This window comes from Phyllostomus hastatus, unplaced genomic scaffold (assembly GCF_019186645.2).
Source record: "Phyllostomus hastatus isolate PE091 unplaced genomic scaffold, TTU_PhHast_1.1 phas_contig_1, whole genome shotgun sequence".
Lineage (NCBI taxonomy): Eukaryota > Metazoa > Chordata > Mammalia > Chiroptera > Phyllostomidae > Phyllostomus > Phyllostomus hastatus.
This window is the reverse complement of record NW_025333498.1, coordinates 20,797,337-21,304,360: the sequence shown is the minus strand read 5'-3', so window position 1 is coordinate 21,304,360 and position 507,024 is coordinate 20,797,337. Positions and strand designations below refer to the sequence as shown.

Here is a 507,024-nt window from a genome sequence, read left to right as displayed (position 1 = left end):
TGGGCCAGGTCCCCATTTGGGGGTATGTGAGAGGCAACTGATCACTGTATGTTTCATACATTGATGTTTTTCTACCTCTTTTTCTCCCTCCCTTCCCATCACTGTAAAACTAAATAAAGTCTTTTAAAAAATCACACTAAAGAATTTAGTGGTTAATCAAAGTGTTTCTTCTAGGAGAATCAACAGAGTGTGGGAAGGTATGATGGTGCTGCTCACTGGTGGGGCAGGACTGCAGAAGTTCAAGTTGATATTTATAGTCTGTGAAGGTGGTTCCTAGTCAAAGAGGCTGTGATTAGCAAAGACAACAATCTGAATGGGAAGATAAGTACAGTTACCTACCTCCACCCTCTGCCACCTGGTGGGGCTAAACTGCTTTCACAGGAATCAGCACAGAAGTAATTGGGCTCTCTACATCCAGCATCTCACTTCTGACTTGGATCCCTGGTTCTCTCTGAGTTGCCCTTTTGTTTATTTCCAATCTGCATGTTGGCTCTGGTGTGTCCCACACAATTCTACTGAAAACTCTATTGCCAACAAACCATCCTCTGATTAGTCCAAAGTTTTTTGAAGTATATTCCTGTCTTTCACACAAGCACTCCTCAATGCTTTCAACTGTATTCTCTAGCCCACAGTAATATGACTCAGTCCTAACATACTTCTATTAGCAAAGTGACTTCCATCTCTTCTTTCTTGCCTTGTAATTAAAAGGCAACACATTTCCTTCCAGATTTCATTTATTGCATTTATTTCCTTCTCTGTGACATATATATCATTCTCTTTGCTAATAAAGAAAAATAAAAACATTTTAATTTAAAGGTCTGCAATCAGAAAAGAATCTGTTGTATCACATAATTTTTCATGCCCAGATGTTTATTCATCTGTTTTCCTCAAAAACCCAATAAAATAGTCAAAGAGCCACAGTCTATTTTAAATTAAAATGCATGGCTTTAAGGGCTATTTGACATACAGTAATTATTTGCCTAGTCTTCTAGCCAAGCATAAAAATTGCTAATGTCTCTGCCCTTGAAGGAAATGAACTGTGCAAAAAATTTCAAGCAAACACAATCCAACTGTTCACACAAAAGGGAAGTTGCATAAGAAATTCATTGTATCCCTACACAAATTTCCCCTTGACTTGTTCCAGATCAGCATGCACTCTACCTCTTCAGCTCCAATTAAAATCACAAACAAATGAGCTTTTCAGCAGACCAGGGCCCATGTGCCCTTTCCACAGATGGTCAGCATCACATGCTGCAGTAATGGCTGGACACGCCACAAGGGTGGCATATAAAAATGGTGGGACTCAGAGCACTTCAGCTCCAACTGCTCTATGTTTAGAACTGCCTCTCTTTTAAGATGGATTTCCTTCATAGGAATGGAGTGCTCATTATTCAGCATTTGCAGAAGGACTACCGAGCTTACTACAATTTTCTAAGTTTTATGTCCAATGTTGGAGACCCTCGGAATATCTTTTCTATTTATTTTCCTCTTTGGTTTCAACTTAATCAGACAGTTGGAACCAAGATGATATGGGTAGCAGTCGTTGGGGATTGGTTCAATCTTATTTTTAAATGGTAAGACTTCTGTTTTGTTTCGTTTTTCCTAAAGCTTATTCTTAAATTTGTAGGTTTGGCTTAATGGTCGCACTTTAGATATGTGTAGTTTTACTTGGAAAATCTTTCAAATATACCAGTTAACTTGAAACACAGATTCATAAATAGAACTTACAAAAACCATAGAAATGTATACTTACGTACAAGTGTACATTTATATACAAATGTATACTAATTTATAAATAAATTCCCAAGCCCTGTAACACTTATACTGTGATTAGCCAAGAAGTTAGTTAAATGAGCCGCACCATACTGAACAGATTGATGATGCCAGGGGCCACTTTGACATTCCCAGTCTAAGCACCCAAAGCACCCACAGGACTCCGTCTGTCAGGAAAATACATCCCTGTTTTTATTGAAAACTAGGATGCTGAAACCCAAATGACTATGTCATCCTCTATAATGAGAGATAGACCAGAACCCAAGTTCTTTCAGTTTCTTAATTATGAGTTTTCCCCCTCATCCCTCCAAATCACTTTTGCAAGAAAAAACAGCTTGTCTCCAAGTAAGTAGTAGTTGTGTATTTAAATATATCTGCATATTTATATTTCTTCAAATACAGGATATTATTTGGTGACCGGCCTTACTGGTGGGTCCAAGAAACTCAGATCTATCCAAATCACTCAAGTCCATGCCTTGAACAGTTTCCCACGACATGCGAAACAGGCCCAGGTAAGCAATTGCAGCAACCTCCAATTACTAAAGATATTCCAACAGAGAGTCACTGTGTATGATTATTATTTAATAAGTGTATGATACCCTATAGGGTTTTAAAGAAAATGTCATGAGTGAGGATGCTGAAAGTTCATAAGCATGAAAATTGCTAATCAGAAAGGAGTTTTATGAGCAATCAGATTTCACTGTGTTATTTGTAAAAGGATAAGTTAAAATACTCCTTACATAATTTTATATTTGGCATTTATTTTTTGGAAGAATGAAATGGTTTGATAATAAAACAAACAAGAAAGTTAGCTAAGACGAATTGCCAAATAACTATTTTAAAATCCTAGAAATGCTGATTTATCTACTGCTGAGCAACTTTCACAGTTATTATAGGTCTTCTGAAAAATCTCATGAATGAGCAAAAAATGGACATTTTTTAGTAAGAAAGGTAAGGACTTCTCAGTATTACTTTTGCCAGTAAAGATATCTCTGATCTTAGAGTGATTTCTCTAAAACTTATTTTTTTCCCTTGTAGATATAGTGTGTAAGTAGACTTCTTGGGCCACTTCCTTTTTTGTTATAAGTAAGACTCTACATGAGTATAAAACCTTTACCATGGAAGTTGACATTAAGACTATAAAAAGGTTTATATATATATATAAAGGAAATACATGACATTGGTTTAATTTACAAGACTGTGTTATATTATAACTCACCATAGTTTGTTACATAGCAGAAAATTTGTATTTGACATTCATTGAAACTAACCCTGAATATAATGTATGTGTAAGTTCTGGTGTATTACCATAATTAATTCTTTATATATCTGGCTTCTACAGTAGACTGTGTTCCATCAGGTTGGGGATGGTATGTATTCTATCTTTGTGAAATCAATGTAATATGGATGGATGGATGGATGGATGGATGGATGGATGGATGGATGGACAGATGTATGGTGAATGAAAGGATAACTTTTTAAACAATTGCAATGCTACTTTGTTTTATCTCAGCACTTTCCAGCGTGTGTTCTATCAAAGTAAACTGATTTAAAAAAATCAAGCTTCATGGGAAAGACAGCTAGGAGTAGAAAGATTACCTCTCTGCAGGCTTCTTCTGCCAATATCGATGCCCCCTTTGCAGATTCTCTTCCATTACCTAACAAAAACTTCCATGAAGCACCCATCTCAAGATAGGCGTAGTGGTAGCAGTCAGTTGGTAAATCACATGCAGGCGTGATATCCTTTAGACGTTTGACCTTACAGCCCAAGGAAAATAAACTGGTTTAAGATCCAATATGAATACTTTATTTTTATCATCAATTCAAAACAATTACATGTTAACAATGAGCAGAGATATGGCAGAGTTGGGCACAATACCTTGAGTTCTTAATTAGCCTTGAACATTTTAATTTCTGGAATCTGATAAACTTGAAAAATCTGGAAAAAAATTCTGAAGTAGTGTTTTCAGGCTCCGTTTGGCTCAATTTTCTTTATGTCTACCTATGTCTAAACATTACATACAGCTTGTGCCCTGTTTTATTTTTCTGAGTTGTTTGTAATTTTCATGGCTAATATGCTATTATACTGTCCATTTCTGATGTTGGTGCTCTGTTAACTACCTTCCAAATGGATCGACAATTTTGCTTTTGCAGGAAGTCCATCTGGTCATGCAATGGGCTCATCGTGCGTCTGGTATGTCATGGTGACGGCTGCCCTGAGCCACAGTGTCAGTCACATAGATAAGTCATCTGCCACTCTGCACAGGTCAGCTTTGCTCCAGTGTCTGTAGCAATGGAATACAACAGTTTTGAACATATAAGGTGTTTTAAAAAATTCACTTTAGTATACTTTTAGTTGTTAAAATATGCTCATTCTGTTCTATCACAACCAAAATAGCAAATGAATAGAAAATTAATATTTCGCTTTAAGATAATGTCCTAATTAACTCACAGCTATTGCCTCATTATAGGATTGGAAATGTTTAATTGGTTAATGATTTGCTAAATATGCCTTTGGGTTTCCATAATATAATAACCACTTTAGTATCTCATAAATAAGTCATCTAAAATTATATAAGGAAATAATTTTGCATGCACATTCTCTTGCTTTCAGATTAACTAGAAACTTTGAAAATCATCATTCCCCTTGAACGAATCCTTTAATTCAGTACAAGTTTTCTTCTCTTTTTGACTAGCCAGTGTTTTTGACATCAGTAACATATATTCCAGCTTTAAGGATGTTGCACACATTTTAATCAAAAGCATTCTACAGGCAAACTTAAATTTGAAAGTTAATACATTTCATGTTAGTAGATTTTTAGTATTTAGAAAGGCCTAGAATTTTAATGTAAGATTACTCAAAATTTTTGTAGGAATTAAGCTGTTTCCTTCTCTTCTTTCCTGGAATAATTTATCATTAAAACAGTTCTGAACACCAACCAGTTTAATCATAAATTATCAGGATACCTAGGATAAGATATGTCTGTTAATTGGTTTTTAAAAATATGACAACATATACCATTATATAAAAGTTCTTTTAAATAAAAAATTTCCAAGGTTCATCATATAATCCACATTTTAGAATAGTATTGGGTAATATAAGAAAGAAATGACCAGAAGAATCTGGGCATATTTAAAGTTTATTCTAATGAGGCTGTGACTCTATGCTATGCCTTAATGTATTCATCATCCAAAACAACAACAGTGGAAAGTTGTAATTTTTAAAAATTAGCATTTTCTATCCATAGACTATTTCTCAATGTAGGAATCTAGATAAGCCTCACCTTGTAGTTTATTTCTTCTTCCAATATCCAAATGTGGGAAAATATGTTTCTTCTAAAAAATTGTCCTCTTTTTCAATGCTTATAAATGCAAAATTCCTTCATCTATCATAATTTGTTTAGTGCCTACTCCTTACCTTAATAATACCAAATCCTTATTTTTTCTTCCATATGGTTAACCCCTGCTTACTTCTTCTTTGGAAGTCTCATTTCTCTCTGTTCCTTAGTTTTTCAATAAGCAAAGTTTTGTCTGATTATCAGGAACCTCCTCAAATTCTTAAAGTTCAATATTGCTTATTCTCTTTTTAATTAAAATGATGAGCATTGTTTGGATTTTAATATTTTTATAAGTTTTTGTATCTTGTTTCTAATCCAAAGTATATAACCTATAGGCCAATTCCCTTTTTCCTTATTTTCTCTATCTCAACAACCAATTCTTTAAACCCAATGAAAACTTTACGCCCTTGATAAAATGCTGACGTACTAGTCATCTGAGTGACAGCTGCTTCTCCAGTGAGCTTTCTTCAGCAATAGAAAGGTTGAGAGTAAGAAGAGGAAGCACATGTAACAAAGAGTAAAAATATGTATAATTCATTCTTGATCATTCTGATATTAGTAATTCACCAAACTTGAATTCCCCCTACTCCATTAAAATAATTATTAGGATGTCAAATTTGCTTCCCTTTATAGTATTTATTAAGATATCAGGATATAGCCCTGGCTGGCGTAGCTCAGTGGATTGAGCGCAGGCTGCGAACCAAAGTGTCGCAGGTTCGATTCCCAGTTAAGGTACATGCCTGGGTTGCAGACCATGACCCCCAACAACCACACATTGATGTTTCTCTCTCTCTCTCTTTCTCCCTCCCTTCCCTCTCTAAAAATAAATAAATAAAGTCTTTTAAAAAAAGATATCAGGATATAGCACTTATAAACGCATTCCTAAATGGAGAAACCTCGGTTAAAACTATTCAAATCTTATGGAGCACGTGGGAACAACATTTTGGGAAAAGAAAAAAGAAAAAGACCCTAGAATCATGATGTTATGTGAGACGATTCCTCTAACAAAGGTCATCTGCTGTCACCACCACCCCACCAATTTTATGAGTGATATAATTTCTTTGCTTTTTACACGCATATCTATTCTTCCATCGTAGACTGACCTGGTCATTTCTTTGGAGTCTTTTTTGGTTGATTCAAATCAGTGTCTGCATCTCCAGAGTATTCATAGCAACACATTTTCCTCATCAAGTTATTCTCGGAGTGATTGGTGGTAAATATGATCACTTACCTTAGGTCGTGTCATTTGAAAGCTGTAGAGTCATTTGTTTTATGTCCTCAGATTCTTCCTGGTAATCAGTTCTCCATCCTAGATAATTCTGTTAAGCCACTGATATTTAATGCTACCCTGGGAGCTTAAATGGTTCAGCACCTCTGAAATCCTCCCTGTGCACAATGGCACAGTCTCACTTCACCCTATAAACATTGACCTCTCAGTGAGATGGGCTTCTCTGAAGTGTGGCTAGAGCTAAGTCCAACTCCCAAACCACCTTTCAGACAACCTGCTTGTGTCTTGATTTGGGGGACTTAATGGCCTTCCAACCCACACAACACGCCACTCTCTGAAACACCTGAAGTGATTATTACATGACTGGGAACTTCACTTAACAGCTTCTTTGTATTCCTGAAGCAACATTCACCATGATTGAGTTTCTGCCATTCAGCCCCAAATGCTTTTCAAAGGCTAAGTTAATTGCTGTGGCAACTGAAATATTAATTGCAAGCACCTAGATCAGCACTCGGCCTATAAAGTAGGTTGACTCAGTGCCATGGGTTCCTGAAAGATCACCCTGTCCTAATGTGGATGGTGGAAAGACCACTGGGCGTGTGTGTGTTTAGTTACTGTTTTAAGAAAGATTTGGAAGATAGATGTAGCCTAGGTGTCTAAAGCCCTTTATCATTGAGAACTATGGCTAAATTCTTTAGTGCAGGGAGGAGTGATTCCCTGGGGCTCAAGGGTACATAGTCACCTTCAGTTTCTCTTTCTAATCTCCAGGCATGCTCGTGGCAGAGGCCTTTGAACACACTCCAGGCATCCATACAGCCAGCCTGAGCACATACTTGAAGACCAACCTCTTCCTCTTCCTGTTCGCACTTGGTTTTTACCTGCTTCTCAGACTGCTTGACATTGACCTGCTCTGGTCTGTGCCCATAGCCAAGAAGTGGTGTGCCAACCCCGACTGGATCCACATTGACACCACACCTTTTGCTGGACTTGTGAGAAACCTCGGGGTCCTCTTTGGACTGGGCTTTGCAATCAACTCAGAGATGTTCCTCAGGAGCTGCCGAGGGGAAAATGGCTACAAGCTGAGCTTCCGGCTGCTCTGTGTCATGGCCTCGTTGACCACACTACAGCTCTACCATTTCATCAAGATCCCCACTCATGAAGAGCATTTATTTTATATGCTGTCTTTTTGTAAAAGTGCATCCATCCCACTGACTGTGGTTGCTCTGATTCCCTACTGTATTCATATGCTAATGAAACCAAGTGAAAAGAAGATTAATTAGAATTATGCAGAATTAGTGCTTTGTGGTGTCAGGAGGACCCTCCAGTTCCATCACCCCCCAAGAGAGCCACAGAGCAGGGAGAGACTGGGGCATTCCCCTCGGAGGGCGCACAATGGCAGCCACAGGCCCCATCCCACCCTTACATGTGTTTAGTTTAGCTCTCACAGTGGTCTCTCTCTCTCTGTCTCAAGTTACCTGTCAACATTTAAAAACAAAAATCTGAATTTCTATATTTTCTTAAAAAATCTGATGATATGGCAATTAGAGGGCCTGCATTCCCACCTGGAGACAATCAACTGTCCCCGAATGTCCCCGACAGGACGCAGGCACCACCCATTTATCACAGTCTCCAGCATCCCAACAGGGTCCTCAGTCTCTGATGCTTTTATCGTCTTCAGATGCTTCTGACTCTTGTGGACATTTTAGTGGCAGCCAAATCTAACTGCCTCCCTTTTCAGATAAGGAAATGGAGGCTCATTCAGATAAAAGAAATGGCTGTTATCACACCACCGCCAGAACAGGGACTAGAACCAAGTCTTCTGACATGTATTTCCATTAAACTATGTTTTGTTTCTTCATTTTCAAGAGCTAATTTGTAAGATTTTATGTAGAGTCTATGACAATTACTATATAAATCAGCTATTTTTGCAACATTGACATAAAAATGTCACACGCTGTTGGAGGTACACCTTGCATGCAGGGCCTCGAGGGGCCAGGTGATGGCTCTAGATATGGACATAGCCAGGGGAAAGGAAACAGGCCAGGCTACTGTGGACTTGAACCTCTGCACAACTCCTGGCCTCTGTTTTATAGTAGTAATTTCTAATATTTCTATAAACGCTGCTGAAGATACTCTGCTTAGAACATTATTTAGCCCCAAAAGGCTTATCTCTTTACTAAGACATCCTTGTACTTTTTCTTTAGGAGCCAATTTTTCGAAACTGAAGAAATCAAGTGCATGACTTTCCTCAAAGTCATGCTCCAACCTGTGAAACTATTAAATGCTTACATCTCTTAGCTGGGTTAACTTCTGTGTGTACTGAACTGTGATTAAAATCTATAGCTTACTTTAGAAAATTAGTATTGATGGAATATTAATATTATACTAAGAATTTCTTAGTAAGTTTTTTTCCTCATTTGTCCTAGTAATTCTGGACTTTAAGTTGATAACTCTGTTATTTCAATTAAGTATATTTTAATTAAGTACATATCGTAGTGACCTGTGATTTACCATAATGCTTCATGTAATTCTTTTCAAGGACATTAATACATAGTTTATTTTAGATGATGATATTAAATAACTCATATGTTATGAAAACATAACAGTTCAAGTGAGTGCTATTTGACAAGGCATTAGTTGAAGATAACAAAAACTCCAAAACTCAAAGTAATTATTGGTCCATTTCTAGGTATATTTACAGAATATATTCTGTTGCTTTTACAAAACACACTTAATAGATTTCTCTTTAAATGGTAACTGAACTTGATTTTAGTGATTGGCTGATTACTAAGCAAAAAGCTGAGGTATGAAGAAATATTATATTTTTTAATTTATTTTTTCAATTACACTTTACATTCACTATTACTTTGTATTAGTTTCAGAAGTACAGCATACTGGTTAGACAATCATATACTTTACAAAGTCCTCACCTGGCACCATACATAGTTATTACAATATTATTGACTATAACTCCTATGTTGTACTAAAGAAACATTATCTTAAAAATGAAATTTGTCTCATGTTGGTGAGACATTTAGGGTGAAAGAGAGAAGAATGATTCTTAATGTGTGACTCTTGTTCATTGGTTCAAGCCTTCCAGTTGGGGTGACCTGAGGTCTTCACTTCAATCCTTTCACACTTCATGATGCATTTGCCTTATCACTCACTCTTCCGCATTTGTCAGAAATCTCATTCCTGTCCAAGAGCTCTTCCTCAAAGTTTCAGTTGGCATTAATAATGGTAACAGTGAAAAGTCTTCCATTCCACCCTGGCTTGCATAGCTCAGTCGATTGAGCGTGGGTTGCAAACCAAAGTATCGCAGGTTCAGTTCCCAGCCAGGGCACATGCCTGGGTTGCAGGCCGTGGCCCCCAGCAACCGCACATTGATGTTTCTCTCTCTCTCTTTCTTCCTCCCTTCCCTCTCTAAAAATAAATAAATAAATCTTTAAAAAAAAAAAAGAAAAGTCTTCCATCCCAATACAGTCTCAGCCTGCTCCTACCAAGGCCTGAGGAAGCTGGGGCATCAATAGCCAAGGAGTTCCGCTGTACTGAGTGACCCCATCATAAATCCCCTCTCAGTTGTGTTCAGGCCCCCACAGTGGGCACTGTTGGATGATACGTGATCCTCAGAAGGGGAACACTATAAGGTGTGGGTTCATTTTCTATAATTAATCCCCAACAATGCTACTCCTATCTGCCATCAAGCCCTGGAGTCCCACGTAATGAGGTCTCCCTTTTTACTCTAGTTGGTCTCCTGAAGGAATCCATGTGGTGGCAAAGGGCTTCTGCAGTTGAAACTGCTTAGGCAGCAAGGGGAACAGCTCCTCACAGCCTTGGAGAAAATGTCTACTTTTAATAACGATGGGAAAGACTCTTCAGCTTCCAATTTATTTGCCAAAAGTAAGTGGAATTTAGCTCATTTGACTTGCTGTTACTACATACGTACCAGTATATTCAAAATGTCTACATTTTGCACAAGAAAAATATTAACATTATGAGCTTTCAGGATTAAAAAAATCTAGACAAGTGACTTGAGAAACTGTCCAATCAAACATATATTTAAAAAGAAATGTAAAAGAATTTATTATTGCTGAAACTAGCTATCACGAAGAGTGACAAATCTCTTTCCTTTGACAACCTAGTGATTGGACATCTGTTTTAGAAAGTTAAATTGATGCCTTCTTTGGATCAATTTCAGTATATCAGATGGGTGATTAAAAATTATTATGAGATATTGCCCTGACTGGTGTGGCTCAGTGGGTCGAGCATTGTCTCACAAACTGGAAGGTCACTGGTTCAATTCCCAGTCCCAGCACATGCCTGGGTTGTGGGCCACGTACCCATTTGGGGGTGTGTGAGAGGCAACCAGTTGATGTTTCCCTCTCACATTGATGTTTCTCTCCCTCACTTCCACTCTCTCTAAAAATAAATAAATAAATCTTTTAAAAAATTATTGTAAAATGCCCTTGAAGCTCAAAGTTATATCTCTAAATGTTTTATTCTTATTCAAAATCTGCAAATAAATCCAAGATCAAATCGATAGATACACATAAAAACCTTGGTATAAGAGAAGGTAAACAAAACAAAACATGGTTTTAAGATGTGATTTGTTTCTTGAGTATATTAAAACTACATATTCCCGCACTTTTTAATAGGACTTTTTTTTACACTGATGGCAGCATTCTATATCCGGGCCATTCAAAACGGTAGTCAATTGCCACATGTGGCTATTGGGCTCCTGAAAGACAGCAAATGCAACTGAGGAATCGCCTTTTAAAATTTTACACAGGTGATTCGTCAAGCTGTACACTTGAAACCTGCATGGTTTTATTAGCCAATGTCACCCCAATAAATTCAATAAAAAATAAAATCTTATTTACTTTTAATTAATTTAAATTTAAGTAGCCATGTGTATTTAGTGGCTGCTAAGATGGATAGTGATGGCACAGATTAAGTCACACAGTGCTTTCTTTTCTCTGAGGGGAAAAAAAAAACATGTTTTAAAAAATATTGTCACCTAGACCACATTCATGTGAGACAACATGGATCAGTATTATCTGCTTTATTTTTATATGAAGAAATTGATTTGTTGGCAGAACGTGGATAAAATATCTTACCTCAGCCCAGGGATCTTTAGATTAGTACACAGATGTTATTTTCCAGATGAAACAATAGTGATGATGGGTAAATTCTGTTGTGATCATTACACATTCACAAGAAACATTTAACTTGTGTGGTATCTGACACTCAACATTTCTGGGGCTGAAGGATTAAAGTGACTATAAAAAGTTAGCAGTGAACGCAGCTGTGTGTTTTAGGGAGACCCTCTATAGATCGCGGATCTCTCTGTGCAGCTCCCTTCTCTCTTCCTCTGTCCTGTGGGCTCCAGCAGCCTTGGTCTCCTAGGATCTTAGCTCTGTTGCCTCCAATCAGGAAGTCTGGGTACCCTTCCTTGCACCACATCCTGGAAGCTCTCACAGGGCCACAAAACTGGGTGAAGTGTGACCCAACATTTATGATCACATTCTAGATGGCTGGATGACCTTCTAACAAAGCTGTTCTGCTCGGGTGGGTCTACCACACCTGTATCTTAGATGGGCACCAGTACTTCTGTGGTTACTGAGAAACTGTTCGAAAAAGAGTTACTAGTGTCCAGCTTCACTAGAGGATTTTGCCCTCATTGACCAACTGTCCTAGTCACTCTGGAAATTCCCAGCAGCTTTCTGGAGAATACCTGGACCTCAGTGTGGCCAAGAAACTAACAAGATATCTCTAATTTTTGCCCTGTCCCCTTACATTTAATGCTTTCTAATGGTGATCTCACACTAAAGGTCATGTAGTGCTACTTGTTAATTTTTTTAAAGATTGTATTTTGGTTTTTGTTTTAAAAATATTAACAGCAAGAAAGATCTATCAGAAGTAACAACTCCAGAAACTTCTGCCAAATGACAGCAAGTTGTGGGAACGTTCTAAGAATTAGAAGTGCTTTATTTTAGCTCTGCAAAGGACAAACACAGTTTTTGCCAAATTCGAGGCTGGTTTGATGTGGTGTACTAATTACTGCCTTTGCTCTTTTGTGACGGAGATCACAGTAATGACTTAGAAGAAATCACATCTCATTTCTGTTGGCAGCACAGAAGCACTTGTTCCCAAGGAGGAAGAAAATTCAAAGATTGAGGTTATAAAGGTTCGCCTAAAGCCAATTAATTATTTTGTTTTGAATTTTAAACTTTCTTATAATCTTTTCTTTCTTTCCTGACATTTTGCCATGTCATTTCTCAAAAGAGTCTGTCTTTTGGTTCAAAAAAACTGTGATAGTTCCCCAAAGAGCAGTATCTTCTGAAGGAGCAGCTAGGACCAGGGAAGATAATGAGGGGAGGGTGGCAGCTGAAGTCCTGCTTAGTCGGCTTCGTGGCACAGTTTGGGGGCTGCCTAGGGGAGAATTTGCTCTGGCAGCACCTTACCCATTTCCAGTGCTGGCCCAAGGGAGAGCAGAAACCGCTTCCCTGGGATGATCTGCATACTCTGTAGGAGGAGCAGGCCATGGGCATGTCTGGGAAAGAAATCCAGAACTAATTAAGAGCTTCTTCCTTACCCTTGCATATCAATTGGGCCAACCACACTTTAAGTTCTGCTCAAAGAATTCACTTTTTCCTGGACTCAGCCTGTGTTTTATGAATAGTATTGGCCAGATTGTTCTCCTTCCTCACATCCTGTCATTAATGGCAGGAGTTTTCTAAAGGTGGACATTGCATTCACCCATTACTGTCTTTCAAGACCCTTGCCCTCAAACTTCACAATTTTGCATTAAAAGCATCCAAACCTCGAGAACTCTTTTTCTGTAGAATCATTTCAAATTCTGCCTTTTAACAATTTTTTGAATGAAGGAAATTCCCTGCTAGAGTCCCTAGGGATATAGAGTCCCTGCTGTCTTTTTATAGGAAGATTGCATTGACTTAACAAAGGAAAAGTAAATGTCTCTGCCTGAGTTTGTGAAATTTTATCGTGCATCTTATTCTTTCAGCATTGGGATGTTGATGCCCTGCTCAAGCTGACCAATCAAGAGGTGGTGCCACTGGTCCCTGCATGGATTCCAAAGAGCATCAGAACACAAGGGGGCAGGTGCAAGCAAATTCAAAGACAGATAGATGTACAGAAGACTTCACGAAGTTTGGAAGCAAGCTTTCTGGACTGCAGTCATCAGACCTGGGTTCTAGTCTCTCTCTGCATCTAAGCACTGGGGTGCTGGGAGGCCATTTAACACTGGTGAGTTCAGTTGACCAATTTCTCAAGTCAGGGGCTTAGAATGGAAGATTTATTCTAGCTCTGACATTCTACAAATCTAAGGATCTCATTCAATGAAATTGGAAGAAAAGCCAGAGCATATTAAAATTTACTTACATGCAATAGGCTATAACTTCTAAAGAATACATTTTGTAATTTGCTTTGTAATAAACAATTTTAGATTTTTATAATACATTTCAGTCTTCAAAACATTCTATTCCTATATGAGTCTGAATTTTATAGCTATAGAAAGGCATGCATGGAGACATCTTACAAAAGAGATCTCGTAATTAAATTACCAGCTCCCCTTTCTTAACATTCAAAAGAGGAAAGTCTTCTTGCTGGGAGAGATACTAAGGTGCTATATGTAATAACTTGCTGAGTGAGAAAAAGAGAAGGAAAAGTTTGCTCTATGGGAGGAGAAAGTGACTAGAAATTTAAAATATAATTTTTGTAAGTTTGTTATGGACTAATTATGGATCTCTCAAAGACATAAAATTTATTTTTTAATTCTTCATGGATGTTGTGTGCTTCTTTGAATGCAGCATAATGGTAACATCATATTATATGTTGCCAAGATTTTTGAAGATGACTATGCTAAATGAAAATTAGAGATCCAGTTCCAAATAGCATTTAAGATCTTCTCAGGCTCAGAAAGAGTCCCTTTTGCCCATGTTTTTCTTTTCTCTCTAATCCCCCTACCCACCCACTGGACAAACACTTATTAAAATCATTTAAGTTTTAGATATGCAAGGGATGACTTCAATCTAGGCCTTTCTTTCCTTTGGGGAGATCCCCAAAGGTTCCAGGCATATTTGCTACTGCTGTGGCTATACACCAGGCTGTCTCTGGCCTATGGGCTTGGAAGAGTTGAACTGAGGCTATCCTCAGTACAAGTTAGCTGGTAACATTATTCCCCATTGCTTTTAACCTGCCCTATTTCAAATTCATTCTCTTCTTGAATCACTTTCCTTTAAACTCTGGCTATAACCTGCCAATGGAGTTGGGATCATCCCTTGTCTAACATTAACTTTATCAAATGACAGGATGAGAAAGCATAATTACAAAACACCAAGCCCTTAAGTTAAAGCCTCCCTCACTTAAAGCATAACAAAGCAGGATATGTGACATGTTTCTGGGAAACCACTAGAATGAGTTTTGAGGACTTCTATCCAGTTAAATTTTCTTTTATAGCAGTGACATTTGAAAAAATTAATATTCCTTCCTTTAATCAATATTTTTGGGAAACCTCTAGATGTAAAGTCATATTTTAAAGTCATTTAAGAACACATCAATACTTCAACATTATATTATTTTCTTTATACTTATGTTTCAGTATTTTTCTTAATAAAAATCTAACTGTATCCATTAAGATTGTGTTAATCTAAAATTAACAACAATGGCTATAAAAAAATGACTTTGGGGCTTAAACAAGTGAGAGGTGTCTTTTTCTGGAGGTAGGCAGCCCAGACTGGAGCAGCTTCTCAAGAATGCCTAGGAAATCAAGCTCAGTTTGTCTTCCTGCTCTGCCATTCATGGGCATACCCAAATGGCCACAGGATGGCTGCTATGCATTCAGAAAAGAAAAAAGACAGATAACTACCTTTCTTTGATCCAGGCTTTATTGCAGAAGGGACAGCCTCCATAGATACTTGTGCTTATATTTCATAGACCAAAACAGTGTCACATGGCCTCCCCTAGCTGCAAAGGAGTCTGGGAAGGGAGCTACTTTACTTTCTAGCCTCTGTAATAGAGGCAAGGGAAAGGGGGGTAGAATTAAGTGTCAAATGAGCTAATCTATAATGCCTGCCATAGTGACTTATATATTAATATATACATAACAATGAATGCAACTTACAGCTGTATTCCTTCCTTGCAGCCTACTAGAATGGTTTCACAGTAACCTACAAAGAATATAAAGGCAAAATGCTTACTAAATTATAAAATACTTCGTAAATGTTATCTTGAGGTATATTTAAATAATTAAATTTTCAACTTTGAAGGAATTTTATGAAAACATTGCTTATCTCCAACTTTGATTCTCTACTTAATATATCAAAAATATATATTCTCAACCAACATGATAGCATTGTTTTCTCTCTTTTCAGTAACCATTCTTAATACTTGTAGGCACTGATCTGGGTCACCTTGGGTGAACATTTCCCTTTTTATCTCCAGCTATTTTGTTCTCACATTTATCTATTTGTATCTCAGAGTAGAAGCTGTACCTGAATTACAAACAGGAGGGAATTGCCAATTCACCAGCTGGCTATGTATTCTTCTTCCTTAATCTACTGCACATTTTGTCCAAGTGCTGATTTATCTCATTGAGTGGTTGTATCCAGACAGCTATATGCCAATCATGTGTACCCTAATTACTCATTATGAGCCTTAGGATACCATACAACTCACTAATGAGCACATTATAATGTTGGCCAGTGCCAATTAGATAATAATCATGTGCACTGCTTTATTTACAGTCCACTCATTTAGATTAATTGGGCATTTAATTGAACACAGTGTGAAAGAAATCAGAATTGGGTTTCTAAGTTAAGTTACTTTCTTCTCCCATCTCTTATGGGTAGGTGAGATTATTCACTTGATCTGAAAGTTTAAAGCAAATGCAAATAGACATAATTATTTTATAATGGCACAGACACATACATAAATTTATCTAAAATGTGTTTGAAAAGAGCAATAAAATTTGCCAATTTTTAATCTCCACTAACATCCTTCTGTGACCTGCTCACAGAGAGAGTCTGAATGCATGAGATATTAATAAATCCAACCCTTCATTGGAAATGTGAGATGTGATCTTAAACCAACCTGATGAGAATGTTCTGATATTTTGTTAGGATAGGAAACTTACATTTAATTCATGAATAAACATGTGACAAACCATACTTAATTATGATCCTATGTATTTTTCTCTTTCAGAACATGGTATAAACATATTTCAGGATCTGTATTTTTTTAGTGAATGCTTAATTGCCAAAAATTGCATATATAGTGTCTTTTCATTGAAATAATTTCCTAAAAGCACATGTTGAATAGACATACAGTAACGATACTAAAAAAAAAAGTTTCTAGATGAAACACTGTAGAGTCTAACTCTTACTTTTTTCTCAAATAGTAACATTTTCTCAAATAGTAACATTTATGGACATCTGCCTCCATGTAATTTTGACAAGCATCAAATAACTGAGGGTCTCTTCCTAAAATAAGTTGGAAGGTCTGCTGTTCCAACTATTCATAAGAATTCTTTATAGGAAAAACATCATAAACAATTCTAATAAATTAACTGGAACTAAACTTATTTTGGAAAGAAGACCTCAGGGGAATATGATAATATGGCGGTTTTTAAAGTTACATTGTGTTATACAAAAGCTAAGCAATCCTAGTTTTCTGCCTTTGCCAACTCAACTCAAACAGGTGAATCAAATAAAATGATATAAAGACTTTTAATCCCTATAAGAAGAGTTAATACTCTATTTGTAATTTCTGAAATCATTATGTTTAATTCTAACCACCTCTCTCTTTAATCCAAATGGGCACCATAATCTTTGTCTAAACAAGTTTTCCAAAGTTTCTTAGTACAGTATAAGGACATGCTTCAAAGGAGAAGCTAGAATCATGTTTTTATAAGACTCAAATCATAAAGGAACAAGTGAGACTCAGAGCCTAGATTCTCTAACTCTGTCTGTCTGATAGAGTAGCTTCTAGTCACATATTTCAACTGGGAATTTGACATGTGGCTAGTCTGAACTAAGATATGCAGTAAGTGTAAATACACTTTGGTGTTTGAATATTTAATATAAGATAAGATTAATAATTTCTATACTAATTACATGTGATAGAATATTTTGAATATACTGAAATAAAATATATTATTAAACTGATAAGAACAGATACTACACATGATTTTAGCCAAAAGGTCAAGAAGTAATTAAATAAAATATATTATTAACATGAATGTCATCTTTTTGTTTTCCTTTCTTTAATGTAAGTAGAAAATTTTAAATTACATATGTAGCTCTCATTAGTGGCTCATACTGTCTTTTGATTGGAAGGCACTGCTCTATCCTAACAGACAAGATGAACATTTGCCACTTTTATCATCTTAGGACTGAAAAATTATAGACTCAAAAATGGAAAAAAAAAAAAAAGCTCATTTGCCCTTGAGGAGCTCAAAGTCTCATTACTCCAAGACCTCTCACTAATTCCCATGTGGTGATGGGGACTGGATCTTGTACAGGGAAAGCATTGGGTGATGCCTGAGAAGCTGCAAGACATTGGCTTTTCACACACCCTTGTTTCTTTCATTTTCTATATACAGACACTTAAAACTAAATTATTGCTGAAGGTCATTAGAAATTAGGCTGGATCCCAATGTATGGCAATGTGTGTAAAAGTAAAATAATCATCATTTCTTCTGAAAGGAAAAAAATAACCCATGGCACTGTAATTGGTGCATCATCTGTGCATGAAGTTCTTGAGTCAAGTCAACTGATGGGGGCTCCTGTGGTGACTAGCTTGTAGTAGGCTCCTTTCTGGGCCATCAGTTCTTTATGGGTCCCCTTTTCAATCACTGTCCCCTGTGACATGACAACAATGATATTTGAGTTCTGGATGGTGGACAAACGGTGGGCAATGACAATGCAGGTCCGGCCTTCTCTGGCTTTGTCCAGGGCAACCTGCACCGTCTGTAAAGAAAAGATGCAAAGATGATGCAAAGACACCTACTTGTTCCCTGGCCCACCCTGCAAAAGTTCTGTTTAATACCACCTGAGTAACATTGCTTTTGTCAGGGGTTCAACCCAAAGACTTGACATGAAAGAAATAAGTATTTGCTGAGTACAATGCATCAATGGTTTGAATTGCAGTCCATAGGCTGAGAAATTTCAGTGAAGCAAGAGAGAATTGAACTATGAGGTCATTATGTAATTTCAAAAGACCTGATGGGCTAGTTTGCTAAAATGAAACCAAAGAAACAAGGCTAAGATAGGAATCATTGATCATTCCTGATTTTGTTTTTCATTGAGGACATTTTACATGTCTCCAAAATGGAATCCTGGTTCTTAAGGAGTTAATAAATAGTAAATTCCATAACTGTGTTTTGCTCATTTGCATTTTCTGCCATGCAAACTTCACATCATATACTGCCTCTTACTTTGTGTTGTATGCTGCCCACCTGCTCTGCCACATAACTTTAGAGCTACAAAAACTGAAATTCCCAACACATAACCTGGATTATTTTACTTCACTTAAGCTAATTATTTTCTTTAAGAAAATATTACCAGGCCTAGAAAATCATTTAAAAAATTATGTTAAGGTTAAAATATTATTTATTTGAAGCAATCCTATTTTAAATTACTTTCTCTAGGTACTGTCCTTGGCTCCACAAAGTATTGGCAATTTCTACTGTTAATGAATCAGAAAATTATAAATAGTGCCATTTTAGAAGAGCAAATATTACAGGAAAAGATTAATCTATAGTGATCTAAGACTTCAGAAAATCAATACGTACCTTCTCACTTTCTGTGTCTAAGGCAGAAGTAGCTTCATCAAGCAGGAGAATTTTAGGATCCCGCACGATGGCCCGAGCAATAGCAATGCGTTGTTTCTCTCCACGAGAGAGTTGAGACCCCTGGGATCCAACATTAGTTTCATATTTCTGGAAAAAGGAGTAAGTTTGAAAACTAGTAGCAGCCATTGCTCTTATGCTGTATGGAGCCCACGTTAATGACCCATGTGGAAATTTAAACAATCTGTTGTTTTTTTTCAAATCGGGACTAGTGAATGACTTCTATGTAGGATGTCAAATCTATTTAGAAATCTAAGACAAACGTGGAGTTAGTGACCTTTTTGTGGGGGATACAAGAAGAATTTTATCCCCTCCTCTGCATTTCTTTTAGCTTTGTATTTTTTATCTCTTTCTCCCTGTGTGTAAGATTCCTCCCTGATTCAAGATTCCCTGATTTCCAAACTCCTCTGTGGAAGATCTTTCTATAGGGACAGAATAATCCAAGCAGTGGAAGGGCCTTGTGAGAGATCTGCTGGTTCAGTCCCTGGCTGATGCGGCATCATTCTACAGCAGAAGGCTAGGTGTGAATCTCCCTTCTGCTTCTTACTAGCTCTGTGATCCTGAAAAATTTATTTAAATTTCTTTGAGGTACAAACTAGTCTGAAAAATGCAGATATTAATAATTAGTTCACATATTTATTGTGAGTTTTAGATGAAATTATGAAGGAAAATTTCTTGCTAGAGACTGGGCATGACTATACAAAAATAATTAACATTCATGAAATATTTACTATGCATAAGGTATTGTGCTAACTATTCTAGGCAGATTATCATTTAATAGTGGCAAAAATCATTTTCTCCCTATTTCACAGATTACAAAACTTAGGCACACACAGGAAAGAAAAATGTGTCACGGACAAACAAATAAAAAAGCAGCGACAGTGAAATCTAAACCCAGGTGTGTCTGGCTTCTGAGCCCTTGTCCTTGAACTTTACCTGCCTTCCACAACAAGGTCTGCCTCCGCCTCCCCTGCCCCCTGACAGATACGCAACCCAGCCAAGTGAGACTCATAATGACTGACTTTGTCCTTCCTGAAGCACTGAGAAGTGCTCAGTGAAAGGTACTATAGGTAAGTCTGTATCAGAAAGAGGCAATAAATTAACTCCAAGCCAGTGTCTCTCAAAAAATGAGTAGGTGCTCAACAAAGATTTGTGGAATAAATGAGTCTTCCAGTGGACACACAAGCTTTGCTTTTCATTTAGGATACAGCAAATAGTAATTTCCACATTAAGCTACCCGAGTTAGAATGAGGCAAGAGCCCAAGATTTAGAAGGCTTTGTGAAAAGAACAAAGAAAAAATCTCAGCACAAACACCACAAAATTTATAAACATAACCACTTACAAAGAAAACCAATTCCACAGTGGCATTTAAGAGAAAGAAGTAGAAAAAGTTAAATGTAGTATTTGGCTCTTAAAATTGTTTCCATGTTGTAATTTTCTCTGTGATCAATCATCAAGAGATACTCTTGGTAGATAGAAAAATGTAGAGTTGATATTGTGCTAAGTTTGAACTTGGCTCTGGAAAAGTGTGATACACTAAGACAGATGCAACTTACCCCACCAGCTGCAGTTTATGCTGCCAAGTAATGAAATTATGATGATGGCAATAATAACAGCAGTAGCTTCCATTGTGTGACTATTATGTATATGCTTTCATTTTAATGTTATTTTTTGCACTTTGCAGAATACTGAGTCTCAGGAAAGATAGGTAATTGTCCCAGAGTTACACAGCTAATAAGTGGCAGAGCTTAGATTCAAACTGATGCCTGCTTTTAGTCTTAGGACTTTTTTTTTTTTTTTTGCTGTGCTAAGCTGATGCTTAATGTGCTACTGCTTTATGTACGCCAAGCTCTACAGCATCCTTTGCACATGATAATATACTACTTTCCAAAACTAAAGAGTATGTTGATGAAGAACATTTATTTTGCTTAAAGACTGAGATGAATCTCAGGCACACTGGGAAATAAATTGTGTTGCCTTTGACCTTCTCCTACAGCCTAAATCATAATAGTCTATAGTTGTTCTACCTCTGCCCATCAGCATCTCCCCCAAGGAATAACTCCACCTTGGTACTTGCCTCCGGGAGAGACATGACAAAGTCATGCAGCTGAGCCTGCTTTGCAGCTTCTATGACTTTTTCCATGGGAATTTCTTTGGTGTTGTCTCCATACTTGATATTGTCCATTATGCTGCAGGCAAACAGCACCGGTTCCTGGGAAACAATTCCAATGTTCGAGCGGAGGAACTGGACGTTGACCTTTTTGCTGTCATGCCCATCTATCATCTGCCAACAGAGGTGACAACCAGGCAATTACATTTTAGAATTTCCATGTGAGGAAAGTTCCTATTCCAGAGTTAGTGTTATGTTGGACATTTGCTTTGCCTAAGAGGCAACAATCCCAGGACTCTTGGAAATAAATTATGTTGCCTTTGATCCCTGCAAGTGGTCTGTCAGAATGCTCTAAAGTTATATCCGACTATGGTTTTATGTATTTGTTTTGAAAACTGTCACTCCATAGATGGTACAAATGAGGAAGGTACTCAGGACACTGTTTAGATTAAAAAAAAAAAACTCCCCTTATATTTTGGTGCAAGACATTCTCTACAAGTTTGCAGAACTCTCAACTTTGAGACTCCATGAGCTTTAAAATTGGACAACATAAGAATCAAACCTGTTTCAATGATCTTACTGGCACTAGCCTCTGTATAATTGAGATAGTAGGCTCTAGAAAGAAAGGAGTACATTTATTCACTTATTCAATCAACAAACATATATGGAATTCCCTGTCACAAAGGCACTATCCTAGGCAGTCTTTTGTCTGCTCAAAGAAGAAAACATAATCTCTTTTTTCTAGGAACTTACCCTCTAGTTGGGCAGTTAAGTTTAGGAACTCAAATACCTGCCATTTGAGCTGGTTCACTTAAAAGTCTAGTTAAGATACAGTGTGTCTAACATACTACTATAAAGTACTTGGACCTATGATTTCAGAAAAAGACTACATTAAATGGTGTGAACATATTATATTATAGATAATGTTTCAGCAGTGGAAAAAGCAAACACTGTCAGAAAAAAACACAAGGCATTCCTCAACAATCAGCCTTCTCTCATTTTCCATAGTACTTATATTAATTGTGCAAAGCACAATTTAATACTCAATTAAATATTAGAGCTGTTTGCTAATTGTTGTGCATGTGTTAGTATTGTAAGCTCCTAGAAGACAAAGACATGCTTCATGCTCCTTAGAATCGTCCAAAGGGACTAATGCAGTACTGCACACCATAGGCATCCAGTTAAGTGTGGAAAGGTTAAATACCTGCATTTGGTAGCTTCCTTAAAAGCATAGAGTATGTTTCAAAATTGCACAAAATGTGGTATTTCACCTACTTAAAAACATTTGTGGAAATGTTTTACAATGATAACAAAATGTAATGTATCTACAAAGTTGTATTGATTTCTTCATGGACATTGCTTTCTACCTGTGACCAGAGCGCTCACTGAGCACATTTAGAGAAATATGCTTAATGTACATATTTTTCTCAGTGTTTCTCTTCATAATGTTATATTTTCTTATTACAAGGAGAATTAAGTTATTCAGGGAAAATTTTTAAATGCATTTTTCAAAATATTGAATGAAACAGTCAAGAGTGGAGCAGAATAAAGAATTTTGAGACCCACACCTCTAAATCATATTTTAGAAAATGACTGTGGATACACTCCAACAAATGAGAGTGAAAAGCAAGAAAGAAGAAGTTATGGGGACTATGGAAATAATGAATCTAATCTTCGAAAACACTGCAGGAAACCCAGAGGGTGACAATTACTCAGAAGGCAGAGGCTGTAATTAGCCCAGGCAATGCAGAAATGAGGGAAAGAAGCAGGTCCTTCAAAACAGGTAGCAGGATAGAAACACTGGAAGACACAAAGATTTTATAAAGGAAGGGAATGCAAGAAGAAAGAAAGCCTTTCTGAAAAACAAAAAAAAAATGTCATGTTGATGTACCTCACTACTTGACTATGGGATGAACATTATTTATTTACAAAATCATAACACAAGTTGCTAATTAATCTTCAACTTTTAGAATCAGCCTAGAGTGAAAGCATGAAGGATAATAAATGTTTTAAACAGAGTGTAAGCATTTTGTATTCTTGATCATATAAAAGTGTAATATTAGGTCTTAACAGGTAAAAGGAGGAAGGGGTGAAAATAAAGGTAGAATTGCTAATATTTTCATCTCAGGAAGAGTTCCAGAGATGTTATCTATATATAGGTGGTGAAAAAGAAACAGAAATGTATTAGTTAAATTTACAAATAGAGGGACTTTGATACATTTATATTGGGAGGAGGTGGGGGAAAGGAGGAAGAGCAGTGAGGGTAAGCTAAATTTCCATCTCTTGAAAATAAATCAGTGGAATCTAAATCTGTTAAATTATGAAATGGCAGCATAAGCACATTGTTTAGAGACACGGAGGTAATTGCTGGGAGATCTAAACACATCAGCAGTTAAAAGGGGTTGCCTTTGAGCAGAGTAGTGGGGAAATGGGAGAAAGGGTGGAGTAAAAACTTGCTTTTTCATTACCAATCTTTCTTATTTTACTCTGTACTCCTCTGCATATATTATTTGGAATGAAAAGGGAAAAAAGGAGAAAAAATAGAAATAAATGCTGTAAAAATAGCAACAAAGTAATGCACACATTTTCAAATATTCTCATCAAAGCTTTATGGAGCATGACTACCTTTTGAGATTTAAGATTCTTGAACCAAGATTCTTTTTGATTTTTTTCATACTAAATCCCCCTTTTTACTCATTTATCACTGTGTCCCTCCCTTATCATCCCTCACTTTTTCCGTTCCCAGTCATTAGTCTCCTGATTAGTCTGCACTTTCTGCTCCATTTACGGATAAGTGAATGCTTCTGTTAAATACATTCATCTCCAGCTTTGCAGTGTGCCCAGTTTTCTTTGTCTAACTGATCAGCAGGCCATCTGGAACTGGGAAGAATATATTAGAAATAGTAAGGTAGAATCAGGTCAACCAGCAAATGATTGGTACTAGAAATTATCCACAGGGGTGAGTGTCCAAGGCAAGTAACCGCTTTAGAGTGAGTTTGGCAAGGCACAATTTTGAAGACCACATTCAGGCACAGGAGATATTCAGCAGAAAGCAAGGTTCTCAAGCATGTGCATTGCTTACCACCTTCCCTTGGTCAGGATCATAGAAACGTTCCAACAGCTGAATGCTGGTGCTTTTGCCACATCCACTGCTTCCAACAAATGCCAGTGTTTGCCCTGGACTAACCGACACTGAGAGACCATTCAGAACTTGTACATTAGGTCGAGAAGGATATGTAAATTTACAGTCAACAAAGTCAACCTGCCCCTGGAAATTGTCCTGTGGGTGGAAAGATTAAAATTATATATACTCCTGTAGGAATCTAGAATATTGAAAATGGACATAAATCTGAGTTTTAAATCCCTTCTTTGGATACCTTTGACACCACGCTGCCAAAGTGCAAAGTATAAAGACAGTGACTTAATGAAATTCTATTCCCCATTCTAGCAGGTATAGAATAAAGGGAGCCTTGAATAGAGAAATTAAATATATTTGAGCTCTTATACCCATTCTAACCTAAGGTGATTTCCTTGTCATCCATTTCTTGACATTCTGGGAGAAGGACAAGTGGAAGAGAATAACTAGAACATATTACATCACAGAAGCCAAGAATTGTCCAAACTCCTATAGATCTGTTCCTCCAAAGAGTTAAAATAATAGCAGTATACTTGAAATGACAGAAAGTTACATAACTCCTTTGCACCTGTACTGCAAAGGTGAATACCTTCAGCTGTACTATCTGAATTATGAATTCTAGAAATGGACATTTAATAGACCATAGAAAGACTTTACTTTTATTGAACTGAAGAAGAAACAAGTCACTTGAGCAATTTAAAAAGATTTCTGAATTTAGGTTAGCTTTACTAGGGTTTAGATTTGTTTTACTCACCTGAACATGTTTGGATATTAAAAAATAGGCAGGGAAAATTAAAAATACCTGTGGAGATTATCAGTTAGAAGAAATGGTATTTTGTTAAGATCAAACTAATTTTCTGGTAGTTCATATGAATGAGCTAAAACTTGAACCCAGATAAACATGAATTACATCAATATTATTGGACAAGAAGAACTGGTTTTTCTACATTCCATACCAGAACATCAGTAGAAAACATGGTGGCTGGGTAGCTTCATTATTCTGCAACTAGGTGTGTTTTATAGTATAATTTTTATGACTACTAAATTAATATAAATTTAATTTATACTATATGAATATAAATATCCATATGAATACTACTGCTTTATAAGTTTTGATGCTAATTTACTTCCTTTTTTTACATCTGTAAATCTGTCTGTCCACTATAAGTATATATGAATAAACACTGTAGAACTTAGAAGCTAAGTGGTGATGTATGATCAGCCACAATGGCCATTCTACACACACACATACAGCACACCCCACCCCACTGACCCCATACCCCTACCTTAGTACTTACCCATTTTTCACCCGCAGCACTGTATACACTGATAGGAGGTCGTCGGTCCAGCAGCTGAAAAAACCGTGCAGCTGATATTTTAGCTTTGGCATAACTTGGAGTATAAGAGTAGGCTCTTCCAAGAGCTGTTGCACTCAGTACAACTGAAGAGATCACCCTGCAATTGGACAGACACCCATGTAGAGAGAGGGCTGTGGTGTGGTGGCCTAAGGAGGCAGGAGTTTGGGGGTTTAGCTCTTGTTCTGCTAGCAAAGACCTGAGCAGCCATGGGCAGGTCACTTGAGGCTTGTCTGGGAAGGTAGAGTTGGAGACATTAGCAGTTTTCAAATTGTGTCTTATGAAAAAAGGGCAAGAGGAGGATTAAACAAGGGAGGCTCGGTCCTCTAAACCCTGCTTCCACTGCAAGTCTCTTTCTAAGAAATTTGTTTAAAAAAAGACTTCTTAAAAAAAAAAGAGGGGCATGAAAAAATCACTACACTGGGTTGACTTTTTTACAATACTAACATTTTTTGAATCTATCATAAGTGTGTAAAAGATAATGATTGGTGATAAAAGTATCAACCTGTAATGCATGCTTGTAATGCATGTAATGCATGCTTCAGACAGCATAAGAAAGATGTAATTGCCTGTATTTTTCTATGTGGCCTAGCCTCTAACTATACTCAATATGTGTTTAATTAACAAACAAATGAGTAAATGAATAAATGAAAGATAAACTCGGTGAGACACAGCTCTGCTGCTATACACACTATGATGCAAGGGGCGCCCAGCAGAGTGGCCCACCTGCACTGCCAAGCACAGAGGACCCGCCCCAGTAGCGGTAAGCAGGCAGTGTCCTTGTGAGTTTTATTGCTCAGTTTATAAACAGGAATTGTTTTAGGCCAGACTTGCAAACCCAAACATCTCCAGGAGCCCAGTCCAAAGCTTAAAGCAATGACAAAGAATGAATAAAGTGGGGAAATGGTGGAAGGTGATCTTTCAGTTTTTAAAGAGAAGCCAGAAATGAGGAGCTTTCTATAATCTCCAAATTTTTACAGGTTGTCAAATAATTCTTCAGAAATCTTACACAAACTAAAAAGCAACAGTTTGTGATCTCAGACTTAATAGCTCTAAATGTGTAGACAGTTAGAAGAGACTTTCCTGGTTGGGGTCAGTGTAATGGAGCAGGAGAAAAAAATTCTTTTGTATTGCAGCTCAAAGGCAAGAAGACAGAACTCATGACTTGAGAAGGAACCCAAAAGGACAGATTTCTGTTGGGAGCACTTTTCCTAATGCCTTCCAAGGCTTCCTTGGGCCATTTCCCCTTATCTCTCTAAGCTCCCTCTAATGCCCCCTACCACCACACCACACCCATGTATATGCATGTCCCTGGGTGCCCTGACACCCTTAGGCTCTCTCTCACCTCTGGAAATGTGAAAAACTGGACTCAAAGATAAGCTTATTAGAAGAGCAGGCTCCAGCTATAAGAAAGGAACATAATTTCCCTGAGCTGCCCTTTTCTGTCTCCAGCTAGAAGGAGTGAGCTGGAAACGTGCCCTTTTTGTAAGAAGTAGTATTCAAATAAAGTAGTTCTCTGAACCATTCTGTTTGAGGTCTCTAGATTTTCTTAGCATTAGCCAGTATGATAGATTATGAAAAGGGTTAATTCATCCTATTATTCAATATGTACCCCTTTGCAATATGACTTTTTACTCCTCTGTGATATTATGATTTATAGTAAGTGACAAGTAAGTAAGGGAACCACCCTGAGAATCCACAGAATCTTGAGAAACAATAAATCCCAGCTTTTTAAGACACCAAGTTTGCAATGGTTTGTTAAGCATCAAAAGCTAACTTAGAGAGCCAAGCTATTCCTCCCAGGTGGTGTGATCTTCTATGACTTCAGCCTATAGTCCTTACCTGAACACATGGCTGAAATGGAGCCCTTCATTGTAGATTAAGTAGCCTCCATATCTGTAGGAAGCAGAATTAGCAACAAAAACAATACACTGGGAAAAACCAAAGCAGAATCCATAAACATTTGCTTTTCGAATGGCCGTCTTAAATGGCTTCACCAGCTCTCTCTCAAATGCTTCAATAAAGTGCCTCTCCTTTCCAATGCCAGCAATAGTGCGGATATTACTGAGGGCTTCACTTGTGATCTGAAGAATGAAAAAGAGTCTTAGGAATAAAAGAATTTAAATAACTACTTTTGTGGTATTTCAGCTGCTACATGGATTAGATCTAGTGCAAATGGCAGAATGTGGTACAAATCAAAGACAAAGATATTATCTGGGAACACAAAGAAGTTGATGGAGATCAACTGAGTGGGACTGTGAGACATTCTGTGAGTTAAGCTCAAGTTCTACTTAAAACTGCCATGGCTTTGTTGCCTCCACTGATTGTGGAGCGGTGGTGGTAGCGGAGGAGGGGGCAGATATATATACATGGTTAGTTATCCTTGAAAGCTTTTCAGCTTGTCCATTAATTCCTTTACAATGTCTAACATGGTATCTTAAATGTCTTCTTGGACAAAAGTTTATGTAATAATACAAATTTAAAATATTAGCTTCTATTTTCTTAAAAAATTAATGACCAAATATTATTTAAATAAACTAAAATTAATTATAAAGTTTATCTTTTAGTCTATACTACAGCTTTGTTTCAATCTATGCTCCAGGGTAAATAATCACTGTTTCTAAGTTAAGGTCCTGTCCTAAATAAAACACAAAGATGGGCTGCTTCCAACCACTGGTGTGTGAAATCCTTTTGGCTTCTGCCTGCTTGGGCAGTATTCACATTCTCTCTCTTAAAAGAGATAATACCTAGATTAGAGTAAAGTGGCTAAAAGAACGAGGGTGTGTCTATGTGTGTGTGCACGTGCATTATTTCTCACACCTAAAGAATGTCCATGCTGCCATTCCCTCATTTACCCCCGACAACCCAATGTTACTTAGACCACACTTTTTAAAGTGCATAACTAAAACTTCAGTGAATTTGAATCTAAGCTATACTTCATGGTTCTTTTTAGGAACGACATTTGCCACAAGTCCACCACACACTCAAGTGTGAAAATGAAAAGTGTGTGTGATTAAAATGATAATTCTGCTCCGTGTGGGCAGCATGACCTGGGGAAACCATTAAGCTGACAAAAACTGAACAGATAGAAAACTGAACTATTGGCTCTTCAAATGAAAATACACTAAATTGAAGTGTGGAAAAAATAACGATTTGAGAGGAAATTGAACATGTAGCCAAATTGAACATGCCCCACTATCTGCCCAAACTTACTCAAATTCTGTCACAGAACTTTATTGTCACAGCCTTTGGGCGGAGGCACATATGAAAAGGGCTAGTGGGAGGTTGCTAAGCACAAAAGTTAGTGAGCTCACAGTTTCCCAAGTCTCTTTGTGCTGCATACTTATTCTTAACTGTTGGCGTGACAGCCACTGAGCCGTAGTCAGTCTAGAAAGGGTCTATAAGATTACCTGCCCCGCAATCTCCAGAGCCTGCTTGTCTTGAGAGGCAAATCCTGTCAACATTCTGGTCTGTACAGCTCCCGACAAAGCCAAGAAAGGGAGGAAACACAATATGACCAGGCTTAGCTTCCAGCTAAAGAAGAAGGCGATAATCATGGCAACCGTGATGTTAGTGAAGGAATTGACCATCATCCCAATTTGAGAGCCGGTAGCCTGGAAATCAAAAGCAGTCAAGTAACCTCAGATATACAGTCTCTTTTACCATAACCCATTATGTGAAACGGCTATTTTATACTAAGAAAATAGGTTTTTTAAAGTTATTATGATAGGACTGACTGCCAGTCAAGATGTCAGTGCAGGTAGACATGGCTCACCTCTTTGCAAAACCACATCAAAATTATAACTAAAATACAGAACCATTACTCAGAACCATCAGAAATTGAGCTGAATGGAATTCCGTCTGACAACTATGGAATTAAAGAAACCACATCCATCCTGACTGGGTGAGAGGGGTGCAGACACAGAACGGGCTGGTCCCTTACCCACATGTGGAGGGGTCTCTCAGGAGCAAGGAGTCCCAGACCCACACCAAGCCCCCCCAACCCAGGCTTCCAGTGCCAGAAGGCAAGTCCCCACAACTTCTGGCTGCAAGAACCAATGGGTATTGTGTCAGTGGAAGAAACTTCTGGAGTCCCAAAGCAGTTCCTCTTAAAGAACCCACACATGCACTCACCTACTCAGACTCCTCCATCTGAGCTCCACCACCAGGGCAGCAGCTTGAAAGGCACCAGTGGCATAAAGGAAGGAACTGAAGTGTCTAGCATCAAAGTGAACCTTTGTCCTTTTGCTAAACCCTACCCCCACATTGTGGGCAAGCTGGTGCCATATCTGATACTCCATCAACCTGGCTGTGTGACCTGCCTTGGAGATCCCCAGAGGCTCTGCCCCACACAATTTACAGGCCCACCCTAGCTTCTTTTCCATATGAATGGCTTGTCCTGGCTCCTAAATCCTATCAACCAAGCAATAGCTGGCTTCAGTGAGCCCTGGTGGCAGCCAGATTAGAGTCACAGCTTGGCTTTGCCTGGGAATCTCCAAGCCCAGCACAACTAGCAACCACCTCAGATTGCTTTAAAGCTCAGGAAGGGTGGTCCTAGGAAAAACACAGGTGTGGGTGGACTTTGGCCTCCACCACCCAGGAAACCCCAGGGCCAGTGCACCTAGTGGACAGCTACAGACCACATCTAAGCACCACCATCCTGCCCCTTGCACAGCTGATCCTCTACAGAGGACAGAGGTTGGTACTAAGTGGTCACAGACAATACTTACAGCTGACTGGCCTGGGTACATCCCTTCCATTAATCTGCCAATAGCAGACAAGGCTCAAATACAAGAGGAGGGTATACTCAGCCCACATGAAGAGCAACCTGGAGTTGTCAGTTTGGGTGACAGGGGAGACTGTGCCACTGGACCCTACAGGACACCTACAACATTAGGCTACACTACCAAGTCACAGAGTCAAAGCAGCTCTACCTAATACATAGAAACAAACACAAGTAGGCTACCAAAACAAAGAGACAAAGAAACATGGCCCAAATGGAAGAACAGATCAAAACTCCAGAAAAAGAGTTAAATGAAATGGAGATAAGCAATCTATCAGATGTAGAATTCCAAACACTGTTTATTAGGATGCTCAAGGAACTTAGAACCTCAACAGTATAAAAAAAGATCCAGTCAGAAACAACAGCTATACTAATTGAAATGAAGAATAACTTACAGGGAAACAACAGTAAACTGCAAGAAGCCGAGAATCAGATTGATGATTTGGAACATAAGGAAGCAAAAAACAACCAATCAGAACAACAAGAAGAAAAAAGAATCCAAAAAAATGAGGATAGTATAAGCAGCCTATGGGAAAACTTCAAGAGGTCCAATGTTTGCATCATAGGGGTGCCATAAGGAGAAGAGAAAGAGCAAGACATTGGAAATCTATTTGAAAAAATAATGAAAGAAAACTTCCCTGAGTTGGTGAAGAAAACAGACATGGAAAGCCAGGAAGCACAGAGAGTCCCAAACAAGATGGACTCAAAGAGGCCTACCCCAAGACACATCATAATTAAAATGCCAAACATTGAATATAAAGAGAAAATCTTCATAGCAGCAAGAGAAAAGAAGTTAGTTAATTACCGGGGAGTTCCCATAACACTATCAGCAGATTTCTCAAAAGAAAACTTTGGAGGCTAGAGGGGTTGACAAGAAGTATTCAAAGTCATGAAAAGCAGAGACCTACAGCCAAGATTGCTCTATTCAGCAAAGCTATCATTTAGAATCAAAGGGCAGATAAAGAGCTTCCCAGACAAGAAAAAACTAAAGGGGTTCAACAGCAGCAAACCATTATTATTTGAAATGTTGAAGGGACTTATTCAAGAAAAAGAAGATTAAAATTATGAACAATAAAATGGCAAAAAATACCTTCCTATCAACAATTGAAGCTAAAAAACAAACTAAGAAAACAAGAAAAACAGAGACTGAATCATGAATACAGAGAACATTTTGATGGTTGCCAATGGGAATGGGGTGTGGGGGAATGGGTGAAGAGGTGAGGGGATTAAGAAGTACAAATAGGTAATTACAGAGTAGTCATGGGGATGTAAAGTATAGGAAATGGAGTAGCCAAAGAACTTATACACATGAGCCATGGATATGAACAAGGATGTGGGGATTGCTTAAGGGAGTGGGGGGTGCTGGGTGGAGGGGAGGCAAAGGGGGAAAATTAGGACAACTGTAATAGCATAATCAATAAAATAGAATTTAAAAATTACTATGTTAAAATATATATAGCATAATGTTTATTATTTCAGCCATTCATAACTATGCGATTCGTACTATTCAATGACACTATGTACATTTACAATGTAGTGTAACCATCACCACCATCCACACCCATAAACTTTTCATCATTCCCCACAAGAACCCAGTGCCCATTAAACAATAACCTCCATTCCACCCCCTCCCAAGGCCCTGATCACCTCTATTCTATTTTCTGTCTATGAATTTGCCTTTCCTAGGTACCACATGTGAGTGAAATGATACAATATGTTTCTGTGTCTAGTTTATATTACTAAGCATAAAGCTTTTAAAGTCTATTTGTGTTATAGCATGTATCAGAATTTTCTTTTTTTAAATTGAAGCACAGTTAACATACAATATCATATTAGTTTCAGTGTACAACATCATGATTTAACATTTAAATATCTTAAGAAATAATCACCATGATAAGTCTCGTAACCATCTGTCATCGTACAAATTTATTACAATATTATTGACTCTATTCCCAATGATGCACATCACATCACTGTGACTTATTTACTTGATAACTGGAAGTTTGTACCTCTCTTAATTTCCCTCACCCACTTCACCCATCCCCCCCACCTCCTCTCCCTCTGGCAATCATCAGTTTGTTTTCTCTATCTGTGAGTCTGTTTATGTTTGTTTGGTCTTTTAGATTTCACATACAAGATAAATCATATGGTATGTGTTTTTCTCTAACTTATTTCACTTAGCATAATACTATCTAAGTCCATCCATGTTGTTACAAAAAGTAGTTCATTCTTCATTTATAAATATTACATCTTCTTTATCTAGTCATCTGTTGATGGAACTTAAGTTACATCTACATCTTGGCTATCGTAAATAATGCCACAATGAAGGAGTGTATATGTCTTTTCAAATTAGTGTTTTCCTTTACTTCAGATAAATACCCAGAAGTGGATTTTGGATCATTCCTTTTAAAGGCTGAATAATATTCCATTATATGTATAGACCATAATTCATCTATTGATAAATACCTGGGTGTTTCTACCTTTTGGTCATAATAAATAATTCTGCTATGAACATTGGTGTCAAAGATTTTTTGTGTGTCCCTGATTTCAGTTTTTTGGATATATACCTAAGAGTGGAATTACTGGGTCATATGGTAGTTCCATATTTAAAAAGGTAGGTTATTTTAAATAATGGGCTCTCCTAATGCATTTGAAGGCTGGATTAATAAAAGTCCATTTTATTCACAGCTTCTTGGAAGCTCATCTATTAACTGACCTCATTTCATGGGTGTCAGAGCTTGAGTAGTGAGTGTGAGATTAATTCAGCCCTAAGCATGGGTTGCATGGCTGTCAGGCATCATGCGTTTGGCTTGCTTGAAAATACCCAAGCATTAGGCTTATGATGATATTACTTATTTTTCAGTGAAGATTGATGCTTGTGCCATAATTACAGTTTTAAAATTCACTCAGGCCTGTTATAAGACACTTTGATTCTCACTGAAGTTAGCCTGCTCACTGGCACAAAGTTACATACTGACTTAATATATAGCTGTTTAGTCAACACAGATAGACAAAATGGACTCAGTCTCAACATAGATGGAGATGGGACCACTGTGGTAATTAGTATTTATGCTAATCAAAAGTATTTGATAGTTCCAAGTCTTCATTTCACTTGCACCCATGCAAACATGACCAAAGGTTGGTGCCTCTGGTATAGAAAAGGCATGGGTGCACACAACTACAAGACTGCTAATCAAAATTGAAGAGACTTTAGCATTATTTAAGACAAAGAATGTAAAACAACCAAAAGTAAGGTATTAGGTAACTACAGGTGCTAAGGCAGTATTTATAACCTGCATCTTTCTACTGTGCTGAACACTCAAATAGAATAGGAACTCTGTGGTCCACAGAATTCCCATGTGTTGGTACTAACTCCCTTGAAGACAAGAGTAAAATCTAAGTTAAGAATTTCTTATTTTTGTACCTATGCTCATACCATCATTATTCACAATAGCCACAAGGTAGAAGCAATTCAAGTGCCCACCTATGGGGGAATGGTCAAACAAAATGCGGTCTAGACATGTAATGATGTGTTATTCACCCTTAAAAAAGAAATGAAATTCTGACATATTTCACAATATGGACAAAACTTGAAGATATTGAGGGAAACAGGCCAGTCATCACAAATTTTGCATGATTCAGCTTATATGAGGTTCCTAGAATTTACAGAGACAGGACTGAATGGAGGTTATCAGGGGAGAGCGGAGGGAGCAATGGCCAGTTATTATTTAATGGATGCACAGTTTCTGTGTGGGCTGATGAAAACTTTCTGGATATGGATAGTGGTGAGAGTTGCATAACAGTGTGAATATGCTTAATGCCATGAAATTGTACACTTAAACTTATTAAAATGGTAAATTTGGTTATGTATATTTTATCAAAATTTTATGTTATGTATATTTTACCACAATTTTATGAACAAGAATTTCTGGTTGGAAAGGAGTCTTTGAAAAATAGCTGTGCAGTTTTCCTTGGAATATTATTTTGTTTCCTTTTATACTTTATTCAATTGATATACAGTGTGTTAGCCTGTATTACTATAAATATACATGTACATATATAGTGTGTTAGGCTGCATACATATACATATGTATGTGTTTTCACAAAAAAGGATCACATTCTGCATATTACTTTGTACTTTGATTTTTTCTCACTTAGTGTAACATAACCATCCTTCCAGATCCTTATATATGGCACTTTGAAAACTAGCTGCTTAATATTCTTTAGTATGGCTGTATCAGAATTTGTTCAACTATTTCCTATGGGTAGATATTCAGGTAGTTTCCATGGGATTTATTAATTTTTTTTCAGTACAAAAAATATGCTTGAATGCATACTGTCACACAATAAGAGAGAATTTTCTCTACATAAATTTGGTAAAGGGTTTACCTACCTGATTACTCTCTTAAACAGGTTGAAAGAATTTATACTGTGACCAATATTGCATAAATGTCAGTTTCTCCCTGTCTTCACAAATATAGGAAGTTATCATTCATGGTAGTTTTACTGAGTTGATAGGTGCAAAATGGTATCTCATTGTTTTATTAGTGGAGTTCTATTAGTGAAGTTGAACAGATCTTCATTTATTAATTTCCCTCTTACATTTCCATTTTTGGGGGGGAGGAATTGCCTGTCCATATATCTATTTTTAACATTTTTATTAATTCATTTTTGATCTTCTCTCAATTTTAGAGGTACTACACATATTAGTTATTAAACATATTAATCCTTGTTATAGATATTTTCCTAGTTTATAATTATATAGTTTAAATAAAAGACAGAAATTTGTATGTAGCCCAACAAGTCTACTTTATGGTTTTCTACAATATTTAGCTTAAGACAATCTCCTATACTCCCTCTATTATTATCTTATTCAACAATGTTTGAAAGTTCTAATAATAAAGAAAAACAAAAAAATCATTGGTTCAAATATTAAAACAGAAGAAATAAAATTATCACTTTTGCATATAATTTGATTATATGCCTAGAAAATCCAAAAGATTATATTAAGAAATTAAAATTAATAACAGAATTTGAAAAAATGGGTGACTATAAGATAAATATACAAAAATAGTAGTTTTAGTTTCAACCTACAACATTCATTTAAAAATAGAATTGAGAAAAATATCTATTCAAATAGTGAAAAAATAAATAAGAAAAAGGAACAAGATGGAGGGGTATATTAATATAGCTATAAACCTTGCTAAAAACCGAAGGGTCCTGTTTGTTATGTCTCTCTTGAGAATTTTCAGTATCTCCACAAAGCAATCTGTGAGTGTGAGTGTGAGTGTGAGTGTGTGTGTGTGTGTGTTCAATCAAAATCAAAATGAAGTTTTTTAAGAAGTCAAGATGATTTTAAAGTTCATTTAGAATAATCAATGTCCAGGAATAGATAGAGGAAAATTTTGAAGGAGAAAATCACTGTGCCTTACCAGATAATAAGAACTTATAATAAAAGTTTTAATTACTATAACTTTATTATAAATGAAATTGATCAAGGAAAGAGAATAGAGAACCCCATATAGTAGTTCTACATGTATATGGGAAGTTGATATTCACAAAGGGCAGGAAAATTTTGAATCAATAGAAAATGAAATCTATATGAAATATATGTTTTTAAATTTCTATTAATCTTGAAGGAAAAAAGACAAATTTCTACTTTATACCAATATTAATATAAATTTGACCTACATTAGTAACCTCATTTAAAAAATATTAGAAAACTCTTAGAAACCTTTTTTAAAGGATAAGTAAAATTTTTGTGAGATGATTAGATGCTACTCTCCAAATTCTAGTAAGAGTGAATAACTTTTAAAAGCCCCTTGCAGACTGAAGGACAGAAAAATAGAAAAGATTATGGTTTATTTATTTAACCTAAGCTCAAGAGTAAGGTGAGCTGGACACTAGAATACTCAGATGATGAGAGTGAATTGGTATAGACTTTTCTTTAAGCAGTAAGATAATGCATATTAAACCCTTCAAAATGATTATACTTTCAGTATAATCCAATGATTACACTTTGAGAGCGAAAAAATAGTGAAGGATGTGTCGAGCTAGGTAAAGAGGCTTTCCCCCACACTCTTGGCTTCCACCCTCTGGGGAGCTCTAGCAAGTCTCGTGGAATCTGAGATCTGAGCCTCGGAGCCTAAGAATGTTCAGAGACAGGTGTCTCAGGAAAGTCCTCCTTTATTGCTAGACTCTGAGGAAACCCAAAACCCTGACATATTTTCACTTATACCATAACACCAATTCTGGGCACTGCCTAGCTGACCCTGTGCTTTTTAGCTACTGTTTCTCAGCATTGGGAATACGAGAATAGGTGGCTCTGGGGAATGCAAATCCTGTGAGGTCCCATTTCATAGGAAATACATAGGTGATTTTCCGACAGCTCAAAAGAAAGTCTACTAGAGTTACTCCAGCCCTAGTACACACCCTCATCTCCCCCACCCCACCCACAGCTTACCCCTTGAACTTGGGAAGCATCTGTAGCAAGCCTTGTTGTCAGTGCTCCAGGGCTATTTCTGAGGTCATCAAACCAGCCAATGTTTTGCCCTAAGATTGCTCTGAAACCAAATTTACGTAGCCTTTTTGTGAGGAGTTCTCCAGATTTAGCAAAAGCATATCCCTAGATCACAAAAGAGTCTTTAGTGATATGGTAATACTGAAAAGATGGAAATAAATTGCTAAAGATGGAAATAATAGCTAAATTGCTTATTTAGAAATAAAATTCCTTACCTGGAGAAATTGAGTGCAAAGGGATACACAGCCCATTGCCACAAAAAGCAGGCACACACCGTAGATCTCCGACCTTTGCTCTTCTTTATCAGGAAGTGAAAAAGTCTTTGCAAGCAGTAAGCAAGGAAGTAAATTTATTGTTACAAATAATAGCAAAAGAAATCAAAGTTCTTTTAGAAATTTCTCTTAAACAAAGTTAAAAATGATTTCACTTTAAACATACTAGTAATTAAGGCAAAGTTAACTTGGAATGTGTGTACTTTAATTCCCCATAGGGAGGGAACCCTAGATAATGAAAACCAGTGGCTATGATTTGCAGAATTTTCATCTTGTTTCTTTCCCTGATATAGGCAATTATGCTGGCTTTTCTTCAATACAGATGGAAAATGTGATGAAATGCCTCAAATCCTTTATGTAATAATGTAAATAAAAGGAAGGAAGGAAGGAAGGAAGGGAGGGAGGGAGGGAGGGAGGAAGGGAGGGAGGGAGGGAGGGAGGGATGCGGGGAGATACTTGAGAATCCAAGAATGTTATATGGGACAAAACTCAAATATTATAACCTTGGTCTTTCTTCCATAATAGATGCAGTAAAGGGTGATGTTCCTTTACATGGGAACATGTTCCCAGTCAGGTATATTGCCTGTCATTAGTTCATTAGTTTTATAGAATACACACACACACACACACACACACGCATCATTATAAATCAACTAGCTATCAAGGCATTAACTGGAATTGGCAATTGGCTTAGGAAAGAAAAAAGTTTCCATACATCTGAAACTGAGGTTGTTGCCTCTAAATCACCAGAAGCTGAAAACATTCCCTTCAAAAACTGTGAAAATTGTGAGTGGTTTGTCTTAGCCTGTAATAAGTAGTAAACTATACTTATAAGTACCTATTTTCTAAATTTACAGACATGCTCAAGTAGTGGACTGGGGACCGAGCTGCTGCAATAAGAAAATGGAGAGAATAGCTGACTACTCTATTGCCCCACAATGACAGGGGTTTTAGGTATAACAAAATCTTTCTAATTCAAGCCCTGGCTGGCATAGCTCAGTGGATTGAGCGCGGGTTGGGAACCAAAGTGTCACAGCTTCGATTCCCAGTCAGGGTACATGCCTGGGTTGCAGGCCATGGCCCCCAGCAACCACACATGGATGTTTCTCTCTCTCTCTCTCCCCTCCTTTCCCTCTCTAAAAATAAATAAGTAAAATCTTTAAAAAAAAACTTTCTAATTCAGACTGAATGAGGAAACTGAGAGTTCAGAAAAAAGAAGCATACATTGTAGAGCTATACAACAAGTCCTTATTTATTGCTTAAAGGAAACAATTCATTCAATAAATATTTATTGAGTGTCTGCTATATGCCAAATAAATCTTCTGAAAACAATGTATAACAAATTCTAAAGTGGAGGGGAGGTTCCAGGTTAATGAGATTTACTGTTTCTAGGACAAAACATTTCTAGAGCCTTCCTGGTCCTTAATACAGGTAAAGTGGGCTCTAAAGTCACCACAGTCATTCTTCCCCTGATAAAGCAGCTCACATTTCCACTTTACAGGAGTTAAACTTCAGGAATTTAAAGATATATTTCAGTTTGCTTTTTGAAAGCACTCTAAAAATCCCCTGCAAACCCAAACAGTGAAGGCACAGCTTCCGTTCCTCCGTAAGTCCACCTGTTACAGTTGCAGATTAGAGAACTGTAGATTCGCCAGTTTAAGTCTTATTTTATAGCTGGAAAACTAAAGCCCAAAACATCAGGTCTTTTGTGCACATTTATGTAGCTGGTGGTCATTATTGGTAAGGAAATGCCTGTTGTTCAGATTTCAGTGCAACTTCTGAGCATGCTCTTCGACTCTTGGTATTACTCATCTTCTCAGTGTTAAAAAAGAATATTTAACTAATGTTAAATGCTAAACTTATTATGTGGATTTAATGTTAGATCCACATAACTGTTCAATGCAAGATTGGGCATCTATCATCTATCTATCCATAATGTTTTTTTGCAAAATTCTGCCCCGTGTGTTCTTTCTACTTTCTTTGCACCTGCAACCCAAAGGGCTAGCCTTCAGTGGGTTCCTCTGTTCTTAGACAAGTTGTAGTGTGAGCATACATCAGGGCCATTCTTGTAATAGTAAGTTTGTTTAAGGAGAAAAACTGTTGCTATTTACCAGATATCAAAAGTGTTAATTAACCTAATTTAACTTAAGTGAGGTTTCCTTAAATTGGGCTTCTTAAAACAGCTCGGTGAGACTGATTTTCCTGTCCCTGATTACAGATGAGGAAACTAAGGCACATCCAGGAGAAGCCACTTGCCCAAATGAATACAAAGAATAGAGAGCAAAGGCCAACTACATACAAAGCCAGGGCTGGTGGATTCCACAGTTCAGGCTTTTTCCCATCCAATTGCTGTGCTTGGAACACTGGGAGCATTTTCCAGGTGAGAGAGACCCAGGGAATGTGTATCAGATAAATTATGCCTTCTATATACTGAGGCTTCACTACACTAGCAGTCAGGTTCCTAATAATGTCCAGTCATTTGCTGAGTCCATGTTCTGAACTGTGGTCTCAACACACCAAAGCGAATATTGTGCCTCTTAGAGATGTCAGAGTGAAAATAGCACAATTAAAAACAGACTATTATCTGACTCATGATTATACCTCATGGGATAAAAACATCATGAACCTACTGACAAATATGTGATAATTATTCCAAGAGCAATCAGAAACAATCTTCTTTACCAGAGATGAAAAACAGTAGTTTGTTAGGATCATTCCCTTAGCAAACATAGTCCATGAGTAGACTGGATTTCACCAACTAGACCCTGCTGCCCTGGTCCTGCAGTCCTTAAGTGAAAAGCTCAGTTGTTCAGGCTGTTTGTTAGGATTTCTGGTTGTGACCAGAAGAATCACAGAGAATACTCTCACCACCAGTAGCCGGTGGGTGCTCTGTGGGGGCAGGGGTTATAGCTGAATCATCAAATTGTTTCTGTCTTGGTCATTTCATAGACCACTAGAGCTGGAGGTTATCTTAGAAATTATCTTTGTTGCTTCTTCACTTTATAGTTCAAGAAACAGAGGCCCAGAGAAGTGGCATGATGTGAACCCAGGGCATATGACAGATGACGTTCAATTATCACGGCAGTGAAGGGCACTGGTTAGATTTTAATAGAAACTGAATTCTGCACCAAAAGCAAAATAAAAATCATCATAACAAAATAAATACGGTACTTGGTAAGCAACCTACAGAGCCAGTTTCAGAAGAAAGGTCTCCTGACAGGGAAACCAGGACTCTCTCCACAGCAGCTCATATAAAAGGTGAAGTTGGGCAAGCATATTCCTTACTCTGCTTTTATGAAACAGAGAGAGATGATCAGCAAAGATGCTGATCTCCTGGGTTTACTTAAAAGCAAATCTCTGGTACAGTCTTGGGTCTTTACCAATGCAACCCCATCCCCTATGCCTTCTGCATCTACATCACTGCCAAGTGCGATGCATTTCCAGGGCTTTTCACTACTAGAATATCAGATTTATGAGAGCAGGGAGGGGCCGGGATTTTCTCCTTCATCTTTCTATTCCCAACACCAGCAACAGGGTCTGGTAAACAATAAGTAATCAATAAATGTTTGTTAAGTGGTGAATAGATGAATGAATTTTTTTTTGTTTAATGCCTGTCTTCTTCATAGACTTGAAACTCCATTAAAGGAAGACACCATGACTGACACTGCATTTCTAAGTTCCTAGCACCGTGTCTAGGGGAGATAACAAATATCTGTTGATTGAACACAAAGATATTTCTATTATTTTAGGATATTGTACTCACTAGACATTAAGTAATATAAATTAATTATTTAAAAGGTTTTCAGCATAAAGGTTTTACATAACCAGAAATTTCATTTACCAGAAGTTGAATGTCCCTGTGTTTCCAATTTCTTCTCTGAAATGAACATTATTTCCTCACTTACCACAAGGGGGCAGTGTGGAAATTGAAGCCAGAGACCCTGGCTACCCAGCTGACTTGATTTTGTTGACTAACCAGGACTTTCTGTACAGCTCATTGCCTGTGGGAACATTTATTTCTGGTCAGGAGTTCTGAGAGAGGGAGAGGGAAGGGGAGAGGGAAGGGGAGAAGGAGAGGGAAGGGGAGAGGGAAGGGGAGAAGGAGAGGGAAGGGGAGAGGGAAGGGGAGAGGGAAGGGGAGAGGGAAGGGGAGAGGGGAGAGAGAGAGAAGAGAGAGGGGGTGGGAAATGAAAACTTGGGACTCTTAACTAAGCTCTGACAGCGTGGTGTTCTGGCAAATCCTTTAGACTTCCAAAAAGCTGGGTTCTAGTCCTGGCCCCATCACCTAATGCCTGTGTTACCTTGAACAAGTGAATAAAGTTCTCTGCATTCTAGGTTGATCTTCCTGTTGACCTCACAAGATGTATATGTGTGTGTAAATTTCAACTCAAAACACTTGATAGCATTTTGATAAATAATTTTGCAATGATAAGGTTGCACTAGAACTTTACTCTATAGTTGCACTGCCTGAATTTGAGTCTTAGATTCCCTACTTGCTATCCTAAGTTCTCTATGCCTTGGTTTGCTTCTTTGTAAAATGGGAAAAATACGAATACCTACTGCAGATGGTTATTAGGAGAATTTAATGAACTGTTGTATATAAAGTGCTTAGACAGTGTCTAATTAATGTTTGTAGTTATTTTTTTACTATAGCAATGAAGTCATATGGAGAATATCAAAACTTCTAGGAAGTGAAAAACAAATAAATTTAATCTTTTCTCATGCCTTATTTTACTTCTCTCTCCTTTTCCCATTTTCTCTCAAGGATGCAATCAGCAGGAAAGCAGAGACTTACACAAAATGCACGAAAACCTGCTATTGTAAGTAAAACTTTGTACCTCAGCAATTCAGCAAGATCAAAATAGCCCTAAAACCCTTTTGTATTATTCAGCAAACCTGTTTGCATTCTGATTTGGTTCACATGTAGGTAAATTGGCCCTTTCTACACTAAATTTGCAGCCATGGTGCAGTTTTTACAGACACGATGGCCTATGAGTGTCCTGCCAGCCCCAATGACAGTGCTTAGCTTCGCCTTCTTACCTTCGGTGTGATGGGGCACTGGGGCATTTTTAATGTTTTAGAGATGAGAAAAAAAAACCCTAAATATGTTAAACAGCCAATCTATCAAAAATGACAATATCCACTGAGAGAAGAACAAAAGGTGAGAGAATAAAGCGAGTCCAGCTGTTTGCTTACCCCAAGAATCTGGCTGAACAAAAAGGCGTAAAGGGGTGTGACTGCCCCATTGGCAGCCGCACCCACAGACCCTACCAGCATGTAGGGCCATTCTGGAGCATTGAGTTTCAGAATCCTCCTCACTGGGGCAGGTTCAATTTCTTCTTCCACGGGAAGGTCCTTGAGGGGAGACAGGGTTAGATTGATCATCCAAGTGTACATACAGACAATTTCTCATATACCCTGTTTTTTATGCAGGAGGTCTGTTGGCATTCACAGATGTAGGAGTCGTGGTGTCATTGGTTACGAGTGACCTGAAAGACCTGTAAGAGGTAGTGAGTTGTTATTTTGTGAGGAATGACTTTGGATTTCTTGCGACCACACTGTCACGGGCAGAGGGGAGCCCAGGAAGGGGACTCACCTGAAAGTGGGCTTCCAGCTCTCACTTCACAGCAGCATATGTGTTGACTCTCAGTGAACAATAGATATGTTGGACTTGTAAGAAAAATAAACCCCTGATTTAAAATAATAACTGTGTTACAGTAGTATTTACAAATTTCAGGACATGTGTAATTTTCAAGGTATGCCAAAGTTCCTAAGGCAAGACAGAGTATCTGAAATGAGGCAAATAATTTTTAAAATTCGTGAAATGGTGTCAACAGTTATCATTTACATGTTTTCTGTAAGGTTTTTGTTCATTAGTACCCAAGAGTAAATTGTAATCTATTTAGATTTCTCAACTTCACATTTTCTTCACAAGGAGTGAAAATAATTTCAATATTTCCCTGTTCTGATCTCTTTATTTGCCATTAAAGTGTCAGAGCCAGCAAATTTTTATCTTCTTGAAGGCAAATATTATATTCAAAACCTCATTTTTACCATCATTTTTCCTTGCTATAGATATTACTCAGTGCTTTGTCTTTGGCCCATTTATTCAATAATTTTTAAATTTATTACATACTTTATTTGAGAAAGGATTTTATGTGGCTTATATCGATATGTAATAATTTTTATATTTCTCTATTCAAATATACTAAAATATCTATAGGAAATTGACTATAAAACTATTCATGTTCTCTTTCATTAACATGTAGTAATTTACCCTTTTGGTAGCTGAATGTCTGGAACATACAACAGCAAGGAATTTCAAATGCTTTTCTTTTGCTTATAAATCAAAGCTCATATAACCAATTCAGTTTAAATAAAAGCCTGTATCATGTCTGTGTCATTAGAGTTGCAAGCCAAGTAGGATGAAGAAGGCAGCTTAGCTAGAGATGGATGTGTTCCTGACTTCATTTTAAGCTCTCTCTTGGCCTGCCCTCAACATTTGCACTTGTCATTACTACTCACTCATGCAGCAAATCCTTCTGTTCAATGATTTTACTTCTGACAGCTTAGTAAATCTAGGAATCAATGCCAGAGAGGAAGAAAGGAGTCTAGGAAAGCTGAGTGGAATATGCGTAGAAAGAATGGAATTCTTGGTGGAGCCCCACACAGCCAACAATGGAATATATCACCAAGCACTTTAGCTCTTAAGGTCTCAGTTACCTGATCCTCAAAATGAGAGAGTTGGACAAAGGCAACAATTCTCTATGGGTTTCTCATGTTTCTGCACATATTGTGAACAGAAGCATTGACTGCTTTTGTTCATACTAATTTTTCAAGGCTATTTGTATAGCAAATAGCCTTGAAAGATAGATGGTGTCTCCATTCCAAGAAAAGGTCAGATGTGCTTAACACCTGTTTTAAGAGGCTCCTCAAAGCTGGGATTCCTCTCCCATAAAGTACCTCCCTTCATTTATTGGTATCACCCAGCCCTTTTTGCATCAATTTATGAAAAGTGTAAATGCTATACTCTGGCTACTAGCATTGCTTTAACAAAAGCTTTTGTCTCTGACTTGGGACTGGCCTGTTTTCTGCCAGCATCCATGAAATTGTGTCAGGCTAACTTGGTAACTTGCAATAGAGGAAAATACTAGACCCTCTACAGTTCTCAATAGTGACTGGTGTCCAGATTTGGATGCATGATAGAGTCACTTGGATCTATGATTAAATATACAGATTCTTGTGTCCTGTCACCAGAAATTCTAATTTAGTAAGCTTAAGTATGAATCTGTGATTTAAAAAATACTTCTCAGGCCCTGGCCAGGTGGTTCAGCTGGTTAGAGCATCTCCCCATGCACCAGAAATTTATGGGTTTGATTCCTGGTGAGGGCACATACCTAGGTTGTAGGTTTGACCCCCTGTCAGGGTGCATATAGGAGGCAATAGATCGATGTTTCTTTCTCACATCAGTGTTGATCTCTCTCTCTTTCACTCAAATCAATAAACATTCTCTTGTATAAGGATTAAAAAAAATACTCCTCAGGTAATTTGGTGACATAGCCCGTTTTGTGAGACCCTCAGCGGTACTGTCTACAAGCTCTAAGATCCATGCCAGCACTAAATATCTGGGATTCCATGATTATACATTTTGAAAGTGTCAGCCAGACATTAAACTCCAACATTTCCTGGCACCACCTTCACACTGGGTGGTCCACACATTGGCCTGACATGACAGAAATTTCTCTGGCTTTTTGATACCTGAAGGTATCTCTAACCCTAAACAACAATATCTGAGACATTTAAAAGCAACATGAAATAACTTTGCCTAGTGGCTCTCATTCCAAATAAACTAACAGGAAGCAAAATTTAATTAATTTGGATAGTTTTTTTTTCTCCAAATTCACTAAACATTTGACTTTAAAGGAAACTGTTCCCTAACCCTCCAAAAGATGTGGTTATAAAGACTAAATGATGCAAAACCAAGAACTCTGTCCCCGAATAATTGACTTTTCATTGACTTTCATTTGATAGAGCTAAAAGCATAGAAGAATAAAAGAAAAAAAAGTACAATTAAGGTCATTACGTACAGAAAGGTTTTTCTCTGATGTTGTAAAGCTAATGACAAATTTACTCATCCAAAAAAAAAAAAGCTAAAGATGAACTAAGATGAAGAATGGAAAGATGAATAAATTAACGGCAAACCAGTAACTCAGAGAGAAAGGTCAAGTTATAAAAATGTACGTGTTTCCTCACTTCAGAGTTTCTGCTCTGCTGCAGCAATGTTGAGCTGCACAGGGCTCATCTGTTTGTCACAGGTAAAGAAGTATCCTGCCAGCAGCCCCAGTGCATAGAGAAGGACAGTGGCCCTTATTTATCCTTGCTTCTTTAACACAATACCTGGCACATAAGAGATGTACAATTGATGTCTATTAGATGAAAGAGTGAAGGAAGCTTTTATGCCCATGGTACATATATGCAGCAAAACATTTATTAAAAAAAATACTGATCATTTACTTACTATGTTGATGGTTAAATGCTAGACACTGGGTTTTTCCCAGTTTCCTTCCATCTGTTTATATAGGTTAGGTGAAAATTTAACTTCCTGCTTAACTTTTATGTCCTTCTCTCTATACTTCGTTACAGTGATTTCTGCGTGCCAATTTATAGGGCCTCCTGCCTTGATAATGCCTTTAAGGTTTGATGATAATAAATGGTAACTACGACAAGCAGATATTCTTCAAATGAATAAATACTGATAGTCAATTTTATGGGTCCTGTCTGAGTCATACCTTTTAACCAAATGCCTGAACCATATCCTATAAGCTAACTATGATGCAGTGATGGGTTTCTAATACTTAAAACTTTAAGGGAACAGGATTTCACAACCCTGAAATATGTCTCTTTGGCATGAGGATTATTTTAGCCTGATTATTTTTAAGAAACAAAAGATTCAGGAACACTTTCTACCTCCTCCTTAACTGCTTAAAAGAATTTAAATGACACTGCAATGAACATAGGGATGCATATATTCTTTTGATTTAGTGTTTTGGGTTTCTTCAGATAAATTCCCAGAAGTGGAATCGCTGGGTCATAAGGCAGTGCCATTTTTAATTTTTTATTTTTAAGTATATTTTACTGATTATGCTATTAAAGCTGCCCCATTATTTTTCTCCCCTTTATTCCCATCCACCCTACATCCCCCTCCCACCCACATTCCCCCACCTTTGTTCATATCCATGGGTTGTACATATAAGTTCTTTGGTTTCTACATTTCCTGTACTATTCTTAACCTCCCATTGTCTATCTTCTACCTACCATATATGCTTCTTATTCTCTGTACCTTTTCCTTCATTCTCTCTGCTCCCTGCTGATAACTCTCCATGTGATCTTCATTTCTGTGATTCTGTTCCTGTTCCAGTTGTTTGCTTAGTTTCTTTTTCTTTTTGTTTTAGGTTTAATTGTTTATAGTGTAAGTTTGTTGTCATTTTACTGTTCATATGTTAGATAGTCTTTTTCTTAGATAAGTCCCTTTAACATTTCATATAATAAGGGCTTGGTGGTGATGAACTCCTTTAACTTAACCTTTTCTGGGAAGCAGTTTATCTGCCCTTCCATTCTAAATGAAAGCTTTGATGGATAGAGCAATCTTGGATGCAGGTCCTTGCCTTTCATGACTTGGAATACTTCTTTCCAGCCCCTTTTTGCCTGTAAGGTCTCTTTTGAGAAATCAGCTGAGAGTCTGATGGGAACTCCTTTGTAGGTAACTGTATCCTTTCCTCTTGCTGCTTGTAGGATTCTCTCCTTCATTTTAATCTTGGGTAATGTAATTATGATGTGCCTTGGTGTGTTCCTGCTTGGATCCAACTTGTTTGGGACTTTCTGAGTTTCCTGGACTTCCTGGAAGTCTATTTCCTTTGCCAGAATGAGGAAGTTTTCCTTCATTATTTGTTCAAATAACTCTTGCACTTGTTGCTCTTCCTCTTCTCCTTCTGGTACCCCTATGATTTGGATGTTGGAATGTTTAAAGATGTCCTGGAGGTTTCTAAGCCTCTTATCAGTTTTTTGAATTCTTGTTTCTTCATTCTGTTCTGGTTGAATGTTTATTTCTTCCTTCAGGTCCAAATCACTGATCTGAGTCCCAGTTTCCTTCCTGTCACTGTTGGTTCCCTATATATTTTTCTTTATTTCACTTTGCATAGCCTTCACTTTTTCCTCTATTTTGCAACCATACTCAGCCATTTCGGTGAGCATGCTGATTACCAGTGTTTTGAACTCTGCATCTGATAGGTTGGCTATCTCTCCATTGCTTAGTTCTATTTTTGGAGCTTTGATCTGTTCTTTCAGTTGGGACATATTTTTTTTTGTCTCAGTGCACCTGTTCTGTATTATGGGGCAAAGATTTAGGTATTGGCCAGGGCAGGGCAACCCACATGGTTGTGTTGTGAAGCTGTGTGGGGTGCGGAGGGGTCTAAGAGGGAACAATGCCACTTGCTTGCCTCTTGGCAGGCTTTCAGTCACTTCCCTCACCACCTACAAGCAAATTGGGCCCTTCTGGTGCTGATTCCTGGGTGGGTGGGTTTATATACCTTCTAGGACCCTGTGGGTCTCTCTGATGCATTCTTTCATGAGGCTGGGAGTTTCTCCTGCTGCCACAACCCTCACAGGTTTTTTCAGTCAGAGATTTTGAGTCTTTATTTCCCATAGGTCTGTCTCTCTCCCCAGTTGCTCCTCCCAGTTCATCTGCATGCAAATGTGAGATCACCTAATTGGCCAGCCACTGCCTTGCCATAAGTCCTCTCTGCCCTGGCTATCTGTCTCCACCCCTCCTACCTGTCTGGATGAATGTTTCTTCTTTAACTCCTTGGTTGTCAGACTTCCATATGGTTCAATTTTCTAGCAGTTCTGGTTATTTTTTGTTTTTAAATTTTTTGTTTTCTTCTTTTAGTTAGGGGAGGAGGTAAAGTGTATCTATCTATGCTTACACCTTGGCCAGAAGTTCCCATTTTTAACTCTTTTTTAAAAATATATTTTATTAATTATGCTATTACAGTTGTCCCATTTCCCTCTTCACTCCCCTCCACTCTGTACACCCTCTCCCACCCACATTCCCCCCTTTAATTCATGTCCATGTGTCATAAGTTCTTTAGCTTCTACATTTCTCATATTATTTTTACCTTCCCCCTATCTATTTTCAACCTACAATCTATGCTACTTATTCTCTGTACCTTTTCTCCCTCTCTCCTCCTCACACTCCCCTGTTGCTAACCCTCCATGTGATCTCCATTTCTGTGGTTCTGTTCCTGTTCTAGTTGTTTGCTTAGTTTGTTTTTGTTTTTGTTTTAGGTGTGGTTGTTAATAATTGTGAGTATGCTGTCCTTTCACTATACGTGTTTTTTATCTTCTTTTCTTAGATAAGTCCCTTTAACATTTCATATAATAAGGACTTGGGTGATGATGAACTCTTTTAACTTGATCTTATCTGAGAAGCACTTTATCTGCCCTTCCATTCTAAATGAAAGCTTTGCTGGACAGAGCAATCTGGAATATAGGTCCTTGTCTTTCATGACTTGGAATACTTCTTTTCAGCCCCTTCTTGCCTGTAAGGTCTCTTTTGAGAAATCAGCTGAGAGTCTGATGGGAACTCCTTTGTAGGTTACTGTCCCCTTATTTCTTGCTGCTTCTAGGATTCTCTCCTTCATTTTTACCTTGGCTAATGTAATTATGATGTGCCTTGGTGTGTTCCTGCTTGGATCCAACTTCTTTGGGGCTCTCTGAGCTTCCTGGACTTCCTGGAAGTCTGTTTCCTTTGCCAGAATGGGGAAGTTCTCCTTTATTATTTGTTCAAATAAGTTTTCCACTTGTTGCTCTTCCTCTTCTCCTTCTGGTACCCCTATAATTCGGATGTTGGAACATTTAAAGATGTCCTGGAGGTTCCTAAGCTTCTCCTCGTTTTTTTGAATTCTTATTTCTCCATTCCTTCCTGTTTGGTTGTTTCTTTCTTCCTTCTGGTCCACTCTATTGTTTTGAGTCCCAGTTTCCTTCCCATCACTGTTGGTTCCCTGTGCATTTTCCTTCATTTCTTTAATCATAACCTGCATTTGTTCATCTAATTTGTGCCCAAAATCAACCAATTCTGTGAGCTTCCTGATCACCAGCGTTTTGAACTGTCCATCTGATAGGTTAGCTATCTCTCGGTCGCTTAAAAAGATGAGTTCTGGGGCACTGATTTGTTCTTCTGTTTGAGCCATCTCTCTTTTTTTTTTTGGTCTGGTTGCTCCTGTTACATTGAGAAGTGGAGCCTTAGGTGTTCACCAGGGCTGGGCACCCCAGTCGCTAGATTGTGACGTTGTATGTGGGGGCAGGGTCGAGAGGGAACAATGGCGGTTGCTCCATTCTCTGTGGGACCTAAGTCCCTTCTCTGGGTTCCTGGGTTGCACGCTCTGCCCTGCTCCACATTCGCCACCTCACTGGGTCTGCCAGCTGCCACTTGCGTACTCAGGGTCCACCTGCTGTGGTCTTGTGTGCCCCAGATGCCTTATGCGCCCAACTCTCTCTCCTCTCCTCACCATGACCCGCTCCTGTCTGCTGTCTCTGCCCCTCCTACCGGTCTGGATGAATGGGTCTATTTCAACTTCTTGGCTGTCTGACTTCCATTCAGATAAGTTTTCTATCAGTTCTGGATGTTATTCTGCCTCTAAATTGTTGTTGTTCCAATCTTGGTTGTGCGTGGAGGTATGGTGCCTCCACCTATGCCTCCATCTTGGTGGAAGTCCCCATTTTTAACTCTTTGAGGTAACTCCATACTGCTTTTCACAATGGCTGCACAAGTCTGCATTCCCACCAACAATGCAACAAGGTTCCCCTTTCTCCGAATTCTCCCCAGCACTGGTTTGTTGACTTATTGATGGTAGCCATTCTGAGAGGTATGAAATGATATCTCATTGTGGCTTTAATTTTGCACTTCTCTGATGATTAGCAGCCCAAGTGTCCATCAGTAGATGAGTGAATAAAACAACTATGGGACATTTACCCAATGGAATACTACTCAGCCATAACAAAGAAGAAGCTTTCACCCTTTGTGATAGCATGGATGGACCCAGAGAACATCGTGCTTAGTGAAATTAGGCCAGTCAGGGAAACACAAATACCATGTGATTTCACTCATATGTGGAATCTAATGAACAAACTAAACTAAAAAGCAAAATAGAGACAGATTCATAGATAGAGCACAGGCTGACAGCTCTGGGCAGGGGGGAATTGTGGGGGTAGGATTGAGCAAAATGTAAAAATAACTCACAGGCATGGACAACAGTGTGGTGATTACAGGGGGGAGAGGGTAGGTGGAGTTGGAAGAGCATATGAGGGAATAAATAGTAATGGAAACAATACAATAAAAATAAACTACTGAAATTTTTTAAATAAAAGAATTTAGATAGAGGGCCTTTTCCAGGAAGTGAGCTATCACCAGAAATCACTGCAGAGAATATGAGCTAGGTGTGGTAGACTGAGGGCAATTTAGCAAAACCTGCTTATTCAAAAGTCTCCCTGTGCCCCTGTATCTGTGCACTGTCTGGCAAAATTTGCTTTTCCTATCTTCCTGTGAATTGTTCTCCTGCTGTTTGAAGTCTCAGATGTCTGTCTACTTTCCTAGCTCTGGAAGACATATAAGCCTCAATTGTCTATTTGTCTTTGGATTTCATATTCTTATGGAGACCCCATATGTCAATTTAACTCTTCAACAAAGCCCATATAATAAAGAGTGGTAGGGCTAAATTTTTCCTCCCAACAATGTTGACTTGATTTCATATATACAGGGATGGGCTGAGATACATTTATAGTTGTGAGTATTTGAAACACAGAGTTTATTATTGTATTATTATTTATTATTATATTATTTCTTATTATTGTAACCTACCTTTGCCCACCTCTGTATTCTACCTTGTGTTCTAGTTTTCCTGAAGGAGATGCCTAGATATCAGAAACTAAAAACCCTAGCCCGCCGATTTCCCCTAATCCTAAACCGAATTTTATGAACATTATCACAAAGATCCGACCCCACTGCTGGGAGCCAATAGTACAGCTTGGAGGGTGAAGAGAAGTGGGCTGTAGTCTCTGCTCTGTGCCCAGCTAATCATAAAACTTATCCAACCATCTCTTGTAACTTTTCAGAGTCAAAACTCTAAGAGACCACAAGGTGGAGTAACTTCTTTACGTAATTAAACCTTTTGCACTGGAACATAAGATAGAACATTTTCCCATTAACAGAAGGTAAGGTTAGAGCTTCTAAAAAGGAAGAATTTCGCCAGTGTTTGAGCTTGCAGATTTAGTTAACTATGAAAATAATGTAAAATTTACTTGAGATTAGAATAACTCAAATATTTAAAATAGTTTAAAATTTACTGGGGTTAGAAATTCTATGACTTAAAATTTATTAACCCTACTTCTACTGCATCCTTCATAAACATACTTGGTATTTTTAAATCTAAAAGACTTTCATATAATTATCATACAAGCAAGTAGTATTAATAGGAGCATAAGATCTTTTCCTTTTGAAACTTTAGCAAAATCACATTGGCTTTCCTGTCATTTTCTGCCTCCTTCTTTTTTCTCCCTTAACTAGACATAGAATATAAAGTGGCTCTTTTAAAAATCACACTGATTAACATTTAATTGAGTTTAATTGTTCCATTCTAATTTACTATGCTAACAAGTAGACTATTATATGGAACATTTTTACATCTCTAAAATGAAGCTCTGTTTTTGATTTGTTTCCTTTTATTGAAATGACTCCCTTCAGAGTTTTCCCTGCATCATAAGGACACCACAGCAATCTGAACTCCAGGGAATCTGATTGTTCTCTGCAACTGTGCTGGGCCATCCTACCAGTTTCAACAGCAGCAACAACAAAAGCAGATTTTTTCTTCTTCCTAATGCTCTTGCTTTTATTGTCAAATGTTTGCCCAGAAGGAAAAAAAAAACATAAAAATGCACAAATTGAATATGACTGGTGCTGCTATGTTTGAAATTTCAGCGTTGTGTTTGGTTCTTTCTTCCTTGAAGCTCTATTAAACACCTCACATAATGTTCCTCATAGTTATTAGTCGAAGCATCATGAACATCAATGAAATACCAATTTCTACTATAGAACTTAAAGAAGACTCAAGTCCTTACTGGTAAAATGCAGTAAGCAATCATGCTTCTTAAATGTTTTCTCTCACTGTGATTTGCCCTGCTGCTCCCGAGAAAAAGCGTTCACCTATGAAATTTACTTAAAACAAGTCTATTAGGTAGTGGGACCTTTATTTACTCACTATTAATGCACTGAAACCAAAAGAGAACCTTAAAAATCCTTCTTCTTTAAAGACAATTTGAAATTATATTATGTGTAATAAATGTGCTTGTAATTAAAATATTCTCTTACTTATTTCCTTTAATAAATATTGCATTTTAGCCTTTATTTTATTGTAGAAATTCAATTTTTTACACTAGTTTTAAAATCTCCCAATGTCCTACAAGGTGCAGGGCACTCGGTGAGGTGCCCAAATTGATACAAACACAAATAATATATAGTCCCTAACTTTAAGAAGTTTATAATTTGACACTGGCTGGCGTGGCTCAGTGAATTGAGTGCCAGTCTTTGAACAAAAGGGTCACTGGTTGATTCCCAATCTAGGGCACATGCCAGGGTTGTGGGCCAGGTCCCCAGGAGGGGATGCACAAGAGGCAACCACACACTGATGTTTCTCTCTCTCTCTTTCTCCCTTTCTTCCCCTCTCTCTAAAAATAAATAAATAAAATCTTTTAAAAATATATAGACAAAGTGTATTTTTTAAAAAATGAAACTTATCATTTAGTAAGGAGATAAGATAACATGACCTCAAATAAAGTTCAATAATAAAATTGCCATGAAAAGAGTCAAGTGGAGAGTAATGGGGGATCAAAAGTGAGAGCATCAGGGTTGAAGAACAAAGTGTGATGATTAAGAAAGGCTTTAGGGAGGAGGATGGTCACTTTGTGTGAAAGTCAGTGCCCTCAACAACTTTGGATACGTGCGTCCTGATGAAGAAGGTTCTATATTGCTATGTGTGTTGATTCTTCTCCTATTTCTTTCATGTTTGTGTTGTTTTGAATTATGTTAAAATTAATAGTATAGATTAATTACCTCAGATGGTAACTAGACTTATTGCAGGGTGTCATTTTGTAAGATATGTAAATACCAAATCACTATGATGTACATCTGAAAGTAATAGCATGTTGTATGTCAATTATTTGTCAATTAAAAAATTGTGGTTACTTGTTAAGGCTAGCCTTATCAAATATCCTTGTTGATCAAACACTTCTGCCAAGGTTATTACAATTTAAGAAATGGATTTAAAAATCTGGGGGAAAAGTTTCAGATAATCTTAAAAACTCTTAAAGGGTATCTATATAATCAAATAATCTGCTAAGTACTTGTAATTTGCCTATGTTTATTAAAATGCTGTAGTTAAGGACTATTAATTAACCCTTAATAATCCAGTTTTAGTTACCGCATATTCTTAAAAGTACTTAATTAATCTTTGTTTCTTTAAAAAGATTTTGTAAAATTTAGAGTTTCCATCAGGTCCTAATGTGTTCTTCCATTTAGTTTGACTTCATGAAATATTACTAGATATAGGCCTTGAAAACTCACATTCTAGGTTTTAAGGGTATACAATAGTCCCCAGGAGAGATCACTCCCTCATGAGTGGTTGGTTACTGACCTTTCTGTCTTCTTCATAAGGAGATTTATGATCTACAACAGCTAATGGAGGCTGGTGTGCCAAGTAAGAAAGCTGAGATTTGGAGCGTTGCCGGATGGAAGCTCTGTAAATAAAAAGATGAAAAAGTGTAGATTGTGGGCAGGTTGGAACAGGACTCAACTGGTATCGAAGTTTACAACACATGTCAAATACAGAAATGTTTGCCAGGTCACACTGTAACCAGATAAGGGAGCTTTGTGGTTAGACCTGACAGAGCTATTCTTAGGGTAGAATTAACTGGTGGGGTTGCTCTCAGCCCCAAGCTGGACCTTGATCCAGAGGCTAGAAAGAGAAGGGGGTACAGTTGTCCTACTAGTTTACCAGAAAAATGTGTAAGACTCAAACCTGTTCTAAACCCACTTGGCTCTGCTAATCACTTTAATGGCAATGGTCTGTTGCCTTTACTTCCCTTCTGGTTGTGAGTTACAGTTTTGGCCTCCCTCTCCCCACCCTGCCCTCACCGTGTGCTTACTTTAAAGTAATGCCACCTGGATACAAATGAGCTACTGGGAGGAAAAAACCCCTGGTGAGATTTTCTCCATGCTATATCTCACCTCTAAGGATGCATTTTATCAACAAATATCTTAAGAAATCTAATTTAGCTTGATGTGTTCATTCATTCAGTCAGCAGATGTTTATTAGGCAACTACAGCATGCGAACCAGTCCTGGGTGTCGTGGGATCTGGTCAATCACAGGCTTCTCCCTCAAGGAGCTTAAGTCTTACAGAAGAGCAACACATGTACCCAGTCCTGATCTAAGGAAGAATGTGCTAAGTGCTATAAAGCAGGTCTGAATAAAGAGTATGGAAATTTAAAGGAAAAAGAAATGTATGGCAGGTATTTCCATGAAAAGCTTCTTGGAAGAGGTAACTAATGAAGGATTTGGGTTTTTGTAGGCTAAAAGGAAAAGCACTTCTGAATGAGAGAATAATGTAAATGGAAGCATGAAGAGAGGAGAGAACAGGTATATTCATTACATATACTTAGTACAGGACAGATACAGGCAATAATTGGTTCAAGTTGTTTTGTTTTGTTTTCCTGAAATTTCTGGGAAGGAGACTCCTACTCTCCTCTAGGTTAAACGTGAAAATATGTAGCATTGGGAGCTGCTGGTAATTATGTCAAAACTCTTAAGAAGCTTCCTGACAAATAAAGCCAACAGTGAAAAAAAATAGTAGAACTGAGAAGTGGAGAAAGATTTGGACATATCTTTGATGCCTCAGCCTTGCCAGTAGCCAAGGCATCCTTCAAGGACTGCTTAGTTATGTCAACTGATTCTCTCCCTTTAAAGGTTAAACCAGGTTGGGTTAGGTTTTCATTCATTTGCAGAGTTTTCAATGATAAGGCAATGCTGAAGACTTGAGAGGAGGGAAGCTTCCTTATCAAAGCATTTAACTGGAACTAATATGATGTAAAGAGAGAGAAATTAGAGATGAAGAGACCTACATCAACTGCTTTGTGCAATCTAGATAGAGCCATTCACAAGTCTCTATCTCTATCACAAGTCTTTATCATTTCTATCCAGGTGAAATTGGGCTAAAACAAATATCAAGGTGGTGCCTATTATATATGCCATCTAGCCTTTTTGAGAAGGCAGTAATGCATCAACCTAATTACTTTAAGTTGTTACCACGTTCTGTTAATGATACCACCATTCTCTTAGTCACCCAGGTTCAACAACCCAGGTGCATTTATCTCAAGTCCTCCCTCTTCCTCAATCTTGCATATTCAAACTCTTGCCAAACCTCATTAAGAACAAGCATGACACCTCTCCTCATCCCTACTGCCTGCTACCGAACTGGCTTCTTCTGGGACACCACATTTCCCTCCCACTTGATCTTCAGCCATAGTCATTTCTTTGAGTTAGGTAACTAAGGTGGAGCTGTCTTCTCCAGAAGGTGTAAGGAGCAGACAGGTGTCACCTGGAGAAGGATGAGTGCATGATAAGGCTGAGACTTAAGGTCGTGGGGCTAAAATAAAACTGAAAGCATTAGAACCCATAGGAGGAGTATGTGGAAAGAGGAAGGTGTAAAAATTCAGTTGACTACCTCCCAGTTCTGAGCATAGGAAGATCTCTGTCCCTGTCCCCTCAGACTTCTACTCTTTAATCTTACATGACCTAAGCCTCTCTTCCTATCCCCCATATCATTCCACATGTCTGTCATAGTGGCCCCAATGAGACAGTTCCTCAGGCACTCTATCTGTCATCCAGTTCCCCTTCCAATCTACCATAAACACCAGAGTTAGAATTCTCTCTCACCTCTTCCCAGAAACCTACACCTGCCACTCCCTTTCTCAGAAGCTGCATCACCACTTCCTACTGCAAATAAAAACAGCGAATTTGGGGAATAGACGCTTGTTCTCTCTCAACATTATTATTTTGGAAATTAATTGCTATTATCCATTAAATTGTTCTTGAACCTAAAATATATGACTAAAGAGAGACTTAGCTTTCAGAAAGACTGCAGGCAAGGAAATAAGACACAAATTAACACTCCACTTAGTCATTTTTTAGCAAAATAAAATCTGTCAGCATACACAATGAGGTATTTTTAACCATCCTTCTCTCTTGAACTTACAAATTTTTCTCTGCAGAAGGTTAATAGCCATTTTCTATGTATAGACTATATGTCTGGATTTCTCATCCTAGTCACCAAAATGTATAATTTGTGAGAACAAATGGTCAAATAGGAAAAGAAACATTTGTATGTACTAAAATGTTTATTAGGTCTTAATAATAAACTGTAAGTAAACTACTTAGAACAGGTAGATTTGGTTCATTTGGAAAGTTAAGAAAATATCCCTTTTCTTGTTGACATGAGATACAACTCTTTTTTGCAACCTTTCACCCAATGATCAAAGGCGATGCCTAGTCATTTTCTGTGTTTAAGAAGTTAGTTTATCTTCAGGTCATGATTCTAATGATCCTTATAATTTAATTGTTTCTTCTAATCAGAAAAGCATGATTAGTCTACAGCCAAACTGCACATGAATGCCTGACCTTGCCTGGTTTCAGAAAAGCATGAATAGACATAATGCCAGATATCTATAAAAACTAACAAATAATTTTGGCAATTTTATAGCTTTTACTTCCTAGAGTACCTTGAAATTATCATTTCATTATTTTCCAAATTCAATAAAAATAGCATTTTATGAAATTTTTCTGTATAGTTTTGTTCTCAAAAGGAAAAATACAAAACTCTAAGCATAAACTTAGTGGACTCTCCTTTGAATATTAAAAATAAATAAACTTGTATTTGAACTACTTGAAGTTGTTACCTGAATGTTTTGTTTTAAGCTCTTTAACCGTTTTTTTGCAATAAATGATTAGTTCTCTATCTTGAATGAACAAGTCCAGTGACAGCTTTTGCTCAGAGCAGTGTTTGAATTAAATGATCTAGCAATGCTAAGAAAATGGTAGAGGAATATGCTGTCAGCTCATTGCCTACTACAGTATTCTAACTTAAGAAAAAAATCTTCAATGATATTTTCATGAATATAGACATATTCCTGAGCAGAATTCTTCTTAATTCAAAGTCTTTTAATATTAAAGTACCCATTTTTAATATTAAAAGTTTTATTAAAACTTTTAAATCAGGATGAAAAACTAAAATTTATAGTCTTGCTAATAATCATACCCCAAAAATGTTTTGAGAGTGAACACCCATATAGTCATCCATAGAAAAATAGTTAAACTTTTGAAAAAAGAAACAGCTGGTGTTTAGGAAAATTCTCTCTAAACATTAGAAAATACATTTCTTATTTAATCTAATTAAAACATAATATGGTTTTGGATGGGTTACTCTGGAAGAAGAAATATTTGAATTCAGTTGCAATTCAGTAGGTTAAAGAGTAGAGCTAAAGAATGAAATTGACCTCCATGTAAGATGGTAATTCATTTCACAGTTAGCTTTAGGGGAAAAAACGAAACACAGATTTTTTTAAAATACTCTTTCTAAAGCCAATAAACAACATTTTAACTACAGAGCATATCTACCATGACCCCACCCTCAGTAAGATGAGAAGATAAAGAAAAAAATCCGCATGAATCAGAAACAGGAATGTCAGTTCAGCCAACTAGGCTTCTTTTGAACTGTTGCTACTGCCCAAGCCCTGGGGCTATGCTCAGGGCTCTCCTGGGAGCACCTGAGACACTGCCTGAGGATCATTGCTGCAGAAGGCTCCTAAGAATATTTGAAAACCTAACATCAGCCCCATGGTTTGAACTTACCTTAAACTATCCCTGTAGCTCCCTCCACTAAAGCTCTGTCTGCTCTCAAGTAAAGCACCTTCGGTGTTATCTTTTCCTGTTAACACAGCATAAGGGATACCTTAGTGCATGCCATAAGCAGAACCATATCAAAATAAAATTATTTACTCTGCCTGCCTCATGTACCATTACTACGTCTGATGCTAAAACATTCTGTTAACTTTATTGCAATAATTAGCACTTGTCCAGCACCTCCTAACAAAAAATATTTCAAAATACTCAGCAACACTGAATCTTTTGAACTGTATATATATTAAATAGCTAATATGTTATTACCACAGAAATAGATATAGCATGAATCATAAAAAAAAACATAAAGAAAGCCCACTAGAAGTAGGGAAAAAAATAATAGACTCACTAATTTTTTAAAAAAAATCATTCAGAATAAATCACACATGTTAAATGCATACAGTTATATACAGTTAGACTATAGAGTTATACCCAGTGGAGTTCAAAAATTGATATGTGATATGGTATAGAAAGTATGGAGTGGTTGACTGATACAGGTTGGGATAAACTACCAAATCTAAAAATTTAGGTTGAAAAATTCAGAAGGTGTACTAGTACCTGAAGTATCTACTTACATTAGTAAAAATAAGCACAAAATATTTTAGTCATTGATTAATTCACTCAACCAACAAGAATAACACTCCTATTGTATGCAGGGCACTATAGGAAACCTCTCTTATTTGCAAAGTTTGGGGGAAAGGGAGGAAGATGGAGTTGAATATTTTTTCCACAGAAGACCTGGGTTCTAGCTCTATTTCATGAAGTAACTGAACCTCCTGACTCCTGTTCTTTTATCATTTATATAATGCATCCAAGAGCTTTTGGGAGAACAAATAAGACAGTTTATGTTGAAGTGCATGGAAACACATAAAGCATTATATATGTTAACTATTTAACATAATGTATAAGCATAATGAAAAAGTCACTTGCCCTTTATGCCCTCTTCATTAAGGGTTTGATCTCCTTGACTTTGCAAGGTCACCAGAGTGAAGTAAACTCCTTTCCTGTCCAACAGTTCTTCATGTGTGCCTCTTTCCACTGCTGTGCCATGTTCAAAACCTATAATGACATCTGCAGCTCGTACTGTGGATAGGCGATGAGCGACTGAAATGATTGTACGCCCTTGCTGCATCTGTAACAATGGACAGTGTGCCGTTAAATGAGACTGTAAGATAGAGCTGACATTAATGTTTGGATCATTTCAGAATCTGCAAGTAAGTCAGAACCTTGGTCCCTGGGAAAATCCTTAAATAGGCCTTAGAAATGGCCAGTACACTTTCTCACATTGCTGTTCCATTGCTGCTATTAATCAACAGCTAAAAACAAAAAAAGGGAATGTAAAAGTCACATGTTTTAAGTTATTAAAACATGTTTTAAATTTAATTTTAAGTCACATATTTTAAGTTATTAAAACATGTTTTAAATTTAATTTTAAAGATTTTAAATTTGATATGTGTGACTTTTGGAAGCAAATCCTGTGTCTTCTGTTCAACTGTGAGGAACACTGTAGTCAGCCAATGTTTCCCAAACAGTCAGACTGCATACACTGACTCATGTCGCCTCTCTCTCTCCAGCTCTCCCTCTCTCCTCTCTCAAACAGCAGCCTCTCTAAAGCAGCACAAACATTTCCACATGCAAAATAAACTCAGACTTTCAACAAACCTTACTCAATGCCTCTTGCACCATGGCTTCACTCTCATTGTCCAGTGCTGAAGTAGCCATGTCAAAAAGCAGGATCTTGGGATTTCGGACAAGGGCTCTGGCAATGGCTATTCTTTGTTTCTGGCCACCACTCATCTGGCCTCCTCCTTCTCCAACGAGAGTGTCAAATTTCTGGGAAGAAAGTGATACCAGTAACAACAAGGAAGAATTTGATAATTCCTGACAGTAACCCATCAGGAGGTCCTTTCTAGCTTCCTCCTCAAGCATGAATCCACATAGGTCCAGCTTTTACTAAGATGCCCTTTCCTGAAACAGGTTGTCTCATCAATATTTGTGTGTAAGATAAATAAATTGATTTATTCTTTTATTTCAAGATTCACTGGCTGTATAAATATTTCTGTTTAGCTCAACCTCAAATAAGATGTTTCCACCAAACTAAAAGTTGATTAGAGTCTTGAAAATCCATTAGAGGATTAAAGCACATATCAAATCTTGTTTCTTTTCTCTAGCTAGACAACAGAGAAAACACAATGCTAAAGCTGTTTTTATATTGTGAATAAAAGACCAAACTATCTTTATAATCATTACCATTGACAGCAAATAGTTACTGAATATCTTGCACATGTAGCATTATATTGGAACAACAAAGCATTGATGTCAGACTCTTCTCTTGCATATTAATAGTCAACACGAGATGAACACCCACCATATACAAAGAAAGCAGAGAACTGAGCTCTTTACACATTTTCTTATTTAGTCTTCACAGATGCCCCATGAGATAAGTACTGCTATTCTCCTCAGTCGATGGATAATGAAATGCTGGGGTATAAGCGGGTAAAGTAACTTCCCCAAGTTTACAAAGCTTGCAAGTAGAGAAGCTAGCATTTGTATGAAGGCATTCTGATGCTAAAGCTTTATACACTTTAACCACTACACTATGTTAAACTCACAGCTGTAATCCTATCCATACAGGACATTTAGAAAGTTCACTAGAAAGTGTTTTAGAGGGGGCAAAACAGGGGTGGGAATGGGGGACATCTGTAATAGTTTCAACAACAACAAAAAAATAAAAATAAAATAGTGCTGGCTTAGAAAAAAGAAAAAGGGAGGGAGGGAGGAAGAAAGGAAGGAAGGAAGGAAAAAAAGAAAGTGTTCTGGAGCACAGACTCTGGAACCAGATCCCTGGTTGTGAACCTGATCTCTCCTGCCTTGAGCAAGTTACTGGACCTCTCAGAGCCTCAGTTCTCCATTTGTGTTCAGGAGAATAATAGTAGCTGCCTGGAAGGATGGTTATGAGGGCTAAATAGATGCAAACTGCTCAGAACAATGCCTGGTTTGTAGTAAGCACTATATATGTTTTAACTAATAATAACCCTTCTTTGATTTAGCTAACCCTTAGGAGGAAAATCCATGTAATAATATGGGATTGGTTATGTTGGCATTGTTGCTTAAAATGAAGATAAAGGAGGAATTTTTGAATATATTAGTACAGTACTGAGGACACCTATTAGCTGTCTAAGCACAGGAAAATTAAATGACAATGGGAGATATCAAAAGAAGATTGTGCAAGTTATTGCCACATAAATTTATCATCTGCTTAGAAAAATGCTTAATGGAAAGAATAAGGAAATTGTATCTATGTCAAAGTGAACTTTTAAAAAAAAGTCTCCCAATTTGGAGACTTTTAATAGATTAATAACAGTTTCAGCCCTGGCTGGCGTAGCTCAGTGGATTGAGCGCTGGCTGGGAACCAAAGTGTCCCAGGTTCGATTCCCAGCTAGGGTACATTCCTGGGTTGCAGGCCATAACCCCCAGCAACCGCACATTGATGTTTCTCTCTCTCTCTCTCTCTCTCTCTCTCCCTCTCCCTCCCTCTCTCTCTCTCTCCCCCTTCCTTCCCTCCCCCAAAAATAAATAAATAAAATCTTTAAAAAAATAGATTAATAACAGTTTCAAATAAAGCAGAAAACTCATGGTACATTTCCCGGCATGAAGCTGAAATATGTCATTAATAACTTAGGATTCAAATGAAAACAAAGACATATCGTAGAAGTGTTTTTCCCTGTCACGCGTTTCCCCCGGAACGGACGCAAGGGTTACCTGCGGCAGAGCCATGATGAAGTTGTAGGCATTAGCTTCCTTGGCAGCCCGGACTATGTCTTCCATTGTGGCGTCTTCTCTGCCATAGCGGATGTTCTCGGCGATGGTGGTGGAGAAGAGCACGGGCTCCTGCTCCACAATTCCAATCTGAGCTCTGAGCCACTGAATGTTAAGGGAGCGGATGTCATGGCCATCCAAAGTCACCTAGAGAGCATGAGCACATCACCTGTCTTGGATTCCCTTAGGGAACTGAATCATAATGCTATGTTGTACTTAACCCGTGGGGAGAAAAGAGAGAGACCAACAAGACTGTAACAGAGGCAGATCCTCTCAGAGTGTGGTTGCTTATATAAGAATGATTGACAGTATATAACTGAAATCAAATAGAGCTGTAGGTTCATTGTAGAAACACAAATGATGTGAAAGATCACTTAATAAGATTAGCAAAAGGTTTTAGTTTCTCAGTAAAGGATAGAATCAGCTACTCAATGTACTTTTAATACTTTTACTATGTTTTGACTTGTGACCTAAAATGGACTTCAAAAGATGCAATGAAAATAAGCAATAATCACTATCATTGTATATCCTTATGACCCCTATCTTGTATATATGTTTTACAGTAACTCTTAACTTTCTGGCCAGATTCACCAATTACCACTTTGGTGTCCAATAGCAATTGAAGCTATCAAGTGGAATGAGAAAATTAAACTTATATTATTAGCAAAAATATAAAAATCTTACATCAAGAAGCCATGATTTTTGCATATTGAGAGTGTAGTTATGCAGGTATGTGCAAAAAATATCCAATCAGAAAATGAAATGTCTGTGATGAAGGAAAATTCTGGTTCCTTTGCCATGTTAGTGTAGCAGGACACACACTATAGAGAATGCATTACATTGAAGTCTTTAATATGTACTCCAATGACTCCACTCCAAAGCACTAAGCAGATGTTGACAGGAGTAACTTAGAGAGTGAAAAGCCTTTGGCAACCAGCAAACCTGGGATTAAATCAGGGGCAAGTCTCAATCTCCTCTGACTTTTTCCACATTTGTAAAATGATGTTTACCTTTTGCAATCATTGTGAAAATAAGTAATCATTTTATTAGGTACTTGAATTATAATATATGATAAATGGAAATTATTAATATTTATGTCTTAGTTTCATTCTATGTTTATAATCAAACATGCAGAAAAAAAAAGTAAGTAGCTTCTGATATATAATATTTTTTAAACCTAACTTCTCAAAGCAGTAATCAATAAGGTAAAGTTAAAGGAGTTCATCATCACCAAGCTCTTATTATATGAAATGTTAAAGGGACTTATCTAAGAAATAGAAGATCGGAAACTATGAACAGTAAAATGACAACAAACTCATAACTATCAACAACTGAACCTGAAAAACAAAAAACGAAGACTAAGCAAACAACTAAAACAGGAACAGAATCACAGATATGGAGATCACATGGAGGGTTATCAATGGGGAGGGGGAAAGGGTAAGATGGGGGGAAGGTACAGGGAATAAGAAGCATAACTGGTAGGTACAAAATAGGTGGGGGGGGGGCAGATTTAGAATAGTATAGTAAATGGAGAAGCCAAAGAGCTTATATGTACCACCCATGGACATGAACTAAGGTGGCAGGGGAGGATGCTGGAGAAGCCGGGTGCAGGGTGGAGTGGGGACAGAGGGGGAAAAATTGGGGACAATTGTAATAGCATAATTAATAAAATATACTAAAAAAATGAGCTGTTCCATTAGTTCTAGCCATGTAAACTTTCCTATACTTAGCATTTGAAAAACTTCAGGAGAACAATAATAATTCTGTTATAATACAAAGAAATAAATGAAAACCTTGGCTCACTGAAGAGGCAGCAGTACTGCTTTGAATGCACCTGCACAGTCAGTCCCATCACTGGGCGAGTGGACTGGTTCTTCAGTGAACACGGTCATGCCGGGAATTAGTGCAGCGAGTGAAAACATTGAGTCAACTATGTGTGTGTCAGGATGGCCTCGGTGTGTGCTAGGCTTTTGTGTTTGAGTACGTTATCACCGTGTGCACACTCCCACCCCCTGTACCGAGAACTTTCTGGAAGACACACACCATGCCTTCACTGGGGTCGTAGAATCGCTGAATGAGCTGCAGGGCAGTGCTCTTCCCAGACCCACTGGGTCCTACCATAGCTGTCACCTCCCCAGACTTGATGACCATGCTGAGGTTATTTAAAATCTGAGAGAAAAGAAAAGAACAATGTTCAGATTGTTGGCAATAAGGCTACAAGTTAGGATGCTTTGTGAGGACATTGTGTTTGTTTACTTATGAGCTGTAAGCAATGCCCACGGGTATCCATGAATAAGCAGAAAATTTCTAAACAGTGCCTAGGATGAGGTTTTAGCATTTAGCATGCTACTGATGATTTGACTGATAGCTGTGCCCATCAAATAAATTGATATCTAATAACCCTCGAAGTTAAAGTAAATCAACCAGGCCTAACTTTTAAATGTTCCAGGATTTAATTTGAAACTTTTTGGACATACCAGGATATGCCAAGAAAACTGTCCCAATTAGTTAAGGGAAGAAAGCCATCAGGTTAGAAATATAATACTAATTTACTGACTGCATATTAATAATAAGCCAGTGTGCAAGGTTAAGCTGTCATACACTTGCATTGTGTGTGAACATATTATTTGAGTGGCTGTGATATGTTTGCTGGGTGCAAAGCTCTAGGTAGCAAAGTTCAAGGTAGAGAATGAATGCTGCAAAGTCTAGAAAGGGAAGCACGAAAAGTAAATCAAAACCGTCTGTTGGATATTTTCACCAGTTCAGTGGTAATTTTTGTACTTATTTTGTAGAGCTGCTTTGGGGTCCTCTGTGTGACTAGAGGGTCAGGCTAACAAATTTTCACTTACTGGACTGTAATCTCCACCTCCCGCCCCGCCCCTCCCCCTCCCGCCCCGCGCCCGGCAGGCAGGCATTGAGTATGCTGCTGCTGCTTCTTTTTTGTGTTTAACCACTGTAGTCTCAGGACATTGTGGCGCCCGGCAAGGCTAAATGCATACACGGGTATGAATGAAGAATATTTATAGATCTAAGTAAGAAGATATGTATTAAAACAAACTTTTGGTATCGGGACTAGAAGGTAAAGCAGAAATGAAATAACTGTGTTTCCATTTAACTAGTATTTGTTGAATAGCTATTCTAAGCTGGTTCTGAACAAATATTATAAAAGAACTTTTTAGCCATCCCTTCAAAGATCTTTACTGAGTGAATACTACTTTGTGATTTGTATTTCCCAAAGTACTTTCACATGTTATGACAGTGAATGTTTATATATATATATGTAATATATAACATTAATCAAATATATTTCATAATGTAATAACATATATGTACTTATGCTTTACACATACAATATGGATGTATGTATGCATGTGTGTTATAGGTATGTGGTATCAAAATTAAGTTGCATGAAATTTAGTTCTGCAGGGATAACAGAAATATTAAGAAAGGGTGGCTAGAGATACTCTGTTCAAAATGAGGAATAAGTCTTATTTCAAAGCCAATTCATTCAGGGAAAGTAGATCTCAATTTTCCTATAGAGTAAATTGCCTTTAAAGATGTTTGCTCAGTAGGTACAGGAAAACTGAATTTTCTTCACCATGAGTGACATATGAACACATCACAAGATCACCTTCGCATGGAGGACTGATCTAGTAGCCCTGTGAAATCACAGATAAGAAGGAAATAACTGCGGAGGCAGCGGCTCTCCTCCGCCACCTCATCCCTTGCCCACCTCGAGTATGCCGCTTCTGCTGTCACTACGGAGCAGTTGGGCACAGCTGCACTCCTTCATTGCTCTGATTGCCTTGCAGTTTTCGGAGCCTGTGGTTGCCATGACAGGACCCGGCACACTCAGCTCTGCAGTTCATAAAGTGCACTTCGCTGGAATGTGCTTCCAGACTGTCCCCACCAGAGGAACTTGCACAACGTTGCGTCACAAAGGAATGTGGTTTGGTGCCTGGGAAGTGACACATCACCCAAGGGCACTTCCAGAGAAATGTGCTCCTTTCCCGTGTTGCTGGAAACTGAGTCATGCTTCAGAAAAACTAGCAATGTGTGGCTCTGGAAATGAATCATCAAGGAAGAAAATGCTGCTGTTCCTGGAGAAAAGATTGGCACTTACCTTCACCTCCAGCCTGGAAGGATAGCGGAAGGTCACATTACGGAATTCAATTTCACCTTTGATTCGATCCAACTTGTAACCATCTTCTGACATGCAGTCAATAACAGGTTTCTGGAATGGAATATAAAAGGGAGACAGCAACAACATGCATTAGATACATTTACTGTCCATCTCAATTGAATTTACTCATAAAGGAGAATAATAGCCAGGTAAAACATTGCAGAGACACACTAAAGATAAGTTGCTTCCACATTAAGTAATTATTAATACTAGTAATAATACTCACTACTACTTATTGAAATATTAATGGGATATTATACCACTATATATTAATAGTGTTATGTTATATTGCACATATATTAATACATATATGCAATATGTATTATAGGTAAATGTATGTTATGTATAACATAAATAACTATAGATAATATAAAATATTATCACTTAATTTAAAATTATATATAATATCACATTAGTTAATTTAATTATTGATACATTACTATGATATTATATACTGATATATAATTAATATATTAGTATACAATATATTAAGATTATCAGGTATTATTATATTATTAAGATACTATAGCAGACAATGTACAAGGTGTTTTAGTATAATTTTTTCATGTAAGTAATTATCAGTATAACCTAACAAGACAGATGATATGGCCATTTTTTTCACTTCAGGAAGTGGAGGACAGGTTAAGTATCTTGCGTAAGGCCACATAACTAGTCAACCAAACTGGGGTCTAACATTTGAGTATCTGTTATAAATGATGATGAAAACCAACTGAATGTGCTCAGCTGGTGTCCTCAGACACTACAAACTTTCAATAGATGTGCTGAATGTCACCTCTGCTGTTGTTAGTGGTGAGCCTAACCTAGAACTTCACCAGGTAACAGTGAAGGTCCTCTCCTGCCGCCAGACACTCCCGGGTCAGCTTCTTTTCTCTTCCACACCAGTGAGAGAAATTCATGCTCACACCTCTCTTTCAAGCTATAGTATAGCCAACTTTCTCCTTGGGTCTTTAGTAAAAATAATAAAATAATTTTTAAATGCCTTAATTTTTTTTGAAATAATTTCAGGGGCCTTTTAGACTCATCATCTTAGTTGAGCATATAACAACCCAAGAATGAGATGGAATCTGGGCTGTTCAACAGGGCTGCGTGATTTTTCAACAATCTCTGCATATCTCAAATACATAAAACCCCCAAGTATAAAAGATACAGTGATGGGAAATTTTCTCAGACAGGTTACATGCCTCATACACAGTGATGACTTGGGAAACCCACAAAGTGCCTCTGGATTTACAGGGCCTCTCTTAGCCGGGGGCATTTTTTTTCAGAGAAAAAAAAATACATTGCCACCATCTTCCCTTTCTGTTCTTGAATTTTGACTTTCTAGCTTGATTCAAGAGATTAACCAGAAAAATCCTAGCCATACTACCAGGGTCCTCTTCAAGCTTGTATAGACTTTCTGTCACATTTAGAAGATAATCCAGTCTCATGAACTTGGCCTTCAAGTCCTGCATGATCTAGTCCCTTGCCATCCGTCCAGCCTCTGTCCTTTGCTTACTCTGCTCCATTACACTGACCTTGTTATAGTCCCTTGCTTTCACCAAGCCCTTTTCCAACTGGAAGCCTTTGTTCCATCAATAACCTTCCCACTCTTACGTCCCATGAACCACCCCCACCCCACCCCCAGTCTCCCTTTGCATGGCCAACTTGACTCCTTTGGTGCTCAGCTCAAATACTTCCTCCTCAGAGATGATGTAATCATCACCACTCAATTTAAAGACTCCTTCCCACCCCTAATTGTTATCACACTGGCCTATTTTATTTCTTTCAGTGTCCTGTTCAATGTTATCTTACCTTTGAATGTGCTTACTCCTTTATTGCCTGTTTCCTAATTACAATATGACAGCAGGATTTTTATTGATTCTGTTTCACTCTTGCATGCCCAGTTCACAATAGGATCTGACTCATGACATTTATTAAGCACAGCTGGATTAAGGGCATTGCGATAGTTCCTCGTAGCTTTTCACACTGAGGGTAAATTCCTCGAGAGTTCATTTCTCTTCCCACACCAACCTGTGAGTGGCCTTTACTTTCGGCTTTCACATACCTGGTCTATTGTCTCAAAAATGCTGGTAGCTGCTGCACGACCAGTTGCAAAGGCTTCCAAACAAGAAGATGCATTGCCAAGATTTAAAGCTCCCACTATGACACTGAGAAAAATCTGATGAGAAGAGATAAACATAGTTTTCATGTGTTTTGGAGCTATCCATGTGAACTCAGAGATTTAAATCAACACAAAGTGGGTTAGAATAGTGATATGATAATTTACTATATAAGTAGCCTTATAATGGTTTCTCTGGTTAAAGGTTCCTTGAAACAACAAAGACACTATGATTAACTTGATTGCCCTAGAGATTGGTATGTGTAATATAGATCTGCTACAACTGCTATTACTACAGTGCTGCTACTAGTATACTAGTTATTAGGATAACTACTGCTACTACTACTAGTACTATACTACTACTACCAAAAATAATAACAATAATAAAGTATGTTTCTGAATGCTTCACCTGTACCACTTCATTTAGTCCTTATAAAAGATGTGTATGGAAACAGATGTGTGTGGAGGTTACAACATATATTAGGTGGTAGAGCAATATCTAAACCCAGACTCATGACTGACATTCTGTTTACCTCCCAGGCTCATCTGCTGGAGATTGCATGCAGGTGGAGTGGAGAGGTTGCTGTGCAGAGCTGGGGAAGCTGTCCTTGACTCACCAGCCCAGCCATCTCACTAGGTTAGGTAGAGGCTACCTGATGATGGCTAGATGTTCCTACCAAGCAGCACTCTGTTTTTATCAGTGCTGTGTATAAAGGAAGAGGCAATGAGGCAACTCCTCACATTGGCCTCTAGGAAGAGCACAGGACTCCTTCTCTCTACCTTTTCAACCACAGATGCTTGCTAGTCTCATGACTCACATGGAGGTTGTTTCAATGGCCACCATCTATCGGGGACTATAGTTATCTGCTGAGCTAAAAGTTGCCTTCTGCATAAATACTGTCTTTTTCAGGTAATCAATTCATCCTAGTCTGTAGTGGTTTCCATGAACTGGATTCTTCCCAGAGTCCCTCTCCACCCTCTCTCTTCCTTATGGCTGGATCATGGGACTTCTCTTAGCCTTGCAGCCATCTCCCTCCCTCTTCAGTAACCTCTCCACTCCACAGGTCAGGATTATGTAGGCCAGCCTCCTTTTGACTTCTCCCTGAATTCCCCATTCAACACATGGGACCAGACATTATCTCATCTGTCCTTCTCATTTCTTTTCCTTGTCTATGGCAGGTTGCTCCTTCCATGGACAGATTACATTATCTTTCAAGACCCAGTTTCATTATCTGTAACCCAGGGATAATGAGAGTATGTATCTCATGGAATTGTTATGAGCATTAAATGAGATAATGCATGTAAAGGTGATTAATCCAGTTCAGCCATGTAAATAATAGTGATGATGGTGATGATGAAATAAGCAAGATTCCATACTTAGGAAGTGAAAAGATGAACAGACAGAATAGTAATTGTGGTGTAATTTGGGTTTAAAACCACTTCATTTAACATCTTTCTACCTGAGCAAAGGAAGCCTTCCATAACACATATGGAAGGCTTCCATAATGATCAAGGGTCAGTAAACATTTGCTGTGAACAGCCAGAGAATAAACATTTAAGGTTTTTCAGGCCAAATGGGCTCTGAAGCATTTACTCAACTGTCCTATCTAGTACAAAAGCAGCCATAGACAATATTAAACAAATGGCTGTGGCTGTGTTCCAATAAAACTTTATTTATAAAGATAGACACCAGACTGGCTTTAGCTTACTGGCCATAGTTTGCTGACCCTTGGTCTAGATTCTAGACTGACTCACAAGGGTCCTAAACTGAGGTTTGGGGTCAAATCCTTGCTCAGCCAGGCTTTGCAAGCATTATCTCAAGCAAAGGTCCCTCTCAGGGTTCTTAGGAGAAAAGTGAGAGATGGGACTGGGGCAAGTACCTAGTACCTGACAATAGTGACCACACATCCCAACAGACCATCATTTCTCACTTCAAATACCACTCATTAGCCTTGTGGACACTAGTGTGAGAAAAGGGAAGACAGCTGGCAAACAGTCTCCCCATGGGGGTGCTGTGCTGGAGTAAAGGGGATCTGTGGCCTTTTGGAAGACAGGTCCAGAGGCAGGAAAACAGTGGTTAGTGGGTCAGGCCCTGGAGTCACAGAGACCTGAGTTCTCCATACTACTTGGCACATATTTCTCATCTTCATTGCTTCATTTCATTTTTAAGTGGTGGTATAATGACATCAATTACACAATGAAGTTGTATTACATATGGTAATTTTATTAAATACCTCATTCAGTGCTTCACACCTTGTATACATTGAATAATGTTCCTCTCTATTACTGCTATTATTTTTTATTATTGAGCCCTGAAAATTAAGAGGGGGATGAAAAAGCAGCCTTCTGGATCATTCAGTTCCCTTTCATCTTTTTTTCTGATAAATCACAGAGCATAATTTTTGTCTGGGTACAAGTGAATCTAATTATAGTCATTTATGTGAACTACTTAGTATTTATGCCCAATTACCATGCAGCCAATAATGATTTTGTGCATCACAAAATGCATCAGATTAATCTAATTGTTAATTAGGTGAGTGGTTGAAACACTCAGTTCATGCATACTCAGTCTTCAGAGTTTGCTGTTCAGAAGTGCAGCCAAAGAGGTGCATGCATGCATGAGTGAAAGAGAGAGAGGAAAGGAGAAAGAGGAAGAAGAGGGGTGAGGGGAGAAAGAATGATCAATGATTATACTGCTAAAGGATGTCTCTCATCTTCCCAAAGAAAAATTTCTTGAAGTATAAGAGGAGGCTTGCAGAAAGAGGTTAGGAGTAAAATGTGAGTTAATAATTGATGACTAATATAGGGAATATAGTCAATAACATTGTAATGACTACATATGGTGCAGGTGGGCACTGGAAATATTGAAAGGAGCACTGTGTAAAGTTTATGATTGACCAATGTGCTGTATACCTGTACACCAATACAAAATAATGTTGAATGTACATCATAATTGAAAAATAAAATTTTTAAAAATGGAAAAAAATGATGACTAAAAGATTAAAGGCATGCAGAATCCCATGTCTGCAAACAGTAAGTACTCAAGAAATATCAATTGAGAGAATAAATTATTTATAGAAGTTATAGCATAGCCCACAATCCAATTGACAGGAAACTTGAAGGTGAGAACTGTTCCTTAAACAAGGAGGTAATTAGACTGAGGTGGCTTTAATGCCTTAGTAGCCTATATAAACAAACCAAAACCTAAGCCTGAAATTCCTCAAGGTTAAGAAATCAAAACCTAAGGACAACCAATCAGAAACAACTAATTAGGCTTCTTCAAATATGGAAACTATTTAAGTTACAACCAAATAATTTCCTCACTTTGCTTCAGCCTCTTCTCTATAAGTCTTTCCCCTCACTTCTATCAGTGAAGCCTTTCCAATGTCTTGTTTTGGCATTGCTGATTGATATTTTTAGGTAGCAGCTAGGAATGAGTGGCCAGAGGGGAAATAAAGGCAGGGCCCTCACCATTACAATCTAACAAAGAACTTAATACAGGAGGCTGGAAGCAAAGGAAGACACATCTCAGCCATGGACCCAGCAGTCCTGAGCCTGATCTGATGATTACCAGGCATCCTGAACAACACTAGCACAACTATGATAGTGCAGAAAGGTGTAAGTCTGTGTGTATCATCTCCACTAGCTGGGAAAAAGAAAAGCTTGAGACTGTGTATTCATCCCAAAGCCTGGAAAGGGAAGGGGCAGGGGTCCACAGTGCCCAAGAAAAGCCCATAAAACAACTTTGGTTGATTGCCTGCCTCCTGTTACATATACAAAGTGAACAAATAGAGTCTGGAGCAAGATAAGGATTCAGACTAATGGACCCCCACACATACATACATCTGGGTAGTCACGTCTTCTCAGGGGAAATCTGGTACCACCCTTACCTGTGAATCAAAATGTAACTTCCTCACCCCTATCCCACCAATTATGTAAGTCCTCAGAACAAGGGACTCATTCTCTTGGCTTTCTTGCCACACGAGGGGGGTTGTGAGGCCCTGGCCACCTGACCTCTGGCCATCTCTTTTTTTGTCCACCCAGGTGCTGGCCACCCAGCCTTTAGCCACTTTGCTCTTGCCACCCTTGCTTTTGCTCTCCCATTAGAAGTTAGCACTTGTACACTTTGCTTGCATGCTAATAGGCTTGCTGATCTGTACTTCTTTACTGTTTTGGCAAGAAGAACCAAGGTTCTCTCACAACAGTATTATTTTTGCTCAAATAAACTCCTAAAAGTTTTAATATGCCTCCATTTTACTTTTAACAGAACCGCAAAAGTGGATTCTTGCTAAAGAGAGTTTTTTAGGATTTTTTAAATTCAGTGTTTCCAAGTGGAATTGTATGTTATTTAATTGCCAATTTGCCAATTTATTTTTTTCTCAATTATTATTTGTGCACACATATGTCCTCTTCTTGCAGGCATGGAATGAAAGGAAGGATGTCTTTTCTCAGTGTATGTACTTCTGCTGAATGAGCAGGTATAAGCAGCTGTCACTAAAATCAACTACTGGTATCTCTAGTTTGGTAAATGCTGGAAGTTCTGAAGATTCATTAGACCAATAAAGAAAAGAGACTTTATACTCAGATTTCAGACCTGCAATATTTTCACTGGCTTTTCAAATGTGTAAAGCTATATCGAGGTTGGGAATGTGGTTAAATTATGATAATGATAACACTTTCCATCTATACAATCCCTTTAAAGTTTATAAAACAGCTTAACATGCATTATCATACTTAATTTTTTAAACAAAGTTCAAGTGATGCCAGCTGTTCATCTTCCAAAGAATAGCTGAATTTCAAAACTCATTCTTAGCGTATTATGCTCTAATGAAATAAAGTCCATGGAATACAATGAATTATGTTTTGACCTCTGATAATCTTTTCTATTTGCAAACAAAATTTCCATTAAACTTTCTCTAGAAATGTATTTCTATTAAAGCAGTAAATCTCAAATCTCAGGCTTTTAGTCAGCAAATTTCTGATATACAAGATTTTGGGTGTCTGTGTTTTTTTAAATTGTTTAATTGGTGCCCATTCTACCAAGAACCTGGAACACAAATATTTTATAGAAGAATTAATATGCTTAAATTAACAGACTTAATTAAATGACTAATAGGCCAAATGAAACATACATTTTACATTTTCCCTTGCTGACCTTGTGTAGAGCTCACTGCGTGAGGGTGGGAAGGCGTGGGAACAAATGGAAATACATGTGAATGCTCAATATTATTCAAGTGCTCTGAAGGAAAAGTTCAGCAAGCTGTACAAGAGAATAAAAGAGTGGATGAGAGGAGAGGGAATTTCAGGGGAAAAGGGTAAAGGGTTTGTAGGAACAATTATAAAGGACACATGGACAATACCTGTGGGGGGGGGGGCGGAAACGGGAGGAGGTGGGGAGGGCTGGGGGGTTGGACTGGGGTGGGGGGAAAAGGCAGAAAACTGTACCTAAACAATTAAAAAATAAATAAAAATGTAAAATAAAAAAGAATAAATCCGAAAAAAGAAGAGTGGATGAGCATGGAAGCCTGGCTGGGATAGTGCCATTCAGCTGAGAATCCCAACAACAACAACAGTTCAGCTGCAATAAGAGGGGCACTGAGCTGAGGAGGAAACGCCCTGAGAGAGGGAGCAGGAGGAATGGCCTTCCCTGACCTGCTACACCTGGGTATCCTGCTAGGCACTGTAAAGGTTCCCTGTCCTCTCCTTTACAACACACGTTAGCATTTGCCACTATGTGATTTATGTGATCGTTTATATATTGCTTATTTTCCTTGTTAAGCTATAAATTCCACCAGGGCAAAGATCACATTTCTTTCGCTCACTATTGAACCCCCTGCACTTTGTGTGGGATTGGCATATAGTAGGCGTTCACTAATCCTTGAAAGAGCAACTGAAAGGACACAGAAACTTGAAGTATTTATGGTATTAGTTGTAGTATGGCTACAGCACAAGTGACCAATAAAATATGTTTGTATGATCTGTTCAGTTGAGGATTTTATTGGCTTGACATTTTAGTAACTCATTATGTTTCCACAAATATGTCCATTAGCGCATATCTTGTGCTATTATTAGGCTCAACTATATGAGCGGTTAATTTTTAACTGAGAGATCACTGACTTGCAATTTTCTTGGCACATTATCTTTTGGACTCAGTCAGAAAAATCATTGTTTTACAGCTATAAAACCTTCATTTAATTGGAAATCATGAAGTCACTGGCTCATCAGTTCAAATGCTCAGCATCCCTTTACTATAAAAATGCATATGTACTGCTTGTTTCTGCAGAGGGGCTCCATCAAATCATTGACACTTTCTTCCCTTAGACACTAAAGGAATAAATGAAATGCCTTAACTGAGGGCTTTTTGTTGGGGACCGCCCTGCCTGGTCTCAGGAAGCTGTAACCCCCCATGACTTAGGCTGAGTAAAAGACTTCCGGACCAGGAGCCACTTAGGAGACAAAACTTATTTCCCTGGCATGAACGCTGCCTGTTCTAATGCCTGGCTTCCTTTTTGCATGGTCGGCAGTCAATGACGGGTAACAATTCTCTAAGAAACAGGATGAATCTAAGACAGACTCAATCACGTGGAAAAGTCCTAAGGGAAGGGGCTGTGGATATGAAGGGCTGATGGCATCAACCCCTACCCCCTTGGCTTTGTCCTTGTGAGAAATCCAAGTCTCCTGCCCTTCTCAAGCCTGCAGAAATTGCAGGGGCGGTGCAGCCCAGACCAGAAACAGTGGGCCCCCAGGGTAATCAGGCCTGTGGCATAGAATATGCAAGATCCTGTGAGATCTGTTTGCTGGAGGATGTTATTAATTTGGAATTTAAAGGCACAGGCAGGAAACCTTTGGAACCTGTAGTCTTTTCATATGTCAAAGACCCCAAACTTTGCCCAGAATCACTGCAGGAGTTCTGTCTGCACCTTTGTAAGTCACCTACATCTTTTGATCTTTTCTGCTAGACTGTGAATCCACAAACTAAGTCTGTTTTCTCAATAAAAATCTGCTTGGGTATGGAGACGGGCACTCTACCCACTAGAGAGAGGGTAGCCATTCTGTCCCTATTCCCCCAAAGGACCTGGTTGTCTCTGCGTATGTTTTTCTTGTGTTTCGATGAGCCATCCACAGTGTTCCATGCTCACTGCAGGCAGGTGAGCATGCATCAGCTTTTCTGAGATGCCAACAGGAAATGCCATATGAGGGTCATCAAAACCGAAGTACCTGGACAAGGGTTCCTGCTGTATATTCTCCATCATCCAGGACAAGTTTGGAGCCATACCAGAAGGCCAGTGCATAACACAGGAAGATGAGACACCACATGAATCCAGTAAAGAATCCCATCACTATCCCTTTTCTAATTCCCCAACGCTGAGCAAACACAAGATTTTTCTCATACCTGTGAAGAGAAACATGTGAGTCTATTTCATCAGCAGAAGTAGCAGCTCAAGTTAGAGTGTTTCAAACAGACCACAATGCAGTGGCTTTCTTCAATGATTACAAAGCACCAAACACAGAGCTGCTGTAAGAAAAGAAAACAGCAACTTCTGTGTAGTTTGTTTAAACCTGGCAATGAAATGCGTTGAAGGCATATGCCTAGCAGAGCCTCATGGTTGATTACTTCCTGGATGAGTACAGTGGAGTAAGCTTTGCCCTTAAGAGAAAGGAATTTTTCATCACAAATGTTTGGATATGAGAAATCCAATACTATTTGTGCTTAAATTGTTTTATTAAATCACATGGCATACTTCCTATCAGAAAATGATGCAACTGTTTCCCTCCCAGGTTTGAAACTACTGTTTGCACCACATGCACTCACCCATCTGCCCTGTGACCAAGAATGTTCGGTTGTGACATGACGGGTCAGATTCACACCATGGGACATGGCTAACTGTGTGGAAATTCAGTCCAAGCACTAAGCTTTTGTAATTCTATCATCTGGCCATCAATAATGGGCATTGTCTTAAAGCTCAGGCATTCTGTAGCTTCCTTCCTACATCTAAGAAAATCAATTAATGGAGAACTTTAAACATTTCATGGGACAAAACTGAAGGTCTAGCCTATTTTTGTTACATTTTTAAAACATTTACACTGCTTATTTTATTAGCAGTAGAAGATAATACCTTTCTCCTGGCTGGTGTGGCTCAGTGGATTGAGTGCCCACCTGTGAACCAAAGGGTTGCTGGTTCAATTCCCAGTCAGGGCACATGCCTGGGTTGTGGGCTGGGTCCCCAGTTGGGAGCGTGCAAGAGGCAACCATACATCGATGTTTCTTTCCCTCTCTCCCCTCTATTTCCCCTCTGTCTAAAATAAATAAATAAAATCTTTTTTAAAAAGACAAGATAATACATTTCATAATGGAGGAAATATGCTACTGAAATTTTTATGAGAAATAAGATAACTTCATTCCACAAACTGAAAGAAGCAAATGACCCATGGACACAGACAAGAGTGTGGGGATGGCCAGAGGGAAGGTGGAGTGGGGGCTGGGAGGCGGGAAGCAAAAGAGATAATTGGGACATCTACAATAGTGTCAACAATAAAAATAAAGACAAAAAGAAGCAAATAAAAAGAGAGGATAATTAAAGATTATAAATCCTGTTTTCTATTTTGTGAAGTTGCTAGCAATTAAGAATGACACCATCATACTAAATCTATAACAGATGAAATAAGAGTTTAATTAAGTTGCCAGTTATTTTATAAAATCAGCACCTGGCACATGTAAGCACTCAATAAATACTAGATAAATGGAAGAATAAGTAAAAACAACTGTTTGGCAACTATGTTGTTTTGGTCACTTAGGTTTTTATTTTCATTAAGAATTAATCTCCTAGAATGATGGTCTATAATATACCAATGCTAAATTATGTTTGATTCAATTGCAATTTGAGACCTTACAAGGAGTGTGTAGTAGAGCAGCTGACTAAAACACATTGTGTTCAATAAAAATGTGTGAAATTGCACTTTAGATCATGAAAACTTTTCCTTAGCGGCAGCAGACGGGGTGGCAGACTGGCATGTGGTACAGTGTGTGTACACGCACCCCACCAGAGCTTGAAATAAGTATCAAACCTAAGATGGCTTCCTAAAAATTACCAACTCTTACCTCTTCAAAACGCATACCTAACTTAGGGTCCCTTATGGTGCTTTGATCCATCTCATTACTCTGCCAAGCTACCTCTTGAACAAAAACTCCCTTTTGAACAAAGGCTCCCTTGGGGTAGCATAGACCAGGGTGAAACTGCCACTTCATACAAAAAAATAGGGAAGTTCCAGGATAAAGGAAATTCAGAAAAGTGGCAGACATTTAAAAAAATTTTTCTTTTGTTGTATTTTTTCCATTACCATTTATCCCTCTTATGCCCTCTTTCACCTCCACCACGCCTCCGGCAGACATTTCAATTAACCAACCTTTCAACCTCTCTTTTCTCACCACCAAAAGCAGCCACTGTTCGAATGGATGAAATGACTTCGTCCGCCACTGACCCTGCTTTGGCATAGGCCTTCAACTCATGGTCAGTAAACTTGGACACGCTCTAAAATCCAAAAGAAGAAAACAAAATGTGAAGACCAGGTAATTGGGTCAGTCTGTCACTCAGTGATTCATTTAGGTGAGCAAACAGGTGGCATGGGTTAATACAAGACTAGATTCTCACTGTAACAGCATTCACCGAGGAAGACTTTGGTCCATGACCCATGCTAAGCCTCATCCACAGGTGTCTGGTTATTGGCCTATCCAAATGGCTGTATTAAAAGCCAGCCTCAAAAACCTTCATACAGAATTAAGCCTCCAGTAGGGCATTCTGTGAGTGTTTCAGTCATTAGAGTAATGAAGTTTTCAAGCCAAATCATGTCACATGTCATTGCCACTGGGCCAAGGACCATTGCACAGTTCACAGACAAACAACAGAGGCAAAGGCCAGAGGGCAGCGCAGGAATCCTGCTGGTCAGAATATGGAATGACAAGGGAGGTAGTGAGCATGCAAAGGTGTGATGAGGCAGAGGTAATTCCGTAGGAGAAAGCTTTAGGTAAATATCACACTATATTCGCTCAGCTGTAGGGGTTCAACCACCTTTGCTCTTTACAAAAGGAAATAAAAAGACATTGCCCTTAATATTAAATAAGTTACTTTCTCTACAATAGGACTTAGACTGAGTCCCAGTTAGAATTAACCACCAAAGAAATTTCTGGCACAGATGAAGAGACAAGAAGGGGAAAAATGCAAACATTGTGAAAAATCAACTCATTCAGAAATCTAAAAAATATACCGTACCCACACTAAGAGGGTTTATCTTCCAAGTTTTTCCAAACCTTCAGCAGCAAAACACTTAGCAAAGAAAATCTTAAGCATAATTCTGATATAAAATAATTAAAAGTATTTTATTATATTTATTTCACAAGTCCACATTTTATAAAACTTTAATGAGCTGAAAAGGCAACAATAAGAAAAGTAAAAAGTGGGGCTATTTTCATCAACATTAAAATGTGAGTGTTATGGATGACATGCAGTTTTCACCAGCCCCTGTCTAATTTATTTCACCAGTGTGTACAGGCAGCATGGTAACAAGATAATTAAGTAGCTAGGATGTTATCAGTTTTGTTGTAATGGCACATTAAATTATCTCAGGATATTTCAATTAAATGGATACTGGAGCTTCAAAAATGTAGATTGGGAAATATCTAACAAATGCTCATCTTTCTTATTGTAAGCATAAAAGTCAAAGCAAACAGAACCCATAACCTCTAATACCTCCTACGTTGCCCCTCCGCCTCTTCTTTTTTGTTTGTTTCGCTTTTTAACTGAGCCCAGTGAAATTGCTTGTATCATTTTACACAAACATGCACAGACTTGAATTAAAAAACAAACCAGTGCAGAGTTACCACATTGCCGATCAGTGACGCACTTACAGGAAGTTGACATGTAGGCACTGAGACCAGAGAAACTGTGCTCTAAGCCTGAACCATGGAAACCAGGCCACGTGTTGGTCTCCTATATGTTAAAGTATGACTATGATTCATTAAGGTGTGAATATTAATTTATTATGGGTTTAAAGAAAGAGATTAAATGTATTTGGTAGGAAAAAATGCTGAATCAAATGTTCACAGAATCCCTGAAGACCCTCCACAGAAACTGGAGCTTTTTAAGAGTGCATCTGGAAAGCATTGAGCAGAGAAGCATTTTACAAAGCCTGCATGATATGGTGGATTGGAAAAAACAAAAACTAATTTTTTTAGTAATTAATTCTGTGTCTGCTGCTGGGCTAAATGCATAATGTGGATTATGTTTTAAATCATCACAATGACTTTGGGAGGTATTATCCTTATTTTTAAGATAAGGAAACTGAAGTTTGGATAAGTTAAACATATCTTTCATAAGCCAGATGAAAGATCCTGGTGGTGACCTAGTTCAGTGGAGTAAGTTTTTGCTGTTGTCACTCTGTATTACCTGGGAAACATTTGGATAAAGCACCAGTGGATTGTAGAGAATATTGGGTTGGCCAAAAAGTTCATTTGGGTTTTTTTGTAACCTGGCTCTATAAGTAGCACATAGGTGTCTTTAACTTCATCCAAAACAATTTTGTTAGATTATATTGTGACAGCTGTCATATCAGTGTGCATTTAAGAAACTTACCAAAATTGGTGAATTTTTGTATAGCCATTTCAATATTGAAGATGGAAGAAAATATGCAACATTTTAGGCATATTATACTTTATTATTTCAAGAAAGTAAAACACAACCTAAATGCAGCAAAAGATTTGTACAGTATATGAAGAAGGTGCTGTGACTGGTGAACATCAAAATTGGTTTGCAAAGTTTCATGCTGGAGATTTCTCACTGGAAGGTGCTCCACAGTCCAGTAGACGAACTGAAGTTGGCAGCAATCAAATCAAGACATTAACTGAGAACAATCAACATTACACCAGGTGGGAGATAGCTGGCATGTTCAAAATATCCAAATCAATCAAGTTATTGGTAAAAATGAAAAATGTGTCTTTTATTTTATGGGAAAAAATACGGACTTTCTGGCCAACCCAATACTTTGCTAGAAAAATACCATCATGGAGATTGGTACTTGTTGTTCAATAATGTGAGCTTTCACTTGAATTCTACCCTCATTTATAGCAAATTATTAGTGTCCCTGGTCCCAGGACATGCTATCTAATTGTGGCTGCTCTAAAAGTAAGCTTTAATAATGTCTCAATCTTTGGGAGTGTGTTTTAACTGGAATAACCCAAAATTTCTATTCCTACATTGTTTCTTGGCCTGCATACTCAGGGAGCGGAGACTGTGGAGGGGAAACTGCTCAGAATGAAGCAGGTAATCTCTCTGAAACTGATCAGATGGAATAGACAGCACAGTCATGACTGCAGAAATCTCTTAGGTGCTTGTCACTGACATGGGTATATTTATTGGGCCTTTTTGAGGGGGAGCATCTGAGCTTGGAAGACCAGAGAAGCAATGGGCATTTTGGGGAGTGGGTGGAAATTTGTATCTGTCTCCCTGGAATTTGTATTCTGTTCGGTCACTCACTAGCTGTGCAGTCCCAGACAAGTCTCTTTACCTCTCTCAGTCTCCACTCCTTATATTTAAAGTGGCATTAATATTTCATAAGATTGTCATAAACAATCCCTTATACCTTTATATCTGCTAAGTCCTTTTAGTCTCAAGGTTCTCACATACCATAACTCCCCAGAAAGAAGTAATATCTTCCTCCTGCATTTACATAGTTGTATAACTAATCTATATACATGTATGTATATGTATATAATTACTGGATTATAGATAATGTGTAAAAGTTCCTCATAGTTCCTGGCACAATAGTAAATGCTCAATAAATGTATTATAAATAATATTATTGTTATTAGTACATCAATGTTTCTGTTATTTAAATATTAGTAATCCCTAATCTATGAAATGTTATTTGATACTGAGAATTAATCAATCAAAATAATGATAAAGATGTTGACCGATGATACACAGGAGAAGGGACTCCAGCTTACATTTTTGGCTATGTCTCACAGCCAGCGCCTTCCCATGGAGAGAAATGAGAAGACATTCTTACCAGACCGATGATGCCTGCTCCAATCCCAATGAGAGGGCTGACAGAGATGATAACCAAGGTCAGCTTCCAGCCCTGGAAAAATCCCAGCAGGAACCCACAGATGCTCGTGGTCATGCGCTGAATGAAAATGGCCATTTGGTCAGCAATGGCATCATTGATTTTATTAATATCACTAGAAACAAGAGAGGCTTTGATCACTCAAATGGATTTGGTCAAGTCAAATGTCCTACTGAGAAATCACAGTCCTCCTCTTCTTCGTACCCCATTGCCCTTGGGAAACATAACAGACTCTCACATCTTGGAAAATTTGCTGCAGCTTAGGAGGTCATCCAGCCTCTCCCCTCACAGCCAAGTAAATTGGTCCTTAACCCAGTTTTCCCAGCTGGTGTCCATGAAACATTGGCGAAGGCTTTTGGAAACCATCTTATTTGTCTCTTTTTTATAGCTAATACCCTTGGTCTGCCCTGGAAAGCCCTTTTTCCCTCCTTTATATCTGCTAAATCCTTTTAGTCTCAAGGTTCTCACATACCATAGCTCCCCAGAAAGAAGTAATATCTTCCTCCCTGCATTTACATAGTTGTATAACTAATCTGTATACATGTATGTGTATGTATATAATTACTGTATTCTGCTTATAGAAAGTATAGAATAGTGGTTAAGCGGAGAGACCCTAGAGCCAGACACTAAATTTAAACACAAGCTCTTCTTGGTCAAATTACTTAAGCTTTCTGTGCCTCAGTTTCCTCATCTATAAAATGGGGATAATGACACCCTACCTCAGTGTGTAGTAATGAGGGTTAGATAACATATGCACAATAAATCATGTACAGCAGTGCCTAGGATGTAGTAAGCAATCACTATGTGTTTGCTCTAATTATTCCCTAGCACCTTTTGTCCTCCCAGTAGGCTGTGAACTTCTTGAGATTAGGAGTTCTGTGGCTATCCTTATGCCTTGCATGGAATGAGTGCTCCAGAATGTTAGTTGATTATAGTTACATCAAATTGATGTTCCTGGGAACTTCCCCGTAATCCCCTGTCTAGATGGAGCAAACAAGGTTTAGGACTTGATAGCCAAAAAGGACCTAAGACATTACATTGAGATTAACCTATTGTATTCTAGCAAGGTTATACATCTGTCCAAAGTCACAGTGAGAGACAGAGTGAGGCTGGAATCCAACATGCAACCTACATTTATCTTCACCACACTACACACTATCTTTCACGGGATTTCAAAGCTTAATTCCTCTGAACTGGTTCTAATTACTCAGGGCTCATTCAGAATTACTGAGAGGGTTATTAATGACCCAAACTAGTATTCAGGTGTAAACTGGATTTACAACCAGTTTTTCAGTTTGAATCTTTTTCAAACTACTGTGGATTTTTTTGGTTTTTTGTTTCTGTGTGTTTCTATAAATTGCCTCAACAGTCAAAGCAAGAAAATTTTTTCATTGTATTTGTCTTTATAGATGCCTGAATTGTGAAATCTTTCAATTTCTCCTTTGAGGCCAATGACCCTACTTCTCTTAACTCTCCTGTAATACTTCATTTTAGTAGTTATTCAAGGAGCTATGCTATGTTGTAGCATCCTGGCCTTCAAGCTATAATGACCATATTTGATAACACATTATCTATGAGAAAGCCATGCTACTTACAAAAGTCCAACTTAGAGACAAAATGTATCAAAAATAACTGAGAAGGTTTTCAATTGTTATCTAATTTAGAAATAAAAGTGTTATTATAAAAAAGTCATACATATATTAAAATGTCCCATCAGCTACTTACTCAGAAAATCTTGTATTCAGCTCTCCCACTGAATTGCAGTCGAACCATCCTATTTCCATTCTCATTATTTTCCTAAAGTAAAATTTTCTCATTTTCTGTATCTGCCGAGCTGAAGCAATTACCCAAAAGCATATCTGGAAATGGAATAAGGAATATTTAGCATTGCAATGTTAAAAATATTCATTCATTCCTTCTCTTTTCCTAAGAAAATACTTCCAATATAACAGGTGAGAAAAGAAGGAAAGTATTTCACAAAATGCCTCATTTGGGGAAATCTAAGTGTGAACACTGGCATCTGCTCCTAAAAGTGGAGGTGAGCAGAGCAATTGCGAACAGGGAAGCCAGGAGCTCTGGGTTTGAATCCAGCTCTGCCACTTTTAGATGTAAACTTATTGAGTTTATTTTTTGACTCACAGTGCCAAAAATAATTATTGCTTTTAACTCATTAGTCTTGCATGCCACTTCTGAGTAAACTTTTCCCCTGAGAGGCCTGCCAACAGCATTTATACATAGTTTTCAGGCGTAGGACAATGATTTTCAGAGAAAGCAAGACAACGTTATGACATAACAGGGAATCTGCTAAGTTTCCCCCAACCAAGCAAAATGAGCCTGTCATTAAAACAGCCGGTGCCACAGTAGAAAAACTGATGCATTTCTCTCTTCAACTAACACTAACTTCCTGGAGTTTTTGAGTGAATGGGGGTTGGAGACATTTATTACTTCTTTTACAGGAGGCAGCAAAAGATGAAATACCTTTTTCCTTAATAAGGATTAAGTAACTCCAGGCCCTTCCATGCCTTAAATCTAGAATGTGGTCTACATTCAGTTCACAGAATTTGAGTTGGAATGCTGTTTTGGTGAGACTTTAGCAATGAAGGAGAAAAAGGAAGTCAAGTTTGCTTTCCTCCAAATCTCAGGCCCTGCTTTCTCCAGACCATTCCCTCTCCATCCACAAACACCTCCACACTGTCTGTTTCTAAGTGTAGAAGAGGGGTGAAGTAGGGAGGGCAGAGAAGGACAGGACACTGAAACCAAAGGCCTGTTCTCCATCTCTCTGGACAGCTGCTGTATCCTCCTCTCCAGCTGAGGAAAGAATCCTTCAGTTGTCCCCGGGAAATAAAACTGTAGTCCTTAAGGCTTCTGAATAACTTAAGAGTTGAAGAGTACACTGTATATTTCATTGTAATGTCTTTGAACCCAGATGTTGATCAAGAAGTAAAATAGAGGTGCTACTCACTTGAATATATCCTGTGATAAGTACCGCGACAGCAGTTCCAGCATAGTAACCGGAAAATTTGATCATTTCACTTTCAATGTCCAGCAACCTTCAAAAAAGAGAGAAAATGTTAAGGCTCACAAGTAGAATCAAGCTACCAAAGATTAAATTTGTGGGTGCAGAGGAATTTAAAATATGTGTATTTATGTTTCTATTCAATATGACTAAAGCATTTTATCTATGTAGAATTAAAATGAATCCAACAAAATCCCTGAATAGATCTCATGGTACCAATCACAGCCAAGATGCCTACCCCCTTCAGTTTTAGAGGCAGAGATGCTAGGGGTATGAAGTAATGAATATGCAGTTGTTGGGAGCCCGGGGACCCTAGATGGCAGCCCAGTGCTCTGTCCACTGAGGCCCCTTTCACTCAGGCTCCTTGTGCAGTGATGGAGCAATCATAGCTCCAGAACAATTTTCAAAGGCCAGGCAGGTATCTAAAAAGACCCTGGCAGAGAGGTGTGTGCTGTAAATCAGGAGGCTTACTCTTCCTGCTTTAGGAATCAAAGCAAGCTTTTCAAGTCCACCATCTCAGAGTGACACTGTGAGGAAAGTGTGTGTCATCTCGCCACAGAGGCAGAAAAACACTTCACTAGCATAGTCCTGCTGACTACAGCCCAGGAAGCTTCACTCTCCAGGGCAGTTTCCAAGGCAGAAGCCAAAGAACTTGTGGGAAACAGCAAGAAGGCTCTGCAGCATTTTCCAGCACAACTGTCATGCTGCGGCACAGGGTTTGGGATTGACAAGGGAAGAAGCAGGGACAGGAGGACACAATTATTCTGTGATCTCTTTCAGGAAATAAGGGATTTTAGAATTAGAAAATTAACATATTGGTTGATGACAATCCTGATTTTCAGGGACAAGCTAAATGATATGGAGTCCATTTCTTTCGAAAATTAGAAAACAGCATCTTCATCATTGATGCTCTCACACAATATGCTTTCTGCATTCTCTCGGGACTTCCTTTTGTGACCAAACTTGAATGTTCTCCCCCTCTACTGAACTCAAACCAAGTATCGAAGTAGAATTCATTTTATTCACAACAAACTATTATCCATGATGGATTTTATGCTACCTTGCACTATTATTCAATGTCTTAATTAAATACATTTTTATATATGAGTTTTAGCTGCTTGCTCATACCACCTGAAGCCTAGTACAGTATCTTCCACATTGTAGGTACACAATAAATGTCTCTTGACTTTGCTCTGACTTTCAAAATACTAATGAGGAAGGGAATAATTGTCTTGGTCAACCTCTGATAATCTCCAAACCAGCTAATATGTTTGTGTTCACCACATTCCCAGTTTTTCATGATGATTTAAGTGAACCCAAAAATGAACAAGGTCTAGAAAAACATAAACTTATATACAAGTATCCACAGCCAGAGGCTAACTATCTCTGTATGGAGCTATCATGTAATATTATGAGTAAAGCCTTCTAATGTATAAAGGAGTCCATACTTTAGTTTTCTGTTTGTGAAATGAAATTTGGCTATCCCAAAACAGAAACCTATGTGCATTTGTCAAAAAGTTTTACTTAGACTTCCCATAGTGCATTCATTCTATAGACACTCCAAGCAGAGGTGATAAAGTGCCTGCCATGAAAAACACAGCTGCCAGTTATAAACAAACCGATGTTTGTTTATAAACATAGGTTATAAACAAACCTATGGATTTAGAGAACTGAGCACTGAGCCAGCCCCAGGAATTACTGAGGCCAAGTTCAGGAGAATTATGTCACTGCCAAGTGGTGTGAATAAGGACATGTGTAGTTCATGATTCTTTTCACTCCTGAGACACCCCAGAGATAAACGGTTAACTCATTTCTATTTTATACTTGGGAAGAAAAAGTTATCTGTTTTAGAGACTACTTGAGAATATTTCTGGAACTACAGGACAAACATATCAGAAGAACTAACAAGAAGGAAAAGAGCGGGTTGGCTTAGTTCCTTTGACTGCACATCCAACTCTTCATGATCTGTGTGGTGGGAAGATCTTGTGATGTTGAAATTCTGGAAAGGATTATATAATTGTGCAGGTGATTTGGACCCCAGAAGGGGCACATTTTTTTTAACAGCAAAATTAACTTACATCTACTTGAATAAATTAAGTTTCCTCTGACTCATTTGTTGAAGAGAGAAGAGGGGAGGGAGACGTCAATTAGAAGGAAAGAGATATTTTACAAATTATTAATATGTGAGGATTCTTACCTTGCTTTTCCTAACAAAATAAGTGCATCATAAGATTGAATCACTCAATTTACACCTCAAGGTTTCAGATTTACTAAAGCCATAGGCTTTTCATTTAAAATACCTAGGAGGTCATTACAACAAGTTGCTTTGCTTGCTAAGGAGTTTTTGTTTTGGTGGTTCCATGGTCTGTAGACATAACTCTGACACGTTAGAATGAACATCAGTGTCAACTCTACACTGAGCATCACGAGCTGGCAGAAATGTGTTCATGTCCTAGTTTCAGGATCCTGGAGGCTCTATATTGCTTAATGTGAGGGACATTGACCTATGGGTAAATGGCCTGTCCCTGGCTAAAGTTGCTAGAACATCCATACAGTAGGGTATCATATTTCTAGAATAGCTAGATGTTAATTTCAGAGAATCCACAACAATTTTTTTTACCTGGGAAGCTATTTTTGTTTATTTTTAATCAAATGTTTTATTTTGAGATAAGGATAGATTCACAAGCAATTATAGCTAATACAGAGAGATTAACCCTTTTCCCAGTTTTTTCCCCGTTGGTAACATCTTGGGAAACTATAAGACAATGTTACAGTCAGGATGTTGAGATTGGTTAATCAAAATCAAAACATTCTCATTAGCACAAGGATTTCTCGTGTTGCCCTTTTATTTCCACACATGCTTTCACCTGGCCCCACTCCTCCCTCACCCACCGGCTACCATTCATCTGTTCTCACTGTAGTTTAGTCATTTGAAAAATGTTGAATGGAATTACACAGAATGTAACCTTTTGGGATTGGCTCTTTTTTCAGTCAGCATAATGCTTTCAAGTCTCATAAATATCTCATTTCTTTTTATTGTTAAGTAGTATTCCATGGCATAGATGTATCAATTTATACATCTATAGGTGAGTTAATTAACTCATCCATTGAAAGATGTCTGGGGTGTTTCCATTCTCTGTCTATTAGAAATAAAGATTTTTATAAAGCTTCTATTTTTTTTTACATTTAAGTTCATTTCTCTGGAATAAATCCCCAAGAGTAGAATTGCTGGGTCATATAAAGTTGCAAGTTTAGCTCCTAAAAAATTGCCAAACTATTTTTCAGAGTGGCCACACATTTTACACCCCCACCAAGGTATGAGTGATCCAGTTCCTCCATGTCCTCACCAGCAGTTGGTGTTACCACTATTTTTTCAGTCATTCTGATAGATGTACGAGGTCAGTCCAGAAAAAGTACAACCATCATTAATATAACGAGAACAGTTTGTGCAACATAAGTGTAACCTGGAAGCCAAGAAGAGTGGACAGGAATGCACATGTGTGAATAATAACAACTTCACTGTACTAGTCATTTAGGAGGAGGCAGACGCCATTGAGTGAGCATGTGTGCTGTGTGGCTGTGGCATTCAAAATGAGCGAGTAGAGCAACAAATCTGCATCAAATTTTGCATTAAGCTTGAACATTCCTCTGCAGAAACTATTTGGATGAAGGCTGCAGCTATGGGAAACTGGTGATTGGCAGTTTCATCACAACATGCCCACTCATGCACAGCTTTTTGGCGAAACATCAAATCACCCAGGTGACTCAGCTCCACTACAGCCCTGATTTGGTATCCTGTGACTTCTGGCTTTTCCCAAAACTAAAATCACCTTTGAAAGGGAAGAGATTTCAAACTAGCAATGAGATTCAGGAAAACAAAACAGAGAAGTTGATGGCAACTGGGAGACCTGTGTTAGGTCCCAAAGTACCTACTTTGAAGGGGACTAAGGTATCATTGTCCTATGTACAATGTTTGTTCTATCTTGTATCATCTTCAGTAAGTCTCCATTTTCACAGTGCATGGCTGGATACTTTATGGACAGATCTTGTATACTAATATCTCATTTTTCTTTGAATTTGCATTTCCTAACCCCCTACTAATGTTGCTGAACATCTTTTTCATGTTCTTATTTGCCATCTTTATAGCCTTAGTGAAATGTCTGTTCATGTTTTTTCCCATATTCTGGATTTATTTTAACAATTGTTTTGAGAATTGTTTAGCCTTCTAGATCCTAATTCTTTGTTAGATATATAATTTACAAATATGTTCTCCCAGTCTGTAGTTTGTCTTTTTATCCTCTAAACAAGGTCTTTTGCAGACCAAGGCTTTTAATTTTGATGATGTCCAAAGTATCAATTTTTCTTTTTTAAACATTTTATTTAAATTGTTGTTACAGTACAATTTTCTGTCTTTTACTCCCATCCCAACCCACCCACCCAGTCCTCCCCCCTCCCTCCCATTTCCACCCGCCCCTAGTTTTTATCCATGTGTCCTTTATACTCATTCCTGTAAACCCTTCCTTTTCCCCTGAAATTCCCCTGAAATTTTTCCTTTGAAGTATTATTGTTGGTTTCAAGTTTAAGAACTCCTTCGCTGAACCAGCTTCATTTCTCTAGAATATAGCCCACTTGGTTATGGCATGTAATTCTTTTTATATATTGCTGAATTCCATTTGGTATTATTTTGTTAAGATTTTACATCTGCTTTCTTGAGGGAATAGTAATCTGTATTTTCTTTTTTGTAACAACTTTGTCTGGTTTTGGTATCAGAGTAATATTAGCTTCATAAAATGAATCGGGATGTATACCCTCCTATTATCTGGAAAATAATGTATAAAATTGTGTTATTCTTTAAACATAGGTAGAATTTTACAGTGAAAACATATAGGTCTGGAGATTTCTTCCTTTTTGTTTTGGAGTTTTTAAATCCCTTAATAGTTAGGACTACTCAAATTACTTATATCATGTTGGATGAACTGTGGTAGTTTGTGTTTTCAAGCAATCAGTTCATTTCTCCAAGTTTTCAAATTTAAGTGTTTATATTTGTTTATAGCTGTTCCTTATTATCCTTTAGCTGTGATCTCATCTTTCATCCCTAATATTGGTAATTGTGTCTTCTCTCTTTTTTCTTTGCCAGCCTTGCTAAAGGTCTGTCAATATCATTGATCTTTTTGAAGAATCAGCTCTTTGTTATATTGATTTCCTATATTGTTTTTCTGTTTTTTATCTTTCTTATATTTTCTCATCTGCTGGCTGTTTATCTTCACAAAGAAAAGCCAAATTAATAAACCTTCAGATAAATGGACCAAGAAAAAAATAGAGAAGATTCTAATAGTTAAAAATCAGAAATGAAATAAGAACATTACTCTTAACTTTACAGTATTAAAAGAATTATAAGCAAATATTTGAAACAATTATATGCCAACAAGTTAGATAATTTGGATGAAAGGCAAAAATTCTTAGAAAGCACAAAGTTACTGAAACTGATGCAAAAAGAAATAAGACATCAGACTATATCAATAACAGGTAAAGAAATTGAATCAATAATTTAAAAACTCAAAAAAGAAAAACCCAAGATTAGAAGGTTTTATGATAAATTTTACCAAATATTTAAAGAATTAATACCATCTCTTCACAAACTTTTCCAAATTCATTCTTTGAGGTCAATATTACCTGACACTAAAAGCAGACAAAGACAGCACATAATGTAATTATGATGTGCCTTGGTGTGTGCTTCCTTGGGTCCAACTTCTTTGCGACTCAGAGCTTCCTGGACTTCTGGGTGTCTATTTCCTCTGCCAGATTGGTGGGGCAGGGAGGAGGATTCCTTCATTATTTGTTCAAATAAGTTTTCAATTTCTTGGCCTTCGTCTTTTCCTTCTGGCACCCCTATGATTCAGATGTTGAAACATTTAAAGTTGTCCCAGAGGTTCCCAAGCCCGTCCTCATTTTTTTGAATTCTTGTTTCTTCATTCTGTTCCAATTAAATGTTTATTTCTTCCTCCTAGTCCAAATCATTGACTTGAGTCTTGATTTCCTTCCCTTCATGGTTGGTTCCTTGTATATTTTTCTTTATTTCACTTTGCATAGCCTTCACTTTTTCTCTATTTTGCAGCCATAATCAACCATTTCTGTGAGCATCCTGCTTACAAATGTTTTGAATTCTGAATCTCATAAGTTGCCTATCTCTTCATTGCTTAGTTCTATTTTTGGAGTTTTGATCTTTTCTTTCACTTGTGCCATATTTCTTTGTCTCGGTGTACCTGTTACATTGTAAAGGTTGGAGCCTTAAGTATTCACCAGGATGAGGCAACCCATGTGGCTGTGCTGTGGCACTGTATGTGGGGCAGGGCTCCGAGAGGGAACAATGCCACTTGCTTGGCTCTCAGCCAGCTTTCAGTCACTTGCTTTGCTACCACAAGTAAATTGGGCCCTTCTGGTGCTAACTCCTAGGTCAGTGAGTTCTAGGACCCTGTGGGTCTCTCAAACTAACTCTCCTGTGAAGCTGGGAGATTTTCCTGCTGCCTCAACTCCCACAGGTTTTTACAGCCAGATATTTTGTGGCTTTATTTCCCCATGCTGGAACTCTGGGTAACATGATCTGTCTCACTCCCCAGTTGTTCCTCCCAGTTTAAATGCACTTAAATGTGGGACTGCCAGCCATTGCCTTGCCGAGAGTCCTCTCCACTCGGATGCCCATCTCCACCCCTCCTACCAGTCTGGATGAATATTTCTTCTTTAATTCCTTGGTTATCAGACTTCCATACAGTTCAATTTTCTGGAAGTTCTTTTTGTTTCTTTGTTTTTAAATTTGTTGTCCTTCTTTTGGTTACGCAAGGAGGCAAAGTGTATCTATTTACTCCTCTATCTTGGCTGGAAGTCCTTATCTCTTTCAGTCTTTAACCTCATTGTTGGACTATTCTGAGCAATTAAATTCTGATAAGCTAATCAGGAGGCCTAATGTTCTGTAATTCTTTTCAGCATTATTCACTAAAAGCCATTTAAAAGGCTTTAGCCTATTAATTCCATCCAATAGATTACAATTAATATTTGGAAGCCAATATAATGAAAGAGAAAAACTAGCTCCTACCATTACACATGCATGCTTAAGTGATAAAATCATGAGTTGGCTTGTATATAACAAGAGTAATTCATCTATTATAATAGGTGGAGATATTGTACTCTTAATGATATACTTTTTTTCTCAAGAAAACAAGTTGCAAAGAGTTGGGTAATTTGGGAGGCATATTAACGACTTACAGATAGGAAAATGTCCTCTCCCTTCTCCCCTGTTCCACCCAACTCCATTTTTGCAGTGATCACTCTACATAAAAGCTAAACAAATGTCTTAATTCAGAGGTGTAACAGTATTCATGTCAGTGACCATAATAACTCACAATTAAGGTATTTAACTCATCAACAGAGTTCCTGGTAAAGGAATGGCCCAACAAAGATATGGTCTACCCAATTTCAGTTATATAGAATTTTTTTAAGGATAAATATTCATTTACATGTTTGGTATCATGTGGATTCAGCTAAAGCCAGTGAATTTCTGAAAGCCCCTATTTATTTTGCACTATTTGCTCACCTTAGAGTATATGATCTAGTAAGGGTGAGTAAAGTGTGAGTCATGAGTAGCCACAGTGAATTCCTCTCTAATGGATGTTGGTGATGCAGAATTAAAGGTAGATTTATTCTTTAATTAATCTAATAGACCATTATAAGCACTTGGTCTCAAATTTTGGTCTCCCTAATAGTTATTTCCAAACTTTTAAACATAGCAGGATAGACTTGCAGAAATTTTCCCTTGAAAAAAATTTATCTTCATGACCATTGTAAAGATGTGGGTCTATTTACATTGCACAAAAGTCTGAATGTGTTTTTTTCAAAGGGGGAAGGGATTAACTTTGCACTTTGTTGTCATTTCACTCTGTAAAAAGCAGTACATCTCTGTCCTCCACCATAAATGACTTAAAGAACTGTCACAGGAGATAGTCTCTCTTTTACACAAACTGTTCTGAATCTTACTTCTAAATTTAGAAAAAACATACATATTTAGGTTTTAGAAAATGTATTTCTAATGGGTAGGCTTAGCAGTTTTCAAAGGGCAATTCTGCATATTTTGTATTGTCTTATGCTTTTCTATCTAAAGCAGTAACCAAAATTGCAACTACATACTTATTTGAACAGTCATTGATTTAATGATGGTATCAGAGATAAGAACTATGACTCTAAAGATAACCACTGTATCCTTGACACTTACTCAACTTTCTGGTACATAGTTGGTGTTTTAAAATTTTTGGTTGAATGAGTAAATAAAAAGAATACCCTAAATAGTAGGTAATATTATGGAAAAGAGTCAATGATTTAGAAGGATTTTATATAATTTGGAATTAAGCCTGTAGAAAAATTTTTAAATGAAGGTAAAAAATATAAATTCATTTGGGAAGTCATTCAGAGTGTCTTTCTAACCAGGATGTGCCCTGCCCTTGGTCCTCAAACCTGAGTCTATGTGTTCCTACATGCAAATGAGCTTGTTATGACCCTGAGGCAGCGTGAGGCAGGCTGAAAAGTTCATGCGATAACAGTGAGTCAACCTGTGCACTCTACGGACTCACTGATTACAAGTTAGCTGGTTGGGCTTATCACCAAGAGCACCCTGAGCTTTGGCTAATTCTGCATGGCTTCCTCCTGTTCACTACCCCACAGCACTCTTGAAAGAAACTCAACTACTAACCAAGACCAGTGGTCCCTATTCCAAGTCCTGAGGCACACTAATGAAATTCTCATTGTAGAGAAAAGGCTTGGGATCTAGTGGATCATTAGTCATGGCCACAGAAGCTAGGGAACAGGAGAGAGTTACCCCCCTCCCCCCCAAAAAAAGAAGTCTTGGATATGAGACATGACATGGGACTCAAGTAAAATTCATGGGCCATCTTCTTTGGCATTAAGTATTGGTAGTCCCATCCTCGATTCTATAGTCTAAAAAGTGGTTTAATTTGGGTGATGTATTTAATGGACAATTTCCAGTTATGTTTTTCTGCTAGGATTTAAAAATGTGGTAGGATAGGAGAACCTCAGGTCAGAGTAATTTGTAGAAATATGGGTAATGTTTTCTCTATCTTAGATACCATTCCAGCTTAGTCAATAAGTCCCCTTTACACATTTTTGAATTACAATTTAAAATGTCAAAAAAGAAGTAAAAAATAAAAAAATCACAGCCTACCCGCAACGCGTTCCATTTGTCACATTCTGGTTGAGGGAGATGTTGGTCCACACTATGGTGTTATTTACACATGCTTTTCCAGGGATCTGGAGTTCTTGTAATTCATTTTCATACTCAATAAAAACATCTGTCATGGTGCCAAAAATGAGTAGCACGCCTGGATGGGCTAGTCCATGGAGAAATGCACATATACCTCCCACAGACATCAGCCAAATGTCAGTCGCTGAAGCAAATCGAAACTTAAAAAACAAAGGATTCAGAGATCATCTATGGGTGCAAAGCAGGAGAGGTAGAGGACTATTTAATGTTAGTTACTCCATTCTGATAAATAGTATTCAACACTAATCTTTGTGTGATCCTCTTAATGAACAATAGAGTTCTCACTAATTTTATCAAAATAAATGGTGTATCAGTTGTCTAGAACATTAGACTCTTACCTTGTCTGTCCATGTTATTTCTTTCCTGGTTTCTGAATTGACTTTTTAATTTTTTAATATCAGGAGCTGACTTTAGCTCTTAGTTATTTGTCCACAACTTAAGTGAGACACAATCACCAGCACTGATGCCATTGCCATGCGTACCTGTTGTGTGGGGCATTCAGCAATAGTTTGAATTTTCTCCCAGAACTAATACTGACATGAAGAGTGACCACTTGTGTATAAAAATGCCTCCACTCTGAACAGATTTGGAGAAAATACTTATACTATGTAATTTCTAAAGTCTTGTTATAGTAATAAATATACATGATATGATTACTGTGATGATTCTCCTTACTAAAATAATCGTAAACCTAGTAATTATTTTACAGGACACTTTTCTAATCCAACTGATGTGTTTAATCAGCACTATTTTTCTAATTGTTAGTCAGCTATGTTATCACATAGACAAAGCTTATGACTGAAAAAGTGATCACTATAGTTGTAAACCTGCCAATATGACTAATGATTTAATACTTCCTCCATGGTCTGAACAATTCATAGTTGCAACACTATGTCCTATATTGACACAGTTTTATTACCAATTGAAAGAAGCCAACTTGACTGCTGTCACCTTTCTTCTCATTTTGTAACCTGAGGAGAAAAAAATAGGGATTTACAGACTAGCATTTCCAAACAATGAAAAATTCTCCTTAGATGGTGATTTTATGAATCATTCCTTCTCTTCTTTTTTTCACTCCTCACCTGAAGATATGTTTATTGATTTTAGAGAGAAAGGAAAGGAGAGAGAGAAACATCAATCTACTGTTCCACTTATCAATGCATTCATTGGTTGATTCTCAGATGTGCCATGACAGGGGATCAAACCTGCAACCTTGGTGTATCAGGACAGTTCTCTAACCAACTGAGCTGCTGGCCAGAGCTATGAGTCATCTTCAGTAAGAAATAAAAGCCTCCCCCTGGCTGAGAAATTCTTGCCAAACATGGTACCTTAAAAACAAGATTTTGTTCTTCAGATTTACCTCTTCTGTACAGCTGTATATAGAGAGAATTCAGTATAGCTATATATCATGTTCAGTAGAGATTCACTGAGGTTTTTCTAAAGGAACTGAAAGAAAATAAAAAGTACTCTGTACACTCAGTTATACTAATAAATAACTATTGGATTCAATTATTGATAGTTGTGTATTTATTGCCACTTTAAGATTCATAGTTTTGATCTTTTTCTTAAATAAGTCCCTTTAACAGTTCATATAATAATGGTTTGGTGATGATGAACTCCTTTAGCATAAACTAAGTAAGTAAGCAGAACAGAAACAGAATCATTAATTTGGAGAACATTGGGATGGTGGCCAGTGGGGGGGTGGGGTCTGGTGGAATGGGGGACAAGGTGAAGGGATTAAGAAGTACAAATTGGAAGGTACATAATAGAAAGGGGGATGTTAAGAGCAAGTATAGGAAATGGGGTAGCCAAAGAACTTATATGCATCACCCATGGACATGAACTAAGGAGGGGGAATTGCTGGACAGAATGGGGTGCTGGGTGGATGGGGGCAAATGGGTAAAAATTGGGGGAACTGTAATAGCATAATCAAAAGAAAAAATAACTATTGGAGTTCAGTCTTGACTTCACGTATTTCTACATACATTTCCTTGTGGGTAAATTGAAGTGGTTGGATTAGCTGATTTAAAACTTCCTTATAGCATTTTAAAAATTTTACAACTACATTAAATAATATTGATATGATAAAAAGTTCCCCCTAAACTTCCATACTTTCCATAAAATTATACTTTCTTAGTATCTCTTACTTATTTTATTTCTCATAAAATTATACTTAAACCATCTTTGACCTTCTCAACTCCAGGAATCTCTACTTCAGCTGAGTCATTCATTTATGGATACACCCTGGACCTTGATTTCACCAGGAACTGCTCTACTCCATCGCACGCAGGGACAGTTTAGGCATTTTGTTTTCTCGCTTCCTTCCCCCTTCCACAGCTATTTGTCACTCAGTTGAGACATGCAGTCCTTTAAGCCCTTTACCTACTTATAATTGCTAAACCTCATCAAGATTTTGCTTCCTTCCCGATGAATTCCTGATCCCACTATCTGCCAATTGAACCACACTCTCAATATCACCTTCAATCAATCATTTTCCCCAAACCCTTCTGTGGAAACTCCATCTTTGCATCCATCCAGCATGTTTGCCCTCTTCTCCTGAAACAGGCTGCTAGGCCAACTGGATACAACTTCTCCAGTCTAATGCTAAACACATGCCATGTTTAGCATTTGCTAGTCCTGAGTTTGTCTTAAAGAAACCCTTGGGTTTCTGGAGAAACATTCAAGGCCCTCCGTGGTCTGGTCAACTGGATCTCTCACCTTGTCTTCTTCTACTGCATTCCAGTTCTCACCATCTGAGCCACCTGGTCTCTTTGCTAACTTTGTCCATGCCAAATTTATTTCCACCCTATGGGCATTTGCACTTCATATTTCCTTTTGCCAGAATGCAGTCTCTTCAGATGTGTACATGGCCAATTCCCTCACCTCCTTCAGATCTTTCCCCTCAAAAGTCACCTTCTCAGTGAGGCCTTCCCTGGTCAAAGTCATTAAAATGCCAATTTCCTCCCACATCATTTCATAACTCCATTCCATGTTTACTTTTCCCTTTGTAGAAAAAAGTGATCAATTATAACTAGTTACCATGCTATATGTTTTATTTATTTATGGTGTTTATTATGTCTTCCTCACTAAACTGCAAGCTCTTCAAGGACAGAGATTTTTGCCTAATTTGTTCTTTTCTGTACCTCAGCACTAATTTTAGTGTCTGACACCTAGTAGACACTCAATATTTGTGAAGTATTGATTGTGAAATAATGAATGAATGAACAAATGAATGAGTATGGTCTCCAGCCTTAGCTCAATCCAAACTCTGTACTTCATCCCTCTAGCAATTGTTCCCTTCTTTCTCCTCAGCAACTTTATCAAACTTTCACACTTATCTTTTCATTTTACATTATCACATCTCTTAGGAGATAGATTCATCTCTCCTCTAGAACTTACATATGTTCTTGAGAAATACTTAAGTTCTTAAGAATTTATGTAAACTTCCTGCTCAGTCTCTCATCCCCTTTCATCTACATTTTCATGTATTTCCCACCCAGTGTAATTCTTCTAGGCCCAGGCTGGTTCTACCACTCCTACTACAAAACTAATGCTGCCACACCCAACCCCTCTGTGAGTTACTTAGAATTTCTTAAATACCTTCAACCTGTCCCTTTCCACCACTTCTATTACAACACCTTGCTTGGCTCCTCCCTTCTGTCTTCTAAATTAGACTCCATGTATTCTTGCTCTCTTGTCAAAGTATAACTAATTGATATTTGTTTTATAAGAGAATTTTAAACTAAAGAGGAATATCAATTAAGTTTTAGGTTTCTCCTATTTGCTTGTGAGGAGAATCTGGGTCTTAGGTACCTCCCCTGTACTATGAAATCATAATTGTCCAACTTTTCTTCTACTGTTTATGTCAGAATTCTGTACTATTCCTGGATATACAGGGGAGATTTGGACCTAGACTAGAAGGGATATTCCAAAAGGTTTTTGAAATCAAATTATATTATAGTAAATCTAAAGAGAAAAATAATGGATTATCTATACCACTTTATAGGAAGTACAACATACATAAAAATTTTTTTTCTGCCCTGGCTGGTGTAGCTCAGTGGATTGAGTGTGGGCCTGTGAGCCAAAGGGTCACCAGTTCAATTCCCAGTCAGAGCACATGCCTGGACTGTGAGCCAGGTCCCCAGTAGGGGGTACATGGGAGGCAACCACACATTGATGTTTCTGTCCACTCTTTCTCCCTCCTTTACCCTCTGTCTAAAAATAAAGAAATAAAATCTTAAAAAAAATATCTTTTCTATTCTGTCCCTTTTATAGGAAAATTGTAGAATTATTCTAGAAAAGATGCATTGTTGAAATAGTCACTTACCGTGAATTCTTATCATTGTTATCTGTTAGAGAAAAAAAAACAATGCAAAAGGCAGTTAATAATGACAAAATATAACATAATCATTAACAATTTTGCTCTGGGAAAAAATTCCTATAAATTATTTTTGTCCATGAAACATAGCAAAATGATTATTTGCTTTTTCTCCTTTCTCTTATTCTCTCTTAACATATATATGAAGATGGTATTCTTTCAGGATTAGGACTGCTGGCTTGAGTACATTTCTGGACTTTTTCTAGGATATGAAATGTATCTTCTGAATATCAGCTGGAGACCAACATTTCTAAATTATCTGAAGAAGATATGATTTTTGGAACTACCATATCAAAAGACAAAATCAGATCCACTTGCTATTATGGCACCACTTGCTGAGCAGGCCTATGACCTTATTAAACATGACTGTCATTTTACTCTTCTGAACTTATGACCCCAGGACTGGAAATTACAGTAAAGCAAGAACAGAACATGACTAATCACTCCCCACAGCCACAGGCAGAAGATAACATTGGAGCAAACTGCAGCTTATGCAAAACCACCCAAAACCTCCTTTGTTGCAATGCTCCCAATAGCCCATGGTCCATGCAACAGCAATCCCCCATATTTTTATAATCCAATAAAAGCTCAAAGCTCCCACCCATCAATGCTGGTATATCTCTTCATACCCTGCCCCCTTCCATTCTTGGAAAGTGAGTAAAAACTTTACTCTCTGAATTTTCTTGTCTTTGTGAATTCTGACATGGCCCATGTCCCCGACCACCCTAATACCAAGTAAAATGAATATTTATTTACTATTTGGTTCTTTAGAAACATCAGGATTTATCTATTTAAAATTTAGACCACAAACTAACTATGCAGTATGATGCCATTGATATTCACATACTAGTAGAAGCCATGGGATTGAGCAGCATATTCTTTTTCCCAGCATAAATCAGAGCAGGTGGAGGGTAGGAAGTAAAAGGGCCTGGGGTAGAGAAGCCACAGGGAAAGGAACCCAAGTTGCCAATGCCAAACATTACCATAGGATAGCACATCCTAATTCTCCTGGCATTTTAATTTAATATAAGTAAGAATAAAGAGCCATCATAGTATAGATAGAGATTAATGCGGGTTTGGGAAACAGAGAGAACTGGATTAGGATTATGGCTCCATTATTAGTCACGTGATCTTTGCCAAGTCTTGAAAAAATTTATCCAAGTCTCAGTTTCATAAAATCATAAGATTTGTTTAAAAAATAAGACTTGCTTAGAATCATCTGTGCTCATTATATGCTGGTACTAGTTCCCTTCCATTCTGGCCAGCATGGTCCTGGTATAGTTCCTCTCAAGGGGCAGTGCTTGCTGAACACTTACTACTCTAATTAGTTATTACAATGTATGAATAAAGGTAATAATAATAGCCAATGTTGGAAAAACCTGGCTCTGCCTAGGAAAGATATTATTTATAGATTAGATAATGCACTCACCCATATTTTGTACATTTTTACTATAATATTTTCAGACATTCCATTATGTGGATTCTGGGGAGCAGCACCCATTCATGTATGAGAAACATGTTCAGTAATAGTTCTAAATATTGTTGATGATTTTCTCTGCCCCTTGAAACCTCACGGGCTTGTCCCACTTTTGTTCTAAGCTGTCTTTTTACAACAGGAAGTGAGAGAAAAAGGCCACTTACATGACCCATCTGACTCAAAACCACGATTCTCCTCTCCAAATTTCTTCACGCTGCGAAGAATTACTGAGTCAGACATGGTAACTGCAGCCAGTAACCCTATAAGATAAAATAAAAGAATGATTACAATTATCCCTTTTTTAACTAAAGTAGCAAAACATGAGAACAATTTGGTTCAAGAAAAAACCTTCACTAACAATCTCATAAAAAGATTGTTTAGTGATTAATAACCCCATGAAAGGGAATAATGATTAGGAAAGATAAACCCAAACCATTGATTATAGATTTCTCACACTGATGAATGGATAGTTGCTTTTTTAGCTATCTGTTCTTTCAGCTTATCTGTCTTTTTTTCCTTCCTTCCTTTCCTTCTATCAGTAAAAAGAAAAATAACTATGCCCTGGCCAGTGTGGCTCAGTTGCTTAGGCATTGCCCTGTAAGCCAAAACATCACCAGTTCGATTCCCAGTCAGGACACATGCCTGAGTTGTGGGTTCAGTGCCCAGTTGGGGCACATGCAAGAGGCAACTGATCAGTGTTTCTCTCCATCTCTCCCTTCCCTCTCTGGAATCAATAACAGAATTTTTTTTAATACACTGGAAGTGCGTAACCAATTGGCAAAATTTTGGGGTCAATATCTGACCAATGACATGCAAATACCAGTGGGCAACCTTCAGAGCTCCTTTGTAAATAAAGCTCCTAGATCCAGGATGCAGCAAGTCCAGTGTGGACCAGAACTGCTATCCAACTTATTTTAGAAAACAAGTATAATCTTGACATCAAAACAAAAATGTTATAAAAATCATAAATACTTTTCAAAATAGGTTTAAAACCATTAAATAAGTTGTTAAATATCATTCAGAAGTTTTCATTATATGAAAATATATAATGAGTAATGTTAATCCCAAGAATGCAGTGATTGTTCAATGTAAAACTATTTTGATTACTTTGATATAAGCAGAAAAGTATTCAATAAAAATAAAAATCCATTATTGATTTTTTAAAAGATTTTATTTATTTTTAGAGAAAGGGGAAGAGAGGGAGAAAGAGAGGGAGGGAAATATTGATGTGTGAGAGATATATCAATTGGTCCCTCTCCCATGCTCCCAACTGGAGACCAGGTCCACAACCCAGGCATGTGCCCTGACTGGGAATCGAACCAGTGGCCATTCCCAGGCCGACACTCAATCCACTGAGGCACACCAGCCTGAGTGATTTTTAAAATCTTACAAAATTAGAAAAATTATTATTTTGCACCCCAATGAATAATTTTTGGAAAATGATCAGCAATGAGTACTAAAATCATTAATTGAAATACTGGCAAAGAGTAAATATCTAATATTGCAAAGTGTTATGAAGATGTTTTATCCTCATAGCATCATCATGCCCTTCAGCCAGGGACCACCAGGAATACACTTGTGGTTAAACAATTTGGATTTCTTGTTGCAGCGAGAGAGAACAAACTGTGGGGAACTATAGGTAGCTCAGTAAAAGGATGTTAGGAAGAACCAATTATAGGACATGGGCTTCAGTTAGGTGATTTGGGAGAAGGTCCAATGAAGTGGAGGTTGCTCCAGATTGGATGCTATCAGAAAGCCAGAGCAGTTTTATGACTGGGTAAAGAAATAGTAGTCATTCATTTAGCAGAAGAGAGGGATGTTTGTTTTTTTGTGTGTTGCACAGTGATCTTATTTTGTCCTGTGCAACATTATGAAATGGGCTTGCTTTTTCTCATTGTATCCTGGTCTCAGAGTGGCCTTGTCTGAGGTTGATGGGATGGTTAATTTTATGTGTCAATTCAAGTGGGCAAAGCAATACCCAGATAACTGGTGAAACATTATTTTTGGGTGTGTCTGTGAGGATATTTCCAAAAGATATTATCATTTGAATCAGTAGAAGATCTCCCTCACCAGTGTAGATGGGCATCATTCATTCAATCTTTTGAAAGCTTGAACAGAACAAAAAGGCAGAGAAACTGAGGGTAGAGAAACCAAATAGACATTTTTCCAAAGAAGACATCCAAATGGCCAACAGGTAAATGAAAAAAATACTCAACATTCATCATAAGGGAAAGGCAAATCAAAACCATAATGAGACATCACCTCACATCTGTTAGAATGGCTATCATCAAGAAGGCAAGATAAGTGTTGGTAAGGATGCAGAGAAAGGGTACTCTTGTGCACTGTTGATGGGGGTGTGAATTGGTGCAGTCACTGTGATAAACAGTATGGAGGTCCCTCAAAAAACTAAAAGTACAAATACCCATATGATCCAGAAATCTATTTTCTGTGTATATATTCAAAGGAAATTAAAACAGAATATCAAAAAGATATCTATAGTCCCAAGTTCATTGCAGAATTATTCATAATAGTCAAGATATGGAAATCACCTAAGTGTTTGTCAATGGATAAATGGTTAAAGAAGATGTGGTGAATATATATATAAACAATGGAATATATTCAGCCATGAGAAAGAATGAAATACTGCCATTTGTGATAGTATGGGTGAATCTTGAAGGCCTAATGGTTAGTGAGATAAGCCAGACAAAGAAGGAAAAATATTGTGTTATATCATTTATACATGGAATCTAAAAAAGGTGAACTCACTGACTTCCAATCAAGAAGGCCACATAGGCAGACATGGTTTGATTCATTGCACAACCACAACAAAATTAAAACTAAAATATAGAACAACCATCATTCAAAACTGACAGAAATTGAGTTGAATGGGAGTCTGACAACTGTAGAATTAAAGTAAACACATCCATCCAGACTGGTAAGAGAAACACAGATGTGGAATGGGCTTGTCCCACATCCACATGTGGTGGATGAAAATTTGGAAGGGATATCTTGGGAGTGAGGAGTCCCAGGCCCACATCAGGCCCCCAGTCCAGAGTTCCAGTGCTAGGAAGATAAGTCCCCAAAACTTCTGCCAGCAAACACCAGTGGGAATTGAGTCAGTGGAAGAAACTTCTGCAGTTTCTCTTAAAGAGCCCACACATGGAGATTAAACCCTTGTCTGGGGTATCATTGGCAAATATGTTTTCCCATACAGTTGGTTCTCTTTTTATTTTAATACTGTTTTATTTAGCTGTGCAGAAGCTTTTTATTTTGATGAGATCCCATTTCTTTATTCTTTCCTTTATGTCCCTTGCTCTGGGGGACATATCAGTAAAAATGTTGCTGTGCAAAATATCTGAGATTTTCCTGCCTATGTTCTCCTCTAGGACTTTAATAGTGTCATGGCTTATATTTAAATCTTTTATCCACTTTGAATTTATTCTTGTGTATGGTGTAAGTTGGTGCTCAAAGCAACAAGCTACAAGTGTTGGAGAGGTTGTAGAGAAAAAGGGACCCCAGTACACTGTTGGTGGGATTGCAGACTGGTACAACCACTATGGAAAACAGTATGGAATTTCCTCAGAAAACTAAAAATGCAACTGCCTTTTGACCCAGCAATTCCACTGCTAGAATTATATCTTAAGAACCCTGAAACACCAATCCAAAAGAACCTATGCACCCCAATGTTCATAGCAGAACAATTTACAATAGCCAAGTGGTGAAAGCAACCTAGGTGCCCATTAGTAAATGAATGGATCAAAAAACCATGGTACATTTACACAATGGAATTCTATGCAGCAGAAAGAAAGAAGGAACTCCTACCCTTTGCAACAGCATGATGGAACTGTAAAGCCTTATGCTAAGCGAAATAAGCCAAGCGGTGAAAGACAAATACCATATGATCTCACCTTTAACATGAACCTAATCAACAAAACAAAGAAGCAAGTAGAATATAACCAAAGACACTGAAATAGAGAACAGGCTGACAGTGTTCAGAGGGGAGAGGAGAAGGAATTTCAGGGGAATTTCAGGGGAAAAGGGGAAGGGTTTACAGGAAGAAGTATAAAGGACACATGGTCAAAAACTAGGGGTGGGTGGAAATGAGAGGGAGGTGGGGAGGGCTGGGTGGGTGGGTTGGGATGGGAGTAAAAGATAGAAAATTGTACTTGAACAATAATTAAAATAAAATAATAACAATAATAAAGAACCCACACATGGACTCACCTACACAGACTTACTCCCTCTGGGCTCCAGCAGGGGAGGCTGAGGTGTCAGACATCAAAGTGGGAAGAGGCCATTGTCCTATTTCTGGACCTTCCCCCCACAGAGTTGGCAGACTGGTGTCATATCTAAGATTCTATCAACCTGGCTAACACTGTTGGACCCACCTTGGAAATTCCCAGAGACTCTATCCCACCCAACTTACAAGCCCACCCAAGCTGCTTTTCCATATGAACAAACAAGCAGCAGCTGGCCTCAGTGAGCTCCAGATCCATAACTAGCAGCCTAGATTCACAGATTGGCTTTGCTTGGGAATCCCCAAGCCCAGCATAAGCAGCAGCCATCTCAGATTGCTTTATAACTCAGGCAAGGTGGCCCTGGGCAAAACACAGGTGGGTGCTGACCTTGGCCTATACCACCCAGGAAACCCTAGGGCTAGTGCACCAAGTGGACAGCTATAGACAGCATTGGAGCACCATCACCTTGCCCCTGCACAGCTGATCCTCCACAGAGGGTGAAGGTTGGTGTTCAGTGTCACAGCCAATCCTTACAGCTGACTGGCCTGGGTAAACCCCTCCCATTGATCTGCCAAAGCAACCAAGGCTCAACTACAAGAGGAGGATATACTCAGGCCACACAAAGGGCACACCTCAAATACCCAGCTTGGATGGTAGGGGAGGCTGTGCCCCTGGACCATATAAGACACCTACTACATTAGGCCACACTACCAAGACACGGAGTCAAAGCATCTCTACCGAATACATAAAAACAAACACAGGGAGGATGCAAAAATGAGGAGATAAAAAAACATGGTCCAAATTATGGAACAAATCAAAACTCCAGAAAAAGAGCTAAACGTAATGGAGAGAAGCAAGCTATCAAATGTGGAGTTGAAAACATTGATTATAAGGATGCTCAAGGAACTTAGTGAGAAGCGCAATAGCAAAAAAAAGATCAAGTCAGAAACGAAGGATACACTAATTGAATAGAGAATAATTTATAGGGAAACAACAGTAGAGTGGATGAAGCTAGGACTCAAATCAATAACAAGGAACATAAGGAAGCATAAAACAACCAATCAGAACAACAAGAAGAAAAGAGAATCCAAAAATCAAGGATAATGTAAGCATCCTGTAGGACAACTTAAGCAATCCAACATTCACTTCATAGGGATGTCAGAAGGAAAAGAGAAAGAGCAAGCAATTGGAAATCTACTTGAAAAAAAATAACAAAAGAAAACTTCCCTACTTTGGTAAAGGAAATAGGCATGTAAGTTTAGGAAGCACAGAGAGTCCCAAACAAGATAGTTGCAAAGAGGCCCACTTCAAGACACATCATAATTAAAATGCCAAAGGTTAAAGAGATGCAGAGGCGGAGGGCTGTGGGAGAATGGGTGAGAGGTGAGGGGATTAAGATATACAAATTAGTAGTTATAGATTAGCCATGGGGATGTAAAGTAAAGTGTAGGTAAGAGAGTAGCCAAAGAACTTACATACATGACCCGTGGACATGAACAAGTTTGCAGGGATTGTCTGAGGTGTGGACATCTCAGACAGGTGCTGGGTGGAAGGGAGCAAAGGGGGATAAATCAGGAAAACTAATAGCATTATCAATAAAATATCATTTTTAAAAAAATGTGAGTTCATAGAAACAGGACAGAATGGGAATTAGCTGAGGCTGGTGGATGGTGGAGTTGGGGAGATGTTGTTAAAGGTACAGACTTGCAACTAGAAGATGAGTAAGTTTTGGAGATCTAGTACACAGCATAGTGATTATAGTCAAGAATACTATGTTGTATACTTCAAAACTGCTGAGACTAGATATTAAATGTTCTTACCACAAAAATGAAATGATAATTTTGTGACTTGAAAGAGGTGTTAGCTAAAGCTATGGTGGTAATCATATTGCAATATATCAATTCAATATGTTGCATTAAACTTACACAATGTTGTATGTCAATTACATCTCAATAAAAACTTAAGTAATTATTTTAGGACTTTGGGCCAAGATGGAGGCATAGGTAGACACACTGTGCCTCTTCACACAACCAAAAGAAAGAGAACAACATTTTAAAAACAAAAAACAATCAGAACCGACAGAAAATCAAACTGTATGGAAATCCAACAAGCAAGGAGTTAAAGAAGAAACACTTATTCAGACCATCAGAAGAGGCAGAGTCACGGGCAGCCAGGCAGAGAGGACTCACAGCAAAGCAGCAGCTTTGGTGGACTCAGCAAGGTGGCATATTGTGGAGGGGCACAGTGCTCAAGGCGGCTGGCGGACCTGGCAGTTCCACTTTCATGAGCAGATAAACCAGGAGAAACAACTTGGGAGCAGGATGGACTGCGCAACCCAGGGCCCCAGTGCAGGGAAATAAATCTTCAAACAACCAATTAAAAACACCTGTGGGGGTTGAGGCAGCAGCAGGAAAAACTCCCAGCTTCACAGGAAAGTTCGTTGGAGAGACCCACTGGGTCCTAGAATGCACACAAACTCACCCACATGGGAATTAGCACCAGAAGGGCCCAATTTGCTTGTGGGAAGTGGGGGAAGTGACTGAAAGGTGGCAGAGAGTGGAGTAAGCACCATTGTTCCCTCTCGGACCCCTCCTCCACATACAGTGTCACAACCCAGCAACTGGGTTGCCCTGCCCTGGTGAACACCTAAGGCTCTGCCCCTCTCTATGTAACAGGTGTGCGGAGAAAAAAAAATGGCCCAAATAAAAGAACAGATCAACACTCCAGAAGAAATACAACTAAGCGGTGAAGAGATAACCAACCTATCAGATGCACAGTTCAAAACACTGGTAATCAGTATGCTCACAGAATTGGTTAAATTTGGTTGCAAATTAGATGAAAAAATGAAGGCTACACTAAAGGAAAATGTACAGGGAACCAATAGTGATGGGAAGGAAACTGGGACTCAAATCAACAATTTGGAGCAGAAGGAAGAAATAAACAACCAACCATAATAGAATGAAAGAAACAAGGATTCAAAAAAAATTAGAAGAGGCTTAGGAACCTCCAGAACATCTTTAAACATTCCAATATCTGGATTATATGGGTACCAGAAGGAGAAGAGGAAGAGCAATAAGTGGAAAACTTATTTGAACAAATAATGAAGGAGAACTTCCCCAATCTGGCAAAGGACATAGACTTCCAGGAAGTCCAGGAAGCTCAGAGTCTCAAAGAATTTGGACCCAAGGAGGAACACACCAAGGCACATCATAATTACATTACCCAAGATTAAAATTAAGGAGAGAATCCTAGAAGCAGCAAGAGAAAAGGATACAGTTACCTACAAAGGAGTCCCCATCAGACTGTCAGATGATTTCTCAAAAGAGACCTTACAGGCAAGAAGGGTTTGGAAAGAACTATTCCAAGTCATGAAAGGCAAGGAACTATATCCAAGATTGCTCTATCCAGCAAAGCTTTCATTTAGAATGGAAAGGCAGATAAAGTGCTTCTCAGATAAGGTCAAGTTAAAGGAGTTCATCATCATCAAGCCCTTATTATATGAAATGTTAAAGGGATTTATCTAAGAAGAAGAAGATAAAAAAATATGAACAGTAAAATGACAGAAAACTCGCAATCATTGACGACCATACCTAAAACAAAAAACAAAAGCAAACTAAGTAAACAACTAGAACTGGAACAGAACCACAGAAATGGAGATCACATGGAGGGTTATCAACAGGGGAGTGGGAGGGGGAGAGAGGTGGAAAAGGTACAAAGAATAAGTAGCATAGATAGTAGGTAGAAAATAGGGTAAGAATAGTATGGGAAATGTAGAAGCTAAAGAACTTATAAGTATGACCCATGGACATGAACTAAAGGGGGAAGAATGTGGGTGGGAGAGGGTATACAGGGTGGAGGGTTGTGAAGGGGGGGAAATGGGGCAACTGTAATAGCATAATCAATAAAACAGATTAAAAAATAAAAGGAAAGAAAACTTAAGTAATTATCTTAAGATGAAGGAGGGTGTGTTTGCTCTTTTGCTTTAGCTAGGACATCCATCTTTTCCTGCTTTCAGACATCGGAGCTCCTGGTTCTCAGGCCTCCAGTCAGATTGGGACTTACACATACCATTGGCTCTCCTGGTGCCCAGGCCTTTGGTTCCCCAGAGTCCCTGGGCCTCCAGCTTACAGACTGGGGGACTTGTCAGCCTCCATGATCACTTGAATCAATTCCTTATAATAATTTTTTTCCTATATATCTTATTGGTTCTGTTTCTCTGGAGAACCTTGAATAATACAATTGGTATTCTGTGAGATTGTTTATTTCTAAAAGAGCATAACATGGTTCAGGTGTGAATTCCAGGCCAGCTACTGAATACCTGGGGCTATTCTTTTGTTTGTTTTCTCGCTGAGCAGTGCATCACTCTGAACTTTGGAAGTCTACTGTTCCCTTCTGACATACCAAGGAGCTATACTTAGAAAGATGTATAGTCTTTCCATTAGAGGTACTCTTCATTGGTACAGGGCATACATTGTGTAGCATCTGACTGTTGCTCAGTCAGAAATGGAGGCTAGTTGCCATATCTCTGGTCACTCTAGAAATGGCAGTGATGACTTTTGAAGGCCATTGTATTGAAAATGTTAATTGCTTGCATGCATGCACAGAGACAGCAGCAATTTTATAACACTAAGTTCAGAAAAGTTCAATGAGATACCAAAATTCCTAGAAAGAATAGACAAGGCCTTGCTTGTGGTATTTTCCAGAAAAGGCAATGTTTCCAGAATTAGATGTTACATGAATTGCTTCATATTGTTATAAGTGTACAGTGAAACTCTATATCATTAGACCATGTTTCCTCTCACTGGTTAATTTGCTTTTTATAAGAGAAGTTTCTGGGAAGGTCATTTGGAGATGCTGGAAAATATCTTTGCTAATCTCTGAAACCCTGAAAACACAGTGGTAGTTTGGCTTTCAGGGATATTTCACAGAGGTCTGAGAGTGTCTCCTCCTTACTTGTACACTCTGATTTAACAGTGCTATATTTTTTCACATTAGTCTTTTCCATTAAATCAAACAGATGTAATGTTATCAAATTTACTCTTTCAGCACCTAAGCTAACAATTTGTTTTTGAGTTTTCTGAAGCATGTGAGAGGTACTTGAGTATCATGCATTGCAAGAAGCTTTAATTAAGATTTGTTAACAATTTACAATAACAAAATTTTACTTTAACCAACACAAAAAAACTCAGAATTAAAATTAAGGTATCATGCTATTTCCTTTTCACTCTGAATTTTAATGTAATAAATTATTTTAATCCCCCCAAAATCTCTGAAAACCAATTTCCAGAGTCTTTCAGTGTTCGGAACTGCCCTGCCTGGTTTCAGAAGCTGTAACCCCTGCCAAAGCTAAGGCTGAGGGAGCAACCTTGGACCGTAAGCCACCAAGAAGACAAAAGCTTATTTCCCTGGCAAGAGTGCCACTTCTGCTCCTTTTACTTCACCCTGCCTGGTCCCCAATGCTTGGTCAGTTAGCCAGTGACAGGTAAGATTCCCCAAGGGGGGAATGACCTAAGACAGGCACGATCACATGGGAGGTCCCCAAGGAAAAATTTTGGGGGCTACAGCAAAAGGGGGTGATGGACCCTCGCCCCTTGGCTTTGACATAGCCTGAGTCCTCATTGTCTGCGAGGAAATCTCCTAATCTCTTAGCTGACTTACTTCCCTTGCTCCACCTAAGCCCGAAACAATGACTGAGGGTGGTGCAGCCCTGTGCTGGAAAGGGCAGGTTCCCCGGGGAATCAGGCCTAAGAAAGAATATGTAAAATCCTGTGAAACCTGCTTTGTTTACAATGCCCTCAATGAAATGATAAGGGTCCAAACAAGAAGTAAGTTTGTTCCTCAAAGTTTTCCAGCTCTTTAGTTATCTGACCTAGACTCAAAATAGGCCCTCAGAGTTCTTTGTTATCTATTGTTTGATCTTTACTGCCTGGCAATGATTAATGAGCTTTACCTGAATTCTTATGTAAATGAACCCAATGAAAGCCCAGGAGGAAAAGGCTCTTGGCCCTTCTCTTTTGAGAGATCGGCCACCTTTCCTCCCCAAGCAGATCACGTCTTGGTAGACTTATTTTCATCTGTGGCAGCCGGCGGGGGGGCCCCTGTGGGCAGAGCCCCACCCCCCCCAACATTTCAGAAAGACTTATCTTTTAATAAACTTGAGAACCTAAGAGTTAAAAGTAGGGTATCAAGATTTCTAACCAGTGGTTGGCAGCCTCTGGACACTTAATCATGGAATTCCCCAAGAATTCTTAATTGTCCATGCCAACACCAATGTTTCTTTTTGCAGAATGGCATGTACACTATAACCTGTGTTCTACATGTGCTTCTGTTTAACTACCCAGGGTTGAAGTTTTCTTTGATAAAATGTGTAATCTTATAGACACAGAAACCCACATTAGAAGTCAGTCTTTTGACCTCACTGGTGGATGTATCAGAGAAAATTAGCAACAGCACTCTTTAAGGCCACTTTTTGCAGAGAGGGACTGAGAGAAGTACCAAGATGTCATCCAAGAGAACCTGGGACATTGACAACCTTAGTGCCAGAGGGGCATGAAGCTGTCAAAACTGGAGGAAATACAGGATTCTACAAGCCATGCCAGGAACAAATAAAAAAGCCCCAGAGTACAAAACATCAGTTTCCCCTGGCTGGCGTAGCTCAGTGGATTGAGCGTGGGCTGAGAACCAAAGTGCCGCAGGTTCGGTTCCCAGTCAGGGTACATGCCTGGGTTGCAGACCATGACCTCCAGCAACCGCACATTGATGTTTCTCTCTCTCTCTCTCTATCTCCCTCCCTTCCCTCTCTAAAAATAAATAAATAAAATCTTTTTAAAAAATGTCAGTTTCCACCCTGGGCCATTGTACTGAGGTTACTAGTGTGACCAAAACACCAGCCTGGAGTAGCAGAGAAGTCAGCTGACCTATACCAAATACTGAAGATGGTCTGAAAAGGAGGAGGAGAAGGGGGAAAGGGGAAGGAGGGGAAGGAGGGGGGGCGGGGAGGGGAGGGGAGGAAACAGAATAAGAATAGTTTTCCCAGTAGCTAGAATACCTCCATGCTGAAGGATATAAGTATAAGGGGAGCATTTAACCCACATCTTGTTTTTGTAAACAAAGTCTTATTAAAACCCTGTTGTGCCCATTTGTTTTCATTTTGTCTTTGGCTACAATGGAAGAGTTGAGTGTCTGTGACAGAGACTATACCCACATACCCCCACCCAGCTCCCAGTGCTTAAAAATATACTTTGTAGCCCTTTACAGAAAATGCTTGCTGACCTCTGCATCTTGAGATCAGCTCAGGACAGCCTGAAGCCCAGGGAGAAATCTTCAAGGACCTGATTTACTTAACGGAAAATTGCATAATGCTCAGCCACCCCCAACCAGCTCTATCCTTATAGAGATTACAGTATGGCAGGAAAGACAGATAACATATAAGAAGTTACAAGCAAAATGACTAAGGATAAAGGGGAAGTTCGTGCATCTCCTAGACCCTCAAGAAGCACTGCCTTTGTCTAGAGAGTTAAGGAAGGCTCTAGAACCAGTACATTTAGGTGACACCTTGAAGAGGAAAGGAAGTTAGGCAAGGCAAGAGGAGAAAGAAGAGTTCCAGGCAGGGGAGAGCACATGCGAAGGCCCAGACCTAAGAGACAGTCGGTATAAGGACTGAAAAAGATCCAGTGAGTCTGGGGACATGGATGAGGCCACCTTGGAGGATGAAGCTGGTTAATTCCTTGGGACCAGGTAATCCTTAATATTGAGGACTTGGGCCCTTATTCCTAGGGCAATGGGAACTAATAAAGGTTTTCAGGCAAAAGAAGGATATAATCACATTCATATACTTTCTAAAAACACAACACTCTGATAAGGCTTGAGACTTGGAAGCCCACACCTAGAGAGAGAGACTAGGAAATCATGTTGGTCAAGTCAGAAGCCCCCCCAGATCAAGCAGCAGCTCACCCTTGTTTACCAAGGTCAGGAGCATATGTAATTCAAATCACTGCAGGCAGTGATGCACCTGAGGTCACCAAGGGAAACAGACTGTGTGACATGACACAGCCAAGCCTGCAGTGACCTGGCTCTTGTTACTTTAGAAGTCAGCTCCTTGACTCTGTCACGGTTCAGGATTTTGAATTTTGTGGGCAGGGAGAGATTTATTCAGCTTCCCATTTTATTTTCTCCCAAATACTATTTTTAAACATGGTGGTCTTGCCCACACTGAATTCAGGAGGAAGAGGCTGAGGTTTCTCCACATCCAGACCAAAATGGTAAGGAGGAGCCCCTTGCAGCCACTGAGGAGCCAGGCTCACGAGTGGGTGGGCCTTACCCGCACCCCACCTCACAGTGTGAACCTTTCCTTTGCTCACTCTTACGCAGTTGTCTCCTCTATAAAACCTTTTGAGGCTGCCAGCTCCACAAACTCCCCTTCCCTGAGCTGCTGAGAGAAAAGCAGAACTGCTCTTGCTCCTTTTGAATCTGGAAGTCATTTTCCAAGCTACCAATTTTTCTAAAAACTCTTAAAATGTCTTACACTGCTGACATTTGGGAATGATCGTAAGGCCCCTTTGTTATCATCAAAGCTAGCAAATGATTTCTCTCTCCCAAGGATCATTAGAGGAGAAAAGAAATATTAACTTCATTGTCCAGGGAAAGGATTAAAAATGGGCCCTTTTAGCCCCAAGGGGAAAGAAATTCACAGGGATCCTCATGGAACATAACAATTATTTTCTCCACAGACTCACAGTTGACATGGAGGACTAGGGAATAGCTTCTCGAAGAAAGTAGAATTTAACACCAAAGTTACTCCCATCCCTCCTCTTTCTCTCCAGGCATAGCTCTTTGATCCTCACAAAGCAACACATAATTCTAACGCTTTATTCCTGGAATGGAACTCAGGCTTTTTTTTTTTTAAGCAATTTCAGTGTTTTATAAAACCAGAGTGGGCCATTTCCCCCCCTAAATTACTTCTAATTCACTCCCAGCATTCATCAGCAAATATTCGTCACCATTACTCTTAGTAGTAGGACACAGAAATGACTCAAGGGGCTTATAACCAAGTGGGGGGACGGACGTGTAAACAGTTTCTCTCTGCAGGGAAATGGAGGTCTCAGAGCAGGGCACCAGGTTAACTGAGTCTGGAGCAGTGGGGAGTATGTGGGGTGGGGGCGGATAGCAGCACACAGAAAGAACCTCTACTAAACAAGAGCCTCAAAATAAGTCAATACTTTAAAAGTTTAATAAGAACCACTATTAGATCCCAGTATTAAGAGTACCAGGTACAATCATTACACTGTGTCTCTAAAAGGCCTAGAAGGCCGTTCCCCCTCAGAACATTTAGAAACACCGCACTTTATCCCCAGTCCTGAATGTGTGTGATGTCTGATCTATGTATTCAACTCATGTGATTCTACCATGTGATTCTAACAGCTAAGGAAACCTAAAAACTGAAATTGGATTCCAGAAGCCAACTTTTCCCCCTCTAGCCAGGCATCCAGAGCTCGTATTTCCTAGCATCTGGATTATTAAAAACTGGGAGAATGAGGAAATGAACATAAGTCTGGAGAAAAGTAAGTCGGTATAGTTTATGAAAGCAGCACCGGCTTTCCGGGGTAGGATTTGTGGTTATCAGTGCAAACAGAATCATGCTTCATAAAGCCGAGTTAAGAAACTTTACTGGCATTTTTACTTTTGGCAGGTTATTCAATCTGTTCACACATTTGCACAACACATCTCCATGCACTGTAGACTCTCAAAGGCACTGATGCAGAAAATAGCGCCACGATGAGTAAGACAGCAACAGAGAGCATCTGCATTGTATATAATATTATGAAATCATTCATGTGTTCTGCATATTTCTACCCAAGCATTGTTGTATTATTTGTCACATGACAAGAGGCCACCTGGGTAAATCAGAAACACTGTGGCCCACAATGTGACCATTAGAGGAAACAGAGGTGCAGAACACAGCCCTCAAATGCTGTAGACAGTATAACTCACTTACCTGTGACAGTGAACTTGAGGAAGCCAGAAGAAACAATGAACTCCACTGCCTTTTCTGACTTCAGTGTTCACCATTATAAAGCACTGAGTGGAATTCAAGCTTTTCTGAGAACATTCTCTATTTGTTTAAGGGTCAATGGCCTGAAGGCCAGCCTAAGCACAGTTCAGTGACATCTGAGAAAAGATTGAATACGCTCAAAGTAATGACCCCAAACACGGTGTGCTGCCTGCGGAAACCCTCTGAGGGGTCACCAGGCTGTGGAAAGTGCTGATTTGTTGTGGAAAGAGGGGTGAGTCCCAGGCAAGAGGGACTGGGGCAGGAGTACTGTGATTCTGGCTATGTCCTACTCTTCTTTTTACAGGCCCTTATGTTCAAAAAGTTACTTAAAAACATAACAAGGCAGAACAAAACAAACAAAAACCCTTTAAATATCCCTCCTCAGTTTGAAAGATTACTCTTGGAAAATCCTTACATCACAGGTCCCCAGAGTCCCCTGGAGACAGATAACCCAAAAGAACACCTGAAGCAGCCTTTTGCTCCAAAGGCCCTTGCACCCTGGCCTGGAGAGTCAACAACCTCAAGCTCGACTTACCAGACGCAGCCTTGTGTAAGGGCAGAGTAATGATTTTTTTTTAAGGTTCAAATTAACAGAGATCTTAGCCAACCACATATAGCTTCTCCAGTGGTTTTTGTGTTGGCCATATCTATTCCTGTTCCTTTTTGTTAATCCTTTCACTTTCTCAAAATGTTCTTTTTTTTTTTTATTTCGCTCCCTGCCTGGGCTAACCCTGGCCTAAGCATGCCTTACAATGGCCCTATGCGGAGTAACAGCCAACATCGGTCGATCCCTTGTTGGGTGCCTGGCTTGGCCGAAGAGTTTTGTTTGTACTGCCTTATTCGGGCTTCTCAATAACCCTAGAAGTCAGGCGCTATCATTTTTAACGAGGAAACCCTAGCAGGAGCCCAAGCTCCTGACCGCTCTATGCCAGCCTCCTTCCACCCGTGCTCTGAAATGTAGGCAGGGGCCGGTGTTTCTCAGTTTGCAGAGTAAAGTCAAATTAAACAGTAAGGATGCATGTTCTCAGTTAAAAAACTTTTTTTAAAATCCAGCATTCACTACTGTTTGTCTCTACTGGAAGCCAGATATAAGATGGTTTACGATTTAGCCCCCAATTCTTTATATTATTACTATATTTGTATTTTAAAATCTCAAAACATCAAGGTCAGCAAAAAAAAGAAACATTTCTAGATGTGCCCCTACCTGACCTGATTCGAGAAGTCCTGGAATGGGATGACTTGTGACGTGACACAAATGTAATAATATTCTGTTTGACACCAACTAGGACCCAGAAAAAAGAACTTTGCTTTACACGAAAGCAAAAAGGCAGCACAGCTATGGGGTTGTAGCTCTGGTTGGGAGAAAATTCTCTACAGAATTTTGCTACCTTTGTTGTGGCAAAGTTACTGACAACAGCTGAAGGGAGAAAATGCCGGGGAGAAAACTGTCACCTCGGGACCAGAGCAGAGCTGCCCACTGGCCCCTGTGTCCTGAGACTTCCCTTTGTGTGCCGTGTGGACCTGGAGGAGGAAAAACACATAGAGTTTTAGAGCTGCAAACACTGCAGATACAGTACGTCCTCACTTACCACCGTAGGCAGGTTCTTGAAAACCACAACTTGAAGTGAACCAATGTGTAACGAAACCAATCTTACCTAGACTAACTGATACAAACCAGAATTAAGTTCCTAGGCATATTTCTGGTCACAAAAAATATCACCAAACTTCTAAATAAAGACCCAAAACATTTCTAATATTAAGCATTGAAATGAATGTGAGCTCCACATATATTTAAGAATGATTAATAAAAAGAGGTAAGATTATTATTTTCCAGCCCACTCATCCCCAGTTCAGTATTGCAGGGGCCTGGAGTCTGTCCCTACAGCTCAGGGCACTGGGCAGGGACTCCCTTGGACAGGATGCTTTTCCCTCACAGGCGCACTCACACTCACACTCACTCAGATGGGACAATGTGGACACACCCATTCACCTCATCTGCACATCTTTGGGATGTGGGAGGAAACCGGAGTCCCCAGAGAGGATGCAGACCTGGAAGAACACGCAAACCCCGCATAGACAGTGCCCCGAGCTGGGAATATATATATTTTTTCTCATCAACTTTTGTAATGAAATGACATTGGATGAAATGACATTATTCAAGAACCTGCTGTATTTCATCTCCAACCACCTCATGTTGTACAGTGAGAGACGTGAGGACAAAGCAGCAACCTGTCCTGAGCCCCTCAGGGGGTTAATGGTGCCTTCCTTTTTCTCTTCAGCCTGCCCCTTGAACAGGCCTGGGCAGAGAGAGTATTGAGTCAATCACTTCTAATTTGTTTCAGTAGTGGGCGAGTTTTCTTTATGGTTTGTGGTTTGTGGCTGTCTTCCTGCTGAAACAATTACTTTTGGAGTGCTGACTCTGTGCCCAAACTACTCTAACCTCTGGGATGCAGGAAAGAGCAAACCAGGTGAGAATCCCTGCCCTCAGAAATTTGCAGTTTAGTGGGGCAAGAGGTAGACAATAAGCAGATAAGTAAAATGTGTGATATGTCAAATGGTGGTAAATGCTATGGAGAAAAACATTCCAGCAAAGGGATATGTTAGAGAATCTGTTTTGGTGCAAATGTGTGCGAGTGTGAGTTGCTATTTTAGATCAGGTGGTTAGAGAAGAATTCACTGAGAAGGTGACATATGAGGAACCACCTGAAGGAGATGAGGGAGCAGGTGCGTGAGAATCTGGGGGACCAGCAATGCAAAGGTCCTGGGTGGAGCCGGAGTATGTTTAAGGAACCGCAAGGAGGTCGGTGTCACTGAAATAGAGTAAGACAGCAATAGTAGCAGACAGCATCAGTGCTATAGGAGTGGGACAGTGGCTCCCCAGGTGTGATTAGTAAACTAGCAGCATCAGCTTTACCTGTTAGAAATGTAAACTCTGGGGCCTACTGACCCAGAAACTCTAAGGGTGGCACCTAGCATGCTTAAGCTTGAAAACCACTATTGCAGAGCCTTGGAGGTCACTGTAGAGCATTTTGGCCCATGTTTTAAAATCATAGCCAAAAATATGTTCAAGAGGAGGGCCCAACCCATGAAAATAGACTTGAGTCTGCAGCTGTGTTTGGAACTGTACTGATGATCATTCCAGGTACTGTGGAAGGGAAAAAAGAGCCACCATTACTTCATTCCCTGCATTATTCAATAGCAAATTATTGAGGATCTTCTATCTGCAAGACACTGTGGCCCCTATTATGCTGGTTGCCAACTGGTACACATTACAATTAGTACCCTTGACAAAGTTTCAATTTTAAAGGGAAAATAAAGCTTAATATACAAAGCAATTAAGAAAAAATAAAACAGAGCAACATCAAATGTTAAAATGTTCAAGGTAGACCTTAGGTATTAAAAAAGTGACAGAGCAGTGTGGGCAAGAATCATCAGGAAAAGATTCTTGGAGGAAGGGGAATTTATGTCCCCAAGCACGAGAAGGACCAGGTGAGAATAACAGTGTGGGCAAGGTCATCGAACACACCCAGGCAACATTAAGAAGAACCAAATGCCTACTGAGAGGAGAAGCTGAACACAGTATTTTGTTTGCTGGCAAACAGTGGCATCTAAGTTTGTTTAAGTACGTGAAGACAGAAAAGGAAGGGTTTTCAATGCCAGTAGAACAAGTCCCACACGGTCTAAAACTGGAACTTCAGTCCGGGACAGGTTTTGCACAGGTGCACCAATGACAGACTCTTTTGCTTGGTCATTACCACCCTGAAAATCAATATAAGTTGTGAAAAGCCAGATTGACATAGTATAATTGGGTGTGTTTTGTGGCAGAAACAAAATGTCTAAATTCAAGCTCCCTTGGGTAGTTTTGTGTTTTTCAGGCAAGATGTGTGCAAGGATGCAATTTCTGTAGTTTAGTTCACTTCAGAGGGAGGTAGAATGGTGCAATGAGAAGAGCCCAAAACCCCATTTGCTCACTATACAGACTTCCCCAGCACTATGCCATGTGTGGCCTTGGCCCCTGGAACTCTGCCAAGCCCCACTTGCTTAGTGGTTTAGAGTAAAACACGTGACACATACAACACTTCACTGCAATCTTCAAAGCGTGCTGTCTTTAAGATGATCTTGGAAACAAAAGTTAAGAGCAGTGAGTTGAGTACCCTCAATGTATATTTTAGATGTTTATGCTCCCTCTAGAGAATTCACAACACCATATATAGCCTCATTATAAGGCTATATAATCACACTCTTGTCACATTGTAATTTACAATTATCTAAATGAAATACATATATTCATCTTCACAGTTATTTATCTTCTTCAGCAATACTTGGTGGGAATTTCTGGTTTTGTTTACCTCTTTAGTGAGGGAATTTGTCACAAAATACAGGCTTTGCTCGTAAGCAAATGTCTTCTCATATTTTTTAATGTAGTAGTTCTTGTCTGTTTCTAAAGGCTCATTCCAGTGCACATATCATGTCAAATACTAAACAAATATGAGGGAACATCAGTAATTGGAGAAGGGAGAGAAATAAGTGCAATAAATAAAGAAGAACAACAAAATAAAGTTCATTAAGAAGTGGTTGTACCTATAGTGTCAAACAGACACTTGAACTGTCAAATGAACTCATTTCTCACTGGAGAGGGGGCAAGGCTGCCTGAGCCTTTGGATGGATTGGGTTTTCATGTCTCAGCTTCACTCAGGACACCTTCCTTCTTAAAGGGATGCTTCAGTCTTGGAAACCATTTTTTTGTTGGGGTGGAAGAGGTAGAAGCGTAAGAAGTGGGTGGTTGTTAACAGTCAAGCATAGGTCATGGTGATCTATGCCGAGTGGTTAAACTTATGAGGTGTGAGTGGTACCTATTACTCCCTAGCCTAAAGCAAGACAATTTATTCTTAATACAACAAACTTTTGCAACAAGGAACCAGTTTTACCAAATCAGTCAATCGTGTTTTTGAACAATTTGATAGGCCCATAAATCCAAAGTCCAGTTCTCTATGTAAGCCTTTCAATCCAGGTGGATGTTGGTAAACTCATTTTTAGCTTTGAGGGAAAAAAGGAAGGCAGCCACATTATTTGTATTGCTATGTTGCCAATGGCTGTTCAGAACACTCCACTACAACTCTTGTTAGCTTTGGGTGAGTCCTTAATACATCAGGATACATAGCTTGTGAAACACAACAGCAGTCAGCTATCTAGACCTGACTCACTAATTCATTGCTTCTCAATGACATATGACTAGGCACACACTTGAGAATGTCACAATTTTTAATAGCAATGATTAAGAGTGATTAACTAGGGTGTCCTAGTCTTGTGTATCAAACCTCAAATTGAGGTAGAGTAAAATAAAGGACTGTCATCCAGGTTCAACTTGCATCTGACTCTGATAAAGATGCCCAGGTGGCTGCCATTACACCAGGGACTCTTTCCCAGGCCAGGCCACACTTACCACACCCAGGATGCGGTCAGGCATCTGCACCCTTGCACCACAGCCCATCTCACATGAGCTGATCTGCCACATACTTATTTCCTTATTGAGTGTGGAAGTTGCCAGCATTCTCAGGAATTCACTCCAGACCTTCACATGTAATTTACAGACATATATACTAGTGATAGCCACTAGTTTTCTGTTGTGTTTTTTTTTTAATTCAGGGCTGTTCTCTATGTCTTTATTTTTAGAAATGAATGTGTGTGGGTGGTGTGTGTGTGTGCCATGCACAAGCAAATGCACCATGTTCCATATTCTAAGTTATAGTATTTCCCTCTCAGTCAGAATTTAAGGGATTATGTCTGGTGACTATGAGGTGACATACTAATAACCTAAGAGCCACATGCTGAGGACAGCAGGGTAGAGAGACAGAAAGAGCCTCCAGCTTTGATGATATGATTGAGCCACTGAACCAACCCTGAAACTAAGTGCTTCCAGATTTCTGCTCTGACCAGTGTGGCTCAACTAGTTGGGCATCATTCAGCAAATCAGAAGGTCACTGGTTCAATTGCCAATCAGGGCACATGCCTGGGTTGCAGGCCTAGTCAGTCGAGGTGTGTGCAAGAGGCAGCCAATTGATGTTGCTCACACTGATGTTTCTCTCCCTCTCTTTCTCCCTTCCTTCCCCTCTCTCTAAAAATAAATAATAAATATTTAAATGTTTCCACATTCCATAGAATATGAAATAAGTGCTTTTGTTACTTAAGCCACTTTACCAGGATATTCTTTCATATGCAACTAGATACATGATAACTAGATATCCCTTAAGCTTCCTAAGTAGCTCCAGAAACTAAATTGCATCTTTTCTTTTTGAGGAGGTATAGGAGAATAAATACACATACATGCACACATAATTTTATATGTGTGTGTAATTTTAAAGATAATTTCATATCTTTAATTATGAAGGTATGATTGTAAAGAATGCAGAAAATAACAGTAAGAAAAATAAAGAGGAAGAAACAGTTTAACTAAGCAATTCTTTAATGATTCATCTCAAATATTTATTGCAATGACTTCTCACGGCCTCTCTGAATGTCCCCCAACTAAGTGGCTATTGAGTTCCCTCTTCTCCCTCATCCCAATTCCTGATGTGTCACTGCCCATTCAAATCTACCATCAAACACGAAGTTTTTCTTTTCTCCACATCTCTACTTCCCAGAACCCTTTCTTATAAAATATTCATAGTTAATTCAGTTGGCCATTCTGAGTAACAAACTTTCTTTTTCTTTTTCTTTTTTTAAGATTTTATTTATTTATTTTTAGAGAGGGGGAAAGGAGGGAGAAAGAGAGAGAAACATCAGTGTGTGGCTGCCTCTCACTCATCCCCTACTGGGGACCTGACCCACAACCCAGGTATGTACCCTGACCAGGAATCGAACAAGCAACCCTTTGGTTTGCAGGCTGGCACTCAATCCATTGAGCCACACTAGCCAGGTGAATAACGAACTTTCCATCCTGAAACCGTGGTCAATCACTGAGAAGGCGCTGGTGTGATAAACATTGCTGTGACTTACTCAAAGCCTGCATTAGCCATATTTTGGCATGACCTTGAGGTTGAGCAGGTTTCTCCAACCCCTGCCGAGATTCTTATAGCTGCTTAAAGCCTGCAAAAAAAAAAAAAAAATTAATCAAGAGTGCTCAAACCAGTAGCTGCAAACAACTCACAGTTGAGGAAGCTGTGCTGAATGGTTTGGTGGCAACTGAGGTTTGGGTGAGATAATAGACAAGTGTGGCATCATTGGCTATCATGCTTGAGGACCAGTCTTTAAACCTATTATATTGGCTTATTATGTGAGTGTTCTTGGACCTTGTGTAATCAGACTTGTATCTGAACAAGAGAAGATAATATATAATAAAAAAAACCTGTACTTTCTTCATTCATGAACCCTATTTATTACTTTTTTTAAAAAAGATTTTATTTCTTTTTAGAAAGAGGGGAAGGGAAGGAGAAAGAGAGGGAGAGAAGCATCAATGGGTGGTTACCTCTTGAGCACCCACTACTGGGGACCTGGCCTGCAACCCAGGCATGTGCCCTGACTGGGAACCAATCCAATGACTTTTTGGTTCCCAAGCTAGCACTCAATCCACTGAGCCACACCAGCCAGGGCTATTTATTACTTCTGATATCTTCTACCATATCCTAAACTCCAAAACATTGGCATTTAAATTTTATAATAGGGATAACGCTTACAGCAATGTTAAGTGTGCATACCCTCATAATTTCCAATATTGCTTCTGAAATGTCACCTTCAAATCTCTAGCCCCAAACTACTTACAGCTCCCAGCTCTGAGAAACCACTTCCTCTTTTCTTCATATTTCCTCTGGATTCACATTTGTCCTCTTGTGAAGGCATAGCTGTAGTTTCTGACACAGCTGTTGGATTTTATTTTAGCTACAATGTCCTTTGCTCTCATTTTTATTTCATTCACATCCTCATAACACTTCTCATAAGTCCCTCTCATAAACCCATGGCCTTTTGAACTTATCAAACAATCCAGTGAGCTAGCTTCTCTCCTTCTTTGTTGGTAATTCCTGATTCATTGTGAACACAAAGAAGTCTCCTCTCTTTCCCTTGGGTCATCTTGGCTTTCAGTTTCTCCATTCCAGAGAAGTGTTTGAGCAAAGCAAACCACATTCCTGACCCATGTAAGGGGGAGAAAAACAAGCAAAAGTAGGGGTTTGTTCTCATTGCTGGAATGTAGGCAGATGCTCAGGAAACACTTCATGCTTGTTACTCCTCAGCAAGAACCAGAATAAAACTGTTTCTGACACCTAATTCACTGCATTTTTCATTTATTCATTTCATAAACTTTTATTTATCAAGGGCTATTAGCTTGGCATCTTGATAGACACTGTGGGTAGAGAAGGTGAGCAAAACAGACATGGTTTCATGAAGCATATTGTCTGATAGAGAACCAATAAGAAATAAGTAATAATAACAATCGTCATAAAAATGATGATAAAGATCATAAGGTGTATTAAGGAAAAGTTCCAGATGCTATGGGAGAGTTCGGCAGAGAAATTTAACTTACATTGAAGACTTGGAGAAGGCTGGCCCTGAGGAAGGTATGCTGACCGGATCATCCAAGAAAAGGGTTGGAGGAAGAGAACGATAGCTAAGGGAAAACAGCTCATACAAAGCCCTAAAGCAGGAGACCACTCACATCAGAGTACCTAAAAAAGGCCAGCGTGGCTGGAGAATGGTGAGCAAGGGAGTGAGTGGTGTGACCTGTCACTGGACAAGATGGGGAAGGCTAGTCGTGCAGGACTGTGAGCCACATTAATGAGCTATGACTCAGTAGACAAATGTTGTGATTTGATTTGCATTTTTAAACATTCATTCTAAGCAAGGGGTGACTTGAGGGAAGTCACCCTTGGAAGTCAATCTTGAAAGCAGAGAAACAGGTAGAAGAGTACTGGAGTGCCACCGTCAAAATATGGTATGGCAGCTTATCTTACGGTGTTGGTAATAGAGTTGCCCAGAACTGGCTAGTTTTAAGAAATATAAGTAAGATTAATTATTATTTCTTAATTATTACAATTATTAGATTTGTGAGTCAGCAGGAATGGAGAGATAGTGATGACTCCAACATTCTTAGAATAAATGATTAGACAAAAGTGTCATTTAGTAAAATGGATAAGAATTGGGAAGAAAAAAAATTACAAGTGTAAGAACTAAGTGTTGAGTTTTTTTTATTTTAATCATTGTTCAAGTACAGTTTTCTCCCTTTTACTCTCAATCCAGCCCACCCACCCAACCCTCCCCACTTCCCTCCCAGTTTTTAATATGTTTATTTTGAGATATTGTGAGATAGTAAGGAGAAATATCAAGTAGCAGTTGGGTCTGGAATTCAGCAAGTAACTCTAAACAGGAGATATTAACTTTGGAGTCATTGTAGTTTCTGGTATTTATGAGATTAGAAGAATATAAAATCACATAGGAGATTAAAAAATGAAAAGAAAGGCTATGATTGATTCCTAAAGGACTCTATCATTTAGGATTGGGTCAAAAGATCTGGGTTTTAAAATTTAGGATTAAAAACCAGAAGAGTTTCTAGTAGTGGATTCTGGAAACTAAGTTTTTCAGATAGTCTATCTTTTCAGCATTTCAGAGAGTCAGGTATTAAGCTGGAAAAAAATAATATTGTCATTATCTTCTATAATCATCAAAAAAAGTATGGTAGGCTATAGAAGTTGTTAGTAGTATTTGGATCAATCTGTTGTCCAACTGGAGATCTACAAAAGGGTTTCAGACATTATTCAAATTGATTGGTGACATCAGGGAAGATGGCAGAGTAGGAACCTCAGGGGGCTTCTTCCTCCCCAGGAACACCCCAAAATATGGCAAAACTATAAGGATCAACATTATTGGAACTCTTAAAGATAGACAAAGGTTTACAGCAACTAAGTGAATGTTTAACCAAGAGAAAACCCACTGGAACATAGTAAGAACTCTGACATTTTAACCCCATCTCCATCTTCCTCCCCAGCACAATGTAGGTCTTCAGGAGGGCAGCTTGAATCCCCAGTATGAACACAAAATACTGGAGGGAGTGGAGAACACCTTGTTTCTAATTCTTTATTATCACATTTGTTTTGACCAGTCCATGGATTCCCAGAAGAACTAACACAGGCTGCCTTTGTTTCACCTGACTTGAAATTCTCTCATGGTAGACAGTGTTCTGTAAGAATACTGACAGCTAAATGAGCAAGCGTCTGCCCACTGGGGCAAAGATCAACAGGTGAAGCAAACACTAGTCATGACAAAAGCCAGGAAGAAAAAGCTGGGGAATGAGACTCTGGGGAATAAGGGCTTTGAAAATCTCCTGAGTATACCAGGTAATCCAGAAAGGCATCACATGATCACAGTATCACACATGCTCAGAAAATAGCACAGAATACTGAAGGTTGATCTATAGGCTCAGCATAAGAAGGAAGTGAAGGCTAATTCAGAGTTGTAAATGACCTGGCTTAGCATTGAGAAGTAGCCCAACATAGAGCCAATTTTCCAAGACCTGGAGACAATTTTCTTCTCCTTTTTTTCTTTTTCTTGGCTCTTGTCATTTAAAAGAATATATCTATCAAACAACTGGTTTACTACAAAGCTAAAGAAATAGAGACTTAGGGAATCAACAAAAAAAAATACATTCTCTTAGAAAAGTCGTTCAGCAAACAACTACAACCCACAGCAAGGAGCAACAGATTCCAGAAAGAGTAGATTTTGATTTTCAGAGTTTTCAGTGGAGAAGGAATAGTCTTTTCAACAAAGGGTGCTGGAAAAACTGAACATCCACCTAGTTCTTCTACTTAAACTTCTGCTTGATTTTCAGAGCTTCTCCTATGTCTGCTGTCTCTTAAAAATAACCAGCCTACAGTAATCCTGTGCCAGAGAGACACATTTTGGGATGGCAAATCCCCCTACACTCACATGCTTGATGGTTTGGTACTAGCAGGTAGCTGTGCCACAGGATTTAGCAACCTAGCCCAGACTATATATGGTGGCAACATTATAGGAGGGCAGGTACCCATGCACTGTTTTCTAGATTTTTTATTTATTAATTTTTGGGGGAGAGGGGAAGGGAGGAAGAAAGAAAGGGAGAGAAACATCAATTGGTTGCTTCTCACATGTCCCCCAACTGGCAACCCGGCCCACAATCCAGGCATGGACCTTGACCAGCAATTGAGCTGGTGACCTTTTGGTTTTGTGGGACAACGCCCAGCTACGGAGCCACACCAGTCAGGGCTGCACTCTTTTTGAAAGCCTGCCCTTGCCTCACTTCTGCTGATGTCCCATTGTCTGAAACAAGCCATATGACCAAACCCAGACTCAGGGTGGGCAGTGACCACCCACAAGGGAGCAGTTAGGGAGGAGGCTTGCCCATTCCTGAAACAGTCTACCACAAATACCAGCCATGCAAAGGGGCTTAAATAGTATAGATTTTGGGGATTTACTCTACATAAACGATCAGGCATATGCAAAGATGGTCATTTAAACATGTTCTTTGAAATATTACTCATAATAATAAAAAATTAGAAGCAGTCTAAATGATCAATTATTGGAAGTTAGCCAAGCAAACACATATGGAATATAAGGTTTTTTTTAAAAAAATCACTGAGCAAAAGTTTATTTATTAATATCAGAAAATGTTTGTAATAAGTTTATGGTAAACTTTTTAGAAAGCTGCAAGCCAGAAAGTACTCTGGTACATTGTAAGTATAAAGCACAAAGTGCATTTGGGACATTTCCCTAACAAATGTTGGGCTCTGCATTGGACAGCCACTGAGAACTGGGAAGTGAACCTGCACTGGGCCAGATCTACTTCACTATGAGACATCACCTCTGCCTACAGCCAGCCAGTACCAACAGAGTTGCAACAACGTGTCCCTTACTTTTGGTAGGTTTCATTAACAACATGGCCTTTCCCAGGGTGTGATGTTTTGTACTCAAATTATTGGTTTGGCAAAAAAATCCTTTTTTTTTTCTTGAAAAGACACGTTTTTCATTTTCACCAATAAATTTATTGATGTGGATATTTTGAGTATGTTGGCATCTCCCACATGGTATACCATTGATTGTTTTCATTTAATATCTTCATTTGACCACTATCAACTCCAACTGGTCTACCTGACCATGGACCATTGTACAGCAAGAAATCTCCAGCATGAAACTTCACAAAGTGGCCACTTTTGACATGTTCAATCAGTCTCAGCACCTTCTCCATACACTGCACAAATCATTTTTTGCATTTCAGTTGGGTTTTTACCTTTATTAAAATAATAAAGCATAATATGCCAGAAATGTTGCATCTTTTTTCTATTTTCAACATTAAAATAGCTACACAAAAATTCACCAATTTTGATTTTTCTTTTAATGCACGCATATATGACAGTTGTCACAATACAATCTAACAAAACTGTTTTGAATGAAGTTCAGGACAACTAAACACCATCTTATGGAAAAAACCAAATGAACTGTTTGGCCAACCCAATGGCTTATAGGCAATTTGCTTTTGAACTAATAATTCACAAGTTATATATAAATAACAAAGTATATTTATATCATGTTTTAAATTTTTTATAATAGAATATTTCTCTTTTTAATATATTTTATTGATTATGCTATTAGTTGTCCCATTTTCCCCCTTCACTCCCCTCCACCCTGTACACCCTCTCCCATTCATATCCCCTTTAGTCATGTCCATGTGTCATACTTATAAGTTCTTTAGCTTCTACATTTCCCATACTATTCTTACCTTCCCCCTATCTATTTTCAACCTACAATCTATGCTACTTATTCTCTGTACCTTTTCTCCCTCTCTCCTCCTCCCACTCCCCTGTTGCTAACCCTCCATGTGATCTCCATTTCTGTGGTTCTGTTCCTGTTCTAGTTGTTTACTTAGTTTCTTTTGGTTTTGCTTTAGGTGTGGTTGTTAATAATTGTGAGTTTGCTGTCATTTTACTATACATGTTTTTTCTGTATCTTCTTTTCTTAGATAAGTCCCTTTAACATTTCATAAAATAAGGGCTTGGTGATAATGAACTCCTTTAACTTGACCTTATCTGAGAAGCACTTTATCTGCCCTTCCATTCTAAATGAAAGTTTTTCTGGATAGAGTAATCTGGGATATAGGTCCTTGCCTTTCATGACTTGGAATATTTCTTTCCAGCCCCTTCTTGCCTTTGAGGTCTTTTTTGAGAAATCAGTTGACAGTCTGATGGGAACTCTTTTGTAGGTTACTATCCCCTTATCTCTTGCTGCTTCTAGGGTTCTCTCCTTCATTTTTACCTTGGCTAATGTAATTATGATGTGCCTTGGTGTGTTTCTTCTTGGTTCCAACTTCTTTGGGGCTCTCTGAGCTTCCTGCATTTCCTGGAAGTCTATTTCCTTTGCCAGAATGAGGAAGTTCTTTATTATTTGTTCAAATACGTGCTCAATCTGTTGCTTTTCCTCTTCCCTTTCTGGTACCCCTATAATTCGGATGTTGGAACGTTTAAAGATATCCTGGAGGTTCCTAAGCTTCTCCTCATTTTTTTTGAATTCTTATTTCTCCATTCTTTCCTGTTTGGTTGTCTTTTTCTTCCTTCTGGTCCACTCCATTGACTTGAGTCCAAGTTTCCTTCCCATCACTATTGGTTCTCTGTGCATCTTCCTTCATCTCTTTTATGGTAACCTGCATTTTTTCATCTCATTTGTGCCCAAAATCAACCAATTCTGTGAGCTTCCTGATCACCAGTGTTTTGAACTGTGCATCTGATAGATTGGCTATCTCTTGGTCACTCAAAAGGATGAGTCCTGGGGCATTGATCTGTTCTTCTGTTTGAGACATGTGTGTCTCTCTCTCTCTCTTTTTTTTTTTTTCCGGTCTGGTCGCTCCTGTTACGGTGAGGGGTGGAGCCTTAGGTGTTCACCGGGGCTGGGCACCCTAGTCGCTAGTTTGTGACATTGTATGTGGGGGCGGGGGCGGGGGCGAACAATGGCCGTAGCTCTGTTCTCCTGGGACCTCAGTCCCTTTTCTGGGATCCTGGGTTGCGCGCTCTGCCCGGGTCCACAATTGCCACCTCACTGGGTCCGCCAGCTGCTGCTTGCATACTCAGGGTCCACCCGCTGTGATCTTGCACGCCCCAGATGCCTTACGTGCTCCCAGTTGCCTTACGTGCCCAGTTCTCCCTGTTCTCCGCGCACTGCGACCTGTGCCTGGCTGCTCCTCTCCTCCCCTCCTACCCGTCTGGATGAACGGGTCTACTTCAACTTCTTGGCTGTCCAACTTCCATTCAGATAAATTATCAGTTCTGGGTGTTATTCTGCCTCTAAATTGTTGTTGTTCTAATCTTGGTTGTGCGCGGAGGTATGGTGCATCCACCTATGCCTCCATCTTGCCAGAAGTCCCCTATAATAGAATATTTCAAACATATATAAAAGTAGATTTGTATCTTGAATTCCCATGCACCTTTCACCAGCCCCACCATAAGGCCACAACCATTCCTGGCTCAGCCACATCTGCATTTGCTCCTCCTACACCTGCATATTTTAAAACAATTCCCAGCCATCACATTATGTCATACATTAGTATTTCAGTAATTAGTCTAAACAATAAGGACTCTTATAATAATCATAATACTATCCTCACTCTGAAAAATAATAACTGATATAATCATCTATCCATTATTTAAATTTCTAATTGTCTCAGAAATTGCAGTAAATGAATTAATTGTTATTTTAAAGTATGTTCCTTTGAATCAGGATTCAAATAAGTTTTGTTTATTGAACTTGATTATTATATCTTTTAAGTCTCCTTTAGTCAAATAGATTCCCTCTGAATTTTTTTGTGTGTGATTTGTTTTTATTAAATAAATCAAGGTGTTTGTCCTTAGAATTCCCCTTTGGTTTATTAATTAGAATCCCAGGATATAGCTTAACCTATTTCCTCTATTCTCTGTATTTCCTATAAACTGGTATTGGATGTAAAAAGCCTATTTAAATTCATGATTTTTCTTTGTGAAGTTTCTTAGTGGGGAGAGGGAGGGAGTGGAACTTGTTTCTAGCTGGCATTGTGTTGGATCATCATGTTCAGTGCAGTTTTAAAAAAATATCCATTCTTTTTTCTCTTGTTTCATTCTCTTCTTGTTTTACCTACACCACCTGTCTGTAAGTCCGGTATTAACAATCCTGTGCATAGCCCTCCATATTTTCTCCATGTCCACTTAAATATCATCACACACATGCACACAATGTTGCTCTGCTTTACCAAAATGAGGTCATGGATAGCCTTCCAAGCCAAGTCGTAGAGCTCAAATTTGTTTTATTTAATGGCTGCAAAATAATATTCATTTGTACATCTACCACAATTTACTCAGACATCCCACTTCTAAGAGCAATAACTCTGTTCCTGGTTCTTGTTGACACATCTTGTTCATATATACATACACACTGGCTTTTGTCTCTGTAAGATGGATTCACAGGGGTAGAATTGCTGGATGAAAAAGTAGTACGTATTTTTTATTTTCATAGATGCTTCCAATAGCTTTCAAAAAAGGCTGTAGAAGTTCACAGTGAAGGATGAGCCATGCTTTCCCACATAATCTAACACAGTCTCAAGGGACAGAAAAAGAGTTACAGTGACAATCACATGCTGGAAGCCATCTAGGAGAGGGAATTATTCAAGGAGAGGGACAACTTCATGAGGTTCCTTAGTGAGTGATTTCTCAACAGAAATGTCCTTGTCTATTAACCTTTGTACCTCATGAGCCTAACACAGGCCTGGCACAGAACAACAATTCAGAGTACCTACAAACAGGGTCTGAAGACAGTTATTCAAAGTGCTGAGTTATCTCTAACTGCTCTCTATTTTATGGGTCCCAGTGAGTTCTTTTCCTGCGGGACTGTACTCGCATATCACACAAAAGGAGATATCTAGCATCTTCCCTTAATTTCCTTTGATTCTTTATTTTTCTCAGCAGAGAATCATTGGAAAAAGTTGTTTTGGATTAGAAGAAACCAGGAAATTTAGCAAAAGAATCATTCTTAATCCAGAGTAGTTTTTTTTTTTAAATGCTGTACATGTGATGGCCACATCAAAAAGACTATCCACTTCCTCTTCTCTGTGAGAGTCACATTTTTCTTATTGGGTCTCTAGTCTTATGTCTTGCAAGTCCCCCTGTTGCCAGGAGTCCCTAGTGTTTCTGGCCCTTTACCTCCATTCTTACCCATCTTCCTTCTTGCTCCATTTGCCTTTTCAGGACAGTGCTCCCCAATGTAATATGCCCCACCCCACCTTCCAAACTAAGACCTCTTGTTTGAGTAAGCTGAAAGGACATGTGTTCTGCAAATTATAAAATTCTTTTGTCAAAGAATCTTCCAAAAGTTCCCATGACTCAGTCTCTAATGATATACCCAAGGATCTTACAGTGTAGAGGAACAAAAGATTAGAGCAGCTTCATTTTACACCTGGGAGACTCGGGAAATACCAAATGAGTAACAAAACTCCTAGCTTTGACCAAGCCTAGCTATGCACTCATGGGCATCATTTATAATTAAACTGCTCGAATGTCAAAGGCATTGTTTGTGCAGCAAGGGAGACCTTTATAGTGGAAATGAGAGAGTTGTCTGTTGTCAAAGGGAGGAGGTATAAATTACAAATATACTTTTCAAAATATATAGTCAAAAACCACATGATTTCACTTATATGTAGAATCTAAAGAATAATATATATGAAAAAAAAAAACAGAAACAGACTTACAGATACAGAGAACAGAATGATGATTGCCAGAGAGGAGGCAGGGTGGAGGACTAGGTGAAAAAAGTGAAGGGATTGAGAAATGCAGATTGGAAATTACAAAATAGTAGTGGGGATATAAAGTACAGCCTATGAAATACAGTCATTAATATGGTAATAATTATGTGTGGTGCCATTTGGATATTGGAACTACCAGGGGACATACTTTGTAAAGCACACGAGTGGCTAGCCACTGAGCTGTACAACTGAAACTAACCAAAATAATAATACTGAATGTAAACTGCAATTATACATTTTTTAACTAAAATATTTTAAAGTGAAATATAAGATAATAAAATATATAGTCACATTACCAATTCATAGTCATTAAGAAAAATGCCCTCCACTTGTTATAGAACCTCAACCTATGTTGTTCTGGAACAGCTGTGGTGTCCGATTGCCCTCCACCAAAAAGTGCAACTCCCAGCGTAAGACTTTGGTGAAAAGGAAAGGGATTGTTTATTTAAAAGTTATACAGATTTAGAATAATGGTGGAATTCTGCCATTAAGTCTCACTCCCTTCAAAAACACCCCAAACAATACAGTCCTTCCATCCTTTGCCAAACCAGGCCAGTTTCAGGATATGCGAGTCAGAGTTACCATCTTTCAGAAGTCTACGGCTTGGCATTCCTGGTCACAGCTTGGCATTCCTGGTCACAATTCAGCATTCCAGGCATCTCCTGTGAATCTGTGCTGGGTCAGGCAGGTCCCCACAATTCCAGCCTTATCATCTATGCTGCTGGGTTCTCTGGGAAGGTGTCCCAGTGGGTCCACTCTTCTTTACTTCATTTCTTAATCCAAAATCACGTGGCACCTTCTCACACACCAAACCTCATGGTAGGCTGGTGGTGGCCCTACTATACCCCTTCAAACCGCATGACCACCCCATCCTGGCTGGTGGCCCTAATTTTAAATGCTGACCCAGGGCTTCCTATGTGACCTCATAGTTGGCATTATATGTCCTGAAGGTCAGGTAGACCTTCACCCAGGTAAAGGGCAAAGGTGCTTTATGGTTCTTTTGAGCTATCTTTCAGGAAAGGAATCTTCATTCCTTCCCTGGAAAGACTGCCATGAACCACACAACAAACCATGGTACCAGGTTTTTTCTTGTGGGCATTTTGACTAGCTTCAAAAGCTAACCCCAATTCCTCTAGGCTTTCTGGTAACAATCAGAGCCCAGGCATGCTTCCTTCAGGCATAACATTCCAGTCTAAGTCTTGTTTGACAAAACAAAACCACCATTAGCAACTGGTCTTATTAGTTTTATGCAAAGAAACCTTATGTCATCACTCACTCCTTCAGAATGCCATTTCCAGAGGGATCAGATAGGGAGAAAAATACAAAGTATGAAGGAAAATCCTTGTTCTAAAATTCACGAAATTGTGTCTCCATGCCTTATACCTTCTATTACTAAAACCATACAACTTCTTCCCAAAGCTTTCATAAACTTCCAAAACTTTCTATACACCTTATATAAACCTTCTTCATGTCTATGCCTTATCCTTCAAGTTCGACACTTTCACAGACTTTCCATTTATCTTTACAACTTTCCACAGACCTTCTACAGCATTCACAAACTTTCTATATACATTTAGTCCTTCACATTTAACCACAATCCACTTTCAACGCTCATTCTTTTCCACACTAGGAAAGACCATACTCAAACTAGGTATCTGGAAGCTAAAAGTCCCTAGATTTACGAGCACATGAACAAAGTAAAAGAAACATTGTCACCCTGTGTTGGGGTTCACTGTCCTTTTCTGGAAGAGGAATTTCAAATCTTCTTCTGGAGAGCAGGTCCAGCTTTCCTTTTCAGCATCAACCACGGCAGCAGGGTCTGTGTCCTCCTCAGGTGCCCATTTTACCCATGTGTGGTGGATCCAGGGCTTGATTCCCATCAACTTCAAGGAAGAAAGTACATTGTCAACAGGACATTATAGAGACCAGTCCACTGTTCAGCCAGCTGCTTTTCAGGGTCTTGAGTCTCCAAGACTTGGAGTCTCCAGGTCTCCGGTAAGACTTGGTCCCCTGGCCCAAATGGATGCAGGAACTCAACAGATGGACAAACCTGCAATGAGCAAATTTGTGCAAAATGTTTAGAATTTGCCCTAAATATTGTACATATTGCTTAATTCTTGCCTCATGTCCCAAATCTAGAGGGGGCATTCCTAAACCAGAGATTTGGAGGGGCTTCCCATTAAATATTTCAAAAGGGCTCCATTTAAGCCCACTTCTGGGTGCCGCTCTCATTTGGAGCAAAGCAATGGGCAGTGCCTGACCCCGTTTTAAATGTGTTTCCTGGAATATTTTCACCAACGTATTCTTTATCGTGTGATTCATTTTCCTAGTCTTTCTCGTAGATTAAGGTCTCCAAGGTGCATGCAATTTTTATAGTATTTGCAGTGCCTGCCCAAACTTCTGAAAGATCTCCAAAGTGAACGATGGTGCATTGTCACTTTGAATGCTTCAAGGAAGTCCAAACCTAAGCATTATTTCTTTTTTTCTTAACATGGTAGTGATTTCTTTTGTCATTTTAAAGATTTTATTTATTTATTCTTAGAGAGGGGGAAGGGAGGGAGAAAGAGAGGGAGAGAAACATCAGTGTGTGGTTGTCTCTTGTGCACCCCCTATTGAGGACCTGGCCTGCAACTCAGGCATGTGCCCTGACTGGGAATCAAGCCAGCAACCTTTCGGTTCACAGACTGGTACTCAGTCCACTGAGCCACACCAGCCAGGGAAGAACTATTTCTTTAAGTAACATTTTTCCCACCTCAGTTGCCTTTTCAGTTCTAGTGGGATATGCCTCTATCCATCTAGAAGATGTGTCCACAAAGACCAACAAAAATTTGAAATTCTCCTTGGTTTTAGATAGTAGTATGAAGTCCACTTGCCAGTCCTCAAATGGACACAACCCTTTATATTGTATTCCCTTTTCCATTGAGATACACTCACTCTTAGGATTGTTCTTGGCACATATTTTACAGGCTTCAGTAATCCTCTGAACAGTCCTTTGAAAATAAGGGCCTTTCAAATGTGGCCTAATGAAGCCCATTAAAGCATCCCTTCTATAGTGGGTCCCTTCATGTAGGTGTTTGAGGACAGATGCACTAGAGCCTCAGGGAGTAAAATCATACCACGGGCATTGATCTTCCACATAGCATTGGGATCAGTGTTAGTGAATCCCCATTTACGGGCCCATTCCTCATTCTGTTCTATGTAATGAGGTTTAAACTCTGACAAATCCAAACAGGGAACTAGAGCACCTAGTTGTCGTGGCTCTCTGGCTGCCTATCTTGCTGCTTTATCACCCGTTTGGTTTCCCTGACTTGTTTGGGAGCCATCCCTCTGGTGATCTGGGCAATACATTATGGCAACTGGGCCCAGTAGATTCACTGCCTCTAGCAATTGTAAAATCTCCTCTGTATGTTTAACATCCTTGTTCCCTGAGGTTAAGAGTCCTCTCTCCCTCCATATTGCTCCATGGTCATTGACCACCATGAAGGCATATTTGGAGTCTGTATATATGTCAACCATCTTTCCTTGGGGCAGCATTAAGGCTCTCCTGAGGGCTATCAGTTCAGCCGTTTGTGCTGAGGTTCCTGGTGCAAAGGCTTGGGTTTCTATTACCTTTTCTGTGGTAACTACCACATACCCAGCTCATCACTGGTCATCATCCATGAAGCTGCTCCTGTCTGTATACAGCTCCCAGTCTGGTGCTGCCAGAGGCTGGTCCAGGAGATCTGGCCTGCTAGAATAAACTTGGTCAACAATTTTCAAGCACTTATGCTCAAGGGCCAAGTCCCCCTCCATCTCTGGGAGTAGGGTGGCTGGGTTCAGGGTTGTGATGGTCTGCAAGGTAACATTTGGGTTGTCCAGCAGAATGGCCTGGTATTTCCCCATAGACCCTGCTGTCAGCCAATACCCTTGTTTTGGTTCTAAAAAAGTCAGGACCTGGTATGGTACCAACACTAGTAGACTGTCCCAAAGTGAACTTCTCAGCTTCTGGTAAGATGTCACAGGTGGCTGCTACTGTTTGGAGGTATGGTGGCCATCCATCTGTTGTATGATCCAGCTTCCTTGAGAGACAGGCTATGGGTTGGGGTATATTTCCCAGAACCTGAGTCAGTACACCCAGTCCAATCCCCTACCTTTCATGAACATACAATTTGAAAGGCTTCTGTAAATCAGGTAGTCCTAGTACAGGAGCCAAAACCATCTTTTCAAGATATGGAATGCTACCTGACAATCCTCTGTTCATTGGAAGGGTTCAGAGTCCAGTCCTTTTAAGGAATTGAACGCTGGTTTTGCTATGAGTCCAAAGTTTGGAATCCAAATTTGACAAAATCCTGTAAGTCCTGAGAACCCATGAAGCTGCCTTCAGTTTTCTGGGATTTTTAACATAGCAGTGGCTTGCTTTCTATCTGCCATGAAGCTCCAGGTACCCTGTTCCAGTTGAAATCCCAGGTACACAACTTCCTGTTTGCAAATCTGAGCCTAATGAGGTGACATCTTATATCCCCTTTTTGCTGAATGATTTAGGACTGTGATAGTGTTGTACAGTCTTCCCAGTTGCTACTGGCTGTCAATATGTCAACTACATATTGCAAAAGAACTCCCAATTTCAACTGAACATCCCTTAAGTCTTTTGCCAGCACTTCCCCAAATATACCTGGGGAGTTCTTCAATCCTTGTGGCAGCACCGTCCAGCAGTATTGGAGCATGGCTTCAGTTTCTGGGTTCTGCCATTCAAAGGCAAAGAGTTGCTGAGCCTGTTGCAGAAAAAGGCATCCTTCAAGACTAGGGCTGAAAACCATTTACCATCCCAATGCACTACAGTCAACAGGGTGAAGGGATTGAGCACTATAGGATTAATGTCTTGAACAATGTCATTTATGGCCCTGAGATCCTGTATGAACTGATATTCATTAGCGTGAGGCTTTTTTACTGGCAGAATAGGAGTGTTGTAGAGTGACTGGCATGAATGAATTAATCCTGATTTTAAAAACTTTTGCAACACTAGCTGGACCCCATCTAAAGCCTCCTTGAGGGGGTGATGCTTCTTTCGTGGGACCCATGCCTCTTCTTTTAATTTAACCTTTATGGGTTGCACATTAACTGCCGTACGTGGAGTTCCATCAGCCCAAAGGGTTCAAATGACCTGTTCATAGATCTCAGGTGGGAAGGGCTCAGCAGCAGTATTGTCTGAACAGGTCAGGAATGCCTGTAGCTGGAGGGCATGTTCCAGGAGGACATCCACACATAATGGCCGTTTCTCAAGAGAAATGGTTATTGCGCATGCCCTTTACAAAGTAAATCTTGGCCCAGCAATGGACTGGGACAATCTGGCAGATAGAGAGAACTATGCATATGTGTTTGATCCCCAAGCTGGGGTTCCAGAGGTTGCAGGAATGCCTGGTTTTGTAACTGGCCAGTCACTCCAGTAACTGTTGCTTCATTCGAACTTTTCTTGGTTAATTTTGTATTCAACACTGAGTATGTACTCCCATATATCCAAGGAAATCAATTGGCTTGTTCTTCACAGTCAACTGTACCCAGGTCTCCCGTGGGGAAATAGTAATAGGTTGGGAGATGTCCAATGGAGCCTCTGGGTCTCCTTGTTCATCATCAGCCTCCCTTCTCCTTTTCAGCACTGCTCAGCGAGGACTCTCATGTCTGTATTCCCGTTTGTGTTTTGGGCACTCATCCCTCCAGTGGTCCTCCTCCCTGCAGCAGGCACATTGACTGATGCCTAATAAGCCTCTCCTCCTCTCTTTAGGGTCCTGCCTCTTCCTCTGGCCCCCCAGCCTGTTTCTAAAAACACTGAGGACTGTTTTGTCTTCCTTGCTTCCCGGGCATTACTTGAAATGCTGTGTCCACCACCTGAGAGGCACTCATCCTAGTATCCCACCTACATGCTGGAGTTTCCTTCTAATATCCAGGGCACTCTGCCCAATAAAAGTCATGTTTAGCATCCACACATTCTCCAGTGGCTGCAGGTCAGCATCAGTGTGCTTTCTACAGGCCTGATAGATCCTCTCTAAGAATTCAGAAGGCTCCCCATTTGGCTTTTGCTGAAGGGCCTGTATCAAATTCAGGCTCTTCTGCTTGGGTACCCCTTTCTAAGCCCTTCTAGTATATACCTTCTGTAATGTTTCAAGAAGGCTAGGCCCCCACCATTTGGGTTCCAGTTTGGCTCTGTCAGGGGAATTGTCTCAGCTGGGTTGGGGATCCTCATGGTGAAGGTGCTGGGCCTCTTCATTAGCCCTGTTCATAACCAGCCCTTTCTCATCTGCAGTTAGCAATTTATCTAGGAGAGCCTGTGCATCTGCCCAGTTTGGATGATGAGTAGCAAAAACAGAGGTGACGAGATCTGCCATTTTCTGAGGATTGTCCCTACATAAGGGGTTGGAATTCTCCCAACCCAGTAAGTATGAAGTAGAGAATAGAGTATGGGCCCAGTAGCAGCCAACCTACAGGCAGGCCTTCTTGATTTACTCTGCCTATAAGACTTTGCCTTAAAGGGCATTGGCTTGCTCCAAACTGGGAGGTCCTTTGGCCACATTGGATGCCCTAATGGGTCTTTGTGGGGGAGACCTATTTCTCATCATACAGGGGTGGAGCCATTGGCTTTATGGTCTCTACTTCAGGGACAGTTTGTGAGAGGGAAGGTGTCACTGAAGCCCCTAACACTTCCCTGCCTCTGTCCCCTGGGTTCAGAGCATTAATGAGATTTATCTCATTACTTTCCCTTTCTTCCTGTGTCTTACTATCAGGAAGAGGTTTTGAGACCACTTCCCTTCTCTGTATCATCAAATAGTTCTCTGTCCCTGACAAAACCCTATTATACAATGATGTGAATGCACTGACATAATGGATCTCCTCGCATTTGCTCAACCATTGGCAATACTGTTCCAACTGCTTAATGATACAATAACTCAGGGAACCATCCACAGTCCACCTTTCCTCACAATCTAAAACATAGATAGGCCAAACAGTGTCACAGTAGTAAATCAATACCTCCTCAGACATAGGATACAGCAGTACACATTCCAGTCCTCCAAAATTCTACTCAGTGTGCTCCCCCTAGTGGTTAACCCAGAACTGCCCTTATTGTACCAGTAGTACATGCAATGGCTGCAAGTAGAAAAGTACAGTCAATCTGGAAGCAGCATATAAACAAAACTATTGTCCACAATTCCATTTTCCAAAGTGTTCACAAATTTTCAGCCAAACAATCTCACTTCCCTGATCGCTTCCCAAACTCATTTCCTTTTACCTTCCAGGTGGGTTTGGGGGACCAATGCCCTCAAGAGGTGTGCAGAGAAATTCTCAGAGATTAGGAAATTCCACAGTCCCATATGCCCACTCCTGAGGGGGTTGACATGCCACAGGTAATTATTAAGGCCCCACATTGCGCACCAAGGCTGTTGTTACAGAGCCACAGCCTATACTGTTCTGGAACAGCTGCGGGGTCCAATTGCCTGGGGCCAAGAAGCATGACTCCCAATGTAAGAGTTTGGTGAAAAGGAAAGGGATTGTTTATTTAAAAGTTATACAGACTTAGAATACTGGTGGCATCCTGCCGTTTAGTCCCACTCCCTTCCAAAACACACAATCCTGCTTTCCTTTGCCAAACCAGGTCAGCTGAGAAAACACCAGTCAGAAGAACCGTGTTTCAGAAAAACAGGAGTCCATGACTCAGCATTCCCAGTCACAGTTTAGCATCCCGGGCATCCCCCATTAATCCATGCTTGGTTGGGCAGGTGCCCACAATTTCTAGTTCCATCAGCTGTGCTGCCTTGTTCTCCCAGGCAGGTTTCCCAGTGGGTCTCCTCTTTCTTCCTCTAGCTCTTAATCCAAAACTGTGTAGCACCTCTTTACACAGCAGACCTCAGGTCCCCTGGGGTGGGGACCCTGCTACACCCTTTCAAACCACATGGCCACCCCATCATGGCTGGCCACCCTAATTTTAAATGCTGACCCAGGGCTTCCTATGTGACCTCATATTTAGTACTCTACGTCCTGAAGGTCACTCAGACCTTTTCCTGGGTGGCAGCACTGCTTCCCTTAAAGAAGGACAAGGCTTTTGCCTTGCCATCATTGTGAAAAGTATCAAGCCATATCATCCACTTCTCTCCTTCCCTCAACCATGGGCTGTGAGGGATGATGTTCTGTATCAGGGTCCTTTTGCTTTGCACTCCATTTCACACTGAGGGTGACCTTAGAGAGAGGATTATTTTATTATACCAGTAAGAAGGAGGTCAGTATGCACATGCCACAAACAACCTTGCCCATCCCCTTCCCCTGGCCACCCTTGCAAGTGTGACAGCAGCTTGCTGGATCCAGCACTGCCTCCAGTGCTGGAGGTGCTTTTCTCCATTTGGCTCCCAGTTCAGGACTATCTGTGACTTGGCTCACCTCCCACACAGCACAGTTACTAAGAAGACCAATGGATGTCATCTGAGACGGCCGTGAAGCTGTATATTCTTCTTGCATCTGGAAAAGAGTGGAGAAGCCACCCTCAGGCAGAAATTGGAAGGAAACATGGGAACCTGTGAATTTAGAAGACAAAGGAGAGTCATATGTTTAGCACTTTGTCTGTGGCAGTATCTAGCCTTGCCCCTATATAATTACAGTCCAATTGTCAACATTGCCATTTACATTTGAATGAAATCCACAGTGCAATCTTCTGTCTTTAAAAGGAATTAAAAAAATAGAATGGCAGGTTGGTTCTGGATTTTTTACATCACCTTGGATGACCAGAAGCCTAATATAAGGAGAGTTCTGAACAGAGTAGCACTTTCACAGGTTGCCTTATTAAGGAATGGAATGAAAGAAAATTTAGCACTTAAGATGTGCATTCGAATGCAGATATGATTCCAGTCTGGATAAAGTGCTGCTGACAAGCGACGCCATTAACCGAACACCTAAATGGAACTGTTGGACGAGGGGGGCCAGTGTTCCAACCCTGGTGCCAGGGCCACCGAAACTAAACTCTTAACAACTGGGTCCCCTGGAACTGAGAGATCCAGACACTGCAAGAATTCTAGTTCTCAATATATGAATCAGTCAAAACATCTGATTTTTTCAAAAAGTCTACTTGGTGTCAACATAAGAAATGTCCAAGACTGTACAGAATTTTTTTTTAAACCTCACCTGTTTTCATTGCTCTTAGAGAGGAAGGGAGAGAGGAAGAGAGAGAAACCTCATTCTGGAGAGAAGCATTGATTGGTTGCCTCCTGTACTCACCCAGACTTGGGACCGAAATTGCAACCTAGGTACATGCCCTGACTAGGAATCAAACACGCAACCTTTTGGTTATGGGACGACTCTCAACCAACTGAACCACACAGGCCAGGGAAAAGCCTGAAGTTTTATGAGTTTATCTGAGGCAATATGATGATAATTTCCAGGAAGCAAAATCTCAATGGATTGAGAAAATGCTCCAGGGAATGGCAGTTTTGCAGCTTATTTTATATGTTAGACTCAAAGGAGGAAGTGTAAAGAGGGTTACATGAAATCCATTGATGGCAGATTTAGGGGGCAGAAGAAACAAAATTGGGGGAAATCTCTGGAATTGCATAAAAAAATTAAACAAAGAGACACACACTTCTTTCACGTTGGTCAGTAGCAGATAGCTAATTGACCCTTATCAGATGGTGTGCATGGAACAGGATAACAGTAAGGGGTGCTATAGGCCGGTGTGCCTGTGGGCCAGCTGTGTCCTGAGGGGACTGGAAAAGGCAATCACTCTGACTCGTCATAGTTGTGTTGTCTTAGATGCAAAAGGATAACAGACAGGCTCACTCAAGGCAGAGATAAGCCTTTGTTAAGCAAGCATTGGGCCTCAGATGTGACTACACACCATGACCTGCCTGTAGCTAAGAATTCTTATGTTCAGAGGATCCTATGGGGTTGCTTTTGGCCTCGGAATTTGTAGGGCCCCCCACCATGCTGACCTGCCCTGAGCTTGTCAGGTTTAGTATGTGGCCCCTTTTTCATCCATATTGGGAAGTGTTTAAACCTGGGCTGCACTAGACAAGAATAATGAATCAACAAAGTTACTAATATTGTAGGCTTTTCTTTGTCCTCTTCCATTCTCTATTCCATGACCAATCAGGTGCCGGCAACTCTCTCCACCTCTCAGTAACAATGACTTGCCCACAAAAGGACCCAATATTTATCCTTTATACCTTTCTTCATATGGATTTAAATCAATCTATTATTTCTCTAAGAGGTTTTCTCTTTAAGCTTTACTTTAACTTGTAGGATGTTAAAGGGGGAAAAGTATGTCTGGCACATTTTTTTTGTGCCCTAAATCTTTACCTTAAAAAAATTCACTTTTGTGTTGTTCTTTTGAAGTCCCCAATTATTTTATAGGGTGACAGCATTGTCCGGACTCAGGCGAGACAGACATGTTCATTTATCCACTCACCCCAACGAAACCATAAAACACTGTATTTTTAAAAGAAGGAACACAGAAGAAGCCTGGGAAATCTGAGATGTATAACAATAAATTAGTATGTAAGAAAAGTGAAACTAAACAGTCAGACAGTGGAGTTTGTACCTCTCCATCAGCCTTTGTGCCTAAGGAGATGGTAGTTGGGGAGGTGGTGACTTTTACCGCCGTGTCTTCCCCCTCATCACCATGGCCTCAGGACTTCCTACCACCATCCCAGGATATGCCAGGTCAATTGTGACACAGTCAGAAACAGACCAACTCTTGGAAGGGAGGGTCCATCTTTTCCTATTCTCAGTGATTTCAGCTCCAGTAACCACATCAGGAAGATCTTGCCATACCTTAAAACACTCGTAAATTAAGACTCTTAATTAAGTCCAAAACCTTGTTTCATTAAACTGGTTTGATCTTCTTGCTCACCAATGGTTTTTTTAAAAAGTGGTCAAAAGAATCATCAGAGACTCATTTCCAGTAACGACTCTCTTAGGACTGAAGGAGTACTAAATCAGTAAAGGGATATTAATAGGGAGAAAGAAAAAACAACAACCTAGAGATCATGAAGAGTAATCACAATTTAACCCTGCTGCCAGGCAGTTTACAAAATGCTTCCATGCTCTAGTATTTCACCTGCTGAATTTGGTTAAGAGATTGTACTCACAGTTACAGGAATGTAAAATTTACAATTTTTAAGTCCCTTCTGAATGTTACTGAATCTAATTTACTAAAGATACTGTTTTTGGAAACATATAACCCACAACTTCTTGGCTTCCTTCATTCAGAAGGAAGATTTAGTCACCACCCCATGTCACAATAAGAGTGACTCAGAGTGAGGAGGGAACCTGAGGCTTCCTTATATGTACAGGCACTCAGAGCTTGCCAGGAGCCCAGGCACCTGCATCTCAAGAGGATCAGCAAGGTCAGAGAGAGACACAGTGCCTCCTCCCCAGCACAGAGGACAGTTCACAGTCAGCCCAGCAAGTCCAGAGCAGCGTCTAGGTCCCAATTCATCTGTAAAAAGATAACAGGTAATTGAGTTTGTCATTTATTTCTTTTTTTCTGATTCTCTTTTAATATATTTTATTGATTATGCTATTACAGTTGCCCCATTTTCACCCTTTCATTCCCATCCACCCTATTCACCCTCTCCCACCCACATTCCCCCCCTTTAGTTCATGTCCATGGGTCATACTTATAAGTTCTTTAGCTTCTACATTTCCCATACTATTCTTACCCTATTTTCTACCTACCATCTATGCTACTTATTCTTTGTACCTTTTCCACCTCTCTCCCCCTCCCACTCCCCTGTTGATAACCCTCCATGTGATCTCCATTTCTGTGGTTCTGTTCCAGTTCTAGTTGTTTACTTAGTTTGCTTTTGTTTTTGTTTTAGGTATGGTCATCAATGATTGCGAGTTTTCTGTCATTTTACTGTTCATATTTTTTATCTTCTTCTTCTTAGATAAATCCCTTTAACATTTCATATAATAAGGGCTTGATAATGATGAACTCCTTTAACTTGACCTTATCTGAGAAGCACTTTATCTGCCCTTCCATTCTAAATGAAAGCTTTGATGGATAGAGCAATCTTGGATATAGTTCCTTGCCTTTCATGACTTGGAATAGTTCTTTCCAAACCCTTCTTGCCTGTAAGGTCTCTTTTGAGAAATCATCTGACAGTCTGATGGGAACTCCTTTGTAGGTAACTGTATCCTTTTCTCTTGCTGCTTCTAGGATTCTCTCCTTAATTTTAACATTGGGTAATGTAATTATGATGTGCCTTGGTGTGTTTCTCCTTGGGTCCAACTTGTTTGGGACTCTCTGAGCTTCCTGGACTTCCTGGAGGTCTATGTCCTTTGCCAGATTGGGGAGGTTCTCCTTTATTATTTGTTCAAATAAGTTTTCCACTTATTGTTCTTCCTCTTCTCTTTCTGGTACCCCTATAATTCAACTATTGAAACGTTTAAAGATGTCCTGGAAGTTCCTAAGCCTCCCCTTTTTTTGAATTCTCGTTTCTTCATTCTTTTCTGATTGGATGTTTCTTTCTTCCTTCTGTTCCACTCCATTGATTTGAATCTCAGTTTCCTTCCCATCACTATTGGCTCTCTGTGAATTTTCCTTTATTTCATTTAGCGTAGCCTTTATTTTTTCATCTAATTTGCAACCAAATTCAACCAATTCTGTGAGCATCCTGATTACCAGTGTTTTAAACTATGCATCCAATAGGTTGGCTATCTCTTCGTTGTTTAGTTGTATTTTTTCTGGAGCTTTGGTCTGTTCTTTCATTTAGGCCTTTTTTTTTTTTGTCTTGTTGAGCCTGTTATGTATGAAGGGCAGACCCTTAGGTGTTCAGCAGGGGCAACCCAGTTGCTGGGGTTGTAACTCTATATGCGGTGCAGGGGTTTGAGAGGGAACAGTACCGCTTGCTTCACTGTCTGCCAGATTTCAGTCACTTCCCCCACTTCCCCCAAGCAAATTGGGCTCTTCTGGTGCTGATTCCTGTGTGGGTGGGTTTGTGCACATTCTAGGATCCTGTGGGTCTCTCCAACAAACTCTCCCATGAGGCTGGGAATTTCTCCTGGCACCTCAGCCCCCACAGGTGTTTTCAATAGGTGTTTTGAGGCTTTATTTCTCTGAGCTGGGATCCTGGGTTGCGTGGTCTGTCTCACTCCCCAGTTTCGCCTGGTTTATCTGCGCGCAAATGTGGGACCTGATGCTCCGTGCCCCTCCACAATCTGCCACCTTGCTGGGTCTGCCTGCTGCTGCTTTGTGAGCCCAGGGCCAACCAGCTGCCCTGCCTCAAACTCTCTCTACCCAGCTACCCAACTCCGCCCCTCCTACCAGTCTAGATGAATGTGTCTACTTTAACTCCTTGGTTGTCAGACTTCCATACAGTTCAATTTTCTGTCATTACTGGTTGTTTTTATGTTTTTAAATTGTTGTTGTCCTTATTTTTGTTGTGCAAGGAGGCACAGTGTGTCCACCTACACCTCCATCTTCGCTGGAAGTGTCGTTTATTTCTTCATTGCTCTTGTCAGTCTTGTCTTTGAATTTCTTCACTCTTGCAGAATTAATCAAGTAGTCTTTCATGCTGTGGTCCACTGTGGCTACTAAAAAAATTGGATGTTAGAAGGTTGTGATGGGCAGAGTCCATCTCCCAATAGAAGTGCTCTCAGAGTAACTGGGGACTTTGCCTTGAGCTGCCCAGGTATTTTTTTTAAATATTCTTTAGTATCCTAGGGTTACAATTGGATTTATGTCTAGTTATTCCCTCTGTGACTATTCAACACCATCTGTGAATCTTATAATTATTGGTCATTGGCAACTGGAGTGAGAGAAGCTCCAAAAAGAGTAGGACTCTCTGCTGGGTTTCTTACTGGAACATCACATTCGCTTCTAACTGCACGGCTGATCTGTGTCCCCCTGCTTTACCAATATTATCAGATGTCGCCTTAGACAGATGCACCCCTGCACACTAAACTGGGTGGGAAGGCCTGCTGGGTCAGAAGCACACAAGGACCTTCCTCACAGTGCACATTTGATTCCTGGACTACCAGGATGACAGCAATAAACCTGCTTCAGATTTTACTCTCCATTCTGCGATCCAGTGGTTGGCATTTTACCTGCAGTACACTGGCTTGAGGTCCCACTCAAAGTCTGTTTTCACTTGGACTTCTTGTAAGGGAGAAAGCCAGTTTGCTGGTTTTGTTGCCACATAATCCTGGCAGCCCTTGTTTCAGACTTTATGATTCAGATGGTGTTGTGATCCCTTCTCTCAATGAGCTGACCTTTAGCAGTTGGGGGAAAAGTTTAAATGAAATGTAATTTTAAATTGAAAATCAATTTAGGTTGTAGAAATAGTTGTGAAATGCCCTGCTACACTATTCACTCAAGGGTAAGGATTGTCCTTTATTTATCTTAGTACCCTTTGGCACATCTTAGGTGCTTGAAAAATACCCTTGGCTCGATAAGGCATAAAATGATTGAAATGTTGTGTCATCTTTGCACTGTATTTTTGAGATTTGAAAACTGTGTCTAGTGATTAGAACAGCCCTCAATGTTTAAATAGAAAAATCATAGCATACATTTCAAATGGGAATTGCTCTTAAAACTCTCATAACAAATTTCACTGTCTTAAGGCACCATCTTTAAAAGCTCAGATCTTTTCTTCTGCTCAAAGATAGCTATAATTTTTAAAAAGATGCTGAATATTTGAATACACTTTCTGCATCTATATATAGCATTCTCTCTATATTCTAAGCTTTCTTCGAAGCCTTGTAACTATAAGCTATAATAAAATACAACATATAATCTCTTCCAGTTAGCAATTTTTATTTAGTGACCATAAATAAAGTAAATGTGGCTTTGACAATAGTTCTTAACCTGCCAATACTGTCAGGAGGCATATGAGCAAAGTAATAAACCCAGGAGGGACTGGGACTAGTTAAATAATAATTATGGATGTCATGGTGAATTATAATTTAAAAGTTTTCAGAAGAGGCAAAAGAAAATCAGAGACACTTTTATCTTAGGACAAAAATGCCAACCATAACTCTACCAGGTCTCCCCTACACTAAGAGCGGTGGCACACCTCTGCAATGGATCTGCAGAGGAAGCGCGCACTTCTCCACACCTCACTTCTGCACACCTCACTGTCCACCTGCACAGAGGGCACTCTGGGCACCTCGAGCCTCCTCTCTCCTGCAGGAAGCAGGGTTCAAGGGAAATGCTCTTGGTGAAGGAGCTTCTGCATCCCATTCAGTGAGGGAGCTTAATGTTCCATGATGATGAGCAGCATTTCAACTCTACCATAAGCAGCATCCTAATCACTATTACTGTTATTTTGATCAGACCCTCAAAGTAGTGTTTGTTGCTTAATGTAAGCTTATTCCATGCAGAATCCCTTTGGCTCTATCTTAAAATTTCTTTAGATTTCTGGGTGCCTAACTTAAACATTTTTTTACAAAAGTATAACTCATTAGTCATTATTTAGTTTGTGTCATTAGGCCCAAATATTTGTTTTTATTAAATTAAAGTACAGCAGAAATCTATGAAAGGTTACTTGCATTGGGAAAAAAAAAACAGAGTTTCTTACCTCAATGAAAAGATCAACATAAAAATGAATTCAGTGTAAGTTAACCAGGTTTCCAATACTGAGATGTTCAAGCAACTTACATGTCTAGAATGCTGTCAGTACTAAGAGAGCTTGTGCAAGAAAAGCTCAAAGAAAGAATAGTTTAGAAAGCTGTTGCTAAATGTACTCTACTTAATGTAGATAAATAACTTAGTGGTTAGTTCACCTTAGGCCACAATTACTACGAATTAAAAGTAGAAAAAGATTCTACAAATTCCTACCAGTGTTGACTAATTTTAGTATTGCTTTCTAAAACAAAGCCCTTCGTGGAGTTATAAAGAAATAAAATCAAGTGGTATAGAAAGAACTCTATGTTTGCTTTAAAAAAGTATACTTCATCATGACATTGAGATGTTAGTTTTTTATGTTCCTTCCTTTTTTGTGAGACATTATAGTCTTTTTTTAAAACTGTGTCATTTATTTTTATAGGGCAGAGGAAGATGACTAAAAGAAGTGAAATCAAAGTATCTTATTTTAGATTTTTTACTAGGGAAAGCAAACCACAAAGAGAAAGTTAAAAGCAGCAGAAGTTAGTAAGGACAGCAATGTAGTTGCGATATTTTCCTGTAGCTGAAGTCATGTGGTTACTCTTAGGGGCAGAGAAAATACAAAATTACTTCTCCTTTCCTTGTTTCTTTTGAATCTTTGTGGCATGGCAGAGAATTTTGATAGAGTATTTTCATTCCTCTTATTAACTGATGTGTCCAGCTCTTTGCAGTTTCCCCTCCTCATTTTACAGTTTGAGAGTTCAGAGACCAAAGTTGTAGTTCTAGCCATTCTCTGACAATGACCTTATGTGTGATACCTAACCTACTTTGCTCACAGAAGTAGTTTAATCCTTAAATGAGATCAATATTACTTAAACACTTTTCAAAAATTTTTGAAATTGTGTAATTGGAAGTGTGATGATGATGATGATTTTGCCCTGGTATTCGAGAGGGCCCAAAGACTAATTCAATTATCACCCAAAATCTGGGGCTGGAGTGGAAACTTCTCTCTCCTGGGGCAGAGGACTAAAGCAGCATGGTGGAATAGGGTGGCCAAGGCATCATTTCCAGAAGCAGCACTAACTCTATCTTGAGCCACTTACCCTGCATTTCTGAATTTGTTTCCTCATCTGTGAAATGGAGATAATTATATCATAAGATTTAAAAGAGATAAATATTTACAGATCTGAACAGAGGGCTTAGGACATAGTGAGCACTCAATAAATCATAGCCATTACTGTCATTCCTATCTGACTTGGTCACCTGGAAATCCCAAGGACTGTGGGTTTTCTAGGTCCTATTCTGAATTTTGTAGAGTCAATAGGCTACCTACCTGCAGGGTACCCCAGAGGAGTCCACAATGGCCCAAACGCAAAAGACACAGCCAGAATTCAAGCCTCTTACAGCAGCATGATATGAGTAATATTTATAAGTAACAAAATTTTTCTGGTAAGGCCATAAAAAAATAAACTCTCATCAGTATGTCATTTCCAAGGAATTGATGACTGAATATCCAGAAAAGTAGTTCTGGGTGCTGTGACATCCTAGACCCCTAAAAACGAGGAAGTCCTAGACCAGTGGTTCTCAACTGGGGGTGATTTTGGCCCCAAGGGCCACTTGGCAGTGTCTGGAGACATTTTTGGTTGTCACAGCTAGGGAGAGAGTGATACTGGCATCTCATGAGTAGGGGCCAAGGGTGCTGCTAAGCACCCTGCCATACACAGGACAGATAATTTCCTGGCCACAGTGTCGAAAGTGCTGAGATCGAGAAACTGATGCTTAGAGACTGGCAGTGCATCCAGCCCACAGCCCCTCACAAGGTGGAAACCACCGATGCTGCCATCGTGATGCAGCTCTTCCTGTGTAGAGGGCATTTAGCCTCTTTATCAGGTGCTCTCCAACGTAGTTATTTTCTCTTTTACAGATAGGAAACTAGAGGCTAAGAAATAATATGTAATTTGCCCAGTGATGTTCTGATGATAGAGGAACTGGGGCTGGGTCTCTGCTGCCTGATTCTGAGGCGTGAGCTCCTAACCCTGCTCTACACTGTGTGTGTGCATGCGTGTGTGTGTGTGTGTGTGTGTGTGTGGTCTCAGCCCTTGTGCCAAGATTTTTACTAGCAAATTGGCTAGTGTTTATTCTGGCTTAAGAAAAATTTCTATGGCCAGTTCATCAGAGGCTGTACATTGAGTACTGAACCCGTCCTCCCACACAGCGGCCTTGGGGCTGCAGATCTGCTCGCCTGTACTTTGTTCTCAGCCCAAGCAACTGAGATTAGTGCCCCGAGTCTCTGAATTGCTGGGATTAGGGAGCCATGTGGAAGTGACCATAGGAACAGAGTATGCCCGAGGCAGCCCCCTTAGTTGCTGTTACTCATTTACTTGTCACCGATCAATGAACCAATGGGCTATCATTCGGCTTCTGTGTACATAAGTCGTGTTCCCAATAACTCTGATGAGGGCTCTGATCATAGCTAAAATACTATTAGAGGTCAAAGGTATGTGTTGGTTTGTGGCTGACTTGGTCCAATGACCTAGAGGAAAGTGAACCTTAGGGACTGAGGAAGAACCAGAATTTTCAAACAATATCTGAGGTAAGAATGGGTTTTGCAAAACTGTAGGTCAAGAGTGGCAGTCCCTTGGCTTCAGGCTTCAGGCTGGAACACCTGCATCTGAAATGACTCTTAGTTCAGAGGTAAAACTCATGAAGACAGCACAATTTAATGAGTCCATCCCTAACAACTAAACAGCTCCTCTCTGTTAGCTTGTGAGCAGTTAAAAAATGGGTTTTGCTAGAGGAGTAGATTGACAGGGAGAGGGAAGGGAAGGGAAGGGAAGGGAAGGGAAGGGAAGGGAAGGGAAGGGAAGGGAAGGGAAGGGAAGGGAAGGGAAGGGAAGGGAAGGGAAGGGAAGGGAAGGGAAGGGAAGGGAAGGGAAGGGAAGGGAAGGGAAGGGAAGGGAAGGGAAGGGAAGGGAAGGGAAGGGAAGGGAAGGGAAGGGAAGGGAAGGGAAGGGAAGGGAAGGGAAGGGAGCGTCTGACCGCTTTGGTTTGAGCTTGTGTTTTTGTTCAGTCGTTGTGGAGATGAACTTACCAAAAAGTAGAATGCAGAAAACTTGGTGCCCAAAGTCACTAGATTCTTATGTATTTTGTGCATGGGACTCAAAGCAATCCAATGAAGCTTTTCTTAGGAAAAAATTTTTATTTTCACATGCCAAATTTTCAACACTTTGCTTTGAAATCATTTAGAACTTATGGAAAAGTTCAAAGAGTAATACAACCTAGATTTCCTAAATATTACCGTTTAACCATATTTCTATTTTTCACTATCTTTCATATATATGTGTGTGTGTTAATATGTTTATTTATTTATATACATATTCATAATATTTTCTGAATAAATTGAGTGTAAGTTAAAGACACAGTGCTACTTAATTTTTGAATATTTCAGTGTGTATTTCTTAAAAAGCAGGACATTTCAACATAATCAGAATAAATTATCAAACTTGAAAAACTAATATTAGCCCTGGCTGGCATAGCTCAGTAGATTGAGCACGGGCTGTGAACCAAAGCATCGTAGGTTCGATTCCTAGTCAGGGCACATGCCTGGGTTGCAGGCCATAGCCCCCAGAAACTGCACATTGATGTTTCTCTCTCTCTCTCTTTCTACCCCCACTTCCCTCTCTAAAAGAAATAAATAAATAAAATCTTTTTAAAAAATCTTTAAAAAACAACAAAAAAGAAAAAAACTAATATTAATGCAACATTTTTTTCAGATCTGAATCAAGTTTCACTAGTTGACCTAATAATGTTCTTTCTGGCAAACGAAAAAAATGATTTTCTGGTCCAAGATCACATATTACATTAGGTTATCACATCTCTTTAGTCTCCATTTATCTGGAATAGTCCTCAGTCCTTCTTTTCCTTCATGACTTTGACATTTTTGAAGACAATAGGCCAGGTGTTGTGTAGAATGGGAAGAAGTGGCCCATGCATGACTAGCTTCTGCTTGTGCCCAGGAGTTCTCTGCGTCTTCTCCAGTGTGGCACCTGGAAGATCCTCAGTGTTTTTTTTCCTTCGTGACCTTCAGATTCATGAAAAGTGTGCCATACCAGGAGCCACGTGACCTTGGTTTGTCCCATAACTACTGGTATTAATTTTCATTCCATATGTAGATATTTTAAAGAAATTTTATATTTATAAATTCTACTCATGCAGTGTTTTGCTCAAGTCTGGCCTTGATAAATAATGATTTTTTAAAATGTTCTTAAAATTGTGTTTTGATGTGTATATGCAATGCCAGTAACATCATCCAAACCACCTAGCAATGATTAATTAAGAGCTCTCTCAGTGAAAAACAACTTACATTATATTTAACTCCCATAAAGTCAACTCAAACTCTAACTTTTTTCTGGCTTAGCTGTCTGTCTTGCCTATCTCCCTTGTACTTTTGTCATCTGTGGTGTTTGGATGCACTTTTTCATTGCTCCAGCACTTTCAATGTATTCTTAAGTTTGATACCCTTTACTCATTGGCTCAATTGACAAAAAACAAACCCTCACTTCCAGTGACACCTCTCTCTGAAGCTCTCTAGAACATAGACTAACTATGGCATGCATCCCCTGTATAGAGTCTGTAGGCTTCATTTCGACTCAAATCCCACGGAAGTTATTTTAAAAAGGCAAATACCCACAAGCTTCAGTGTGTTCTAGAGCAGGGAATGGAAACTTTCTGTGTCGTCCTGTTTTGGCAGGGGTGAGCAGGAGGGGTGTGACAGGAAAACACTGGCTTGCCTTTGTGAAGCCTTCACAGGTAAGTTGAATCAGGTGGTTATCTGCTGGATTTCTCCACAGTGAAATTACTGTTGCTTTTTTTTTAAGTTAGTATGCCTCTTATGGGGAGATTGTTCGAGATTCTATAATTATTGTTTCTCCTCTGAGTTTCACCCACTAGTATTAGTACCCATTGATCATTCTTGACTGAAAATATTGATTCTATGTTAGATGCCAAGTGGTGGTTTTCTAATTCCTCATCATTCCTTTTACATTTATTAGTTGGAATATTAGTTTTTCTGTAAAATGAGGCAGATAATGTGCCCTGTCTAATTCACAAGGTCATTGAGAGGATCAAATGTGCCCCAAGACACATTAAATTCCTTGAGCATTTGCCTTTTTCAAGTAATGTTCATGGGATTTGAATTGCAATGAAACCTACAGAATCCACTCAGGGAATATATTCAATATGTAGTTATTCAGTAATAATTTATCAAGGCCAGGCTTAAGCAAACACTACACTAGTTGAATTTATAAATATAAAATTTCCTTAGACTGTCTACATATGTAATTTTGTAAGAGTTAGTTACATCCTCCCAAAATTATACATTTTAATGTATTTACATATTTGTGAAGGGGAAATCTTGCCGCAAGGACATTGATTTTCAACAAATCAGTCACCCATCACAGGAAAGGTCTGGGGAAACTGTACCCAGTTGTGAAGCCAGGAGAGTCTAAAAAGCTTGACTGCTTTAGAAGTAACCCTGGCCATACCACAAGAATCAACTGGTGTGCCCAAACCTACTGTGTTCTAGCATTTATCTCTGACTCATTTTTATCAATTGACAAGTCTTTTACTCTTTGTTTCTTTAGCTATAGATCTTTCATCCAGAAAAAAATGAAAGCAGAACCTAAATTTTCCTTGAGAAGTGAAGATTGACCGCACTCAATCCACTGAGCTATGCCAGCCAGGGCTCTTAAATGACCTATTCTTTATGAAGCAGTTGAAATAAAATTGTGTGTATGTGGGCACATGTGTGTATGTGTAATTCTGTCTGTGTGTGCTTATGTTCCTTATTAGGAGAAAAATATTTACATGCACAAGAAAAAAGCTAGAAAAAAATTACTAAAATACTAAGAAACAAATGTGATAATCATTATTTTCTTTTAATTCTTTTCTCTATTTGCTAAATATTTTTTACCATGAGCACAAGTCACTTTTACAATCAGGAAAAAAAAGTGATTTTTATAAATGATGTAAAAGAAAAGCCAGAAAATCATAAAAAAAAAAGTCCAAACAAAGTTTGTAAAATTTCTTGGCCTTGCAAGTATTTTTTGAACACAGGGTCTGTAAACAGCCACAATTCCAGAAGCATCCATGGGCCTATCTATCCATTGTTCTCTATCTATGAAATACTCAGGGCCTCTCTTGGTTCTAAGTGTGCATCTAGATCAAGGGTAAAGATTTGTAAACCCAGAACAATGCGAGGAAACTTTCTGAGGTGTGGGGGAAGGAAATGAGGTCTTTCCCATATGTGTTGTTCTCTGTGGTCTCTCTTCCTTCCACAGGCAGAGAAAGCCAACACAGGCCCAGCAGAGGCGGCTGCTCTGTGGGGTGGGCCCTGATAATCTCCCTCCACCCCAGTTGTCCTGCAGCTGTGACTCAGGGGGCTGGGGCTGCCTTGATGCTCAGACCTGAGGCAGCACGCAAATGCCCTACAGTTCTTACTCACTTCCTCCTGCGGATTAAAATATCTCAAGGTCATCCACCCTGGTTTATAATTAATGCTTGATGGTTCTAATTTGAATTTCTTTTCTAATTGTGCACACTCAGGACAACATCTTATTCTATTGTTCGAGGAAGAAGTGACCTTGTCATATACAAGAAAACAATGCTCCTTTGGGTGTTAGCCCTCCTGATCTTTTGTGGTTTCCTATGGAATTATAAAAGACAACTAAAGATTTCAGACATCACTGATAAGTATATTTTCATTACTGGGTGTGACAAGGGCTTTGGAAACTTGGCAGCCAGAACTTTTGATCAAAAAGGATTTCGTGTAATTGCTGCCTGTCTGACTGAATCGGGAGCAACAGCCTTAAAGGCAGAAACCTCCGAGAGGCTTCACACGGTACTTCTGGATGTCACTGACCCCGAGAATGTCAAGCGGACTGCCCAGTGGGTGAAACGCCAAGTTGGGGAAAAAGGTAAAGGACATGGGATAAGGGTAATGGAAGGGGTGTTGTGAAGGAACTAAAGCTAAGTAAAATGCATTCGGGTATTAAATAGCCTTTCAAGAAAATGCCTCTTACTAAATACCAGCTACACACTAGAGAAGACTGGAGAAATCTAAGGATAGCCCTGAGTAGTTCTTGGCTGCAAACACTTCATGTGCATGAGAGACACAGCCCAAGTCATCCTCAGTCTCAAGTCCCAGTGGGTGAGTTTAGAAAGGAGGTGGAGGTTTGACTTTTCCTGGTCTTCTCTGATGAAGTGCTACCCTGGACCCACACACAGCAAAGGAACTTGGGGCTAAAATGTACAGGAGAATATGGGAACAATCCCTAAATTGCCATCTGGATACCCAAGACCTCTTTCTCCCTACAAAATGGTTCTAGAGCTTATACATTTTCAGAGGGAAAGATAGAAAATGGCCTGAGAATTTGAGTATAGGCATCTTAGTCATGATAGGGCAGTGAGCCACTGGGCCCCATTCTGCATGAGATTCTGCTAAGATGGCAGCATTCTGGACTACAGGGCTTTTATAAACCAAGCAAATGATGGGACTTTTTACCAAAAATGAAATGTGAAGTATATTGATGTTACTCTTTGTCCATATAGAACAGTTTGTCAATATTCTTTGGCCTTGCCATCTAGCAATGTAAGAAAAATAGACTAATTTACTTTACATCTAAGATTCAAAAGCAAAAGCAAAAAGTCTCACTGAATTCAGCATTTGACATTCAGAACCAGAAAACAGAATAATTCAATTACTTCAGTTGAACCTCCCATCCTTTCTGCTATCACTTCCCAAAACTGCAGAGTATTTCAATGCACGAGTCTGACTAGGGGAGGAAATGGCACCATTGCATAAAGCTGTATTTACACAAAGGATGCTTCTACCATGGTTCCTTTCTTTGCTCTCTGTCCTAGGTCTCTGGGGTCTGATCAATAATGCTGGTGTCCTTGGCGTGCTGGCTCCCACAGACTGGCTAACAGTGGAGCACTACAGAGAACCGGTAGAAGTGAACCTGTTTGGACTCATCAATGTGACACTAAATATGCTTTCCTTGGTCAAAAAAGCTCGAGGGAGGATTATCAATGTTTCCAGCATTGGGGGTCGCCTTGCATTTGGTGGAGGAGGCTATACCCCATCCAAATATGCAGTAGAAGGCTTCAATGACTGCTTAAGGTAAAGCACACGTTGATATATTAGGGTGTAATATCTGCTAACATTTACTGAATATTTACTGTGCACCAAACACTCTATTTAGTACTTTAAATTATTCCCAATTTATAGATGATCACATCATTTTGCTCTGTGCTATCAGAGAACCCCAGAATTCAAAACAAAGAACCAGTTTAGCAAATAAACACCTTGTCTCAGTGCCCCCAAGCATGGATTTCTTTGGGTTTATAATGTTTCAGGTTTACTGGGCTTCTTGAATCTATATGTTTATGTCTTTTCCAAATTTGGGGAGTTTTCAGCCATTATTTCTTTAAATTTTATGTTTTGGTGTTTTTTTGTTTGTTTGTTTTGTTTTGCAATCCATTCTCTTCTCCTTCTGAGATTCTGTAACACGAATGTTAGAACTTTTGGGTTTGTCCCACATATCCCTAAGGTTCTTCTTACTTATCTAAGTATTTTTCTCTCCACTGTTCAGATTATATAATTTCTAGTGATCTATCTTCACATGCATTGATTTTCCTTCATTTTATTCATTATGGAGTCCAACCAATGCATATTTTATTTTGAGTATTGTATTTTTCTAGTGGTTCAGTGGTACTTCAAAATAAGGGACTTCTTCCCTACCTCACCTACTAACATCTGCATTGTAGAGTTCTTAAATAGCTGTCCCACGCATTCAGTCCAGGTTCTGTAGCTGTGTTCAATGGGAGAGGCAGGGGAAGGAGGGATGGTTAATCTATCATACTTGGAACCAGAAGATAACACTATCAGTAAAAATCCCCTAAATTGCAACAGGTTATATCAATCAAAATTCTGGTAAGAGATGGTGGCACATTAAAGTTGGGTAAATGGAGTAGAGATCACGTAAAGGACTATGGCAAGCATGGGAGTCAAGTAGGGCAATCCCAAAGGACAGTGTAATATCCAGGGACAGTGAGGGCATCTCCATCCACAGGACTGAAGGGAGAAGACTGGGCACTTTCCAGAACCTAGATACATAGAGGCTGTCACCCTCAGTTGAGGAATGAAATTCACTAGTGTCAACATTACAGGAGGAATAACTAGTCCAACCCCTCCCATCACTCCTTCTGAGTTCCCTCCAGTACTCCCAACTGACTATACCCAACAAAAGCCAAAATATAGTTAACATAGGCAGACCTCCCAGGATGGAGGTCAGGCAGAAGGGTGGAGGAAACTAGAGGACCAAATGGAAAGGGTCCAGATGAGTATGCTATGACAGGCAAGAGAAAAGATGAAATTACACATAGTCTTTTCATTAGTTCATCCATTTATTTATTCAACTAGTATTTGTTGAAGGTACATACATGTTAGAGTTCTGACTTATACCAGGGATCTAGGTTTAGCTTACTAATAAAAGGTTAGATTATTCTACTGTGATTAATAGAGACAGAGCAAATCCATTTTGCCATTTGATCATGTTGCCAGGTTTGAATATTCCAGAAAATAAACACGATAATGTCAGAATAATGCTTCTTCAATGTTAATGTGCCCATGAATCACCTTGATCTTTTCAAAACACAGACTGACTCAATGGGCCTGGGGTGGGTCCTGCACTTCTGCATGTATAACAAGCACCCAAGTGCTGCCCGTGGTTAAGGGATTATGCTTTGAGTTGCAAGATCATGGAGAACCGCCGTTAGTCTCCCAGGTTGCCCTTTGCTTCCACTGTTGCAGCAACAGCATCCTAACAAAAGTTTAGATGTAGGATTGCAGTGCAGCTGTGCCACACCTGAAATTAGCCCGTAGGGAGTGTTTACATATTTCTAAATCATGGAACTAGCATTGGAAATCGTGCTGTGATGCAGGCTGTGGTGCAGTGGCAGCTCCGAGAGGGATGCTGCAGGGCAGTAGTCCTGTTGGGAGAGGGTTTGGGCTCTTTAAAGCTGTATTTGCCCAGCAAGCATACTGGTTTCATCCTGGTTTTACTCACCTGGTAAGGTTAGTTGGGTGACTTAAAGCCATTTGTACATAGAGTATGTTATTTTCATGAGTGGGTGGGGGCGGGGAGCCTATTGCTTTCCAAATCCAAAGGAGATTAGAAGATAGGTGAGTAAAATATAATTAAGTTAAAAAATAACATTTTTTTATTTGAATGCAAGCAACATACTTTTCAAAATATTTCAGAGTCAAGCTAATTCGCACTTACGTAAAATATATTTCAAACTAAACAATAGGTAAGTTGCTAGAAAGTGGAACCTATGATAAATTAAATCACATTTTAAGGTTACTGGTAGAGTTCTTAAGAGGTCTTATGGTAGAGTCTTCTGTAAAATGAATAATTTCTTCCTTATATATTCCTGGTAGAAATATAAATTAAATATAGGAAATAATTATTCATATAATGGTTTGCCATATACTGGGTTATTTTAAAGAAAGGGAACCATGATTTCTCCAAAACCCTGTTGCCCATAAATGCAGAGATGTTTGGTTTTCTGCAGGGACATAATGAAAGAGCTTGCTGACCCACATAGAGAACAAATTAGTCAAGTCAGGGACTGTCACATTATGTCCCTCAGGATATCCTCATTAGTGCTGTAATCTCCTCACGTTCCTGGAATGGAGGCAAACTTGTCCGTCCAGGCCAGTCACCAGCCCTTTTCACCTTAAGATACCCTAAGTGCTCAAAAGAAGCCTGTCCTCAGCCCTAGTGCTTGTCAATTCAATGAGAGGGGGAGCCCTGGGCTGGGGGTGGGTCTACCCAGATCTTTTTCCTGTTCTGTCACTAAGCTAGCCCTCACTTCACCACCCTGACTTTCAGATCTGCAAACTGAGAGGGTAGAACAAGATGCTACTTTCCAATGCACCCAGTTCTGTGATTCCCAAAAAAGATTTACCATAGTCAACAAATGTTCTCCAAATAGACCTCAGCTAAACACCATCAGTGGTTTTTATATTTTTGGTTTTTTCCACAGACGTGACATGAAAGCTTTTGGTGTACATGTCTCTTGCATCGAACCAGGATGGTTCAAAACAGAATTAGCAGATCCAGTCAAGACGGCTGAAAAAAAACTTGCCCTTTGGAAGCATCTGTCTCCAGATGTCAAACAACAATATGGAGAAGGTTACATTGAAAAAAGTGAGTTCTGGGGTAGACCCAGGGTCCTCTGGGATTCATTGTCCTAGGCAGCACAAAGGAGACCCAAAATACAAGTGAAAAAATAAGGTTCTCATAATAACAGGGATCTTAAATGTGGTTCAGCTATTCCTATTAATTCCAGTGTTATCTCTTGCTCCTCCAAGCATTTACTCAGCACCAGGTTCTATGCTAAGCACTATATAAATTACACATATATATCATTTACTCCTAAAAAAAACACTATAGGAACAGTGAGCAGAGGGTTGAGAAGGTGAAATGCCCTACCCAAGGCAATGCAACTCTTCCTGGTCATGCTGGACTGGAGCCCTTGGTCTTCCCCTCTAGCCTAAACTCCTCTTTTCTGTAAATGCCAACCAATCACTTAGAGTTCACGGAGGTTACAAAATATAAAGCCTCTGGCCCTTAACTACCTTATAATCTAGTTGACAATGAAAAGTAATCAAGTGAGACTGTAAAACAGTGAGACTGTGCAGCATGAAGAAAGTTAATCTTTACTTCTTAGACATAACCCAATAGCCCAGAAGGGTGCTAGATGGTGTGGTCTCTAATTGCCCAAGGAATGCAGACCAGGAAAAAAAGTTACTGGTTAAGAAGCCTTTCTGGGACAGGCCAGGTGTGAACAAAGCCTAAAGGACAGGAAGGAATTATTTGGGTAAATACTTTGTGGGGCAGGAATGCATGGGGGGTGGAGACGGAAGAAGTAACATAAATCCAGAGATTGAGTCGGGGATGGAGGAGTAATAATAAAGATTAGACTATGATGACTAATATATAGTGAACATTTACTATGTACCTGTCACCACTATAAGAGCTTTACATGAACTTTCATTTAAAATGCTTAAATAAGAAAATAAATACAATGCCCAAATAAACCCTACGAAGTAGATACCACCTTAGCTTTATAGAAACTTGCCCAAAGTTGCACAGCTGGTAAGTGGAAGCTCCAGATTTGAACCCAGGTAGCCTGACTTTGCCATTTATTCTTGGGCATCCCACTAATGTCAACAGGCATTAAAGAGTCAGTCAACTTCCTGTATCAGGACTCCACCTGCACCTCAAACTTCCTGGCCCTGTTCAAGTTGACTTGACATTCCTCAAACATTTACTGAGCTCCTGCTTAGAGCTGAACAGGGCCCCACCTAACTTGTGTCACTCCTTTCCCTCCAAACCCTAACCTTGCCTCTTCATCAGTGGGCTTGGTAAGATAGCCAGTCACCTGTGGCTAAGGTTCAAGGCCAGGAGTTCACAAGGTGGAGCCAAGACCAAGTCAGACCCACCTGGGGAGGTTTTTAGAAGATTGACTCCACCAACCACGCCATCCACTACACACAGAGAAAGACAGAGACAGAGACAAACATGTGCATCAGCTAGAACACCTGGTCTGACACACTTCCCCAGTGCTGATGTGTCACTATAGGTTTACAAACCACTGCCGTTAAATGCTGCCCCTCACCCACCAACTCTAAAGGTTCCAAGTAGATTCAGGAAACAAAAAGCTCATTTAAAAGAACTTCCTCTGTTTGATATTGACATTGATGCTTTCTAAATGTCTATAAATTCATCATCAACTTCCATGTCAAAATAAGTTTTGCATTGGCTGCTGATTCAAATGCCCTGTCTCAGATGTACTGTACCACCTGGCTCTGAGCCCAATTTTACACTGGTTGTTCTTTTTAGAGTTTTCCAAGTCAGGATTTGGAGATTGGCCAGACTCACTGTTCTGAAGCAGACCACAAAGTTAAGCTCATCTTCCTTCGTTTCCCTGGCTAGAGTAATAGGGGTTTAATATAACCACCCAGATTTATTACATAACCTTCTTTAGGCTCTTTGAACAACTTGTGGCTACCGGGGCCTAAAGTTGAAAGGAAAATTTAAAATAATAGATTTCCCTTGAAAAGACACAGCTCAGGTGTGTTTTAAGAGTGCAGCAGTAATGCTGCAAGTCATTTCCAATCCCTCAATAACACTCCTGCCTCTTCAAGAGTATCTTAGCTCATTACTCAAACATTTCATTTACTTGAGAACTAGGATATCTTTAACTTTTTGAGCCAGGGCTTTTTGGTGATGCTTCTCTCTTTCTTCACTGGATTACGGAGATTCAAGCACAGGTGCACCCCCACATTTCCTATCAACATTGTCCTCCTTCAAAACAGATTTGAAATCAAACCCCTAACTCTCCAGGCTCAGGAGCCTAACAGACTTTATGAAGTATCTTTCCCTCATTGCTTTCAAGCAATGCTTCTCAAAGTTTGGTCTCTGGGCTAGTGCCTTCAACATCGCCTGGAAACTTGATAGAAATGCAAATTCTTGGGTCCTGCTTTACACCCACTGCAGGAGGGACCCAGCAATCTGGGCTTTAACTAGCCCACTGGGAAATTTCACTGCCCACTCAAGTTTGAGAACCAGCATTGCCCCATCCTTTTCTAAGAAATAGAAACTCATCACAACAGGCCTCAGTTGTAATGGCAGATTCAAAATTCCCACATGTACATCTTCCCCTTTGTACCCCAACCTTCACATCCTCCCCTTTCCCTTCTGCCAAAGAGTAAGTATACTTTTTTCTGCTTTTACAGGTCTAGACAAACTGAAGGGTACATCCTTTGAGAACACGGACCTCTCACTGGTGGTGGAGTGCATGGACCACGCCCTCACCAGTCTCTTCCCTAAGACCCGTTATACTGCTGGAAAAGATGCCAAGACTTTCTGGATACCTCTGTCTCATATGCCAGCAGTTTTGCAAGACTTTTTGTTGTTGAAACAGAAAGTAGAGCTGGCTAATCCCATGGCGGTATGACTCAGCTGACCACAACTGTCTGCCGTGGGCTATCAGTGTGGCTAATATCAAGGACATATTTCCTTCTTGATCTCATTCCTTACCTGATCCAACCTGGACTCATTTAGATCATGCTTCTTTTGGGGAAGGAATGGATCCCACCCTCCCTGGCAATATCCCAGGGAAGGGCAGGGATGACATGTCACAAAGAAGGGCAGGCGTGGTGCCTACCCCATATTTAGGCTTTGCATGCCTGGCATGATATAAGGGAAATTGAAAGGTTTTCCCTTCCAAAATGACCTTCTCTACAGCTTGTCCCATGCTCCCAACCATTCCTGAATGTTAAATATTTGTCCCTTATTAAAATGTTCAGAGATGAGTAGAATACTTTCATAAGTGGATTAGACATGCTCTGCGACCTTGTTGAGAACCCGACTCTGAAGGACTGAACTTGGTTCTGTAAGCTTGGATGGGGGCGGGAGAAGGAAAGGTAATGAAGCATTATGGGATGGGTGCTATAAGCTGAGGGACAGCAGAAAAACACTAGGGAGGAGGGTAGAAAAAACACTAGAGGACTGAAAAAAGAAAATAGGTATAAAAGTGGAGGTAGGGAAGCTCCAAGACAAGCCTGCCTGTCCTAGAGGAAGCAAGGGGGAACGAAGAGCCCATTCAAGGCTGCTGGGAACTCTGATGCACACAAGGCTATCTGGTAGAAAAGTGGCAATGACAGGGTAGCCAAACATTCCAGAAGAGGAAACACGTAGGGACTATTTACATTTATTCTGGTGATTGTAAATATAACAGGACTAAAAATATCTGATACAACTTACACCTGAGATGGTTGAAAATCCTGTGTTTCAGGTGTCTCTGAAGCCCTATGGAGAGATAGAACTCAATAAAAGGCTCTCATTAGCCTATAGCTACAGTTTTTGCAGCTCTGCTCCTTGTTCGTATTCATGGTTCCAAATTGGATTGACCCTGGACCCGCACACACCATCCAAGGGGTAGTTCTCTAAAAGGATGCTTCCCTACATCCCAGGACCCAGTATCACTCATAACATTCTGTTGAATATTTACATGGGGAAGCCCGAACTGTCAGAATTCAACATTTGTTGTGGAATCATGTAGGGTTAAAGAGCCAGAGAAATTATCTAGTGCCCATGCACCCCCCCACCCACACACCATGCTTATTGTGAAGAAAATATTTAAATCTGCTGCTTAAAACCATGTCCATTTAAATATAGCAGTAATTCTATCTATTCTCATTCACCTTTATGGAAACATCTGTTTATAAAGGAGTTTCCTCCTTTAAAATGTACAACATATTGATAGCTTGAAAAATCAAATTACCAATGCTGTCAGTCCACCTGGACTCACATGTCATGACTTGAGGGAAGGTGCATGCATCCTTTAAATGAAGGAAATGGCCGCAAGAGTCAGGTAGAAGAATTCCCAGGCAAAGGTAGCTCAATCATTGTCACCACCTCTGTGAAGCCATCCCCAGCTTGGCCCCTGGCCCTACCGAGAGTTCATCTGTTTACCTCTGATTTCTTCTGGTTACAATTAACCACCTATGGGTTAGGTGACCCTCCTCAGCTTGTCCTTAGAGATGAAGTTCATCAACCTTGTTTTCTAGGGCTCCTTCTCAACCTAAATTCCCAGAGCTTGGCTTCATTTTACTGCTTTAAAAATGTCTGCCTGCTGCTTCCTGACTTTCCAGCCTTCAGAGCTGTTGTAGAATCTGCAGGAACCTCCTTTGCTGAACTTCAACTGTTCCAGTCCTGTTTAGAGGCCTACCTAATAGTGCTATTTCCTCCGTTTTGCCTAGACCTGCGTTCTTTGCTCATTTCTCCTAGTAGCTGCAATAGGTAACTTCCTGTTTTATCTAACCAAATAAAAGCTGTATTTAAATGAAAGCTTCCAAATATGGTAGCACCTCAAAAATAAAACCAAATATTTTTGTCACCCAGCAACTTTTAAGGCTTCTAAAACTAAATAAAAAGGTGGGGTATTTGGAGTATAAAGGCATAAGTCACAATAAAAGCCCAAGAGCAAGAGCGAGGTGGACAGGACATCAGAAGGTCACTGCACCAGGAGTCTGAGGTACAAGTTCCTAAACTTTGCTCCATCATGACATTGCTTATGTTCTTCTTTGTGCTCTTGGGATAATTATTTTTATCTATGATATTTAGGAACACACACATGCTGGGAACTTTGCCAAGTACTGGCCTATAATATGAGCAGAATGAGTATGGTCCCTACTTTCACAGAGCTTAATATAATCCAAAGACTGAGGCCACTACTCAGGATGCCTAGGGGAGCTTCTGCAGGAATCTGTCAAATTGAGATGTTGTCTTCTCCTGCTTCTAGCTTGGGGGATCCTTCCTCATTTAGTTTGGAAGGACCAAGAGAATCTCCCCGACTTTCCCTCTGATCTCATCTCAAAATCCAACTGTGTCCTAAGTAGCCGTATCCGGACATCCACGATATATTCAGATCTGGAGTTTCTATCTCCCTCACCCCACATGTCCTTTGCCAGCTCAGCACCAGCTACTATTAATTTGATCTCCTAAGGAGGTCTCATGTCCCTCTACTTTTCTTCACCTTCAGTGCAATCATCTGTTCACGCTGCCATCGCCTCCTACCTCAGCTACCACATGTTCATCCCTGTGACCCTTCAGTGATTTCCCCTCATAGTCAGAATGGCTCTAAATTTAAATCAGATCATCCCACTCCTCTCCCCGCCACCACTTTCTCAAGCCCTTCAGTGTGCTCCTGCTGCACTTTGGATAAAGACTAACATGTATAACATAGACTACACCACCCCAGCACTCCTCATCAGCCTCATTCTAGTCTTCAATCCTCCTTGTTTTGCCACCTCATGGTCTTTGCCCATCCTGCTCCCTGGAAGGTTCCCATTTTACCTGCTTGTCTAGTTTCCTCATCCTACAGCTCTCATCCTCTTTTTCCAAAAAGCCCATGCAATTCCAAATTCTGACCATTACCTTTTCATCCCAATTATTGTAGGTTCCCATCTTATACATTCTTACCATGCCCTGTAATTTATATCAGAACACTTATCACATTCTTTAATTATGTATTTGTGTGGTAAGTTAGTTAATATTGGTCTCCCCTACCAGATTTTACATTCTATGAAATCAGGAATCATGATGCTTTGCTTATCTCTGTATTCCTTTGACTACTGCATTGGCAGCACGTAGACCAGTGTTCAATAAATATTTGTTTAATGAACTCAGAAATCAGTGTATATCAACCTTTCTGATCAAGGGGCAACCTATCACTTAAGATCAGGCTTGCAGCATCAATGTGTCAGTTCATTTCAAATCCTGTGATTTCCTTAAGCATTTGGGTGCTTCTACAGGGGCTTTACACCTCTGGTTCCACTGTCAGCCTCCCTCAGAGACTAGTCAGTGTTGCCATAGTGATTTTTGGTGACCTCGTAGTCCAGAAACACAGTGAAGGAGCCTCCCTCCACGTGGAGTCATCTTGGGCCCAATGGTCACAGAACAAGACCATTGGGGATCATTTCTCCATTTCTCTGCCTGTAGACAGGACATGTCTAAGCCATCCAGGCTGAAGAAAACCTCTTCAATTTAAAATCATTCCAGAAACTCTGTAACTTCTGTGGGCAACCAAGTCCATATTTAATGAGGAAAACTTCCAGGAGCTTCTAAGAAAAATGATCAATTTAGGCTCTTCCCCATACTATGAATCCCAATAATTCTCAAGGACATGAAAGATTATGGTTCCATCAGTGCAGGAAATGGCTAAACATTCTCAAAATCAAAAGCTTTTTAATATCTAGAAATTATCTGTGACAATATAACCTCAGCTGCAGCTTACCACGACAATGCTGGTCAACATCGTGAATTTTCACATGTTGAAAATAAGATAATTCTGTTGATATTCATAATGTTGGCATTATTGCTCAAGTCCATGATTCTTTTTTTGAAAATATGAGTAATTTCCTTTTTAGTATATGAAGCACTAAAATAGCCAGGGCAGTAATACAGATTCTACCTGAATGGAGCTTCCATGTCCTTTTAGCACCCAGTACCCTCCCAAGAAAGAACTAGATCATGGCTCTTGCTGGTGAGTCTATGGAAACACACAGCACCCCAGCCTGCAATAGGTCGGGCAAGGCGACATCGCATTCTGTCACAGCCTGCAACCATCAGGCGCCCCAAACAGTTCCATTTCAGTGCCTTTTGAGAAACTGAGATGGAAGGGATCCTACTATAGATATACACCATAAACCCTGGATAAAAACCACTCAGTGCCCTGACTAAGTGACATATTTACTCTCTGCCCTCTGGGTCTGTTTTTTCCTTCTAGATATGACAACTAGAATTGAAAGGATGTCACATAAGGAATGGTGGTGCTCAGGTTATGGAACAGTTAATCCAGGCAACCTGGCTTCCCACAGGTATAATAAGAAAAAATAATAATGGTTATTTAATACTTAGTACACATCATATTCATTTGTACATTCCATAAGTGGTTTCACCACCCTAACCAGGTATCAGGCATTTTAGTTTTGTTTTGTTTTTTGGTTTGTGGTGTGAACACTTACCATGAGATCCACCCTCTTGAGTTAAGTGTGCATTACAGTATTGTCAGTTAGAGGCACGATGTTGTACAGCAGGTCTCTAAAACTTAATCATCTTGCATGAGTGAAATGTTATACCCCATCCTTGGTAACCTCCACTCCACTCTCTGCTTGTATGGGTTTGACTGTTTGACATATTTTATATAAGTGGTATCATTCACTGTTTGTCCTTCTGTGACTGGCTTATTTTATGCAGCATAATGTCCTCCAGGTCCATCCATATTGTTGCATATGAAAGATCTCCTGCTTTTTTAAAAGTTAAATAATATTCCATTGCATGTGTACACCACACTTTCTTGATGCATTCATCAGTTGATGGACATTTGAATTGCTTCCATATCTATTACGTATAATGCTACAGTGAACATGGGAGTGCAAATACCCCTTGGAGATCCTGGTGTCAATTCTTCTGTATATGTACCCAGAAGTGGAGTTGCTAGATCACATGGCACTTCTATTTTTAATTTTCTGAGGAGCCTCCATGATGTTTTTCAAAGCGTCTTCACCATTTTACATTCCCACTAACAGTTCATGGGGTTTCTGTTTCTTCATAACAGAAACATTCACCAACATTCATCTTTTGTTGTCTTGACAATAGCAATTCTAACAGGGGTAGGGTGATAACTCACTGTGATTTTGATTTGCATGGTTTTATGATTAATAATTAGTGCTGTGAAGGATCTTTTCATATATCCATTGGCCATTTGTACGTCTTCTTTGAAGAAATGTCTACTCAAGTCCTTTGCCCATTTTTAAATTGAGTTATTTGTGTTTTTTTGTTTTGTTTTGCTATTGAGTTAAAGGAGTTCCTCATATATTTTGGATAATAGGTATGTTTTTTAGAGATGGGGAAATGAAGTCACAGAGAAGTGAACGATTTGCCAAAGCCCGTACTGCTAACAAGCATGGGCCAGGGTCCAAACCCAAACAGTCTGAGGTCAGTGTGCTTAGAACGACTGAGTGGTACCATGTGGAAACCAAGTCTCACATCACGCTTTTCTAAACTGCAACACTGGATCTGTAAAAACAAGACCTTTATTAAATTCATCTAACATGAACCTTGCCTAGGCAATAATAATTAAACATTAGGGTGATGTATAATTTTGACCACATATAAATTTCATAGTATTTTTTTGTTTTTCTGTATTCTATTTTTACATTTTTCTCACTTATGATAAAATAACAAAAGCACTTATACATCCTTCCTCAGGTCCTTGAAGTTTTCTAACTAGATTTCTAGATTTTCCTCCTGTCTTTTTTCTTTTGTTGTTGTTGTTGACTTTATTTATTTGTTGTTAATATGGTTGTTAGTTGTTTCAGGAATTTGTATGTAATTATGTCATGCTAATCTCAGTGAAGGCCATAGATCACCTGTCATGACCCAAGTTCAACTCTTTGAATCTTCTGACTTTCAAGATCAGAGAGAAGAAAAACAACAGAAGACCACAATCCTATAAATGCTGTATCCCAATGCTGTAGTTGCATCTTTTCCAGTGTAGAGAAATAACGTTGTAAGGACCCCTGGGAGGTCAGGGGGAAGACCGTCCCAGTGACTGTGGCCCACTAGCCCTGGCAACACTAATGAGAGAAATGAGGGTGTCTCAGCTGGACCCAGGTCAGGGCCTCCTGGTGCTACTATAGTGCAGTCGGAGACCATGCTAATAGATAGCTGGACACTCTGACTTGGCTGGCAGAGCACACATAGCCCAGTATGTCTCACAGAGATGTTTTCCAGTGACAACACTCCCAGTGTGACAAGTTTCTGCTCCAGTATCACTGCAGAAGGGGAAGGTCACCACTTTCTAACTGATTAGCTCTAGCTAATAGAATGTTCTTTAATTGTTTTTAAGTCAAAATCTCTCTGTAGCCGAGAGAAGGGGAAGAAAGGGCAACTGTTTCTGCAAATGTCATAATACTAGTTCGTGTTCACTGGACCTTTAAAATGAGCCAGGGTCCACCCAGGGAACAGCTTGTGTGTTTCCCTGTGTCAACATTTGCACAACAGGTACTTTTATTGTCCCATTTACAAATGAGGAGACTCATATGCAAGATTCTTTCATCTCTAATAATCTATGATTCCTAAATTCCTTCTGAATAAAAATGCAGGTTCTAGGAAGAAAGGAAGGAAAAAATTAGACAGTGAGTTTTAAAACCAGAATGTTTTCTTAAAGTTCATTCTGGGATTGTGGGCCCATCCTAAATAAATAAATAAAATTTTTTAAAAAGAAAAAAACCCTCTAGAATTCTAAGCATTGAAAGCATAAAACAAGCCTCCCAGCCTGTGACCCTATCCCTTCCCTGTGCCCTAGGGCCCTCAGAGAAGTGACAACAAGGGCATGCAGGCACTTGTCGGTTTCCTGCTCACTTTCCACCCCCTGCTGCTAACAGTCTTCTAAGAAACAGGATTTTTCTTCATGAGCATAAATGCAAACAGGCATCTTCACACTTTACAAATTCCAATGCATGTTCTGAATTAAATAAATAAAGTGTCTGGACAGGAAACTGAGTGCTCAAGTCTTTCTTGGCACCTCTGCCTCCACCAGCCATTTCTCCTCCAAAGTGGGCTGGAATGGGACCTGAGTTCTGTCCTTGAGAGGAGCCCTTCTATCATTGAGTTAAATGAAGACACAGAGGCAGGTCTGGAAACCCACCAGGGGAATACACGAGAAGACAGAATCTGTGAGTTCTAACCATAGATTAGCAACATGAAATTATACAGGGGAAGACCCAGGGCCTTGCTGTGGTTCCCAGAGAAGCAAGTATGGGACTCAGAACCATGTAGCAGAAACAACTGAGGATATTGTGCAATAGCCAGTCGAAGGGAGTCAACAGTGTGATGCAATGGTCTGGTGTAACAGCCTACCCCTGACCCTGTCCCTGCTTGGGAAAGAAAAGAAGGTAAATGATTCTTTGATGTTGGTTTAAATCTTAAGCTAACAACATATAGAGCAAGGTTGGAAGTGGTTATGTGTCCTTGCAGCTGCCCAGAGCATGGGTAAAATTTTGCCATCACCACTGGGAACCTCACTCTCACATAGCCACAGACATTCTGCACAGGCTGGCCAGGAGACCTGAGTTATCTGAAGACCACGTTAGCAGGAAGAAAGCTGAAGACTTTGGAGTCATCTTCTTAGAAGAAGAGCCAGATGGGAGACAGGGCAGCCCGCTTGAAGGGGCCTCCCTGTGAAACAGGGATAAACTCATCCAGGTGGCATAGAAAGGTTGGGCCAGGGTCAGGGGTGGAAGTTACACAGGGTTCGAGTTTAGCACCATTTAAGAGGAGTTCTTTGGCCAATAAGAATTTTACTCAATCGAGCTGGCAAGCACAGCTGGTGGGTGGGCACAGGTAGGACAGCCCTTGGGGTAGAAATGCTGGGAAGGGATTCGAGCAATATGGGGTCAGGATGGCTGGCTTGAGTGACATTTGAAGATTCTCCCAAACCTAAGATTCTATGATTGGGACAAGAGGCTGTCCTCAAATATGGCTTGTACCAGTATAGAGATGGCTAAGAATTTCTAGTCTCTAAAGCCTGGAAGAGATAAGCCAAATGTCCCTCACCCACTTCTCACAAGGCCTAAAATTTTATTTCCTCAAGCCCTGAAAGCTTACCAGTGCCTATGACAAGGAGAAAGGAGAGATTGAATGGTCAAGGGCTAGCTAGTAGACTTCAAGATGAACTTTAGTTGAACTTCTGTCTGTGCTCAGAGGGAGCCCCAGGGTCAGCACAGGGTAGGAGAAGCTAGTAGGATTCTTCAAGTTTCTGAGGATCTTGCAACCTGTGTATCTTTGGCCAACTTAGTTGTATCTGTGCAGTTATTCAAAGCATGTGCTTATTTTTTTAAATGGTTATGGTTTAAATAAATAAAACTATGCAAATTGTATACAGTGAAAACCTAGTTTTCTTCCAGTCCCTACTTAGGAGGTTTTGTGTGTCCTTCCTGAGGTGTGTAGACAGATGTTGGTGAATAGATATCCTCCTCACATCTGTTGTCACACAAATGGTAGCAGTGCTAGACTCTACACACTTTTCTCCATAACATGAGCAAATTTGGTGAACAAAAGAATAGAAACCTTTCAAACAAATGTTCACAACTGCCTTTGTAAATCTGGCCTAGCCTTAGGCAATAGACAGCTCTGAGTCCATCCTTTTACTTCTTCAGTGCCTGAATGGAACAAACACACAAAGTCATTAAACCACAGTGCTGCTGCTCTTTCATTGAATACGAATCACAGTGTGCCTTCCCCAGGCCCTGGCTCCTCCCCGACACGGTGCAGCAGAGGTCATTCCCCTGGATGAAATGATAAAGATGGCTGTACTGGTTGTAAGCAGTTCTTCAGACTGTAATGCTATTCATCAGTTACAAGTGAATCTCTAGAGCATTAATGCACAGTCATGAAAATAAGTTATTCTTCCATGAGAGAAGTTAGTCAACCATTTTTTAGGAAACCAGTTAGAAAACACTGCATTCTCTTCTTGGGAATCTAATTCCTGAATAGGTCTGATTCACTGAGAGTCCATTACATGTCATTACCAGTCAAGGATTTCTGGAAGTTAGACACCGACTAAAACCTTCTTTTCCTTTCTTTATTTCTTAAACTGGCTCTTTCTACTTTTGGAGATGAATTCCCAGAGAGCTGCTTACTTGCCACGAGTAGCAAATGAGGCATTAACAGAGTCACCCTGTTTGATTCCAGAAGCTAACCTTCTTAGACAATTCCCCATAAGTAAACCACTCCCCTGCGTGGGGAATGGAGTCACCTTGCTGATTGTTACTTTGAAGTGAGAGAAGGGAGTTGTTATGGGATAAAGTGTGTGTCCCCTCACCTCTTGCCAAAAAAGGATGCAATGGATTCTTAACCCTCAGTAACTCAACATGTGATCTAATTTGGAGACAGGGTCTTGACAGAGAAATCAAGTTAAAGTAAGGTCGTTAGGGAAGGTCCTAATCCAGTATGACCGGTGCCCTCATGGAAATGGAAAGTTGGACACAGACAAATACTCAGAGGGAAGAGATGTGAATGTGAAGAGAAGGGAGGGGGCAACTATCTACAGGCCAAGGAGGGGAGCCGGGGACCCACCCTCCCCTCACAGCCTTAGGAGGAGCCAACCCTGCCGACAGCTTGATTTCTGACTTCTGGTCTCCGATGACACATTGCTATGTTTAAGCCACCCAGTTTGTGGTACCTCATTACAGAGTTGTGTGCTGGTGCTAATGTGGCATTAATCGTGGAGTAAAAGCAAGCCTTAGGAGCATGTCTAGTCCATCTTCTTACCTCTAAGCATCTTTCCCAGATAACTACCATTTAAATTTTGTGACAAATCTTTCTAGAACTGCCTCAGTGACTGGTTAAGAATAAAGACTCTTGAATCAGACTGCTGGAGTCAAAACCCACCTCTCCCCTGCTTAGCCTTGGCTTCCCCATTGGCAGGTTACTTAATTCCCGTAAATCTTAGTTTCCTCATCGGGGATAAGAGCACCCACCTGAGACAATTATAAGAACTACATCAATGAGTTCACATCAAATCGTAGCATAGTGCTCAATAAATGTTGCTATTGTTATTTTCATTTTGTTTGCACCTTTTTAAATTACCTTAGGTTCATGGCAGAACTTAGCCGTAGATCAGCCCTGGGACTTGGATGGATTGGCCAAGGACAAGAACAAGAGCAATTTTAGTTCTTATTATTTTGTAAGTTAAGTGTGATGAGAAGCGATTGGACCTACAAGAGAGAACTCAGTGATAAAAGGGAGGACAGCTACACAAAACACCCGCTGGTCACCATTTCCTCAGCCTCCACTCTGCGGAGGGTCCCACTCGGTGCGTTGTCCCTATGCAGGACTGGGTCTGAAGGTGGAGGGCTGGCTTGACAGGCCCTTCAGCCACCTGAAGGGTTTTAGGGTTGGAAGTGGCAGAGCTGCAAGGCTCTTCAGATCTTTGACGCATTTCTCATTTTAAAGAGAAGGGAATAGAGGCCCTGAAAGGTGGGGGAACTTAAACAAGATTATCTGTCAGACTACAACAGAGCAAGGAAATAGTCTTCCTCTGTTGTGAGAAACACATCTGTTATGTAGACGGAAGACTGACCCCAGAGAGGGACTAAATACAAATCTAAAGTCCCAGTATTACTGTCCTGGAAGAACTGCAGAAAAGATGATGATGATGACTATGATGACGACAATGATGATGTTGATACTCGTGAATACTGAGCCACTGTCACATGTATGGCATTGTGCTCATTGTCTTCTACACATGATCACCTCATTTAATTTTAAATTTGCAACCTTGCAAAGTGGTTACAAAGAAGATTAGAGGTCAGGTAGGGTACTCAGCTTGCCCCACACCCAGAGCTGGGGGGTAGCAGTGAGGACCAGCAGTGCCTACTGGGGACAGCCTCCTAGAGGCAGCCACCAGCAACAGAGACTGCCCAGGGCCCTCCTGGCCCTGTGAGTGTTCTGGAACACCCGAGTCTCTGCAATGAGCAGTTATATATGGTATCAGTGAAGCAGATCCACTTGGTCTTGCACACAGAGTCTTGAACTGTGAAAATTATCATTATCAAAAATAACCACCACAACCACCTTAATGTAAGAGCATGTTCCTCATACAAAATCTTTGGTGACATTTGTGTGCAGCAGTGTTGCTTGCTTTTGTGCTTCCATAAACTTGTGGAAATCTTTACTTTTCACCAAGATAATGACATAACAGTATTTATTTCCTCTTGTACTTTTTTTGTATGATGCAATGGAGTGTGGTGGAAACTACAGGAAATATTGTGGTTGGGTGTTGACCTTGAGCTATCCCATGTACTTGAACACTGTAGAATAAATAAAAGGAGTAACATAATTAGAGGCCCTGGTTTTTTGTTAAGTGACAAGGCAGCACCTGGGGATGTTAAGAGAAGCATCACTTGGAGGACCTGACTTATGGCTGTTAGTGCAAATGTCTCCACTTGAACCCACACTAAGAGTAAATGAGGGGGACCCCACATGGGATACCCCTCGGCCCCCAGAAGCAGTGTGCTGGCAGAAGCAGACACGGGAGGACACCTGCATGTCGGAGTGCTGGCGTGTTGCCTGACAGCATCGTATTTGGCTGCAAGTGAGGTGACAAGCATTTCCTCAGCACCTTCTGTTTTCAGAGTCAAGCAGAGCGCTGGCCGAGTGCCCTGCTGCAAGATTGCACAAGGCCTCCCCTCTGCTCCTCATCCCTAGATGGCTAAAGTAACAACTGCTCTTCAATTTTGGCAGGAAGTGAAGTAAGACCACCTGTACTTCTGTAAAGTGCAAGGAAGCTTGCAAAAGGTACACTATGAACCCAAAATAAGTTAACACAGAAAGTGTGAATGAATAACAGTAGCCACTATTTCTTGAATACTTTTAATGTGATGTGTGCCATAATGCATTATAAAATACAACTTTCTCAACAACTTTATGGTGGATGCTATCATGATGACTCATTTTATAGAAAACTGGGGATTTGGGACAGGTTGAGTGTCACACCCAAAGAAACACACACACACACACACACACACACACCTGACTGATCTGGAGCTCAGTCCTGGTGCATCAGACACTAGTGGGTGCCCTGCCGCCCCTTCTCCCACACACAAGGCAAGTTCTCTAAGTGATCTATACACGTGCTCTAATTTGCTCCCCTTTTCTTTTAAATAGTTAAGGCTATAAAAAGAGAAGTCAGTAAAATATTCCCACGTTTACTTCACCACTGAGGCTACCACTGATTCCACTTTTCTCCCTCTGTACAGTAAAAATGGAAGACAGGAGAGTACTTTTTAATCAACCTGAACTCTTCTGTGATAGAAAACTCCCCCAAATAAAAATAAGAGAAACATGGAAACTAAAAAGATTTGAAATTTGTTGGCAAAATATGTTATTACATTGGCATGGGTCACTAGGAAAAATCCATTCATGATGTTCAATGAAGCCAGAAACACTATATCAGCAAGAAGAGCATTGTCACGTGCGGGGCGGGGGGTGTGCTCACAACTCTGGGCAGCCCAGCATTGAGGGGTTCACCTCATTTGACCGCAGACAGCGCAGGTTTGAAAGCTCAGCAGTTTCTCATCATTGTCAAAGAGCCAATGGCCACATCTCAGCTGGAAATGGTTGCATGAGCTATTTTCAGGTCAAGCATAAGAGAGATTTGCTTTTTAAAGTCAATTAAACCAGCAAAAGAAAAATCCCACAAAAATCCACAAAGCTTTCTAGTAATTTTATAAACAGAAACAGCACATTTGTGAAGCCAGCCCATGTAGTTGCGTGTCAAGTGAATTGAATCAAGGAAGCTGTTTCAAATTTGGGAAGAGGGATAGGCAAGAGCCAAAGGGAGCTAGGATTCACTGAGAGGCACTTCCCTGTGGTATCTCATTGTCGTGGTAACCTGGAAATACACCTACTCTGGCCACCGCTGTGAAGGGGCTGCTGTCAAAAAGATTGTTTAGTGCAAGGTCACACTGTCTGTCAGCGCTAGTATTTTTAATTGTCAAATCCAGCCTCTTTACACTGTGTGGACCTGGCCTCCTTGTGGTGACACGCAGTGAGTAAAACAGCCCTGGACACTGCTGGCTTTTACTCCTCGTGGTCTGGGGGCAGACCGCTGCAGCTTCCACGGGACTGGACAAGCCGTATCCTGACACCGGCCGCCTCCCTACCTCTATAACTACCCCAACATCCCTGGCTCCAAGGAACAAATGAAATTAAGGGAGATCCCCCCACCCCCACACCCCGCTGCTCCTAACTCCTGCACCCCTGTTCAGTTTTGGTCAGAATTAAGGCATGCAAGTCCCCATGCAGCCACTTGGACACAAGGGGGCGCCTGATGATCACAGAATCCCTGGATTCCGGGGAAGGGTCCAGCAGTTCCTGCTTATCTTATTGGGAAGGAACAAAATCAGTCCCTCTACCTCTTAGAAGTATCACTGGATCAAAAGCAACCACGTTTTGCAACGAACTCATTTCTCTGTTTAGTGACTTTTCCTAACGGAGAATTCTTCCTTTTAGTTTAGCACTAGCTTAGTGCTGTGAGAACACGGTGAAAGAACAGGTCCCTCCGTCTCATGAAAACTACCGTCTCCCAGCCCCACTACTTCTAGTCCCTAGGATAACCCAGCACAACACAGAACAGAAGCAACCAATGATAAATGCAATTTTTAAAAAAGGTCATCAAAGATACTCCAAGGCATAAAAGAAAAATAACCCCTATCTCCAAAGTCTTGCCCAAATCCTGCACCCACAGCTCACTGTGCTTACAAGTCTTCATGGAGAAAGGAGCGTGGAGGGGTGAAGGCAGCCACTTGGAGAAGCTGTTGTGCATTCTATCCAGGGGAGCCCGGACAGCCGCGGCGAGAGGGGCGTGGCAGGGCGCTCTCATCTGGTGCAGACCCCGCAGAGGGAGCAGGTGCCCCCTACATGCTGGGGCCTTTCCACTCAGGGCTCTTGGCAACACCCTTTGAAATAACCGAGTGCTGGCAACACAGATTCAACATGAATATGCAAATGAATGCTCGAGTCTCCCACTTCATGCTTGTGGATCTTTTTAAAAATCCAGCCACTAACCATGACTAACAAAAAATAGAGAAGAAAGAAAAAGTGGTCTGACCTTCACTTAGTTTCTCCCACTGACCTTCTTGTGCTGGAGCCAAGGCCCTTTTCAGAAGGGAGAGAAAGATGGCTGGGGTCTCTACCAGGAGCTGGGCCAGGGAGTGCTCAAGGCATTTCCACCTCCCCTCTCTCACAAAAGCTTTGGAGTGGATTAATGGGCACTACTCAGCTCCGTCAATCAAATGCTGCGGCTCTATTTTCATTGCTACTAAGATGCATAAAAGCAAAAATTTGCTACAAAGCCCCCATCAACGTATTCAGGGAAATCTGGGGGAGGCTTAGTGAGTAATGTCTGTAAACTTGCCAGGCCGCTAATTGTGCGTGTCATTTCCTTACAGTCTCCCCATCCTGTCACCCTGGCCCCTGTAATCACTGTGGCTTTCATACTGTGTCTTTTGTCGGCCTGCTCCCTGGAGATGGCTTTGGAGGGAGGCAACTCAGGGGCAGGCACATCTCTATAACAAGATGTGACAATGAGTGAGGGGAATCTGCTGGCTAAACATAATTATAAAGAAGAACTTTGGGTCGTTATTCATTGCTTTTCCAAGGCAGGAACCAGTAGTAAGTTTCCCCTGTCCCTACCGTTCTGAGGACAGGGCAGGCACCCAGCAGGCCCTGACTGACTGACCCACCCTGCCCTTGGGGAAAGGGACAAACTTAAATAAAGCCGAGATCAACTGTCAAAACAAACCTAACACAAACATCTGAATGGCGAAGAAACAAAAATCTTGTTTAGAAATGAATTACACCCATATTCAAAATTCCTGGCACCCTTTGAAGGGAATCAGCACTTTGGACATTTCTTCACCTCACGATATCAGTGAGCAGATTTCAAGCTTTTGCCACGAGCAAGAGTCGAGCAAGAGTCGGGAAGTGTAGAGTGGGAGGTGGGGCAAAGGCTGCGGGTTCTCTGCCAGAGCAGATCTGGGAAGAGGTGGCCGCACTGTTGGAAGAAACATGACTATCATACCAACACGGATAAGGTAGAAACCCAAGTCCCTCCTCTGCAGGCTGTGAGAAAATCATCCCTGTGCCCAACCCACACGCACCCTTCCAGCAACGTTCTCCAGCTCCTGGCCCTGAATTCGCCTCCTGCGTCTCACACCTGACCTTGCCTTTGTTATAAAACACAAACAGTATGCACCTGCTGCATCGTAAGCACTACCCTTCCCTAAAACATTCTCTGAGCCTTCATCACCTTTTAATGTTTCTTGGATTTTATCTCCTTATTGAGATCAGGGCTGGTGTTAGGAGTCACATTTTTTGGATGGGAAAAGTGAGCCCACAGATCACAAATGATCTTCTCAGGAACACAGGGTCACAGCCACACTGGGGCATTAATGTCTCCTTCTGCCAGCTGGTAGGACACAGTGAACTCCTGATCAAGGGGAGGTTCCCTTGGCTTCGTCCCTTTGTCTCTCCCTGAAGACCCATTGAGTTACCTTGGGGCCTCAGAGCTCCACTGGGCAGTGGACACAAGAAGTGTCTTTTTCCTGGCGACTCCCCTTGATGGGGTGGGGCCATGCGTGTAGGTGGGGTAGGAAGCACTTGTAAATTTTAGGGTTAGGACCAATCTTTTAACTTCTGCTATGTAGTTTTTCCCTTCAGTGTTTGTTGTTGGGGTTAACTGGGACATGCTGGCATGCTTTTCAAAGATAACTTAAGATTTTGTAATCTGCAAAAGGAACAGTTCTAGAGAAACACAAGCTCCACATAGCATGTTGGGAGCTCTGCTGCTTCGGCCAGCCCCCAAGGTCTCATATCTTTTTTCCAATTTGTCAACAATTCCTAGCATTTTCCCTACAGACAGGAAGGGGGAAGGAGGCAGTGGGAAGTGGACGAAACTCTGTTAAGTCGGTTTGCAGCAGCTGACAAGGGGAGGCAGGGAACCACCTGGTTTCATTAACATTTTCACCGTCTGACTTGCTCTTGGTGTTCTTTCTTTTGCTTCCTCGTGAGAGGGAAGGTAGGAGGAGAACCCAAGCTGAAATCCATGGGTAAATCCCCACATTTCAAAAGTTGTGTATTCCTGAAGTCACTTTGTAAGAGTAGCTCTAGTTCTGACAGGAGCCAAGAAGGTTATATTCAAGTGGGTCGGGGTGAGGCTCAGGGTCGTTCCTGCAGCCAGGAGGCTACAAGCACCCCTGGTCCTGCCCACTGCCCCAGGCTCCCCTCCCAGCAGCCCCTTGCCTTCGGGCGACCAGATCAGTGCTGCACTGCTGAGAAAGGAGCAGGTCACCATCCCCCCTTCCCAGCCCTGGCGTGGCCCCAGTATCTGCTCTCCCAGGCGAAAGGACCCCGCCCACCAGCACAGCACATCTCTGCTGGGATACCTAGGAGAGCACTTCCTTCCCTGGGTTTCTTTAACAGACCTACTGCTGCACATCTTTCCTGGGCCTTCCCTGCCTGTTCAGTAGATGTCTCCCCCAGGCATGTGCCTGTGGCCTGCCAGGGAGCCTGGCTGGGGGAGAACGTGACCTTTAGATGGCTGTTCTCAAGGAGTTCCTTGCTGCTGAAACTCAGCCGGCCTTCAGACAAGCTGGTGCATCCTCACTCTCTTCAAGCTGAGCTCTCCTGCTGGAGCACGTCTTCGAGCGTGAAGGAGCTGTTGAGTCTTTGGCCTCCAGTTTGCACCCCTCCGATTTACAAACGATTCCTGCCCCTAAACAGGGTCAGGTCCGCCTGAACTCTCTCTGGGGGCCTGCCAGGTGGTAATTATGCAAACAGAACTCCCCAGTGCCCCCCCCCCCCCTCAACACACACACAAAAAAGCTCCGATTTGTCTGGACAAATCCAGGAAAGGGCACAGAATGGGTTTCATTCTGAGACCCATCCCATTAATCATATGTTTGGAATCGAGAATAAATTTCTCATGGAAACAATGTGTCCACTGGTCGTCGGGTCCCTCTCCAGCTAGCAAGAGCCTGTTGGACCAAACGTGGCTCCACCGCACAGCTGAACATAGTAGGCTCTGTTCTGCGATTTGGCTGCTGAAGTCACACAATCAAGAAGGAGGGGAATATAGAAACAAAGGAAAAGAAGTAATCTTTCTCCTTTCCTGGGTACAGGGCCGGTCCTGGGAAAGTTCCTCAAACAAGCCAAGTACGTTGTGTCTTTGGAGTCCTGCCAACTCGCCCCCAAGACCTAGTGGCCCCGTGCAAGGATGCCAGGACTCCCGGCTGTTCGCAGTCCCACAGCCAGTCACCGCGCCCGGGCCGGCCTGCTCCCGAGCCGGCTCCAGGTGCCAGCACCGCACTTCGCTCCATCCCGCAGACCCTCTGCACAGACCTGCCCTCTCACTGGGTCCTAGAAAGAAGGCAGCAAAAGCAACTCATGACCAGGTGCATGGGCTGACTGTCCTCCCAGGGGTGCGCGAGTGGGCGCTCAGGTGGGCAAGCAACGCTGGCGGAGCGCCAGGCCCTGTGCCGAGTGGTTTACCTACCTCGTTTGTTCCGCGGTATTGGCGCACCGAGAACAATGAGCCCTAGGACTATGGCACAAATGGAAACGTGGCGCTGTCCTCACGGAGCTTACATTCCTGCTCATCGTCTCATTTCATTTTCATCATCACCTAGAAGCCGGCTACTACCACATCCCCATTTTATTCAGTGAAAAACCTGCGGTGCCTAGAGGTTAAATAACAGCCCAAGAATGTGCTGGTTAAGCAGTGAACCTGGATTCAGCCGGGCTGCCATGATGCCTGAGCGCACGCTCACCACCAGGTCTGGTCGTCTGGGAGCCAGAGGCCCCAACGGCCGGCCCCACTGCAGAGGGGTCCAAAACCTGGTTTCATCCGCCCCAGGCTGTTCTTGCTCTTGTCAGCCTCTTCTCTTTCCTGTCCCTGAACCCCCGGACTCTCAGGAGACCCTACATTTCCCCCAAACTGACAGGAGGTAGAGGAGACAGTCTGGGGGAAAGGCCGGGAGCGGGGGTCATGTGTGAGCTGGGGACTGTCTCTGTGACTGCGGCCTCCCAGGGTCTGAGCAGAGGCTTTGAGAAGCCTCCTGGAAGCCTCGAGAACCAGTCACTGTCAGAAGGGTGAGTCCTCGTGTAGGTAGTTCCATCTTGAAATAAAATGTTTAAAGTAGATTCAGTCAAAAGCTATTACCTGAAAACTGGTTTATTTTACACACAAAAATAGAAAATATAAACTTTTGAAACCCTGCGTGAGACATACTCACTCACTAGTCACTGAGTTCGGGAAGCAAGAAGAGACACTTAAAGAGGGACCGAGATAGGAAAGCAGGTGCGCCTAGTCAAGGCCTGCACACGCTCGCCCAGCCCTGGCCTGACTAGAATTAAGCACCTGTTTAGCTCTTTAGCTGTTTAGTTCATTGTTCTTCGGAGACAAAAAGAGACAATCATAGACCTGCTTCCTCCGCTAATGTTTGACCTCAGAGAAATGCCCTTCACATCTGCGGGTCAGAATGCCTCCCTCCTATAAAGTGGAACTTCGGGTGGCCCCAGCTCTGCTTCCAGTTCTGTATTCGCAGAAGACTGCTAGCCGCCTGCTCCGTGTAGAATAGCTCTCGCCTGTGTTTTCCTGGTCAGAAAAAGGGTTCTGACCCAGAAAGAGGACCCCCACCCCCTACCCCCATCCCTCTCACACCCCACTCCCCCACTGGGAAGTGTGCACACACCCCTTCCCTCCTGGCCCCCCTCAGCCCCCCCCCCGCTCCCCCCCGCCAGGCTTTCAGAGGACAGACCTCCCACTGCTCAGTGGCTGCCTCTGACAGCTTAGCCTCGGAGTAAAACTCACAGGGAGAGGAAGGAGAAGCAGGAAGGGAAAGGGCGACAGATGTTTAAAGGTCAGAAATGGAGCTCTTTGAGTTATTTCCAAGATTTTTAAAAACTGTAATTTTTAAATACAATTTCTTTGGATAAATGATACTTTTCACAGCATGGGCCCCATGGAATTGATAAAAGGGGATCTTTCTTTATTAAAGAGTTTAAAACACAGATCATCAGAGCCCTGTTTAAGAAATACAAAAGTAGGTAAGGTGCTCAGATTGTATCACTCATTTTTGGCCAACCAGGAATCGGACTTCGTGGGTCCTTCTCCCCAGAACAAGGCTCATCCTGTTGCATCATGCCTCAAATCACAGAGATGGCCCAGAAAGCAGTGTGGGTGGTGCCTGGACATGTGGCTCTGGAGGGAAGCCTCCCGGCTTCAAAGGCTGGCTCTGCCACTTGCAGGCTGTGTGAAGTTGGGCAGACTGTTTTATCTCCATGCCTCCATGCCTCCTCCATCACATGGGGATGCTGATAACAGCGCCTCCCTCAGGTTGTGTGTGCTCTGAATGGGATGCAGCAGGTCCTCAAGTAATGTCCTTCCATTATGACATTGATGAGAAAATGAAATCAATTCCCAGGGCTGTACCGACTGTGTGGAGTTTGCACATCCTCATGTGTGCGTGGGTTTTCTCTGGGGATCTGGTTCCCCCCCACATCCCAAAGATGTGCATGTGAGGTGAATCGGAGTGTCTACATTGTCCCATCTGAGTGAGTGTGTGCGTGTGTAAGTGTGTGTGCGTGCGTGAGTGAGTGCATCCGCGATGGAAGGGCTACCAGTCCAGGGTGGGGTCCCAGCTGGCACTCTGAGCAGCGGGAGAGGATCCCACCATTACTTGTGTTTATGAATCTTTCTTAAATATAAATATATATATATACACATATATACATAGGCACACACACATTATGGCACACCTTTTAATGTCTAATATTAGAGGTATATAGAACCTTTACTTAGAAGAAGCCTGATGATGTTTCTGTGATCAGAAATATACCATAGGAACTTAACTGTTCTTTATAGCAATGAGCTGGGGTGTCACTGGTTTTGCTTAAAGTCGCCTTTTCCTAGATCTCCCTGTGATGTTCGGTGAGCACTGCCTGCATGAGGTGCAGACAGCACGTGCTGGCTGCTCAGGAGAGTGGTGCTCCGCAGCCCTGCACTGGATGTGATCACTGGTGGTACGTTTTAGGGATTAAGTGACATGGGAGGCGTGGAGCTTCTCTACCTACACGGGGGGCGGGGCGGGGGATGTTCAGTAATGCCTCTTTTCCCCTCAGTAGTCCTTCTGGGATGGCATGATATTAACTCCTCCGATGTCTTTTGAACAACATTTGACAATTCTACTCAATTAAAAGCCTGTAAGTCCCAGGAACTTAGAAGAAAGAAGTCAAGATATAAATTTCAATGGTACCTTCTAGTGACCCAAATGGCATCACATGCTTTAACTCCTGTGAGGCACTCCGGGAGGTAAGCGGGATAAATATGTGCCTGGGATGTCACTCGTCTTTCCTGGAGGCTCCAGATCCATCGGGAGGATTTCCTCCTTGCCTTGGCCTTTAACTACTTTTCATAGTCATGCACCACTTAATGACGTGGTCCCATAAGATCGTACTAAAGCTGAAAAATTCCTATTGCCTGTTAGCAGCATAGCCATCCTAAAGTCGTGGCACAACACAGGACTCACAGGTTTGTTTTGATGCAGGTGTGAACGAGCCGACTGTGCTGTCAGCCTATGAAGTGTAGCATATTCGACCACAGGCAGTACATAATAGCTGGAGATAATAAAAAACTATGTTACCAATTTATGTATTCACTATACTATACTTTTTAGCAATATTTTAGAGTGCACTCTTTCTCTTTACACCACTGTACTCCAGCAGCCACCTCAACCATTCCACTGTGTCTCCTTACTGCATCAGTTTCTCCTGTGCTCAATTCTTCCTTGTGTGTGTACAATAACAGGCTGCACAGGCCTGCAGCCCAGGAACACCAGCCCGTACCTTCTAGGTTTCGGTAAGTTTGTTTGGTGATGTTTCCGCAATGACAGAACTGTCTGCCAGTGAGTTTCTCAGAACACATCTCCACCGTTGATTGTTACATGACTGTATTTATTTACTTAGCTGATGTGTATTCAGCATCGATTTAGTGGCAGGTGCAATGTCAGGGGCTATGGATTTAAGGGTGAAAGCTAGCCATTGCCCCCAAGATTCTCACACAGGGTGGGAGAGAGAGCTAAGAAGAAGGGCGATTAATATGTGTGCCAAGACCAGAATGGAGGGGAGCCTAAAAGGCCTGCGAGAGTGCAGAAAGAGGACATGCATCCACTTAGTTAAAAAGAGATCTGCTCAGGAAATTACAAATAACAGTTAGAATAGGTTAGCTAACTGAGCTGTTTGATCCCACACCCTATGTTGAAGTACAGCTCAGGAATAATCTTTGGAGCTCCCTTTCACATTTTCTGCCTCTTTTGTTTCCCAGAAACAAGCATCTTGCCTGATCAGACACAGCAGGAGGCATACCACTAATATTCAACCTGTCCTGGCAGATTTATTTTTCCACAGAACAAACCAAGGCATTGGTTTGTCATATGTTTAAATGCAAAGAACAAGTTACTGTGGGTAGCTAGTCAGGGCTGGCTTGGCCCTTCACAGCTATCGAAGCCAGCACCCAGCTGGGGAAAGAGCAGTCCAAATCCCGTTTAGAACAAGGAGGTCCCTCATGCAACTGAAGCCCCCTCTTCCAAGGGCTTTTATTAAATTGCACTAGTGGTAACTGAAGGCGAGACAGTAACGCACTTGGGCCAGAATTGCTTTCTCTGCCCTCAGTGGAATACCAGTCACTGAAGGCTTCCTTTGGACAGGAAGTTTTGACAGGAGTTAAGAATGGTTTTAGGCAGCTGTTGGGCAGTAAGGCAGAACGGGACAGGGATGCCGAGGGAGTCGGGTCTGTGTGGGTTAGGGCGGGGTATTTCCTCGCCTGTCTGTGTTAGAGATCAGAGTGGCAGAAGGACACCCAGGGACCAGGCTGACTAAGGCCGGGTCCTGATCCAATACTTAACATCTGTAAGACCGTGTACAAGTGACTTATCCTCTTACTTCAACGGTCTCATCTATAAATGGGGATGATGATGGTGATGATGATAATCTACTTCACAGGGCTGTTGGGCGGATTCAACACATTAATACTTAGAAAGTGCTTAGAAGAGGCTGTGGCATATATGAAACATTCAATAAATACTTGCCGTTATTATTGTTGTCACTAGGCAGTCTAGGTCACTAGGAATGCAGAAAATTAAAATGAGGAAAGAAAAATCTTTCCTAGGTAACAATCTTGAGCTATAAAGCATGTTGTATTGTGCTTTGTAATTCACAAAGAATCTTTCCCTTTGTTATCTCCGCTTTCTGATCTGTAAAAAGGTAAAAATGGTACTTCTTGTATGAGGCTTCCAGAAGGATTGAGACACTTCATATAAAGTGCTCAGTAAACGTTGGCTGTTACTGTTCAATAGTATTCCCTGGTATCTAGTAGATACTCAGTATTTATTGAATGAATGAATAAATATTACCTTCATGAGAGTCCTACAGAGATTATTCTCTCCAGTTTTGTTTTTGTTTTTGTTTTTTTGAGGTAAAAAAGAACAAGTTTAGAAAAACTCAACAGCTTGTGCTAGGTCAGCCAGCTATTTAGGGAAAGAGTCATGGACCCACCCCTAAGTCACTTTCCAAGATACCAAAGCTGACTCCTAAACCAAAATTTGGTGGCCCTCCAGATAAGGTAAGGTCACTGGTAGGCTTGAGTCCAGGGTCTTTCTAGGACACCCGGAAGGCTTGTGCATCTCCAACCGGCTTCTACAGAGCCCTCTCACCCCTCTCCCCAGGCCTGACTAGTTCTTATTATTATCTTTGAGTCAGCCTGAGATAGTCTGTCTCCAAAATTAAACAATCACGGTCCCATCCCAATTCAGAGAGAAAAAAAAAACAAGTTAATGGATGGAATTCTCAATTGAAAGTTCTCCTCTCACATATTTTCCTTAAACCCATGGTCTTGGCCTCTGTTTCTCTGCAACTGAGGGCTGGGGGAATGCAGAGTGGGCATGGGAGGGAGGGAGGGAGGGAGGGAGGGAAGAGGAAAAAGATCAATAGGAAACCCTGGAAGCAGGAGGCTGGTGAGACCTGACAGCTACCTGTGGTCACATCCACTGTGGCTGTATATTGTGATTGTATATTGTGCTGTACAGCCTGCTAGGGAAAGTGCTCCTGCTTCATATGATGAAGTGATGAGCAACATTAGCCTTTCAATCCCCTGAATAGCCCCTGTCCTCCATGGGCAGAGCTGGACAGCTGCTGTGGCCAGAAAGAGTGAGGCAGGGGCACAGCCCTCCCTGGGAGAGCCAAGCAGGAGGGGGACCGTGATTCTCACTCTCCAATATCCAAGTGCCAGAGGATGGGATCACAGCAGCAGGTTTTCTGATTTTCCCCCGGGGAAGACATGAATGTAAGCTAGAAACTCACTCTCATAAAAGAAATTCTCCGGAATAATATCTTAGTGAACTTAAAGTCCCAGACATATATCAAAGCTGGGAATTGCAAGCATCTTCTTCAAGCACAGGTTCTCCTGGCTCCCTTTCACACTTGGCATTCACAGCTGCTGTACAGCCCTCACATCCCAGAGTTAAGACATCAAAACACACCCACTGAAACTGAGTCCCAGTTCTGAACAAAGTGACATCCTGCTGACATCCAGCTGTGACTATCTCCGTGGTCTCTCAGCGGCGGGGTGCCTAATGCTAAGCTCTGGAACACAATTAGGTCCAAAATGGGGAACCTGGCTGGGGTCTAGGGCATAAGGAAGGAAACGGGGAGCTGGAACTTGGCTTTGGAAGGCAGTCAAGGGGGCTGCCCACACAGAGTTCAAGTGGAAATCTAAAGGAAGGCTTTTTTAGATTGGGTTACTCTTCTTTCTGAGATCACCCTGTGAGGGTGATCTGTTAGGACTGAGTGCTCTAGAAATTCCCCTGTTTCTGCCTGAACCCTGGGCACCCCAGCTTCCAGGTTCCCTCGCACTCAAAGCCTCAAGCTGTCTGCACAGCAAAATATAAGATTCATGGCCCAGGCTTAAGAAACACACAAAAGAAGTCTGATAAAATACACATTTATTAGAAATTTTTCAGCAGCATCATTTCCATTTGCTTTTCTAATCAAAATACATTTCAAAGTAATTACAATGAGCACTCAAAATGTGAGCAGCAAATAGTTTGAGAACTCAGGAATAAAATAATCAGTAGTACATGTTTCATTCATTCATCCATCCATCCATTCACTCATTGTTTTAAAAATGTGCAATATTAGCACAGAGAGCCAGGAACACTACATAGTATGAAATTTGAATATTCCTGCCATTGTTCTGGTTGTAGAGACTTAACCCATATTCAAGAGAAGAGCTGGACTCTACAGTGCATTCTCATATAAATGTATGATTTAGCCAAAGGACCTAAAAATAAAAATCAATAAGAACAGTTTCCCTTTCTATTCATGTCTGTTTGACTTAGGAAATAAATAGTCATTATAATGATATTTCCACACACAGAAACCCAGTTGAGGCTTTGCTTAACCAGTATTTTTTTCACATCCTACTTTATAAAGACATAGATTTGGTTTTAATAACTTGGCTCCTGGGCTCCAGTTTCTAGGGCAGGTGACCACTGGCGGTGCCAGGCAAGGACAGGAACCACCCTGTGGTCCATCAAGTGAAGCAGGTCATTCGATTAGGTACAAACACTTTGCAAACTAACTTGTACTTAATGACATGGGATTTTTTCACAGACATTAGAAAAAAAATGTTGCCTTGGCAACTAGTGAGATACACATGAAACACAGTGTTCTGGTAAGACAATGCAAATATGCAGAAGGGTGAAACTGAATCGCTTTTCCTAACTTCTGCATTGTCTGAGGTGTCGACAGTCAAATCAAGATGCCTGTACAATACACAGTGCCCTCTACTAATATACCTATTAATCAGGTTACCTGTGTATTGAACATTAATGAACTGCTAATGTGTAAAAATGGACCCAAGAGTGGGTGGGGCCTGGATTCCCTTCCTGGATAATTCTATAGGGAATGCAAGTGGGGCCCCTTCTTTAGACACAGCCAAGGGCCCTAAGTCAATTCCTTCCTTCATGGGATCATTTCCTGTGATGACCACCAACCAATTCAGCAGGTAGTTTTATTATTAGCAAATTTAATGATGTGGTAATCTTTCCCAAATTTACAAATGTACAAGGTATTTGTACCATTACCTTTAGATAGCTTCAGCGCAAAGATATACATATAGTACATTGTGATAATTATTTGTAAAAATATGAGATAGCATTAAGTAAAAAAAACCACATAAGACATAGTTTCCACAGGCACTTCCAACTACAGGTGAACAGAGAAAAATATAGCTTTATAATAAAGTACTGAATGTTAACTTTTTTCATCTGTAAAAAATATCTGTGCAAAAGTGTGTTTCTCATTATTCCCTAACTGTAGCACTGCTACATCTCAGAGTCTTCTTTAACAAGGTTTGCTGTGTCTTTAAAAGTGTCTTCCGTGGCAGTATAGGCTGGAGCGGAGCTCCTTTTCGGAGGGACTTGAGCAGGGGGGGGAGGTGCCGGGGGTGAGGCCGCAGCAGCGCTCTCCTTCTGCTGCTCGCTCTCCTTCTGCTGCTCGTTCTCCATCTGAGAGCACACGGAAACAGGCGTCAGCCACTCACTCCCCCAACGTGAATGCTGACGGTTTGTGCAAAGAAGACGAATCCTTGCCAGTTTGCCCAGAATATTCTGACTGTGTGTCCAAGTGAGACAAGCAAGTTACTGCTAAGAAGGAACACCTGTGCTAAGAAAGTGTTAACACTTACCTCTGCATAGATGGGATTTTCAAAGTTGGTAGTTTGTTTCAGTTTTCGTTTGAAGATATTCCATTTTGTTGTCTAAATGAAAAAGGGAAATCAGAGAGCCTTCAGTAATTTTGTATGGGTTTCTTCCCGCACCTAGGTTTTAAAATTTCTTCTTAATAAAGGAATATGCAATTTGGAACCTAGGACCAGGTGACCTGGCCCAAGTGGTAAATTGTTTGATTTTTCTTTCTATGGTCCCTGAACAGTAACTGAAACTCTATGGGCTCTTTTCATTTAATAATTTTAAAATACTACCTTGGTTTGAAATTTATAATTTATAGAATCTATGTCCATAATATCTAGAAGCTGGCTTTTTTGTGTGTTTTTTTTTTGGGGGGGGGGAGGTTCCTTCTTGTATGTGCCCTGAGCAGGGACCAAACCTGCAACCCAGGCATGTGCCCTGAGTGGGCATTGAACCCACAACCTTTTGCTTTGCAGGATGATGCCCAACCAACTGTGCCACACTGGCCAGGGCTATCTGAAAGCTTTGACAGAGACAGGCAAGTCTCTTCAGGGGCTGCCTGACATTTTAAGGAAAAAGCCAAATTAGAACTCTCATTTCATAAAATGGTATCTTGATCCTTGATCAATTCAAGCACATCCCTTCTCCCCTCATCATTCCCCCCTGGAACCATAGTAACAAGAGCAATAACAAACACAGCTAACATTTATTGAGAGTTTACTGTGTGTCAAGGACTATTCTAAGAATTTTGCACCTTTCTGATTAATCTTCCTAATAATTCTGTGAGCCAAGTGCTCTTATTACCTTTATTTTACAGTCAAGAAAATGGAATCACAGCAAGATCAGATAACTAAATTGTAGGTGGGAAAGTGGGCAATGACTACAGAACCCAGGAGCCCATAAATGAAGGGACCCAAAGAGAAATCATCCTGGACTGTGAGGGGTGGCCCATCTTGCTGAAAAGCTGCTGGTGGTGGCAATGCTGGCACAGCTGTGGCTAGAAGATGAAAGGGGACAAGGGAACTGGGATAGGGAACAGACAGCCTTCTGCACTGGATAGCTCAGGTATCCCTTGTTTTATGGAGTGCCTCTGGCACTGTGAAAGCATGGGGCCAATATCTGAAGGAATGGGGAGCACATGACGACAGGAGAAATAGAAGAGACAGGTCCCTTTAACCCATATCTAAGTGTGCACCTTCCTTACACGTGGCCACCACCCAGAGGAAGATGAAGACATTCATGGCAGAGCCCGGCCTCTGGAAGCTTATGCTTAAATGGGAAAGGTCAAAGCTCTTAAAAGTCACTGCTTCAATATGGAATGGCTACTAGGAATTAAGCAATTACTAATCAAAGGAGCGGTGGTGATTTTCATTTTTATCTCCTTGGGAAATCCAATGCATGTCAACGTGACTTTTAGAAAATGACCAAACTGAGTTACAGGATTTCATGTTCTGAACTTTCAGTCCTTTGAGAAGATGTACTCAGCGGTGAAAGATACATTTGTGGGGACATTGGCAAGTTAGTGTCAACCTAACTTGATCCTAACCAAGTGCCCCTAGTACTCTGAGCCACACTGGCTGTTATCTCAGTGCCCAGGAGGCAGCAGACACAGGAAGACCCCTGGACATGCCATGAAGGACAGATCTTAGAACAGGGGTGTCAAGCTCATTTTCACCAGGGGCCATATCAGCCTCGTAGTTGCCTTCAAAGAGCCGAATGTAAGTTTAGGGCTGTATAGATGTAACTAGTCCTTAACAGTGAAGTGAGAGCTCAGCACTGCCACCAGGTAGAAACAAGGTGCCGGCCAGCTAAAACAAGGTGGACAGCTGAGGGCCTTGTGTTTGCCGCCTGTGCTTTAGAGAGTCTCAGAACAGGAACCTAATCAACAAAACAAACAAGCAAAATATAACCAAAGACACTGAAATTGAGAACAGGCTGACAGTGACCAGAAGGGAGAGGGGAGGGAATTTCAGGGGAAAAGGGGAAGGGTTTACAGGAACAATTACAAAGGACACATGACAATAACGGTGTGGGGTGGGCAGAGTGGAAACGGGAAGGAGGTGGGGCGCACTGGAGGGTTTGGCTGGGGTGGAAAAGGCAGAAAACTGTACTTGAACAACATTAAGAGGGAAAGAGAGAGAGAGAGAAGAAGAAGAAGAAGTAATGTACTACAAAGATGGAGATGAGAAAGGAAAGGACTACTCTTGGTGAAGATCCACTGCTCTTATTTGAAAGAGTCTCTCCATGTTCATTTGTTTTCGATGACTGATGAGTATGTAGGTTGGAGGTCACAGCACCTGCATCACTCCCCTTCCTGCTCAGGCTGACAGAGGGCTGTCTCGGCAAGTGGCTCTTGCCACTCAAAATAGGCTGAGAGGAAAAACTGCACTGCCTTAGCATTGAGTCAGACTTGGGGAACCACATGCGTGACATGCAAGTATTCTCATGTCCATGGAAAATTAATCTTCAAAATCTACTTTTTAAATGTAGTTTGAAGAAAAAAATTCAGCTCCTTGAAAAATATAAAACTGGAAATTCCTTTCTAAGACAACACCTGTGTGTGTGTGTGTCAAGAAAAGAAAGAATTAGCAAATACAACCTGAAAAGGTGAACAGAGACCTTTGTTATACGCTCTTCTCATTAGCATCGTTTAGTTCAACTTTTATTTTAACCTGAACAAGCGGAATAGGAGCCAATGTCTAAAGTGCCTGAAATCCAAAATGACCTCCAAGTTAACTTTGCAAATGCCAATTCTGTTCATAGATTATGCAGTTTGAGACATAAGGATTTTATAAAATGCTAAGATTTCTACCTATCCTTAGACTTGTGTTTCTTTGTATTATTTCACAGAAGACATAGCACCTGAAAACTGAGACATCCCAGGTCCTGTGTTCTCGACTGGGATCACAATGCCCTGGGAGATGCCCTATATAGAATGGTTTTATACCCGAAGAACCACCCCAACCAATATGCCAATAGTGCCCTCAAGGAGAAACATTGAGGACTCCAGTGCTCAGGGGCAAAATAGCTTGCCCAGAATCAAACAGCTAGACCTTAGGTAGCATCACAGTGTCCATTAAAACTAGTAATATTACCCATTAGTATAAAATTTTATATAATTTTATTTATTGAATTTCTCTCTATAGACTAAACAATGTAAACCTTTCAAGAGACCTGCAGGAATGGTAGAGAAGCTTTATCTACTGGGGTTTTTTTTCTTTTAATCTCCACATTGAGGGCAATAATGTTGGTGGAGAGTTAGGCCAATAGACAGATAGATGAAGAAGGTATCCATTCGCGCCATCTAGTGGTAATTATAGGTGACAGCTGTAGAACTAAGAACAGCATACATTATTAAGGGACAAAGATGTACACTGCAGTAAAACTGCATTACATATTAAAAGAAAGGGTCTTCTATATGTATCCTTGATGCAGTGAGCTGTTCATTCATAGTAAGTCACTTTCTCAAATTAAACACCTCTGGTCTGAAGAGGCTGGATCCAGATGGTCCAGGTACCCTTTTCTCTGCATGATCTCCCATGCCGCAAGGAACATCATTTCCATCTCAGTGTTGGAATACAGATTTATTTTGTGGGAAGTTTTCAACTTATGATTTTTAAAATGTGTCTTTATTAACTGCCTACACATCTTAGGATCTGTGAGCCTATCGGGGTCTCCCTAGTTTGCCTTGGATTAAATAAACCCAGCAAGTCCAAATCCCTCTCCAAATTTTGTACCATGCCAGTGGTGAGTCCGTTACCTGCGTTCCATCAGCACTTGGGGAAGTTGGCTTCATGTCTGGAGCTAGCTCAGACGGGTTTATGGGGCTCCCATAGTTCTTGTTCTCCACATTTTCAGATGCAGGCAACTGTGCAAATATTAGAGGCCATTGACCAGTGCTGACAGAATTTGTGCTGTAAAGTTTCTTACCAAATCTTTGGTTCTTTTTTTCCCACAGACATGGTCAGGCACCGATTTTACTATGAAACTGAGCCCGGGGCCCAGGAATAAATACCACCCCCATCTCACCACCAACCACTGAGTCATCTATCTCCTGCCTTAATCCTGGAAGGCAAATGCATCCACCACTAGTAATAGCAATTTCCATTATTTTCTCTATGTCCCCTCACCCCTGCTATTGACAGTATTTTTGGATAATAGTTACTCTGGTTGTACAATGACAGCCAAAATCCCAGGAGGAAAGCATGAATTATTCCCAAACTCATTGGTGAACTGAGAACCTTATCTTTGGATATTCAGAATAAAATTAATAATTTCAGGGGACTGCTTAATGGGTTAAATTTTTATATATAATTTTTATATATTTTACTTTTCAATATGATTCTGTATTAGTTTCAGAAGTATAGCACAGTGGTTAGAAAATCCTGTACTTTACAGAGTGGTCTCCCTGATGTTTCAAGTACCCGCCTGCCCCACACATAGTTACTTTGATGCGATTCACCGTATTCCCTCTGCTGTCACTTGTATCTCTGTGCCTGCCTGTAAATTCCAGAGGCTGAATTTTTAAAATGAGGCATAATGAAATTAACACTCCTCTAGACATTCCCTCTTAAGCCCAAATTACCAAGGATATATAATCAATAAATTACAGGACAGAAATGAACTCCTTTTCCTGTATTTTTACACTCACTGCTTCATTTCTTCTCAAACTTGGGTATCTGTTTGTAAACATGGCCTCATTTTATTTCAGGTGAAAATGCCAAATAAAATGTCGTATCTGTTTATCATGTGACTAAAGTTTTGCCATCTGGATATTTAACGATTCGGCAAAATGCTTTCAAGATTCAAATATTTCTGAGCTTAAGAAAGTTATTCATAAAATAAACAGTTGTGTCTTGTATTAAAATGTGCCATTATCTTGTGAACACAAAAGAAGTTTAGGTGTTAACAATAAAACTGTATTTCACTGAGGCCGGAGTTGTTTTGACAGAGGAATTCAGGCTAACAGTTGGCCGGCACTGGAAGGGGTATTGGAGCTATTGATCCCAAGCTAAGAAAGTTTTCTCCGGCATGCATGGTCCTGCCTCATCCCCCTGCCTCATCCCCCTGCCCTTCTTAAGGATGAGTAAGTAAGTAGTGGGGATGCACTGGAGGAAATTTAGATAACTGCCTCTCAACTTTGGAGATGTTTGTACTTTTCAGAAAAGTATGAGAAAGGTGGGCAGGGGGAGGTCACCTAAAAATCACACATTTGTAATAGCAGTAAGAACACAGAGAGTATAGCCAGCCCTGCATATCTCTGCATAATGACCTGGCAATCACCCACTCATTCATCTTATTGACATTTACAGGTTGCCTGTGTGTGTCAGGCACTATGTTTGCCACACCTCTCAACAGGCTCAGAACGAGTCCTCTTGCTCTGACCACTCAGAATGAAAAGGTTCTTGGTCAGCACCCCCAGAATGGTCACCAAACCTCAACAACTATGCTGCAAAACAGGCTTCTGATTGTATTCAGGACTGGTGTCCTTGGATCAGTCCTGTTACTACAGATAGTGAAGCTGAGGACTGGGGGTGAGGCCACCCCTAAGAGAGTGTTCACTGTTCAATAGAACAAGATCCAGCAGTAGTAACACCTGAAAGAAAGGACCATGTGACTTCTCACCTGGGTTGGCTGAGCCACTTTAACAGCACTGTCGCCGGTTGCATACATTGGGTTCTCAAATACTATGGGTTGTTTCCCCATCTCCATGGTAAAGTGATCACTCTGATAAAGGGAAAAAAATCATACCATACTGAGCTGGTTCACACACAGAGGGAGGTGTTCTCCTCATGCCTAGACACATGCTAGGTGCTATGCCAAATTTACCCCCAAAAGTTGCAAAAATAAATAAATACACAGCAGAAGCACAAGATCTCCATACGGGAATTTTCAACCCTTTTCATCTCGTGGAACACATAAACTAATTGCTAAAATTTTTTAGCACACCAAAAAATACATGTTTTTGCTGATCTTGACAAAGAAAATAGGTATAATTTTGATTTAGTCTCACCATACAGCTATTGTTGTGTTGGCTGTTGTCACTTTTCATTTGACAATCTAAGGGAAAAGATGTCAGTGCCCCAGACTAAGTAGGTATTACATGTTTTAAAAATTCTTTCAGCACACCAGTGGAAAATCACTAATGTAAAGTAAAAAATGGAAACATTCTCCCTATACCTATGGCACCTCAATGCAAACAACTCACTTGGGGATTGGGTTTGGACAACAGAGAAAAGGGTGGGCAGTGGAAGAAGAGCAAAGCGGAGAAGAGAAAGGGTGGGGAGAAAAAAGAATGGATAGTATTGTGCTTTTAGGCAGGAGCAAAAATGAAAGCTTTGGGGGAAAGGCAGAATACTGAAAATAATTTCCCTACACTGACTTTACTGTAGCAGTCCACTGATGAAATAATCCATTTGGTCCTCACAGAAGGTATTATTGTATCCATTCAACAGATGGGGCACAGGGGGTCAGCAAGCTCCATGCCTATCATTACATACTTAGAAGGCAGCAGAGTTGTAATTTGAAGCAACCACTGACTCTAAATCACCATTTATTCCATCATTATACAACAGTGAGAAAATAAATGACACTAGAAAATACATATTCCCTACTCCTTTCCTACTCCTTCCTTCGAAAATACAAAAAGTATTTTTATCAAATAAAAAGAGAATATCTTGGTCTGTCTCCTCCACCAAAAATTATGACTGTTTAAGATTCCAATTAAACTTAATTAAGACTGTTTAGAGGAAACCCAAGATGGCAGAGAAGAACTGGAAGCTATACTAACCTCCTCCTAAGACCAAACTGGAATTATAACTAAATTTAAGAAAACTCATCTTGAATAACCAAATGAACACTAGCTGAAGAGAAGGCTTACAGCCAGGGACTTACAGAAGAAACCACTTCACCACAACAAGACTGGTAGGGAATGTTGGGGTGCAAAGGGCTGGCTGGGCTCCCATGGGCAGCAGCTGAAGTTCTGGAGAGATATTTCAGTGTCTGGGGGGAGGGGTCTCCAAGAAGTGTGGAGTCTAAACCCCAAGCTGGGTTCCCAAGCCTCGAGCACCAGAACCAGAAAAGGAACCCAGATAACATCTGGCTATGAAAAGTAGTGGGGTTTCTTTCTGCAGAGAGCCTCTTAAAGGACCAATGCACAAAAGTTAATTTGCAGCCACTGACCCTGGGCTCTGACAGAGCAGACTAGAGACGCACGAGGAGAGTCTTGGGTTGGTGGAGAGAGAGAGCTGCAGGGCCAGCTACTGGGATCTCTGTGCTGAGTTATTCCCCACACTACAGAGGCCACCTTTCTCCAGCAGAGCACTCCCCTCCAAGCCTGAGGGGAAGCAACAGCCCTACCCACAGGAATCCCTCTTGCCACATGCCTTGGAGCTTAAGGCTGGCTGCTCAAGAGTGTAGCTGGAGGCTATTTCAGAAACAACCTAACAGAAACCTTCAGGCCAAAAAGGATTGCTGGGAGCTCTGAGACTTTAGCTGACCCTCCCCCAGGTATGGCGCTGGTAAAAGCCGGCCTTTGTGCATAGCCAGGTTCTTTCTGCACACCAACAGGACCAGGAGAGTGGCAGCCACATATTGTAGATCTCTGATAGCTCCAAACAGGTTGACCAGGGCCAGTTACAAGCAGAATCCCACAAATGCCTACACCAGAGTCTTTGCAGATCCACCTGATACATAGAAACAGATACAAAGAAGCAGCCAAAATGTGAAGACAAAGAAACAGGTCCCAAATGAAAGAACAAGAGAATACTACAGAAGAAGAACTAAATGAAATGAAGGCAAGTAATTTTTCAGATATAGAGTTTAGAGTAATGATTGTAAGGATACTCAACAGCATGGAAAATGGCATAGAACCCATAAAAAAAGGACCAAGCAGAAATAATGAATGCAATATATGATATAAATAATACACTGGAAGGAATAAATAGTAGGTTAGATGAAGCAAAGGGCAGAACCAGCAATTTGGAGGACAAGGTAGAAAAAACACCCAAACAGAGCAACAAAAAGAAAAAAGAATTAAAAAAAAAATGAGAATTTAAGTAACCGTTGGGACAACATGAAGCATAACAACATCCACATCATGGGAATACCAGAAAAAGAAGAGAGTGAGCAAGGGATCAAGAACCTATTTGAAGAAACAATGACAGAAAACTTCCCTAATCTGGTGAAGGAAAAAGACACACAAGTCTGGGAAGCTCAGAGGGTCCCAAACAAGATGGACCAAAAGATATCTACACCAAGACACATCATAAATAAAATGGTAAAGGTTAAAGACAAGGAGGGAATCCTAAAAGCCTCAAAAAAAAAAAAAGGCAGTTAGTTACCTACAAGGGAGCTCCAATTAATCTGTCACCTGATTTCTCAACAGAAACATTTCAGACCAGAAGAGAGTGGCATGAAATATTTAAGGTGATGAGAAGCAAGGACCTACAATCAAGAGTACTTTACCCAGCAAGGCTATCATTTAAACTGAAGGAGAAATAAAGAGCTTCCCAGAGAAGAAAAAGCTAAAGGAGTTTGTTAACACCAAACCAGTACTGCAAAATATGCCAAAGGGCTTACTTTAAGAAGAAGAGGAAAAGAAAAAAAAAGGGGAATACCATTTAACAATAAAATGGCAATAAATATATATCTATCAATAATCACCTTAAATGTAAATGGCTTACAGGCTCCAACCAAAAAACATAGGGTAGCTCAATGGATAAGAAAACAACCCATACATATGCTGCCTCCAAGAGATCCACTTCAGATCAAAAGATACACAGAGACTAAGAGTAAAGGAATGGAAAAAGATACTTCATGCGATTGAAAAGGGGAAAAAAAGCTGAGGTAACAACACTTATATCTGACAAAATAGACTCTAAAACCAAGACTATAGTAAAAGACAAAGAAAAGCACTACATAATGATAAAAGGAACAATCCAACAAGAGGATATAACTTTAGTAAACATTTACTCACCCAACATAGGAGCACCTAAATAGGTAAAGCAAATCTTGATGGGCATCAAGGAGGAGATCAACAGAAATACAGTCATGCTAGGAGATTTTAACACCCCACTGACTTCAAAGGATAGGTCTTCCAGATAGAAAGACAAGGAAAAAGTAGCCTTACCACACTAAATCAAATGGATTTAATTGATATCTTCAGAGCATTTTACCCCAAAACAGCAGATTATATATACTTCTAAAATGCACATGGAATGTTTTCTAGGACAGGCCACATATTGAGACACAAAACAAGTTTCAATAAATTAAACAAGACAAAATCATATCAAGCATCTTCTATGACTGTAATGCTATGAAAGTAGAAATCAATCACAAGAACAACCCTGAAAAACACACAAAGAAATGGAAGCTAAATAACACATTACTAAACAATGAATGGGTCAACAACAAGATCAAGGAAGAAATCAAAAGATACCTTGAAACAAATGAAAATAAGGACACAACAACCCAAAATCTGTGGGACACAGAGAAAGCAGTACTAAGAGGGAAATTCATAGTATTACAAGCGTATCTGGAAAAGAGAGAGAAGAAAGAAAAGAAAAAGCTCAAACAAACAGTCTAACTTTACACTTAAAGAAACTTGAGAAAGAACAAAAAAAAAAAGCCTACAGTGAGTAGAAGGAAGAAAATAATTAAGGTCAGAGCAGAAATAAACAAAATAGAGTCTAAAAAATGATACAAAAGAGCAATGAATACCAGAGCTGCTTCTTTGAAGAAATAAACAAGATTGACACACCTTTAACCACACTCATCAAGAAAAAAAGAGAGAGGGCCCAAATAAATAATCATAAATGAAAGAGAAATCACAACTGATACCAAAGAAATACAAAGGATTGTAAGAAAACATTATGAACACCTATATGCCAACACATTGTACAACCTAGATGAAATGGATAAATTCCTAAAAACATACAATCTCCCAAAACTAAACCAGGAAGAATCAAAGAATCTGGACAGACAGATTACACCTAGTGAAATTGAAACAGTAATCAAAAAACTCCCAACAAACAAAAGCCCTGGACCATACAGCTTCACAAGTGAATTTTACCAAACATTCTGAGAAGAACTAACATCTCTCCTTCTCAAACTATTTCAAAATATTTAAGAGTAGAGAAGACTCCCAAGCTCATTTTATAAGGTTAGCATTATGCTAATTGCAAAACCAGATAAAGACACTACAAATAAAGGAAATTATAGGCCAATATGCCTGATGAACATAGATGCTAAAATCCTCAACAAAATAATAGCAAACCAAATACAGAAATACATCAAAAAGCTCATATACCATAATCAAGTGGAATTCATTCTGGGAATTCAAGGTTGGCACAACATTTGCAAATTAATAAATGTGATTCACCACATAAACAAAATGAAGGATAAAAACACATGATCATATCAATAGAGGCAGAAAAAGCATTTTATAAAATCCAGCACCCTTTATGAGAAAACCTCTCAGCAAAGTGGGAATAGAAACAACATATATAAACATAATAAAGGCCACATATGACAAACCCACAGCCAATTATCATACTATATGGACAAAAACTACAAGCATTCCCCTTAAGATTAGGAACAAGACAGGGAAGTCTGCTTTCACCTCTCTTATTCAACACAGTACTAGAAGTCCTAGCCACAGTAATCAGACAAGAAGAAGAAATAAAATGCATCCAAATTGTAAAGGGAAAAGTAAAACCATCTCTGTTTGCAGATGGCATGATACTGTACATGGAGGACCCTAAAGGTTCCACCAAGAAACTACTAGAAATGATAAATGAATTCAGCAAAGTAGCAGGATACAAAATTAATATCCAGAAATCAGCTGCATTTTTATATGCCAATAATGAACTAACAGAAAGGAAAATTAATAAAAACAACCCCATTCACAATTGCTTCAAAAAGAATAAAATACCTAGGAGTAAATCTAACCAAAGATGTAAAAGACCTGTCCTTGGAAAATTATGACACTAAAGAAAGAAACTGAAGAAGGTACAAATAAGTGGAAATACATATACTGTTCATGGATAGTAAGAATTGACATCTCTATAATGTCCATGCTACTCAAAGCAATCCATAGATTCAACTTATCAAGATTCCAGTGGCATATTTCACAGAATTGAAACAATTGTTCAAAAACTTATATGAAACCACAAAAGGCCTCCAGAGCAACAGTGATCTTGAGAAAGAAAAACAAATTGGAGGAATCACATTACTTAATATAAAACTATACTATAAGACCACATGAATCAAAACAACATGGTTCTGGTAGTGTGCTATGTGTGTTTTTAAATCAAAAACAGACACATAGATTAATGGAACCGAATAGAAAGCCCAGAAATAAACCCACATCTTTATAGTCAATTAATATTTGACAGAGGAAGCAAGCATATACAATGGGGTAAAGATAGTTTATTAAATAAATGATGTTGAGAGAATTGGACAGAGAAAAATAAAACTAAACCACCTCCTTATACCACACAGAAGAATAAATTCAAAATGGATTAAAGACATAAATGTTAGACCTGAAATGATAAAAATCCTGGAAGAAAACATAGGTAGTAAAACCTCAAACCTAGCTCAAAGTTATATTTTATCAGATCTATTTCCTCAGACAAGGGAAACAAAAAAAAAATGTACACAAACAGGACTACATCAAACTAAAATTTTTACACAGCAAAGGAAACCATCAACAAAATAAAGATACAACCCATGGAATGAAAGAACATATTCACCAACATATCTGATAAGGGGTTAATATCCAAAATTTATAAAGAACCTTTAAAACTCAACACTAAAAAACAAACAATCCAATTAAAAATTGGGCAAAGGACCTGAATAGACTCTTATCCAAAGAGGACATACAGATGGCCAACAGACATATGAAAAGATGCTCAACATCACTAATCATCAGAGAAACACAAATTAAAACTACAATGAGATATCACTTCATACCTGTCAGAATGGCTATCATCAATAAACCAGCAAAAAACAAGTGTTGATGAGGATGTGGAGAAAAGGGGACTCTTTTACACTGTTGGGGGAATGCAGACTGATGCAGCCACTGTGGAAAGCGATACAGAGATACCTGAAAAAATTAAAAATGGATCTGCCTTTTGACCCAGTGATCCCAATTGTGCAAATATATCTGAAGAAATCCAAAACATTAATTTAAAAGAATATAAGCACCACTATGTTGATTGCAGCGTTATTTACAATCGCCAAGATATGGAAGCAGCCCAAGTATCTATCAATAGAAGAGAGGATAAAACAACTATGGGACATTTCTATAATGGAATTCTACTCGACCATAAAAAAGAAGAAAATTTTACCCTTTGTGACAGTATGGATGGACCTGGAGAACATTATGCTAAGTGAAATAAGTGAATCAGAGAAAGACAAATACCATATGATTTCACTCATATGTGGAATCTAATGAACAAACTGAACTAACAAGCAAAACAGAGACAGACCCATGGAGAGAGAGCAGATGACAGCTGTGGGGGAGGGGGCAGGTTAGGGCGTAAAGCGATCAAGCAAAACCAGAAAAGGACTATGGATATAGACAACAGGGTGGTGGCTGCAGGAGGGGAGAGAGTGTAAGGAGGATGAATGGCGATGAAAAAAATATAACACTGTTTAGAATTCCAATTCAAAAGCGTGGCATATAGAACAAGGGTAAGTTTCAGTTTTATTGCTGTTTTTGGACACATTTCTGCAACAAAACTAATATTTCCTAACTTTGTTGTTAAGGTGAAGAGTTTATTCTGAGAGGCCTCCCATCTTTTTTTTCCTAGGATAACTTCATTCTCTATAAAAAGTGTTTCTGACTTCCAGCCAAGATAGAAGCATAGGTAGGTAGACACACTGTGCCTCCTCGCACAACCAAAATAAGGACAACAAAAATTTAGAACCAAAAAAACAACCAGTACTGACAGAAAATTGAACTGTATGGAAGTCTGACAACCAATGAGTTAAAGAAGAAACATTCATCCAGACCAGTAGGAGGGGCAAAGTCGGGCAGCCAGGCAGAGAGGGCTTGCGGCAAAGCAGTGTCTGGCGGACACAGCGAGGCGGCGATTGTGGAGGGGTGCAGCGTGTCCAGTCCCACATTCATGCACAGATAAACCAAGCGAAACTGGGGAGCAAGACAGACCACACAAACCAGGGTTCCAGTGTGGGGAAATAAAGCCTCAAAACACCGATTGAAACCACCTGTGGGGGGTTGAGGCGCAGGGAGAGACTCCCAGCCTCACTGGAGAGTTCATCGGAGAGACTCACTCACAGGGTCCTAGAATGCACACAAATCCACCTACACGGGAATCAGCACCAGGAGGGCCCAGTTTGCTTGGGGAAAGTGGGGGAAGTGATTGAAATCCAGCAGACAGTGGAGCAAGTGCCATTGTTCCATCTCGGACCCCGCCCCCACATACAGCGTCACAACCCAGCAACTGGGATGCCCCACCCCGGTGAACACCTAAGGCTCCACCCCTCATATAAAACAGGTGCGTCAATACAAAAAAAAATGACTCAAACAAAAGAACAGATCAATGCTCCAGAGCAAATACAACTAAGTGACGAAGAGATCATCAACCTATCAGATGCACAGTTCAAAGCACTGGTGATCAGGATGCTCACAGAACTGGTTGAATTTGGTCACAAATTAGATGGAAAAATGAAGGCTACGCTAAGGGAAATAAAAGAAAATGTACAGTGAACCAATAGCGATCAGAAGGAAACTGGTACTCAAGTCAATGGAATACACCTGAAGGAAGAAGGAAACATCCAAAGAGAAAAGAATGAAGAAACAAGAATTCAAAAAAATGAGGAGACATTTAGGAACCTCCAGGACATCTTTAAATGTTCCAACATCCACGAATTATAGGGGTACCAGAAGAAGAGGAAGAGCAACAAGTACAAGAGTTATTTGAACAAATAATGAAGGAGAACTTCCCCAATCTGGCAAGGGAAATAGACTTCCAGGAAGTCCAGGAAGCTCGGAGAGTCCCAAAGTTGAACCCAAGGAGGAACACACAAAGGCACATCATAATTACATTACCCAAGATTAAAATTAAGGAGAGAATCCTAGAAGCAGCAAGAGATTTAAGGAGATAGTAACCTACAAATGAGTTCCCATCAGACTGTCAGCTGATTTCTCAAAAGAGACCTTACAGGCAAGAAGGGGCTAGAAAGAAATATTCCAAGTCATGAAAGGCAAGGACCTGCATCCAAGATTATTCTACCCAGCAAAGCCTTCATTTAGAATGGAAGGGCAGATAAAATGCTTCCCAGAAAAGGTCAAGGAGTTCATCATCACCAAGCCATTATTATATGAACTGTTAAAGGGACTTACCTGGACTTCCGGCAAGATGGAGGCATAGGTGGACGCACCGTACCTCCACGCACAACCAAGATTAGAATAACAACAATTTAGAGGCAGAATAACACCCAGAACTGATAGAGAATTTATCTGAATGGAAGTCGGACAGCCAAGAAATTGAAGTACACCTGTTTATCCAGACCGGTAGGAGGGACGGAGAGGAGCAGCCGGGTGCGGGTCAAGGTGCATGGAGAACAGGGAGAACTGGGCACATAAGGCAACCGGGAGCACGTAAGGCATCTGGGGCACGCAAAATCGCAGCGGGTGGATCCTGAGTTTGCAAACAGCAACTGGCGGACCCAGTGAGGAGGCGATTGTGGACCAGGGCAGAGCGCGCAACCCAGGATCCCAGAGAAAAGACTGAGGTCCCAGGAGAATGGAGCTACCACCATTGTTCGCCCCCACCCCCACATACAATGTCACAATCTAGCGACTGGGGTGCCCAGCCCTGGTGAACACCTAAGGCTCCACTCCTCAACGTAACAGGAACAACCAGACCAAAAAAAAGAGAGAGAGAGATGGCTCAAACAGAAGAACAAATCAGTGCCCCAGAACTCATCTTTTTAAGCGACCGAGAGATAGCTAACCTATCAGATGCATAGTTCAAAACACTGGTGATCAGGAAGCTCACAGAATTGGTTGATTTTGGGTGCAAATTAGATGAACAAATGCAGGTTACGATTAAAGAAATGAAGGAAAATGCACAGGGAACCAACAGTGATGGGAAGGAAACTGGGACTCAAAACAATAGAGTGGACCAGAAGGAAGAAACAACCAAACAGGAAGGAATGGAGAAATAAGAATTCAAAAAAATGAGAAGCAGCTTAGGAACCTCCAGGACATCTTTAAATGTTCCAACATCTGAATTATAGGGGTGCCAGAAGGAGAAGAGGAAGAGCAACAAGTGCAAGAGTTATTTGAACAAATAATAAAGGAGAACTTCCCCATTCTGGCAAAGGAAACAGACTTCCAGGAAGTCCAGGAAGCTCAGAGAGTCCCAAAGAAGTTGGACCCAAGAAGAAACACACCAAGGCACATCATAATTATATTAGCCAAGGTAAAAATGAAGGAGAGAACCCTAGAAGCAGCAAGAAATAAGGGGTCAGTAACCTACAAAGGAGTTCCCATCAGACTGTCAGCTGATTTCTCAAAAGAGATCTTACAGGCAAGAAGGGGCTGAAAAGAAGTATTCCAAGTCATGAAAGACAAGGACCTGTATCCAAGATTGCTCTATCCACCAAAGCTTTCATTTAGAATGGAAGGGCAGATAAAGTGCTTCTCAGATAAGGTCAAGTTAAAGGAGTTCATCATCACCAAACCCTTATTTTATGAAATGTTAACGGGACTTATCTAAGAAAAGAAGATAAAAAAAAAAAAACATGTATAGTAAAAGGACAGCAAACTCAAAAAAAAAAAGGACAGCAAACTCACAATTATTAACTACTGCACTTAAACAAAAACAAAAACAGACTAAGCAAACAACGAGAATAGGACCAGAACCACAGAAATGAAGATCACATGGAGAGTTGTCAACAGGGGAGTGGGACAAGGAGAGAGGAGAAAAGGTACAGAGAATAAGTAGCATAGATGGTAGGTAGAAAATAGACAGGGGGAGGGTAAGAATAGTATGGGAAATGTAGAAGCTAAAGAACTTATATGCATGACACATGGACATGAACTAAAGGGGGGAACTGTGAATGGGAGAGGGTATGCAGGGTGGAGGGAAGTGAAGGGGGGAAAATGGGAAAACTGTAATGGCATAATCAATAAACTATATTTATAAAAAATTTTAAGTGTTTCTTTTATAAAATAGTAAAAACGACAACCTTCAAACAGTCATTGTGAAACCCCACTCACCATCACCACCGCTCTGTCAATAGCCGACTCAGGTCCAAACCCAGATATTCCGATATCCATATTAACATCGGCCCCTGATCTGAAGGTCACCCCATTTCCATTTTCAGAGGATTTGACAAGACTGCTTAAACTGAAAAGAAGTCATGAAGACAGTGTTATGGGTTTTTTAACAATGATTTGTAATAATAATATCCTTTTCTCCATATTGCTAAGTCTCACACAAAGGAAATGCTCACTATCCACTCTGAATTTACTCATCAGATATGCTAGTGAGTTCCCTTCACTCCCTGGAAGTGCTGAGCTTCGGATCTGAGAGGGGGCCAACTTGACCCTTACAAGAATGGAGCTTTTTTTCTAACCCCACCTGAGAGCCCACCAGCAGACACCACCATTGGACTATAAAATGTGATTTGCATTCAGGCTTCCAAGAAGCACTTGATCGAGAATTTGTGATTTTCAGTAACTGCTTCAAATTCACTATTTCTTGTTTCTGAAGAATAGATGAACTGTGTATTTTGCTCTTTTAACTAAAAAAAAATTGTTTCCCCATGTTTGCATCTCCCAGGCTTCCAAAATCAATATTCCACATAATGAAACTGACCTTGGCAGTTTGGGCAGAGAGGGCAAAAGGGAGCCTGTTTTCCGATAGTGGAAAAATCCCAGCGTTGCCAGAGCTCCAATTATGATGATCAGGATGATGGTCAACAGCACAGCCGTGGCTGCCATCAAGGAGGGAAGAAGCGAACAGGTTACCACACAAAGGAGAAGAGCCAGTCTTCCCTGAAGAAGCAAAGGACTGGAACCCTCATCCTTCAAAGACCGGGCTAAGCAGGCTGTAAACAGCATTCAATTCAGACTCTGTGCAGTGTTTCCAGATTGCTCATATTCTTAAAACTTACTTGTTCCTGGAGAAATGCCTCTCGAAAGCCCTATTTCACAGTAACTTCCCATGTAGCCACTGGGACACCTGAAAGTGAAAGAATTGTTCACAAGATGTTGCCTTCTTAGGCGTCTACTGCAATTGTATAAGTGCATCTTGAGGTAGAGCAAGGTTTGATTGAGTAAATTATACACTGAACAGACAATGTGTCCTGCATGACTTTCGTTTATTCTGCCTGAGATGAGGAGCAGAGCGAAGAGTAATCTGATGTTGGAAATTTACTCTCAGTGTAACAGCTACGGCATCTACAAGGTCAAACTCATCAGGTAAACCTACTGGTGTCTTCTCTAACCCATGGAATTTTTCCTTTTAAAGAAAAAACAGAAAGCATGATTGTATTTTTTCCTTTGCTATGCTTTCATTAAATACTTTTTAAAGATCTCCACTTCTCTTATTATATGTTAGCGCTTCCTCAATAATCCTCCTCTTCCCAAGTCTTGAGCTGAGTCTCTGCTCACCATGGGTGCCTTGTCCTGAAGCAGCTTTGCTGGCAGCTGCCTTCCCTCAGTCCAGTTATAACTGACCATACCCAGTGGGCGGGAAAATGCGGTAGTTGTCATTTCTCTAACTCCTTGCTCTCCCAAAGTGTGGCCCACAATTGTGTGGCACCTCCTGGGAGCTTGTTAGAAATGCTGAATTCCTCTGAATAAGATGGGCATTTGATCCAGGCCCCAAGTGGTTCTTAAGCAAGGTACAGTTTGAGGAGCACTGCCTTAGTTCTCTCTGGACTTCCCAAGGGAGGGCAAGCTGGTTAAGATGGGACAATTAGTGAACTGCCAAGGCTTCTGTACTTGTTTTTCTGGCTAGTTTAAGGTCTTGAGTTCCCCCAGGAGAGGCAAATCCTATAGCTTGGACCTCAACATTCAGACTTACTTGCATTTGGGGAGGTCACTTTCATCAAAATAGCAATGTCCTCCGTGCATACACCTGCATGGGAGGGGCATGATGATGGGATTTTCAATAGCTGCAGAAAGGGAAGGCCATGCATGTGTTAGTCAGCATACTTAGCAGAGCACCTACACCATGCAAACTGCTTTCAGCCCAGGGTCAAGGGTGGGGATGGGGCAGTTGGGGACAGGGCAGCTAGTGAGTCTCCTTATCAAAAAACGTTACCTTCCCCTTAAGTCAGATGAATTTCCTTATCAATAATAAGGTCTTGAAGAGTAACATACATTTGGTAGAAAGAAAAGGGCAATGTATAGCATTTCCCTCCCAGAAACAGTGGAGAGATGCCAGACTCCAGGACAGACATTAATAGTTCAAAGAAACTGGTAAAGAAATCTCTTAGGACATTCACCTTCTCATTTGAAGTGTCCATCTCCTCCGTGAACCCCATTAAAATCAAGAGTTCAATTTAGGCATACCTCCAAACTCCAACTAAAGGCTCCAAAGCATCATCGAACCATCCATCAATAGACAGATACACAGATACAGATATGGAGAAGCTTGATAGCTGGTTAGAGAACTCATTTTTTGAGTGTTCCAAAACTGCCCTTACTCTGGGTCCCTGCTGTAGCTCAGGCCCTAAGTATTCCCTGGACATGGCTGATGAGTCACTAGAGTTTGTCTTATATCCAGAAGATACTCAATAAGTATTGATCAACTGTGTGTCTATTTAAGGAGCTCTAATACTCTTCTGGCAAAGTCCCTCATTTTGAGTCTCTACTCAAAATCCCTTTTGTCAGAGAGGCTTTCCTGGAGCTTGCTAGCTCACTCCTGCCCCGCCCCATCCCTCTTAGCCTGCTTTAGTTTCCTTCTTTCACTTTTTTCCACCTGACATCATATATTTATTGGGTTATTGTCCTATTAGAATATAAGCTCAACGAGACCAGGATTGTTGTCTGCTTGCACTATCTCTAGACCTTAGAACAGCACTTAGCACATAGTAGGCACTCAATAAGTTCTTTTAAATGAGAATCTTAATATAATCCACTTGGCAAAACATGTAAATGAGCAAAGTAGTAGATCAGGTGACAACCTGGACTACATTTCTCCTTCAGTGTGAGGTTGTAATAAATGTCAGGATGATTCATCTACAGCATAGAACAAATCTCAAAAGCTTTAAATTGTCATTTTGTCAAAATAATGCTAAATATTGTAATGTTGCCAATATTTCCCATAGCACTAGGATGAGAGTGGGGATGGGGAAGGGAGGCAGGGGGAAGCAGTTTCTTTCCTGGGTTCATTCTACAAACCTGTCCAACTTTTGAGCCTGGTTGGGACGGCAAAAGGCAGTACCCTGTTAGCTGCTTCCTCCCCCTGGTGGTAGAAGGTGGTTAAGCCCCCGTATTCCCCATTAGCTAAAACCGGGGGACGTGAGCCATAAAATGGGACGCTAGTGAAATGCAGGATGATTTTTTTAAACATACTTATCAAGCATTGAATACTAGTTATGGACACTAATTATTCTCCTTAATTTAAAAATTATTGAAAAAATGTCTTGCCATGCACAGATCATCCGAAAGATTTCTTATTCTAGCCTCCGTCTCCCAACAGCACCAGGTACATTGTAAAACGTGGTCCTTTTGCACTTATTAAAGCTTCGGAATGGGCATGTGAGGAACACAGCCGACCTCCTCTAGCCCTCCCCTCACTACCACACAAGGGCTCCCATGCAGCAACCTGGGCCCCCACCTGAAGGAATCCAGTTATGACTAAATGGATTTGGGAGCAATAGCTATCCAGTACGAGGTGGAGGAAGGAAAAAAAAAAGGCCTTATAGAAAATTCAGTTTTCAAAATGTCTTTTCAAAATAACACAACTGTAAATTTATGGACACTGAATCTGTCTCTACAGATCTTGGCAAATAATTCTCAGAAACCATCGGAGCACAGTTCGGTTTGGCCCCTCAGGTTCCACACTGTCCATATTTCCCACATCTCTCATCCCCCCTTCTAGCCATCATCGCTCCAGTCTGCAAAGGACTCTGTACACAGAATTCCCCAGGCTCCCGAAGCAGGTGACACACGAATAGAGAGCCTACAGAAGAGGGCAGAGCAGCTCTTTCCCAGGCCCCTGTGGCTGTCCAGGCAGTGCCCCTACCTGCGTTACACTCGGTGATGCTGCCCTCTACAAAGGTGGAGCCTTGGGGACAGGCGCAGCTGTATCCTGCGGGTCTCAGGAGGCAGAGATGGCTGCAGACATTTTTACAGCGGTTGGGCACTGGAAAGCAGATGAGAACAGCAGTTAGGTTCTGAGGAGGAAGTGAATCCCCTAGCCAAGAACATGCCCATCAACTGAGTGGTAGCCCTGACAGGTGACAACCCAGCACCTCCAGGCCACGTGCCACCTGGCTGGTGCTCACCCTCACTACACTATCACCCCTGCCACCCACCAGAGCGGCACAGTCCCGCCCTGTGCCTCCATCCCACTTCTGCACCACTCACATTTCCTCTTGGTGTCAGTATTTCCTCTACTGCCCTGGCAGGTTTGAAAGGCAGGTGTCTGGTCACTGCACAACCTCAAACACTGGTCAGTGCTAAGCAAGTGGAGATGGTTCAAAAGGCCACTAAGACCCCATGATTATATCAAGATTTGTCATTACCCAGATTTGGGCAGGTCATTGTGTATGGTCCACCCAAAGCACACATTGGTTGTGATTTCCACCCTTACCTTCCAAGAACTTCCTTCTGTGCTTCAGGTTTGGGGTTTTTTTTTATTTGTGAGACAAGGGAATTTAGAGCTGTGACTATCAGAATCAACTGAGAGCCATTCACACCGATGGATGTCCATCACAGGAATTCACATTGAAATTAGTCTGGGAAAGAGCTCCATCACTACCGTTAAAAGTCCCTCCAGTAACTACAGAGCCTTCTGAATTCTACCTTAGCATGTATTATGACTTGTGCAAGGGTTCGATGATCTCTAAATTCCTTCTCAGGTTAACATTCTGTGACCCTGATTCTCTGTCACCCTAAATGTAACCACAGACAAGGCATGACAATAAAATAAAAAGGTGTATTCCAAAAGCCTCGCTGAGAATCTATCCCATTACTGTTTCTTCAGCTCTCTAGAGCAGGGCTTTTCACACTTTAGTGTGACACAAAACACCTGGGGAATCTATTCTAAAGGGCTGGGTGGGGCCTGAAAGTCTGCATTTCTAATCAGCTGCCACATGATACCAAAGCTACTGGTCCTCAGCCCACACTTGGAGTAGGGCCTGGAGCAGGGATCCTCAAAATGTGGTCCCCAAACCAGCAACAGTAGCATCAGTCACAAAAACTTTTGAGAAATGCAAAATTCTTAGGCCACCTAAGTCATTTTAAGTCAGAAACCCCACAGGTGGGGCACCACGACATGTGCAACAAGCCTTCCAGATGGTTCTGACGCATGCCACAATGTGAGAACTATTGGTTCAGAGTGAATCTAATCTAGCACAGCTGGGTGGGGTTTCGGGCTTACACAGGACTAGGCACTTTCCCATCGGGGCCCAGAGCATCAGCTGACTGCCATGCTTTTCCCTCAGGGGTGGTCTCCAGATTTTCCTCTGCCTGACTCCTAGGCAGCCTTCTCCACAGGGGTCACAGGGGGCTCACCATGTATTATACTGCGCTCTCCCCGTCTGCCTTTAAAACTGCCAAGCATGAGAGCCGCAGGAGCATTTAGGACACAGAGCCAGAGCCGCAGCTGTTTGAAGAGGGGCTAGAGAATGGGCAGTCGCAACGGGCAACACAAGGCAGCTTTAGAAAGGGCATTTGCCACCAGTGTCATCTCCTGGGAGGCTCATCTCTGAGTTGCAGTTTGCTAAGGCTGATTCAGAGTCTCAGAGTATTGGTGAATTTATGGGGACTTCGGGCTCCAGCTTTGTTTCACATACAGGGATGGGGAAGGAGGCAGCTTATCAAGGGCCACAGAGCCACAGAATTCAACCTGGATCTCGGCACGCTGATTACAACTTGAATGGAAAGATGCTGAGGTTTGGGTTCAATGGAAATGAATTTAAAAATGATTTCTGAGTTTAAAAGTCAGCAGTCAGTTGTGTCACTTGGGCATAGAGAACAAAACCTCTTTATACAGTTCTGGAGAAGACTAATTGAAGTAACATGTCTGGGTTACCACTGAAGAGAGAATTGGACATTTAAAACTTAAAAGTCTATTTCCTTTCCTCACTTCAAAATGTTCCCTTCCCTTTCAGCTTACTCCTTACAGTGAATTAGAAAACAGGTAAACTTATGAAACAGGGCCCAGAATCGTTTCATAATGAAAAAAAGGGGAGCGAGTAGAAATGCATCTGACAATTTTAGAAGAAGGCTCACATAGCTCAGGATGACTTACTTGCCTAGGTGCATGAGTGGGTAAAACTGATGATATTCAGGAAACCCACTGTGTGACCTGCTACCCCAGCTCACACTCAGCAGGGGTGTGGTGTCCGCTGGATTCTGTGGCGTGGCAGTACATACTCATAACCCCAAATGGTGAGGACCGAAATATTTTTCCTTGTATCTGCTGGTGGTGTACATAATTTCATTCAACCGCCAATTCACACACACACACACACACACACACACACACACACACACCCCATTCACAAAGCGAGAGATCAGCCTATTATAATCCACCTCCATTTTCCAACAATCTAGTCATTAATCTGAAATAACGGGGAACATTGTCTTCCAAGTTAGTGATTACCTGACTGGTTGTATCGATGCTGATGAAAGACTCGAACTTGAGTGAGCCAAGGGCTCACTGTCATCATTTTCTCTTTCTCATCTTGCCCAAATTTGTCTTGCGTCCATACTTCTCCCTTATCCTTGGAAACCCAGTACAACTGGTCTTCGAAGATGTCAAGACTATAAGGGCTCATTGCTGCTCACCCACCGGGGAAAACAAAAGAAAACAAGGTTACTGAAAGGAAAACACCCTAACCCCACCTCTATCTCATTCTGCTTGGATCAATCACTAATACAACGCCTTGAACATTCAGGAACATTCAGGCAGACTTTCTGTACATGAGACTGCAAAAGTTTGCTGCTCTGGGAGATCAAGATAAAAAAAAATTAAACTAGATTCGTGCTCACTGGCAAAAACAAATTATAGGGGACCTTCTCACTTTCAAGTTGCTGATTTTATTTTACTTTTGGAAAATAATTTGTGTGGCAGAGATATTTTTTTCTTTGAACATACAATACCACTCATCAGGAAAACCTGAATTGTGTTGGATTGCTGCCATTGTACAGAGTCTGGATAAGAAAACAAAATGTTTGTCTCCTTCCAGATGGTTCCAGTTGTGCATAATAAACAGCCCAGCAGATTGAAAGCATGAGTCTAGGAGTGTTTAGACTGGGTTACCACTGGTACACAGGAGCACCACCTCTATCAGGGCAACCTAACAGGAAGCTTAGTTGTTTCAATATCTGCTGCTGAGAGCATTTTTTAAAATTACGTAAAAAGAACAAAAAGGGCATAATTACTGCTAATGAGTTCGCTCACATTTAAAACCGCAGCTGTAAGCTGGATGGAGTGGTAATTAAGAAAATATAAACCATTTCCTAAAATCAGCATTCCTTTCTAAGAAACTGGGCAAAAAGACTGGAAACATATTCATTGATTATTTCACAAATTAAATTCTAATTCATTTCTAACCTGCACTGGCAACGATTCTCCTATCAGTGCCATCGTATTTTATGGTTTCAATAGTTTTCTCTTTGAAGTCACTCCAGTAGATGCGATCATTGTTCAGATAATCAATAGAAAGGCCGGTCGGCCAACCGAGGTCCTCATGAACCAGGACATTCCGATGCTGCCCATCCATCCAGGCTGACTCGATCTTCGGTTCTGTGCCCCAGTCAGTCCAGTACATAATCCTATAACAGAAGGTTTCCTCCCTGTAGCATTTCACCTAGTGAGGCTTCTCCGCTGAAGGGAAGCACGGACTTCCCACAGGGGAACCAACTGATTTTCTTAGTGGCAGGGGTGCTAAGTGGTGCGGTTTTTATACTTTATAAGACAGAGAGAAGAAAGGGTGAGCTGGTACATCTGTATTTCTCCTTACTGAAAACTTCACTACCTCAATAGAAACTGGCCAGTCTCACCCAAGGATGCACACCCAACCCCTTTAAAATATACATGTAATTACAAAAGCTGTTCCTTCTTCAGAGAATATTTATTGACTGCCTACTGGGTGAGAGGCACAGTTCTGTGTTTGGGATGCCTCAGAGATCATAACAAGGATTCCGACTGTCGTGGAGCTTACTTATGTTCTAACTCTTTTTAAAGGTATTAGTTTGCATCCAATTAAGACTTAATTATACAAGAACTGAGTAAACCAGGGATTGCACCATTTCAAATACCTAGAAAGGATCAGTCAGGCCAGGTAAGTGAGGGGTACGGAGCAGCTCTAAATGATAAGGGAAGGGCAGAACTAGGCTCCGTCCACAGGTCCCAGGCAACATGGTGACAAGGAAGACACACCTCCCTCAGATACTGCTGTTATCAGTTCTTCTCACTTTTCAAGCCCCAAATACAGATGTTAAAACAAAATTTTTTATGTGATCCACTAAGGAAAAAAATTTTGTAGCTCTGTTAGTTCAAGTCAAAGATACCTATGGGCCACATTAGCCCACCAGCCACCACTTTGCAGCCTCCAATCTAAACCAGTGGTCAGGTATAGACCAATACTTAAATTCTACTGAGGAACGTGTGGATTTTAGATACGCTGGGCTCTGGAAAAACTGTGGCCAGAGGCCTTCCCCTTATACAGTATCAGTCTGAGGCTTGGTTGTCCTAAATGATCTTTAGGGCATATTATAATTCTTGAAAATAGTCATAGATGCCACTCCAAAAATGTCCAAGGACAATTTCAGTACAATTAAGAAAATTAATCAAATACATGTAATTTTTTGAGAATTCAAGTAGAAATTATCTAGATCATGAAAGACTCCTCCTTCGAATACTTACCCCAGTTTGGGATTCACCACTACGGCAGCCGGTTGATCCAGCTGGGTGGTAATCAGCCACTTCCTGTACCTTCCATCAAGTTCAGCCACCTCAATTCGTTGAGTCCTGGCATCTGACCAGTAGATGTGCCTGAATGTAGAAGGACACAGTGAAACTACAGAAAGCTCTAGACTGGTCACTTCTGAGGAACAGGTGTGAAGATGAGAGGGAGCATTTAGTCTGGAAGTTCCAGCTGGCAAGACAGCTACTCAGATACTAGAGACTTAGGCATTGTCTCCCTCCCTGGGGATTGCTGAGGAAGGTTGCAGGGGAAGAAGGTGGGAAGGATGGGACTCCAGCCTGATCAGCCAAAGCAGCTGAATCAGCCAGGATCAGAAGGATGGCGGACCTTATGTCTGGCATTATTATGAAACATGTCCTTCCAGGTAAAAGTCTTAAGCACCTTGGGGCTGTCCCTTTAATTCTGATTGCCTGTGAGTCAGCTTCCTCCTCAGCCCAAGAACCCCACTGGAATCAATAGGAATCTGGCATTAGTTCCAAGGGTGAGTGGAAGCAGCCTTCCAAAATAACTCGGCCAGGCCATCCTGCCCTTCTTCCACCCCTAAGACTACAGGTCTCAGCCTCTCACAAACAGGAAGATTTCCATCCATTTCTTAATTCATTCTTTCCTTAAGTCTGAGAAAGGGGTAAAGGTTCAAACATGAAGATAAATCTGGCATTGCCCACTTGGTTTTTAGAAGCAAGTGTTAAAGTCAAGAGTTTCAAGTTCCAGATTCTCTAAGGCCTTATTTCTTGGCAGAAAATGCTAAAATGAGTCTCTCCTGTTAGCCTGCAGGCACAGTAGGGACCTAATTAACTTTTTCAGAGATGTTCACATCTTCCAGGAACACCGGACAAGTGCATTTAAAGGTGAAAATTAACTAACACAGCAAGTGACTTTCTATTCTCGCAGAGGGCAGGAAGCCCCTGAGCCTTTCCTATCAAACATTTTTCCACTGTTAGTTCATTTTCAAGGACATAGGGGATTCTGTGAATGCTTGAGCTCTGTTTCTAATGTCGCCACTTTTCCACCAAGGTCACTGCAGTACAAGGCTCTTCAGTGGAGAAGGAGCTTACTGACATTTCCCACATGAGTTTGCAGACCATGCATCTATCTTATGAGAAGCCTGCTTAGAGGTCTTATGTAGGGATCATCCAAAATGTGTGGCTCTGCTCCCTGGGGATCTTGAAAACCTAAAAGAGAACTGTGGAGCTGACACTTCTACTAAGAAAAAGCCCCAGCGATTAAACAGGGAAGTCAAATTTCCAATCTGTTCAGACAACAGCCCGCTAAAATCACAAGGTATAGATTGTTTCTCCCCAAAATAATTACCACAGGGGGAAATGATTCATCTCAGTGGCTTTCCTGGGAGAACTGTGAAGCTGTCCCATTTCTTCACAAAATGAACAGTGCCACTGCACTAAAAGGGAATTTTGGAATCCAGAACTCTGCCGGCAAGAATACTCTCCTAGATATAAATATAGGATCTTGACCTTTGTCCTTTGCCAAACTGTTTCATGGCACATATAGAATAAAGAAAACGGGCATATTTATAGGACACACTGGGGAAAGCAAGGTGGTTGCTGGGACTAGAGCAAGCCCAGCCGTAACCCCGCTGCACCAGTGGCCGAGTGTGCCCATATCTGGGGTCCAGCCTAACTCATGTGCCCAGGAAAACAGGAAGGGGCTATGGCCAAGTAAGTAGAATAGGCAAGAGGGGAATGTATGCTAGGCTTACCTTCCAACCCAGTCCACTGCTAATCCATCTGGCTGCATTATATATTTCAGGCCTAGGTCAAGCACCTGCACATGGTTATTGCTACCAGATTCAAAGTTGGGGATGTAGGCACGTTTGATAGCACCGAAATTGGAACCATGCCCTAGCACAGTGTAATATAGGATGCCTGCAGAGGTGAGACACACATGTCAGTTTCAGGTTAAGAACACCAGGTAAGAGAGAAATGGGGGTTCAACTAGGTGAAGTACTGTTCCTTTATGGACATCTATACCTCCTCATTGTTTCTATAATACTAATAATTCAGTTACACCAACATGATCAAAACGTCAAAGCTTCTCATACTTGAAGAGCTATTAGCTACAAATGCTTCAACTGATAACACTGATACATACTTAGTCATCTTTACCTAAAGTTAATTTATTCAAATATATTCCAGCTATTTACTCTCATTAGGATCAAATTCTAGTTTCCAAAATGGAATATATAGATAAACCAGGGGCAGGCTATTAAGAGTTTGACACCCTACTCAGTGACAGAGACAATAAAGGAGCCATGCAGACAAGAAGCCTTATTTTATGTACAGGCTAAACGACAGTGGACAGCAGGCATTATAAAGAGCATGGGAAGATTGTGATTTTTAATGTATGTACTTTCCTAGGTATATAGTATTCTTTTAAAGCTTACTGTCTTACACAACTGTGTGAAAACACAATAACAAATCTCCATTGCATAGTTTTCAATATATTGTTTGCAGAGCATTTTCACATTTATGATCTCATTTGACCTTCAAAACAACTCTCAGAGGTAGAAAGGCAGAACAAAATTTCTTATCTTACTTTATAGATAACAAGTGGCAATCCAGAGAATGGGTACAATTATTCAAGGTCATGAGGCTAGTAGATGAGGGAGACAGGCACAGAAAGTAAGTTTTCTGACTCCTGCCCTGTGGCCACCTCCCACACACCGTACAGAGCCACGAGAGACTTAACAATAAGCATTATTCAAGCTTTTATTCATTAAACTAGATTTTTTGAGCACCCAGCACAGACACTGTCCTGGAGGTTGGGTCAGGTGCTAGGCATGTAGACATGAATTAGATTCCGTCTCTGGCTCCAAAGAGCATATGGTTAAGAGGTTAGGAGAAGAATATGTGGACAAATAACTCTAACTCAGTACAATGTGTGCTTTAGGAAAAGCATGTATAAAATGCTACAGGCTCATGGCTGAGCAGTCACAGCACTGTGTCGGGAGGAATTACAGAAGATGTCACGGAGAAGGTGACATCTGCACTGGGTCTTTGAAGTTTCCGTAGAAATCTGCCAGGTGTTCAACAGCGGGGAAGAACAAGATCTGTGCGAGCAAAGACAAGGAGGCATTAAACAGAAGGATGTGAAGTGGTCCTGAAAGCATAAGCCCCAGGGATGGCAAGAGGTTTGGTGAGAAGCTGGGAAAGGTTGGCTGGGACCCATGACCACGCTAAGATGTCTGGAGCATGCTGGGTAGAAAGATCATCCATTTCCACTCATGCAACAAAATTCGCTCATTAAAAAATAAATCCCCCAAAGCTCAACACCTTATACATCAATTAATTCAATCAACATCAAAGACAGATGTCAAAGTTCACACTCACTGAGAGCTGTGCCCTCGGGATCCCAGTCATAATCGACAGCCTGAATGTGTTCCTGTTCCTCGAGGTAGTCTGCATACTTCTCGGATGAAAGATTGTATTTCCGAATTCGCACATTTTCAGGAAGTAGCAACAAAGGAGGGTCACCTATAAACAAATAAAGGGTTGCTTTATCTGTTTGATTTCTGCCTGAATTTTTCTATATAAAGTAGGATATAAAATAGCAGGCATCCTCCCCCCTTTAACAACAACAGCAACAAAAAAAAAAGAGAAGAAAAGAAAAAATACATGAGTTTTTATAGGAGTCTGACTATCTCTGCTAACCAAGTTGGACAGAGCCGACCATCCAACTGGAGCTGCAAAATCCAGGACTGTGGACATTCTCATCTCCAGTCCAGGGGGCAGGGGACATTGTCAGTTGCTTAATCTTTGTCCTCAGTGGAAAACAGTTTGCAGGGGTGTTCAACCTGCAGCCCACAGGCTGCATGCAGCCCAAGATGGCTGTGAATGTGGCCCAACACAAAATCGTAAATTTACTTAAAACATTATGAGATTTTTTTTTATTATGTGTCACAATGCATTTAATGTGTGGCCCAAGACAACTCTTGTTCTTCCAGGGTGGCGCTGAGATGCCAAAAGATTGAATGCCCCTGGTTTAGAGCAAGGCAAGACCAAGACCCCCATCCTCTATTCCACTGATTTTTTCCCTTTATTTGCCGACCATAAAACAGGGAAGATTGCCAACATTCAGTCTCACAGAAGAAATGCAGTGTGTGTAGTCTCACTAAAAGTTTACCCGGAAGTCCTCATTCCTCACTCTTTACTGACAGATTTTATGATTCCTTTAGCAGGTAATTGGCTCCATGACCCAATTTAGCTTCCAGCTAATGACTAAAAACAGTTTGCTCTTGATTTTTTTTAGAACTATTTTTGACCTAAAGCAGATATTTTAATGGTGTCTAATCCTGAGTTGCATTGTCTAAATGTTTTTATTTAACATACTTGCCTAATGGCAATTGAATCTAATTTAAGTAACTTTGAAAGTTTATTTTATAAATTTCCTGTCTTCATTTTGTTTTATATGAATATTCTAATTTATTTCAGTCATCTTCTTAGTTAAAAGATTTAACCACTTTCTAATTTGCTGCTTAATTGCCAGCCTAACTGTTCGAATGCTTTTGCCCTAGTTTTCCTTCAGCATAAGAAATGTTTGGAGGGTAAAATATTTAAGTATGCTAGTCAAATGTATATGTTAAAAGCCCAATTGGTATGAAAAAATTAAATAGCTATTTTACTCTTGGTTTTCAAAATAAAAGGCTATTTTCTTATCAAGTTCCTTAAACCTTACAGGGGTGTCCATCCCATGGCCCGCAGGCTGCATGCAGCCCAGGATGGCTGTGAATGTGGCCCAACACAAAATCCTAAGTTTGCTTAAAACATTACGTGATTTTTTTGTGACTACAGGTCACAATGTATTTAGTGTGTGGCTTGAGACAACTCTTGTTCTTCCGGTGTGGCCCAGAGATGCCAAAAGGCTGGACACCCTGCTAGTCCAAACTTTAAACTCAAATCTGTAAGATCATAAAGTCCTACACCCCTCAGCTATTAATATGCTGATTCAAATCAGACCCCTGGAAATGGGGACTACAACCTCCTGATTTAACAGTCTCGCTACTGCTTTCTACAGGCTTGCTTCTCAAACATGGGCATGAACCTAAACTGCAGAACTAATGTTTGAACTCATGAATGTGCCGGGCTTTCTGGCACATTCTGTCTGTGAACAATAAAAAGGGAAATGTTAACAAGGTGTCTTTGATTTGTTCCAGTCGAATGTAACTGGGTTTTTTTTTGTGATCCATCTTAGATTACAGGGCCTCAAACCTGGATCCCAGTGGAGAGCCCCATTAATTTCATTCTACTCAGGAGCATCCTATAAGCAAGCTTCCATTTTTTAATCTTGTGGAGGGTGGCATCTTGTCCACCTTCTGAAGTTTTCGTAAAGGTGGACAAGAGGCTAATTCCAGCATAAAAATAACACCTGACTCCTGTTTGAATTCCTAAATATTTGTTAGGGAACTGTAGTTATTATTTTAATCTGGCAAGGGAGGGAAGAGGAGAAGGGACAGGATGGGTGTTGGACATAACTGATGAATTAAAAATAAGACCTTAAGTCTAAAGTTTATGTTCTGGTACGTCATACTCATCAGGATTTATTTCTCTGAGAGTTAATTAATCCCGATGTGAACCCATCATACCATCAGCTTCACACCGATTTCCATAGACGCCACTCAAGGACCTGAAGCCTTCGGCACAGTAACACTCATAACTTCCTTTAGTGTTTTGGCAGTTCTGGGGGCACGTGGCAAATTGCTCGCACTCATTGATGTCTGCAGGCAAAGTAAAACCAAATATGAAACATCTGCTCCCGTCCACTCTTTAGAACCCTGCTTCTGCTTAAATCCATATTCACAAACAGTGAGGATGGGAAAGACTGCAGATGGAAAGAAGCAGATACCAACATTTGTAGAATACTCTGGTGTTTCAGATGCTATTTCACAAGCTTTCCATGTTTTTCCTCCTTACTTAGAGAAAGACTCTATAAGGTATGGACTGTTATTAAACCCAAAGTCCCAAAGCTGGTAAGCAATGAAGACAGGGCTTAAACAGAAGCAGTTTGACTCTGTACAATAGCAGAACAAACTCTTCCCTCTCTGGAAGCAGATGTTGTTTGTTACCACTTTCCCTTCTGCTAACCAGCTTTGGGGATGGGAGTAACTGATTTGGTTTTTCAATGGAGTTCTTAAGCTTTAGCTTTCAAAAGAACTCTTCCAATCATCTGAGTATGGCACTTCATGAGTTAGAAACAGTAAATTCGAATAGTAAAAGACATTTAAAATCATCCTCATCACTTACCATCTTGAAAAGCTATCTTCCAACTCTACACATTAGAACATTTATGTCTGACAGAAGTAGGTTTCTAATATGTTGTTTGACTCAAGATAAAATATTTGACTTGTGTTTGTTTAAAAAAATTTGATCTCACACAGTGAAACAACAAACAGCTGTCATCACTCAGGCCTTCATAAATCATGTCAGTGTCAGAGCTGTCACTGCGGATGAGCGGCCTGCCCAGCCCCTGCGAGGCACTGGTAAGACAGCACAGAAAAAAAGCACTTGGCATCCCTGGGTTTGGGGTGGGGGGTTGTGGGGGTGGTTCACAGCCCATGGTTTTAATGAAGAAAACAGATCTTGACACTTGTCATCATTGGTTATATATGTCATGAATTTACAACTTACAACCATATTCAGACCCGATCGTCACCCTCTAAGAGTCAAGTTATTGGTGTACCCAAGTGTTTTAATGAGATGGAATCATGAGTTTAGCCTCATTAAGAGAATTAAACAGTGGTTTAATAAATGGGAATGAGTAGAGAACATAAAACATGCAAGTTTCTCCTGACAGAAATTGTAGGAAATATACTCTACCATCACAGGAGTTTCTGTCCAAAATGCCGGCTTTGAACCCAGGTCTACAGGAGCAGATAAATCCTCCCTCACTTAACTGGGTGCAATTATGTTCACATACATTCTCAGCACATGATCTTTCTTTTCCTTTATCTGAAAAACAAAATCCCAGCATTACAAATGGAAGGTATAAATCAGATCCATTACAACCATGCTTTGCTAAGTAAGTGTTAGCTAGAGCACAACAAAATGCACCTATTAGTCATAAGTCATACAACTGCTGTTAGAACCATAAATTGGTACATATGGAAAGGAATTTTGCAATATGTAAATATCAAGGACTTCAAAAATATTCATACTCTTTCATCCAGTTATTTCACACTAACAAATTTTCCCTTAAGAAGGAATAATACTGTAATTTATGTTTAAGGATTATAATGAGAAAATTTTGAGAGCAACTTGAATGTACATTCTACAACAGGGACTAAATTAAGGTGTACTGCATTTTATCAAATCTAAGGCACCACTAATGCACTGTTGTTGTATGTCACACTAGAATAGAAAAGGTCTGGGACGTACACTGTGGCATGTTATTAAGTTTAAAATATATCCTGGTTTCAGAGACACTAAAAGTGAGAATAAACATGCTCAAGGATATGTTTTTTAATCCTCACTCAAGGATATATTTATTGATTTAGAGAGAGAGGAAGAGAAGGGAAACATTGATGTAAGAAATAAACATCAATTGGTTGCCTCACATACATGCTCCAACTGGGGATCGAACCCACAAGCTAGGTATGTGGCCTGACTCAGATTTGAACCTACAACACTTTGGTGTATGGGAGGACACTCCAACCAACTGAGTAATCTTGCTGGGGCTAAACATGCATCATAGAATCAATGTTTATGATTTATGATTATCTACACAATGGATTGCCATGCAATCTTTAAAATTCATGACTTCAAATGACACTTTCACATGGGAAATAGTAAAAATGGAGTAAAAGATTGTAACACTATTTAGTATAGAATACTTCTTTAAAATTGTTTTAAATATCAAAAAATACCAAACTGAGATTAGTTCTCTCTTAATGATAGGATTCAAATGATTTTAACTTTTGATTGTTATTTTCTGGATTTTATAACTTTCATAATAAAAATTTCAACTACTAGTTTATCTTTGTAGGGCCCATGCGAAGGAAGGACTCCCGTTACCCCTGCTGTTTTGGGGTCCAGACCCTCCAGGACAGCCTTTTAATAGTTCAGACTCCACTTGGAACACTTTGTTGCTCAGCATTGCCCCCAGTTCTTGTCTCTGCCAAGTATCTGTCGAAGCTTTCTGCCTTTCACTCCTGTCATTATGATCAGTTTGCTTCTTTTATCCTGAGTCTTCATACACCTCCAGACCCAGGTCTCACAGTGAAGCTGACAAGGATAAACACAGACAGTGGGAGCTAATGGGAGGGAGGGTGGGGTGTGAAAGGGGGTTATCTCCAAAAATAATCTCAAACCTGTTTAAACCCTTTTAGAAGTCTCTTGGAAACAGGCTTCTAAATTTTTAGTCAAAGAGACTGTGGCATCTCTAAACTCAATTCTTTCAATCCAAATAGATTGTTTTTCTACCTGTCTTCTACAGTAGGCAATAAGGTGAACCTAATTCTCGGAGCCCCTTAGGGTACAGTGACTGTATAAGTATATGTGGTTTGAATAAACTAAAAACATTTGAGTTTCAAAGAAAAAGAAAATAACCACTAAATAAAGCACAATGTCATTCAATGGAGCCCTGCCCTTGGAGTTCATATGTCAAAGCTATACACATGAAAGCCTTATAATAAAGTCTGAGTTCTCAACAACTACACATTGATGAAGCAAGAGTCCTTGACAAGAGCAGAAACTACACAAGGACCTTCTTATAACTACTTTCATTTGAAAATAGTCACCTTTTAAATCCATATAATAGCAGATTTACCCAAGCCAGACATATGAAAAAATTTTAATAAAATTTGCTTTAATTAAATGTCATTTGAATAAAATCTACTATAGTCCATTTTAAGTCTTCTAATTGTCTCAGGCAACTAGAAGAGAAACCATGTTTGACCCAAGCCCAACTTGGAAATACTCCAAGATCCTGGAACTATTCACATACCAGTTTTTGGATGCAAACTCAAATCTACCACCCAGTTTTGCAAATTCTGTCATTTCCATGCTTTCTAAAAATACTTGAAGTAATCAAGTATTTCATTATGTCAAAAAATCCAAAGCCCACTAAGAAATTGTATGAGATAAAGGACAAATCAACATGTATGGTATGGCCAGTCATTTATCTCCTTTTGAAACTAACCCAGAAAACGAGTTTCCATGGAATCTTTGGGATGCCTCAGAAAAAAACTGTTTAAAGCCCAAGAAGTTGAAGGCACGTGGAGCTCACTGAGGTGACTACGTCACAGGTCCCCAGTATTTGAAGAACTTCCTCCTTCTTCCTATAAAGAAACCGAAGCCTGGAGAAGTCAGTAGCTGCCTAGAGAGGCACAGCTAACAGCAGAGGAACTGGAGGGCCACTCTCTTGGCCTAGAATCATGGGACTGTTTGGGTGCTGCCTCTGCCACTCTGTGTGACTTCAAGCAAGTTACTTAAGCTCTCTGAGCTTCGCTATACAGATAGACATAATAGCAGTGACCCAATGGGGATAACTTGAGTGACAAATTAGATAATATATGTGAAAGCCTTTCATAGGAACTAAAAAGGACTACAAAGGTATGAATTACTAACATATCATTCTAACATTTCCATCACAATACTGGGACAGAGCCATCCCTGAGTTGTGTTCACCATCTTTTCCCCACACAAACTCCTCTGAAAATAAATGACTCCTCCTGTGCCATTCCCATCTTTACCAACTACCCTCAGAAGCTTTCCCCCAAATGCCAAGGATACTGCATTTGGGTTAAGGTGGGAAAATGTGAGGCCTGATGAACAAAATAAGTAGCTGAGAGGCACTTAGTGAACTGGGAAGGGGATGCACCCTGCAGTGAGGTGGATCAGACCCCAACTCCTGACTCAACATCTTAGTGAGAGAAAGGAGTGGCCACTTTATTTAACCTGTAAGCTGGTTTGCTCATTTGTAATGGGGGTGGGGGTGGGGGGGGAGAGAGAGAGAGACAGAGAGAGAGAGAGAGAGAGAGAGAGAGAAGCCTCACTCACTGGACTGCTGAAAGGGTGGAATGAGACAACGCATGTGGTGTTTAGCACAATGCCTGGTAGAGAGTAAGTGTTCAACACCAGGCAGTGGTGGGCTTGACCGCTCAGCACACAGAGTAAATTAAAGAGAAATACGCAGTATCGTTTACTTTACGTTATTGAATGCTTTCATCAGATAGGCCTGACTTATCACAATGAAGTATAGAAACAAGTACTTACTGCAACCCGTTTCATCAGACTGGTCACCACAGTCATTGATATCATCACATACAAGGTGCTGTGAAATGCAATGCTTGTTGCTGCACTTAAATTCATCTTCTGTACAAGGTCTAGGGGTCGGGCCTACACCTATAATGTAAGAACAAATTAAAATCAAAATGTTTTCTTCTGCAAAACAAGATGCTTCCCTCTGTCGCAGGGACAGTTACCACTTACCAAAAAGCCTGCACTTCCCCACATTTCCCAGTCTCCCCTGCAATTATGTGGGGACCATGTGACTAGTTCTGGTCAACAGACTATGAGTTGGAAGTGACGTGTCACCCCCGGACTGAAGCAGTTAGAAGCTCACGTGCCTCCGTGCAGTGGCAACCTTGAAAGCCAAGTATGTCAGGTGGCCTCATGACAAAAACATCAGCCACTTGACACTGGCTTCACAGTCAGGAGGCAAATCATGAGGATTGGCACCGGAGGCAGGAGAGATGGAGAGCAGCATTACGTAATGCTAAAACATTCAGTAAAGCTTCAGAAAAACTGGAAGGCTGACCAGGTGCTTGCTAAAGTCAGTCTCAGGAAAGAGGTTAGAAAACAGAGGATTAATGATGTGCATTGTTTGCTGTTACCTGAGTTTGGCAAGGTAGTATAACAAAGAAATAAGCTCAGGAAAGCACTGATTGACTTACAAACAGAAATGAAAGAAAGAAGTCCAGAAATCTGCAGGGTGGAAAAAGCCAACTGCATTTAGATCCCAAGCCGTAAGAGTATGAAGCAGAAACGACTTTGAGACACAAAGGCCCAGTAAAACCTTAGCTGGATGAAATGACCACGTATCTATTTTCAAGATGGGCTGAATGAATGAAACTGATGAACAGTTGAGGCGAAAGTGCATGAGAAAAACAAAGTAAAGAAATAGAAAAGGTTCAAGAGCTATGTTCCATAAGGAACACTGAGGTTTTTGACTTTCAGAAATGATGGGAAGCAAATAGATCCAAAGTAAGTGGGGAGAAGCTGCACCTGAGTACTGCCTATGTGTATTCGTGTCTGGTAAACAATTATGTCAGCAGAGATCTGCAGTCCTAGGGGCAGCTCAAACTTCTGTAGAACAAAATGAAATCCCAGAGGTACATTTTGCAAACTGCAATTTGGGGCCCTTAGTTTTTCCTCCTGCCTTTTGACTTTTGCTTACAGTTTTCCGCTTTCTCATCACTTCCATCTCCACAGTCATCTATGTGATTGCACACCTCATGACTATAAATACAGCGATTATTGTCACACCGGAAACGGTATTGCGCCTCACAGGGAACACTCACTAAAACAAAAGATGGGAAAAAAAGCACAGTTTAAGAGTAGAACATAATGTCTGTATCTAAAGTGCTCCTATGTCAGCACCAAGCTTGCTTGATTCATCCATTTATTTGCTCATTCAATTAGCCAGTCGATGAGTACATCTTGTGCACCTGGTATACAGCACAGCACTGGGCTAGACATCAGAGTCAGTGAGGAACAAGAAACCCACAGACCTCATCCTGATGGAACATTCATTCTGGCAGAGAAATGGACTTTACCAATTAACCATTCAGCTATCACTGTGGTAAGAGCCACAAAGTACATGTGCCATGAAAGCATCTTCGGTGGGCATTGGGTAGATCCTGGGTACGGGGGAGGCTGCATATGGGAAGATTCTGAGTCATGGTAGGTTTCTGGACCTGAATAAAAGGCTCTGTGGCTGGAGCGCAGAGGGAGGAGAACAATGGGGCCACAAGGCTGGAAGGCCAGCAGGACCATACACGTATGAGCTCTTATTCTAATTGTCAGAAGGCCATTGTTTGTGTCTCTGACATCATTTGTCATCGAGCCTCCAGAACATGAAATCTTCTTATTAGTTTTACACAATGATGGACTCTCCTTCCCATATTCCCTCATGTTACATTTCAAGTTGATATCTTAAAATCAAACCCTGCATCGTTTTGTTATCCAGAGTTATACCACTAGCTGCTGTGGTGCACCTATAAGGAACCCCAGGGTAGGAACTAGGTCCCTTATTTATTTTGTACAGGGGCATGGTTCTTTGTGGGTACCAGGAATTTGGTGAGCTCAATGCCTGTGTGGGTTCTTATTTTATTACACATGAGGGACTTGGACTGTTTGATTTCCTTCTATCTTTGTGCTACACACAGGGAGCTAGAGGAGAGACTTGTAATGATGTCAGTTGGGGGAAAGACTCAGATCCAAGAGCTGGTTCTTGGAAGTATGGCTAACAGAATTATTTGCTATGAAATACAAGTGCAACACAATAAAACAGTGTTGTCACTTTTTAATGTGACTGTGTCTCTGCCTCTCCAAAGTTTAATGTTAGTAGCTATGGACACTTTACCTTATAGAGGGAAGCAACTTCCTAAGAACTTCTTTGAAAGTTACATATGCTTAAGACATTTTTCAAGACTCATCAAGTTAAAAGCAAAACAAAACATGGTTAGTTCCTAACAAAAGAGGTGGCAAGAAAAATGTTGGGATGCCACTGTGAAAATGTGATGTAACTAATTACAGTTCTCTGAAGGAAAGGAAATATTCTGGTGTATCTTTTTCTAGAGCAATATCTCAGAGGTAAAAAGAATAGTGATGAGTCTAGGAAACCAAACAGAAGGGACCATGTAAACTCCAGAAGCAAACTGCAGTGGAGCCAAACTAGGAGCTAGTCAAGAGTTCCAGCGAGAATGTTTCTGGGCCGTCTTCTGTTGTGCTAAGGCCTTTTACTTACACAAAATTTTTAACCTTAAGTTTGCATCATAATTATTTGTGGGGCTTATTAAATGGAGAGACTGGTGGGCTCCGCTGTCAGAGATTTGGATGGGGTGGACCCATGAAACTACATTTCTAATATATTCCCAAGTGACACAATGGAGCCTCCTAGCACAGGGGTGGCGCTTCGGGGACAACTGCCCTAGAGTCTTTCCAGTGACTCCAGCCATGGAGCAAACAGATCAAAACAAACTCTATTTTCATTCACTTTGTTAAAATCAGCAGTTCTCAACCAGGGCACTAAACTAAAAGCTATGGAGCTTTTAAAATAGACATTTGCCCAGGCCCTATCCTTGGAGATTATGGTTGATTAGGTCTAAGCCTGGGATGGGGCCAGGGCATGTGATTTTGAAACATTTCTCCTCGAGTGGTTCTGAAGTGCACCCAAACTGACACTCACTAGTTTAAAAAATATGTATCATACAACAGAAGGGAATTAGATGGCCTTGAATTTCCTAAGTTGTTCTATGAAGCTCTAGAGCAGGGGTGTCCAGCCTTTCACTGTTTCTGCGCCACACTGGAAGAACAAGAGTTGTCTTGGGCCACACATTAAATACATTGCAACACATAATCACAAAACATCTCAGGATGTTTTAAGCAAATTTACGATTTTGTGCTGGGCTGCATTCACAGCCATCCTGGGCTGCACGCGGCCCACAGGCTGCAGGTTGGACACCCCTGCAGTCTAGAGGCTCTGGAGAGGTGTTCTGAAGGGCACCAAAAGTAGGAGGATGCAGGAGAGGTTCAACACCCTCACTCAGACTCCAGCCACCCACATCTGTCTCTGTTTACCCACATTCAGCTTCCGACACGATTTCTTTTGAAGTTATTGTATTCTAAGAGCATAAGATGCTTAAAACCATAAAGGTTTGGCCAACTTTCTCATGTCCCAAATAGAGAACTAAGCATGAAGGCTAAGAGAAATCACAGGGAAGCAGATCATGTGTCCACTACTCAAAAATTGTACAACTGCCGCCAGGACCACATGCTCCCCATAAAAAACACCGCAGCTTTGCCAGACAACACTGCTCAAGTTCACTCCATCCCTGTCCCTCTTACAGCACAGGTGCAGTTCTTCATCAGAACCATCGCCACAGTCGTTATCACCATCACATATCCAAGATGACTGCACACAGACGTGATTTTTACATTCAAATTTGAGAGCTGGACAGTAGGTACCATTGGGAAAGCGAGTGGCTGTTGGTGGAGAAGACACATGTTCAAATGATTAGAAGTTACTGGTTTTGGAAAGCGAACCTGCTATTTCTCCCTTAGCACTCTCCTTTCCAGCCTGCTCTTTCTTACTCATCCACATGTGTTGTGGCCTTAAACTGTCTGAAATGCTGATGGAATATTCTTAAGGTCAGTTGTCCCAGCTCACTGTCCAACGACATGAGTCATTCTGTGGATGGTGATGGACTTTTTCTTCAGAGGCGAGGGCAGCTCCTCAGCTGCGTCAGCCCTGGCTTTACCCATGATGCATACTTGTATACTTAGTCTCTTTGAAAGTAGATTTAAGATGTGGCAACCTGACCATCAACAATATCTATCATGGATATTCAACAGTTATTATTTATTCAGTGATTTATAAAGAACAAAATATGAATGGTCATATTGACATTATGTTTTTAAATAATTTTTATATACCATCATGCAATTCAGAAACATTTTAATGCTGTAAATTCAGTATGGTCTAATACCCAGTCCAAGTTCTCTGTACCATTTATTTATTGCTTAAATATTCTTTTTACCTACAATGTTGTCTTACCCAATTAATTATTTATATAGTCGATGTATATAAATACTTCGATAGCACAGATGCTTAATATATTCTTTATTTAAAGTATTTTTAAATGAAAAACCCTTGAATAACTACTGTGAAATATATAGATATGGTAACTCAGACCCCAGGTGAACCGATAATTATCAATGAGTGCTGCATAGAAAATACCCATGTCCTTTTAATCTAAGAAGTGGTGGCTAATGAAGAGGTGGGTTCTGACTGCCATACCCATACAATTCAAATAAACAGTGCACAGGAGTCTAGGAACTTACGACAAACTGTTTCATCAGAAGCATCGGAACAGTCCATGACTCCATCACATTTCATATCGTCAGGCACGCAGTGTCCACTGTCACACTGGAAGTATTCGGGATTGCAAGTCCTCATCTCTGAAGAGAAAAGACTGTCATTCCCAGAATGCCTTGGGATTCTCAGACAGATATCAGCTCCAGGGGCTGTAGTAACTACTCAGTCACATTCCAGTCCACATCCTGTCACTGGCTGACCGCAAACCCACAACTTATGGTTAGACTAAATAATGAATAAACTCCCAAAACTCACACCTTCCCCAAGCAAGGGAGATAAAGTATCTACCTGTCCTATGTTTAAGCTTTTCCTCATAAATCTGTATTCCTCAGCTTTTAATGTCTGCTGATTTCCCACAGACCCAACCCTTCCCCAGTAAAGAGCTATAAAAATTACTTGGGCTTTATGATTCCTTTTCCAATGCTCTGACCTCTACACCGGAAAGCTACAGTACTATAAAGCCACTTTCTGGGAAGTAATAGGAAGACTGATGGGTTTTATTTGTTAACAAGGCCGATGCAAATTAAATTCTACTCTTAGGAAATATTTAAGTTAAAATGAAATTTTTAAAAAATTTCTTGCTTCCCCCTCTCTCATTATTGATTAGACTGCTATAAGTAAAAAGTAAAGCATAGAAAATACAGAGCAGAAGGTACTGTGCAATGCTAAGATTTACATAGCCCCTAGGTTACACAAAAATCATTTACTCTAAAAACCTTACAAACACTCATTTGCAGACTCTACTTTTGTCCAATAAGCTGCCTTTACTACAAGACTCTATGGAAAGCCTCTCAGAGAATTGTGACAATTACCACAGTCCCGCTCATCTGAGTTGTCTCCACAGTCATTGTTAAAGTCACATATCCATCGAGAGGGAATGCATCTCTGATCATCACACCGGAACTCGCTCTCTGTGCAGTCCCGAGGGACTAGAAAGGAAGAACCACGTGGCCATCAGTGGGTACCAGGAATCACACACAAGACAGGTTAGTGCCCAAGGCCCTCTGGGGCCCCAAGTCACAGAGGTCTGCTTGGGCAGACTGTCCACACTCTAAAAACAGATTTTCTACCTCCATTTTTTTTTAAGGATTTTATTTATTTATTTTTAGAGAGGGAAGGGAGGGAGGGAGGGAGATAGAGAGAGAGAGAAAGAGAGAGACACATCAATGTGCGGTTGCTGGGGGTTATGGCCTGCAACCCAGGAATGTACCCTGGCTGGGAATCGAACCTGGGACACTTTGGTTCCCAGCCCGTGCTCAATCCACTGAGCTATGCCAGCCAGGGCTTTTCTACCTCCATTTTAAGTCTGTAAGAGGTAAGTGAATTTTAAGAGAAATTTCAATTTCATGAAACTCTAGGTAGCCTCCTACAGGATTCAATGTGAACTTTCATATAAATAATAAGATGCCAGTTAGATTGTCTTTTTATATAAGAATAATCGGTATATTGATTTTCTCCATTGACTGTGGCAAATAATGATCACTTCTTACTTCCAAAACATGACTAAAGTTAGAATGTATTTCATATCAATCTGAAATTGACATATACCATGAGTCAGTGGTGTATGTATGGGGAAGGTCCTTATTAACTGTCTTCAAAACACATATAATTATTCTCTGTAGCTTGGTGTGATCAGATCTCTGCTTTCCATTCCTTACCCTCCCTGTCCAATCTCTTATAGTCAGCACCTTTCCTGGGAGAGAGGAACTAAAACTTTGACCTGTATTTAGCCATCAGACCTCCTAATACAGCCACTATTCCAGGTGGGACGACAAACCTAAAATGCAAGTTCTCTTTCCTCTGCTGTTTAGGCCATTTTAGGGCAAGATCTTAAGAAGTAATATCTTTGGATTAGCACCTTTCCTTTTTGTATTTCTCTTGGTCCTGATTTTTTATTTCTACTCTATTGATCATATTATATTTGTCCTTTATGATGTCACCTCAAGTTCTTTATGGAAAAAAGTTGTGTATAAACAAATAAATTCAACAAACTAAAGGTATACTCAGATAAACATCCTCATCCCAGAGTGTGCTTATGTTCTTAGTTAAAGAAAAAGTAGAAATGTACCACTTAGCAGAAGGTAAGAGATTAGGTAGTTGTCTTTCTGTCCTTTAGGATGAATGGCACAGACAGTTGAATTATGGGCAAAAAGCAGACATCACAGCTCTGGCTGCACCTACGGATGACAGAACCCTGAACTCACCACAGTTTTCCTCATCTGAGTGATCTCCGCAGTCATTGTGCCCATCACATTTCCAGCGAAGAGGGATGCATCGGTGATTGTTACAGCGGAAAACCCCCTCAGGTTTGCACGTCATCTCCTCTGCAAAGCACAGTTGTTGCAAAGATTTCAAAAGCCAGTCATCAAGAAATGCCAGAGGAGCCATGGCTTTCTTGTGAGAATCTGAAAATTTGCTACCATATTCTCAAAGCTCCCAGAGAAGGGAATGCCAGCAGCACTCACTGTCACTGACCCTTTTTGGCTAACCTGAACCTGTCCTACTACATGAAACTAGATCCAGTCTCATTTGTAGAAACTGTTCAGACAATGAATTGGTATCTGGTTTGTAATTTGCAACAATGGCCTGGAAAGGAAGAATAAGTGATACCACCAGCAAATAGAACATTTCCATTACATTGTCTTTAATTCATTAGATTCCATTTTATTAAAACAACCCATCCTTCCAACTAATCCTAACACATACATCCATAGTCATTTTGGTTTCAAGTTAGAGTATATGCCTAATCTCAACAAATCCCATTAATTGACTTGACCTTTTGTCCATAGTTATTTCCATGTTGCCAGAGTGAGTACAGCTGACAGATGATATGGGAAGTCGGAGAGACATTCAGAATACAAAAATCTTCAAATAAGAAATACTGACTCTGAAATATACTTTTCTATAATAAATATCAAATTTTTTCCTCTAGCCTCCTTAATTTCAGTAATTCTATAAGAGTAGACAATTTAAACTCAATTTATTGAGTGTAAAAAAGGATTCTATACTTAGCAAAAATTTTACAAGTTCCTAATATCTTAATAATGTTTTCCCCAATTTCATCTAAGATGCTAGAAATTAAACTCCCCCAATAACCCTGTAAAATGCTACAAAAATGTAGCATGCTAGTAGAAGAATCAATAGATAGTCTTTTTTTTCATGGGTAAATCAAGGAAAGATGATAAGGGAAATCCACCCTCATCTCCTAACGGCAGCCCTGGACTCTCAAAATGTCCTCGCCCCTCCCGACCGGACCGCACGGCAGCCCCTACCACAGCCTTGCTCGTCGCTGTTGTCCCGGCAGTCATCGGCGCCGTTGCACACCGCCCATTTGGGGATACAGCGGTAGTTCGTTTTACAGCTGAATTCCGTGTGGTTGTCACAGCGATAGGCTGGGCCCACTGGGAAGAGAAAGTAACAAAGTCAGGTCTGAAGTCTCAGTCTGGCCAGGAACTGACACCAAAGGACACCTGCCGTTGTCACATTTAGGAAATGCTGCTGACAAGTAACAGTTACCACATCACCAACTAAACTGATTCCAGCAACACACATCTGTCTTAGGTGTGATCTGTTTGCCAAGACCAGAAAGGAAGTTTTCTCATTATCTTAGTAGCACTCATTTTTGCTGCAGTATAACTTAGTGGGAAGAAAAAGGGCTGGGTTTGAAATATAAAAACCAGGGTTGACCTGTCAGCTCTGCCACTAAAGACAAAGATGACCATCCACTGAATGTGAACCTCAGTTTCCTCATCTGTGAAATGTGAATTGGTAGCACCCCCTTTCCTAACCTCATCTGTTTCTCTGAGGCTCAAAGGAGAAAGTGCTAGACATACAAAATGTAAGTTCTCATTATCACATTGTGGATAGGTAGACACCCAGTGTATCAAGAGGAGAAACCCTCCATTTCAGAGCAGGAGTCTGGCTCAACCTGTAGCCATACGGCTAGCTATACTTTGTTTTGCAGTGCCAGGAATAGGCCAAAAATCCACGATGGGTGTCCCAGTGTGATGCAGCAGGGGACTCCACATCTTCTCTCATGCCACACACAGGCTCTCCTCGCTCTGTGCTCCTGGTCAGGCCACGCCCCTCCCACGGGAACTTACTACATTCCTGGACAGGCTCATCTGAGTAGTCTCCACAGTCATTGTCTACGTCACACTTCCAGGACTGAGGGATGCAGTGACCATTGGCACACTTAAAATATCCAGGCCGGCAGACCCTGCTGGCACAGTGCGAACTGTCCTCATCTGAGCCATCCCCACAGTCATCGATCGAGTCACACTGCCAGGCTTCTGGGATGCACTGCTTGTTGGCACACTGCCACTCATTAGACTCACACCGGTGGTGCTCTACAAGCAAGGGAACTTGGTTATCGGCTTGGAAGGCATGGGGAACAGAAGCTACTAATTCACACTGATAGAGCCTAGAGAACTCAATCACACTCTGTCTAGAAAAATTACATCCTAATATACTTATTGCCAACCAGTACCACTATGGGCAGTTATTTCTTTGACTACTACTATCTCCTAAATTTTTAAATATCTTTTTTTTGGCATGCAGAATTAGGAGATAAGGACTGAGTCACTGATGCCCTACCAACTTCACCTTTTCTGATCCCTGTCACCCTAATGGACAATGTTTTTTACACTTTGTGTTAAAAAAAATGCTTTGTGTTTGTTGCCGTTGTTAACATGCTGTTTGTAGGTTGGAAGATTTTTGGGTTTTTTAGAGGGTATTTTTTCTCTTTTTATAAAATGGAAACAAATAAACACTACAACAGAGAGTCTGTGATTAATATTGGGGTGGGAAACGCTCGTTTCATCCTCAATGTTAACTCTCAAGGAGGATTCTATGCATAGCACATGATAAAGAACCACCAATAGCCAGCTTACTACCTATCTTAACCATTTGCCTTGCAGAGACCTTAGGAATTCTAAAAAATTTTATAAAAATAGATATAGGATAGGGTTTTTTCCTAGGACTTTGGACCAGGTCTTGGTTTATGACATTCAGAAAATCCCCACAGAATCACAATGGTACAAAATCAACTATGGAAATGGCCAAAGAAGGCATAAAGCAATTCAACACACCACACAGAGTAAGGTCTTCATCGGACCCATCAGGGCAATCATGGTGAGTGTCGCACAGGAAGTGCGGGCTGGTGCAGTTGCCATCCTTGCACTGGAACTGTCCCAACCGGCAGTAGCGCTGCGGGCAGATGAGGGGCTCATCGGAACCATCCAAGCAGTCTTTCTGCCCATCACATTTCCACCAGATAGGAATACACCTGCACGGAGACAACACACCACTTCTCTCAGCAAAGCACCGGGGCGGTGGGGGGAGAGTAGGGGAGTGGGTGATGCTTCTTTGGAGAGAAGAAGGCAAAATGAATTCCAGGTGATGACACACATGAGTTCTCTCAGAGCCTGAGAAGAGGACAATTAACTCTGGTTACCATAGTGTATTTTTCGAGAAAACATAACTAGATAAAATAGACTGTTCTAGTCTATTTAGTTAAGACTCAAGATACATGCTGAAAAAGTGCTTGGAGCAAGATGATTAAATTTCTGCCACAATCAACAGTGTAGTGCATGTGTGGAGCTGTGGGTCTGGTAGCAGATATCATCTGGGATTGTCTGACAGGGAGATATAAAAGGCATTGGGATGCTGGCTGGAAAGCTGGAGGGAGTTAACATTTGTCAAGAGGTTATGTGTATGCTAGATTCTCTTTTTTGTTGAGATTTCTTGATTGTTAGAGAGAGGGGAAGGGAGGGAGAAAGAGAGGGAGAATAACATTGATGTGCTAGAGAAACATCAGTTGTTTGCCTCTCACATGCCCCCAACCAGGACCTGGCCCACAACCCAGGCATGTGCCCTGACCAGGAATCGAAACAGTAACCTTTCAGTTTGCAGGATGATACCCAACTGACTGAGTTACACCAGTCCAGGTTGTGTGCTAGATTCTTAATATAAGATATCTTATTTAATCATCAAAATGACCTGCCATCAGACCCTATGATTTGCTTTAAACCTCTCCTCACTCCACTCTCTGACTCAGTCCCCCCCGAGTCACCCATGGCCTATGGCCATTGTTAGGAAAGTAATCTGTGGCCCTGTTTCACAGAAAACTCAAATGGTCAAAAAATGACATAGTTAACTAGGAAGCTAGGCCAGTACACATATAAAAAGGTAAAGAAATTCTATCACTCTTGAGAGCTGTATTTCAGTGTACACATATAAGGGGGGACTCAAAAAAAACCTAAAACTTATAAAGTTTATAAATTTATTTACAAAAACTTGTGTATTTTTTCTTACATGTTTAAACTTCAGTCACCTTCAAAGTACTTCCCATTTGACGCAATTCATCTACTGAGACTTTTTTCCACTGCTCAAAACAGTTTTTGAACTTGTGAATTTTGATGCCTTTTATGCTTCTACCGTTTTTTGTTTCATCTCTTCCACGTTGGCAAAACATTTCCCTTTGAGGACTTTTCCAACCCAGGAAACAAAAAACAGTAGCTCAGGATGAGATCAGGTGAATAGGGAGGGTGGGGCACCCAGGTCATACTGTTTTTTTGGTCAAAAACTCCTGAACACTCAGTGTGATGTGGGCAGGTGTGCTCATAAATCACTCATCATGAAGTGGGCAAACACGTTGAGTCTTCCAAAAATAATTTTGCTGAGGCTAAACTCAGCCTCTCACAACAATACCAGTTGGTATACTGATACAAGTGGGTTCCTAGAACACTCAGTGGGGGAGGCCTATACTACAAGGGGCCCACCCTCCAGAAGATAATTCTGTTATTTTTGGGTCCCCTTCTTGTTTATACAGAAGTTGGAAAAAGTAAGTTTATAGTTGTCTGTGTAGAAAATACAATGATTAGTAAATAAATAATAATAAAAGACTAAAATTGTTTGTATACTCATGACTATAACCTACTTTTGCCAACCCCTGTACACTCTGGCCCTGACACTTAGGATAATTTATTAGAAATAAAAAACATATAGTTCGCTTCCTCTATACAGATATAAAATTTGTATACACAGGCACAACCATTTATGAATAAGTTCATTTCTTCCATGGAAGAAATTATCTGAAGTTGGAGAATGCAAGTCTTGGTGCACCTAAATGAACCACATTAATTAGCCAAATCTTAATTCATTTGAAAACCCCCATCCCCTGGAGACTTGGAGTTCAATGTGCATCTAAGAAATGGAGAGGCAGTGGGGAGAGCAGAGAAGAGAGCCTTACTTTTCATTGTTAGCACACAGGAATTGGGTGCTGGAGCACATGGGCAAGCAGTGGGTACTGTCCCCCAGCTGGATGGTTTTGAAGTCGTCTGGACACTCGCAGGTGAAGCCTTTTCCTCCTGCTGCGATGAGGCAGAGATGAGAACAGCCACCATTGTTGGTACCACAGGGATTATTCACTAGTGAAAGAAGAAAGAAAATATATGTTCATGCACTTAAAGAGAATACCAAGCACAGATGAGATGATTCCCCACCTCATCAAACTCATCACCTCTTAGTAAGAAAAATTATTAGCCTAGTTTCATGCTTTTTCCAGAGGTTTGTAAGTAGGACAGATGAGAGAGCTGCATAAGCAAGTAATCCTGTTTGGAGAAACTGATTTTTGTACTATCGGAAGTGAGACATACCCACTGGTGTTTTGGGCTAGAAAAGATGTATTTCTCAAAGCCCTAGGGGAGGAGGTGGGAAACTTAGCTTCCATTCATGTGTCTAGAACTGAAGTTAAAGTTGTAACTTCCAGCAGATGCTTTGTTCTCTCATTCTAAGGACACCAGTAACAGAAGTACGGCCAAGGGCAAGGCAGGTGGATAAGCTGAGCAGCATCTGCACTAATTTTCTGGGCTGCCATTGGAAATAAAGATGACTTTGAACTTCTGCTAAAGTAATATGAAGAATATTAACTTACAAAAAAAATTTAGTATCTTTATTTTGCCAATTCTCATTTGTCTTATGTCTAACTTTATATGTTTTAGCAGGACACCACAACAGAGCAGGTGCATAAAATCCGTCGTACCCCCGCCAAAATATACTCCAGACATTTGCTAGACTATCTCTAAATTATGAAATGCTTTAATTGCATGAAGAGGAATATAAATTCACAAATAAATATTCCTAACTTATGATAAACTGAAATGTGTTGCTCTCAGTATCTTTGTCTTACGGAAGACAACAAAAACATATTCAATACATGGTACAATGTCATATGCGAGTGGAAATTTAATAAATGATGTTTTATAATTATAATTCTATTCTAAGCATTTCTTCTAGGTCAGTCATTTCAATAGATTGATCTTAATATTAAGGAAAAATTGTTATAACTGCATCTACATAATTGTAATATATCTCTTAGGTATTAGGATTTATTGTGGTTATATAGGAAATGTCCTAATTTTTCCAAAGTGTTTTCTTAAGTATTTAACACTGAAATGTAATACTTTTACATCAGTACTCCAACCAAAGTAAATATAGCAACATAAAAACTGTTAATTCTTACCAAAAGACAAAAAAGCAAGATTGATTTTTAAGAACAGAGTCAGTGTTAAGAAAATGTTATAAGCAGCTTTCCAAGAGGGGAATAAACTCTACAGGTATTTCTACACCCTCAACTTTCAGCACATGTTTCATAGAAAACACTGACAGGTAACACCATCACCTTTACATGAACATCAGGATGTTCATGATGAAAGAAACAAGGATGTCCTGCACATGAACCTGAAGCAACTAGTCAAACTTCTGGGTCATCTGCTCACCAATCGGCTGCCTGTATGGATGATATACATGGATGTCGTATGGTTTATGTGTCGTGTTCACCAGCATCATCCTGTTTGATCCATCGTATTTGTTTCCCTTTTCAACTGTCCTTGTATTCCAATCTGTCCAATAAATAGTGTCTTCAAAAATGGTAATAGCAAAAGGGTGAGACAGTATCCCATCATAAACTATGTGTCGATGGTGGCCTTCCAAGTCAGAGTACCTGGGGGAGGAAAAAGAGTCACTCAGTGAAGAAAACTGCACTCCTACAATGCCTTTAAGGATAGAGGGATTAACAAATTAATTAATAATTCCAACTTCCAGAGGTGACTGAAGTTGAGATCCTCCCTAAAACACCTCATCTTTAATTAAAACAAAAAATAAAATTACAGGATATTTTGACTGAACAAAAGGTATAAAAGTTGAAAAAGTGATGCCTTAAAAATAGGAATAGCCAAAGGAGTTTAAATAATCACAAATTCCTAACCACAGCTGCTTTCCTGCAGATGCAGCTGGTTCTACTGTCATACATTTACAATCTCTTACACTGATGTTCTCCATTAAGCATCCTTTGATATCCTGGGACGAATACCCTTCTTGTTTCCTAAGTCATCAGAAGAAATCAGAGGATAGCAACACAAAGCTGGAATTCTGCCTTCTCATGAACATTTCAGGGGAGAAGCTGTACTAGGAGACAGCTGGATTCTCAGTATAACCTGAGTGGCATATACTAGCTGGACTAAATTATAGACCAGGGTGGACTTTGCATGTACTGGCAGCCCATTTATTATTAATCATGCCCCAGGCACTATTAATTAGTACTTTTCCAGAACCTTCCAGAGGAGGTTCTCTGATTTCAAGATGTCACAGAGCATCCACAACCAAATATCTAGGTCCTCTAGTTTTGTCTCATTCATTTCTATGAGTCTGTAAGAATACTGATATTTCAAGTATTTTTTAATTTTGGAGCAGACCCTGAAAGTCAAACAGGAGATTGAATGAGCTATCAACTAAGAAACCTGATGATGTTAGCCAGGTGATGTTAGAAGTATTCTCCAAAACATCATAATTGATGGTCTTGTAGAAAACATGAAGACCTTGGCCCCTGTTGATAAGACTGTAGATAAGTGCCCAGAACTTAATCACTATTGGTTTATTTTTTTAAAAAATCATTGACCAGAAAGTAGTCTTGAGACCTTTCTTTTCAGTTCTTGCCTGATCTCTGTATGAAGACCTCAGACTCCTTTATGAGTATTTTTTGTCACATGTACAACCACAAGCACAGCAAGAAGGATGTGACAGCACATCCCAACAAGTACGAGAAATGCACATGATCTTTAAAAATGTACTTTCTTACGTAGTCCATGCAATGTATATCTGACACAGGCACTGCTACCCCTCTGGGAGCTGACCGAGTCTACATGGCTACGTGAATATTAAAGGTTCATTCATTCCCAGATCACAGTGCCTGATCTTAAAATCTGACTTTTCGGCAGCAACCTGTTGCCTGAATTTTAGAATCCAAGTACACAGGTTTTACCAAAAAGCGAACAGAATATTAAATAGCTAGAAAATCCCTTTTTGCTTCTAATGCTCCTTAAAATACTATCTATGTATACACTGTCAATTTCAGTTAAACCTACAAAGCTTTTAAGTCCAAGAATAGTCTACAAGTCCTAAAGAATAGTATGAATCCAACAGTAAAGTTGCTGAAGCTTCTTTGAACACCTTGATGCTTGTACTAATTCAAAATGAGATTTTATGAAGTGCTAAACTCTGTGATATTTCTTCAAAAAGAGAATACATACATTGTGGGAAGAGCCAAGGGTGTCACCATCTGCACATTACATTGAAATGGTATAAATAAATATAAATAAACTAGAATTAATATTCTACTTATTATGACAAAAGTTGAATTCCACCTAATAGTGAGTTAGTATCTGTTATGGTAAATTCTGAAAGGAGAATGTTAAGATTGCCTTAGTATAAAGACAAGAAAGTATCCCTAACACATCACATGTCAAAATCCTTATAACCTTCAATTTTCTAAGTCTCCTTTTCTAGTGACCCTAAACATATTTTAAAAGTAAGATCATTAAGGTAATTTCAAGGGCTCTGGCTAGTTTGACTCAGTGGGTTGAGAGCCAGCCTGCGAACCGAAGGGTCAACAGTTTGATTCCTGATCAGGGCACCTGCCTGGGTTGCACGCTGGGTGCCCAGGAGAGGGAGTGTGGGAGGCAACCAGACATTGATGTTTCTCTCCCTCTCTTTCTCCTTCCCTTTCTCTAAAAAGAAACTTTAAAAAATCTTTTTTAAAAAGGTAATTTCAAGGGACTGAGCTCAAAACAAGTATTAGGGAGCAGCAGAGGGCAGTGGCATAGCCTATCAAAACAATCCAGTGTTCCAGGACAGGGGTGGCAAAGAGTCTTTGTCCCATGTGTCAACTGGGGAAATCTGTAGAGAAATGTCCCAATTCAACAAAAGAAAATTCTGGGATTGATTAACTTTGTCTGCCTTGAGCACTAGAGGGAACAGTAGAATGTATGTTGGGTTCCTTCCTTCTCAGTGGCATGTCCCTAACAGAATGTGGAATTAGAGAACTTTAAAAATTTCCACATTGACTTTGGCAGCAAAATAAATTTAACAGAATGACAGAATTTAGGCCTTTAAAATAACCCTAATGAGTTAATGCAATCCCATGCTTTTGAATGTAACAGGCTGCATATCTGGGTACCTGTTCATAAATGCTTACCCAGAAGACATTACTACAATCCAACCAGAACACAATTAGCAATGCCCCAAATAAACATGTACTGGTTGGTCAAGAAAGTATATTATTTTTCCTACAATGAGAATTTTTCATTGAACAGTATAACATTTTAACATAGTTTTTAAAAATTATCACTTTACAAGAATGATTTGAAAGCATTATCATATTGAGTAAACCACTACATAAAACACATCATTGTACTTGTCAATAAGTGTACTGCAAAAGTGTTTTAGGGGAAATCTTTTTTACACTCTTGCTCTTTTTCTTTCTTTAGATACTAAAATTTATTAATCATGTATTTGGGAAGGAAGAGCAAAATAAAGGGATAAGAAATTAAGACAGGTTGAGTACTAAGCTAACTACCATCAGGGTGAGCACTAAGCTGACTACCATAGGGAAGAGATTATTAGCTCTATTTTTTTAGATGAAAAAAATAAATAAGAAATGAAAACACCAGGACAAGAACCCAATCTGTATGACTTCAAGGTTCATTCTCTTTCCATTGGATCATACCTGAGCTCAGTAAATGACCAATAGGCAGTTTAGAAAAAAGTGACCTCAAAGACCAATGAGAAGCTTCCTGGCAACACAAGCCTGGTGTTTGGAATAAACAGTTACTCCGTGGGCTTTATTTTTTTCTGTATACGTACTCAATGTAACCCAGGTGAGCATCTGCCCAATAGAGTAGATCATTGGTGTAATCTATGGTGATGCCATTGGGCCACTCTAACTTGGTAGAGATAATCACAGACTTATTGGTCCCGTCCATGCCTACTCGCCCAATGTAGGCCTTGTGAGTCCAGTCTGCCCAGTAGACATATCTGTTGGAGGAAACACAAAGGGTCAGCTCCTGAAGCCAAAAGAAGTCAGTAGCCACAAGACATGGCTTTTATCCAATTAGATAAATAAAGTTTACATTCTAAAGAGCCTCTTAGAAAGGAAAGAAAACTAATAGAATATCAGCTAAAAGGGGATGGTATACAGAGAATGCTCAAGAGTGAATGCAATTAACTGGGAACTTCAATGGACTTGGCAGGAAAAGTCCAGCAGAGGTGGGTTATTTTTTTTTACCATAATTTGTTCTTGCATGCAGCCAAAATATGTAACTTAAAAAGTGAAATGGTGTCATGGCAAAGAAAACAGAATAGTTCATGAATATCATTTGAATAAGCCATGCTTTTACCCATTACACTAAACCATTTACCAGGTAGAAAAAGCAGAAGACAAATCACAGCAAGACATTGGCCTTGAGATAACAGAGGCAGAATAAGGGCATGAAAGAAGAGCCCAAGAATACAGGAAGACAATACCCATATTGAGGGTGAAGGACAATTCCTCTGGGACTATCAACGCAGAAGGTGTTGTTGGCATCCACACAGTGCTCCACCAGCTTGCGGCGGTATCGACCTTCAAGGTCAGAGACAGAGAGGCAATTCAGGTGGGCATCCACCCAATAAAGCTTTCTGAAATGGAGAGCCAAGAGTTACTGACATAAAAATCTTGTTTGTGAAACAGCGCATATTTAACCACCCAACTTCCTATTCAAGCTACCTTGGAATCACACATACAACTGTTAAAAGGGCACCTTTCCCCCTCACCCAGCAAACAAGGGTAAGGGGGGGGAAGCTGACCTTCCCGCAATGGGACAAATGGAAGATGCAAGAACATATGCCACAATTCCCACTTTAAAATGATGTCACATAGGGAACTCTGGGTCCACACTTCAAACAAGGATTCTGGCTTGACTTTCTTCAATATTCAGTTCTGTTCCTGCAAGTCATTAATTGCTATGCTTTTTGACATCTAGTAGGGCCATAAAATACTCATATTCACATAATTGATATTTTATTCATTATTCATCAGGCACTTATTGAGCACCTACAACAGGTCAGCTACTATTCATGTAGAACTAGGGAGCAAACGCCCCAGCCCCCATTTAGGATCTTCACCCTAAGATGGTCAAATAGCGAGGAAGCAGAAAGGTCCTCTGTGAGTCTGGGCTGACAGCAGCACTGTTAGCAGCATCCCCTCCTGCAGCTACATTTCTGTTAACCACAAACCAACTACTATATGCTGCCAAGTTCCTGACAGATTCAATATTCAACAGAGGTGTTTAGAAGTATGGATGATTTGATAAGGTTTAATTATCCCTTGCCTGCGTTAAAGACCCTCAGTTTCTAGAAGGACCCATAACAGAACTTGCAGGTTAGCCTTTCTCTATTTCATAACCAGCAAGGGCTGGGAATGACTAGAGTTGTAAGCAAGTCGTGAACTCAGGAAAGCCGGGGCTGCTCCAGAGCCCTAGTACCTGGCGCAGTCTGACATCACGCAGTTTCAAATGACTGAAATTACTGGTGAACGCATGAGTCATCCCTCACCCGCATCTCCAGGTAACTGAATGGCCAGAAATAGCAGAGGTCTTTTCTCCTTTGTGGTGTCCCTCCCCAAAAAATAACAGCACAAGTTCTTAAAAATCACTAGAGTTTAGGCTCTGTGGTATCCCATTTGAGTATCAGGTATACAACAGAGAGGGAAAAAAAGTCATGCAGACACATTAAACGTATCCACAATATTAACCAAGTTGAAAAAGACCAATTCCCTTAAGATGAAAACGGGTTTAATTTTTTAAAGTAACTTTTATATAGCTTCTCAGTGTTTTCTTACCTGGTAACCCAGTCTACAGCCAGACTTTCTGCAGCTGGTAGTTTGTGCTTCAGGACTGTCTCCCTGCCTGTCTTATTTAGAAACATTCTCTCGATGACTTTTCTCTCTATATCAATCCAGTATAATCTCCTTTCCACTCGGTCAAAATCCAGTGCCACAGCATTGCCCAGTCCTTGCAAAATGAGGGAGTAAAAGGAGCCATCTACAGTTAGATTTCTCAAATAGTAACGGTTGCTGAAAATGAGATAGGGCTCGATGTTGCTGTTCTGCCGGCAGCTCTTCCCGTCAGGCTCTCGGATGTAGCCCGGGGCACACTTACAGATATAAGAGCCCATTACGTTCTCACACTTCTGGCTGCAGACAAAGGGCATCTCCTTGCATTCATCAATATCACTGCAAGTCCGCTTGTCAGACATAAGCTTGTAACCAGGATGACAAGAGCAATAGAAACTGGTTAAGGTGTCTGTGCAGTTTTGGTCACAGCCACTGAGGGAAGGATCATTGCATTCGTTAATGCCTGTAGGTAAAAGAAAGTTATTAGACCTAAAATATCAACAATGGATCCACCATGATGATCCAAAGTCAACATTTCCACGGTAAAGTGCCAATTCTCAATGAATCATGCTAAAAGTAGACAGACAATAGGGATTTCTCAAGGCTCTCGATTATTCAAAAGTCATTGTTTTTCCAGCTTCCTCCCCAACTTAATCCCTCACCAGTGGTTTTAACAATACAACTAACAAGCTTAAGTTTCCCTTTAAAACCTATACCTGCCAAACTTCTTTTAATCAATACTTTTTAAAGTAAAATGGCAGGAGAGAGGAGAAAGACAAACAGAAGAGACCTGGCCAGCGGGGTGCTAGTAGAACAGGCCTCCCGGGTGGAGAGGGAGCACCCTGGTATGCAGCATCTTTGACTTCAGCAGTGTGACCTCTCACATCGCAGCAGAGTTCAGGGTGCCAGTGCAACATCACTGACACTGGCTCAAGTGTCCAGTGCATCTGGGAAGAGATGCACACGTGTGGCTGTCCCGTGATGGGATGAGATGCCCACACTCCACTGAGTGCGCCTTTGGCCCATTCTGTGACATGTGGCTAAACTCACACAAAAACTATCTACACTGGGAGGAGAGCATATTCTTATTAATTTTAAATTTTGTAAGTTTTATAAGGTGGTTTCTTGTGGGAGGTGGGGTGAGGAGGAAGATAAAAGTCTCCCCTTCGGTCACCTGAGGATGAAAGTGAACAACAGGCTAACAAATCCTTACAGAGGGGCGGTTCAGGCAACAAGTCATTCCAAGGGTTCGAAGAGAATGAATGTCGTCTGCCTTGTGTAACGATGCTGTTAGGTACTGCCTTGTGTAACGATGCTGATGGTCTGACTTTGCTCATTTTCTCTTCTCTGTAATTAATGAGCTGCCTAACTGATGGACAAGTCCCTATATACCAAGTAATCTTTGCCTTTGATAAACAAGAAATAATAATTTTCTACCTAGAGGACAGACAGGAAATTCCTGATAAGTCATAAAGGGTTAACCATTCTGTTTCCCCATTTCCTTTTCCCAAATCTTCTGTGATACTCACCACATCCTTTCTCATCACTGTTGTCAAAACAGTCGTCTAGGTGGTTGCAGACCTTGACCATTTCGATGCAGTTCCCATTATCACACCTGAACTGGTGAGGGGGGCACGTGGGCTCCGGGGTGTGGCACAAGTTCACCAGCTCATCAGAGTCATCTCCACAGTCGTTTTCCCCATCGCAGGTGTAGCCCTTATAAATGCAGAACCCATTCTGACAGGTGAACTGATTCTCACTGCAGGTGGAGTATAAGCAGTCCCGCTCATCACTGTAGTCACCGCAGTCGTTGTGCCGGTCACACCTATGTTATGAGACCCAGTACAACTCTTAGAGAGGTTGACAAGTCTCAACTATCTCCTCCACCGCAATGATAAGTCAGCCATTTCAATAATAAGATCACCAATGTCGTTAATGTCTCCTCCCCCAACACCTTCACTCACCCCACCAATCTCCAGCAATAGAATAGAACATTAAGCATTCTACCCAACTTCCCCAAGTGCTGGTTGCTACCATTGGAAATGTGGGTTAAGAGCTATTTAAACAATTGCATTCATTTTTCCCCAGCGGACAAAGTAACTAACTACAACTTTTGTAATTTTTGTGTTCATCAGATCCATTCATCAGACAATGAGACAGCTTATGGGCACAAGAAATATCCTGTGTAGCAATATGCTAGAAGTGCCCATACTCAAGTAGATATTCATAAGATGTGTGCTATATTATAAAAGATGAGGTTATTAGGTGTGGTCTATAAGGACACTTATTTTCCAATTGAAGTAACGTTTTGCATTAGCAGCCCTGTTACTTCCATTTTTCATTGTAATACTCCTGCCGCCTACCATGAGATATGAATGATAATGACAATGGAGAAGAGGAAGACTAGTAGGCTAGCATAGACTACTGCAAAGGAAAAAGGCACTCCATAGTTCTAGAAGCTACCTTGGAACCTAACATTTGCAGGATCGGTGAAGACAATGCAGTTTCCCTCAATCCTGTGAGCCAGACTGTTCTTTTTTCTCTACATTGTTGCAAGATCCTATGAAAGTCATAATTACTTAAGGGAGTCTTGCTAACAGTAGCAAAACTCATCTTAAGTCTAAAAGAATCTTCAGTAGAGGTGGGCAAAACTAATGGCTGACAATTCATAAAAGAATTTACTATGGAGCCATAGGAGTTAGAGGCAGAGCATTAAAAGACATTATGGCATCACAGCCAAATGTGGTCAATTTTACAACTCATCTATGGTCAGGCTTTCTAATTAGCATTCCCATCCGCAAACCTAGGACACTGTCATTGTGATTTATACCAAAATGTGTGCATGTAACTGTAAAGAAAGCTGTGATCAATGTGAGTTAGCTCAACTCCATTTGGTGTCCTGGGAGCTATTTAACTCATTTCCAAATGATTTAAGATGCCAATGCTTTCTTTACTCTTGTTTAAATGCAACCCAGGAGGGGAAAAAATAAGTCATCTAGGTAAGCAAATTACCGTATTTTTAGACACAATTGCATGTCAGTATTCCAGCAAGCTGCTCACAACACAATCTTATCCAGCTTCTTCAGCAGCATCAGAAATGAGCCAAGGGGGAAAAAAGTCAGTAGGAAATATGATCCCTTGTACCACCATACAGAACAGGGAGGTCCACACTCTGCCAAGCAAGCGAGATGTTCACAGTGTGCTTTAGTGGAGGCTGCTGGCACATAAGGCACAGAATTTGGAGTGTTTTAGACCCTATAGCTCAGGTTTCCAGACAAATAGTCCTTTTTCTCTTCTGCCCTGGCCCTTGTCAAAAGCAATTCAGAAAGCTCAGTGGGGGGAAAAAAAGAGAGGGAGAGAGGAGAAAAGGAAGAAAAGATGAATGAAATCAATAAAAGTCTTGTGGAGCAGCTAAGTCAGCTGCTAGATCATACTAATAAAGAAGGCAGAGCTCAGAAAGCTCAGAGCTCAGAAAGCTCAGAAATAACCTAGATCAAATTTCAGACCTGATATAGTAATTCTACTCCCTAGATCCTATGCCTAGGTTGTCAGAATATATCCAAGAATAAGGATATTAAATATTTACTGGGCTCAGGAGAACCAAAAATCAGTACAACATAACTCTTGAGCAAGTAGGGAGAAAATATAAAGATTTATTCACTTCCTCATACAAAGACTAAAAATCTGCCGATCGCATCCATATCAGTTAAATGTAGACAAACCACACTTAAATGCAAGTTCACTGAAAAAAATAAATAAAAGGGAGGGGAGACAGCTCCTGAATGTCTTCACATTGTCAGCATTCCAGCTGCCACCTGGCAGCAATGCTGGTGTGGGCTTCTTTGGGGGAGGAGTCATAGCACAAGAGCGCATTTTCTAGGCAACATTTATCTACCGATTTAATCTCTACCATTTGTAGTCGTAGTGTCAAGTCCCTGCTCCTCCCACATCCTTCACAGAAGATAACCTTGCCCAGCTTCCTCGGGACCATCACCAAGAGCACACGGCTCTGCCCTTTGCTCTATCCCAGCACTGTCTCAGGGCCTGTGGAGGGGCTGCTGCCGGTGGCCCCAGAAGCCCCACTGCTCTGATCTTGTGCCAGCTTTGTAAACACTTTTCTTCTCCATCCCTAGCAGGACGGAAGCCAATGAATGTCCTTGTTCCCTCAGTATGCATATCCGACTTTGGCACATGCAATATCTCTTCTTGGCTCCAGTTCCATGTATCTGAATGCCTAGTGCATACTTTCACCTGGGAAGTACTACTACATCAAACTCACCTTCCACCTGGAGCAAAGTCCCTCTGGACTCCCCTACTTTTGTTAATGCTCTTATTATTATTCTCCTAGTCCCTCAGGATTGAAACCTACACATCATTTTCTTCTTTATTTTCCTCTGTATGTAAAAAGTTGCTAAGAGGGGATAGTGAGAGATTTTAGTGAGGCACTAAAAAAATAGAAACTTTTACAATGGCCCATTTTGAATACAAATATGAGAAATCAAACACCAAATATTACAGGAGAGGTCCCCAAGACTGGCAGACTGTGAGCTCAATCTGTTTCACTGACACAGTGTTAGAAGTTTAAATTTGTTTCCAGCTTTGAAAAACCAAAATACTTCATATGAAAATCCAGATTCCCAACTTCTTTCAAACCAAAGAGCAAGGGGGGTCTGGCCCTCCTAGTCTCCTGGGTGACGCTGGGTGCTGGAGCAGCGCCTCTCCTGTCATCTCGCTGACTCTGAGCCTAAGTGCCAAGCTGCGGTCAGCATCACTCTTACAGTGTCATTTTTCTCAGAGCACAGAGAAAGAAGTGAAGCATTTCTTATCACCAAGCCTCTCTTCCAAATCAAAAACCAAGAAGGTCATCTTCGTCAAGCAAAAACTGTGCTTATACCACACCCTCTTCTTACATCTCCCGGGGCCACTGCGGAAGGTCACAGCACGTCTCTCGTGAGCCCCAGGCACTCTCCTCTTCACGAGCCCTTTCCTTCATAAAAGTATTTGAAGTCATATTTAATGACAACACTGATATAAAGGCAGATACATCTACTATTATTACCTGTTAAAATACTTTCTTTGACTTAAAATTTCTCTTTTTTTCCTTGTGATTTTTAAAAAATCTCCTGTCATAGCGCACTGAAAGGACCCTGAGCCAAAGGCACCGATGCCACCACGCCCACCAGATACATCCCCTCTGCCCCAGTGGATGGTGCAGGTTTACAGGGAAGGTTTTAGTTCCCACTCACCTGTAGGAGCCGGGGATACACTGTCCATTACTACAGGTGAAATCGTTTTCAGAGCACGATCCCCGGGTGCAGTTCTGCCGCTCGTCGTAGCCATCGGCGCAGTCCATGTCGCCATCGCAGACCCAGGACCGGGGGATGCACCTCCTGGAGGGAGGCACGTTGTTCACGCAGAGAAACTCAGAGCTCGAGCAGTTGTGTTTCTCTGAAACAAAGCACGTGAGAATCACAAACCACACAAGAGCACATTCTAGCGGTCAGATTCTTTCTAACCCATTATTTCTCTTGTTTTGCATTACTTAATAGTCTAAGAGGGGAGAGGAAATGAGAAAACAGGTTAAAAATCAATTATGGTAATGATAGGTCATGATAAAAATACCTCCAAAAGTCCCATTGTAATTGCTTTGGATGTTGTTTTTTTTTTCCCCAGAAGAAATAAACAGTAAAAACCTCACTTGGTTTTCCATAAAAATAAGATACTATTTTTCCCTTAGGGCTTCAGAAAAATACTCCTGATTTTGTTCATTGGATACCAAAAAGTGTCTCAATTTGGTAACATTTTTTAGCTTACACAGTGTCACCACACAAACACATGTGGGATAGGTACTTGTATGTGAATTCCACAGATGAGAAACTGAAACTCAAAATAATTAACTGGATGGCTCACAGTCACAGAACTTTTTAAAGAGCCAGGGCTTCAAACCTAGGTCTGTTTCCCCCACCCAAAAATTTCGTACTTTTTTTAAACTACATTAAACTACCATCCTAAGTACAAATAAGGTATATAGGAGGAAACACATCCCAACAAGGGTTATCAGAACCCATGGCACTGTTAGGAAAGAGATGAAATATAATTTTATGAGCATTGATGCCCCAGAATAAAAGAAGAACTATTTTGCTTAATCTCGTGGTGGGTGAATAGGAGACAGAGAAAGGGGGTCCTGGTGAAGGGAGGTAGGAGAAAAGTATGTGTTGGAGTTGCCGTTTGTGTAGCTGCCAACCACCATCTCAGGGGAGGAGCATCTGTGGAGCTGAGGACCACCAAAGTAGCTGACACAGGACGTTACAGATCAAATGCAAACAGCAGGGAGCCACTGTTTTCATGGTTCTACCACGGAAGGAGGACTTTTCTGAGACAGTGTAGCTAAGAGTCGGTAATGCTCTGTTGGTAATGGAAAATGGTGTCCTCAGTCTGTTTGGTAACCCTTCTCCAAACAACAGCTCTAAGGTAATAGGTAAAACTAGAGGCATAATTAATTGCTACACTGTTAAAGCTGCTATTAATGTTAAGTGTGGCCAACTGAGCTCTCTTTACCTGCTCTAGAAATGTGGGACATTGTTTCTCTCAGCTAAATGGAGGAGAAAAAAACAAAATTTAAAATCATTTTTCATCGCTTAAAGATATTTAAGTATATGAGAGCAAAAAATTCCACAGTGGGAAAATGAAGATAGCTTTCTATCAGTGTGCATTTGCTTAAAGAGGAACTGCCTGACAATCATATGCTCCAAAGACGGGAAAATGAATCTAGTGAATTCCCCTGGAATGTGACTTGGCGGAGGAATGAACTGGTGTCGCTTACCGCAATGGTGTCTTTCATCCTCATCGCTCATGTCCCCACAGTCGTTATCGCCATCACAGATCCAGTCTGCTTGGATGCACCTCCCGGTGTCGCACTTGAACTCGTCACTTAGGCATGTTGACTCGCTGTACACTAAAAAAAAAAAAAAAAAAAGTACTCTTGTTGCAGCAATTGTATGCAGCCCAAAAATCATGGGAGAAGCCTGCTCTAGCATAGGTTGCCTAGAACACTGATGCAAATTCTTTAATCACAGCCCCGTATGTTCCTACTAACAAGGGACCCACAAACCAGGGACCCCACAAAATGAGCCAAAGGCAAAAGAAAATTTAATTTTATCAAAAATACAGCACAAGGATAATGGTAAGAAGAAACAGGACCTTTAATAAGCTGGTAAAAAGAAATACAGGTAGATAGAGGCTTTGGAGGAGACACTTTTTTGCAACAGCAATACCGCTTCTAGAAATCTAGCCCACAAAAATCTTGCCACATTGTATGCACAACGAGGCTTCTAAAAGGATGCTGAAGGGGTTCCAAACAGGCCTCTGTAAGCTGTGCTTCTTTGACATGTGAGTTATTTTGATCTGAAGGCAATCAAAACTCTACGGGCTCAAGAGAAACTCTTCCCTCTCCCTTAAACAATTTAAGTTGGGCAGGGGGGTGTTGCCCATAATGAGAGTATTCACCAGAAATAACATTTTGTGACCTATCAGTGAGACAGAGTAAAACTTCTAATTCCCAAATATCTGCTCTTCTTATCATCCTGCAAATGACCTTCCCCCCGTCTCAGTCCCCAAGAAAGTTTACCTCTCATCTTTAGCTCAGAATGCATTATATACCTCAGTTCAACTTTCTGTCTCTGAACCTCTCACATGTGTGGAGCATCTGACTCTTTCCTGTATATGGGATGCCCATGTGTATGTATATAATTAAGTCTGATTATATTTGGTTAATAACTTGTAGCATGTACATTTGATCATTACACCAGCCAAAAGAACCTGTAAAAATAGAAGAAATTTTCTTCCTCTCCCACAATGTTCATTCCAGCATTATTTTTCAAAGTGAAAAAAACAAAATTACCTAAATGTCCATCAGTGAGGAAATGGATAAAAACACACGGAGCATCCCTACTGTAGAGTAATACTCAGCAGGGCAAAGAAATGAGGCAGATCTGTATTTGCTAACATGCTGACAAGATGTTGTTCAGCTAAAAAAAAAAATGGGGGGCAAATGGCAGAAAACGTATATATAGTAAGATCTCACCTGTGTTTTAAAACCTACCTATCAGGATGTGTAGATAAATGCAAGAAGATACTCACCCTTAGTTGTGATTATCTCTGGGGAGTGAGAGTATTGAAAAAGGGTGAAGAGATGGAAATTTTACTCTTCTGTATACATCTTATTATATCTTTAAAATAATATCACTGTCTATTGTGAGAATGTATTGATATGTAAATTTTGTGTTTATCTTCATATAGCTATTACTATGACTTTGGTTCCCATAGACATGAAAACTACTTATCCTTCACATATTTTAACAAGTAGTTCACATATTTAAACCAATTTGTAAGACTATTCTACTCATATTATTTCATTTATGGATCCTCAAAACCCTATGTGCCCTTTGTTCTCTACAAAACTTTCGGGGGGGGGGGGGTGGAAATCTTGGCAAAAGCTTCAAATAATTGCTCTCCAACTATTAATCATGGAATTTAGACCTGAGAGAAAAGAGGAATAGAAAATCCCCTGAATTCAAATTATGCAAATGGTCCTAAGAAAACCACCACAAAATAAAAAGGGTTATATATGCTGGCATTGCTACAGTGATATTTATAATAAAGGAAAAATATAAGCGATCTAAATGCTTAAAATAGAGGCAATCATCTCCATGAGAATCAGTGGAATATCATAGGGCTATTAAAAGGGGGTATAAAGACACTGTAACAAGGGTCATCTCTTAATCAGCTCATAAATGTTTCAGGATTATAGGTCACATGTTCATTGTCTCACCCACTTGATATTGCCATTGTAGCACCTAAGCTATTATAGACAAAATAACTGAATGTGTGACCACATTCTATAATAATAAAGCTTTTTTATAAAGACAGGAAGTTGGCCCATCGCCACAGTTTGCTGAGTACTATAAAGCAATATGATTTGACAGATAAAATATCAAAATCAATGTAAAATATTTTATCTCTGTATTTTTATAATTGTGTAAAAAAAAAGTGCATGGATATAGATTAGAATTTGCAAATCTAAATAGCAGCCCCCAAATATACAAGTAAGCACAAACATCTCCAGGAACACAAAAGCATCCCCAGAACTTCTTGGAAAGCTCAGACGGCATGAGACCTTACCAAAAGCTGGCAAACAGGCAGAAGAGGAAGAGGATATGTGCCCATAACATGCCCCTGGCTCATGCCTGTGATGATCCTAATGACTTCTGTTCTGTATCCTCCCACAGTTTTATGGGTCAGAACTCAGCCAATTCAAAGTCAATCATAATTAATCGAGTTCTACAAGCCAGGCACCATATTAGGTGCATGACTAAAATAATCTCATTTCACCAGCATTAGTAACTTCCATATCCCGATAGCAACCCACAGCCTGCCCTGCACTAACATGTTCTTAAAGACTGTCTGCTGAGTGGTTGCAGCACCACAGCCAAGAGAAGCAGCAGGGGGTGCAAACCTCCAGCAGCCATGACTGTCCTCTGTGTCTGGAGGAGCCGGAAGAGTTTCTCTAGCTGCACTGTAATGCTTTCCATGCTTGCTCACTCTCTTACCACAAGTAGCAGGTTCATCAGAGCCATCCAGACAATCTCTTTCTTGATCACAGTACCAATGGCTAGGAATACAGGGTCCAGAGGTGCAGTGGAACTCATTGCTGCTGCATGTGTGAACGGCTGTGGGAGGAGGGAAAGAAGACAAAACCCGTGAGCAAAACTCCCACTCATTCCCACCAGTCTTCCCAATCTGCCTATGTCTCTGAACTGAATAAACAGTTGCCAAGAAAGGAAGACCAAAGCCGGGTCTTTTGGAAAACTGGAATTTTGTATATTCCCTTTCCATAAAAAGGAAGGAATATGAGGGAGAGAGAAGGCCAAACAATACTGCCCCAACTTTCCAAGATATTTTGCCTAGATTCCATAAATTCCAAAATAAATTACGTGTGTTAGAAATACCAAAGAACTGTTCTTTTGATACATAGAAGACTTGCTTCTATGTTATAACATAAAATTAAATAAACTCTATTGAAATAATAATTAAAAGCAAAAACAGCAATATGACCATATCTGAGCTCACCCTACACACAACCTTCAGTCATGTTAGACCATGATTCCAGAGGGTTAGCAAAGTTCTGCTCTTATTCATCCTTGTTATATGTGGCCTTTTTTGAGTAAAATGATTCTGCCTATGTTTAAATACTGGTCCTTTTCTCGAGTAACCTTCGGTAGCTCTGGTCAAATGTATTTTCTAAATTGTTATGTGGTTACAAGCCAGAATCAAGCCTTACCATTCTTTTGGTCTATAAGGCTTCCTAGCTTTGGCCCATGATATCTGATAATTTGCCAGGGATAAAAACACTGCTAAGGAAGCAGAAGTTCCTAAACTGTCAGCAGTAGCTCCAATCTGTGTGTCTCTAGCTGATGGCTGCATCTGAATTCTGCTTCTTCTTGTTGCTGTTACTACAACCGACTCTTGCTATTGAACTGTAGTCTGGTCTGGTGACAAACAAACTCTTAAATCATGTATCTATTTACACTAATAGTCTATAAGTTATCAAGCTTAATGAAGGCCTTTGAATTTGAACTACAAATATAAGAAATTGTTTGATTAAACCAAATTGCTAAATATGAAATGATGGTTTCTGAAATGAAACATTTAAAATTAGAAAAAAAATTTCAGTTACTAATGGTTGCTATATTCATATTAAGAGTAAATGTAAGGGTTTAATGTGCAAGTTTTGCCTGGAGTTCCTGAAGACAAAAGGGCTCCAACTCTGGGAGAAGCAGCTCTGCCACTGAGGGAGGTTACACACCAGAGCAGGTCTCTAGAGGAAATACTTGGAGTCAGGCCTCCAGCCAGGGAACAGAGAGAAGGAGCTTCATATGCCCCTCCAATCACATCCTAAAGTAACTGCCTACTGTATCTACTTACAATGTTGATCAGAATGACAAATTAAAGTTTGCTCAAACTCCCAGGCCATATATCTTTGTATTAGCTGAAGATGTGCATCCCTGGAACCACAGAAAGAGAAGCAGGCTTATATTACCGCAAAAAGTGGGGTTTTCGTCACTCATATCTCCACAGTCATTGTCCCCGTCACACAAGTAAGAACGAAGAATACAGATATTTGTAGAGTGACACTTTGTGAATCCAGACTGGCAAGTGCGATCAGCTTGAAAAAGACAAGATACACATTTGGAACATATCCACCACACATAAGCAATCAAGAAAGCCCACATGGACGGATCTAGTGCAGAATTCGAACCACCAGAGGGAAGTCATTTTCAAAGCTATTACAGAGGCACGATCCATTACACTTAAGTTACACCACGGATTCTAGGGTAAAAAGAGGTGTTTCCAGCTGAAACTGCAGGGAGAGGTGGGGAGGCTTGCTTTGTAGTTTAAATCATTTTCATTACTTAACATTATCAACAAGAGGCCCAACTCTTGGAACTCTTTTGTAAGTAGAGTTACATAAAACTCTAAATAATTAAGAGTTACATAAAGACTCCCAACTCTAAATAAACTATGACATATCCACAAAATGGAGTAATATGTAGCTATAAAAAGGGATAAAGAAGATCTCTCTCTGCATGTAAGGAATGATGGTTTGATCTCTAGGACTTATTAACAGTAAGAAAGCACAATTCAAAACAGTAGACTACCTTTTGTGTAAGAAAAACAATGGTGTGTGTGTGTGTGTGTGTGTGTGTGTGTGTGTGTAAAGACAGAGAGACGGATATGCTTATAATTAACAACAATAAAAAAATAATGAAAAGTGTCTCCCCAGTGGATCGATACAGTATGGAGGGGACAGAACACAGAGAACTAGGATGTAAGTCTTCTGTTACTGTACCTTGTCAAATAATTTTGACTTTAAAACCATGTATATTGCTGTGAATAAATAAAAACAAAATAAAAATGGAAAAGAGAAGAGCAATTCCTAATTTGGAAATAGTTAACAAAGTTAATGGTGAATCAAGTGGACAGCCAAACCACACAGAGAAAAAAAATTCAAATGTCTTTGAAACCAGGATTTTGGCCTGGTTTCAAAATCCAAGGACATAATCCAGGGATTATATATACCCCTAGAGGGATATAATCTGAGAATATGTAGGACCTCAAGTTTTAAATTATACTTAGGAGATTTATTGGTATAGTTTGTGTGGGCATTTTGAAATTATTTTAGAATAAAGCAACTAAGCCCTTATGCTAATGCATTAGAAATCAAGATTTTAGCTTAGAGAAGGAAGAGATGTGATTATAAAATCTAAGTAAAACACCTATAATCTTAAATTAAAAGGGAAAATACTGATATAAATGCACTTTTTCCCTAAAAAAAGTACTTCCTATCTCTGTCCACTGAAAAGGCCTAGAAGCAATGAAAGCCAAATAGGAATAGGGTACTCCAAGACCATGGTCATTTTACGTACCATAGAGGAACTAAGCCTCCTTGCTTAAGTGGTCACTTCCAGGTCTGAGGCAGGCAGGTACCGGGCTCAGCTATGGAGGACTGACTAGGCCATGTCAAAATAACTAAGCAGCTGGCTTAGCAGGGCTCCTGCTGGCCTCAGATAGGAAAATGGAACACTGAAAAGAATAGATTACTTCAGAGCATTAAAACTCATAAATAATATAAAAATCAATGAGTTTAATATAACACTGAAAACAAAAAAACTTTGTGTCTGTGGCTCACCGACTCAGTTCACTGGGAACTGACGTCACAGGGCAATCACCCAGCATTCACCCTGCAGACTTGTGTGTTGGGGTGACAAAATAGTTGACAAGGGAGTTTCTTCTTCATGGACCTCCAGCTAATTAGTGTGCAAGGAATAATAGAATTTTAAAATGCCTATTTTGTAATGATGGGTTTATGGAACAACCATCCATTGATGTCTAAACCACTGGGTAAATGGTCGATACAAACTTCCTAAGGGAAGATTCAGGCTGACTTCTAAATCCATTAACTAATTTTATCATCACGTAAAGCAGAACAACCAAGCATTATGTGCCTCACGATGAGGCGCAAGAGGAAATGTTCAGTTTCACCTGTGTAGTATTCTACCCGAAGAATTGAGCCTAATGTATTCAAATCTCTAGGTCTGAATTCCAGTTAGCAAGAAATAAGAGAGATAAAATGAAAAATTAAATAACTCAATTATGCAATTAGTGAAATCCAGAATATAGGACATTCCACAAGACAAATCAATGTTGTTTTTTTTTAAGTGGGAACCACTGTGGCATAAAAAAATAAAGATTTATAACAATCAATATCAATGTGTAGACCTTGTTGGAATCTTATTTTGAATAGAGCAACTGTAACAAGACATTTTGGACGAGTAAGAATATTTGAATATGGACTCAGTACTGGTGTATATTAAGTACTGTTGATTTTGCTAGGCATTATAATGGCATGGTAGCTGTTTTTCAAAATGTCTTTATCAATAATATGCACGTCTGGGAGTTACCCTCAAACACTCAGAAAAAGGCTGCAGGAGATAGAGACAGATTGGCCATTTGTTGATAAATGTGGAAGCTGGGTGATGGGTATATGATGCTATTCTTTCTGCTTTGGTGTATATTTAAAATTTCCCATAGGAAAAGTTATTTTTTAAATAATTTTTAAAGCAATTTCTTTTTTTCTTTTAAGATTTTATTTATTTATTTTTCAGAGAGGGAAGGGAGGGAGAAAGAGAGAGAGAGAGAAACATCAATGTGCAGTTGCTGGGGGCTGTGGCCTGCAACCCAGGCATGTGCCCTGACTGGGAATTGAACCTGCGATGCTTTGGTTCACAGCCTGCACTCAATCCACTGAGCTATGCCAGCAAGGGCTGAAAAGTTATTTTTAAAGCACATCCAAATAATATTTTATGTAACTCTACTTACAAAAGCAGCAGAGCATGCAGATATATCTAAAATGAAAATATATTTGGACTTACACTCTGCTCTTTTGTTTTCACAAGATGCTAAAGTGCAAATTCCAGATATCTTAGAAAAATCAATATATTATAAAACAATTTACTAGAAAAACTAAAAAGACAAGTCATTTTCATTAACACCACACTATACAGCTTTTTACACAACAAACATTAACCACAACAAATTTATGCAATAATTTTTTGTCAGTAACTATTGGTAAAGCTTTAAAACAATCGGGAATTTTGCCAAGCAAACTTTTAATCTGGCAGATATATAAACCAAAGGTAAAATATTTAAGGTTAAAATAGTCAATGGTTTTATGGGTCCATAAATTTAGGCAAGTCATTCAAATGTTAAGTAGAGTTGCTTTTAAAAATCAGTTAGTAAAATACATTAAACAAAATTTATGTTTTGGATGAATACTTAGTTTTTTGTTTCTAAGAAAGCCCACAATCCAAGAGACATCAGACCCCAAAGCAATGACAAGTACTTAGGATGAACTTACGGCAATTTCTCTCATCTGAAGTGTTGTTATCATGGCAGTTGTTTACACCATTGCAGACAAAGTCGAGAGGTATACACCTTTTATTATTGCAAGTAAATTCTGTGGTGGCATCACACTCACTGAACTGGCACCCTTCCTCATCACTGTTGTCACCACAGTCATTCTGGTGATCACAGCGATAGCGATACGGGACACATCGCCCATTGTTGCAGGTGAAGGCTGTCGAATGGCAGGTGTGAAACGCTAAGGAGGAAAGAAACATCGAAGAAACCTCTTGATTTAAGCCTCATCCCAATTTGTCAAAAGATACAATCAAATATACCTTCCAAGGCAAAAATGGCTGCAAAATGGACTGCATGCAAATTGAGATAACACTTTAAATTAGTTAGATTAAGCAAAATATGATGCATGCTTTTTTTTTTTAGCAATTGAAGTATTTTAAGCAAATGGTGAAGTCACTCTGTTTCCCTATCACAGGAAAGCATGTAAATACAGTTTCTTTGCAGAGTCTACTACAAAAAGGTAACTAACTTCGGAACTTCCTAAGACGGTCTCGTGTGTTTTACTTACTCCATTCAGATGCAAGCTGAATCCTGGGAGTGATTTCAATAAAATTACTGAATTAATTACCTTTCTGCTACTTAAATTAATAAAATGATAACAATCACCTATTGGAGTGCTTAGTAAATCATGTTTAACATGCATCAAGCTTTCTGCTGAGTTTTCTATATTGTTTTTCTTATGCCTCACAAGAATCCTAGTAATGGCTCCATTTTACAGATGAGATGTCTGAGGCTCCAAGAGCTTAAGTAACTTTCCCGGGGCTGTGCAGATTGTGTAAATGGCATAGCCAGGATTTTAATTCAGCACTTTTGCTTTTAACCACTACAGAGGGGCTTCCTAATGAAGCTATTCCATGGCATATATATATAAGCTTATACGTAGTTTAGCACAAACACAGTCTGGCTTCTCGGAGTACATGCTTTTCAGTTCTAACAGGATGCTTCAGCACAGACTGAATACCTATTCCCACACAGCAACATTCTGCCCCAAACACTTGCATAAAGGCAACCTTAGTGCCAGCAAAACTGCCGAGAATCCAACTCACCACAGACACTTTCCAGCTCATCACTGTTGTCACCACAGTCATTTCTGTTGTCACACTTCCACTGCTCCGAGATGCAGCGCCCATTGAGGCAGGTGAAATTGGAACCAACGCACCGTATACCATTGTCCACAATGCAGTGCTTTTTGTTGTTGGCCAGGTACCAGCGGCCCTCCTGTGGGCACTGGCACTCGGCGCCATTTGGACCTGAAGAAAGGTAAGGCCCAGAAAAAGCCGAAGATCTGTGTAGCAAACAGTCATATTTTCTCCCCCAGAACAGCACTTGGCGACAGTCTCTATATTAAATGTGCTACAGAACAAGCCGTGGAAACTGCTCCCATCAACCTTTCAATGCTGTTCTGAGTCATTTTCCCATCAAGAAGAACTACCACCAATTAGCAAATGTGGCTAATTTGCCCCAATCTTTAAACAACTCCTCAGTCTACACTGAAACAATTACAATGAATCTGCCTTCTCAGCAAAACCTGCAAAGCAATGGTATTACAAGTCACATCTTCCTATGAATCTGTTGACCTCAGTAAAGCCCTAGAAGCACATATCATATGTCACATCATCAGAAATATTTCCAACTATAGATAATACCTCCTAAGTGGAAGAATTAAATCTCAAGTCCCCATCTTTCTACCTCCATCAAGCTTGAATTAAAAATCCCTTCATAAGAAATCTTCATATCAAACAGAAAAAAAAATATTGAAGACTTCCTCTCAACATAGAAAGTCCCAAATCTACTTTTTCCCACATCAGACAGGTAATGTGTCAAAACCATAACAAGGCTTGGGGGAGGCACATCTCACACGAGAGCGTGAACACCCAGTCATCACACTTATGAACTACAAAAGGATCTCCCGAACCTATTTTCTGAATTACCCTCAAATCAAGAATTTGAATATTATTCTCCCATTAGCGCTGAATATTCCTCCAGCCATCCCTCAATTGTCATCATTATTATGACTCCCCGTGATTCTACCTTCACGAGCAATGCCTTACCTGGTGCGCAGATGTGGCTGCAGCCCCCATTAAACTGGTCGCAAGGATTGCTGCACTGCTGTGGGTGGTCCCTCACGACAACACGGATGCTCATTAGCCGGAATGGAAAACTCGTGGTCATGGCAGTCTGACCTGACCCGTCATATTTGTTGGCTCGGTAAATTTTTTTTGTGAACCACTCAGTCCAGTAAATGTACTGGCCATTGACGGTCAGGCCAAAAGGACGAAAGATTGTGCTGACGATGACCTCACGCTGCATGCCCCTCAGAGTGCTGCGTTCAATTTTGCGCCTAAAGCAAAGTTAAAAAAAAAAATGCTGGAATCCAGAAGAAGTAAGTTCCTCAATGGGCAGCACGATGCCTGGGCCTAACCATTGCCTTGTATAAGCCCTCAACTTTCTTTTCAAGGGGAGCACGCGCCGACGAGGTGTGTTTCTGCTGGTAATGAGAGGTTTTAATTTGCTTACCAAACAATGGTCTATACAAATCGTTGATTTCCAAATATTAATATAACCTACAAGTAATCCTATCAAAAGGATCAGGCCTGCATTAGTAACATGAGAATATTATGAAACATTACAATAAAATGTTAATTATCTTTCCCTTCCAACTCCCTTAATGAATTTTTCAATTTGTCATTTACCTTGAGGTATTCTGTTGTACATGAGAAAAATGAAAAGATCAGGTTGTTAGATACTCAGTGTTGCAGGTCCAAAAACATGAAATAATCAGGAAAAATTAAGATTTCTGATATGTAGATACCAGCCATAATAAACAAAATTATCTCATCTCTTCAATTAATCCATTAGGACGATGGAAATGTAATTTCAGGGGTACTTGGAGAAGTTACATAAAAAATTAGCATTGACCAAAGTATCTAAGAAAAACATTATGAAATTGTCTGAGAAAAAGCTGCTTCAAGAAGGATCTATTTGAGAAGATAACCACAGTCAAGACTAAAGGAAAACATTTTTATAAGACACTAAACACTAAAGTCCAGAGAAAACTTAGTATCGCTGTATATTTAAAAGCCATTCATATTCTATGGTAGTTACATGGGTCCTGTAGATCAGGGGCCCCCAGTGCCCGGGCAGTAGACTGGTACCTGTCCCCGGCCTGTCAGAAACCAGGCAGCAGAGCAGGAGGCGAGCAGTGGGTGAGTGAGCTCCACCTCCTGTTCCCCCACCCCCTGCCCCTGTAGAAAAATTATCTCCCTTGAAAGCAATCCATGGTACCAAAAAGGTTGGGGCACCACTGCTGCAGATTATGGATTGAGTGATTATATTTGTAATTATAGCTGAAGTTTAATGAATCTAATAATGCATCTTTAGATGCCTTTTAGTTCATAATTATTCAATCTCATAACATACATCAACTTTCACAGATACATCCACCAAATATAGTTCCTAAACCTGTGATTCTACATTTTATCTATTGGGCATTTTATTTTTTCATTCCAGTATGCAAATCTCTCTTCTTTGTAAAAGGAAAGAACTCTTCTTATCTGCACCCACACAACTGACCAAAGACACATACAAACTAGCATCTGCCCAGTAGAGAAGGTCTTCCTCGTGGTCCACGGTGAGCCCAGAGGGCCAGACCAGGCTGCTGTTCACAACGGGTTCCTGGAAGTTTCCTCCCACGGTGGCTCTCTCGATTTTGGCATTAGTGCCCCAGGAACTCCAGTAGATGTACCTAGTCATTCAAGAGGAGTCATAATTACTTCATCACAAGCAACCTCATCATCTTTCTCTAAAAAAGAGTGACTCCCACCCACACAACGTGCCCAAAGGGGACTTACTGAGCCAGAGCACCGACTCCCTAGTATGATACCAACATTTCTAGGGTCAACATGAGTTCCCTCCCAAGGCAAGTCACTCTTTCACCCTTGAATCAATAGTACAGTGTTACAAGTCCATAAAGTATTGGTCCTCTGTGAATGTAAAATAACTTCAGGCCCCTCTCCATTCAGCAATAAGTAAACAGAAATATAACCAAGATGATGGCATACCCTCCACAAGGATCTAAGACAATTGCTCTTGGCTTTGTAACATGGGCTATCAGAGCACGCCTAGACCCATCCTCAGCCATGGAGTTAATCGTCTGGTTGGTGTAGTCACTGTAATAAATTCTTCTATTGATCCAGTCAAAAGCAATCCCATCAGTAGTCCCTATGTCTGGATATAACCAACAAACACACACACATGTTAGAGGCTCATATGCATTTTAGAATCACCTGGCCATCCACATGTTGATCCCACTGTGTCCAAAGTAAGCCAAACCTGTAGTTCTCTTACCTGAAACAATGGCAGTGGGAGAACTGATCCTTGCATCCAGGTTGACATAGGAAATCTGGCCGTGTCTAGCTTCTAAATTGTGTGTGAAGTAAATTCGGTTATTTATGCTGTCATAGTCCAGGGCCATGACATGTCCTCCCACATTTATCATTTGGAAAGGTAGGCTATGGTCTTCAGGATCCAAGTGTAGGCTTCCCAAGGAGTTCTCCAAGGCAAAGATGAGGAAATTTTGTTTTGTAATGGTACAGCTCTTGCCGTCATGGTCCAGGGTCCCAAAAACACAGCTACAGTTTGGGGTGAGCAATCCAGGCAGAGCAAAGCAGAGATGGGAGCACCCACCATTATTTTCCAAGCAAGGGTTGTTGTTGACCTCAGCTGATGACCAGGGCTGGACACTCTGGTCGAAGACAGTCACGTCTCTTAGCCAATTGATATTGTCCCTGATCACTGCTGGTGGTTCTGTGTTCTCTGGTTCCTTGCTAGCTTGGAAGATTTTTTTTAGATTTCTATCTACCCATATGATAGAATTTCCAAAAACAGTGATGGCATAAGGAGTTGGGTAGCGACTGCCATAACGAATCACTTTCCATTCCTTTCCTTCAATATCAATCCTTGAAATGACATCTAAAGTATCATCAACCCAATAAACATAGCCATTTCCATGGTCCACGGCCAAGCCCCGTGGTGTGACGATGCCCTCAGACACAAGCACAGTGCGATTGGTACAGTCAAGAAAAGCACGTTCAATCTTTGGGTTTTGCCCATAGTCAGACCAGAAGAGGTATCTGTGCTTGGGGTCTACAACAATATCCCTGGGCATGTCCACTATGACTCTAAGGAGAACACGACGATAAGTGGTATTGATACGCAAAACTTCTATCAGTGTTTCAGACTCAAAAGCATTGATGAAATAAAGATTGTCTGCAAGAAAAAATGAAAGAGCATGCTCACAAATGGAAAAGCAAGAAGGAAAAAGAGGATATTCAGAACAAAATGTGTAAGGTTGAGGTTTGACTCAGTATGTATTTTCTTTTCCAAGGTAATGAATGCCTGTTTAGACTTATAAAAATAAATATTTACTAAGGATCTAAAGAGATTGTTTGTTCAAATTTAAACAGAATGTGCCTATCCTCAGCTTCTAAACCACATTAGAATTTCAGCAAATGTCAGAACCCACTTTTAACTCAAAAGTTTTTTTCCAAGGATGTCCATCCTTTTCTACCTGAATGTTGAACACCTGCATCTTCAAAGACTCTAAATAAGCATCATCGTGGTATGACTTCTACTCCAACATGGAAGAAAGGAGCAAAGATCAGGTCATTGATCAAGGTTTGTGCTAACACTAACATGAGGTCTTGTCCTAGTCTTCCTAACCAGTATAGATGTAGTCATTCCACGAACCTTCTAAAGCCACCAAATCAAAACTGTGTTTGCCTTTGAGCATTATAAAACAATGCAAGGGGAAAAAAGAGCATGTTGTGAAGACAGTATAATGAAGAGTGATCCCACATTGATTCCACGTAGTCGAAAGTCTGTTGTTAAACCAACTACCAAAACACACCTTTGTTTCTCTATCTGACTCAAACCTGCTCTAGAGAAATTATGCTGGTATGCAATGTACTAATCTATTCTTTTCATTATCTATTTCTAATTGGACCATAAGTGTATTCCAATCCTTCAATCCAGGGTTGGCAAACTTTTTCTAAAAAGGCTTGTTCATTGTAAATATTTTGGGCTTTGCAGAGCATGAGGTTTCTTTCACAAGTATTCATCTCTGCCACCGTAACATAAGAGCAGCCATAGACAGTACCTAAACACGTGGGCATAGCTGTGTTCCAGTGAAACTCAACTTAAATGCAATAGGCAGTGTGCCGCCTTTGGTCCACAGGACACAGACTACTGACCCTGCTGTAACTTCACTCTCAGTAATAACATAGTAAATTCATAATCAGGGATGAGATTTAGGAACCCAATTAAAGTCTTATCTAACCATACTACCATATTTACTATTTGCAATAAACTCTTACTACAGTACCGGGGTTTTTATAATACATTTTAATATTTCTATGTGATGCCTACTCACCAAGCTGTATAAAACTCAGTGATACCTATTTTTGTAGAATGGTATTATATTCTAAAAATTATAATGCATTTGATTCTCAGTGCATCATTAAAAATGAGTGTTATTTCAAAATTAAGTACATGAACCAATACAACTCAATTAATGCAACATTGAGTCAGGCATTTTAATAGAACTACAATAGAGGAAGTACCTAATTAAAAGGGCTTTATGAATTAACAAGAGGAAGCAATTAAGAGTCGGGCAACTAAAGTTGTTGGACTTTAAAATAAACAGCTGCCAAACTAAAATATGATGATTTCATCATATTTTAGGATCAGAAATACATATCTGTAGCATATACAATGTTAGACTAAATTTTCTAGCATAAAATAAGATTAAGGAGATACAAACACACAAGAAAAAATGACATCATTATGCAGCTTACCTACCTGCTACCCAGTCCACTGCAATACCCCGCACTCCATTTTCTCCTATCCCATGTGTGACAATATTTGTAAAACCAGACCCATCTGGTTTGATTCTACGGATTGCATTATAAGATTTCTCAGAGATGCTAAAATCACACCAGTAAATAAAGCCAGAAGATACATCGACATCCACATGCAGTGCATTTCTTCCTGGAATGTTTAAGAAAAGATTATTAAACAAGGCGCTAGCTAGAACTAGAATTTTTAAGTGTCTGCCCTCCTTTCTAACCTGTGATCTGACTATGCCCCATTGCAAAACAAAACTATTTGTTTCCCAGTTGCAAAGAGCACACCTACCACCCAGATCTTGGTTTCCCACCTTTCCCACAATAAGAAGCACTGGCTCCTAAGAGACATAGATGATTAGAATTTGGGGGTAGAAAGATATGAGGTGAACCTAGAACATCTTACTACACCAACAAGCAAGGAAGCACTCAAACAGTGATGGGGTCATATCAGAAGAACACAGGCAGTCACTTCAAGAGGTTCTCCCTGGCCAAGATGGATCAGCTGGAGCACCGAAAGAGTAATTATATTAAATGATTTGTAACACATTGAGTTAAAAAAGTGAAATTTTGAGTCCACAGTGATAATTTTTTTTTAAGTTTCACTGGGTAAATAGGACAGCGCTCCTAGAAGAATATTATCTAATAAATGTAGAAGAAATGATAGAATAAGAAAATCACCATTTTCAATCCTAATTAAACAATCATTTCAGACAAGGATCATCAGTGGCTGTGAAACCCAATTGGTAAAAGGCACTAGGGAAACAAGATATTCACTGGATGCCACAGTGTGACCTCAAAATTTTCTTACAAATTACAAAGGGAAAAATACACCTTTAAAAAGCAGGGATTTCATGGTAACCACCTTAACCAAGTGATCAAGTTTAAATATCACTAAGAGGGGAAGAAGCTGACATCATGTTCTTCTTAACAAGACTATGTATCAAGTGCATGGCATCACCTATGAGGTATTCTTGCCAAATGTGTTCGATTTCAATCTAATCCAACAATTAGATCTAACTTTCATTTCATGTGAAATGCAAGGTATAAATTGAATAACATGTTAAATGATACCAGGAAAAAATAATCAGATAAATCCTCAATGTGAGATTCTAAAAGATAATTAGTCTGTCTTTTCAAAAAAAATCAACTTATTTCTTAATAAATCAATGCCATAACAACAACAAACAAAACAAAAAACCAAGGCAACTACTGCAGATCAAAAGAAACTGAAGAGACATTCCAAATACAATGCATGAGTCTTGATTAGCTCTTGGCTGGAAAACAACAATAGCTATAAAAAATTTTCTGAGGCAAAAGAGAAAAATATAAATATAAATATTAGATGATAATGCCCTTAGAAGATGCATGTTAAAGTCTGTAGCGATGAAGTATCATGATATCTGCAAGTATTTTCAAAAAGTTCAATAAAGATGTATGGATATGTACCAGGTGGAGCAAAAGTAGGTTTACAGTTGTGAGTATATGAAACACAAACTTCATTCTTACATTATTTATTAATTATTGTATTGTTTTCATACAAACAACTGTAAACCTACTTTTGCCTCACTCTGTGTGTATACACACACACAACCATATACAAATTGGGACCTCAAATGTGGCAAGATGTTAACAATTAGACATGCTTCACCTCCTCATGCAACCACAGAGAGAATTACAACTAAACCTCAAAACAAATAACACCTAGAACTATCAGAAAATTGAACGGCATGGAAGTCCAACAACCAAGTATTTAAAGAAGCCACATTCATCCAGAAGGGGAGGAGGGGAGAAGGGGAGGAGACGTGATGTGGTGCAGAGAAGGGGAGACCAGTGTGGACGATAAAAGTCATGAGGGACACCTGGGGAGTGAGTGGTCTTAGCCCCAGGCCAAACCACATAGTGTTCTCGGCCAGACCACACAGCCCAGGGTTCTTGTGCAGGGAAGAGATATCCCCATAACTTCTGACCATAGAAACCAGTGGAGGTTGGGGCGACAGAAGAAACTGCTGTATTTGTAGGAAACTCCACTTAAAGGACCCTCACAATCTTAGAACGCATGCAAACCCACCCATTCTGGGATTCAGCACCAGGGCAACAGCTGGAAGGGTGCCAGTTGCATACGGGGAGTGGGTGAAGTGACTGGAAATGGGGCAAGTGCCGGGCAAACCTTCAGAAGCCAGGCAGCAGCACTGTCTCTTCTCTGAGCCCTCCCCCAACACATAGCCTCAAAGTGGTGATGTGGGTTGCCCCACCCTGATGATTTGCCCTATACAATTTACAGGCACCTCTTCAACAATAGGCCATGCAACTAAGACAGGGAGTCAAAACTAACCTATCAGATGCAGAGTTCAAAACACTGGTGATCAGGATACTCAGAGAACTCATTGAGTATGACAACAACATAAAGGAAGAAATAAAGGAAGCCAGGCTTCCAATCAACAATTTGAAACATAAGGAATAAATAAGCATTCAACCAGAACAGTGAGAAGAATCAAGAATTCAAAAAAATGAGGAGAGGCTTAGGAACTTCTGGGACAATTTTAAACATACCAACATCCGAATCATAGGGGTGTCAGAAGGAGAAGAAGAAGAGCAAGAAATTTAAAACTTACTTGAAAAAATAATGAAAGAAAGCTTCTCAATTTGGCAAAGTAAATAGACATACAAGTCCAGGAAGCACAGAGAGTCCCAACAAGTTAGGCCCAAAGAGGAATATACTGAGACACATCATAATTAAAATACCAAAGGTTAAAGATAAAGAGAGAATCTTAAAAGCAGCAAGAAAAATACAAAGGAGTTCCCATGAGACTGTCAGCTGATTTCTCAAGAGAAACTTTGAAGGCTAGATGGGACTGGCAAGACATATTCAAAGTGATAAAAAGCAAGGACCTACAACCTAGATAACTCTATCCAGCAAAGCTATCATTTAGAATTGAAGAGCAGATGAAATGCTTCCCAGACAAGGTAAAACTAAAGGATTTCACTATCCCCAAACCATTATTACATGAAATGTTAAAGGGACTTATTTAAGAAAAAAAGAAGATCAAAACTATGAACATTAAACTGGCAACAAATTCACAACTATCAACAACTGGATCTAAAAAAAAAAACAAATTAAGCAAACAACCAGAACAGGAACAGAATCATAAATATGGAGACCATTTGGAGAGTTATCAGCTGGGAGGGGTAAGGAGGGGAATGGGAAAAATGGTGCAGGGATTAAGAAGCATAATTGGTAGCTACAAATAGACAGGGGAAGGTTAAGAATAGTAAAGGAAATGGAGAAGCCAAAGAACTTATATGTACAACCCATGGACATAAAGTAAGGGGGTGACTGCTGGATGGAAAGTGGGTACTGGGCGGAGGGAGGCAAAGGGGAAAAAATTGGGACAACTATAATAGCATAATCAATAAAACATATTTTTTAAAAGTTGGGTGGAAAAAAATTATGAATTTTACAATATCTTTACAAGATGGTCATTTAGATGCATGCCTTTTTAGATATGAAAAAACAACACTGTGTCACAAGTATATGTGAACATGATCATCAAGCAGGAGCCTGTGTGGTGCCAGAACACTGACACCTCTCACTGTATGCTTTTCTGTCTTTTCTGACCATTTCTCCAAACCCTTCCTTGCCTTCATCCTTTTTTCTTCCCTTCCTGTCTTTTATCTCTGTCATTAGTCTGTGGCACTCTCCTTCTGAGGCTACTAAAAACTTATTAAGGAGAGACAAATAATGTGAGTTCATTTATTTCAACTCATCAAATATATATTAATAAATCAGATTGGAGACTATTTCATTACTATCCTAAATAGTAGTAGACTCTCTACCCTAAAATTTCCATTAATACTCAGAAATAAGGAACAGTTCTTCTGACCGCCAACTCTAAATAATTTCTTGCGATCTCATTCTATGTTGCTATAGGCCTGTCCTCCTCACTGTGGTATGTAGACCAGCAATGTCAGCATGCCCTGGAAACTTGTTAGGAATGCTGATTCTCTAGCCCCACCCCAGACTACTAAATCAGAGAATCTGCAGATAGGACCCAGATCTGTGTTTTAAAATCCCTCCAATTCTGATGCACACTAAAGTCTGAGAACCACTTGAGGCTGAATCAGTCCATTTAAAGAGAAAGACAAGCTTCATTGTGTGCTGAATTCAAACACAGAGAAAGGCTTTACAGCACCAAGGATTGCAACTTGGCACCAGATGGGGTCAAATCTTACTTAGAGTGGAGTGGCGTACCTTGGCCTGCCACTGGCACCATGGCTTCCGAATGATCCGACAATTCCAGGCTAAAGCCTCTGATTGCAGAGAGCATTGAAACCACAATGAAAGAGCTATATGGAGAGCAGGTCCGATTATCAGGATTGAGCTTAAATCCAGTGGCACAGGCGCACGAGAACAGTCCTCCTGGTACAGGCAGGCAAATCTGCTGACAGGCATTCACATTGTTGCTGCAGCCATTTGAGGATTCGGCAGAGGCTAAATGAAATGAAAATCAGTTTGTAACTTTTGACCCTACCTACTTGCTTCTCCATCCCAACCTTTATAATTGGGTCAGCAAATAATTCATTATAAAATTAATAACAAAATACAGTATCTGAGTTAACAACCTAAAAACAATACTTGAAAGACTAAAGCTTATATAACTAACATCTAAAGGTATGAAAACAGAACCACAACTATTGTACAATAAAGAATGGAGCACCAATTGTATTTCTTCCACAAATCATGTAAAAATTAGGGAAGTCAGTATAAAAATCCTATTTTTTTTTCCTCTTGGCCTATGTACTGGTATTTAAAATTATATCAGTTTAAAGACATGATCAACAATATGATAGGTGTTTGTTATAAAATATATTAAATAAGAGCATTTAAAAGCCTTCTATTCACATGCAATAGAAATAAATACTAGTGACAGCTGAGGTTATAGAACAGCAAACAAATTGTTTGATAATCTTTGACTAGAAGTTAAAAGCTATAAACTAGGTCAGAACTATAAAAATAATCTCTAGATCACAATGCTAATTTAAAGGGGGCATAACAAAAAGATTATTTCTGAAAAATATGTTGAAATAGGCAACAGCTAATAATATTCCTTTTAACATTAAAAATTCCAGAAATAAGCCAGGCAGTAAAAGACAAATACCACATGATCTCTCCTTTAACAGGAACCTAATCAACAAAACAAACAAGCAAAATATAACCAAAGACACTGAAATTGAGAACAGGCTGACAGTGACCAGAGGGGAGAAGGGAGGGAGTTTCAGGGGGAAAGGGTGAAGGGTTTGCAGGAACAAGTATAAAGGACACATGGACAATAACCGGGGTGGGGGAGGGGCTGTGGAAATGGAAGGGAGGGGGGAGGGCGGGGGTGTTGGGCTGGTGGGGGGAAAAGGCAGAAAACTGTACTTGAACAGCAATTTTAAAAACGATTAAAAATTCTATCCTGATACATTTTCCCAGCAGTTATCCAATTAATATTTACTGAGCAAGGTACCAGAACCTTTGTAGTTACTGGGTAGAGAGCAAGAAACAAGACAGACAAAATGACCAGCTAATTAGAAAATCCAGGCAATAGACCACTAGGTATATCAGAGAGTGCTGTGAAGCAAAGCAAAGTGAAGATTTTAAGGTGAAGAGAGAAGAATGGGAATAAGCTCACTCTGAATTCAACCCAGCCTTTCAGATGCCAGATTAGTCTCAGACACTTAGCTATGCTTAAGACATGGTTATTTTAAAACAGTTTGAGTCCTTTCAATTTGCATGCATGTGTATGTACATAGGTCTGTGTGTGAGCATGTGTTTATATCTAAGTGTGTAGATGTGAATACACATTGTACATCCATGACGGTGTATGTTACAGTGACAAATACTTACTGTGTTTATGGTAAACTCGGAGTCCCCTTAGATTTGGAGTATTATCTCGCAAGACTACTTTGTTGGCCCCAGTGGCCTTGTCAACTCTTTCAATGACCTCGTAATGCTCATCAGTATAATAGAGGAAGGAACCATAGACAGCAATTCCCCAGGGGTGGGAAAGATAGTTTACCAGGACCATTCGACTTGTGCCATCCACGTTTCCTCTTTCAATCTAAAAGACCAGAATTTTGTTATTGACTGATTCATAGTGAAATGAGAGAAACATTTAAAATGATAGACTTGACATTTATACAGCCCTCTATCTTTCACAGCGATTTTTTGTATCTATTTTTTGATTTGATAGTCACAGCTACACTGAGCAGTAGGTCAGGCAATGTCATTGTGCCCATTTCATTGATAATGAAGCTGAAGTTCAGGTAAGTCAATCAACTTTCTCAGGTGGCATTGTGAAGAAATGAGGACTAACCCTATTTCATCTCTGCATGTGATATTCTAGTCAGAGATACACAATTAATGTCTCCTTAAATATGTCCAACTGTGGGCCATTACACAGGAGTGACTGACCCTGAATTTAGCATCATCAACAGTTTCTGCAGTGGGGATCGGGAACATGCTCTGTATAATCACAGGAGACAGCAAGACTGGTGGGGCAAAGGGCAGCACTGGTATAGCAGAACAGGTGACAAGCCTTAGTCAGAATGACTTGGTGAACTTGAAAGGAACACACAAGAATGAAGTTCCTATTGGGAAATTGTGAGTGGCCTGCTTCTGGAAGAAAAACAAAATGTAGATAGCTGGTTTGATTTCATTCCAAAACTCTTCTCAAGTACCTCCTCTGTGCCAGGATCTGAGCTGAGCATTGGCAAGAGAGACAAATGGGTTTGGGCCCCCTGCCTCAATGGGCAAGGGAACCCAGCAGCTACAAGCACAGGCTGTGCCTTAGAAACTGACAGAGTTCCAGAAGATAAGGTTGCCCCGAGGCAGCTGCTGAGGGAGTTCCCTATAGCAGATTACAGCTGACCCAGCTCAGCTGAAATGTGTGGAGCTACTCCTCTAGGCCAGCGTTCTAGGCTGAGCAGTAATTAAACCTATAGGTTATGGGTTTCATGAAGACAACATGTCTCCATCACAAAAGCAGGTACAGTAATGAGGGTCATGTTGTAGTCAAGGCTAGAGAGAAGTGGCTCAGAAGGGTGGAGGTGGCAGAAAAAGGCTGGACCTGAGGAAAGAGAGCAAGGATTGTGTGATGATTAAGTAAGGACATGGTTATCAGAGTCAAGGAGAAACAGGAGGCTTCTAGCCTAGCAGAAAAGATGGAGAGTTACACCTCTAACAAGCTCACAGACCCAGGAGGGCAGAGCAGAAGCAGAAAGAGGAAGGGAGGGAGATGGTGAGTACTGTGTGGGTCATGCTGAGTTGTATGCAGAAATCGCAGCATGTGACAAGAGCTTTCTCATCACTGCACACATCCCAGACAACTGGGAACAGTCTGGATGGGCCATGTAGGCTCAGCAATGAAGACCAACAGACTGAAAGGGTGCTCATACCACTCCCCTGCTGGTGACCGCCCAGTAGAGCTTCTGATCTTCAATATCAAGAGTGAGAAACTCCAGGTGTTCAAGGTCTCCAGTGAAGAGGGTCTTCAGAGATGTGCCATCCATGTTAGCACTCGCAATTTTGGCAGGAACCCCACTGTCAGTTCCCTGGTCCGACCAGTACAGTTTCCTGCGAACATGAAAAACACTAAGTCAATGAAACTGAAAGTGGATTAGGGTAAATGGCATCCTTTATTTAAACATTTAAATGATAATGTGTATGCCTTGTCCTCAAGATACACACAATTCAATGGAGAAAGTCTGATTCATCAATATTTTTTTAGTACAATGTTGAGTATTTAACCAGTATCAATGTTTATATATTTCCTAGTTATTATTGGGGTAGAGGTCATTTTCAATGGTTTCTAAACCAGCAGGGTATCATCTATCTTTGGTGGGTGATCCTTTAGCTTGGTCAAGCAGGTGGAAAGCTTGTGACCAAGGAGGAACTTACATCAACAGTCAATGTCTTTCAAACGATCTCATTCTGCCCGGTACACTGGGAAGGACAAAGCTAATGAATATGTTGTCAGGCACCTGCCTGCTCACCTCCCAGGCTTTTTCCTTAGTTATACAAATCATCATCTCCCACAAGACCAGCTACTTTCCTATTTAATCCGATTTCTTTGATGAAAAATGCAACAAAATAGGAGAAAAAAATGAATAACATTTTTCTCACAATGGAATTTCATTGGCATGCTGATATCGGGATGTAAAACTTTCTATTTCACAATGAACTAGACTCAGTCACCACAGAGAACTGCCAAATCCACAATAGATGAAAGTTTTCATCAACGTAGATGAAGGGTTGCTTTCCTTTTCCACTGAGGACATAACTTCCAGACTTGAATCCAGGTTTTAATTTCTTTCTATCTCCTCTCCTGCTATAGCCACAATAAACAATTCTCTTACACTCTTTCCTCACAAGTCTTCAAACTCCTTGATTCCAATAATCTTTATTGCATACCTATTCCACCACCAATCCAATATACCAATCCCATGAACCTCATCTGCAAGTCCTTCTAACTTCTCAAACTCTGAAATTCTCTGCCTTGACAAACTCTCCCATCTCATCCCTGCTCTTATTTTATTTCTCCTGTTGAAGCTTCTTTGCCCTTAAAACTTGCAGAGCTCCCAAACCTCCAGTCCTTCTATGCCTGGACCTCATATGCAACCACTTTAACAATACTCTTACTTGTTCTCTTGATCTCCCAGCTTGCCTACCTCCCTAATTATAATCCTGTATTCCTATCATTAGTTGCTTTCTCCTCCCCCATTCCAAGCTACCAAAAGTTTGCTCAACAGTCACAGAACTCTTGTGAACTCTGAGTTGACTAAAAATTTATGCTACCCAAACCTTAGCTGTGAACAATCACCCCTAGCTGACCATGTCGTATTCCCCTTCTCGGGTCTTTCAAAGTTTTCCCTACTAATCCCAGCCCATAATTTTCATTCTCAATCAGTGAGCCCATCACTGATCTTTCATCCGCTCTTAAAAATATGCTCAGGTTTCCCTATTCTAAAATTTTTTCCTGTTATACTTTGGTCTATACACATCTATCTTTTTCTATTTTTTCAATACCAAACTCTTAAAAAGAGTAGTCACATTTCTTCACCTTCCCTTCACTCTAACTCTTTTATGTCCTCAATGAACATCCTCTCTCTGATGTGACCAGCGACTCAACCCTTTATTTGTGACACCCACAGGAATGTTTTTCTGTAGCAACTGATTCAATAACATTGATCATAATTTTCTCAAGACTTTCTCTTTTTTAAAATATATTTTATTGATTATGCTATTACAGTTGTCCCCTTTTCCCCCCCTTCACTTCCCTCCACCCTGTACACCCTCTCCCATCCATATCCCCCCCTTTAGTTCATGTCCATGTGTCATACTTATAAGTTCTTTAGCTTCTACATTACCCATACTATTCTTACCCTCCCCCTATCTATTTTCAACCTACATTCTATGCTACTTATTCTCTGTACCTTTTCCCCCTCTCTCCTCCTCCCACTCCCCTGTGGCTAACCCTCCATGTGATCTCCATTTCTGTGGTTCTGTTCCTGTTCTAGTTGTTTGCTTAGTTTCTTTTGGTTTTGCTTTAGGTGTGGTTGTTAATCATTGCGAGTTTGCTGTCCTTTTACTACACATGTTTTTTCTGTATCTTCTTTTCTTAGGTAAGTCCCTTTAACATTTCATAAAATAAGGGCTTGGTGGTGATGAACTCCTTTAACTTGACCTTATCTGAGAAGCGCTTTATCCGCCCTTCAATTCTAAATGAGAGCTTTGCTGGATAGAGCAATCGGGGATGTAGGTCCTTGTCTTTCATGACTTGGAATATTTCTTTCCAGCCCCTTCTTGCCTGTAAGGTCTCTTTTGAGAAATCAGCTGACAGTCTGATGGGAACTCCTTTGTAGGTTACTGTCCCCTTATCTCTTGCTGCTTCTAGGATTCTCTCCTTCATTTTTACCTTGGCTAATGTAATTATGATGTGCCTTGGTGTGTTTCTTCTTGGGTCCAACTTCTTTGGGGCTTTCTGTGCTTCCTGGATTTCTTTGAAGTCTATTTCCTTTGCCAGAATGGGGAAGTTCTCCTTTACTATTTGTTCAAATAACTCTTGCACTTGTTGCTCTTCCTCTTCTCCTTCTGGTACCCCTATAATTCAGATGTTGAAACGTTTAAAGATGTCCTGGAGGCTCCTAGGCTTCTCCTCATTTTTTTGAATTCTTATTTCATCATGTTTTCCTGCTTGGTTGTTTTTTGCTTCCTTCTGGTCCACTCTACTGTTTTGAGACCCAGTTTCCTTCCCATCACTATTGGCTCTCCATGCATCTTCCTTCATCTCTTTTATGGTAACCTGCACTTTTCATCTAATTTGCACCCAAAATCAACCAATTCTGTGAGCTTCCTGATAACCAGTGTTTTGACCTGTGTATCTGATAGATTGGCTATTTCTTAGTCACTCAAAAGGATGAGTCCTGGGGGACTGATCTGTTCTTCTGTTGGAGACATGTCTCTCTCTGTCTGTCCTTCCCGCCCCCCCCCCCCACCGCCGCCGCCATCTGGTCACTCTTGTTACAGTGAGGGGCGGAGCCTTAGGTATTTACCTGGGCTGGGCACCCCAGTCATTAGATTGTGACGTTGTGTGTGGGGACGGGTGCGGGGGCGGGAGGGAACAATGGTGGTAGTTCTGTTCTCCTGAGATCACAGTCCCTTCTCTGGGATCCTGGGTTGCACGCTCTGCCCTGGTCCACAATCGCTGCTTCACTGGGTCCGCCAGCCGCTGCTTGCATACTCAGGGTCCACCGCTGCAATGTTGCGCACCCTGAGGGCTTACGCACGGAGTTCGCGCCGAATTTGCTCCGAATTCTCCCCGATCACCGCGCCCCCCCCCCCAGCTCCGCCCCTCCTACCAGTCTGAATGAACAGGTCTACTTCAACTTCTGGGCTGTCTGACTTCCATTCAGATAAATTCTCTGTCAGTTCTGGGTATTATTCTGCCTCTAAATTGTTGTTGTTCTAATCTTGGTTGTGCGTGGAGGTACGGTGCGTCCACCTATGCCTCCATCTTGCCAGAAGTCCGATGTCTCAAGACTTTCTCTTCACTGAGCATCCAAAACATTATATCCATGAGTCTCTATCCTGTTTCCTCTGAAAAATCAGTGCTTCCCAATTCAATTGTGCTGCTCTTAGTTACCTGAACATTTCCTCTCTCTTTGCTCCTGCACTTGACTTTGCTTCCTTCGGAGAATGGATGATATCCTTAAAGCCAGGTCTGCATAGTGAAACTCTATGTATGTTTTAAGATCCAGTCCAAACAGCATCACCTCCATTAAGCTGAAAATTTCTCTCTACAGCACTCTCATCCCAATTTTTTTATCTTCTTTTATGGCTCTTAATCATATACACACCTGGGTTATTGGTATTTATGCATGGGACTTATCAAATATATTAACCTATAAATTCCTGAGGTTATAAAAATTATAGATTATGCTTTTAACAATCTTAGTATCAACCCATATACCCCTAGCCTTGGCAGAGAATGCTTTCACTTGCCAAAATCAATGTCTTCCTCTTCTTTTTTTGGTAAAAAACTGGCCTACATGTCCTGGCTTCCTTGTAGTTAACTGTAGCCACGTGACTGCATTCTAGTCAAAGGAAGGTGAGCAGAAGTAGTATGCACGCCCTGCAGGCCTGGTCCATAAAAACTACCCAGCGCATTCCTGAATGCTCCTCCCTCTACTGCTCAAAAGGTGTCAACACCCAGGATGACTTTCAAAGTCTCCTACTGAAGACCCCGTCAGCCTGGGCCCCTGAATGACCGTGCAGAATAGAGCTTCTCCCACCTTATGCCCAAACTCCACTGCCCAAATGAAAGACAAATAAACTTCTATTTTCTTTGAGCCATTATACATTTTGGGTTTTGTATTAATAGCTTGCAGATTCTAATAGACCATCCAATAATAGCAGAATAAATAAATGTTTGATGAAAGGAAAATGAATAATGCATGAACTTGAGTTTCAAAAGTGGAACTTTAAATCTAAGACTGTCCTTCTGGAAAAAATAACTAAAAGTTAGGACAAGCCAGCAATCATGGAATAAAATTTTTGCTTTTGGTACCCTTTAAGAATTGAGATTGATTTGTGCATTGCCTGTACTTGAAGCAGAGAGCTGACACTTCCTCCCCTCCCACACCTGAGCATCTGCTGACTGTCAAACAGAAAGTCAAAATGTACTTGGTGCAAGATAACTGTTCTCTTAAAAAGTCAATGCTCACACTTTATAATTTATTGTTCTAGTTTATAATACAGTATAAAATGAAGTAACTGATCAAACAGACCAGAAGACTCTAGTCTATGTCATGAATTTCGTTTTCTCCTCTTCTCCCTGCCCTTGGCCTCTTCCACTCCGGTCCTGACCAGTCTTTTCTAAAATACAGATTTGGTTCCATCACACTCTTCCTCCAAATTCCCTGCTGGCTTTTTATTTCTCTAAAGAATCAAGTACAGTTCCTCAGCATGACATCAAAGCTCCCCACAATTTGTTCCCAAATGACCTTCCTTATCTGCTGTATCTCCCATCTGGTCAACTGGGTCAACTGACCCCTACGCTAAGCCTCTGGTTCCAGAGCCTGTACCACCATGCCTCTGCACCCTTGGCACTCAGCTGGCCTCACATACCATTCCCCAGTTGCAACCCATCCTCTACCTACTAGAAGCATTTTCATCCTTCAAGATGTATTTCAAATGTTATCTACCCCCTTAAAGTTTTCTACATTCACTCAAAGTCAGAATGCGTTGCTCATTCTTATGATTCTATTTTTAAATTCCTAAAATTCTTGCTTGTTTGGAATTGATTTTCAGTCCAATGTTATTAATTTGAAGAACACAGAACAACATACATATCATATCCTTCACATTAAACATATCACAGAGCTATTTCTCTTCCTCACTGAGATCTGTATTTTTCAAATGTTGGCATATGAAATCAGAAAATGTCCTAGGTTTGAAACCTCCTATTTTCATCAGACCATAACATGTACACGAATGGTGCTGTATGGAAGGCATGAGTTACTGCTTAACACTCACCCATTAACAGGATCAACAGTTATGCCAACTGGAAAACCAACTCCAAGAGCTGTCCCATCATTGGTAATCAGTGTTTTTCTGTATCTGACCTCGCCCCGGAGTGTCAAAACCTAGAGCATACAATCATTTATTAGGGGAAAACAAAGAAAGCTGATGTGAAGGAAAACGTAGAACACACAACAAATTCCAAAGCAAGACTAGAGATGAGTGGGGGATTTTGCATGAAGTTCAGATAATTCCTAATTATATTTCCTGGATATAAGAAAATTAGCTCAGTAGAAAATGAGACTGAGTCCTGACTGGTGTGGCTGAGTGGATTGAGTGCTGGCCTACAAACCAAAGGGTTGCTTGTTTGATTCCCAGTCAGGGCACATGCCTGGGTTGTAAACCAGGTCCCCAGTAGGGGGCACTCCAGAGGCAACCACACAGTGATGTTTCTGTCTCTATCGCTCTCCCTCCCTTCCCCTCTCTCTAAAAATAAATAAATAAAATCGTTAAAAAAAGAAAGGAAGAAAATGAGAGTAAGAAAAGAAAAAAATCACATCTCAAATGCCTATTTTCATTTCACTGAAAGTTCAGGAGAAGAAATGTATATGAATAAAAGAAGGATTCAAATGAGGAAACACAGAGAATCACTGCTACTGAGAAACTACAAAAACCTTCAAAAAAGATAAAATTCTGGAAGACAGATGGGAACCCCACAGCCTCCCTGCCTCCCAGTGACTGGGCCACAGCACCCAGTGACCCATCACTGCACGTACAGCTGATCAAACAGTGTGAATTCACTCAGAGTTAAAGTGAATTCTCTTCCAAGTTAACAGAGTTAAAACACACAAGTTCAAATCTCTGCCCTGCCAGGTCTGACTGCGTGACCTAAGGCAAATAAATTCAGCTCTTGGAACTCAGTTTCTTCATCATTAAAATGTGGATGACAATGGCACCTCCTGCACAGAGCTCACAGGACAATGAGATAACATGGATAATTGGCACAAGTGTGTTTAATAAATGTTTCCTATATTTTATTGGTCCATTTATTGGACACTAGTAGGTACCAGGCATTATACTAAGCATTATTGGATAACCCTGTGAGATAGATACCATTATTATGCCTGTATTACAGATGAGGAAAGAGACCTAAAAAGATTTAACTTAATGTCTTTCCCAATACCATCTATTTTTAATTGTATTGCTATTATGTTATAATCACAATGCTAACAGAGCCTTGCAACATCACAGAGAAATATGGATTACTGGACTAGAAGCAGTTTTTTTTAGGAACAAGTCTATTTTAATATGCAGCTGAGAGGGCCAGGAGGAGAAAATGTCTGTTGATTTGCGCAAAGCTTTTTATAACATTGTTTTCCAATGCCAATAGTTATTTGTGTGTCTGTGTTTCTCTCTCTCTCTCTCTCTCTCTCTCACACACACACACACTCACACCTTTCTTCCTGACTGTTCTTTTCTCTAAAATTTTCTCTTCTATGGTACCTTTCTTTCTCTCCTACTTGAACTAAGACAATTTTTCTCTTTTCAATTTGCCTCTTTCTTCTATAATTTCTCTCTTTTCCAAAGCCTTGGATTCTCTTTAGTTCGCAGGAAAGTTCCTTCCTCATTTTGTGGAATGCATCAAGCTCTCTCTCTCACACAACCATTCTGCAGGTTTCCCTTTTCAGCGACAAAATTGCTCTCGGGGAATGGCGACACAGCTACCCCTAGTGGAACACAATCTCTTAAACATTTCTCTTTTATCCTAAAGTTGGAATGAAATGTGAATTACTTTTATGCTAGAACAGCTATTGTACAGGTAAGCCGTAAATGAACTTTATTCTTGTTTTCTTAAGCAGCCTAACATTTTCCTAGAAAAGTCACAATTGATATCACCAAAGGAGAAAACCAATAAAAACACTAGAAGGGCAGTTTACCTTTGAATCATTATTCTTAGAGATCCTTCATAGATATTCTAAATATGTTAATGATTTGAGGGAAATAAGGCACTGCATTCACTGGCCCCTTGGTGTCATGAAGCACTTTTACTTATTGAGCTATTAACCCCGTTTTACAGGGAAGGAAAGAGAGGTTCAGAGAAGTTAAGTAATTTTTCCAAGATCAAACAGTCTGTGAGTAGAAGAAATACAGTGCTCTCCCCACTAACAAGATGTATCTTTATATTTCAGAGTGTTGAATAAAGTGTTTTTCTCTACCTTGTACACCTCTTCCCTACTTCTTCATTTGACAGAAACAAATATTGGTTAGTCTTCATGCACAGCTCACCAATAACCACTTATGAAAAGCCTGCCATTCTTTCTCCCACACTTTCACCTCTGCCCCCAACCTCACAGCTCTTTATAGTCACTGCTCATACCATACTTATTGCACCAGAGCAAATGTATGTGTTTATATGTTTAGCTCTCAGATGTGTGAGCTACTCAAAAGCAGGGCAGGGAAGGGGACAGGGGTGTTTCCTTTATCTTTGAGTGCCCAGGACTAACCATGGGACTGATCCATAGAAAGCATTTCCTAGTGTTTGTTGAATGAATGAATGAGCAAACAAACCAGCTCAAAGCCAGGTCTTTGGATGCCAAAGCAAATTATTTTTCCTCTATACCTCACTGCACTGGGGCACAAGTACAAACTTTAGGTTTAGGTGGGTAAAGCAGCTTTACCGATGCATATACATGCACAGGCACACACTCAGCTATTTTTCAACTTGTATCTTTTCATTCTACCTAACACTGATGGAGGAGACATGTTCCCTGCTTTTGGAAAGCTATCAGTCAAAAAGGGAAGACCCCCATTTGCAAAGCAAGAGACCACAAGATGGTACAGGAGCATATTAACTGTCATTTGGAATTAAGGCAGCTTTGTACTGAGTGGAGTCTAGAGAGATGTGAGTTCCACATTAAGGATCTTAGGCTGCAAATTTTGCCCATGTTTTGATGAGAGGGTGGTATTTTTAGCTGACATGGTGAAAAATATCGTCTCTCAAAGAGGGAAGATATTCCCTCAAAGAGGGGTCAAAATCAGGCCGGATTGCTAGAGTTGTAATTTCTAACAAGGCAAAGTTAGGACACTGCCCAGGAATTGGACAGTGAAGCTGACTGTTAATGCCAATTCTTAACTTCTATGGACTTCAGCTCCTTATTTAAAAGACAAAGGCTTGAACCAGATGAGCCTTCAAGTGTTTCCTTAATGTTAACAGTTGATGATTCTACCCAGTTTGGAATATTCCAGGGGATTAGCATTTGTGCATACTGCAAATGTCCCTCTCCTTGTGAGTGGTTACTACAGTTGCCTGCCCTTGGGAATGCTGTGAAGCTTGAATGAGATGGTACTGCTGGAAGACCTCTGTAAACTGTAGAGCACTGTCCGACGTGAGCTTGGACAGAGCTCTACATCGGCTGTAAATTAGCCACTTGACTGCTGTGTGCCCCAAAGAGCAGCGAACTTCCTAGCCAGTGCCTAACCCAGAGCAGTGCATTGTCACTCTACACGGCCCTGCTAATTGTCCCTCTCACAAGACCCTCTCTTTGCTTTAGAAATGCCCACTTTCAAAATTATGGATTAATAATCCCTTGCATGTTTTAACCTTGTCCCAGAGTGGAGAAAACCAATATTAGTCAAGTTACTTCTGATTTACTTCATGTAATTTCATACCTGCACCCCATTTAGAATTTCTTCTGGGAATTAGAGTAAAAAAGAACAGTTATCGCAAAGAGGAGAGTATCAAAGGAATTAGAATCAAGTTTCTACTTTCTGTTTCACTGTTTGAAAAACTGTATTGGCGCCATGGAAAGATTTCCATCTTACAACAGAAGTGACCTATAAATTCGGTTTAGGACTAAGTAGCATTAAAGATTTGATGAGAAAAGATAGCGAAAATTCCCTGACTACTATAATCTCTCCTTTATGATGAATTCCTTACATAATTTTTATTTATCCTCTTATATATTTTTATCAAATATCTTAAATCCTTCTATAGGAACAACTTAGTATTGATATTTAGGAGGAAACCAAAGAGAACAATAAAAAATTCCAGTAACTTATTTTTAAGTTGGTTTTCCTCCTTAGCTTTAGAGACTTGGATAGCTAATACTAACATCTCTTTGCTTTTCTTTCTGCTTAAAAATAATTTCAAAACCCATGAGAACATTTCCTAAGAATAGATTTTACATGAATCAGAAACCAGTGTTTGTTGACCTGGCCGGTGTGGCTCAGTTAGTTGGGCATCACCCTGCAGACCAAGAGGTCGTGGGTTCAGTTCCCCATTAGGGCACATGCCTGGGTTGAAGGTTCAGTCCCCAGCCAATCAATATTTCTCTCTCACATCCATGTTTTTCTTCCCCTCTTTCTCCTTCCCTCCCCCTCGCTCTGGAATCAATAAAAGAAACCAGTGTTGTGTACATAGTATCAGGTAATATTATGGTAGTATTATGGAATCATTACTTCAATTGACTGAGTCCCAGGATTGGTGTAATAAAGGTTTCTTGATATCCAATCTAAGGCCAGGCTCATAGAAGAGCCCATACTGGAGAGAGGAACTAACACTGTCCTGTTGGTACCGTCTGTCTTCACTCTGTGAATTTCACCCTGGAAAAAACAAGGAGAAATGAGCTGTTTCAAGGCCAGTTTCTCCAGGAAAGTACTGCTTTCACTATGGCGACTGCCAGCTACAATGTTCAACACTTGCAACTTGGAGAAAAGGCAAAGGTTCAGAACTATTGGGTGGCCTCACTGTGTATAATGCTAATGCAGCAACACTTTGAAAACACTGATTTTTAAGTATGTCACAGGTACACACAAGGCTTATCATTCAAATTACCTCTAATATTGGCTATAGAGATTTATTCCCTAATTACCAAAGGCCAGAGTCATAAAAACAACTCAAGTCACAGGAGGCCAGAAGTATATTTTGCACCATGGCATCAAGTGTCAAACACAGAGATCTCTCCTCTCTTCCTCATTTGTATTCCCTTTGCCCTTTCCCTATCCTCACAGATTTCTTTCCTAAAGGGTGAGGAAGGGACCCAGTGGGAAATAATTGTAGAAGTGTTCTTTTTATTCTCAGGGTTTGCAAAGGTTCTGAATAAAGGCCCCAGCAGTCACATCAAATGCTTTCCTGGAGTTCCCTAAGGGAACTATGGCTTTTAGTCTTGAGTTATGATCATTTTTATGTTCGTCTAATATCTTCTACAAGCGTAAAGCTCCTTAAGAACAACCTTTGTGACTGCTGCTTCCAGGCATATATTCTGCACTTGGAACCAACTAGTTCAGTGCAGAGCAAATAGTAAGCACTTAAAAAGTACTTGCTGAATGAATAAAAAATACCCAATAGCTTAAGTGTGCTTATTATTCTAAACTAAAGAGTGTTCTGATCTTTGCTCCAGGCCAACCTCCCATTTACATCCTTCATTGAATACAAAAAAAATTAGCAGTAAGTTCATTTATTTCTGGATCATTTCCCTTTTATTCACCCAGCAAACAATTGACTATAAAAAGGCATTGGTGCAGGTGCTTTGCAAGTTATATACTTTGAATGTTATTCAAAACTTACTGGGTTCAGAGGGGAGAAGGGAGGGAATTTCAGGGGAAAGGGGGAAGGGTTTACAGGAACAAGTATAAAGGACACATGGACAAAAACTAGGGGAGGGTGGAAATGGGAGGGAGGTGGGGAGGGCTGGGTAGGTGGGCTGGGATAGGAGTAAAAGATAGAAAATTGTACTTCAACAACAATTAAAATAACATTAAAAAAAAACTTACTGGGTTCTCAACCCAATAGATGAATTCCTCTGAGTCATCAAATTCCACATCGTAACCGTTCTGTATCCCTGACACGGGGACCATGGCGTCATTGCTCTTCACCTCGGGACTAAGGGAGATCCCGAAAATGACACTGCGTCTGACAGTTATTAAGAAAGGTTGATCATCTGTGAAAACAGCAGAGTATCAGTCACCATTATGCCCCACTATTCCCAGACATTTAGAGTAACGGAGGGCAGTGGATTGCTACCATCCTATGGAATAAAATGTCATCCATTGCAGCATTGCGGCAATAAACGCAGTGCACAGAGGACAGTCCCTCCGACAGCCCAGGGCCTCCCATTGGGTTTCAGTGTGTTGCTGAGTCCCCAGACCTCCAGGCCCGCACACAGCGCTTCTGGGTTGTCCCGAGGCAGGTTTACGCCACCTTCCATTAATTCCTTACTTACCCCATCACAATCGGGAAGTTCTTTCATTTCTACCAAGACAAAAAGCTCACTAATGCTGAATAATTTAGGAAGAGTTGGATTTTGAAAAAATATGTGAAGGGAATCATAAAATATTTTTGGTGAATGGCAGTTTATTATTTTTAAGTATGTTGAGAATATAAAGCAACTCTACAAAGTGTTGCTTAGTATTTATTAGAGATTTTAATTACTAAATAAATCAAATTTATAATCCTACCAATTGTTGACTAATGTCTGTCTTCCGCACTAGGTTCTAATTCCCAAACAGCAGTGATTTTGTCTGATTTACTCACTATTATGTCCCCAAAGCCTGGCATATAATAGTTGCCTAGTAAATATTTGCTAACTAAATGAATGACCACATAAATGAATAAGCGGATAGGTGCATAAGTGAATAAGTAAATAGCATCTTCTAAAGTTCTCAGAAGTGTCTGTAGATTGCAACTTATCCTCATATCTTAAACTATCAGTTCACTTAGCCTCCTTAATACAATGAGGTCCTTTTTTAAAGATAATCTTTATCCTAGCTATGCAGTCCCATTATCAAAAATATATATAAATTGATGAAATTCAAGACTGGGGTTTTACTTTGTAATTCCTCCTTAAGAAAAGGAAAACTTTGGCCCCGGCTGGCATAGCTCAGTGGGTTGAGCTCGGGCTGCAAACCAAAGTGCCACAGGTTCGATTCCCAGCCAGGGTACATGCCTGGGTTGCAGGCTATAACCCCCAGCAACCTCACACTGATGTTTCTCTCTCTCTCTCTATTTCCCTCCTTTCCCTCTCTACAAATAAAAATAAAATAAAATAATAAAATCTTTAAAAAAAAAGGAAAACTTTGGAAGGTGACTTTTGTGTTATCAAGACATATATCTCACATATTAAGACAAAATATAAAATGATTAATCATTGTATAATTTTCATGGGCTAAAAATGTTTCATTATTTTGATAATCTGAGTTTTACAACTTCAGCAGGATTATTTGACACTTTTTACTTATTTTCACATCTCATTAGCTTTTTCTTGTTTCTGGCATTTTTAGTATTGATAAATAGCTCAGCATTTTTTAACCTAGTACAAATTCAAAGTAAATTTTGCAACTATTAATGCTTTCTGATTTGCAAAGTTCTACAATATATAGCATTTAATCTCTCACAACAAGCCTGCAGAGTTGTTTTCAGCTGAGGCCAATGAGGCTTGCAAAGGCCCTGGGACCTCTGCCAGAAACAGTGTGGTAAAAGGCTACCTCACAGGCCTGCCTCTCTCAGCGCTGCATGCTACCCCTCCCCTGAACAACTGCAGTGGCCATAATAATCGCCCCCATTTATTGAGAATCTGTGCCACACAATATATACCAGGCAAATATTATTTACTTAACTATCTCCCTGAAGCCTCATAACCCTGTTTGTTAACAAGTTACCACTACTCACCACACACCCACGCACACACACCTTTCAAATGAGACGTGAAGAAATAAAGCAATTCAGCCAGGGTCTCACAGCCAGGGAGGGCTCCTGCACTCCTACACCTTTGTGCTTAATCACTGCTCTGCAAGAAGTGCAGGCCCGGTGCCAGGGACGGCTCTCAATTACCACTCAACCCATTTTACTTAATTGTAATAATTTTTAAAAAGCTATGAGTTTCAGACATACTTGGAAATTATGTTGAGATATTTAATTATTTATTGGCTACATGCTATAATTGCTCATTGGTTCAGTAAAAACAAGAACTATTTCCCAGTTTCACAGAGGACATTTTAAATTTTATTGACTCAAAACCTGATACTTCCCTTTTTAACAGGTCATTTTCCTATTGCTTAACTGGAGGAATTCTCACCAAAGGCTGTTTAGGACCTTACAAACTTAGCATTTTTTATCCATCAATCACAGGCCTTTCTGGTTCCTCTGAGGAGCTCTTCCCTCAAGCACTACTCATCTATTCTCCTCTGGCCACTACTCCTTCCTGGGGATGTGCCTTGGGTCCTTCATCTGACCGCTGGTGCATTTGAAAGCATGGACCACCCACAAACATTTGTGGGCAATGGGCCAGAGGGCAGAATATCATTTAACACTGCACTGACAGCAGGTGAGAGAGCCAAGGTGGAGGATGCTGGCAGAGAAGCACTAGAAAAGAAGTGACTGCTGAGACCGTTGGCCTGGAAGGATGTGTGAGAAGCTCTCTGTGTAATAGAGAAAGGGGGTGATTTTATGACACTGTACACCTCTCAAGGAGCCAATGGGTGAAACACCCAGGACTGGAGAAGGAGAAAAAATTTTAAAAAGCTTGTCGTTCATTCAGCATTCACTGAGTGCCATTGTGTGCCCCAGACAATAAACACACATTAACGAAGCAGGTGGAGGCCTTGAGCTTTGAATCCAGAGGGCAAGACAAAGTATTAATAAATGGGCCCTTGCTCCCAGGAAGGACTGGCTACAGGAGAACTTAGGGTTGGGTGAAAAGTTCAGGAGAGGGTGATATTTAAGCTGTTCAAGGTCAGTATGTCTCAGTTTTTTGAAATGAAAGATCATTTATTTTTAGTGTTCATGTCATGATTTCATTAAGATTAGTGTTAGCAAAGCATAGAAGTGAAAAGACAACACTCAGGAACAGGAAATTGATGTCCTAATTAAAGCGTGACATTTACAGCTCTCCGACCTGGGTCCCACTCAACTCGGACCCTGCACAGACTCACCAGCATGGCAACTTTCCAGGGCATGGGCAAGGAGTGGGGCTTTTTTCCATCTTTTGCACAGAATCACTGAAGCAATTGCCTTGTGTCCCTCAGACTAAGTCAGAAACCTATTTTGGATTTGAGCTTATTTTACAGGGTGTTGGGGAAATGGTCAGATTTGAGTTTTGCTTGTTTGTTTTTGGCATTGTGGGAACATATTTTCTAAAGAATAAAAACTATTTCATGCAAAGAAAGCTCTCACTTTAAAATTTTATAGGAAAAAATTTATAGGAAAATTTTTTAGGAAAAAATAGGCACATCCCATAATCCCCTACCCCACTGTGACCACAACCGGCACATGTGTGGGTGGTCTCCCAGACATTTTACCGTGCATTTACCCAGGGCCGAACTGGATAGCACCTGCTTTTTCAACTAATTTCACCACCTTGGCATTTCCAAAGACATACCAGACACTTAGCAAACACTATTTTAAAGGTTATTGAACCCGTAACTGAAGTAAAATGTTTTCATCTACCAATGTTAACAAGTCTTCTAAGCTTCTTGTTGAAAAAACTGTGTAACTGTTAACATACATTGACACTGACTTACCCAACTGGGACTGAGAAACCATTTGGGAAACAGTGGAAAATGTTTCACTTCAGTAAAGTCAGACCATAGGAAAACCACTAGTGGAATTATTTGTGAAACGACAAAAGGCACTATTTAGAATTAATATTTATCAATCACCATCAGGTAGTAATATTGATCATGCCAACCCAAATGCACAGTTCAATAATCTTGGTGTGGTGAAAGGATGCTTTGTATACAAAATGTCTGTAGCCCAGTTTAATCTTCTGCTGAAAGACTCTGAGGACACATGAAATTAATGTCAACAAGGATTAGTTGCATAATAAGTCTCTGAAGAAAAATGGCAAATGCCAATCCCTTTGTAAGCATTACCAATAATTACAATCTTTCATCAGGAAAGTAACCTGGCAAAATACTACATGTTGATGGAATAAGCCTACATCTGCATAATCTGTAAACACCATAAATTTTCTGGATTCAGCATATAATTTCCATTTGAAAACTAAGTTTTCCTCTAGATTAGGACTCTATTTTCTCCTAATTTAAGAATTTTTTATCATTAAACATTTAATTTGTAAAAAAATTTAATTTGAACTTATCTACAGCCATTATGAATATCAAAACACATTCACTCCTCTTCAATGAGAAATGAAAGAAACTTGAGTTTAGAATAACTCTTTCAATCTTTAAACAAAGGCAAATGATTTTGAGAAGAGTTTATTACAGATCAAGTACACACTCCAGAGTGCACACTCCAAAATCTCTTTTGTGGATTGACTACATCTTTTCCTTCCATTCTTACTCCCTTCACATACTCTTCAATTAACCCAACACAATAACTAGGATGCAATAAATATTAAATGCCCAAATAATCACTGAAAATATTTCATACAGCAGAAACTTACATTTTAAAAATATCGAATAATAGTAACGGTATTGAAACCTAGCTTACAACATTCATCATTGACTATTGGTTATGAGAATAAAAATGAAATAAGAAGCCTGAAAAATGAAGCCATACACTAATGTCAAGAATTTTAACCTAAGTGCAGAATTTGGAACTTTCTGTTACCATACATAGTCTAAATGTAACCAGGTAAGAGAAAATGTGAAGTTAAGGACTGTTGAATCACATGCACACACAATATTAGCTCCATAAACAGAAACTATGCAACAACTGAGGTACTCGACTAAGCACCCCATATAGTACACACCCCAAAGATGCCTGCTGAACCAAAGGGAACACAGCACACTCTCCATCAGCAAGTGGGTTAGAGCTTGCACAGCTTTGCTCAAACTATGGCAAGCTCCACCAGCAGGGCACACTTAAGGGGCATACTGTACCTCTCAGGCAAGTCACAGAATCATGAGAGAGGCTCCATCCAGAGGGACAAGCACAGGCGTAACGCTGTGACCTCTGTGAGGAAAGCAGGCACAGATGGCTGCAGGGGGCAGAGGCACATGAATTTATACCTGCAATAGAAAGAGAAGTAAAGGCTGTGAACAGAAAATACCCCACATTAAAGTGCACAGGATGAATGGGCAGAGAAAATGTGACATGTTTATAAATATACACATACAATGAAATATTACTCAGCCATAAAAAAGGAACTCCTGCCATGTGCATCAACATGATAAACCTTGAGGGTATTATGCGAAGTGAAATAAATCAGACTGAGAAAGACAAATACCATGTGATTTCACTTATACATTAAAAAAAAAAAAAAGACCAAAGTCATAGAGAACAGATTGGCAGTAGCCAGAGTCAGAGGGTGGGGGTGAGTGAAATGGTAAAGGTGGTCAAAAGGGAGTGACTTCCAGTGATAAGACCCATCAACTCTGGGATGCAATGTACAGCATGATGACTGTAGTTAACAATACTGTATTAAATAATCAAATATTTGGAAGTTGCTGAGACAGTAGATCTAAAAGTTTTGTGACAAAGAAAGAAAATGCTCTGTAACTATATGTGGTGATGGGTGCTCACCAAACTCACTGTGGTGACCATTTCACAACATAAACAGACATCCAATCACATTGTGCACTGAGCTGCACCAGTCCTCCCAGAGGCCCCCAGGATTCGGAGACAGAAGTCCATTATGTTACCTCTGTTGGTCTTGTTTTTTTCCTAAACTACATTTTTACCCTTCCCTAACACCATGCTTTCAACAGAACATTCATAAGAGGCATGAGAGGGAGGAACGGCTTGCCCACAGTTACAGATCATTCCTGTCTATAACCAGATTATGAGCAAACAGCCACTGAGTAATCCTGAGCTTAGTGTGGAAATATGATGCTCAATATTATGTGTCTTTTTTCCTGACCCAAAAGACATCAGTAAATGAAACCGAGGTGTGTGTTCCCTATGCAACCTTTACAATTATCCACTGTTGACTGTTTTGTTTAGATAATAATATTTTATTTTTCTAATGATGCCACCTTTGTATGTCTCTGCTCCTTGTCAGAAGAGATCCTGTGTGCATCCCAAGCTCACAGGTGTTCTCTGGGTCTTATATATTCCTATTACACACCTTGTCAGATTCATTAATCCATTCATTCACTCCAAAATGTTAAGCCTTCAGCATGTACCAAACAGCATTCCAAGCACTGGGAATACTGTAAACATGGGACAGATAGTCTAACAAAGGGAGACAGAACTAAACTCATAAATTGTGAGATTTCAGGAGATAGAAGAGGGTACAGCAGGGATAAGTGGTGATGGAAGCAGACAACCTGGGGTGGTGAACACACAATGCAGTATACAGATGATGCTTTATAAAATTGTACGCCTGAAACCCAATAAATTAAATGTAAATAAATAAAGTATGTTTCAGAATGAGAGGGTAAAGGGCAAATAATTATGAGAGAGGGAGGCTGTTTTAAAAGGGTGATCAAGGGCCAGCATGGGGAGATGTTCCAGGCAGAAGGAAGAGCTCGTGCAAAAGTGCAGACGTGGGAAGTTGCCTGGCATGCTTCAGGGCCAAAATGAAATCCGCCAAAGTCCAATGTGGCAAGGTTAAGTGGGAGAGACCAAGGAGATAACAGGGGCTAGGTTCTGAAGTGTGATGAGAAACCACTGGAGAGTCATGAGGAGACAAGACTAAGTGACTTATTCCCTCCTCACACTTCAAGGAACACTACCTAGGCCAAAATCTTAAAACACCTAGCCACCCACACCATGCACTGTAGGATGACAGGGTGGCCACAGAAGAGCACCCACAGGGCAATGATGCCAGGATAAGTAAGTCCTAAAAATAAGTGGAAGTGATAAAAGGATCTAAGGGACTATGTATCCGGTCTATGCTGTATTTGTCAGCTGAGGGACATTGAGACTCAGAGAAAAGTCCCAAAGGCAGTGGCCAATTCCGAAATAAAATGACACAATTTAGATCTGCTGCTGTTACATACAAGATATGAGTCTTCCATGGTCAATATCAGTAATGGAAATGTTAGGAAAGAGGGAAGGATAATTCATTGCTCAAAAAAAATGGGTCTACAACATTGTTCATTTTACATTTCCAGAGAGTGTTTTCCAAGCTACTCCCAGGCAGGATATCTCTCTGTCTCTTTCAATTGTTTCTCATTATTTACCATTTGGCTGTTTCGAAGGATGAACCGCAACAATCCCAAGGGGCTGGTGCACATTATAAATCACAACTGACTGGTTCCCTCCGTGCCACTTGTTGGCTTGAGTAACTTGTTGAGTGGCACGGTCAGTCCAGTACACGGAGTCTTCAAAGAGGGTTAGGGCATAGGGGTGCCGCAGAATCTGTGAAGCAGAAGAGAATGATGAGATCTCACCCAGAAATAAAAACCAAGGTGAACAAACTAGAAAAGGATGCCCAGGAGATAGTTCACTTTAATATTTAAATGTTTAATAAAAACATAGGGAAGTTATTGTTCAAGGGACAGATGAAATATATACTGCTTGACCTATGTCCCACTATACCACTCAAAATCCTCTCACATACATGTATTGTTTAGCTTTCATTTTTACCCTGGTAGTTACTCTGGGCACCCATCTTACAAATGAAAGCAAAACTGAAGTGCACAAACTAAGGCGACTGTCTGGATCCCTTCCTCCCAAGGCCTCGCCACCATCCCATTATCACCACTCCTTTTGCAGTGCTACTTGCGCCGTCTTGCTCTGCCACTCGCAGACGCACATGAACCTGACACAGCTGAGATGCCTGTTTCCCGCGGTAGGGAGGCCCTCCCAACATCTCTCCAACTCACAGAACTATAAACAATGACAACCTTAAATAGAAATCATTAACAGTTCTGCATTTTCCCATAACTTGTGAAAATAAATTTAACAGAATTCCTGAATAAAAATGCAAAACACATGACAGGCTATGATTATATAATATAAATATAATTAAATTACTAATATTTGCTTAACCTTTTTTAAAAGTACAGAAGCAACAGATTAGCATCTACAGAGCAATGAAATCACAAGGGCAATCTGACTATGAACTAGAATAATTTTTTTTCTGTTAGTAATAAAAGATGAATTGGCCCCTATTCCTGTTGAAATTTCCTGGATTTACCCTGTAATACCTGTAACGCAAAAATTAAATTCTTCATTTTCTTGTTTCTCTTTCTGCTTGTGGTGTCCACTAGGACACTAATGCAGTTTCAGTTCAGTTTTCCTCACTACCGACTTACCAAATCACTGGCTATCACCTGCCTCCGATGTTGTCCATTGTAGTCACAAAAATCTAAGTAGTCGAGATAGGCATCCAAGAAGTAGAGTAGTCTGTTGGGGTAGTCAAGTGTTAGGCCATTGGGCCATAAAATCTTGTCCTGGACAATGACAGTGCGCAAACCGCCATCCATGCTGGCTCTTTCAATCCGCGGGTGGTGGCCCCAGTCAGACCAGAACATCAGATGGTCGCTGTGAAAAGATGCTGGTTACCAACTGGAGGGGGCATATTTCAATGCACAAAGTAAATGTCATCTTAAGTAATAGACATCATGTTTACACTCTATTTAAAATAAATCATCTCCAATTCAGAGTACATGCACAGAGCTTATTTCCTCCGAGTGTTACAAAGTCAAACTGCAATCATAATGCAATCACAAGCCACCTCAGGGTTTTTTATACTGTCCATAAAACATGCAGGACATGATGACCCTGAAGTGTCTCGGTGCCAATTCATGTTTCTGTGCAAACCACAAATATTTAATCGAGAAAAATCCATCTGTCCTTGACTGTCTACCTTGTCATGTTTAACAAAAAAGAGTCTTTAACATTATAATTAAACATAATTTTCCTAACTCGTCATCCTGCAGACAAGAATATAAGTTAGGGAATCGGTAAATTCAAGAAAGGAGGCCCTCAGTGTTTCTAAACACATGGGAGAATTTCTCCTTCTTCCCTTTGGGACCAACAGGCAAAAATAATCTTTCCTATATGGTGTAAAAGGGAGCTCTAGTAAACAACATGAAACCAAAGCAGAAAAATCTGGCTTTTTATTTTTAAGAAACCATGAGGTATCAAAGTTATAGCAAACTGGCCCTGGCTGGGTAGTTCAGTGAAGCGCTGTCCTGAAACACCAAGGCTGCGGGTTTGATCCCCAGTCATGGCACATACAAGAAGCAGTTGATGAATGAATGCATAAATAAATAGAATGACAAAAGTGATGTCTCTCTTTCTCTCTCTCCCCACCCCTTCCTCTCTCTCTCTCTCTAAAAATCAATTTAAAAATTGTTTTTAAAATGTTACAGCAAACTGACCTATCTATGGAATATTACAATGTGCATTCATTAGAAACAATTATATATGTCTACAAAAATCATTTCAATACTTGTATTGCCAAGCTAATAAATCAATGTAGTCTCAAGTAACCAATTGTTCTTGCGTACTTTATGAAGAAGACTATTCAGATAAAGAAAAGATAGCAACAACCAGTTGATACCAACCGCTTCTACAGAGATGCTTAAACAATGAATTATTTTAAATTTTATGATATGTATACTAGTCACATGCTCCTGTTTTTTCCCCCTCACTATTAACCACATCAAGGCCACATCACTGAAGAAAAAAAAAAAGCCTTACCTAACTCTAGGATCTAACGCTAGTCCCCTGGGCATTGTTACGTTGTGACTAATCAGCACGGTCCTGTGGCTCCCATCAAGCTTCGAGACTTCAATTGTTTGCAGAACATAGTCTGTCCAGTAAAGATTGCGGCCTACCCAATCTACCACAATACTTTCAGTCATGGTGACGCCACTGTCAAGTACCTAAAGACAAAAGCGAATAGAGAGTGAAGTCTAAAAGGAATGAATGATTGATAACATGGAAATTATATGAAAACCTGGAAAAAGGCATCTAACTCATGCTATGTCTGCTTGTGACCATTAAAAAATGCTGTCCTCCTATGTAAATAACCACCTAGTCAACACTAAGCTTTTATAGGAAAAACATACATGATTTTATAGAATGGAACACTCTAGGATAACTTTATGGTTAGATTAGTGTGTAGTTTCATTTTGGTTTCAAAGTGTTTTCAGTTAACAAAAGCTCTATCCATTCACTAAATTGGCAACCCTAAGAAACTTTACAATGTCCAGATGCCAAAAGCAACACTTTTATTAAATGTCCATGATTACAAAGTAAAGTTCTAATGGGCAGAGGAAACATACCACAAAGGTCAAGAAACCAAACTCGGGAGATGGACTGAGAAACATAACTACTTGAAAACTACGAAAAGCATCCCCTTAACTACCCTGTGTGTTCCTCTGCTCCCATGCACTAGGAAAAAAACTGCAAAAGGAACCTTATACATTTTGTGAAGTCTCTGGATCGTGAGATCTGGAATTCAGAATAATGGATCTGCCTTCAGAGGCCACATTTTCATCTAAAACACCCACAAATTCAGAGTTATAAATCTCCAACCCTCTTGGGTACAATGTGGCCCAAAAGGGAAGCCACCCAGGATGCAGCAGGGCCTCTCTTACTGGGGAGTAACAGCAAATAGACCCAAGGCAGGGGGGGAATTAGTCAGGCCGAAGGTCAGTAGAAATGTACTTACTACTTTTCTGTCTGTTCCATTTTGAAATGCACTCCAGATTTTACCCTGAGTTCCATCAGACCAAAAGACACGACCACTGATTGAATCAAAATCAACAGCCACAATGTGAGAACCATCCGCAATAAGTGCATAGATATTATGGGCCTGGGAGGTGACATTGTCAGCAATGATTTGGTTCTGACTTGCCACAAGTAACAGAAGATTTTCAGATGCTGTCCAAGAAGAAAATGCAAAAATGTCAATGATTCTGGGGGGAAGCAATACTAAAGCTTCTCAAATATTTCATGTAATACTTTTGGTAACATATAATTCCAAACTATAGTAATAAAAAACTCTATAAAAATTATTTTTAATCATTTCATTCCTTGCCTAAATAGTTAGGGGATTTTCATATTAAAATAAGCTTTTTCTGAAATATTTTTCTTTCTTGAATTATACTTTTTAACGTTTGTCCAAGTATCTACTTGCATTCTTCCTGTTACTATAGTTACTTTTGTACTTTGCTTATCTTCATTCCTAGATTGTGTAGGCTTCTTCATAGCAGGAATCATGTCTTAAATATTTCTGTTTTTCACAAGGCGTTCAGTTGTGGCAGAGACTCTAATTATCTCCCAGTATCCCCTCTATTTTGTTTTAGTCTCCTTTTCATTTAAAGCAGCTGAATTAATATCCTAATACATAATATAATCACTTTCACATAGTAGAAATTGAATTAATATTGGGTGAATTGAATTCATTAAGTCCATTATATAAATATACTTAAATATAGAAAAATACAGAAATCATTTTTAAATAATGTAAAACACATTTTGATATTATCCTAAATAATAAAAAAATCATCTTCTACCTGTATATTTTTTAACCTCTATTTTTCAAAGTATATCAAGTTCTTTATGCATTATAACTCAGTTAATCCGCATGAGAAACTGAGGTTTAAAGAGATTATATAACCTATCCTTTTGGCTCATAATCAACATTGCTAAATGTCTACATGAAATATTTGATCTTAAGCTCTGGGGTATGCCATTAACTGGCTGGGATTAGTTCACTTTCAAGTTCAGTCATTACCTGTAACTTTGCAAGTCTTCCCATCAGTGTCTAACATGTATTCTTTATCACACCAGCACCGGAAAGAACCTCTTGTATTGTAACAGTGCTGGCTACAAAAGCCTGGAATATCACATTCATCTGTGTCTTCGCAGGTCTTGGAATCATTGGCAAGCAGGTATCCCGAAGGACATAAACACTGAGCCCCAAAGGGGCCTTGAACACACTGGTGAGTACAACCAGCATTTAAATTTAAGCAGCTCTCTTGATCTAGAATAAACAGAGAATCAGAAAGGGGAAAAGTGAGGTACCTTTGCTCCTTTGGTTCACTCTGCTGTAAATATTTGTCATGTAGTCTCGGGTCCCCTTCAGCATAATACCCAGCTAAGAGCTAAGTGCAGTGTTCACTAGGATGAACTCCATAGACTAGTCGCTGTCTGCTCTGATGGGCCTGAGGGATTTACTATTCTGCACATCTACTGGGCTTGGACCATTTTCTTTGCTTCAGCCCACTATTACAATTCCATATAGTGCAGTGAGAGAAACTTGGGAAAACATTGTTGACAACAAGAAACACAGCTGTGATTGATAAAGCATGCAAAGAAACCTAAATTACTTCTCATTTGCTTCCTGTTATTTTTTTACCCGTACAGAAATGGAAGACAAGACTTTGACAATATGAGCAAGGGCTGGACGGAAGGTCTGTGAAAGTGAATACATGGAAGAGAAAAGGCAAGAACATTAGAAGACACAGATCCACTAACATGCCATCATTCTTTACTCTCAGGGCCCAAACGGCAATGCCTGAAGCCACCCAAAGACAGCTCATACACCTGGGGATGCAAATGCTATTTCCATGTAACTTATAAGGGTCATGGTACAAATCATGCACTAGAAGGGGAAGTAAGTCAAACTGATTAGGACATTTCAGTACAAACACAACACATACAAAATCATAAAAAATCTAAAATATTTGGCAATCATACCTGGCTGGGGTTCATCTGAGAGTGAGCATTGATTAAAGAGGAAAGAAAGAAAGGACAGTAATTAGGATTACATGCTAATCACAGAATTTTAATCACAGCAAACACAAATCCCCAATCTCATTTGTTTTGTGGCAAGTTCTGATTAAAATTAGAAAATATTAAAGTTAGAAAAACTTACGAGCACATTACCAAAAGAACCAAATTTAATTTGACAATCTAATGGCCTCATTTAGTCTTTTTTTTTAGTAATTACAAAAAAAGAAGTAAAAACACAGAGCCAAGTGCAAAGGATTTAATGAGAAATATTATCCAGTGATGATTTATTTGAATCACGATGGTTTTCCCTACAGTGAACTCAGAGAGGAACTGAAATCACTTCCTCAAAAGCTACGTGGTGGTTATGACAATGGTGATGTATAAGGGGTCACTGGTCAGAATGAATTTATGGCCAGTAAACTGTGGTCAGGAAACTTACTGCAAAGTGGGGACTCATCTGTCCCATTGGGGCAGTCGGGGACGCCATTACATACTGCACTGAGATTCACACAGATGCTATGGCCAGGGCACTGCCATTGCCCATTGGGACAGATAAAGGCTGGAGTAGGGCAGTCCTTCTCATCACTCATGTCCCTGCAGTCATTATCTCCATCACAGAGCCACTCTCTGTGGATACAGTGTCCATTGTCACAATGGAACTGAGATGGGGAACAGGTCTTGGGCACGCAGCCATGGTGCTCATCAGATCCATGGACACAGTCTGGATGCCCATCACACTCCCAGTTCCCCGGGATGCAGAGACCATCTGATTGGCACTGAAACTCATCTGGGTGGCACATGCCCGGAGGCCTGGTTTCTAAGAGAAAAGCATAGGAAAAATAGGCTTGTGAATGCAATTTAGAATCTCTTTTATATAATCCTTATAGGAAATGATTTTGAATCAATGGTAGGTTTATAAGAATGACTATGGCAAAATAAATATTGAAATATAAAATTATACATGTAGTATCTTCTCCAACACTATATAAATAGTGTTTCTATATAAATAGAAATCTTTATATGTGTCTGATGAGTTGATTTGACAACAAAGAACCTGATGCACAACCCTTGAACAGAAGATAAATCTCTGAGTCAAAAGAACATTTCTTACACTGATTCAATTACAGAATAAATAATAAAATGTATCTGTCTCTTTATTAAAGAATCTCCAGAGCATTTCAACAGAGCTTAATTAGCTATTGTTACTTTGAATTTCATCTGTTTAATACCATACATTTGGATGTTATCATTGTTCCTCAACTGAGCTATATCCAATGAATCCAGCACATATTGGGTAAATAAAAGGGGACAGTAAGTCCTTAATTCTTTGCAAACTTCCCACTGTTCATCAAGTAATCCCTGAGAGAGAGAGATAGGAACTGTCTTCCTATTCCACCTAGGTAAGCCCTAACTCCCTGCCAGGGACCTCGTGGGGCAACAGCAAGACACTGGCACCTGAAAGTTTAACTTCATTTTATCACAGAACTCTACAGTTTCAATGTGAAACAGGAAAATTAGTGATTATGAATTTCTTGGTGTGGTACACACCTATAAAGTATGTGAGCATTGTATTTAACTTTGCTTATTATCCATAGGTTTAAGTACTACTTTTTTGATTGGGGAGAATTGATAAAAACCCACTTTTTATGGTCCAAAATATCATTATTCAAACAAATGACCACTTCATTGACAATTTTTTTAGAAGCTTAAAATCCATGTAACACAAAATGTAGGCAATAACACATCCTGTTCATTGTAGGTTTCCAGGCTTTGGAGATTATAGGTCCATCAGATTTATATTCCACAAAGTTCTCCTTGAATCCTCTGAGTAGAAGGAATTTCTTTTCTCTGAGCCTCCATAGAATTTTATCTGTATTCATTATTAAGGCTCTTGTAACTGCCCACCTTGCTTTAATCGCCTCTTAACTTTCTATAATTTCTCTTACCAGACTTTAAGAACAAACACTGTATATAATATCTTAGCAGATATTCAATCAATAACAGCTGAAAGAACAAATTCATTAGACTCAATATCTAATACTGCTCATACCATATCCATACCATGATTTGACCTCCATATTGACATTTAAAAAAAAAACATTAAAATGCCCTTTTACATGCTATGTCTCAAAAATTTGAAACATGCTCATTTGGAGTATCCTAGGAAAAATATAATAGTAAAAACAAAAATATTTAACCTACCTAAGAAACTATTTGAAAGTGCCCATTTACACAATCACTTGATTCACAAGTTATAAATCATTATTTGGCAATGCCTTGGCAACTTTATTGTATGTTTAATACTTTGATAATGCTTTGTGATTCCTTTGATAATACTTTTTAATTCAGACTGTCTTCCCTCCAGTTTGTCTGACTTAGAGAAAACCTGTGGCAGTAGGTGTTGTTAAAATCAGTGTTGTTAGAATGAAATGATCCTTCATCTGAAGCATACTGGGTTTATAGTACTTACGGCAGTCTTTCTCATCAGAGTGGTCACTGCAGTCAAAAACACCATCACAATGATATATGTTGCTAATACACTTATTCTCACTGGCACATTTGAATTGAGAAGCAGTGCAATTAATTACTAAGAATGAAAGAGAAAAGCGTTAGAAACCAGCTCAATGAGAAAATGACTAAACATTGAGATTTTTCTAAACAGCATGAATAAAGAGAAAGCCATCCACTTACCACAACCATTCTCATCAGATCCATCAACACAGTCCTTGTCCCCATCACAGACGTAAAATAGGTCAATACACCGATGGTCAGTGCAGTGAAACTGACTAGGTAGGCATGTCGCTGTGAAATCTACCATCATCCCAAAACAAGATCAAATAGTTTATTTTTTGTTTAATGTGTACCAGAACCAAAATGAAAAATGTTAAAGAGATAGTTAAGTTATCTCAATTGTACATGTGTTCAAAATTCCTTCAAATCAGCCACATTGCCAAAGTCAGGCCAGCAAGAGCACTCAAAATTAGCAGAGTTTTTAGAAAAGGAATAAAAAGATCATGGGCAAAGTCAAAAACAGTGATTACACTGTGAAAAACAAACCACACGTAGAAAGTGAGTATCATGGGCTTGGACTAGACTATACTTCATGAATACTAGCAAGTCCAGGACTACCCCAAGGCTAGGCAATGGAGCCCAACAAGGCAGCATGGTCAGCGTGACCTATGTGCCGAGTAGCAGTAGTGTATAAGCTGATCATGATAACTGGTTTAATCCCCAGTCTAAGCAGAACAATACTAAAAACCGGGTCCTACTTTGCTGAAGAGACACAGCCTTAGAATCAGATGTGCTGGCTGCCCCTCTGCAGGTGGAGCAATACAGATTCATGCAATATGAAAGCTAGAAGGGATCTTAAAGCTCATCATCTCCAGAAGGAAAAGGACTTGCTTGGTCCAAAACTAGAACTTAGCCCAGGGAACTTTACTCTGCCTTAAACTATTGTTGCAGACATGAAAACAAACAACAACCAAAAGGAAATTAGAACTCACAAGATAAAAAGCAGGTGGGTAAGATTAATGGTAATTTAAATGTTCTATGAGTCTTTATTCTATTGCCTTTTTGCCTGTATCAAATGAAAAGAAAAACAAGAGCCAAATGTCTGGATATGTTTATATGATTTAGAAAACACAATTTTTAAAAATATCTAAATGGTTAGTTGAGAGATTATTTTCAGTTTCTATCTGAATGTTAGACATCAAAGACAGTCTTTATTTTGCTTCCAAAAAGCTCAATATCTAGGAGGGATCTAAGCTTTCCAGGTCTTTGCACTTATAGCTTATTGATAAAAGGATCAACAGATGGAATAAAAGTGGCTAAGACACAATGAAAATTTTGAGAGCCTTAGAGGAACATGTGCAAGGCTACTGATTATTCAAATCTATTTAGTAGGATGATCAACCAAAAGAAGTTCATTCCAAACTTACTGCAGTTCCTCTCATCAGATCCATCCCCACAATCATTGTCTGTGTCACAGAGCCAGTTCCTTGAGATACAGAGGTTGTTGTTACAGGTGAATAAAGATGCAGGGCAGGAAATGGGTTCATGGGTGGGGCAGTTCTGCTCATCACTGCCATCCATGCAGTCCTTCTGCTTGTCACAGCGCCACTGTATAGGGATGCACTCTCCTCCATGGACACAGGTAAATGCTGAAGATGCACAGGAATTGTCTGCAACAAAAACAAAAGTCATCGCAAAGATATTTGGTGTTACAGTCTTTTAAATGAGTCCTTACCTTGTAGAGGCCCAATTCTTCTCCTTTTTCAATAGGAGCATCATACAAAATAGGGAGAAATGTGCAAGCATTCCAAATCCTTCCCCTCCTCCTCATCATCATCATTGTGGTATTTATTTAGCAGTTATCATATCCTCACACTGTGCGGTACATATAATTATCTACATTTTACAGATGAGGAAGCTGAGGCTTTGAGGACTCTGCCCAGGACTGAAGTCATCACTGGTGTCGTCCTTTACTTTTAAGCTTCCTTCCTCCCATAACAATTTCAAATCTGGTCTACAGAAACCTTGAGAGTATGTCAATTGAAAAATGCAAATTAATAAAATACTTGGGTAAAAACTGGTACTTACAGAAAGAGGAAAATAATACACAAAAGGAAGAAACTTCAGAAAAATGTACAAGTGGGCACTTTTATTTTCAAATATGTAACTCTTCTTTTTCTCTAAGACAGGTTATTATTATTATTAATCTCAATGTGATAGATATTTCTGACATTTCAACTGTCTTCTATTTTTTTTTAATGGAATAGTTTGTATTCTGCAGTAGCATTTATTAGGGTCCAAAATTTATAAACCAGATTATCATTAAAAAAAAAAACAATACAAAGATGAAGACCACCATTTCAGCCCTAATTCATTTTACAGCAATGGTGGGGCGGGTGGGGAGGAGGAAATACAGCCCATGAGATTTTCAAAGCCATTATTGCAAGTACTTATTCTGTGATACTATCCTCTCGGATACTAAAGGTTATGTCTAGTGTATTTTGATTTGACTTTTTGAAAAGCTTGACAAGATGTAACAACTCTGCATTGATCCAAACAGCCAATGTCAAAAAGACATTTTATTGAAGGTAGTCCAAATCAATGCAAGTAATCATTTGTGACGTTATCCGTGAGTGATATTTATTATCTGCCTTCCTAAAATCTGAAATTTTAAAAGAAACTTTTTCCCATAGAGCTTGTTTTTATTTTAAAGCCTACCTTTCTCCATTCTTCACATAAGGTATCTCATGTATGTGCTACTTACTAGATGTGCCACATAGATGCTCATCGCTGTTATCATGACAGTCGTCAATCCCATCACAGCGGTAGTAACTGGGCACACATCTGCCATTGTTACACGGGAAGGAAAAGGAGCCACACTGGTCCAAGGGTGGTTCACGGGACGGGTCGTCCAGGCATGTCAAGTGATTGGAGGTCAAGCTCATTCCATAGGGGCAACCACATACCCGCTGGAAATTTGGCACTGGGAAGCAGAAGTGGCTGCAGTCGCCATTCGGATGGGTGGGTCGATTACAATAGTTAGAACCTGAAAAAGCAACATACTGAGACAGTGAGTTAATTCCTTTGCCCTTAGGTTGATGACAGGTGTTGTTTGTGAAGAACAACAAATGGGAAAGAAAACCTGTCAGACCAATGCTAAAAAGTAGCTCACTCTTGAAAATCAACATGCCAAATATAACATTCAATGTATTTTTTTCCAGTAACACTTTAAACATTTTTTAATCCTCACCTGAAGATATGTTTCTATTGATTTTTAGAGAGTCAGGAAGGGAGAGGGGCAGGGAGAGAGAGGAATATCTTCCATACATGCCCCAACAGGGGATCAAATCAGCAGCCTAGGTATGCACCCTGACCAGGGATAGACCCGCAAACTCTTGGTGTGCGGGATGATGCTCCAACCAACTGGGCACCAGGCCAGGGCTCCAGCAATACTTTCTGAGTTAGCCGAGTTGAACAGAGATTTTTAAGTCTTACAGTATTAAATATCTGGGTGACAGGAATATGAAACTCTCAGGATCTATATTCAATAACAAGTACTTAAAGAAAAAGCGTGCCACCATATTAAATAGATGCACCCACATAAAAGAGCACAGCAGTCCCACTCACCAATCTGGATGTTGTCGTCGTATGACTTCACGTGCATTATATTACTGATGCCGCGTCGGATAACCGTCATTTCTCCACCGTCCGTTTTCCTGACTCGAACGATAGCACCCAGTCTCCAGTCAGTAAAATATACATAGTCTAAAAAGAAACACAGGTGATTAGTAGTTTTGTCACAGTTCATTTATAAATCACTTGAAAATACATAGTAGTTTTGTGATGTTTCTTGCAAATGTGAGAAGCTTCTCCCATAAAGATCTGTAATATATTTCTGTAGTCATTTTCCATGACTTGTCACTCTCTAAAATGACTCTGACAGAGGCTATACTTTCAGTAATATTAGGGCTCATATTCAAGGAAATGTGTATGGAGTATTGTGACCGCATTTGATAGCAATGACATTTAGACTTCCAGGGGTGAAAATAAAAATGAAAAGGCATCAGGATTCTTTTAGAGAACACTAGAGGGTGCCCCCTGAGTCTGCGTCCTCTCCCAGCCAATGCACTAACCTGATCAGTGCTGGCCGGCAAATATTTAACCTTGTGAAGTCTCATTTACCTAGAAAAATTAAGGCAATCCTCAAAAGTGTCTCTAAGCTCCCTTCCAAGTCAAAAATTTCATATTCCCAGTCTTAACGAGAATATTTTTAAAATTTTTACACTCAGTTTTAACGAAAAGCTGTTGAAAAAGAAAAGGATAAATCTAGTCCAAAAAGAAGCTTTCAGTATGTTTAGGGGCTAATGAAATTATCCGCTGAAGTATGCCTGCACCTACCACCACGTTAACACTCCATGGAGCTCAAAATAGTAAAAGTCATGTAAGATTCTTAACATCAAAAATTTAATCATTTTCACTTTACACAAGCTACCAAAGCAAAGAAGTTTATAAGGGAACGAATTAAGTCTGAGTGGATTTTTCTCTTTTAACTAACTAAAAATTCCAGATAACCAGACATTGACTGAGATATCACAAATGTTATCATTGGACCAGTTTTCCTTATCTATGGTCCAATCAATGACTCATCAGTCCCTGGACTCACTAAATAGTATCTGGACTGATGGCGATCTTGGTCCCACCACTCATGAAAGTATTGTACTTCACTTAAATGGATCCAATCACCGTTTAGTCCTGTGGGGCATGACAGTCAAGCAAACCTAGCCATGGTGAGAAAGATGCATGGTTTCCATGGTGTTGAGCAATAAAAGACATTTTCATGAGACATTCACAATGAAAGGTGGTGTGGGAAGCTACTATTATCATTATTATTATTATTATTATTATTATTATTATTATTATTATTATTATTTTGAGAATCTTGTGCCTCATGGTTTTGCACTCAAATTTTTTTCATACTGATGAAACCAAAAGACGCTGAAACTACATTTTTATTTAATCCCAGAACATTCCAGCAAAGAGCAGATAAAATTCAACATTTTTTATAATGTTGCCGTGTGACAGCACATAGCATGTGATTAATGTCACTACTGTAAAGGGAGTGAATGCATGGGGGGACGAATATAACTGACACATCAAAAGTCTCAGAAAAACATTTCTTAAATATTTTTAAATGCCTTGCACTCCTCCGCAGATAAACAGACAGCAGGATGAACTATGTCATGTATTTACTAGCTATTTATTCCACAGTATATGTGTGTGAGAAAGTCTTTGATTTATTGTCAGTGTCTAGTTTTGTTTTTTTAAGCACTGTGCTAATTATTCAGAGTAGGAAGTCTCAACCACAGACACAACTAACACTATTAGTAAGGCCTTTGGTGGTTCACATCAGGGCGTGTCCTCTAACTGGACTAATGGTTTGTTGAACAAAATCAAGAAGATTTTATTCTCTCCTCACCCTCTTGGCCTGGTGCTAGAAACCATGCACACTCATTCATGGAAACCCCATCTTCAAAACTGAACAAACCACATGCTTTATGGGGCAAAGCTACATTCTTATTCCCAACGACTCTAATCAAACAGCATGCCTACTCTCAAGAATGGGGCTAAGAGGAGAGCTGATACATCGGTGAGATCATTGGTGTGGTAGGTTCCCGGAATTCCATGCTCCCAACAATCTTTACTACTGGCATTAAATTATTTAGGGGAAAAAAACTACATCTTGTTATATTCTTCATAAGCCATATCTTAACATTTCTATATAACAAAGATGATATGACTAAAAAGCTCAGGCATTCAGTGAGCATACAGCTGATGAGTACATATAATAGTTTTTCCACAAAAATTCTGAAGAGAATCTTGCAAACATCAGAGAATAATGAAATTCTGCAAGAGTTACTACAAACAGGTCTTGCTGTTTTATTTTTGAAAACAATTTAGGCCATAATTTACTATTCCTTTGTTTAATATTTCTATAACAGAGTATTTGGTATGTTAGACTGTATAACGTGTGATCTACAAAGTGCCCTATCCCTACAAGTTGTGCACATTATTGTCTAAAAGTATCGAAAACAAAAATATACTCTAAAAGTGAAATATTCAGTCAACAAGCCAAGTATTTTGCCTATACATAATAGTACCATTTTCATTTTTGTATTCTAAAGTAAGATTTACCAGAAATGTGAGATTACCAAATGAGGATGAGTCTACTACTACAACTGGCAAAGTATAAAAACAGCACACACTTTTATTACTTCAAAACATACCTTGAAAGACAGTAAGTCCAAATGGATGTGTCATCTGCTGTATATGGCCCAGGGCTCTTCTATCTAAACCATCAAAGGTGCTGTGCTCAATTTTATCAAATAAGGCATCTACCCAGTACAATCGTAAAGCACTAAAATAATAAAATATTTAGTTAATTGTTATCCAGAAACTAACAAAGTATCCTCAATAATGAGGGTATTCAAAAATAGTATGTTCAGTTGACACATTTATTAAAGACTTTTTAAAACTTAATTATACTCGTTAAAAATTTAATAGTTTTATGCTCCCAAGAAAGATACAGCTACTTTTATGAAGTGATTTTCAATTAAATATTTTAGAAAACTTGAAATATTATCTTCAAGTTAGGAATTTTATTTTTCTCCTTGTTAAATAAACAAGAAAAATATTAGTAGCTAATCTATGTTTGAAAGGTTAAATACATTTCTTCCTTTTTTTCCTCCTATAAACTACTTTGACATTTCATATCCGTGACCTTATTTACTCTGTCACTTTTCCTATATTTCTAAATTGAGCATCAATTTTTTAGAACTATATCTGATACTCTAAAAACCCTCTGAGAGTGAACATAAAAAAATACAAGATCTGTCCAGAAAAATTCCAGTCATCGCTAATATAATGAGAACAGTTTGTGCAACATCAATGTAACCTGGCAGCCAAGGAGAGTGGACTGGAATGTGCATGTGTGAACAATGACGACTTCACTGTACTAGTCACAGTGGTAGACCCCGTTGAGCGAGCATGTGTACTATGTGCCAGTGGCATTAAAATGACTGAGGAGTAGAGCAATGAATCTGCATCAAATTTTGCATTAAGCTTGAATATTCCTACACAAAAACTATTCAGATTATTCAGAAGGCCCTGGCTGTGGGCAACTGGTGATTGGCAGCTTCATCAGGACAACATGCCCACTCATGCACAGTTTTTTGGCGAAGCATCAAATGACCCAGGTGACTCAGTACCCTATAGCCCAGATAAGGTGCCCTGTGACTTCTGGCTTTTTCCAAAACTAAATCGCCTTTGAAAGGAGGTTTCAGACCATTGATGAGATTCAAGAAAATACAATGGGGTGGGTGATGGCAATTGGCAGAACTCTGTGAGGTGGCCCAGTGCCTACTTTGAAGGGGACTGAGGCATCATTGTCCTGTGTACAATGTTTCTTGTATCTTGTATCTTCTTCAATAAATATCTCTATTTTTTCATAGGATATAGCTGGATACCTTCTGGACAGATCTCATATATATTTTATTAATGGACACAAAAGACTCCCTAACTTCAAGATGCTCCCTCTAACAATTACACATGACCTCTCCACTTCATCAAATCCCTCTTCTATGTCTAATGGGGTTTGAGCATTGTCCTCTCCATATTGACCTTCCTCAAGGTCATATCATTCCACTTCCTTTAGCAATTTTCTCAGAACATTCAAGAATGCATTAGTTTTTATTCCAACAGAAACTGCCTGTGTTTGTGTTTTTATTTCTTACAGCATTCCACAACCTTCCTCCATTGCCCATCAATGATGGAAAAATACCTAAACACCTGAGGGCAAGCAATACCAGGTTCCTCACTCCATTGTATTTTCATATATTGCCTCATATGGGTCCCTCAGGAAGGGGGAATGCAACAATTTGGGATGATTTCTACTCACCCCCAATCAATGGCCAATCCATTGGGCCATCCAAGAGTAGTATTTACAATAGGCAAAAGGTTAGATCCATCACCCCATGCTCTCAGAATTTTAGCAGGACGGAACCAATCAGTGAAGAATATGTACCTAGAAAAAGAGGTAAAAAATCAAAGATGTTAACACTGAAACATACTACATAAATTAGAGAGATTTAGCACAAACTCAGATTCTCCAGAGACTTGCTGCAAATAATTTCATTTTGTTTATATGCAATTGGACTTGCATGTGGGAAAAGGGGGGGATCTGCTTATCTAATTCTTAATTAAAGGTTCACTTTTCAACATAGAACTAAACCAAATGCAAATGGCATTAAATGGACATTCAGAGCAGAGAGTGACTGTGCCAAGCAGATTCTTCAAAAACATTTCACGTTACATTTTAAATAGTTCATGTTGTTCAAGGGAGATAATAAACTATGAACAAGAAAACAAATACTAATCTCCTCTTTCTCCCTGGATTAAACATCCTTGATCCACTACATTGCTCTTCGGTCATTTTCCATAAGGAACTGGTAAACCTGTAGGGGAGCATCCGATCCCTGCAGACGAATGCGGCCAAGTCAACAACGTAACTCTTAAGAATTGTCTTACGTAAGGCATCTCTTTTATTCTGAGTGGCAAAAAGATAAGTCAGCGGAGACAAGGGGTGCTTTTAACTGAAATTAGTCTTTTCTGAAATGTGACTTCATATTATTTTAAATGAAGGAGTCATTAAGAAAGGAATTTAATGGCTTTTCAAAACCAAACCCCAAAGATTTAGTTTAACATAAATTCATGAGAAAAATCAACAGTTTAATTCTCTATAGTGCAATAAAATTCCCTATCAATATCAGTTTCAAAATGTTTCATATATTTATTTCATAAGGAGAAAATTAAAATATAAAATAAATACTCTAGAGATAGCCTACAGAGTTGTTAGACACACAGGCTTGCTAGTCAAACAGATCTGGAATTTGAATACTAACTGTTGCTCTAAAAGTGTGTGGGTCCTTGGGCAAGCCACTTCACTTCTCTGAGCCCCAGATTCATTATCTCTGAAACAGGTATTATATGTACCCCACTCCAAACTAGCTTTTGGATTAGACAAGGTTATATATGTACAGTGCTTATTGTATGCCCTCAGTGAACCAGGTTTTACTGAATTATCAGTCATTTTTTTCAATTGCTCCATTCAAATACAAGTACTACTTAGCTCCCACTTGTTCTAAACAAACACATTAACTATTAAACATATTTAAGTAAGAAAGGTAAGAATCTAAAGGGAAAAGTGTGAACTATTCAGTGTTCTCCAGTCTGACACAACCAATTCTGAAATGGGTAAACATGAAACTCAGTCTGTTGCCTGAGACATTTTATTCTGAAAACTACTGATGATCAAACAAGTTTTACTAAGCTTTCTATCAATATATTACAGCAGAGGAGAAAATCGAGCCTTTTGTGATCGTTCTGCTACCTATTCATTCCTACCCCAGTGAGTCTGTATCACCTTCTTTGGTCCTCTGCGATTGTGGAAACACACACACATACTTCTGTGAAAATTGGGAAAGCCGAAACTAAGAAGAAAGTATTTTAAAGGAGATGAAGTGATTACTTAAGCCTATGCTAAAAGGATAAAATTTAACCCGATATCAATTTATGTAGTCAATCTTATATTTGCTGGACTTGCCAAATCCCTATGGCATCACTTTTCAGTAACTTACACACAGTTTCAAGCTCTCAGGAGAACTTGCGCACACTTACCCAGCAATAGGATGAACTACGATGGATCGCGGGTTGTTTAAATTCCGGATTATTTCCCGTCTCGATTTATCAGCCAGCCTCATGACACTGACGCTCCTATAAGAGAGGTCTGTCCAATAGAGATTCTTTGAAATCCAATCAAAAGTCAGGCTTTCAACACTTTCCACCCTGTTAGCTGTGAGAATTTCTCTTCCTGTAAGTTAAAATACAGACATGGTTTAAACTAAGCATGTTTTATAGTAAGACATACATTTTCCTACTACTGCATGTTTAAATTTTGTGTCAGAATTAGAGCAATTTTCAGTATCATTCGAAATTCTTTTTTTAAAAAATTGCTGCTGAGCAACAACATGAGGAGAACCTAGAATCTATCCATTCCCAAAAGTTTAGATCTCCAAAAATAGATATGATTTTGATAAAAACAGAGCCAGAGTGGTCTGGCCTAGATTTACTCCCTTGTTCAAGGAAAAAATAATTCTCACTGCAGCACACGTGAAGAAGAGATACCTGAGTTCACACACGCACACACACCACCCACAGACCGCGCCGGTGAACTGGCGCTGCCAGGTACGACCGGGGGATATCTCTGAGCTACCTCCGCCCAGTGCTCTCATCCACCGTGTTTCACAGCCACTAAGTTGCCAAGTGTAGGAAAGACCAGCAAAGATATCAGAAGGGAGCTCAGAACTAGATGCAGGAGAAAAAAAGATCACTTTTCTCTTTGTGAAATTTTTATGCTTTTCCCTTCTTTTCCTTTCCTCACCAAAGAAAATCTGAATCAGTGTAAGCAATCACACATTTTTCTTTCAAAATAGGAAAAACAATCCTTGTGCTTTTTTCAGTCATTTATTCAGAAAATTGTACAAAGAAAATTTCACTAGAGTAGATATTTAGAAAAATGTTAATAGTATTACTAATAATAGCTTATATTGAGCACTTACTCTGAGCCAGGAACTGGCCCACATACTATTTTACAGACGAGGAAACTGAGACATAGAGAAGTGAGGCATCTTGAAAGAAGTGTGGGCACTGCCTTCAAGGTGTTTATAATGAAGCGGGAGAGAAGGAGAGACAATTAATCCAAGAAGCAAAAATAAAACAGTAATGGGTGCTGTGACAGAGATACGCGCAGGATGCTGTGAGAGCAGTCTCCGAACGGAGCTTATGGCAAGGTGGAAGTGTGGATTAGTTTCCCCAAGGATGTGGTGAATCGGGGGCTGATAGAGAGCAAATACTTGGAGCAGTGGAGAGGGGAGAGAGAAAGAGATTGATTGACAACTTTACATGTTTCAGAACATAGCTGGAGGTTAATGAGTTAATGAGAGAGGCTAGAAGAGGGGGAGGAATGGGAGGAGTATTCCCATCCTCCCATCATGGAATAAAGGGCCCAACAGTAAACTGTGACTAAATGTAATTTATATTTCAGAGATGATTATGAAGGTTATAACAGAATTCCAATCAATTAAAAAGTTAGAGTAAATCCACATTTATGTATAATTCATGTCTTTTAAAAAATTATTATTCCAAGCCCAGCATTTAGGGAGCCCTGCATCCCTAAAGAGGAGGGGTCCCATTGAATCAATCTGGCTGCTTGCATGTGAGAAACAGCCTCTAGTTAATGAACCCATTAACAGCTTTCATACACTTGATGCTCCTTTATGGGGTGTCAGCTTCGTTTATGATCATATTTGTCATTGTTAAAATGCACCATCAGGCCCCGGCTAGTGTAGCTCAGTGGATTGAGCGCGACCCTGTGAACCAAAGGGTTGACAGTTCGAATTCCATTCAGGGCACATGCCTTGGTTGCAGGCCAGGTCCCCAATAGGGGGCACTCCTGAGGCAACCACACACTGATGCTTCACTCCCTCTTTCTCCTTCCCTTCCCCTCTCTCTAAAAATAAAATAAAATCTTTTTAAAAAGCACCATCATTTGTAATTGTGAAAATAAAAGTATTCATTTAAACTTAATTCATAAGAAAAGCAATAGATTTCTTTTCCTGAACTAAAAGTATTTAGTAAAACATCCTGCTTAAGAATTGAATGCAAAGTTTTACTAAGCAAACTATATATATTAGCATTATCATTCAAAACCAACAAAACACAAAAAATTTTAAAGCCATTTCTCACCTGTGCCATCGATCTTTTGTTTATAAATCATGTCTACTGATGTATCTGAAAAAAAGAGTGTGTTCTCCTGGGCGTCAAAATCAATTCCAACAAAGAAAGAAGGATTTCCCGTCACTGGAACTATGACATCTTCCTGGGTGGAGATGGTGAGTGGGATCCCACGAACAGCCACTTCCGATGAAAAGATCAGGAACTGCTGTACAGCTACAGGAAGGACACGGTGCAGTCAGCCACAGCATGGTTCTTGCCCTCTCTAATTTCCAAGTACTTACACATCCATAAAGCTTTTTATAATTCTAAAATAAATGTAAAAATTAATCTGTAGAGAACATAGATGGAAATAATGGGAGGGAAGAAAAAAGATAAGCAGCAATAAAAGCAATACGAGTATTACAATCTTCCCCCTGAGAAGTTTATCATTGACTTATTTGTATAAAAGATGGTATGCATGTTTAATTTCTAAAGCAGTATTAACTGAACTCATAGTAATTTCATCAAAATTCTAGAGCAAGATTGATTTTTGTATAGAGAATCCTACCTTACTTTTTGATGTATTAAGACCAGTAAAAGAGGAGAATTGACAGCAACAAGGGAAATTACTTAGAAAGAAATAAAGGAGGGAAAGAAGGGAAGGGGATAAATGTAGAAAATACGAAAGAAGGAGTGGTGTTTAAAATCAAAGGAGACAGTGACAGTATGTCAGGAAATCAGAAAGAGAAAAATGAAGGATATATATCTGAGACATAGGAAAAATTACAGAAGCAGCTTAAAAACAAGATTATTAGACAATAATAGTTAGAAGCACGTGATTTTTAAATTGAAGGTGATTTTTATATGAATCTGGGATTATCTACAAAGTTAACAAATTTGTCTGAATTAGAATAAGAGAACTTACATACTAAGCCAGAAGCAGCACCATCTGGGGAGTAAAAATTTATCAAAAGCATAACAAGGAGGGTTGTCAAAGTGAAAATAAAAGAAATAAATGTTGTCAGGATATACCTCATCATCAGTTGAGGCAGAGGCAATGGCCCAATTATGAGGAGATGTGTAGGTAACCAAAGAGGAAAAAGAAAGTCTTTAAGGTAAGAATGTGACTCGTGGTACAGAAGCAGATATAAAGAGAAAATTGTAAGTGACATGAGAAAAACTAGATGAGGAACTGAGCCACCCCAATAAAGCCAGCTGGGACCAAGATATGACTACCTGACTCAAAGTGGCACAAGCGGCAGCCTGGGAGAGGGGGATAAAAGTGGTGGGAGTGCTCTCATGGAAGTTAACACCTTAAGTCAAACATGTCAAGGCTAACATCTCAAGTCAAAAGGCATACATAGTAGAAAAACACTCAAAATGAAATCCTATGAAATTTCAATAGCCCAGTTTAAAAGGTAGACAAAGATTTCAGAGAGGAGCCCAAGGGGAAAGGGAGCCCAGGAAACCCCAGCTGTGGACTTAAAGGCAAGTCCCCAGAGACAGAAATTGACTTCTTTAAACACAGCTCTGTGTACAGGGGAGTGGGGACTACTGAGGATGATGCCCTGTGGGCTACAGAAAAGTGAAAAAGTACGACTAGGAGCTGGCACAGTCCAAGAGCAGCATATACCTCTATGCCACCTTGCAGAAAGATAGTCCAAAACCGCTTTCTTACCAACACAGTGGCGGCCATCCACATCTAGGTTGAAGCCAAATGTGCACTTGCAGCGGTAACCCAAGCCACCATTATCCGTCCTGTGGCTGAGGACGCAGACCTGTGCACAGCCCCCATTGTTTTCTCCACATGGATTCCTAGCTGCAGGAGAAGATGCACAGGGGGAAACCTCAGTTAGAAATGTATAATTATCCCAGACTCGTGAAGCCACTTTTGAGCCCTGTAGGTGAAATAGAACAATGTGTGTAAAATTCAGAGACATCACTGCAGGTTGCTACTATATATATTCACTCCTAGGGATATTCTGGCCCTCTCAATTTCATCACTTCTCTCCCACTGACTCTCCAACTGGTGGTGGCAAAACAACATGATTCCTGCAAATGGATAATTTGGGGGGTTCTTTTTTCCAGTAATTGTGTTTGCTAGCCTCAGTGATTAGAAAATAACTGCCCTCCAAAAAACCCTTACATGCTATTTTACCATTCATAAAATATAATTATAACTCACTGGATGCTTACTCTGTTAGTAAACCAACTTAAAATCAATGACTCTAAGAGATTAGTAGTACCCCAATCCTACAGAGAGGAAGCCAAGTCTCTAAAAGTAAAACAACTTGCCCAAGGTTCCTTGGTGGTCAACCAGCTATACTAAATTCAGATCTGACTCAAAACCCTGCAAGACTGCAACACAAATTCATTTGTACTTCCAAAAACCACTCTCAAAATGCAGTGACCTCTGGAAGTTCACTGAACACGATGCTGCCACAACTAAAAAATGTTATATGTACTTTTGAAATCCTCTTCTTGGCCTTTGACTTAATCTTTAAAATAGTCTCTTTACTGTCTCAGGTGAAGAGACAGTAAAGAGACTATTTTAAAGAGACTATTTTAAAGAGACTATTTTGTCATTGGCTTGGAGAAACAACAGCCAGATATCATTCTGAGACAAATAATAGATATAATTTGGATGATAAAATTGGGTAATTTTTTGATGAAGGGCTCATAAATTGACTATTCCAAGTAGAGATTTCCAAAATGTCTTCAGATACACTATATTTTTCATCTAAAATATGTATTTTCCCAGGATGACTACATTAAAGGATATTCATCTGAATGTTTTAGTTATAGTGGATGGTTTCTTTAAAAAAAATCAGCCTAATTATAGTTTTTCTCCATCAGCCAGGTGGAATCAAAATGTGATTATCTGACTAAACATGGCAAGAATGGTGGACTAGGAAAAGATCAGAGACCCATCACTTAACACAAGAGTTTTAAAGTGAAATCTGTTATTTGCTAAATGACTATTCACTAATATTAAGCTTTCTACCATCATAGGTTAGTTTTTTGTATTTCTTTTCCTTGATGCACAAAGCAAATACAGAAAAGAGCTGTATATAACCCAGATAGTTATGTCAATTTAAAACCATAAAACACAAACAAAACTTACTATCAAATAAAACTAAGCAGTGTCACAATAAAAATATTTCTGTTTTTAATAAGTAACCAGCCAGAGCCACCAAACCCAATTTGCTTATGACAGACCCACTGCAAACCAAAGAACAGGTGTCTTAGATGCATGCAGAGAAAAAGGAAACAATGGCTCTGAAAGTAGCTAAAATGAGCACATAGGCATGTCATTATCTTCCTCTGGGCCTCAGTTTCCTCAACTGTACTATCAGAGGATTGAATTACAAGATTTCACTCCATAGAGTGAAGATAGATATTTTGGTTTGGTTTGTTTCCTGCTCTATCTCCAGTACCTAGACAGGATCGGGCACATAGCAGGTGATGATAAATATCTGTTAAATTAATCTCTAAATCCCCTATAGATTTAACTCTGAAATACGTCAGTTTCTCCAGAATGTTCATGATTTGCAGAGCCAATTTCAAAAGATTTAACTCTCTAGACAACCCTTCATATATTTGAGAACATCCCCAAATCTTGTGAGATCCGTCATCATTCACTTGCACAGCTTTGAGAAAACCTTTCTACCAAGGCCAGTACCAGACATGGGTTCCACTGCTGAGGGGCTCACCATAGGGCTGCCTGAGGGGATGGTAAACAGTCACTCCAAAGGGCCTCAGGGAAGACTGGTAGTACACTTGGGGGCTGGTCTCTGTGAACTTGTTTGCCCTCATGACAGCCATCTTGGTCCAGTCGGTAAAGAACACACTGTCTTCAAACAAGCTCACTCCAAAGGGATGAGGAATGAGGGAGCCTCCGTGAAGCACTGTCTTCCTGTTACAGAAGATGCATAGCATACAATTTTTTGTTTGCTTTGCTTAATTTTGATGAAAGGTGGAATTAGTTCCAGTAAATGCATAAAAAGCTAAAGAATTTCTTGTTACAAATATAAAATTTATAGATAAAATACATTGAAAAACACAGATATATTCCACATATATTTGATAAAAAGATTTTCATATCTTTTGGAAAAGACCGCTGAAACTTAAATTCCAGTTCCAATCCTAGCTTGTTTTAGATTTTTAAAAGAAATTACCATTTTCTTAGCTGCTCTTCCTTCTTTTAAGGTTGCCTCATATAGAAAAAGGCTAAGATATGACATGTCATTTTGAAATCCATAGGTGAAAGAGTGTGACCAGGGATTGGATGTCTGGTAAAGGATGCCTTCAACATGAACTTCACACTGGACCACTACCCATTTCTCAGCAATTAGGGTGCAGGACAGTGAGTGGCAGGGGTCAACCCACGGCAAACACACAGACCTGTTCCCAATGTCACCCCAGTGAGAGCAAGAAGCAGTGCTGTGCCACGTTTGTGGCTCTGCTTGATGAAACTCACAGCTGATCTACTTGTAGTAGAGGCACAACGTGCCCAGAGCTACTTAAGCAAAGCAAAAGTGAAAGGTGCCACACAAGGGCAAGAAATCAGTGCCCACCATGACTACATCCACGTAAGTGATAACTCAGGCCATATCTTTAAAGTGAGGTGGAAAATGATTCATGAGGGAAAACTCATTCTCTTTTTTCTTTTGGTATAATAGGAAGCTTTCTAAGGAAAATCTTAGCATCCCAGAAAACTGAAAAGCACTCAGTAGGCTCTAATAAAAGACGAAGATACCAATGCTGGAAACACTATAGGAGAAAAAAGAAAACTAAGAAACCTAAGGTGACAAGTTGGCATACACTTTGAAACATTTGATAATGACATGGCACTTTAAGATTGGAGAATGGCTTTCTTTTTCAGTTAGCAAATTCCAGAACCCTGAATGCCACCTGCTGGCAAAGCAAGAGGCAATGACTTTATGATTTCAGCTGTACTCACGAGATTTATTATCCTTTGACGCTTCCTCACAGCCAGCAAACCACTCAGACCTTTCTGAAAATCTATGTTTTTATCTTCTATGTTTTAGTTTAACCTTAGCATAAAAATATTTGAACTATATAATATAATCCCTATGAAAAAGAAAAATTCAGATATTTTTCATTCTTTTTATATGACTTATCAAGTTAACTTTTTTTCATTAAATTACTCCTATTCTCACTATAGGAACCAGTTTCAGTGATAAGTCATAGCCTTACCATTTCATTTAACCATGAATGGACTGTGCTAAGAATATAAATCCCAGTGGCAAACTCTGATACTCTCCTTACAAAAGGGATAAAGTAAAAAACAATAAAATCAAGTCATTTGCAAAATGTACCTGGCTGATTTATTTGCTGAATGCACAGAGTAAATTTTTCTTGGTAAATATTTTGAGACCATTTTTGAAAATATCAAAAGGAAAGACCTAAAATAGTTAACAATTTAAATAATTTATAGTTAGCTCTAATGAGACTAAAAAGATGATGAAAAAATTGTGCCATATTCCACATTCAACTATTCTGTTGAACTATCTTTGAAGTGTATCAGGTAAAAATATGAGTCAGAAATTCTCTTTGAAATTTGAAATATATATAAGGGCAGGGTAAAATCTAATTAATTCCCACCAGAAAAATGTTAAATAAATAATAAAGCATTTATTTATTGAGGGAAAGTTAGAAAGCTAAAAGACAAGGTTATTTTTAGAAGCAAACCATAAGGGACCCAGAGTATAATGAGCCTAGGCAGAGATGGACTCCGGGATCAGTGAAAATAATTGTGTTCTCTGAGAGTGAAAGAGGGGTTGGGAAGAGAAGTCAAAAAACAAATGTTCTAGGGAATATTTGATGACTGTTATTATGGAACACAGGAAAAGTTAACAAAACTCAGGGCAGGTCACCATGCAAAGGTCAACACAAAGGTCATTCAAGCTAATAATGTCAACCAAAAAAAAAAACAGTATTTTAATTCTGATCCTTTGGTATCCCTCTCCATAAATTTCATGTACTTTCCCCAAATTCATTACATTATTGAAAAAAATTCTTCTTACCTTTGAGTTCCATCATAAGTTACAGTCTCAATGTAATCAAACCGGGAGTCAACCCAGTAAACACGCTTGGATACGATATCCAGAGTTATCCCACCAGGCCATCCCAGCTTGGTCTTTACCAAATCTTTACGGTTAGTACCATCCATGAAAGCCCTTTCCACTGTCGGTCCCCCAGAAAGGCTCTCCAGATCTGAGAAAAATAAGTAACTATAAAAAAAAAGAAAGAAAAGATGAAAAAGTCAGTTATTTTACAAGTTTATCTGGAAATATTTGTTTTAATTTTGTCTGAATCAATGGAAATTTCCTCCACCTGATTAGAGAGCTACGGGGGTATAAAATAACAGAGAAGTTAAAAAATATTAAAAATCAAAGACTAAGAAGGCCCATCAGGAGAGGCAACAACACCAAACAGCAACTATTAAAATGCACTAATATGTCAGCTTAAAAATTTATATCCACCCCTGTGCCTGCTCCCTGGCTCTTTCATGTCTCTTTTTCACATTTAAAAATAGCTATCCAGGCTTTCAAGCCATTTCCCTCCTTAATTCCCCATTCTAAGGCATAGTTGAGAGGACATATCCATGTTCAAGGAGGACAGCTGATATCATGAAGTAGAAATGAATAATCACCATTCACCAACACTTTAGTAGCCTAACGTTCATTCAGGGGTCCTAAGACTCAACTGGGAAAACCTAAGAGAAAGCTAAGTTTTCAATAACTGTTTTCAAATGTGGAGATCAGGAAAATCTGAATTTACACCAGGAGAAAAGTAAGCATTATCAATCTTGCTGGGCTGGTTCACAATGAACAACTGACAATGTGGTATTAACATTGACATCTCAATCTTAGTCTGTAACAAGAAAACACTGAAAAGGATAGTTCCAGCTAATTCCTGCTAGAGTGATCATCTTAATAATAGCGAAACAAAAGTAATGTTTGTTGTAACAATATTATTACGTTGAGTCAGAACACAGGGTCCAATCTCTCAGCCAGGCAAAAATGCAAACACTAAGAAAAAAACTATACCCCAAAACATCACATATTTTTAGTATATCATTAAGTGTGTTTGAATTACATATCTTCAAGTGAGAGTATATTTAGCCAACTCCTTTAAAGCTTCTATGAACACAAACATGGGGTCTAGAACACGGAGCTTAAAAAAAATCAGAATTAACCTTTAAATAGTCCAACAGATGTTTTATGTGTGGGGAAAAAGATAAAACACCAAACATACTGGATTTAGTATGTTTTCACATCACTTACCCAACAGATGGGTCCAGGGCAATCCCTCTAGGATGCCCCAAGTCTTCGGTTATAAGGACAACACGGTGGCTTCCATCCAAATTGGCCATATCTATGCGGTTGACCTTGGTCTCAACCACATAAAGTTTGTTATTAACCCAGTCCACAGCCAGATTCTCCGGATCATCAATAGAAATATTGAGAACTTCTTGGATATCTAAACCATTAACACCAACTGAAAAAACCTGAAAGAAAAACCCAAAATATTATACTTCTTAAAATTTTTATGCAATTGAATTGAATTAGAATTTTATTAATGGTACAAGGAAATATAAGAGGGAGAAATAAAACTCAATAATTCTTTTGGACTCTCTAAAATTTATGTTTTAAAAATCGCCACTGCATTACTCAAAGTTGAAGTTAAAATGATCATGCATTCCAAATAAGACAGTATAATGAAAATTTGGCTGTTAGACAAAATAATGTCAATATTTGTTACTCAATCCTCAATTATGATTCCATTTAGAAGATGCAGGTAAAATCTGATTTTTATCATACGGGAAAGCAGAGTATTTTTTTACATTTTAAATGATCAAGTTTCAAAAATTACTACCAAATATCTATCCAGTTTTGAAAGAATGTCTACTATTTCTTTTAATTAGGCTTTTGGACTCCATTTCGAATAAAATTAAAAGTTGCTCAAGGCTAATCCATATAATAGACTGCTTTGTTTAATGGGTCCCATGTAATAGTATAGCATGGAAAAGGTGCTGATTAACATAAAATATCTCAAGGGCCTTTTTTGTTAGAAAACAAGGGAACTTTCCCCTTTACTCCCCCCAAAGTGAAAAGCTATCAACACTTTGTGCTTGGGGTTCTATTAGCTCCCAAGCTACCCTCCTGAAATTTCTATTTACCTTATCTAGCACGGTGTCAGTCCAAAAGACTCTTTGTAGGTGATAGTGAAAATCCACACCCACAGCCACTCCACGATTTTGAGACTCTACCAGGACCTTAAAGGATCTTCCATGAATATCACCCATTAGCAAATCTCGACCATCAGAGAAGATAACAGAGGCCTCACCAGCTAAGCGTGAAAAAGGAAGGCATTATTACTCCTTCAAATGAGCAAAGATGATGAAATAACTTACAACTGATGTTTTTCTGCTTTTTCAAATACATTCTTCTATGCTTTCTTATTTTATTTTAAATAAACTTGAGTCAGATATAGAGGTGTTATTATACCCATTTTACAGATGGGCAAGCTGAGGCACAAAGCTGCTTAATGAAGTGTCCAAAGTCACTGTAAATTAAGAACAGAGTCTGCCAAGAATTCAAGTGTTCTGACTGCTACTAGTCCAGTGCACTTTCCATGACACTGAGGGGAATACATCAGATATTTCAAGAAGCCTTCATAAAATGAGCACTTTACCCCAGGTGCAACTTTAGATTGTGTAAAACACAGAACTCATTTTAAAGACTCCTGGGAAATCACTCTGTGAAAAATATGGCAATGGTGGATCCAAATCTGCTATACCCGCTACACCTACAAGCACACAAAGTGAATAAGGTTATCCACGGCAGTCCGGTTTGCAATAGCAGCGGAAAACAAATGACAGACACAAACAGTATGGTGGTTACCAGAGAGAAGGTGGGGGCAGTTAGTAAAGGTTAAAGGGGGTAAATATGTGGTGACAGAAGATGACTTGAGTTTGGGTGATGGGCACATAATATAATATGCAGACCATGTAACCTAGAAATGTATACTTAAAACCTATATAATTTTATTAATCAGTGTTACCCCAGTAAATTTTATTTTAAAGTGCTTTTAGTTTTAAAGAATACTTTCTGCTTTAAAAAATGATATAAAAGTCCATCAGTAAGGGACTAGTTAAATAAATTATGTACCTCAAAAAAATGGATTACATCACTAGCATGCCACTACTAGGATGAGGAAGAGCTCTCTGCATTGACATGAAAGCTCTTAAAAATGTATTATGCACATTAGAAACATGCAGAGCTGTGTATGTAGCTTCTGCTACATATGTAAAAATAGAGTTAAATATCAATATCTGTGTATTCTTATTTATGCACTTAACAATCTCTAGAATTAAAATAAACAGTGATTATGGGAGAATGGAAGTGGAAACTGGGCAAAAGGGAACAAATGGAGAAGATATTTTATTATTTACTTCAATTACTTCTTTTAATTTAAAATTTTTGAATATGTGAATATATTATCTATTCAAAAATAAATTTAATTCTTAAAAAGCAGCTGTACCTAAAAGTTCATAAACAACAAAAACAAGTATCTCTAAACAAAATCAACTAGAAAACGGGCTATTCCTCCATCACGTGAGCAGATAAGTAAGCTTCAGAAGGCCACCAAAGGCACTTCAAAATCAACTAGGGAAAAAATAACTGAAATCTTCTTACATAGAAATCCATGTTGACAAAAATGCTGTGAGGTAGCCATCTTTTCTTCTTTAACAGATTTTCCCCATAACTTTTCTCTACTACAACACTCTAGATTGATTCTAATAAAACACTCAGGAAGAAGGCATTCTCACAAACTGTAATCCAAATTTACCAAGTCCATTCTGAACCACCCCTAAATTTTGCATAAACAATACCAAAATTATTTCAATAGATACTCATCACCTACACTGTGGTAGATAAACTAATTAAGGATAAATGCTCAAGTAGGTCAACTGTAGACATAAAATTTATTCCATGATTAAGTGTGGTAGATGACATAATAGCCCAAGCCCAAAGTGAACAAGCAACCAATAAAAAATATTAATAATAATCATCATTATTCACACATTAGTCCCTAATCAAAGTGTGGAATTCATGTTGACCCCTTCTTCCAGCAGCAGGGACCACTCCTGATCTGTGATGATTAATCCTGCATCTGCATAGATGCTGGTATTTCTCTCATGATTTGCTATGAAAGGAAGATGTTAGGCATAAGTTTACTGCCTAGAGATCCAGGTGTCCTCAGTTTACTCACAGGAAGTGTTGGCTTTGCAATGCTTCCCGTGCTCCAAGATGTACCCTTCTGCACAGTGGCACTGGTGATGGCCAATTCGGTCTTCACACATCTGGTCACAAACTCCCCATATCTGGCAATCATCAAAATCTGCCACATGGAAAATAAACATTTGCAATCAGGCTTACCAACATTTCTAGATTACCCTCTGAAAAAAAGTCTTAGACAAGCTATACAAGAATATGGTGATGACCCTGTCTAAATAAACACCCTCTGAAGGTAGCACAGATTCTAGGCATATGATAAAAAATAGGAATTTAAAACCAACATCTTCCTAGTAGGGAAAACCCAAAAGCACTTAAACATGTTTTTAAAAGTCTACATGAAAGATAACTTTATAGAAGACGCACAATGCTGCTCAGATTCATAGCTGTGTGGTATTGCATTTCATTGCTTAATGTTGGTTTATAAAATACCTGAATTTTTATATAAATGCTTCCCTTTAAAACTGCTTTACAATATGGTAGCCACCAGTCCTCTGTGGCTTCTTAGGTTTATATTTAGATCAGCTAAAATTAATTAAAAGTAATAATTCAATTTCTCAGTCACCCCTGCAACATTTCAAGTGCTCAGGGGCCATAGATGATTAGTGTTACCATACTGGAGAGCACAGATACAGAACATTTCCATCTTTGCAGAAAGTTCTATTGGCCAGTCCTACTTCAGAATAAAATAATACCTGCTTTATATCCAGTGCCTCAATAAAACACAAATGTGTGACTGCAATAAACTATTTGGAAAAGTCTATTTGCCCAGCTGCCTTTCTTCTGACTTCAAAAAAATTATAACCAAAATTAAATTAAAATGAAAAACAACTTCTCTTCTGCTCATTAACTTATTACTCATTTCTTTAATAAGTGTTTATTGCATGCCCATACATGATAAAGCTCTACTCAATGCCATAAGTTCCAGAGTTTTACTGTGTAAAAAAGCAATTCAATATAATTGACCAATAAACAATACAATATGGAGGTGCAGAACAACACAAGAGATAAAGAGTCTTTCTTAAAAACTGGATTTTAAGGGGTACAGAAATTGTCCTCTCCTTGGTAGACCAATATCAAATTAACATTTCATCTGACCCTCCAAGTGCACATCCATTCTTCACGCTCCCTCACCCTGCTCTCTTCCCTGGAAGGATGACCTCCTCAACCCATACATACCAACAGGGTTCCCATGCCCTGGGCTTCAGAAAATCCTCCAGCAATTAGAATCCCTGAAATCGCTGTACCCTCAGGTCTAGGATCCTCCAGATTTCTAGAATCTAATTATACTTGCAGCAAATGTCAGAGTTGTGAATTGGATTCCACCACACCTGCTGAGGGCCCGTCATCTGGTGACTCCTCAACAAGAAAGCTCAAGTCATGGGAATAAACTAATGGTTCTAGTTTTCCCGAATACAATAACATGGGCCTGCATAATTTTCTTTCCAAGGATTGTAAATTTTAAAAAAAATGACCCAATTTGGACAAGATAAAAGGGCCAGTCCCCTGTGAGTCTAAATAAAAAGCCCAGGTTGATCTGTCTTTTCTGTGCCCTCACCTCAGCCCTGGGAAAACAGTGTGCCTAAGGCTTCGCTTCAGTGGGAACAAAGTACAGGACATTCGCCCTCAAACTTCCAGAATGTCCTGACCTCATTTTTAATACAAAACCAAATAGACTGTGCTTAAGGGTCTGGAGGCACCCGGGAGGAGGCAAACAGAAGAAAACCATAGGTAGAAAAGGCATAAGTAGAAATCTGGTGGTGCCAATGCCCCTCCTATCACCTGGGCTTCCAGTACTTTAAATGTAAGAATAAGTGTACAAAAATCATGTCACTTTTAGTGACTGAATATATTAAACTATATTCTCCATTTGGAGAGAAATAAAGGCTACTTAATATCCATAGGTAATTAAACTGAAGAAAGTAGATGAGTATTTTCATGAACACACACAAGGCAGTAGAAACTAAATACATAAAACACTGCTTTACAATACCTACCTCCCACCCTGTTATTTTTCTTTCCTTTTTATTCTTTGTTCCCTCCAACTAACAAATGCTGCCTTGAAAATAATTCAGAAATCTCTTTCTAGCTTAGACTCTCTTGGGCGTGCTCTGATCCATCTGGCTGTGTGAAATCCCACCATGCTGAATGACCTTCCTGCCCTAACTCTGCACCACGATGTTCTTCCGTCCACAAACAGCGCGTCCTGTCAATCAGAGACAGTAAGTCCGTACACTGCTCCAGCACACCACCAGGCCAAGACTACCAGCAGCAGATGAATGGTAGAAAGACACAAGATTATTCAATTTTATTGTTAATTATCTTTGAGGCATTCACTGGTGGGCCATGTCTAAGGTGACAAATGTTGCATAGGTTTCTAACACCTGATGCCTCTGCACTGAGTCAGCCATGTGGATGATGACAGACACACAAAGGGTATTTGTTGAACTGAAATGCTTGAAAGGGCAAACCAAAGCAATTCTCATAAAAGCTCAGCTGAAATAAGTGTAACTGGTTTCATAATGTCATGCATTGAAACTAATGTGTTCTCTTTACAAAGGGAACACAATAAAATCTTCTTAGGAAATAAATGTGAAATAAATGTTAACCCAGCTTCAAAACTCAGGGGCAACAAATATGTTCTGGAAGAACAAGGAAGGTCACAGAAAAGACCTCTGCAGGTGATGGCTTCTCACATTCACAGAAGCCCTCCAATGTAGACTTCTGAGCTAATCTTCAAACGAGGTTATCTGCAGTAAAGTCCCAGGCACATACTGAACAAACTGAAAGGTGTTCGCCATGGAACTTGAAACCAGTGTCCCAGCATCAGACCTCACTACTTCCAGTGGGCTATGAACTAAAGGTTTTCTGTAAAATCCTGAAATTATCGTGTGTACAATATTGCAAATTTTTGTATTACATTCATTAATAGGTTCAATGTAAAAACTTTGTCATGATATTTTTTCATTTCTTAATAGCTGCAAAAACAATTGAAGTGGCCTAGACGTCTAGCATACAAGAAGCCTGAGACACTTGGAAATATAATCTAAAGCTCTTCACAGACTTAGATATCAGAGAAGGATGTTGGAAAATGTGCTCTCTGAACTCCAGGGTGAGGAAAATAAAAAAAGACCAAACAGGCTGTGGGGATCACAAGACTGAAGTAAGGATTCTGAAAGAATAAATCACTTTTAACAAACACACACAAGGCCTATCAAGCTCCAACTGCAAGGCAATCCAGCCCCAACTCCTCTTTAGCGGTTGAAAAAGGAAAACTAGAGAAAAGCTGATGTAATACCAAGAATGTGGCTTCTGGTATTTCTATTGGAATTCCTTTTCTACTAAGAGAAAGGGGCAATGCCTGGACAACTAAAAGACTGGAAATAGGATTGGCAGCTGGGTGGTAGTAGAGGGGGGTGGGGAAGCCTGACATTTGCCAAAGACAAAGGAGCAGCCTCACACCCACAGATGAGCTGCACTCCCAGCAATGCCAGGGAGCACAGACAGGGCTTCCAAAGTCAGTAAGCCTCCCAGCAAAGGAGGACATGCGTGTGAAAAATATTTTTAAATTTCTTAAATGCATCCCCAGTGTAATTATGGTAATGATAAAACACAAAGAGGGTTCTGCAATCTTATTTAATGCCAGCTGCGGATCATAATGATTTATTTATAAAATGTTTTGAAATTATTAGAAACTTGGGGGCTTCCTCAAATAATTCAGAGTTCTCTAAGTCTTCAGGATCTCCCACGCTGACTTACAAAAAACACTAGAACTAAAAATGTCTTGTTGAATATAGTTAAAAAAAGTAATCAGATCATGAGCAAACTTTGGGACATGTTCCCAGATATTAGAAACCTAAAATTATCCACTTTGAATACCACAAAGACAAGCTCAATTGGATTCTTTTACTGGATGAAAAATCCCGTGTTTCTTGGCATATGACAGGTAAGTCAGCTCCATTGTCACAGTTCTCGTTAACCCTGAGGAATACTTTCTCAAGAATTCCAAGTTTAATGCGTTAAACCAGAGTTTATTTCTGGCACTAAAAGTTTTTCTGGTTATGAGTAGTTATTAAGATCAACCATAATTATGAAAGTATAATTAAGTTGGAAGCCATGAGCTGAGACTAAAGATAATAACTTCATTGGGTTTAACCAAATTCACTCTTTTTGGATAAATTATATTAACATTTTAGAAGTTATTTCAGAAAAGACACTTTTATAAAAGCATTTTTTATGTATACCATGTTTGTTTTAATCCAGAAAGCCCTGAAGAAGCTCAAATTTCTAACAAATATCAAAAGAACACAAGTGTCCTAGGAAAATTAATGTTAATGAATCATTTCCATTGCCTTCCAGATGCCTTTTCCCAACACCAGCAAAAATAAACTTTTTCATCAAACTATGGTCACTACTTTTTGATATGTGAACTACACTTGTTGTTCACATATCAAAAATTAGAAAAAAGGGGAAAAAATCAGGGCATTATAAATTCATGTCTAAATCCTAAAAAACTAAAAATCAATGCTACTTAGCCATGTCTAATTGGCCCATCATAAGGCCCAATCTTAATCACAGTGGGATGCAATGCTGGCTCACATCAGATTAAAAAGCTTCCTGGTGGAAGAAAGTGTTCTTGTGGTTCAGATAGGACAGGTGCGGACAACACTTGGTGCACTGGTGCCTCGTTCAACACCAGCCATCAGCTGGCAGGAACATGATAGAGTTTGTTCTTCTTGAATGTTAGCTTCCAGCAGAGGTAAAAATCAAGGGGATTAACAACCAGCAGAGCATGGGCCAGAGTGGTCAGTGGAGCAGTGCCCTAGTGATCTGCTGTGTACCACTCTTTAGTTGCTGGATCTGGGGAAGGCCTGAGAACACTGTAGAGAGGCCAGGGGAGCAGGGTAGGGTACGTTACAGAGTTGAAGGCAGCAGCTGTATACCAACCACATGGAAGTATTTCAGTATTTAATAACCTATAGGCTGTTCCAACCCTGTGTCCAAATACTTAAGAAGAAAACACAGCAAAACTATCTCCATCATCAGGTAGTAGACAGGCATCCGTGTAGCAAGTCAGCTCATCACAGGACCACTCTTTTGCCTTGTGCACCTCGCAAAAACTTCTCAGAGTTAAAACTTCATAATGTCCAGGTTTTCTGTGAGGACTGTTGCTCTTTGTTATACAGACCATCACTCCTATCCACAAGCACAGACTCCTTTTTGTCAAAGATCGTAGAACCCATCAGTGTGGCAAGCACTGTGATGAAAGACCAGGCACTCCCACCTGTCACTTACCGACACATTTTCGGGTGTTATTTTGGTCAACGATGTAACCTGGGGGACAATAGCATGCTCCTCCAAATGGGGCCACGTGGCATTGATACTCACAGCCAAAGAAAGGACACAAACTCACATCTGAACAGAGAAAAACATTTTGTTGAATGAATAGTCACTTCTGAACAAGACCCACTTACCTATGAATAAGTGAGCATGCAGTCAAAACACAGTGTCTGTCACATTCAAGCCTTACAGCAAGATTACGGTACAAAAGTTCAATTCATATTTTAAAAAGTCCTTTTTAAAGTTATAACTATGGCCCTGCCTGGTATGGCTCAGTGGATGGAGTGCAGGCTGAGAACCAAACAGTCGCCACTTTGATTCCCAGTCAGGGCACATGCCTGGGTTGCCAGCCAGGTCCCCAGCAGGGATCATGCATGACAGGCAACCACACATCGATACTTCTCTCGCTCTCTTTCTCCCTCCCTTCTCCTATCTCTAAAAATAAATAAATAAAAACTTTTTAAAAAGTTATAACTATGTACAAGTATAAGTCATCATAAAAAGCTATTTATGAAAAAATCATAAGTCTTTGTGTCTACATAAGAGAAGGGGCCGAAAATTCCCAACTGACAGAATTGACAATAACATCGAAACATTAACTGTGGCTAGTTCCAAATGGTGGGATTTCAGGTGACTATACATATTTTTCCTGTTAATTTTATTTTTTATTTTGTATTTTATTTTGTACTATTTTTACTTTGCACTGTGACTATATATTTCTTGTTAATTTTTAAAGCTCTTTAAAAAGAGCTCCTAAATAAAATGGGGGCAGGGGAAGAATGCCATGTAAGTCTCTGCATATTTAAATATTACAAGTTTTTTCAAGGGGGGAAAAAAGAGGCCTTAGGGTTACAGGTACATAGTTACTAAAAGGCAAGTACTAGATAATTTAGAGTGTACCACTGATGAAATCAAGGTCAAAAATTGTTATTCTCTTTCAGGACAGTGAGATGTCCACAGAATTCATGGGTTGATGGTGGGGTGAATATTTTACAGCCCCAGAAAAAAAAGAAGAAAAAAATTAACTCAAAGTGTATATCCCAAAAACCAGAAACTCCTTTTTTTAGTATGATCAGATTAAGACTTTTTCCATAATTATAAGCAAGGAAATAAAATTTCCCTTAAATTCATTAAAATTGTCATTAAAACTATTCTGCCCACCCTAGCCAGTGTGACACAGTTGGTTGGAGCATCATCCCATAGCCAGAAGGTTGTGGGTTTGATTCTCAATCAGGACACATGCCTAGGCTGTGGGTTCACTCCCTGGTCCAGGTGCATACAATCCAGTCCAGGTGCAACCAACAAATATTTCTTTCATATTTATGTTTCTCTCCCTCATCTCTCCCTTCCTCTCTCTCTAAAACCTTTGAAAAAAATGTCCTCAGGTGAAGATTAAGAAAAATATTCTGCCTTGGTAATAGGAAAATAAAGGCACTAATATTTGAAGTACCTCCCATCAAGAGATGGAGTCCGTTTCTTTAATTCATTGAATCTGTACTTGGCCAAGTGGCTTGCTTTGGCCGATAGACATTTAGCAAACATGATATAAGCAAAGGCTTAAAGAACTTGTGCACTAAGGTTTGCCCTTTCTACCACCAAGCCTGGACTAGTCAAAACTTTTATCACCACATTCTGACAAGGGAATGAGCTGGTCTAGGTCAGAAGAACTACCCAGCCAGACAACAGAACTGTGAGAAATAATAAATGTTTGCTGGTTTAAGCGACTAAGTCTTGGGATAGTTGGTTAGGCAAACACCAACTGACAGTCTCTATATTTGGGATTCTGTTATAGAAAAACAGACGCATGTTTATCTGAAAGATACCAGACAAATTTCCATCCTCACCACAACGTCGTTGTGCAGTTTCATTGGCTTCATCTTCTCCTGAGGGACAATCAAAAGTTCCATCACAAACTTTTGCAATTGGGATGCATTTTCCAGACTTTGGACAAGCCCATTCACCTGGGTAACATTTATGAAAATGATGAGGACTGCTTTCTGTGGAGGGAAAAAAAAACAAACAAGAAAGTTATGGGCCACATGAGAAGGGGAGCCAGCTCTTTTTTAATCCATGGTTAAGAGGGGACATAGATCAGGCAGAAGTCTACAAATGACCTATGTTTTAAAATAAACTTGAACCCTCTAACTCTATCAATAGACTTTTACTGAGTTTCTAAGGAGTGGCAAAATGGAATTAAGTTTCATTCCTTCTGTGGGGGGAAGACAGCCCCCAGCCAGGTTATAAAAGTAAGATGCAGATATGGGTCTGAATTATCAACAAACCAGATGAACAACACCTAGAAGAGGATTCAGTTATTTAAATCATGAATTATAGAACTAGGTCTATTAAAGTAACACCAGGTTTCCTGCATTTTTATTTTTGTTCTTGTTTTTGTCTTTTTTTGGTTGTTTGCTTTGTTTCCTTAGTGAAACGTCAACAGTGCAAGAAAAACTATAACTCAAATGTGGGAAGACTACTTGTTGGAACACAGAAATGTGAAACCAGTGGACGTGCCCAGAACAAGCATCATTCTTCCATCTGGGGCTGCAACAGTACAAGTGACTTGCTTTATGGTGTGGGTGTCAGTGACTTTTTGAACCAGAAGAGGTGCTGCCGAGTGAAGAAGGTGACTATCATTGGCAATTTCCTTCTCATAGAACCTTTAAAGGTGTCCCTGGATAGCAGCCCCTCCTGCAAATGCCAATCCCTAACTCCAACTCTCAAGTTACCCCTGTGGCCTCTCTTCCACCACTGGATGTCAGTCACCCATTATTTCAAAATCAAAATTTGAAAACAAAAGAAAACTGAATTTAACTTTTACCAAAGTTCAAAGTTATTTTTAAAGGTTAGAGGACAAATCGCATTTTCCCTCTTTTCACCCTTCCCCATCATACTTCTTTGCTATGTAGTTAAAGATAAATCTAGTTAAATAAGCAGTCTTAAAAAGAAACAGTAAGCTATTGAAGGCAGGGGAAGTGCCCTACCTATTTTGCCCTAATAATAGAGGGAGGAAATTATCATTTATGTTATATTTGTATTCTGAGTCTTTTTAGGAAAAGCTAGTGGAGTCACCTTCTTCCCATCCACTAAGTCCCTTAAATCCCAGACAATCCTGAGACTTGCTTGTCACACAGATAATTTCTAACAATGAAACAGGAAAAACAAGTTCTGGAAAACAGTTTAAGAAAATGCTATTCTATCCGAATCTCTTACCACATCCATCTTCATCTCCATTATCCGTGCAGTCATCGTCTCCATCACAAACCCAGTTTTGATTAATGCAGTGGCCACTGGGGCAAGTGAACTGATTGCCTTTGCAGGTCCCGTAGTCTGGAAAAAAACAACAGCTGACCTCCAAAGACACAAATCACTTGGAAAAACTCAAAGTGCTCATATCATTGCCTTAGTAGAGCTTTTAGAAACTGATTTTTCTGCATCAACTTAGTTCCCTAAGTATCTTGACAAAAATGTAAAAAAAAAAAAAAGAAAAGAAAGAAAAGAAAAAGAGGAGGAGAAGGAGAAAAGAGGAAAAGAACAACTTTGGGTCCAGGAAATGAACCCCAGTGCTAGTCTATGCTTCCCAAGATTCAAAATAAGATAGTATGGCCCTGGCTGGTATGGCTCAGTTGGTTGGAGCATCGTCCCATACACAAAAATGTTGGGGATTTAATTCCTAGTCAGGGCACATACCTAGGTTGCAGGTTTAATCCCTGGTCAGGGAACCTATGGGAAGCAACCAATTGATGCTTCTCTCTCACATCAATGTTTCTCTCTTTCTCTCTCCCTCCCTTCCTCCCTTTAAAATCAATACACATATTTTTTAAATTAAAAAAATAAGACAGAATGCTATAGGTAGGCACTGAACAGAGAAGGCAGACTGATAAAGATGCTACAGATACACCAATGGCTAATATTCCCCTACTGTACCACAACCAAACGACTCTCAGTCACCCATCTCATGACATCACCTTCTCTTTAATACAGTCTCTGAAATAAACCTAGGTGCCAGAAAAGAAATCAGGCATGACTCATAGAAAATCAGGATAATACTGAAAATATGGAACAACACAGAAGGTGTGGGTACCAAGCCATCAAAATGGGTGTGGAGAAAAAAAATCATGTATTCTAGTAAATAAATGACCACAAAAAGCTGGCAACTTATAGAAATTAGCAAGACACTCTCACAGAGATTCCAAGTCATATATTCAAAAAAAACGAGTGCACAGGTGGCAACAATAAGAGATGGTTTGCACTGCAGGCAACAGCATAAAAGGAAAAGTAGAGTCAGAGTGGAAAGTGGAAGCAACAGCAGCCACCTGAATTCCAATGAAACTTTCCTGACCCTCTAATTTCAGTGTGGTAAGAATTTCAAAGTAAAGGGGAAAGTTAGGGTCATTACTTTTAGGGACCTTCCTCTCCCTCTCTCACTCTACTATCGAGGTTATCAGACCCATTCCTGAGGCACGGGTAATTTGAGAGTCCAGTGATTCAATACACCCTGTACCCTTGTAGCATAAGGAAAGAATGCAAACTGTCCATCAGCAACCCTTCAACTCTACACAGATTCATGGAAGATAAAGAAGCCCAGATTCAGAAACGCTGCTGAGGCTCATGCCATGGGCCCTAAATGAACTTCTGGCTCCCTCTGCCATCAGACATAGTGACCCTTTTGTTTGAGAAGAGTAGCACATTGGTAGAGGGGATAACCACTCTTAACAACAGAACCCAACACAAAGAAATCACCGTACTGCAAGAATGTTCATCACTGCCGTCTTCACAGTCTGGGAATCGGTCACAGATGTAGTTATGAGAGAGGCACTCCCCACTGCCACACTGAAACTGGTTGTGGGAACATACTTCAGCTGGGATGCAAAATTAAGGGGAAAAAAGGAGAAAATTTTAATTCCACCGTGACCATTTAATCTCATAGGAAGGTTCGGTCTCAAGTTTAAAACGAGATTCTTATGGAGCAGGAGTAAGTCAGTAAATGTCTAACAACCAGTTCTTCAGGGACAAAAAGACCCTGACTTATAGTGTCTCCAAGTTTCCATGGTGTAAATACTCCCACCACGGCTGACTTCAAGCTACCAACATGAACTCATTGAACACAAACTTGTGAAGAGACATGCATAACTGGCCAATAGAAACCAGCTTCAGAACATCCCGTGCACATTACTTACAGCAGTTGTGTTCATCAGACAAGTCTCTGCAATCAACTTTCTGATCACATCTCTGACTAATGTTATAGCAGGCTCCATTGGCACAAGTCAGCTGCTCACATGCTGGGTACCCTAAAGGAACGGAAACAGAACACAAACCTTAAGTTAAGACATTCCTATAACAAACACTTCCTGAGTGACTAGTATGTGCTAGACATTAAACGCTGAGCCTGTATTGGTAAAGAAAAGAGACATGAGACAATAGTTGGATAGGAGAGAGACACTGGTCAAGTCATGACACAAAGAGCAAATGACAAACTGGGTTAAGTGCTACTGGGGGAGTGTGCAGTGCTGTGAGAGTGCATAGCAGGGGGTCTGGGAGCCCAGGGAAGTCTCCCCTGAAGAACTGACTTACTTGTGAGCTCAGAGGTGAAAAATGAGAATGAATCTAACTTACTTGAAAATGGAGATTTCTCTTACTTAATACAAATAACATCCCAGGGAACCACTGTACCACCGCACATGCTTTGGGAAATGAAGGGCCATTTCTTTCGCTGGAGGGCCAAAGAAAGAAAGCAGTCCTACAAGTCAGCAGACCTGGGACCTGGAGTGCCACTCAGTAGTTACATACTTTTACTCAAAGCTGCTCATGCTCTCTGCGTCATCACTTCCTTAGCCACACATCTAGGTAATTTACTTCATAGGATAAAGGACCTCGGAAGACAATATCTAGTAAAGCACTTTGAAAAGAGTGATGGGCTCTACAAGCACAAAAAAAAATGGTTAATACATTATGCACATATGGCCACCTCACTGCTATCAACCAGATGCTTAATCCTGGTTTTCTAGAGCACAACGGAAAAAAATCAGTATATCTCTTGCAGAGATAACACGCTGTCAGTCTCCTCCCTGTGCATCCCCAGATCTGGCATTTACTTCCAAGTATTTCTGACGATCCCTAACTATAGTCTTCATTCTGTTGGTTCTTTATCTATTTCCCCTATGACACAAAACCTCTGAGAACATGGACCCTTTCTTACTCACTTTAAAATCCCCAACACAGGGACTGGGTCCTTACTTTATGTGCTCAAGAAATGATGAACATTGCTATTGAGTTACTACAGGGGAACTTTTTAGTTAAAAAGTTTTAAAAATATTTTTAAATTCAGCCTTTTAAGATCTTTTCATCCCCTCCTCACAAATATGATGTATTTCTTCGTTTGACTATTTTTTTTCATTAAAGATTACTTGCATAATGACTCTGGTTGTCTTCAAATTTCTTTTTAACTTAGGAAAAGATATGTCATAGGATCTCAAAGACAAGACAGCAGAGTCCCACTGTGAGGACCAACTTTGCCCAAAGGAGCCAATTGGGAGGTTTCGTAGACAGAAACAGATACATCAGGTAACCCCTCCAACAGCCCCAAAGTCTCCTTCCAGCAGGAGCAGTGTGTAGAATTCTGTGCTGAAACTGTAGTAAACCCATCCCATGTTAGCAAGCCACACTTTTAAAAAGATAAACTCACAAGTAACTTTTTTCCATTTTTTGTATAGTGAAGGAATAAACCCAAATATTCTCACCTCCAGAAGTTCAAAAGTAGTCTACTGTCTTTAAATAGCTAAATTCCCAAAGTTGCATGTAGTCAATCATATACTAAAATGGAAGGTATTTTAAAATGGATGATTAAAATTTTAAATTTTTTCTAAACTTTATTTCTTAATAGTCCAGGAATCAGCTAGTGGTTAGGATTATTGCCATCTTTTTATCATTGCCATAGTATGCACTGCAAGGGTGCCTTCAAAGGGTCACACCACTTTGTTTATTAATTCTCCCTTCGAGAGATGCAAAAGGCCAGTTGAGTCAAGCAAGCAATTCCCTTCCGCCTGTGTGCAGGATGGCGCTTCCAGTTAGCATGTTATCTAACCTTTAAGAGCAGCTGAAAGCAGGAGAGGAATCTCAGAAAATTCAGCTCTTTGCAAAAGATAAGATATCTGGCGGGGGGGTGAATTTATTTGGACTTGGACTGTGACTACCTCATTTAAAGCGATTATCATAGATATGAAGGATCTGGGACAAATGTGCTGGGCAGATATCTCGTTCTCCCTGTCCTGCTTTTTAGGAGCCACTGCCATAAAACTAAAGAGGGAAGAGCTGAACCAGTATCCACTGACATGACTAACAGTTTGCTGACATGGCTCACTCCCCACAACAAACAACAGGCCAGCTTGATGTCATCTGGAGTACGGTGATGGTCAGAGGTCAGCAGTCTGACACTCGGAATGAGGAACAAACAGCTTTCTTTTCTCCATCCATGCTGATAACAAATCTCTCTCAGTCAGCTTGGGACCTGCCTCAACCCCTGCACACCTCTGGTCTCTTCTGTGTGTAGTTAACCAAAGGTACATATGCCCATAGGAAAGACTACACAGGGCTACCTGACTCCATTAATCACTGAAAATATTTGGAAGTCTCTTTCCAAAGTTATTTCACTTTGGAGACCCACACAGAGGGCACAGGACAGCTTCTACTCACCTCAAAGATTTCTATTGCTACAGATGTTATAATGAGTTTCAACCTACCCAAGGAAACAAGAAGTCACACTACTTGGGATTGGGAGAACATCTAAAAATCTTATCTTTTGGTGTATTTGCTTGGCAAGTCTGAGTCTAGATAGGCTTGCAAACTTTTTTCTACAGAGCAAAGTCATCATGTATCTTAAATGTCCTACAGGATTTTAAGGGAAAGTACAATAAGAAAGGAGTTAATATACAAAAATACCAGAGAAACTCATCGTAAGTCTTGTCTTAATGTAAAGATTGACAAGTAAGAGTTAACTAAGCCCCAGGCCTCTGAAGTTTACCTGACACAAATATGTGAGAACACCCTTGCACACCCTTGGTCTCACCACCTCTTCCCTCTGCCTTCCTTACTTTCTCCAAATTCCAAATGAAATGTGTAGTTTGTTCCCTCCAAACTGGGAGCTGTCCCCAAATATACATATAAGATTTGCACTTGAAGATTTTTAAAATTTTTCTCTGCTAATGATTTGGTTTGTAGCACGCAAGTTCCATGCTATAGTTCTACTCAGGGGTGTCCAATCTTTTGGCACCTCTGGGCCACATAGGAAGAAGAAGAGTTGTCTCAGGCTACATATGAAATACATTGTGACACGTAATCACAAAAATATCTCATAACGTTTTAAGTAAATTACGATTTTGTGTGAGGCCACATTCATAGCCATCCTGGGCCGCATGTGGCCCACGGGCTGCGGGTTGGACACCCCTGGTTGTCCAGAACCAAGGCGGAAGATGTGGCTTGAGGAGCTCACAGGCCTCCCGGATGCAAACTGTTCACAGCTGAGTAAGATACAAACATTGGGCACCACTCTTTATTATCTTAACAAGAAAGCTGTAAATATATATTCTATTCTCAGAATTTGACAAAATGGCCAAAAAGCATGTAGAAAAGAAAACAAATTGATTATAAAGAAAGAGAAGGCACCTTAAAGGTAGATTGTGAAACTTAAGCCAAAATTTAAGAAAAAGAAAAAGTCACTAATGCAAGTTCTGCCCAACACCTGGGGCTTTTCAAGATCCTAGAGTCATCCTTTATAAGTTACTGTACCTTACTCTGGTCCGAAGGCAGGCTAATCCAAAGTAATTATTTGCCAGAAAAAAAAGTTTACTAATTTAGCCACCAGCACTTAGTTGCAAGTACTACTCACAAAGTTAAATAAGCAATAACAATAACAATAACTAATTACATGTACTGAAAACTGTGTGACAGAAACTAAGAAGTACTCAATGTGCATAAACTCATTTCAGCCTTATAGCAACCCAGTGAGACAGATACTATTATTACTCTCATTTATAGATTTATATTTTATGCATTTCACATATGTGCCTCTCTGAGGCACAGAGGGGTTACATAATTTGAAAAAGGTCATACAGCTGGTGACCTGGAGACCCGGAACCCAATCCGGAGGCAGTCTGGCTCCACGATGCCTGCTCCTAACCACTACAGCAGATACTGCTACTGCTCCTAAGCTTCAAAGTGATAGAAAGAAGCAAAACATTACAGAAGAATGAAATCGAATCAAAGTAGAACATCTTAAAAAGATAGCATGAAAAGAAAGAGAGTAAGCCAAGGGGAAAAAGTTTTTCTTTCTTTCCTTCAGTATTCCATTCTACCTTGGGAAGTCTGGAGAAGTGAGAGCAACTCTAAATTTCAACAAGTCAGAGCATTTTCTACTGAAGACTTCAATCTCTTATAATTTAGGAATTCCAGGAAACCCTATGCTAAGGAATACAGTTTTCCTGAAGCATCAAGACCAAAAAGACTACAAAGTAGCTAGAGACCCACCTCCTCTCCCCACCCTCCCATCCACACCCCAGGCCAATTCAAGCCCCGGAAGTAACTGCCACCAGGGACTGGCACTGAGTCCGTGCAGTAATATGCAAGAAAACAACAGAGAGGCATTTCTTGCTTCTTCCAAAAATAATGGAAGAAGCTGCTTTCAATAAAAAGCATATATATAACAGGATTTACAAAATGGAAATAGCCATTCAGCACCTTGGAAAGGGAAAGCAAATATAGTCTTCCCAGGGCTGGTAGAACTGGACTGACACCAAGTTTAGTCTGAGCAGCTTTCAGGAAACTGAAGTAAAAAATACAAACACATTAAGTTATGTAGTTTTCCTGACCCTGCTCGCTTTGAACTAGTGGGTCTTTACCTTCGAGTCTCTATCCATGCTGACTGATCTTAGACCTAAATCAGAAATGTGACTGAGAGGCTTGCTCCAAAGATTTTGGATCTACAGCACCTCTTTCCTCCCAAACACATCACCAAAATCTACATAGAAGGTAAAGACTGACATGGTTCTATTAGTAAAAAAATAATAATAAAAATCCCACATGAGCTCTACTACAGGAGTTATTGACCAACAAGACAGCAAATTGTGCATCAAATGCTCCAAGGAATAGTGTGAAAAAGTAAGATGGTTTTTCATGGGTTGTCAAATACTTATAATGCACACCAGATTTCATGGTATTGGCTCCATATAGGAATGATAGGGCTCTGTTTTCATTCAGGGTCACCCAGCACCTTAGTCCCACTCCTGTCTCTTCCTGACATTTACCCCCAGTGACTTATGTGGGAAAAACAAACAGGTAACGTCTATCCAAAGAGACCAGAAAACTAGCTATACCCCAGAATTTTGAGAATGGCCACTTTCAAACCACAACTCAGAAATGGTGTAGCTCAGTTTCCCTGCTGGGAATTCGACCTCAGATAATTGAGTGCTCATCATTGCCGGGTGAGCATCAGTACGCTAGCCACCAGTTATCCCGTAGTTAGGATTTAATTCTATCCAACATATTGTTGAAATCCACTTTTCTAGATACTGTGCTAACAATTGAATAAAGAAAGAAACAAAATTACAGGTAAAACACAAACTCCCAGAGCTTTTTTTAAAAAAAATATTTCATTCGGCCCTGGCTGGCATGGCTCAGTGGATTGAGTACTGGCCAGCAAACCAAAGGGTCACTGGATGGATTCCCAGTCAGGGAACCTGCCTGGGTTGCAGGCCAGGTCCCCAGTAGTGGACACATGAAAGGCAACCCACACTGATGTTTCTCTCTCTCCCTTTCTCCCTCCCTTCCCCTCTGTCTAAAAATAAATAAATAAAAATTTTTAAAAAGCTATTTCATTCAACAAATAATTACTGCGGACCTACAGGAGTACTAGGTACTAGGGAGAAAAGGATGAACTTCATAAAGCCCTTCCTCTCATAGAATTTAGAATTTATTTGGAAGGACAGAAGGACAGAAATTAAAACAAATCTCATATAGAAAAATGTTATGGGAATATAGCAGGGCAGAATGATAAAGAGGGACAGTTAGGAGTAGTTCTCTGATAAGGTGATATCTGGACAAGAACCATAAGGTTTCACAAAGTGGAGGTGGATGGTAGCAATTTTCTGGAAACTGGTGGAGGTGAAGGACTGATTTTTCAGTGAGTTCAAGAAGGAAAGGAGGAGAGGAAATGGAGACTGATTGAAGACAATCCTATGTAACTTTGTTGTAGACAGGAGCAGAGAAACTGGGCAACAGCTGAGAGGGATACATAATGTGCTTGAATGATGGAGACTCAGTGAGAAATGTTTCTCTTTTTTCAAGGTTTTGGGGCTCTGAATCCTATCTCAACTGAGAATGTTAAACAGGCCCATCTGTGAGGTGATGTGTGAGATGAGGTCAGTCTCTGCTTCTGCTCTCTCACCTCAAGTAGAGAGGGGACAGCAAGAGCAAGACTTGTTGGGCAGCTTACATGTGCTGTGCAGCTGAGTCTGAAGAACAAACATATTTTTCAAGAGCCATCATAGTCCGCAGAGCAATTCTGACCGTTCTCTCTATTCCCCTCCAACTCTTCCCCCAGGTAGAGTTTCAGCAGTTAGGTATATAAAGGAAAATGTTTAAATTTCGAAGAACAGAAAGTCAGTAGAAATAAAGCTTCAGGGACAAAGCAGCCCCAGTTGCAGGCAGACCAAATACTGCTGATTACCAGCAAGAAAGCCTTCATTGTAACAGGGATTTTACCCTTTCTTTGGCATTCCTAAGTAACAAAACAGACGTGCTACAAACCACTGACAATTAGCAATAGTTTACTCACCAAAATCATTCTAATATGGTACTTAATAAAAACAAAATAATCTGTTGACTTAAGGGGAGAAAAATGTACTATTTTTGAGCAACCAAAAGTCACCACAATATATTAATTGAATGAACCATAATTGCTGCATTGTTCTGATGTTTATCTTAGACTCTGCATGAGTGGTTTTCCTGGATGCTAATCCCATTAGAAGTAAAAATGGACTACAGTTTGAATCTCTCTGTTCCCTAAAAAAAAAAAAATTTAATTGAGAATTTGTTTAATAGCAGGTACCATTTTACAGACGGCCAGATTGAAGAGTAAAATAATTTAGGGGAAAGGAGCTTTAACTTGTGGTACAGATTTTTGTATATATTATTCAGAAATAGTTTTCTAACAGTCAAATAACCAAAAACTCCTTATGCAGAGGGGAGCACAGCAGACAAAAAGACCAAACACAATAAGAAACCTCTATACTACACCAAATTTATTTCAAGGGTAATCTTTTTAATGGGAGTTTAATACCCTTGCCTTCCTCGCCATCTCACCCACTCTCTTGCCTCCCCTCTCCCTGCCCCCCTGAGAGGACTCTGACACTCCATTCTTTGTTCTGTGCAAGGAATGCCTGGAATGGACACAAGGTGCCCTGTCTTGGAACTCCCTGTCCTGATCTTATAAGCTTGAGAGGGTGGCACTATGACCTAGGGGTCTGATCTGACAGTCAAGACTATGCACTAAGAGGCAAGCTTCCTGATCCTTTCAAATATTAGGGGAAAAGAATTAGTCCTTTTTTGGGAGCTTTTCTAATATCCATTACGATATTTAACTGGTTTCTAGGTGTTTAATGCATTAAGATCTATTCCTATAGAAAACCTACTTCTGAGAAATAGAAAATAAAAGTCATAGTCATAAGCTGATTCTCAGTTTGTACTCAAGTATTGATCCCTATACCTCCTAAATGCAGAAACAACAGAATAAAGTGTTGTATCTCACAAAATGATTTGTAGCCAAGTCAAGCTTAATCCTTGATCATGTAGGGACATTCTACTTTCAAACTACTGATAAACACCTCCTATATAGCTGAAGGGACATTTAACATAGCTACATGCCTCTAGGACAAATAGCTGCTAACATCACGTTATGCACCTGCTCTTGGAAATATATACCTTATATACAAAGTATGTTGCTTACACACACACATGAAATAAATCCTTGCATCATCTATGCAAGCCTCTACACTAGGGATATTCTGAACTAGAGCAGGGAAAGGGAGGACATCTGGCTCTTAGAGGACATTTGACATTGCCTGGAGACATTTTTGGTTGTCCAGACATTCTTGGTTGTTGGACGTACTGCGGGCTTCTAGTAGACAGAAGCCAAAGATGCTGTTAGACTTTCTGCAATGCACGAGACAGCTCCCCACAGCAAAGATACCTGGCCCCCAAAGTCATGAGTGCCGGGATTGAGAACCCTTGTTCCAGATCTAGCTACTGATTTCCAAAAATGACAGGGGACAGAACATGTTAAATGACATCAGGGGACAAAATGAGCAAAATACAGACTGTGGGAAATTCCAAGACAACTGACTTGGTTTTATAAACAAACTGCAAGGAGTTAAAAACAGAAATGGAAAGCAAATCTACAAATTTTGACACAGAAACTAACTCTAAAAGATAGATTTTATTTCGATTTTGATTTAATTACACTCTACATATCTGGTTCTCTTTCCTTAACAAATCCTTGTTTCACCAGTTACTTGTATTTTTTAAAAAAATGCAAACAAAAACTTGATTAAAAACTCCTGCCCAGATAGTTTATAAAACTCACTTCCTTTCCTTCATTCCTTTCTATAACAGCTGCTTGCATGCTCATACTATGCCAGCTTTTTTTCCGGAAGGTCCTTTGTCAGGCAGTTAGTTGTACTAGTGACTTTAGACTTGGCTGCAGGCTGTTCACATGGAATAAATCCAAACAGTCTGTTTTAGCTGCCTTTTATTTTGCCTGAAGTAGCATTTCCTTCAGTCCCATTGCATTTGCAATAAAGCACTCATTTTTATCCACTTGTAAATAAGGAATAAAGACACAGACTATTGGCTGGTGGCATAGGCCGGGCCGCTGGTTCTCTCCCAGACTTGCACAAGGTAGAACTTTCTCCTTCTGTAAATGAAGTCCTTCATGAAGACAATCACCAGACTGGGAATCAGAAGATGGGTTGAGCACTAACTCTGCCACACATCATACAGCCTTGAACAGGACACTCTATACCTTGCAGTTTTAGATTCCTTATGTACAAGAGAGTATAGTAACACCTGCCCTATCATCTTCATTGAGAAATAACAATCATAAATAGAATTCATATAATGCTGTGAAGTTTACAAAATACTGCAGAATATGAGTAAACTACAGTCATGTGCCATATAATGATGTTGGGTCAACAACAGGCTGCATGTAAGATGGTGGTCTTGTAAGATTATAATGGAGCTGAAAAATTCCTATCACCTACGACATCGTAGCCATCCTGAAGTTACAGCACATCGCATTACTCATGTGTTTGTGGTGATGCTGGTGAAAACAAACCTACTACACTGCTGATCATATAAAAGTATAGTGTGTGCAATTATGGACAGTACATAATACTCGATAATAATAATCAATGATTATGTTACTGGTTTATATAGTTTCTATACTATACTTTTTCTTATTATTTTAGAGTATGCTCTTTCTACTTAGAAAAATGTTTGCTGTAAGACAGTAGGTTGTGTTACACCAGCAGCCACTTCATACATCTCATGCCTCTTGATTGCATCATTCTCTTGTGCTTCAATTAATCTCATGTTGTTTTATACAGTAACATGCTGTGCAAGCTTGTAGCCTAGGAGCAATAGGCTCTACCATACAGCCTATGTGTATATTAGGCTATACCGTCTAGGTTTGCATAAGTACATTCTATGATGTTCACCTAATAACACATTTCTCGTAACATATCCTCATAATTAAGTGACACATAACTGTATATGACTTACCACTATCATTAATCAAAATATTTTTTTCACTTGCCTCAATAAAGGACCTAGTGTTTGCTTAAAAAAAAAAAAGAAAGAAAGTCCTTGACTCATGGACTTGCTCTTTTGTGACAGCCAGACACACCCTATCATTTCTAAAATTGCCAGTACAGAGTCTAGGTTCTCTGAAAAATATCTAAAGCCAAGGGAGACACAAATGAGGGGCAACATAATTTCTTCAAAAGAAAACATTTAATAAGAAATTATACCACAGCAGAACTGTACCAAGAACTCTACTAGGAAACAGAGATACAAAGATGAATAGCACAGACTCCTCTCAAAAAAAAATAACATACAAGGAAGAAAGCATTGAAGGCAGAGTGTTTTGCTTTTTTTTAAGGTAGCATGATATGGTGGTGTGGATGCAGTGTGGCTCCGGGCCTGTCTGGGCCCCGGTCTCTCGTTTCACATATGTAAGTATTTCTTCCATCAAAATTCTCAAACAATTCAGGAGATGTCCCACAAGAACAGACTAAAATTTAAATCTTCAGATGGAGACATGATAACTAAGAAGTTTATGATTAAGGTTTCTAGTATACACAAAACCTGTCTACTGATTATTGGGATATTGACTATTAAAATAATATTGACTTTTATGCTTGAAACAATAAAGAGCAAAAAAAAAAGGAAGTACCTTAGTAAGAAAAAAAATAGAAGCACACAGTAAACTTCTAAATTGCAATACACCAAAAGAAGAAATGTATAAAAGGTGTCAGGAGGAAATGTATAAAGAGAAAAGGAAGTTCTGGATAAGTTCACATATGATAGATTTATAAGGGCTTTTAAGGGAAACTGGTACAACTGAGACTAAACACGGAGTCCAACAAACCATAGGGCTGACACAGTAGAATTCCTGTATTCTTGTATTCTAACAGTTCTATATAAACCTCAAAAGAGGCAGATTACTTTTTATAAGTAGTACATTGAGCATCATGACTGTACTCTCTTATTTGGGTTATGGTAATATTTAAACATTATACACAGAATACTGTGATTTATATGGCTGATTTTGCAAACTGATATAGTATGTTGCCAGTACAGAGAAAGCGATTTTCAAAATGTAACACTTTTCCAAAAGCAATCTGGAAGAAAATGAGTCCATAACAGCACAAAACTAATGAGACATTTGACCTGGAAATTTACCATAGTAATGAAATAAAACTTAACAGTGACAAAACTGGACTTTATACTCAATCTATTCAATGATATTTCAGGATTCTCTGTTAATGTTGAAAGTGTCTTAATTTTAAAAATACAGAAAATTAATATGCTAAGGCAGGAAATACTTGGAATGTCTTTGTAAAAACAGAATCCTATCAGAGCATCACCTCTAATCCACAAAGGAATCTGCCAAGAGATTTTAATAACAAGAGGCATATTGTAGGCATTTCTGTCCATCAACAAATCTAACAAATTTATTAAGATGCCAAAGGGACAAATGTGAAACCACATACAATGCAAAGATTGAAAGGGACTCACGGCAGTCCTTCTCGTCAGTTCCATCTGAGCAGTCCCTGACGTGGTCGCACCTGTATTCAGCTGGGACGCACTCACCACTGGCACATGTCATCTGATGGCTCGCGCATGTCGTCCCAGCTGTGAAGGGGGAAAAATATTACTTTATAACTACTGCCAAACACAGACCAGCCCACTGACATTTACCAAATATGAACGAGGATACTTGAAAGCAAAGGCAAGTAGAGTGAACATGAAACATAAAGTTCATAAGGTCACAAGGTCAAGCACCTAGCATTGCAAGGAAGAGAGCTTACAATGCAAGAGCGAAGGAATTTTTATCAGGATGCTGGCAAGCATATCAACGCTTAACCATGTTAGTGTGCAGACAATCATGTTATCAACATGTGTTGAGAACACATTATAGATTGAAAACCTATATATGGTAAAGAGGATAAATAATAAAAGAAATTTGCAGTTATAGGTATTAATCGTAGATCGATAAGGACACTTTCACTGAAATCCTGTGTAAACCAGAAGGAAATATCCCAAAGGCCTAACAGGGGTTATTCCTGAATGGTAAGAATATGGGTGATTTTATTAAGTTTTCTCTATCATATAAATTTTTATGTTGAACATGTGTCAGTTTTATAAAGAGAAGGACAAAAATTTAAGCTATTTTAATTTTACCCTATGTTGATTAGGGTAGGTGAAGGCAGGATATCATGTTATCAAATTTGCTTTCAGGTAAAACCAAGCACATTGATGCCTCAGGTATCATGTGAAAGCTATTCTGTAAGCCTCAGCAATTATCATGAGATTTTTGAATTGTCCACATTAAAAAAGTATTGGGAGGAAATGTGATCTGCTAAAAAATAATAATAATAATACAATCAAATGAGGAAAATATTTTCCTCTGAATTTTTAGTTTCCTATGCTTCTGTAAAGATATTTCATCTCAGCAAAATTTGATTTTTCAATAAAATTATATATCTGTTAAGGGATATACCATCAAAACTTACCAAAAAATTTTTCTAAAAAACAAATGAACAATGACAGCTTTAGATCAAGTACTTGAAAATTCGGGCACGTAAAGCTTACCATGTGATAAATGATGTAAAAAGACTAATAAAATTACTATCTTTAATCAATCGTATCTTTGTCTTGCTCATTCTTTCTGTTTAGTAAAATTGCTTCATTATGAATGTGTCATAATTATTGAATAGCAAACAAAATTTTTCCATTCAACCTATTTCTGACACATTCTTGACAGTATGATTTCATATCTTCTCCTGTTACTTTATATCTGTGGGTTAAATATTACTTCTATTAATAGAGGTAGAATAAATCAAATTTTCTAAAAGTCACTTAAATGTCTGAATTCTGCCCATGAAAGAGACACAATTTCATGTGAATAAGATTAAAAAGAGTAATACTTCCTGAGTGGCAGTATTTATTAAATTCCCATATAATTTATTTAAGTATATATTGCCAATTGTCATATAAAATTAAAGTGCTTTCTTTTTTCCCTGAAAAAGCAAGTGCTACATGGCCTTAAACAAAATATTTTTTTAAAAAAAGACTAAATCAAGTGACAATATTATTTTAATTATCTTGGCTTTCTTCTTAAACTCAAGCCCCAATCAGTCTATATTTTGTGCTTAAGATTTCAATGGGTTTACAAGAAAGCAGTTAAAAGTTCATTCAAATGTAAAGAAATAAATTAAAATTATACAATTCCATCAACCAATCTACTGCTGTGTTCACTTATTATTCATCATTACCCGAACATATATTAGGGCTTATTATATGCCACAAAAGATACACCAACAATAAGAAGATCAAGATGAATAAAGTACAATCCCTACCCTCAAGGAGCTCAAGGTTTCTGGGGGAGACTTTAAGAAGTGAGTAGAAAACAATGATGAAAGTGGATTATAGGCATGTGAAGAATTACAAAAGCATGGGGAGGGGGCGTGCCTAATTCACTCTAGGTTGGGAAGCGGGCAGGGCAGCTTCCTGGAGGAGGAACACCAGCCCAGGTATTTAGGAGAAGCTGCAGTTAGCTAGGCCAAAAGGAAGGAAGGACCTTTAGGAATGAGCATTCAGGCAGCATGCACGGAGGCAAGAGGCCAGGACTCTGCATGGGATGCCCAAGGGAACTACAAGTGTCACTGTGGCCCCAAATGGGCATTTCAAAGCAGGAATGCCAAGTGACACACATGGAAAAATAAGCACAGGCCACATCTTAGAGGCCACTGTAAACCTTGTTAAGGAGTTGGAGCCTATTCTTTTGAGGTGGTGGAGAGCTACCAGAGGGTTTTAGTTCGATTCTCCCAGCGTCGGTGTCAGCGAGACCTGGGGAAGCACAGGACTGGAGACAGGGAAGTCAGTGCAGAGGCTGCGGTAGTCAGCCATGTAAGAGACATTGGCAGAGATGGCATAAGTGAGAAAGAGATACACTTTAGAGATGTTTATAAAGCAAATTAGGCAAGAATGATCAAATGCAAATAGGGAACGAAAGGAAAGAATCAAGAATAACGCCCAAGTTTCTAGCTAGGGGATTGTGACATCCTCTTCATGCTAATTGCTTACATGCTTAATGTCACCTACAACCATCTTCCTTTTTTATCTAATGAAATGCTTTCATTATGAAACATGTTTCATAAAATTCTAGACTAAAAAGGAAAACAGCTTCAGTTTCTCTATTTCTGATAGCTTGAGACTGACTGATTTGTTATTTTCTGTTAATACCTTATAGTGGATTAATTTTATTTCTAGGACAAAGATAACACATGTATACCAGCAAACATATAAGGGAAAACGAGGGGGGAAGATGATCAGTTCTAGCTGAGACAACTTGAAGCATGCTGGAGCTGTCCAACAGGCAGTTGAATATACAAGATTGAAGTGAGCAAGAGACCTGGGTCTGAAGCATAGATTTGGATAGGATCAGCGCTTATAGGGTTATAGAAATCATGAGAATGGTTTAAATTATCCTGGGAGAGCAGATAGCATGAGAAAAGCTGTTAAGGCCAGCTTAGCAGCCTCTGAGCAGCATCAATACTCAGGGGCTGAGTAGAAGAGGAAAACAAAATAGAATGATCAAAGCAGTTAAGAACAGGCCAGGACAGTAGAGCATCATGGCAGCCAAGCTGTAGTGTCAGAAAGGAAAGAGTGATCACCAGAGTCAAGTGCAACAGAAAAGTCCACCCAGTGTGATAAGGAAATGTGCCTACTCTATTTGACAAACAGGAGTTTTCTGGTGACCTTAGTGAGCATAGTGTTGGCATAATCTGTCTGTAGTTAAAGGATGTCCATTAGAGACTTTTACATCATTAGAAAATCCAAGAATTACCTTATGAAATCCACACTCATTTAAACTATGTCACTTTGCTCATACATTACTGCTATAAAGTTACCTCCAGTCTTTTTCCCCAAGCAGTTGACCTTTTAGCTCTCATCCCTCTGTAAAGTATTTTTACTAGCAAGCAGTCCTCTGCCACACATTGTATAGAAATCTACAGCTCAGTTTTCCTCCCACTATGTGTGGGGAGCAAGGGAAAATGAAACCAAAAAAGCATACCCAGCCAAAAGATAAATTCGGTATCCATTTATCAAGAACTTATTCTGTGCCAGGCAGAATGCTGGGCCTTAGGGATGAGGCTGAGTAAAACAGGGTCACCACTCTCTAGAGATTCACAGTCTAGCCCTATCTTAGTCCCACCAAGTACCTGCTGTCTGCAGGTCCCCCCATCTTCACCCTGAGATCTTTGAGAAGCTACCAGCTATAGAACATCACAGCCCAGAGAGATTTCCTAGAAATAAAGATTTCTTCCTGTTCCATACTATGCCTTGCACTTCTCCTTCCTTCCTTTAGTACTTCTGAACTACTGGCCCCCATCTCCTTGCTCTGGTCCCCTTTTGCCACTCCACCTCAAACCCTGACATATGACTTGACCTGATCTGGATATGCCCTTGGTTAACCTTGACTGGTTCCTGTCATGCCTTCCTCAAGACTGCCATTTGTCACCATCAACAACTTTCACAGCTTTGCACTGTTTGCTGGTTTGCCCTTAACCACTCTGTCCCAAAGACCAGCATCCCTTTGTTACTGGCAGACCCTATGACCAAGACAGACAAGCCCTAACTGCCTGTTTCATTACACAGTCTTCCTCTTAGAATGAAACCAAAGTCAAACTCATGGGTATTTTGAAAATTTCTATTCTCTTCCTCAAAAGACCCTTGGCATCTAGTGGCCTGACTGAAAGAGTTCACACTCAATGCTGGACTCAAAAGTCCTAGGCTAACTTCCAACATTTTATAAATGCATCCAGGACCCACTGAAGGCCATGGAGTCTCCATTGTTAGCCACCTAACATCTAAACAAGCTCCCATGTAATGCGGCCATCAAAAACATTTGTTTCTTCTTTGATCTTTGAAGACAATGACTTTGAGAATGCTGACAGGATCTTAGCTGACTTATTAAAACAGTCCCAGAGAGATGATAAGTGTCCACAGTTTGTTAAATGTGCATTAATGAAGCAGAATGTGGTAAGGCTCAAAGGTGAATGTCATACAATGGTCAGAACTGGATCCTTCCAGAGGATAATTGGGTTCAAAAGCCAGAGGTGGGGGAAAAAATGTTAATGTTCTCTCCTCAAGATGTTGAAAGTGAATTAGGGGAATGTAAGCTTTGGGACTTGCCACCTCCGTGTAATCACAGAAAGCCTGTAAGTTTAAGATGGCAGAGAAAAAAAGTGGGAAGAAATTAGATAATATTATTGAGCTAAGAATTAATCAACCCTGGAACAACCCTTATTATATGAGATAATACATTCCCTTTTTGCTTAACCTTTTTCAAGCTATATTTTACTCTTTTTTTTTGTAGCCAAAAACATCCCCATTGATATAAGAATAATTTTTTAAGATTTTATTTATTTATTTTTACAGAAAGAGAGAGAGAAACCTTGATGTGAGGGGAAAAAAGCATCAATTGGTCACTTTCTGTACATGCCCCAGCTGGGTACCGAACCTGAAACCCAGGCAACTGCCCTGACTGGGAGTCAAACCGGCAACCTTTCACTTTGTGGGATAATGCCCACCAACTGAGCCACAAAGGTCAGGGCAAGAATAATTTTAAATTATACCAATATCCTTAATAAAGCAAAGAAATGCTAGACATACTTCTCACATGTTGCCATCTTATATTTACTCAAGATTATTCTCTCACCCAAAATTATTTTCAAGCTCATTAAAATTATCTTTTCCAGTTTGATCCCCCCAAAATTAGAATTTAACAGTTTCTTCCAGATTACTGCCCTGAACCACCTCAATGTGAGGTGCACATTGTTGCAGAAATGCAACAGTTGCTAAGGTCTTTCTCATTGCTATTATTTTCTTTCTTATTGTAGCTTATTCTATGGTGGCTTTGTCAGCAGTCACTGAAGCAACCACCATGAACGCCTCCAACAGACCTACCTATTTGCTCCACTTAATTAAAATAAAGACAGTTTAATACTGAGGCGGAGGAGGTGGCAGGTTTGGACGCAGTGTGCTGCAGGACCAAAAGGACCCATCCAAACGCCAACTACACAAATGAATGCCCCACCTATACATACCAATAAGTGTTTGGTTTGTTTTGGGGCATAATATAATCCAAATTAAAGACTGGGGACCTCTCTAGCCATTTCCAAATCACTCGGGTATATTTATAATTCTTCAGCACATTCATACTTTCAATATCAACCAACCTGAGTGAGAATTCTGGCATAGGTTCCATTGTGGTATAAAGCCCAACTAAGTATTTGCAAAGAATTATCCCATTCTGCTTTGTACTGGTAACAGCTTAGGTTTTAGGTGTCTCAAGGACCAAAACAAGATTCCTCCAGAAACACTTACGGCAATGCTGATGTTCATCAGAGCCATCCTCACAGTCCTGCTCATTGTCACACACCCAGGAGGTAGGGATGCACAGCTCTTTACTCTGACACTGGAAATAGCCTGGCTGGCAAGAAGCAGGAGCTAAAACAAACCAGAAAAAGACTCATTATGTAAAACAACCACCCTATTACACCAACAAGCAATGCTTATTTCAAGAGAATGAGTGATTGATTCCTGCTGAATATGTATGGTGGCCCCAATAATAAACAACCCTATACTAGAGTGTGTGGCCTCCAATCAGAGTTCACTGTCAGATAATCTCAGCAACAGCATCACAATAAACTGATGACCCAAAGCAATATAAAAATACAGAAAATAAAACAAAAAGCCCAAACACACACACAAGGATATGACAAAAATATTAAACTACATTTTAATTTAAGTCAAAGTTAACCATAAGTTATTATTAAATTAATTGAATGTTTCATAAGAATTAATAGTAAAGCATCATAATAAATAGGAAAATTCATAAGATTTGGAAAAGAAGACACAAAGTCAAATAACTATTATTTCCACGATTTATATGCTTTAGGATCTTTGGTCCATTCTCTGAGCTTCAATGCAATGTACCTAAAATGAAGACTACACTTATCTCATGGTTTTCTGCTAAAAAAGTAAGTGAAATAATGTATCTTAGTTGCTATCACTATTGTCACTGGTGTTGTTGTTATTATCATTGTCATAGGACACTAAAATATAATAGCAATCTCTGAAGAGTTGTTGGTATAACAGTTCCTTTATTCCTTTATCCCAGAATACACTGTTCTTGCCTTTTTGTTCCTCTTGTTTTACGTAAAATGAACTCAGTGAGCCCAGAGAAGACAAACACATAGCACATGATCACATCTCAACAAAGAGAACTACTCCCTTGCTCAGAGTGTGGTTCACGGGGAGCAGCATCAGCATGCCCTGGGAGTCTGTAGACATACGGGCTCTCAGGTCCCACCTCAAACATGTGGCATCCAGGTGGATCCATCTGTGCAGGAGAGTGTGAGAAGCACCGTGTAGGCGCTTCCCTACCCTTTCTCCCATATTCAAGCACATGGTTGTCCAAACATTACACCAAAGTTGGCCTGTTCTGTTGGGCCACAGTATGGCCAAAAATTAAAAACAAAACTACTTCTTCATCTGCTTTCCCAGTTTTTGGATAGTAAACCTTGTTTGTTCACCTATCAAAATGAATTAAATCGCAAGCTGGGCAAGCAATGGATGTAAGAGTTTGGTGGGTGCATCAACTGGGGCGCCTTTAAGAAAGGACTTAACTTCCCTAAATTAACTCCTAATCTGAATACTACCTCGGAATATTGCTGAGAGAACCAAATAAACAAACATATGTGAAAGTGGTGTTATAAGTACATAGTTTGGGGGTTTACAATATTCTCATGTTTTTAAATAAATTTTTTAAAATAAAATCATAGCAGCCACTTCTGTGATCTTGTTACGGTAATTCACACAAGTTACACCACATCCTTGACACTGGAACAGACTCCTAGAGCTACAAATCACAGTTGTTCAGATAACATTTTTTATTTGCTCGTTCTTAGTGGACACAAAATTTCCAGAGTAAATAATCTGAAATAGTCACTCACTGCCTTCAGAAAACCACTCCCAAATGGTTTTCCTATCAAAGTCACGTGATAAAGGGTAAAATAGAAAGTGATGTGCACTGATGTGAGACAGTTATTAATACCATCAATTCCCTGCTCAAGCACGCATATCTCGAAAAACTTGCACCAAGTCCTGAATAAATCACTAAAGACACCCTTTTGGTTACAGCTGAAGCACTCGTGTTACTCAAAACAGAGCTTATACTGGCTACTCCCCACTTACGGCAGCCAATCTCATCTGAGTCATCCAGGCAGTCTTTGGTCCCATCGCACCTCCAGGATGCCTCGATACAGTGCCCATCTGCACAGCGAAACTGTTCACTGCCACATCCTGCAATCCCGCAAACAACAGAAAACCAGTTTAAAAAACAAAACAAAACTATGCCATATAGTTTTTTCACAGAAGAAATCTAAATTTTCAATAAAAATAAAAAATGATTCACTAATTAGTAATCAAAGGAATGTATCTTATCATATAAAATTAGGGAAACACTTTAATGATGACTATGTTCTCTGTTTCAGAGTCTGCAGAAAGCACACTTTAGACACAGCTGACAGCTGGAGTGTGTACCTTGATGTAACCAATCTGGAAAGATATTTGACAACATATATCTTGCGTTTTTAAAGTGCTTATTCTGTGACTTAGTACTTTTACTTCTAGGTATTTTTTCTAAGGCACTAGAGATTTTTATCACTTTATTATTTATAATAAAGGAAATTGAAAACCTCCTAGATGTCCAATGATAGGAAAATAATTAAGTTTTTTATATCTACATATTGATATATTAGGAACTCATTAAAATGGTTATGAAGAACTGCTAAATGATTAAGAGAAATATTTAAATAAAAATATTTTAAAATATTTAAAATAAAGGACAAGGATGCAAAATTTTACCTATAACAGAGTCACATATGGAGGGAAGAAAAAAAGCGTTTAAAAAGACCAGAATGTTTAACAGTAGTTATCTCTGATTGATAAACCTTATGGGTAATTTTTCATTTGCTTGACCGTGCTTTTTTCAGTTCCCCACCCCATATTTTTTAAGTGCCTTTTTCTTACTATATCACACGTAGCAATTTATGGTCCCTCGTTCTTAGACTCAGACCAATATTTTGGCTTTTTGCTTTTTAACAAAATTGTAGGATGCCAGATCTGTATTCTCATCTCTGCAAACAAATATTTAAAGTTATATTTAACACACAAAAAAAACAATTTTTCTTCAGCCAACCAGAGTACACAAACTTAACACCAAAAGTTGCCACTTTCCCAAGTGGCAGTGGCATGGAGATACCAGGAAGAGATCATAACTTTAAAACATTTATTTCATTTAACCAATATGTCCTGCAATTTTCCAGGGTCTCTCCAGGGGACTAATTTGGCAGTCGAAAATCCTCTGAGCTTCCCCAAATATCTGAAAAGTAACCTCCTCGTGCATTATGTGCCAAGTAGAAAAATTTTCAAAGAGAGCAGCCAACACCAGCCCAACTTGGAGAAGACTCAAAACGATTCTTTTACAACCTCAAGGTGGGAGAGAAGTAATTTAGGGGTTGGAAGAATAATTGCATTTTCCCCATGTACTTAAGCAATCAGGCTAAATTACTCATTTCAATTTTTGGCTAATGAACCCAAAATTAGGTAAATATACAGATCAATCACCTACTCCTAAAATAAATAAACAATGTGCTATCCTGACTTGTGTAAATTCAGGCATATCAACAGCATGACATAAACATAGTTAAGTGATCTATGAGAACTAGGGGATATAGGCTACTTTGTTCATGGAATGTTCAAATCTGATTGTCTGTTAGTGACATCCTGATTTATAATGCATGCTGCAAATGGTCAGAAGCTTCCCTTGGCTAAATGGTGGTACTGAGTGGTACAGGAATACGTACACCCAAATACCTTCTATAGACTAATGCATGATGGTGGTTGGTGGTGCAGGTCTGGGGTTGGTGGTGCAGGTCTCTTATCAACTACCTTTAAAACACAACAACCTCCCTTGCAAAAATGCCCCTAAGGAATGTACAAATTCACTCTGGAATCTCAGAACTTCTCACTGGATTTTATTCTACAAAGCAATATTTCCATGGGAGATTAGGGGCTTTGGATGTTTAGCTATTAACACAACATATATTAAATCACTTTTATCAATTAGGTGTATTGTTAGTAATCCAGTATATTACATTTGAAATTCAGTACATTTGTCTCTCTTAGTATCTAATAACTTCTAGTTGAAAAATTATAACAAGCTAAAGGTCAGTCCACTTACAAAGAGCTTACGTAATATTGGTATGGGTAAAAAAAAAGCATAAACTTATAAAGTAAGTATATAGAAGAAAATTGAGGGCAATATATTTCCTGTCTTGAAAACATATATTTAGAGCTATTTATTTTTTTAACAAATTCAAGTTTATTTTTAGAAATGCTAAGTATGCTTGTATAATCAGATAGCTTTTGCTATGCAAAAAATCATCCCAAGGATTTAATGGCTTAAAACAGCATACACTGCTTTAGCTCCTGATCCTGCTATTTAGCAGTGCTATTTCTTCAGCAACTTTTATTGCAAGTCAAATTTTGAGGTTTGTTGTTTTTGCTAAAATACAAAATTAAACACATTATGAGAAAAACACAAAATAAACACCCAAAAGTTATTTTTTAAAGCACTTTAAAGCCAGTCATTTAAAATCACTCACATAAAACCAACAGGAGAAACTTATTAAGTAATTCTTATGAGTGCCTTTTATATTTGATCTCCCAAATAGTTATCTAAAGTAATATATCAAACCCAATTTATTCAATTTATCAAAATATACATATTTCATTTGTCAAATTAACTTTTTCAATAATAACTACCATGCCCATTATAGCTCCCAAATGACCATCATTTGTAAATATCTGTCCAGAAAAACAAACTAATACTTTATCATTGCTGGGTGGCCTCTTAGTAATCAATCAAATTGCTGCACTAGTGTCAGAAGCCTGTCATTCATTCTATTATAAAGGGAATATGTGATGTTTTAAAACAAACTGCTGTTTTGACACAAACAACAGGACAGTCACTACCAGAGGGAAAGGGGGTGGGAAGAGGGAGAAGAGGGTACAGGAGGAGACTTGACTTGGGGTATGGACATACAATACAACATACAGATGATGTAGTAAAGAATTGTACACCTGAAACTCATATAGTTTTATTAACCAATGTCATCCCAACGAATTCAGTAAAAATTTAAAAACTGCTGGTTAAAAGATCTAGATCAGGTCTGCTAACAATTGCAGGTGCCACTGATTTCAAGTATGCACTTTATTTTCTGAGTGTTTTATTTTAAATAAGTAGCCTTTACTCACAACCCCAAAAGTTACTAGATATTATCTATGCTTTATTGTTTAATAACTTGTCCCCAAAAATGGGTGGGGGATGAATTTCATACACTAATTTCATAGAATTTATGGGAGAAAAAATTCCAAATAGAACAAAATTTAAAACTTTTTTCAACAAATGGTTTCTAAACATCCACTTTCAACCAATCCAGTTTTCAGAAAAAGTTGTTTTGCAAGCAATAACTTGAAATATTTTCCCTCTAATAAAAACCAAGGAAGAAAATATAACACATGATATTTTTTTTAAAAAAAACTTTTGTTAAGAACTAGGCGGCTATTGATGAGGATCCATTAGAACCAAAGAGACAACCTACCACCCCAGCATTAACCCTTCCCGAGGATAAAAATAGATGGTATGAAGGTGATAAAAAATTCACATGTGGTACTTAAATGGCAAGCATTGTTCTAAGCACTTGACCAACTTGAAGTCATTTGATCTCATAAAAACCCTACAAGATAAATACCATTATTATAAACATTTTACAAATATAGAAATTCTGGCATAGAACAGTTCAGTAACTTCCCCAAGACCGAATAGAAAATGTGTGTGAAGCGAGAATTTGGATCTGACAGTTCTGGTTCCAGCATCTGTGCTATATTAACCACTGCTCTGTATTCCTTTTCCAGAAAAGAAAAAAAAAACTACCAAACTCAAGAATAATTGTAAAAATTTGACGTTTTTCCCAAAGTTGCTATCAACAGGAACTGAACTCACTAACTGAGCTGGTGTGGAATCCATAGCATATGCTAACACAATTCTACTGGAGACTAGTCATCTACTTGGCAGCTAACACTGCTGGTAAAAACTTTTGAGTTTTGGAAAATTTGCAACGATCAAAAGCAGTGCAAGGAAATCAAAACAAAAACAAAAAAAGACTTTCTATCTCTTCAAACAAAATTATATTAGTTGTCAGGATAAACTTATTTTTCAAAACTTGTAGAACCCCAAGCTGGAGAAAAAAACAAAAGTAATCCTCTCTTTATGAATAGCCATATCCCAAGCTTTCTGATCTAAGCCTTGGACTAAGAATTGTGTTAAGATTAGACATTAGAGTAACAGGTAGTGCGTACAGGAAGGAATAAATCACTTGTTTTTCCAGGATGGGGCACAACACTGGATTGAGAACACTTAACTTCGGTACCTTTTACAACCTCTAGCACTGCTCTGGGTACACACAGGATAGTTAACACATATTCATCAGGTAACAGAGATTCCCCTTTGTAAAACTCTTGCTATGGTTATATATCACAAGTATATAAAACCATCAGGGCAAATAATGAGACTTGAAATTGGAATTTACTATTTAAATCCATATCAAAAAATGAAATATGGAATAATTTAAAATAAAAGGAATACCCAGCAGTTTAAAAAAAGAAAGAGAAAATGTTGAGTCATGTTAATAACAGTCTCGTTATTTTATCCTTTCCTTTTATTTTTTTTTTCTCTCTCATGAATTTTCTTCCTAGAAGAGAAAGGCAAGTCATTGTCAAGGGAACGTTGTCAAAAGCTAACAGAGTAAGGTAATTTCTATAGCAAATCCTCTTAACACATGCTGGTCCTTGCAGACACTTGGTCTACCTGAGGAGGTGCACGTGCTCATTTTAAACACATGCAAAAACACTTCGCATTTTAACAGTCATACTTCACTAAACTTAAAGAGAAAAACACATTTAAGAAGCAATTCCTTAATTCATCCATAATTTTACTTCACTTTTTTGTACTTTATTTTTATTCTCTTGGTATTGATAGACACACTTCTGTTTATAAGTTGGGTGATGGTTCATTATAATTCTCACACCTTCTGCACACTAGCAAGGCCAGTCCTCTTTTGAAGCTTTAGTTGTTTGCTTATTTCCAAAACTTTACATTGCAGCCATGACAGCCAAGGGTAACAAATTGTATGGAAGACCCTGTTCTGCCTAATGTCAACAGGTAGGACAGTCAGGGATTCGAGTGATGGAACTGAAACAAGACATGCTGAGCAAACCAACCTACTACTCTTTCTGCACAGTATTTTTGCTTCCTGATTTTATAACAGATAACCAAATAGGTGGCCAGAAGTCTTTTTTTTAACAGTTAACAAACCACTGAGTTGGCTGCTTTTTCCAAATTATTGTTTCAGAGCCCTGATATTTTTATAGAGCAAAACAATAGTAAGAGGACACTTCAAGAAGTCAAAAACTTTAAAGTAAAACCCACAAAGCCAGTTGATGAGTGATCATGTACACTCATTATTTAAGTGCAATTAAAAAATAAAAAGGACCAAGTCAGACTCACTAAAGCCACAAAAAATATTTATATCTACTATGTGCAAAAAATTGCTCTAGAGTTTGTGGAAGAAATAAAGAAAGCTAAGATATGGTCCTTTTTCACTGAGTTTACAAATTTATTCATACATTATATTGAGCACCCACTATGTGTCAGGTAGCATACAAAGCTTCATACACATCCATTGGACCCTCTTAGAAATTTTATAAAGTGGGATTTGTACTTAATTAACAGAAGGGGAGATTAAACCTCAGGGACATTAATAAACTTCCCCCATGGTCACAGAGGTAGAACAGGTCAGAGTCTGATTTAGACCCAGGACTTGTGTGATTGCTCCATGAAAAACTCTATGCTCTTTTGCATGCCACTTCCCACAAACCCCTTCATTTACCCTGAATTTACTATGTGCCAGAAGTATGTTAAACATTTTCCACAGATTATTTCGTTTGCCCTCACAACAACCCTGTGAGATAATACTGATAGCCCCATCTCATAGATGAGGAAACTGAGGTTCGACCAAATCTCACGGCTAGTAGACAGTGGATCAGGAATTCACATCTAGGCAGTCTGACTCCAAAGCTACACCAAATGACATTAGACACTTTGGTTCCACATAAGCAGCAGAGACAAGAACCAACTGGTCTCAGGGAGAAAAAAAAAATCAACATTGCAGGTTGCAGTGATCAGAGGAGGCTGCCTGAAGGACAGTAACACTGCAGTGGGGCCTTTGGTGATGAGCAGGAGGGACCAGGCATTGTGTAAGGCCCGAAGAACTTGAGGGAAGCCTAGTATGGATGAAGATCTAATGAGCAGGCCTCCATGGACCAAGGGCAGAGAACCCCTTGTAGGGTGGTAGTCAACAAGGCTGAGATGGAAAAGACAGGGTCTTGAATACTAAGCAAAAGAATGACATGATCAAAATGATTGCGAGTGAGAAAACATACAGATCACTAGTGCCAGTAACTGTGTTAAAACTAATGGTCGCTCTGGGTGGATGCAAACCTGGACGAGGATGCAGACCTTGGCCATGAGAAGAGTTTGGGGCTCCACTTTATTCCCCAGAACCTTTCCCAGAACACGAGCTCGGCAAGCAGGCTGGTCAGGAGCTCACCAACAGGCTGCTAGCAGAGATGCGTTTCTTCTCCAGCCCCTGCAGCTGTCCCAGTCCTAACCCAAAGCAGCTCCACTTGCATGGCAAACGGCCAACAAACAGTGTCTGCAGGTGCCACCGAAACTATCCTAGTGCCCTTGCTTCGCCGTCCTCTCCAAGCTGATGCATCTCAGCATTTAGCCTATATAAACAGCCAATCCTCAGAATAGTCAGTTGATCTCAAAGGTCATTTAAATAATTGCTTAATAAATTTTAAAGTGTCTTCTCAATGGTCAAAGCCAGCAGAATAGCATGATACACTATCAAAGTAGACCCTCAATTCTGAGAAGTGGGAAATTGAGCCCATTTTTTCTAATTGACCTACTCTTCTCCATTTTTATCTAAATACTAGCTTTCTCCCCTCCCCCATAGTCTCCTACATCCCACTTTTTATCACTGAATACCTCCTACCCCTACAACCAGCATCAATCAACACTGCAGAGCATTATATATAAACCCGTACCTCCCAGGAGTTCTTGAGAGGATGTGATTGGCATTTAGGGTGAAACAATTATTCAGCTGCCCTGAGCAGTGCCCCCAGCCTCCACATGTGGAATGCCAGTAGTACCCATCCTCTAGTCACTGTGACAACAAATAATGCCCCCGTATATGTCCAAATACCCCTAGAGAGTGGCAGTACCACTCCATTTGAGAACAACTTAGAACTTCTAAGTAGCTTGAACAATCAGGGCTCAAAACATCTTAACCCACATGAAAGAGATCATCTAAGAAAACCCCTATAATAAATTCTTCCCTTCTAAAGATAATAAAATTTCTTAACCAGCAATCCCACTCCCTCCCGCCCATCAATAAGAGGGCCTGGGATTGGGCAATATCAGCCTGCAGCTGCTAGTACCAGCAACTTGAAATGAACTCCCCTGGGAGTGTGATAAAGAATCTAAGTTCCAGGGAGGCCTGCTTCACCCTGGAATGCTCCACGGTCCGGTCCGTCCCCAGGCTTCTCCACTGGGGAGGGGGGAGCACGGGGAGCCACACCAGAAAAAAAAAAAGAGTCGAAAATCTAAAGTCCTCAAGCAGTTCTTCATTAATGTAAAAGATCACTGCCACAAAAAACAAAGTCCTAAACACCTGTTTTGTGGTGCAGCCTTTTCCCATCCGTATGATCACCAGAACAAAAAATAATTTCTTCAAAAGAATCTCCAAGTTTTTACCAAGAATGCTCAGCAATGAAAACTCCCTGCCAGCCAATACCCAAACACTGAAATGCACTAGTCTTCGCAGGAGTCCCTCCAATAACTCAGCGCTTTCTCTATCAAGTCTGCTGAGGTTCCTATAAGTAAACTCCTCCACGTGGGAGAAAAACAAGACCTTTGTCCCAACGCCCCATGAGGGTTTAACTGGTTATTTCTTTAATGGCCAAAGAGCAACACTTACATAGGATGTTGAAAAGAACACTATCCAAACAGAAGAAAATTTAAGGTTGTCCGCCTGCTCATTAAATAAGGACCCAATGAATCAGACTACTTAAGAAAAGAGTAAAATACCCTTCAGCACTTAATGATTTAATGCCCCTTGTACGAAAACTATAAATCACCTCCACTTGAAGAGCTTATTGCCAGTCCCAATTGCCCAAAGTATTTCTGTATTCTCAATCAGCAATATAAATTACTGGAAAATGGTTAAATGGAATCAAACACTAAACAAAAAAAGAGAGAGACACTTTAAAAAAAAATAAGCAGCTATACACATCTGCAGGCAGACAGCTTTTCTGCTTAGGGATTGTAACCATGTGATAGACGCACTGTTAGCCCAAACACAGCATTTACAGACAGCATCAAACCAGGGTTGTTCTAATTAATTAAACCCAAGCATTGAACCATAAATCAAGTTAATACAGATGTGTTAAAGCTGCAAGCATCACTACTATTTTGGTCATTTTAAAAAGCAGATTAAGAGCAGGTTATCAAATAAACAATGGCTTGATACTGGAAATTACAACAAGAGTAGCAAAAGGAGAAGAAATTGACTCCTAGCTGGTGGGTTTGGTGATTCTCTAGTCATAGGCTGAATCATCTGTAACCAGGTCTTGACTGAATCATACAAGCACCTCACTACATTCCTTCTCTCTCACTCCATGTTATTTAGTTCCTGACTATCACAGCGGTTACACCACATACACAGGACTCAACCTTGATATTTAGCTTTGAGCTTGCATGGTCTCTGCCAACGAAAAAATTCTGAAATTCTTAAGAAATATTGTACAGCAAGAATGTGAAAAGATTTCTACCAATAAGTTTAAAAGCCTGTTCTTGGACAAAAATTACTGATAATCATCTGGTAAATGGAAGTCCAGATCTTTAACAAAAATACATTGCCATTGCCTTTTTTAAAAAACTGGTTTTGCTGATGTTTTACACAGTAGTTTTGTTTTTCCTTCTAGTGACAGATTAAATTGCAGAAAGGATTTTATGAGCAGAAACTCCAAATTCTCCTACCATGACGTAATATATAAAATAGAGAGAGAACAGAAGAAGCAGATGCAATTAAATGACCAGGAGAAGAGTGATAGCAAGGTGGCAGTAATTTATTATGATTCTACCATGAACAGAATGCTACTCTAAACCTAAAGCTCGCAAGGGCAGGAATAAATACCTCTGTGATCCCAGTGCCTAGCACAGTACCTCCTATACCCAGATGACCCTCAATAAATGAGCAATATATGGTGCATTAGAATATATGGTGAAGCCAAGATGCTGTTCCAAAGACAAAGCCTAGAGATCTTGTGGATTCATGGACTTTTATAAACGGCCCTGCTGTTTAGAGTCTAATGAACAATTCAACAATTCAACAGCCAGCATCCATGCTGGCCTGCATAAGGAGCCATAAAGACTATAAGCAGTCAGCCCCAAACCCCTGGGAGCCTATTTATATGTTTGGGTCATTCTCTGCTAATTTACTAAAGAATGGGACTGTCTCCCATATTATATAAAGCTTTACATTTATATCCAGCATTACTCTGAAGTGGAGAGTACTGAGTACTCAGCATGCTACAAAATAGGCTACATCTGATTCTACAAATCAACATTTCTAGTCTTCATTATAAGCAATTTGCTAACAGTAACATAATCATGATATTAGTTTCCCTCTATGAAATCGAAGGTAAAGCTGATTTGGATAACTAGGGTATCTGTAAAATAGTATCTATTATATTTGCAAAGACTTGCAGGGCAGAAATTTTTTGTGTCTCCTCTACTACACTGATTTTAACAGACTGGCCCGAAAAGGACTTCAGAACATGCCTCACCAGCAGGTTATCAGTCACACCAGGAGGCCTTTGCCCTGGTTTGTTCTGCCTGGGCTCGAACAGTGTTTATAGGTCTCCAGATCACTTCCAGGCTCTATAAATGTCATCACTTCATGTTATGATGTGACTGTGATTACTTGAAACAACTCAATAGTTTGCTGACACAGAATCACCAACATTATATTGTTACCAACTGATATCTATGTGTAATGAAATGGTGTTTGAGTGTTTAAGCTTCTAACTATATGTATATGGGGAATTTATAATGTCCCAATATTAAGAGCAGTTTAAATAGAATTATGAATTCATCTACAGTGATTGTCAGAGGCAAGAAGAAAAAAAGAGGAGTATGTTTCCTAAGATATTACCTAATCTGTATTTTCAGTAATGACAGTAAAAATATACTGTCACTATTACAAATTTTGAAACCATCCATTAAAATAGAATCTTAGAAGTTTAATGATGGAAAAAAGTAATGATTTCAGTAATACACTACTAGAAAGTAAATACAATAAAATCCCTACTAAATATACACAAAAATTAAAACCACTGCTTACTGAAATTTTATCTGTATTACAGCTTTTTAAAAGGCAATCAAGAAAATACACTGATATTAAGAATTTGGTCAAAAATAGAGTTTTCAGTGGCTGTTTCAATTCTGAAAACTGGGTGACAGTCCTGAATTAAACAATGAACAAATGAGAGAGTCCTTAAGTATTGTAACAATTAAATAAAATCTTAATTAAATTCAGTAAGAAATTCAGACTTTTTTAAACACAATTTTCACATTCTTTTTTAAGGTTTTATTTATTTCTTTTCAGAGAGGGAAGGGAAGGAGAAAGAGAGAGAAACATCAATGTGCAGTTGCTGGAGGTCATGGCCTATAACCCAGGCATGTACCCTGACTGGGAATCGAATCTGCTACACTTTGGTTCGCAGCCCGAGCTCAATCCACTGAGCTACACCAGCCAGGGATGAAATTCAGACTTTTTTATAAGAGCTCAAATAAAATACTAATGGAGAAAATACTAGATTAAGAGTCAAGGGACAATTTGGCTTTAACCCTCACAAGAGCACTGACCATCCCCAAATAAATCTAAACTCCAAGTTCCTTGAGGGCAGGAACTGTTTCTCTTCGTCACCGAGGAATCTTCGCTCAATGAAAGTTTGTTGCTTAGCTGATTTAGCTCGATGAATCTCAATTTAAACTCTCTGATACACAGTTTTCTTACCTGCAGAATTTCTAACCTGCAGAATCAGGTTGTGGTGACGATGAAAGCGGTACGTGTAGAGCAATCAGCACAGTGCCTGCATTCAGCAGCCCCTCCACAGAGGGAGGGTCCCTGCTGGGCACTCCCACCCCTCACCTGACTCTAGCCTTCCAATCGTCTAGGAGATAAAATGCTCCAGGATCAAATGCTTTCACCAGATAAGATCTGTTTATTCCCCTAATAACTAATTTAGAGAAATTTTGAAAACCTCGCTCCCAGGAGGCTCAGTACTGAAAACACGAATGGATTGGGGTTGTGTTGCCTCCTGCCCATGAACAAGTATTCACCAGCCTGGTCTGGGGTCAAGGGCAAGACTGAAAATCAAGGTTTATACCAGAAACAGAGGTCAAGGTAGAGCCAAAACCAAGCCTGCCATTGGTTTCCTTTATCTTCCTTATGTATTTTTCCATTTTCCTACAGTCATTTTTCATATTTTTGTCTATTTTAAATCACTGTATCTAAGGTGATCCTTTTGGAGTTTGTATTGGAATTCTGTAAGTACATAATTTCAACACCAAAAAATAATTAAAGATAAATATAAAGGCTTTCCAGAGTAGACCTTAAATCAGTGTACTGTACATTAAACTTGGGCACGGTTACTTTTTATAGTCATAAAAGGATCCCTATTGACCTCAGCTGATGCCTCAACATATGGCAGAGAACTGGGAATAGGAATGAATTCTAGATTTTAATCCATTGAAACTAAGCTTGAAAAGCTTTCCATCTAGAAAGTTCAAAAGTTTCTCCAATTCCTAGTTTTCAAAGAATGAAATTTCAAATTCTCCCTAAATGTCATAAGATATTCATTATCCCTACTCTCTAAAATTTCTCTTATATATAGAAAAATGCTACAAATGCAACCATATTCTTGGACTAGAATCATTTATGATAATGCCTTTACGATACATCCAAAAGAAATCTTTATCATTTCAAATTGTTACTTTCTTCCTGATTGAATGAGAATGGATTTACATAAATCTAGACATCCAACAGCTCCAAAAGGAAAAATAAAATGTCCTGTTGCCATAACCCCAGCCCTAGGCTCCCTACAAAATGGAGATCCTAGAACCCTCCTCACAATTCTCCACTTGACAGAGCAGAGGCTCCAAACTCAATTCAATCCAACAAACACACGTGGAAGCTTATCTGCGTGCTCTTAAGGAGGAAGAATAACAACCTCCAGGACACTACTGTAAAGAGAAAAAGCCACAGCAGTTTGGCTCTCCCCAAGCAAACCAGTACAACCAACCCATTTCCTGCCAGAAACTAAGTGAGTCCAGTTCTCCAAGAAGGGTTATGTTCACTGTTTACTGAAGCCACTCAACACTTCATGAGATTTTGTGGGTAAAGTTACAAAGACGGAAAAGCAACTTAAAAGGCTCTTCTGATAGTCCAGGAATGAGGCGATTAGGGCCTTATCTACTTCAATGGTCCCACCTCTGCTTTATTTCCCCGCCCTTGTCTAAAAATCCTTTCCCTCTCTCTCCCTGGAGTCCCCATATTCTGGCTGGAGTTTTCATGGCTCTCAACCTGCCCTGAATTAGACGATGAGGGACCTCCAAAATCTGCTCCCTGGTGAACTTATTCACAGCAACTTGTAAGCGATTTGTAAAGCCCTCCCATGGGTATTTGCACTTTCAGCAGAAAACAGGAATCCCTCAAAGGAATGAATTTTCTAATTGTGGCATGTTAGGCATTCTCTAGTGCCCAAATACCTTCCTCACCAGCTTGATGGGGCAGATTTTAGGTGGATAGAGTATCTTATCAGGGCTCCTGATACCGTACCACACAGGTTGCGGGACGTGCACTAGGCCATCTTTGCTGATAACCAGAAACCTCTTCAGCAGCATTTTTCCATACAACCACAGACCAGTTAAGGGCTTCCCAGGAGAATCTGGAGACATCTCTGGATCAATGTAATTTGTCTTAGAGTAATCCAGGCTAAAGAAAAAGGCCCTAAGGAAATATGGCTGAAGCAATGATTTTGGAGGCCTAGCAAAACAAGTAACAAATAAATATGACTCATTGAAACACGGTAGTTTGGTTCTTTGCTAAATTAATACCCCTCCCTCTACTATTTATAACAAAGAACTGCTTCCACGAGAAACACAAGATTCACCAGTCCCACCCACTGTGCGTGGGCATACATGGTGTACTTCAGGAATGCATGTCAAGTCTAGGAGTCTATTATTTCCTTTCTTCCATTCAGCCCAGCATTTCTAAGAGCCAACAGCTTGTCCACAGTAAGTTAAGAAACAAAGCCTGACTAACCAGGTGGCTGTATGCTTGACACACTACTCTAAAACAGGGGAGGAGGTAGGCAGGGAGAGGAAGGGAAGACTGCTTAGAAGCCAAAAAACTTTCCAGAGGTAAGCCCCTGGAGTCACACAGCCGGGGTTCAAACCCCAACTCCCCCGCTTACTAATAGACTAATACTATGGCAGGCATGTTATTTAATTTCCATGCCTCAGTTTCCTCATCTAAATATGAGAGTAATAAGATAATAAGGGCTGCTCACAGGAGTAGCTAAGACAGAATAAGGACTGTGGGCCTGGCACATAAGTAAGTGTGTATCCATCCAGTGTGAGCTACTGTTACTGTTGTTATCCAAGTGTTTTCTGAGCCTTTAAACTTTATAGGTTGTCTTCCTTTGAATTTTTCAGTTTTTTCCTGCTTCATAGATATTTGCTTATACTCTAACACTTCTATATTCATAATCTGCAATCAGTTTGAGAACTGATTTTTATTTTAAGATTTTATTTATTTATTTTTACAATGAGGGGAAGGGATGGAGAAAGAGAGGGAAAGAAACATCAATGTGCGTGAGATACAGCAATCAGTTGCCTGTTGCACGCCCCCAAATGGGGAGCTCTTTGCTAGTTTATTTCTCTGGTTGATGACACCTCTGTTTTGGCGTGTCTGTCTGTGTTCTTACCATTACGGACTGCAAAGGGAATGTACTGAAGTCCTAAGATTGTAGGGCACATTCACATGTAGAGAATAAGACGGAACTCCTCCTTAATCAAAAACCCTCTACTAGTACATCTTCTGTGCCATTAACATCACCTGAGAACTTGTTAGGAAAGCTGATTACCAGCCTCTCCTAGGTCTGCTAATAGGAATATGTATTTTAACAAGATTCCAGGTGATTCGCAGGCACATCAAAGTTTGAGAAGCACTAATGCCCACCCTACTGGCATTTCATTCTGATATTTTTATTGAATTTATTGGGGTGACATTGGTTAACAGGAGTATATAGGTTTCAAGTGAACATTTCTATACTAGATCTAATACCTCTGTTTTTAAGACATATTAAACAATTATATTTCAGGAGTGTTTAAAGTGTTTAATAATAATGAAAACAATTCATATTTCACTTAATAAAATTAACCAGTTGCCTAAACACAGATATCTTAGTCCAAAGAAGTTGATGGTGACAACACTTACTGAATTACTGAGTTGAACAATATGGAATTACTAAACTCTGATATTAGTATCTACAATCTAAGGATTCTCCTCACTTGGCTGTAAGTGCAGAAACTGTTTCTGACTTAGCCTTTTAGGGAGGCTAAGCATGAAGGATACAGGGATCACATCCCACAAAAGGTAAAGTCTTGAACTTCTCAAAATGTAAACTGCTAACAGTATCACCACCATAGCAACCACTAAGAAAAGGAATTCTGATACAAAGAACCCAGAGAACGAGCAGTATTTCTAACCTCGAAGTCAGAGACTCGCAGATGTATGTATGTGGTCATACATCTCTACTATATAAGGTCTTTAGAGACCTTAAAGTCTAATTCCAGCATTCCTTTGGTGCATGCTTTGTGCCTACAATTTCCTTCCTATCCTTAAATCCATTAAAATAGGTTTTATCCTTCTTCCATAGAACGGTCCTTCGAACATTTGAAGAGAGGGCTAGTCACAGTTCCTCTGATTCACCTCCAAAAAAAAAAAAGAAGAAAGAAAAATCCCCAGTCTTTCCATCATTCCTCCCATAACATGGTTTCCAGTTCTCTCATCATTCTTGTATCTCTCCCCTGTATTTAGTTCAAATTGTTTATGTCTCTCCCAAAAAGTGCTTCTCGAACGCCCAGGGTCACCTGCACACCTCTGCTCAAGACCACGGCAGCCTGCCTCAGTACTCGGTCCCCCTCCTCTTCAGAAACAGAATCCCAGCTTCATCGGGTGAACGATGTGTTCAGCTAAGAGGCTACATTTCCCAGACTTCAGTTAAGTGTGGTCATCAATAAGATGAAATGCAAACACCAGTATTAAGTAGGACTTTCAGAAACTCTTTTTGAAAGAGAGAAGGCGCACCCTTCTTTTCCCCCCTCCATTCCTATTACCTAGCCTGAAGCAGAGATGGTTACAGCTATAAAAGCTGTGTTGGACAATAAGGTGAAGTTAGGGATGGAAGCCACCAGCAGAGAATGGCGGAGCAGGAAGTTAAGTGCTTGGTTACTGATGATACCATGGAAGTACCAAACCAGCCTTCTGCTGCTGATTATATAAGAAACAAATGTCTATCTTGTTCAAACCAAACAATATCCTCTCCACAACACCAGTCCAGAATATAGTGTGCCTATCACTTCCCCTAGGAGATGGAGTTGCTTTACGACAATTCGTGTAGTTTTTTTTAACTTTCCACTAACCAAAGATTTGAGCTCCACTTTATTCATGGCTCTGTGCCAGACACAGGATGCCAGAAGAGGCAGGCATAACTCTTAGAATCAATGGTCTTATTCTAGAGGAAGAGATAAAATACAGACATAAATAATTATAATTCATGGCATGATGAGAAGTGCTGGGAGAAATGTTCAGATAACACTCAGCACAGATGAGGAAAAGCCCTGTGCAGGGAGGTGTGTGCATGCTCCGACGTGTGGGTCTCCAGGGAGGGTGCGCCTGACACAGGCACAAACCTGAACTGGCACGGAAGCAGGAAAGTGTGAGGCATGCCCAAGGAAAAGCCACATTCTTCATCCGGTGTCACTAACACATGCCTGCAATTTACAAAGACCATGCCTGAGGCAGATTCCCTTTTATGAGAAGTACAAAAACAAATCTGCAAGACCATGGCACCCTGTAGAGCCACTAAGTGCCTCCAGGGAGTTGACTCACTTCGCCAGACACTGACAGAGCACCAGCTGTTCTATCATCCAGTGAGAGCTTCTCCCAGTGCAAGAGGATACAGGGGGTAAATGACGATGGAAAACATATAAAAAATGAGCTATTAAAAAAAGAGCTTCTCACAATCCATAAAGCCTCTCTAACTTTAAACAAATGTCATCAAACATTTTCCATATTTTAAAAAACACCTGGAGGAAGTACTTCACCAATATTCTATTAAACTGGAAGAAATGTTTCCAAGAGGTATATTTTGAAATTTAATAAAGTACACAATGCAAATGTATTTCTCCTTTTCCTCTTATAATTGATCTTTTTTTTTAATTAAATTGAGTAGGTGTTCAATAAAGTTTCCATAATCAAGAGAGTAAAGCATGTGGAAATAATAGAACACTAGAGCTCGGCGTGCAAAATCCAGAGCCGAAACTCCTACCCTGCCTCAGTTTACTCATTTGTAAAACGGAGATAGTAATGGCATGTACCTTCTTGGACTGTCACAAGCATTAAACTCTACAGTTATGGTGATTATATCAGAGGCTGTAGTAAGTTTTAGGAAAATGTCAGCTCTTAGCACCAGTATTACTCCTCCCTGCGTCTTTATTCACTCCCTATCAGCCAAGATGGGCTCTCAATGAGAAACTTTCGGCATGTGAGACTGGACAGTTCCTTGTAGTGTGGAAGTGCGCTGTGTCTTGCAGATGGTTTACCATCCTTGTCCTCTGCCTTCTAAATGCCAGGAGTGATACTCAGGCATCGTAATAACAACAAGAGAAAAAAAAATGTCACTACCCGTTTCCAGATGCTCTCTAAGGGCTCTCTACTGGCTAGGAATCAATGAACCAAACCAAAGAACACATCACATGCCATGCCCACATAGTCAATTAGCTAGAAGTTTCAGACAAGAGGATTCAAGAAAATACCATTAAGTATTTATAAATGTAAATAATGTGTACATTGAAAAGATACTTCTAATGCTCTCACAAATAAAGCATAACTATAAAACAAATAATAGAATATTAAAAAGTGCAACAAATAAAAAGATTTTTCTACATTCCATGGTGACTCTCTCCCCTTCTGGTTACCTTGAGGTCCAAAAGTTTAGTTCTACCCTCATCACCTGTCACTCAGATAATTACAGTAATTTCCTAATATACGGGTTGATCTGCTTTTCCTCATTGCAGCAAGCATTACCTTTATTAAATGGAAGTCTGATCATTTCACTCCCCAGCTCATATTTCTTCAAAGGCACCAAACTTCTTAGCTTGACATACGAAATCCTCCACAGTCTGACCAGAGTCCCCTCTCCCAACTCCACCTCCTGCTCACACACCCTCCCCCAGAACGAAGTGCAAACGCCAAACCAGGGCAGTGTTTCTTGGCTCTTGGCTCCCTCAGGCCTACACGACTTCATGCTCTTTCCCAAACTTCATTCATAACAATGCTCACTTCGCAGCACAATGCTTCCATATGTGTCTTATTCATCTCTGAGCCTCCAGTCCTCCCGTCATCCTAGGCTCTCAGTAAATGTTTGTAGAATACATCAGTGAGAAGATGTACTGTAATTTTTAGCAAAACCTAGCTTGACAGCTTTCTTTCCTGTGGAACTCCTCACTGCCCTTTCCACAACTTCATGAAATAAGGAACAAAAAAGAAAGGTGTGCCTTCTCTCTTTCAAAAAGACTTCCTATAAGTCCTACGTAACACGCCTGCTTGCATTTCATCTTTTTGCCAGGCACATTTAACTGAATATATAGCCTTTTAACTTCTTTCATGAAATAAGAGGGGGAAAAAACCATCGTGGACTGTGATTCTTACATGTTCTGCCTAAAACTTCTCACAAAGCCAAGTATTCATCTTAAATGTACTCTTCCTTCCAGCCAACCTTCCCCTTGCCCAGAGGACACACCCGAGTCCCACTTAAACCCATGCACCCATCATTCTTGTTTCCAGACTTACAGAGACATCCTCAGTAACCCTGCATAGGACCAAGTGTGCAGGGAGCATGTGCAGGGCACATGAAACAGAAACACGAAGTTCATGAAGAAGTTTGAGATTTTCTGTAACATGACATTTGGGATCTGTGCTTTCAAGACCTGAGAGGGGCAGGATGTATAAAGGCAGATGTTAAGGCCTGTCTTCTAATGCTCCCTTGTCTAATAATTTCATCTCCTAAAAAAAAAAAAAACTGTGTTTCTCCCCCCAGCAAATTCTATGGGTAGAGAATTTCACAAGTGGTTCCTGTATTTCAAAAGACCACAGCAGAGTGGCTGCCCTGCCGCCCTGACCTAACCAAGAGCTGGTCAACTATTAAAGATTTAACACCAGGTTCCCTGTGGGTCCAAATGTGTACTGTATGTTCACAATGTCCTTTAAATATTCCCAGAAACCCGTAAATTACTAATGCCCATTGTATAATCCAGGAAACTGAAGCTCAGAGGGGCAAGTGGCTCAAGGGTACACATCTGAAAAGTGTCAGGCTACACCTTAAGCTCCAATACCAGGGAGTGCCCCAGCACCAAAAAGGTTCACCCACAGGCTAACTGTGTCAGGGTAGGTAGATCCTTGAGACTGAGGTTCCTTGGGCAGGTGAAGAAGGAGAAGGAGCACTGGGGGCATGGCCAAGGTTTCTGTAATAGTAGGAAGAGCCCAAAGTTAGGCTTGGCAGGCAGAGATTTATATTTATATCACTGGCTTTAGCTCATTCCCACAATTTAAGCTACCTTCTACACCTTCAAGAAAACTAAGAAGTTTCTCTTTATATAATGTGAATAATTTTAGCACAGCATTTTTGCAAATTTTCAATGTACAAACACTTCAAAAGTTATTGAAGATGCCAAATATTCCCAATATCAACCTTCCTATAATACCAATCTCCTGAATATCCTGCATCCTTCAGAACATTCAATGGCAGGTGTGAGGGCATGGGAGATCATTGTATAATGTTCCTGCTCACTTGCTTCACTGGGGACCAAGACATAATAAAATCATGGATGCAGAGAATTTTCAATTACAGTGATTCTAAAAAGCAACAATATTTTAGCTGTATATTTTTATGGTATTTTAAAACTGCAATCAGGCTTTACAGACTAATGCAATCAATATACCCCATAATTTTTATAAGTTCCCTCTAGAGTACTCAAAGTATCCTTTCAATCTACTTCTAGCTAAAAGCCAAATTTTTTTTTAAGATTTTATTTATTTATTTATTTATTTATTTTTAGGGAGGGAGGGAGGGAGAGAGAGAGAGAGAGAGAGAGAGAGAGAGAGAGAAACATCAATGTGCGGTTGCTGGGGGTTATGGCCTGCAACCCAGGAATGTACCCTGGCTGGGAATCGAACCTGGGACACTTTGGTTCCCAGCCCGCGCTCAATCCACTGAGCTACGCCAGCCAGGTGTTTCATTTTTTTATTATACCTACATTCAGTTTGAGCTTAGAAAAAATAAAACATTTCAAAACGTAAAAGCTTATCCTAGAGTGAGTTTCATCATTATTGCCCCACCCCAATCTACCTTAATGTCACTGTGTACACACTTACTTATTGTGCCATTTACCTAGATCATTCTTTCCAACAGGGCTGCCCTCCCCCAACCTACAACTAGCTTAAGAGTTCTCATTTGTAAGAGTGAAGGTGGCAGGGAGGGAATGAGATGAGCAGGAGAAAATCTCTAAGTTGTCATCAATAAGGTAAGGAAATAGCCTTTAATCTAAGAGTAGAATATACTGATTTAGTAATTTATTTACAAAATTGATGAAAATTGTTAACAAGGAGTTAATTGATTTGAGTCACCTGATTACCACAGTTAATTAAACACACTGACTTAACCTTCTTTGAAAACATCAACTAATCATTTCCCAGATGTCAAGGGGTAAATCATCAAATAGAAAATAAACCTCTGTCCTCCTCTTTAAGGGAGATTTCTTGAGTGTGTTTTCTTTGCAGATTCCACTCCAGCAATGAGCCGAGTTTGGAGAAACTTTTTTCTTATAAGGCCACACTTAAAGAGCTTCCAGAGTTTTTACCTCTATTATAATAAAACAAAAATTAAGCTTTGCAAAGCTTACCATCCATGTCATTTGAATTTCTTCAAAAAATAGGCTAGGAACACTTCTTGAATGAAAATGAACAGCCTGACTGGCATGGCTCAGTGGGTTGAGCATCGTTCCACAAAGCCAAGGGTCACTGGTTCAATTCCCAGTTAGAGAACATGCCTGGATTGTGGGCCAGGTCCCCAGTTGGGGCGTGCAAGAGGCAAGAGGCAACCAATCAAGGTTTTTCTCACATATCGATGTTCCTCTCCCTCTCTTACTCCCTCCCTTCCTCTCTCTCTATAATAAATAAATAAATAATAAAAATAAATTTAAATGAACAGACAAAGGTAATTGAGACTTTCATATGAGAAGTGAGTTTTAAGAAAAAGAACTTAAAACCTACTATTGATAGGGTATGACTACAAATGGATAGTATAAAGGAATTTGAGGGAGGTCGTTGAACTGGTGATGGTTACAGACATATATACAGGTATTAAAACTTCTAGAACTACACACGTACAGAGTCAATTTTAGTCTATATTATTAATTTTAAAATAAAATTAAAACACGTAATGCTCACCCCTATGAGAACTATAAATCTTATTCCCTTTTTCACAGATAGGAAAAATAAGGCCAACCACTTGCCCCCACCTCAAAAAGGGGAAGATTGTCCTAAGAAAACCAGCCCTGTTACAGAAAATTGGAAAGAATACATCCTATGTGTCTCGTGTAGATCCAGTTCTCAATTAGTGTTAAGCTAATGAAAAAGTTCATTTGTTTTTTCCCACACAATGGCTCTAGTAGTGCTTAGTTGTCTTTAACTTCATTCAAAACAATTGTTAGATTGTATTGTGTCAGCTGTCACATTAGCATGCATTTTTTAAAAAGAAGCTTACAAAATTGGTGAATTTTTGTGTAGCCATTTTAATATTGAAGATGGAAAAAATAATGCAACATTTTCAGTGTATTATGCTTTATTATTTCAAGAAGGGTAAAAACACAAATGAAGCCCTGGCTGGTGTAGTCCAGTGGATTGAGCATGGGCTGTGAACCAAAGTGTCACAGGTTTGATTCCCAGTCAAGGTACATGCCTGGGTTGCAGGGCATGACCCCCAGCAACCACACATTGATGTTTCTCTCTCTCTCTCTCTCTCTCTCTCTCTCTCTCTCTCCCTCCCTCCCTCCCTTCCCTCTCTAAAAATAAATAAATAAAATCTTAAAAAAAAGAGCTCTATAAAAAAACACAAATGAAATGGAAAGAAAAGATTTGTGCAGTGTATGGAGAATGCACTGACTGATCAAATGTGTCAAAAGTGGCTTGCGAAGTTTCTTGGTACTATTGACATTTTGGCCAAATAATCCTTTGCTGTGGGGCTTTCCTACTCATTGGAAGATGTTTAGCAGCACCCTGGCCTTTAACCACTAGAAGCCAATAGGTGAAAATAGCCAACATACTCAAAACATCCAAGTCAATAAAGTTATTGGTGAAAATGAAAACTGTGTCTTTTATTTCATGGGAAAAAACTAAATGTACGTTTTGGCCAACCCAATAGATCCAATGTTTCTCTGCAAGAAAAATAGAGCCAATTGTCTTTGATCTACTAATGCACCCATCATGCACCGAGTCTCTGGAGGGAACCAAAGTCCCAGGTCACTGTGACAAATCACTCTTAGAAGTCCTAAAGGGAAAGAGTACAAGGGCCTTAATAAAATGCCTTTCCTCTTCCCTTCCTTTTCTCACTCCTTCAATCAAAGAAAAATAAATCTGGATTACAGTGGGATTTTGTTGCTCATATTCACAATCAGCAACAACTGTTAAAGACTTCTTTGATTCCCCTCGCAGGGAAGTGAAAGTGTTAAATGCACTATGCATCCTTCTTAGCTCAAGTCCTACTTTGCTCAAGTCCCATGTTTTCGCCTGTCTGCAATGCTGGGTTTAATTATTTACAGCAAGAAGCAACTAGCTTTTGCTGTCTTCCAGTTAGTAGGTTCAATTTTTAAACTGTGCATTTTGTCTTTCACTAGAATCTCAGCTTCCAATGATTACTTAGCAAATTCTTTCAACACCTCACTGCACCAAATATTAAGGAAGAAGTAAATTTTTATGTCAGAAGTGAACTGGAAAAAGTATCAGAGTTTTAGTACATAAAAATTAACTGTTTAGCAATTGACTTGGGACATGTGTGTTTTACTTTGTTCGTTTGCAAATTATATTTTTGTTGATACTAACCAAGGAAAAAATAGGATTCCTATTAATAGTCATCAGTACAGTCTGGAAAAGTTATATCTTCCATGTACATTAAATCTAAAAGCCTCCTCTCAATCTTTCCTGGTACTAATGAATCCCTAAGGAATAACCGAATCTTGCAACTTCATGGATTTTAGTGTCAACCTCTCCTTTTGTTCAAACAATCCTATTTCAGCTGAGCTAACTAGAGAGAGGAGACCCATACTAGAAGGAAAGAAGTTCTATCTATGAGGTCTGTATGATAAATTCACAATAGAAACTCTCCAAAAGGCCATCCTAAGAAAAACACAAGAAATAATACCTTTTCCCCCCTTACCCCCTCCCCAGAAAAGGTGACTTAGGCCAAGCAATTAAAAGATGAAGCTGACTCCCTTTCAAGGTTACCTCTCACCTTCTGGTAGCTTCTTCACTTCTTTCATCTCTCATGAAAACATACCAGTTTTGGCCCTGGCCAGCGTGGCCCAGTTGGCTGGAGCACCATCCCATTCCCGTACACCAAAAGGTTGTGGGTTCGATTCCAGGTCAGGGCACATACCTAGGTGGCAGGTTCCATACCCAGTTGGGGCATGTACAAAAGGGAGCCAATCATTGTTTCCCTCTCTATCTTCCTTCCTCCCTCTCTCCCCTCTCTCCCTCCCCTTCTTCTTCCCTCCTTTCCTCCCTTCCTCTCTCTCTAAGAGCAATGAAGAAAACTAAATAGTGATAGGGAAAAATACAATAAAGATTCAATTAAAAAAATAAAAATAAAAGCAATGAAAAAATGTCCTTGGTTGAGATTAAAAAAGAATTGGGGGATCTCATTCTTTCTGAACCTCACTCTGGCAAATTTCTACCAGGGTAAACACTTCTGCACTTTAATCAGAGTTTTGGGGGAAACAAACTTTAGAGTAATGTCTTACTCTAAAGTACTGGCTCAAATGGTGGCAGAGCAGACATCTTTGGTGAGGGTGAGAGATGCTTTGAGCCCAGGAGACCTTTCAGCACATCCAGCCCATAGGTAAATGCCTTCCCCATCTCTACAAGAGCCGCCTCCTCAGACATGAAGAGATTCAGTTCTCACTTGGTTGTTGATTACTCTCTGCTAGGACTTTGAATGGGAGAACTTAATGGAAAAATGGAATTTTTTCCATTAATACTAAACAACAACCTTTAAAAATCATTGCCATCCCTAATGGGAAGTTAGGGTAGAACTCTGACTGGGTAAGGGATCTTTTGAACTAAAAGATGTAATTATAGAGAAGAAGACATTACCACATAAGGAACGGTAACATAAGAGAAAGCCAGCAGACAGGAATAGGTCAGCACCTGAAGAGTGTAGAGGCAAAACCCAGTTAAAATAGAAATGTCTCTTCTAAACGATAAGCTGTTTTGGACAGGCCTGTGTCACAGGAACCTCTCTATCCTTTGTTGCACCTAGCTGCATCACATCTGGAGCATGAGAGGTCTCCATCAATAGGTATTGAATGAATGAATGAATGAATGCCAAAAGTAGCACAAAACATCCAAAAGTTGGGTTGCAAAGGTACCAATCTCTAAAATGAGGTCACCTTATGGCAATATGAGCCTCACTAAATGGGGCTCTGTTTGCACACAGAGGAACTATCTTCCACTTGCTCCTGCCTATTATGCACAGTGATAACACAGAATAAGGGTTCTGGGTTCAAATCTTGATTCACCACTTAGTAACTGTATGGCTTTGGGCAAATTACCTCACCTGTCTTTACTTTGGTCCTTTATCCACAATATTTGGACTGTTAATAAAGAAGCAGGTAAACTAATACCTGTAAAACACTTAGGACAGTGTCAGGGACATAGAAAGCACTTGAAAAAATTTTGCCAGAATTATCCTAACTCATTCCATCCACTTCTCAACCTATACACGCATGTAAATGAGTTATTCATCTGCCTCTAGGCTATCTGCTTGTGGTTGTGGATGGAGTCCTTGAAAGAATAGGATCTAAAATGAGAAGGATTGTGCCCAGCAGCCATGGGCGTTTTTCAACAGTTTCGGGCCCTCTTTGGTTAGGCCCTTTTTCCTTCATTCATCAGGAACAAGATCCATGAATGTTCTGACTTGACATGTAATGTTCTTCCCATCGCAGTCCGTGCCACCTCCCTGAATGGGAAAACCACTCCCCTCCTCAAACAGGGCTTTTTGTCTGAACAAGACTGTTTTCACTGAGCCGTGGTCTCAGACAGCTTTCCTTTGTGTTCTGTTTAAACACCGAATGACAGTCCACTAACATAACTTCTGAAAACTTTGGCTTATCTTTTTGTAAAAGTGATGGCATCAAATCTGTGCCAAAAATAGCAAAATGACCCATTCTATATGTACAGGGGATTCTCAGAGGGTAACCAGGTGCCTGGGATGGAAGTGAAAAAGACTGCTGCAGAATCAGCCACTCTCAGATGCATTTAGAATCAGCAGTAGCTGGGTGGCAGCGAGGCCGAGGGAAGGGGAGAGTCAAATGAAGAGACGCAGCGTTGCTAAGCCACTTGTTTTGATAGAGACTGCAATGTTCCTTTTTCTCCAGCAGATCTTGATGGGGCCTCCAGGAGCCTGGGGGGATGAAGGGCTGGCAATACAAAGGACAGGGTGATAAGCCCAGAAAGCACCTTCTTAGCCTTACCATCCCTAGTGGCATCTGTCTACGCATTCTGCTTACATGTACCAGGGTGAGCAAAAGTAGGTTTACAGTTATTCACATGGAAAAAGACATGCAGGTTATGATCATTACAATAGCTTTTTTAACACAAAATAATGTCACAATGGCACAGTGCACTTGCTTTTGTCCACCCCTGAAATTATTTAGCCTCATTCTGGATACTGGGGATAAAGCAATGGAAAAAAATGATAAAAATTGCTTCCGTGTTGAAATTTTCATCACAGGGATGGAAAGACAAAAGTTAATAAATAAACAAAATGGAATGGAGAATGTAAATCAGTAAAGAATCAGAGGACACACTGAGAAGATGACCTGTAGAAGGCAAGGAGCAAGTAATGCACAATCTGAGACAGGAAGAAAGAAAGTTAGTACAAAGGCATTGAAGGTGTTCACTGCATTGGGAAAAAGGCAAGGATATCACCGAGCCTACAGCATTGTGAGTGGAGGAAGGGAAGAGATAAGGGAGGTGATATGGAGGTCAGTTGGTTCCGGTCCTGTGGACCATTGTAAGGACCTGGACTCTGAGCCTTTTTAAGATGGGAAGCCAGCGTAGACCCACCCAGTGTCTTCTTCAGGGACTGTCTACTTGCACTCAGCCCCTTTGAAGTGCACCCAAGTATAGAAAGGCACCTTCTCAAGACAGGCCACACCTAGCAACTAAGGAAGGCCTGACACAGAACACTCTCATAGCCAACTCTTGCTCCAGAGACCCTCACTAGGTCAACTGAGGCTTTGCCATAGGTCAATTTCTTCCACCCATCTCTGCTTTCTCCCTTTCCTTCATGAACATTAATCTTAATTAACATCTTGCACTCCAAAATCCATCTCAATGTCTATTGCTGGACAACCCAACTTGTATGTGACAGAAACCAATTGAGTTTTTGAGCAGAGGAGTGACATGATATGACTGATGTTCTAAAAGGGTACTGAAGGTCAATAGAAGGGCCCTGACTGGTATGGCGCAGTTGGTCGGGCATCATTCCACGAAGCAAGAAGTCATGAGTTTGATTCCATCAGGGTGCATGCCTGGTTCACAAGTTCAGTCCCAGGTTGGGGTGTGTATGACAGGCAACTGATTGGTGTTTCATTCTCACATCAATATTTCTCCCTTTCTCTTTCTCCCTCCTTTCTCCTCTCTCTAAAAATAAATAAATAAAATCTGGGAGGAAGGAAGGATTAGTTAATTAGTTACTTAGTTGCAGGGTGATCAATCACTATTGGACAGCCAGGAGGATATGTCAAATAAGCAGCTGCATATTGGGCCTGCATTTCAGGGTAGTGGTATGGATTATGCTTATAAATTTGGAAGATGTCAGTATATAGATGGTATTTAAAGCCATGAGTGGATGAGGCTACCAAAGAAGTAGTATAGATAGAGATGAAAAGTAGTCTAGGAGATGGATAGGAATGAGCATCAGTTGCCAAGGAGAAACCAGTAAGTAAGGAAGGCAACCAGGAGAATGTGCTTTCCAAGAAGCTAAAGTAAGTGTTTAATGGGAGAAGGTGGAACACATCATGTCCTATGCTGCTGAACAGTCGAAAACTGAGAACAGATCTCATTGGGTTTAACAACATGGAGGTCATCAGTGATCTTGGCAAAAGAAATATCTGTCAAGGGGTTATGGACTTGAATGGCATGATTTGAGAAAAATTGATAGAGAGAAATCACAGTGGATATAGATAAAAATGCCAAGGAATTTTGCTAGAAAGAAGAACAGAGAAACTAGCGTAATAACCAGAGGGAATGTGGATTCAAGAGATGATTTTGTAAGACAGGAGACAATTAGTATAGGCCAACATGCAAGTGACAATGTCTGAGTTATGGTTGTTTGTAGAGTTCTCTTCTGATTGCTTCTATTTTCACATTTGTAAGGATCACTGTCATCTAAGCAGGTGGTATTGGAGGTTTGGAGAAAAAAGACAATGTAAGGAAGTAGGACAGTGGCCCCCCTGGGCAACAGGTCTTAAAGTTAAGATTAGTTTCAGGAATTTAGGGTGAAATGAGTCAGCATAATCTTGTCTTTTTCCCCTGCCATCCCATGTTTAGCTACAGCAATGCACATGTGGACCACATCTGGCTGTGAGGTTCAGTGGATTGAGTACCGGCCTGTGAACCAAGAGATCACCAGTTTGATTCCCTGTCAGGGCACATGCCTGAGCTGCAGGCCAGGTCCTCAGTTGGGAGTGTGCAAGAGGCAACTGATCAATGTTTCTCTCACACATCCATGTTTCTCTCCCTCTTTCTCCCTCCCTCCTTCTCTCTCTAAAAGTAAATAGATAAAATGTATTAAAAAATAAAATATAAATATAAAAATGATAGGTTACCTATATCAATTGTTCCCAAATTGTGTGACCCTGCAGAATTCCCTGGAAACTCTCTTTTGAAAAGTCCCATACTCCTTCCCTGACTGGTGTGGCTCAGTGGATTGAGTGCTGGCCTGCAAACAGAGGGTTGCTGGTTTGATTCCTCGTCAGATCACATGCCTGAGCTGTGGGCCAGGTCCCCAGTGCAGGCCGTGTGAGAGACAACCTCGAGAGAGAGAGTTGTTTCTCTCTCTCTCTCTCTCTCTCTCTCTCCCTCTCTCTCTTTCTCCTTCCCTTTCCGTCTCTTTGAAAATAAGTAAATAAAATCTTTAAAAAAAAATCCCACACTCTTGATTTTGTAAGTGTAGGTTTTGGCCTAAGAATCTATATATACTATTTACAGCTACCCAGGTAATTTTGATGATATGCCAAGTTTGGGAAGCTAGCTGGCTTCTATCTAGCGTCCTTAGCGATTATAATATTCTATACATTTTGATGATAGAATGTTTTTGAGAACATAACTGAAGTCTTGTCAAAGTTGAATTGCCCCTAACTTAAAACAAATAAAATAAAAAGTAGCCCCATTTTTCCTGGCAGCTATATGACAATATGGAAAGCCAGACTGAAAACAAAACTGAAACCTAGAGGGCAGTAGAGTCAAGAAAAACACAAAGAAAGAGAACTGGAGCCCTGACTGCACCTCACCTGAACCCTTCCTGCCTCAGAAGTTTTTACTTACATGAGCCAATAAATACCCTTTATTGTTTAAGCCAGTTTGCAGTGGGTTTTCTATTTCATGTTTCTTTCAACAAAAAGTACCCTCCCCACCCTTTCCCACATCAAAATTAAATCAGTGTGGAAGTACACATAGGATTTTCTCTTTTTTAGTAAGATTAAAATGTAGGTAAGATTGACATATTTCAGATAAAAGACTTTTATTCTTAAAGTTAACTTTATCTGAGGGAAATATTTATTTCCCTATGAAATAAATATTTTTTTAGCCTTTACTTGGAAAAGCTTCTTCTTGTTAATGAGATTAAAAACCAAAGAATTGGGCCCAAAGTGACAAGCAAACATCTGACACTGTAAGACAGGATGTTTTTATGAAAGAATCCAAGAAAGTCTAGCCTAACACAACTCAAAATTGTAGCTACTGTCTCACTCTACTTTTTCAGGTTTCCTCAAAACCCACTGGACCCTCAAAAGTACACATGCTGATACTTAATGTGAATGAGTAAGTAGATCAGTGCGTAAAGGCTTATTTTCGAAGTTACTAAGAATCTTCATGAGTTACTGGCTGATAGCACGTAAACTTAAAGGAACCTCTGGTATTGCTTACAAACTTGGGTCTCAAAATCTGGACAATAAACAAGCCATTGTATCCATGGTAACAGTGGCTTAACTTTTCAATGAACAGAATGGTAATTGCATTTCCTCCTTTCATTTCTCACTGTTTCCAATAATCTTGGGGGTCAGGCATGACCTGAGGGTTAATGACCAAAAGCTTAGGAATTTCAACAAGAAACTTCACATTGTCTAACCTGTCATTTTCTTGGGGAGTCTTAGAGTTCCTTGCATTATGCTTTAGCACTGTCCTAAGTCAAAAGTACTCTAATATACATTACCATTTTTGAAATGATAGTGTTTCTAGTTTCTCAGCACATGCTATTAGAAATAGACTTTAATAAATTAACACAAAATAACAATTGACATAGAGTATATATAGTTGGCTTTTCTAAATTAAACCATGTATGTGCAAAAGACACCTATCCTACCATATTTGGGGTAAAGTCTCTAGGGTAAATGCTAGGGACTCTTGGATTTTCACCAAGATGTATTCTACCTTCTAGTCTTCAAACCCTTCTCTCTTCTTTCTCTCTACCCCATTTCTTAGCTGAAGTCTAGTGCATGGAAAAGGGACAAAGTATTAGGACTATAAACAAGGAAATGGAATAAGTTGGAAAAGGAGAAAAGGCCTTTCTCAGCTGATTTTCTAGAATTTTCTTGTCCATCACAAAGGTCTGCTTCAAATAAGAATCCTTTAATGCTACAAATAAACCCTCTTCAATTCCTTCTTTTTCCCATTCTCAATTTAAAGCTGTAACCTGATCACATGAACACCATGTCTTTTGCCTTAATGTTTCCAGTATTTTTCCCCTTCAATTTATTGAGTTATCCCAGGGTTGCCTAATCTTGAGAAATTCCTATAGCGTTTCTTTTTTCAAAATAAAGGCTTTATTTATTTATTTTTAGAGAAAGGGGAAGGGAGAAAGAAGGGGAGAGAAGCATCAATGCACCAGAGAAACACCAGCAGGTTGACCGATCAGCTCTCAAATACCCTCACCTGGGGAACTGGCCCACAACCCAGGCACGTGCCCTGACAGGGAATCAACCCAACAACCTTTGGGACAATGCTCAGCCCACGGAGCCACACCAGTCAGGGCTCCTATATCCTTTCAGGTCTGTCTTCATATACGCAATGAAATAACATCAGTTTGTTTTATCTGATAAGGTGTTCTAGACACTTGTTTTTGCAGACCAACATCTATTTACCACTCCTTTGGTAAATTTACCCCAGTTTCCTTCTGGGGTCCATCCTCAGTCCATGACTTCAAGGACCAAGCACATGATCAGACCTAAGCCTCGGGCACACTCCATGCCCCTGGATAGAGTGATTGCTTCTCCAATGACCCAAGCAGAACCCCTAAGATTCAACTAAGAACTTTGCTGGGAACGATTAAGTCAAAAACTCTTGCTCTTTCCCAATGAACACGCCATGAAAGGCTGTGGCTCCAAGAGCTATGGACAGTCATCTTATGACACCAAAGGGTACACGTCTGAAAACAGAGTGATCTCAGAGCCAGGAGACAGAAAGAGACGCCAGATCAGCATAACACAGACTAGGCCCCCATTTTACAACAGATTGAGCCATATGAAATTGCCAATATTTGACTATTTATAACCTAGAATCACAGCAATCCCATAAGTTTCCACTTAATAGCTCTATCTTTTCAATTACGTGTTCCAATACACTTCCATTTAGGTTTCATGTACTTAACTTAGGTTTCTGTCATTTACAAACATAAGAGTCCAGACTATACACATAAAGTTGTTTTAGCCATTAAACCAGCATGTAAACATATGAGTGAATCACTGAAAAAACTACTTGTAAAAAATTAAAATTAAAATTCCATATATATGAAATATATGAAAAATATATATGAATTCCATGTATATACATATATACGTGTGTGTGTGTGAGAGAGAGAGAGAGAGAGAGAAACTGAATTTCCAAAGTAGTAAGTGGCAAAGTCAGGATTCAAACCCAGACCTAACCCCAAAATCTTGCTCCTCCCACTTCATCACACAATGCTGAGATTGTTAAGAAATTGCTTAGGAAACATTTGCACAGGCCCCTCTGGAACATATGAAGCATAAAAGAAATGTCTCATTTCAAAACAGCTACCAATTTGATCATTATAAAGAAGCAGCCTAAAAGTGCAGCTAAAATGTGTCAAACCTTTTTTTTTATTGAATTTATTGGGATGACATTGGTTAATAAAATTATATAGGGTTCAGGTGTGCAATTCTACATGTCAAATGTTTTTAATGTTGGTGAATCCTGACCAGGATTGTTAGAAACTAGTGAATGACTGAGACTCTTAAACACAAAGTTTCAATCCCATATAATTGTGAAATCTAGACTCCTCTTTTCATTTCTCATCCTCCTTAACCTTTCTGTAGTATTGATACTACCTACACCCTATTAAGTGTCTACATACTGGAGACACTTAATAAATGTTGGGGAATGCCACAGTGGTGACAATTTTTTTTAAACTCATCAAGATGACACAGTTAATATGGTATGATAACCATTTAGGCTCCATCAAACTCATTTTCCCCACTAGAACAGAGCTTCACAATTAGTACCTTTTTAGTTGTCCTATATCAAGCAGTCATCCATAAAAATCCTTTTCTTCCAATTCAACAAACTTCTGAAAGCACCTTCTACTTTATACGTACCTTGTTCTAGCTACAAGGACTTAACAGAAACTCCAAAGCCAACATTACAATGTGCTTCTATTCACACAGGAAATATATCTAGCTTCCTGATATCATTATTTTAAATGAAGATAACATTTTTAAGATTTTATTTCCTTGTTTTTAGAGAGAGGTTCTGAGGGGAGGGAGGTAAAGAAGGAGCAACATTGGTTGCCTCCCTCACACCCCCCCCGACTGGGGATCTGGCCTGCACAACCCAGGCATGTGCCCTGACCAGGAATCAAACTGGCAGGGTGATGCCCAACCCACAGAGCCACACTGATCAGGGCGATGACAAAAATTTTTAATTAAACATTTTTTGAAACCTGAGTGCTCTCAGGTTGCCTAGAGAACATGGACAACTATTAACCACGACCTAATAATGATTGTCTTGAATAAGCCTAAAAACCTAGTCATGTAGCAGCCTGAACTACAAAATCCAGAGATCTTCATAAACTAGCTTCGATGACCTGAGATTTTGGAAAGCAGACCTGGGATATGATACTTGGGAGTCGGAGCACTGTCACAGCACAAGTTCTGGACCCAGCTGAAAGCACCAGGTGGATGGTTGCTTTAATCTACTGTAGTTTTCTCTTAGCCCTAGGACAGGTGACTCAGCAAATTTTGGGGGAAGACTTACCAAGGTTATCTTGTCAGCATATTTTGTCTGATCTGATAAGTCAGGACCAACAGAAAAGGAATCTAGAGAATTTCTCAACCACCCAGGCTGGGGATATTCAAAGGACAGGTATATAAACATTATTAAGTGGAAAAACAAAATGAGGAGCAGAGGGTTCAGATTTTAGCTCTACAGGAAGTCATCAGCCCTTAGGCAAGACGCTTAACCTGCCTTTGTTTTTATTCCTTCCAGTCCTCTCCCTTCCCTCCAGCATTTACCTACCTCTCAAATAATGTAAGTAGACCAGTTAAAATCTAAGGTTGGCTCCAGCTGTAACAGTGTAAGTGTCTATGAAAACAGAACAGGCACAAGACTAAAGGGAGTTTAAGGAGATGCCCAATAAAGACAGGAAAGGAAGAATTTCAAGCAGCGAAAGAGAAACCAACTGTTGTGAAATAAAAGTAGCAGCAAGGTATCAGAGATGTGATAAAACTAAAATGTTGCATGTTTGTTACTGGCCCCACAATATTTTAAACATATAAATGTCACTGGAAGATGGAATTGTCAAAAAGGTGATACTAACTATAAAAAATAAACTAAATCTTTATTGGATGAAAGAATTTAACTTTGTTAAAAATCAATACCATTTTGTCCTAGATGGGTAGCTCAATCCCAGGTCATGATACAGTAAGAATCAGAGGAAGGACAAATCAATGTCTCTCTCTCTCTCTCCTCCCCTATCTCTCTAAAATCAATAAATAAAATGTATTTTTTTTTAAAAATTGATCAATAACACTGTTTCAAAAAAATTCAAATCCCATCCTTGGCCCCAGTCTGTGTGGCTCAGTTGGTTGAGCGTCCTCCCACAAAACTTGAGGTCACCTTCGACTTCCCCCACCAGGGCACATGCTTGGGTTGCAGGTTTGACCCTGGTCAGGTCTGCCTAGAAAAAGCAACAATCAGTGTTTCTCTCTCTCTCCCTCCCTTTAAATCAATCCTTGGATCTGGGAATTCCTCAAAGAAATGTTAGTGAAAAATAGTTAAAGACTCTCCTATGTGCATTTGGAAACTGGAGATCTGAATAGTAAACAAAAGAATATGTTATTTTAAGTGTTGGCCAATATAATAAATTGTTGGTCAATATAATTGCTAGTTTATGATCAATGCCTACATGCTAAGCACTTTTATCTCTTTATGTTGATAAGATGTCAAAGAATTAAGTTATCTTATTATCACATCAACTTTGCAGATAAGCAATGTGAGCCATGCAAAATGAAGTGACTTCCCCAGAGTCAAACAGCTAGAATGGCAACTTAACCCTAGAGTGCAGGCTTTCCCAAATTTTTTCTTAAAAAGCATTATACAAAAAGAGAAAAATGGAAATAATTTTCAGCTATAGATATACTATAATTTTTAATGACAAAGCATAAAATACTCAGAGTTCTTTTCCAATTTCTAATGATGCAAAGTTTGCAGTAAGATCTTATCTAAAATGTGATGCTAAAATAAGAGTATTTACAATGTAATCATACTTTACTTCGTAAGTCAGAATCGATATAATAAGAATCTAAAAATCTCCTTAACCTTCCACACTGAGGACATTCAGAGAATAAGTATGTAAAAATGATTAATCAGTAAGACTAAGAGTGAGGATACTTAGATTCAGGTCATATTAACCTCGAAAGGACTCCTGGGGAAAAAATATCCACAGTTATAGAACAGCAGGTAGATTTTACCTTATATGGCAAAGATTTGCAAAATGCCCCTCAGCCTCTTTAGTAACCTCACACATAGATAGTAACTTAGAGAGCATAGCATTTTCAATACAAAAGAAACAAAACAGAGAAACCCAAAGAGAGCCATACTGTGACAGTTAAATTATAGCCTCTGGAGTCAGAATCTCTTGGATTTGCCTCACCGCCCTGCCATTTTCTAGCAGCGTGACCTTGGGCAAGTTACTTAGCTGCTCTGTGCCTTCATGCCCCCTCTCCAAAACAGGAAGAGCAAGAGTACTCACTTCAAAGGGGTATCGTGAAGATTAAATAAGTCAGTAAGTGTAAAATGCTTAGAATAAGACCTGCCACATAGATAAGTTACTGTTTCCATACATATTATATATCTATATACACTTAGAGAAAGGGAGATGGATGGATCTAAACCACCGAGAAGAATAAGTACAGGTGTTTGGTTACTGAGCCACTGATCCGGGAGTGAGAACCTCTGCTCTGGTGATATGGGGGCAACCCAAATGCATCCCAGATGAGTCCGGAGGAGATTTCCTTTTGCCAGGCACTGACGGGAACATACAGTTAATCCAATGGCTACATTTAAGACATGGGGCAGAACCCTAAGGTAGGGGGTGCACACCCTCTGCAATAATAATAAATCCTCTCTCTGTGTTACTGACACTGGGAAAAGGTGTTCCAAGTAAATATTTCTAACGGTCTCCCCCTGCCTTTCCTCCCTTTCCAAAGATTTTTACAAGAGCAGTGGGATTTGTTGGCGTTTCCAAACGTCTTCCCAAGAAGTCTGAAACGGTACTGCTAGGAGTTGCTGTATAATTACTTAGTTGATTCCCTCTAAGGAGCTTACGCTGAGAATTGAGGAAAGAAAGCAGATTAACCATTTGAATACATGTCACAGCCCATCCACAAGCCCTCCCCTCTCTCCTCAATAAATGGGGGCTTCTGTATTCCCCACTTGTCAACCCCAATATGTGATCTAGGAAAATCAATTTATTGCTTTGGCTAATCCTACAACAATAGGAGTTTCATTTTCATTGTAGTTCAATTAAGTTGTCCAACGAGAAGGAACAGGAGGGAGCGAGGGGAGCGAATGGATTCTCCTATGTCCACACACATATTAGTCCCCGAGGAGGCAGCAGCGTCCGCTGTCTGTCTGGGGGTCGGTCACACGCGGCTGCCTAGCAACGCAAAGCCAAGGGAGAGCTCGCGGGGTTCCCCTGCCTCCTCGTCGCCCTTCCCATTCAATCCCTGAAGTTCCTTAGTTCCTTCTCTCTCTCTCCCCCCTCTCTCTCCCTCTCTCTCTCTCTCTCTTCCCCTCTCTCTCTGTCCTCCTTCTCTCCATTATCTTTCCTACTTGCTTGTCTTCTCTCGCCTCTTCCCCTCTTGCTGTTTTTATTCTCTCCACTTCTTCCTCCCTTTCTCCTACTGCTTCTGTAAAAACAACCATAAACTGTCCGATAACTTGAGAGAAGTTTAAGACGCTCAAACCAGAAACTTTCTCCATTCGAGCCCTCAAAACTCTGGCCGCGGAGAGGCGCCCCATTCATCAACACAAAAGCCCCCACCACCCGTTTGGAAAGGAAAACCCTTCAAGAAAATGCTCCAGTATTATCAGCCGAACTTTCAGCCAATCCCACCTCCCGGCCTTATCTTGGCTTGTAAATAACCTATATCAAGATGCGGTCTCTTGGGGGTCACTGCGGGACCAAGTTTCGCTGGTGAAACCGGGGCGGGGGTGCTCTAGCCCGCAGCCTGGGCGCGCGAACGGATCTCCGGGGCGGGACGCTGCAGGTGGAAAGCCGCACGCAGCGGCGCCAAGAACTGCTCCGCCCGGAATGGAATAAATCCGTGGCGAGAGCAAGCTGCGCACTCGTGGGGGCCGGGGACCTCCACCCTCTGGGGTCCAACCGCAAAGTCCTTTCCATAAGGGTCAGGACAAATTCCCACAAGAACAAAGACGGGGTCCCCGTGGGGTGCACTGTCACCAAAACCGGCAGGGCTGCTTTCTCAAGTTTGTATTGCTCAGTTCCAAGGCAGGCAAAGGAGGGGCGCTCCCACTCGCCCCTCGCTGGGCAACCTGAGCGCCCCAGGGGGAGCCGCTGCGGCGCCGCCGCGGGGTCCTCGCTCCTGCCCGGCCTCGTTCCCCTCCTCCCGCCGGCCACGGCCAGGGAAGTCCCGCTCTCCGAGCCGAGCTCCACCCGGCTGGTGCTTACCTTGGCCACTGGCAGGCACTAGGCGGGCAGCGAAAGCCAACAGCAGCGTGCACGCCACTGCCGCCGCCCCGCGCTCCATCCCGCCGACAGCCCTGGGCCACCGCCTCGCCGTTCCTTCCCCGGGAGGTGGGCGCGCGTCTCACACCGCAGAAGCAGCAGCAGCAGCAGCAGCAGCAGCAGCAGCAGCAGCAGCAGCAGAAGCAGCGCCTAGGTTCGCTAGCGCTCGGTTAGACCCGCACCTCGGCGGGCTCCTGGGGCAGAAAGCTGGCCCGCCCAAGGCGTCCCGTTTTTGTACCGGCGCCAGTCCCCACCCTCCAGACAGAGCATAAAGCCCTTTAGACCCCACGGCCCCGGAACTAGCATGCGGGAATCCAGCAGAGCAGGCCCCCTGCCGCCCGGCCCGCCCCTTACACTTCGCAGCGTTGGAAGAAGTGGGGACTCGAACACACGCTCACACAATCACACACGTACTCATACAGTCTCACACTCACACAGTCGCGCACACTCCTCACTGTCAAAAAGTCTCACACGCTCGCCCTTGCGCGCACACAGGCACGCACACTTCACAGCTACACACTCCCATTCATACGCGCACAGGCACATGCGAAGACTCACTCGGACACACTTACATGGGGGACTCGCGCCTCTCCGGAAGATTTGCCTCCGCACAGAAGCCGGCTAACTATCTGCCGAAGAAAGTGGCACCGACACGGTCTTAGAAAAGGAAGAGAAGAGAAGGGGTCAAGAGCCGGCTGGAAAGATTTGCGGCCATTCTCTAGCCTACAATCCCTAGGTCCTCTCAGACACCCTGGTTTTCCCCCAGAGAGCCGAGGCGCTGAGATACAATGCTCTATGTTTTTTACTATTTATGGAGGGGGTTGGATCAGCATCGGGGAAGAGGTTGGACCCTTGCTTAGCTTTTCGTAAGTACCACATCTACAGGTGCCATAGCTAGAAAGCGCTTCTTACAAGTCTGTTCATTTTGAAGCAAAATTGAACAGAATTAACGTCTTCTCGATTGTACTAGTGCCCCTGGTATATAGAGGAGACACATAAGGATTCAGAGAAACCCGCGGCTCCCTTCCTTGGGGAAGCATTAGACTGGCTCCCGGGGGAGGAGGGGACCCTCCAGGGTGCTACAAACGAACCTTACATTCGCACTCAGACCATCATCCTCAGCCGGTAGGTGACACCAGAGCCGACAGAAAAAAAGGAGGGTTGGCGCAACCTACGTAGTTCCTGGCTCTGGGAGCCCTGTGTGAGGAGCGGGTTTTCCGGGGCCTAGAATCGCCCCAGAATCTCCAGCCCCGGTCCCTGGGCCAACTCCGCATCCGGGACCCAGTCGCTGGCTCCTGGTTCAAAGAGTCAGGAGCCCTATCTCTCGTCCAGAGGGGCTGTGACCGTGGCGGCAACCCTGTTTCCACGAAATCCCGGGATAGGGTCACTCCGCCTCGCCTCCCCAGGGGCAAGATTCTGCCAGTTAATGACACCCTTTCCCTCCAGAGCACTGGTCATCTGGGGCCCTGGTGACCCCCCACAGTTCGTATCGCGTACCTTTCGTGAGCTTTAGTGACTGGCAAAACTTTGAGGAGCTGGGGGAGGGGGTCGAGGGAGGCGATAGGTGTTACTATGAAAGACACAAAAAGAGGGGAAAATGGACTCAGGAAGAGAAAAGCTAAGGCTCAAAAAGAGTAGGGTGTGAGAAAGGGCGGGAGAGCAATCCTGACTTTCTTTTCGAGATTTCTGAATTTGGAAATCCAGAGTTCTCTTCAAAATCAATAGAATGTTACTTGCCTCGGAGCACAGCTTTGCGTCGTGCGGCTCCGCGGAGGAGGAAGGTTTGGGGACCGCAGGGGTACTGGGGGCCTGGATGTGAGGGGACGAGTCGGGTGGGAGGAGGCAGGCTGCGAGGGGACGAGAAGCTGCGCGTTAGCCTCGGCGGGTGATTTATGCCGGTTCCGGGCGGCCAGGCGATGGTACGAGACCGCGCCGGGGTCAAGCCAATCCGACGCCCGCCCGGGCCGCTGCATAGTCAATGAGCATCCCCGCACCAGCGAGCTACAAAGAGCGGAGAACGGCTCTAGGGAGGCACGCCCGGGGCCACGGGGCGGCAGGGGGGCCGCGCGCTCGGGACGGCGGTGGCGGAGCTCCGGGTCGCTGCCCTTACTCGCGGGTGGGTGCAAGAGCGAGAGCGCGGGCACGGACGCGAATGAGTGCGCGCGCGCGGTTGTCCTTTCACTGTAGCAGCCGGGCCCCCAAACATTCCTTTCTGCACTGAAAGGTTTTCCTCATTGTTGTTGTCTTTGTGTTCCTGTGTTGCCAACTTACTGGAATTCCTGACGTGGTTGCACAGCAGGGCTCAGGCTGACTGTAGGAGCCAGCTGCGTTTGTGTACCGGGCCGACCCCGCGGTTAATCCCAGAATAACGCCGGGCAGGGGAAAAGAATGGAGGAGAATGGGAGGGAGGGGAGCAAATAAAGGTTGGGGATAAGAGAAGACTAACAGCACGGCCCATCATTTCCAACGCTGTGCATGTAAACTCACACTCTTTTCTACGAGAAAAAGAATTTTTCCCCTCAAACTCGTGTCGCTTGAAAACAGGTATCTTTGCAGCCCGAACCCATGTGCGTGTTCACCGCGGGTCTCTATACCTGGGAATTCGCGTTGCTTTATTTGCAGGACTAAGTCCAAGGGCCAGCATCTGAGAAAGCCCAGGACAACGCATTTGTGTGATTTAAACCAGCGTTGTTTCTATGTAAGGCAAAAGTGTAATTTCTTTATTTTCCACATTTCTCTCTACATATGTCTATATAAGACTATACAGAGAAGTTTACCAAAAAAGAAAGTTCTGAAAGTGAAATGTATTGTGGTAAATTCATGTTAATTGACTTCCTTGATATGTTTTTTACTTATCTGTATTATTTTTTATGCATCTCAACACCAAATCACTGGAAATATTTTCTTATCCTGAACCATATTTTCTTATCCTGAACCATTTTTTCTTATCCTGAACCAATTTCTGCATTCTGTAATGGTGATGAAGTTGTAAAATCTCCTTGAGTAACATCCAACTTCAGTGTGCTATTAATTCTACCCAGATTTACTTCCTGATTGCCATAGAGTGAACTGCCTATTGAATGGCTCCAACCCAATGTGCCTAAAACCATAAACCATGATGGAGTCTGAACCATAAACCTGCAGTGTTGCTTATTTCAGTAAGGGGCATCATCATCCACACCGGATGTGAGGCCTTAACTATCATTCTTGACTCCTCCGTCTTTTCCCCACTCCCATCTGCAATCAATCATGAAATCCTATTAATTCAAATTCCTGATGCACTCTCTCTCAAACCCACCCACTTCTCTCGACCTCACTACCAGGAGCCTCCAACCTCTCTCATCTGAGTTCTGCCAAGAGTCTTGTAATGGGCTGCAAATGGGTCCATTTGGCCCCACTCCCATCTATCTTTCTATTTTCCATTCTGCAAGTAAATGATCCAGTGATATTTCCATCAACTAGTGCTTTCAAACAAAGGTAATTACCCATTGGAGGGTGGTGAATTCAATTTAGTAGTTCAGACAGAATTATTTTCAAATGAAATGGAATAGAAACTAAAACAACTTTCATATGAAAAGGATGTGTATTGTTTCACCAGGTTCTTATTTCAGATCTATGTACATATGAGTGTGTCACCATGTAAAGTATACTTATTATCCATCTCAGTCAAAAAAAAAGTTTGAAGTATCATCCCACAAATTACTTATTAATTTTAAAAAAGGAAACTGCTCTTTGCAGCCAGCACCAAGTCATGGGCATCTCTCAGGACAACTGGCACAAGAGCCCCAAGATGGGGCAAAAGAAAGTCCTACCATAAGAAGCAAAATATAAGCAAGGACACCCTGCTGCCAACACTAAGATTGGCCCCCCACCACGCACACACACAGGCCACATGCAGGGGGCGGGTGGGGGGGGAGCAACAAGAAGTATGGAGCCTTGAGCTGGATGTGAGCAACTTCTCCAGGGCTCCAAGTGGTGTACATGTAAGACAAGGGTTACTGATGTTATCTACAACACATCCAACAACAGACTGGTCCACACCAAGGCCCTCATAAAGAGCTGCACTGTGTTCATTGACAGCACACTGTATGGAGGTTGGTATAAATCCCACTATGTACTTGCCCTTGGGCCACAAGAAGGGGGCCAAGATGACTCCTAAGGAGAAGGAGATTTTAAACGAAAAATGATCAAAAGGGGCAAGCTTTTTGCATGCCTCCTTCCAGGCCAGGCCACTGTGGCTGTGCAGGTGGCCTGTGCTGGAAGGCAAGGAGCTGGAGTTCTAGCTGAGGACAACCAAGGCCCAGATAGGCAAAGACTCCTCCTCCCTCCTATCTTAGCTCATGTCATAAAAGTGTCTATTGTTCTAAAAAATAAAATAATAAATAGAAACTGGCAGGTGTTTTAATAGGTTTAATTGTTATTTAGGTATGGTAAGATCAACATATCAGGAGACAACTGCCATTAAAAAGATAGTTTATTACACTCACCAACCCCAAGAGAGGGAATGTAGGTCACACTTTTAGGAGACACAGTGACCCACTGAAGTCTTCACTCAGAAAAGGGGAGGGAGGAACTGTGGACAAGCACCCCTACTGTGGTTTTGAAAGGAAGGAATAGGCAGGAAGGGCAGGCAGGTTTGGGACAGGCTAATTTGTATTGGAAAATCACTCCCCAGAGAGAACTCCCAAGGGGAGACAAGGAGAGAGGCAGGTCAAGGCGAGGGGACTCAGGCAGATTGTCAGGTTGCCCGGAACAAGATGTGTCCAGCATATGCATGCAGGCAGGTGTTAAAGCATCAAGATTTCAGAAATGTAGTAAACACAACAGGTACCACATGGTATTACTGACAAAAATGCACAACCTGAATCTTATCATGAGAAAGCATTAGACAAGCAGAAACTGAGGGTCATTCTAAAAATAACCAACCTGTATTCTTCAAAAATGGCAAGATCATGAAAGACAAGAAGGCTGAGAAACTTTTTGGACAAAAGACAACTAAATGTAACCCATGGCCTTGGATTGGACTTGGGCTGGGAGAAAGAAGAGCTCTAAAGACATTTTTGGGAAAATCAATGGCATTTCAATATGGATTACAGAGTGGATAACAGTACCATGATATTAAATTATCTGATATTGGTTATAAAATAGAATGTTCCTGTTCCTAGAAAATGTACCCTTAAGTATTTAGGGGTTCAGGAACATGAGTTTTGAAACTTATTCTCAAATAATTCAGGGGGGAAAGTGTGTATGTCTGTGTGTGTGCGTGCTAGGGACAGAGAAAGCAAATGGGCAGAGTATGTGGGAGTTTCTTGCAACTTTTCTGTGAGCTTGAAATTATATCAAAATAAAAGTATTTAAGTTTGTGGAACTTTGTGTTAAATCATAAATCCCATAAGGACAGTTCCTCTCTTGTCTCCCAGTGTTTGCTAGTATTATTCCCACTGTACAGAACATCCTCCCCTCCTAAAATTTCCCTTCATCTGGGAAACTCCTGTTCAACTTTCCAGTCTCATCTAAAATATCTCTTCTTCCAGAATCCTTCCCTAACTCCCCATACTGACTTAGGAGGCCCTCCTGCTTTTAGTGTCAATGCAGTGTTCTATTTGCTACAAATCTACTGGGGAAAAAAAACTATTATTTCTATTATATAGCATTCACAGAGAAATGGTTCCTCTCTCTCTTCTTCTCTCTTACCCACGAGGGCATATATATTCTGTTTCACTATGTTCTGAATATAACTAATATTTTCCCAGGTCCAAGTAAGTATTCAAAAATTATTTGAATAATTAATTCAGCTGGTGTGGCTCAGTGGATTGAGTGCCAGCCTGTGAACCAAAGGGTTGCCAGTTCAATTCCCAGCCAGGGTGTATGCCTCGGTTGCAGGCTGGGTCCCCAGCTTGGTGACCCACATAGATGAGTGTGATACAGAAAGATACATCAATATACCAATCAGTGTATCTCTCACACATTTATGTTTCTCTCCCTCTCCTCCCCTCCCTCCTTTCTCTCTAAAAATAAATCAAATCTTTTTTTTAAAAAAATCACATCATTACAGTGAATTACATAATATGTTCCTAAAAGCAAAAAGCAGAAAAGATGATAGTACATGCTAACCTAAAATCAAGTGAAATGTGACAGTGGCCCATATTTCAGTACCTGAGGACCATGTCCCCACCGAGTTCTCAGAGTGAGCCCCAGGGTCTGCCATAATACTCCAGCGCTTTATTCATTTCTTCATTCTATTTGTACATGAACCGAAGATTCTCAAGATTTCTATGTCTAATTCATTTCTCTGAAGCTTCTTTAAAGTCTATTTCCCCAAAAAAGATATTTTATCCTTTAAAAATGATGCTTCTTCTATTTTCTTTTTTTTTTTAAGATTATTTATTTATTTATTTTTAGAGAGGGAAGGGAGTGAGATAGAGAGAGAGAGAGACATCAATGTGCGGTTGCTGGGGGTTATGGCCTGCAACCCAGGCATATACCCTGGCTGGGAATCGAACCTGGGACACTTTGGTTCCCAGCCCACGCTCAATCCACTGAGCTACGCCAGCCATGGCGCTTCTTCTATTTTCACTGCTTTTAAATAATGGATCATTGCATTGACTTCAGATTTCCTTTGAAATTCCTGAAGTTGGCCATCATAGAAATATATCTCTTGCGGTTTTTCTTACTCAAGTGATTTTATGCATGACACTTTTTATAAGCACCTCTAACTTTTCTGCGTTTGCCTGCCCCTATGTCCATTATCTGCCAGCAGTACGTAAGCAGTGTCAAAGGTGGGCTTCCGGGTCAATCTCTGCTCAGAGTTGGCCTGCTCCCATGTTCTGTGGAGTGTACTATCATTTAGTAAATCTGCTCTCTCTCTCTCTCTCTCTCTCTCTCTCTCTCTCTTTATGCTATTAAAAAAAAAAAAAGTGGGCTTCAGTTCCAGAGCAAATTCAAAGTGAGATAAGGCTAATCTTATCATTCTGTCTGCCTTTTCTCTATCCGGTCCTCTAGACTGACAGTTTGTAGCTTTCCGTATCTGAAAAACTTGTGTTCTAGAGCAAAGTCTTATCTCTGGGCAGAGAAGGGTGCTGCCTGCAAGGCCACTTTTATAAACTGAAGAACCTTATCCAGAGAGTATTTTCTTTGGTAAACTTGGCCACGTATTGAAAGACAAGGTCTGTAAAGACTTATTGTTCAGTACTTCTTGAACGTGCTTTTCTCCTTCTGCTTCTTGCCCTATATCCTGAAGCTTCAGGGTGAGGAGAGCTTATATATATATATATTCTTGGTTTAGAGAAAACGTCACACTAATCTGTGATGCCTTGTTAAAACTGCCCAGACCATAGGTGATAACTGCCTGTTCAATGCTGAATTCAGGGTTTTCAGGGTCTACTTCTAGAGCCCTGACCTGTTCATAATTCTTTCCTCTACGTTTCGGCAAGGCCCATTCTTCCTCCTAGTCTACCTCAAGACACTACTTTCTACAGCAGGAGGAACTGGCAAACTTCCTGCACATGCTCTCCACTTTGTCCAGGTAAATCTGGGCTTCTGCCAATCTGCACAGATTGTAACACAGCCAGGAGTAGTTGCCCCAGGTAACCAGCATGTCTGGTTGGTTGGCATGTTCTCCTTGCATTAAGTCTTCAGCTTCCTTCAAGCTCTCCACAGCTTCCTCATCCTGGCCTTTCAGGTGTTCCACGTGGGCCAGTAGGTTTGTGTTCCCCACATTGCATTTTGTACCCAGAAACTCAATCTCACTAAAGACCCTATTTTCTAATTCAGGTATCTCAGTGTCATCAATTAGCAAAATGTGAAGTAACATCTCAACTGCTCCAGGCTGTCTTTGACTTGATCTTCATCAGCATTCTTACTCCCGGTTGCTAGGAATTAGGCAGCTAGGAGTTCTGCAGTGTTTTCTTTAGCTGGAGGGGCTCCTCCTAGGCCCGGCCAGCCAGGAGACCTTTGTGCAAGCCCCCATTGTTCTCTTCATTTCCCTCAGCCCAACTCTTCTCACACTTGTCTTCCCATGGCCTCCACAAAGCACCTTCCACTGCAGCCAGAATAATCTGGCGGAGTCAAGCTGACCATATCAGTCACTTGGTTGTAACACTCTAATAGTTTTCCCATTATTCCTAGAATAAAATTCAAAAGTTTTAGCATGGTCTATGAATGTTTGCATACACCATCTGGCCCCTGACCACCTTTGGGTCTCATGCACTGTCTAGCACTCTGTCCTCCCCTTAGTTCTTCAAACATACTACTTTCCCAGCTTTGAGGGAAAAATTAGGAGAAAGGCAGATTCCCAGAGCTGCCTAAATTCCTGCCCATGCTCTGGGTCTAGTTCCTAACCTAGTGTATCCTACCAAGAATCCTCCTTCTGCTTGAGCAAACTTATGTGGGTCTCTGCCCTTTGCAAAACTGAGCCAGACTGAAACCATTAAAAAAGTGCCTAAAGGCATCAAGGTACCTCACCAACCAGACAGCCCCGCTATGCTTCTGATGTAATAACTGCAGTCCACAGGGGAAAAACCTTGTATTTATGACCTACTTCCCTGACCTTTTTTTTTTTTTTTACAACTTTTGACTTGCCAGCCTCATGCCCAGGAATGCCCTAAGCCACAAGCAAGCTGCCTGTCCCTGGTGCATAGCCAGGACCAAGACCTAAAGGGCTAATCAGTGGAGTTTTCCCAACCAAAAATGAAGACATCAGGTATAATATGACAAGGAAATCCTCCTGATGTGCAAATATAGTCATATGCAAAGTCTTGGCCGAGGTTTAAAAAAAGAAGAGGGAGCCCTGGCTGGTGGCACTCAGTGGATTGAGTGCTGGCCTACAAACCAAAGGGTCATGGGTTCAATTCCCAATCAGAGCACATGCCTGAGTTGCAGGCCAGGTCCCCAGAGTGGGGTGTGGGGAGGGTGAGAGTCAACTACACACTGATGTTTCTCTCCCTCTCTTTCTCCCTTCCCCTCTTTCTAAAAATAAATAAATAAAATCTTTTTTTTTTTAAAAGAGGGAATCTAACAAGTCTAACTGATTGAAAACATGCTCTATAAAATTAGAACTTTTCTGAAGTTTTTAGGACTTAAAGACCTGAGCATAGGAATCTCTGGGAGTCAGGTGAGCCTAAAGCAAGCATAAACTCTGCATTTGGTTTCTAGCATTTCACCCAAATCAGACCTTACAAGATGCAACTTACCGTATTCTGAGGGACAAATACCATTGATCTCACCTTTAACTGGAACATAATCAACAAATGAAAAAAGCAAACAAAATATAACCAGAGTCATCGAAATTAAGAACAATCTAACAATAGGCAGAGGGGAAGGGACAGGGGACAGTGGGGAGAAAGGTTTACAGGAACTACTATAAAGGACACATGGACAAAATCAAGGGGGAGGGTGGAAGCAAGGGAGGGAGGTGGGTTTGGAGGGGGTGGGGGGATGGGTGGGGAGAAATACAGATAACTGTAATTAAACAATAAAATGATTTATATTTTAAAAAGATGCAACATATCCATCCTATTCTGAGATCTTGAGATCTTGTATACTATGGAAAACATCCTCAGGGTATTTTAAAGTTTTTTTAAACTTTTCCTCAGCAGTATTTGCCCTTAGGACCTACAATAAACTTTGTAGTCTGAGTTTCTAAAAGATCTGTATTTCTCTGTTCCATGGGGTCATTTGGCAATATTTGGAGACCATTTTGGCTTGCAAAGGGGTGAGGGGTACTACCGTCATCCACGAGGGAGAGACCAGGGCTGCTGCTAAACATCCTACAATGAACAAGACAACCCCACCACCACCACCACCACAGAGAATTACCTGCCATCAAATTTCACCAGTTTGAGGTCAAGAAACCCTAATCCAGTGCAATCAAATGTTCTGTGACAACAAAATCTTCACCTAGGATTTCAGACCTTTCGATCAAGAACAGAGTCATAAAATCCAATCAAAAATCACTTCTACTAATTTCATTTTCTAATAACTAGACAATCCGGTGGGCCAAGGACTAAAACCCCATAGATCAGAGCCCAGTCCGGAGGAAGAGACTTTAGGATGGGGCAGGCTGGGAAGCCTTTCAAAATGGGGAAGACGCACATCGGTTCTCACACTTCAGTGGCTTTAAGCAAATGCAAACTGAACACGAAGAGTTCTTCTTTCCCCTCTTCTCTCTGGTTGATCAACTGCTATTTTTAACTCAAGCCTCAGATCACATGTTTTCTCCTTTGTGGTAAAATCTCCTCCACCTTTCCCAGAGGCCTCTTTCTTTTCTGTAATCCCATCCCACCAAACACTAACCTTCTTTACAACACTCACCACTCATTGTAAACTCTTTGATTATACTCATATCTCCTCCGATAAGCTTTGTACTGTTCAAAGTCTTTCTTAAACTAGCTTTTTAATTATAGGATAGCATTGCGTAAAATTTGCAAAGATAGTACAAAGAGGTCCCACATATCCCACACACATTTTAGCATATTATTAACAACTGACATTAGTATGATACATTTGTAACAATTAATTAGTCATTATGGATACATTGTTATGAACTAAAGTCCATACTTTATTCAGATTTCCTGAGTTTTACCTAATGTCCTTTTTCTCTTCCCAGACCCCATCCAGAATACCACATCACATGTAGTTATCTTGTCTCCTTAGGTTCCTCTTGGCTGTCACAGTTTCTCAAACATTGTTTTTGTGTTTTGGTGACTTTGACTGCTTTGAGAGGTACTGGTCAGGTATTTTATATAATGCCCCTCAACTGGGTTTGTCGGATGTTTTTTGCATAATTTGACTGGGGTTTGGGCCTTGGGGGCAAGATCACAAAGGTAAAGGAACATTCTTCTCACATTACATCAAGAGTGCTTACTATCAACACGACCTATCCTGTAGATGTTATTTTTTTTTTTTTTTGAGAGAGAGAGGAAGGGAGGTGGAGGGAGAGAAATATCAATTGGTTGCCTTCCAAATGCTCCCCGACCAGGGACCCAACCTGCAACCCAAGCATGTGCCCTGACCGGGAATTGAACCGCAGACCTTTTGCTTCACTGAACTACACCCAGCTGAGCCACACTGGTCAGGGCTGTTGTTGATCTTGATCACCTGGTTGAAGTTGTGTTTGTCAGGGTTCTCCACAGCAATCATTCCTTTCCCCCTTTTCATTTAGTACTCTTTATAAGGAAGTCATTTTGCACAGCCCACACTTAGGGAGTAGGAAGTATTATTCTCCACCTCCTGAGGGTGAAGTGAAGAAACACTTTTGCAACCCTGATTATTTACTTATTCAATAATTTATTTATATCAATGTGCAATTTTGGATATTTATTTTATAGTTTGGGTGATAATTCAATACTACTCAGCTTATTGCTCAAGCGGTTCTAGCTCTGGTCTTTGGGAGCTCGTTCAGTCAGTTCTCACGGCCCTTTGGCATACACTCATCGTTGTAGGGTTTGGGGTTTTGTTTCTGTTTTGAGCACTTCCTTACTTAGTGGCACGACAAGGTGTCCCAGGCTCCTCTGGCATATTTCTACTGCAGGTGAAGCCCTTCACCATTTTATCTCAATGGAAAACATGGAGTGTTTTCTTCCTTTCATTTTTTATTGTATTTTTTCCATTACCATATAGTCCCCTTATATCTCACCTTCCCCCCTGGAGTGTTTTCCAGGTCCATTCCTCCTCCTTGGAGGCCCAAACTCACCAGCACCAAAGGCTATGACTAATCTTTTACTTCATATTAGAAATCCCAGTTCAGTAAATTGGAAATGTCTTGAGGAGAAAAGTAGCAGAGAATTTTTGGCTCACCTCAATGTTTTTGCTTTCTTTCTTGGATCTTGGTCTACCAGCTGCTAGTTGTCTTGTTGTTCTCCAATGCCTTTAAACAGTTTGTTTTATATTTAAAAAAAATTTTTGTTTAGTTGTGACTATTCTCCAGTCAATAATGTTGTAATAACTATATATGGCACCAGGTGAGTACTAGACTTATCAGGGGGATCACTGTGTAAACTATATAAACATCTAAGCACTACACTGTAAACCTGAAACTCTTATAATACTGAATGTCAACTGCAATTAATAAATAAGTAACAAAAATTCAAACAACAAGAGAAAAAGAAATGCAACGAACAACAGTGAGCCAGCTTCAGCCTACTTTCTTGTCACAGAGAATCTACTTGGCTGTCAACAGAGACGGAAACGTTCCTTCCGATCTCCTCACGTTTTTGTCCTCCTTCGGGGCTTCAGAATTTCTTGCTCTTTTTCTGAACACTGATAAAACCCCTACTCACCCAATTTTCAAAAGCGAATGTGTAATTGAAAATGTTTATACTTCAGATGAGCTCAGGAGTGTGTGTGTGTGTGTGTGTGTGTGTGTGTGTAAACCTGTGGGCAAAGGCGTTGCTGCACTAACCGTTAGGCCCTCTGGTAATGACAACAGTGTCTCAATGGGCTGACTCACTTAGGTCTGGTTGTACAACCAAATTCACCCTTTCTTCTCCAAATTCCTTATAGCTGAAAGAATAAGAGAATAAATAAAATGGTCACAAACCACTTAAGTTTTCTGATTTTTTTTCTATCATGCAGCTACGTCTTCTTTTTATGCCACATTAATTCCAAAAATAACATTGACTTGACCTTTGAAAGGGTTTCTAGCAGGTGTTGTATGAGATGAACACAAAGTTGCCTGACGTGGTTATTTGCCTTCCAGGGACTAGTTCTCTTGAACAGAGTTGGGCAAACTGCTGGCCAAGTGCACCAACTGCCTACGTCTGCACAACCTACAAGCTGAGGATAGTTTTTAAACATGGAATGTTTATATCATTGGAAGAAATCAAAAGAAGAATAGTATTTCATGACACGTGAAGATTATGTGAAATTCAAATTTCAGTGCCCCAAAAGATCAAGTTTTAGCAGAACACAGCTGCACCGATTCACTGAAGTACTGGCTATGGCTTCCTTTCATGCTCCAACAGCAAAGCTAAGTAGTTACAACAGAGACCACATAGCCCACATCTGCTAAAATAATTATGCCTGGCCACCTACAGGAAAAGTTTGCCACCCTCTGATCTAGAAGGTGAAGTGAAATGCATATGGATGTAACCATAAATTCAGGCAGGCTGGACCAAGAACATGTGAGTGATGCTCACCAGGACTGAGTGCTGGGGGACTGCAAAGGAGAGCAGGGTACCCAAAGAAGTATCATCAAAGAAGCAGCTCTCAATCTGGTCCCTGCAGGATAGCAAGGGTTTCAATAAGTGACAATTCAGGAAAGAAGATTGTTACTGTAGGGGAGAGTTTGCACAGAGAAAAAAGAAGGAAAAGGATAAGCTGGAAAAGGCTTCAAGGATGAGACACCCCAAGTTTACAATAAAAAGGAATTACTGGGAGCAAATAATGTGAATACCCCAGTGGTTGTCTCTTCTTTATTACGTGCTATACATCATTAATAACCACAAACATCAAATGTTAAATATAGTAGTGCTTTAATTCTTAACACTCTCACCTGGAATTCGGTGCATTGCAAAAACTATTAGAGAAAAGTGTGTTAAGAAATTGTATAGTCTGAGAAATAAGTGACACTTGATTGCATTGGTCAGTAGCCACACTATTGGTGACTTGAATAAAATGGACATGAACTTGTAGGACTTTGTTTTTTGGAAGTGTCACTCTACCCAAAAATGCCCCAGCATTTTATAACTGTGTATCAGAATAAGGCTATCCTAATTCAGTATTGTCAAGTCTACAGCCACAGGTCTGCTGGCTTTAAAAACAGTTAACAAAAATATGCCAGGCTCTAGAAATCCTATATGACTGCCAAGATAGATGAACCGTGTCAATAAACCAAAGGTCCTGAGCCCCCTGGATGGATGGTCACTAGGTAGTCAATTTTTTACCCCTTTGCAAAGGTGTTTTCTTAGTTAAAAACCTTCCAAGATTATTATCTCTTAGGAAAAAGCAAAGTTCCAACCTTTAGACTCTGAGATGCTTAAGGTAACTGTTTTACTTGATAAACCATGGGGGAGGTTAAAAAAGGGAATGTTTAGCTCTTGCTGCTGCCTTCTTACATATTCACAGTGTAAAGTGTTTCATGGGCAAGCTTGGCTGGGCAGGCCACACTGCACCGGGAGCCTTGCTGGTGTTACAGAAAGGCAGTATCCATAGCATGTTCCCCACCCCTCACCAGAGCCTCCCAGTAAGAAAGCCAATGGGCCTACACAAGTAACCATCACAATTAAGAGCTGCATTGACTGAGTTCAAATCCCAACTTTTACTCTCCTGTCTGTGTAACTTTGGCAACACGGCCTTGGCTTGTAACCCCCCAGTAACTCAGTCTCTTTATCTGCAAAATGGGACTGATAATAGGGTTTATCCGACACAGTTTTGGGGAGGAATAGTGTTCAATTAGTATCAGTTATGATTATTTGATGGCTCCAATATGTAAGTCCTCTAGAACACAAAGATACCTACTCTTCTCTTCCTGTCAAGGAGTCTTCAGTCTTTCCCAGAGGCCATTCTGTTAATGACCCCACATTTTTCACCATGTAGGATAAAATTCCACTTCTGTGCTCCTTCTTTTCTTACCACCATTCACCGGACCCTACTGCATCCTTCATAAAGTGCAATAACTTCAGCCTCAGCAAAAGTCTGCCCTTTTCATCTTCAAGAAGGAGGAATAAGCTAGAGCTCTATGATTAGAGGTATCTATCTATCACTACAGTGATTTTCAACCGCTGCTCCACAAGAATTTTCAAAACATTCAATACCTGACTGTTTAGTCAGGGGCATTGACCTTTTTTACTTTGATTGTTAAATTAAAAAAAAAATGACAACAGCCAACATAATAACAGCCATCTGGTGTGAATGAATCAAAATTATATATATATATATTTTTTGGTCAGATTGGCAATATATATATATATTTGGTGTGCTGCAGAATTTTAGTAATTAGTTTATGTGTGCCATGAGATGGAAAGGGTTGAGAAATGCTGTATAACTGGATAGTTGATCAAGAGACCGCCTGGATTGTATTTATAGCTGCAGCTGAAGTCTCCATCGCTGAGAATGAGGCAATAGATGCCCTTCGATCTTCCAAGGGTTCCCCAAAGATCTGTAAACCGTTGCTCACCAAACATAACTCCTCTGGCTCAAGAACTAGGTGTGTGACTACTGGCATAAGAACCAATGACAAAGGCCACTAACTTTTAGTACTCAAGAAGTATCATAAAGACAAACCTAAAAGGGCAGGGATATAGAGGGGGAGATGTTAAAGAATTAGTCATGAAGAGTCGGCTGTTTCAAAGAAGCTTCATTAAAAATTGAAGTTCTGTCTTCACTGAAAAAAGACCTGATGGAATGTCCCATTTCAAACTTGTTCAGTGAAGGTGTCATTTTACTTTTGGACTTCTGAAGTATCCAGACCCTTCATAAATTTGTTCAGTGAATTAATTCTGATGAAAAGAGACGGTCCCAGAAAGCAGTCTCACTTGCTTTGAAAGCTTTCTAGTACTATACCAGAGTGCATTATAAATCATTAATTTGTGTCTTTTGGGCCGCTATGAATTCATCACCAAAAATAAAAAGAATGCTATTTTCCCTTGTCCCATTCAAAAAATACATCCAGGTCTTTGTGTCCTGAGTTTTACGTTCCTTTGTTCCAAAAGAGAGAACAGTGTTTGTAATGATATGAAGGCTCCTGTGTCTCCAAGGAAAGGAGGGTTCACCTGGACTCCCCGGGGTTGTTGGATCCCTGCAAGACTGGGAGAGGAGAGGGCGGGGTTCCATGAGGAAGAAAAACCTCCACCAGCTCCCCACAAGTGCCCAGAATGTTGAAGGAGGGGCTGTCACAAGGAAGTCTGTGAAGTTCAAGAGGCTTGGGAACAGCAAAGGGGCTTTCCATGACCTTGGTGAAGGTTTTCCCTGTGGTCTACCTGGAGCCAAATGGTGAAGGACCAGGGCGTGACAAGTATCAAGTAGAGGCAGGAGTGGATTGACAACGGTGACCACCAGAGTTCAAAGACCCAGTTCACCCCATCCTGTCCCTAAAGCCACGCTCTTGTGCCAGCTAGTGTCAGGTGAGTTATTTATATTGAATTATTGACTGATCTTGGCAAACAGGAATTCAGAAATAAATTCCATTTCATTTCAAATATAACAATGTGAAACACAAATACCATATGATCTCACCTTTAATTGGAACCTAAACAACAAAACAAACAAGCAAGCAAAATATAGTCAAAGACACTAAAATAGAGAACAGGCTGACAGTGACCAGAGGGGAGAGGGGAGGGAATTTCAGGGGAATTTCAGGGGAGAATGGGAAGGGTTTACAGGAACAAATATAAAGGACACATGGACAAAAAATGGGGGGGGGGGGGTGGAAATGGGAAGGAGGTGGGGAGGGATGGGTGGGTGGGCTGGGAGGGGAGTAAAGGACAGAAAATTGTACTTGAACAAGGATTAAAATAACATTTTTTAAAAATTGAAAAAAAATACTCTGTTCTGGAACAATCAAGGGTATCAGGCAGTTTCATACATTGCTGCTGTGAGTTTAAATTCATATATCCTCAGTGGATTAAGTCAGATGGTGAAAACAAATATTCTGTAATCTCACTTATATGTGGAATCTAAAAGAAATGAAATAATGGGAGCAGAACAGAATAGTGGTTACCAGTAGGATATGGGGAAATGGGTAAAGGTGGTCAAAAGATACAAACTTCCAATTGTAAGTCCTGGGGATGTGATGTACATCATTGTGACTTTAATTGACAATATATCATTGTATATTTGAAAGTTGCCAAGATAGGGGATCTTAAAAGTCCTCATCATAAGCAAAAATTATAACTATGTGAAGTGATGGATGCTAACCAAACTTATTATGATAACCATTTATAAATACATACACATGATTTCACTATATATATTTCACTACATATATACCTCAAATCACTATATTGTAACCTTAAATTTCTGCCATGTTATGTCAATAATATCTTAATAAAAAAGGAAAAAATATCATGATATGCCCTCCATGGAGAGCAGTTTGTAATTTTCTCGAAAATAAGAAGAAACAAGCCCTGGCTGGCGTAGCTCAGTGGATTGAGCGTGGGCTGGGAACCAAAGTGCCCCAGGTTCGATTCCCAGCCAGGGTACATTTCTGGGTTGCAGGCCATAACTCCCAGCAACCGCACATTGATGTTACTCTCTCTCTCTCCCTCCCTTCTCTCCCTAAAAATAAATAAATAAAAATCTTTAAAAAAAAAAAAGAAGAAACAAACGATTTGACTTAGAAATTTTACTCCTAAGTACTTATCCTACACATATAGTCATATCTGACTGAAATTAAAAGAAAAAATATATATAAAAAAATGTGACAAGCTGCTATGGAAAAATTCATACCTGTTATAAATTCTTTTACTCTCCCATAAAGTAGGAATAATAATAACATCAATCCCAGAGGTTTTTAGTATGACCAAGTAAGATCTATTGTGTAAAGTATGAATTACTCTTGAAATGTTTCTTATGCTATTGCAGACATGTTTAGATGTGTTTAGCATAAACCTTCCTTCTCTTGCTGGAATGTTGACTGACCACTTGCCCCAATGGCATTTCTCTCTCCTTCGTACTTACATAAGTTGAAACTCAGTTCATCACAGCCAGCAGAAGTAGTTCGACAAACTACTGTCAGGAATAGGAGATAGTATCAGAGACAGACCTATGGCCAGGTTCTGCTCTTCTGAGAGTTGTCTTCCCCCCCTACATGAACACCCAGTGCTGTCTTAAGGGCAGAAGCTCACATTGATGTCCAGGCTTCACCCCGGACCAATGAAATCAGAGTTCTGGAAGTAGGGCCTGAGCATTGCCAATGTTTAACCTCCCCCCGCCAGGTGATTCTACCTGTGCAGCCAGGTGGAGAGCCCTGACCTTGGGGATGGTATTGCTTGGACAATACTAATACCTTTATAGACCTGTGCAGGTAAGATAACTAAAGGAAGGGATGCAGGAGGTTGAATCTTCACTCAATTATTCTAAGATTTCTGTTGCCCTTGTTATAAATTTTATTTGTAAAATATGTACCTATGAGAGGGTTTTCTAAGACAAGCCTATTTTTCCAGTCCAGGGAAATTGCCTTAACCCTTTTCTGTACAGATGCACAAAGGATTCTTAATCCTTCCTTGGGGTTTTGTTTTGCTTTACATTTTTCTTATTATCCACTCTAGGAATGACCTCTGAAATTACACTGACTTTTAAGCATGGCTACTGTGAATGCAGAAATCTAGCCAAACAATATAGGAAGTTTTATTCAGCCTGAAAAGCCACCACTCTGGCTCCCTTGGAAGAACTACACTGAAGGGGAAATGGTTTAAAATTCTGACGTGGAGACTAAACATTTAATCAGATAATATAAATAATATTTAGATGAATATTGAAAATATGCAAATGTACTGTCCTTCTCAGAATTTTAGTAAATGTTCTTGAATAATTATATACTCTAATACTTCTCAAAACAACTTTATGAGGCAGGTTATTATTTCCACTTACACAAAAGGCAGCACTTCAAGAAAATTTAAGCAATTTGTCCCAAATTCCAAAACTAGGAAATGGCAGAGCAGAAATTGGAGCACTTATCTGAATCAAAGCCTAGATATTTTACTATGAAGTTCCAGGGTCATTTAAACCAAAGTCTAGACTCTTGACTGTGAAGCTCAAGGGTCTTTCCAGCCTTCTGCACAACAGTACCAAAATTCTTTTGCTTCCTGCAAAATCTTATCTAACCCAAACCAATTCCTGCTTCAAACAGGAGTCTCAAACTCAGAGGCCTACAGAGCCTAGGCTGGTAATACAAATGAGTTGATATGGGTCATTTTTTTAAAACACACATTGTTCTATGGTATATAACTTAGCTACCTCTCTGCTTCAGTCAATTATTGTCCTGGGAGAATTTAGTATTGGTATTACCAACCTCTAATTTTAAAACAGAAGCCAGAAATTCAGATTTTTCTGAGAAATACCTAATTTTCAAATGTTGGGAATGCATTTACATACTTGTTTTTAAAAGAATACTACATGGCACAACACTGAACAGGCTAAATTATATGAGCCACAGTTTGGGGAAAGAAGAGAGACTCATTCAGTATTGTTATTGTTATTATTATTATTATTATTATTGATTTGAGAGAGAAAAGGAGAGAGTGAGAAAGAGGGAGAGAAACATCAGTTTGTTGTTCCACTTGCTGATGCATTCATTGGTTGATTCTTGAGCACACCCTGACCAGAAGAATTGAATCCACAATCTTAGTATATCTGGACCATGCTCTAACCAACTGAGTGACCTGTCCGGGTTCATTTCATATTCTTATCTTTTGATTTCCAGTATACATTAGTTGCTTTATGTACCAGTAAATGACTTTCTAGACAACACCATGAGACAAGTCTGTGACATAAAAAAACAGTCAGCTCATTCATTAACCAGGGTCTCACTTATACATATACCATAGAAATAACTTTTGTCTTAAATCAGATTTTATTCCTTGACAACAATGGTAAACATATGAAGATGCTGTATACTAATTACTGAACATATAAATATAATAGGAAATTTATGCATATCTCCTTTGACAATAAATTCACTGGAGTAGTTTCAAGCTAAATTAAAATTAACTCAGCCCTTTATGGCAGGAGTTCTCTTATCTGCAGCAGGCCCAGGCAGACATTATCAGGTTTGGAGGTTTGACGGGTTTTCCCTCAGGAATGGCAACTTAAATGAAAAGCCCTCAGGCTACATTACAGCAAAAGGAAAAAAATTCCTATTTTCTAGAATCTCTCCCTCACTTTGCCTCTCAGATCTCCGAACTAGAGATAGGGCTGGAATGTGGATGCAGACGGGAGTAGTAGTGCGGAATCTTTTCAATGAAAGTGCTTCTAAGTGCACATTTTTTTAAAAGGAGTTTCCCAATATCACTCAATGGAAAAAAATATTTAATCTCTGGATCTCAAAATAAGTACTGAGCCAATATTTGTATTTCCTTTTCATTTACACCAGCCATTCACATTAATAACTATACTATTCTCATTTGTCCCTTTGTTTTTGTTTTCTTTCAAAACATGTCAAACTCATAGAAACAGAGAGTAGGAAAGTGGTGGCCAAGGGCTGGGTGGGGTGGGGGAAATAGGGAGAGGTTGGTAAAAAGGCACCAACTTTCAGCTATAGATCAATAAGTTCTGAGAATCCAATGATCTAATGTATAACATGTTCACTGCAGTTGATAACACCATATTGTATATTGAATTTACTAAGAGATAGAACCTAAATGTTCACATCAAAAAAAAAAAGGTAAATATGTGAAGTAATGAATGTGTTATTTAATGGGGGGAAGCCTTTCACAATATGTGCATATATCAAATCATCATGCTGTACAGTTTAAATATCTTACAATTTTATTTGCCTATTATACCCAATAAAACTGAATTAAAAAAATAGGGAGCCAAACACAGTGAACCAAGTTAAAATGCCGGCAAGGGTCTTACCATTTCTGACTGTTCCAAACAATGTCAGGAGAGTATTTTTCATTGTTAAAATTGATGTATAAGGTTTTTAATTAATGTCTTTCTGGTTTTTTGTTTTTTATTGTTGTTCAGTTAACAGTTGTCCCTGCTTTCCCCCCACCATTGCTCTCCTCTGCCCTGTCCAACCCCCACTCCCAAAGACCATTCCCTCCCCATTGTCCTTGTCCATGGGTCCTTTATACATGTCCCCTTCTTTCTCCTGTTATCCCCTCCCCCTCCACTCTGATCACTGTCAGTTTGTTCTTTATTTCCATGTCTCCAGTTCTTTTTTGCTCATTTGTTTGTTTTGTTGATTAGGTTCCATGTACAGGTGAGATCATATAGCATTTGTCTTAATGTCTTTCTTGTAGGAACCAAAAAAGGGAAAGTGAAATTGAAGAAATGTTCACTATGAAAGAACTTTTTAACAAAGAAAAACAGCAGCTTTATATGGTGAGTTGTCATATTATTTAAAAAAAAAGTAGTTCAAGAATGGGAATACAGAACCTTGAGACAACTATCACTATATTTCTAGAAAGCTAATAATTATTTAAAATATAAAATAGCCCAGGTTTTGTTGTTTTTTTTTCTTTTTTCTGGCAACTCCTCCAGGTTTTCTATAATTGATTTAGAGTTTAAAAATCTATAAAAGTGCAAGAAGTGCACTGACTGTGATGAGCCTATAAGGATGCCATATCTTTCATGGCAAAGCCTTAATTAAAACTTTTAAAGGTGGAAATCATGGCAAAAGATCAAAGGAGGAGAAAGAGGTGGCAGGCCATAGTCAGTTCTACATCAATAGCATTCAGCTGCCTCCTCCTCTTTTTTCTTGATAAAAACCTATTAATTCCCACTCCCTTCTGTGCTAACATTCATTTCAAGGAAACTATGCTTGGACTTCCTTGAATATGCTTTTCAGACTGTGAGGAGCAAGTGTGGAAACATACCTAACACCTGAAACAGCTCCGCTCAACTCCTGGCTGTGCGTCTGGCACCCCAGCCCCTCCTCCACTCACATATGGCATCCTTACGAGGTCCAGGGAAGGGTTTATCATCCCCCTTAAGACCTGGGGTGGAAAAATCTGGTAACAGCACGGTAGAAAGTTATACAGTGACCAAAAATTTCTAACCCTAGGCTCATGGCAACAACCAGAAACCTACTTACTAAACTCAGTGTTTTTCTACACAATTTGGGCAAAAGATGTCTGTAGGTATAGATTTTTACCTGAAGTGTTTCTTTTTTAAAGATATTTATTTATTTATTTATTTATTTATTTAAGATGAAGGGGAAGGGATGGAGAGAAACATCTATGTGAGAGAGAAACATCAATAAATTGCCTCTCATACCTACAACCTGGGCATGTGCCTTGACTGGGAATTGAACCAGTGACCCTTCACTTTGCGGAATGATGCCCAACCAACTAAGCCACACCAGTCAGGGCCTGAAATGTTTTTAAATAAATATGCTTATTTTGGAGAAACTGGACTTTCAGGGGAGAATGACAGGACAGAGTTGGAGGATTAAATATGAGAATTATGACAATTCTGAGATATAAGCCTGTACCCTACCACTATGACTTGTCTTCCCATTCTTGCTTTACTGTGGACAAAACAGTCTCTTACACACAGATGGCACTTAGCCAGTCTATATCCTTTTAAGTAAACACTTCAAATTAAAGAGTAAAATATATACATAAATCATTAAGTACACAGTTAGATCATTTTTTGTTTCCGAATTAATCCATGTAGCCAGCACCATGTCAAGAAGCAGAACATTACTAACATCTCAGAAAGCTCCCTTCATGACCCTTTCAGGATGTGACACTCTCTTCCTCAGCAAAGAGTACCCACTATTCTGACTTCTAAGAACATAGATTCATTTTAGGAAACACTGTATGTATTTTAGTGCAATCAAATGATGTTTTCTGAGTACTTGGCCTCAGATAAAATCTGCGGATATGCACTGAGACAGTACAGCTATCCCAGGCATTCATCATTTCACTACTTGGCTACTCTGAATTCTACATAGTGTGGATGGAAAAAGGGGTTCTGTGGAAAATAACCTCACAGTTTATGATCTGATTATGAATTCCTGACTGAGAAGGTCATGGTGGGTAGCCATGCCCAAGACCGTAACTTCTTCAGTGAAAGGTTTTAAGCCAAACCTGTCCATTGTTCTTGTGCATCTTGGTTAACACACCTCTGAAATACCAGAAAAATACTCCTAGAAGGAGGCATTGACCCTCAAGAGTATGCATAATCTCGTTAACTGTTAACTGTCCTGTAAACTGATGCCAGCCTTGCTTCACTCACCTCCAAGTAATCCCCCTTACATTCCCTCCTTAATTTCAAATGCCTGAAAAGAAGCTGCAAAACTGTTCTTTTCCAGAGCATCTGAGATCCTTCTCTGTGACATATATCCTCAGTTTGGCTCAAATAAACTCATAAAGATTGCCCACAGGTTTGGATGTTTCCTACGTTAATGATAGTAACTATCATCTAAGTATTAAAAAACCCAGATTTAGTTCCTGCTCTACTGTAATTAGTTGTGATCTAGATGGAGCAACTTCTCCATATTGGCTTTTAAATTTCTCTTTGTAAAATAAGTACATTTAATTAGAAATAGTACCAGTTCTTTTCTGAACAAATATACTCATCAGAATTAAAACATTAAGAATCACCTTCAAGTGTGTGTGTGTGTATATGTGTATATATATGTAAATATATATTCATTTATAATAAAATTGAATTGACTCAGTTATATAAATATAATGTATAATGACATGTAACAGAGAGAGAGACTTATAAAAATACCGTGCCTATTTACCTTTCCTCAAAGACATTATGACATTGTACATGCAGTAATAAGAGCGTATCTGGGCTCCCTGCTCTCACACTGTTTCCAGTCTTGGTCTAACCGAAGCAAAGAAATTAATGAGAGATTATCCAATACCAGTGACCTGTGAGCAGACAAGGGCACCTTAATATACCGAAAAGGCTGGGCCTTGACTTAGACCACTGGATGTGAATCCAAAGTGCTCAGCAGCCTCATGAGATTCCATGCTGGTGCCATGGTTTTGAAAAAGAATGTGCACGTGGAAGTGCAGGGAAGTGCAGATACATTCAGAGAAAGAGTACAACACAGAACACAGTGCTTTTGCAGAAAGTCTGCTTCAGCAGAAAACTCTTCTAGGTGTCGTCATGAGGCGGCAGGGTAGGCTAATTGGGGAAGAGAAGTACACGCCTCCACCCCACCACTTGGGCAAGGAGGACCTAGTCCCTGAGCAGAGCAGCTGCTGATGGCTGGAGGCTGATTTCTGTTTGCTCTTCTCCACTGGAAAATTTGTGTACTGAAAACCTCTTTGTGAACGTGTCTAAAAATGGAAGATTGCTCCCTCTTACAAAAAATTTAGCCCTGGCTGGTGTGGCTCAGTGGATTGAGTGCCAGCCTGTAACCCAGGAGGTCATTGGTTTGGTTCCCAGTCATGGCACCTACCTGAGCTGCAAGCCGGATTGTGAGCCATGTCCCCAGTTGGGTGCGTATGAGAGGCAACCATCAATGTATCTCTTGCATATCAATGTTTCTCTCTTCCCTTCTCTCTAAAAATAAAGGCGGTACTATTATCATTTTTATTTCACAGATGAAGGAGCTGTAAATTACCTAACCCTAGGGCACACACGTGCAAAAAAAAAACAAAACAAAAAAACATTGCACTAAATCCCATATTTGCCTTTCCAAGAGGCCGGTCAGACCCTGGGTGTGGCAGTAGTTACCAGTCAAAGCCAAAAGTAGAAATTAAAGGCCAAAGTCCCCAAAACAATCTTAGCAAGGGAACTCACTCTTCTGGGACATTGGTGGTGGAGGCCTCAGAGGCAGGGAAACAGCCACTCTTTTTTGTGGTGCTAACACCTCCAGCCCTCCTTTGGGCTGCACCCTTTCGAAAGCTGCATTAGTGCTTCAAAGGCCCTGATAAGTTAAATAGCAGCAAGATTCTGAAGACACATTGAAATACTGCTCCGGAGGGCCTATAGATCAACCTGCCAGGGGTCCCTGACTTCAAGTCATTCCCAGCCAAGGTGCTATTAAAACTTCGGATGCCAATAAGGACTTCAGCTGCAAATCAAGGGCAGCCTCTGAACATCCTCACAGGGCATGACATGTCTAACATTCCCACCAAGACTCCAGCACTAAGAGTGTCTCATAACTCTTAGAAGGTAATGCTGCAGAGTTACTCCAGAGAGGCTTGTTATATACCATTTGTAGAATTATTAAGCCCAGAGGCTTTTCAAGGGGCTAGTTACTAACCAAGGCTTCTAAATACTGTGCAGAGAAAGAGGACACCATTTGCTAACAAGTAACCCCCAGCACTTAACTCCCAGGATATCTCTAATGATACCAAGGATCTGAAGCAAATTCTGAAAGTGCTCAAAAACAAGTTAATTTAAAACCTAGGAACAGCCTCACCCAGTGCTTGGGACAGGAGGGGATGTTGAAACCCAGCAGCAGAGCTCAGCGACTCCAGGGAGTTCGGAAATATTGGCTCCCTGTTGAAGCTATATCTCAACACATGCTGATTACATTGGTTTTAGAAAGATTATTGGCATTTTGTCCACCATGGTCTCACTGTCAGCCCAACATAATGGAAAGGTAAATCTGGGGCCACAGCAACCTACAATAACTATCAACTCATTTGAGGCAGCCCTGTTTATGAGGTAACAGATTTAAGTCTTAAACTACTAAATTAGAAAAAATAAAAATATGCTCAATGCAGTTCAGTAGCTAAGAAATGAATGAAATAAAGCAGCATTGTTTTAATTCAAATGAGAGGGGTTTTTATAATGTTATTTGCAGATCCCCAGCTTTATCTGATGTTATGGTACATTTTCTGCTGGGCCCTTACAATGCTATGGTGTGTCTTAGGGGCCCTAACATAGCTGTGGCTTGGCTTGCGTAGACTGCCAGCTTCCAAGGAGACTTATCAGGAAGTGTAAGGTAAACAGAAGTCAGAAGTCAGAGGTATGTTTGAGATTGTTGGAAGTTTGGAAGGGAAGGAGGAGGAAAAGTAGCATCAAAGACTTGCGGACCATCAGAGGGGAGGACGTCCAACTTCTCTACGTTCCACTTCCTCTAATCTGGATTGGCATGTCTGACCAAATTCTTGCCTTTGGTACCACTTCTAAAATCCTAAGTGATGAGAACATCAGACACTATTTATTATCTTAAAAAAAAATATTGTCTTAATTCAGAAGGAGGCAGATCTATATTGCCTGATATGAAGTAACTTCCAAGATACATTATTAAAGATTAAAAAATGAAAGTTTCAGAATGGCATGTATGTTGTGCCAATTGTATATAAAACACAGAGGAGATATGCATGCATAAATGCTTGTGGTTGCACAGTGTATCTAGACTCTAGAAGGACACATTAAAAAGAGGTAAAGACCCTGGCTGATGTGGTTCAGTGGATTGAGTGCCAGACTGTGAACCAAAGAATCACTGGTTTGATCCCTAGTCAGGGCACATGGTTGGGTTGCAGGCCAGGTCCTCAGTGGGGGTGTGTGAGTGGCAACCACACATTGATGTTTCTCTCTCTCTCTTTCTCCCTCCCTTCCCTTCTCTAAAAATAAATAAAGAAAATCTTAAAAAAATAATAAAAAGAGGTAATGATAAGAGGACCCTGGAGGTGAGATGTGCCTGGAGATGTGAGAGGAGTAAAAGGAGATTTACACTTTTTGTAGTTTTACCTTTTTGTTTTGAAAGGTAACTGTAAAATAAATGCACCATTTCACTAAGAGCTATACTTTCCAGACTAATATTTGTGACCTACAGGACTTTGAAATTTTGCATGGTCAGAGTACCATGCAGAAATAAAGTCACCCCATGCTGTCGTACACAGCCAGTTAAGCTCACCATAAGAAGATTTGAAAAGCGTAAATGTCAGTTTATTTTTTGTTAAATCTGCTTTTCTTTGCTGCTATTTTTTTAAATTGAATTTATTGAGGGTGACATTGGTTAATGAAATTATATATGTTTCAAGGGTACAATTCTATAATATATCATCTCTATATTGTATTGTGTGTTCACCACTCCAAGTCAAGTCTTCTTCCTTCACTATTTAGGGGATCCCTTTACTCTCTTTTGCTGCTGTTTTGAGTCTTTTCTTCCCTTAGATTTTCTGAAAATTAAAATCTTCATCTCCGTGAAAGACAAATTACAAAGACTTTAAAAGAGAAAATGTGTTACTGTGACAGTTATTAAACAAAGTTGTTCCCTTAACTCTCTGGAGAGAGAATTACAAAGGAAAGCTGAAGTCAGTTAAGGTTTTCATTCTGCAGCTTGTGAATATGGATCAAGATTGACACCCAGTGGTCAAATTTAATCCTTTTTTTTTCTTCACTGAAACCCTTTTTCTGTGTGATTAGTCATTTTCTACAATCTTCCTTCAACTGTTTTTGATTTAAAATATTATTTAAATGTATTACTTTTTCACTGAAAGTGAATTGTACTTTATAAAGCGAGATTAAATTAGTAAATCTTTTTTAACACACAATTAATAGATTTATTTCTGTATCCTATTTGTCTGCATTTTTTACTTAACATTAAAGAGCAATTATCCTTTAGTTGACAAAATAATGTAGGTAATTTACAATAGAAACTGATAGGACAAATTGGAATTATGTAGCAAAACTAATTAGTATAATTTATATCATTTATTTTCAAAAAGCAAATAACAAAATTACCAATTTCTGGTAAGTTACTTATAATAATTTAAAACTGAATAATTTTAAAGTCTTGGGGTTTCATAAAATATGTTAATTAGGGAACCCTGACAGAGTTTAATTTTACCTGTATTTAAGGAGAAGGAATAAAAGGCATAAAATATACACCTTTATATCAGCACTTTAGGAGCTTTGTGATCTGGTTTAGATGAATGTGCTTTGTGGCATTCATTTTAATGGTTCTAAAGAAAAGAAAGAAGAAGACTTTGATTTTCATGAAATTAATTATTTTAGCAAATACATTTGACATGTTTAACATCATCACCAAGAAAGAAATTAGTGAACTTAACAGTCAGAAAAATTAAAGTTCAAATTTCAACTGGGTTATCTTGGGCAAGTCTCAGCATTACAAGAAATTTCAATTCCCAGACTTCTGGCCAACATGGCGGCATAGATAGATATGCTTAGCTTCCTCACACAACCAAAAGGACAACAACAAGTTTAAAAACAAAAAACAACCAATACTACCAAAAAATCAAACTGTATAGAAATCCAACAACCAAAGATTTAAAGAAAAAATATTCTTTCAGACTGGTACAAGGGGAGGAGAGGATGCAGGGCAAGGCAGCAGTTAAAGGACCAAGTGGGCGAGGCAGAGACTGGCAGAGTGGGCAGTCCCACATTTGCGTGCAGATAAACCAGGAGGAACAACTGGGGAGTGAGACAGACTGTGCAACCCAGGGTTCCAGTGGGGAAATAAAGCCTCAAAACTTCTGGCTGTGAAAACCTATAGGGGTTGTGGTGGCAGAAGAAATTCCCAGCCTCACAGAAGAGTTTGTTGGCGAGACCCATAGGGTCCTAGAATGTACACAAGCCACCCACCCAGGAATCAGCACCAGAAGGGCTCAATTTCCTTGTGGGTAGTGGGGAGAGTGACTAAAACTCACTGAGAGCTGAGCAAACAGCATTGTTCCCTCTCAGACCCCTCTTCCATATACAACACCACAATGCAGCGAGGTGGGTTGCCCTGCTCTGGCCAATACCTAAGGCTCTGCCACTTACAATGTAACAGATGCACATGAGACAAAGAAATAATGGCCCAAATGAAAGAGCAGATCAAAGCTCCAAAAACAACACAACTAAGTGACAAAGAGGTAGCCATCCTATCAGATGCACAGTTCAAAACACTGGTCATCAGGATGTTCATAAAAATGGTTGAATATGGTCACAAAATAGAGGAAGAAGCGAAGGCTATGCAAAGTGAAATAAAGAAAAATATACAGGGAACCAGCTGTGAAGGGAAGGAAACCTGGACTCAAATCAATGATTTGGACCAAAAGGAAGAAGTAAACATTCAACCAGAACAGAATGAAGAAACAAGAATTCAAAAAATGATGAGAGGCTTAGCAACCTCCAGGACAACTTGAAACATTCCAAAATCCAAATCATAGGGGTACCAGAAGGAAGAGCAAGAAATTAAAAAGTTATTTGAAAAAATAATGAAGGAGAACTTCCCCAAACTGGCAAAGGAAATAGACTTCCAGGAAGCCCAGGAAGCTCAGAGTCCCAAAGAAATTGGACCCAAGGAAGTACACACCAAGGCACATCATAATTACCATATTTTTAGGACTATAAGATGCACCAGACCATCAGAAGCACCTAGGTTTTAGAGGAGGAAAATAGGGAAAACAATTTTTGAAGCAAAAAATGTGGTAAAATATTTAATAACCTGTGACCCTGCTCCACTGCCGCCTACCCGCCCATAGTGAGCCAGGTAAGCTACATTCGGATATAACATGCACCCCTCATTTCCTCTCAAATTTGGGGGAAAGGTGCGTCTTATAGTCCGAAAAAATGTCCAAGATTAAAGAGAAGGAGAGAATCTTAAAAGCAGCAAGAGAAAAGGAGACAGTTACCTACAAAGGAGTTTCTGTAAGATTACGAGCTGATTTCTCAAAAGAAATCTTGCAGACAAGAAGGAGCTGGAAAGAGGTATTCCAGGTCATGAAAGGCAAAGACCTGCATCCAAGATTACTCTATCCAGGAAAGCTATCATTTAGAATGGAAGGGCAGATAAAGTGCTTCCCAAATATGGTCAAGTTGAAGGAGTTCATCCTTATTATATGAAATGTTAAAGATACTTATCTAAGAAATAGAAGAAGATAAAAAATATGAACAGTAAAATGACAACAAACTCACAACTATCAACAATTGAACCTAAAACAAAAACAAACTAAGCAAACAACTAGAACAGGAACAGAATCACAGAAATGGAGATAAAATGGAGGGCTATCAGCAGTGGAGGGAGGAGGAAGGAGAAAGGGGGAAAAGGTACAGGGCACAAGCAGCATAAATGGTAGGTACAAAATACACAGGGGCAGGTTAAGAATAGTATAGGAAATGCAGAAGCCAAAGAACTTATATGTACAACCTATGGATAGGAACTAACAAGGGGAATGCTGGTGGGAGGAGGGTGCAGGGTGGAGGGAAATAAAGGGGAGAAAAAAATTGGGCAACTGTAATAGCATAATCAATAAAATATACTTTAAAAACATTTCAATTCCCTTCTCTATAAAATGGAACTATTTTGTAAGGCCATTGTGAGGATTAAATGAGATGCAATTTAAAATGCTTATCACAGTACCTGGCAAATAAACATAAAACAGTAGCTATTATTCCTTCCAGAATACCAGAGAAAGCAAGGTTACAAAAGTCGAACCCACACAGAGCAGACATCTCTCCTTGAATCACCTTTCCAGTACCTGCCTCAATGCAGCAGAACAGTGGTCCCAGAAAATCCAAAAGAATAAATAAATAGTCCAAATGCTCAAATAATCCTAATAATTTACACCTGGGTTATTACACAATATTTTTGTGGCCTATTTTCTTCTACAATTATTTTTTATCAAAAATTAAAATTAGATTGGAGAATTCAGGATTCTCCAAACTGTTTTCCTTTCAGGGAAATAAATTTGCATCCCACACAAATCTTTATAGATGATATATGCAAATTAGTTTATTGATGACTGGGCACAGAGGAACACAGTAGGGCTTTGAGGACCCCAACCCTGTGCTGAAGACTGCCTGTCCTCTCCTGGCTGGTGTGGCCTTGGCCCCTCTATCTCCTTGAGCCTCAGGGTCCTCCTTTATCATGGGAGGGTGATTATACCTACAAAGGGCACTGTTGATAAAACACAGAGTCTGGAGCATAGCACCATTATTACTCAGAGTTGAAAGAAGCTTTCAAGGGACACTTAGGACACTGAGGCTAGAAGGACAGACTCCCAGATTTTTAAGTCTGGGAGACTTGCTGAAAGCCACACAGCGGGCTACTGGCAAATCCAGAACCATCTTGTTCTCTTTACTGAGCTGTTTGACAGCCTCAGGAAGGATATGGTCAGATGAGGTTTTCCTGGGACTGAGAATTAAAATCTGCAACAAAATTTACTGTAAATTTTACTCTATATGTAATCTACATAGAGATACACTTCAAAGTTACCTACATATTATCATTACTGTATGGCTAAAAAAAGAAAAAAATACCACAAGTCACAGAGAAAAATATGTCCCACTACCAGACTAAAAGTTTTTTCAGTACATTTAATTTTTAAATCTATACAATGGGGGCTCAGGAACTGATGTGCAGGACTCACAGCTAGCCAGCTCCTTGTGGTGCCGTAAGACTGAGTTCCCTCCTGCTCTGTTTTCCACTGTCTCTGAGAGTGTCCTGCCTGAGCCAGAAGCACCGGAAGACGCTGGCAAACTCCACAGTAGGCCCCACAGACTTCAGGTCACTGTGCACCCTCCTGGTCAGAGGCCAGGGACCCCTCCCGCACTGATAGCATGGGATGACGATGTGCTGCCACATAAGCTGCAGAAAGACTCTGGCAGTGGCACCTGGATGAAGGAGGGCCCAGGCAGCTCTGCAGTATTAGAGGCATCCTACAGCAGCAGCTGTGTCACTGAGTGGGACTCTCACCACATCACGCCAGTTGGAGTTGACACGGTGGATGCAGCTAGGAACAGGGCAGTGGCAGAGACCAGGCTGCTCCAGTGTCCTGAGGGTCTCCTAGCCCTAAATGTTCTGGATGCTGACCTGTGTGACTCTGTCCCTGCGTGGGACAGACTGCCTTGTGTCCCTTCAGTCACCACACAAGAAGACTATAAGATGCCAGGAACTCCTGTTACTACAGAAACACAGCGTCAATCTAAAGTTCCAGAGTGAGGGGTCCAGGCTAGGTCTCAGGAAGGGGTGGTGGGAAAATGAAAACGTGGACATTAGCCGGGAGTGTGTTGTTACCTACAGTGTATTAAGCAAAAATGATGAGTCACACTTCTTACAAGTATAGTATACTATAATAGAGATTAGTGAAAGGATTCTACAAATAACAATCATCATTGCTAATGTCCTTCCTTCCCACAACAGTAAACTTGCAACACACACACACACACACACTTACTGGAGAATTTAGTATCCTCCCAGACCAAAAGATCTCTTCTCTGTAAAACAGAAACCAAAGACCACTCTATTAGGTCACAGGAAAGCAATACAGGAAGCACTGGTATTTTCTGACTTCTCTGGTTGTCCTTTTTGTCCTCTGACCCCTACAGGGCCTGGCCTCAATCCTAGGCCCATTCTGAACCAGTTCTTATCAGCAGCCCTGGGGCCTCCAGGCTGCCCAGGAGGTGTATACTGTTTGCTAGGAACGAGCCTTGCAATTCCACACAGCCAGGTTACAGTCTCTCCTATCTGACCTCTCCCTGACCAAGGATTCTGAATCCTTAATACTGAGCGTCAGAAAGTAAAAGAAAGAGCACCTGCCTTGATTCACCTGTTTGGAGTGCTCATCCTTTACTAGGACTGATGCCTTAACCAATTAAAGAATAGATGCCCAAGTGTGGGACTATGACTATGCTGGGTATTTTGCATAGAGTATTTCCAGTCCTTACAACAACCTATAAGTGCTGATTATTATTTCACTTTACAGTTATGGAAACTGAGAGTCAGAGAGGTTAAGTAACTTATTAAAGTCACATAGCTGCAAAGAAGAAATGCCCCGATAACCATTTCAGTCTGGCTCCAAATCACGTGCTCTCTCTAAAAACATTTCACATCCTGATTCTTTGCCCTGCAGCTGCCTAATCTACTCCTAGATTCTAGATCCTGTTTCTTATACTCTTGCAGGGGTCCTGCCAGGAACCACTGGACTGGCATGCACTATAATGTTCTGCTTCCAGACTTACGTACTAAGCGGAGGATACATTGGAGCCCATGGGAGCATTCTCCCACACATGTATGTACCTTCATTCACTAACAAGACCATATTACTACAGCCTTTAGGCCCAGGGCATCGTGTTGCATGGCTTTCCCATCTGTACACTTCCGTTTCTCTCTCAATTCAATCCCAGCTTTCTCCTGTTTCACCACAGCTAAGACTCCTGAGGTTCCAGCATGCTTCACGTCTAAGCCTGACTTAGTTACAGTACATACGGCACCTTATTATCTTCCTCAAATGATGACTTAAGGAACTGAAAATGTTTTCACTACATTGGGAAATAACACTTCATTTGGATGGATAATTGTGATTTACCATTAAGAAAAAAACAGCAGACATTTAGGCTTGTCTCTTAAATACAAAATAGTCATTTGAATTGAAAACATCTGTATCAAAAAAGCAAAATTATTTTTTTTAAGATTTTTAAAATTTAGCCCTGGCTGGCGTAGCTCAGTGGATTGAGTGTGGGCTGCGAACCAAAATGTAACAGGTTCGATTCCCAGTCAGGGCACATGCCTGGGTTGCAGGCCACAGCCCCCAGCAACCACACATTGATGTTTCTCTTTCTCTCTCTCTCTCTCTCTCTCTCTCTCTCTCTCTCTCTCTCTCTCTCTCTCTCTCTCCCTCCCTCCCTTCCCTCTCTAAAAATAAATAAATAAATTCTTTAAAAAAAAAAGATTTTTAAAATTTCTTTTTAGAGAGAAGGAAAGGAAGGAAGAACAAGAGGGAGAGAAACATCGGTGTGTGAGAGAAACTTCAGTCAGTTACCTCTCGCACGCGTCCCATTGGGGGACTAGCCAGCAACCCAGGCCTGTATCCTGACCCAGAACAGAACTGGAAACCTTGCTCTTTGCCTGACAATGCTCAACCCACTGAGCCCCCCTGGGCAGGGTCCAAAAATCTTTTCAACCTCTGTGGATACACAGGGGTCAGAATGGAATGGGTCTCTCCATCACTGCCCGTTTTTAAACTTAAGAGCATTGGTATCAAGTATCAGCAAGGGCAATAATCTACATAAAATTTTATCAAGTTCATCCTAACTCTCCAAGTTCAGAGAAATGGAAAAAGCACCACAATCATGTTGTTATAGGCATTTGAAAAAAATATTTGGAAAGCAGAAATTAACTATGATGTCCTAAGAGTGAGCCTTGCAGATCTTGTCCAACGAGAGTGATACTATACATTTGCTGTCTGTCACCTTACTGCAGACTTCAAGTCCTGATTTAAAGGAAATGTCCTGCACTTATCACGCTCTAGTGAACAAAGTGAACTTCAAAGTTGGAGCTTCACCTATGATCCCAATTATGTGAATTTAGAAATTAATTTAACAAAATTCAGACCAATGGCAGAAGGTAGGCACAGGGCTCTTACAGAGTGTTAACTCCTGGACTGAAAAAATAACATGTGAATACATTTCATATGAGGCAACTATGCAATGATTACATAACTATTTTCGAGGTTAGATGGGGGTAACTCTGTTCCAATCCCTTAAAAAGTGTCCAGAGAAATGTACCAAGGCCATTTGATACCTTGCTCTAATTAGACTTTAAGATCACACACACTTTCTCCCTTCCTGTCTGGGCACTAATCAAGTCTCAAGGGTGGAGTTTGTCTGAGGCAGAATGATTTAAGATCAGGTAGATGGGGAAAACATAATCCCTAAAAGTACGTTTATACTTCAACAAGCAACTGTGCTTCTCTTTTGTCGGCATTTTCTTCTGTGCCAGAAACTGTAAAGCCAAGTGCCCTGTCATACAGGGGTGGGCAAAAGTGGGTTTGCAGTCATGAGTACATGAAACACAGAGTTTATGCTTGTATTATTATTTACTTGTTAGTTATTGTATTATTTATTTGTATTATTTGTCTCCTTCTTATTATTATTCTGTATCCTTACTTGTGATTTATCTTTTAGGTAATGATGGCTGGTAATTTAACCTACTTTTGCCCACCCCCCTGCTTTTGAGAAATGGCAGTACTCAGCCCTGGCAGCACTTGGACAACAGCCAAATTGCTAAGAGAATCTTAAAGGGTAGAGATCGGAACCAATCAGTGTCAAGGCGCCAGCAAAGAGCTTGAGTCGACTCACAACTTCAGACTTCAAAGAGGATGAAAGTTGGTTTCCACAGAAGTTCCCATCAATGTTGACAAGGTCATGGATGTCAACCTGTGTCACATCTTTTCATGACTCACTCTTATAATAATATTGTGTCTCCAGAGAAGATTTCCATGCCAAGGAAACACTCTGATTCTTTTTTTTTAGGTTTAAATGCATTTTATTTTTAGACAACCTACATGACCCATTTTACTTTAAACAAACAAACAAACAGTGCCTCCACTCCAAATAAATCAAGGTCAAAATAAAGCAAAGAGCTCAAGATTACAGCAGTCCTATTGTCTTAAGTCCCGGTGTGTGGATGAAAGGCAGCAGCCAATTATGATGACCAGTTATAATAGACCCAAATTGCCAAATTTGCTAACATTTTTCCATTTCTAAACCATCCTTAAAGAGAATCATACATGGGGTTGCACCAACCTCATGGTAGTCCAACAGTACAACCATGCCATCTGTATGTACTGTTTCACCAAAAAAGAACTGCTCATTTTCAAAATGATCAAGAATGTGCTTGATCTGCAGCCTCTGTCTTTAAAGGTTTTATTCTTTCTAGTCTATTCTTCAAGTTTCCCTTTGATTGATTTCACGTAATCCTTGATGTGCTTATTGCAGGCTTCTTCATGAAAGTGATGGTTCATGACAATATCCACACCAGTGATTACTGTGCTTTTTCCACCAATAAGCAAGTCAGGAGAGTTACCCTCTGTCCTACTGATCATCTTGCCCTCCACCTCCAGGCAAGCCTGTCAGCAATCTCCCAGATCTTGGAGCTGTCAGAGAACAACTCAGCATGGCTGATGAGGTTCCTCCCATAGATGATCATGAGGGCAGCTGGAAGGAGATAACAGTGGTGCTGGCTTAGCAGAAACCAGGAGCTCACAGCCCCAGCGGCACCAGGGAGAAGGAGGGAGCAGGCAGAAAAAGCCACTCTGATTCTTTTTAATTTGCAATAAAAAAACATCAGAAGTCTTCTAGTTAAATGTAGAAACTGGCCTTTACATTTTCCTAAGTCTCTAAGAGGAATGATCTTTGCTGATGTCATCAGAAGGAAATTTATTCTGGATGCTCTAGAGCTCAGGGAGGTACTGGCGGCCTTGCCTGCTATAATATCATGTCAATATTTCAGTTCTTTTGTGCTCCTGTTGTCCCTCCACTCAGTAATGGGAGGGTGAGCAGAGGGTGTTACTGAGTCATAGAATTCTTTTGCCCTAGACCTGCACATTCCTTGCTTTTTAATCTGTTGCCCATAAATAACAGGCTTCCCAGCATAATCACCACAGCCACTAATTTTACAAGGGAAATGACCAAGAAGTTTTTACTGAAAATTCATAGTTCCATATCAGACCTCTGCAACAATAATCACAGCTTCATGTCATTGTTTAGCAATACATGGATTGCTAGACACTAATATTTTGACAACATATTATTATAATTGTCAAAAGAAAGGTAAGATCATGACTCTTCCACCAATATAAAAATGAATGCATGTTCAAGATTTTTCTATCTCAGTGAGAAAACTGAAGAGATGTTACAGCCAATTCAAAGGAGAAATCAAAAAAGACAAATTTACATGGACTAAAAAATGTTGAAATGAATGCACCAATAGAGGTAAAACTAGCTTCTCTGCAGTTGGGAGTGGGGAGGAGTAGTCAATTGGGAATTTGCATGTTTATAGACAATAATTATTTTACATTTCTATCAGTTTTCTACAATTTACAGAATCAAAAGTAGCTCCCACAGAATCAGAATCAGATAACATGGAAAGTGTTCCCTAGATAGTGCATAATTTTCATTGAAGCACAAAGTATTCTATATTTATACCAAGCTGAGATTAAGGAGTTAGTAGATAGGAGTTAGAAGCTAGGAGGTAACTATTATCCAAGTAGAGTCTAAAAGAATGGTGCAAACTATCAAAGATCTTTCAAGGAGCTTGGCCAGTAAGATTTTCCCAGTTTCATACCATTAAAATGCCACTACATGTTCCACAATAGTAGTAAATACTAATATGTGTCTAATGGTGTACATCAGTAGTTCCAGAATTCTGATTGAACCATTTTATTCCATGTTCCTTCAGGAGCTGCAGCCCAAAACTATACATTTGGGAGATTGCTCTTCTGCACCTAAAGTTCTCTCATTTTTTTATACCACAAGAGTGGGATCTGTGCCCTGACTGGGAATTGAACCTATGACCATGCCTGGGCTGTGGGCTAAGTCCCCAGGCAATCAATCAATGTTTCTCTCCCTCTCTTTATCCCTCCCTTTCCCTCTCTCTAAAAATAAATAAATAAAATCTTAAAAAAAAAAAAGAATAGGATTTGAGGAACTGAATAGTAAAGGAGCTCCTGACACTATAATTCAGATAATGATGACCCTGACATACAATGTCCTCCCCTCTATCAACTGGAGTCTTTGTAGGTAGGTCAACCAAAGAGTGGAACATGATCCTATTTCCCCACCCTAGGCTTCTACCCCTATCTTGCTAGCTGTGTTTTCTGACTCCTCAACAGCCAAAGTAACAGAAAGAAAGAAGGAAAAACGAGGCAGAGAGGGGAAAGGAAAGTTATTAATCAGAGCTGTCATGCCCCGGCTGGGTAGCTTAGTTGGTTAGAGTGTCACCTCGCTCCACCAAGGTTGCAGGTTCAATCCCTGGTCAGGGCTCATACAAGAATCAACCAAGAATGCATAAGTAAGTGGAATAACAACTTGATGTTTCTGTCTCTCCCCCTCTCTCTCTACCCACCCCCCATCCTCTTTCTTTCAAATCAATACATTTTTTAAAAAAATGGTCCTTGCCCTCTGGTCTGACAGATGTTTAAAGCTGGCTAGGTAAGTTTTGGTTTCTCTTGTGATCCCTTCAGAAATCCTCACTGGGAACACCCAATTTAATTCCTAGTCCTGGTGGATGCGTTTTCCTCTCGCTTGCTGCTCCACCCCAGCATTCCATAGTCATTGTCTCTCTTGGGTTCCCATCACTCAGCCCAGGCTTGGATAAGATTAAAAAGAGCCCCAGGCCTGTTCTTTTTCCCAATGATCATATCTAATCTAGGAAACTCACATGCATCCTTTGCTTCCACCTTGGGCCAGCCGGATAATCCACATTCCTGCCTTCTGCATTCTTCGGTCAAAAGTCAGGCATTAGTCCACACTGCCACCTTCTGCTCCCCCAAATGCATTAGACACATAGCAAGATTTCTGAGGCACTACTAGCACTAGGCGTGAAATGATAGAAAAGGAGGCAGGCAGAGCTCTCTTCAAAGACATCCTCTATCTATTCCTTCCTTCCCACTTTCCACCTTGTCCTTTAAAACTTTGATATGAAGAGGGTTTAGAAACTTCCCTCAAAATTTTACAAATCCTACAGAGTGATCTCACAGTCCACTCATGTGGTATTTATCATCTTAGGATCTCAGCTTAAACTTCCATGGACAGATCCTCCTATAAGAGTTTTCTACTATGAAAGGAAACAAAGACTCATGAAAAGGTAGGTTCAGTTATAGATTTTTTTAAAAAGAAAGTTAAATTTTAACACATTTAAGTTGTGACTAAACGTTGGCCCAGCTCGATTCTTATTTACCCCCTCAGTTCAATATGTGCATGAAACAGGAGAGAATCCTGGGAATCGGGCGTTCCCAAAGAACTCAGTGGAAACCAAAAGCAACTCTGGCTAAGAAGGGAAATCAGTGAAGCGAAGGGGCACACAAGTTGGCAACCATCTGCAAAAAAGTCAAGTTTCCTCTCCTCCAACAATGTCAAAAGAGTGATGTTTGAAGACTAGCTTAATTGATGGCTAATACTCCATCTGTATCTTCAGTAGAAGCAAGAGGTAAAATATTCACAGTCAAAAAAAAAAAAAAGATGACAGAACAAGGAGCAACTGTGAAGAGAGATGAGGGTTCAACTGGAGTGAACTCAAACTTCTGACTTAAAGACTGGACACTGGCTGGGAAACTCAGGAAATGCTGGATGGCTGAGCACAGGCTGAGTGTGTCAAGGGCTTAAACGCCTACCTACAAGAGGAATTATGTGCAAATTAGATAAATGAGTTGTACAGATTGGAGTCACACAAATTCTGTATGAAGTCAGTCCTTCTAATGTTTAGCACGGTTCCATGTGCTAATCTTCTGAGCATAACTTCATGTCAGTATTACAAACCCTGTGATTCAGATGTCACCAAGAGTGCTAGGAAAGGAAAGCTATACCACCCATGTTCCATGAAAGTTGGAGGAACTCATGAAAGACTGTACAGAGTAAGAGAATATTAGTATTTTAGTTCTTTTGCCTCCTTGTAGTTGTCTGTTAAAGTAATACAGAGGAAAGAGATTTCCCAGGATGGTGTCAGAGCAATTAAGGACTGTCACATGACATTTGCTCCTGGCCTAGCTCTGTGCTTAGAAGTGTTGCTTCTGCCCAGCATAGTCACTTTCCCAACCCACCTTGCTTCCTCTGGAACCTAATAAATCTACCTCCTTTGATCCTTTCTATTTTAGTTACCATTGCCATGCAGCAAATCACTTCAAAACTTACCAGCTTAAAACAACCATTTTTTTATGCTCATGGATTCTGTGGATCAGGAATTTCAACAGAGCACAGCAAATATGACTTGTCACTATTCCACAATATTTGAGGTCTCAGATGGGAGGACTCAACAGTTGGGACTGACTCTACAATGGGGATTGGGAGATGTGCTGGAGTCATCGGGAGATGTCTTCACTCACATGTATGGCCTGGGATGCTGCCTGTCAGCTGAGCACCTACACTGGAGTCTTGGGTGACCTGGATTTTCAGACACCATGGCAGCATGGGAACTTCACGGTTGCTCAGAATTCCAAAAGCTGAATCTATATGCCCTTTCTGACCTAGCCTCAGAAGTCACACAAAATCCCTTCTGCTGCATCTATTGGTTATTAAATGAGCTACATCCAGTTGAGAGTAAAAAGGGATATACACCCGATTTCTTGATGGGATAAGTATCAAAGAAATTGCAGCCAGTTTTTAAAAACCACAATGAGATGTCACCTCACACCTGCCAGAATGGCTATTATTAATAAATCAACAAACAAGTGTTGGTAAGGATTTAAAGAGGGAACCCTCATGCTCTGTTGGTGAGAATGCAGACTGATGCAACCGCTGCAGAAAACAGTACAGAGTTTCCTCAAAAATTTAAAAATGGAGCTGCCTATGACACATACATTCCACTTCTGCGACTATATACAAAGAAATCCAAAACACTGATTTGAAAGAACATAAGCACCCCTATGTTCACTGTAGCACTATTTATAATAGTCAAGATATGGAAGCAGCCCAAGTACCCATCAGTAGATGAGCAGATAAAAAAGCTGTGGCACATTTACACTGTTGGGAACTGCCCTACCTGGTTTCAGAAACTGTAACCCCTCATAGCTAAGGCTGAGTAGAAAGACCTTGGGACCATAAGCCACTTAGGAGACAAAGCTTATCTTCCTTGTAGGGGCGCTACTTCTGCCCACTTTCTCTTCACCCTGCTTGGCCCCAGGCAGATGACTGATTAGCCAATAACAGGTAAGATTCCTCAAAGGAGGGACAACCTGAGACAGGCCTGGTCAGGGAGGGCCCCTCAGGGAAGGACTTGGGGGGCTAAAGAAAAAGCGGGTGATGGACCCTCACCCTTTGGCTTTGACATAGCCTGAGTCCTCATTCTGTCTGCAAGGAGTCTCCTAATCTCTCAGCTGCCTTATTTCCCCTGCCTGACTTAAGCCTGAAACATTGCCTTAAGTCTGAAACAATGCTGGAGGTGGGTGTGGCCCTGTGCTGGAAAGGGTGAGTTCCCTAGGGCAATCAGGACTAAGAAAGAATGCATAAAATCCTATGAAATCTACTTTGCTAATACTCTCAGTTTAAATGAGAAGGGTCCAAGGATGAAGTGAGTTTGTTCCCCAAAGTTTTATGGCCCTTTAGCTATCTGACCCTGACTCAGAATAAGCCCTCAGAGTTCTTTGAATGTTATCTATTGTTTAATCATTTCTGCCTCACAGTGATTGATGAGCTTTTACATATACACCCTGTATTCCTATGCAAATTAAACCCAATTAAAGCCTATTAAGGAACAGGTTCCAGGCCCTTCTCCTTTGAGAAATCAGCCACCTTTCCACCCCAAGCAAATCATGTCCTGGTAGACTAAACTCACCCGTGGCTGCTGGTGGAGGGCCCTGTGGGGAGAGTTCCCCCACATTACACAATGGAATATTACTCAACAGCAAAAAAAGAAAGAAATCTTAGTTTTTCTACAGCACAGACAGACCTGGAGGGTATTATGCTAAGCGAAATAAGCTAGTCAGAGGAAGACAAATACCGTATGATTTAACTTATATATATACTGTAATGAAAAAAATAAATAAAACAAACAAAATAGAAACAGACTCATAGAGACAAAACTGACAGCTGTCAGAGGAGAGGGGGGTTGGGGGCTGAGTGAAAAAAAAAAAGGGATTAAGCAAAAAAAAAAAACCTCATAGACACACACAACAGCATAGGTGATTATAAGGGGGGGCAGGAAGAGGGCGTAAAGGGGGGCAAATGGTGATAGAAAAAGTCTTGACTTTGGATGGTGAACATACAATTCAATATATAGAGGATGTATTATAGAACTATACACTTGAAACCTTTATAATTTTATTAACCAATGTCACCCCAATAAATTCAATAAAAATATTTTTAAAAAGAAAATCAAGTCTTATCAATTAAAAAATATCATACCTTCCTTCACCATCACTTAAATACATACAGTCATGTCCTAAGTGCACATCTCTTTTTTGTCATTTCCCCATTTGGAGTCACCATGCAAAGAAAGGGAAGACTTCTCTAAGATTAAGCATTCTGCTTTACTCCCCCTATCACCTCACCTGGCCAAGTACACACAAAAACACATAAACATACATACTCACACATCACAATTTTCATGAATTAATTAAACTCTCTTTGTTGTACTTATTAAGATTCAACAAAACTGTCAGAGTTGATTTTATTTTTGGTTGCAAAGAGGTAAATCTTGAATTGTCCATCATAACATCATCAACATAAATTAAGCTTTCATTTTTCACCATTCAGAAAATCTTAGCAAGAGTTCTATTAATTCTTTGATTCAATTTTTAAAAACATTATTAAATTCATACTAGCTATTTTTTCATGATACACAATTATATAAACAATCTTTCAAAGTAAATGTTTTTTATAATCCAAACAAAAGTAAAATATTTAATCCATTAGCACTAAAATAATTCTAATCTTCCAGTGAGAATGGCCATCATAAACAGAGCAACAAACAACAAATGTTGGAAAGGTTGTGGAGAAAAGGGGACCCTAGTGCACTGTTGGTGGGACTGCAGACTGGTACAACCACTATGGAAAGCAGTATGGAACTCCCTCAGAAAACTAAAAATGGATCTGCCTTTTGACCCTGCAATTCCACTGCTGGGACTATATCCTAAGAACACTAAAACACCAGTACAAAGGAACCTTTGCACCCCAATGTTCATAGCAGCACAATTTACAATTGCTAGGTGCTGGAAGCAACCTAGATGCCCATCAGTAAATGAATGGATCAAAAAACTATGGTACATTTACACAATGGAATTCTATGCAGCAGAAAGAAAGAAGGAGCTCCTACCCTTTGCAACAGCTTGGATGGAGCTGGAAAGCATTATGCTAAGCTGAAACAAGCCAGGCAGTGAAAGACAAATACCATATGATCTCACCTTTAACAGGAACCTAAACAACAAAACAAAGAAACAAGCAAATTATAACCAAAGACACTGAAATAGAGGACAGACTGACAGTGACCAGAGGGAAGAGAAGAGGGAATTTCAGGGGACAATGGGTAGGGTTTACAGGAACAAATTTAAAGGACACATGGGCAAAAACTAGGGGGAAGGTGGTAATGGGAGGGAGGTGGGGAGGGTTGGGCAGCTGGGCTGGATTGGGAGTAAAAGGGAGAAAACTGTACTTGAACAATGATTAAAATAAAAAATAATAATAATTCTAATCTTTAAAAATATATATTCTTAATAGCAAGTAAATAATGACTATTGTTAAGGAAGCTGAGAAAAATGCATTCATTCTGAAACTTTTTAAAATCAAAACTGTTAATAAAAAGCTTAGAAGCTCTTTCTCCTCAAAAGAAAAAATCTTTCCCTGATTATGTTTCATTGGAGCTGACAGGCATTTGTTACACAGCACTATGATACAATGGGTACACAGAAATTCCTCCAGTTTTTAGTAAGCCTTCTTCCCTGGATTCTTGGGATGTCATTTGTTACTCCCTGATTACTGGCAGCTTCAACACATTGGAGGATAGTTACCCTGCCCACAAATCCACAAAAATGTAAAAAGAAAATATCTATAACCTTTATTTAGTTAATTCACCAAATTATTCCATGGTTATTTTTATCAGATTATGCAAGGATAAACCAGGCATTTCAGCTATGTTCCGGACCAATGAGAATTGACAGTGATCAACAGCATTAACAGTGAAATGGAAGAAACACAAAATGCTCCAGGGTTATCAGGCTGATAGGAAGTAATGCACCCCAGGGGAATGAATCCCTGTCTCATAGGCAATTACACATTTAGAAGGCTAGTGTAGAGGTAACTAATGTAGAGCAGAGTGTGAATGCCCTAAGAGAGATTCAGAGTTCTTCGGGGGGTAAAAAACTAAAAGCACATAGGTTAGAGGAATCATGAAAAACCTCATAGAAGAAGTGGCTATGCAAAGACTTCCAGCCAACTACTTAGGGTTTTACCTTTATAATTTTATTTATTTATTTTTATGTATGTATGTATGTATGTATTTACAGAGAGGGGAAGGGAGGTGGAAGGAGAGGGAGAGAAACATCCTTCAGATGCTTCTCACACTCCCCCAAATGGGGACCCTGCCCACAACCCAGGCATGTGCTCTCCTGGGAATTGAAAGGTCTCCACCTGTGACCTTTTGGGTTGCAGGCTGGCACTCGATCCACTGAGCCACACAAGTCAGGGTGGATCCCACCTTTATATGTAAATGAATGCTCAAGATTTATCGGATATTTCCGGACAAAACATGGAAGAGAGAAACCAAAACAAACAAAGGATATAAAAAGAAAGGGAGGAAGAAAACTGAAAAAATTGAGGAATGAGGAGGGAAAAGAAGAAAGATCATACAGGAAGGAGATAGAAAACTTACAAACAAAAACTGGCCTCAGAAATAAAAGGAGGTGTATCCTGAAGAAAAAAAAAAAGAATAGGTGCTATGAAAACAGATAACGCAAGAACAGGAAAGAGCTCTCCAAAATTAAAAATCTATGCATTAATTCTTTAAAAATTAAGTAGAAGTTTTGAAAAATAAAGTCATACCAGAAAATAGGAAAATGAGAGAAAAAGAGAGAGCAGGGAATAGGGGAAAGATGAAAAAATCAAAAGATCAAAAAATCAGTCCTGGTTATGGAACATGTAATATTTCTGAATGCAAAGAAGAGAAAAAAGACAAAATGAAAGTGATAATTCAAGATATAATTCAAGAAAACTAGTGGAGCTGAAGGACACCAGCCAAGCCTGAAAGGACTCACCAAGTGACCAACACCATTAATTTAAAGGGTACCATTCCAAGGGCGGCATCATACAATTACTGACTATTGGTGATAACATGAAAATCCTTAAAGTTTTTAGAAGACAGAAATTTAAAAATTGTATACAGCCCTGGCTCAGCAGCTCAGTTGCTTAGAGCATCGTCCCAATACATTAAGGTGGCAGGTTCAATCCCCAGTAAGGGCACATACAAGAATCAACCAATCATAAATAAGTAGAACAACAAATTGATCTCTCTCTCTCTCTCTCATCAATAAATAAATTTTTTTTAAAAGTATTTTTAAAATCACATACAGGTGAACAGAAATGAAAATGCCTTCAAATATCTCATTAATGACCCTAGATGGTAGAAGCTGTAAAATTTTTTCAATGAAATGACTTTTAACCTAGAATTTTATACCTGGTCAACCTTTAGAGTAGACTAAAAGCATTGCAGACACACAAAGGCTAAACAAATTTGCTCTTTTTCTTAGAGAGCTAAAATAAGCAATTAATCAAGAAAAAGAGAAACCATGGATCCTAAAAAACAGGGCATCTAATTTAAGGATGAATCAAAGAACAGTTACAGGAGGACAGCTGGAGAACAACCAGTCCAGGGTGCTCCCCAGAGGGCTCCCCAGAGGGCTGTAATGGAAAACTTCCCACAAAAATGAATAAAGGTAAAAGACCATCTGACATGTTCAGGATTTGGGAAACTACTGACAGTAGTTTCACAAATTTCATGGAGAAAAGTTAAGGATAAGTACTGAAAAGTATGTAAGCAAAATAAATACTTCAGGAAATCATTAACTTCAGGAAAAGCAATTACAAGAACTATAAAAGCAAGGAAATTAATTCATAATTTATGTTATTTGGTTCAGGAGTGAATGGCATTTACATAATATGATGTTATCCATGACTATCAATTGAAACAAAAATTGTGATAGAATTCTATCATGATGGTGAAATGTTGTTACCTACCCAATATTCTTTCCCTTCCTCTCCCACCTTCCTCCATCTAGATTTCGTTCAAGTATCTACCATTTTCTCTTTGGCAATGTGCTTTAAAGGAGTCTGATCTCAACACCAGCCCTAAAAGGTAAACCTAGGTAGTCCCATTCCCCTTAGTTGTGATTGTTTTAGGAAGAGGCATAAACCCAAGTCTGTTGAGGGGCTTCTTAAACAGAAATGCAAGGAAAAGTCAGTTTCCTCTTCTTCCTCTGGATATGGGAAAAGACTACTATATTTGCAGCCACTATCTAGCAGTCACGAGTGCAGTCAACCTGAAGGCCAAGTAAACAGCCTATGGACAGCAGAGCAAAAATAACATGTACCTGGGCTTTGATGATGCCACTGAATTACACAAGCTTGACAGATACTGTCCTCAGGCTTATGTTAAATGGAGATAATAAATTTCCTTATTAAGCCAGTAGAGTCAGGGTTTTCTATAATCAGCACTCAATAGCATTTCAATTTTGTTTTATTTCAAGGGGTGGAGGTGGGGATGGGGGGAAGGATGTAGCCCAAAAGTCAGAGAACTAAATGGCTAAATCCACATCTACCATGACAGGACATATGTAATATACTGTCCTAAATTGTTAAATCAAGATACAGCAATATAAAACCCTAGAAGCATAGGGGCAGATACCTGGGGAAAAAGGCTAAAATAATAGATAGTGCATGGTTCTAGGGAGTAGGACTAAGAGTTTCAGAGAGATAAAGTGATGCCATTTGATTATTTTTAATTATGTTGGTGATTTCAGCCATGGGCCATCAAACTGTTCACCAGATCAAATAATGAAAATGACTGATTCATATATGCTTTCTCATCTTGTTCCCTGACGACCTCTTGGCGAGAGGGCCCTGAAACTGGTGAAGAGAGGAAGTTCAGTTACTTCCTAGGACCTGGGAGAGTCAGGGGAGAGGGACCAAGGACTTGTGATGTTTGTTAGCATCCTGTTAACGCCAGTGCTCCTTCAGCTTACTTCTCCAGGAAGTGCTTCTTGTCCTCATCCTCATAGACTTGGATAGGCCCCCACTAGGCACTCTTCTAGCACCCTCCCCTATCACAGCAGTAACTGAATAATCATTACTGTCATGAATTGTTTCTTGTCTGTCTCCCCCACTAGACAATATGTCCATGAGTCATGAATTACGTGCATTTGGATTGATTTTACAGTACCTACCATAATGCAGAGTATATATGTATATAGTCAATAGATATTTGATGGATAATTGAAAAAAGAAACATTATTTTTAAACATATTAAGAAATGTTCATCCTCACTTATATATATATAAGTGAGGATATATATATATATACACACACACACATATATATTATTTTATTTTATTTTATTTTTTGCCAATCTGGTAAAAAAAACAGATATTATTTTGATTCATTTACACTGGATGGCTATTGTTTTATTACCTGTTGTCATTTTTTTTATTTGACAATCTAAGGGTAAAGAAGTCTGTGCCCCTGACTAAATAGTCAGGAATTGCATGTTTTAAAAATTCTGATGGCCCAACGTTTGAAAATTGCTGCTTTAGATGACCTCTTCCAAAAGACCAACAAAAACAAGTATATCTGGGGACTGAAAATTAAATCTTTTTCAAATATAATGTATATATGTATATAAGGTAGTATTCAGTGAATAGGTGAAAAAATATACAAACCATTCATTTATACCTGTGCATAAACTGTATTCTTCACAGCAACAGAGCTCAGCTAAATACAACTGCAAGGAGGTTACTGTAAGGTGTTTAAGATAACATTTCTTCCAGTTACTTTTTCTCTCAATGTAAGTGTCCATTTGATGTTACCTGTTACTTTTGTTAAATAAATGTTTGTTGCATTTTGAAAAATGAATGAATTAGATATCTCTGTCTACTGAATAAAAATAATATCCAAGACACATGTAAAGAAGATAAAATGCAAAACAATGTTTATATTATATACTTCTTTATTGTTGTAATGGTTTTATTTTTTATTTTTTAAATATTTATTTTCTGATTTGAGAGAGGGAGAAACATTGATGTGTTGTCACTTATTTAAACATTTATTGGTTGTTTTTTATATGTGCCCTGACAAGGGATTGAACCCACGACCTTAGTGTATCGGTGAAATGGTTTTAAAAGGATATATACATGCATAAAGAACATATCTGGGCTGTGGCTGGTGCAGCTCAGTGGATTGAGTGCTGGCCTGTGAACCAAGGGGTCGCGGGGTCGATTCCCAGTCAGGGCACATGTCTGGGCTACAGGCCAGGTCCCCAGTAAGGGGCACATGAAAGGCAACCATACATTGGTGTTTCTTTCCCTCTCTTTCTTCCTCCCTCTCCCTCTAAAAATAAATAGATAAAATCTTTTTTTAAAAAAAGAATATATCTGGGAACATACATAAGAAGCTGATAACAATATTGGCCTCTGATGAAGGAACCTGGGATCTGGGACATTCCATTCTATACCTTTTGCACTGTTAAGAATTTTTTTGGCACATGCATTAATACAATTTTAAATAGAACAGCTTGCCTAAAAATCGAACTTTGAAAAAATATTTTTCAAGACCAGATGAATACATTTTCCACATAGATCTTTTCTTTTAATCAATCTGAAATTATAAATATGTAAGATGACTGAATCCTGATTTAGATTATTTTGGAGAGGCTCTCTTTAATGTGCATTTATTATATGCCTCTGCTTAAAATAAAAGTCTTTTTTATACAACTAGTAATTGTTTCTAAATAGAGAAATGTAATAAATGTCTGCTAAAGAGAGTTCCTCTATACTAACTGCCTTCATTTAATGTAAAAGGTACATTTCTGAAGCCATATTCATGCATTAATAAAAATACATCTAATTTAATTTCTATGGCCATGCATTTCACAAGAATTGTATGTTTATAAAATAAATTCCAATGGTATTTAAATGTTATTTAAAATAATTATTAATAAATTAAATGTTCAGAAATCTTATTTGTTAACATTGAGTCTCACATAAGTATTACTGTCTCACATAAGTATTATTAAGAAAAATAACACTTATGTGAGACAGTTGTAACCATTAGCTAGTTGCTGCACTGTCATAGCTGAAGATATATTTCATCAGACTACAAGTCAAAAAGCATGCAGCATCGGAGAGATTATTGCATATCCCTGGAGTCCAAGTGAGAGAACTGCCAAACACCATATGCAGGCAACTGAAATGCTGCCAAACTGAGTGAGGCTCTCGGTGTGTAAACATTCCTGAACCACAGAATTGTCCCAAAGAATACAGTCACTGATTACCAAAACAGCATAACCTGGCATCAAGAATTGGCTATCAAGTAAAAAAGGTTAACTTAGACATTTCTAGCTATTGCCACTTCAAGTAATTAGTTTTCTAGTATAAGTTAAAAGGTCAGTAGTATTTTTAAAAAATCACTAATTTTGCAAAAAGAATGCTTTTACCTAGTCTGATTAATATATAAGATATTGCAATTCATTTTTAGGTTATATAATACATTAATTTAACATTGCAATGACTATGTCAATGGATTGTTTACTATTATCTGTAACTTTATATTGACATTAGTTGTAAAGATATCAGTGTTTAACATTTTTAAATGTTTAGAAATTTAGCAACTTTTGGACCAGGCTGAGAGGCACAGAACAAAGGTTGATTCTGTCATGTCATCACTCAGAACTGAAAAACAACTTCCTACATTAAATTGTCTTACTCTGTCTAAAGATAACTCATTTTAAATAAACAACAAATTTTTAAGTGGAACTGAAACAATGATATTCCAGTAAATAAGTGGATAAATATTAAAGTACTAGAAAATTCAATTATCATTTTAAGCAATTATGATTAAAAAACATCTACTTCCTTATAAATACCCATATTCTTTCTGAACACTATGAGACTATTCACGTCTTAATGATATGTATACATAATATCTTCACCTATAATTGTGTGCTTTTATTTTTATTCTTTAAAAGATTTTATTCATTTATTTTTAGGGAGGGGGAAAGGAGAGAGAGAAAGAGAAACATCAACGTGTGGTTGCCCCTCTTGCACCCATACTGGGGACCTGGCCTGCAATGCAGGCATGTGTCGGGACTGGGAACCCAGTGGAGACCGTTTGCTTAGCAGTCCGGTGCTCAGTCCACTGCGCCACACCAGCCAGGGCATTTTTAAAAACAAATCTCAGATGGCATAAATTAAGAGGCCACAACACATATTCTGTCCTGCCAGACTGTTCTCAGTTGCACAACCAGGCCCTAGTATTGGAACAAGGGGAAGGTGGGGCAGAGGCTGCTAGAAATACATCTCACATTCTCATGACATAATATTTTACACATTTTCAAATGGACTCCAAAGGTGGCAACACGTGTAAATCCAGTGAAAAATTATGATATACTAAGTCACCAGTGTGAGGCTACAGAGCCTGTGAGTGTTGAGTGACTGCAGAGAAAGGCTTGTTGTTGAGTTGGTGAGTTTGTTGAGTGACAGGGCTGGGCAAGAGCATTAACTTCGTGCCTTCTAAATGGCGCCCTGAAATACTACAACAGAGAGAACGCTGTTCCTGGCGGTGGAATCCTGGAAGGACTAGCCCTTTCCCAGCCTTCTCACCCCCAGCCTCCAGCTGGGAAAACGGGTGTCTGCTGAGATTTCAGAAGTTGCACTGTTTTTTTTGGTATTCCCTCATTTTCAATCAGAAGAAACCAGGAAAGTGTTTCTTCTGATTGAAAACGCTATCCGGGCTCCGCCCCTGCCACCAGGTCCCTGTGGTTCCTCAAGCTCTTGCTCTGTCCACCACCTTCGCACCCTGCAGGAAGGTGAGTCTCCCTCATCCCCCTCAACCCCTCCCTGCCCCTTCTCCCGCCACATCCAAGTTTTTTCCCACCACAAGGGCACGGCTTACTGCAGGGCTTGGCAGCATCTCCAAGCTGGTCCTGACCCACTTCTGGGGCTGAGACGAAGGGTTTTCCATGGAAGGTGGGGAAGCTGGGGGGCATCTTCCAGCCCACCATGACGTGATGAGGCATGGGAGGGCTGCGGAGAAACCTGAAATAGCCTCCAGAGGGAGGGGAAAAGGGAATACCAAGGGGCAGTCAGTAGAATTCCTCCTGGACCTAAAAGCAGTCACCCCTAGGAAGTCGCAGCCAAGGATGCTCAGGTCCCTACACCCTCATCCCTAAATACCCTTCTGTACCCACTGACCAGTGCTGGGGGTTCTAGGTTGGGCATGGGCATGGTGTTCGGGGGAGGGTTTGCTGGTCTGTGCTAGAATGTTACAATCCCTCCCTGTTCGGTTTATGTGTGAGGTACAAACAATACATTTGGTTAACAGAGGATGCCTGAAATGGCATTCCTTTTCTCCAGAAAAGCTGTTTATTTTGTCCCATAAGCTGCCAGAGCCTACGGCTCTGGAAAAAACTAGGTCTTTCTTTTCTATTCAATGATGACTATGTAACCGAAACCCTTTTACAACACTGCGAGCCAGCAGTCAGAGAGGATGTGGCTGTGGGAATGGGAGGGAGTCTTCGCTGTTCGAGACAGGGTTGTGCCTGGACGGAAATATCAGGGTGAAGCTGCTGAGGTTCCCAGGGCTGAGGGAGCCTGTCTATCACAACTCAAACATTCTCCCAGAGATCCAGGAGAATATTCCACATACGGAGAATCTTACTGACTCCCCAAGGATACACCCACATGAAAGATACTTTCTAAGTCTAGATCTCATAGGGTTATTAGTCAGCAAGGGCTGATGTCAGGATTCTGACCACTGTCCAGAATCCTCTTTGTCAGAGCTTAGGCTCCTAATTACAAAATTGAGACAGCCCAAGGCTAGAATTTTTCTTGATCTGGGAAGATTTCAGGTCTTCTGAGGAATGTCTGCACAAGTGCCGCTGTGATAAACCCATGTTGAAAGTGGGGACCCTTTCTTTCTCTTCTTTTTATGATTTGACTGATCAATTCACCATAAGAAGGAAAGGATTCACAGGGAGTATCTGCAAGAGGATAATCCTTTTTTGCACAGAAGGGAAGCCTGCAAAAATGGCAGAACACTTCAAACTCAAAATAAAAGGGCAAATAACTCAATGAAACAATGGATAAAGGATTTGTATAGACACTTCATCAAGAAGACATACAAAGGGCCAATAAGCACATAAAAGGAAGCCCAAAATCTCTGCCATCGAGGAACTGCAAACCAAGACCACAGTGAGATATGACCAGACCCACTACGATGGCTATCATAATATTTTTTTTTAGAGGACAGAAACAAGTGTTGGCGGGGATGTAGAGAAAGTAAAACTTTCATACACCACTGGTGGGAATGTAAAATGGTGCAGCTACTGTGGAAAACAGTTTGGCAGCTCTTTAGTAAGTTATGTGTAGGTTTCCTTATGATCCAACAATTGGGATTCTAAAAATGTCCTGCAATCAGGACATTTGCTGTGTTACAGGTAATTGTTACACAGCTCTGTGAATACACTAAAAGCCACTAAACCATACATTAAAAAAGGCTGACTTTTGTGGCATGTGAATTATATCTCAATTTTTTAAAAACCATAATGGCAGGAGAAAGAAAAGACAAGAAAAGTTATAGAAAAAATAAAAACAGCTTTTTGGACATAATAATATTAGGCCATATATATAAATTTGTCTCCTATTTCTGGAACATCCTTTTCAACACCCTCCTAGATTAAAGTGCATTTTTTTACTTTGATATCTGCCATTCAAAATCTGACTGACTAATCAAGCCCTCAAAAACAAAGAAATACTAAAACAGTACATAGAGTGCTTTTATGATTAGCCTTGGTGCTCCCATCCAAGAACACAAGAACAAATGCCTATAAACTTTTACATCCCAGCATTACCCACCTATGATCCTGGTTCCTGTGATCTGTGGTCCCTGCTGGTTAGGAAGGGGCACCCACCTTCCCTCCTGTACCCTACCTGACACTTTTGCACCAATCTTGAACTCCCACAAGACTGCCACCAGGCCCAGGACAGACACCAGTAATAGATGAATTAGTAAGATTATGGATCAGGAAGCCATGTACTCAGCTACCATGTTTGGTATCACATTCTATGACCATCACCTCCTCATACCCCCTCCCTTGGCTAGAAGAGGGCCAGAACCGCAGGGGGAATAAAAACATCTCAGGTGTGGAGTTGCCATGTTTTAGACACCATTAGTCTTGTTCACGCTTTCTTCTTAAGATTTTTTCCATCATCTCTTCTTTTCTTTCACTGCATCTTCCCAATTTATGCCTGGATTGTTTCAGTTGCCTCTAGTTTTCTGCTCACAGTCTCTCCCATTTCTCATCATCCTACACACAGATATCTAATAACCTTCCTAAACCACTTTCTTCCTGTCACTTCTCTGAAATCCTTCAATGCCTTTCCACTGCCAATTGAATGTTAATGAAATTTAACTTCTGAATCTGGCTTTGGGGTCCTCCATAACCTAGCTCCAATCTCTTGTTCCAGATTTACGCCAAGTCCCTACAGAGCTGCACACTCTCCCTGAGACTGTCTATTTCTGTGCTTTTGTTCGTGCCTTCTCTCCATTGCTGTCTATCAAAATTCTTTATCTTCAAGAACTAAATCGAATCTTAGCTTTTCAAAGAAGCCTTGCTTATTCCAGTTGAGATTAAGCTTTCTCTTTGAAATCATCCTTATTTTTTACTACCCTGGGGCCCTCACCACCCACTGCTTTGTAGTATAATCACTTCTGACCTCCCCAAGTCCCCTTCCCAAGTCCCCTCACCCTCAACTTCAGGACAGTGGAGCTTTGGAGGCCCTAAAGCGCTGGTCGACTTCAGACTGCAGATCCAGCCCATACAGTGATTTTTGTCAACTGATTTGATTCAGTGTTCTTGTCAACACTGAAAGTTTAAGAGGTTTCTTTTTTTAAAAATGCTGTATTTCCTGTTTCTTTTGAAAACTCACAAAATCTTGCCACACTGCCCTGCACTCCTACAAAGAACCTGCTGAGGGCGAGTAGTGGTCACCTCTCTAAGATGGAGTTGTGTTCTCCAGTTCTCACAAGTTTCCACCTCTCTCAGTCCTTAGACATCATTCATACCATGGAGGCATTCAAGTGTATGATCTCTGCTTCTAACACTTTCTCGCCAAGTAAGGGAAGGATGGAAGGAAAGGAAGGAGGAAGGGAAGATAAACAGACAAATTAATCTAGCGTGTGGCAGACTTCACATCCTCTGCTTGTGAACTGCTGGCCAGGAGCCTCAATAGCTGAATTCTCATAGCTGCCTCCTCTCCCACTCTGCTCTTTTATTGTCCTTGGTTATGTTGAAAAAAATTCTGGTCTAAACTTAAGTGGAAAAAAAGAGATAGACATCCCTTTTTAATAAACACTTTCTATTTGCCTTATCAGAGCTCTGAATAAGTGTAAAGCAGTAGTCAAGTTTGTTTGTTTGTTTGTTTGTATCATTTCTTTGCCTCTGTTTCTGAAACTGGGAAAGTAAAACCTCAGGGACCCATGTGAGTCTGCCTCCGCTTTGCTTTGATGTGCCCCTTGGCAACCCATACCACGAAACACGGCTGTGAGTTCCCATTGTTAGTACAAATGTGACCTTTCTTACACCAGGGGATTGTGGTTTTGATCAATTGAAAGGACCTTGTGGGCAGCCAGGGATAAGCATAAAAGGTGAAGCGGTGAGCAATAAATATGCCAGTGCATTAACACAATTAGGTTTATAAAAAAGTCACTGAGGCAAAATGGAACATCGGGGGTTTACAAAAGCAGCTGACATGTTCTGTGCTTTAGAGATTGATTTATGGGTAATTAACTGTCCAGAACCATTGTAATTTTTGTACATAGGAAAACATGAGCTGAAACAAAGAGTGATTGATTTTAGTGGGAAAGTTCTGTATTACAAAATGAGAGAAAGAGGGAGGGCAGTATAAGGCAATCATTTGAAAATATTGAGTTTGCACAGCTTAGATGTGGAATCAATATTTTGTAAGAGACTGGATTTTGTTGCTTGCTTCTGTTATTGTTCTTATTGCTGTTTCTTGTGAGTTCTAAAGTATATGTAGTAAGGTAATAGTTATATCTGTCATGGGAAAGTGGCTGAATCACAAACTTACCTGACCTTTTGAAGTTATTGGCATTGGAATTTGACAAGAGAAGAGAAGAGAAGGTATTAATCAATTCTCATTGTTTAGAAATTATCGTGCTCCCATTACAAGAGAGGAAGGAGAAACTTTTGGTTTTAACAGTAATTACTTTTTCTATAATGGAAATTCAGAGTTTCAGCTGGATCTTAGGGGCACTGAGAACATGCCCATTATGGGAACAGGTGCTATCATATTATGAAAATGTGAATAATTTCTGTTCAAGTTATCCCATGTCCTGAAATAAATCCTTTCTGCCAACAGTTCCATATGCACCCACTTTTCTAGTCCTGAAACACAGTCACACCAGGAGTGTGTAAACCACTAAAGAGTATCAGTCTAATACCAACATGTACATTCAAAGCAAGACCTATGCATAGATAATAACAACAGGATTCATCATCCCTCTGGTTCTCTCTTGGCTCCATTCTCTCTAAAAATCAATTGCTCTGACTGTGGTTACCCATTTCCTCCCTCTAAAGAAGCTGCTAAGCGAGGTAAGAATATAACCAAAGGAAAAGGAGGACCTAAAGCCTAATAAGAAGGACATGGGCAAGAGAAGACAGAGAAGGATCCACCATGAGGAAAATGGGTTGCAAGAAGTTGAAGCTGATAGAAAGTAGTTGGAATTAAAGATAAACAAATATTTTGTTTTTCTGAAAGAGAAATACTGGATTCTAGATTCAAACAATTACCTAATATCAAGCTCTAAAAAATGTAAACTGCCTTTAACATAGAGTTAACTAGCACTTAGAAGAGAAACTGGAGATAACTCAGAGCAAGTTTCACAAATTAACCTCTTTTTTTCTGGTAGGATGTCTACCTTGGTAGATCAGGGATAGATCATTGATGTAAGTTAGGGATTTCAGAAAGCCATGTGACAAAGTTTTTCATTATAGCCTGGTAGGCAAAATGGAGAACCCAGGGCAGTATGATAGCACCAATAAGACTGCCAACTTTATGATGACGAGGATTGTCAGCGACTTGTTGGCTGCTGTATCTTCTCTATGCATCCCAGAGCCTGACCCAGGCTCAATTCATTTTGGTTTAGCAAAGTTAGGTGCATTCATTGATGACTGAAGGACAATACCTAAAGTGCATTATTTTCTGGATCTGTATAACAGATTTTATTTTATCAATATTTGCATCCATATTTCCAGAGCATTAGAAAGTGTACCTACCATGTAGTAGGCACTTAATAAATTGGATGGATGAATGAACAAACCTATAGATCTTTTACAACATTGTTCCAAAGTTCTTTTCTTAGCCTTAACCTAATCAATGTTTTAATCAATCACTTGGTTGAAGATATATTATAACAAGGGATTAGTTATTGGAACTGCACACACTAAAACAATGAACAGATGAACTACAATGAATCAAAAAGATCATAGGTCAATACAAATAGGACACAATTTAATAACACTAAACATATATTCAAAAAATGCAGAAATGAAGGATAGGAGGGTTCCCAGAATGAGATGATTCACTTCTTTTTTAAAATATATTTTTAAGATTTTATTTATTTATTTTTAGAGAGAAGAAGGAGAGGAGAAAGGGAGAAAAACATCAATGTGTGAGAGATATATCGAACAGTTGCCTCTCACATACCCACAACTGGGGTCCTGGACTGTCCTGTGCCCTGACTGGGAACCGAAACAGTGACCTTTAGCATCACAGGTTGGCACTCAATCCACTGAATGACATCACCCAAGGTGATACTTCACTTCTTAAAAAGCTCTGACAGTCTGTGTCACCCATCTGGGCCATACAGCTATAAAACCTAGACAGAGTACACGCAGCACCTATTTGAGACCACTATGAAGTAAACAATAGCAGAAAGATGTGGAAAGAAGACCAGAATTGTAAGTATCACCAAGTCAGTATTGAGTTCCCCTATTATTCCTTCTAGTATCTCTGGCCTGAACCCAAGACAGCTAGAAACTCAGGAGTGGGCACCTAGAGGTGAACAGAGAGAACTCTAGGAGAAGCTCTCTGGTTTTGACTCAAGGAGTGGAAAGGGTATTCCTGAAACTCAGCAAGAGAGGGGAAATTCACCATGTTTCTCTGTTCACTGTTCTGCCATGCCCCAGAACCCAGACAGTCCCATGGCCACAGTGGCAGCAGTGACAGTGGTGGCAGCAGAGACTATGGGTGCCTCTGAGGTGCCAAAACTTCCTCTCCTGTCAGAGGAGGTGTGGTCCCCCAAAGTAGTGCAAACTCCTGCTGCTGTTTTCTCTCTCTCTGCTCTCCACCACTTGATCCTGGACACACTCATAAGCATAGAAGTATGAGGCAGACCCACATAATTAACACCCAGCTTTTTGGCTAGAGGACCAAAAAGGGCTGCCCCAGGGAATCAAAAGATTCTGGGGATATCACAGAGAGGGAGAAGCTAGGGAAAGCAACCCAATAAAATGGTTTATGGATTCCTGGGCTCATCCCGGGGTGGCACGTGTATGGACCTGACCTTCAACAGCATACAGTAGACTCTGAAAACTGAAACACAGGCAGGCTACTGTTCAGCTCCTCTGCTGGCCATTGATCTGCCCAGACAGATCCAAATAACACTACAAAGGCTTTAAAAGCTAAACTGACATTGTAGCCACAACCCACAGTGGGCTGGTGAGAAATTACAGCCTGAACCCAACTGGGTACTCAAAGTTTATGATATGTTGCCTACTTGTTCTATTGATTATTGAGAGAGGAAGGCTGAAGTCTCCAAAAATAGTTGTGGATTTGTCTTTGCCCCTTCCAGTTTTGTCAGTTTTTGCCCATATTTTAAAGTTTTGTTATTAGGCATGTACCCACTTAAGATTGTTATGTATTCTTGGTGATGGACCCTTTTTCTTTATTTCCCCTCTCAGAATGGATGAAAAGCAAGATCCAACTATAGTCCTTCTACAGAACACTCACTTCAAATATAAGATATGGTAGGTTAAAAGTAAACACATGGAAAAATATAAATCATAGAAGCATTAATTTAAAAAAGAAAGGCTTGAATGGCTACTTAATAGCAAAGTAAAAATTCAGGACAAAGATAACTATCTGGAATAAAAAGGGACATTACATAAAGAAAAGGGAATCCACTCACCCCATAACAATCCTAAGTGGGTATACACCTAACAAAAACGTTTTTAAATACATGAAGCAACACCTAACAAAAGCAAAAGGAGAAATGAACAAATCCACAGTTACAGTTGGAAACTTCAACTCTCCTCTTTCAGCCATGAATGGAACAAATAGATAGAAAACCAGCAAGGATATAAAACTGAATGACAACATAAAAAAACTGCCTGTAATTGACATATATCAAAACACTCCACCCAACCACAACATAATACCTTTCTTTCATATGCACATGGCATATCCACCATGAAAGAATATATGTTGGGTCATGAAATAAACTTTACTAAATAGAAAAGAATTGAAATCATACAAAGCTCTCTGACCATAAGAGAATCAAACAAAAAAAATCCATAACAACAAGAAAAAAGTTTTAGGCACTTGGAAATTAAACAATGTATTTCTAAATAATTCATGAATCAACAGGGAAGGAAGTCTCAAGGGAAATCAGAAAATACTTTGAACTGAATGAAAATAAAAATACAACACATAGAAAATTGTGTCACACAGCTAAAGCAGCATTTACAGGGTAATTATGTCATAACATACTTATATTAGGAAGGAAGAAAGGTCTGAGACCCATAACCTAAGCTTCCATCTTTAAAAACCTTGGGGGGAGGGGAGAATAGAGCAAACTGAAAGCATACAAAAGGAAGGAATTAATAAAGTTAATAACAAGTGTCGCAGGTTCGATTCCCAGTCAGGGTATATGCCTGGGTTGCAGGCCATGACCCCCAGCAACTGCACATTGATGTTTCTCTCTTTCTCTATCTCCCTCTCTTCCCTCTCTAAAAATAAAATAAATAAAATCTTTAAAAAAAATAAAAAATAAAGTTAATAACAGATATCAGTGAATTAAAACTAATCAAGAGGACAAAAAAGAGGAGAAAAGGGGTTGGAGGACTCGCTACAGAAAATAAAGCCAAAAGCTAGTTCTTTGAAAAGATCAATAAAATTGAAAATCCACTAAAGAGAAAGGAGAAAAGACTCACAATTACCAATGTCAGCAAAAAAAAAGATGGAATCATTTCAGACTCCACATTATTAATGAATAATAAAGGAATACTACAAATAATTCTATGCACATGTATAGGGAAGGTAAGATAAAATGGACTAATTCCTAAAACCTCAAAGCAACAAACCTCACTGAAGATGAACTAGACAACCCAATTATCCTATAACTATTGAAGAAACTGAATCTATAGTTGAAAATCTTCCAAAAAGATTTCCAGGTCCACATGTTTTCATTGGTGAATTCTACCAAACATTTAATGAGAAATATTACACCAATTCTACATAATCTTTTCCAGAAAATAGAAAAGGAAACACTTCTCAACTAATTTTATGAAGCTGATATTAATCTGATGACAAAAATAGTTAAAGACAGTATAAGAAAACTATAGATCAATAACCTTTATGAACATAGATGCAAAAATCCTCAACAAAATATTAGATTTTCCAATGTAATCCAACAATATAAAAAATACAACATGACTAGGTGGGATTTATTCTGGGAAAAGCAACACTTAGTCAATAACTGAAAGATCCATTAATATAATCCACATCAATATTCTAAGGAAAAAGAACACATGACCATTTCAATTGATGCAGAAAAAGCTCTGGTAAAATTCTGCATCTGTCCCAGATTTAAAACTCTGAATTGACTAAGAATAGATGAAATCTTTCTTGATCTGATAAAAGGCATATTAGAGAACAAACCTGCAGCTAACATCATCTTGACGAAAGACTGACTGCTTCCTTACGGATCTGGAACTTGGCAGGATATCTACTCACCACCTCAATTCAACATCACACTAGAACTCTGACCAGTGAAATAAAGCAAGAAAAAAATAAAATCCATGCAGATTGGAAGGAAGAAATAAAACAGACAATGTGTAGAAAACCTGAAGGAGTCTACAAAAAAAAAAACCCAAAACAAAAAAAAAACCCTCTTTGATCTAATAAGTGAATTTAGCAAGATCACAGGCTATTAGGCCAACACATAAACATCAAAGATATTTTCATATAACAGCAGTAAACAATTAGAAACTGAAATTTAAAACACTACCACTTACAAATAACTCCAAAAAATATATAAATATAAAGCTAACACAAGTTTTACAAGAACTACTTGCTGTAAACCTCAAAATAATAATTTTTTAAAAAGGCTTTATTTACTTATTTTTAGAGAGAGGGTAAGAAGAAAGAGAGAGAAACATCAGTGTTTGGTTGCCTCTTGCACACCCGCTACTGGGTACCCGGCCTGCAACCCAGGCATGTGCCCTGACTGGGAATCCAACCATCAACCCTTGGTTCACAGGCTGGCACTCAGTCCACTGAGCCACATCAGCCAGGTCAAAAAACAATGATTTTTAAAATAGACCTAAATGAATAGAGAGACATAATATGCTCAAGAGTTAGAAGAATCAATACAGTAAAGGTGTTAAATGATCTGTAGGTTTAATGCATTCCAGTCATAATCCCAGCTAGATTTTAGGTAGATTCAGACAATCTGATTCTAATATTTGTATAAAAAAAGCAAAAGAACTAGAAGAGCCACAACAACTTTAAAAAAGAAATATCAAGTTGGAGGAGCCACACCACTCTATTTTAAGATTTACTACAGCCCTGGCTGGTGTGGCTCAATGGATTGAGCCAGATCTGGCCTGTGAACCAAAAGGTTGCCAGTTCAGTTCCCAGTCAGGGCATGGGCCTGGTTGTGGGCCAAGTTCCCCAGCTGGGGACATGGGAGAGGCAATTGATCAATATATCCCTCATACATCTATGTTTCTCTACCTTTCTTTCTCCCTCCCTTTCTTCTCTCTAAAAATAAGTAAATAAAATGTTTAAAAGAGAAAGCTCTACTACAAAGCTACAATAATCAAGAGAGAGCATTATTGGCAAAGAAAAAGAACAAAATAGAGTCCAGAAATTAAAATCGCACATAATTAACCTTGACAAAGATGCAAAAGCATTTCAAGGGAGGAAGGATAGTTTTTGTTTTTGTTTTTGTTTTCAATAAATGATGTAGGAACAATTGGGCAGCTGTGTGAAAAAAAAAACAAAAAACAAAAATCAAAACCCTTCAACCCATATTTTGAACTCTGTACAAAAATTAGCTCCAAATGGATTGTAGATCTAAATGTAGAACATAAAACTAAACAATGCTTAGAAGCAAACATATAAAAAGAAATTCATGACATTAAAAACTGTACCAATAAAAGAAAAAATTGTAAACTTCATACAAATTAAAATACTATAGATGTCTAGTGTCCTGTCTGGGACATTGATTTAAAAAAAAATGAACACTACCTAGAGGAAGGAGACCAGGCTGGTCAGGGGATGGTGAAAAGAATTGAGTTATTTAGGCAGGAGAAGCGAAGAATGACATGGTAACTCTCTTACTACGTTAGAAAACCTGGCAATAGTTTATTAAGCTTTATATGCAATATTCCTGAGGAGAGAACCGGGTTCCCTGGAAGTAGTCACAAGAAGACAGACCTCAAATCACTACAAAGAAAAGCATTATGATAAATCAAACTGGGAATAAATAAAATGACCTGCCTAGATAAGCAGTGAGCTTACCATCTCCGGAAATTATTGAAAATATTCAAACAGATGTTTAAAAACCATCTATCAAGGTTATTGTCAGAGGGATTACTTCACTGAGTAGGCAGTTGATGTCTTTAACCTCTAAGGTCTCTTCCAACTCTTCCTCCTGTGTCCTAAATTATAAAGGATGCTGTAAATCACCCTCGCCCTGTGTGTATCTTCAACTCCTGCAACTCATTAGATTGTACATTATAATACAGAATGCCTACAAAATGCTCAGGGCCTCCTCCTAACACTGACTGTGTAAAACAACAGCATTCTAGGCTGTTTTAAAGATTTCCAACTAGGAACAGTGAAGATACGCAGAACATGGCAAAAAAATAAAATTGTGCAGAGAATAGATATATAACTTCTAACAAAGTATAGGGAATTTATCTGTTCTATGTATGTTTGATGAGTTCTTACGTCATCCCCAAAATGGACTAATATAAGGTTTGTAACCTATTTTGACTTCCCTGGTTTGGTCTTTGCTCTAGCCTGGGTAAAAAAACTTGGAAGTTCCATGTCTTAAAAATGATCAAAAGGCTACACCCTGGCTGGTGTAGCTCAGTGGATTGAGCACTGGCATTCAAAGCAAAGGATTGCCAGTTCAATTCCCAGTCAGGGCACATTCCTGGGTTGGGGGTGTACAAGAGACAACCACACATTGATGTTTTCTTCTCTTCCTCCTTCTCTTCCCCTCTCTCTAAAAATAATAAATAAAATCTTTAAAAGAATAAAAATAAATGACCAAAAGGCAAAAAGAAATATACCTGCTCGCTCCTATCCTTTTCAATTATTTGAATCTTGTTCCTTATATTTTATTCTTTTGTTTCCTCAGTATGAATTATCTAGGCCTAGACTTTTCAAAAGTCCTGCTACCAATTAGGAGCAATTGTGCCTAGTGGAGGTCATAGTGGGCAGGATCAGGGCAGGCAGCAACTTCGCAGCTGTCAAGCGGACAAGGACTGGGACAAGGAGGCTAAGGAAATTAATTCTGTCTGGCAGGACATGAATTAGAGCAACTGGTCAGTGTTGGTATGCTGAAGTTGGAAGGGCAAGATTTAAAACATGGATTAGACAGGACTTCCATCAGAGGGCAAGGGACACTCCAGTGATTCCAAGAGAGCCGACCTGCAATAGCCAAGGCCAATGCTGCAATGATGCCTTTCCACATCAGAGTCCACAGGCCTCATTCCCTTGGTGAAAGTCTGGCTGCGAATCACTTACATCAGCTGCAACTTTACTCTTTTCAGAATGCCCATGAAGGTACAATAGTTTGCTTTACATGTCCACTATAGAAAGAAAGTCTGGTTAGCAGACAACAATCAATAGTATTAGAAGTGAAGCCCCTCATTGGGGCAGGTAATCACTGGAAGGAAGTAGAGTTGGGGGTTCTGGGTGCTAGTAATATTTCTTGATTTAGGTACATTCAGATGGAAAATTGTAGTTGTATACTCACAATTTGCTCACTTTTCTGTATTTATGTTACACTTTAATAAAAGTGTTCCAAAGATATGTCAAAAGCCTTGGCCAACAGCTTCCTCGAGCTATTTTGCCTGGTGGGCAGCCGGCAGAGCCATCACTAAGCCTCAGCCCTGGACTCCCAGCCCTCTTTCCTTCTGTCCCTGTGCATGTGCACACTCACTCACTCTCACTTGTACATGTGCACGCACCCAAACTCAAACAAGGTCCGTTCAGAGGACAGAGAGGCCAAAAGGCACACTCCAAAGGACTGTATTCACCTTCTCTTTCTAGCCCTCACCCAGATGTGGCTCCAGAGCTTGGCTGATGTTACACTGTGGGCTGGGATTTGACATCCTACACCTCAGTGCTGGAAAGAGGGTCTTCCTTCTTGGTAGAAATCAAGGCCGCCATCAGTGGTAAAAGTAGGATGATGTAAACATCAGTTAACTAATGATAGCATATGTGTATGTTTATGTATGTTTAGGAAAAAGGGAAAAAATACATCAAAATGTTAGCAATTATTAATGCTAAGCCATGAGATGAATTGGATATTTTTATTTATCCTTTTCTCTCATTTTTCTGTTTTCTATGATTATTGTGTACTATTTTATAATCAACAAGTTTAAATGCTACAAATAAAATTTTATGCTTATATAATAAATTATCATTATTAAACTTACAAGCACCAGTTTTTTCAGTGGATTCTCTATTTTTAAATACAAATCTTCTGTCGGACATGTGTTTTGCAAATATTTTCTCAGTCTATGGCTTGTCTTTTCATTTTAACAGTATCTTTTGCATAGCAGCAGTTTTTAATTTTACTAAAGTCCAATTTATCACTTTTTTCTTCTATGGATTGTAGTTTTGATTGTATCTAAAAGCTCATCACCATCATTTGATTCTTATAATAATTCTCTGACATTAGTATCTCTGTTTCACAGCTGAGGAAACTGAGACTCGACGGTTCACTAGACTAAGCTCAGGTGGGCAGAAGTGATGGATCTGGGGCTGACTTGTAGTCCAATGTCTTTCCACTGTACAGTGTTGCAGTGCTATGTAACCCTATTCAGTTGCCTTTTTGTTTTCATTATTTTTCTTTCTTTTTTTTATTCAAGTATCTTAAAGTTTTTTTTAACCTCAGGTGAATGTGGTTTGCCAGAAGAAATGGCAGCTTCCAGAGAAAAAGAGATTGATGAAGCTAGTCCAAAGTATATCCTAGTGGCATTGTTAGAAACATACTGCAAGGTACCAATATCAAGTTTCATAGGAGCACAGAGCCCATGGGAGTATATTATAAAAGCTAAGGTCCCATTTCCCTAAAAACACACATGCACATTGTTACACACAATTTTAGGGGTTCTGGATGCCATAGCTGCTCTATGACATAAATACATGCAGAATTAATTTAACACCTGGTCATATGGGAGGAATATAAAATAATATAAAAAATAGTATCTATGAAAGCACTAACTTAGTTCCGGTGCATAGTAGGGACTCAACAATTCTCATCTATTCAGATCTGATTAATGGCTAATAGTAATTTTTGCCTTCAAATAGAGAATCCACACCTACTGTTTAGTATTGATATTATAAGAACTTGCCACAGGGTGTCACTACTGTTCTAGAGAAAAGCTTGCACAGACTCCACCCATTACAACTTTGCCCCACCCCACCCTCCTCAATTTAAAAAGACCTAAGTAGTGTCTGTGTGATGAGCAGGGGGTTAGGGAAAGGGATTACTTTTATATGCAGATGGATTTTTAAAAAAAATAAATGTAATAGTAACATAATTCATTATATTTGAATGTTCTAAAAATACTGCACCAACATTATATTTTGGAGTACTGGGCAGCAGGCCTGAGTGTAAAAAGTTAAAAATTAGCTTGAGAGACTTTACTCCAAGCCAGAGGATCCGTGGGGAGTCTCAGTCTTTACTACTTCATTAAAGATCTACTGAGTTCCTGCTATGTGAAAGGCGTCCTGCACATCACAGTAAGCCAAGAAATTGGGGCATATCAGGTCACTCTCACAACAGCTCAGGGATTTGGTTCAAGATCTCCCACAGAGAATTTGGTCACCGCAAAGAGCCATTCATAGTTACATAATTACTGGACCCCCCTCCCCCCAAAAATGTCATAATCCTATACCCTATAGGGCTGCCTGGGGTAATATTCACCCATCATTGCTAAGGTGAGCAGCAAACAGTCATCTGCAGAATGTTGACTTGGCCCATGGCTTCTACCTTCTGGGCACCACTGAAGGTAAAACAGAAAAAGCCAACAACATCCACATGAATGCTTTTGTCTTATAACAGTGTTTTCAAGATATTCACATACCATAAAATTTTCCCATTTAAGGTGCACAAGTCATGGTTTTTAACATGTTCAGACAGCTATGCAGTCATCACCACTATCTATTTCACTTTTCCTGGATGCTTCAGATAAATGGAGTCACAACAGAAACCTTTTCAGGGGCAAAAGGAAGCAATTCTCTCATCTCTACTTCAACTACCATGGTTTGACCAGGTGGATTGCTTCTTCCAGAAAAGTGCTTCCAGAATAGTGCTCCATACATAAATTGATAAATCCTTATAATATATTCATACATCATGGACTCCCTTGGGGAAGTTTCTTAACATAGTTAAACACAGCCAAATTGAAGGGAAGTTGGTTTTACGGAGGATAAAAGTGACTGAAATTAATCATTTTCTGAAATCATTACTTTTTAAATACAGTCTGAGAAAATGTGGAATCTGTCTGGGTACAATATTTGTATCTATTACCTTATATTCTAAAGTAAGAGACAAGAAAAATTAGCTATAAGGCTCTACTAGTCTCTCTTAATTAATCATTAAATAAACATCCAAATCTCCACCCAGGCCCATAGAGTACAGTGAGCTGGCAACAATCTGCAGGGCCGTGGAGAATAGCATTGACAAAGAGAAACCATGCCAGGCATTGTAATAACCATTTCCCTCTTACCAATCCTGCAAGATAAGTGCTATTAAAATGAGAGAGTGAGGCTCAGTGGGCTTTGATAATGTACCCAAGAGAGACTGCACCCCGGGTACATGGAAGTGCTGAGTAATGGGTAAGTGCACAGAACTGGGAGACAAGCTTCTGGATTCAAATCCTGGATTCAATTGCACACCACCTCTGCTTGGAGAAGTTCCTTTACCGCTCTGTGTTTCAGGTCGCTTTGTAAGGAAGGGATGCTAATAATACCCACCTTATAGGGAGGTTGCAAGTTTCAAATAAATTAATCCCTAAACCATTCAGAACAGTGTCTAGCACTATAGTATTGGATTATAATCCAAAGAATAAATTAAGTATCCAGGAGTTCATACTGATGTAAATAAATGATGGAATAACTAAATAATGGAAGAGAAGGGAAAATCTTTTTCGCAGAATTACAAATAATATATGTAGATATTTTCCCCTCCAGGATACAGAGCTTAATTCTCTTCCTCTTAAGTGTAAACTAGACTTAGTGACTCACTTTCAAAAACTACAGCATGGAAAGAGAAAAACAGTAAACTTGCTGTGGAGAAACCTGGGGCAGAAACCACCTTAACCAAGTGATCAAGGTTGACAATATCCATAATAACTCATGTTGATGTCACGTACCCCCTGATTTGCTACTTACATTGTGGAACAATACATATATATCCCTTTTCTTTCTTTACACACTGGCCTCAGTTTAGAGATATGCATGTGTGTATGCAAATTTAGGAATATGCATATTTAGGAATATGACATGAGGTTTGGAAGGCAATAGAGCTAACTATTAACAATGGTTACTTCTGGGGAGTAAAGTATATACTGGAAGAAAGAGGTCAGATAAAGGAGTACTTTCACTCTTTATGCTATATAGTTCTGTGTTGTTTGAAATTTTGCAGCAACACTTTTTAAGTTTTTATTAATTAAAAAAGAGAAAAGAAATGATTTAAAAGAGGGTGAGAGAGCTCTAGGGAGGAATTTGCAACTTTAAACTCCTTGGCTCTAGTCTCATCCCAAAATAAAGAAGTCCTGGCACTAAGCATCTTTAGAAAACTCTTTTCTGATGAGTCATTTTCTACTTTCATTTACCTTCAAAATACTTGAATCATGCCAACAGAATTTAATGCTACTCTTAAATTTGAATTCTCTTTTCTCAACTCTAAAATTTAGTGTCAATTCCAGCAGGAATGTTAAGATGCGTTGACTAGTTAGGTGGCAAGTGCCTGTCCACAGGCCTCCTGGCAAATCCAGGATGAAGTCTGGATATATATCAGATGTTGAAGTATCTAGGATCTAAATGACAGCATATAAACGAGAAGTGAAATATAAATAAAACATTGTTATATGTGATTAATGCCAAATTCTATCAACATGTAGACAGTTAAGTGTAAATTTACATTTTCCCCCTGACTTTATGTAGATATAATCTTTGACTATGTTTCTTCACAAAGCTGAATAAATATTTGTTAATTAATTGAAGACGAATGTTGCACTGAGTACAGGACAGGCTATGTGGTAAATGTAACTGGAAAAGATGAAGAGCAGCTCCACTCCCAGGGCTCCAGGAAAGAGTCCAAGTTCCAATCTTTGTCCAGCTGAGGCAAGTGGCAAATGTGAATAAGAAAATACATGTCCTACAGGCCAAAGAATCACCAGAGTTTGAACATGAAGCCTATGAAAATGACTACTGAGGGGGAAAGAACATTCCACATCTTTGCCAAATCCTCAGGATACCATCATTTTCATAGGTGAAAATAGGTATTACTCTACAGGAACCTCAGATGCCAACATTATCACCTTGACATTAACAATGAAATAAGATTGGCAACAACATTCATTCTACACTTTGCAATATCCATTAATGTCCCCTACAATGTCTGTGGTATCACAGAGATTTATAATCCCATAGTTACCTACAGATCCAAACTTTCTCTGATCTAATTGGTTCACATTGTGAATAGCCCCATCTTCACAAGCCCCCGTCCCTGTTCTGAGACATAAAATTTAGCACATCTTCCTAGTTTCTGGGGGGAAGGGAAAGAAATATTCACACAAAGCCTTTGAGTTTTAACAGATTTTACTTAAAGTTTTGTAAGATGAATAGGGTTTACATCAGAATTCAATAAATAATTTAAAATCCAATTAGATATCCATGCCATTCAAATGACCCTCTGTCATTACGTGGGAATTGCAATTTCTGCTTCAGCTTCCCTCCAAGCTTCTCGCTTCTCCTCTCCCTCTTTTCTCTCCCCCTTCATCACATGAGTGCCCTGAAAGTATATAAGCTGACAGCTTTCTAGAAAGCATTTTTCATACTACTTACATTTTTATTAGTGCAGATAATATTATAGCTTACAAAATGGCTTTTTTAAGCTTTACTAGCTACATTAAAATCAATAGATAACAGGAATTCTAAGAAAGACAATAGCTTTTTTCTTCTTTCTCTAACCTCTTTAATCTTTAAAATTTAACCTAATGGTTAAAGTACCACAAATAGTTTCAACATTATCAGATTCTTTTTACATTTTGGATTTGCGTGAAAGAACAATACAATTAAACCCATCCCATTTATAATGTTTATGTTTAATGCTGTGAGGAGTTGCAAATTTGTCAACCCACTGAGCACACTGAAGCTCAATTTGAGTGTCAAATCATGTTATTAAACAAAATAATAACCTTCTAAAGGTGCTATTCAAATAACTTTGGGCACCATGTTATAGATCTACTTTGAGGTATGAGTTTAAAGTGTTTGTAAAATGTTTCATAAAACTGATTAATAATAAAATATGTCATGGTAGACATTTTCCTTGTTCTTCTTTTATATATAAGATACTCAGAAGCTGTGATGAAAGTCGACTTAGATCAAGGCCATGCAGTGCGTGTGATACTCTGCACAATGTGGGGACAAATGACTTCAGTTTTGGCAGAAAGGCTGCCACAGGACTGTCTATCATTTTGTCAGTGATGGCCAATATATAAAGTCTTGCCCATGTTTTAGTGGAAGTTTGGGTAATATAAGTATGAATTTAAGAGTATGACTTGATAGTCTAAGAGATTTAGATTGGGGAGGAGGGTGTATCCAAGCAGAAAACCACGCAAAGAGCAGTACGGGCACGTACCAGGAATCAGGAGTTGAACAGTTCCTAACTCCTGACCACTGGTGATAGGGGGATGTAATGCTAGAGTTCTGGAGTCGTCTGACTTTATAGTGATATTGATAAGGATAATTACAGAAAGAATTCATTCTATTAAAAGTTAGAGATGAGCCCTGGTTGGTGAGGCTTGGAGGACTGAGCGCCAGCTGGCAAGGCAAAATGTCACTGCTTTGATTCCCAGTCAGGGATATTGAGCTATGGTGAATTGAACTGGAGCCATTGGTTTACTTCCAATTCAACTATTTTGGAGGTTAATGGGGCTATTATCAATGGGAAAAGAAGAGGCCTGATTCTTCCCATTACTAGAGCAGGGGCTGTGGCAATTACAAGGAAAACCAGCTGTCCTGGTAGAAAGACATGAGGTGATAAGTACATAGCCTTCCTGGCTTCCCACTCTACCCTTCACTGTCAAAGCTGAGATTCACCTCCTCTGCACAATTTACTGCCAACCTTTTACACTAAAAGTCAACTCAGTCTATCAGAGCAAAAACACATACTTTGCATGTGGTACCTTAAGAAAATAAACATGTCTTTAAGTATGGCCTATTGTTCCTAACAGTGTGTATTTTTTTTTAATTTTTTTAAAAATTTATTTATTTACTTATTTATTTTTTAGAGACAGAGAAAGGGAGGGAGAAAGAGGAAGAGAAACATCAATGTGAGAAGGAAACATCCAGCAGTTACCTCTCCTACATGCCCCAGCCAGGACCTGAACCCACAACCTAGGCACATGCCCTAACTGGGAATTGAACTGGTGGCCTTTTGGTTTGGGGGACAATGCCCAACCAACTGAGCTACACCAGTCAGGGTTAACAGTATGTATTAATTGCTGATGAGCTTAGTCATACACTGAGAATTTTTGTGTTTCATCCAATTGACTAACTAATTGGATATCCTTTTCAGTGATATAATATCACTTCTTAACGCATCCTCTATGACGTCTAGGAATACGTCCCATAGAACATCGTGTACATAAACCATAATGCTTCATCTTATTTTACATAAGCTTGAAATCTTTAAGTGAGTTCCACAACTTCTTTATAGTAGGAAAATCTTTGTGCAACCAAAGAACAAAGCATCCTATAAATTCAACATTTCAGTACATAGTTTAATTATTTTTAAATAAAATGTTTAAAATAACACTAAAACCTTCCAGTTGCTCTTTTATATTTTAAAACAGTCTACAGCAAACACTACAGAGAAACTCGTGGCATGTGCTTCATGACTATCTCAACATAGAGGTTAAGGAAAAGGAGCATTTGAGATCTTACTTCCCAGCATATGTCATCAGTCTGGCTCAAATAAACTCGTAAAAATTCAAAAAGAATTGTTAAGGAATACATCAAACAGTTGGAATTGTACAAATATAGTTAATTCTGCCCTTAAAGGGCAGAATTAGTATCAATTTTCCGTAGTTGGACACGGAAAGTTGTTTCTAAATGCGATCATTTTGTTTTGAGGTAGAAATGTATTTCAGTCAACATTGATTGCCACCTGATAGAACAATGAGTAAAATATATGCACTGAAGCCTTAAGGTTGTAAAACATATTTGGCTTCCTGAATGTCTTCCTAGTAAGCTATGTCTTCTTGCCGGATAAGAATAGCAACCAGTAGGACATCCAACATATTGTGGACACAATGAAAGGTGAAAGCTGACTCCTTGGATTTCCATATGAACTCTCAACATTAATAAAGAAGGTGATCACTTTAAAATGGAGATGGGAGAAGGAAGGAGAAGAAATGACTCCATTACATAAGGATAACAACTCATTTTTATTCTTGTGTTGACCTTCCTGTGCTTCTTTGCTGTCTCTCACTGGGCTCTAATGTCATTATACATATCTCCCCTCAAGTCCTTAACTTTGATTTTAGGGATAAGTATATATAGGTTATCTTGAAAGGTGTGAGTGGGCGAGAGTAATTCAACAAACAGTGATAGAATAACTGAATATTCATATAGAAAGTAAAGGAACCTCATGAGGGTCAACAGTGAACCTCTACCTTTCCTCACACCACTTATAAAAATTAACCTGAGATTTTCCTGCTGCTTGCACCTGCTCTGGTTGAATCAGGTGCCAGCGTGTTTCTTGTGAGGCCAAGCCTAAGAATGCAAAGCAGAGAGGCAGGACCAAGTTCCCTGGTGCGAGACGGTGTAGGAGCTGTTGGTAAGGTTGGTAAGGATCCTGGCCGGCAGGATCTGTGTGTCGTGGCTGCAATGAACAAATTCACACAGACTACAGAAGTCCTGTGGAGAAAAAGGGATGGCATAGCTGATCTCTAAATGAGAGAGAGGGCCCCGACCCCTGCGTGGACAGGCTTTTATTGCTTTTCTAGGCATATTACATTGAGGATGGTCCTCATTTACAATGCACAAGTTCACTGTAGGTGATTACCTTTTATAGATAACAACGGAAAGAATGTTGCTAATTACTTCAAACAAAAGGATGTTACAGATCAAGGGGAAAAATGGTTGGCCTGGTTACACTCCATATTAAGGAGTTTTAGCACAGACTTTAGGAAGTTGCAGTAAGCACCTGCTGCCTCAATTCAGGGTGAGGGAGTTTTAGCAAAAGCAAGCCTCATAGCAGCCTAGGTACAATGCAGGCCTGATTCTTCATGGGAAAACTGATCCATGGGTGTGGCTCCTGTGTGCTGGGACCTCGCTCCCCTCTGGCCTTTCCGAGTGGGGGCTGGGCTACATCCCCATGCCACACAGAACTGCTCCCTATATTAAACCTATGCAACATTTTACAAAAATGGATAATCAAATGAAGAAATTGGTCAACAAAGACTAAAGCAGCAAGAAATGAAAGGTAATAACACTGGGAGTGAAATGTGATGTGGTTAGATCTGAAAATGGCAACAACAAAAACAGGATGAGACCTAGGCCTACACGAAGTTACCATACAAACACATTTTAAAATCCTGATGGTTATAAAAACAAGATTAAGTTGCTTCAACATCTTTTTTTTATGAAAGTGATCTGGGTATTTCTTTTTTTCCTTTTTTATTTTTTGGTTTATTTATTGTTAGGGAGGGGTGAAGGTGTTACAGAACAGGGCCAAGGGAGGTACAATATACTATTACTGAAAGGACCCCCCACTAGGTTTGTTTGTCCACTGCCAGAGGAAAGATGTCTCTCAATGCCAGAGATTTGTTCATTTAAAGCTATACAGACTTAAAGTAGTGAACTAATGTCTTCATTAAAATATCAAAGTCTTTTAGGATACCCACAGACACCCACAGTGCTTCCTTCTCCCTCTGCCATAATCTGGGGTACCATATCTCAGGAAAAGAAGTAGAAGTCCATGATTCAGGCTCCCAGCACCATCAGCTGTGTCGCCATCAGGATCCCCAGTTAGTCCAAAGCCATGTGGCACCTTCTCATGGCCCATCAGCAAGAGTCCTTTCACCGTTTTTCTTCCAGGCAAAGTCTCTCCTACTTCTTAAACCATGTGGCCAAAGGGAGCACCCCAAAGCTGTGGGGTCCCCACTCTCACCAAAACTACATGGTCCTCTCTTTACATGGCTGCTGTATCTGGGTTTAAATCCCCGAGGCAACCTTCCTCTGTACCCCCATTTGCGACTCCTCCTACAATCAGTTACACCTGCCAACATTCCTGTATTATTCCAAGTTTACTGGGCTACCATAGTGAGTCTGGGCAGATGTGGCCCCATGTCATGGAACCAATCTTCTCCAAGCTCTCACGCAGGCACTGCAACCAGGGGCAGCTGCCCCCCAGTTACATTTTAGGAGGAAGTCACTTCCATCCCCCTGGCTCAAAGCATGGCCACAGCTATTTAACATATCTATGCAACAAGTTAAAGGTTATAGATATGTTAAATGACCATGCCAGAGGTTAGCTGCAAAGCTGTGGCTGTACAAAACAGCTCTGCATATTCTTGCTCCATGTGTCTCTTCCCCCAATTCACACCTGTGGGGGGGAGGGGGGAGGACATCTTATATATCCTTCTAATATTTCCTGGATACCTTGAGTTCTGGACCCCATTCCAAATTCCTATTTGGGGCCCCCCTCTTGGCTGCACACTGTTTCAAAGGAAGGGAGAAAGAAAAGGAGAGAAACACCGATCAGTTGCTCCTCACATGGCTCCCAACTAGAGACCTGGCCTGCAACCCAGGCATGTACCCTGACCAGGAATTGACCTTTTAGTTAACAGGCCGGACACTCAATCCACTGAGCCACACCAACCAGTGCCTTAGGGGCCACTTAGAATTATGCCAACCATAGTCTACCCTCTGGCCCTCAACAATTCATGACCCTCCTAAAGAAAAAAAAATTCACTCCCTCCCAAGTTTTCCTTCTCATGCCATTAACGCATCAGCTCAAAAATCCAAGATCTCATCATCTAAATCATCTATATCAAGTGTAAATGAGCTTCTGGATATTCAGGCATACTTCATTTTACCTGACTTTGCCTTGTTGCACTTCACAGGTAGTCTTGTTTTTTACAAATTGAAGTCAAGACCCTCCACCAGCAAAAAGACTCACTTTATGGTGATACTCACTTTATTGTGTGATCTGGAAAAGAACCTACAATGTCTCTGAGTTGTGCCCGTAGTTGGGTAAGTACAGTTCCTTGAAGCACCATTTCTCTTGGCAGACCTGTGAAGCTGAAGAAAGCAGTTGTCTTTTCCCAACACTCACACCATACAGTGGTGAGGAACAGGCATAAGAAAACAGAGACATTCCCATTCAAAAAGGGGAAATGGAAGATAAAAAAAAGAGTCGCAGGTATATAACAATTCTGGCATCCATCTGGGCCAATGTTGGATTTGATCCTTAATGAGTCACAGGTGGCAAAATAGCAAGATAGAGGTAGAAGCCTAGGGTGGGAAAACAGGATCGTGTTCCACTCTTTGGAATTCCTGTAAAAGGAGAACGCACAATAAAACGTTTACACGCAAAAAAAAAAAAAAAGTCATGAATTGAGGGAAGGAGAGCACTTTGATTCATTCAAAAAGTGCTGAGTGCCTCTACAGGGCACTGTTCCAAAGAACTGGATAGACCAGGCGCACTCCTCAGGATGCTCACAGCAGAGTGACAGAAGGTCAGGGGCGCCTCTGCAGGCCTTTGAGCTGAGACTTAAACAACCACGAGCGGGCCATGCTGAGATCTGAGGAAACAAAGTTCTGGACAGAAAAGGAGTGCCCTCCAAAGGCTCTGGACCCTGCCTGGCTGGAGAGTAGGCAGGAAGGAGAGTAGCTTGAGTTTTAAGTCTAAGTATCTTGACAGTATAGAGCAGGGGTAACAAACTCATTTTCACCGCGGACCACATCAGCCTCCCGGTTGCCTTCAAAGGGCTGAATAGAGTGCTAAAATTACATTCGGCCCTTTGAAGGCAACAACGAGGCTGATGTGCCCCCCCGCCCCCCCCCGCGCCCCCGTGAAAATGAGTTTGACACCCCTGGTATAGAGAAATGGGGAAAATAGGTGGAATCGCTTAAGCACGTGTGTTTGGAGGCCAGGATGGTCATTCGGCGCTCAACCACACGCTTCTGGGCCGGGGCCAGCTTAGCTGCTCTGAGCAGAGGAACCCTGCTTGGAGCCTCAAATCCGCTTTCTGACGTGTTAAGGCTGGGAAAGCGCGCACCCTACCTTAGGGAAGCTTGGATCTCGGCGCCCGCCGTAGACTCAGAGACTAGCCTCCCGTTGCCTTGGAGCCAGCTAGACGCGGATCGGCCTACACCTCTGTGGAGAGGCCCCGCCGCGGCCCGGGTCATCATGTCGGTGCTGGATGCGCTGTGGGAGGACCGGGATATCCGCTTCGACGTGTCATCGCAGTGAGTCCCCGATATTCCCCAGGGGCCTGGAGCCTGTAGAGGGCGCCAAGGCGCAGTTTCAGGACCCGCGGGCGGAGCCGACATCCCTACAGCTCTCCGCCATCGCGAGGGTGGGAGCGGTTTTATGCCTGTGGTGGGCACCTCGGGAAACCCTGGAGTGGCCAGTCACTGCCGCCCTGCAGAAGCCGGAGTTACTGTGGGAGCGCGTCTAGACTGCATGGCCTCGGTCCCCCGCGTTCCCTGGCCTGGCCCTGGCCCAGCCCTGGCCTGGAGACCTATCAGGAAGCTGAGCCCAAACCCCACGCAGGACCTGGGCGTTCAGTACACCCAAGCGAGCTTGGGGTGCCAATGCCGTGGGTGAAAGAACGTAGGACAGGGACTCAGAAAACCAGGATTCTAAAACTAAGCCTGAAATAATACCATACATTGTGAGCCCTTAAATAAATTACTTCGTCATGCAATGCTTGAGTCTTCTCGTCTGTAAAATGAGGGATGTGGGAGTAAGCATTCTCCGAAATTCCTATCCACACAAACTTTATTTCCATAAGTAGATGGCAAGCCTGCATCTACTTACTTATCTAAATCACCAACAGGGAGAAGAACCCTCCTTTTGGAGCCTCTCAAACAGAAGTTTTAGGAAATTTTCATGCTTTAATGAGAGAATAGTTAGAAACTTCTTGTATTAAATGTTGGAACAGTAAAGCTAAGGTTCTTGGGTTAATGGCATGGAGCTTATCAGCCACTTATAATTCCTTATGAACAGAACCTAATTAGATGGAAAAATGAAATAATAATTTTGAAGGCATATTTGTGACTAAATAGATAGTACTAGCATGATCTTAAAACCTTTAAGAAGTTATACGGGAAGGGGATTTATAAAATTATAAACCATAGTTGTATATTACACACGTTGTATGACTTTTCCTATAATTCTTGGCATCCTTGATCCAATAAAAAAATCGATTTCATGAACATGTTTAATTATTAAACATTTATCAAATGCTTACTAACTGCTGGTTACTGTGCTAATAGCTAGAGATACAGAAATATTTTCCTGACTCCCCTAATCCTATTAGTGCAGGAGATACACATTGACAACTGTTATTTAAAGTTTGATAAATACTATTTTGAAAAAAATGAACAAAAAGCTGGGGGACTGTATAAACAAAATAGTTGATTCTGCCTAGGGGAACGCCTCAAAGAAGAAATGATATTTGAGCTGAGTCAGGAAGAATGGGCAGAGCCTTGTCAGGGAAGACAGGAGGGAAGGTATTCCAGACAAAAAGAGAAAAGCAGACTCTCAGACGTATAAACTCCTTTGGCTAGAAGGTAATGTCTGGCAGGTAGAGGATAGAGGTACAGATAGAAAAATAGATTAGTCAGACAGTGAAATGTTCATTGGAAGATTTTGGACTTCGTTTTCTAGGCAGTGGGATGACATGGAAGACTTAAGCAGGGAAGTGATATCTGTGTATGAAAATATATCCATATTTTCAATAAGTAATTGAATTGGCTCTATAGAGAATGTGTTAGAAGGCTATACTACATGCTCTGCTAGGTTTTCTTTTTTTTTTGCTTTCCTCAACACACTGGAATACATTCTATCAGTCAGCAGACTATTCTTCATCCTTTATTTCCTTTTGTCTCCTGTTTCTGATTGTTTACAAAGTCCTGATGATGCTTTGTTTTAACCTGTTCCTTCCATAACTGCCTGACCCCTTTCCTCTACTCAGAAACATCTGGGGGTACTCCACTGTCCACAGGATGAGGCCTGTCCCTATCTGACTAGCATTTATGGTTCTCCATAGTCTAGTTCGTCCTTATTTATCCAGCTATATTTCTCACTACCTCTCAGTGTGGATCTTCTTCTCCAGCCAGGCCACTCTTCGCACATTCCCTTATTGTTTCTTATTTTTGGTCTTCATCATACATATCCCTCGCCATCTCCCCTTGCCCCCCCCCCCCCTTCCTTTTCCCCCAATTCCCTCCCCTCCACATCCTACCTCTCCTTCTAGTTCTGGCTTCTCTACATGACCTGGCCACTCCAGGCCCAGTGATTTCTAGGTTCTTGGAGTTCTTGAAAACCTTAATTTCAAATGCATGAGCATTTGGCACTATATCATTTATACTGTTGGCTGTTTTATAGACATATGTCTTTTCTCTCCGTAAGTAGATTTCAGTGGCTATAGTTTTAAAATTAAAGCCTTCATATTTATTTTAGACAACTGAAAACAAGACCTGGAGAAGTCCTTATTGATTGTTTAGATTCAATTGAAGACACCAAAGGAAATAATGGAGATAGAGGTGAGTATATTACCTAATATATGTTATGTTTCTGGTTTAATTTACAAATGTTAAGTCATTAACCAGGGAAAAGATATGAAACAGCATTATATGCAAATATAATGGTGGGATTGGAAGAGTTAAATCCACATAGACTTTCCTCAGACTGAAATAGAAGAAGGACAGGTATTAACCCTGCAGCCAGGAATACCCTGGCTTCCCTCATAAGCCCCAGTTCTGACAGCAGCTTTATCCAGTGTGACTGTTAAAAGTCCAGGAGCTTATTTAGTGGCACTGCCACTATTTTTTTCGTGTCTTTGTTCAGCCAAACTTTGCTTTGCATTGCTTAAAAGAGCAGTCATATTTACCACAGTAGGTTACAACAGAAACACCTGACTTAAAATGTAAGTGTTTGAGGGGAAAAAAATGTCTAGGAGCTCAGTTTGCAAGGCTTATGGGATAGTTCTGAGTTCTGGATCTGCCTCCCACAGAAAAGATTACGGAGCAGTGGAACATGAGTAGGTCATAGCTGGGCTGCGTGGGGCCATGCTTCCTTTTAGGAAATCCAAGAGTGATGCCCTAACACTGACACCTAGAGATGGACATGCAGAGAGCAAATGTGTTGTGAAGTCTATTTATAGGTTAAGTACTAGAAAATATTAGGAGATGTCTCTGAATGTCGCTGAGGAGCAACCAGGGCTAGACTTGAGTTCCTCCCAAAACAAATTGTCCAAAGGCCTGGCTGCATACAGCAGCTATACATGGAACCAAGGGCCAGTAATCAGCAAGTCTGAGAAGCATCACTGCTGTTTTTCAAGGTAAAATAGGGAATGAGAAGTGGGCAGCTTAGTGTATCTTAAAGTCTTTGTGGGGAGAGAAGAGGTGTAGTAGGGTGGAGAACCTCTTATCAAAGAGAAAAAGTGAGGAAAAGGAACAGACCTCATTCAAGTAAGAAGGATCAGCAATTCCTAGAGGTAACCCTCACTGGCAGAACACGCTCACTGCAGCATTTTGAGCGGCCAGTTGCTCTCTGAGCCTTTCTTCTGGTCTGTTCTGGGATGGTATGTGAACAGCAGGTTTATTCGTGAGCCTTTCTTTTCTGTGAGGGGAACTTATCGTCATTACCAGCTGCAGACAGATCCTGTCAATAGCTGGAGCCCATCATTAAAAGTGTGCTTAGATCACCTTTCTGAAATGCCTCCTGGTCTCAGCCAAGCCCAGGTGAGAATGAGGTGTCAACATCCAGCAGCAAACAAGAAGTCTTAGTTTGTGCCTTTGGGGGTGGAACAATCTCTAGATAGTCAGATCTTCACAAAACCTGAATTACCTTGAAGCCAAGAGAAAGTTTTGGTCCCGTACAGATAGGCAAGAACTCTTCGGCAACAGTTCACCCATTAGTCCAAACAAAGACAATGAGCGCAGTACCCTACAATGGCCCTTCAAAGTATCAAGGGAAAAACATCTGCCTGGCCAGAAATCTTACTTTTTTTTTAAAGAGTTTATGTATTTACTTTTAGAGAGAGGGGAAGAAAGGGAGAAGCAGAGGGAGAGAAACATCACTGTGTGAGAGACGTATTGATCAGTTGCCTCTCAAATGCACCCCACTGGGGACCTGGCCTGCAACCCAGGCATGTGACCCGACTGGAAATCAAACCAGTGACCCTTGAGTTTGCAGGCCAGCAATCAGTCCACTGAGCCACACCAGCCAGGGTTTACTTTTTTATTTTTATTATTTTTTTAATCCTCACCCAAGGATATGCATTTATTGATTTTAGAGAGAAAGAAGTGGGTGGCGGGGAGAGAGAAAGAAACATTGATGTGAGAAAGAAATATCAGTCAGTTGCCTCCCATATGCACCTGGACCAGAGATCAAACCTGTAACTTTTTCAGTGTATGACACTCCAACCCACTTACCCACTGGACCAGGGCCAGAAATCTTACTGTTAATAAAAATACCTGTGTGTCCACATGCCTCAGAAACAGTTGTTCAGAAAATGGAATTTTACAGGAATTTGGTTAATAAGAAGGTAAGAAGGGCAGGAAAATCCTGTTTTCTAACTATCACTTTCCCCTCCTTTTCAGAAGTTTGAAAATGACCACCAGTAAGGCACTCCCAAGTTCAGAACACCCCATTTTAAAACTATAAATACCCCATTTGTTAGAAAATTAACAAATAGTCCATTTCAACTGCAAGTACTCTGACATCAAATTATCAGATTAGTTTTGCACCCTGAAGATGCGTAAAAATGAAACAGCCATATTTTGTTGTTTGGGAGTCCAGGAGAAGCAGGGACAATTATATTCTAGTGTTTGGGGGGACAGAGTGAAAAGTCCGCTTAGAGCACTATGTGTGAAATTGTAGGGTGGGGTCCTTTAGCTGGCCAGAAGCAACATAAAAATGCTAGAAACTTGTAGGAGATGTACCAAGAACAGAAAAAGAGGTAAACAGAGTTGGCCAGTGGTTTTATAAGGCAAACTCTTCCCACTTCATAATTTTTCCTGGAATTCTGTAATAGAAAAATATCAAAAAGATAGATGCCCTGGGCTTATAGCCCAGTTGTAGATATAATGTTACTTAGGTAAAATGGCATAAGACAAACATAAATCAATGTATCTGCAATAGTAAAATAAATCATTGCCCTAGCTGGTGTGGCTCAGTGGATTGAATGCCTGTCTGTGAACCAAAGGGTTGTCGGTTAGATTTCCAATCAGGGCACGTGCCTGGGTTGTGGGCCAGGTCCTTGGTGGGGGATGCGCAAGAGGCAACCACACATTAATGTTTCTCTCTCTCTCTTTCTCCCTCCCTTCCCTCTCTAATAAATAAATAAATAAATAAATAAATAAATAAATAAATAAAATCTTAAAAAAAATTCTAAAAGTAACTTTGTAAAGAATGAAAATATTTTTAAAATAGTAATAGCAGTTAACATATTGAATGTTTACTGTTTGCCAGTCACTGTTTTTTTTTTTTTTACAGATTATATTTATTTATTTTTGGACAGAAGGGAAGGGAGGGCATAAGACGGAGAAAAACATCAGTGTGTGAGAGATACATCAATTGGTTGCCTCTGGCACACCCCCAACTGGGGAACATGGCCCACAACCCAGCCATGTGCTGGGACTAGGAATCAAACCAGCAGCCCCTCCATTTGCAGGCTGGTGCTCAATCCACTGAGCCATACCAGCAAGGGCACTAGTCATTGTTCTAAATTTTTTACATAATATGTATAATCTCACATAATTATAAGTAATAATAATATGAAAAATTAAATAGGTGCTATTATTTTTTTTCATATAAGGGAACTGAGGAACAAGAGGCTAACTAAATTTTCCAAGTTTACATAGCTACTAAGTGATAAACCAAATTGCCTACATTACTTTCTAAATTGCTAGGATTGATCACATTATGCTCTTCTCAAAATTTTTCAGTTCTCCCCAGTCCCTATTCTAAACCCCACCCCAATGCCACTGCCTCCATTGCTAACAAATTATGTTGGAATTTCTTGGTCTAACATTGAATTACTTCTAGTTTATCCACAAACAACCTTTCTTGCTTGCGCCCCTGTCCTCCAGGCATCCATCCATATCCAGCACCTTTCTCCATCTACCCTTTATCCCCTGCCCTGAAAAAATGCATAGTCTATATCAGAGGCCTCCTTGTGCACTCTAGCTTCCAGCTGAAAGAGCCATGGCAGAAGATCAAAGGGAGGCAGGAGAGTGAGGTCCGGGTATTTATTCCCTGGGTTCTTCCCATTCAGAGCATTCAGCTCTTTAGGACTCTTGTTCCTTCCAGACTTGGTTAACTGCTTCCCATCCTTCTCCTTCTGGGCCTGGGGTGGTACAGGTCTGCTGTACTCACTTGTGGTTCCTGACACCCCACCATACCTTTGTAATAAGTACATTTGTATAGAAACCTCAATTATCCTAATGTGAATGTGCCATCTATTTTCTGTTTGACGCCAGCTGATAGATTCAGGGTCTATAATTTTATGATCTTGTATGAGCCTTCCACTCCAACCAGGTAGAGGGTGGGATTACTTATTATTTGTTAAACATACTATGTAATGTTCTGCAGATTCACTTGAGAATGCCTTCCTTTATTTTTGGAATCTCTTAGCCCATTTCACTCCAGCATTCTTACAGGCTTAGTTTTTCTGATTTCAGATATGCAATAGTTGTCCAACCTTTTGGCGTCTCTGGGCCACACTGAAAGAAGAAGAGTTGTCTTGTTGGCCACACATTAATGAGTTGGCCACACATTAAATACACAGATACTAACAAAAACAAAAAAATCTCATAATGTTATAGGTAAATTTACAATTTTGTGTTGGGCCACATTCATAGCCATCCTGGGCTGCATGATGCCTGTGGCCTGCAGGTTGGACACCTCTGTAGGGGTTTCCAGGGAGGAAGGAATATGACCTGGCTGTAAATTACTCATAAAAGAGATCTGTGAAAATATTGTGTTGAAGAAATATTGTGTTAAACAAAGTTCAGAGAGTTTTATTATTGCAGGATATCTCAAAGCTATTGGAATATACCAATTGTATTATAAATCTCTAAGACACAAGGTTTACCATGCTCAGATTTACTTGACTTTTTCCCCTTGCCATATCTACAGGACACACTTGGAGAAATGAAATTTATCTAACTTTGTGTTCTAGTGTAAGAACATCAGTCTGAGGTGTTAAACAGACTTCATCCTGGCTATAATTTCATATGAACAAAAAGTTTTCCCACAGCAAAAAAAAAAGAAGAAAGAAAGAAAGAGACTTCTAGCCAAGATGGAGGCATAGGTAGACACACTGTGCCTCCTTATACAACCAAAAGAAGGACAAAAACAATTTAAAAACAAAAAACAACTGGAACTGACAGAAAATCAAACTGTATGGAAGTCCGACAACCAAGGAGTTAAAGAAGACATATTCATCCAGACTGGTAGGAGGGGTGGAGTCGGGTGGCCAGGAGGAGAGGACTCACAGCAAAGCAGCGGCTGGTGGACCAGGTGGTCCCCCATTTGCACGCAGATAAACCAGGTGAAACTGGGGAGCAAGAAACACTGTGCAACCCAGGGTCCCAGCACGGGGAAATAAAGCCTCAAAACACCAATTGAACACACCTGTGGGGGTTGAGATGCCAGGAGAAACTCTCAGCCTCACAGAAGAATTCACTGGAGAGACTTACAGGGTCCTAGAATGTACACAAGCCCACCCACCTGGGAATCAGCACTAGAAGGGCCCAGTTTGCTTGGGGGAAGTGACACAAGTGACTGAAATCTGGCAGAGAGTGGAGCAAGTGAAAATTGTTCCCTCTCGGACCCCACCCCCACATAGAGTGTCACAACCCAGAGACTGGGTTGCCCTGCCCAGGTGAACACCTAAGGCTCTGCCCCTCACTATGTAGCAGGCATGACAAGACAAAAAAAAAAGTGGTCCAAATGAAAGAAGAGATCAAAGCTCCAGAAAAAAACACAACTAAGCAACGAATAAATAGCCAACCTATCAGATGCACAGTTCAAAACACTGGTAATCAGGATGCTCACAGAATTGGTTGAATTTGGTCACAAGTTAGATGAAAAAATGAAGCTATGCTAAATAAAATAAAGGAAAATGTACAGGGAACCAATAGTAATGGGATGGAAACTGGGACTCTAATCAATGGTGTGGACCAGAAGGAAGAAAGAAATATCCAATCAGAAAAGAATGAAGAAACAAGAATTCAAAAAATGGAAGAGAGGCTTAGGAACCTCCAGGACATCTTTAAACGTTCCAGCATCCAAATTATAGGAGTACCAGAAGGAGAAGAGGAAGAGCAACAAGTGGAAAAGTTAGTTGAACAAATAATAAAGGAGAACTTCCCCAATCTGGCAAAGGAAATAGACTTTCAAGAAGTTCAGAGAGTCCCAAAGAAGTTGGACCCAAGGAAGCACACACCAAGGCACATCATAATTACCCAAGATTAAAGATGAGAGAATCTTAAAAGCAACAAGACAAAAGGAGATAGTCACCTACAAAGGAGTTTCCATCATAGTGTCAGCTAATTTCTCAAGAGACCTTACAGGCAAGAAGAGGCTGGAAAGAAGTATTCCAAGTCATGAAAGGCAAGGATCTACATTCAAGATTACTCTATCCAGCAAAGCTTTCATTTAGCATGGAAGGGCAGATAAAGTGCTTTTCAGATAAGGTCAAGTTAAAGGAGTTCATCATTACCAAGCCTTTATTATATGAAATGTTAAAGGGACTTATCTAAGAAAAAGAAGATAAAAAACATGTTTAGTAAAATGACAGCAAACTCACAATTATTAACAACCATACCTAAAAACAAAACAAAAACAAACTAAGCAATCAACTAGAACAGGAGCAGAATCACAGAAATGGAGATCACATGAAGGGTTATGAACAGGGGAGTGGAAGGGGGAGGGGGGGAGGTACAGAGAATAAGTAGCATAGATGGTAGGCAGAAAATAGGGGGAGGGTAAAAATAGTATGGGAAATGTAGAAGCCAAAGAACTTATTGTATGACACATGGACGTGAACTAAAGTGGGAGAATGTGGGTGGGAGAGGGTATACAGGGTGGAAGGGAGTGAAGGGGGGGAAATGGGACAACTGTAATAGCATAATCAATAAAATATATTTACAAAAGAAAAATTTGGTACATTTTTCATATGCCATATGACTCATGTGGCAGGGATTAGTGTGTATGTGAGAGTTTTTTGAGAAGTGTGATTTCACTGAATGGCTTTGTAATTATACTATCCCATAGTCATTCTTAGTTGTACATATATGACTTGCTGGGATCCCCAGAACAGCTTCTACCAAGACAAAGAACCAATACCCAGTTCTCTCCTCCATCAGTTTCAGTCAAACTAAGGTGTTGGCAGTGAATACTTGTATCCCTTCTGTAACTATCAGATTTATTTTGGGGGGATTCTGAATCATATACTGTATACCTTCCATAGAGCAGATATGCACAATCAATCAATAAATGTGTGAAAAACAGCAATGGGTGTTGCTGCTGATACTGGGCCAGAAGTTTCATGTCCACCTCATTCTGTATGGCAAAAACTAGTCCTTACTTAAGGTAACCTTTTTGTTTGTTTGCTTTTAGGTAGACTCTTAGTAACAAATTTAAGGATTCTCTGGCACTCTTTGGCATTACCTAGAGTCAATCTCTGTAAGTATCTTTGTTAGGTAACACTAAAAAGAAAAAGTACTTTGTCAAGTGAACTTACTTACTGGCTTTTGATACCAAAAAAGCTATACCATGAAATACGTAGAAATCTTTAAATTGATAAAAATTTCAGAAATCCTTGATTAACCACTGACTGCATCATAATGCAAAAGAAATGTTTTCCAGTTTGTTTATTTTTGTCTTCTGGACATGTAGAACATCAGTGCTTTTACATTGAATGATTTTTTTTTGTTTTTTTTTTATTTGTTTTTGTTAGTTTTGTTTTGTTTTGCTTATCTCTGACATTGCTATGAGCTGTTTCAAGTAATCCCAAAGAAGGGAAATCTAAATTGTAATAGCAAAGTACAACCTTGTATTGGGTTAAATCTCATAACTTATTTTTTAAAACTATTTTAGATTATCCACCTAGACTTTTTCTCTTGATATAGTAACACTAAGATTTTTCAGTAAATAATGTTGTGTACGTTTTAGAGAAGTTAACTTTCTTATTCCATGTTTTGAGTGTGTTTTGTCAAAGAGACAGAATTGGCTTTACATTTCTTTTCATTTAACTTATATTTGTAATTGTTTTATTAAAATGTTTATAAGTTTTTTATATTTAATTTTTAAAACTTAAAAATTCTGTATATAGATTTTTCTGTTTATTGTATCATGTTCCTTAAATCCTTTGCTTTTGAATTTTAGCTATCGGTTACAACTGTGTAATGAATATTACAACAAGGACTGCTAACTCCGTAAGTCTGAAAAATATTATTGAAATATATACAGTGAAGAAACATTAGATATTTGAAGTTGGTGTTTGTTTTCACTGTAAATGAGAAATTGCTTTAAAAGTCTGAACTTTTAAATAAATTTGTCCTTACAGAAATTACGAGGCCAAACTGAAGCTCTTTATATACTAACAAAATGTAACAGTACTCGTTTTGAGTTTATATTTACAAATTTGGTTCCTGGAAGTCCTAGACTTTTTACTTCTGTGATTGCAGTACACAGGTACGGTAATAATTTGTGGGTTATTGAATATTTTTACAGTAATTCTATGATATAAACGTTTAGAGGGGTGTCCAGCCCACAGCCTGCAGACCACATGCAGCCCAGGCTGGCTATGAATATGGCCCAACACAAAATCGTAAATTTACTTAAAACCTTTTTTTTGCTCATCAATTTTTATTAGTGTTTGTGTATTTAATGTGTGGCCCAAGACAACTCTTCTTCTTCCAGTGTGGCCAAAAGATGCCAAAAGGTTGGACACCCCTGAAAATTTAGAAGCGGGGTTCCATCTTCCGCGAAGCTCTGTTGCAATATCCTGAAGATACATAGAGAAATGTGTTGCATTACCGTTTAATAAATACTTTGAAGGGATTCATAAAACACATAAGAGTACTGACAGTTCATAAAAATTTCTCCTGAAGATTCTACTAAATTAACCTTGAAGGTAGTTACAAGGCAATAGAAAATTCATTCAGTGTAAATAACCAAGTTATATAATTTAATGAATGACCTAAAAAGATTATTTCTCTAATAGTAGAGTCAAGTTTGTGTGTTTTCCCCAAAGAGTTTTGCTTTTTTTGTTGTTTTGTTTTGTGGTTGTTTTGGGTTTGGTTTTTTTGTGATGGTGGGGAGGGGTTGGTTTTCTTCTTTGCTAAATTCTTCTCTTTTCACTACCTTAGCTCTTTTTTTTTAATCCTCATCTGAAGATATGTTATTGATTTTAGAGGGATAGGAAGGGAGAGAGAGAGAGAGAGAGAGAGAGAGAGAGAGAGAGAGAGACAAACAAACATCAACGTGACAGAGAAGCATCCCTCAGTTGCCTCCTGTATGCTCCCCAACCCAGGGACTGAACCTAACCTATTGGTGTGCGTGAAGACGCCACCTGGCTAGGGCCTTGGCTCCTTTTTTTTGTAATCAGTCCTAAGTGCTATGATTAAAAAAAAAGTTTGGCTAAGATGACAGGCAAGATAAATATATACACAAGTGAATACACATATACACACAAGTATAATATATATATACCATTGTTTTAATTTACATTTATCACTAGTGATGCTGAAATTTTTCTCTTTTTTTTTTTTGGTTATTTATAATTCTGTTGTAAATTTCTAAATTATATCCCTATCAGTTATATATATTGCAAATGTATTTCTTAGTTTCCTAATTTGTTGATTATTAATTTTGTTGATTTTTTAATCTAAATAATGGTTTAGTTTTTGTGGGGTTTTTTTGATATATTTTTTTAAAGATTTTATTTATTTATTTTTAGAGAGGGGAGAGAGAGAGAGAGAGAGAAAGAGAGAGAGAGAGAAACATCAATGTGCGGTTGCTGGGGGTCATGGCCCGCAACCCAGGCATATGCCCCGACTGGGAATCGAACCTACGACACTTTGGTTCTCAGCCCACGCTCAATCCACTGAGCTACGCCTACCAGGGCAGTTTTTTTTTTTTTGTTTTGAGATATAATGCACTATTTTGAAGTTTACAGTTTGGTAGTTTTGGTATATTTACAAGGTTGTACAACTGTCATCACTGCCTGATTCCAGAATATTCCCATCACCCTAAAGAAGAACTGCCAAGGCAGTCACCCTCATTCCCTCCCCACCACAGCCCTTGGCAACCACTGATTTACTTTACATCTCCATGGATTTGCCTGTTCTGGACATTACATATAAATGGTTGACTGACCTTTTCTGTCTGACTTTTTTCACTTTTAAGGTTCATCCATGTTATAGCATGTATCAGTACTTTGTTCCTTTTTTTAAATATATTTTATTGATTATGCTATTACAGTTGTCCCATTTTTTTTCTCCCCTCTATTCTCCTCACTGCACTGCCCTCCCACCAGCATTCCTCCCTCCTTAGTTCATGCCCATGGGTTGTACACATAAGTTCTTTGGCATCTACATTTCCTATGCTATTCTTAACTTTTCCATCTGTTCTGCTCCTACCATTTATACTTCTTATTCCCTGTATCTTTTCCCCCATTCACCCCTCCCCCTTCCCGCTGATAACCCTCCATGTGATCTCTACTTCTGTGATTCTGTTCCTGTTCTAGTTGTTGACTTAGTTTGTTTTTGTTTTGTTTAGGTTCAGTTGGAGATAGTTGTGAGTTTGTTGTCATTTTACTGCTCATATTTTTTATCTTCTTAGGTAAGTCCCTTTAACATTTCATGTAATAAGGAATTGGTGATGATGAGCTCCTTTAACTTAACCTTTATCTGCCCTTCCATTCTAAGTGATAGCTTTGCTGGATAGAGTAATCTTGGATGTAGGTCCTTGCCTTTCATGACTTGGAATACTTCTTTCCAGCCCCTTCTTGCCTGCAAGGTTTCTTTTGAGAAATCAACTGATAGTCATATGGGAACTCCTTTGCAGGTAACTGTCTTCTTTTCTCTTGCTGCTTTTAAGATTCTCTCCTTATCTTTAATCTTGGGTAATATAATTATGGTGTGCCTTGATGTGTGCTTCCTTGGGTCCAGAATTCTTTGGGATTCTGTGGACTTCCTTGACTTCCTGGAAGTCTATTTCCTTTGCCAGATTGGAGAAGTTCTCCTTCATTATTTTTTCAAGTAAATTTTCAATTTCTTGCCATTCCTTTTCTCCTTCTGGCACCCATATTATTTGGATGTTGGAATGTTTCAAGTTTTCCCAGAGATTCCTCAGCCTCTCCTCATGTTTTTGAATGCTTTTTTCTTCATTCTGTTCTGGTTCAATGTTTATTTCTTCCTTCTGTTCCAAATCGTTGATTTGAGTCCTGGGTTCTTTCCCTTCACTGTTGGTTCCCTGTATATATTTTTTTCTTTATTTCACTTTCCATAGCCTTCACTTTTTCCTCTACCATGTGACCATACTCAACCATTTCTGTGAGCATCCTGATTACCAGTGTTTTGAACTGTGCATCTGATAGGTTGGCTATCTCTTCATTGCCTAGTTCTATTTTTGGAGCTTTGATCTGTTCTCTCATTTGGGCCATATTTCTTTGTCTTGGTTTACCTGTTATTTTGTAAAGGGTGGAGCCTTAGGTATGGGCCAAGGCAGAACAACCCACGTAGGGGTGTTGTGGTGCTGTATGTGGTTAGGAGTCCAAGAGGGAACAATGCCACTTGCTCGGCTCTTGGGCAGCTTTCAGTCATTTCCCCTACTAATTGCATCCATCTGGTGCTGATTCCTGGGTGGGTGGGTTTGTGTACGTTCTAGGGCCCTGTGTGTCTCTCCAGTGAACTCCTATGAGGCTGGGAGTTTCTCCCACTGACACAACCCTCACAGATATTTTCAGTCAGAGAATTTGAGGCTTTATTTCCCTGTGCTGAAACCCTGGGTTGTGTGCTCTGTCTCACTCCCCAGTTGTTCCTCTTGGTTTATCCACATGCAAATGTGGGACCACCTGGTCCTTCAGCCGCTGCCTTGCCACAAGTCTTCTGTACCTGGCTACCCATCTCCACCCCTCCTACCAGTCTGAACGAATGTTTCTTCTTTAACTCTTTGGTTTTCAGACTTCCATACAGTTTGATTTTCCAGCAGTTCTGTTTTATGTGTTGTTTTTTTTTAATTTGTTGTCCTTCTTTTGGTTATGCAAGGAGGCACAGTGTGTCTACCTACGCCTCCATCTTGGCTAGAAGTCGATTCCTTCTTTATAGCTGAATAATATTCCCTTATAAGTACACATATTTTATCTACTCATCAGTTAATAAACAATTTTGTCTATTATGAATAATGCTGCTATAAACATTCATGTACAAGTTTTGAGTAAAAACATTTTTTAGTTCTCTTGGGAAGATACATAAACCTTAGCTTTTTATTTTACTTTACTTAAAGAAGTAATATAAAATCAAGTTGGAAGGGCCTATTGAAGCTTCTTTTCTTTAATAGTATAAAAGTGTTGTGTACCCCCCACACAACATAATTTATGGCATAAATAGTTTTCATTCCCCCCACCCCGGTTAAATATTGATGATTACAGCACTAAAGGAAATCAAGATTTATAAGCAAATGCTCATATCCTGCCTTTTCACCATTTATATATTAGAAGGTTAGTTATAGTAAAAATCAGAAGTTTAACATTGAGTACTATAATTTATATGAATGACTTCTAAAGTTAATTTAGGCTAAGAAAACAAAGTTTCATTACATGGGTAAATTAGCCTATTTTTTAAAAAAAGATTGTATTTATGTGTTTGTTTGTTTGTTTGTTTGTTTTTAGAGAAAAGGGAAGGGAGGGAGGGAGAGAGGGAGACAAATATTGATGTGCAAAAGAAACACCAGGGACCTGGCTTGCTACCCAGGCATGTGTCCCCACCGGGAATCAAACCAGCAACTTTCAGTCTGCTGGACGAAGCCCAACCCACTGAGCCACACCAGCCTATAAGTAGTAGGGTAAAGTCACCTATATTTTTATGGATATATTTAGAATTAATGAATCAAAAGTTAAGAATTTTCTTACAGTAGCTAATGTATGAAGCAAACCACGTGCCCATCAATAGACAAGTGGATAAAAAAGTTGTGTACATATATTAAATGGAATATTATTGAGCCATAAAAAGGAGTGAAATTTTACCAGTTAAGAGTGTATGTTAAGTGAAATAAGTCAGACAGAGAATGACAAATACCATATGATGTCACTTATATATGAAATCTAAAGAACAAAATAAGTGAACAAACAAAATAGAAACAGACTTATAGCTACAAAAAAATAGACTGATGGTTTCCAGAGGGGTGGGAGTTGGTGGACTGGATGAAAAAAGTGAAGGGATTGAGAAGTACAAACTGACAGTAACAAAATTGTCATGGGGATGTAAAGTAGAGCATAGGGAATATAGTCAATAATCCGGTAATAACTGTGTGTGGTGCCAGGTGGGTACTGAAAATATTGGAGGGATCACTTTATAAAGTATGTGATTATCTAACTGCTGTGTTGTATACCTGAAACTGAAACAGAATAATATTGAATGTAAAATGTAACTGAAAAATAAATTTTTAGAAGTTAAGAATTTACTTCTAGCCCTGGCTGGTGTGGCTCAGAGGATTGAGCACCGACCTACAAACCAAAGGGTCACTGGTTCAATTCCCAGCCAAGCACATGCCTGGGTTACAGGCCAGGTCCCCATTAGGGGGCGTGCGAGAGGCAACCACACATTAATATTTCTCTCTTTCTCTCTCTCACTCCCTTCCCCTCTCTCTAAAAATAAATCAAACCTTAAAAAAAAGAAAAGAATTTATGGGAGAAAACTGTACTTGAACAATGATTAAAATAAAATTAAAAAAAAAAGAAAAGAAAAAATTTACTTCTATATTTACTTATTAATAGGGAGACATAGAAAGGAAACAAAGTTATAGGGATTTTATACACACAGAGATATACACACACTGTCTGTCCTAGACTCTTTCCTAGGGTTACTTGTGGAGGTGGTACAGATTCATTCTAATTTTCTGTGTACAGGTAGATGTAAGCATAATTTTTTTCAAGTTGCAGTGAGAAAAAGGACAGCAGTGCCTTTGACTAAAACAGAAATGAAAGGAAGCATTCTGACAAAAAATAAGAATTTCCATGTCTATTATTTAAATAATTTTCATTTTTTAAGGTTTTATTTATTTATATTTTTTTTTAGAGAGGGGAAAGGAGGGAGAAAGAGTGGGAGAGAAACATCAATGTGCAGTTGCCTCTGGCACACCCCCTACTGGGGACCTGGTCCCAGGCTCAAGCATGTGCCCTAGACTGGGAATGGAACCCACAATCCTTTGATTCACAGACTAGTGCTCAACCACTGAACCACACTAGCCAGGGCAAATTTTCATATCCTTATATGCAAGCCTTGTCTTTCAGTTTGAGAGAAATTTCTGTCCTCTCTTTTTGCTGTGTGATATATAGTGCCTTAAAAATTAAACATCTTTCGATTCCCAGCCAGGGTACATGCCTGGGTTGCAGGCCATAACCCCCAGCAACCGCGCATTGATGTTTCTCTCTCTCTCTCTCTCTCTCTCTCTCTCTCTCTCTCTCTCTGTCTCCCTCCCTTCCCTTTCTAAAAATAAATAAATCTTAAAAAAATTAAACATCTAAAAGTTTACTGAGATAAAATATGTAAATGCTACACTAAAGGACAAAGTCTACAGATACATTCTAACTTCTTGTATAGAGGTAGATGTGAGCATAATTTTTTCAGGTTGTAGTGACAGAAAGAATAATGGTGCTTTTGACTAAGACAGAAACGAAGGGAAGCATTTTTATAGAAAAAATAATTTGTGTTTATTATATACAAGCATTGTTTTTCCCATTCAAGAGAAAAATCTATGTCCTCATGCTATGTCTAGTACCTTAAAAATTAGACATTGAAAAAATAGTTTACTGAGATAAAATATGTAAGTACTACATTAAAATGACAAAGTCTACAAAATACTATAATCAGCAAAACTGACTGAAAAAAAATCATACCAGTTTAAGGACATCAGCTTAAAAAGGAAAAATTTTTATTGTTAATTATTTGAGTGATGTATATAAGTACTAACAACTTTATATTTTAGTAGATAAGTAAAAATAACCAAAGAAAACTGCATGTTTAAGTTAGCCTTTTGTTTATTCTCTGTCATAGAGCATATGAAACTTCTAAAATGTATCGTGATTTTAAATTGAGAAGTGCACTAATTCAAAATAAGCAACTAAGATTATTACCACAAGAACACTTATACGACAAAATCAATGGAGTGTGGAATTTATCCAGTGATCAGGTATTGTGTAAAAAATTAGTGACTTTTTGGGGGCATTGCCTTGGTAATCACTTTTCCATTTATCTTTAGGTTTGTATATCATTTAACTATTAAAAGTATCATCATACCTCTTGATAAGTTAACATTTTAGCTCTTGATATAAAATAATCTACTTTTCACATTTTTATGGTTTCTGTTTTGCAACATTTGTTCTACATTGAATTTAGAGCTGGAATGGGCCTTCAAGATCATCTCTAGTTCAATCTTTATTCACTTATACATGAAAAACTCAAGCGCCAAAGAAAAGTGACCTCGCACACCTAGTTTGTCCCAGAGCCACGGTCGTCCCCCTGTACTGCTGCACCACACTGTGAATCTGGGTAACCCATGCTGCGGGGGGAGAGCCATGGGGTGGACTGTCACAGGAGATTGTTACTTTGGTCTTCGTGGAGTTAAACATATAATTCATTTGGTGACCCCTCTCTCCATTGTTGTAACTTTTCATTTCCTCTTGAAATGATTACCAGTGGAAATGTGTAAGCAACTAATAATTGAAATAAGTAACATTAATTTCCAAAGAAAAATTTGTTTTTCTAAGAATAGTTTCCAGCCTTCGTGTGTGTTACAACCTAGATTAGACCAACAACCACTGTGGTCAAGCTACAGCATTTGAATGAAGAGCTTCTTGCTAAACATTGGACCATGACCTTAAGTTGTAAATAAACTTTGCTCATTTGAAAAGTTCTAGTTTTAAACTGATAAAGGTTCTCTAGGAGACAGACATTCCCCATCTGAATAACTCCTTTTCATCAGGAGTCAGCCAAGTTCACTCAGTAAAGGGCCAGATGGTAAATATTTAGGTTTTGCCGGCTCTGCAGTTTCTGCCCCAGCATCTCTCAGTCCTGCCGTTGTAATGCGAAACCAGCCACAGACACTACATAAACACGTGAGTGTGGCTGTGCTCCAGTGAAACTTTGTCATGAGCACCGAAGTCTGAATTTCATACAGTATTCATGTGTCATGAAATACTGTTCTTTTGACTTGTTTCCCAACCATTTAAAAATGTAAAAGTTATTCTTAGGCTGTGAGCCATACAAACTGAGGCAGCAGGCCAGCCCTGCGTTAGGCCATAGCTTAGATGTCACTTTCTGAAAGCTGCTTTTTGTGTGTCCTTTATGCAGACTGCACTCAGTTACCACTCTGCATTACTGCTGCTCTGACATACAGAGCTTGTCTGTGCCCCCGCATTAAACTTTAGGCTTCATGAGAGTAGGGGTGGAGTTACTTTATTCATAGTGGATCCTTACTACCTAGCACACCACCTGGCATTTTAAATTAATTAATTAAGATGTTTGAGAATAATCAGGTACATCATTTTATTGAAAATAGAGATGTTATTGTCAACCTAACTAATGTTTATTGAAAAATAATAAAACAAAATATGCACTCTTACTACTTAAAAAAGTCCTTAGGATATTTTTACAGTTCTCTTTTTCTAAAATAAGGAGGAAACAATGACATAAAGAATTCCTTATAAAGTGAGACTTAGTATTGTTTAATGGGGCTTGGGCTGGGAGTAATGGTGGCTAAAATTTTTGTATAACAACTTTTTACAAGATAAAAGTAGAGAGGGGAATAGATATACATATACTTAGTAATTTAATTATAATTGGGAGTAGGTCATCTTTCCTGCTTTTTCAAACTTGGACATCCCAAAAGAAGACTTTTTAGGTTAGGGGTTTGTTAGTTAATGTTTTATGTGCAACCTCAAAGTATAAAATAAAGAAAATCCCTCTAGTGTATGTGGTGGGGAGGAGGTGGAGAATGATAGATAAATGGTAGAGGCAGATAATTTTGGTGCCATGTTATTAGGCCTTGAAGATTTTTTAAAGCTACTAAGCTATTATATTGGGATACTCTTGAGAGATGTTGAGGGCCATGTAACTAGAGAACAGTTTCAATCTATAGTTAGTGTGGAAGAGCCATTACATATCTCTTGTGGACTGATGGCGGTTATCAAATGTATTTTGTCTCTTACCACTCCCTTACCTTGACGTATCCCAGGTTTTGAGTAACAGTTATAACAAGATCTAACACCTGTAGAATGCTTACTGCGTGCCAGATACTGTGCTGTGGGCTTTATTCACATGGGTTATTTAATCAAATACTCATTTTACATTTGACACAACTCACCAAAAAGAAATGTGCCCCTGGTCAGACAACTGTTAAGTACTGATGATGTAATGATTCTCTAACTCCAGAGTCCGTGCTCTCAGTACCCTAATTGTTCTGCTATGCAATGAATGATGAAGTCATTAATACTCCGTAATAATGCCCTGGCTGGTGTGAGTCTGTGGCTTGAGAGCCGGCCTTTGAACCAGAGGGTCGCTGGTTCGATTCCTAGTCAGGGCACATGCCTAGGTTGCAGGCCGAGTCCCCAGTTGGGGACATGAGAAAGGCAACTGATTGATGTTTCTCTCGCACATTGATGTTTCTGTCACTTCCCCTCTCTCTACAAATAAATAAAATATTTTTTTAAAAATACTCCACAATACTCAGTTGTGGTATTTGCTGTTGCTCTGATAATTAGAATTATTCCGGTGTTTAGAAAATAAAGAACATGTATTCAAACAAGTGATCATTGATGTATCTTTCATTACTGTCCTTTACAGGGAAATTTAGGAACCTTTTTTATTACCAATGTGAGAATCGTGTGGCATGCAAATATGAATGACAGCTTTAATGTCAGCATACCATACCTGCAAATTGTAAGTGCGTGCGTTTTGATGGCATCATTTTAATGCAGAATAAATGATTTCTGTTCAACAGTTAATGGGACATTGGGAGTCAGATAAGTTCTCTTTCTCCCTTTTTAAGTGGCAGCAGTTTAGCGGAGAGCAAACTTTTAAAAATGTCGATAGTTTACTATTTCAACATAGGAAAGACCGAATTTTACTTTACATTCAAGGAAAACAGCACCATTGTCAACTTGCTATTAAGAGAGAAATGTACTGGATTCTAAAAATTTAATTAGTTTTCATACAGATTAAGGTGTGCGTTTCTTAGATGTCATTCGAAGGGCCGTGGCCACAACCTCTCCCTGAGGCAGGCACGCAGTGCTCCTGGGCAGGGCTTCGGCGCACCGCGCTGTACACTTCTCTTTGGCTCTCTTGCTGCTTTCCACTCAAACCGTTTTTAAGCCAGAACGAAATGATGAATTCTGTGAATGAACTGTTTTCATTGTATTCAGATACAGTTTCAATGAAAGAAATCAAGATGGTGTTTAATGATAATGGTTTTAGCCGAAGTTAAAAAGCTGTTAAACCCCAGAATAAGAACTAACTCCATCAAAGATCATTTTGTTTTGGGAGTAGATAAAAGTGGTTCTTTTCACTCTGCTGCTGCTGTTATGATAAGTATGTGATATGGTGAAACAATAGTTAACTTCAATAAACTGAAGAAGTTTATTTATAAAAAACTACTTTAGACTCTAGCATATATCACACAGAACTTAAAAATACTTAATGAAAATCCTATGAGGTTATCCTATGATAATAGCCCTTACTGTAGTACTGTATAGAAGTAATCTTAAGACTAAGCAGTTTCGTTAATAAATGTTTATGGGGTAGATACAATGTATCTGTATCTGGAAAATGTCATTTTTTTAAGGGACTTCTAGGCCTATGTGAAGAATAATTCTTTTAAAAACATTCTCAAGCCTATCTTTTGCTAAACTGTTTGATTTCTGAGTTACTTTAAAATATCTAATCATTCATTCTCCAGATACTGAAAAGCTGCCCTGTGCTATTAGGTGCTAGAAATACAATCTTGCATATCACTTACCAGTGCATTGCAGTTCCTGCCTTCAAGGAGCTTTCAGTCAGGTGGTAAAAAGCAACACATTAAACAGAAAATCATAGATTCTGACAGGAATAAAATTATTTCTGGCCATCTAACAAAATAAACGAATTTATAATCATGGCTGAGAAGATGTGACAGAATCCACATAGGTGTTTTATAAATGGGTGTTTATATTATTCATTGCTGTTTTACATTGATTGTATTTACATGTGTTTTGGCTTGCTGAACCTAAACTCCATTGTGCCAAATAATTACTGAGTAGTAAATAACCTTGTGCTTTCTGCTCTTCAAATAGGGTACTTTTTGTTATTTAAGAATACAGTTGCCAAATAGGCTTCTGGAAAGAATTCAGCCAGGCCAAACAGCTTGCAGTCTGTTACCATCAGTCTGTCACTGAGGCAGTCCTAGTCTGACTTCAGCTCTGCACCCCAGCCATTGCCCTGCCCGCCTCCTGTACTATAGCCATGTATCAATATGTGTCTCCTTGCCAGTTTCTATCTTACCAGCTTGTGTCGCCCACAGTCTCCTGGTTAGATTACCTACTGACAGCCAGGGTGCTGCCAGAGTTTATAGTTCTTGACCAGGACTGTATATACTCCTGGTGGGGTGTGAAGTAGTCTAGATAGAAGGCCTGGTTTCCATAGCAACCACCATTTAATCAGTCTCCCTTTCCCCTCCTCCCTCCCTCTTCTCCCTCCATTGCCCTCTCTCTCCCTCTCTTCTTTCTTTTTCTCTCTTTTTCATCATCCAATGCCCATCTGTCTGGCAGTATGATACGCCATCACCTACCACAGATTACCCTTCTCTGCCTTTTGGTCTGCTGGTCATAATGCTAGATCCTCCACGGTCCTCTCTAACCTCGCCAGCAAGCACCTTTTATGTCACTTTCTGCAGCTCCTGTCCGCCATTGTGCCTCTACCTCTCTTCCCTTCTCCCAGGCCCCTGATGCCACTGCTCACCTTCCGCTAGGCAAGCTTCATCCCCCTGTCATGCTTACCTGTTGATGCTAGTCACATTTGACTGCGTCAGCCTTCCTTGACGCCCTGTGGTGAATGCCCGTAACTTATTTTTTTTCTTTTAATAAAAGGAATGGAGATGTTTTAGGAAGGTAGCCACTTATGATGTAAGAAACAGAAGGCACATAAGACTTTTAAAAGCTAACCCAGCCTTTGGAGCTCCGAAAGACACTGGCTTTCCATAAGTAAAAGATTGCTGGCCTTTGGTTCAAAATATCCAGAAAAGTTGTAACTCCTTAGAAGTCAGAGAATTTTGTGTGTGTTTTAGAGGTGCCATCTTTGTATTACAAGTTTGCCCTATTTCCAATATAAAAGTTTTTATTTAGTTGATCTCTGTGGGAGTGTAATAAAGAGGAAGAATTCTTTAGACTGTGAAAAGTAGTTTTACTGTGTGAAAATTGACTAAAGTATCTTAAAAATTCACTATTATCAGATAATAACAATGAGCATTTTTTTCTTTTTCATTTTACATCTAGCGTTCAATAAAGATTAGAGATTCAAAATTTGGTTTAGCTCTTGTCATAGAAAGCTCTCAGCAGGTAAGATACTTAATATTTTTATTAATCTTTAATAGATTTTTAAAACTATGTAACAGTTTACCTTCAGTTTTATTCATATAGTAACCAGTTTACATCCAAGAAGAATTTTGGCTATAACATGAAGACACATGAAAAGTTTGAAGTCATATAGTAATTGTCCCCGTAGGAAGAATCCTGCTTATGTTTCTTTGTTGGACAGACCTATTCATTATTATCATGACTATCACGTGTAGTGACAGAGTCAAGTCACTGTACTCTTCATGCATTATCTCAATATTTGCACAGCCCTGTGATACAATTACTATCTCTCCCCATTTTACAGTCAAGGAAACCGAGGCCTGCCGGGTTTAGGAACCTCACCCGTGCTCTCACAAGCAGTGAGAGGTGGGCTAGGTTTTGATTGCAGATCTGACTGACTCACAAGACCGTCTGAGGAACACAGGTCTGTGCAGATGCATTGAGATGTTACACTCTCACAAGATTATATTGCATCTGATGATAAACTGCTGTGCCCCATTATGCCAGGTTTTTAAGAAATACTTTTAAATAAAACATTTACTTCTTTATAAAATCTCTCCTCTCCTAAATTCTAAGTTTAAACATGATGAATGTCCAGTCACTTCTTTCCCCTGGCCTATTGATTAGTAGCTGCCAGTATTGAGTGGTTGCTATGTACTAGGAACTGCACGAAATGTCAGATACACACTATTTAATACAACTTGTTAACCATTTTGTGGTTAGAAAATAGAAAACTGAAGCTCAGAAATAGAAGTTTCCCAGCATTGTACAGCTAGTAAATGTGTTGTAAAACCAGAATTGAGCCCAAAAACTTATGCCCTCAACCCAAAGCATGTGCTCTCACCTGTTACAGTGTGCTACTTTTTAACACTCTTCAACACCCTGTCACAGTGAAGTTTCTTTCTTAATTCTTCAAGGAGATAGTTTCACGTAGACCATTCCCTTCTTTTAATATACAGTATACTCCTTTTCAAGGTCTAGCTCAAGAAAAACTTAGTTCCCTTAGCTTTCACAATATCTACAGTGTATTTTTGGACTTGAAATATCAGCTTTGATACTTACAGATGAAATGATGTGGTATCTGGATATGCTGTAAAGTGCTCCTGAGTGGTGAGGGGAGGAGATTTGGGGGAGGGCACAGTTGCAGAAGGAACAGAGCTGGCCTTGTTTCGTCACTTGTGTGAGCTCAATGGATGATGGACACTTACTGAACTCTTCTTTCTATTTATGTGTGTGTTTGAAGTTTTTCATAATAAAATTTTTAATTTAAAAAATCTGCTTTATGGGGATGGCTGGGGTAGGGGGAGAGGAAGGGAGGAAATGCAGACAACTGTACTTGAACAACAATAAAATTTAAAAAATGGAAAAAATAAAAAATTAAATTAAAAATAAAAATCTGCTTACATAATATGCTCTGAAATAAGGACAATTAGAGCTATAGTTTGTTACATGTATATACTTAAATACCATTTCTCAGGCTTGTTTTTTATTTTTTCATTATTTTTCTTGTAGAGTGGAGGGTATGTTCTTGGCTTTAAAATAGATCCTGTGGACAAACTACAAGCATCAGTTAAGGAAATCAATTCCCTTCACAAAGTCTATTCGGCTAGTCCTATATTTGGAGTGGATTATGAGATGGAAGAAAAGGTACCTTGTTCAGTACATGAAATACAGTGTTTGTGAAATTGGTTTTATACAGTCCATAAAATTCAGGCATACATCCATTATGTACAAATTAATTTTAAACTATGTTTAAAAAATAAATAATCTGTGTTTAAAATTACGAATATACCAGCTCTGCTCGGTGAACACGGCCCCTGGGCCCTCACTGGTTTGTGCTCACTGCCTGCCTTCTCGCTGGCTGCTTCCTCGTCTATTCCTGCCCTTCTAGGCGAGCAGCCTGTCCAGAGAAGTCTCCACATGCGAGGCTCCTTGTTGTAGACAGGCTTGAATCTCCCTCTGTCAGCTTTATTTTTATTCTACTTCAGCCTCCCATTAGCATGGGTGCCATTTTCCTCCCCCAAGGTGCTACAGTTTAGCAACTGCAGGAGTCTGCTCCTCCAGTATTCCTGTCCATCAGTCCCTCTGTCGTGTCAGCTGTGGAATATTTTGAATGTCACCCCTCATGTCTGCTCTTTGCTTCCTCACGTCTGCACCAGTCTCTGCTCTCCAGGTACCCGACACGGTCAGCACTCCACATGTCTGCTCTGTTCTCTTTTGGCTTTCTGCCTCTCCAGCCAGGACCCCTGTCATGGGGTTTATCACTGTGTGCTGACTAGCCGCTGCACTAGGGATGTCCTCCTTGTCTGCCCTCCAGCGGCGCCCTTGCCAGAGGCGCACTCCCGGGTGCCCCCACTGACTGCTCCAGCACAGGGTCTCTCGCTCTCTGTCTTTGGGGCCTGCACTGCTCTCTGTTGCAGGTGTTCTTGTTACCCTAGGCAAATCTGAGTGTCAGTTTTCTCATTATAAAGTGAACATACTCTCCCTTAAAAAGCTATTGATTAAAAAAGTTACTGATCATGTCCATGAAATGCCTGGCACATGCGACACACTCAGTATGTTAGTTCTCCTACCCATTTCTCCACTGTTCCCTTTCTTTGGCCCGGTACATAAGAATAGCCACTCTGTCACCTCATGTAATTCTCTGCTCCAACAGCCACCTCCTCAGGAAGGTGTTCCCTGACTGTTCATCTCAACTGGCAACCCGCCTCATAAAGTCAGAGATTTTTGTCTTTTTTGGGGAGAGGGGGGTCTATTTTTCTTTAACCTTTGTATCTCCAGCAGTCTCAACTGACACATAATAGACTCTTAGTGAATACTCATAGTTGTTGAATGACTGTGTTGAACACCTACTGTTTGCCATTCACTGCTCTAAGAATTTTATATGCATCATCTCATTTAATTCAGTACTATGAAGATGAAGTGTATCATCATCATCATCACCATCATCTCACAGTTAAAGAGACTGAGGCTTAGATTGCTTACCTTACTTGTACACAGCCACACAGCTCTGAACGTAGCTGAAGCACTGCGCTGACCTCTGAGCACGGAGTCAGGTCACTATCTTGATAAGCAGCACACTCCTACCCTCATCCTAAAGCCCTAGACCATAGGCCAGCCTTTACATCAGGGAGGTTTCTGTGAGTCACAAGCCAGAACCTGTGCTTTCTCCAACTCTCTGATTATAATAGATAGCGCTTTTGTTACAACTGTTTTCCTGTGTTGGACCATATGATATTATTAATATTTACCACTTTCAATTAACAAATATGGCAACTTCATATGGCTCAACCTACTATTTAGTTATTAATAATTGTGTTTTATCTCTTGCTCCACTCCCACCAGAGTACAAACCATTTCTGGGTATGGGCAGGGACTTTATACCTTGGTAGCACTAGCATAGTGCCTAGTACACCACAGATACTCAAATATTTGAAAATAATATACTTTATGAATAATATACTCATAAATATAAGTATTATATTTTATTCTGTTCTACTTTAAAAATATTTCATAGAAATCTTAGTTCTTTTACTTTTCACAGATTCTCTTTAATGACTATTTTGGGGAAAATTGAAAAATGGATATTATACAAAGCTTTGTTGGTTTCTTTTTAACTAAATGAAAGAAAATCAGATAAAGTCCAATGAGACTTTTTTCTTTAAGAATATCTCTAAGCCCTGGTTGGTGTCGCTCACTGGATTGAGCAGCAGCCTGCGAACCAAAACGTTGTGGGTTCCATTCCCAGTCAGGGCACATGCCTGAGTTGTGGGCCAGGTCCCCAGTTGGGGATGTGCAAGAGGCAACTGATCCATGTTTCTTGCCCTCTCTCTCTCCCTCCTTTGCTCTCTCTCTTAAAAAAAATAAACTCAGTTATCTCTAAGTATCATAATGGAGTTTGTATAAATTTGTTATTTTAATTCTTTTGATGATATCAACTTCAGATTTAAAAGCTTAAGTTTAACTGACTTATTACTCGTTAGTTTTAATAAAATATGTTATACAATGATTTTTATAAGACTTGAATAGTTTATATTTGTGCTATCCTTTTACAGGTATTTACAGTTCTCTCAGCATATTTTACTAAATTATTTAATTAATATTGTCTCTTTGATGCATTTTTAACATCTGATTTTCAGCCACAGTCCCTGGAAGCTCTGACAGTTGAACAAATTCAAGACGATGTAGAAATAGAACCCGATGATCACCCAGATGCTTTTGTGGTGAGCATAACAAAGGAGGCTACGAAATTTCTTATGATTATTTTTATCTGGGGCACGTTTTATTAAATAATACATTAAGTATGTACAACACCATTGAACTTGAGAACATTTGAAAGATGAGTTGGTGAGTACTATTTTTTTTTTAAGTTTGGAAGTTTGCATGTGCAAAAATACTTTTGAATTACCAAACTGGGAAATAGTTTGAGAACAGAATTATTCAGAGGATTTCAGATATGTGAAAAGTTTTTTCATACCTTAGAATACTAAAACATATTAAGTATAGTTAATTTAAAATCTATACTTTCTATAATTAATTTTTATGAGATGAACTTCCCTTTAGTACTTAGGTATATTATATTAAACATCTATTTGAACAATAAACTTTCCCATTTCCACATTTTTATTATTTAATTAATAGCCAAAATAATAAAAATACTTTATATTGTGGTCTGTTAATCTGACCAGAATACCTCTTTGGGAACAAATATTTTTAAACAGAAAGTAAAATTAGTATAAAATATTTAATTATAAAATACTACTACTACCACCTCAAACTTTATGCATTTGCTGACTGATTGCTTTGTTCTATTTTGCCAGCATCATCTTGTAAACAAAAAAGTAGTGATGAAATTTCATACCTTCTAAGTCATTCTTTTTATCTCCTTTCAAGTTAACAATGCTAATGACACACTAATGACAAAGCACATTTTTTAAAGCTTAAAGCACAACTCTTGAAGACCTTAATAATGACTGACAGAAAAAGTGAATTCTACTTCCAGCATTGTAAAGATAATTGAGAAAACCGTTAGACACATAGTAACAGAATATAAAATACATTTAGTCACAGAATTGTTCTTTAAATTAATTGCCTGTTCCTTAGCCCACGTAATAACCTATTATAATATTAAGTCACGTATGTGAAATATAATTTTCTTTGTCTTATAGGCTTATTTTGCTGATGGCAATAAGGTAAGGATATTTTACCTATAGTATATGAAAAAAAAAGCTTTATTTTCCAACATTTAATATTCACAAACTTATGTGAAACCTATTTTTTGTTTTTTTCCTCTTCCTTGCCCACCTTCTCTATTCCCATCTTACCCTCTTATCTCCCAAAAAGCAACAAGATCGTGAACCTGTATTTTCAGAAGAACTGGGGCTTGCAATAGAGAAATTGAAGGATGGATTCACCCTACAGGGACTTTGGGAAGTAATGAGTTGATCTTGAGCTGGATTTCTGTTTAAAGATATCTCAAGATTAAAGATAACAGTTGCCTGCTATAAGGCATGGAATAGTTTTCACATTTACAGAAAAAGCTTTTAAGGAAGAATTTTTTAATGATTAAGGAAAAATTCATTTATCTAGGATTTTACTGTCATTTTTTAAAAATTATATTTAAAATTGTAATCAAAATGTATCTGGTTTATAAATATGCATATTTTGTACTTAATACTTGTAAATTATTAGTCTGCAGATATTAAATAATTATCACATTAGGTTTAATAAAGAATTTATGTATGCAGCACTATTTAATGTTTTAAAAGTATTACTTAAAAGAATATGACTATTCTTATGGAGTAATCAAAACACAGCTTTTTAAATTATAAAACTCTGCTTTAACTATATTACCATATAGCTCCAAATGTAAGCCATCTCTAAAATAAATTACAACCCTTAAATTTCTTATTTTTAGGTGATTATTTCTGTAAAAAGTAAGTTATAACTAATTATAGAATATATCAACTCATATGTAAAGTTTTGGGCACTATTTTGTAAACAATTTCAATATAGTTTTGGTGAGAATATGTTTTATAAGTAAATAATTTGTAAATAAATAGTTCATTTATTGTCTTCATTGTTTGTATTAATTGAAACTTATGTGACGTTTTCAAAACTAGGATATTATTTTCTGATCTCTTGGTAAGGTAATATTTGGCAACTGCTCTGGCATCAGTGCTGTTTGTCACTGCGTCAGTGTATAGAGACATCATAAGGAACCTTTGTCAAATCATTGAAATTAGCCAAAGGAGCCCTCTTTCTCTAGAGGGAAAGGAGTGCATGTGTAAATATTTAAAATAAGGTACAATGAAGCACTAACTCAAGTCTAATAAAAACCAATGAAAAAAAGCTGTAAAGTGGTTTATTTAAACAGGAAAGGATTTCTACATTTTTAAGGGATGGGATTGTAATGAACAACTATATTAGGGGAAAATAGTTGTTGGAAAAATTTATACAGGTCACAAAATTCTAGCAGGAATTTGTTTACAAGCAAAAGTGACGTTATAAAATTGCCAACTAGTAAGGAATAATCTCAAATCATGCTGTTTGCATCTGACTCATTAATCTTCTCAAATGTTAGGTGTTACGTGTAGAGAGAAGTGAGTCATTTATTGTTCAAACAAGAGAGCAGCTGTTAGTTTTTCCTAGTGTGTGAAAACCTCAGTGGCATCTATAAATGGAAAAGGAGTCAATGAGCTCTTCGTTCAGCTGTTGTTTTAGCAGCTGACAGCACCACTGACTTCACCGTGATGTGAAAAAAGAGAGAGAAACCTTTACTCGTGGACAGAGATCTTGAAGTTTAAAAATACACAATTCCCTGATCTGGGTGGGGGCGTTCATTCATTCAACAAATACAGGATGTGGCACAAATAATGTCCCTTTTTTATTACAAAATCATAAGTAATTCTGTAACATAACAATATCACACCCAAGCTCACCATATGACATTTTGGGCAAAATGTTCAAATTAAAACTATAAATTATTATACTCATATTATTATCCTACCACTCAAGCAAGCCTTACTTCTGCTGGACCCTGTATTTATGGAGCACCCACGAGGTCCTGGATCAATCCCACTAAACAAAACAACCTCGCCCCTAAAATTCCCGTCTTCATGGAGCTTATGTTCTTTTGAACATGTTTAAGACTACCAAGAAGTAGTGCATATATGTAATGGAATATGGCTCAGCCATAAAAAAAGAAAGAAATCTTGCCATCTGCAACAACATAGATGGACCTAGAGGGTATTGTGCTAGTGAAACTAGTCAGAGAAAGTGAAATGCCAGCTGCTTTCACTTATACATGAAATCTAAAAAACAAAATAAATGAACAAGCAGAAGAGAAACAGACTCATAGATACAGAGAACATTTTGATGGAGGATTGAGAGGATGGGTGAAAAAGATGAAGGGATTAAGAAGTGCAAATTGGTAGTTCTGGACTAGGCATGGGCTGTAAATACAGCACAGGAACATGGTAATATCGGAACAAGTATGTCAGGTGGGGACTAGATTTATCAGAGTGATCACTTTGTAAGTTATATAAACGTCTAATCACAGAGTTGTATGCCTGTAATATAATAGTCTATGTCAACTGTAATTGAAAAAAAATTATTTAAAGATAAAAAATTACTGTATTTCTACAGCCCCAAAGAGTTCAGAAAATGTGACAATATAATTTTGTAATAAAATATTTCATAAACAAGTATATGATGCTATCTGTATATAAACAAAAGATCAATTTTCTTCCAAATCATACCTTCTGCATTTCATAATTAATGTTTTATTGTAATCAACAACTTATGGTTCCAGTTATACATTCTTTTTTCTTTTTCACATATAAGACCTATTTTCCAAATTGTACAGCCGATGCAGCACTTCTTCCTCTGTTCTGCTGATAACATGGTTCTCATGGGTTCTGTCTGTTCTTCTGAACTTTTTCTTTAATGAAAGATCATCTTAAACACTTTAAATCACAGGATATCTTCAGTGACCCTATTGCTTGTGTGTGGGTTTTTATTTCCATAGTTGACTTGAAATTTACTTTCTTTTTCTTTCTTTCTTCCTTTGATTTTGATTCCTTTTATTTGTGGTATTGTTATTGTAAATACTTTACATGCCAAATACTTTGTAAACTGAGGCAGGGTGTGAATAAGATCATTTTAAAATTTAATTCAATACTAATTAAATTTTTTTCACTTACTAAAGATAATTTAGAGTGTCTTAGAAAATTAACAGTTTCTCTTTATTTATAATTTCAATTAAGATGAGAGTATTATTTTTAAGGTTTCTCCAAAACAACTATAATTATAACACGTAAGTAGAGCCTTTAAGTTTCCCACTTCCAAAATAAAATTATATACCTCATTGTTTTAAGTTGAAAATAAAATGTTGTGAGTAACAGTTATTGGAAAGGGGATATTGCTTATGAGTATTCAAATCAACTCACCTCATATTCTTGACCTTTGCATCATTAGTCCAAATAGCCAAGGAGCTGGCCACCAGGCCATTTTTAGTGGACTGACTCATTTTTATGATTCAGTTTTCTGTTACTTCAATAAATATTTTCTTTTGGTGCCCTTTATTAGCATATCTTTTAATTATTTAAGTATTTTAAAGCTTCCCCCTTCATTTAAATGGCTTGTTTCCTAGCTGTTTCCTTAGTGATAAAAAGTTTCAGTTGTCCCTTTCAATCTCTAACAGCTGCAGGAACAACTCTTCTTTCCAAACTGACACTCCTAAATTCCCGTTGTTAGAGCTGGTATCTATATTTAGCTGGTGGGATTAAATTGCACAGGCTACAAGCTGGGCAAAGCACACTGATCTGCCTTTTTACAGCTAGACCTGTGTGCTGCGAGGAGCTAAGGCCTTCAGTGTCCCCTTCCTTACCCAGGTTACTCACAGAATGGATTCCCAGCGGGAACTCGCAGAGGAGCTGCGGCTTTACCAGTCCACCCTTCTTCAGGATGGTCTAAAAGATCTCCTGGATGAGAAAAAATTCATCGATTGCACCCTAAAAGCTGGTGACAAAAGTATCCCTTGCCACAGATTGATTTTGTCAGCTTGTAGTCCTTACTTCCGTGAGTATTTTTTATCTGAAATTGATGAGGCGAAAAAAAAGGAGGTAGTACTAGATAATGTGGATGCTGCCGTACTGGATTTAATCATCAGGTACCTCTACTCTGCCAGTATCGATCTCAACGACGGGAACGTGCAGGACATTTTTGCCTTGGCCAGCCGCTTTCAGATCCCCTCCGTGTTCACCGTCTGTGTTTCTTACCTTCAGAAGAGACTGGCTCCTGGTAACTGTCTAGCCATCCTAAGGTTAGGGCTTCTCCTTGACTGCCCAAGACTTGCCATCTCTGCCCGTGAATTTGTGTCTGATCGCTTTGCACAGATTTGTAAGGAAGAGGACTTCATGCAACTATCTCCACAGGAGCTGATCTCCGTCATTTCAAATGACAGTCTAAACATAGAAAAAGAAGAAGCAGTATTTGAGGCAGTGATGAAATGGGTGCGAACAGACAAAGAAAACAGGGTTAAAAGCCTTAATGAAGTGTTTGATTGTATCCGCTTTCGCCTTATGACAGAAAAATATTTTAAAGATCATGTTGAGAAAGATGATATAATTAAAAGCAACCCAGAACTCCAAAAAAAAATCAAAGTTCTCAAAGATGCTTTCGCAGGCAAGCTCCCAGAACCCAGCAAAAATGCGGAGAAGGCTGGGGCTGGTGAGGTGAATGGAGATGTTGGTGATGAAGATTTACTCCCTGGTTACCTGAACGACATTCCCAGGCATGGAATGTTTGTCAAAGACCTCATCCTCTTGGTCAATGACACAGCTGCAGTGGCTTATGATCCCACAGAAAATGAATGCTACCTTACTGCATTGGCTGAACAGATTCCCAGAAATCATTCCAGCATCGTTACCCAACAAAATCAGGTATACGTGGTAGGGGGACTGTATGTGGATGAGGAAAACAAGGATCAACCTCTACAGTCCTACTTCTTCCAGGTAAGAAAGGCTATTTCAACATAAGTAGAGACATAAAAGAAAGGTTGTTACCGTCCTGTTAGCTGATTTGCAAATTATTTTATTCTAAATAATTCGCAAATGAAGTGCAGGTGTTTGCATTTTATTCTACTTGATGTCCTATTCCAGTCCCCAAAAAAGCTATAATCAAACAGATTTTTTACCCCTGGCTGGCATAGCTCAGTGGATTGAGCGTGGTCTGGGAACCAAAGTGTCCCAGGTTCGATTCCCAGCCAGGGTACATTCCTGGGTTGCAGGCCATAACCCCCAGCAACCAGAAATTGATGTTTCTCTCTCTCTCTCTATCTCCCTCCCTTCCCTCTCTAAAAATAAATATAAATAAATAAAATCTTAAAAAAAGACCCAACTTTTAAAAAAAAACAACAGATTTTCTACTTTTTCCCAAGTTGCCTTGAACTGCTTTGAAATTCTTGGAGATAGCATTTTATCTCTTCTTTATGGTTACTTCCTATAATATAATTTTACTGAACATGAACTTCTATATATATTTCACACACTTTGAATTACCTCCTGGGAAAAATTGCCTTCACAAATGTCACTAATTTGAATTAACAGTATTTAGAAATTTTTATTTCCAATACGGTAATTTTTATATATGACAAATTATCATATCTATTTGGATCAGAGTTGTACTTAGTCATAATTACAACTTAATCTGTTTTGTGAAACCACAGAAGTTTCCAAGAAAACAAATTCTAAATTAATAGAATTTTTGTACTTTGAAGGGAGTTTTTTTGGTATTATCAACTCATTGTACTTTATCAGTTTATGAAGGAATCAGTGGCTTGCCGATACCAGTGCTTTGTAGCTTACTGCTAGCTCAAAGGGTTTGTTTAGGTCATACCTAGTCATGGCCTGGGACTTCTGGGCACTTGAGTTGGAAACGCCAGAGATAAGTGTAGAATGTCATATTGTAGTAACTGTGTATTCTCAAAGTGGTGAATGCTATACATTCACAAACTACTACATTTAGCCAGCTTTCTCTAATCTTGAAAAATGTAATAATACATGTTAATCATGCTTCTTAATTTTGAAAGTTCCACTGAAGAATGTTAACTATGAAATATAAAAATAAAATAGAAGCTGTAATCATAAGTATGTGAACATGGGACAGAAAATTTCCTGAGCCCTAATTTTAAATTCAGATAAATTTCAAAAAAGGGCACATTCAATTTAAAAGGCAATCATTATATCAAGGAAGTAAAAATGATATCAAAACACAGACAGATACCTAGAAATCATAGATCCAAGAAGTACTTACAGCCTTGTCGTTATCCTGTTCTACCCTGTTACTGCCTTACTTTCATTGGCACAGCCCCTCACTCTGGCTCGAGAAGCCTGCTTCATGTCTTTATAGCCACAAAAACAGTTATACAAAGTTGAAAGGGTCAACTCCCTGTCATTGCCCATGCCTTGCTCCTTTTAAAAGGCACAAATAGTACAACAAAATGCCAGGATAAAAACACCTGATCATAAAAGAGGGCTCCGAGTCATAAGAAATTATAGGTATGAGGGGTTTGAACAGGGGAGGGATGAAGCAAAAAAGGAAGAAAAAAAAAAGAAAGAACTCACAGACACAGACAACAATGTGGTGATTGTGGAAGGGACGGGGTGGGTAGAGATGGAAAAGGAAGGATAAATGGTAATGAAAAATACAATATAAAATAAAATTTTAAATTTAAAAAAGAAATATAGGTATAAGAATTTTAGGTCTTGAATTTTTCTTCTTGGTGACATTTATTAAAATGTATTAAGTTGGGAGTACTATGACCTTTGGTTGTATACTGTACATTAGGAGAACTTTTTACATAGGTAACAGAGGTTTTTTCACAGGCTTAGTAGATTCATCAAATCTTTGAACAGCACCACATCTTAAAAAAATCCAGGTCCAAACCCTAATTTTAAGGATGAGGAAACTGGGGCCGGAGTGGTTAAACAGCTTGACAGCTCGTCTGTGCAGGAGTCTGGCAGGCAGTCTGCTGTTTCACCTGCTGTAGGAAGTGCCCCATTGGGGATCGGACAGGATGCAGACCGCACTGCAGAGCGTGGCAGAGACCTGTCAGCATGGGGCTATAATGACTTCTGTTTCCATTTTGAAACAAAAAACTATAGATTTATGTAGCTTGCATTTGAATGTCTCTTAAAAGCTCTATGAACTTGGGCGAACTATTGAATCTTTCTGTGCCTCAATTTCCTCACCTGTAAAATAGAGATAATGAAATGCCTATCCTGGAGACCAAGTGAGACCACCTGTGGGAGGCATTTAGCATGAACCTTGTCACAGAGTCAAAACCCATAAATGTTCATTTTTATTTCTGCTATACTACACACCACTTTCTTGATCAAAGGATTTTTTTTAAAAAATGAAACATTAGCAATCACAATCCAGATATTGAAATTAGTAAATGCAAAGCTAATAGTTAAACCACTCATCTTATCTAGTGTAAATAGGGCTTTGCTGTAACCAAGGTCACTAAAACAGATATAGACAGGCTTCCACAGGGACCCCTCCTATACCACAGCCTTTAACACCTGCATTTGTCCTTGGTATCTGATTATTCTGGGTTTACTCCTTATTTCTTCTTCTATATAGAAGTAGCACTAGAGAGCACAATCTGTTACTACACTCTCTGAAGACAGTAGTTTTCTTGTGCCTTGGTGTCCTAAATGCAAAGTGGAAAGTATTAAAATTACCAATAGTAAGTTGTAATAGTAGTAGTAAGCTGAAACTGATCTCAGACATGCCAGATATCACCTACCCCTGTGCATGGGCACTTAGAGGGCTGTCTTAGGCTTGCAGAAGTGGCAGTGGCACAAATAAGCAAAGTTACTTCCTAATATAAATTTTTTAAAAAAGAGCAGGGTGGGCCCTGACCAGGTAACTTAGTTGGTTAGAGCGTCATCCTGATATGTCTAAGGTTGCAGGTTTGATCCCCAGTTAGGGCACAGACAAGAATCATGAGTGCATAAATAAGTGGGACAGCAAAGTCTCTCAACAAAAGGCTAGGAGGTGATAAGCTATAACACCTGCCTGTACCATAAGGTAATAAAGCAAATCTAAGAATTTTTAAAGGCAAGAAGATACTGCCTAACGTGTCAGTTGTCTGTGGACTGAGCGACAGGCCCAGCTGTCCCGGATGCCAGCGTGGGGAGCATGTTAAATATAGCATGAGGGGATCATTCACATACTGTGACCCTCCCTGCAGCAAAAACCTCTCTTTCTCCAGTGTCCTAAAAGCATTACGATTCCTTGTTCAAACCAGAACAAGGAAACATGGGAAGCATTAATTTGACAAAAACTTCACAGTTCTTGCCCTAGCTGGCGTAGCTCAGTGGATAGAGTGCGGGCTGGGAACCAAAGTGTCCCAGGTTCGATTCCCAGCCAGGGTACATTCCTGGGTTGCAGGCCATAACCCCCAGCAACCGCACATTGATGTTTCTCTCTCTCTCTCTATCTCCCTCCCTTCCCTCTCTAAAAATAAATAAATAAAATATTAAAAAAAAAAACTTCACAGTTCTAATTAACCTCTTGTGACTGTTTTATTCTCCTTCCTCTCTTGAAGTCCTACACATTTTAGTACTTTCTGCTATTTCAGCACACCCAGTAGATTTTCTAATTTTTCCAGGTAATTCTGGGTAAAATATAATACTTTTGGGTTATAGTTTTATTTTACTTACAAGACCCTTGACTATCTCAATGGATTCTACAACACACAGTACAGCATGTTTTCTGGCACAAGCTCCACATTCCCTCATATATCCTTTCTTCCAGCTCGACAACGTGGCATCTGAGTGGGTGGGACTTCCACCCCTGCCTTCAGCGAGGTGTCTGTTCGGTCTGGGGGAGGTGGATGACAAGATCTACGTAGTTGCAGGCAAGGACCTTCAGACAGAGGCTTCGCTGGACTCAGTGTTATGCTATGATCCTGTGTAAGTTGGCATCGCATTCTCATTTCTTAAGCACTCGGTTGTATGTGAGTGCCTATAACATTCCTACTACTAGACTCTGGAATTTATTGAAAATGTATGAATTCTATCCTCTTCTGATTTTAGGGCTGCAAAATGGAATGAAGTAAAGAAACTTCCAATCAAAGTCTATGGCCATAATGTGGTTTCACACAAGGGGATGATATATTGTCTAGGAGGAAAGACAGATGACAAGTAAGTTCCCTAAAATCTCCTTGTGCTTTATATCCAGATGATTTTTTACTACAATCATTCCTTCCTCTTTTTATTTAAGTCTACATACTGAAATAGAACTTAGTTCTTTCTCACTCATAATTTTTTGGAAATAAATTTTGTAAATAAAGTTTTGAAAAGTTTTTGCAGTATATTATGAGTTTATAATACCTCCAACATAAGCATTCTTACAGTAGAAAAACAGCATTTAGGAACATAATCAAGTATTTTTTAGCTAATTTATAACTATATTTTACATTAAAACCAATGGGATTTTAAAAATTCACTTAGTCATAAGTATACCTTTTAATTTAGTATTTAAAATATAATTACTAACAATAGTGCATAAAAATATCAGATTTGTACTTTATATTTAGAGAATTGAGATAAGTGCATTTAAAACAAAAGCATGGTGACTGAAAATAGGACAGTTTTTTCTTCAGTAATATTTCACTTATTTACTCCTGAGCAGAAGTGGTTTTCAAAATATTTAACCTTGGTAGTCCTACTAGTGCCCAGTTGCTTGTGACAAAAGCAGGATGAAGCTTCATATATAAACCTGACTTGATTTCTGGGCACTTCTCAAGGGATCAGTAATTAAGAAAAATATAACTTGAAGGGGGAACTGAGTTCAGAGTACTCTAGAAGTCAGTCAGCTAAGCTGTTAGCCTGTCTGATAAAATGAAGATTTTCAGTTTCAATAGTGAGAACTAATTTCCTGTCCCTGAAAATTCTAATTGGGCTTGTCATCATTTTTCTGGGTTAATTAATAGAGATGCCCTGTCCTGGAAAGGGAGCCAGAATTAAAGGTTATAAGGGCAAAACAGGAAAGGAGAATAAAACATAGAAATGTGCTAGATGTAAAGAATTCTATTTTCTGGAGTTAGTAATTAATGATTAATATTCAGTTATAATGACAAATACAGCACAGAAAATGTGATTGAAAAAGCAATGAGTTTTTATACAATAGTTTTACATTCAAAGATAATATTCTGAAATTTTGAAATCCTTAATCCTAGATATTATCATCAAATGAATATTTAAAAGAGGCCATATTATAAGCTCACTCAGTGTAAAATCATTTTTGGAGGACCAAAATTTCTGTTCAAGATTAAATGTCAAATCTACTACCCGTGATATAAAAGTGCTGTAGGAAAAAAAAAATATCTTACATTGGGCATTTTTTCCTGAGTAAATGAAATGGAAAATCTATTAAGCAGCTTCTGATTTTGGAAACATAATGACCCTGCCAAATGATTTAAATTGTTTCCTTCAAGTAGTATTAGTAAGTAGGAAATTGATATGTCAGTAAGAAGCATACAGGTCTTGTCAGTAAGAATATATTAATCTTGAGAATATGATTAACCAAGACATTGCTTGACAAATGCCGAAGTCAAGAACTTTGAATTGAATCATTATCTAAAAATAAGTACTGAGCCCTGACTGGTGTGGCTCAGTGGACTGAGTGCTGGCCTGCGAACCAAAGGGTCACCAGTTTGATACCTGCTCAGGGCACATGCTGGGGTTGCAGGCCAGGTCCCCAGTAGGGGGCGCGCAAGAGGTAACCACACATTGATGTTTCTCGTCCGTCCTTTCTCCTCTTTCCCTGTCTCTAAATAAATAAATAAAATCTTTAAAAAACAAATAAAAGCACTGAATTGCACTAGTTATCAACACTGAATATGAAGAACATGACTTTGTATCATGTTCTAATCAAGAAGTTTTAGAGTAATACTCATAGTCAAATATTAGAGGCAATGCTTCTACTTCAGGTATCTGGTCTTTTACATAACTAAAGAAAAAAAAACTGTCTTCACAAAAAGCTGCAGTTTTATTTGTTTGCTTTTTGGCTTTACCAAATAGATCCAGTTAATCACTTACCATTTGGAATTTAGTGAATTATGGATAACTTTAAAGAAACATAAGGAAATACTAAGAATAGTAATTCAGATAAGCCCAGGTTTTTCTGGTAGCATTCAGCATATAAAACTGTTCTCATTGTCTCATCTGTAGTCCCAGAGTTCTTAAAATATACTGTAATATTAATGGTAGACTAAAATGAAATTAGCTATCATATTATAGTTAAATTTTAAATTGGCACATTCTCTTCTAATTTTTTAAGCTAATTGATTAATTCCTCGGATATTCAGATAATTAAATATTTTTGTTACTGAGGCACAATAAACGGTTAACATTTATTTATTTATTTATTTATTTCCTCTATGCATGTGTTCCATTAAATTTAGTAACAGGACTAAAATCTACTTTGCATGGGTTTCTAGGCAGTTGCCAAAATAAAGCTATCCTACTTTCCAGTAGTATAATTAAGTTATAAAATAGTTTTGGTCCTCACGCTTGAAATTATCCTTGGTTGGTGGCATATGTTCAGATTAAGAACACTTTAAAGGCCCTAACTGGTATGAGTTAGTGGGTTGAGCACTATCCCACAAACCTAAAGGTTGCTGGTTCAATTCCCAGTCAGAGCACATGTCTGGGCTGTGGGCCAGGTCCCAGATTGGGGGCATGTGAGAGGCAACTGATCCATCTGGAACAGCGATGTTTCTCTCCCTCTCTTTCTCTCTTTAAAAATAAAGATTTTAAAATCTTTAAAAAGAATACTTTAGGGTTAACCACTATCACACCAATAAGTTCAATAAAAAGGAAAAACATATTAAGTTTTTAAAAATAATACTTTGGGGTGGTTTTTTTTTTTTGATTCTCTGCTATATACTACATATTTCATATGAGAAGCACAGCTAGATGACTAGCAAAGCAGCTTCTTTCAAAAAAGGAAGGCTCGCCCTGGCCAGGTGGCTCAGTTGTTGGAGTGTCATCCTTGTGTGCACTAAAATGCTGTGGGTTCAACCTCCCGTCAGGGCACATCCCTAGGTTGTGGATTTGATCCTCGCGTTTGGGAGGCAACCAATCCATGTTTCTCTCTTTCCCTTCTTCTCCCTAAAAATCAGTAAAAATATATACTCAGGTGAGGATTTAAAAAAAGTTTCTAAAAGGACCATTTTGCTGTCTTTTATGTTTACAGAAAATGTACGAACAGAGTGTTTATCTACAACCCCAAAAAAGGAGACTGGAAAGATATGCCTCCGATGAAAACCCCCCGCTCGATGTTCGGGGTGGCAGTCCACAAAGGCAAAATCGTGGTTGCAGGAGGCGTCACTGAAGACGGTCTGTCAGCTTCGGTGGAAGCTCTCGACCTCACGACCAATAAGTGAGTTACTGTATCTTACTACAGCATAGGAATCACTGTACATTTTAATTTCAGATAAATATTAAGCTTTCTAATTAGGCCATGGGGAAAGGAGGACAGGAAGGTAAGGATTAAAGAGGAAATATCTTCATCTGGTTTATTTTCCTGTTGCTGGGTGTAAAAATGCTTAACCTCTTGCTGCAGTGCATGTGTTTGCAACCTGGAACACATGACCTTCCAGGTGATGTTGGCGTGCTCTGTGTGTACTTGTTATTAACCCTGTGAATTCAGTCATGCAAAGGTAACACTTCTGAGCAATTATCTACACGTAGGGGGACACACATCTCTGTAATCTGATTTCAGATAGGCAGTTCAAGGATGAAAAGACCGCCATCTTAGCTTGTGATGTTTGTAAGGCGAGAATGCTTCAGTTTAACTTTTTATGCTTTTTGTAATATTCTTAAAATTTTCACTTTTAAGCTTTTATTGGCTTAAAGTTCATGTGAAAAGATACTTGAGGGAGTGGGGGAGGTAGAAGACAGTAAATGGGATAAATGGGGATGGAAGGAGACTTCAGGTGCTGAATATACAGATGATGTATTACAGAACTGTACACCTGAAACCTGTATAATTTTATTAACCAGTGTCACACCAATAAATTCAATATAAAAAGATATTTGATAAATATTTATATAAAATTAGTCTTTTTCAAAATTTTGAGCTCACACATCTGAATTACATAGTTTTTATATTCCTAGCTTAGCAATGAGGGAAAATTGGAGTGCTGTTATTATTTTTTAAATAAACCATATACACCTGATTATCCAAAAATTATAATACAAGGGACTTTCATGGAGAGGACTTAAACAATCATTAAAAATCATATTTTGAAGACTATACACTATGGGTTAACTTATGATATAGGAAGTTAAAGAAGCCACAGTTTCTTTAACTGTGTTTTTCTTTAGTTTTGTTCATATGTATGGATGGATGTTTATATTTAAATGTATGCTTTTATAAAAATGACAAAATGACACCAAAATGTTGCTTATGTCTGGGTAGTATTATCATAGGGATATTTGCTTTCTTCTATACATTCTGTATTTCCCATATTTTCTACAATATACATATACTGTTTTTATAATTAGTTTCATCATATTGAGAGCTTTGTAGCTAATCTGGTTGCATCTTTCAAATAAAGAAATAATATTTAGATATTTTCTAGTAGCAAACTTAACCTTCTAATTTTGGGTGTCTATGCCACTTGAATTTATTATAATTACCTATAATTGGTCAGTATTTGGCATTTCTTTAAATTTCACATTGACTATATTCTCAATAATTCCTAGATGGGACGTAATGGCCGAATTTCCCCAAGAAAGAAGTTCCATCAGTTTGGTTGATCTGGCCGGATCCCTGTATGCCATTGGTGGGTTTGCCATGATTCAGCTGGAGTCCAAAGAGTTCGCACCCACTGAAGTCAATGACATATGGAAGTAAGTTTCCTTCACTCCAATTTTCTGAACTAAATATCAAATGATTAAGTGATCATTGATAAAGCAAACAATTTTTAAGTAAATAGTAACCCAGATTTTCCCAACATGTCAGCTACTTATTGGTGGCACACCCTTGGGAACTCATTGAACTGTTACATCTGCCACTTATTGAATCATATACTGCTTCTAATTAGCTGTGACCTTGGAAAAGAACTTACCTGGGCCTGTTCATTAATTAAATGAGAATTGGACTGTGGACCCTTTAAGCTCCATTCCAGTTCTGCAAGTACAATGCTCTAGGCATCCATAGAGTAAAATCTACTTCCAAACCTTTCTACCAGACAGTACTTTAATTTCCTAAGAAAACAGAGTTCTGAAGAAATATTTAAGCTCCTGAGCCTTCCATAAATTAACTCTATTTTAAATCTAATTTAAATGGTTTCACAATTTTTTGAGAATAGTTACAAAAGCTTTTTTAAGAAGAAAAAGAGCAAAACATAGCAGTCCATTTCACCTACCAGATAAGTGTAAGTTGTGTCACACAGAGCCACGTCAGTCAGAGGCACAGTGAATAGGGTATGCGTGTCTGGTCACCACCAGGAAACCGTGTGTCTGCTGAATGGCACCTGCTGCCTCCCACCCAGGCATTGTGCTTGCTGCTCTGAGTTTACAGGAAGCAGATCTCAGTTGCCTGAGGTGAACCTAAGTGAGTTCGTGCTGCACCCCCATCCAGACACTGCCAAATCCGTGCTTTCCCTCTCAGCTTGCAGGCCAATTCCTACTCCCAAGTCCGGATGCCCTTCCCTGCCCTGTCGTCAGATTGTCCAGAGCCTTAGGACTCAAAGTGTTGGCATCTCCTGGAAGCTCCTTAGAAATGCAGAATCTCAGGCCCTACCCAGACTTAACCTGAATCTGCATTTTAACGAGATTCCCAGGTGATTTACTTGCATGTTTAAGTCTATAGATAGATACAGCTATGTTCGAGTGATCAGCAAAGGCATACCACTAAGCCTGAAAGTGAAAAGCAGATATTGTTTGTTCTATACCTGGACAAGTGCATGCCTTACTCCCAGCTGGTGAACTGGAAGACTAAAAGGCCAGTAGCTTAACCAAACATTTCGTGCATCCATCATTTCCTTACATTGTTGTAATAGTAACTAGCTGTGTACAGAGCAAGAAAAAAGTGGCTATAAGAGGAAGTGAACTATAACCCCCCACTCCCCCACCACCCAAAAAAAAGGAAGAGAAACTGAAGATTTCCAGGAAGGAAAGAGGCTTGACTTAGCAAGAGGGTGAGATGGGGGAAAGTCTAGAAGCAATAGAAAAAAAGAGATGGAATAATGAATAGTTGGAAAGGTTAGGGGTTTTGGAAAACAGGGGTAGGAACCAAGAATGAATAGGTAGCATTTCTGAACCCTGGCTGCACATTAAAATCACTTGGGATGCTTTTAAAATATTCTGGTAACTGGGCCTTAATACAGAACAATTAAATCAGAGTTTCTGGAGATAGGGTCTGGGCATCACTAGGTCCTAAAATCTTCCCAGGTGATTCTAATGTGTAGCCACTGGTGTTAAGGAAGGGTGCAGTCACAAGCTGAACTCCACATGAGCCACTCTGGCTCCTAATGGTGGTCAAAAGCCAAGTTGCGTTAGCAGGAGGAAGTTGCAGGCAGCATCTCCTGCTAAAAGTAGCCCTTATATTGCTGGGGGGAGTCTGAAAGAGGGATCTGATCTGATAATGGTTTATTTTACAATTAGGGCAGTGGTCCCCAAACTTGCTTCCTCACTGGAATCACCTAGGGAGCATCAAAAATACTGATGGTCTGTCACATCTATATTGACTGCTATTTAATTGGTCTCAGGTATAGTCTGGGCTTTGAAACTTTCAAAAGATCCCCAGATGAGTCTAATGTGCCAGCCAGCACATTTGGGAGCCACTGGATTAGGTAAAGGCAAGAGGGGCATTCATCATTAACTGCTTAGCTATAAAATTTTAAACTTAGGTACAGGCATTTTCCATGTGGGTAATACCGTCTAGAACAGTGATTCTCAAACCTTGCTGTTTGTTAGAATCTGAGGAACTTTTAAAAAATCCTCATACCCAGGCCATACTCCAATACTAATAATTCGATCTCGGGGTTGGAACCCAGGCATCAATATTTCTAATGTCCCCAAGTGGTTCCAATGCGCAGTCAAATTCGAAAACCAATGATTGGCACTGGTTCCCAAAGCAGCATCAGCAGCACCTGGGTATTCGTCCCATATGCAAATTCTCAGGCCTACTCAAAGTGTGCAGGTGTGACCCAGCGACCTGTGTGACTTGGTTGAAAGCTGCTGATCAGTAGAAAAGTGGCTGCCTACTTGCCCTCAGCTTCCAAGTGAATATTCACACATGCAGAGATGTAAAAAGAGATGAAAACTATCAGTATACCGCATTCTAAATCTATGGGCCCTCTCACTGTTAATGTGATAAAAAAATTAATTTTTCTATTTGTTCTTGAAGTCACTGAAATACTTAGGATTGGCCAAACTGGAAGTAAAACTGTAACTGCCAGGAAGCAAACCTTTTCACCCTCATTTAATCTCAACCTCCTGTTGCTTCTATGTGGTCACTTTTTCATTAGATCATTTAAAATGTTATGTTAATTTGCTGGCCCAAATTTCATTTAGATAATTAAGGTTCTTCCCTTCATTAGTAGTAAAATATTTTTTGCCTACTTTTCTCCACATAAAAATCACTCAGTGCACAGTATAACTATTGAGAATTACCCATATTTTGCCATGTATAACACACACCCACAGTTTTTGTGTGCATTATATACAGAATTATGATACCCATGGTATGTAATCATTAAACCCATGTATAATGCACATCCTTATTTTTCCCTCAAAAATTTGGGCAAAAAAGTGTGCATTACACGTGGTAAAATACAGTATATTTGGACAACTGAAGAAATTCAGATAGCCCATTTCTTACATAGGTATTAGCAAAATTTAAATCCCATTCATCATGGAATGATTTGGCTTGTTTCCTTATGCCAAGTAATGACTGTGGATAAGGTCTGTAAGATGTATTATTTGTCCTCAAATACCTTTGAGCTTGTTCAGGACGTAACATAGGGGGGAAATTAAAACAGAATAATTGCAGCATTGACCCACCAACTGAAAGGTGGCCAATTCCATTCCCCGTCAGGGCACAGGCCTGGGTCGTGGACCAGGTCCCCAGTTGGGTGTGTAGAAGAACCAATTGATCGATGTTTCTCTTCCTTTCTTTCTCCCTCCCTTCCCTCTCTCTAAAAATAAGTATTTAAAAGAAAAAAGAGTAATTGCTATAATAAATACTATATAAAGGACAATGTGAGACATAAAGAGAAAACAAACTCTGTTTGATGAAGGCAAGAAAGGCTTCAAAGGGAAGGCAGCATTAGGAGTTCCTCATGGAAGAGGAGTGTTTTGGGCACCAGGTAGAGGACAGGCACACCCTTCAAAGGAATTGAAGTTGTCTGTTATCTTTATGACCCTGAACACTCAAAGGGAACAACCAGATCTTACCTAATGTCAAGTGCAGGCTAAGAGTAGTACTCACACAGGACAGTAAGGGGAAAGGAAAACGGATTTGTATGGAGTGACCACTAGTGTCAGGTTCTGTGCTGGGCACTAGTTATGAGAACGACTAAAATCATAATCAAGGTAACTATCGGTCCCAACTTGTCCCAATTCTTACTGTTAAGGTAGAGTCTGTTGGCCTTGGCTCATAAAGACCAGCCATATTTATCAGTCCAAAAGAGAGTGATCAATTGCCTGTATATCACTCTTCATCTCTGGACAGTTTCTAATTCCCAGAGGGAGCTTAACTGCCTGAGCATCCACATTAAATACCGTGGCGGTAGTTCAGGCATACTCCTTCAAAAGATGCGTATTTTGAGTTCTTCTCCCGCAGTCAGGGGCATCCTCCTCTGGCTGAGGACCAGTAGGGTTTTTCAAAGATCCACATTTGTGTATTTGACACATAAAGAACTATCCAAGTAAAAACTGCTATTGATTACTGTTTTTCTCCACCAGGTATGAAGACGATAAAAAGGAATGGGCTGGGATGTTGAAGGAAATACGTTATGCTTCAGGAGCTAGTTGCCTCGCAACACGTTTAAATCTCTTCAAACTGTCTAAGCTATAAACAAGAAGGTGAAAAAATGCAATAGAATGGGAGGTGTTTTGTTTGGATAATAGGGCTTTATTTATTGTTTTTTAAAAGCCTATCGAGATTCATGTAGAAATTATTTAATAAGTTACTGTCCAAGAGATTAGCAGTGGGTATCAAAACCTCAAAGTCCCTGAATCTTCATTGTAATGATCAGAGCTTAAAACGATTTTCTAATGAGAAATTAAATATTAACTTGAACAGATCATTTGTTTTGAGATCTCTCAATTAATTGTAAAGCAGTTTCCTAAATTTGAGTTGTGAATCCTTTCATTTGCATTGGTAGGGTAACTTGACACATTTTCTATTATAAATGAATTGAAGAATGAAATATGTTCATCTACATTTTTTAAAATGTTTAAAACATCAAAAGCCTTCGCTCATGCCTCAAAATGACAAGAATTCTGTATATCATATTAAAGATTACATGTCATAAGACTTCAGAAATGCTATTTAAGGAGTATAATTAATGGGTCTCATTTAAAGGGGAAAACTCTCAGAAAAAGCAGTCAAATTCAAGTGGTCTTTTTTTCTCCATTCTTTTTCTGACATTGGTATACTGTTTGTAATTTAAATCAAATGCTTTTTTTTTAACTTTTAAAGCAGTCAATCAGTTTTCAAGCCATTAACTAAAGTCTGAAACTGCAGAGGCAGAAGTGAAGTAGTGGGTGAAGTAGTGGGTGGTACGGAGGATGGTGTGTATTCACTGGTTTATCTATACTTTCCAAGAAAGGGCTATTTGCAAATTTCTGAAGGAAAGGTGACTGTATTATTCCACTTTCTGGTACACAAGACCCTTACATTCAAGCTGTTTGTTCTTAGTGTATACAACAGGGTAGGGCAGAAGTAGGTTTACAGTTGGTTCCATGGAAAATAATACAGTAATTAATAAATATTAATACAATAATAAACTATTTCACATACAACTGTAAACCTACTTTCGCCCCATCCTATCCATAGCAAGTTGACTCACAGGTCTGTCCACAACCATCACATTCAACCCCAGTCATCAACTCATCACAGCTTATGGGCCTCACGGGCTTTCAGACTTGTTTCATGTCTCCCCTGACACACACCGTTTTCTGAGAAACCTGACTTGGGACCGATGGGGAGGATTCTATGACAGGGGAGAGAAGGCTGAGTGATGCAGACATGAGATTCAGCTGTCAAGATAATGCTCTGGGATGGTGAGAATGTTCTGGAACTAGGTAACGGTGTTGCTGGTGGCACAACCTTGTGAGTGTACTAAAAATCACTGAATTGGGGACTTCAAAACAGCGAATTTTATGGTATGCGCATTACACCTTAATGAAAAAAATGCTTTTGTTTATAACAATTCCAGTTATTTAGACAGAAAAGTCATCAAAAATATAAATAAATACAAATATACACACATGCACACACACACCATCTGAATCAGGCAGCCTAGAGAAGGGCGGGGAAGAGATGCGGTACATGAAAATTCAGATTGTGTATAACAGTAACTGGGAAGTATATCAGGGTCATGTAATCAAGACTTCTATGTATCTAAAATATACAACATCTGGGGTTTTATTTACATCCAATTTATAACTCCCCTCAGTCTAATTTATAACCCTCACCTAACCCTAATCATTTTATTCCAAAAGTTACATAATAAAATATTTTAACCTGTTCAGAGGTTTAGTTCCAGTAATCATTTGCTTGGGAAATAGGACACATTCATAAAATGGATAATGGCATTTAGCATAGCAGGTAATGGAAATGAATATCATGAGGAAATTCAGAATTAGGGAGAGTAAGGAGAGATATCTTTCATTTACTTACTGTTCTGATTCTGTTTTCCACAAAAGATTATGAGAAGTTCACATTTTGCAAAATCATTCAGAATTGGGGCTTAAATCATGCAAAATAATTGGATATTTTAAACAAGCACTTTAAACCTAAACTAAATATGAGTATGGCAATTTTCATGCAGAACACACATTGTAAAGCTACAGTTAAGAGGCAAGGCCCTCTAGCTACCAACTTATTTTGAGACAGAATGAATTTAGAGAGGGTCAAGAGGACAACACACTTCAGATGGCCAATTACCTGCACCCCCACCAGGTGCCTTTCAGCTGAGCATGTATATACCAGTCTTGGAAGAGTTGGGAATTATTCACATAGTAGGCCCTTAGTAACTATTTTATTGAATCAATGCATTGTAAGACAAAGAGAAAATCGTACTTTCCCTCCTCAGTATTTGAAGGATCAGACCACGTCTAGAATGGCTCACTTCCCCTCACCTATCTCCCCATTTCTTTGCTTCCATTTATAAGAAAATCTTGTCTCCTCCTCCTTTCTCTTGAACCAATCAGGCTTTCAAACTCACCACTTCATCAAAATGACTCTTTTCAGTTATCAGTGATT

At 39.7% G+C, this 507,024-nt stretch overlaps 6 protein-coding genes, 1 non-coding gene and 2 pseudogenes across 15 annotated transcripts; 4 read left to right on the top strand and 5 right to left on the bottom strand.

Annotated features, from left to right (window-relative positions):
* Positions 1-1,307: 1,307 nt before the first annotated feature.
* On the top strand, positions 1,308-8,209 carry G6PC2 (glucose-6-phosphatase catalytic subunit 2). The gene is made up of 5 exons (XM_045842648.1): positions 1,308-1,574; positions 2,176-2,285; positions 3,928-4,039; positions 6,209-6,324; positions 7,108-8,209. Exons 1-5 carry the CDS (start codon positions 1,357-1,359, stop codon positions 7,617-7,619), a joined length of 1,068 nt encoding a protein of 355 aa, XP_045698604.1. The 5' UTR covers positions 1,308-1,356; the 3' UTR covers positions 7,620-8,209.
* Positions 8,210-15,231: 7,022 nt separating this feature from the next.
* Positions 15,232-114,216, bottom strand: ABCB11 (ATP binding cassette subfamily B member 11). Of its 4 annotated transcripts, XM_045842402.1 has the most exons (28): positions 114,110-114,216; positions 100,042-100,137; positions 98,350-98,371; positions 94,942-94,993; positions 93,924-94,162; positions 84,644-84,731; positions 83,407-83,540; positions 81,625-81,796; positions 77,971-78,095; positions 75,784-75,958; positions 68,512-68,625; positions 66,387-66,497; positions 64,307-64,432; positions 62,207-62,410; positions 60,107-60,277; positions 59,375-59,576; positions 58,397-58,472; positions 54,127-54,229; positions 42,581-42,739; positions 37,328-37,432; positions 37,056-37,217; positions 29,220-29,423; positions 27,652-27,893; positions 25,753-25,909; positions 24,401-24,598; positions 21,286-21,492; positions 19,151-19,297; positions 15,232-18,326 (listed from the first exon to the last, which is right to left on the bottom strand). In XM_045842402.1, the coding sequence occupies exons 2-28, from the start codon at positions 100,115-100,117 to the stop codon at positions 18,126-18,128; spliced, it is 3,972 nt and encodes a 1,323-aa protein (XP_045698358.1). In that variant the 5' UTR covers positions 100,118-100,137; positions 114,110-114,216; the 3' UTR covers positions 15,232-18,125. The 4 variants fall into 4 exon arrangements, with proteins under 4 accessions (XP_045698358.1, XP_045698387.1, XP_045698421.1 ...); XM_045842431.1 differs by lacking the exon at positions 64,307-64,432; XM_045842465.1 differs by lacking the exon at positions 114,110-114,216 and having other exon boundaries at positions 93,924-94,190; positions 100,042-100,071.
* Positions 17,472-17,570, bottom strand: LOC123814375 (annotated as a pseudogene).
* A 28,048-nt stretch (positions 114,217-142,264) lies between the features above and the next one.
* DHRS9 (dehydrogenase/reductase 9) lies at positions 142,265-160,953 on the top strand. Of its 5 annotated transcripts, none has more exons than XM_045831623.1 (6): positions 142,265-142,406; positions 151,250-151,308; positions 153,103-153,473; positions 154,420-154,678; positions 157,609-157,772; positions 160,367-160,953. In XM_045831623.1, the coding sequence occupies exons 3-6, from the start codon at positions 153,161-153,163 to the stop codon at positions 160,585-160,587; spliced, it is 957 nt and encodes a 318-aa protein (XP_045687579.1). In that variant the 5' UTR covers positions 142,265-142,406; positions 151,250-151,308; positions 153,103-153,160; the 3' UTR covers positions 160,588-160,953. The 5 variants fall into 5 exon arrangements, with proteins under 5 accessions (XP_045687579.1, XP_045687551.1, XP_045687559.1 ...); XM_045831612.1 differs by lacking the exon at positions 142,265-142,406 and adding an exon at positions 149,003-149,092; XM_045831595.1 differs by lacking the exon at positions 151,250-151,308.
* Positions 160,954-184,742: 23,789 nt separating this feature from the next.
* Positions 184,743-384,597, bottom strand: LRP2 (LDL receptor related protein 2). 2 transcript variants are annotated; one of them, XM_045860549.1, is made up of 79 exons: positions 384,357-384,597; positions 348,246-348,353; positions 346,374-346,496; positions 340,497-340,613; positions 329,330-329,440; positions 328,898-329,011; positions 327,363-327,479; positions 325,994-326,146; positions 324,105-324,224; positions 318,787-318,915; positions 316,691-316,860; positions 315,795-316,018; positions 314,532-314,738; positions 312,195-312,397; positions 310,160-310,300; positions 308,512-308,715; positions 306,385-306,577; positions 304,607-304,732; positions 302,937-303,067; positions 300,280-300,417; positions 299,417-299,698; positions 298,080-298,322; positions 296,833-296,952; positions 296,612-296,728; positions 294,581-294,958; positions 293,141-293,389; positions 292,073-292,284; positions 291,097-291,281; positions 289,704-289,932; positions 288,627-288,804; positions 286,380-286,508; positions 281,313-281,479; positions 279,999-280,142; positions 275,556-275,665; positions 269,918-270,095; positions 268,368-268,581; positions 266,730-266,969; positions 262,434-262,622; positions 259,923-260,843; positions 259,637-259,802; positions 259,162-259,320; positions 257,627-257,916; positions 256,622-256,825; positions 255,514-255,756; positions 252,136-252,261; positions 250,646-250,765; positions 247,861-247,992; positions 246,284-246,485; positions 242,567-242,862; positions 240,984-241,500; positions 239,630-239,782; positions 238,970-239,140; positions 235,549-235,772; positions 234,021-234,198; positions 231,859-232,055; positions 230,872-231,117; positions 230,041-230,169; positions 228,973-229,092; positions 227,581-227,697; positions 226,735-226,851; positions 225,739-225,876; positions 223,067-223,189; positions 221,884-222,012; positions 218,488-218,619; positions 217,257-217,388; positions 215,005-215,148; positions 213,375-213,540; positions 211,597-211,725; positions 210,283-210,503; positions 209,329-209,505; positions 206,743-206,862; positions 204,574-204,664; positions 203,660-203,727; positions 203,362-203,479; positions 202,761-202,890; positions 192,131-192,232; positions 190,266-190,373; positions 186,505-186,576; positions 184,743-186,325 (listed from the first exon to the last, which is right to left on the bottom strand). In XM_045860549.1, exons 1-79 carry the CDS (start codon positions 384,433-384,435, stop codon positions 186,143-186,145), a joined length of 13,983 nt encoding a protein of 4,660 aa, XP_045716505.1. In that variant the 5' UTR covers positions 384,436-384,597; the 3' UTR covers positions 184,743-186,142. The 2 variants fall into 2 exon arrangements, with proteins under 2 accessions (XP_045716505.1, XP_045716589.1); XM_045860633.1 differs by lacking the exon at positions 384,357-384,597 and adding an exon at positions 365,681-365,763.
* LOC123814479 lies at positions 257,378-257,481 on the bottom strand. Its single transcript, XR_006784922.1, has one exon. It is a non-coding gene; the product is annotated as a small nucleolar RNA U13 (small nucleolar RNA).
* A 34,817-nt stretch (positions 384,598-419,414) lies between the features above and the next one.
* On the bottom strand, positions 419,415-419,877 carry LOC123813221 (annotated as a pseudogene).
* A 38,861-nt stretch (positions 419,878-458,738) lies between these two features.
* Positions 458,739-488,310, top strand: BBS5 (Bardet-Biedl syndrome 5). Its single transcript, XM_045819737.1, has 12 exons — positions 458,739-458,899; positions 461,121-461,203; positions 468,291-468,356; positions 469,059-469,108; positions 469,240-469,367; positions 475,952-476,087; positions 478,739-478,834; positions 481,420-481,482; positions 483,013-483,147; positions 485,640-485,723; positions 486,669-486,692; positions 486,844-488,310. The coding sequence occupies exons 1-12, from the start codon at positions 458,841-458,843 to the stop codon at positions 486,943-486,945; spliced, it is 1,026 nt and encodes a 341-aa protein (XP_045675693.1). The 5' UTR covers positions 458,739-458,840; the 3' UTR covers positions 486,946-488,310.
* A 2,004-nt stretch (positions 488,311-490,314) lies between these two features.
* On the top strand, positions 490,315-504,838 carry KLHL41 (kelch like family member 41). The gene is made up of 6 exons (XM_045831461.1): positions 490,315-491,516; positions 495,328-495,485; positions 495,609-495,716; positions 498,775-498,960; positions 500,289-500,435; positions 504,498-504,838. Exons 1-6 carry the CDS (start codon positions 490,407-490,409, stop codon positions 504,607-504,609), a joined length of 1,821 nt encoding a protein of 606 aa, XP_045687417.1. The 5' UTR covers positions 490,315-490,406; the 3' UTR covers positions 504,610-504,838.
* Positions 504,839-507,024: the final 2,186 nt, after the last annotated feature.

What these genes read in the sequence shown, in the direction of transcription:
- G6PC2 (XM_045842648.1), top strand. Translation starts at nt 1,357, where the DNA reads ATGGATTTCCTTCATAGGAATGGAGTGCTCATTATTCAGCATTTGCAG. An exon ending in TTCAATCTTATTTTTAAATG is followed by an intron (nt 1,575 to 2,175) that starts GTAAGACTTCTG and finishes CTTCAAATACAG; the next exon opens with GATATTATTTGGTGACCGGC. An exon ending in TATTCTCGGAGTGATTGGTG is followed by an intron (nt 6,325 to 7,107) that starts GTAAATATGATC and finishes TCTAATCTCCAG; the next exon opens with GCATGCTCGTGGCAGAGGCC.
- ABCB11 (XM_045842402.1), bottom strand. Translation starts at nt 100,117, where the DNA reads ATGTCTGACTCAGTAATTCTTCGCAGCGTGAAGAAATTTGGAGAGGAG. An exon ending in GAGAAAAGAGAGGTTGAAAG is followed by an intron (nt 75,959 to 77,970) that starts GTTGGTTAATTG and finishes TTCTCTTCACAG; the next exon opens with GTATGAGAAAAATCTTGTGT. An exon ending in CTTCCAGGCTGGAGGTGAAG is followed by an intron (nt 64,433 to 66,386) that starts GTAAGTGCCAAT and finishes CTTTTCTCTCAG; the next exon opens with ATTTTAAATAACCTCAGCAT.
- DHRS9 (XM_045831595.1), top strand. Translation starts at nt 153,161, where the DNA reads ATGCTCCTTTGGGTGTTAGCCCTCCTGATCTTTTGTGGTTTCCTATGG. An exon ending in GGCTTCAATGACTGCTTAAG is followed by an intron (nt 154,679 to 157,608) that starts GTAAAGCACACG and finishes TTTTTTCCACAG; the next exon opens with ACGTGACATGAAAGCTTTTG. An exon ending in AGAAGGTTACATTGAAAAAA is followed by an intron (nt 157,773 to 160,366) that starts GTGAGTTCTGGG and finishes CTGCTTTTACAG; the next exon opens with GTCTAGACAAACTGAAGGGT.
- LRP2 (XM_045860549.1), bottom strand. Translation starts at nt 384,435, where the DNA reads ATGGAGCGCGGGGCGGCGGCAGTGGCGTGCACGCTGCTGTTGGCTTTC. An exon ending in TTGCAAAGCCAACACTTCCT is followed by an intron (nt 316,861 to 318,786) that starts GTGAGTAAACTG and finishes TTTCACGCTTAG; the next exon opens with CTGGTGAGGCCTCTGTTATC. An exon ending in GGATGGCCGCCACTGTGTTG is followed by an intron (nt 308,716 to 310,159) that starts GTAAGAAAGCGG and finishes TCCTTCCTGTAG; the next exon opens with CTGTACAGCAGTTCCTGATC.
- BBS5 (XM_045819737.1), top strand. Translation starts at nt 458,841, where the DNA reads ATGTCGGTGCTGGATGCGCTGTGGGAGGACCGGGATATCCGCTTCGAC. An exon ending in ATTATGAGATGGAAGAAAAG is followed by an intron (nt 483,148 to 485,639) that starts GTACCTTGTTCA and finishes TCTGATTTTCAG; the next exon opens with CCACAGTCCCTGGAAGCTCT. An exon ending in ATTTTGCTGATGGCAATAAG is followed by an intron (nt 486,693 to 486,843) that starts GTAAGGATATTT and finishes TCTCCCAAAAAG; the next exon opens with CAACAAGATCGTGAACCTGT.
- KLHL41 (XM_045831461.1), top strand. Translation starts at nt 490,407, where the DNA reads ATGGATTCCCAGCGGGAACTCGCAGAGGAGCTGCGGCTTTACCAGTCC. An exon ending in GTGTTATGCTATGATCCTGT is followed by an intron (nt 495,486 to 495,608) that starts GTAAGTTGGCAT and finishes TTCTGATTTTAG; the next exon opens with GGCTGCAAAATGGAATGAAG. An exon ending in GGAGGAAAGACAGATGACAA is followed by an intron (nt 495,717 to 498,774) that starts GTAAGTTCCCTA and finishes TTATGTTTACAG; the next exon opens with AAAATGTACGAACAGAGTGT.